The sequence below is a fragment of the Agelaius phoeniceus genome, chromosome 1 (assembly GCF_051311805.1).
Source record: "Agelaius phoeniceus isolate bAgePho1 chromosome 1, bAgePho1.hap1, whole genome shotgun sequence".
NCBI lineage: Eukaryota > Metazoa > Chordata > Aves > Passeriformes > Icteridae > Agelaius > Agelaius phoeniceus.
Window position 1 is genome coordinate 137172 of NC_135265.1, and position 475920 is coordinate 613091.

At 62.8% G+C, this 475920-nt stretch overlaps 25 protein-coding genes, 2 long non-coding RNA genes and 4 other non-coding genes across 77 annotated transcripts; 16 read left to right on the forward strand and 15 right to left on the reverse strand.

The window, feature by feature from the left end:
• The first annotated feature begins 9398 nt into the window (after positions 1-9398).
• GBX1 (gastrulation brain homeobox 1) lies at positions 9399-16466 on the forward strand. The gene is given in 3 exon segments (XM_054644534.2): positions 9399-9451; positions 9453-10195; positions 15682-16466. Coding segments are annotated over 3 exon segments (1320 nt in total). The 3' UTR covers positions 16206-16466.
• Positions 16467-24012: 7546 nt separating this feature from the next.
• On the reverse strand, positions 24013-135595 carry AGAP3 (ArfGAP with GTPase domain, ankyrin repeat and PH domain 3). 2 transcript variants are annotated; one of them, XM_054630629.2, is made up of 18 exons: positions 135193-135595; positions 96139-96197; positions 92463-92550; positions 92199-92284; positions 91893-92034; positions 90352-90486; positions 87021-87148; positions 79236-79391; positions 75375-75467; positions 68107-68211; positions 62435-62597; positions 44690-44863; positions 39969-40130; positions 28652-28806; positions 28121-28211; positions 27581-27803; positions 26296-26551; positions 24013-26053 (listed from the first exon to the last, which is right to left on the reverse strand). In XM_054630629.2, the coding sequence occupies exons 1-18, from the start codon at positions 135470-135472 to the stop codon at positions 25838-25840; spliced, it is 2712 nt and encodes a 903-aa protein (XP_054486604.2). In that variant the 5' UTR covers positions 135473-135595; the 3' UTR covers positions 24013-25837. The 2 variants fall into 2 exon arrangements, with proteins under 2 accessions (XP_054486604.2, XP_054486594.1); XM_054630619.2 differs by lacking the exons at positions 24013-26053; positions 26296-26551; positions 27581-27803; ... (5 more) ...; positions 68107-68211; positions 75375-75467 and adding an exon at positions 76715-76854 and having other exon boundaries at positions 135193-135588.
• A 7206-nt stretch (positions 135596-142801) lies between these two features.
• Positions 142802-144916, forward strand: TMUB1 (transmembrane and ubiquitin like domain containing 1). Its single transcript, XM_054628717.2, has 2 exons — positions 142802-143332; positions 143964-144916. The coding sequence occupies exons 1-2, from the start codon at positions 142959-142961 to the stop codon at positions 144316-144318; spliced, it is 729 nt and encodes a 242-aa protein (XP_054484692.1). The 5' UTR covers positions 142802-142958; the 3' UTR covers positions 144319-144916.
• Positions 144917-145129: 213 nt separating this feature from the next.
• FASTK (Fas activated serine/threonine kinase) lies at positions 145130-155757 on the forward strand. Its single transcript, XM_054628441.2, has 10 exons — positions 145130-145284; positions 145590-146193; positions 148473-148943; positions 149558-149706; positions 149907-150123; positions 150866-151025; positions 151960-152051; positions 152295-152916; positions 153293-153407; positions 155135-155757. The coding sequence occupies exons 2-10, from the start codon at positions 145635-145637 to the stop codon at positions 155219-155221; spliced, it is 2472 nt and encodes an 823-aa protein (XP_054484416.2). The 5' UTR covers positions 145130-145284; positions 145590-145634; the 3' UTR covers positions 155222-155757.
• On the reverse strand, positions 155743-172420 carry SLC4A2 (solute carrier family 4 member 2). Of its 5 annotated transcripts, XM_054628353.2 has the most exons (24): positions 172188-172419; positions 171491-171545; positions 166899-167042; positions 164048-164216; positions 163688-163923; positions 163427-163551; positions 163044-163267; positions 162009-162145; positions 161755-161935; positions 161530-161665; positions 161209-161392; positions 161017-161131; positions 160759-160943; positions 159995-160208; positions 159674-159895; positions 159413-159561; positions 158843-159037; positions 158521-158763; positions 158286-158375; positions 157857-158023; positions 157522-157775; positions 157093-157262; positions 156660-156833; positions 155743-156529 (listed from the first exon to the last, which is right to left on the reverse strand). In XM_054628353.2, the coding sequence occupies exons 3-24, from the start codon at positions 166956-166958 to the stop codon at positions 156449-156451; spliced, it is 3711 nt and encodes a 1236-aa protein (XP_054484328.2). In that variant the 5' UTR covers positions 166959-167042; positions 171491-171545; positions 172188-172419; the 3' UTR covers positions 155743-156448. The 5 variants fall into 5 exon arrangements, with proteins under 5 accessions (XP_054484328.2, XP_077032880.1, XP_077032932.1 ...); XM_077176765.1 differs by having other exon boundaries at positions 159674-160208; positions 172188-172420; XM_077176817.1 differs by lacking the exon at positions 172188-172419 and adding an exon at positions 172148-172187 and having other exon boundaries at positions 159674-160208.
• A 392-nt stretch (positions 172421-172812) lies between these two features.
• On the forward strand, positions 172813-176477 carry CDK5 (cyclin dependent kinase 5). Its single transcript, XM_054628661.2, has 12 exons — positions 172813-172969; positions 173083-173171; positions 173248-173315; positions 173420-173480; positions 173611-173667; positions 173736-173831; positions 174506-174580; positions 174681-174777; positions 174855-174924; positions 175479-175539; positions 175615-175695; positions 176243-176477. Exons 1-12 carry the CDS (start codon positions 172933-172935, stop codon positions 176327-176329), a joined length of 879 nt encoding a protein of 292 aa, XP_054484636.1. The 5' UTR covers positions 172813-172932; the 3' UTR covers positions 176330-176477.
• Positions 176478-176998: 521 nt separating this feature from the next.
• Positions 176999-184503, reverse strand: ASIC3 (acid sensing ion channel subunit 3). 2 transcript variants are annotated; one of them, XM_054628566.2, is made up of 11 exons: positions 183461-184502; positions 180961-181111; positions 180629-180756; positions 179663-179813; positions 179524-179580; positions 178966-179119; positions 178200-178291; positions 178050-178129; positions 177910-177981; positions 177762-177808; positions 176999-177320 (listed from the first exon to the last, which is right to left on the reverse strand). In XM_054628566.2, exons 1-11 carry the CDS (start codon positions 184013-184015, stop codon positions 177242-177244), a joined length of 1566 nt encoding a protein of 521 aa, XP_054484541.2. In that variant the 5' UTR covers positions 184016-184502; the 3' UTR covers positions 176999-177241. The 2 variants fall into 2 exon arrangements, with proteins under 2 accessions (XP_054484541.2, XP_077034380.1); XM_077178265.1 differs by lacking the exon at positions 177762-177808 and having other exon boundaries at positions 183461-184503.
• A 1087-nt stretch (positions 184504-185590) lies between these two features.
• On the reverse strand, positions 185591-192446 carry ABCB8 (ATP binding cassette subfamily B member 8). The gene is made up of 17 exons (XM_077178111.1): positions 192356-192446; positions 190363-190838; positions 189501-189777; positions 188741-188896; positions 188577-188671; positions 188397-188502; positions 188046-188207; positions 187879-187964; positions 187710-187807; positions 187487-187592; positions 187347-187380; positions 187052-187188; positions 186846-186940; positions 186578-186711; positions 186327-186474; positions 185810-186060; positions 185591-185716 (listed from the first exon to the last, which is right to left on the reverse strand). The coding sequence occupies exons 2-17, from the start codon at positions 190755-190757 to the stop codon at positions 185636-185638; spliced, it is 2361 nt and encodes a 786-aa protein (XP_077034226.1). The 5' UTR covers positions 190758-190838; positions 192356-192446; the 3' UTR covers positions 185591-185635.
• ATG9B (autophagy related 9B) lies at positions 188665-198856 on the forward strand. 4 transcript variants are annotated; one of them, XM_077177970.1, is made up of 16 exons: positions 188665-188794; positions 189862-189966; positions 192356-192488; positions 192639-192682; positions 192807-192871; positions 192950-193108; positions 193564-193705; positions 193966-194714; positions 195244-195397; positions 195913-196092; positions 196165-196410; positions 196477-196655; positions 197079-197181; positions 197620-197695; positions 197816-197925; positions 198599-198856. In XM_077177970.1, the coding sequence occupies exons 3-15, from the start codon at positions 192359-192361 to the stop codon at positions 197908-197910; spliced, it is 2322 nt and encodes a 773-aa protein (XP_077034085.1). In that variant the 5' UTR covers positions 188665-188794; positions 189862-189966; positions 192356-192358; the 3' UTR covers positions 197911-197925; positions 198599-198856. The 4 variants fall into 4 exon arrangements, with proteins under 4 accessions (XP_077034085.1, XP_077034114.1, XP_077034043.1 ...); XM_077177999.1 differs by lacking the exon at positions 189862-189966; XM_077177928.1 differs by lacking the exon at positions 188665-188794 and having other exon boundaries at positions 189774-189966.
• A 426-nt stretch (positions 198857-199282) lies between these two features.
• NOS3 (nitric oxide synthase 3) lies at positions 199283-212220 on the reverse strand. 2 transcript variants are annotated; one of them, XM_054628460.2, is made up of 26 exons: positions 211957-212218; positions 210794-210896; positions 210007-210155; positions 209323-209485; positions 208818-208909; positions 208605-208746; positions 208237-208376; positions 207606-207780; positions 206963-207064; positions 206645-206839; positions 206001-206074; positions 205764-205908; positions 205521-205625; positions 205139-205206; positions 204936-205052; positions 204048-204222; positions 203795-203924; positions 203215-203293; positions 202652-202839; positions 201968-202146; positions 201448-201658; positions 201149-201236; positions 200657-200778; positions 199997-200145; positions 199593-199787; positions 199283-199496 (listed from the first exon to the last, which is right to left on the reverse strand). In XM_054628460.2, exons 1-26 carry the CDS (start codon positions 212091-212093, stop codon positions 199374-199376), a joined length of 3546 nt encoding a protein of 1181 aa, XP_054484435.2. In that variant the 5' UTR covers positions 212094-212218; the 3' UTR covers positions 199283-199373. The 2 variants fall into 2 exon arrangements, with proteins under 2 accessions (XP_054484435.2, XP_077033360.1); XM_077177245.1 differs by having other exon boundaries at positions 199593-200145; positions 211957-212220.
• A 3356-nt stretch (positions 212221-215576) lies between these two features.
• On the forward strand, positions 215577-244083 carry KCNH2 (potassium voltage-gated channel subfamily H member 2). Of its 19 annotated transcripts, none has more exons than XR_013182175.1 (17): positions 215577-216440; positions 217656-217886; positions 221224-221388; positions 221778-222251; positions 222828-223042; positions 231452-231877; positions 232917-233295; positions 236561-236760; positions 238155-238407; positions 239163-239356; positions 239924-240023; positions 240104-240349; positions 240901-241078; positions 241419-241581; positions 242038-242977; positions 243008-243063; positions 243100-244083. XR_013182175.1 is itself a non-coding variant. In XM_077177398.1 (15 exons), the coding sequence occupies exons 1-15, from the start codon at positions 216365-216367 to the stop codon at positions 242197-242199; spliced, it is 3462 nt and encodes a 1153-aa protein (XP_077033513.1). In that variant the 5' UTR covers positions 215577-216364; the 3' UTR covers positions 242200-244083. The 19 variants fall into 19 exon arrangements, 1 of the variants encoding a protein (XP_077033513.1); XR_013182181.1 differs by having other exon boundaries at positions 243008-243033; positions 243090-244083; XR_013182172.1 differs by having other exon boundaries at positions 242038-242973.
• Positions 244084-244196: 113 nt separating this feature from the next.
• AOC1 (amine oxidase copper containing 1) lies at positions 244197-249757 on the reverse strand. Its single transcript, XM_077178192.1, has 5 exons — positions 249279-249757; positions 247006-248549; positions 246010-246298; positions 245246-245378; positions 244197-245099 (listed from the first exon to the last, which is right to left on the reverse strand). Exons 1-5 carry the CDS (start codon positions 249296-249298, stop codon positions 244821-244823), a joined length of 2265 nt encoding a protein of 754 aa, XP_077034307.1. The 5' UTR covers positions 249299-249757; the 3' UTR covers positions 244197-244820.
• A 5818-nt stretch (positions 249758-255575) lies between these two features.
• On the reverse strand, positions 255576-268551 carry LOC129126643 (uncharacterized). The gene is made up of 6 exons (XM_077190447.1): positions 268519-268551; positions 267068-267496; positions 266760-266895; positions 266002-266106; positions 264807-265823; positions 255576-255583 (listed from the first exon to the last, which is right to left on the reverse strand). Exons 1-6 carry the CDS (start codon positions 268549-268551, stop codon positions 255576-255578), a joined length of 1728 nt encoding a protein of 575 aa, XP_077046562.1.
• Positions 268552-268873: 322 nt separating this feature from the next.
• Positions 268874-276253, reverse strand: LOC129117637 (uncharacterized). The gene is given in 6 exon segments (XM_054628414.2): positions 268874-271354; positions 271356-272367; positions 272914-273027; positions 273338-273446; positions 274218-274382; positions 275577-276253. Coding segments are annotated over 5 exon segments (3264 nt in total). The 5' UTR covers positions 274242-274382; positions 275577-276253; the 3' UTR covers positions 268874-269349.
• Positions 276254-277121: 868 nt separating this feature from the next.
• Positions 277122-280650, forward strand: RARRES2 (retinoic acid receptor responder 2). The gene is made up of 5 exons (XM_054628751.2): positions 277122-277684; positions 278742-278843; positions 279490-279594; positions 279668-279781; positions 280514-280650. The coding sequence occupies exons 1-4, from the start codon at positions 277289-277291 to the stop codon at positions 279779-279781; spliced, it is 717 nt and encodes a 238-aa protein (XP_054484726.2). The 5' UTR covers positions 277122-277288; the 3' UTR covers positions 280514-280650.
• Positions 280651-280841: 191 nt separating this feature from the next.
• Positions 280842-283610, reverse strand: LRRC61 (leucine rich repeat containing 61). Of its 2 annotated transcripts, none has more exons than XM_077181554.1 (2): positions 283512-283610; positions 280842-282827 (listed from the first exon to the last, which is right to left on the reverse strand). In XM_077181554.1, the coding sequence occupies exons 1-2, from the start codon at positions 283557-283559 to the stop codon at positions 281898-281900; spliced, it is 978 nt and encodes a 325-aa protein (XP_077037669.1). In that variant the 5' UTR covers positions 283560-283610; the 3' UTR covers positions 280842-281897. The 2 variants fall into 2 exon arrangements, with proteins under 2 accessions (XP_077037669.1, XP_054484624.2); XM_054628649.2 differs by having other exon boundaries at positions 280842-282767; positions 283512-283572.
• Positions 283611-283714: 104 nt separating this feature from the next.
• On the reverse strand, positions 283715-287391 carry ZNF467 (zinc finger protein 467). 3 transcript variants are annotated; one of them, XR_013182811.1, is made up of 5 exons: positions 287319-287391; positions 286705-286764; positions 286514-286594; positions 284377-286206; positions 283716-284220 (listed from the first exon to the last, which is right to left on the reverse strand). XR_013182811.1 is itself a non-coding variant. In XM_077180391.1 (4 exons), exons 2-4 carry the CDS (start codon positions 286730-286732, stop codon positions 284540-284542), a joined length of 1776 nt encoding a protein of 591 aa, XP_077036506.1. In that variant the 5' UTR covers positions 286733-286764; positions 287292-287351; the 3' UTR covers positions 283715-284539. The 3 variants fall into 3 exon arrangements, 2 of the variants coding, with proteins under 2 accessions (XP_077036506.1, XP_077036440.1); XM_077180391.1 differs by having other exon boundaries at positions 283715-286206; positions 287292-287351; XM_077180325.1 differs by having other exon boundaries at positions 283716-286206.
• Positions 287392-288491: 1100 nt separating this feature from the next.
• Positions 288492-320875, forward strand: LOC129126620 (SCO-spondin-like). Its single transcript, XM_077190454.1, is given in 66 exon segments — positions 288492-288577; positions 289676-289870; positions 289941-290023; positions 290687-291033; positions 291545-291647; positions 291825-291983; positions 292063-292148; positions 292233-292349; positions 292916-293105; positions 293183-293423; positions 293751-293889; positions 294292-294412; positions 294701-294873; positions 295313-295534; positions 295636-295825; positions 296439-296685; positions 297342-297522; positions 297593-297687; positions 297773-298029; positions 298302-298436; positions 298981-299180; positions 299619-299746; positions 299820-299929; positions 300523-300672; positions 300979-301072; positions 301974-302374; positions 303050-303280; positions 303772-304410; positions 304615-304697; positions 305116-305329; positions 305632-305870; positions 305873-306251; positions 306329-306529; positions 306631-306781; positions 306850-307003; positions 307074-307128; positions 307221-307299; positions 307392-307582; positions 307977-308162; positions 308671-308850; positions 309116-309238; positions 309561-309615; positions 309925-310053; positions 310222-310313; positions 310403-311788; positions 311890-312053; positions 312685-312863; positions 312970-313064; positions 313721-314140; positions 314214-314405; positions 315152-315349; positions 315846-316013; positions 316336-316467; positions 316551-316827; positions 317146-317301; positions 317374-317423; positions 317527-317694; positions 317779-317892; positions 317994-318135; positions 318518-318897; positions 319147-319490; positions 319577-319672; positions 319748-319808; positions 319882-320012; positions 320259-320409; positions 320770-320875. Coding segments are annotated over 66 exon segments (12858 nt in total). The 3' UTR covers positions 320793-320875.
• A 456-nt stretch (positions 320876-321331) lies between these two features.
• Positions 321332-332510, forward strand: TBRG4 (transforming growth factor beta regulator 4). The gene is made up of 11 exons (XM_054628536.2): positions 321332-321468; positions 321830-322245; positions 324147-324461; positions 325211-325382; positions 326031-326188; positions 327485-327595; positions 327954-328098; positions 329131-329382; positions 329968-330079; positions 330966-331080; positions 332152-332510. The coding sequence occupies exons 2-11, from the start codon at positions 321898-321900 to the stop codon at positions 332275-332277; spliced, it is 1854 nt and encodes a 617-aa protein (XP_054484511.2). The 5' UTR covers positions 321332-321468; positions 321830-321897; the 3' UTR covers positions 332278-332510.
• On the forward strand, positions 328220-328352 carry LOC129131542 (small nucleolar RNA SNORA5). Its single transcript, XR_008535694.2, has one exon. It is a non-coding gene; the product is annotated as a small nucleolar RNA SNORA5 (small nucleolar RNA).
• On the forward strand, positions 329696-329826 carry LOC129131553 (small nucleolar RNA SNORA5). Its single transcript, XR_008535697.2, has one exon. It is a non-coding gene; the product is annotated as a small nucleolar RNA SNORA5 (small nucleolar RNA).
• A 1840-nt stretch (positions 332511-334350) lies between the features above and the next one.
• NACAD (NAC alpha domain containing) lies at positions 334351-342285 on the forward strand. Of its 4 annotated transcripts, none has more exons than XM_077178547.1 (9): positions 334351-334886; positions 336837-340271; positions 340562-340738; positions 340816-340904; positions 340983-341066; positions 341321-341467; positions 341539-341668; positions 341863-341987; positions 342145-342285. In XM_077178547.1, the coding sequence occupies exons 1-9, from the start codon at positions 334865-334867 to the stop codon at positions 342157-342159; spliced, it is 4224 nt and encodes a 1407-aa protein (XP_077034662.1). In that variant the 5' UTR covers positions 334351-334864; the 3' UTR covers positions 342160-342285. The 4 variants fall into 4 exon arrangements, with proteins under 4 accessions (XP_077034662.1, XP_077034564.1, XP_077034691.1 ...); XM_077178449.1 differs by lacking the exon at positions 334351-334886 and adding an exon at positions 334971-335087; XM_077178495.1 differs by lacking the exon at positions 334351-334886 and adding an exon at positions 336326-336365.
• Positions 342286-343080: 795 nt separating this feature from the next.
• On the reverse strand, positions 343081-354978 carry CCM2 (CCM2 scaffold protein). Of its 3 annotated transcripts, none has more exons than XR_013183073.1 (11): positions 354689-354978; positions 350002-350175; positions 349655-349738; positions 349168-349351; positions 348541-348677; positions 347654-347789; positions 346634-346691; positions 345843-345981; positions 344881-345019; positions 343565-344080; positions 343081-343512 (listed from the first exon to the last, which is right to left on the reverse strand). XR_013183073.1 is itself a non-coding variant. In XM_054628635.2 (11 exons), the coding sequence occupies exons 1-11, from the start codon at positions 352596-352598 to the stop codon at positions 343809-343811; spliced, it is 1881 nt and encodes a 626-aa protein (XP_054484610.2). In that variant the 5' UTR covers positions 352599-352961; the 3' UTR covers positions 343081-343808. The 3 variants fall into 3 exon arrangements, 2 of the variants coding, with proteins under 2 accessions (XP_054484610.2, XP_054484603.1); XM_054628635.2 differs by lacking the exon at positions 354689-354978 and adding exons at positions 352001-352039; positions 352080-352961 and having other exon boundaries at positions 343081-344080; XM_054628628.2 differs by having other exon boundaries at positions 343081-344080.
• A 195-nt stretch (positions 354979-355173) lies between these two features.
• Positions 355174-357119, forward strand: LOC129117861 (uncharacterized). 2 transcript variants are annotated; one of them, XR_008533923.2, is made up of 3 exons: positions 355174-355262; positions 355725-355939; positions 356847-357119. It is a non-coding gene; the product is annotated as an uncharacterized LOC129117861 (long non-coding RNA). The 2 variants fall into 2 exon arrangements; XR_013183174.1 differs by lacking the exon at positions 355174-355262 and adding an exon at positions 355294-355428.
• LOC129131568 (small nucleolar RNA SNORA9) lies at positions 355506-355634 on the forward strand. Its single transcript, XR_008535699.2, has one exon. It is a non-coding gene; the product is annotated as a small nucleolar RNA SNORA9 (small nucleolar RNA).
• On the forward strand, positions 356170-356298 carry LOC129131560 (small nucleolar RNA SNORA9). The gene has a single exon (XR_008535698.1). It is a non-coding gene; the product is annotated as a small nucleolar RNA SNORA9 (small nucleolar RNA).
• Positions 357120-358011: 892 nt separating the features above from the next.
• Positions 358012-370777, forward strand: PTPN23 (protein tyrosine phosphatase non-receptor type 23). The gene is made up of 25 exons (XM_054628331.2): positions 358012-358215; positions 358966-359040; positions 359570-359697; positions 360418-360494; positions 360599-360648; positions 361108-361239; positions 361578-361658; positions 362078-362209; positions 362373-362420; positions 362633-362689; positions 362811-362869; positions 363167-363246; positions 363911-364025; positions 364155-364220; positions 364324-364469; positions 365061-365369; positions 365818-365972; positions 366053-366204; positions 366435-366614; positions 366757-368767; positions 368859-369040; positions 369190-369294; positions 369720-369858; positions 369939-370052; positions 370128-370777. Exons 1-25 carry the CDS (start codon positions 358132-358134, stop codon positions 370674-370676), a joined length of 5226 nt encoding a protein of 1741 aa, XP_054484306.2. The 5' UTR covers positions 358012-358131; the 3' UTR covers positions 370677-370777.
• A 95-nt stretch (positions 370778-370872) lies between these two features.
• SCAP (SREBF chaperone) lies at positions 370873-431768 on the reverse strand. Of its 8 annotated transcripts, none has more exons than XM_077178676.1 (23): positions 431596-431768; positions 417643-417830; positions 408911-409037; positions 404480-404637; positions 391042-391262; positions 389278-389383; positions 388326-388498; positions 387251-387377; positions 386941-387053; positions 386142-386236; positions 385522-385620; positions 383427-383699; positions 381766-382166; positions 380618-380788; positions 379569-379764; positions 378655-378770; positions 378018-378567; positions 377199-377284; positions 376511-376593; positions 375636-375805; positions 374085-374165; positions 373290-373496; positions 370873-372117 (listed from the first exon to the last, which is right to left on the reverse strand). In XM_077178676.1, the coding sequence occupies exons 2-23, from the start codon at positions 417762-417764 to the stop codon at positions 371872-371874; spliced, it is 3921 nt and encodes a 1306-aa protein (XP_077034791.1). In that variant the 5' UTR covers positions 417765-417830; positions 431596-431768; the 3' UTR covers positions 370873-371871. The 8 variants fall into 8 exon arrangements, with proteins under 8 accessions (XP_077034791.1, XP_054484316.2, XP_077034831.1 ...); XM_054628341.2 differs by having other exon boundaries at positions 431569-431768; XM_077178716.1 differs by lacking the exon at positions 417643-417830 and having other exon boundaries at positions 431569-431768.
• A 2367-nt stretch (positions 431769-434135) lies between these two features.
• Positions 434136-449683, reverse strand: ELP6 (elongator acetyltransferase complex subunit 6). The gene is made up of 7 exons (XM_054628692.2): positions 449552-449683; positions 445776-445854; positions 444000-444070; positions 438045-438172; positions 437069-437261; positions 435466-435612; positions 434136-434959 (listed from the first exon to the last, which is right to left on the reverse strand). Exons 1-7 carry the CDS (start codon positions 449603-449605, stop codon positions 434834-434836), a joined length of 798 nt encoding a protein of 265 aa, XP_054484667.2. The 5' UTR covers positions 449606-449683; the 3' UTR covers positions 434136-434833.
• Positions 449684-452481: 2798 nt separating this feature from the next.
• Positions 452482-456907, reverse strand: LOC143694619 (uncharacterized). The gene is made up of 3 exons (XR_013183189.1): positions 454002-456907; positions 453350-453451; positions 452482-453206 (listed from the first exon to the last, which is right to left on the reverse strand). It is a non-coding gene; the product is annotated as an uncharacterized LOC143694619 (long non-coding RNA).
• Positions 456908-460709: 3802 nt separating this feature from the next.
• CSPG5 (chondroitin sulfate proteoglycan 5) lies at positions 460710-468303 on the reverse strand. Of its 3 annotated transcripts, XR_013182860.1 has the most exons (6): positions 468112-468303; positions 465492-466728; positions 463877-464065; positions 462766-462838; positions 462026-462307; positions 461092-461229 (listed from the first exon to the last, which is right to left on the reverse strand). XR_013182860.1 is itself a non-coding variant. In XM_077180464.1 (5 exons), exons 1-5 carry the CDS (start codon positions 468167-468169, stop codon positions 461068-461070), a joined length of 1719 nt encoding a protein of 572 aa, XP_077036579.1. In that variant the 5' UTR covers positions 468170-468303; the 3' UTR covers positions 460710-461067. The 3 variants fall into 3 exon arrangements, 2 of the variants coding, with proteins under 2 accessions (XP_077036579.1, XP_077036627.1); XM_077180464.1 differs by lacking the exon at positions 462026-462307 and having other exon boundaries at positions 460710-461229; XM_077180512.1 differs by lacking the exon at positions 461092-461229 and having other exon boundaries at positions 461589-462307.
• Between the last annotated feature and the right edge of the window lie 7617 nt (positions 468304-475920).

The window sequence follows — 475920 nt, forward strand, 5'->3', positions numbered from 1 at the left end:
CAGCTCCAGACAGCAGTTTCCATCCCAGCTGCAGCCACTGGGTCCTGCTTTGAGCCTCCCTGTGCAGCCAAAGCCCTGCCCATCCCTGGTGTCCCTTCTGACAGACAACCAGCACACTCTGCAGGCTGCCCAGCCTCAAGCACCTGCTTGACTCTCACTCAATTTTTCCTGTTCCTCAGTGAAGAGCATGAGAGGCCATCATGGAGGTTAACAGTGAGGTACTTACAGGCAAAGCAAGCAGAGAAAAGCTCTTTCCCAGCATGTCTGTACCCACCCTGAGTTGTAACCTGCTTCTTAGGTAGTTTTGAGTCAAAAAAGCATCTTTGTATTTTTTGGCTGTGGAGAGATTTTTTTTTTTTCTGCCACAGATTTGACCAATCACTTTTTGGAGCTGTGCCTATTTGATCATTCTGATGTCCTTATGGGAGGAGAGAAGAATTGCACAGTGCATTGATCACCTCCCTCTCTTTATCTTTCTGCTGTCACTGTTATGTTTCATTTGATGCCATGTAAGAATGTATGGGCAACAATTTTCTGTTTCTCTTCATCATACAACTTAAAACTACACAGATCTGTGCTATTTCTCCCCTTATTTGGGCTGGAATTGTGTTCAGCTGTGCTGTTCCTGTGTGGAAGCTGTCACCCAGCCCTGACTCCACACACAGGGGTTCCCTGGGCTTTCCTTGTTGCAGTGCATCCCCTGAGATGGAGGGAGGACAGCTGTGCACAGCGTTTGTGTGGGGGCTGTTCTGCTGGGCACTTGGGATCACACAAATGCTCAGGAGCCCTGGGTCTGTATTTGATGGGATTTGCCCGTATTTGATGGGATTTGCCCATTTCACAGCCCAGGAGGAGGCCTGGGCAGAGATGCCCTGCAGCCAGTGTGTGCTCCATGGCAGATGTTGCAGCTTCTGATGTTGTCAGACCTGTTACACCCATGATGCTGTCCCTGAATTACAGTGAAGCCCCATTCCTCATGTACATATTGCACCTTACACTGCAATGCAACCAACCAGGCTGTTCCTCAGCCTGGTGTTTGCAGCAACCCAGATCAGGTTCTCTTGAGCAAGTGCACCTCTTACTTTTACCATCCCAACAATTCACTTTTATCCATTCCAATAATTTTATCAGCAATTGTTTTTTATTTCTCCCTGATTGCTAATAGCACACAGCACTGGTATGTGCAGAGAATAGAGCTAGAGAGACACCTGTCCAAAGGCTGTGTAAGATAAGTCTCCTCAGCCACCCAGTTCTTTTGGATCTGTTCATACTGAGGACACTAACTGCAGCATACAGCTAATTTTTCTTATTGGAATGCCATGCAGAACTTAGTCAGATGACTTACAGATTTCTAAGCATGCCCCATCTGTCTCATTAGCTCTATCAAACTTGTACACTTATAAAAAAAGTTACGTAAAATAATTTGAAAGCACCTCTTTCAAATTACATTAAATTGGGTTCTAGTTTTTACTGACTTACCCAGGACATCCTTTGAATGCTTGTCTGTGATTGCTTGGGAGGTATGTTGAACTAACTGCTTTGTAGTTTCTCGGATATCCATGTGAACACATTTAAATACTGACAAGACATTGGTATTTTTCCCCCTAGTAATCTTAAGTTCCCCAGTGTGCCATGATTTGTTATAAAGAAAAAAATAAATGGTTCAGTGAACTCATTAGCCAATTAAATACTCTTGGATGTAAGCTCTTCTTCTGCACATTATAAAAATTGTTACTTACACAGTTTAGCATCTTCCTTAATTACTGATGGAATAGAAAGTATTTCATTACCACTGTAAAATATGAATACTGCACATAGTTGTTTCAAATGCAGAGCAGAAATATTTACTGAGTTACTGGATTTCATTATGCAGAATGTGAGCTGCACACAGACACCTGGGGCAGGTGCCCAGTGCCTGCAGGTCTCTGCTTCTCTGCTCAGGGGCACACAGCTCAAGGGTGGGGATTTCAGAGAGGCTGAGAGAGAGGAGGGTTCCAAGCAAGGCACCAGGAGAGGGAGATGGGCTGCAGGGAGATGGGCTGCAGGGAGATGGGGTGCGGGGAGATGGGCTGCAGGGGCTGCAGGGAGATGGGGTGCAGGGAGATGGGGTGCAGGAAGATGGGCTGCAGGGAGATGGGGTGCAAGGAGATGGGGTGCAGGGAGATGGGCTGCAGGGAGATGGGGTGCAAGGAGATGGGCTGCAGGGAGATGGAGTGCAGGGAGATGGGGTGCAAGGAGATGGGGTGCAGGGGCTGCAGGGAGATGGGGTGCAGGGAGATGGGGTGCAGGGGCTGCAGGGAGATGGGCTGCAGGGAGATGGGCTGCAGGGAGATGGGGTGCAGGGAGATGGGGTGCAGGGAGATGGGGTGCAGGGGCTGCTGCAGGGGCTGCTGCAGAGGGAGCTGTGCAGCTGAGGGGGTTGGACACACCAGGGCTGCTCCTCAGGCCCATGTGCAGCTGTGGGTGCCTGTGCTCCATCACAGGGGTCACAGGGCAGGAGGGGCTGAGAGCCACCCCCCAAAGAGCACCAGGGACCCCTTCATTGTCCCCTGACACCCACTGTGGACCCCACTGTGCCCTCTTGCTCAGCCTCCCTGAGGGCTCATTCAGCACTGTCAGGCCTTCCTAGGGGCACTTGGAGGTAAAACCAGATACAGGGGCTGAAGCTGGGCAAACACATATTAGAAATGACACAATTTTAATAGCAAGGGCAATTAATCTTCTAGTTAACTGAATCTTAGAACAGGTTATCATGGTGGATGTTGATTTCTTTTCTCAGGGGTTGTTTTTAAATCACACGGGGATCTGCCCTAGCCCAGACCAGGGTTCATCTGCATGGAGCTCAGCCCAGTCCCAAAGAGATCAGGCCGATTAATTACAGATCTCTGAACCTTCACTGGGCTGCCACAAGCTGCTGTCACCACTGGGACTGGGTTTGGCCCCAGAACAATAAGTTCCAGTTTCCCTTCCCAGCACTGCTAACTCCACTCACACCTCATTGACAGCTCTGACTTAACCTCAGTTTCCTTCATTTCGACCCCACTGGTCTGTACTGGTTCTATCAGATTCCTTGCTCTGAATGTGCTGGCTGCAGTGGTTTCTGAGAAAGACAGTCTGAAATAAATAGGGATGCTGCTTTTATTAAGTTATTTAAATATTTGATTTTACACGACTTCTCTCACAAGCTTTATCTTTGACATCTCAGCTGTTTGGCAGCACCGAGCATGTTTCACTTGAGTGGGATGGACATTGCTCAGAGTTCTGAAGGACCCCAGGGCTGGGTGTGACCCACAAAGGCAAACCCCATCCCTTCCCCAGCACAGGAGCACCTCGGGGGCTGCCCTGGCTGTGATCCCCCTGAGGAGACACTGCAAAGTGCCCTGAGTTGGGCAGGAGGAGCCTCAGTGCCCATCCCAAGCTGTGCCCCCCGGCAGCACAGCCCCCCTGAGCTGAGCCTGGCTGGGCTCCTGCTGGGGCCTTGCTTGTCCCGACAGCAGCTCTCCCACTGCCGAGGGCTTCTGCTCTTTCTTTGTGAGGAACCAGGCTCCAAATACTTCCTGCACCTCTGTTTCCATGCAGGGGTGCTGCAGCAGATGCTGATCTCCTGAGATGCCATGCTGCACAGGTGAACCCCAGGGGAGCAGACCCCTTTTGCACGCTGGTGCTCTCTGGCCGTCACCCCCCTCCATTCTCTGGCTCATTCCCCACCTCAGCAGAGTCACCTGCAGCTGCTTACCAGGGCTGGGTGCTTCAGGTCACTAAAAGAATCCCCAGCAAAGGTTTCAACAAAATCTGGTTTGGTATAAACTTTGCAGTAATAGCAGAAGACAGCAAGAATGGTCAGAAGACAACAAAAGCCACCTCAAGGAGAAAACCTGAGCAGTGACAAAATACCAATATCTTAACATGGAGAAATTACCTGAGCACCTCTCCTGTGAGGAAAGGCTGAGGGAGCTGGAACATTCAGCCTGGAGAAGGGAAGGCACCAGGGGATCTCATCAGTGTGGATAAATAAATACCTGAGGGGAGGGCATGAAGGCGATGGAGGCAGGCTGCTCTCAGAGGTGCCTTTGACTGGGCTCTGCTCCCAGCTGCAGAAACGATGTTCATGTGCCAGCCTGTGTTCTGCATGGTGTTGCATAACCCATTTTGTTCTGAATCCTGCATCCTGCACTCTGAGAACACCAGCTTTGCTTATAGGCTCTCACAGAGCCATGAGATGTATGTCTGTATGGCGACCTGCAGATGATGGATGTCTCCTGAATGAACAGCTCTGGAGTGCCATGCTCACATAACTGCTGGGGCAGAGCAGTGCACGTGGAGAGAGCTGCTTCAGGGCCAAACATGCAAGAGGTACCAGCCCTGTGCCTTAGAAGCCCCATAAATTATCTAAAGAATTGTTTAACATCGCTCTCCCTGAGCAGGATCCAAACACTGAGTAGGAGTAAGGGAGGGCCTGGCTCTCCTAAGCAGAACAATTCTCAAAGAAATATGTGAAAGGAATATGTGAACCTTGTCCAGGACTACAGAAACAAAAAATTCTGGTCCGAGATCTTGTCAGCAGCAAATCCACGCACCTGGGGATGCTCTTGGTATTGTTACTGAGGATCCTGGACTCTCATTGCTCCAGCCATGGCCCTGCAGGTGTAGCTCTGAGGTACCTTCCCCAGGCAGGAGCACACAGACAGGTTTCACTGCCAGAAGCTGAAGACAGAAGTACGAGGGGCAGCTCTGCAGTCAGGAGGAGCCTGAGGGACCATGTACAAGCCAGCTGGGACCTCCTGGGTGCCCCTGGCCCAGGAGCTGTTGCCCACCTCGGGCAGTGTGGGCTGCAGAGCCTGAGGGACCATGCCAAGGGCACCCCCAGTAGCAGGATCTGTGCCTGGAGGGAGCCCAGCCTCGGTCAAAGAGCACCATGGCCACAGACAGCCTGCTCTCTAGACTTCCCAAATTGGAGTAAATAATTTTATGTTACCCTTGCTTTTAATATGTTTAGCAGCTATTTTGCAGGAATGCCTAGAGGCTGTGACTAGATTTAGTCCTGTTGTGCTAGATTCCGTGCAGAGATAGTAAGTGGAGCAGGTAGAAGCATAAAGTTAAGACTGCATAGCAGTTTCCATTAGGAAGACCTGCTTTCATTTCCCAGTCTGTCATTACGCTTTAACTGTTGCAGTTGTGGTTGCTGTGCTGTGTAACTCAGAATTTTACCCATTACGGATACAGCAAAAATTAATTGGCCTGTTTTGGCCAACAGCTGGTGCATCAGGAACGCACTCCAGACTCTCCGCCTCAGAGGGGAGAGATGGCCTGGGTGGTTCTTTTCCTGCCAAATAGCAGGGGATCAAATTTTCCTTAATGATCAGCCTCTGAGGATCACTGTGCAGGTTCTGAGCAAGGACATTTTTAAAGGCTGAAGGCTTTCTCCTGGGATCCTCTGTGCTGATCAGACAGGTCATGCACCATCTTCACTACAGACACTGTCCCACATGCCAAGTGTTGAGCAGGACACTGCCCAGGCTTTCCTGCTGACTCCAGAAAAGCAGGCAAACAGACTTGTCCATGTTCACAGGTCTGCAGCAAGGAATGAGGAGGAGGAGGAAGAAGCTTGAGCAGTTCTAATGCAGAAAACAGAGAGGAGAGGTGGTAAGCAAAGGCAGACTGAGGATGGGGAGATGGGCCAGGCTGGCCTGTGATTGCTAAAGGTGCTGCTTGCACAGACTGGACTTGAATTCAGCACTCAGGGCCCAGCTTGGTGAGACTCAGGATCACCTGCTGAGACTGAAAAACACAAGCCATGGCACAGTGACCCCAAAACAGGAGAGAGCAGGTCTCCTCCTGAGACTTTTTAAACTCAGTGTCTGGTGATGTACCTATCAAGGTCCTGAGAGACCTCCATCAACAGCTGAGAGTGCAATGAGACATGGGGCTCTACAAACTGCACATACAATTAATATTTCTGCTGTACCTGGCGTGTTGGACAGTCTGCTTCAGGCACATGAAGGAAATGCACTGGTTCCTTGAGAGGGAGGGATGATGCCCTTTAAACTGAAATCAAGGGGCTTTCTGCAGAGGTGTGTGGAGAGGGAAAGATGCCCAGGAAGCCTCTGAGCAGCGGAGGTCTGAGCCTCAAGTGGAAGCCATGGAAACTGCATTTCACTAGGCAGCAAGAAGCTGTGGGAGATTCAACATAGGTCACACAGCTGAAATTGGGAAAGCCATGGAAGCCCAGTGGGTGGACGTGCAGCCTGGACCCTCATTCCAAGCTGGCTCACCCTGTGAGGATGGTGGGTGAGGGAGCTCTGTCCCATTTGATGTACACATGAGAGTATAGCAGTACATCTTTGCTTTATTATTCTTACAACCTTTTTTTTCTGTAGTCCTTCAACATATCCTTCTCTGAATCTTTGCTTCACAATTTCCACATGAGTTTCTACCTCTACTACAAAGTCTCATGAGACAAAGTAAACCAAAGCGGAGTAAATTGCTGGGACCCTGAGTACATCCCCCCTTCCTTGGGGCAGGTTTGACTCTCCAGGGTCAGGGCCAGCTCATAGGATGAAGCCATCTGTCATCAGGTCTGCTCTGCTCACCTTCCTCAGGTCCTTGGGAATGCACCCTGGTCACTGAAACCCCTGCCTTGCTACAGCCCTTCCTGCCTGGCTTCCCCCCCTCTGGAAGCAGCCTTTCCTTGCTGCTCCTAGCATGGAACAGGCTCAGTGTTTGAAGAGAGAAGCAGGAATGCGAGTGTATGACCAGGTAAGCAGAACCTTAATCTTGGAGACAGCAGTAGGGACTGGCAGGGCGCAGGGTCCTGCTGTGCAGAGGGCAGAACTGAGCCTGCACTGTGGTCCCCAGACAGGACCTGCTGCAGCGGGCACGGGCTGCCATCCTCCCTCCCCTGGGAGACACAGCCCAGCCCCAGCTCCCTCAGGTCTCCAGCAAGGTCACTGAAGACAGCAGCTTCCTGCTGCTCTCTAACACCTTGCTAACCTGTCTGCAGCTGTGAGGTGTGGGTTGGTTACACAGAAAAGATTCATCGAACAAGTGATCAAATTGTATTTGCTCAGGGGTCAGAAAGCTGCTTGCACAGCCTGATCTGGGCCCTTTGGAGTGCAGCCTCGAGATCCAGTAACACAGGGCTATGCTTTCACTTTCTCCATGGTCTGAGGTGCTCTCATGGCAGGGAAGGGACCCAAGCTATGTGCACTGAAGTTAACTCCAACCTGAAGGTTCCTTTACCACAGACATCTGGTGGATGAGGCAGGGGAGCTGGGGCAAGCACAGACAGCACCTGGATGCTGACCAGAAGATCTGGAGCCACGTCCCTCATTGTGTCACAGACCTGGAGCCATGTCCCTCATTGTGTCACAGACCTGGGCCATGTCCCTTTTTGTGTCACAGACCTGGAGCCATTTCCCTTATTGTGTCATAGACCTGGAGCCATGTCCCTTTTTGTGTCACAGACCTGGAGCCATTTCCCTTATTGTGTCATAGACCTGGAGCCATGTCCCTTTTTGTGTCACAGACCTGGAGCCATGTCCTTTATTGTGTCACAGACCTGGAGCCATTTCCCTTATTGTGTCACAGACCTGGAGCCACATCCCTTATGGTGTCACAGACCTGGAGACATGTCCCTTTTTGTGTCACAACTGGTCTCTGTGGTGGGATTCACCCAAATTCTTGTCACTGCCATATTCCTTCCCACCATGGAATCTGGGCCCTAATCCTGGGCCAGTTAATGACCCGCAAAGATGAGCATCTCTCACTCTCCCAGCAATCTAAGGGCAGGAGGTGTCTGCATCAGAGAGGTGACAGGGATCCTCTGTGCCAGGCCGCAGTTTTATTATTCAATATCTGAGCCTGGATGATTGTTTTACCATTGACTTCTCCACACCCATTTCCCTGACTTGGAGCAGGGCTTTTCTTGCTGTGGAAGGATGAATCTTTGGGACCACAGGGATGTGCCACAGAAAAAGGCACAAAAGACAAGAAAAAAAGAGGAGGCTGTGTGATGTCATATCTGGGCTCTGGGGATTCAGATTGTGCCTGTTTAGTGGAGGAAGGCTGAGTACCCCACTTTGAGCACAGTGGGCCCATTTTGCCTCACTTAAATGTTCCACACAGGGTCCAAGTGTCCAACTCCATGGCTGGGCTGTCATGTCCCACAGAAAACACACACTTCCAAGTGGTGTTCCAGACATCCTCAGGGACAAAGCAGAAGGTGATGGTAGAGAAATCCATGTGTTTACACAGATATCGATGCCACCAGGAGCCTGGGTAGCTAAGCAGCCAGGGGTGCTGCATCCCTGGTCAAAGGGGAAATGCAGGCAGGAACACACAGGGCACTTGGGAAGAGGAATACCCATAGGTGAGAGCTAGAGGTCTGGAGTGTCACTGTGCCACTGAAACTGCAGCTGGAGTGAGCATAGATATGACCTCAGCTTGCATTTCTTGGCTCCCAAGCACTTTAAAAATCCTGATCCTCTTGTGAAGCCGGGCTTCAGTTTGCCTCCTGCAGGTCTGGTGAGCAGCTCTCTATAGACGGGACAACCCGAATGCCAAGCTGGGGGCAGAAAGTCCTGTGTTTTAGCGTGGGGACTCCCCGCAAGGGGCAGGCGCTGTTCCTCCGGACACAGCGAGCACGGCGGAGCCGCGGCTCGGGAGCTTTCGGCTCGCACGGCTCCCGCCTGCTCTGCAGATGGAGCGATGCGCGCCGGGGCCGCCACCGGGGGACGAGTCCGACACGCGGAGTGCGGGGGCGAGCGGTGCCGGGGCCGCGGGGGAGCGGCGAGAGGGGGCATTGCAGACACCCCCCATCCCACCCTGACCCCAGTGCGGCTGCGGGCGGCCCCGCTCTCACCGAGACCCCGCTCCGAGCCGACAGCGCTCCAGGGCCGAGAAAGGCGCACATCCCGACCCTGCCCCGGGGTTGGTCTCCCCGCGCCCCGTTCGGGCGGTCTGCGGGCACGGCACGGCACGGCACGGCACGGCACGGCACGGGGCTGCCGGCGCCTGGCCAGGGCCGGTCCGTCGGGGCGCTGGAGCCCGCCCTTCGCTGCCGTCCCCGGACCACTCCCCGCGGGCTCGGCCATCCGGAGCTGCCTGGAGGGCCCGCTCGGGCCCGGTTGCGGGAGCCCCGGTGGTGCCGGCGGAGCGGAGCCGGTTCGCCCCGTCCGTGGGCCCGGAGAGGGCTGTGCGGAGAGCGCGGCCCCGTCCCGTCCCCACAAAAGCACCCTTGTCCTGGCCCCGTAATTGCTAATCATCAATCACCATTAATAACAGCTGATGAGGCGGGAGGGGGAGGTGCCTTCCCAGGGGCCGGCCGCGCCGGGGGAGCGGGGCGCCTTGCCCCGCCGGAGCGGGCGCTGAAGGAGGAACTCGACCGTGATGTGCAGAAGATGGATGAGAGCAGAGGGCGACACCCCCGCCCGCCTCCCCTCCCCTCCTCCCCTCCCCTCCCCTCGGCGGCCCGGCCCGGCCCCCCCGCGGCGGGGCGGGCGGGCGGCTCCGAGCGCGCCTCCACTCCGCCGCGCCGAGACAGCGAGCGGGCGGGCGGGCGGCAGCTCTCGCCGGGCGCCGGAGCCCACGGGAGCCGGAGGGCGCGGGCCGGGGCCGGGGCCGGGGCCGCGGCGGCGGCGGCGGCGGGGCCCGGCGGGGGCGGGATCGCGGCGAGTTGGCGGCGGCCCGAGCTCGCCGGAAAGTTGGTGCCGGCTGAGCCGGAGGCGCCCGCTCGCCATGCAGAGACCCGGCGGCCAGGGGACCGCCTTCTCCATCGACTCGCTCATCGGGACGCCGCCGCCGCGCTCCGGGCACCTGCTCTACACCGGGTACCCCATGTTCATGCCGTACCGGCCGCTGGTGCTCCCGCAAGCGCTGTCCCACGCCCCGCTGCAGTCGGGGCTTCCGCCGCTGGCCCCGCTCGCCTCCTTCGCTGGCCGCCTCACCAACACCTTCTGCGCCAGCCTGGGCCAGGCCGTGCCCTCCATGGTGGCGCTCACCACCGCCCTGCCCAGTTTCTCCGAGCCCCCCGACGGCTTCTACCCCCCGCAGGAGCTGCCCCCGCCGCGCGCCGCCCCCGACACCGGCTGCCGGCGCGGCGCCGACGGGCTGGAGGCGGAGGAGCTGCCCCCGGGCCGCGACAAGGGCCCGCCCGAGCCGCCGCTGCACTTCCCGGACCCCTTCCCTGGCCTGGCAGGTAAGAGCGGCGCGGGCCCGTCCTGCCCAGCGGGGAGCGGCCGCCCCGCATCACCCGCAGCCCGGGGAGAGCTGCCCGCTCCTCTCCGCCGTCCCGGCGGCACCGGAGCCGAGTGCTGGGACCGGGGCGCGGCGGGCAGGACGGCGGGGCAGCCAGCGGGACCTGCCCTCGGCTGCGCTCCCGGCCCGGCTCGGAGCACCGAGCTCCCGGTCCGCAGCGTTCCCGGGTTGGAGTCAAACTTCGCCTGCCTCGGCCGGGCCGCGGGGCGGGAGCGGCGGGAGAGCGGCCGAGCCAGCCGCACGGAGCTCTCCGAGGTCCTGGCACTCGGCCCGGGGCGAGCGAGGCGGAGGCGGCGGCCGTCCCGCGGCTCGTCCCGCAGCTCTCCCCGCCCGCACCGATCTTGGTCCCGGTCCCCGTCCCGGTCCCGTTCGCTCCGGCGGGGGCTGCGCTGTCCCCAGCGTGGCGGGGCGGCCCGGGCCGGTGCCTCCCGGCGTCGCCGTGCTGCGACCACCGGCTTTCCAAAGTTTCCCCCGAGCCCGCCCCGCAGGGCCCACGGCGGAGCAGCCCCGCTCTCCTCCGTCCCGGCCGCCGGCTCGGCACCGGCTCGGGCCGACGGGCGGGCGGGCGGCAGCGCCCCTCCCGGGACCCCCGGTGCGGACGGGAACGGCTCCCGTCGGGGTCCTCGCCTTTGTGCGCTGCGACCGCTCCCCGAGAGCGTCGGCACCAGCCTCGGAGACTTGTTGCTCCGTATTTCTCAGCCAGGTCTAGCACCCAGCTCTTCTCCCCGGGTCCTGCAGCACGGGCCGTGAGGGGTCCCTGCGGCAAGACACAGACGAGCCAGCTGCTGCTTCTCTGGGGCGGCCTCTCCTGAGCTGTCTCTCCTGGCCGCTCCCGGGATCCACCTTTGTCTCACAGGCTTCTTGGCATGGATGTGTGCTGAGAATCTCTGGTGCTTCTTGCAGTGCTTGGCTGTTTGTTCTCCATCCTCTCTTCAGTCTCTTCTGGGTAAGCCCAGGTGCCTTCCTTGCCGTGCCTTATTCATCCCTCAGAAGAGCATTTCACTCATCAGGTACCCCTTAGACTTCTCACCCCAGGTAGGACAATGGGGGCATTCTGCCTCCCCCTTCCTGTGTGGGTCATTGGGTGCTCCTCCGGTGCTCCCTGGCCTCTGTGCTGAGCCAAAAGCCCAATGCAATCTTACATTTTTGTGAAAGTCTTCTCAGGGCAGCACTGCCCTGGCCAAAACCAGGTCTATACGGCCTCACCTTTCCCATCTGTGAGCAGATGAACTGCATTGTGCTTGATCTCCCTCTGCAGCTCCTCCATAACTGAGCCCAATATGTTCTCTCCTCCCAAGGGACTCAGATGAACTGTCCCAGACTGTGGCCACTTCTGAATCCAAGAAATCTTACCTCTAAGGCTTTTCCTGTTGCAACTGGCCGGTATGATGGAAGGGAAGTTGTCTTGCTCCAGCTGTTCATCCCCTGCTGCCTCTGGGCTCTGCTCTGGAGCCATGAGGGGTGCTTGTCCTTCTGCACAGGCATGTGCCCATGTGGACCCAGTTCTGTGGGCTGCTTTGCCCAGGCCCAAGAGGAGTTGTCAGGCCAAATGTGCCTGCCTTCTCCTTCACCTACTGCTTCTCCTGGCTGTACCAGACAAAACTGGAGATGGACAGTGTTTAACAGCCATCTTAGAGGAAACTCAGGAGGGTTATTGGGAGCTTTGTCCAGTACTAAGGAATAGAAAAATTATTCATGTCAACAGGAGTCATCAAAAACTATCTATAATGCAGTTTGTTCTTGCATCCAGTCTGTGGCCCTGACCAAAAGCAGTTGTTCAGGGAAGACAAGAGAGCACAACCTGTTTAGTGGTCAATTCTAAAATGATACTTCCCTCACATCCAGCCATCTGCACATCAGGGACTTCCTGTGCCAAGTGTTCTTTCTGTATATTTAGTAAACTTCGACTAATTTGTTTTCTGTGGCCTTATCTAATCTCCCCTGGAGTCCACCAGAAAGGAGGGATAACCTTGACATCAGCCACATCAAGACGGCAAGATGTTCCACGGATTTTTTTACCTGTAGAAGAACCTTGTGAAAAATAAATGCTCCCTTTTGACAGTTTTGCTGACATTCAGTGACTTATACTCTGGAGTGACTGCTGCTGTCCCTAGGCTCTGTTGGTATCTCCATGATGCAGGTGTCTGTGGACACAGGATCACTTGCATCCTGGATCTGCCAAAGGAATTAATGCACTATTTTAGGACTTCTCTCTGCTTCCACTGGGTTTGAAATTTGCTTCCAGCAACTGCCACCCTCCTTGAGCAGGGAGAGGCAGGCAGGGAATCTGGTGGTGAGAAGCAGCAAAGCTTGAAGTCTGGTTTATTTCCACAGCTGCCACAAAGGTATGACCCCTGGTGTAAGGGTACTTAACATCCCTAGCTCTCCACACCTCTTGTGAGAGCAGCTTTGTTCCTGAGCTGTTCAGATCTCCTCTGAGATTCGGGCAGAAGTCTGAGACTCTTCCCTGGTTTGGTGAAGTGACAGCACATTCAGTCAGGGACAGGGTGAAGTTTCTGTTTCCCTTACCAACACAGGGCTCATCACAACACCCATTCCTGACCCTGCTCTTCCCGATGCTTCCCTGGCAGCTTTGTCACCTGTGACACTCAAGTCTCTTCACCATGCTTTCCACATCCATAATCATAGAGTTACAGAATGGTTTGGGTTGGCAAGGACCTTTAAAGGCCACTTAGTCCAAGCCCCCTGCCATGGGCCAGGACATCTTCAACTACACCAGGTTGCTCAGAGCCCTGTCTGAGCAGGCTTTGAGTGTTGCTGGGGATGTGCTATCCACCACTTATCTGGGCAACCCACTGTTCACCACACTCATTGTGAATAATTCTTTCTTGTACCTCATTTAATCGCCCCCTTGTTCTATCACAAGAGACTTTAAAGTCTCTTTTTGTCTTTCTTATAAGCCCTCCTTAAGAACTGAAAGGTTGCAGTAAGGTTTACCTGGAGCTTTCTCTTCTCCACACAGAACAACCCCAACTCTCTCAGCCTGGCCTCACAGCAGAGGTGCTCCAGCCCTCAGAACATTTTTGTGACCCCCTTTGGACTCTCTTCAATGTCTTTGACAAGATCAATGAACAGCTGTGACTCTGTGAAAAACAAACCAGCGGGTCAACCCTGTTCTTCATTTACTGCTTCTCGTTGATTTTTCAATCATGATGCTTTGCTTCATGACAGTTTCACTTCATGTTCAAAGGCCTTGAAAGTCTCAGTACACCCAACCCACATGGGTGGGATCCCCTGCCTTCATTCCTTCCTTGCTGGTCGCATAGTAGGTGACTAACAGACCAATATACCAATTTTCTTTGTGAACACATCCAATGTAGATTATGTTATCAAGTAATTCCAAGTTCCTTACTGCAAACCCAGCCATTTTATAAGACACAAATGTGAGAGTGCTCCATTTAAAATTTGGAGTCTGGTTCAGAAGAGAGTATTCAGAGATAGCACCCACTTTGCAAACCATCATGTTGCTCAGTCTTTTCCAGCCTCCTGGGGCACAGCCTGGGCTGACAGGAGCAAGCTGCCCTACGAGCACTGTTTGCTGGTGTGGCTGCTGGGATGCCATCCTCCATCCCTGGGGAATTGCAGTGCCAGGGCAGGACCTAAAGAGCCCTTGGGGAAGACACTGAATTCCTCATCAGAGCTCTCTTACCTTGCCAGGCCCCAAGCTCCACCAGAGAGAGCTGGTACACAGAAGTGACAGCTCTTCTTTTCTTCAGCAAAGTGCTTGCATGAGGTTGTGCAACAGCAGCCAAAGTGCTCTTGCCACCTGCTGCTGATCCTCAGCGCCACAGGCACGAAATCTCTGGGTCTTTACCCTCTGTGCACATGGGAAATCTCTTCCCCTACCCCTGACCCTATACTCTGCAGCAGGACAGAGATGAAGGTGCTCTTTCCCACTGTAGGAAACAGGAAGAGCAGGGAGAAGATTCCAGATCTCCAAAGCCTGGTCTCAGGAAGCCGCAGGCTTGCTGCAGGACTGACAAGGGCTGTGGGAGCTCCACAGTCACCAGGCTACCAGCAATGTCTTCTGGGCTCGAGGAGTCTCCTGTACTGTTTGTTTATTTAAACCCTGCACTGCCAGGCTTCTGAGGGCGTTCTGCCTTTGCCCCTGAGGTGAGGTAAGGTGGCAGCAGCCCAGGGGCCCTGGCTGCATGGGCCAGTACCTGGACATGTTTAGAAGTTTGGAGAGCTGCTGCTTCTCCTTGTGCATGTTGGATTGTATAGAGCAGCAGTGCTTCAGGACAGCTCCTTCCAGCCGTGATTACTGCTCTTGGCTCAGACTTGAAGAATTTTCTGGTCTCTTCTAGTCTCAGCATGACAGAAAAGCTTTTTCACCTGCTTGTGCATAGCTGTGGGTCCTCCCTTCATGACCCCTGTCTGTGGCTGAGAGCATCTTCTCACTTTGAGCCCTTCTGCTATGGAAGGGACTCTCTTCCAAACCTCTTTCCTCCGTCTCCCACCATGTCCTCCCTTGCTCCATGGCTGTTTCATCCTTCAGGCAGCAGTTTGGGACACAGGAAGCTTGCAAGGAAGAGATTCATACCTCAGTGCCCTATCAATGTCCTCAGAGGCATCTTAGCAGAGGTGTCTGCCATGATCCAAGCACTGCATTCTTCCTGCCTGCTGGCCTGGGAAGAGGTGAGGTGCTGTCTGTTGGGTGATGTTGGCAGGTTCTGTCCTGCCCCTCTGCCCACTGCTGGGCATAGCTGAGCCCTGAGCATTGGCTGCCTCAGCACCTTCCTTGTTCCCTGTCTGCTGTGGTGCCTCCTTGGATTAGGGAGGGAGAGCCAGAAGTGGGGCCCCCATATCCTGTAGAGCCCTACAGAGAGGTTTGCTGGGCTGGAGCTGGCTCTGGATGCTGTTTCCAGGACTTCAGCTCTTGGCTGGCTAACAGCATCGATGGCCTGGTGCCCTGGGAAGAGACGGGGAGGGCTGAGCTGAGAGACGAGGTATGGGCGTTCTATCCTGTGCAGAGATCCAGACAAGCCCTGAAGTGTTGTGATGTTCTCCGCTAGACCGAGATCGTGGTGCTGCTGCGGCTGGGCCGGGGATGGGGCCGGGGATGGGGATGGGGATGGGGATGGGGATGGGGCAGCTGCTGCGGGGGTCAGAGCCCGGCGTGGCTCTGTCGGCGCTGCCCCTTGCAGCCGGGCGGGCTGCGGGGACAAGGGACAGGGGGCCCGCCAGGGGAGCGGCTGGCGCTGCCCGCAGCGGGACCCGGTGCGGGGCCGGGGCCGGGGCTGGGGCTGCGGGACGCGGTGGTGACGGGCTCCGAGGAAGCGGGAGGAGCTGCAGCCTCCCGCCGGGGAGCGGGGAGAGCTTCCCCCGCGGCTGGGGGGCTCTGGGAGCGGAGGGGCCCGGGCGGGATGCGGGGTGCGGCGGGCACTGACGCTGTGTGCCCCGCAGATGGGAAGGCGTACAGCTCCGACGAGGAGAAGCTGGAGGTGAAGTCGGCGGCGACGCCGTGCAGCGAGCGGGAGGAGGAGAGCTCGGCGGGCGAGAGCGAGGAGGAGCCCTTCCTGGACGGGGCGGCCGCCGGCGCCGCGCTGGGAGCCAAGGGCAAGGGCAAGGGCGGCCCCGCCGCCGAGCAGCCCCCGCCGGGCTCCGGGGCCGGGAAGAGCCGCCGGCGCCGCACGGCCTTCACCAGCGAGCAGCTGCTGGAGCTGGAGAAGGAGTTCCACTGCAAGAAGTACCTGAGCCTGACGGAGCGCTCGCAGATCGCGCACGCCCTGAAGCTGAGCGAGGTGCAGGTGAAGATCTGGTTCCAGAACCGCCGCGCCAAGTGGAAACGCATCAAGGCTGGCAATGTCAGCAACCGCTCCGGAGAGCCCGTCCGCAACCCCAAGATCGTGGTGCCCATCCCGGTGCACGTCAATCGCTTCGCCGTGCGCAGCCAGCACCAGCAGATCGAACAGGGCGCCCGGCCCTGAGCCCGGCCGCGCTCCCGGACCCTGGGGCGGGCGGCGGCGGCGCTCCCCCTCCTGTGTACATGTCCCTTATTTATTCCGTGTAAACTCTGTACATACGGCAGCGTGTCCTTCTGTCCGTGCCACGGGGAGTGCGGCCGCCTGGCCCTCGGGCCCTGGCCGCCCGCTGGGCCGGGCTGAGCCGGGCCGGGCCGGGCCGGGCCGGGCCGGGCCCTCGCTGCCGCTGGCGCCCGCCCGTGTATAGCTGTGATTTCAATAAATTATTTTCTATGGAGCAAGACCACGTTCTTCCTCGCTGCAGGAACGGGTGTCCCGCGGCCCCGGCCCGGCGCGGGCAGAGGAGGAGAACGGGCACGGGAGAGGGATGGGAACAAGGACAGGGACAGGGACGGGACAGGGGCACGGGCAGGGGCACGGGGGGCGGCGGCGCCGAGAGGCGGCCGCGGAGGTCGGGGCGGCAGGGGGACGGGGAGAAGGGGAGGCTCCGGGCCTTACCCGCCCTCGGGCGGTGCCGGTACCGGGGCCCGCGGAGCCGGGGCCGTGCGGGCTCATTGCAGCCGCTGCTGTGCCGGTGCAGAGATACGGGAGGGAGAAGAGGATGGGGCGGGCCGGGAGGCGCCAGGGAGCATCCCCAGGCCGGCCCTCCCGCCGGCGGAGCCGGGGCCGGGGCCGGGGCTGGTTCGGGAGCGCCTCCGCAGCTCAGCCCGGGCTGGGGGAATGCGTGGATGTGTGTGCTCTGCTGCCGGCTCCCAGCACGGCTGCGGCCCCTGCCCCGGCCCAGCTCCCTGCGCTGATGCCCTGGGACAGGGGCAACAACAAAAGGGGCTCGCACATCCAGGCCAGCCATTCTCTGCTCCTGAGAGCTGTTGCAGGAGATGCTGCCTCCGCAGCCAGCCAGCTCCGATACTGAGCCCAGGCCCAGAAGCCCATGAGGACCCAGCTTTGCACAGGGCACAGCTGCACGCCCAGTCCAGAGCACAAGGGCCGCGGGGCTCCCTGGGTGTCTCTGCTCTGGTGTGACAAACACCGGTGAGTCCATGGGGCAGGGCAGCTCCCGTGCCTGTGCTGTGGTAGCAACACCCATTGCAGTGTCACCAGATGTTCCTGGAGAGGGGGAGGGCTCTCTCCAAGCTTTGGCTGGGGCACCAATTGCTCACAGGTTTGATAGGGAGCTTGGGTCACAAACAGTCCAGCCAGCTGCTGTTCCCTCCCCTGGGAGACACAGCTTGGGAGAGCAGGAACTCTCCCTGGCAGCCAGAGCTGACTGCACCTTCCCCTGCTGCCACAGCAAGGGCTGGGCCATCTCTGTGCTGCCTGGGGAGCAGTGCTCCCTCTGCATGTCCCTTCCCTCTGTGGCAGGTGCATTCTGTTCACCTGGAGCATGGGGTCCGTGCTCAGCCTGCAGAGCTGAGTCCTCCTGCAGTGCCCTGGAGCTCTGGGGCCCTGGGTGGCTGTCCCTTCCCCTTGGCTCTTGGCTCCAGTTGGCTCGTGTGGCCAAAAGACAGGCACAGCTCAGATCAGAGCAATCATTTGGACAAAGCTGTGCTTCCACGTGTCCTTGGTGGGTGGCTCTTTCCATAGAAATATTTGCTGCAGGCAGTAAGAGGGTTCTGTGGGATCCTTTCAGGATTTGGTTTCTCAGCACAGCTGGCTTCCACTACAAGACACCGGCCTCTGTCCCTGCACCACTGACCTGGAAACAAGGAAGTTTCCTCAGGAAATGCCTGGCCTGGTGCTGCTCACAGCACCCCCAGCATGGATTTGCCCTGTCCAGGTAGCAGCACCTGCTGGCATTCCCTCTGGATGAGGGGAGTAAATGTCCTTTGGCAGCAGCCCCCAGCACCCTGCTCTCAGAACTGCCAGCTCCCTCTCCATCAGGCTGGGCTGGAGCTGCCTGCAGCTGCACCCCTGCTCCATCCCGGCTGGGGCTGCTCTGAGACAGGGGCTGACCTCAGCTGTGCTCCATGCCTGCACAGGGGACACAGCTGTTTGCAGCCATGGCTCTGGCACAGGAACTGGTACTCACTCTGCGTGGGAGGGCAGGGGCAGGGTAAAGCCATTCTGCAGCTGCACACGGGGCTCTGCCACTACAAATGTGTCCACATGAGGGGTCTGTGCCACTGCAGCCGATCACAGCACAGCAGTGCATGCTAACCACAACACTCCAGAAAGTGTCCACAGCTCTAGGCTTGGGCCAGTGACATCTAAAGGAGTAAAATTTTATTTTAAGGTCCAAGAACTCCCTTATTCCCACCAGGCATTTCTAGCTGACACTGGCTTGATATGTCCTGCCCCAGTGGCAGTACTGGTTTATTGTGTCTTTAACCCATGTCCCCCACCATGGAGGCCACTGCCCACCCAAAATCCGTGTGCAGAGCACCCCACTCCACTGCATGCTCATCCATGGGCTGCTGCTGAGGTGGGTCCAACACCTACAGCTTTCAGCTGCATGGAAGGTTTTGTTGTTCCTGCTGTTGTTGTTGTTATATTAGACCAATCCTGGAGCCCATACACACTGCAGCCCTACAAACAGCCACGCTGAAATCCCCACAAATGCTGCAGAGGTGCAGCTCTGTGCAGAGCTGCTGGAGGTGACAGATTCATGCTGTTACCAGCGCTGCTGGAGAGAGCTGCAGAGCAGCAGAGTGTTGCTGGCACTGAGCAGAGCTCCCTGTGAACCCTGAGCACTGTGATGGCTCCGGTGCCTCCTGCACACGGAGAGCAAAGCACGGCACCGTGAGCACGGTGCAGGGCACTGCCCATCTTGTGCAGTGAAGGCACCGCTCACCCTGCACACTGAGCACTGCACAGCACTGCCCACCCTGCACACTGAGCACTGCACAGCACTGCCCACGCTGCACACTGAGCACTGCACAGCACTGCCCACCCTGCACACTGAGCACTGCACAGCACTGCTCACCCTGCACACTGAGCACTGCACAGCACTGCTCACCCTGCACACTGAGCACTGCACAGCACTGCCCACCCTGCACACTGAGCACTGCACAGCACTGCCCACCCTGCACACTGAGCACAGCGCACACACTGCCCACCCTGCACACTGAGCACTGCACAGCACTGCTCACCCTGCACACTGAGCACTGCACAGCACTGCCCACCCTGCACACTGAGCACTGCACAGCACTGCCCACCCTGCACACTGAGCACAGCGCACACACTGCCCACCCTGCACACTGAGCACTGCACAGCACTGCCCACCCTGCACACTGAGCACTGCACAGCACTGCTCACCCTGCACACTGAGCACAGCACAGCACTGCCCACCCTGCACACTGAGCACTGCACAGCACTGCCCACCCTGCACACTGAGCACAGCGCACACACTGCCCACCCTGCACACTGAGCACTGCACAGCACTGCCCACCCTGCACACTGAGCACAGCACAGCACTGCCCACCCTGCACACTGAGCACTGCACAGCACTGCCCACCCTGCACACTGAGCATTGCACAGCACTGCTCACCCTGCACACTGAGCACTGCACAGCACTGCCCACCCTGCACACTGAGCACTGCACAGCACTGCTCACCCTGCACACTGAGCACTGCACAGCACTGCCCACCCTGCACACTGAGCACAGCGCACACACTGCCCACCCTGCACACTGAGCACTGCACAGCACTGCTCACCCTGCACACTGAGCACTGCACAGCACTGCCCACGCTGCACACTGAGCACTGCACAGCACTGCTCACCCTGCACACTGAGCACTGCACAGCACTGCCCACCCTGCACACTGAGCACTGCACAGCACTGCCCACCCTGCACACTGAGCACTGCACAGCACTGCCCACCCTGCACACTGAGCACAGCGCACACACTGCTCACCCTGCACACTGAGCACTGCACAGCACTGCTCACCCTGCACACTGAGCACTGCACAGCACTGCCCACCCTGCACACTGAGCACAGTGCACACACTGCCCACCCTGCACACTGAGCACTGCACAGCACTGCCCACGCTGCCCGAAGCAGCTGTGGCCCCTCCTGAGATGGGAGAGCTGTGGGGGCCCCCATGAGCTGGAGCTCCGGGTGCTGGGTCAGACTGGGACTGGTGGGAGAAGGAGAAATGATGAGAAATGAGAAACTGGCCACGATGATAAACTGGGCAGTAAAGACAGACCCAGGGCAGCTGAGCCATGAGGCTGGCTGGGGCCTTGGGAGGTCTCTGCTCCAACACCTGCTCGAAGCTTGTCCCATTCCAGATGCTGGAGAATTTGCCCATCTCTTCCCTTATCTCCAAGTGGGGGCAGCCCCTCCTCTTTGGGCCCTGTACCAGTGCCAAACCACCTCCCTAGTTTGTTTTTTCACTTGCATCTATTTGTAATTTCCCATCCACCAGCTTCTGGCTGTTACCCTGTGTCCTGGAGTGGGAACTGCTGGGGAAGGAATCTCCACACAAGCACTGGTACCCATGTCTGTGCACGGGTACACACACGTGTGTGCACACAGAGTAAAAGGTAGATACAGGTGCAGACACACACAGAGATAAATACATAGAGTGTGCTTATACATGGACATGCATTTGTTTATATAAATATGCTTATACACACACACACACATATAAATATATATATATATATATATATATATATGCATTCATAAAACAAGGCTTTTGTTGCCCTAAGGAAGGCATTTTCAGCATTTACAAGGGAATTGTCCCTACCCAAACCTGTCCACTTGCTTACCTGTATGGTGGTTCTTAAAGAACTGGGAAAGGAGCAGGGATTGCATCCCATAGAGTGTTTATTCACTCAGCACAACAAAGCTGGTCCTCAGCATTCCCTGTCAGGGGGCTTGTATAAGATGTGATGGCCCACAACACAATATGGTGCTGGTACTATCATTAGCCAGTGGCTCCAGGACTAGCTCAAGGTGTGGGAGAGAAACAGTGGGCAAGAGAGAAACAATGTCCCAATGGCTGGCACCTGGGAAAGGTTGTGACCTCCCCAACTCCTCTGCAGCCTGTGCAGCTTGTCCAGGGCCCCATCAGCCAGGCTGGAACTCGCCTCGGGGCTTTGTGACTCCCTGTGCTGTGGAAGTCTGCACCCACCTGCAGGGCTGACTCCCATGGATGGGCACAGGTCAGGTGTGGTAGTGGAGTGTGGGCTGCTGCACCTGAGTGAGCACAGCCTGAGGAGGCTGGGACACTGTCACACCTGTGCCTTTTCCCCAGAGGCAAGGCTGGCGGGACACATGAAGGCAGGATCTCTGCCCTGGCCACCTCTGCATGTGCTCAGCACCAGCCCAGCAGCCTCAGGGTGGACAGTGCTGCCCCATGCCCACCTGTGCCCACCTACAGATCCCCAGGAAGCTGTGCCTGCTCAGCTGGGGCTGCAGGAAGTCCCGTGGGGCTCTGATTGTAAGTTGTGCCCTGTGGGGTTTTTCCTGGCTGTGCCCAGGCTCTCTGGGAAGTGCTGCAAACCCGTGGTACGGCTGGTTTCCAGCCAGGGGCTGCACACCCTGGATTTACTCCTGGCAGGGGGCTGCAGCCATGGCTCCTGTCCTGTGGCACCCACCTCCCTGCCCCGGCTCCAGCCTCAGCTCCACGGTGGGAGCGCTGCTGGGGCTGGAGTCCTCCCTGGGGCAGAGTCCTCATGGAGCTGCTGTGGCCACTGCTGGTGCTGGGCTGCCTAACTCAGAGACACCCCACTGCTGCTGCCCTGGCACAGTCCTCTGGTGTACAGCAGAGCAGAGGGCTGGCCCGTGCCCTCCCTGGCATCAGCCTGAACACTGACTCCTGCCCCAAAACACAGTCACAGTGCCCCTGAGCACAGACACAGCTTCTAAACGTCCCTAAACATGGACACACACCTCTTCCCCTGAACACAGACATGGAGCTCCTGCCTCATGCAGCCTGTCCTGGCCCAGGGCCACCTGAAGCCACATTGGTCACCTTGGCACCCAGATGTGCCCCAACACTGGAATAATACTGGGCTGGGTCTGGCCCCCTCTTGGCTCCTCGGGACAGTGTCAGAGCCTGCAGACACCTGGTGGCATTCCCTGCCCCAGGTGCCAGCAAAAGGGCATCACCAGAATGCCCAGCACCTGTTTGCAGTCTGAGCAGCAGCAGGGCACAGGGCCTGTCCCCACGGGGCTGTGTGCCCAGCACTGCCACTGCCAGCTGAACCAGGGCTCCGGGTGCCCTGAGCAGCCTGCGCCCCATGGGCACTGCATGGGCCATGGGGGCTGCTGGGGCTGTGTGCTTCCAGGCCTTGGACGTTGATGATGTCCGTGGGTCCCTTCCAGTTCAGGGTGCTGCATGATTTTGGTTCCAGAGCTGTCCCCGCATGGCTCCTGGTGGCATGGCCATGGGTCACAGCCCCAGCTCCAGCCCCAGTGCCACAGCAGAGTGTGGGGGCAGGCGAGGGGGCCCCTGGGGTTGGAGCTGGGTCCAGGCTGGCACCCGGGGGCCCCTGGGGTCAGAGCTGGGTCCGGGCTGGCACCTGGGGGCTCCTGGGGTCAGAGCTGGGTCTGGGCTGGCACCTAGGGGCCTGGGGCAGGGCTGGGATGGGAAGGGAGGCGCCAGGGCTGGGTAGGGCGGGATCCCGCGCGGGAGATGATGTATGGGCAGATGTATCAGATCGCACAAGATAAACAAGCAGTGAATTTCATCAGGGCCCATCATGGCTTTAATTTGGCTGCCTAATGAGTCAGATCCAGCCGCGCAGATAAAAGTTGTCAGAGCCGCAGCCCTAATGAATTTCTTGCCACTTGTAATCAAGGCAGCTTGTCTGAGGGGGATGATTAATGGGCCCCAGAGGAGCTGCCGTCCCTCGGCTTCCATTCCCGTTAATGCAGTCGCCAGGAAATTAACCAAACCCAGCACTGGGCTGGGGCCAGGGCCGGTGTGGGGGCACCCATGGGCACCACGAGGGGATGGCAATGAGGGGTGACATGGGCGCAGGGGCCAGACTGGAACTGGGACCAGGACCGGGACCAGGACCAGGATGAGGACCATGTCAGCATGGGCACACACAGCCAGAACACATCAAGGAGTGGAGGGGAGCCCCCAGCAAGGCAGCCCTGTGCCACGGGAGCGGCCCGGGAGGAGCGGCAGGGCTGTGGCAGGGACGTCCGAGGGTACCTGTGGCAGCTGGGCTGTCCTGGCACCTCCCTGCCTTGCAGCACTGCCGCACAGGCTTGGGGCCCAAGGGCTGTGCCCGTTCCCAGTGCAGCAGAGCCTGGACCCAGCACAGCACAGACACTCCAGGCACACCCGGAGCCCCTGAGTGCTGTTTGTGGCGTGGCCTGAGTGCAGCCAGCCCGGAACTGCCAGCACTGGGGCCCTGCTCTGCCCACAGCCATGAGAGGCAGGCGAAGGCAGGGCAGACACACGGCTCTCCTCACGGCTCGGGGTCAGCCTGTCTTTGGGACTCCATGATCCTGCAGCCTGCACTCCCGGCTCGCTGTGGCAGCCCATCACTCCCTGCCTCCCTCAGCCCAGGTCCTGTGCACAGGGACCAGCCGGCCCAGCCCCCTGCCCTGCATGTCCCCTCTCCAGCACAGCCCTCTGGGGTGCCCATCTCCCATCCCCCAGAGCTGGGCATTCCTCCGGGGCCATGTTCTGGCATTGTCCCTCAGTGCCCCAGGCTGGCACATCCCCCCTCCAACCTCAGCACTCTGCCGTGTCCCAGGGGCCTGCTCTGGCACAGGACTGATGTTATCAGAGCTTGAGCCCGAGGAGAAGAGGCTGAACGTTGGTCAGTGTGGGCTGGAGAGTCACCAGAGCCAGCTGCAAACCAGGGCTGCATGGAGGCCCCAAAGGCAGCACACTGAGACACTGGCCTGGCAGGAGGTGGGTTGCTTTATTGGCCTTTATCTCCTTGGCTGCAGATAACACACACAGGGCAACTTATGGAAAAGAAACCGTATATACAGAGTGTCCATATAAATATTTCCAATGTACATTTTATACACAAGTGACAGAGACATTCCATAGCAGTGTCCAAAGCCTTGAGGTTCCAGCATTCAGCTAGAGGCTTGACCCCAATGCAAAGAGAGATGCTCCTCTCCTCTCCTCTTGCTCAGCTGGAGACCAGCCCCACCTGGGCAGCAGCAGGAGCCAGCGGGAGGCTCTGATGGAGACACTGTGTATGGCTTGGAGCTTGGAGTTTTAACCTGGAAGGACAGTGACTCTACAGACAGACAGACAGAGCTGGGGATCCCGAGGTGACCATCCTCTTTCCCCTCTAGGTCAGCAGGGAGGCTGGGGAGGCCTTTGTCCAGGGGCAGTGCTGGGGAGGTGCTACCCTTGCATCAGCACACGGGGAGCAGTCTGGGTGCGTGCAGCCCTCCCGCACTGGCCAGAAGCAGAGGAGCTTGGGGGTGCAATGCAGAAACACGCACCTCCTGCTGCCCCCCACCTCAGCACTGCACTGGGGGTGTGGCAAGGCCAACACGGAGGGAGAGCAGGAGGGAAGTGACCACACTGACCTCCCTGAGGGAGCAGGCGCAGCCATCAGCCTCCCTGGTGCTGCTGTGCAGGGGAGGCCACACAGCTGAGCTGCCCCCAGCCCCTGCTTTATCTACAGATGTGTGGCGGGAGCAGGAGACACTGCCTCCCCATCCACGTACCGGTCATGAGAGCGGGGGGCACTGGAGCCACCCCAGTGACTGTGCAGGAGCCCTCACAAGCTGCCAGCACGGGCTCTGCACAGCAGCATGGCCAGAGGCGGCTGGAACCAGCGCAGAGGAGCAGGACCTGGCTCCCAGCTGGCTCCCAGCCTCCTCCTGGCTGGAGCAGGGCTCTGCTGGGGGCAGGCACCGTGGGGCTCTCAGAGCCACTCCTGCAGCCCTGCTCTGCAGCAGGGCTGGAGGGCAGCTGTGCATGGGAAGAAGCTGTGCCAGGGCTGGCACTGAGCTGCACAGGTACAGTGAGCAGAGGGCTGTGCACGGGCAGAGGCTGTGCCAGGGCTGAGCTGCATGGGTGCAGTGAGCAGAGGGCTGTGCTGGGCTAGCCCGTGCCAGGGCTGAGCTCCACAGGCACAGTGAGCAGAGGGCCGTGCTGGGCTAGCCCATGCCAGGGCTGAGCTGCACGGGTGCGGTGAGCAGAGGGCCGTGCCAGGCTAGCCCATGCCAGGGCCAGTGCTGAGCTCCACAGGCACAGTGAGCAGAGGGCCATGCTGGACTAGCCTGTGCCGGGGCTGAACTCCACAGGTGTGGTGAGCAGAGGGTCGTGCCGGGCTAGCCTGTGCCGGGGCTGGCACTGAGCTCCATGGACATGGTGAGCAGACGGCAGTGGCGGGCTAGCCCAGGTGGGGGCTGGTGTTGAGCTCCACGGGCGCGGTGATCAGAGGGCTGTGCCGGGCTAGTCTGTGCCAGGGCTGAGCTCCATGGGCGCGGTGAGCAGAGGGCAGTGCCGGGCTAGCCCGTGCCGGGGCCGGCGCTGAGCTCCACGGGCATGGTGAGCAGAGGGCAGTGCCGGGCTAGCCCGTGCCGGGGCCGGTGCTGAGCTCCACGGGCATGGTGAGCAGAGGGCAGTGCCGGGCTAGCCCGTGCCGGGGCCGGCGCTGAGCTCCACGGGCATGGTGAGCAGAGGGCAGTGCCGGGCTAGCCCGTGCCGGGGCCGGCGCTGAGCTCCACGGGCATGGTGAGCAGAGGGCAGTGCCGGGCTAGCCCGTGCCGGGGCCGGCGCTGAGCTCCACGGGCGCGGCGTTGTTGTTGGCGTTGGCGTTGCGGCGCGGCAGGCTGGGGGTCAGCGTGGCGGCGCTGTCGCTGGGGCAGCCGTGCTGCAGCAGGATGTCGATGCACTCCTGGCTGCCTGCGCGCCGGGCGTAGGCCAGAGGGGTCAGGCCCCGAGCGTCCCGGCTCTTCACATCCACTCCGTACTGCATGGGAGACAAGCAGCTGGTCAGTGCTACCTGGGAACTGTGTGCCCAGGGGCACGGCAGCAGCAAGGGGCAGAGAGTGGGAGGGTGGGCATGGACAGGGGACCAAGAGAGTGGGCAGGTCAGTGAAGTGGGCATGTGAGGGAAGCCATGGAAGCAGGACGGATAAAGGTAGCAGGGAGGTGGGGAAGCACCGGGATAGCACCAGAAGCACTGCGGTGGAGGTGTGGGTTCTGTCTTACCCAGATGAGCAGCTGTGTGAAGACCACATTGGCCATTGCGCAGGAGAGATGCAGCGCTGTGCGCCCGTCTCCATCTCCGTAGGTCTCGTTCACTTCCTCCTTGGTGCCATGGGCCAGGAGTGTCACCACGAGCCGCAGGTCATCCTCCACCACGGCCCGCAGCAGCTGCTGCCCCAGCGGGATGTCAGACTGGGGCAGTGGGGCCAGAAAGAGCTTCTGCTCATACTTAGCTCGGATCCAGCGCTCCTTCTCCTCTCTGCCAGACAGGACATTGTCACAGTCACAGTTGAGACAATTTGCCTGGGCCCCAGGCACAAAAGGACACAAGTATCAGCACTGCCACGTGAACATACTCTGTGAGCAGTGAACATCTGTCACACCCAGGTATGTTCTGCACAGCCCCTGCCGTGCCCCTGTGCCCACAGCTGCCACCGAGGCTCTGTCATCCCACTCTGGACACCTTCCCAAACCCTGCTCCACTCCGTGCCCCTCCTTCAGCTCCCTACGGACACGGTGTGCTTACAGCCATGCCTGCTGTGTGTCCTGCAGCCAGCCCCCGCAGCTGTCCGTGTGCAGCTCCGGCTGCAGCCCCTCACCCCCGGTGCTGTGGGCCCGCGTGGGGCAGCTCGGGGACCGTCCCTGCCCCAGGCCTGTGCGCGGGCCATGGCCAGCGGCAGGAAAAGGCCAGCGCTGCACACACCAGCCCAGTGCCACGGGAGGCACCTTATCGCTGCCGCCGTCCCGCCTGGTGCAGACAAAGGCTGTGTCCGCGTCCGTCCCGCCGGGGCGGCGGATCGATGCGCGCCGTGCCCCGCTATCTGCTGCCATTCTCTCCATCTGCGGCTGGCGGGCGGCCATCAATGGCGCGGCGCGCATGCGCGCTGCCGGCGGGCCTGACCCGCGCCCCGGCGCTGATAAGCGCAGAATGGGCTCTTGTCGGCCTGAGTGACAGGAGAGCGGCGGCGATCGGCACAGACAAGGGCTGAAAGGGACAGGCCCTGGGGACCCGCACCACGCCGCCAAGCCATCTCTCTTAACCCCTTCGGCTTCGCAGCCAGCCTCAGCTCTCGGAGCCACGGCACGGCTGCGGCTGCCGTGGAGCCCAAGTGCCCCGCCAGGGAGGCAGGAGAGGGTGGCCAGTGCCTCACGGGCAGGCAGGAGCCCCACACTGGGACATCCTGAGGAATCCTGCCTGCCCCAGTGGCTGCTCCCAACCCCTGCAGTGCCACCCAGTTCTCCTGTGTGGTTCCCAAGAAGCATCTCTGGGGTTCACCACCTCCCTTACCGACTGCTCTCAGGAGTGGGCTTGGGGTAGCCCTCCACCATTCCCTCCCAGACAGCGTTTGCGAGGGCGTTGCCGATGGCCGTCATGACCATAAGAAGCTCGCTCGGCCAGTCATCCAGGTCCAGGGAGCGCACACGGGACAGGTGGGTGCCCAGGTTGCGGTGGATCCCGGAGCACTCGATGCACATGAGAGCACCCAGGTTCAGGCTGGCCCAGTCTGGATCTGAGGGCAGCAGGATCAGCGGGGGAGAGTTAACAACCTGCCCAGCCTCACCAGCCCGTCTCCTGCGGCTCAGACTCGTATCTGCAGGCACCTGCCCAGCTCGGTGTCCCTGGAGAGGCCAGGCCCTCAGGCTGGCCCGGGAGGGGTCACAGGGTGGCAGTGGGGGTTGCACCCCACCCCGAGGAGCAGCTGCAGGACAGGGCAGGACAGACACACCAAGCAGGTCTCTCTGGGCTCAGAGAGGGGGTGCCTGGGTGGCTGGAGCTCCCTCCCCTCCCCTCCCGGGTGAGCCCCCCGCCCAGGGTGCCATCTCTTACTGGGTGCGTCGCAGTCCACGCAGAAGCTGTTCCCGCGCGCGGTGCGGACGGCCTGCATGGCCTGCGCGTCGCCCTGGCTGCCCAGCCGAGCCTGCAAAGAACCCCACAAGGCCCTTCACTGCAGGCCAGCCCCCCTACCCGCACCCTGCACCCCTCCTGCCATGCCACACCACGCTCCAGCAGGCTGGCCAGCATGGGGGCTCTGACAACAGGGGCTGGAGAGCCAGAGGAGCAGGGGACAGTGGGCCAAAGTGGGGAGACAAAGGGCAGAAATGTCCAGGGAGGGAATGAACCATGCAGGATCCAGCCGCATGGGATGCAGAGTACTCTGTGGGGCCAGAGCTAGACGGGGAAGAGGTGACAAGAAACCCAAAGGAACTGCACAGTCCCAGGGACAGGACTGAACTCCCACTGGAAGGAGAGGGATCCCACAGGATTCAGCTTGGACAGACAGGCAAGCGTGGGACATGGAGGAATGTGGCAAACCAGATGCTGGAGAAGATAGAACAGAAGCTGGCCAAGACCTCTTACCTTGTTTTTGCTGCTCTCACAGCCCTGCAGGCTGGCCAGGATCTGGCTCTCAATGGCCTGCACCCAGAGCTCCCGCTCCTCTGACGTTGAGGCTTCAAAGAGCCACGTCTGGCCCGTCAGTGACACGATAATGAACTCAAATGGCTCATCTGGTTCTGGAAGAGAAAGGTTTGCCTAATGTGGGACTGGGAAGGAGGGGGTCTGCCATGGGACAGATCCTGCCATCCGCACATGGCAGGGCTGAGGCAGCAGCAGAGCCCAGCAGGCTTCTCTCCTCCTGCAGAGAAGAATGAGAGCTCTGTGCCAGTCCTGCCTCCTCCCTCCCTCTGCCCCTCACAGCTTCACTGGCCTGTGGAGCTCTCCCTGCCCTGTGTCCCACCCTCAGAGAAAGCTGCCAGCCTCTGGAGCAGTGGAATCAGCTCCTCCATGGGGCCGGTGCCTGCAGACAGCCCCAGTGCCAGGGCTCCATGCCCACCCTGGACGGGCCCTGCACACAGAGTGAGTGAGGCCAGGAAGAGGAGCCTGTGCAGCAGGCTCAGAGGCAGCTCCTCACCAAGGCTTAGGAGGTGTTCTGCCCTGCTAACACCTGCCAGCCTGGCTTTGCCTCACACGGCCCCCCACGGGCACAGTTCATGGGGTGTCGTGTCAGCCTCACACCCAGCACCAGCATTTACCTTTTATTGCCAACTTCAGTAGTTAGTGCAGTAAATGACTTAACTAAGCGGGGCCTGAATGGAATGACTAATAAACGTTATGTCACAGCACACGCTTCAGCTCATAGCAAAATGATTTGTAATTACCTAATTAGCGTTATGCAAATAACACCCTCATCTCCATAATGTGCCTTCCCAGCTCTCTATTAAAAGCAGGGAGTCAACTGCTCAGCTCCAGAGACAGCGCGGAGGCCGAGGGGCCTCTGGCCCACATCGCGGCAGAGCTGCGCTGGCCTCAAGCCTGGCAGGGCCTGTGCACACCGGGCATGATGTGGGGAGGTGAGCAGGGCAGTCTGGAGGGGATTGAGGGGGGTCTCCCTGGCTTCTCTGCAGCACAGAAGGCTCTCACTGCAGAGGGGAGCAGCAGGAAGGCAGGCACTGAGGAGCTGCACAGCCCACAGTGAATGGCTGCAGAGGCCCCTGGCTGTGTCCCACCAAGGGCATGGCAACCCTCAGCTACTGTGGGGCCTCCTGGGCCCATCTGAGCCAGGCTGTGTCCACCAACCTCCCCAGAACACGGTGCAGCCCTGGGAAGCCTCCTTAGGAGAGCCAGGTCTGTTGGGCATGATGGGAGTGTACAGCCATTCCTCCAGGCTCGTGGTCAGCACCTGCACCAACAAGCACCAGGCCTGGAGACCACCAGTGCTTGTGAACTGGGGCAGGAGCACAAGGCTGGGTCTCCACACCATCCGAGCCTGGGGAGGATGGAATGACTCCAGCATGAGGGCTTGTCCTTCCCAGATAGGAAGGCAAGGCCCTTTTACTCATTTCACCCTAAATCAGCCTGGGACTCCTCCTCTGGGGAAAGATGTCTGCAACTGCGTGTGTCCTGCTGGAATGAGAGACTGAGCCCTCAGGAGGACGACAGACTGCAGGGAGGGGGTAGTTAGCCACGCTGCTGGACTCTCCCCTCTGTGATGCACAGGTGTAACTGGGACATCCCACTTGTCCAACACTTTCCTCCAGCTCTCAGCTGCAGGAGAGACCCCACAGACATCAAGTCCCAGCTCAAGAACAACATTCTTGGAAAATATACAGCTGCCAGCCTGTGAATACTAGGAGAGGAAATAACCAGGCAACAGCCAGGCTAACAGGCATTGCGTCTTTTGCTTGCTGGCACCAGCCCCTGTGAGTGCTGCCAGAGCCCAGCACGGGCAGGGAGCCCCCAGACTGCAGGGGAGCCAGGACCATCCCCCCACAGCCACAGGGCTGGTGGCTGCTGAGCACTACCAGCCAGGCAGGAATGAGCAGCAGCTCCCTGGGCAGAGGCTGCCCAGGTGCTGCAGGGAGCATCTGCAGACAGGGCTCCTGGGGGACCCTGACACATCATAACAGGCCCTGTTCTCAAACCTCGTCCTGCCTTGGTCTGAGCCACTGTGGCTGCTGCTGCTGCTGTGCTGCTGAGCCCAAGCCAGCTGCCTGGACTGGGTACACTTAGAGGAGTCCTCCCTGCTGCTGAGCCACTCCTGCACAGCAGGACGAGGACATCATGGTCAGCAGGACACAGGGAAGGTTCCTGCTGAGGGCTCACATGGCTCCATGCTCCTTGGTCCTGTTTCCTGTTTGCCCAGCACCTCCCCACCAAGCAGGCAGGCAGGCAGGAATCCCAGCCCCAGCCTTCCTGCACCTGTACACTTCCAGGGAAGCAAGCATCAGCCCTGCCTGCCCAGGGCTCTGGTGTGGGGGTCACTGCTGCTCCTTGAGGCACCACGCTGGGGCAGGGGGCTCCATGTGGTTCCCACCGCTCTGCTCAGGACATTCACAGCAGGGCAGGAGCTTCCCTCCTTTTGGGTGAGAGATTTCTGGGGCTCCAGCCTGACTCGGATGGACTTTCCTACGGCCACATTCCAGAGCCCTGGGGCTGCCCAGTCCCAGCCCTGGGAGCAGTCCCAGTCCAACCAAAGCCCTGGCGCCAGCTCTGCAAGACGCAGGACCTCCGTTCCCCTCCTGCTTTGTGCCTCCTGGATTCCAGCTTCACGCCAAACAAAGGCCCTGTTGCTCTCGGAGCCCGGGAAGAGCTAACAAAGGACCACAGCTTTTCTGCTGTGCTGTGGCCAATTCCCCACCTCACAGTGCAGGATGGCACCATGGGCTGATCTCTGTGGAGGCCTCAGCACAGCATGACTACGACAGAAGAGTGTGGCACTGCAGGGTCACACCCTGCAGGATTCACACAGGAGGACCAGCAGAGCTGGGAAGGGAATCAAGGACTTGCAGCAGCTTCGAACACTGTGCAGACCCACCTTCTCGGTGGAACTAGGACCAGTTCCCGAGCTCCTCAGGGCACCCATACAAGTTGAATCAGTTGTTTTAGGGAAAGCACTGGGTATTCTCAGCTTCTTCTGGGGAGAGGTACAGGTTTCCAATGTGGCAGGGCCATTTCTGGCTGGATGAGAGGGAGGCACCAAGCAAATGACATAAGCAGAAGGGTTTAGACTACCGCTGCTGAAGCAGAACTGGCAGAACTCCCTCTCCTGCCCCACACATGGGCACAAGCTCCTTCCTGGAGGCCAGAGAAGTCCCAGAGCTTGCCAGCTCCAGCCTGACAGGGCTCAGACCTCAGAGGAAGCCACTCCTTCAGGAGCAGGGAGCCCTTCCCAGCTGCCTCCGAGTGAGTGGCTGCCCAGGGGCAGATGGCAGAGCCCGGCCCCAGCCCTGTGATGGCAGAGCCCCCAGCCCCACAATGGCAGGGCCCCCAGCCCTGTGATGGCAGAGCCCCCAGCCCCACAATGGCAGAGCCCCCAGCCCCGCCATGGCAGAGCCCCCAGCCCTGTGATGGCAGAGCCCCCAGCCCCACCATGGCAGAGCCCCCAGCCCTGTGATGGCAGAGCCCCCAGCCCTGTGATGGCCGAGCCCCCAGCCCTGCCATGGCAGAGCCCCCAGCCCCGCCATGGCAGAGCCCCCAGCCCTGTGATGGCAGAGCCCCCAGCCCCGCCATGGCAGAGCCCCCAGCCCTGTGATGGCAGAGCCCCCAGCCCTGCCATGGCAAAGCCCCCAGCCCTGTGATGGCAGAGCCCCCAGCCCTGCCATGGCAGAGCCCCCAGTCCCCCCCGCCATGGCAGAGTCCCCAGCCCTGTGATGGCAGAGCCCCCAGCCCTGTGATGGCAGAGCCCCCAGCCCTGCCATGGCAGAGCCCCCAGCCCTGTGATGGCAGAGCCCCCAGCCCTGCCATGGCAGAGCCCCCAGTCCCCCCCGCCATGGCAGAGCCCCCAGCCCCGTGATGGCAGAGCCCCCAGCCCCACAATGGCAGGGCCCCCAGCCCCGCCATGGCAGAGCCCCCAGCCCCGCGGCTGCCCCGGTATGCTGGTGGGAGCCCATTACACCAGATCCATTAGAATTAGTGGGCAGTGGAAATGAATGCGCTGCCTCTCTCTCTCTCTTGATGATTTTTTGATGATGTTTTAAAGACTGAGCTCCGTGAAGAGTTGCTGAGCAGAGTGGTGTGAGCCGGCTCTGCTAATGGGTGTTAACCCCACGACCCCCCTTCCAACACTGCCCAGGAACCAGGGTTCTGAGCAGGAGCAGGATTAGGGAGGGCATGGCTGGGACAGCAGGCCCTGTGGCACCCAGAGCCCAGCGGCAGCCAAGACCATGGGCAGCCAGGGCCTGCAGGGACAGGAGCAGCCCAGGGCAGTCACCATCCCTCTGCCAACACCCCAGCCCTGGGGGGAAGCACCACGGGGCTGCCAAGAATGAGGAATGGAGACATCCTGTGTGAGACCAGAGGGACAGCAGGACAGTATAAAGCACCCACCAAGATGCAAGGGAGCCTGCACCTACTGCTGAAGGCAGCCCTGGGGAGAGGGTGCCCAGTGGAACAGCGTGTCCCACTGACACCTGTGGGATGCCAAAGAGGAAAAGGAAGGGGAGCAGCAGTAACACAGAGTGCTGCCTTCACAGCTCATACCAAGCCCCCTCTCTAAGCTCTGAGTGGGGGGAAGTACAGCTCTGAGCACAAGGGGTACCAGGGAGCTAAAAACGCCTCAGCTTCAATACAGGGCTGGGGCAGAGCTTGGCCCTGCTCAGCAAAGGGCTCTGGCTACACCCTGCACTGGTGCCCAGCCCAGAGAGCCTCCTGTAGGGACCCTGACGTGGTGCCACGGGAGCAGTACTTCCACCTCCACTCCCATGGACACCCTGCTTCCCCGTGGGGTGCACGCAGGCAGCGTGGGACAGGCTGGCCCCATGCCTCACCCCTACCCGAGATGCCCCTACACAGGTTGGGGCAGCACTCTCAGAGCACAGGTAGCAATAAGGGGGGCTGCTCCCCTGTCCCAGAAGCACCAGGATACGAAGCAGCTCTGTGAGGACAGAGGATGGAGCAAATGTCCCTCTGGTTCCCACCAAGTGCAGCAGGACTGTGCTCCCAGCACTTGGACATGGCACAGCAACTCCCTCTCTGTACAGGGCACTGGACAGAGCTCCCCCATGCCAGCCCAAAGGCCCAGGGCACCACTTTCTTCCTCGTGGGAAGGGGGAGTTCAGCACAGGGGATGGCAGGAGCATCTCCATCCCAGCACACTGGGCAGAGAGCCTTCCCTGCCAGACAGCTTCCCAGCTGGCTCCTTCCTGAGCAGGTGGGAGCAGGACAGTGCAGGACACCTTCCCTGCATCCCGGCAGGTCCAGCAGAGAGGAACAGGATTCCACTCAACATCAGCAACACAGGAAGCAGAGCTGGCACTGAGCCCCAGCCCCACTCCTGAAGCAGAAGTTTCCTCAGTCACCTCTGCTCTTCACCATCTCCCAGTCACATCCAGTGTCTCCCTCTCCCTGCATGCTGTCCTTCTCCCACTCCCATCCCTTCTCCTGCTTTGTGCTCGCATAGTGGAAGTGCCTCCAGAGATCCTGGAGAATGGGTAGTCACGCAGGGAGGGGGTGCTGGATGCCTCTAGCATGTGGGGCACACGGCAGGAACCAGGGCAGGTCCTGTGAGACACTGCAGGCAGGGAGACCCTGGCCCGCAGCTCTGCTCTCTGGCTGCCAAGCCTGTGAGAAGGGTCCTGGAGCAGGGCAGCCGGCAGCCCCTGGCCTCGGGTGCTTGTTTGCAAGCTGCGACTGTACCATATCATTATGAGGTGTTTGGGATATCAACAAATTAGCAGGCGTCTGGGAAGAGAAGGATGCAGCACCATTCGTAAATGTCAGCTCGCTACCTCCTCATTTTGCAGATCATTAAACCCAATATTCCCAACCTGTATTAGTGCGACAGGGACAGGCCCTCCGCGGGGATGGGCGCCAGGAGAGCGCAGCAGGAGCAGTGCTGTGCAGACCCCCCAGTGCTGCTGTCCCGGCGCCCCCAGGGCCCAGAGTGCCCCAGGCTGAGCTGGCAGGCACCCCCAGGGATGGCGTGGGGCTGGGGGTGGCAGCAGTGGGGACTCGAGCGTGGAGGAGCACACTGAGCTGTACCAGGGGGCATACGGTGGGGTCCCAAACATGTGTGGGGAAGGACAGTGTGTCAGGAGGAGCAGGTGCTCCCAGGGGACACCACAGGTGCACAGGGGTGTGCAGGGGGTCATGTAAGGGTCCAACAGCATCATTTCTGTGTACATGGCAGGGAGGATGCAATGTGGGATGCAGTGTGCGCACAGCAGGTGAGGCCTGGGGGGTGGCAGAAGGGCTGGGGGCTGTGTGCAGGTGTCAGGGAGGCAGGTCACAGGAGGGAGGGCACAGACAGCACGGGCTTCATGGTGTGAGCAGAGGCTTGTGGCAGGGTCAGGGGTGTGCACATGAGGGTCTCTCAGAGGGGTAACACAGAGCTGTGTAAGGTCCCCAGGAACCACAGACTGAAGGGGTGGGACCTGATGGAGACAGGGGACCAGCTGAACCACAGAATGCCCAGCACAGGCTGCCTCCCTCCCGCCAGGACTGAGCAGGGAGCTCCAAGGTCCGTAATGAGCTGGAGTGACTTGTTAGCACTGAATTAAGAGGCTTGGTGGAAGGAAGCGCGCGGGTGACACAAGCTGTGTGGGGCAGGCGGGAGCTGAGCGATAGCAGCTGGAATCCCCAGCAATCTCGTGAGCACGGCTCAGCCTCACACTCCTGCCTTGCCACGATCGGCCTCGACAGCCCCTGACAGTTGGCATTAATCACGCACATCGCCCCAACACAACTCTTTACTGGCCATCAATTTCCTGTGGGTTTTAAAACTAAAAAACAAAGACAAAACCACGTCGTTTGGCCGCCACTGAGAAGCACATTAAGGGGCTGTCAGCTTCTCGCCATGCACCCTGCATCACTCTTTAAGCACATGAGAAGTTCATTATCCCCGGAGCTCTGGCAGCCATGGGGAGACTGGAGCAGGGAGCGTCGCAAAGGTGCTGCCGCTCTCAGCTGTGTCTGCTGGCTCTTTGGCCCTCCTGGGAGCACCAACAGGGGCCGAGGGTCCAGGCCAAGGGGAGTGTGGCTGCAGGGGGCTGTGGGCTGCTCCACGGCACGACAGGGCCCTCCTGGCCACAGAGCTTTGCTGGGCTCTGATAAGAGCAGACTTTCCTGACGGTCCTTGCAAGATGACAGTGCACCTACACCAGGGGGATGAGCATCTTTGTCCCCTGACAGCCTGACACACGTTTGCCAGCCTGTGGGTGCTCCATGACAGCCTGAGCTGCACTCCCCAGCTTGGTGACATCTCCGGCAGCCCAATCCCACGCCTGCCATAGTTTGCGGATGCTCCCTGGCAGCCTGACACAGAGCTCTCTTTAACATGAGCCCATGTAAAAAAGCAACAGCTCGTTTGATTTATGATACTTCAGAACAACTAAGATTCAATTGCTCTGCACGTCCCTGGCTCTGATTACCTCCTAAATGAGATAAACTGATGGCAATTTATCCCCAGACCTCACCAACTTTCCCAGGATGCTAACCTGAGCTGCTCATGCCTGGCTCCCCAGCGTGGGGCGGGTGGGGGCAGGTGCAGGCAGCCTGAGCACAGTCCAAACCTGCTCCCTACATAGCCCCAGGGCTGCTCCTGCCCGCAGGGATGCTGTGACAGAGGCTGAGCCTGACACCCTGCCTGGCCCCAAGCAGCTCCTGGAGGGTGGGGAGTTTTGGGGGGTGTCCCTCCACAGTACTCTCCACACCAGTACAGCCACACTGATGTGAGCTAACAGAAAGCATGGCTCCTCACTGGGCTGTCCCCACGCTCCTGCCAGGACAGTGAACCCTCCACAGAGGGATGAGCACCACGAGGGGACAGCAGCTCAGCCACATGGGATGGCAGCTCTGCCACAGGGCCCGCTCCTGGCACAGCAATTTCACACTTTCACCATGCTGACTATGCAGAAGCAAAAAACTCAAATTACCCTGCTCTGAAAAAACTGCCATAACTGTTCAAAGCAGATAAAAAAGATTCAAGGGGGTATCAGTCATACTTATGGACACCAGTCCACGACACAAACCACTGGCCATGCCGATGATGTGGGGCAATGCTCAGCCCAGGGTTCACAGCTGGACCATTCAGACATTGGGACGGGACCTCAGGTGGAGGCTCAGCACCTCCTCGTGCTTGTTGCCAGTCTCTGCTTGGCATGCAGGACAGTGACCCATCATGGGTGGCACCTGAGCACCAGTCCCAGAGTCACTCGCTCCTCTGCCTTTGCTCTGGCCTGCTGGTCTTGCGGATGAGCTACCACAGTGTCCAGAGCTGCATCATTCTTGAACAGTCCCGCAGCTCAGAGCAGGAGAGAGACCAACCAAGTAACTCACAAAGGTACCAGGGCAGGAGCTGTGCAGCAGGCACGTGGCAGGCAGGGGATGGAAAGGCTGTGTGACCCAGCTCCATAATTCATACTGAGCACAAGGATACACATGGTCCTCTCTTGAGGATGTCCCCCTCATGCCAAAATGGGGCACACAGCTCATTGCTGCTGGCACTGGCTAGAACCAAGGTGGGAAGCTCCAAATGCAGCAACAGTGGCTGCTCCCGTGGACTCAGAGCATGGCTCTGCTGGCATGGACGCTGCCCACAGCAGCAGGTCCTGTTGATGCAGGGCAAGCTGGGAGCATGACAGAACTGACCCAGCCTCTGGAGCTCCAATTTTGCAATTGGATCAATTTTCCAATATACTGGATTCTTTTAAAAAAGAAATGTGAGTTCAGTTTGTCAATAGCTGACCAAAAGCCAGACACCCACCCTGCAGCAGCCCACAGCAGCACTGTGCCCTAGCACAGGTCTGGGAGCAGCAGGTTCTGCCAGCTCTGCCCCAGCTGCACTGAGCTGGCAGGTGCTGCACCTGCTCACCCTCTGGAGAAGGACACAGGGGCCTGGACAGCCTGGGCTCACACTGGACATGTGGAGGAAGGGCTGCCTGGGTGCCTGCAGGTCACGGGTGCCCCCTCAGCCCCAGAGCAGCTCCGCTGCCTGCTGCCAGCACTCTGGCACCAGCAGCACTGCAGACCACAGACTGGGGGTTCCTCCTGCTCCCAGTACTGGTGCCAGAGGTTCTGGCAGCATGAGGATGCACAGTGTGCAAGGTCTGTGCAGTGACAGATGAATTTTGGTAACTTACACTGGTAAATGAAGTTCTGTGTGGAAAAATGCCGAGGAATGCACACTGTAGGAAAAAGTTACATTGCTAAAACACCTGATAGGGCTTTAAATTAACTATATCAACCTGAGACAGGGCCTGGGTAACACTTCAGGTAAGACAGACCTCTGCCCAGCTCACCACCACAGCCAAGGACCAGTGCAGGAAACAACAAAAATGCTCTCATGCACTCGTGCTCACCCCATGTCTCCACCCCCATCACTCCACCTTCCAGGGATGCTGTCAAACCAGGAAGGACAGAAAGAGTGACCATGTGTCTGAAGATATATGCCTGTGAGATGATGGAAAACCTGGGATTGCTCAAGGACTCCCGTCCTGGGCACACAAGAAGGGTGACAGCCCTCCAGCCTGTGCATCTGGGAGCAGAGGGCTGGGAATTCTGCCAAGCACGCATGTGTTTGTTCAAAAGGAACTAATCAAATTTTAAGACTTCAAGCAGTGGTTAGTGCATGTTACTGCTTCATAAAAGTGTTCCCACATTCAATTCCCTTTTCCACTAGGAAATGGCATCCCGTTCTGTGTAAGGTCAGGTCCCAGCCTCTGCACCTCCCACACTATCAGCTGAGCGGCTGCAGGGCCAGAGCTCCTCTGCAAGCACTGACACATCAGTCCTGTGCTTCCTGGCCTTTGCTGTGCTCAGCTGAGAGCCCTCATGTCCACATCACAGACCCAATCATCACACCAAGGTCAGCTCTGGGCCTCCTTTACAACTCTCAGCATTTTATTTGCAGGGCAGGACACACTACTGCAGCACACGCTTTCTCAGTCTCATGTGTGGGGGTGCAAAACCATCCCCTCCTTCCCTGCCCCACTATTCATACAAGGAATGATCCTCTCCTTTTGCCAAGCACTGGGCTGAGAACTGCAAATCAATTTGGGCAGGGCAACAGTGGGTCTGAGGAGGCAACACACATGCAGAGCTAAGAACAAAGTGCAAATACAGGCAACACTTCTTGCTATCCATGGCACACCAGTCTGACAGACTCAAACGATGCTAAAGGCTCCTCAGTCAACCACCACAGAGGGGAAGCCTGACTGAGACTTGTGCGTTTCAGATGCAGACAACTACAACAGCGAAAAAACCCAACAGAGCTGCCCAACTCTGCACATCATCAAACAATGATTCCAAGAACTTGAGCTGCTCTGCTATGGGACACCTGGGCTGCTAGACTGCAGGCAGACAGGTGATTTGGAGCAAGGTGCCAGGACAGCTGCAGCACCTTCAGGTACAGACTAATATTTCCTGGATTGTTTTGCAACAGCTGTTAGCTTCAAACACTTGTACTGGAACTTCCTTCCCTGTGAATTATATCTTTGGTTCACTACAGAAGCTTACTGAGTGCTGTGGGACAGGATGACCAAGAATAAAGTCAAATCTCACTTTTCCAGCAGCTACCACAGATGCAGGCTTTGGAGAACATGGCTGCCAGGCTCATCTCTACCTGGACAAATCTGGGGTCTTTTCCCAGCAGAATGCTTCCCCATGCCTTGCAGCCTCCCTGTCAAGTGTTGGGTCACTCTTCAGTCTTGTCCCTCCACAGGCACCAGAATTTCTCAACACAAAACCCATCAGTTTTCTGAACATTGGGAAAGCAATGCACATGCCTTCAGCTGGTCCCCTGAAGCAGACCAGCTTTTCCAAAAGACTCTTGGCTTGAGGCAGGTGCCCAGCACAGGTCTTCTAAATTATGAAAGTCTGACCAATTTACAAGTCAATGGAATTAGGTGCTTGTGGTGGAAAGTGTCTGAGAGCACACCTTAACCATATGGTGTACTCTCAGGTCTGCTGCTACAGTTAGAAATTTTAATCACCAGTGACTGTCTGAGCACACATGTCAGGCATGATGGTGGTTGTGCAGGGCACGTGGGAAATGGAGGGAAAGGCAGATCAGAGAGGCTGGTAGCCCTTTCCTGCCTCAGCCCAAGCTGCTGGGACAGGGAGTGCTCTGAGCCCCAGGTCACCACTGAGCCCCTCATGAGAAGCACTCCAAGCCCCAGGCCCCGGAGAGCACCCAGGACCCTCTGAGCAGCAGAGCTGCCCCCAGGCAGACCCTTCCTACCTTCTGCTGCCGTGCTGGGGCCATCAAGCCGAGTTGTCCCTGTGCTCTTTTTCCTGCGATGCTTTTTCCTGTTGGCATGTGGTGACGGAGGCGGCTCCAGCTTTGGGCTGGCGGCGCTGGAAATGTTTGGGCTGGAGCTGAGGGAGTCAGCAGTACCGTTAGCTGGGGACAAAAATAAGGCAAGTCATGCACATGGGACAGTGACACTCCTCTTCCCAGAGACACCAAAGCACTCTGGAGCCAGCCCCGGTACTTGGCTGGCTCGACCCACACGACCCCATGGCTCCCACACCCACTGCAGCTGAGGGCTGGCAGCTCCCTGGGCAGCCAGACTGGACCAGTCTGCACTGGGACCCATGCAGAACAATCCCACAGGAGCAGCACTGGCACCTGTGCAGCGGACACGTGCAGCAGCAGCTCTGCAGCAGCCCGAGGTCCCAAAGGTGTGCTCCTGGGGAAGCAGTGCCCTCACAGGCACTGCCCTCACAGGGCTGGGAAGCGTTTTGGGAAGGGACAGCCCAGAAGGTGATGTGGCTCTCCAGGCAGACCCAGGCCCCAGAGCCTCTGCAGAAGCCCTGCCCTCCCAGCACTGCTCTGCCAGACGAGTGACTGGGGCTGCCACACTCAGGAACCTGAGCATGATGGGCTCAATAGGCTTCCGATACGGAGCTGAAGAAGCTGCATCCCCAGCAGCAACGCACCAAATTTATCCTCAATCATACTGTTCCTCACAATTAATAGCAGAATTAGAAACAATCAGGGAGCTGCCTAATTACTGTCAATTAGAGTGCGCTAATCAAGCTCCGATCACACACACACACGCTGCCGCTGCACTCACCATTAAATGTCAAATTTCATTAGAGACCAGCAACAAAATCAAAAGCCTGACATTCAATTTCAGCAGCACACACAGCGCAGGCTTCCAATCAGCATAAAAATGCAGACTCCGGGGAAGGCAACGAGGCGCAGGAGTCCTCGCTGCACTGTTAACCCTCTCCTAAATCCACTCCTGCCTCTCCAGTGTCCACCCACCCCAGGGCACAGATGGCAGCTCCACGCCCAGGACCCCTGCCCCGGGCAGCTTGCTGTCCCCTCTGCCACAGCCCAGTGTTCCCCAGCAAGTCTGACTTCCCATTTCCACCTTCTGTGGCACCTGGAGTTAAAAAGGAACCACAGCATTGCACAAGGGCAGCAGCTCCAGCAGTGGGATGGCAGGGACCTGCCAAGCCTTTCTCCCACCCCAGCCCATCCTCTGCTCCCTTGGTTCATCCTGGTTTGGTCAGAATGGTTTTTGGGGCTTGGTTGGTCTCGACAAACACCAAAAGTGGGGTGGAGAGAGACAAGAGGGTCAGAGGCAGGAGCTGCCCCAGGCAGGGATCGAGGTGCAGCTGGTGTCCCCCTCACACAGCTGAGAGAGGCTGCAGCCTTGGCGCTCTCCCAGCTCTGGTTTCTCCTCACTGACACACACCAGTAGGGTGTTTCTGCTGCTATTTATCCATGGGGAAATAGCTCACCCTTGACAATTAAGAGAGATAAATCTAATAAAATCAGACTCCAGTTTTCTAAATATAAATTACTGATCCTGCTACAGGACCGTGCTTAGAGCAGGTGTGAAGCACCTTCACCTCCCAGCCATATGTCACAGGAGACCTGAACTTTCTCGTGGTGCTACCATGCTACACGTGGTGCCTCCATCCTCCCTCTGCTGCCCACCTGCTCACCAGGATGCTCCCTGGGCCAAACCCCACACCTCTGGCACCCTGCCCCACTCCAGGCTCCGTGACAGGGGTTGCACATTTCTGCACTCCCCCTCCTGTGGCCTGCTGTGAGCCTGGCAGCTCCCGAGGGATCATCACCCACGTCCCTGCTCTTATTGCCCAGCAGCCAACACAGAGCTGGGGACTTGCAGGGCCCCCGTGGGATGGGGACAGGGTGGCAGTGGGCTGGGGGCAGCACATGGAACACACTCCCTCTGCTAGATCAGACATTGCTCACTCTCTCCTTCCCCAGGAGGACAACTGGACCCCTCTGACCCACCCAAGGACTGCCAGAGCCCCAGCTCACCAAGGGAACCTTCCACAGGCACACCTGGGACCTCCTGGGCCCTTCTCCAAAGCAGTCAGCCTTAGGGGGGGCCCTTGTGCAGAGCTCCTGCACAAGGGACAGGTATAGAATGTGCTGGAGCATGTTCATATGACTGTCTGGCCCCATCCCACTCCTCCACGTACTCTCCAGGGCACAACCAGAGCAGCCAGCCTGTCCCCAGGAGCTGGGATGGCAGCCTACAGCCTTGCTATGTGCCCAAAACCTGAGCTCTGAGCACAGGAAAACTCCTCACCTGCCCTGCCATGCAGAGAGCCTGGCCCTGGCAGAGCTGGGGTTCAGCTGTGGTGCAGGGCAGCCTCCCCCAGCTCAGCTCCTCCACGGAGGGAGGGCTGGTTGTGCTGCCCAGCTCAGCCATGTGGGAAGCACTGCCCCCAACAAATGCACCCTCCCTCAGGACACTGAGAGCCCACCTCTGTCACTGTGGCTGTGGGGACACAGAGCAGGGATGGGGAATGCCTGGGGCCCCCGTGCTGTGCTGTGGGGACACAGAGCAGGGATGCAGTCCTGGGAATGCCTGGGGCCCCCGTGCTGTGCTGTGGGCCCTCCAGAGCAGCTGGCCCTGTGCCCAGTCTGTGTAGCTCTGACAGGGTTTGGGGTCCAGCACAGGGCAGGGGCACCTGAGAGGGGATGAGCAGCCACCAGCAAGCAGGACAACAGTGAGCACTGGGATGACACCTCATCCCTCCAGGTCACTGGCAGGAGCAGCAGCACAAAATCACAGAATGGTTTGGGTGGGAAGGGGCCAAAGCTCACCCAGTCCCACCATGGCAGGGACACCTCCCACTGTCCCAGGCTGCTCCAAGCCCTGTCCAACCTGGCCGTGGGCACTGCCAGGGATCCAGGGGCAGCCAGGCTGCTCTGGGCACCCTGCTGCTTCACCACCCTCTCAATAAAACATCCCTTCCTTATATCTAGTCTAAACTCACCCACTTTTAGTTTAAAAACATTTTTCTTTTTCCTGCCACAACAGACCATGCAGATCAGCTCTCATTTGAGTCTTCAGTTACTGTGCACAGAAGAGGCAGATTGGTCCAGGTGCTGTGAGCACAGACAGCTCCTCCATGGGCAGGAACAGAAGGACAGGGGGATGGAGAGCAGAAGGACAGGGGACAGAGGGATGGAGAGAGGACAGGGGACAGAGGCATGGAGAGAAGGACAGGGGGCAGGACAGGGGACAGAGGGATTGGGGCAGAAGGACAGGGGACAGAGGGATGGAGAGCAGAAGGACAGGGGACAGAAGGACAGGGGCCTTGCTGTCCTGTGCCACCCAAGGAAGGGCAGGGCAGAGCAACACCCAGCACGGCCACACCAGCCCCCAGCTCTGCAGAGGGGCTGCTGGGAGGAAGGATGAGACCCGCCACGACAGCTCCTGCGGCAGGAGGGAGCTGGGGCAAGGAGCTGCTCTGCAGAGGGCTCATGGCACAGAACGGATCTGTGCCAAGGCAGTGCCCCGCGCGGCGCTGCATGAGCGCACCGGAGCTGCTGCTGCCGAGCACGCCGGGCACGGAGCTCCCGCGGGCCGGGCCTGGTGCCGCCCGGGGGACCCTGCCCGGCCCGGGGGGACCCTGCCCGGCCCGGGGGGACCCTGCCCCGCCCGGGACAAGCATCAGCCGTGCGCAGCCCGCGCTCCCTCCGGCCGCCCCTGTCCGAGGCCGGGGCTGCGGCACATCCCGCTCAGCGCTGCGCCCTTCCGCTCCCCTCGCCCGCGCTGCCCCATCAGCAGTAACAGTCTGATTAATTCGCTTCCAGCAGGGAGCTGATGGGGCCAATGATGGAGCCGCTGCATCAGGCGCGCTGAAATTGATAGTTTTTCACAGTTACAAATGAGGAGCCTCCTCAGCTGCAAATGGCGCCCGCACAGTCGGACTCCGGTAATGATCATAAAGAGGCTCCTTTAAACTGCGAAAGCCCCTGGGAGCGGGCGGGGGGGCGGCTGCCGCGCTAATGAGAACTACAAGGGGCGAGCAGGCATGGAAATGGCTCCTCCACTCTTGATGTGCATTTAACTGCTTTTTTAGTGCGGCGGCAGAGCCAGGAACGAAGGAGTGATGAATGCAGCACAAAAGCATTTATTTTCCAATTCGGCAAAGTGGCTACGTTGGGAAATGTATGAATTATTTTAATTCACTCAACTGTCCTGAAACATCACTGAGAGCGAGTGAGCGTGGGGGGAGGGGGTGGGCCGTGCTCAGTGTGTGCTCTAGAGACAGGAATCACTCCTATTCCTTCAACTGCCCCGAAATCTGGGACAGGGGGGTGCCAGCAAGGTGCAGTGATGGGGAAAGCAGTGCTACGTACCCCAGTGCCCCAGCAGGCAGAGCTCAGAGCAAGGTCAGAGCACAGCGCTCGGAGCCCTCCTGCTGCAGAGCAGGGTCCCTTGGCTGGAGCTTCTCCATGCCTTGCAGGACAGCGTCCTCCCTGGTGGGACACTGCCAGCGGACCCTCACTGAGGGGGACAGCTCCAGCGAGGCCCAGAGGCTGTGTCTGACACTCAGGAGCACACTCTGGGCTCACAGCCACAGGGCAGAGCTCAGCCCTGCCCCACGGCTGAAATGAGCTCCCCACCTGCTGTGGCTGAGGGGACAAGGCCAGAAGGGGTTGGGGCAGCTACTCACAGGGGTTGGGGCAGCTGCCGGGGATAGCCACGGCCTCGTTCCACTGGTCTGCACTGGAGACAGAGTAGGAGCGCTGGTGCATCCCGTCCGGCTTGGAGCTGAAACCCACGAGGTTGATGCCGCTGATGGAGCGCTCCGAGTGCAGGGAGGTGCTGCTGGTCGAGTGGGGAGCACCTGCAGGAGAGAGACACGAGCACGGACTGACTGAATGACTGACAGACTGACTGACTGACTGACAGACTGCTGCCAGGGAGCATGGACTGACTGACTGCTGCCTGGGACTGACTGCTGCCCAGGAGCACGGACTGATTGCTGGGAGCATGGACAGACAGACTGCTGCCTGGGAGCATGGACAGACTGCTGCCCGGGAGCATGGACAGACTGACTGACTGACTGACTGACAGACTGCTTCCCGGGAGCATGGACAGACAGACTGCTGCCCAGGAGCATGGACTGACAGACTGCTGCCCAGGAGCATGGACAGACTGACTGACTGACAGACCGCTGCCCAGGAGCATGGACAGACTGCTCCCTGGAGGCACTGGAGGAGAGAAGGAAAAGCTGTCCCGTACCTGAGGTCACACTCCTTGGGTGGCTCCACATGAGGACAGGCTCTCCCTGGCTCTCCTCTCCCAAGGGGTGCTTGTGCATGACCCCAGGGTGCTGATGGAAGAGCCCAGCACAGCCCACCTCCCAGAGGGAGCCCCGCTTAGTGGGGTGCAGTGCAGCACCCCAGGATGTACAGCTGGGATTGTGGCACACAGCCTCCCCACAGCTGGAGCTCACAGTCATTTTCACTACAGCCTCTGGCCCCTGGCAAACCCAAACCCAGCCCCACAACCAGCACACCCACTTTCATCTCTCAACTTCACTTTCTTGTGTGTCCCTGGCAGGAAATCCAGCCATGCTGGGGTCACTGGGAGACAGTGGGAAATCACATGGAGGGTGTCAAAGAAACAAGCAGGGGAGCAGATGTGTGTGAGGTGGGGATGGCAGGTGGAAGCTCCTTTTTCCACAAGCCCAAAACTGCTGTGGCTGAGCCCAGAAACCTGAACCCCCAAGAGAGGAGTGATTGTGGGACTAGAGACTCACAGAGGACAAGATCGCTCAGAGATGCAAAATGGGTCAAGTGTTTCTGGAATACAGGAATACCCAAAATGTCCAGAACAGCAAACAGAACGGTTCTGACAGGGAGCACACACCCTCCCTCCTGTTCAGTCTGCAGGCAATGTGCCACAGAGGACAGGGGCCCGAGGGATCCCTCTGCACCTGCCCAGCACCAGCCCCCTCCCAGCTCCCCTCAGGCCATTCTGCTCCAGCCACTGCAGAGCGAGTGCTCTGGGAGCTCAGGCCTGAGAGAAAGGGCCCTGTCCCTACTACAAAGCTCCTTCTCCTCCTTCCCTGCCCGGAGGCACAGACACTGAGCTGGGACTCTCACTGCAGCCCACCTGGCCATGGCCCAGGGCAGGGCCATGAACAGCTCCAGATGCTGCACACCCACAGCTCCAGCCCTGCAGCCATGATGAGGCTGGGCTGTGAGAAACCATTGGTCTGATGGGACTGCTACAAGTGAGAGCCTTCCAGGGAAGCAGAGGAACACCTGTGGAAGCAGGGCCTCAGTGGGAGCTGCCACAGCAGGACAGCTCACCTGCCTTCCTGTGGGAAACCACATTCACTTGGCTCTCATGGATCCCAGCATGGCTGAGGTGGAAGGGAGCCCTGGCATCATCCTGCACAGCCTGGGTCAAGCAGGGCCCCCCAGAGCTAGTGGCCCTGGACTGTTTCTGATGAGTGTGGAGCATCTCTAAGGAGGGAGATAGGCAAGCTATCCCTGTGCTGTGCCACCCTTTACAAAGAGCAGAGCCCCACAAAACCCCACGTGAAGCCCCAGAGCTCATACATAAATGTATGTTTCTGTCCTTGTTGTTTCCATGAAAACCCTAGTGTTGCTATTTAGATGTGCCCAAGCATAGCCAGGGCTGCTGAGTGTGTGACGGGGCAGCTCAAGAGTCCAAACACCCCCTCCAAAGGCAGGTGCTGAAAGGAGGGGTGACAGGGCCACCAGCCCTGCACCAGGCATGGCTGCCACCATCGTCACCACCACCATCACCACCACTCCTTCATCACCAGCATGGAAGGCATGTACATCCCACCCTCCTCTTCCCTGTCTCATCCTGCACCAAAATGCCCGTTCCCTGCAGGGCTGTGCAGGGATGCCCTGTGAGCCCCCTGCAGACCCCACCTGCCAGCAGTGCTGATGGAGGCTGGCTGGGACCCTCACCCCAGAGTGCCAGCCCTGGCACTGCCCCCTGCGCTCCCCCAGCCTGACCCCAAGCTGCCAGGACCCTCCTCGCAGAGCCCTCCACGCTGCCTGCCTCCAGCCCGGCTGCTGCATGTTCCCCCTCCCTCCCTCCCCTTGTTCAGCGCCACAGAAACACGTGTAAAACCATGACACTGACTTTGCCTCTAATTAGCCCTTAATTTACAAGACACACTCGGAAGGGTAATTAGCTGGCGCTCCGCTCCTGACTGCTGCATCCATCTCCTCTCTGCCTCCTCGTGGGAGGGAGCCTGCTGCTGCTGAGGCAGGGACAACGCTGCTCTCCTGGGATGGGATGGGATGGGATGGGATGGGATGGGATGGGATGGGATGGGATGGGATGGGATGGGATGGATGGGATGGGATGGGATGGGATGGGATGGGATGCATGGGATGGGATGGGATGGGATGGGATGGATGGGATGGGATGGGATGGGATGGGATGGATGGGATGGGATGGGATGGGATGGGATGGGATGGGATGGGATGGGATGGGATGGGATGGGATGGGATGGGATGGATGGGATGGGATGGGATGGGATGGGATGCTCAGAAGTCAGACAGTGTCTGCCAGCACCAAGCCCCAAGTGCCCCTAGCCCTGGTTATGGCTACAGCCACGGAGCAGAGGATGGTGAAGAAGGGAGAGCAGAACCAGAGGGCTGAGAGAAGCTCCTCCTGCAGAGGGGAAAGTCCTGCAGGGCCCTCGGCAGTGCAGATGTGACTCCTGCTCCCTCACCCAGCCAGGCCAGGAGCCCCAGCCCACCAGGACATGCCCTTCCATCACCCTTCTGAGGAGCAGCACAGGCTGCCACGAATGCCAGGGCTCCATTTTGAAAGAAGGAGCAGCTTCCATCGGCCTCTGCAGCCCCTCCAAGCTCCCTGCACCTCTCTCCAGCTGCCTGGAGCCACCCAGCTGTGGGGGAACTCCCTCTCAGCCCAGCCACGCTCACTCACAGACCTTGAACTGTGCAGCTCCTGCTTCTCCCAGGGAGCTGCTGGGTGCTCCCAGCGAGGCCAGAGCTCTCAGGAATCGCATCCCTTTGGAAGTGACACCCTGGCAGCTGCTGGATGTGTTCCCTGTCCAGGGGAAAGTGACAGGGGACATGCAAACACTACCTGCCTCTGGGCCAAGGCCTGCAGAACTGAACCCCAAACTGCTGACACTCCCAAGTCCCTCTCCCAGTCAGTTTCCTCGAGCCCCCCAAAAGAGACTCACATGGCTCCCTGGTGCCTTTCCAGTACAGCCCAGCTGACAACATGGCACTGGATGGAAAATGACCTAAAACCAGAAAGGCCTTTTCCCAGGCATGACATGTGGCAGCCCAGATGCTTTGGAGAAACATCTGGATCAGAGCAAACTGGGAATTCCTCATGAGGGTGTGGCTGCCCAGGGAACAGGATAAAGGGGAGTCAGCCAAAAGTGCACCACCAGTTGGGAAGGAGATAATATGCAGTCACTTGAGGATCTTTTTAGGATCTCTTCAATATTTTCAAGAGCAATTTGTCAAATAAAACACAGGGTCTGGTGATATTTCCAGGTGACATTATGCTGGATGCTGCTACCAGGCCCTTACAGTGTGGAGGAAACCAATTTTGGCACAGGGAAGGGGCTATGCTGAATATTAAAGAGGCACCAGCCAGAGAGCCCTTTTGGGCTCCCCCTGGGCTATGGCCAAGCGCAGGGCAGGCCCTTCCCCTGGAGTGCCAGGCCCTGCTCCCTCACAGGCACAGGGACACTGTGCTGCACCACAGGGCAGAGAACTGTCACTGTGTGGCTCAGGATGGTCATGGAGCTGCTCCAGGATGGGTGAGGCCACCCTGGCATGGAGCAAACCCTGTGTTGTCTGGTACTGCAGAGGCCAACAGCACAGTGCAGATTAATGCCATTAACTGCCTGCCAAACAGTGTCCCAAGGAGTCATCAGTCACTCTGTCCCTCAACCACTTGTTGCCAACACGTCATCATTTATTCCAAATAAAAACCAGGATTATTGTGAGTCACCTTAGTGCACTGGCTCCCCAGAGCCTGGCTGGAGCCTGCAGCTGAACAGGGCTCAAAGCCTCCCCAACAGCTACAGCAGCTCAGGACCCTGAGCAGGGCTGAACACAGCTCCAGCTAGTGGGACACCTCCACTGCCAGCAACCAACGGCTTCTTGAAGGGAGGTGAGAGCCAAGGCAGAGCTGCCTGCCTGTGAAACCCTGCTGGGGAGGATGTAAGTCACCCCCCATGCCAAGGAGCCAGCAGCTGGAAGATGGCCATCCTGGGAGCCCCTGTGGCTGCTGCTCCCAGAGCCACCTGTGCCCCAGGGCCAGCCCAGAGCCAGGAGTCTCTGTCAGGCTGGGTTTCCAAATGAAGCACTGTACTGCTGCCTGGACATTGCTGGGTCCTTCCTCCTGAACAGCTTCCACGAGCCCAAACACGTGGGCTGGCTCCCAGCAGCCAGGAGCCCCAGGATGCAGTCGTGTCATTTGAAAGACGTCACCTCTGGGCTCTCCTTGGGACCTGGCCCCCATGCTGAGCACCCACACAGCTCCCAGGCATGGGGGGCACATTCTGGGGTGACAGACGGACAGACAGACAGAAGGACAGGTGTTCCTCCCAGCTCTGCCAACACTGAACGTCTGTGTGGATTCACTGATCCAAAGTGGGGACTGAGGATTCCCAGCCCAGCTCCGTGGCAGGGCCATCAGGACCTGCCAGCTTGCACACAGCAGGAGCCATTGCTTTGCACTGGGCCTCACAGATGCTCTGACACAGGGAATCTCCCTCCTCTCTCAGTGCTGCCCTTGCACAGCATGGTTCTGGACATCTGCACATGCTAAGTGACTAAGTGACACCCCAGCTCGTACCAAAGCTGACTGGTGCTGGGTACAAAGCACCAGGACAGGAACCTCTGCACGGTGCCAGTGTCTGTGGGACAGTGAGAGCCTGGGCTGGCTGTGCCAGCAGGATGGGGAGGGCTGGCCAGGACATCCCGCACTCCCCAGGCAGAGCTCCAGGACACACAGGCTGAGCCAATGCTTCTCCAGCCAACACACCAATCCACCTCTGGCTTAGAGGGTGACCAACCCCCCGTGCAGCCTTACAGGGCCCAACAGACTGGGGAAGCCTGGCAATGGGCACCTCAGTGGCGCTGCCCCCAAACTCCTGTACTGAGAGCACTCTGCCAGCCCGGGCACAGCTTCTCCATCTGTGTCCAGCCTGAGCCCTGCCCCAAGCAAGCCCCACACAGAGCCCACGCCGCCAGCTGAGGCAGCCCAGCCCACCAAGGAGCAGCTCCACGGGCAGGGGAGGTGAGCTCTGCGAGGGAGAGGCAGCTCCTGAACAGCAATGGCACACCTGGAGCCAGGGAGCAGCCAGAGGAGCCCCCAGGCTTTGCTGCACAGCACAAAGTCACATTACAGGTCTGCCCCTCTGTCACTCCTGCCTCAACAGTGACGGATCCATCAGAAAATCTGAGCCTGACTTGAATGCTGCCCGTGCCAGAGAGATCACAGTGATGCTGGGTAAGTGGTTCCAGTGGTTAATTGCCTTCACTGCTGACATCTGGGCCTCATTTCTGGCCTGAGTTGTGTTCCTTCTGCCACTGTCACTGCATCCTGGTACATTTTATCTGATAAAGAGCTCTCTCACCAAATTTCTGTTCTATACAGGTATTTACAGGTGGTCTTGAAATTACCTCTTAACCTTTTCTCTGGTAAGTTAAATATATTGAGCTCATCGAACCTTCCTACAAGGTGATTCTGAGAGCAGTTCCTGGTTTTTACAGCCTTTCCTGTCCATCATTTTTAGTCTCATCCTGTGGACACATAAATCCATTAACCTGAGCTCTGTGGAAGCCCTCTCCACCCCAAAACTCACTGTTACCATCCATACCTTGACCACATCTTCTGCAATTCCTGAATTAAATAATTCAGCCTTGCTGATTCCAACATGTCCACATCTCCTACCTGGTGTTTAATTTGCTGCCTAATTACAGCTGGAATATGAAGAATTCATCATTCTGTGCTGAGATACATCATCTTGCCTCTTCCCAAACACCAATACAAGTGCTCACTGAACACTTTGCTTTTTTTCCTTATTAACCATTCTATTATTCCCACACAGTAATGAAAGAATGCTGGGGTTAGGATTCATTAGTTCCTAATACACTTGAAAAAAGCCCTTTCACTGTCTGTCCTGCTCTGCATCCCCTCGTGCAGCCATGGCAGTGCAGGCTCCTGTGCCAGCCAAGGTGGAAGGTGGGCTGGGAAATGAGCTCCTGGGGCTGGATCCATCACTTTGATCTGTATGTTAAGTGGAAACTCCATGGAACATGAATAGTTGAGGATCAGAGCCTTGGTGAGATCCGTGAGCAGTGACTGTTCTTGTGGCTCTCAGCCTGAACAACTGGCACAGGGTGACATTGCCACCTAAGGAGTGCCCCACCCAGCACTTTGGCATGGAATGGTGGTGAAGGAGACCAGGATAGAGAGTGCCAGGGAGGACATGGGAGCTGCCCTGTGCTCAGCGCCTGGAGCAGGAGCTGAGACACAGGAGATGAGTTTTTGCCAAGTAAAGCAGCTGTGAGAGTGATGAAAGAGAGGTTTTCCTCTGGGAGAAGGGACCAGAAGTGAAGTGACAGACTTGTGCAGATGTCCCCAAAATGGGGCAGGCAGTGTTAATGTCCCCATCAGCTGGGACACCCCTGTCCCCACAGAGAAAGAGATGGGGGGTGGTCCCCAGCAGTTGTGCTGTGCTGGTGCTCTCACATCAGCAGTGACTTTGTTCCTAAATCCCTCATCACCACCATTTGTCCAATGCTGTTTAACTTCCTCCCTAGATGTGGTGGGCATGGAGTGTGATGTGGGGCAGTGCAAGGCTGCCCTGAGAGCCCAGAGCAAATGGTGACACAGCCTTTGTGTGGCTGCAGGCAGTGCATCTGGAATGCAAGGAGCCAGGAGGGTCACTTTGAGGGCTGCTCACAATTCATCACTGCTGGTGCAGGCTGGGCCAGGAGCGTTGGCACAGGAGCCTCCTCCAGCTGGCTGTGCCAGGCCACACCAGTGCCACAGCCTCCTCTGCTGCAGCTTCCAGCTCCTGCTCAGCACCAAGCCATTCCTTTATCATGTTGCTGGTAATTTTATCACTTTTCAGACACACACAGAGACAGCTGCACAAACCACAGCAGCACCAGCAGCCAGCTCCTTCTCCCCACTCCTGCCCCTTCTCACTACTGGGACAGAGAACAAACAGTTCACATCTCCTCTCCACCAAGACTGACATATTTTTAAGCAGTTCAACCTTCCTTTTAACTTTCTGGTATCTGGTAAAATATTCGTTAAAAACTCCTAATTACGCTTCACTTTTTATTTCCCTGTTTAAATTTCTTCTCCCAAAAGATCTGGCACGTAATTGCTTCCAGCTTGGTGAAATTGGCTCAGACACATTTTTGCGTGCATGTGTCTGTGCATGTGTTTAACACTCTATTTGTGATGTGAATGTTACTCTGCCTGAACACCAGCACAATACAGCCAAGTCACCTTCACATAAGGCACTACTGAGTTTAGTTTGGTGACTGGCTGCAGCGAGGATAACAGCAGTGCTCTCCCTGGGAGCTGCTCTGCTGTTTGGAACCAGCTTTCAGAAAGTCCAGGGAAGCTTTAGTGCAACTTCATAAGGTCCCTCAGTGACTCTACTACATTAATATCATTTACTCTCCAACACGTTACAAAGAATAATCTCAGAGAAGCACGGTGCTGGGAATGAGCAGCAGAAGCAGATGAAGGGAGCAGGGTCTGTCCCAGTGTTCCAGATCACTCTCCTGCTCTGTGACTGTGAAGAGAGGTGTCCTTACAAACCTGGAATGACAAGCTGCAGGAAATCTGCAGGTAGCACTGTCTAACACACAGCCCAGAACAGATCCCCGAGATCCCTGTGGTGGTGGGGGAGAGGGGCAGGCAGCACTGACATGGATCCCCGTCTGTGTGTAGATGGAGCAGGAACCTGGCTCTGAGACAGAGCTGCAGGAGGGGAGGCAGCAGAGCCAGAACCTTCTGGGCTTGCAGAGGAGTGTGGAGCTGGAGCAGCCCTGCAGTGACCGATGAAGAACAGCCCCTGTTCTTCTCCACAAGTGCAACTGGAAAGGGCCATCTGGGGATGCTGGAGTTGCTGTATTTTCCTGCATAACTCCTGTTTCTGGAGCCATTCACTCACACAAGGCTTTATCCAGCCCTGCCTGCTTTGTCCACAGAGGCTGCTTGGGGTGCAGCAGCACAACCTCCTGGGGTGCATAAATTCCAGGGGATGGAGCAAGCCCTGTGTTTGGAGATGCCTGCCACTGCTCTGGGACAGCTCCCTGTCCAGCAGCACAGAGCAGAGCCCAGGCAAAGGCCCTGTGTGCTCATGGCAGAGGGACTCACTGCTGGAGCTGCTGCCTGCGCTCAGGGCTGAGCTGGGGCTCTGTGACAGCACAGAGCAGGACTCTGTGGCCTGTGACAAGTCACTCCCTGGCCCCTCTCCCTCCTGCAGCACAAGCCTGGGCTGTATGGATGAGAAAGCCTGGTTTGCTGGAGAAGGCTCCCAGTCCACCGTCCCTCCAGCCCAGCCCTCCTGGCAGCACCAGGCAAGTTATTTACACTGAGATTTTCACAGGTGGCCACTAATTACACCCTCGTAGCTTTTCCAGGTGCCCCATGCAAGGAACCTGAGCCAGATGTTCCAGAATTCAGGATGCTGAGAGCTACAGCTGCAGCCCCAGGCCTGGCTATCTGCCCCATGCCCACCTGGCTGCCCTGGACACCTTGGCCAGCCCTGGGCAGGGCTCTCATCACCATGGCACTCTGCTGCCTTGTGCTTCTCCCTCCCTGCTCCTCTCCTCCTTCCTTTCTCCAAGGCCTTTTCCCTGCTCAGCCCTGCACTGCATGGCTCCTTAGTGATCTGGTAAGGAATAAGTATATCAACTCCCAGTAATTATCTCTAATTAGGGTTAGTGATTACACTGTTGGGTCGGAGAAAATCAGTCTCTGCTTTCCCACTGGGGAGGGCAGGTAGAGCTGGGCTGTGGAGGGGGAAGCACCAGCAGCTCCCTCGTGCTCTGATCCCCTCCATGAACCTCCTGAGCCGCCTGTTCCAAGAGCAGGAGCCATTCTGACCCAGCAGGATCTGAATCTGGCCCTCCAGCCTTCTGTCCAGCACTAGAACCAGGCACCAAGGATTGTTGGTTCCTGTCCTGCTCGTGTCATCCCACCTGGCTGCAGCCACGCTCCTCCTTTTCCCACAGAGTCCTGACAACTTCCAGCTTCCACTCAATGCAAAACTTTAAACCAGCAGCTCAAGCCTCATATTTGGATTCATCCTCCACCTTCAGACATGCAGATAAACATTCGTAAGAGGTTACTGTATGACTGTAATGGTGAATGTATAATATTTATAATATACATATGAATTTGCAGTATTTTATACATGATTCATGATGCAAAATATTAATTACAGATAAATTTTCCTAAATCTCTCATCTCAGCTTCATCTTCAGACTACAAACAACCCTTTAACATATTATTGGGAAGGGCAGAAGTCCCACACTGAGGAACAGACAGACCCTATCCTCTTCCTTTCAGCTCAGCATCCCCATGTCTGAGTTACAGAATCCCAGTCTGGTTTGGGTCAGGAGTGACCTCAAAGATCATCCACCTGCAGCCCCTGCCCTTGGCTGTACACAGTGACTAACACTGGACTCTCACAGTCAGGGATGGAGGGAGGGGTGTCCCCACAGCTGGCACAGAACCAGCTGTGCATGGGCACTGCCCCCACCCCAAGCAGCCCCTCAGGCTGGGGGGCACTGGGGGCCCTGCTCTGGCTTTCCCTCTGCTGCCCAGCTCCCAGGGAGCACCACAAAGAGCACAGTGGACGGGATCCCACCTCTGAGCAGAACACAGAACACAGAACACAGAACACAGAACACAGGCAGGGGCCACCGAGCCACTCGTGTGCATGGAGCAGAGCAGCCGTGGGACTGTGGCCAATCCCAGGGACACCAGAGTCCATCCAGCCTTCCCTGCCAAGTGTGGAGCACAGGTGTAATTTGGGATGCTCCTGGACACACGCCAGGGCAGGGTGACCTGAGCTGCTGGTGGGAGGGAAAGCAAAAACAACTTTGTTTCAGAAGTCAGAGCTGTGCTTTCCCTCCTGAATGTCCATTTCCATTCTTTTGTAGGAGATTAATGACCCTGCTCTGACCCGAAGAATCTGTTGTGCAGCCACAACCAGGAGAAAGGCAGGAGATGATCCACCAGCCTCCTGTCTGCCATGACCTGCACCACCCTGCTCTCACTGCTCTTCTTCCCTCAATGTCATTGTCCCCCACGGCGAGCAGCGGTGTGCCAGGGAAACAGGTTTTCCCTTTTCTTTGTTAATTCTTCCCTCATTACATTTGAAATTCCACAATCAGTGTGCACTGTAATTGTCGAATTTGATGCTAATGATTAATGAATTAAACATGGATCCATCAATTAGTCCTCGGAGAATAATTCTGCATAAAGCAGCGGATAATGTAATTACAGTAACAAAGATAATGAGATGTTAACATCGACGGAGCCCGACGTGACATGATCACAGCAGGCTCAGCAACCCCGGCCTGGGGGAGCCAATCCCTCACTCTGCAGAGGAAGAGCATCGGGGGGCACGGGGCTGGCGGGGGGGCCGTGCCAGCGCGGCGCTCCCTGGCACTGCCTGCCCGCCAACGCGCACGGCCACCGCCCCAGGGGCTGCCATGCAGTGCCAGGCTCAGCAGGGACCCGGGCAGGATCCCGAGCTGCTGGGGACCCTCACCATGCCCTGCCATCCCCACCTTTGCAGGGGCTGAGGCCAGCATGGCTCCCTCCCGCCGCCGTGCCTGGCACAGAGGCCCAGGGACAGGCACGCTGCCACACTCTGCACTGCTGGCTCCCTTGGAACCAGGGGTGGCTGCCAGCACACAGAACTCGGCCCGGGGACAGCTGGACCCTCATCACCTCAGAGCAAACAGGAGCATCAGCCAAGCCCTGCATCCCAAGCAGCGCCTCCCACCAGCACACACTCTGGAGAAGCTCTCCCTGGAGGAGATGCAGGAGTGATGCTGCAGAAGCAGGAGGAGGAGGAGGACTCGCACTGGCACTGGCCCCAACACCCGTGTCAGACCATGCAGATTGTTCCTCAGGCTGAAGAGAACTGACCAGCAGCAGTCCCCACCCAAAACCCTCCAGAGCTTGAGCTCACGACTCCGTGCTGAGTCTGACTGGCCTGTCCTGCTGAGCCTGCCCAGTGCTGAGGACACAGCTGCCATCTGCCCTCTGGCACCACATCCCATGGGAGACTCACCCACCGTCCTCAGCAAGCTGGAGAATGCCCTGTGAGCCCCCCAGAGTGGAGCAGAACTTTCCCCTTTAGCCTGCTCCCTTCACCCTAGTGCTCTGGCTCCCCCACGTTTGCTTCCTTCAGTGCCATCTCTGTGTGCTGCTGGAAACACCTCGAACTGCTGCCTGCAACCACAGCCAGCTCAGCACTGCTGCAGCCTCTTCCTGCACTTCACTTCACTTCCCACTCCAGGCAGGCTTCCTGGGGCTCAGCTCTCACAGCCCCTGCCACCCCCGAGCTGCAGAGCACAGCTGCTGTGCCCCTGCATGGCTGTGCCCGTGCATGGCTGTGCCCGTGCATGGCTGTGCCCGTGCATGGCTGTGCCCGTGCATGGCTGTGCTCTGTGCATGGCTGTGCATGGCTGTGCTCTGTGCATGGCTGTGCCCGTGCATGGCTGTGCTCTGTGCATGGCTGTGCATGGCTGTGCTCTGTGCATGGCTGTGCCCGTGCATGGCTGTGCCTGTGCATGGCTGTGTTCTGTGCATGGCTGTGCCCGTGCATGGCTGTGCTCTGTGCATGGCTGTGCCCATGCATGGCTGTGCTCTGTGCACGGCTGTGCTCTGTGCATGGCTGTGCCTGTGCATGGCTGTGCTCTGTGCATGGCTGTGCTCTGTGCATGGCTGTGCATGGCTGTGCTCTGTGCATGGCTGTGCCTGTGCATGGCTGTGCCCGTGCATGGCTGTGCTCTGTGCATGGCTGTGCTCTGTGCATGGCTGTGCCTGTGCATGGCTGTGCCCGTGCATGGCTGTGCCTGTGCATGGCTGTGCTCTGTGCATGGCTGTGCTCTGTGCATGGCTGTGCCCGTGCATGGCTGTGCCTGTGCATGGCTGTGCCTGTGCATGGCTGTGCTCTGTGCATGGCTGTGCCTGTGCATGGCTGTGCTCTGTGCATGGCTGTGCCTGTGCATGGCTGTGCTCTGTGCATGGCTGTGCCCGTGCATGGCTGTGCTCTGTGCATGGCTGTGCCCGTGCATGGCTGTGCTCTGTGCATGGCTGTGCATGGCTGTGCTCTGTGCATGGCTGTGCATGGCTGTGCCTGTGCATGGCTGTGCATGGCTGTGCCTGTGCATGGCTGTGCCCGTGCATGGCTGTGCTCTGTGCATGGCTGTGCTCCGTGCATGGCTGTGCCCGTGCATGGCTGTGCTCTGTGCATGGCTGTGCTCTGTGCATGGCTGTGCTCTGTGCATGGCTGTGCATGGCTGTGCTCTGTGCATGGCTGTGCTCTGTGCATGGCTGTGCTCTGTGCATGGCTGTGCCTGTGCATGGCTGTGCTCTGTGCATGGCTGTGCCTGTGCATGGCTGTGCTCTGTGCATGGCTGTGCCTGTGCATGGCTGTGCCTGTGCATGGCTGTGCCCGTGCATGGCTGTGCTCTGTGCATGGCTGTGCTCCGTGCATGGCTGTGCCTGTGCATGGCTGTGCTCTGTGCATGGCTGTGCCTGTGCATGGCCGTGCTCTGTGCATGGCTGTGCTCTGTGCATGGCTGTGCCTGTGCATGGCTGTGCTCTGTGCATGGCTGTGCCCGTGCATGGCTGTGCTCTGTGCATGGCTGTGCATGGCTGTGCTCTGTGCATGGCTGTGCCCGTGCATGGCTGTGCTCTGTGCATGGCTGTGCATGGCTGTGCTCTGTGCATGGCTGTGCCCGTGCATGGCTGTGCTCTGTGCATGGCTGTGCTCTGTGCATAGCTGTGCTCGTGCATGGCTGTGCTCTGTGCATGGCTGTGCATGGCTGTGCTCTGTGCATGGCTGTGCCCGTGCATGGCTGTGCCCGTGCATGGCTGTGCCTGTGCATGGCTGTGCTCTGTGCAGGGCTGTGCTCTGTGCATGGCTGTGCCCATGCATGGCTGTGCTCTGTGCATGGCTGTGCCCATGCATGGCTGTGCTCTGTGCATGGCTGTGCTCTGTGCATGGCTGTGCATGGCTGTGCTCTGTGCATGGCTGTGCCCGTGCATGGCTGTGCCCGTGCATGGCTGTGCTCTGTGCATGGCTGTGCTCTGTGCAGGGCTGTGCTCTGTGCATGGCTGTGCATGGCTGTGCTCTGTGCATGGCTGTGCTCTGTGCATGGCTGTCCCCGTGCATGGCTGTGCTCTGTGCCACATACAAACTGTCACAGGTGTCACAGTCCACGGGTCCAGCACGTCCCTGCCCAGCTCCCCTTTGCCAGCACTGGAGCAGGTCCCTGCAAACCTCTCTGAAGCAATAACCCAGGGCTCAGTGGGGCTGAGCTGACACTGGCTCTCGTGCTGGCTGGCTCTGTCTCTTGTGCCACTATCTCTCCCCCCTTTCATCCCATTCCCATGAAAAGGGATGAAGTCCCTTTTCATCCCAGCTGCACTCTGGTATGAGCTGCCCTCATTCCTCGAGCCAGAAACATGTGATGCAGCACAGACAAGGCTGGGTGAAGCTGAGGAACCAGAGCAAGGATGCACCTGGGGGGCTGTGAGGGAGGGGGAAAGAGCAGAGACATTCCAGCGGGAAGAGGAGCAGCAGGGATTGGAAGGAGACTCCTGACCCAGCAGTGCCACACCTCTAGTGAGTGCCTGCCTGCAGGCCACAGCAGCTGTGAGCTCTGGCAGAGATCTGCTCATCCCCTTCCTGCCCTCTCCAGCCCAACCACTGCAGTGCCACTCCCTGCCATTGGCAAGGACACCTTCTATGGGACCAGGCTGCTCCAAGACCTGTCCAAACTGGCCCTGGACACTTCCAGCAATGGAGCAGCCATTGGCCGACCAGTGCCAGAACCTCACTGCCTTCACATGGAACAATTTCCCAATATCCAATCTAAACCTCCCCTCCTTCAGTACAACATCATTCCCCCTTGTCCCATCACTCCAGGCCCTTGTCCAATCTCCCTCTCCAGCTTCAGGCACTGGAAGGGCTCTAAGGTCTCCCCTGGTTAACACCTCCAGCTCTGTCAGCCCATCTCTGTAGGAGAGGGCTCCAGCCCTTGGAGCATCTCCATGGCCTCCCCTGGACAACGAGAACTCATCCAGCCCAAAATAAAACCAAGCTAACTACAGTAAAGTTGCCTTCTTGAATGGTTTAAATACTGGGGCACAGAGCCCCCACTGGTTTCACAAACACAAGTCCCTTCTCATTCTGGCTGTATTTAGCTGGAGGCTGTCTGTACCTGCTTTGGAGTTTTTCTGAATCCTCACCAGAGCACTGCACTCATGTATTTTATCCACATACAGGGCAAGGTGAGACTTCATTTTTTTCTTCTTTTCCCCTTTATGTGCTTGGTCCTTCCTCACCCCAGGTAAGGACAGAGCAGTGGACATCAGCCAGCCCAGTCACTCACCTTTGCAGAGTTCAGGTCACAGAGGAACCTCAGACACTGCTCTGAACTCTAACCACTGGCCACCTGGCTTTGCCCAGAGACTCCTGGGGCAAGACAGCAAATCCCTCCTGTCTCCAAAGTTTGTTTCCTCTGAAGATTAACTTGTGACTGATAAAGAATTCCAAACTTTGACGTGCTTCTTCTCCAGTTCCCAAATGTGTGTCAGATGAGAGATGCCCAGTGGATCCAGTAACAGTCTCATCCATAGTCCCAGAGGTGGAAAAACTGTGAGGTCACTGCTAATTTGAAGCCAGGCAGATTCTCCATCAACCCTAAATCCAGCCCTGGACATTGCACAGGGGTAAGAGCACATCACCTCAGAGAGTCTGTGTCCCATCAATGCCCTTGGTGACTGCATTCACTGCTACTGGGCTTGGAGGCATCAGAGAGAGATTAAAAAGTTCCTCAGAAATGCCTTTCCTGATTGTGTGCCAGACAAAAAGCATTTCTGACACTGCAGGCACAGCCTGAGCCAGGCAGGACACACCCCTGGGTGTGAAGCTGCTGTGCTGGTGCTGAGCCCTGCATGGACACACCTGCTCTGGGCAGCCCAGAGCACTGCTCTGCTCGAGGGCCAGGGCAGAGAGCCAGCAGGGACCCCAGAGCCTCAGACCCTGCATGGCAGTGACCACTGTACCACAGGGTGCACACACGCCCAGCAGCACCCCAAGCTGCACTAAAGCACAGCTCATGAACAGAAAACTGTGTCACCCTAAAGGCTCAGGCAGTGCTGAGCCCAACTGCTCTCCAGATAAACTACCCCAACATTCCCCCTGCCAGGAACCTGCATCTCCTGTCCCATGTCACTGCTCCAGCTGCAGCCCCACGCTCTGAGCCTGCCCCTGCCCCAGCCCCAGACTGCAGGGCCACTCTCACACCACACTGGCTCCTTGCACTGCCTTTCCAGCAGCAGGGATCAGGATCCAGGATCATCCCAGGGACATCCCAGCCTGCTTCTGAGAGGGATGGCAGCAGGGATCAGGATCCAGGGACATCCCAGGGACATCCCAGCCTGCTTCTGAGAGGGATGGCAGCAGGGATCAGGATCCAGGGACATCCCAGGGACATCCCATCCTGCTCCTGAGGGATGGCAGCAGGGATCAGCAATCCAGGATCATCCCAGGGACATCCCATCCTGCTCCTGAGAGGGATGGCCAGCAAGGATCAGGATCCAGGATCATCCCAGCCTGCTCCTGAGAGGGATGGCAGCAGGGATCAGCAATCCAGGTCCATCCTAGCCTGCTCCTGAGCCCAGCAGGACTGAGAGCACTGCTGGAAGTAGGATACAGTGCTAAGTGAGCAGCTGGTTTGACATCAGCAGAAGCTCCTCTGTGGTTTGAATCCTTCCCCCAGCTCTGATACCTCTGCCAAGTCAGAGCTCAGACAGGCACCTCTGACAGGCAGGCACAGGAGTGTCCCTGTCCAGAATCAGAACTGTCCCATGCTGGGCAATGCTGAGTGTGGGTGGAAGTGTCAGTGTACAGTGGAGAGGCAAGGCAAGAACAGGCAGAGCTGCACAGCCCTGGCCAGAACTGACAGTTTATCCACACATGACTTCTGACATGTCAAGAACAGCAGTTTGGGTTTGGGGGGGCTCACAATGGCCTCCTTGGCACCACGTGAGCAGTGATGTTACTGTGCCCCATTCCCTGTCCGTGTCCCTGGGTGGGTGTGATGCCAAGGACTCCAGCAGCTCCTGCCCCTCAGCCCAGCTGCATCCCACCTCCCCTCAGCCCCAGGACACTCTGAAGCACTGTGCTGACAGCACCTGACCATGGGGCAGAGCCAGGGCACAGAGCAGGAGGGAACCAGATGGGATGTGCCACTCAAGCTCACCCTGAGTACTGGATTTGGAGGGATTTCTGTGATCAGCAGCAGCACCAGCACTCCCTCAGCATCCCAAACAGAGCCTTCTCCATAACCTGTGCACCAGACTGTGCCAGCAGCTAGCTGGGAAGAAGGCAGGTGGGAGCTGCCCACCCTGGCAAGGACACCAGCCCCAGGGATGCAGTAAAGGCTCTGGGAAATGTGGGCAGGATGGTCCCAGGTTCAACAGTTCCCCCTGGCAGGTGAGAACCTCCCATGGCAGCAGCAGTGAAGAGCAGCATGGCAGGGACTCTGTGAGAGGAGGAGCGTGACAGGAACCCTGAGAGAGGCCAGAGGGGCAGCCAGCCTCCAGTCTCACCTCAGCACACTCTGGGGCAACTCTTCAGTGAGCACACAGAGTGATGATCCCAAACCAGATCTTCACCATTTCTCCAGGGAAAGGTAAGGAGGAAAGAGGGTCCCAAAACCAGAAAGAAACAGAACACAACTTGTCAGGAACCAAGAGTCTTGGGATTTCTTTTGGTTTAGGGAGCAGCAGCTTCCACCACGTGTAGCAGCTCACCAGCCTCAACACTGTCCTTAGGGTGAGGAAATTCCTCAGGGGTTCATGCTGCCAGTTACACCCTTTGATGTTCTTCTGTCCCGGACACCAACCAGCACAAAATCCTAACAGGATTACCTCTTACCTGTAAAATCCTGAGAGGATTCCCCAGGGGGCTCAGCTGGGCCCTGCACAGAAATGCTAACACCCACCAAAGGGACTCCCCGAGGGTGGTGAAAACAGGACACTCCAGAAGGGGCTCTGTTACCAGCCCAGCAAAGCCAAGGGCTGCTGGGGCACTGTGGAGGGACAGCTGCTGCCCTGTGCCCCCCACACCAGCTCCTACCTGTGCCAGCTGCCAGCTGGGAGCTGCTCCTGTCCTTGGCCAGCCCGTTGGCCTTGGGGCTGGCGCTGGGCGCGGCCGTGGCGCGGGGCAGCCGCTTGCCCGGCACCTTCACCGTGGTCCGCAGCAGGTCGATCTCCTTGCCGTGCACGTTCTGCATGTAGTCCTGCAGCAGAGGCACAAGGGAGGAGGATCAGCCCTGCCCCAGGCAGCCAGCACAGCTCCCCACCCTCAGAGTCAGCACTAAGCCCTGCTGGATGCCAGGACAAGCCCGCTCGGGAAAGCCGGGCTGGGGATCAGAGACCAGATGGAGCCAGAGGGCACACGGGTGGCCAGCACTTCCTCATCATCATCCCTTGTTCAATCTCAGCACTCAACTGCAGCAGCATATGATATGATAGATGATATAGTATAATATAATATAATATAATATAATATAATATAATATAATTACAGCATAAGCAATAGGATACCTAAAAATTCCCTCTCAGGTCACAGCTGGGGTATGAGAAACCCAAAACAACAGAATTCAGGTAACTCCCTTGCTCATTCACCTGCAGAGCTTCCTGCTATTCAAAACTTGGTGCTTCCACCATTTCTTCTGGCAGACAATTCATTATACAACCAAAAGCCCGTGTGCAGACTGTAACTATCACTCTGCCCTGTCTTCCAAGAGCATCTCAGCTTTCAGTCAGAATGAGGGTGCAGACTCCCAGTCTCTCCTGAGCATTGTGTCCCTTCCTGTGCCTCCCACCCTCCCCACCCCTGGGGCCCTGTGGTTCTTCCCCAGCTCTCTGATGAGGCCAGCTCCTCCTTGGGCTTGTGCCCTCAGAAGGGGAAGACCCAACCAATGCTACAGGAGGAACTGTTGGTCAGATCCTGAGAGAGCAGGGACCTACACTGGAGCTCAAGGCTCTGGGAGGAACAGGGAGCTGAGGACCACATCCCTGGGCTCCTCTGCCGCCATCAAGAGAGGAGCCAGAGCTGTCCAGGATGAGCTTGTGGCTGCTGTGGGGTGCTTGGGTTTACTCCAGTTCACAAGGAGGTCACCCAAAAGATTAACACAGAGATGGTCCCTGTCTGCTTCCACATCCAAGATAAACACAAGAACAAACTCAGTTTAAGAGCAACAATCCTCCCATCCTGGACCCAAAAGCAGGGGACAGGGGCGGCACAGGCCCTGCTCTGTGCTCTCAGGTACCTATTTGCAAGGGTCAAAGTCTCCCCACAGCACCTTCGCACCCTGGTGTGAACTCCTCCCTTCCCACTGCCCCCCTGCAGCCATCCTGCCCCAGAGCGCCCCAAACCTGGGGCAGCACAGCCCCACGCTCCTGCCCCCCATCCTGCCCCAGAGCACCCCAAACCCGGGGCAGCACAGCCCCACGCTCCTGCCCCCCATCCTGCCCCAGGGCACCCCAAACCTGGGGCAGCACAGCCCCACGCTCCTGACCCCTGCCCCAGAGCACCCCAAACCTGGGGCAGCACAGCCCCACGCTCCTGACCCCTGCCCCAGAGCACCCCAAACCCGGGGCAGCACAGCCCCACGCTCCTGCCCCCTGCCCCAGAGCACCCCAAACCTGGGGCAGCACAGCCCCACGCTCCTGACCCCCATCCTGCCCCAGAGCACCCCCAAACCCAGGGCAGCACAGCCCCATGCTCCTGCCCCCCATCCTGCCCCAGAGCACCCCAAACCTGGGGCAGCACAGCCCCATGCTCCTGCCCCCCATCCTGCCCCATAGCACCCCAAACCCGGGGCAGCACAGCCCCACGCTCCTGCCCCCTGCCCCAGAGCACCCCAAACCTGGGGCAGCACAGCCCCACGCTCCTGACCCCCATCCTGCCCCAGAGCACCCCCAAACCCAGGGCAGCACAGCCCCATGCTCCTGCCCCCCATCCTGCCCCAGAGCACCCCAAACCTGGGGCAGCACAGCCCCACGCTCCTGACCCCTGCCCCAGAGCACCCGAAACCTGGGGCAGCACAGCCCCACGCTCCTGACCCCTGCCCCAGAGCACCCCAAACCCGGGGCAGCACAGCCCCACGCTCCTGACCCCCATCCTGCCCCAGGGCACCCCAAACCCAGGGCAGCACAGCCCCACGCTCCTGCCCCCCATCCTGCCCCAGGGCACCCCCAAACCTGGGGCAGCACAGCCCCACGCTCCTGACCCCTGCCCCAGAGCACCCCCAAACCTGGGGCAGCACAGCCCCACGCTCCTGACCCCCATCCTGCCCCATAGCACCCCAAACCTGGGGCAGCACAGCCCCACGCTCCCGGGCAGCCTGGCCTCAAACGTGGGCTCTCCCCAGCCAGCACCCTGGGTGAGTGGCACAGCCCAGGCACACAGCATGCCGAGCTGCTCCCGGCTGGGTGCAGAGCTGGTGCCAGCCCTGGGCAGGACCCTCCGAGGGCTGGAGGATTTTCCCTCACTCAGCACAAGTGCCGCGGTCGCCGGCTGCCTGCCGGAGCGAGCGGTCACTGCCGCTCGCTTTTATTACCCACCATAAAACTGCAATTTCTTCCCAAGCCTCCTCGCTAATTACCCAGCCAGTTCTCTCATTTCATTTTATTACTGGAATTAACAACGAGTTCAAAGCGTGGAAAGCTATTAAGATGTGTGATTAAGCCACATTCAATTAGTTTCTACAAACAATTTAATTGATGTTGCAGATAGAATTAACAGAAGGTGATTGTGTGAATGGCTCCACTGGCTGCAAAATGGGAGCTGCTTCCCTGGCTCTGTGCAGCGCGGCCGGCGAGCCTGGGCTCAGCCACGCACCTTCCCAGCAGCAGAATTCTCTCCAAGGCTTTGGGGAAGTGATGGGAAACTGCACCAGGCTCTTCACACAACTCATTCTTCTCCTTTCACTGAACACACTTACAGAAAGGTAGAACATAGATGCAACAAGGAAAGCCCTGCTGAATCCAGGGATCAGGCCCCCAGCACTCCTGCCTCCATTTCCAGGCATCCTGCTTGTCCCTGGAACCACCAATGCTCCCGTACAGAGGCAGAGGTGGCACCTCAGGGCAGGAACCCACCACTGCCCCATGGTTCCCAAGCATGAATCCAGGCTGGTGGTCAAGGCAGATTTGCTTCCATCAGGAAAGCAACTCCAGGCCAGCTCACCACCACGTGTTTTGCCAACCTGTGACTGAAAACCCAGAGTTTACACCTGACTCCTGTTGAGGAAACTTTCAAGTTGGGCTGGAGGTACCATGATCCAGATCTGGAAATAGGCTGAGTGATGAACTCCCAAAAACAGATGAAGAGCTCCACCAGGAAGTTTTGGTTGGTAAAATCAGCACTGCCAGAGCCAGGCCCTGACCTCCATCCAGTGGGGCATGGACACACCTGGCCAGATGTGCACTGGCAGAGAAATAAAGTCGGGCTGCTGATCTCTGAGGTCCTGACACCCACCCCAAGAGGGACAGGGAGAGAAGGTAACAGAGATGGAAGAGAAGACACGCCAGGAACTGCCCTGACTCATGCCAAGGAACAGCCACTGGGAACACAAAAAGGGCATAAAAATGCTCTGGGGCATTGAACATCCCGATGGACAGGGAAATACCCTCTTCCTGCAAGGCTCTGTCTGCTCTCAGGACCCCTCTGCTGCATCCAGAATTCCACCATCCCCAGACACATGGCAGCACAGGCAAGGAAGAAGCTGGGATTTCCCATCAATGGCAAGAACTGGATGCTGCACATCCCCTTGGCTGACACTCCATGGTTTGCTCGGCCCACAGCTCCCCCAGCCCGTGCCAGCCAGCCTGGATCTGCTGCTGCTGCCACACTGAAGGGATTGAAGAGCACGTGCCCATCCTTGGGAGCACAGGTTTGCTCCATCCCTAACGTGCTCTGCTTGTGTCATCCTGTGAAAGGACATGGGAGCTTTGCCTCGGGCCACAGGGTACAAATCCATCCCAGCACCTCCTGATTCCCTCTGGAGGATGGGGAGGAGCAGATGCAATGGGACACCCTTCTCCTGCTCTGGACTACCTCCTCCTCCTGGATCTACCCCTTCCAAGCAGGCTGTACAGCAGGTGCCAGAGGGAAAGGGAGGCAGGGAGGTTTTGTGGATCACGCTGCCAGAACTGCAGTAGGCAGTGGGGCACCATGGTGGGTGCCAGGGTCCTTTCCCCAGCTCCTGGGCAGGCGATGCCACAGGGCAGCACACAAGGGCAGCATGGCAGCCTTGTGGCAGCCAGGCTGGGCAGCCCAGGCTCTGTGCCCACGTGTAATCCACCCTCGCTGTAGGTAAACACACCCAGCAATACAACTCCTATCTCAGGGGCAAGGTTCAGAGCTCCTCCTGGAACCAGGCAGGAGAGGCCAGCTGGCATCACCCTCAGCAACGGGCTGTGGATCACCAGTGGCACCAGCTGGAAGCAAACCAGATTTTTTCCCAGGGCAACACAGTAATGAAATGAAACACTGAAGTGCAGGATGGAAAGCAAGTGGCATCAATCTCGATCACCCCCTGAGGAAGGAATGGTGAAAAAAGGAGAGAAACCTGGTGTGTGGCAGCAGCAGCATCTGAGAGTAGCTAAACAATAGCCCAGAAATTGCTCTCCCTCCAGAGCTGATGGTAATAGCATGGCAGTTTCCATGGTGGAAATGTGATAAGCCCATACACAGGGGTGCACAGGTGAGCACACACACAGAGATGGCAGCAGCAGCCACTCCCTCCTGGCTTGGTGATCTGAAGACCAAAAGCTGCAGAGTACATCACAGTATGGGGGACTGAGGACTCTAAGAAAAAGCTCCAATGAATTAGAGAAAGGAAATGCAATGGTTGGGTCTCCAGTTCAAGGACAGGAGGGTCCAGGGGCTCTGGAGCTGGATAACTGAGCAAGGTAAACCCTGGAGTGATGGTGCAGGGTGAGCAATGAGGAGAAAGACTCTGAGGCTCAGGACACTCCAACACCCCACATCTGAGGAGATCAGGGACACACTGAGGGCCTGGAAACATTCACAAGAGCTGCAGCACCTTGTTCTTCTCTTTGCAGCCCCCTAAAGCACCGTGTGCCCCCCAGCCACTGTCCGTCTGTCTGTCCTGTGGCAGCACGTCCTTGGCAGAGGTGCTGGGCCTGTGTCACAGGTGTGTCTGTCCGTGGCTGCTGCTGCAGCAGCAAACTGTGCTCAAGAGGGAAGGGGAAGAAGCCATTAGCCCCACAGTGGGGAGGCGACAGAGATGGATGGGGCGGCAGCTGCGCGCCTGAGCCGAGCAGGATCAGCCGGCTCCGAGGGCAGCGCGGCTCTGCACAGACACCCCCTCTCCATTACCCAACACCCAGCAGCCAGGAAAATCACTGCACACCCAAATGGCACCAGCAGATACAGCTGCAAGGAGCTCTGCCTGCTCCTCACCCGGCTGCAGGGCAGGCCCTGCTTTAAAGGACTGAGCAGGCAAACAGGAGAGAACTGCAGCTCCCAGTGTAACCCTCTCAGAGCCTCCTTCCACCAGCCCGGCACTGAACAGCCTGCAGGGGACAGGCACCTCCAGACCCTGGTGAAAACCAGGTCTGCTGAAAATGCTGCCTGGGAGGTGGCCAACACTGAGCTCCTGCACAGGGCAGAGCCCAGAACTTCCATCTGCTACCCAACTCTTCCCCAGCCCCTCTCTGCATGGAGGACTCTGCTCTGTCCCACCCTGCTCCTCTACTCAGCCCAGTACTCACGTGCAGGCTGGGGTGGTAGGTGAGGACCCCATTGTCACACAGCGTCACGTACTTCTTCTTCCACTCCTTATTGAGGGACTTGCCACTGCGCTTGAGGAGAATGCCCTAAAAGAGAAGAGTCACGAGTCTCAGATGGTGTTTATCCAGGCACCTCATGCTCCGCTCCAGCACTGCCCCTTGCAGACTGGTCTTTGAGAAGAAACAACGAGCAGACTCAAGGAAACATCCTCCAGGCCGGCTTTCCCACACTCCCTGGGCTGCACTCTTTCCTTACCAGCCCCAGTCCCCACAGACAGCCCCTCCCTTTCAGGGATAAGGGTCTCCACACATCAGTGCCAATGTTCAGGTCCTCTGAGGGACCATCACATCCTCTGGAGTCCCCAACCAGCCACTTTTCCCTTGCTGAAGGGCAGTGCCCACACAGGGCACAAGCCAGCCTCACCACCATAGACACAGACTGCTCCCAGACCTTCTCCACCACCCAAAGTGCAGAGGGGTGGACAAGGCAGGGAAAACTGGGGACAGGCAGTCCCAGACTGAGAAACAACACTCCAAATACAGGTCTCCCAAGGGATGCACATTTTCTTGCCTCCTTGTGATTCTGAGAGCTGTCAAACAGAGTAGGGATGGACACATCCCAGGAGGGAGCACAGGTCCTGGGCAGCTGAGAGTCAGGGTCATCCCCTTTTCCCATCAGGATTTTACCTGAGACCCACCCTGCTGTTGCTGGCCCAACACTCCCAGGGCCAGGAAATGATTGCACTCAAACAGCCCAGACCTAACTCCATTGATCTGAACCAAAGCTCACAGCACAACCCTCATCATCCTCTCCCCACTCATTTTTGCATCCCTGAGAAATCCACCTCCAGCAGCAATTTATCATGTACCAGGTAAGGACAGAGGAGGAGAGGGAGAAGGAAGCTGGGGAAGACAGCAGGTGCAAGGGCTCTGGAGCAGGGAGAGCACATCAAGCACTCTGTCGGCAGGGAGGGAAGCACAGCATGGGGGACAAAAGTAGGAATGAGTAACAAAGTCTGGGAAAAAGCTGGCTCTACCAACTGTCAGGCCTGGCCCCTCTGGAAGTGCTGTCTGGACAGACACCCAGACTGCCTGCTCCTAACTTGGCAAAAATGTGGGCTCCAGGCCAGCCTCTCCTCAAAAACCTGGGCAGAAAGTCTCAGCCCTGCCAGCCCTGGCATATTTGGGAGCCCTGTCCCAGTGCCTGGAGACTGAGCTGCTGCTCCTGCAGGGTGCAAAGGCCCAGCACAAAGTGGTGGGGGGACAGCACTGCCAGACGGGAGCGTGAAATCAGCAATAAATGGTGCACAAGAGGCAGAGCCCCCGTGACCACTGCAGCTCGGTGCTCCCAGCAAACACTGGGAGAAGGAACTGCCCTCCACACATGCAGGGATGGAACAGCAAAGCAGAGTGGCTGGGCAAAGCTGTGTGGGGGCAGGATCAGAGCCCTTGTCAGGATCAGAGCCCTGGCCTTCAGGGGCTCAGAGGACATGAGCTGAAGGACTCAGTGGAGCCAGAAGGGGCTGATGAGAACAGGACATGGAATGTGGCAGCTGGCTGACACCTCCTGCTCTGCCAAGGGCTGCCAGGGGCAAGCAACAACCCTGGAATCACAGCCGGAGAGGAGAGGAGAGGAGAGGAGAGGAGAGGAGAGGAGAGGAGAGGAGAGGAGAGGAGAGGAGAGGAGAGGAGAGGAGAGGAGAGGAGAGGAGAGGAGAGGAGAGGAGAGGAGAGGAGAGGAGAAGAGCCAATGCCAGCTGGTGCAAACAGGACATTAGAGGAGCCTGGTTCTCCCTTGGGTAAAACACACTATCTGATGGCAGGAGTGACTGTGCTGACAAGTGTTTTTAGCTTTCTGTCAGGACTTTAACTGAGCAACAACCCTCCTCAACACCAGTTGTACAAAACCCATAGAGGCAGCCATGAATGCAATGAGAACTAGTCAAGTGCAAGCTCTCAAAACATATCCATGTCTGAGAGCCAGCGTGGTTATAAATGGTAAACCTGTGTCCAAGAGGACTTACAGAGGCTCAGCCAATCTGCATCTGATTCAGACTCATTCCTCAATGTCTTGCTCAAATGAACTCCAAGAAAACATAAAACCAGAAAACGTAAAGGTAGTGTTGGAACTGCATGGTGTAAATCAGTGCAGTGACTGGTCCTCAACCCCAGCTGCCTCCTATCACTGGGCAAACTGAGCTGCTGGGGACAGCAGGCACAGTCCTGCTCAGGGGCAGGTGGCAGGAGCCTGCCATGGGCTGCCCACAGTGCTGGGAGGTCACCTCACCTCCCTCCCTCCCTGGACAGGCTCAGCTGCACCACAGCACCCCAGCCCCTTCACAAAACCTGCCCTGATGGACACTGCTCCTCCCAGCTGAGATGGGATCCTGATGTGCCTGCACCTCCCAGATGAGACAGCAGCCATGCCATGCCATGCCATGCCATGCCATGCCATGCCATGCCATGCCATGCCATGCCATGCCAGAGGCAGGACAGCCGCCTGGGTCCTGTGTGCCATCCTCCCACACACACCCAGCAGTGCCTGTGCTCCCTCTGGTTCTGGGCCCACCCAAAATGGTCCACTCTAACACCACAGCTGGGCCACACATTTCCCACACAGTGTATGAAAATGATTGTTCCTCCTGCCACACAAAGCCAGTTTAACACCCACCAGCTCACCCAGGTAAATGGTAAATTCTCTGTAATTCAGAACATTTGTTTGGTATCTTTCAAATAAATCTGCTCCAGACCGGGCTGAAGTTACAGATCTAACTTGAAGTCACTGTGTGGAATTCTCTGGCTTCTGAGTGTGACAGCTCCTTCTGGACACAGTGATCTCTTCTGGACATGAAGATCCCTCCTGGGCATGAAGATCCCTCCTGGGCATGATGATCTCCCTTCTTGCCCTAAACCCAGCTCAGTTCCACAGTCTGACCCTGACCCTATAGCATCCTGCAGGGCAGCTCCTCTCCTCCCCTCGACGTGACTCCAACCCGATGCACCTGATGCTACAAAACACCCACTCCAGCACTGCCAGCCTGCCCCAAACACAGGCTGCCAGCAGAGAACAGCTCGGCTGCCCTTGGGTCAGCCTCACACCTGCAGCTTGGCCAACTGAAGCACAACCAAAGTGAGAGCTGGAAAGGAGGGCCCGGCACTACAGCCCCTTTGTGCAAGCAGAAGGAACAGAGCTCCAGAAGGGGGAACAGCCCGGGCTGAGTGCCCGTGCTGCTGCCCCTGAGCCTCCCAGAGCCCTGTGCCAGACACAGGTGCTCCCCAGCCTCCCTGTGCACCTCACAGGCAGCAACTCTCCCAGGGCCCTTCCCCTGTCACACACAGGAGGGGAGCCTGGTGCTGCTCCCCCCGGCGCTGCTCAGGCTGTGCCGTGCTGGGCTGAGCTGGGCTGGGCTGGTGCTCACTAAAAGCAGCAGCAGCAATATGCAGCGTAATGAAGCAGGGAGTGGTGATGGCCCCCAGAGGACTCGTTTACTCCACAAATCTCCCTTCCACTCACTTTTTGCTAAGAATTTTAACACCAAACTTAATTGTGAAGTCGCGTATTGATTGGAAAATGCAAATGGCAATTTAAATGTAATCTAAGCTCCCAGCATGATCCCAGCTCCCAAGGAGGAGGAGTCACCCGCCCTGGGCCCTGCTGGAGTGCACGGCCCGAGCAGAGCCAGGCCAGGGGCCAGGGGAGCCTGGGGCTGCCAGCACGCCCCACACAGCCTTCCCAGAAAGATCTGGGAGATGTGCAATTAGGAGCTCATTCCCGGTAACAAACAGCTGAGGAAGCTTCCTCTCCCGGCCTCATTAACCCACTTCTCAGAGACAAGTGTCCAGCTACGAGGCAACTCTTCCAGCCCTGCAGGGCCATCACCAAAAGGACACTGCAGCACACAGAGCTGAGTCCCTGGCACACAGCAGCCCTGGCAGAGGCACCAGCTGCCTGGAGGGTGCATAGGTGCTGTTCCAGGTGTGGGGGGCCCAACACCCACAGCCTCACCTGTCCCCTTGGCGAGCTCCATCTTTTCCAGACGTGCACAAGGGAGACAGATCAGGTCACCTAGAGGTGCTGTGCTGCAGAAGGCAGGGGCAAGTGACAACCAAGCACCCTGTGGTAGCAACACACATCCCTCCTCAGCCAAGGCTCCCCAGTGCTTCTCATTCTGCAGCACCCAGCCGTGCCTCCTGCTCCCTGGCTCCATGCAAACCCCAGACTCCACTGTGTGCTGTCAGTGCCTCCCAGTGCTTGTTCTGTGCTCACAGAGAGCAGGAAGGATCCTGGATCACAGTGATTGCAGCCATGGGTGCCACGGGTGAGCCTGCTGCCCCCAGCACCGGCTGCCCTCAGCCCTGGGCTGGCACTGTGAGCACAGCGCAGCCGCCTCTCCCCACTGCTCCTGAGTGACCTGCCAGCAGCCCCAGCACCAAACGTGCCAGCCCAGCGGTGCCCGTGCCCAGGGAAGCCAATGCTGGCCACCAAGCCAGGCAGCAGATCCTGCCCATGTGCCACTCACAGCCCCAAACCCAACAGCTCCTCTGCTCTTAGGGCTGGGCAGGACCAACGAGCAGTCTAACAAGAAAACCAGCTGAAGGCCCCACTGTCCCACTGCCTCTCACAGGCAGCAAGCATTGAGACCTCCACCATCTTCCAGAAGGGACAGCTCCATACCAGAGACCAGAGCAACCATGCCCTGTCCTGAATCTCTGATACAGAGCTACACCTCCTGAGAGTCTTTGCTCCTCTCCCTGTTGGTGGTAACAAGCCACCACTCCCTGTGGTGTAGGGCCACGGCAGGAATGTGCCAAGCTGCAGTGTTAACCTCACTATGGATCCCCAGCAAGCCCTTCCCCACAAGCCACGTGTTGGTATCTGCTGGAACAAGCTAGTGTCCACCTGGGAAACACCACCTCCCCCACGTGTGTTCCTGTAAAAACACTGCCAGGATCTCTGTGAAACCACCTCTAGCAACTCTGGCTAGAAAAGGTGCCAGTCCTGAGCCCAGCGTGGACCTGGATCTCCCATGGGAACTCTTTGCTCCAGGCTCTCCTTGTGAGCTGCTGCTGCTGCTGTGAACTGGTTCCTGCACTTAGCCCCGAACCAGGCAGAGGTTTGGCATCTCCTCTTCCTTGCAAAGCCCAGAAAGGATGTACAGAGGTTGTGTTTGCAGAGCTGGGCCTCTGTTGGTCCCAATTCTCCCCATTTCACACAGAACACCATGGAATGCCTTAATCCCACTAAGACAACACAGCCTCCGGTAGACCAGGCAAGGCCAGGCCCTGTCAGCAGCACAGAGACACAGGAGCAGGTAAAGAATCATCCTGTGCCCTGCCGAGTGGATCCTGGAAAAAGGAACCCAGGGCTCCAGGCACAAGAGGCTGTCAGGCCCCTCTCAGGACCAGCCCTGGGCAGGCAGCAGCAGGATCTGGGGAACCAAGCCAGGTCTCACTGAGGGCTCCAGCTGCTCTAGCTCACCACAGAACAGCCACCACCACCTCCCCTGCTGCCCAGGATGGGCTGACCCCAGACCAGAGCCTATGGGCACTGCCACTGCAAACCAACAACCCACCACAATCAACAACCCACCTCATGGCAGGGACCCCCACACCAACAATGAGCCACCACAAACAGCGACCCACTGCACACCAACTGTTGTATTGCACTAAGTACCAGTTCAATCTCACAAACAGAGACCCACTGCACACCCAGAGGCCCTGTGCTGCAGAGAGCAGGGCAAGGCCCAGCAAGTAGCTGGGCTGCCTCTTCCTGCTGGGGCAATGTGGGCACCTCAGTGCCAAACGTGGGCACGTCAGGAGCAGAGCCCCCATGTGTGAGGTCCCACAGCCTCCAGCCTGGCATTGCTTCTGCTGTCACTGCCCCCTGGCTCCAGAGCCAACCCTCCCAAGGCTGCCTTCCCAACACCAGCCTCCTTCCAGCACAGCCCCTTGCCTGGGGCACCAATAGCCCTGCACAAACCTGCCCCAGGATTACTCCACGGGCAGGGAAGGGCAGGAGCTTTGGCAGCTCCAGCACTGAGCAGGGTCTCTCTCTTCTGACCCACTACTCCCCTCCCCACCTAGCCTGGCTTCACTGAGTCCTTCCCCATGGAATGTCAGCCTGGAATCATACCAGGCAGCCAGAACCTGGTGGGGATGTAGACTCGACTCTGCTGCCTCATGTCCCAGCACTCCTGCAATGCAGGGACACAACTGGCCCTGTGCAACTCAGTGCTAGGGGGCCCATGGGGCATAGAGGGGCCAGCAAGGGATAAATGAATCCACAACGGGGCCACAACATGCAAGGCAGGAGCACAACCAGGCACTGCCAGATCAGTCTTTCCTGTAATGCAAGGGAATCCTGATGGAAACACCATCTAGGCAATCCACACCACTTGGCTCGATTGGACATCACCCATCACTGCTTGCCAGTGATGGACACAGTGAGGGGCAGGCAATACTCTGGGTTGGATCCCAGCAGTTCAAGCTTCCCTGAAAGCCAAGAGGCAGCAGCAGAATGCGCTGCTGCTGGAGGAAGCAATGCCTCCCTTAGACTCCCAGCGGCTCACGGTGTGGGCACTGTGCTCACAGCTCTTTGCAGTAGCCAGTGAAGAGGGGAATCCCCTCCCTGTCCTGCCAGGAGCAGGAGAACAAGTGGAAAGGAACAGGAGAGAAAAGCAGCAGAGAGGAGCAGAGAGAGGCTGCGGCAGAGGCTGCAGCGGGCGTGGGGCATGGATGCCATCTGCTGGAACCGCTCTGCAGCCGCCACCACAGCGCCGGGAGCGCCCTGCCACAGCCCCGGGAGAGCCCTGACACAGCCCCAGAGCCCACTGCACACCCACCCACCCATCCACAGCACAGCCCCGGGAGAGCCCTGACACAGCCCCGGGAGAGCCCTGACACAGCCCTGGGAGAGCCCTGACACAGCCCAGAGCCCAATGCACACCCACCCACCCATCCATCCACGGCACAGGGCCAGAGCCCACTGCACACCCACCCACGGCACAGAGCACCCAGAGCCCACTGCACAGCCACCCACCCATCCAGAGCACAGCCCCAGGAGAGCCCTGACACAGCCCTGGGAGAGCCCTGACACAGCCCCAGAGCCCACTGCACACCCCCCCACAGCACAGAGCCCCCAGAGCCCCTCAGCACCACTGGGGCGTGCAGCCCCTGGGGCAGGAGCACCAGCCAGCCCCCCAGACTCCCTGGAGCCTGCTCTGGCAGCAGGGTGAAGGAGAACACCGAACCTGCTTCATGGGGATGGCCCGCCCGCTGCCGATGCTGTCCGCTTTGCACTCCGGCACCTTCTTGTCGCGCTCCGGGTCCGCGCCCTTGCGGGACTGGAAGAGAAGAGACACAGGCGCGTTAGAGCCGGGCACGGAGAGCACACCACGGCCCCCTGTCCCACAGCTCCAGGCCAGAGCACTCTGCTCTCCCCCAGGCCAGCTCTCCCAGCACCCGGCCCCTCTAGGGACACTGGGGACGCTCCAGCCCAGCCCCCCGGCAAGCTGTCCTCTCCCCCCAGTGCAAGCAGAGCTGTCCTCCTCCTGGCAGAGCGGGGCTATGTGGGCCCCCCCTCCCGTGGGGCACACAGGACATGGCGACAGACAGAAATGGCATGGGATGCAGGTGGAGCATGGATGGAAGCAGGAGAGGGTCAGGCAGTGAAGGAACTCACACCTCTACTAATCCAACAGATTTATTCTGGTAACACACTTGCACCATACAAAGTAGCACAGGTCACCGGGCAGATACCAGCCCCTTACAAAAGAGCATGGACAATAAATATCTACCACACGTCTAGAGCGGCGAGAGCGGGACCCACCAGCGCCCGAGGGCCGCGGGGAGAGCAAACTCTGATAAATACAATATGAAATTTACAGTCTGTTGAGCAGAACTCATTCAAAGTGCTTAGGACAGAGGGAAATACCAAGTCATACATGGCATGGAGCACAACCAATACATTCAGAATCACAACAATGGCAGGAGGCAGCGGCAGCGTCTCTCTGGAGCGTCCTACACACCCCCTCAGTCCAGGAGGGCCCCGTGTGCTTTGGATCAGAAAGGGATACGAGCCCCGCGCGCCTGGTACACCGATTCACCAGATTTTGGGCCCAGAACCAAACAAAGAGATCGAAAGAGAAGAAAACTAAAGAGACACAGATGGCTGCTCGGCTGCGAGGAGAAGAGGAGAAGGAGCAGGAGTCCATGCAGGCTGCAGAGGTGCAGGAGGGAAGAAGGAGCGGAGCGCTAGCGGCAGGCGCTGCAGCGGCTCCCGCAGGCAGCAGCAAAGCGTCTTTTGGCCCATCCAGCTCCATGCGCGGCTGTCGCCCGGTCCCGGTGTGTCTGCAGGTCTTCCCATCCCAGGAGGGTCGTCCGCCCGGCATCCCCGAGAAAGGGCAGTGCCTAGACAGCATCCAGCAGGCCCAGAAATGTCCCAGCTTAAAGTGCAGGCGCAGGCCGTCTCAGCGCTTCCTAGACTTTACATTGGGGGGATTTAAAAGGCTCCTGCGTGTCTCCGAGGGGGGGACCCATGCTGGCTGGAGGGCGGGCGAGCCTCTAATCTTAGATCAATCCCAGTGCCCATCCCTTATCCGGCCCTGGAGAGGCAATGAAAAGTGAGAGAATTTGTACAGAGGTGCCGTGTGTAACCACCTGGATCTTCTAATTTGGAAGGAGTTGGAAAGGCCTTTTTGTTGATGAAAAGTTGGAAACAGTGGCACATATCTGCAAATATCGAAAGAATAAAGAGTTTGGCAAGTTATACTCAGAACACGGACACGAGTCTGTCAGTGATGGGTGCCAGCAGACAGCACGGACAGGCCACGGAGTGGGCGCCGGCGGCAGCAGCAGTCGGGGCTGGGACGGGGGCAGGAGTGGGTGGGCGCCTCGAGGCGCGGGTGGGCGCAGAGTCTGTCTCCACCTGGAGCTCTGGGGCACGCAGACCCCCTGGGGGGAGTGCGATCCACTGGGGAGCGGGAGGGGAGCGGGAGAGGAGCCAGAGCAGGAGAGAGGAGCAGGAAAGTAAAAGAAGAGAGGAGGAGGAGGAGGAGAAGAGTAGAAGAGAAGAGGAGGAGGAAGAGAGGGAGGAGAACGGGGAGGAGGGGGAGGAAAGGAGAAGGAGGACAGGAGAAGAGGAGCAAAGGAGTCAGGCGGAGCTCAGGACTGGGGCTGCAGCAGCTCCCAGAGCTGGGCTGAGCACTGCACCTCAGAAAGGCCTGTGCCCACCTGGGGACCCTGTAAGGACAAAGGCTGCTGGCTACACCTGCGCTGCCTGCCTGGGAAAAGCTAGCGGCAGAAAACAGCCTGCCCTCTCCTTCCCTTCCCGCCCCTCCTGGTCCTGCCCCACTGCGGGAGGTGTCGGGAGCTGCTGCTGCTGCCACGACCAGATGGGTGAAGACGTCAACGTGAGCCATGGATGTGCAGCAGCACACGAGCAAGCAGGTGAGGTGAGCCCAGCAGTGAGGTGAGCGCGGCGCCGAGCAGAGGTGAGCGCGCGGCGCAGAGCAAGCGTGAGCCGGGATGAGCGAGCGGGAGAGCCCCGCAGCCGCGCGGGATGACTCCACAGCGAACAAGCGTAAGCACCAAGCCACCCTCCTCCTCCTCCTCCCGCAGCGGGCCCACCCGGGAGCAAGCATGGCGCTCCGAGAGCGTGAAGGCGAGCCGGCGGTGAGTCCAGAGGCGTCGGGCAGCGTGGCTGGGCGGTGGCACAGCGCGAGCGCCCGCGGCACGGCAGCAAGCACACAGAGAGAGAGGGCAGTGGGGCCGGGCAGGCACCCGCCAGCGCTGCGTGCAGGGGAGCACGGCCTGGGCGCGGCACAGCTACCGGGCACTCCAGAGGGCACAGGGAGGGAACAACCATGCGTGGGAGCGGGGACCTGCTGCGAGGGGCCGTGTGTGCTGGCAGGAGGGGCTGGGGAGCACAGCCCACCCACCAACAGCACACGGGCAGGTGAGCATGGCCCTGGGGGGGCACAGAGAGCTGGCGGTGCGTGAGATGCAGCTGGGGGAATGCACAGAGTTTTGGAGAGGTCAGTGCAGAAGCCGCCAGGATGTCAGAAGCCAAGGGAGATGGGCACATTCCCAGCACCAGGAGTGGGGAATCTGGGATGCCAATGGTGCAGTGACAGGAATGGGGCACAGGACACTGAATTTGTGTGGTCTGGGCTCAGAGCAATAGTGGCTGGTCACAAGGGTGACACAGTGCAACAGGTACAAGGGCTTTGTTGTGGCTGGTCTCACAAACAGCAGACACAGTGTGCTGAGCAATGGTGGCTGGAAAGCACATTGAGATGGGGAGAGGATCGAGGCCGGAGCCTGCACATGTACACAAGGAACAGAGGCTACACCTGCACTAGACACGGGACAGGGACACGTGTGTGCTCACAGTGAGGGGACACTCATGGCTGTGCTCAGAGCAAGGTGAGTGTGAGGGCAGGACTGGGCACACTGCGTGGACGGTGTGTGCATGGTGTGAGAGCGTGCAGAGAGGCAGGCTGCGAGGCAACCAGCACAGCTGAGGGCTGCAAATGTACCCTGCTCCACCTGGGGCCCAGAGCTTCGCTGCCTCCCCTCTGTCCTCCCTCCCTCCACACCCACAGCAGCTCTCACGTGCGCTGCTCAAGTCACGCAGGATTCAGGAACAGGAGGGAGTGGGGCCCCATGCCAGGTGCTGAGCTCTGCACAGCACCACTGGCACAGCATCACTGGCACCAAACAGGAGGCCCACGGACCAGGGGCTCTGTGCCACGCTCGGGGAATGCAGCCCAAGGAGAAGATGAGCAGAGTCACTGGTGCTGTGCGCGCACAGCTGCGCTCCCTGCAGCAAGCAGGAGCTCACACACGCTACAGACCCAGACGAGTGCACCCCTGCACACTCCCATGTGTGTGAGCACTGTCCTGCTCCCAGATGCTCCCCATGCACGCACACCCTGCCTGAAGCAGCCTGCAGCACCACGGTCCCACGGGTCCCTCCCTCGCGCATGCCCTGCCAGCACAGCACGGGTGACCGTGCAGGAGAGCCCAAGGGCTCAGGCTGCCCTGGCCCGCTGCCTGCCCTCTCCTGTGCTGAAACCCCCCAGAGCTCCTGGGCTCCCTGTGCTGCTTACCGTGAAGATGTTGGAGCGCCGCTTGGACTGCTTGCGGATGGGGGTGGGCGTGTTGGAGGCAGCGATGGTCTCGATGCGCAGCTCCCGCTGGCTGATGCTCGGGGTGGAGGGCACGGACGAGGAGTAGTCACTGAAGGCTCCTCCACCGTTGGTGGCCTGAGGAGGAGATGGGTGGTCAGAGAGGTCAGACAGGCCACCTGGAGGCACCACTGCAGGAACACCACCTGCCCCACGTGGCCTTATGCCAGGGCAGGGCGTGCCACGCAGGACTGGGACTGGGGGACACCCAAACAATCATGGAATCGTTTCAGTTGGAAGGGACCTTAACAACCATTTAGTTCCCACCCCCTGCCATGGGCAGGGACAACTCCCACTAGACCAGATTGCTTCAAGCCCACTCAACCTGGCCTTGAACACTGCCAGGGATGGGGAGCTCACAACATCTCTGGGCAACCCAGAGGGACATCCAATGCCAGGCACTGCTCCTGCTCAACAGAGGGGCTTGGGAAGCATTTCATCTCTTTCTGCTCTTGTTTTTTCACCAGTAAAATGTTCAAGTTCTGAAAGCAAAGAGAAGGGCAGCAAATGGCCAGAGAAGCCCAGCTGAAGCCCTTCCAAACATAGCTGTGGAACAAGGCCTGAGGCAGCACGGCTCCATGTAGCTGTGCCCAGCAGAGGGGCACAGCTAGGGCACCTCCACCTGCTCCCAGAACACAGGATCAGGGTCACTCTCCTGGGGCAGTCATTCCCTTCCTCTCCACTGAGCCCCTCAGACAGGAGGCTGTGAGGCAGCCCAAAGCCTGCCAAGCTCCAAGTCCCACTCATCCATTCCCTGCCTTGTGAGTAAGGCCGTGATGCCAGTGGGGATGTGTCCCCCCAGGACTCCAGCCTTCACCTGGCACAGAGTGCCACACCCCAAGCTCAACCTCTGTGTGAAACCCATCTCTGCTGCTGGTCTGGACGTCTCTCTGAGCAGACCCCGAGGCTGGCACACCCCTCCCATGCCTGCACACCACCATAGCCATGGCTGCAGCGGCCTGTGCTGGGAACACAAGGGGCTTCACCATCCCCTCACTGGCCTCCGTGGCAAGAGGAAGATCCAGCCACGCATCCACGTCACCAACACATCTCTTCCAGACAAGGCTGCTCACTCCCACTCTGCCCAGTGTGGGCAGCCACTGGACAGGGGCTTAGGGACACCCCAGGAGCAGCAGTGGCATGGAAGCATTTCAGGTCTGCAGCCCAGGACATCTCACCATGACAGGCACAGGGCAGCCCCAGCTCCCTGGCAGCTCTGAGCTGCATTTCAGAAACACGTGGGGGAGCTGGCCCTGGAAGGGCAGGTGAGCTCCAGCAGCCCAGAAGGGGCAGCCTGCCCCCTCCCTCCCAGCTCCACAGCCACAGAGCGGTGGCACCACTGGCCCAGCGACTTCTCCCTCCTGCCCACACTCTGAGCACAAGTGCAGCCCCTGCAGGGGTGATCTGCTGAGGGGCTCTGTGAGAGACTGATCCCCAGTGGGATCCGAGCCTTATTGTGAGATGAGCACTTCAGAGAAGGGTGAAAGGGGCTGCACAGGCACAGCAGTGACCATGACCCACAGCCCAGCCTCAGAGAGAGGTGCAACCTTCACCAAACCCTCATCTTTAACAGGAGATATGAGAGAAGACACACAATGAGAACTTAGGAGAGGGAAAAGCCACCCAAGCAGCATTTCAGTTTCCTCCTCATGAAGGCAGAGCAAGGAAAATAATTCCATGCTGTGAGCAGGTGGGTGGCTCAGACCATCCCAGCCTGTCTGGAAACAGGAACATTTCTGGAGCCCTGAACCACAGAACAAGAGGGAATCTGGCCTGCTTGTGCTTTTCCACAAGTACAAGAGGCTGGGAACTTGCTCTGGGAGCTCCTGTGCAGGGTGAGGAACCCTGTGCTGGACAAGAAGGTTCTGCTGCCGAGTCCAGGGAAGGGGAGACCACCAGGGACACAGAGGGGCAAAGCACCACGTCACCTGCCAGTGACTCCTGAACCCTCAACAGAGAGAGCTGATGTCAATGCTGGCTCCAGCACCCACACAGCAGTGCTGTGGTGAAGGAAGAGCTGCAGACAGCCAGGGCCACCGAGTGCATACAGGCACAGTCTGTGTTTAACTGATTAATTGATTAACTGATTAACTGTTTAACTGATTCACCACATGTGAACTAGGGCAAAGAAAGTGAAACATTCCAAGGGCTAGGAAGAGTAGGAGGATGCAGCAGCACAGACAACTTGTCACGTGGAACAGTGAGCTGGGCATGGCTGTCCCTCCAAGACAGCTCCTGGCCATGCTTGGCATGTCTCAGTGGCCGTGGCTGCACGTTCATGATGCTGTGACTGTGGGGAGGAGACAGTTCCAAGGAAGCTGCAGAGTCTGAGCTCCTGCCAGAACAGCTGCAACAAACCCTGTGGCTGCAGGTGATGGGCACTGCAGCATCAAGGAAGAAATTTTGCTACACCTTGGTTTATATTTTACTTACTCCCTACAATCCTGTGTGTCATTTCTGTCTGGCCAGAATAACTTTCCTTAGCCTGTAAGTCTGCCTGGTGTTGGAGCCAAGGTTACTTTCCTTGAGTGATGGAGGACACTGGCCTTTGGGCCTCCCATGTCCCACAGACCAAACCTCAGGAAGGGTTCTGGGGCTGGAGGATGGCTCACACCAGGCTATGAAGGCAAGCTGCCACGAGTTTGGGGGCAGAAGAGAAAGTCCTCCAAAGATAGAGAGTGGCTCAGGCAGTCCTGAGCCAATCCTGAGCTCTGCTGGAGCAGGGAGCTCCCAAACTTCCATGGGATCTAGGGACACAAATCCCAGAGATGTGGGAGAACAAGATGGCAGGTCTGGGCTGGTCCCATGTGTCTGCTGTTGTCAGGAACTTTGCTGGTGGGCCTGAACAACCACCTGTGGTCACCACTGGAATCTGAGAACACAGTGGGAACTGGGAACTTGGTAAGCACCTGTGGGACAAACCCTTCCCATTAGTGTGTAAGAGCATCAGCAGCGCCACGGGTGCCTGGGAAGGGCAGAACTCAGTTGGAGCTCAGGGCAGGAGTTCCTGGTGTAACAGGGCCTGAGGCAGAGCAAGGAGCTTGGGAAGGGCTCTGAGTGCAACAGACAAACAACAAACACCAGCCTGGTGTCTGTGGGAAGAAAGGAGAAGCCAGAGGAGCACAAGGACAATGGAAAGGGCACCATGAGCTGAGCACGCAATGGACACGGCTTCCACAAGGAAATGCCAACGCAGCTCCTGAGCTCTGGCAGAACAACGTGCCACAGCAGGCCAGTGAGCACTGTTACAGCTCAGGTGAGCTGCCCTCGGGGCTTCATTTCACTTGCAAACTTTGACTTTCCACCTCTTTGCTCTGATCTCTCCCTGCAGTGTGGATGAGGGCCCTCCCAGTGCAGGAAGGCAGACTGAGGCCATGGGAGAAGAGCCACCATACTGGGCAGCCCAGAGCATGGCAGGGATGGCAGCAGCTCCCAAGGCCCAGGGGGGCACCCAATTCCCTCCAGCAGCCTGCTGGGTACCTGCATGGGGTGCCTGTGTTACCTCTGCCAGCTGCTGGGAACCAGCTTCCTGGCAGAAAGACAAACTGCCATCCCACAGCAAACACAACACTGACTCACCCACAGCCTGGGGAACTCCCAAAGGCACCCCAGAGGCCCTGAAGAAAGACTGAGAACGGGGCAGCAGAAGTAAGGAAATCAGGTAGAACAACTCTGCAGGTGCTGCAAGCACCCACTGGCCCCAGCAACTCCCATCCCATCCTGCAGGCAAGGGCAGGAGCTGCCAGGAGGGAGCGAGGTGGGACTCAGGGCCAGTGAGGAGTGGGATTCCCAAACCCATCCAGCCTGCTCACTCAGCAATAGGTGTGGGCAAGATAGAGAGAGAGAGAGGACAGCCCAAGGCAGCAGGCAAAGCTCTCCCTGGGGCTGCTGCCCTGGGGAATAGCAGGTGCCTGCTCCAGCAGGTGCAGACCCACAGCCCTCAAGCTGCTGGGAAGGCCAAAGGGGCACATCAGTGTCCCCAAGGGAGTGCAGGACTCCAGGGAGGGCTGGCCCTGGCTCCTGCTGTTCCAGACTGAGCTGAGCACAGTAGCCAGGGTCAGGGACCTGCTGAGCACACCTAGTGACTCATGAGAGCTCTGGAAAACCCTGACCAGGGCTGACCTGCTCCTACAGCTCCCTTTGCCTCCCCACGGATGGAGCAACATCCTCCAGGCACCGCTGCAGAATAAGAGAAAAACCCCAAACTGCCAAAGGCAGAAATGGAGCCAGGGCCTTTGGCTGGTTCCCAAGAGCATCAGCGCTGTGCAAGGAGACTGGGACACATCCACAGCACCAGAGTCCCAGGAGAAGGGAATCCTCCAGACACATGGCTAACAAGGAGTCCCTTGGACACGCTGGACCGGTCCAACTGACAGACCAGACAAGCAGTGGCCATGTCCACAAAAGTTACTTTGGCTCAGCCAGAAGTGTCAAGCTGCTCCCAGAAGAGTTGTGCCCAGCACAAGAGAAGGGGCAGGGCTGGTCCTAGCTCCCATCTACCATAAGAAGCCCTCTGTGGGGGACTCCTTGTTCCCATTCCAAGAAAAGTGCCTCCTCAGCTGGCAGCTCCAGAGGACAGCACTGTCCCTGCAGTATGGGCCAGACCAGGCACAGATCAGTACTGCCAATCCCTGTTCCAGGGGCTCCTCCTGCCCCCAAATGCCAATCCTGGTGTTCCAGGGCCTCCTCCTGACCCCCAGATGCCAGTCCCACTGCTCCAGGGACTCCTCCTGCCCCCCAGGCAGTCCTGGAAGGGAAGTGGATCCTTCTGGCCCAAGTGCATGTCTCACCTGTACACACTGATACCTGAGGCACAAGGCAAAGCTCCTAATTGTGTTTTTTGTCTGGCTTCTCTCCACCTCATCTCCATGTTAAGTCCTGTGCTCCTAAACTCTTCCTTGAGAGCCTTCTTCCTGTTTTCCCTGTGCCAGTTACTCCTCCTTGACTTGCAAAAGCAAATGAGAAACCCTGGTGAGAGCCCCAGGCCCTCAGGCATGACAGAGTTCAGCTCAGCTCCACAAACACCTTACACCGTCCCACTGTCCTTCCAGGCAGGGCGAGCCCGTCCCCCCTCCCAGAGCTGCCCCACATGCACTGCTGGGCCAGGAGCAGGGGACACCAGCACCCCCTGGCCATGGTGCCCTCCCACGAGGGCAGCCTGAGCTCACACCTGAGTGTGTGGGCTGCTCTGCCCCGTTCCTGCCAGAACCACCAGTTATGGGTGAATTTGATTCCCAAAGCCACTTGGATTTCCCTGAGGACAGCGAGGAGCAGCTCCAGAACCTCAGTTCTGAGCCCATGCAAGAACAGGCAAATGCTTCATGGCATTTCAGGATCACTCACCATTGCTCCACTATTTTAGAGGTGTCCTTAGTAAGGGGGAGAGAGGAGCAAACACCAGGGGCAAAGATTGCTGGCACCGGGAGGGTTTGTGGGGGACCTCACAAGACCCAGGAACACAAACTGACTTTGGTGACCCTTGTGGGGCCCAGGAGGCCGAGGGCAGGGGGGCAGGGGCACAGAGCAGGTCTGGGGAGGGGGCACAGCCACCAGGGCACAACCCCTGCCAGCTGCACGCTGCTCACTTCCCTTCACAGCTCTGCTTCCCACCACAGCCCCCACGTCCCTCCAGCCAAGCAGGAGCACAGCCAGGTACAGAGAGCAAAGGTCTGTCCCCGAGCAGGCAGCCAGAATTCACCTCTACACAGACACTGTCTGCAAGCCGTGCTGAGAGGGGCTCTGTGGGAAGGAAAGCACAGGAAAGCAGGGACACCTCTGAGCAAGCTCCTCATAAAGCTCATGACATGCACTTAGAAAATTCTTCCAGAATTTGCTTCCCACAGCCAGTCCTAAATCCACCCCATCAGTTCAGAGCTGCCTTTCCTGAAGGAGCTCTCCTGTGTGTTTCAGGTCAGGTTTGGCCAATCTCTGCACTCACTCCTCAGCTAAATCAGCCAAGTGCTCGCTTTCCTCCTGTGTCAGGGTCTCTTCCCTCCCAGTTGTTTTTGCTACTCCTTCAGGTTCCATGCACAGTCACTGGAGTGACTGGATTCCAGCTGGGGAACCTGGGGGTCTGGCAGCCCCATCCCTCACACAGGGAACGCTTTCCAGCTTCACAGCAAACACCCTGCCTGCCTGGCACAGCCAGTGCCCATGACACACATTTATGGGGACTCCTCATACTTTCGACATGGAAGAAAACACTAAACAAGTGTCCAGCTCCCCTGAGAAATGCTGACCTTGGCCATCAGCCTCTTGCTTCCCTTCCAGCACAGGTGGCCTCTTCCCAACCAGGCTCAAACTGTACACAATTTGCTAATAAAACCCTCAAATTACCAGAGACACCCAAATCTGGATTTCCTTGGGACTTTGCTCTCCACCTTGGATGTCTCCCACTGAACTTGTCCCCAGCTTTCTGGACACAGACACACTCTGACAGAACCTGGCTTTGCAGCCTTGCCCAGCAGCCCATCCACCTGCACACAGACTTTACCTGAACTTGCTGGTGTCGAGGTGACCTGCAGCACCAGGAAGCTGGCACAGGTCTCTGCAAACACCTGCACTCACCTACTTCAACCCAGCTTTAGAAGCCTCTGCAATCAGGTAGGCTGCAGATAGGGCTGGGCTCTGTGCAGGACAGGCTCCTGTGGCCAGGGCCAGGAGGCTCTAACACACCCAGAGCTTCAGAGGCAATCCCTCATGGCAAACCCATCAGCTACACGTGCTGTCCTCAGAGACAGCCAGGTTTCCTGCAGTCCAGTCACAGATACTGTGAATCCATATTCCAGTTGCTGCAGAGATGGAATCTGTTGTCTTGAGTGCCCTGGGGAGCAATGGAGCCCAGGACCTCTCCTTTTTCCTCACCAGTCTCCCAGCCAGCATTTCTGTGGGCACTGGAATGTAGCAAAGCTTCAATGCAGTGAGGTGGCTGCTTGAAGGATCTCCTGCCCCAGCCCCTCACCATGGAGCCTGTCCTCCTCAGCTCTGCTCCAGGATCACAGAACTTCACCATCCTCTCACAGCAAGACCTTGGTAAACCTCACCAACAGCACAGAGCCCTTCCTGTGGCAGAGGGGAGGGAAGCTCCTTCCCTGTTCTGCTCCTCAGCTCACCACTGAGCTCACCTCTCCACGGGTACATGCCCTCAGAGCCCCTCAGATGCAGGGGCACGTAGACCATCAGCTTCCTGAGCCCGGGGGAAGCAGGACCTGGGCAGGCAGGGCAGCCCCTCTCACAGAGCCCTGTGCTGCCCAGGGCTCCCCACACACGGCTCACAGCCCTGCTCTGTGCCTGCCAAAGCACGACACGGCCTGGGGACATGAGCCACACCCAAAGGGTGAGACATGGAACCTGACCTCAGGGCGAGCACCAAACTGTCACACAATCACAAAATCATGGAGCGCTCTGGGTTGGAAGGGACCTCCAGGTACATGTCATTGCACCCCCTGCCTTGGGCAGGGACACCCTGCACAGACCTGGCTGCTGCAAGCCCCTGGGACACTGCCACCTGGCCTGGGACACTCCCAGGCACCGGGCAGCCACGGCTGCTCGGGGCTATGGAGAAAGCACCAGGGTGACACCACTGCCCTTCCAAGAGGCAGCCCAGAGCAGCGGCACCACTCTGAGGCTGAACTGAACTGCTGGCTACTGAGCTCAGGCTGTGGAGAGCACAAGAGGTGCTTGGCTTCCCCCGTGGCCATTCCCCACCTGGTTGATGTGGACAGAAGGAATGGAGGCTGCAGACACAGATGAGTGGCTGGGTGAGTTGGGCAGGGACTTGCAGGGGCCGATGGAGAGCTGGTGCTTCTTCCGGAGAGCCACCACCTTCTGAGCCACTGCAAAAGGGACAAAGGCACAGGGTCAGCCTTCAGAAAGCATTTTCCTCCCACCACAGATTTCTGGAGGGCTTCAGGGAGAGCCAGGCCCTTGCCCTGACTGGTGTGCTGCCTGCACTGCTCAGGCTGAGTCCCCAGGGCCACCTGCCTTCTTGGGCATTACACAGAACAGCAACTCCCCATGGGCACCATGTGAGCCTGGGCCTGCTGCAGGAGAACCCCCGGGCATTCCATCACCCCTCAGTCACCCTGGGCATTCCATCACCTCCCTGCCAGTCCATCACCCTCAGTCACCCCACAGAGCAACTCCAGGAGCCAGGGACTGAACTGCCTGGGCAAATGGCACCTCCAGCAGTCTGGGCCTTGTTGGTCTGTAAAGGGACACCCTGAGGGTGTAGAACCCTTGGTGGGTCACTAGGGCCCTCTGCATGCTCTTCCTCTGTCAGAGTTGCAGTGCTGGGTTTCTCTGAAACACTGAGTGATGCTCAGGTGCTGGTGCTCACAGTGACACTGGGCACTGAGAGCTCAGGCTCTGCAGCCAGGGCACACCTCACTGCTTGTACAGCACAGCTCTGTAAGGTAACCAGAGAAACCAGAACAGACTGGTGTAAGGGATGGCAGAAATTATCCCAGAACATCTGGCTGATGCTCAGGAAGCAGAAGAGCCTGGGCCTGACATGCAGGAAGGTGAAGGTCACCCCAAGGTGCCTCATTTCAGGACTGGGGAGATGTTATCTCTCCAGTGTGGTCTCATGGTTAATTCCTCATTAGCAGTAGTGGTATGGGATAACTGATGGGCAGAGCCTCTGCCAGGCTTCCTGCCCACAACAGCAGTGGCTGAGGGCTTTTTCTGGATATTTCCTGGCTCCTGGGGGGCTGGAGCTCACAGTGTGCCCAGCCAGCACTGGGATGGGAGATGTCCCTGGGCAGGGGCTCCAGAGCCTCCCTGGGAGTTCATGCTGGAGCCTGGGCCTGCAGCCCCGTGTTGGAGGGGATGATGGAGAGCAGCAATGCCACCAGCACCCCAGCCAAGGTCCTGGGCCATGGAGCTGCTGGCTCCCCTCTCCTGCCCTCTGCAGTGCTCAGGGCACAGGAAAGGTGGGACCACACACTCGGGATCTGCAGCAGAGCTGAAGCTCAGGAAGTCACCCACAGCACAGCTGCTGCACCCTGCAGGACCAGGGCTGGGTCACTGCTCCTCCTCCTCCTCCTCCTGCACCCTGCAGGACCAGGGCTGGGTCACTGCTCCTCCTCCTCCTCCTCCTGCACCCTGCAGGACCAGGGCTGGGTCACTGCTCCTCCTCCTCCTCCTCCTGCACCCTGCAGGACCAGGGCTGGGGCACTGCTCCTCCTCCTCCTCCTCCTCCTGCACCCTGCAGGACCAGGGCTGGGGCACTGCTCCTCCTCCTCCTCCTCCTCCTGCACCCTGCAGGACCAGGGCTGGGGCACTGCTCCTCCTCCTCCTCCTCCTCCTGCACCCTGCAGGACCAGGGCTGGGTCACTGCTCCTCCTCCTCCTCCTCCTGCACCCTGCAGGACCAGGGCTGGGGCACTGCTCCTCCTCCTCCTCAGGAGCATCGCCAAAGGGTGACCATGGCCAGGGGCTCCCTGACCTTTTCTTGGTACAGAAACACCCTTAAAATGAAGCCCAAGAACTGAGGCCCCCCACACTGATGGCTCCCTGCAATCTGTCCTGGCATCTGCTGAATCTGAACCCCGGATTCCTGCAAACAGGAATTGTGAGGACAACCCTGAGAATAAAGTTCTTTAACCAGGCCTCTTTGGAGGCAAGAGGGCAGAAGGCACATTCCATCCCAGCCCCCACCCCAGAGGGGCTCTGCCATGAGGGGACCACGCCAAGCACCCTCAGGGAGTCCTGGAGCTGACCAGACACTGCAGGACACAGCCCGGCCCAGGGCACTGTCCCTGCTCCTGCCAGGGCCACCTCCCGGCAAGACCTGGCAACACCAAGATCCCATCCTCTCACCACAGAAGCCCCAGTGACATCTGAGGACTTGGGAAGGATGGAGGAGCACAGTTCCCACAGCGCCAGCAGCACCTCCAGGGAGAATCCTGCCAGGACATGAGAAACCAGCAAGGAGGAAGGGACCCCACTCTCCTGCCACGTGTCCTTCTCTCGGTGACCTGTGGCAGCCTGAGTGCCCAGACACAGCCACAAAATCCCCAGCACATCAGGCACACCCTGCAACGTGCTCAGACCAGACCCAGCTCAGCCCAGCTCCAGGCCACAGAGCAGACACCAAGGCGCGCTTTGAGGAACAGGGTCTGCTGCACCTGCTGAGCTGTGGTGGCACAACAGCCAGGGCCACCCAGCTCTTGGAGAATCCCTGGGCAGTGGGTGAAGATGGAGACACCAGTTTGTCTGTCCTGGAGCATCCCCACACTCTGCAGCACCACGTGCACATGTGTTTAGAGCTGTCTGTGAACACCACGGGGCAGGGTGGGCACTCCCTCAAGCTCTCGTGCCAGCACATGGACCTGCTCCCCAGAAAGGTCAGTGGCCACTGGTTGTGACCCAGGATGGTGGCAGGGAAGGGCTCTCTGCACAAACAGAGGTGCAGCACACACTCCACCCAGCACAGGCAAACAGGCAACCTCAGCTCTGAAAGCAGCTCTTGGTGCTCCTGCTGCGGGAACTGGACATCCTTGCCAGCCTGCCCGGGGCAGGTCTGCTGGGATCTGGGGTGCAGGAATCATATAAAGACAAATCTGATGGAAACTGGATTGCCATGTGAGGCAAGGTCCTCACAGAGTCTGTGACTGCCAGGACTCCACAAGATCCCAAACCAGCTGCACCAGGATCCACCAGATCCCAAACCAGCTGCAACATGACCCACCAGTGCTCACTAGGAAGAATTCTCACCCACTCCAGAAACACCTCATCCCATCAGCTCCAGGCCAGTCCCCCTTGTCCTGTCACTAGAGGGACACACAGTCCCCTTTAGGGGAGTTAAGGTAAGTTAATTTAAGCAGACTGCAAGCCCCAGGAGATGATGCAGGTTCCCTGAGCATGACTGTGCTGCAGCCCCCTCTCCAAGGCCGGGCAGGAATGCTCTCTCACACCGTTCCCATGAGGAACAGCTGCCCCACCCAGCTGTGCAGGCGCTGCTTCCTGCTCCCAGGGCAGCACAGAGCCCTCTGTGAGGCCCCACCGTGCCCAGAGCCCTGAGGGGCTGCAGTTACCATCCTGGAAGACCCTCTCCACGTTCAGGCCGTAGGTGGCACAGGTCTCGTAGTAGGTGCAGCGCTTCAGGTCATTGGAGAGCTTCCGCGCCCGGGAGTCGTCGATGACGCGCGGGTTGGTGGCACTGATGGCATCTGCAAACCAAAGGCACAGGGGGCTGGAAGGCAAAGGAGCCTGTCCCACCCATCCAGGGGTCCCACCACACCTCTGGCCTCCCTCCCTCTCGTCACGCAGAGGAACCACCTCCACAGCACTGTCCCACAAATGCCTGTGATCACAAAGAATTTACAGAGATTCATCCATAGAAAAATGGATGAATCTCTGTAAATTAACTTGACTCAACTCCCCAAAGCACCCAGCCACCAACACTTCAGCAAGACAGAGGCAGAACACCTCTGGGAGGTGTGGGGACCAAGGCCAGGCAGCCCCAGCTGCCAAATAAAATTGATTTGTCAGTCTCCAACATTTTAGGGCTTATGGCCAAGCTCTACATGTTAAAGAATCCAAGGGAGAAATCCTCCTGGTTTAACAAGAAAGTCAACTCTGCTGGGATGTCTCCACAGCCAAGGAATTCCTGGACAGCTCTAAAATACAGGCTCAGTTTGTATCCCAGACAGCCACCAAGTGCTTGCCTGTTTTGGAAAAACTTCTTTCCAAAGAGGAATCCAACTCCCTAAAGACAAGCCAGGGACAAGTGGGGGCTGTGAACAAACCTTCACAGGTGGGGTAGAACTGGGACCTGCCCTGTGAGGAAGCCCTCCTCCAGCCCTCCAGATGGTTGTGTGCCTGTACCAAGGCTAGGACCTCACCTGGTTCTGTGTGTGGGACAACAATGGCCACTACCCCACTATCTGTCCCACTCCTGCACCTCCACAGTGCATGCTGCCACCCCATTCCTGAGCCAAGATCACTCAGTCCTAAAATTCATTCCACGATCTCTAAATATCCAAACTTTAACAATTTTGTTCTGCTTTTAATATGGGGGTGTGGAGCAGACCCTCTGTGACTCCCTCCCACTGCTCCTGCCTGTTTTCCTGGCCTCAGAGCTTCTTCCTGGCCAGGAACAGTGCTCAGGAATTGTCCTGCCAGGACAGTTTTTCCCTACATCCATGTCCTGCTTCTGCTCTCTACTGGGATTGTAGAAGCTCTTCACCCCAAGCTGCCTGCTGCCTGTGCTGGCAGAGCTGGGGGAGGCAGCACCAGGGTATCATGCCATTTCCAGAGCAAAGTGGCTCCATGGGATGAAGCAGCTCTCAGTGGGGAAGCTGAGATGGTGTGAGGAGGAACTCCCTCCTCAAGGCCCTGGGCCAGGGCCCCAGCATTGTCCCTCAGCCCCAAGGAAGGCTCACAGACCAGGACAACCCCTGCACTCTCAGGCCAGCACCCCGGGCCAGCACCCTGTGCTCTGGGGCCAGCACCCCATGCCCACAGAGGCAGCAGGACACAGCAGCAGTGCTCCTGCCCGCGGCTTGGCTGGGCTGGGCTGGGGGAAGCTGCGCTGGGGGAAGCTGGGCTGGGGGAAGCCGGGCACCGTCCTCACCCTGTGTGCCCACCAGCACCATGGGCACCTCGGCGGTGTTCCGGTAGCTGCAGAGCCGCAGGTAGTAGTTGTAGACGGTCTGGAAGCTGATCTCATCCTCCAGGCTGAAGACAAACACCACTGCATCCACCCAGGCAGCAAACTGAAGAGACGGGGCAGGATTACAGCACAGACAGACAGACGGACATCCGGGCCAGATGCCCAGCAAGGGCAGCCACAGCCCGGGCTCAGTCAGCACCACCTCCCCCAGCCACCACCTCCAGCAGGATGGGCAGGAAGGGACCCCAGGGAGGACAGGTGTCCTACCTGGAGCTCAGGGGGGCCCCCTTCATCTCGAATCAGCAGCAAGTAGCTCTGACCATCCACCACGATCTCCTTCTTGAACCGGCCACCTTGGGGAGCAAAGCTGCTGGTCAGTAACGGGGGGCAAGCAGGGGACACCCCAAACGAGGGCTGGGGGGGTGCAGAGCCCCATGGCAGGGGAGGAGGTGCAGGGACTGGCGTCACCCTCGGCACCATGGAGAGGAGCGATCCCAGCCCATCCCAGGCACCCTGGGAAGCAGAGCTTACCCTCTGGAGACTCCTCCTGCACGTAGGTGCCGGTCAGGTAGCGGTGCACCAGGGCTGACTTGCCACTGGACAGGTTCCCCACGATGCCCTGGAACAGATGCATGTGTCACCTGTGTGCCCAGCACGTGGACACGAGGCCCTCCCCGAGGGGTGACAGCACCAGTGCTGGGGCACACTGTGATGAGAGGCAGAGGTGTCCCTGAGAGAGAGCACACAGGGATGGTGTCACCCAGCCCAGTGTTGGGTGGGAGGCCAGGGGATGGCCCCTGGGCTCAGCCAGGCAGAGAGCAGCTGAGACTGGGGCACAGCCACCCGGGCAGAGGGCTCTGAGCACTGCTGTCCTCACCTGAACAGGCACAGCCACCTGGGCAGAGGGCTCTGAGCACTCCTGTCCTCCCCTGAACGGGCACAGCCACCTGGAGAGAGGGCTCTGAGCACTCCTGTCCTCACCTGAACGGGCACAGCCACCTGGGCAGAGGGCTCTGAGCACTCCTGTCCTCACCTGAACGGGCACAACCACCTGGGCAGAGGGCTCTGAGCACTCCTGTCCTCACCTGAACGGGCACAGCCACCTGGAGAGAGGGCTCTGAGCACTCCTGTCCTCACCTGAACGGGCACAGCCACCTGGAGAGAGGGCTCTGAGCACTCCTGTCCTCACCTGAACGGGCACAGCCACCCAGGCAGAGGGCTCTGAGCACTCCTGTCCTCACCTGAACAGGCACAGTCACCTGGACAGAGGGCTCTGAGCACTGCTGTCCTCCCCTGAACGGGCACAGCCACCTGGGCAGAGGGCTCTGAGCACTCCTGTCCTCACCTGAACAGGCACAGTCACCTGGACAGAGGGCTCTGAGCACTGCTGTCCTCACCTGAACGGGCACAGCCACCTGGGCAGAGGGCTCTGAGCACTCCTGTCCTCACCTGAACAGGCACAGTCACCTGGACAGAGGGCTCTGAGCACTGCTGTCCTCACCTGAATGGGCACAGCCACCCGGGCAGAGGGCTCTGAGCACTCCTGTCCTCACCTGAACGGGCACAGCCCTGTCAGAGCCACATCAGCTCCTCAGGGAACATTAGCCATCCCAAGTCAATTCAGAAGGAGAAAAACCTCTTCCCCAGCCCACAGCAGCCCAGTTTTGGGGTGCTGAGCTCTGGACAGCAGCTGCCAGTGAAGGGGAGCAGAGAGAGCTCCACGTTGGGTGCAGGTCCAGCATGTGCTCGTGCCTGAGGCACCAGCACCACGGCAGCACTACGTGCACCTCCCAGGATGGGAGATGGTGCCACCCACACGGAAACACCCAGCACCAATGTTCAACCAACACAGCAGAAAGCTGTGAGCACCAAACGGAATTGGGTGGAAGCACATCTGACTGCAGCACCCTCAGACTGGCCATGAAAGGCAGGTGGGTGAGCCAGGATGGTCAGCCACAGCCCAGCTCGGCTCGTTGACAGTGTCCTCCTGACCGTTTAATGCTGCTTAATTGTGGGACCAGGTCTGTACTGGAGGATCTGGAGCACGAGTCTGATGAGAGTTGGCTGAGGGAGGGGCTCAGCCTGGAGAAAAGGAGGCTCAAGGGGAACCTTCTCATTCCATAACTCCCTGACAGGAGAGTGCAGCCAGGTGGGGATTGGGCTCTGACCCCAAGTAACTAACAACAGGACAAGAGGTAACATCCTCAAATTGCATCAGGGAAGGTTTAGGTTGGATATCAGGTATCCCTTTTCCACAAAAAGGGAAGGGGTCACCTTCAGCGGAAGGTGAACCAAGTCACTATCCCCAGAAGTGTTCAAAAAACGTGGAGTGGCACTTGAGGATATAGTTTAGTGGTGAACACGGTGGTGGTGCTGGTTGATAGTTGGACTTGATGACCTTAGAGTGCTTCTCCAGCCTTAATGGTTCAGCTGCACTCACATGGCCACACCAGTGCCAGAAGATGTGGGGTGAGGAGTGGCTACGAACACTAAAGCTGCCTCTGCCACCAGGGAAGTTTACAGCCAAACTTTTCCAGGCACGGGATGAGCCTGGCAGGTGAGTCACCACCAGGCAGGTTCTCCAGCTCCCGCTGCCCTGGGCCAGGCACGTGCTCCCTGTGAGAAGCAGAGGGGCACCAGCCCCATGGCCTGTGCGGCACAGACCGTGCTGGCAGAGCCCAGCACAGCACCCGTGTGCCAGCCCCTGGTGCCAGCAGAGCCAGCACGGGGCAGGAGCAGGGAGCACTGACCAATGGCTCCCATGGCACACCCTCACCACTGCCCCATGTGCCACCCCTCAGAGCAGCAACAGAGCCCAACACAGGTGACAACACAGAGAGCACGGGCTGGGCTGCAACCCTGCCTGTCCTGCAGCTGCATCTCCAGAGCCCTGCTGGGCAGGGGCTGTGCCCATCTCAGGGACAATGGAATGGAACAGCCCAGCCTCTGCCCGAGCCCTCCCTGCCACTGCACTCTGCCCACAATAACCACACAACCACAGAATCCCAGAGGGGCTTCTCTTGGAAGGGACCCTCAGAATCACCCAGCTCCACTCCCTGCCATGGACAGAGACACCTCCCACTACCCCAGGTTGCTCCAAGCCTCATCCAGCCTGGCCTTGGACACTGCCAGGGATCATGGGGCAGCTTCTCTGGGCAACCAGTGCCAGGGCCTCACCACTCTCAGGGGGAAGAACGCTTTCCATCTCATCTAATATTCCATCTAACCCTGCCCTCTGTCCATGGGAAGCCATTCCCCTTTGTCCTGTCACTCCAGGCTCTTGTCCCAAGTCCCTCTGCTTTCCTGGCAGGCTCAAGGTGGGTAGAGGGAAAATTCCTACCTGGAAAGGGCTGTCCAGCCCTGGCCCAGCTGCCCAGGGCAGGTGTGGAGTCCCCATCCCTGCAGGAATTTAAAAGCTGTGTGGATGCTGCACCTGGGGACACAGTCAGTGATGGCCTTGGCAGTGCTGGGGAAGCAGCTGGACTCAAAGATCTCCAGAGGCTTTTCCAACCCAAATGATTCTGTCACTCTAAACTAGGACTCCGAAAGGCCTCTGGGTTTTTAGAAGAGCTGCTTTGGCCAGATCAAATCCTGGAGCAACAGAGATCCCCAGAGGTCATGCAAAACCTGGGGAAAGGGCTGTGCCACTTGAGGAAGAACTAAGAGCTTTAGGATGTTTAGCTGGCAGCATGGCTCTGCAGCCTTGCAGAACCCCAACATCAGGCAGCAACACCCAAACAGCTGTGAGAATGTTTTTAAAATGCATTTCACAGGTAAACTAACAAATATTTGAAGTTTGGTTTGATTCTCACTTAACTGCAGGTAGAGACACTGAGGCAGGACAGTGCTGGAATGTTTTGCAAGAAGAATTTTGTTCTTTTGTTCCTTGGACTAACATTGAAAAAAGTTAATCTTGCAAAAGCTGAAGGGAGACAGAACAGAAGGGCACACGCCAGGAGCCTGTAAGGAGAGCTGAGGGTTGGCACAGAGAGCACAGGAAGGGCAGAGGGAGGAATCGATCACTGAAGCACCTGCAGCTTCAGCTGAGATACACCAGTCCTTCCCTGGCATGGCAGCAGCCTCATCTCCCCTCTCCCTTCTGAGGCTGAAGCCTCTGTGTGCTTCCACCTGGCCACACGAAAATGCAGGGTTTTCTTGAGGATTTGGGGATCCAGGGGTATCCCAGGCACAAGCCACAAGTACTCACCACCTTCAGCTCAGGCACCGAGCGACTCAGGGTCCATTCCTGGCTGTTCACAAATGAATCTGCAGACAGAGGGAAGAAATCATCAGGTTACCCTCAAGATCCCAGCAAGGATGCTGTTACAGCCTCCCTCCAGGCAGATAAATGGTTCTGCTCCAGAGACACCGAGCTGCAGGAGGACCCAGCCCGCAGCCGGGAGCAGCGGCCGAGCCAAGGGCGGCAAAGAGGCACCACTGCTGGAGCCCTCCCCTCAGCCCTGCAGGAGCACAAACCCCTCAGCATGCCCTGCCCCGAGGCACAGGGGACAAGGGAAGCACTGGGGAGCAGACGCCCTCTGGGGGAGCACAAGCCCCGGAGCTGAGGGCAGAGGCAGCGCCCCGAGCCCTTGGCACACGCAGCGCTGGAGCTCCAGCAGGGTACCAGCACCTCCTGACTGAACACAAACACAGCAGGTCTGCACACTGTGGAGCCGGCAGCATGCTGCAATAGGCTCACAGAGGCTGCAGGAACCCAGCACGGCTTGGGGAAACACGCCCACCCTGCCACAGAGCGTCTGGAGGAGGAGCAGGAGCCTGGAGGACACCCTGAGTTCCAGGGGCGGCCAGCAGCCCCCCTGACAAACCTCAGTTCCTCACTCGCCTTGGCCAGGTCAGACCTTCCATCCAACACCAGCTCCAGGGCAGGACCACAGGAGCAGCACCTCCTGCATGTCTATCACATACAAACAGAAAGGATTTTTGGAGGGCAGAAATCTGTGGGAGCTCTGCACCTTCAGGAGCCTCTAATAAACCTGCCAAATCTGTGGCCATAGACTACTGCAGGAATAGGAATGTCAGATGGCTCAGAAGGGAAGCAGCAAATCCACCAGACCCAAAAGCAGGCAGCAATCAAACACGGTGACCTGGGCACTGCCACTGCTCCAGTGTCACCCGAGGCCACAGGGAGGGTGGCTCCAGATGTGCCCCAGCAGCCCCAACCCCACGACTCCTAGCGCCTGCTCCAGCAGTACCCAAACCACCCTGCCAGGGAACAATTCCTCATTCCCAATATCCCATGCATCCCTGCCCTCTGGCAGTGGGAGCCATTCCCTGGGTCCTGTCCCTCCATCCCTTGTCCCCAGTCCCTCTCCAGCTCTCCTGGAGCCCCTCCAGGCCCTGCCAGGGGCTCTGAGCTCTCCCTGGAGCCTCCTCCTCTCCAGGGGAACATTCCCAGCTCTCCCAGCCTGGCTCCAGAGCAGAGGGGCTCCAGCCTTGGAGCATTTGTCTTGTGTTGGGGGCAGCACTGGGCCCCACAGCCCTGCCAGAGCCCCCCAGTGCCTGCCCTCACCCCAGCTCCTGTTCCAGCCCTCCTAACTCCTCAGGGGAGGCTGGACACACAACAGCACCAGCTCTTCCTCCATCTCCAGAATAAAGCTCCATCTCACCTCTGTCACCTTGCTGGGCAGCCCACAGCCATGGGGAGAGCCCACTCCTGCTCCCACTGCCAGAGGGCTGGCTAGGCTGCTCTGAGAGCACAAGGCAACAAACCATGACCTGGCCCTTGTCCCTGTTTTGGGTGCCACCAGCACCTACAACATTCACCCATCATGTTCAAGAAAGGTGTGCACATGGTGCTCCTGCCTGGAGTTTTACCTTCCATGGCTGACTTAGGAACATTCCTTTTCCAGGAGTTCCAGACAAATACTCCCCAAGCCTGCTGCAGGGACACCAGGTTATTTATAGCCTTCCTGAGGAATCATTTCTCTGCGGTGTCTTTCACCTGCCCTTTCCTTTTTTAGGCAGAGGTAATGTTTTTATTAGAACAATTCATCAGTCAGGAGGAAAATGATACATTTTTGAGCCCTTTCCAAAAGGTAACAGCACACCTGTATTTCCAACTGCATCACTGGGTCTAAAAATAGCTGTCACCTCCACTTGGGACTTCTGCCCTGCTCAGCCTCTTTGGCAGGTAATGTGACAGATAAAGCACCATCCAGGCCTGAAGGGAGCAGGCAGCACACACAGGTGCTGTTTCACTACACACAGCAGGCTTTTGGCAGGTTCTGACTGGAGCACAAGGCACACACACTCGGTGACTGGCCTTGGGAAGGAGGAGAGGCAGGGAGAGCCCTGGACAGGGCTGGCTGGGCTCTCTGGATCTGCTCAAGGATGACCAGGACAAACTGCCAGCTGCCTCCTGCACCAACCATCCCAACAGATCCTGGCTTGGTTGTTAACCCAGGTTCAAGAGCTTGCAACACTTTGATTTCTGATGTGCTGAGAAGGCCCCTGAGTAAAGCTTAACACAAATAAAAGCTGACAACACAAGGCTGAGAGCACCGTACTCAGCCCCACAACACGCCCCGCTCCTCACTCCCGTTAGCCCACCTTACCTGAGCACCAGGCACACCTGTCTGCCCATGCCAGCATGTGCCAGGCCTGAAGGGCAGCCCAGGCCACCCACTGCTCCTGGTGACACACCTGGCACGTGTGGCACTGACAGCCCAGGGTGCGCAGCCCTCGGGCACAAGGCCCCCATGGTGCCCTGGGTGAAGCTGTGACCGTGTGGAAACAAACACACACTGAGCCCCCAGCAGCCTGACGGGGCTGGGGCACCACCCAAAGCCTGCAGGTGCGCAGAGCACCCTCCCTGCAGCTCCTGGTCCCTGGTGCCAGCCCATTCTGCAGGGACTGCCTCCAGCAGGAGACACCTCCCAGGACTGATCTCCCTCTGAGCACGGGGGTCTGTACCATCCAGGAGTCACGATTTACTGCATAGCTTCACTGCTGGACTGGCTGCACCACCTGCAATTCCAGGTGAAAGTACACCTGGTCACTCTTCCTGCACCTTCTCCTTGTTATTAAATCACAGAGAGGGGACCAGGCTGTCCGTGCTGCAGTTCAACACCCTTCCCCAGGTCCACCTGACTTCCAAAACCAAAGCAGTGGGCTCAGGAAACCACTGTCAGACCAAGAGCTTCAGCACAGCCCAACAGCATCCTTGGCTCCACAACACAACCATACAAGAGGAGATCAGTCCAGACTGGCCTGGGGAAAGGAAATTCAGGACAATTCTGTTACTCCCCAGAAGCTTCTGTTGATGGAGGTTTCCTGGCACAGGCAGCTCTACTGCACAAAGTGGATATTTGGGAGGTGGGGTGGGCAGAGACCCTGCCATGCAGAAGAGAAGACAGGGACTTAAAGGAGGCACTCTGTATGTGATGTTCCTTGGTCAGCTGGTCGTCCTGAACACCTTCAGGACCCACAGAGCAGATCCCAGCTGTGGGACAGCAGTGGTGTGCACCGAGGAGGCAGGATCAGCACCCTCCATCACGGAGCTTGGACACCGTGGCTCCCTGTGCCCTGACAACAGCTTGGAGGGGTTCAGCCACACACCCACAGCTCCCAGCACCCACATGCCAGGGAGGCTGGCAGGAGAAAGGGGCTGGCCAGCCAAATTCAACTCCTCAGCCCAGCTGCTTGCTCCACAGATGATGCACAGCAGGTTCATCTACCTTGTGCTCCAGAAGCGCCAGTGCCAGACACATCTGCCTCCCCACACAGCAACTAATAATTAACCAACCCATTATCCAAGCCATGCTGGAGCTCCCTTGGACACTGCAACCCTGGACACTAAACCCAGCCTTGAAACCAGGGCAGAGGCTGTGCAAACATAGCAGAGGCCACACAAACCGAGGCCACCTGTGGCCACCACTGCGGCCACACAAACGGACCCACCTGACCACACAGAGATCAAAGGGAGGCACAGCCCGGGCACAGCCACCCTTCCTGGGCACAGCCACCCCTCCCAGGCCAGGCTGATAAAGCCTCTACCCCAGCAATGCTGGCAGGAGGGGGATTTCTGCAGGTCAAGGACCAGCACAGGCATAGCCAGCACTCCAGTCAGCACTGAGCCAGCACAGGAACCCACTGCAGGACATGACCTTGGTGAGGATTCTCTCAGCAGAGCTTTAAACACTCTGCAGCAACAAAAGGGGACGATGCTGTGTCTCTCTGGGAAAGGGCACACTTAGGAACTGCCACCCTTGCTTGGTCAGCATGCACGGGAGGCAGCAGCTGGTGTCACTGTGCTCTGAGGTCAGTGCAGAGTCTGGAAGATCCAGAAACCTCTCAGCACCTGCTGCTCTCCAGCCCCCATCCAAACACTGCCAAAGGCCCAGACCAAACTCTTACTGTGATGGTGGGACAGGGTCTGTTGGAAGGGAAAACACAGCAGAGAATGGCATGGAAAGAAGGTAACTCAACCTCTGTGGGGATCTACCTCAGCAGCAAAAACCTGTTCCAATGTGCCTCAGCTCCAGCTGTGCAGCCCCACGAGCCCTGGCAGGGTGAAGGCACAGGGTTCCCTCTCCCTAAGGCTGCCCGTGGCTGCAGTCAGACACCTCTGCACCCACTGCACACCCTGACCCCATCCTAAGAACTGAGCCCTCCAGAGTACTGTCCCAACAGCTCCCTCCCTGACACCTCCAGAAGCTTTTCCAAAGTGCAGACACCAGACTGGCCTCAGCATCCGAGGCATCTCTAACCCCACCATGACACCTCTGCCTCTCACCAACACTCCCAGCTCAACCAAGGCAAGTACCAACACGAGGTGATATTTATCATGACCTACCCAACTCACTATGCAAACTTCACCCAATCCATGAGAAAACAGCCCGTGTTCTCTCAGAAGCCTTCCCTCACATGCCCTGCACATCAGTACTCCACACACGAGAGTAAAGGGAGGTACCTTAAAGAACATCAAAAAGCAGGGCATCTCTCTGGGAGAGGGGACGTGGCTGTGATCACAGAATCACGGACATCCCGAGCTGGAAGAGACCCACAAGGATCATTAAGTCTCATCCCTGGCCCTGCACAGACACCCCAACAATCCCACCCTGTGCCTGAGAGCACTGTGCAAATGCTCCCTGAGCTCTGGCAGCCTTGGGGCCATGACCATTCCCTAGGGAGCCTGTTCAGTGCCCAGCTACCCTCTGGGGGAAGAACTCTTTCCTGATAGCCAACTAAACCTCCCTGACACAGCTCCATGCTGCTCCCTCAGATGAGGAGTACCTCCTGAGCCATCAGAGATGCTGTACCCATCACACAGTCCCCTCATGCACAGGGACAACTCCAACTCCAAAACAGTCCAGTCTTCCCAAGACCATACCTATTAGAGAGCCTCTCTGGAATGGCACCAGCCAACACCTGGATACCTAGAAATGCTCTGAACCACTGACCATGATCGCCTGGGTCAGTCCAAGCTGGCTGGACTCTGTGTTGACTTTGCTCCCTGGTCCCTAGGGCTGTTGCCCTCCATTGCTCATTATACAAGGATCAGTTCTTTGTGTCTCTTTTGGGTAGCAAGCCCTGGAATCCCCCATCACCTCTGTGTGTGCTCAATGCCAGCCGAACCCCTCCAGGGCTGGGAGCAGCACTTGGAGCGACCCCCTGGCTCTTGTGGGTCTATCTGGATGCAGATCGTGGTGCAGGGTGGGTATCACAGCGTGCCATAAACAAACCACTGCAGGTTCTGGAAACAGAGAGTGCTGGCTTGGCTCTCTGCCGGGACTCCTACATCCAGCTTTTCCAAGAGCTGATAACCGCAGCTGCAGCTGCACCCCCCAGGAGGGCAAGTTGGGGCTGCACCAGCAGCTTTCCCAGGGCAGGGTGGGCAGCGCCCACAACGAGCATCAAAGTTTGTGGGACGTCAAGCAGGTGTTTGGAGCACCGTGGGCCTGCAAGACTGGAACAGGAATGGGGCAGAGACCTCCTGAGCAGCCCCGTGGCAGAAGCACTAAGGCTGAGCCCCTCCAGCCTGGCTCAGAGACCCACAGTTCCCACCGGAGGAGACCGACGGACCAACGTTCTGAGCAGGGAGACAACGGGGAGATGGGGCACAAGAGAGGACAAGCAGCAGCTACTTTACTGTGCAGACTTCACCACTGCCTTTTTACACCTCACTGTCCCCAGGAGGACTCAGGGTTAGTGGGTACAGGGACTGTGCAGGCACCAGGCAGGTAATGAATGGTGTTCTCAGTGTGACTGAACGCGGTGTGAGCTCTGCAGCGCCAGGGGCTCCTGCCAGGAGCCACAGTGCTGATGGCAGCCTGGAGAGGTCAATCCCCGAGCTTCTGCCTCCAGCATGAGCCACAGTGGCAAACACTAATCCCTGTAACAAGCAGTGGTCCTGCATGAGCTGGCTGGTCACCGCTGCAGGGATCCCAAGCTGCCCACACCGCTCCGCACAGAAGCCTCCGCAGGGTCTCCCAAAGATGGATCCAAAGGGAGCTCCTACCTGTCTCATGGAGGAGCCAGGTGAGAGGCAAGGACGCCAACCAAGCGCTCAACCTGGGCTGCCTCTCTGGGAACGCGGCCGCCGGGCCGGCGGCCGCTGGCGCAGCTCCCACTGGAAGCGGCAAGCAGGAACAGGCCCCGCTGCAGGGGCAGGGCCCGGCCCTCCCTGCCCGCATACACCCACATTCCCCAGCCATGAGCGCAGCCTCCCCTCTCCTGGGAACCTCCCGCCACCCAGCCGGGGCGGCACACAGCCCGGGCTGCCCTGCCAGCACCGGAACCCCCGGAGCCAGCAGCCTGCCGGCCTCGGCCTCGTGGCACACGGGCAGCGCCGCATCCCTCGGAGCCTCCAGAGCCTTCCCCTGGAGCCTCCGGAACCCTCCCCTGGAGCACAGCGAGGGACAGAGGATGGGGTCCCCTGAGCTCCCTGGGCAGCTGCAGAGCTGCTCCTGTGCCGAGTTCTGCGGCCCAGCACTCCTGGGGAACGTCCAGGTGCGATGCTGCCCTGGACAGCCGCTGCCTCAGGAGCAGCCAGGTTCCTCGGGAGCAGGTGGGTTCCTCTGGACAGCCTGCCAGCCCTAAGACATCCCTCTGGCTCACAAGCCGAGCACAGAACTGCCTCCAAGCACCCAGATGCAGAGCAGAGCCATGAGCGCAGCGAGGCCCCGGAGCGGCGGCGGGGCTTGGCCCGGCCCCCAGCTCCGTGCGTTCCATGCCTTAAAAAGCTGTGGATGCTGCTGTGGATGCTGCTGTCGCCTCCCGGCCCCGCCGGGACACAGGGCTCGCCTGCAGCTCCTTCCACAGGGCCCGAAGGGGACAGGGCACAGAGGCACAGCCAGCACAGCCCCAGCTGAGGCCCCACAAAGCCCTGGCGCCAGGAACTCCCCACCAACATCAGAGAGTCGAACACCCGAGAGCTGCTCCAGCTGCCAGTGCCCGGTGAATGCCCAGCACCGCTGGGACCTGTCCCCTGTCCCATCACCGGTAATGCCACGCCTGCTCTCTGCAGGCTGCCCCGACCCGGGGAGGGTCCCTGTGCTCTTGAACACGTGGAATCTGCTCAGCCCCAGGGCAGGACTTTAGCAGGGGTGGCTGAGGCTGAGCATCCCCCAGACGAGGCCTGGCACCAGGGAGCCACTCACAAAGAGGGGGTGCAAGCACATCTCTGGGCTCCCAACCCCCTGTGCTGTTCCAAACCTCTGCTCTGGCAACCTCCCAAACAGTCCCACTTGCCTGGGAGTCCAACTGCACTCCTCTCCCCATTCCACCAATGTTGTGGACACCACTCGGGCAGGGAGGACATGTGACACATGTGCTTGACTCCCAGGTGTGTGGCCAGCAAGGGAACCAGATGTCAGAGCACATCCTCCCAGGCAGCCACAGCACGGCTGCTCCAGCACCATTGATGATGGCAGTGCCCAGGGCACTGCAGGCCCTGTGAACGCTCAGCTCACTGCAGCCCAGTGCAAACCCTGCAGAGCATCGGGACAGAGCCAGGTGCCAGCACACAGCCCAGAACCTCAGCTGGGACAGGCCACAGCCACCCATCCCTGCAGGCGCCGTCGGCACAGGGGCTCTCGCCAGCCCAGCACTGCTCCTGTGCTTACTTACCCAGAGCCCGCAGAGGACCCCCAGCCAGGAGGGCAGGCTCAACGCTGCCATGGGCATCCTTGGGGCACACGCTGCCAGTGCTGCCACGCTCTCGCCTTCGGAAGCGGCTCGTGAGGAGCTTCCAGAGTCCCCCCGTCTGCACGGGGTCGGTGTGCAGCCGGCCCCCAACCCTGGCCAGCTCCGGGTACAGCAGGTCCCGCTTGCTGGGGCAGGTGTGCAGGGAGCTGGCATCACCCTCGCTCTTGGTGCGGAGGCGCGTGGGGCGCAGGAGCCCCCCAGACTCCGAGCGCCGCAGCTCGTGGCCCCGGCGCAGGCGGAAACTGAAGCTTTTCCGCAGGGAGCTGAAGTTCTTCCTGGGGCCGGAGCCGCTCCAGCCGCTGCCCCCGAAGATGTTCCAGCGGCGACTGCCCCACAGGGAGCCCCCCCGGAGGAAGCCGGGGCTCTCGGCGGGGTGCGGCGGCCGGGCGCTGGGCAGGAAGGTCATGCTGCTGGGCCGCGGGCGCTGCGCCTCGTCGGGGCCGTCGCCCTCTGCCTCGGGGCTCTGCCTGCGGGGCGAGCGCAGCCGGAGCAGCTCCAGGAGGCGGCCGCGGGCGCGGGCGGGGGGCGGCGGCGGCAGCAGCGCCCCGGGCAGCCCGTTCCCCGCCGCGCAGAAGCTCTTGGGCCGCCGGCGCTGCTGCTGCGCGGCGCCGAGCGCGGCCTGGACGGCGGGGACGCCCTGCAAGTCCAGCGACTCGCAGACGCTGACGGCGCGGCGGGGGCTCGGCCGCGGGGCGCCCCGGCCCGGCCCGGCCCAGCGCCAGCCCTCGGCCATGGTCAGCGGCGGGGCTGCCCCATGGCCCCACCGCTCTCCGCCGCCGGCGCGGGGCTCCCACGACGCGCCCGCATGTCCGGGCCGTGCTCGGCGCCGCCAGCGCGGGGCTGGGCCGGCCCGCCCCGGAACGGGCCGGGGCCGCGATGGGGATGGGGCGGGGGCCGGGGCCGCCCCGCCCGCCGCGCCCTCCGCGGGCACCGACGGCACCGAGTCCGGGGCACGGGCAGCGGCGGCGGCGCCGTCCCGGGGCGGCGCGGGGCTGCGGCCCCGGGACAGAGAGAGCAGCGCCGGTCCCTGTTACTGCTCGGTGTCGCCCAGCGCCCGCGGCGGAGCCCGCACCAGGGAGCGGCGGCGCTGCCCGGCCGCCCGGACCCCGCCGTGGCGCTCACCGGGACCAGAACAGGCCCGGAGCCCGTCGGAGCGGCGCCGAGCGCCGGGAGCAGAACCTGCCCGGGCCCCGCCGGGGCGTTCACCGGGAGCAGAACCGGCCCGGCCCCTGCAGGTACCGATCACCGGGCAGGGTCGGCAGCGGGGCCTCGGTGCGGCGCGGGGCTGGCCGTGTCCGCCAGGGGGCGCTGCGGCCCCGCTCGCAGCTGCTGCCCGTGGCACCGGCAGCGACAGCGAGACCCGGCGGGACCGGCTCGGCAGCGGCACCGCCAAACACGCACATCCCTGCACCGGCATCCCGCCACCGCCAAACAAACACGCACATCCCTGCACCGGCATCCCGCCACCGCCAAACACGAACCATCTCTGCACCGGCATCCCGCCACCGCACAACACGCACATTCCTGCACCGGCATCCCGCCACCGCCAAACACGAACCATCCCTTTGGCGGCCCCTGCTCGACCCGCCCCTGCGGCATCCCCGCGCCCCCCGCTGCCCTCTCCGGCCGCAGTCCCGGAGCTGCCCCTCTCCTGCCCGGACCTCTGGGCCCGGCCCTGCACCAGACCCAGCTACCTTCTGCCTCCTCACCTTTCCCAAACCTGCCACGGGGCAGCGAACCCCCAGCAGCTGCGTGATGCCCAACAGCCGCCCTGTGCTCGGGGACACCTGAAAACCCAAACCCAGGGGCCCGGGCAGCCCGGAGCACCCACAGCCTGGAGCACACACCCCCAGGTGCACTGACCTCCAGAGCTCCCCCGAGCCCGAGGCAGAGGGCACCAGGTGAAGTATGACCACCACAGCCAGAGCTTCACTCCTGTCTCGTTCCAGGGCGGTCATTTCCTGTGACCAAACCCACCATCACTAAGCACTGACCCTCCTCCTCGGCCACGGGAGTCCTGTGGTACCTCCTCCACCTCCTCCCCAGCACCCCCCATTGCTGCCTGCAATCCCTGTCTCCAGCATCACCCCAGGGCGCTCCTCCTCCTCCTCCTTCTCTTCCTCCTCCTCCTTTTTCCTCCACACCTTTTCCCTCTCCCTGGCTTTCCTCCTTCACATTGCAAGTATGATCTGTGCTCCCTCTGGGGAGGAAAAAAAAAGATGCCTGACTCCCCCTAAAACAATTTTTACCTTACTGAAAGCCCTGTCTGGTGAGCCAGCCGAGGTCTTCTCCTGCTTCTCCAGGCCTCTCCAGGGAACACCTTAACATCAAGCACCTCCCTTTCCCCCTCCTTATACAGGAGTCTTGACTCCGCTGCCTTGACTCTTCCAAACTCCCACCGCCACCTTCTCAGACTGTGCCTTTTCTTTGAACCCTCATCCTCCTCCACAGCAGGCCTCATCCTTATTTCTCCAGTTTTCTGGATGCACCCAGGCCTTAGACACAGCCAAACTCCACCTAGAGCTCTTCCCCTCCCTACTGCACAGCCAGCGCCTCAGCCAAGCCCCTTCCTTCTCCCTTCTCCCTCCTCTCTCAAACCCACAGATGCCACCATCCACCTCCCCTCCCATCCCTGTCAGTACCACAGATCCCATCACGGCACGCAGGAGCAGAGGTCCCACTCCCCCCTCTCCTGGGGCTTCGGTCCTGCTCTTCCCTCAGGTGTCAGCCCCAGCCCTATGCTGGGTACCCGCTGGCCAAGGCACGGAGCTGTGGCTCAGAGCCGCCTGTCCCCGCGCCACGGCCGTGTCCCGTGGGCACACAGTGGGCACACCCCACCGCCCTCCCTCCCCAGACAACGGGCACCTGTGCCCGGGACGGAGCAGCAGGCGCCGCCAGCCCGGCGGAGCCGCAGCTCTGCCATCTGTGCCAAGGTCACAGGAACACAGAGCTGCCAGACGGGATCCGACCCGCGCGCACGGCATCTGCCAGCCCGTCTCAGCACCGCACTGCAGCCACCACCAGCAACTCTGCAGGAAGCAATTACCAGGGAATGGCTTCCAAAGTCCTCAACACAGACAGGGCCGGCTGTGGGGACAGGCTGTCAGAGCCGCCCTGCCAGGGGCACCTCAGGCACAGGTACCAGGCCAGGGCCCTCGCCAGCTCCTGTCCACCGTGCCTGGCACAGCTCTGTGCTCCCAGGGATGGAAAGCTCTTCCTGTGGGGAGACTGGACTGTCTACATCCATCTCTTTCCAAACCCTGGGTTTAACGCATACTGCAACGGCACCAGATGGCTCCCCTTCCACATGAGTCTCAGCTTTTTAAAATATTCTGGCAGGTTCTGGCTGTGAGGTGTCGCTGAATCACAAACTGTCTGCTGGAGATATGATGCACCTTGTGCTGCCTGCTGAGGCAGGACTGGACATGCTGGATCCCCCTGACAGGGTCTGTCTGACCCATCCCTACGACCTCCCCAAGACCCCTCCAGCACCATGACCTCTTCAAGCTCCCTCCACCTGTGACCTCCTTCCTGCTCCAGCTCTTCCTCCTCCTTTGATCACATCCAAATTCTGATTAAACCTACTGGAAAACATGAAGAGTTCCCCTTAGCTGACAACACCCCTTCTCTGTCCTACCAGGAGTCATATTTTTAAAGCTATTAGGGTTTTTAAAGCATTCCCAATTCTCTGCAGTTTGTCTGCACCTTTCTTAAACTCAGAGTCAGAACCTGGGCACAACACTTGACTGGAACCTCCAGCAGCCTAAGAAGAAATACAGCTACAACACCTGTCCTACTGCACCCCAGTAAGATACTGCTCTATACCACACCAACAGCCTAACACTGTTCTTACCTAATTAGGCCATTTCATGGCAAAGGTTTCCAAATTCTGTGTGCATTGATATTTATATATTGATGTGATCCCCTTGACGTTATTCCAAAAGACGTCTAAAATAGGCTAAAATGGAGCCTTAGATTCAAGTCCTAGGGTTGATGGCTGCAGGGCACCTGCACAGGCTGGGAATCTGTATGCCAGGGCAGGTTCAAACCCCCCCAGTCTCAGTGACACATGGGCTCCAGCTGCCTCAGCCCTCCACCAACAGAGAAACTGCTCTGAGAATGAGACCAGAAAACACCAGGCTTTGAGCACAGCCATCACTGAAACTCCCCACGTGCCTTTAATGTCTCTCCTCTGGCAGCTCACACCATAACCATACTGGGTTGGACTGGAGCTGTGTCCATGTCTAATGCAGAGGACAGGTGACAGCTCACCAGCTCACAAGCTGCTGGTGGGCAGCAGCTTGGCCAGAGTCCCCAGGGCTATGCAGGGCTGCAGAAGCATCTCCCAGAGCTGGGAAGGAACAGGGCTTTGGCAATCTGACCCAGAGCAGGTGCCTGGGGACAGAAGCAAGTTGGTCCCTTACCAGGCCTTCTCTGAGTCACATGCATGGTACAAATGTTATGGCCATGAACATCTGGCTGAAATTAACATAATCCATGACAGGCTTAACAACAGCTGCACGAGAAGAGTCCGAGAGCCAGGGAACATTCCAGTGCTGGCTGGCCCTGGTGTGACATTCAGGGTGGAGCCCTGAAAAGGGAAAGGAGTCTAAACCATGGTCAGATGTTCCACTGTGCTCCCCAGACCCCATGAGACTGGTGTCACTGCTCTCCCTGACCCACGGCACTGGTAGCCCTGGGTTCCCCCAGACACACACAGTATTGCTGCTCCAGAGACCTGCAGATAGGGCGATTTTGTTGCCAGGGAGATGCCCTGGCAGCTGGGAGGATGGGACACCGGCACTCTCCATCCCTCCTGGGTTCAAATGCTGTCACTCTGCAGAGGGCCTGACGCTGGGGGCCCCCACAGCCCCTCACATCCAGCATGGATGGGAGACCAGCATTGCCTCGGCAGCTGGGGGAGCAATGAGGGTCCTGGCAGGGAACCCAACAGCTCCCAGTGCCCGCACAGAGGGCAGGTACAGCGGCACACCAGGAGCACGTGAAGAGCCCAGCCAGCTCCAGGCCCTGCGTGCCACCAGGGCTGCCAGTGCCCAAGGGTGCCACCCTGCCTGCCAAGCTGGCAGTGGGACTGTGGGCAGCAGAGCAGGGTAGGCACCACTGCCAGGGACAGCCAGGACAGGGTGCAGGACAGGTGACAGCACCTGTGCCAGGCTGCGGGGCACACAGGGCCCTAGCACGGGCTGCCCAGCTGGAGCAGGAGGGCTCTGTGCAGTGCCAGGGACGGCAGCCGAGCCAAGCCTGCCCGCAGCTGCAGGAGCACCCCGAGCGCTGTGTCAGGACCACGCTGGAGCTGCCGGGCTCTGCAAACCAGCTGCAGCCAGCTCGGCCATGCAGCAGGAATACTGATGAGGCTCTCAGGGGGCGCAGCCCGCTGGCCCGGCCCTGGGGTGCAGCCCCCGCAGCCCCACGTCACAGCCCACGCTGCCAGCGTCAGCAGCACCGTCACACGGAGGCGGTGGCAGGGCCAGCCCCTGCCTGCTGCCCTCACGGGGCCACCATGGAGCCACAGACGTCCTTGGGGCCACCATGGAGCCACAGACGTCCTCGGCCCAAGCAGGAGGAGGGAGAGGGAGTCAGAGGCATCCCCTGACCCAGCACAGAGAGACATGTTCACACTGAGTCCTGCCACAGGCTCAGCATCCAGCACAGCACCACTGCACACCACACAGCACCACTGTGGCAACTTCTTCTGGTCACCCTGAGCACCCCAAGAACCCCTTCTGGTCACCTGAACCACCCTGGGCCCAAGAGACAATGTCCTCCTGCTCTCCACTGACAAACACCCACCCACCCCACAGCCCTTGCACATCCCCAGGGTCTCAGGACGGAGAAATGAGGCACTGCTCCAGGTCCAAGCTCTGCCACAGACCCTCAAACACCCACCCACAAACACCCACCCACCCCCACAGCCCTTGCACATCCCCAGGGTCTCAGGACGGAGAGATGAGGCGCTGCTCCAGGTCCAAGCTCTGCCACAGACCCTCACTGCCAGCTGGACCCTGCCCTGTCCCTGTGCCTGTGCCCAGCCTGCAGCAGAGCCCTGGGTTTGGTACTTGACAGGATGGCTGACTTTCCGAGGCCTCCGGCCCAGAGAGGTGCCTCAAGGCAGGTTGTCCCCCACAGTTTCCATGGAGAGGAGGAGCAGGCCCAGCCAGCAGAGAGTTAATGCCAGCTGGGAAGTCAGCGACAGTCACAGGAGAGCCCAACTCCAGCACCAGCTCCCTCCCTCCTCCCACACTGCACACCCCCAGCTCAGGTCCTGCCGCAAACCTCGAGCTGCTGATGAGGAAATTGCCACCTTCTCTCCCCAGCCCAGGATGCAGCACTGAGGCAAATGCCTCCCTCCCACACACGTGAGGTCAGGCCCAGGTCACCCAAACAGGGCACGACCATGCTCCTGTCCACCAAGGAGAGCACCAAACTGCTGCCAGCCTTTCATCCTGCCACGGAGCCTGGGGGGTGGGCATGCTGCAGATCCTGCACCCACAATGATGCAAGTCAGATGCAGGGATAACAGATGCAGGGATGATGCTTCCTAAGCTGGTCCAGACCCTGGGCCTCAGGGAAGCCCCGGAAGATAATGGGATGTTACCTACAGGGTGTAATACTAGATCAAGGCAGCAGCAATCACTTCAGCTCCTTAAGCTACCTCGGGGCAGTTCTGCGGGCAGAGCCGTCCATACCAGCACCCTCATTAAACCTGCAGGTGGTTTGGTACCTGCACTGCAGGGCACGAGCAGCCCCGCCAGGCTGGCAGCCATGCACCAGGCTGGCCCCAGGCACCAGGCTGTCTCCAGGCACACAGGTGCTCCCAGGGAACAGGGCTGTCTCCAGGTACACAGGTGTTCCCAGGGAACAGGGCTGTCTCCAGGCACACAGGTGCTCCCAGGGAACAGGGCTGTCTCCAGGCACCAGGATGTTCCCAATTCCCAAGCTCCCCCCTGGTGATGCAGGTATGAGCATCATCAGCATGATTAGGCCAGACATTGTGAAATCTCCTTGGGATTTAGAAATCCAAAGACAAAAGGCCAGGTGAAAATTTGGTTAGAGGACTAAGGAAGACCTCCTCAGGTCCTCAAGCCTTGCTTTAAAATCTCTCTCATAACCATCACTGAAACAGTAAAAATCTGCCCGTTTATTCCAAAAGCAGCAAATAAAAGAAGAAATGGCATGAAAAATAGCAATGGAGTGAAACTAAGAACTGAATGGTGCAGCAATGGGACCCAGAGGACATGAAAATCCACATGGAGGTCAGGAACAGAACATGGCAGGAGATGGAGGAGGCTGGAAATTCCCTCCTGCCTTGACAGAAAGGCAGAGACCCTAGAGCAGCCTGCACAGGATGGTCACAGAGCTGTCCTTCAGCTGGACTGTGGAGCTCCTTCCCTGCGGTGACATTGCTGTGCCCAGTGGAGACAGGACATTGCTGTGCCCACAGGCACACACAGGACATTGCTGTGCCCACAAGCAGAGCTCCCACCCAGCCCAGCACACACAGGACATTGCTGTGCCCAGGGGACACAGGACATTGCTGTGCCTGGCACACACAGGACATTGCTGTGCCCACAGGCACACACAGGACATTGCTGTGCCCACAAGCAGAGCTCCCACCCAGCCCAGCACACACAGGACATTGCTGTGCCCAGGGGACACAGGACATTGCTGTGCCCACAGGCAGAGCTCCCACCCAGCCCAGCACACACAGGACATTGCTGTGCCTGGCACATACAGGACATTGCTGTGCCTGGCACACACAGGACATTGCTGTGCCCAGGGGACACAGGACATTGCTGTGCCTGGCACATACATGATATTGCTGTGCCTGGCACACACAGGACATTGCTGTGCCCGGGGGACACAGGACACTGCTGTGCCCACAGGCAGAGCTCCCACCCAGCCCAGCAGCAGAGGGAGCCTGGGCTCCCAGCCAGGCCCGTGCTGACCTGACACACCAGCTGCCCTCACACCCTTTGGCTCTGCACACGTGGCATCAAAGACACCAACAACACAGGAATTTTGGGAAGAGCCAACCCTAGCAAAAGGTAGGACTGGAGGGTCAGCAAGCTCCACAGAAAGGGGAGCAGCCCAGAATCCCAAAGGGATGTTCCCAACAGGGCTTCCCAAAGCTCTCCAAGACCGCTCCTCCCTCCCTGGGAAACATGCAAAACAAAGCCACGGAAAGATCCCTTCCTTCTGCCCTGTGCCCAGAGGCACCTGCTGAGGAACAACAGAGCAGCCAAAGGAAGTATTTTCAAAACAAAAGCAAAAAAGCTGCTGAGGCTGACAACAACACAGGATGCTCATGTGGGCCTGAGCACCCCAACAAACACCGTGTCACTGCTGCTCCCACCTCGTCATGCTCTGAGGCAAGCACGGTGACTAACAGCATCTGCACACACACACACACAGATTGTTGTGCAGCAAACAACAAGAGCCAGTTGTGAGAACAGTGTTAGTAACACCCCTGATCCCACCTGGAGCAGGGGGACTGCACTGCCCCAGCCCCCAACAACCTTCTCCCTCAAGGTGGACAGGCCCCAGACCCATGTGGAACTTTGATGTTCACAATGGACTTAGAGAAGGAAATGTCAACCTCAGGATAGTAAAGAAGCAGATGTCACCTGGCACATAAAACTGACCTTCAGAACAAACACTTAGGCAAGACTATCTATTTCATTGAAGCCACTCATACCTCAGGTGCTGCCCCCAGATCCTGGAGGAAGCCAGAGGCAGCCCCAGCCTGAGGGATGCTGAGCCACAGACCCTGCTCCAGGCTGACCAAGGGTTGGATGTCTCCTGCTCCTGCTCTCACTTTGGCACGAGGGTCCCAGCTCTGACCCCTGGAGCAGCCCCTGCTGGAAGCAGCCTCCCCACGCCAACCATCTCCATCAGTGCTCCCCTTTACAGACCCCAGTGGCCCCAAGAGCCTACCTGTGTCTAACTCAGGCATTCTGGGTTCCTCCCTGAGGCCTCTGCACAGGGGCCAACCACCAACCACAGACAGCAGGAAACCCCAAGAACTGAAAGCCACAAGCCACAGCCGGAAGATGGGACGGAAGGTGCAGGTCCTGCACCTGCTCCTCTGCTCCCACCATCCCCCGAGGCTTCCCTGCTGCAGCCACAGACACCTCAGCCTGCAGGCTCATCCTCCCAGCTGGGAATGGCTGCCACAGTCACTCCAGGGCCCCAGGAGGGACCAGTCCCCATGTCACTGCCCAGCTCACAGCCTCAGCCTCAGCAACCTGCACCTCGTGGCTCCCACCAACACTGGGGCTCAGCAGGGCCCGAGGGATCCCAGCAGGGCCTGAGGGGTCCCAGCAAGGTCTGAAGGATCCCAGCAGGGCCCAAGGGGTCCCAGCAGGGTCTGAAGGATCCCAGCAGGGTCCAAGGGGTCCCAGCAGGGTCCGAGGGGTCCCAGCAGGGCCCGAGGGGTCCCAGCAGGGTCCGAGGGGTCCCAGCAGGGCCCGAGGGGTCCCAGCAGGGTCTGAGGGGTCCCAGCAGGGTCCGAGGGGTCCCAGCAGGGTCCGAGGGGTCCCAGCAGGGTCCGAGGGGTCCCAGCAGGGCCTGAGGGGTCCCAGCAGGGCCCGAGGGGTCCCAGCTGCCTGAGTCACAGTGGGGCCCCTTGCCTGACATGACTGCAGAGAGCAACAAGGGAGATCTCAAATCCCCCGGCACCAAAACCAACTTCCCATGTGGTTGGGGCAGAAGGGGATGGCTTTGAGTGCCTCACACCATCTGGGATTTGGCAGGGAGAACCATTCTTGATGATTTTTCCAGGATCCAATACAGACACTAAATGCTCACAGGAGAGGATGGATCCCCAGGAATCCTCCCCCCAAACCTGCCTCAGCCCAGTTTGTATTCACAACTACACACTGAGGGCCCCAGTTCTTAGGCCACTTCACACATCTCATGCTGACCATTGACTCTTCCAGTTTCTTCCTGAGGTCACTCTGGACTAACCCAAATACCATAAAGAAGCCTCAGGGTATTATTTAATCACCAACACCTTTCAGTAATCCCATTGCTTGGGAACTGTTCTCAATGTCATGGAAAGTAGATCCCATCAAACTACGTCACCCAGCACGCACTTCCCTCCTCTAATTCTCCACTAATTCGGATTATGTCAGGCACTCCACTGCTCTCTCAGGAATCAGTATCAGCCTAACTGTATCCTAAATACCTGAGTCATCCCCGGATCCTGCTGAAGGCTGGCAGAGCATTAGCCCACTCCAACCTCGCTCATCTTCTCACAGCCAGCTCGCAGGGAGCTCTGCAGCCAGCTCTGGGTGCCAGCTGCCCAAAGCTGGGACTCTGAGAACACCTGGCTCTAGCAGCTGCTGTTCAGAACTGAACAACCATTCCAGAGAAAGGATTCCACCTCCCCAAGCAGGGATGGAGATGCTCACACTGCACAGTTCTCCACACCCCGTGTTTCAGACAGTACAGACAAACATCACAGCTAAAAACACCACTGTTCCCAATAAACCTCCCAGTTCCCAATAGGCACTGACCAGCTGGATGCCAATGGCCACTTGTCCCACCTCTTTTGCTCACTTCCACTCTTGGTCTGTGCTCCATAACACCAACTCTTCCTCTGTTTAGGACCAATTCTGTGCCAGTCCTGCTGTTCGGATGCGCCACCGCTCCATGTGCCAGGCTGGCTGTTGGCACAGCCTCTCTCATTAATGGGGCTTTATGTGATTTGGGCACAAACATGACATTCTTTGGAATTGTTGCATTTGCTGTCCTCTCAAGTCCTGTGGCTTTTTACCGGTTTTTTGGCTTTAGTGACACCAACGTCCAAAACCAAATGGCAAGGGGTGAGTTTTACCCAAACACCCTGCACAGAACAGCCTCACTGCTCCACATTTACAGGGCATTATGGGGGCTGTGAGGGACAGGGAACATCCTTCCCCATCTGCAGGCAGTCTGGTACTGAGGGAAGGGCTGGGATGGCTCCCAAGAGATGACCTTGGTGGAGATGAAACACTGCAGGGAACCTCCCTGGGCATGCCCAGGGCTGGCACAGACCGGTAGCACTGGTGACACCACGCCGCCAGTGCCGGTAACTCCAGCACTCCCTGCGTGCTGCTGCTCACCTCAAAATCCACAGCACAACTGGGGCACTGTGTAGTGCCTGCAGCAAGTCCCGGGCAAGGCTGTGGGGCTCACACCTCCCCTGGGCTCTCTGGATGCAGCTGGTTCCATGCTGTGCTGGGGAGAAGGTGGGGATGAACAGCACTGAGACATCAAGGCTACAGGAAGGGCTCCAGGCAGCAAGTGCAGCCACTAGGGTAGGAGGGCTACCAGGGAGCATGGCATGCACCCCAGGACCCCAGTGTGCACCCCAGCACCACGGTGTGTTCCCCAGGACCCATCCCTCCCTGGAGAACTCTGCTTTGGGGGACGAGGCTGCAAAGCTCTGCTGTGCTGTGCTGCTGGAAGGTCGGCAAGCAGGAGACCTGCCCTGGCCACAGGCACACAGGGAACAGGCAGCTGGCAGGGCAGAGCCTGGCAGAAGGCACAGAGCCAGCGGTGCTCACACCAAGGCTCAGCTCAGGGGAGCTCTGCCTGCTGGCCGGGTCACACAGCTCTCACAGGCAGTGCAGCCCTGGAACGCCAGGGGAGGAAGGTGCAGAACAAGTATGGGGTGTGTGACAGGCATAGGGAGAACAATATAAAGCAAGGAAACCCCAGCAGCTCAAAGCATTACTCAAGGTGGCAGAAACAAAGGGAATGAGTGGCAAAAAGACCTTAAAATCCCGAGTGTCCAGCTGCCACAACAGCAGGTGACCAACGAGAAGTGGAATCATCAGAAACAAACAATTCTGATTTTACATCTGGAAAAATAAGCTGCAAGTTCTCACCACTCAGATGAAATCCTGGGGTTATTCTCAACAACTCTATGAAAACATTTCCCACAGAAGCTGTGGCTATCCCATTCCTGGAAGTGTTCAAGGCCGGGTTAGATGGGGCTTGGAGCAACCTGGTCTAGTGGAAGGGGGGTGGAACTAGATGGGCTTTAAGGTCCCTCCAAACCCAAACAATTCTATGATTCCATGATTCTGTGAACATCAGTTTGCTGCTCAGCAGCAATCAAAAAGGGGTAGCCAGCCATTAGTAGGTAAAGAATAGAGAACAAGAGAGGGAATACCCCAACACTCTCATCCTGACCCACAGTCCCCAGCAGGTACCAAGAGGGGCAGGAGATGACTGACAGGACAGGAACAACTGCTGTACAGGGAGCCTGGAAAGGAAGATGGCAGAGGGGAATGAAGTTTTCCATGCCGGGAAAGAAAGGAAGAGGCCACTAGGGAACAATTTGTTCACTGTTTCTTCCGAAGCAGGAACTTAGGGACATCACATCCAATTAAGCAGGTCCAAACCAGGAGATTTCCACATAAAGCATCACTGTGAAATGTCTCATCAGGGCTGCGGCGGCGCTCAGCGAACACGCGCTCAAAGGACGCTCGGCCAAATCCAAGGACAAAAGCTCCATGCGAGGCTACAGGGACACAAGAGGCAGCTTTGGGCTCGGGAATGGCTTCCTGGGAGCAGGAAAGGCACAGCCCACGCTCAGCAGGGCAGCAGCTCAGGCTGGGCAGGGGCAGAGGAGCCCCTGGAGCCCCTTGGCAGCAGCAGAGAGGGGCCCCTGCCCCCTGTCCCCATGCACACACTGAGCCCCAGCAGTGCCATGGCTGGGGCTGTCACACGGCTGGGGCTGTCACACCGTCCCCACGGCCAGGCCCAGGCTGCCAAACCCACATTCCCACTGACATTTTCCATGCTCACTCGCTGCATCGGGATGGTATTTATAGAAGTTTCAGCAAAAGCAATTCAGACACTTCCCAAAAGCAGGCAGCTTGGCCAAAGCTGTACATTTTTCCAGCTTTGAGTGAGGGATTGAAGAGCTGATCAACCTCCCAGCTCCAGGCTGGAGCCCAGCACTCTAGACTTTGATCTGCCAAGCCACACTGGGCTCTGCTTGGGGCCCAGCAAGTGCTTCCTGCATCTCCAATCCCAGCATTTCTCAGATGAAATCCTGGGGTTATTCTCAATAACTGTATGAAAACATATCCCAGAGAAGCTGTGGCTAACCCACCCACCCCTGGAAGTATTCAAGACCAGGCTGGATGAGGCTTGGAGCAGCCTGCTCTAGTGGAAGGTGTCCCTGCTCATGGTAGGGGGTAAGACAAGCTCTAAGATTCTGGGTTCCATGACCATGGTGACTGTGGGATTTCCTTCCAAGGCCATTACCTGAGACAGGAAAGCAGGAGAAATGCCAGGGCCACTCAGCCAGATAAGAGTTTGGGGACCTGGGAGAGGCAGGCTGCACAGCCCAGTTCCCCAGCCTCCCAAGAATGGATCTGCTCTGCAGAGCCCAGTTTCCCTGGGCAGCTCTGCAGGGAGAGGCCCTGCTCAGCCCCACCAGCCCCATGTCCCACCACCCTGTGCAGGAGGGTGCCAGATTTAAAGTGGGTCCCATCACAACTCTTGCTCCTCCTCCTCTCAAGCTGAACCCCAGCCATCTGCAGTTTACAGCTCCAGATCTGATCCAGCACCTTCGGCTCTCCCACAGCATGCAGAGAAATCAGCACTTCTAGTGCCCAAGTCACCCAACCTACTTATCACTCCTACCTCAGCCCGAGACCGCTGACGATGACGAGAGCCTGGGGGAGCAGGCTCAGGTGATGTCACCTCCACCCCTGACACCCCATTAGCCAACTCCCCCGCTCCTGGATCCCACCGTTTCCATAGAGGACAGCCCACTCAGCTGACACAGAACGACGATACCACTGCTGCTCCGTGCACCTGAGGAGGCTCTGCCAGGATCCCTGGGGCAAGGCAGGGCTCCTGGACACCTTCTGAAGGCAGGGACCCAGACTGCCGTGTAAGGGCAGCTGAGTGTCTGCCTCACAGGGAGACACCATCCTGGGAGCAAACGAGGGCCTGCAGCTCCCAAGGACCAGAGAGCTGCCACCTCAGCCTCATATCTTAATCACAAGATCGTTCTATTTCCATGGAAACGGCAGAATTAGAGACTTCAAAGGAACGACAATTACCAGCATTGGGAATTTAACTGTTAAACCTGTCACACTCCCATCCCCAGTTCCAGGAGGGGAGATGGCACTAACCCACACCACTGCCTGCACCTGGCCCTAGCACCACGGCCAGCCACGCTCAGCTGTTTGTCCCAGCCTCCTGCAGCAGCCATTGGGTTTCCAGAGAGCCTCCCACGGCAGCACATCAGGGGATGGAAGCTCACAGGGGCTCAGTCCAGTGCCGACTTGTCCGTCAGCAGCTGATCCCGGAGCACACACAGGGATCCTGCTGACCAAGGCTTGCCCAGTGCCTCAGCAGCAGGAAAGGCTTTATGTGCTGTGCGTCACTCAGGGAGTTAGGGATGGCTGCAGGCACTGCGGGGAGCCCAGTGCCTCCCAGGGCAGGCCCTGCCCCTGACACAGCAAAGCCCCACAGTGCTTCTGGTCAGCCGAGGACAGCGTGGGGCCGAGGTGCTAATTACCATCACTGGTACCACCCCTCTCCACCGGGCAGCCACGAGCCTCTCCTGAAAGCAAAGCTGGGAAGGACCTGGCAGCACACCACAGAACTCCCCAGACTCATACCTTGGGTTTGCAAACACCACAATGCAAACTGCAACCCTGGGAGCATCAGCAAAGCTGCTGAGGCAGATCAGGGGAGCTCCCTGTGCCCAGGAAGCCCTCAGCTAACATAGACACATCTCCCAGAAAAGAAGAGCTGCCCCTGTGTCTTCTGTCCAGACAGGGGTCCACTTAGAGAGATCACTGCCCAAAATCCCCTCCACATGCTCATGCCTTGGCCCCACTGCAGTCAGCAGGACCATTAGCTGATGGGCCCAGGCCTTCCCTGGCTGTTACGCCCAATCCAAGGACTGAAATTGCTCAGCCCAGCTCTGATCATGTACCACCACACAGACCAACACTCAGAGGGCAATGTGCTATGGAGAGGAGTTTACCATGGCACGTGCATTCCACTGCCCTGCCCGTGCCTGGAAGACAATGGACACCTGGCCATGAGCAACACTCCTGCCACGATTACAGACACACTCCCAAAGCCCTTCCTGCAGGTCTGCACACTGGTGTTCAACCTCAAGGAAAGCAACTTCCCACCCACAGAAAATCCCAACCCGGCTCCAAGAGCCCAGACCTGGGGCAGCTGGAAGGATGTCACCTTCTATATCGGAGTCTGTGGGACACAGCAAGTGCCTGCTCCATCAGGAGCTCATGTGGAGCCATCCCCACCCTCAGACTGGCAAGGCTCCAGGGCTGAAAGTACTTCCACAGCTGATCTCCCATGAAGGCAGGGTGTGCTCCAGGCGAGACTCTCCTCCAGCCTCTGGAGAGAACCTCCCAGAGCACAGCTGCACACAGTGCCTGTGCAGACAGGAACCAGCAGGGCTGAGCCACTGTGCCCTCTGAGCCTGTGACACCCGGAACCCTGCAGTCACCCACTGAGCCTGTGACACCCTGAACCCTGCAGTCACACACCCCTGAGCACCCTGAACCCCGCAGTCACCCACTGAGCCTGCGACACCCTGAACCCTGCAGTCACACACCCCTGAGCACCCTGAACCCCGCAGTCACCCACTGAGCCTGTGACACCCTGAACCCTGCAGTCACACACCCCTGAGCACCCTGAACCCTGCAGTCACCCACTGAGCCTGTGACACCCTGAACCCTGCAGTCACACACCCCTGAGCACCCTGAACCCTGCAGTCACACACCCCTGAGCCTGTAACACCCTGAACCCCGCAGTCACACACCCCTGAGCACCCTGAACCCCGCAGTCACCCACTGAGCCTGTGACACCCTGAACCCTGCAGTCACACACCCCTGAGCCTGTAACACCCTGAACCCCGCAGTCACACACCCCTGAGCACCCTGAACCCTGCAGTCACCCACTGGAGTTCCCCGTGTCACACAGGTGGCCCTGCCACTGCTCCATGTCACACATGGCACAGGGGAGCTGCTGTGGAGGGGACAGGCTGCAGGACACCTGGCAGAACCCCAGGGCTCGTCCCCTGCCCGTGCTGGGACCCCAGCTGCAGCCGGACTCGGGGCTGTCCCTCCCAGCCCGGTGACTCAGGTGCGGAGCCAGCGGCACAGCAGAGTCTGCGCTGAGTCACAGCGTGGCCGTGACTCACCCTGGCCACACTGGGACAGCACATGCAGCCACAGCAGCAGCTCCAGCTGCAGGACTGCTCACACGCTGCTGCTGCTGCTGCTCCCCAAGGGCAGCGGGCAGAGCACAGAGCAGGCAGTGCCATGGGCAGGGGTCTCCCAGTGCTGTCCCAAGGACACTGAGCAGGGGTGCCCTGCTGTCCCCAGACACCCTGGTGGCCCTGCTGCAGTGACCCTCATCGCTGTGCGCCAGGGGAGCCCTCAGCCTGACCACAGCTGCCACTGCCCTGCTGGCTCTGATGTCCAGCCCAGGGCTCACCCCGTGCCCCACACGCCCACCCACCTGCCAGCCTCAACATCCCCTGCCCTGGGCACAGGGAGCCCAAGGGCCCGGCTGTGCCCGAAGCACAGCTTGTCACGGAATCACACAATCACTGAGGTTGGAAAAATCCTCAGAGACCATCAAGACCAAGAGTTCCCCCAGCACTGCCAAGGCCACCACCACACTCCCAAGTGGTGCATGCACCTGGCCAGGGCACAGGGACACATCATTAGGTGCAGGGGGACTGAGGGGACCAGACCTGCCCTGTCCCTCTGACCACTGCACACTCCTCACCTGGAGAAAGCTGCTTAGCACCTACTTCCATAATAAAGTAACCCAAATCCTCAGTAACTGCTCTTGTTTTACTGTGCCACCTAAATCTGGCACTAAATCTGGCCTCTGGGACCAGCAGAAGTAGCTCAAGGAGAGGAAGGGACGCTGCACTAGGGCCAGTGCTGTGAGGGGCCCACCAGACACAGCCATGGGCATAGTGGGAGCCAGGGACAATGGGAGAGCAGCATCAGGACCCTGGAGACACCTGGAGAGGAAAGCAGGGCAACCTGGGTGTTCCCAGAGCAGCTGTGCCTGAACCATCCCTGGAAGCATCCAGGACCAGGTTGGACATGGCTTGGAGCAACCTGGTCTAGTGGAAAGTGTCCCTGACCATGGCAAGGGAGTAGAATGGAAGGGGATGTAAGGTCCCTTCCAACCTAAACCATTCCAGGATTCTAAGCCCCAGTTTGGGCCTTTCACTGTGGTTTGTGTTTTTACACTTCCATAATAAATGATCAGACAGTCCAAATCCCAACTCTTCATAAAAACACCAGGACAACAACTTGGCTGAAACTCCTGAACCCTCCTGGAGGCAACTGACATCCAAACTGCCCAAAAAAGGGTATAAAGTAGGAAGAAAGAGGAGGAAACAGATGTCAATAAGATCTCGGACGCAGGAAGCATCAGAAAGGGTGTAGGAAGCTGAAGGCTTCAGGAAAAGGAGTCTGTAACAATGCTGAGAGCAGCAGGAAGCGGCTGTGTGAGCACAGACCTGCACAGGAGGCACGGCTGCTCCCCAGAGCAGGGCAGGGACAGGGCTCTGCTGGGCCTCACACCACAGGCAAGAGCAAACACAGGCACATGGAGAATGGCAAAACCATCAGCAGAAACAATTTTAAAGATGGCATCAAAAAACATAACTTTAATTTAAAGGCACAAACAACCTGAATACAATGGTGCGAGGAAGAGCGGGGAAGAGTGAGCTCACACTCCTGTCCATGCGAGTTTTTAATAAATATTGAAATAACAGAGATATTCAGGAAAGGCTGGAAGAGAGCAAAGTGACTTCATATCCCCAGCAGTCCTTGCTGACACCAGAGCCTGTGGGAAGGGAAACCCTCCGACCTCCCTTGCTGTCCCAGGGACACCAGGCCCCAGGAAGGGAAACCCCCCAGCCCCCATTGACACCAGTCTCTGGGAAGGGGATGGAGTCAATGGAACTGGATGTTCTCAGACACCAATTCATGTTACAGCTGATTGCACTCCTCCAGGTGGTTCAGGTGTTGCTGTTCAGGGTTTGACTGGACAACCTTGGAGGTCCTTGCAGCCCAAGGTGATCCATGGTTCCATGACACAAACAACTCTGCCCATGTTTCCATGATCATGTAACCCATTCCCATACAACATTCCCTCTACAAACCATCACTTTGCAAAGCCATTTACAACAAACACAGCAGGACCAGGCTCAGAAGAGCCAGAGATCCAGGTCAACAGGTAAGAGGATTCCAGTGACACCTGGAGCCTTACCAGTGCTGTTGGGAAGCTTCAGACAACTGGGCAAACACTCTTACCATGCCAGCTCTAAGAGAGGTGAAACGGCAAATGCCAGGAATGCCAACACAGTCAGATCCCCCGGCCCCAAAGCACAGACCACGTCCTTTTGGGGCCATTTCCAATTCAGGAGAAATGACTGGGAGACCAGGAACCACCAGTGTGGATCCACATCAGCCCATGAGGAAGCAGGAGATGGACACGCCAGACAGCAGAGCTCTAATGCACCCAGGCCACATGTGACCTTTATGGTTCCTCCCAACCCAAACTCTGGGATTTCATAAAACAGAGCAGCCAGCAGAGAAAGGAACTGAGTTTACAGCTCATCCAACTGCAGCTGGGTCAAGTGGGAGCACACTGCCTGTAATCTGACGATTTTCATTTTAAGAACACTGGATAAGGAAGAGCCATAAAAATTCTTTGAAGACCAAACAAAATGAACTCATGAAGAGACTTTTAATGAGAGTTATGCAATTTACTTCTCAAAAAGAACATCAAGAGATATTTGATGATGAAGTAACAGTAAACTTCTCAGGGAACAATGTTCAGGTAACAAAGTTTTATTTAGTCTAATCTAAAGAAACAAGTGAGAAAATGGACTTTAAAACAGATGAATGTAAATTGGGAATTAAACGGGAACTATCATCAGCTGGAGGAGTTAATGACTGGAACAACTGACTGAAGAAGCAGTGGTTGGGCTCCCTTCAGTTGCTGCCCCAGGAGGGTGTGAAGACCTCCAGGAGTGGGGATCCAAGACCTTTCCAGCTGGACAAAGCACTCCGGATGGCAAAGCTGTTAAACGGAACAGGGGGATGGCAGTACCATCTATCAGTTCATGATACACGGCCAGTAAAGGAACAGACACTCCAGTACCAAAGTTTGTGTTTGAAATCAAACACCACAACCCTACAGAGCCACCTGACTAAGCCCAACACACATTTAGGCATTTTCTCCTCCAAGAGCAGAATCTCGGTCTCCTCCCTCACCTCTCACCACCAGAGCTCCCCAAACAGCTTGTGCAATCCCCTCCCCAAAAATCCCCTCCCAGACCTGCAAAGGGGCTGGGCGCCTCCTCCCATGCCCATTTCTCACTCATACCAGGCCTCGTGAGTCATTTTGTCCCCGATTTTCTCTTTGACTCCCCCCAACTTGTGGTCCAACAGAGCACCCTTCAGCTGCCCCTCTGAGGGAAGCTGACGGGAGGAGCAGGGCAGGAAAGACTGCCCACAAGTTCTTACAGTCTGTGGGAGGAAGGACAGCAGAGTGCAGAGACTCCACCAGGCAGGTATTGCCCAGAGGGGCTGTGGATCCCCACCTCTGGAAGTGCTCCAGGCCAGGCTGAAGGGACTCAGAGCAACCTGGACTAGTGGACAGTGTCCTTGGCCAGGGCAGGGCGTGGAACTGGATGAGCTTTAAGGTCCCTCTCAACCCAAACCATTCTGGAATTCTGTGATTACCAGACTCTATAGGCAAGATCTTATTGGAAGCAAATCCACAAGGGAAAACAAAAAAAAAACAAAAAAGGTGACAAAAAGCTGTTGGGCCCCTGCAGCAGCAGTGACGGCACACACAGAAACCATGCCAGTGCAGAAGAAAACAGCGTGGTAGGAGATCAACTTGGCTCACCCAAGCTCCATACCGGGCTTGGCATGGGAAGGCATGCACAGGGAAACTGGAAATGAGGTCAGATTAATAAGGATAAATATAAAGGAGTGGCAGCAGCACCCTAGTCTGAGCCCAGAGCAGCCACACAAGGAGTGAGAGGTGACCAGTGACAAACAGCAAAAACTAGAGGCAAATCCCAGGCACATCAGGGACTGACATAAGGACACAGGAAAGCTTGGCTGTTCCACAGGAGACAGAGAAGACACTGAGGAATGATGCTGACGACAGGGGAGGTTTAAACCTCTTTGTGTAGGGTAACAACTAAGAGCAAAGAGGAGGCCAGCACAGGCAAAGACCAAATAACCCATCAAAACCTCCAGTAAAAAATGCAATTTCAGATGTTTTACATGGGCAGATGGTGACAGACCAAGGGGTGATAGTTTTAAACTACAAGAGAAGATTTAGATTAATACTAGGATTAAATTCTTGCCTGTGGGGGTGGTGAGGCCCTGGCACAGGGTGCCCAGAGAAGCTGAGGCTGCTCCATCCCTGGCAGCGTCCAAGGCCAGGCTGGATGGGCTTGGAGCAGCCTGGGACAGTGGGAGGTGCCCCAGCCTGTACTGGTACAGCTGATTGGCCTGAACCAGGTGCAGGACCTTGCACCTGACCTTGCTGCACTTTATGAGGATCCCATGGGCCCATTTTCTGTCAGTGTCCCTCTGGATGCCATCCCTGTCCTCCAGCCTCTCCCCTGCACCCCTCGGCTTGGTGTCACCTGTGAACACACCGAGGGTGCACTCAGTGCCACTCTCTGTGTCATTAACAAAGACATTAGCCACTACTGGTCCCAGTATGGACCTGGGGCAGACAGTGCTCATTACTGGCTTCCATTTGGCCACTGACCATAATGGAAACCACCCTTTGGACGTGGCCATCTGTGCCATTCCCCACCCACCCAGCAGTCCATCCACCAAACCCACCTGCTTCTGAATTCTCCCCAGTCTCCTGGGAAGGTGTCTGATGTCACTGACATGCCTTCACTTCCCTGGAGGACAGACACCCCCACCTCGGGATCTCCCACTGCCCTTTTCTGTCTCACCAGGGGTCTGCACAAGATTGTTCCTGCCTCACCTACAGATTCTGGGCTCTTCTGGACCCTGAGGCTCCTCTCTCAGGAACCAAACTGGCCACAACACCTTGTTCTCATTGACCCCAGCAATCCTTTTATCCTCTTTGTTCTCCACCTGGTTCTCTACAGCTTCTTTCACCAGCCTCAGACAGACCATGCTCACTCTCCACCTCCAGTGATGCTGTTTTTTGGGTGTCTCACATGGCTCTGCCCATAGCACCTTCCCTTCTTCTTCCACGCTTCCTCCAGCCAGCCTTTAATTTAACGCCATTCCTCAGTTCTGTGTGATGATTCATAGTTCTGCTTTTCTATTCCTGGACTGTCTCCTGTCCAAAATGAAATCTCAGCTTCTTTTCCCCTCCAGCATTTCAAGTGTGCACCCACAAGCCCAAGGTCCACATGATTAAAGAGAGCTGCTGCTAATCCCAGCTTTGTCCCACTCCCCCCAAGCCCTTGCTGCACAGGGACTAGGGACATCACTCAGACCCTGTCTGGGACTTGAGGACACGACTCAGTCAGTCAGAGTTCATGGATTCTCCTTTCCTCTCCTCACTTCTTATCACACAAGCTCCAGTCCTTGAAACCTCCTTGTCCTCTGGCCACGCAGCCAAAGGCTCACAGTGTCCACTCTGCACTGACCGCTACTGCTTCTTTTCCCAAGGAGTGCCTACAATCCATAAAACCCTGCCTCATCCCTATTCAGCCACAGCACTGCTGCTGCTGGATTTATTTCCCTACCCTCCCTCTTCAGCTCGCTCTGAGTCCCCCTCCGGGCCCTCCTCTTCTGTCACGTCAGGCGCGAGCTGCGTGTCTCCCCCCTCCCAAACGCCTCATTCCATAACAACCATCCTGCCTCCACTGCCTGCCTCCCAAAGCCTGGCAGAAGCTCCCCTTCCCAGATGCTGAATTACAGCAAACACCTCCCTGCTTCCTCCAGCTTGTGCTTCATGCTGGAAAAGCTCTGTGTAAACCACCTGAAATGGCTTTATTCTCCTCCTTTAAAGAGCTCCTTGAAGCTCCCCCAAGCTCTGTGCCCACCAGGAACACCCAAATGACCCCAGGTGAGGTGGATGACCTGGGAGGTCCATGTCCTGACACAGCCCCCCTAATGCTCATCAGCTCCAAGCCCTCCACGGCAAAGCTGGCCCTGTCCTGTGCTCCCTACACAGGACTGGACCAGGTGAGGTTCCAAGGGTGACTGCAGTGAAAAGCCAGGACCAGGAGCAGCTTCTCCCACTGAACCACCCTCGAGCAGAAGGGCCACGGTGCCCTGCAGCACCCACCTCCCACCAGGAGCAGCACTGGCCTCGGCCAGCCCTTGCCATGAGCAGGAACATCTTCCCCTATCCCAGGTGCCCCAAGCCCCATCCAACCTGGCCTTGGGCACTGCCAGGGATAGGGCAGCCATAACTGTTTTAAGCAACCTGTGCCAGGGCCTCCCCACCCTCACAGCAAAAAATTTCTGCCCAATATCCCATCTAACCCTGCCTCTGCATGGAAAGCTGAATTCCCCCATTGCCTTGTCACTCAAGTCCCTTGTTCAAAGGAAGGCCAGACCCCTTTCCCTACCACGGGAGTCACTGCTGGGGTAAGTACCCTAAGCTGCCCAAAACCAGGAGCAGGAGCCAGGGAGCACTGAGCCCACTGCAGGAGCCAGGGCCAGCACCCACGCTGGCCACACAGCAACCCAGAGTCAGCAGCTCCCACCCTGGAGCTCCAGCCCCAGCAGGAGAGCAGCTGGGAGCGTGGCACAGGGCCCCGAGGCTGGAGAGGATTTCATCACATAGATCACATGGCCAGAACCAGATCTCACACATGACCCCGGGCAGGAATTCCCCAGTGACTCAGCCAGGGCTTACAGAGTGGAGATGCAGCCACACACCCTGGACAGATGCAAACTGCCCTCTCCCTCTTGCATGCCACGAGCAGGGGTGCTCTGCTCTGTCTGGAAATCTATTTCCTAGGATTTGTGGGAATTCAGCAGCAGTAGGGTTTGGTTGTAATTGGACAGCAGGTCCGAAAATCACTGAGGCAGGAGAGGTGAGCAGGTATGCAACAGATCTTAACCACACAAACCTCCTTCCAGTCTGGAAGCAGCTAAAATTATCTTAATTTTTACCTTTCCCACCCCAGGAGATTTCTTGCACTCACTACATCACTTCAGGAAATCCACCTGAACAGGCACCCACAGGATCTGTGCTCCCAGTGCTGCCCAGAGCTGCAGGAGGCAGCAGGAGTGAGAGCACGGGCGCCTCTTCCATGAAGGGCACGGCCAGCAGGAACACAACAGACATGGACACCCAACCCTGCAGCTGCTGCACGGAGAGATAACCACTTGCAGGAAGCCTTGGAGAACAATTTTGAAAAAGAATCCAATGCCAAAGCAGCAAGGTGGGATCACAAGGAGCAAGGCCTCCTCCTGAGAGGAAGGGATGCAGTAAGAGCATCATGGCACTGCCGAGATGCCCATCAAGCTGCAGAGCTCTGATCACAGGCTGGGGCAGCTCTGGCATCCCTCAATTCCCAGCAGCCAGGCTTCTGTGCCAGCCCTTCAGCCCACAGCTGCTCCTCCAGACCATGTGGCTGCTGCCCACTGCCCCCACATCCACAGCAGCCACGAGGGGATTTCAGCCCCAAGGCTGTGCCCCATTGCCACAGGCACCACAACAGCCAGTATTCCCCAGCATAGGACCCTCCCATGTTGGCCAGCCCAGCTGGAAACACAGTTTGGGACCAGATCAGACATCATTTAGCTCCAATTTGGCCACCCAAATCAAGCAAGCCCTATCACTAGCTCAGAACAACCAGCCTGGATGCAGCCATGCCTGACATTCCCATCTCAGTGGGACTCCAGAGGAGGTGAGAGCCCAGCAGTGCCCAGCACTGGAAGGGGTCTCTGCAGAAAGGGGTGATGCTCTGTCAGGAGCTTTGGGAAAGCTCCTGAAAGTGAATGGCAGCTGAATGATTCACAGTCAACTGTGCAAAGCTGGCCCCAGGCTCACTGCTCCCACCAGGTACTCCCAGCAGCTCCAGCCCGAGCAGAGGAGGAGCGCACGAGGGCTCACCCCAGAGCCACGGCAGAGGCAGCTCTGAGGACAGGGGCACTGCTGGCCCTTCTGACAGGGGCCAGGTCAGCAGGATATGGCTGCTTGGAGCAGCAGCCAGCACAGAGCACCCCTGAACTGGAAAAGGCTCTGTGCACGAGGCTGTGAAACTCCTGAGACATCAGGGGTTTATGCTGAGACAAGAGTCACACCAGGACTTCCCACAATGGCTGTGTTGGGAAGGCAGAGCCACCAGCAGTGGCATCACACCGACCCACAGCGAGCACAGGGAGACCAGCCAGCGCTGGCCAAAGACACAGAGCGTGTCCCTGGCACAGGCAGCAGGCTGCCAGCTCCTCCCCAGGTCCTGCTGGAGCTGCTGGCACGGTCACACTGGCACAGGGAGCTGTGCCACCACTGCCACACAGCGCAGAACAGCACAGGCCAGGCCTGCTGCCTCCCCTCCTCGTGCTCACAGCACCAGCAGCTGAGAGCTGACTGAACCAAACCAACACCGGCCTGGCTCCTGCCAGAGCAGCTCCTGATCACAGGGAGGGGTAGGAGGAGCTGCCAAGTGGGAAGAGCCGCACTGTCCCTGCCCGTAGCAACCACGCTCGTATTGGATCAAGGGAACTGAAACTGCAGCCACAGAGATTCCCAATTCTCTCCTGACCCCACCTCCAAATCCTGTTCTTCCCCTTCACATCCCAATTTTCCTCTTTAGCCACAGTACTGAGTTCTTGCCCCCAGAGCACCAGGAACCTTCACCTCCCCCAGCACAGCACCTGCAACTCCATCCTGCTCAGCTCCCAGCCATCAGGACAATCCTCCAGCCTTCCTGCTGCAGTTCCACCACCTCTCCCAACTCCTATCAATCAGGGCATCAAGGAATGGCCTTTTCTGATTCTTCCCCAAGACCAGATTCTCCCTCTGTAAGCTCAGAAAGGTGAGAGCTGCACCTGACAAAGATGCCTCCAGCTGACTCGGGCACACAAAACTTGGTAAAAACAGGGGATGTATTTGTTCAAGCGTGCTAAAGGCTCCTTCAGCTGTGCTTTGGCTCTTGCCCATCACTCCTGGAGGTCCAACATCTCCCATTGCATCAGAATCTGCTCCAGGACTCCTTCCAGGCAGATCCTTTGCTTGTGCTGCTCATGCCAGGCACTGGCACCACGAGATGCTGAGCAGGGCAATGACCTCAGCCAGGCCAGGACACAGGCAGTGGTGGAGGAGCCAGGGCTCTCCCTTGCCAGCAGGAAGGTAAGGCAGCCCAGGAAGCCTTTCCCAGTGCCCTTGGAGCTTCTTCTGGGAGCTGGCCCTGAGGCCACAGCACCCCTCACCCAAACACAGAGTGCAGGGTCAGAACAGGAGCTGCTCCGAGAGCTGGAGCCCCTCTGCTCCAGAGCCAGGCTGGGATGTTCACCTGGAGATGTTCACCTGGAGATGTTCACCTGGAGATGTTCACCTGGAGAAGAGAAGCTCCAGGGTGACCTTAGAGCTCCTTCCAGTGCCTAAAGAGGCTCCAGAAGAACTGCAGAGGGACTCAGGATAAGGGACTGGAGTGACAGGACAAGGGGGAATGGCTTCTCACAGACAAGAAGGCAGGGTTAGATGGGATATTGGGAAGGCATTTTTCCTTGTGAGGAAGGCCTGGCACAAGCTGCTCCCGGAAGCAGAGGCTGCCCCATCCCTGGAAGTGTTCAAGGCCAGACTGGATGGAGCTTGGGGCAACCTGATCTAGTGGAAGATGGCCCTGCCCATGGCAGGGGGTGGAACAAGATGATCTGTAACCCAAACCACTCTCTGGTTCTGTGATTTGCCCAACCTCCCATTTTGTGCTCTTTCAACCACCTTTGCATTTAACTTCCAGCAAATCTGGAGACCCCAGTGTCAGAGTGGTCACTACCTGCATGCAGGGGTAACGCAGCACAAGCCACAGAGCTGCCCAGAATGCCCAGCTCCGGCCCTGGAGCAGGGATGTGCCCATGGCTTTGGAGTTTGCAGCTCCCCCCACGGCACCCCAGCACCATGGCCTGTGGTTTCCCAGCCCTGGGGAACTCACAGGCATACACAAACAGGGCAGTTTTCTGCAGAGGTCATGGAATTAGCAGGGAAAAGCTGGCTAAGCAGAACGCTCTCCTTCCCAAAGGGTGTAATTTACTCGAGGCTGATTCAGCAGAGCCAAGACATGGTGAGCCCTGAGTGCAGCCTGGCAGTGTGGGGCTCCCCCAGCAAGGAGGGTCCTCATCTTCCTCCAGGAGATCCTGCAGCAAAGGCAGCTCCTGCCTCAGTCTGCTCTGTGAATCAGCACATCAGGAGCCAGTTTCAAAAGATGTTGGGAAAGGATGGAGCATGGGGCTGGAAGACTTGTGCTGGAACTGAACAGAATGATGAAGTTCAGCCAATTTAATTCATGAGAAACAGAGACAGCAAAGTGGCCTCAGTAACTGGTGCAAGTGGCTTTAAACAGGAAAATGCCCAGTATCAAAGCAGCCCTTTCTAAGAGGGAAATGCAGAAAATACCCAGGATGTTGGAGATGCCAGCTGGAAAAGTCACAGCACTTACTGACAGCAAGACGGGTTATGATGGAATAAACTCCTGAGGCAGAGGCCCAGGTCTGTTCCTCCAACAGGCCTCAGCCAGAGGCCTTGTTTTCTAAGGCTAAAATGCTGGGATGGACTATTTACACCAGGTGACCCAATGGTCCAGCCAACAGCCAGGCCCTGGAGTGAGGCAGAGCCAGCAGTGGGGCAGCCCCTGCCTGGCAGAGCAGATGTGGAACTCATGGACATCCAGGCTGCTCCCAGCCATCACACACATTCTGCAGGGCTTCTCTCATCCCTCTGCCAGAGCAGCAACAGCTGCAAACTGTAGAGGAGAGCTTGCCCAAACTAACCCTGCTTCTTAAACTGCAGAGAGGAACCCACACGGGTCTAGAGGCAGGTGGGAGAGGTGGGGAAGGACAATTAAGGTTAAAAACATGTGCTCCAGGTAAAGCTGACTACAGAGAGATTCCTGGTGCTGCTCCCTGGACACCAAATCCTCAGCATGGCTCAAACCTTCTCCAAGCTTTCCCAGAGAGCTGAGCTTTAGGTAGGCTGCAAGGCATGTGCACAGCCACAAACGTCAGAAGAAAATTCCCATCATCTGGCAAAAGCTCTGTTGAGGGAATCTCACCTACTTCTTATCTCCCTTCTACCTCTCCCTCCTGCCTTCACCACTTTACACACCCAGAAAACCTCTGTGTAACCATCTCTTTGGTCCCACATCATGATCTTTGGCTCTTCCACCTTGCTGGTGCTGCCTGTCCCAGCTGTCCATGGGTCTGTGCTGGCTCCTGCAGCCCCATGCTGCCGCAGCCTGTCCCGCATCCCCTCAGGTAACCCCTGCACCAGAGACATTGCTCGTGCTCCTCAAACCCACGCTCTGGTCACTGCTCCAAGTTCACTTCTAGGAAAGAAATTAGGCACTGTGCAATTACTGCTCTAATTACAAACTCTATTAACACGGTTCTGTCTGCAGCCTGTCCCAGAGTCACGACGTTGGAGGCCACATTTACTGCGAGCAGGGCTGCACCAGCCCCAGGTTGGTATGGTTTTGCTTTATGCAGATATGAAATCTTTTATAGAACTCAGCAGCTTGCAGCAGTCTCCACAGTTTGGCAAGGAAAGCAGCCTGGGATGAGGGAATCGCTTTTTGCAAGCCCCCTGAAAATCTGTCCAAATTTGGTGGTTAGAAACTACCAAAAGACTCCAGGTCCTGCCTGTGATGCAGCTGATGCTGGCGACCAGCCCAGCCTGCCATCTCCCCAGCCCCAGTCCCCTCAGCCCCCATCGCCTCCCAGCAAAGCTCCAGCTCCAGGAGGAGACCAAAACAGAGCAGATTTCCCTTTCTTCCCACAGTGGCACCACCAATGCCGACCCATGAGCAGGCGCAGCTGGCTCCCACCCCATCGTGGGCTGCAAACTTCTCAAGAAAGGCTCGTTCCCCAAGCCTGGGGGCTGGCAGGGCTCCGGCTGCAGCAGCCCCCCAACACCCACCCCAGCCCCTCCCGGCACAGCCACACTGTCCCAGACCCCCCTCCAGCCCCAGTTCTGCACAGCTCTGCCAACGGCCCCCCCTCCACTGCTGGCACCCTTGTGGTGACACCCCTGCAGGGACACTGGTGGCTCTGGCCCAGGCTGGGCAGCTTGGACCCCCTGACCAACTACAGCACAGTACTGCCTTCCACCTTTCCCCTTCAAAAATGAAGGAATTACCTACAGGAAAGGAATCTGGCAGGAGCACATGAGCAAGTCTTGCAAGACCCAGCGCTCAAGTTTTAGGAAATTGAATTTGGGGTTTCACTGGCAACTTCTGTTGTGGATTTTCAGACTGCGAACTCTGATCTTCAGATCAGGAACATCAACAAACAAACCCCTCTTTCAGATATTTCTGTATCTGTAAGCCCCAAACCTGCAGTTTAAGAGGAAATTCCCTCCCAGACCAAGGCACTCCATGGAATGATAACATCTCCAGCAAGGCTCTTCCAGCCGTTAATTAACCCCTGTTAATTCACTCACACACACCTGGTAACGGGTCACAGGTAACTGTGTAAACACAGCACACGTTTCACCAGGATCAGGATCCATCCCAGTGCCTGGCAGGTATTAAGGGAATGCAGCCTAGACAAGGAAATCTGTGGGATTCCTGCTACAAATCCACAGGAAAGGTTCAGAAGAGACAGGATGGGGTCGTGGCTTGAGCAGGCAAGGCCCCCGAGGACGCGCAGCCTCTGGCACCATCCATGCCACAGCCCTGGACACAGGCGAGCCCTGTGGCCACAGGCGAGCAGGGCACCCCTCAGCCCTCATTCTGGGGGACTCGGGTGTTTTGGGAAGCCCCAAGCAGCTCAGCAGCAGCAGCAGCAGGCAGGAAGCCGGTGTGTGCGTTCACACCTTCCCAGCAGCAGAGGAACCACGCAGCAGAGGAGTTGCTAAGAGACGCACGCCTCCCACCCGCGCCCAGCACCCGCTCCGGGGCTGGGGGTGCGGGACGGGACACGCACCCAGCGCCCAGGGGGCTCCTGCAGGGGGCAGGGGCACGGTGCCCGGCAGGGCTCTGCCCACAGAGGTGACCCTGGCAGCACCCCGGGCACAGCCCCCCGTGTCCCAGCTGGCGGCTCCTCTGTCCCACAGCACAGGAACCTCACTCACGGTAAGATCATGTCACCAGGGACCTCGGGGCTCCCACCACAGCTGTCATCAGAGGCACAAAGCAGGGAGAGCTGCAGGAGCCCCATGGGAAGGGGCACAGCACAGTCCTCCCCCATGTGCCCGCTGTGACTCCCCCAGCTGGACTGGTGGGACCCAACATTATCAGACTGAGCCACTGCCACGGCCTGTGCCAGCCTTGCACTGCCACCCATCTCCATCCAGCCTGAGTCCCTTTGCTCTTCTCCTCCAGTTCCATCAACCCAGCAGCTTTCTGTGGCTGAAGACCTCCACAGACGTGGAAAGGCCCCTCCAGCCTCAGCACAGGGTTTTTACATCCTTCCTGTCTTAACTCCACTGAGTGTCCTTTGTCCTTGCACCACAAGGCCAATAAAACAAATTCTGGGATTTACGTTCCCTCAACCCATGCAACCTTTCTTCTTACAGGTCTGACTGTTCTTACAGGCCATCCTCCTTTCCTCCTTTCCATAGAAACCCAAAAGGACCACAGTGGGATGCAGGCCTCTGGAGAAGCAGCCAGGCTGCTGCTCACATGCAGCATCACCATGGTGGCCAGCACCCTTATAGTGGGGCCACCACTCCCCAAAAGCCCCTCGTGTGCCCCTGCAGTGACATTCCTGGCATGAGGCAGCAGGAACGGAGCTGAGCACACTGCCACCAAGCTGGGACAACAAAACCCAGGGCAGGGAAATGGCAGCACCGGGCTGGACTGGGGCTCCTCACACAGCCCAAAGGCACCTTCCCTGCTGCGGGCCAGCTGCAGAAACTGGAGGGCAGAGGGACCCTTGGGCTGGGGCTGCAGCAGCCTGCCGGCCCACGGTGGGCCTGAGCACAGCTCCATCAGCCTTCCCCTCCCCTCGGCTCCACCGCAGCCACTCGCACATCCCGGCCTGCAGCTGCATCCCAGCCTCCCTTCATCTCAGCCCATCGGCTGCACCGCGGTCCCTCACCCACGGTGGTCCCCGAGCTCCATCCCTGTCCCTCAGCTCCATCCCTGTCCCCCAGCTCCATCGCAGCCCCTCGGCTCCATTGCATTTCCTCAGCTCCATCCCAGCCCCAATTCCATCGCAGCCCCTCGGCTCTATTGCATTTCCACTGCAGTTGCTCGGCTCCATCCCTGTCCCCCAGTTCCATCGCAGCCCTTCGGCTCCATCGCAGCCCCTCGGCTCCATTGCATTTCCTCAGCTCCTCTGCAGTTGCTCGGCTCCATCCCTCCCCTCGCTGCCGGCTCCCGGGCTGCAGTGTTCTGCATTTCTAATGTTAACGGGCTCCGGCGGATCCGTTCCCGTCGACGCCGGGTACGAGCCCCCCCCCGCCCGCTGCCGGACCAGCGCCCGCCCCCGCCCGCCGCTCCCGGCAGAGGCCGCGGGCGGAGTCCCCGGCCCTGCGCAGGCCCGGCCGCGACCACCATCGCTGCGGGGCCGGACGGGGCCGGGGCGGGGGCGGCTGACGAGCGGGCCCCCTCCGCTCCCTCCCTGCCTGCCGCCCGGCCCCCGCAGCTCCGCCGTGCCCGGCCGCGCTGCCGGCGGCGGGGGCGCAGCCCGTGAGCCCCGGCCCGCGCAGGCCGCGCCCGGCCCCCCGCGCCCCCGGCCCCGCCGCTGCAGGGCCCGGCGCGATCCCGGTGCCGCGGGCAGGGCCGGGCCGGGCTCCGCCGGGCCCCGCGGGCGGCAGCGGGCGCAGGTGCAGCGGCGGCGGGGACAAAGGCGGCGGCGCGGGCGGGCCGCTCGGTGCCCGTTCCGGTGACCGCTCGGTGCCCGGTGCTCACCCTCGATGGAGATGACGTGCTCGCGGATCTGGCTCTGCAGCGCCAGGTCCTCCACGCGCTCGATGAGGTCGTAGATCGCGTAGATATTGGGGTGCACGGACTCGAAGCGCCCGATTTCGGCGCGGATCGCGGCCGAGTTGGAGAGCCCGAACTGCGGCGGGGGCGGCCCGCCGGGCTGCGGCCCCGAGGGCCCGGGCACGGGCACCGGCACCGGCCCGCCCGGCGCCGCCAGGCTCTGCTGCTGCCCGGGGCTCTGCCCGGCGCCGCCCGGGAAGTTCATCGCGGCGGCGGCACGGCCGGTCAGCGGCGCGGCGCTCCGGGCAGCCGCTGCATGGCCGCAGCCGCGTCCGTCCGCGGGTCCCCGGGCTCCGCCGCCGCCCCCGCCCGCCTCCCGCCCGCTCCGCCCCGCCCCGCCCCGCCCGCGTCAGCGGGACCGGCCCCGCGGCGGGCGGGGAACGAGCCGGGCAGAGCGGGGAGCGGAACGGCCCCGGGAGGGGACCGGGGCACGGGCAGCCGGAGCGGAGTGGAGGACCGGGACCGGGAGCGGAGCGCTGTCGGTGCCGCTCCTGCCCGCTCCGCCACGGCCCCTGCCCACCCGGCACCACGGTGGTGGGCATTGCCCCCTGCCCGGCTACCAGTCCCGGCTGCCGCCCCTCAGCATCCCACCGCGGCCATCCCGGACACCGCTGGTGTGCTGCTGCCCGTGCCCATGCTTCCCCCGGGCCTGCAAACCCCCTGTGCCAGCCTGGAGCCCCCTGTGCCAGCCTGGAGCCCCCTGTGCCAGCCTGGAGACCCCCGGGCCAGCCTGGAGACCCCTGTGCCAGCCAGGGAACCCTCCTGTGCCAGCCCTGCCAGCAGCTGCCTTCCAGAGATAATTTTGTCATTAATCACCCCAAGTCACTGGTGCAGCTGTGGAACAGGACCGGTCCTGAGGAGTTCCTGTGTGGGGTCTCCTCCCTGTCACCCCCTGCCCACAGGCCCATGCTGTCCCCTGCTCTGCGCCCAGTGCAGGCTGCTCCAGGGCTGGCACGATGATGGAGCTGCCCGGGGCACCAGCTTGGTGCCAGCCCGGCCATCTCAGGGGATGCCTGCTGGGCAGGGACCAGTTACACCCCTCCCATTGTGCCCATCTGTAAATCAGCTGGCATGGGGTGACTGGGGCACAGCAAGGCTTGGATGGGCACAGGGCTGGCAGCCCCCGGCAGCACCGTGGGAGCCAGGGAACTCGCCTGGGCATCACTGGGGACTAGCTGAAATCTGCCAAATGGCTGAGAAATGTAACAAAACAGGATCGTGGGCCCTGGCAGATTAAATAAAAAAGTGGAAATTGGGAGGGGAGAAGGAACAGAAAGGTGAGCAGCTGAGAGAACCAGGATTGCAATGGATTTCTCCCTCAGTCCCGCTGGGACCAGAGTCATGGTGTGCAGCAGTGCCCCAGGGCCAGGGGGGCTCAGGGGGCAGCTGGGGGCCGGTTCCCACCCTCTGCCCCTCTCTGGGTGATGGTGGGAGGGGCTGGAGGAGGAGGAAGAGGACAGCAAGGAGGGAAAGGAGGAGGAGAGAGCCCTGGGAAGTTTCTAAATGCCTGCGGCTCTGGAATCCTCTGTGGCTCCTCGGCAGTGGGTGCTGGGTGTGTGGGTGGGAGAAGCACCTCCCTGCCCTCTTCTCCTCCTTCTTGTGCCCTTCCAGGATTCCTTGAGTGCGTCTCTACTGCCTCTGCCACGAGAAGGGGTTTATTAGAAAACAATTTTTATGAGGGTTTTTTGAAAGCATTTAGAAAATCTGTATCTGTCACAGCACCGGGCTCCCCTCACCCTGCATGCTCCCCTCACCTACACAGCCACCTGCGTGCTCCCCAAGGCTCCCAAAGGTCTTTGAAAGATCTGTCGGTCACAGCTCTGCTCCCTATGGAGCTTCCCTATGAGTCTGAGGGGATTGCATCCACGTGGGCTCTGCAAGGCCACCCCACACAACAGTGCCTGGCTGAGCAATGGTCTTTCTCAGCCTGTTTTTTGTCTGGGTCTCTTGGTCCTTGCTCAGGGCCTTTTTCTCCATCTTTTGCCATCAGCATCACCAGCATCATCATCACCATCCTCATCATCCCAGGATGGTTTGGGTAGGAAGGGGCCTTAAAGCCCATCCAGTTCCCCCCTGCTGTAGACAGGCACACCTTCCACCAGACCAGGTTGCCCCACACCCCCTCCAACCCAGCCTTGAATTCTCCCAGGGATGGGGCAGCCACAGCTTCTCTGGGCAGCCTGCACCAGGGCCTCACCACCCTGACAGGGAAGAATTTCTCCCCAGTACCCCACTAAACACTGCCCTCAGTCAGTTATCACACAAACATTTGTAAATTGTCTCCATTTCAGCACCTTTGAATGTCCAGACACCCCAGCTGCAGCCACCTCCACCACGGCACCCTCTCAGTGAGGGATTCCAGGATTTATCTCTGGTGAGGGAGGGGACATCATCCCTCATCCCTCCCTCACCCTCGCCCTCAGCTGGCTGAGGCAGCAGCCCATCCTTTCCCCTGACAGGTGGGCTCTGGCCTCCCCACACCCCCTGCCCCTTTGCCTCCTGCTCCTCCTCTCTTGTCTTGCTCTTTTTCCTTCTCCCCGGCAGGGATGAGCGATGCCCGCCCTGCCCTGCAGCCCTGAGCTGACAGCTGGGGTGTCCTTGTGCCACCAGTGTCCCCAGCACTGACCCCACGGGTGTTTACAGCCCTGAGCTGACAGCTGGGGTGTCCTTGTGCCACCAGTGTCCCCAGCACAGACCCCACGGGTGTTTACAGCCCTGAGCTGACAGCTGGGGTGTCCTTGTGCCACCAGTGTCCCCCAGCACTGACCCCAGGGTCCCACCACCCCCCACAGCCAGCAGGACACAGAGCAGAGGACACAGGGCACAGGGCACATACAGGGCACAGGGCAGAGGACACAGAACACAGGGCACTGGACACAGGGCAGAGGACACAGGGCAGAGGGCACAGGGCACAGGACACAGGGCAGAGGACACGGCACAGGACAGAGGACACAGGGCAGAGGGTACAGGGCACAGGGCACACACAGGGCACAGGACACAGGACACACACAGGGCACAGGGCAGAGGGCACGGCACATGGCACAGGACAGAGGGCACAGGGCACACACAGGACACAGGGCAGAGGGTACGGGGCACAGAGCACACACAGGGCACAGGACACAGGGCACACACAGGGCACACACAGGGCACAGGGCTGGAGCATCACGCAGCCCCAGCGGGCACAGAGGGCCCTGTCCCTGCCAGCCGTGTGGAGCAGGACCCCCAGGCAGCACCAGGACCAGCACTGGGGAACTGGAGCCTGGAGTGCTGCAGAGGGATCAGAGCAAACAGATGGAGCTGGGGCTGAGCAAAGGGGTGGGAAAACCCGGGAGAGAATTTCAACATGCTGAAAAGGCAGGAGCGGGTGGGGACAAGCCGAGGCTTTCAGGAGCAAGCATTCCCTCAGGGATGGCCACCACCTGCCTTCTGCATACACAGGCCACTCGAAGATGTAAACTGCTTTTCAGGATGGGTTTCACCCTCAGATCCCGAACTTTCTCTGCTCCATCTGCAGCCCTCCCATCTGATGCTGCATCTCGTGAGTGCCTCAAACCGGCGCTGCTGCCAAGAGGAGCTGCCTCCTCCTCCTCCTCCTCCCCCTCCTTTTCCTGCCGCTGCTCCCACCCCCAGAGCAGTCACCCTGGTGCCTGTGGTGCCCATGCAGTGGCGTGGGACAGGATGGGTGTGAAGGTCCCTTCCCACCCAAACCATCTCGTGACACCAGACAGTGCCAGGGCCCGTGGGGGGCAGCAGGAGGGTCCCCACAGCTGAATCCCAGTGTCCACTCAGGATGGGGGACTGGGAGCAGCACCCCCAGAACAGAGCTGAGGGGAGGCCAGGGCCCAGAGCTGAGCTTCAGTCAGTGTCAGAGCAAAAAGGGCAGAGAGGGGGTCCCGGGGGCTCCCCAGCCCTTTATGGCTTCTCAGGGCCCTGGGACACTGAGATGTTTGATCCCTTCTGCAATAAAAACTAGGGCTTTCTTTCTGTGGGGACACCAATGTTGGGAGAGCTGAGAGCACAGCTGGGGGACCCTGCTGGGGGACCCTGCTCCTCTTCCCCAGAGCGAGGGGAGCAGGAAACTCCATCCATCTCCAGGGCTGGGGCTGCCTGTCCCCCTGTGCCCCCACCAGAGCTGTGGCTCCTGCTCCCAAAGGCAGCACTGGTTTGGGGCCAGAGGTGTTTGATGTCACCCTCCATGGCAGGGACTGTTCTCTGGGCAGGGGTCAGCCAGCAGCTCTCCTGCAATGGCTGCAGCTCTCTGATCTCACTCTGGAGCACTGAGGCTGCCCCGCTAATCCCCCCAGATCCGCAGCACGCAGCTGCCAGGGGGCAGACTGAAATCCTCTGCTGTGCCCTGCCCCAAGGCTCTGGGGGAACGTCCCTCTGTGCCCTGCCCCAAGGCCCTGGGGGAACGTCCCTCTGTGCCCTGTCTGAGCCTGTAGGGGAACGTCCCTCTGTGCCCTGCCCCAAAGCCCTGGGGGAGCAGAGAGGGGCAGAGAGGGGCAATGTCCCAGCCAGAGTCATGTCCCTTGCTGGGCCAGGGACACAGCTCAGCTGCTGGCCTCGTGGGGTGGCCAGCATTATCCAAATTATTTGTCATCAATACACTTTCAATTAACCTTCCTCTATATTTCCTAGTATCAAAAACAATAACCAACTGTCATCATCACTCCACAACCACCCCCAAACAAGCATAGAATTAACCCCAGAAGTAACCCCCTCAAAAAATACCAAACAAAAATACAAACCATGATGATAAATCATTAACCAATCACCCACCAAATTTTACATTCTTGTAGCTTATAAAAAGCATGACGCTGAAGGTGTCAAGATGGCTGCCACACACACCCAAGGACAAAAGACTTAGTCCTAACCTTACTGTTAGCTTTTGCTAGGTATATGCAGGACCACGGCTGGCTGTGTCCCTTGTTGTGACCCACTGCGATGCCACCGGCCACCTCAGGCCACCCTGTGGATTTTGGGGACCGTTGGGACCTGTGCCACTCCAGGCACCCTGAAGGGCCCCGGCATCCTCTTGTGGGATGGGTGAATGGCTCCCATCAGCGCTGCCTCTGCACAAACAGGGCCACTACAGGGTGGACTGGATATCTGGGGTGATGTCCCAGTGTCCCCAGTGCCTCACCAGGGCAGGATCCCTCTGTGACCCTCTCTGGTCACAACCCTGAGCTGCTGGGCTGTCTGATGGTGTGGGCTCTGGGAAAAGAGGCTGGCAATGGAACAAGGGGCATTAAACCCTCCTGGGCTCTGTGGAGGCCCTGAACAGCAATCCCAGCAAGGCCTGTGGGACAGGAGGGCTCAGCCCAGTCATCGGGGAGAAACAGGGAGAAATGCTGAGGGAAGGTGAAATGGTGAGTGAAGAGGAACCAGGAGGAGGGGACCATGAACCCTGACAGAAACACAATGGGGCAGCCCTTCTCATGAAAATATTTCCCCCAATATCCAACCTAAACCTCCTCTGGCACAACCTGAGGCCGTTCCCTCTGCTCCTGTCCCTGTGCCCTGGAGCAGAGCCCGACCTCCCCCTGGCTGTCCCCTCCTGGCAGGAGCTGTGCAGAGCCACAAGGGCCCCCTGAGCCTCCTTTGCTCCAGGCTCAGCCCCCTCCCCGCTCCCTCAGCTGCTCCTGGGGCTCCATTCACTTCCCAGCTCCATCCCTGGACATGTTTCAGTCCTGCAGGGGCCGGGCACTGCCGGGTTCCCCTGTGCCCAGGAGGGCAGAGCCACGGTAACAGCCCAGCCCCAGCAGGGCAGAGCTGCAGGAAGGGGCTGGGACACCTTTGGGTGTCACTGTTGGGGTCCCCACCCTGCTGACCCTGGGACCCCCCAGAGCCTCCTGCGGAGCCCAGGCAGGGCAGGGCAGGGCAGGGCAGGGTACTCCCACCTCCAGGACTGGCCATAGACTGGAGCACCAGGCTTTCAGGAGAGCATTGAAAAGTGCAAGGGATTCAGAGCAGCCCTGGGCAGGGCAGCACCAACGCTCCCTGGTTCCTCAGCAGCAGAGTTAAGGAGCACAATCTGCTTTTTCCTGGGTGGCTGGATGGCACTGGGGAAGCACTTTCAGGGAAATATTAAACAGCTTCTTAATCGAGGCAGGGAGGATGGAAAAGTCTCACTCTCTGGGAGCTGAAGCCAGACAAATCCGCAGTGACAAGCAGACAGGGGATTTATCAGGGAGGGGATGAACCGCGGGATAAACCCTCAAATCTGAGCAGACACAGCCCCTCCAGCAGCGGATCCGGGCTCATTCCAACGTCGTCGGGAAGGGATAAATCCCGTTCTGTGCCTGCAGGGATCAGCCATGCTTTAAATCTGCTGTTGTGTCACATCCACTGCTCTGACAGCCCGGGATGTGCTGGGCTCCTCGGCAGCCCTGGCTCACACGGGCTCTGCCTCACCTGGAGCGGGGATCCCTCACCTGGAGCGGGGATCCCTCACCTGCAGCTCCCCCCAGAATCCCTGCACAGAAATCAGGAATTCCCTCCTGGGAGGGGCCCAGCCCCAGGTACCCTCAGCAGGAAGGGGCTGCCCTGGCTCGCTGATGCCTCCTGGTTTTGTCCTGATTTCATCCCGATTTTTTTTCCCAGGAAAAATAATATGGAGGAGAAAATCCTCCTGATCTCATCCCAGGAAATATCAGAGCCACAGCAGTGAGGGACCCGTGGAGGGGACACCCTGGGGACAGGGGACATTGTTGCCCAGAATTTCCCCTCCACCCACAATTGGCCATTATGGGAGAGTCAGTTTGTTCCCATCTCCCCCATCCCTGTTTCTGTATTTCCATGGTTGGATCTCTTCACCTAAAAGTAAGAATTTTTGACATAAAACTAAGAACTTTTCACTTAAAATTAAGAATCTTTCACTTAAAATGAACAATTTCTAGCCTAAAATTAAGACATTTTCACATAAAATTAACAATTTTTAACCTAAAATTAAGGATTTTTCACCTAATATAAAATATTTTAATCAGAGTCTGCAGGTGGCTTTGGGCACTCCTGGGGATTCACAGCTCCAGAATCACTGAGGGCAGAAAACTCTTGGAGATGCCCGAGCCCACCCACCCTCAGCATGGCCATGGCCACCACTGCCCATGTCCCCAAGTGACACAGCCACAGGAATTTAAACCTGGCAGTATCTAGAGTATCTGGGAGTGACTGGAGCCGTACTGAGGGTGACTGGTAGCAAATGGAACTACACTGGGGACAAATGGCATCATAGTGGGGTTAACTGGGTTAATTAGAATTACACTCAGAGCAACTGAAACCATACTGGCAGCAACTGGGATCGTATTTGGAGCAGCTGGGCCCATGCTGGGGAGAACTGACCCTACTGGCAGCGTCTGGGAACACACTGCCGGTTACTGCAATAGTACCGGGAGTGTCTAGGAGGGAATGGGATCACCCTGGGAGTAACTGGGATAGCACGGGGCGCGCCTCCGCTGGGCCAGAACTACAGCTCCCGGCGTGCTCCGCGCAGCGGCCACGCCACGCTATGGCTCCTACAGCCAGGACTACGTGTCCCATGGCCCCCCGCGCCCGGCCGGAAGCGGTGCGATGGCGGCCCGAGCCCGGCCCGGTGCGGCCGTGGCCCCGGCCTCGGTTTCCCGCGGCCCCGCGGGCTGAGGCCGCGCCCGCCCACTGCCCTCTCCCGCTGCGCTCCCGGTCCTGCCACCGCCATGGCGCTCATCGAGGGCGTCGGCGATGAGGTGACGGTGCTGTTCGCGCTGCTGCTGGCGGCCGCCGTGCTGGGGCTCGCCTGGGCCTCCACGCGCGCCCCCGAGCCCGCGACGCCGCCGGCTGAGGCGGCCCCGAGCACGGCCCCCGCCGAGCGCAAGGCCTCGACCCCCAACCCGGCCCCGGCCCCGACCCCTGCCCCGGCCGAGGGAGCGGCGGCCTCCGATGAGGCGGAGGGGCTGCGGCACCGGAGCCCTCCCGCAGCCACTGCCGAGGGCCCCGCTGAACCCACGCTGGTGCTGCGGCTCAAGTTCCTGAACGACACGGAGCGCCTGGCGCGGGTGCGCCCCGGGGACACCGTCGGTGCGCTCAAGAGGTGAGGGCGTGCGGGCAGCGGCGACTCGTCCTGGCCGGAGGTCCCGGGCCCCTCCCCGCAGCACCCGGCAGGGGACAGCGCTGTCCCGGGGCAAGCGGCCCGTGCCCGGGTAGCTGTGCCCGGGTGGCTGTGCCTGTCCCTGGCGGGGCCGTGGGACAGCCCAGGCTGACAGGGGACACCTGGGGTCGCTGATGGGCACAGGCACGCTCGGGTGTGTGGGCAGGGCCGGAGGGTCACGGTGGGTGCGTTGGCATGGGGTGAACAGAGGGGACTGTCCCGGCAGGTGACAGCTGGGACAGGCACAGGTGTGTGGGGTCAGGTGTGTGGGCAGGGCAGGAGGGTCACGGTGGGTGCGATGGCATGGGGTGAACAGAGGGGACTGTCCCGGCAGGTGACAGCTGGGACAGGCACAGGTATGTGGGGTCAGGTGTGCAGGGCAGGGCGGGGGTCAGGGTGGGCACACCCATAGGATGTGGATGAAGAAACTGAGCTGGCAGGTGACACTCGGAGCGGCTGATGGGGACACACAGGCTCAGCTGTGCGGGTGGGTGAGAGCTCGGGGTGGGCACAGGAGGTGGGTCAGAGGGGCCTGTCCTGTCAGCGGTGTGACCGCTGTCCCTGTCTCCTGCAGGACCTACTTCCCGGGGCAGGAGCAGCAGGTGCGCTTGATCTACCAGGGACAGCTGCTGCGTGACGACACCCAGAGCCTGGCGGGGCTGCACCTGGGCCACCTGAGCGTCCTGCACTGCCACCTGTCGCCGCCCAGCGCGGCCCCCACGGCCCCCGGCAGCCCCGGCCCCCGCAGCCCTGCGCCCGCGGCGCTGGGTGTGGGCAGCCTGGCGCTGCCGCTCTTCGTGCTGCTGCTGGCCCTGCTCTGGTACCTGCAGCTGCAGCACCGGCACGTCTTCACCGCCACCGCCACCACCTGCCTGGCCGGCCTCACTCTGCTCGTCACCTTCGTGGCCTTCGCCATGTACCGCAGATAGCGTGGCTGCACCCACACCAGGGATGCGCGGGACCTTCAGGGCCTGCCCAGCCCGCCTGGCACATGGAGGGCTCTGCATTAAGCCCACATCATATTGGGGCACGTGGGGCCTGCCCTGCACCTGAAGCGGGACTGGCCCCGGACTGTGTCCCCCACAGGCCCAGGTGCCCACCCACGCCCTGTATGCACACAGGGGCTGTGGCGGGAGAGGGGGCTCAGCTACCTCGGGGGGGTCCCGGTGCCCCCTGTCCCTGCATGGAGCATCCCCCCAGCCACTCCGCGTGCAGAAGCTCCTCGGGTGTGGTCCTGCCCGAGCCGGTGTCCGTGCCCGCGGAGCTTCTCCTCGTGGGAATATGGCCTGGCCCCTCCCGGGGGCTGCTCCCGGGTCCCGGTGCCTGGGGAGGGACATGAGCCCTGGCGTGCCGAGGGTCCTGGTGCCGGCGGGATGCGCTCCTGAGGTCCCTGTGCCGGGGGAGCTCAGTGCCCCCAAGCGGTCCCGGTGCTGGGGGTGGCTGCACTCCCCGCTGTGCCGGGGTTCCGATGCTGTGTTGGGGGTGCCACCCCTCGCCGCCGTTCCGATTAAAGCGGAAAGACTGTGAGCGGCCGTGGCGTCCCGGCTGTGCTGCGCCGCGGGTCGGGGGAGGTGGCGGAACCTGGTGTGACCGGGCACCGGGCTGGGGGCGGGGCTCCGGGAGGGGCGGGGCCCGGCTCCTCCCGCCACGCGCTCCGCAGGGCCGTAGCGCGCCTGCGCCGGAGGCACCGCCCTGCGCTCAGCGGCGCTCTCGCTCATTGGCGGAGGCACGGCGCTGAGTTGCGTGTAGCGCGCGCCAGCCCCGCCCCGGAAGTGCCGCGCGTGGGGCGGGGCCGCAGGAAGATGGCGGCGGGGCTGCGCTCCCGGGCCGGGTCCGTGTCCCGGCGGCGCTGAGCGGCGGCGGTGGCGGCGGGAGCGAGCGGCCGCCAGCGCCATGTACGGCTGGACCGGGTGGGGGGGCAGGGAGTCCCGCCGGGGGGACCGGGGCGGCCCCGGTGCCGGTGGAGGTCGGGGTATGCTCGGGAGAGGGGCGGGTGCCGTGAGGCGGGAGACACCGGGCGGGCGGGAGGTCCCGGCATCTCGGGGCCGGGCGGGACGCGGGCCCGGACAGGCCGGCGGGCCCGGTGCCGGGGAGTCGCGGGGGCGGGGATCCCGGTGGGTGGGGGGAGTGCCCGTGGCCGCCCGTACCCCCGGCCGTCCCGCAGGTCTCCCCGTCACGGCCCCGCCGCTCTGTCCCGCAGGGTCCTCCGGAGCCGCGGAGTCCCCCGCGCAGCGCCGCCCCCGCCATGCTGTGCCCGCTGCTGTGCCCATGGCTCCGCGCTCTGACCCGGGCGGGCCCGCGGGGCCCGGCTGCCCGTGAGCGCCGCGGTGCCGCGATGTTTCCCGCCTGCTGCTGCGCCGGCAAGGCCAGGCCGCGGCTGCTGCTGCCCCTGGACCCCTACGGCCATGGGCTGCTGCCCGCCGTGCACCCGGACGGCGGCCGGGGCCGGGCCCACGGCAAGAGGAAGAGCTGGAACTTCATCCACGAGAAGATGAGCTACGACACCTTCTTCACCATGAAGCGGCTGATCGAGCGCTCGCGCAGCGTGGGCGAGGTGCTGCGCTGGGTCACGCAGAACCCGGGCAAGGTGTCGGCCAGTCACTACCCCATAGCGCTGCACAAGCTGGGGCAGCTCCTGCAGCAGCAGCCGGGGCCGCCCGCGGGGGCCGGGGACGGCCGCGGGCCCGCGGGGCAGGTGCTGGAGCAGCCCGAGTTCCACGTGCTCTGCCAGGCCATCGTCAGCGGCTGCGCCAAGTTCGACAACTTCAGCATCGTCAACTGCCTGTACGCGGCGGCCGCGCTGGGTGAGCCTCCCCGGGGCCACGCAGGGTGGGGAGCACAGCACTGCCACGGCGCCAGCCCGGGCTCCTGGGCACTGCTGGGTCTGGGGCAGACGGGCTGTGACCCTTGGGGCTCTGGGCAGGGGGCTCAGCTCAGAAGGGATGCTCTGCTCCTCTGGGGCTGGGTGTCCCCAGCTGACCAGGAGGTTGGTGCTGGGCAGCTCTGCTTGGCAGGGTGTGTATCAGCCACTCCTGTGCCATGTCTAGCTCCAGCTTGAGTTCTGAAAACCAGGAAACACCCTGGAAAAAACCAGGAAACACCCAAGCACTGATGGGAGACACCATGGGTTTGGCTGCACTCTTGGAGGGCATAAGCCCCATGGCACCGGGTGTTGCTGTGTGCGAGAGAGGGTTTGAGGTATTTGGGTACCTGTGCAGCTTCCTTGGGGTGCTGCTGAGCTGGGGAGGCCACATCCCAAGGGGCTGTGGCCAGGGAAGGCTGCATCCCAGAGGCTCCTCCATCTGTGGACCAGGGTGACCATGCAAGTTCTCCTGCTGGCAGCAAGGGGATGGGGTCCACATCCAAAGAGGAGTGGACAGCAGGGCAGGAGGGAGAATCTTCGCCTCTGTCCCACTCAGGTGAGGCCCTACCTGCAGTGCAGCTTCCAGCTCTGACGCCCACCAGCAGACAGCCATGGAGTGAGCCCAGAGGAGGCCACGGAGATGCTCTGAGAGCTGGAGAGGGACTTTGGACAAGGGCCTGGAGAGGCAGGACAAGGGGGAATGGTTTCCCACGGCCAGAGGGCAGGGTTAGATGGGATATTGAGAAGGAATTCTTCCCTGGGAGGGTGGGGAGGCCCTGGCACAAGTTGCTCGGAGAAGCTGATGCTGCCCATCCCTAGAGGTGTCCTAGGCCAGGTTGGAGAGGGCTTGGAGCAGCCTGGTCTAGTGGAAGGTGTCCCTGGTCACGGCAGGAGGTTGTAATTGGATGATCTTTAAGGTGCCTTCCAAGCCAAACAATTCCAGGATTCCACGCTCTGGCGGGTTCCTGCCCTCCTTCCCTGGCTCCCCCATCCCGTTCTTGTTCCCGTTCCCCGCAGCCTGGCCGGCCAGGGCTCGGTGGTTGAGGCAGTAACTCGAGCCTCTGCCAGGCTGGGGGGGCCGGCCCTGCCCGCAGTCCCGGGCGGCGGCGCCGGGTGTTTGTTGACACTGAGCCGGGGCTGCCCTCGCCAGGCTCCCCGTGCTGGGCCCCCCACGGCTCTGCTGTGCCCCCCACCTTGTTCTGCCCCCTTGTCCCTCATTAACACAAACTCCAGCTCTCTTTGGAGGCCTTTTCACGGAACAAAGCGGTTGCTCAGACCAATTCTGCATGTTCCCCCAGCTGAGTTCTGATTAACAATAACCCGCAGTGACTGGCCCTGCGCTGCCCTGCGGCCTGAGCCCGTCCAAATCCTGGGGTGATGGGGAACTCCAGGCCCCTGCAGTGCTCTTTGCCTCTGCTGAGGAGATCCCTCCTGACAGCCAAGGCACTGAGCCTGTGCCCAGGCCTGGATAACACGTCTTGAGCTGCAGGGAAGTGTTTCCCTGGGAGCCAGGTCTTTAGCACAAAGTAAAGCTGAGCTGGGAAACAGGAGAAGGTCAAAAAAGCCAAAGGATTAGTCCCTGCTGGAACAAACAGGGTTTAGTTTGGTCACATGGGATGGCACAGTTGTTTTCCAACCACAACTCTTTTTTATGAACTTTTTGAGGTGAATTTTTTGAATGCCCAGAGCCCCTGGAAGTGCTCCGGGCCAGATTGGAGCAACCTGGTCTAGTGGAAGTGTCCCTGCCCAAGGCAGAGGTGTGGAACTGGATGGGATTTAAGGTTCCTTCCAACCCAAAACAGTCTGAGATTTTGAGATTCTATGAGTTCCTTGTCTTTGAGATGTCTGAGACTTAGGAAATGAGCCTCGCCATTGCGGGTGAGCTGCAGCGCTCCCATTGCAGTGGGATGGGTGGGAATGGGAACGACCCCACAGCTCCCTGCAGTGTTTCCCGTGGTGTGGATGCTCTGATGTTCTGCAGGTGCTTTGCCTTCCCCTCCCTTCCCCTTCTCAGTTTGGGCACTGACCCAGCACATCCATCCAGTCACGGCAATGGCCTCCTGCCCGAGCTTTGAGGCAGTTGTGCCGTGGGGCTGAGCCGTGCCAGGATGCGAGCCGTGCCGGGATCTGACCCGTGCCAGGATCTGACCCGTGCCCGGATCCGAGCCGTGCCGGGATCTGACCCGTGCCAGGATCTGACCCGTGCCTGTCCCCCCGCAGGGCTGCCCGGGGAGTCCCCACTGGTGCGGGTGCTGGAGGACGAGTCCCGCAGCCGCCTGGGCCGCTTCAACCAGAAGGACGTGTCGATGGTGTTCAGCAGCGTGATGCGGCTGCACCCCTCCAGCCCGCACCCGCTGGTCGAGTCGTGCCTCAGCAGCCTGGAGCGGCATCTGGAGAAGGAGCGGCACCCCCAGACCCTGTTCCTGCTGCTCTCCTACTACCGGCTGCGGGCGCAGGCGCTGCAGGGCCACGCGGCCTCCGACCAGCAGCTCATCAACAACCGCAAGATTCTGCGCCTGGTGCGGCACACGCTGGGCCAGGTGAGCGCCATGAGGGAGCACGAGCTGGCGCTGCTGGACGAGATGCTGGCCCTGTGTGCCCAGGAGGCCAACAACAAGGCCCTGGAGGCCATCTTCAGCTCCCAGCTCTTCTACGAGAACCGGCAGGAGCGCTTCATTCGCAGCATGGCAGGTGAGGGGTGCCCAGGAGGGGTCCAGCGTTGTCCCCTCATTGGGGGTCCAGGGCTCTGGTCAGCCAAAAGACATGGGAGCCTCTGGCCAGGTGGGGGACAGCCTTGCAGATGCTTTCCCTGGCCCTGGACATGTTTGGGTGATGCAGCCTCAGCTGGGACCCTGCTGAGCCCCACAAGTGGAGCAGAAGGAGCCCTGTATCATGGCCACCCTTGTCACTGACAGCACAGCCCTTTGACAGGCTGGGAAACCCCCATTCCTCTATGGCCTGGGAGGGACCAGGAGCCCCCTATTCCTTCAGGGGCTGTTTTCCCACAGTGCCTCCAGGCTGGGCACAGCAGAGTTTTGGTGGGGTTTTGCAGAAGGCCCCACTTGTGCACATTCCAGCTGTGCTCCATCTGTGCCTTCTGGCTGTGTATGACAGGAGTCTGTCTTAGCCTCTCACCTGACCCATACCTGAGGGTTTTAGGAGCTGCCTGGCTTTTGAGGTTTCTGGGACTGGCCCTCCTGTTTGGTCCTGTCGTCCCACCTGCCCGGGCTGTGGTGGCTGCAGAGGACCTGGGCTGGGGACAGAGCTGGCCCCTGTGACGGCCTCCCCACTGTGTTGGCTCGCAGAGTGGCTGCCCCGGAAGGCAGAGAACCTGACTCCCTACACCATGGCCCTCATTGCCAAGTACGTGGCACGGCACCGGCTGCGTGAGCCGCGCCTGCTCGACACCATCGCCAACTTCCTGCTGAAGCGTGGCGAGCAGCTCGACAGCAAGGTGAGCGCTTCCCTCCGTCCGTGGGCACGCCTGGGCACAGCAGCTATGGCCCTTCTCCATTGTGAAGGGGCATTCCAGGGAACCAGGGGCCATGCCCCAGTCCCGGCAGGTTCTGAGCATCCGTCCTTGCATGGCACTGGGCAGGTGGCCCCGACCTGTCCCTCGTCCCAGCCCAGCCCCACACACCTCTCTTGCCACAGGTGATCCAGAAGTTGGTGTTTCCCTTCAGCCGGATGAACTACCGCCCCTCCAACCACGGCGAGCTCTTCCCCAAGCTGGAGGCCATCCTGGAGCAGAAGGCTGGCAGCTCCCCACTGGCCACCGTCAACATCCTCATGTCCATGTTCCAGCTCAGCCACTTCCCGCAGACTGTCCTGCACCAGGTCTTCTCCCCAGGCTTCATCACCAATGTCATGAGTACGTGGGGCCGTTGCTGGGGTGCTCCCTGCTGGCAGAGCCCCAGCTGGGGTGGGGATGGTCCCTGGTGGCACGGCTGGGCAGGGGGTGCCTGTGGGGATGGGCTGCGTGCAGGTGCTCCTGTCTGGCAGGAGCTGGGTGGGGGCAGTCCCTGCAGCACAGCTGGGCAGGGGGTGCCCATGGTGCCTGTGGCATGGGCTCCATGCGTGCTGCCCTGCAGGCAACCCCTACGCTGCTGGGGCAGGGCTGGGCAGGGCTGGGCAGGGGGTGCCCCTGGTGCCCATGGTCTCCATGCGCACCCTGCCCCGCAGGCAGCCCCTACACTGCTGGGGCAGGGCTGGGCAGGGGGTGCCTGTTGTGCCCATGGTCTCCATGTGCACCCTGCCCCGCAGGCAGCCCCTATGCTGCTGGGGCAGGGCTGGGCAGGGCTGGGCAGGGGGTGCCCGTGGTGCCCGTGGTCTCCATGCGCACCCTGCCCCGCAGGCAGCCCCTACGCTGCTGGGGCAGGGCTGGGCAGGGGGTGCCTGTGGCACGGGCTCCATGCGCACCCTGCCCCGCAGGCAGACCCTATGCTGCTGGGGCAGGGCTGGGCAGGGCAGGGGGTGCCCGTGGTGCCTGTGGCACGGGCTCCATGCGCACCCTGCCCTGCAGGCAGCCCCTACGCTGCTGGGGCAGGGCTGGGCAGGGCAGGGGGTGCCCGTGGTGCCCGTGGCACAGGCTCCATGCACACCCTGCCCCGCAGGCAGCCCCTACGCGCTGATCGTGCGCCGGTACCTGTCGCTGCTGGACGCGGCCGTGGAGCTGGAGTTCCGCGAGTACAGCGGCCCCCGGCTGGACCCGCGCTACCGCGTGCTCATGTTCGAGCACGCCCTGACCGCCGACGAGGCCAACAGAAAGTACAGGTGAGGGGCCAGGGGGAGCACCCCCTGCAGTGGGGGACGGGGGTCTGTCACCTGCTCTGGCAGCATCCCACAGGGTGCTGAGATGGAGGCCCCTATGGCAGCTCCAAAGCCTGTGGGATAGCACTTTAGAATCACAGAATCATTTAGAATTGCAGAATTGTTTGTGTTGGGAAAGCCTCAGAGACCCCAGTGGAGAAGAGGTGGTATTCATACAGGGAGAACTGGTTTGGAAGGGCCTCCAAGTCCAGCCAGAGATACCAGCAGCGGGGGGCAGAGGCTGGATGCAGAGGCTCCCTTCTCAAGGCATTCTCAGTCAGTGCCCTCTCTCTGCCACGCCAGCCTCACCACACCCCAGGCATTTCAGGGCATACCACCTGCTGGAAGCAGGATGTACAGGAGGTCAGGAGACTGGCATACCAGGTGAAGGCTTTCAGATTGACAATGAGGAGAGCAAAAAATCAGATGATGGAAATGCATCCTGCACACCCCATTTCCCCAGCAGGACCTGGGCAGAGGAGGAGGAAGGGTGCTTGCATGAAGGGACTGCACATCTGGATGAAGATGTCATAACAATGCTGGGTCACCTAGCCCCTGAGCCCACCTGCCCCCCAGCACTGCTAAGGCCACCACTGACCATGTCCCCAAGTGGACATCCATATGGCTCAGAGATGGGGACTCCCCCCTGCCCTGGGCAGTGGTGCCAGGGCTGGGCAGCCCTTTTGGGGGCTTTTGGTGTCCCAATACTGTGAGGAGCTTTTCTGCAAAAGGAACTGGAGCCCATCGCCTCTTGACTCCCAACAGCAGACCCAAAACTCCAGGCCCATGCATCCCACTCCTGGGGCTTCCCATCTCTACATCGATGTAGTCAGCACCAACAGTGCTGGGGGGACATACCAGCCCCTGCCGTGCCCCCCTGATTGTCCCCTCCTTGCAGCTACAAGGGGCTGGTGGCTGAGGCTCTGCGGCAGCTGGTGGGGGAGGAATGCTACCGGCAGGACGAGGTGCTGCCTCCTGGGTACTGCACAGGTAACCCCCGGGCTGTGGGCTGCCAGTGGCATCGGGGGGCTGGGGCTGGGAGGTCCTGTGGTGCAGAAATGAGCTCTGGCTGCTTTGTCACTGCCTGCCCTGTGACGCCGCCTTTGGAACAAAGCTCCCGCTGCAGAAGGGGGGGTTCCCCTGTGTTTGTTTGCTGGCTCAGAGTCCCAGCTGGGGCACAGAGTTCCCGAGCCGTGTCCCATCAGTAGCTGATCCCTGTTCTCTCTCCCGCAGACTTCCTGCTGTGGATCAACCGCTCAGGCACGGTGCTGCCTCTCTCACGTGTTCCAGCAGCTTCCAGGGCGCCCCCAGCCACGTCCCCCGTCACCATGTCCCTGCGGTCCAGCGTCCTTGCCCTCACCTCAGATTTGCAGGACTTTGCCCCGTTTGCTGCAGAGGCACCCAGCAGCCCCCCAGGCCCCCGGGAGAGCGGCCGGGCCGGGCGGTTCCTGCCGGCGCTCTGCCCGGCCCCGGGGGGGCCCTGCTTCCAGCCCCCCTCGGACTATTACTGCGGGCTGAGCAAGGAGCCCTCCCTGGCCAGCCCGGGCAGCTCCACGCTCAGCAGCCCCTCCGAGTGCCTCTCGGCGCCGCCGCCCGGCACCCCCGACTGCTCGCCCCGCACCTCCGCCGCCTCCCTCTTCCAGTTCCCCATCGGCAAAATCCTGGAGGAGGAGGAGGAGGCCGCCGGCTGCCCTGGCCAGGAGCACGGCTGCTTCCAGGGGGAGCAGGCCCAGGAGCAGGCCGAGGAGCGGAGCCCCCCAGCCAGCGAGGACCCCGGCCCCCCGCCCTCGCCGTGCCAGCCCAGCCCCAAGCGGGGCCCCCAAGAAGGGCTGCAGGGAGCCGAGGAGATCCAGAGGTATGGGCAGGGCCACACCCTGGCTGTGTCCCTGGTCCCCTCCAGCAGGACAGCCGCCCTGGCACTGCCCTGGCTCTGCTCCCCTCCAGCAGGACAGCCACTCTGGCACTGCCCTGGCTCTGCTCCCTTCCAGCAGCACAGCCACCCTGGCTCCTGCTCGCTGAGGCACTCAGCCCTGGCCCCTTCCTGCCCAGTGCTGTCGGGCACCCACAGACCCAGTCCCTGGGTGCTGCACACAGCTGTCCCTGCCACCAGCAGGGTCTGGGCTCAGCTGGGTGCTGCTCTTCAGCTGCCACGGTGCTGGGGAGCAGGGTCCATGGGTGGGCTGGTACTGTGGCAGGGGGTGACGCTGCCCTCCCTGCTGTCCCCTGTGCAGGGTGGTGCTGTCGGTCAATGACAAGTGGCACTACTGCCAGAACTCCGACATCCTGGTGGGCTCCCGGGCCATGCGGGACCGGCACCTGCGGCTGCTGGGATACTGTCTGGTGCAGGTAAGGGGGGCTGCCCCCACCTCCTCGGGGCCAGGGGGCACGGTGGGTGATGGGCTCAGCGCTGGCATCCCCAGTGTAAACACTCCTGTCCCTGTGAGAGGAAGCAGGGATGACTCATCCTCATGTCCCCTCCCCCACCCCATGCAGGACTTTTTCCATGCAGCTGGTGGGTGACACCAGCCCTGATGGAAAGCAGAGACAAGGGACAGTCTGTCCTGTGAGCTAAGACCCGACCTGAGTAAGGGGAAGTGGAAGGGGAGGGTGTTCAGCCCAGGCTGGCAGACACAGCCACAGGGGCAGCATTGGGTGTGGGGCCTCAGGGTGGGATCAGGTGGGTGGGACACACGTGGGTCCACCTGTGATCCCATGTGCCAAGGGGGCAGGAGGGAGGTTGTTTCACCTTCTGTGCCAGAGCCCTGCCCACCCTGTTCCAGCCCCAGGTGCTCCCTGCCGAGTGCTGGGACTGGGAGAGCCCTCAGGTGTGCAGCTCCTTTGGCAAACCCAGGTGTTGGTTTAGGATGTGCAGCTCCCACGTGCTTCTCTGTGGGTGGTTTTAGCCTGAGGATGAATCTTTCTGAGGAGAACAGCGCTGGAAAGGAGCCCTCTGTCCTGTTCACTCTTGCACTGCAGAGAGGACCAGGATTGCAGCAGTGCCTCCACTGTGCCATCCCACAGCCATTCCCAAACAGTTTCACTCCCTGCTGCTGCCAGGCTGTGCCAGCCACAGCTCCCTCCTCATCCTAGAGCTCAGCAGTGTTTGTGCAGAGCTCCAGAGTCCTGTGACTCTGCTGAGGAATCACCTGGGAGCTGCCCAGCAGTGTAGCTGGGCCGGGAGCAGGGCCAGCTCTCCCTTGAGCTGGTGTTTGGGCTGGGCTGTGTCCCTCCTGCAGAAGGCACAGCAGGGACCCAGCTGAAGGCACCTTAAAGCCCATCCAGTGCCAGCCCCTGCCATGGGCAGGAACACCTTCAACTATCCCAGGCTGCTCCAAGCCCCAATGTCCAGCCTGGCCTTGGACACTTCCAGGGACAGCCACGGCTTCTCTGGGCACCCTGTGCCAGGGCCTCCCCACCCTCCCAGCCAGGAATTCCTTCCCAATATCCCATCCAGCCCTGCCCTTTGGCAGTGGGAAGCCATTCCCCAGTCCCTCCCAGCTCTTGACCTAAGTCCCTCTCCTGCTCTCTTGGAGCCCCTTTAGGCACTGGAAGGGGCTCTAAAGGGTCTCCCCAGAGCCTTCTTTTTCCAGGTGAAAACCCGTGGGTTGAGGGGCTCCACCTCCTCGGAATCTTTATTCCTCCCCTGTGCTGCCAGTGGCTGGAGCATGGGTCCCAATGACCCTTGGTGCTGCTCTGTGAGTGCTGCTGGTGCCTTCAGGGCTGTTGGACCTGCAGGGTTTGCAGCCCCTCAGTCCCCTGTCACCTTTCATGGAGGGTGCTGGCAGGGGCTCGAGGGTGGCGTGAGGCTCGAGGTTCCTCCCTCTCTGTGCCTGCAGCACCTGTCCAGGGCTGAGCTCAGGCTGGACGAGCCTGGAGCTGGGCATTGTCTGCATTTCCTGTGCCATTGTCCACACTTCTGTCCATGCCCTCCTTCTCTAGGGGGGGATCTGCACCCTGGTTCTTCCTCCCACCATCACAGAAGGCTGAGGGGGGCTGGGGGCTGGAGGTACTGGGGATGGATACAGGTGGGGCCATGCTGTCACCGCTCTGACATGGTCCCTGTCCCCTCACAGCTGCCCTACACGGAGCTGGAGAAGGTGAGTGGCATCGAGGAGGCCAAGCACTACCTGCGGCAGAAGCTGAGGGAGCTGCGCTTCTGAGGGACGGATCCGGGGGGTGTGGGGGGCCAGGTGGGTGCTGCCAGCCCCTTCCCCTGTGCAGGGGGATACGGAGCTGCCCCCCATCCCGGGGGGTCAGGGGGATATGGAGATGGTCCCCATCTTGGGGAGCCAGGCTGTGGGGCCAGGCCGTGGGCAGTGCTCCTGCTGTGGGGCTGGGGGAGTGTGAGATTATTTATTGCCATTATGGGGGGCCGGGGTGTGACTTGGGGGGTGCCGGGGGGTGGGGGGAGTTACTGGGGAAGGTCCCTCATGGCCCCCCTGCCCTGGCTCTGCCACCTCAGCCTGCTCTGTTGCTGCTGCTGGGCCTGGCCGGGGCACTGGGGGCTATTCCTGGGTCCCCAGCACGGCTGCCCGGCCCCTCCGGGGGCGCAGGGGGCCCGGGGGCTGTGGTGGAGGATCCTGTGCAGGGCCGGGAGCGGGTGTGCACGTGGGGCTGTTCCCAGGGCCTGGGCCTGGAGGAGGGGGGTGTTAGGGAAAGGGGAACTTTCCAATAAAACTGGTGAAAAGTGTGCAAACTCCGGTCTCTTTATTAGTTGAAGACGGTGGGGAGGCCCCCAGCCCGCTAGCACCCCAGGGAATGCTCGGAGCAGGGCTCCCCTGGCAGGGGGGTCCCCCAACACCTCTGCCCTGGGCCCCATGATCGGAATAAAGCTGTTTATTGCCTTTGAATTGCCTGATCCATAAACCCCGGGGGCTTCAGCCGACGCCTGAGGGTGGGGCGGGAGCTGAGGGGCTGCTGAGGGGCCGAGGGGCCCTGCCCCGGACAGCCCTGTCCCGGGGGGCCCTGCCCCGGACAGCCCTGTCCCGGGGGTTCTGACCCGTGGGGCCCTGCCCCGGACAGCCCTGCCCGGGGGTTCTGTCCCGGACAGCCCTGTCCCGGGGGTTCTGTCCCGGGGGGCCCTGCCCTGGACAGCCCTGCCCGGGGGTTCTGTCCCGGGGGGCCCTGCCCTGGACAGCCCTGCCCGGGGGTTCTGTCGCGGGGGGCCCTGTCCCGGACAGCCCTGTCCCGGGGGCCCTGTCGCGGGGGGCCCTGTCCCGGGGCACGGGCAGCAGGTGTCCGAGGGGCTGAGCCTGGGGCCGGCGTCTCTTTGGCAGTGCCCTCCGAGGGCCTGGGGGCCGCAGGGCCCCGTCCCCGCAGGCACGGCCGCGCAGCCGCTGCCCCGGCCCCGCGCGGGCTCCACCGCCAGCCGTGAGCCGCCGGCGCCCTCACACCGGCATCGGCATCTCGTTGTACTCGTCCACACCTTCCCGCTCGTCCAGGATGGGCTCGGCCTCGGCTGCGTCCAGCTGCGGGACACGGCGGCTGAGGGGCGGCCAGCGCCCCCCGGGAGCCCCCTGGCCCCCGAGAACCCCCCGGCCCCGGGAGCCACCGCCCCCGACCCACCGCTCCCGGGAGACAAGCGACGGCGCCACTTACACACTTCATTTCCCGGTCGGTGAAGATGCGGCTGAGCAGGCACATGCGGAGCGGCACCGTGAGGATGAGGATGAAGGGGAAGGCGAGGGAGGCCACAGTGGACATGACGGCCCAGAGCACGGCCAGGCAGGCCAGCTGCAGCCCGGTGAACAGGTGCATGCGCAGCGTGCGCACCTGGGCACAGAGCGCTGTCAGGGCTGGGGCTCTGTGTCCCCCAGCTGGGCCCTGTGTCCCCCTCCCACCGCGGGCACAGCCTAGACTGGGGCACCCACACCCCCAGACACAGCCCCCCACTCTGTCCCCCTCCTAAACTAGGCTCTGCCACAGCCTGTTCTGCAGACACCGCAGTGCTCCCACACGAGGGTACCCCAGCCTGGCTGCTGTCCCAGACAAGGGTCCTGCCCCAAGGATCCTCCCCAGGCCCCCTCCCCACCTTTTTGACATAGGTGACATCAGGGTGGTGCTTGGGGGGCATCAGCAGCAGCTGCAGGCGCTCGTAGAACTGGATGCCATTGAGGGAGGTGACGCCCATGTAGAGGAAGATGCCGAAGAGCACGGCCAGTGGGATCTGCCGCAGCAGGTCCCCGATGACGATGGACAGCCCTGGGCCAGAGCAGCGTCAGCCTGGGGAGGGGGCTCAGCACAGCCCTCCAGCCTCACCTCCCCCTTAACCCCCTCCCCTGGGGAGGGTCCTGCATCCCTGTGCCCACTGGGGACAGGATGGCCACACCAATTTGGCCGGGGCTCAGGGTGCCCCGGCTCCATTCCCCACGCTGCCCCCTCCCCACCACAGCCCCCCATGGCTCCCCAGCCCTCTCCCCACTGCACTGCAGTCCCCCCAGGACCTGAGGGCAGGACCTACCGACCAGCACGGCCACCAGCAGCCCGGTGACCCGCTGCTCCTTCACCTCCTGGATCTTGGGCTTGTCCCCAGGTGCCACCGCCTTGCTCATGACGGTGAGGGCGTTGGCGTGGGTGACGGAGCGCACGGTGGCTGCGGCGAGCCAGGGCAGCCCGAAGAGCGCGAAGAAGCCGCCCATGGCCACGATGAGCAGGAGGTCGAGGTGGAACCCGGAGCCCTTCTGCAGCATCCGCTCCTTCTTGCTGATGATCAGCCTGGAAGCAGGGCAGACAGTTGGCACAGCACGGGCTCCCCCTGCCCCACCAATGCCCCCTGCCCACCCCCAGTGCACTCACGTGGTGATCTGGGTCTCCATGAAGATGAGGATGAAGACGAGGATGGCGGGGAGGCCGCTGGCCACCATCATCCACACAGGGAAGGCACTCTGCACACCCAGGGGGTTGATCACCCAACCCCGCTTGTCTGGGGCTGTCACCGAGAACCCACTGGGCACACTCAGCTTCTGCAGGGGGAGGGGGACACAAAGGCTGAGAGGGCGCTGGCTGTGCCCCATAGAGTGAGGGGACCATAGAGGCACCAGGACCCCCAGAAGCCATAGTCAGAGGGAGAGAGGAGGTCAGAGGCTGGCACCAAGCAGGTGCAGCCCTGCTGGGAGCAGATGGAGCTGCTGACCCACAGCCAGGTCAGTGGGATGGGGCACCAGGATCCCTAGGAGGGTGCGGGGTTAGGTGTGCTGCCCAGGCAGTGGATGGGTGGCTGCTCACCTGTGTGTAGGTGTCCTGGATGCTGTAGTCTACCAGCACCATCACCAGGATGGCGATGGGCACCCCAAAGTCCCCGATGAGCCTCCGGATCTGGGGGAACACCAGTGCCAGCCTGGCCACAGCCCTCCTGGTTCACCCCAGCCCCCCAGGCTCGGCCCAGCCCCCCAGGCTCAGCCCAGCCCCACGGCCCCCAGGGTAAGCCCAGCCCCACGGCCCCACGGCCGTCCCCACGTACCCGTCCAGGGAAGAAGCGGCTGTTCTTGAACTTGCGCAGGAAGAAGGCGATGAAGAAGGTGCCGGCCATGAGCACGAGTGAGAGCAGTGCCGTGTTGGGCTGCCCCGTGACCTTGGTGGCACCGCGGGCAACCGGGCTGGTGGCCAGGGCTGTGGTGTTGGCCACGGCCACGGTGCCGTTGCCCCAGACCTCGGCCGAGCTGTTGGTGCTCAGGCAGCTGTGCAGAGGGTGCTCTTGGAAGATCTGGATCAGGAGGGTGGGTTGTTCAGCCCCATCCTGCCTGGCCCTGCCCCAGCCCGCCCAGCTCACCCCCGCAGCTCACCTTGGCCAGCTTGGAAAAGGTCTCATAGATGAAGATGAGGGAAATGAGAAAGGCAAAGATCTCCTGGGTGAAGCGGGAGACAAAACGCACCAGGAAGCTGCCCTCAAAGGCCACCATGACCAGCACAATGAGGATGAGCCAAAAGCCGATCCAGACACGCCCCACCAGGTACTCCAGCTCATTGGATGTGCAGAACTGCCCAGCCGTGCAGACAGACAGATGGACAGATGGGTGTCAGGAGGGCAACAGGGCTGGACAGAGCCTGGGCAGTGGGGCAGAGCCCAGGCAGGAGGGCTGTGGGGATGTCTGCCCCAGGCGGTGGGGCAGAGCCCAGGCAGGAGGGCTGTGGGGATGTCTGCCCCAGGCGGTGGGGCAGAGCCCAGGCAGGAGGGCTGTGGGGATGTCTGCCCCAGGCAGTGGGGCAGAGCCCAGGCAGGAGGGCTGTGGGGATGTCTGCCCCAGGCGGTGGGGCAGAGCCCAGGCAGGAGGGCTGTGGGGATGTCTGCCCCAGGCAGCAGGGCTGGGGTGGGGGTGTCTCCCCAGCCCCCAAGGCAGACCCCAGCAGCTCACCGTGAAGAAGGCTTCCTCAAAGACGAGCAGAGGCCCTGAGAAGCCGATGACCAGCAGGGGCTGAGCACCCAGCAGGCAGAAGAGGACGCCCTGCAGCGATGTGGAGATGATCAGCTCCGACACCCCGATCAGGTCCTGCGTCTTCTCCCCTGCGGCAGCACAGGCTCAGGCTCACCATCAGGATGGGCCCTCGGGCACGGCCCTGCCCCGCAGCACCAGCACTGCTGCACCCCCCTTGGCAGGCTCCACACCCGCACTCACCCAGCAGCCCCCCGAAGGTGATGGCGGGTGACAGCGCAGCGAAGTAGATGAAGATGACGGCAGCGATGCACTGGGGGTCCAGCGCGTCGCGGAAGTCGCTCAGGTAGTGGGGGTACCTCCGCCGCACGTCCCGGATCAGCCCCCCGAAGGGGCGGCCCGTGCGCCTCAGGGGGTCGTCGTCCTCCTCGGCCTCATCCTCCACCACCTTCAGCTTCAGCAGAGCTGGGGGTGAGCAGATGCACAGACAGACAGACAGACAGTGAGACCCCAACAGCTGGGACACCCCAAACCCTGCCCCGGCCCCAGCCCTGGCCCTGGCACCTTTCTCCTCAGGGGACTTGGGCTCCAGCAGCAGCCTCCGCTCCTGCTCCATCCTCTTCTTCAGCATCTCGCGCTGGAAGTGGGCGACGCTGCGCAGCAGCTCCTCGCCCTGCACCTCGGAGGGCGGCAGCACCACGCTGCAGTCCAGGAACTCGTTGATGGCATTCAGAAGGTCGTGACGGTCGTCGGCCAGGTAGGCAGCCTCGTGGAATTGCTGGGGGGCCATGGCAGGGTCAGTGCCCACACCACAGCCCTGTGGCTCCTGAGAGCCTGGTATTTCACAGCCCCGAGCCCACAGCATCAGGATGGCCCTGGTCCTGGCACGGCCCTGAGCCCCCAACCCTGGCACAGCCCTGGTCCCCATCCCTTGTGGATGGCCACAAGACCCCAACACAGCAAGGCTAACTGGCATCCTGGCATTGCCCCAAGCTCCCCAACCCCGACAGGACTCCAAGCTCTCATCCTGGCATTTCTCTGAGACCGCAGCATTGGCACAATCTGAGCCCTCCAGCCCATCCCATCTGAGTCCTGAGCTGCTGGCCCTATCACAGCCCCAAACCCACAGTCAAGTGTTGTCTCAAGACCATAGTCCCAGCACAACCCTGAAGCCCCAGCCCTGGCACAAAAACCCTGAGCTCCCTGCCCAGCACAGCCTCAAGCCCCTGCCCCAGCAGAGCCCTGAACCCCCATCCTGGCACAGCCCCAAACCCCTCAGGCGGGCACAGCCCAAGCCCCCCGCCCGCCAGGACCCCCGGGGCAGGGACCTTGTCGGACATGAGGGTGGAGATGGAGCGCCCAATCTCGTGATAGTCCATGTGGGTGCTGCTGGGGCCCAGCAGCACGAAGAGGAACCGCACAGGCACGGGCACCTCCAGCACCGCGTCCAGCTCCACGGCCTCCTGCAGCCGCACGAAGGCCATGGTGGGCTGGTCCAGGAACTCCACACAGCCTGGGGGGCACAGGGGTCACCAGGGTGCCTGGCATGCGGCACCCACACCCCTGGCCTGCCCACCTCTCCATACCCACGAGCACCACTGTGGCCTCAGCGTTGTCCGGGATCTTCTCCAGCAGCTTCAGCTCGTGCTTTGACTTGGAGCGAGTGATGCCGGCCGGGGGTGTGGGAGTGAGGACCTCCCTCTGTGGGGACAGAGTGGGGCACAGGGGTCAGGGCCCTTCCCCAGGGCACGGGCAGGGCTGGGGGCCGTGGCACCCACCTCCCGCTCCACGTCGATGCGCGTGTCGTGCTCGCCGGCGTGGCCAGCGATGAGGGGCTCGGTGACGGCCGGCTCGCTGCCCTCAGCCACGTGGTTGGTGCTGTGGTGGTGCACGAGCAGGGAGCCCAGGCTGCCCGCCGAGATGTTCCGCGGGAAGGAGAACTCCTTCTCGTCGCTCGGGTGGCTGCGGGACAGGGCCAGGGCTGTCCGTGGTGGCCCGGCGGCACAGCCATTGCCAGGATCCCAGGGACAGCATCAGCCCCACAGCTCAGGGAGCAGAGCCCGGGGGCAAGGGGCTGTGTCCGTGCCTCCAGTGCCCACCTGTGCTTGAGCAGCAGCGCCCGCAGCACGTTGGCACGGTCCTCAGCCCGGATCTGGTCCGTGATCACCATCTGCTCCACCACCTGGTGAGCCACCCCTGGCAGCGTCTTTTGGTCCAGGTCCAGGAGCACGGCCCCTGGACAACAGAGGGGGTGCTGGGGCCAGCAGGGACAGGACTCCACCTCACTCACCGTGGGCCCCACAGGGCGGTCCCCGCCTCCCTACCGTGGGCCAGGGTCTTGCGGAGCTCCAGAAGGCTGCGGAAGGAGAGGGAGGCCACGTGTGGCTTGCCCCAGCGGTCTGTCTCCTCCTCCACGTCCTCCTCAAACTTGATCCAGCGCGCCGTCTCCTTCCACTGCAGCTCCTGGTTCTTGTCCACCACCAGCTCGTTCAGCTCCACAAACACCTGCAGCACAGCCGGGTCAGTGCCAGGACCCCAGACCCCGTCCCTGCCCGTGCCCTGGCAGAGGACCCCGCACCTCGTGGGGCTGCCGGTCCTGCTTGCGCTGCCGCGTGCTGGGCTCCTTGTGGTCCTTGCTGACGTGCACCACCTGTGCCTTGGCGCTCTTCCGCACCAGGTGCCGGCGCACGCCCGGCACGTCCTCGAAGCGGTGACCTGGGGGGGTCAGCAATGGGGGGTGCCCGGTCTGTGGGGCCCTGCACCTCAGAGCCCAGCACGGGGGACACTGAGCCCTCAGATGTGGGGCCCTGCCCAGCTGTGGAGCTGTGGGATGTGTCCTGCCAGGGACAGCTCAGGGCAGAGCCATCATCCCACTGCTGGGGGCAAGTGCTGCAGCTTTGCGGGGGTCACTGGGTCACTGCCAGCAATGCCACCAATCAAGGTGGCTCCTGGCACCGGGGTCACCTGCTCGCTATGTGCCAAGGTCAACCCGTGGCCACTGGCACATGGGCCCTGCCCTGGCTGCACTCCCCTGGGAGCTCCACAGCAAAAGCATCACCCACCACCCTGAGAGTCCTGGGCTGTGAATCCCTGGGGCTTCTGAGTGCCCAGGGGAGCCACCATCACTGCTACTGCTGTCACTGGCTCCAGCTGCCCTGGACCGAGCTCTTGGCCATTTCACAGGGACTCAGCCCAGCCCTGGCACCAGGGATAGGTCCCCTGTGGTTGTGCCTAGCACTGGGAGCAGGGTCAGTGCCTGCACCGAGGTCAGCTTGGCTGTAGACACAAGGCAACCTGGCACTGCCAGCCCCAGCAATGCCAGCCCCGGTGTTCCAAACCCACCATCCCCAGCAATGCCAGCCCCAGCAATGCCAGCCCCGGTGTTCCAAACCCACCATCCCCAGCAATGCCAGCCCCACTGTCCCAAATCCACCATCCCCAGCAATGCCAGCCCCAGCAATGCCAGCCCCACTGTCCCAAACCCGCCATCCCCAGCGATGCCATCCCCAGCAATGCCGGCCCTACCATCCCCAGCCCTGCTCCACTGTCCCAGCCCACTCGCCCAACACAGAGTGGCCACCAGGGCAGCCCCAGGGGCACAGTGCCCACTCACTCTTCATGTAGTCCAGGTCAGCCGAGGCCAGTGTCTGTGCCTCTGACTCGTCTGTTGGCATTTTCTGGTAGCGGTCCTGCTCTGCAGCCGTCATGCTGCCGATGCAGCGCCGCTCGTGCAGGTTGTAGCTGCGGTGCCCCGGCTGCGACTTGGGCGCAGGGCGGCCCGGGGACCCAGCCTCGGCGGCTGCCCCCTCCCCCAGAGCCCCCTGCTCGGCATCAGGGCTGCAAGGCAGGAGCCCAGCTCAGTGCTGAGCCCCGCCCTGCACCCCAGTCCTGACACGGGGTACGGGAAGGGGCTGTCCAGCCCCCACCCTGCCGTGGGGCGGCCAGAGGATGCTGCCCTCTCCCCAAGAGCCCCAGCATGGCCCAACCCCAGCTCACCTGCTGGCCTGCGCTTCCTTCGGGGCCGTGCCCCCTCGGGGCTCAGGGGGGGAGCCGGCCAGTGCCGCGGGGGCCGCTGGCTCCTCTGCCTGCCGGTCGCTCGCCTCATCCTCCTGCAAGAAGAACTGGGGGGGGCAGCGGGTGAGCCGGCTGCTGGGGAGCCGCGTCTCCCTGGCCGTGGCAGCAGCGGCCCCGGCTCCTCCGGTGCCCAGCTGTGCCCAGGCACGCTGAGCGCTGCCCCCACCCCAGCCCGGCCCTCACCTGCACTGCCTCGGCCGGCCCGGGCTGCCGCAGCTCCTCCGCCGACCGCTCCGTCTCCGTGTCGCACGCGTCATCCTCATCCTCCTCAGCCTCCTCGATGGTGGGGGTCTCTCCGGGGACAGAGGCACGCCGGGCCTTCTTTTTGCCCTTTTTCGGGATCCCCTTCTTGCGGCGGGCGTCAGAGGGCAGGTGCGTGGAGAGCGGGTGGTGGATGTGGTGGGACGACTGGCGGTGGTCTGGGGGGACCGGGAGTTGGTGCTGTGTTCCCTGCCCATTTCCTGCCAGCTCCCCACGCCCTGCTCGCCCCCTGTCCGCTCCCTGCCCGTTCCCTGCTCCGTGCCCGCCCTTGGCCCCGCTCACACTCGAAGTCCTCCTCGCCGTAGCTGCGCCCGGCCTCCTCGGCGTTGCGGGGGTGGGCGTCGTTCAGGATCTCCTCGAAGCGCTCCACGCCCAGGGCCTTGTTCAGGTCCTTCTCCTCCTCCTCCTCTCCGAAGGCAGGTGAGCCGGCGCCCAGCGCCTCCTGCTCGGGCTGCGGGCCGGCAGCGGGGATGAGCGGGCACACGGCGGCAGCACCGGCACCGCCACCCACCGTGCCCCGACCCCAGCGCACCCCGGCCACGCAGCCCCGCGAGATGGCTGCTCCGAGGGGCTGTCTGAGCCCCGAAGGCACCCAGGGGCTGGGCACCCCTGCCCTGGGCTGGGCACCCCCTGCATCATTCCCACCCCACGCACCCCAGCACCCCCGGCCTCAGCGCTTGCGTCGGTGTCACCTCCACGCCACGGTGTCACCTCCGCCCCACGTGCCACAGCAGCCCAGCTCCGGGCCCTGGGCTGTGCCCCGGGTACCCCGTGCCACGCTTTCCTCCGAATGGGAACCAGCATGGCCAGTGCTGTGTCCCTGGACAGCCCCGGCCCCCGCAGTGCTGTGTCCCTGTACCACCCCAGCACCCCCAGCGCGGTGCCCCGGTGCTGTGCCCCCCCCCCAGCGCTGTCCCAGCCCCTGACTCGCAGATCCCCCGGCTCTGTGCCCCCCGCCCCGGGCTGCCGCTGCCCCCCAGCCGGGGGTGCCAGGGGTGGGCTCGGGGGGAGGGGCTGCGGGGGCAGGGGGCGGGGCTGGGGGCGGGAGGGGATGCGGGGCTGGGGGCGCAGAGGGATGCGGAGGGTGCGGGGGGGTTGTGGGGGTAACGCGGGACCGGGGGCTGCGGGGACACGGGGGATGCGGAGCTGGGGGGGATACGGAGGATGCGGGGCTGGCGGTTGCAGGGGCCTGGCTGGGGGAGTGCGGGAGGGGCTGCGGGGGCTGCGGGGGGCGCGTCCCCGGCCGGTCCTACCTGAGTCATGGCGGAGCCGCTCCCTCCGCAGCTCCCGCAGCGCTTTATCGGAGCGCCGGGACCGGCCGGGGATGGGGCCGGGGGTGGGGGGAGAGCGAGGGGGGGGCGCGGGGGAGGAAACCGGGGGGGCGGCGGCTCCGTCCCGGCCTTGCCAAATATTGACGGAGCCGCCTCGCGCCCGTCTCAAGGTGACGGCGAACGCAGAGGGCACCGGCGGCACCGCGGCACCGGCGGCGGCCCCGGAGCGACCGCCCCCCCCCCCCCCCGGAATGCACCGGGCCCCGCAGGATGCAGCGGACCCACTCGGGATGCGCCGATCCCCCGCCAACTCCGGCCCCTCGGGACGCACCAACACCCCGGGAACCACCGGCCCCTTCCGCCGAGCCCCGGCCCCCGAACCGCCGGCTCCCCGGGCCCAGCTCGGATTGCCCCGGAGGGCAGCTCCCATCCCCCGGGGCTGCACGGACCCCCGGTAAATGCCCTGACAGCCTTGCACCCCTCAGCCCCTGCGGGGGCTGCACAGCCGAGCCCCCCGCCACGGCCCCACCCAGGGACCCCGGAGTGGGGGGCAGGGGGGTACAGGGGCACCCCAGGCAGCAGGATCTGCCTGCAGGAGCAGCGGGGGAGGAGCTGCCAGCGCCCCGAGTGGGCACCCCAGAAGCACCTGCGGGTCCATGGCTGTGCCATGGCCACCCCACATGAACCCCAGCCCAGGTATCCGGTTTGGGCACAGGTGCCCCATTCCTGTCCCCACTGCACAGTGACCCCTGGGCTCCCAGGGGGGTTACCTGGAGGGTGACACAGGGGGTCACTGTGCAGTGGGGTGACCCAGGTGATGGCCCAGGCCAGCCCATCGCACCCCGGCACACAGGGGCTGCCACGTGATGGCAGCGGTGGCATCAGACCAGTCCTGCCACATCCCTCCCACCATCCCCGTGCCCCCTTTGATCCCCCAGACCCCTCAAGTCCCTTTGGCCATGGCCCCAAGGCCCCAAACCTGCCGGGCTCCATTCTGCACCCCAGCAGCACCCACCCCACCTTTGTCGGGCACCTGGCGTCACCGTGGCACAGGTGGGCACGGTGCCCTGGGTTAGCAGCGCTGAGAGAGCCCCCAGAGGCCCCCTAGGCCGCAGCTTACCCGGGAGCCCCGGAAAAACTCCATTAGGATGGGGCCGGTCCCATCCCCGGTCACGTGCGGGCGGCGGGGCTCGCCAGCAGCACCGGGCGGCCGCGGCGTGACACGGGGCTCAATCATTAACCCGGCCGGGAACCGCCGCCAGGGCAGCGCTGGCACCGCGGGCACCGCCACGGCCCTGCCACCGGCGGCGCTGGCACCGTGCGGCCCCAAGGGCGCCCGCCACCCTGGCACAGCCGGCCTGGCCTGCCCCGGGGGGCTGAGCAACCGGGCAGGTGCCACACGGCACTGCCAGCACCCCACAGCCCAGCCCCACACCTGAGCCAGGGCTAGGGCAGGTGGCACTGGGCACTGCCAGCAGCCACAGCCCGGCCCCACACCTGAGCCAGGGCTAGGGCAGGTGCCACACGGCACTGCCAGCACCCCACAGCCCTGCCCCACACCTGAGCCAGGGCTAGGGTAGGTGCCACACAGCACTGCCAGCACCCCACAGCCCTGCCCCACACCTGAGCCAGGGCTAGGGCAGGTGGCACTGGGCACTGCCAGCACCCCACAGCCCTGCCCCACACCTGAGCCAGGGCTAGGGTAGGTGCCACACAGCACTGCCAGCACCCACAGCCCCGCAGTCGGGCATCCCCCAGGTGCACCCCGGCAGCAGCAGGGGCTGTGCCATGACACCTGTCACCCCTCCAGGCCCTGTCAGGGGCTGCAGCCTCTCATCCCCCCGCCCCGCGGTGGCACTTACGCTCTGGAAGGCTGAGGAGACGATGTGGTGAAGCTCGGAAGACACCTGGGAATGGGTCATGGCGCTGGCACGGCCCCCGGCACGGCCGGCTTAGCCCTTTTCCTTCTCGCGGGGGCTCAGGGGACGCTCTCGGGGCAGCATAACCTGGGGGCGCACAGGGGATCAGGGGGTGCCCCGAGCCGTGCCGCGGGCGGGGGCCGGGGCTGCCCCTCCTCGGGCCGCGCTGGCTCCGGGCTGGTTTGTCTTGGCCACCGGCTGGAATGGGAGAGCTGCGGCCAAGACAAACGCCGGGAGGGGAGCGGAGTCGAGGCAGCGGGACCCCGGGCAGGCACCCAACCCTGCGGGGTGCGGGCAGGGTGCCAGACTCGGGGGGCACCGCAGCTCCCGACCCTCCCGAAAGCCCACAGCCCTCCCGCGTTTCCCCAGCCCGGCCCAGCTTCCACCCACGTTCGCCCCTTGGCAGCTTCCCGGCCCCGCGCTGACCCCTGTGGCACCGGCGTGCCGGGTTTATTGCCACGGGAGGTGGCCCACGTGACGGGGGGACCGAGGAGGGTGGTGACGGATGACTGCGTCTCACATGGGTGGCATCACCGTCCCCGTCACCGGCACCGCTGGGGTGCCAGCACGGTGGCCGTGGTGAGGCTCGAGGAGCTGTCTCAGTGAATGCCGAGGCTGCGGCTCCGAGCCTCACTGCAGCCCTGAATCCCACCTATTCCCAAAATTCGGTGCTACCCTGCTCCGGCTTCTCCCTAATCCCCGCTCCCGTCCGGGGCCGGAGCCAGCACATCCACATTCCAGCAGGCAGATTATCCGCCCTGCCACGCCGCTCTCCTGGGGCGCCCGCCAAGCCGCCGCCAGCACTCAGCCCCCCCAAACTCGGGATGGGACCCTCCCACGGGGGGGACCTGGGGCTGGGCCACCGCCTCGCTGGGTGCACAGGACGGTGTCGCCGCTGTGGGCACTAAGCAGCTTTTTGGGCTTAATCTCGTGGGCAGCTCGGGATTAGTTTGGGAACACACTGGGATTGTTCTCGGGAACGTCGTGCTTTCACCAAAACACCCAACAAGGGGGTCCTGGCCCCCAGGTGCCACAGCAGGAGCCCGGCGGGATGGTGACACTGGGGACATGCGGCTCCCGGGAGCCAGGGGCATGACCCCGCTGGAAAGGATGACGGAGAGCTGGGGGGGGCACGGGGGGACACTTCTGCTTTCCATTGCTGAGTCACGGACGAGTGGTGGCCGGGAACGGCTCAGGGCCAGCCCTGTGGAAAGGGGCCAGAACAAGCCCTGATTGGTGCCCCGTGGCCAACCCCACTCCCAGGACGCTCTGGCACCCTGGGATGGGGGGACGGGTCCAGAGCAGACACCCCGGGACAGTCCCACCGGCACCACGCGGCTGCAGCGCCGCCACCTCGCCCTCCCGCCGGGCAGGAGGGTCAGGACACGCACCCGAGGCCATGGCGGCGACAGCACCGTGCCGGTGTCGGTGCTGGCCCTGCCACCGGCCGCGCCCCGCGGCACAATGGCCCCTTGTGCGAGGCCGGGCCGCCCCGATAAGCGATAAGCGGGGCAGGAGCGCGCTCCGGGCGCGGGGAATGACCTGCCGCTGCCACGGGCGCCCAGCGCCCTGCCACGGCCACTCCCGCGCCGCCGGAGTCACATTCCTGGGACCGGCCCTGGCCTGCCTGAGCTGCTGAGGCGATTACAGGGCTCGGCCCTGGCCCCACACCGCCTCGGGGCTGCCCCAGAGCTCCCGGACCCAGCCTGTGCACCGCCAGCACTGGGCTGAGCGCGGTGGGAAGTGGGACAAGGGTGCTGGCATTCACAGCGGGATACACCTGCCCGCACCTGCACAATGATGTCCTGGACAGCCTGTCCACTCCGGGACAACCACATCTGTACTGGGACAATCACATCCTGGGCAGCCACAACAGGACATCCTGGACAATCACAGCCAGGACAACCACATCCACACTGAGGCACCCACGTCCTGGGAAGCCAGGTCACACATCCACACCAGGACGAGCGCGTCCATAGCACAGAGCCAAGACCCCATGAGAAGGGACAAGACTGGGAGCAGGGGACCCCCAGGGCAGCAAGTGTCCTCCTGCCCACTCTGCCACGCCATGCCCCCACCAGCAACAGCACCAGGACTCCTGCCAGAACATCTCCTGCCACCACCGTGTCACCTGGCAGATCCCTGGCATGGGCTCAGTGCACACACATGTGCCACCCATGCTTGTGCCCACACTGGCATCAAGGCTGATGGTGACCCCCGTAGCACTTTTCCCAGCCTTGGTGGTGACACCAGCTGCCCCCTTGGTGACAAGGAACAGCACAGCATGTCTGTTGTGGCCTCCCTGCTGGCAGCACCCTCCAGCACGGCATGTGCCAGGCAGGAGGAATGGCTGGGGTGAGGCCAGCACAGCTCAGGCTGTGCCCATCGCCTGGGCAGATGTGTCCGTGGAACAGGGAAGTCAGGAGGCCCCAGTTCCCTGCACCCCAAAATGGAGGAGGCCCAGTGGGTGCTCCAGCACTCTGCCCACCCCCAAAGAGGGGAGGACCCCAGCTCCCTGCAGCCCCTTGCTCCCTGCCCCATCTCACCTGGCTGCTCCAGGAAACCCCTGGGTGTCACTGGCACCCAGTGTGTCCCCAGATGCCACCCAGCAGGACCCTGCAGACCCTTGTCACCACGGGACAGAGCTGGGCCAGGCACCACTGGCTCCCACCCAGCAGAGCTTCCCATGCTGAAACTTCAGAAACCAACACCAAAAATGTTCACCTCCCCCCTGCCCACGACCTCAAACCACCGGATCTGGAGATGAGTCACAGCTCTGCACCCACATGGTTCCACCACCGCGGTCATTGCCACTGTCACCGATGTGCCAGGCACCCTCCACCACCCCTCTGCCACCTCAGAGCGGCCAGGAGCCCCCCACATTGCCAGACCTGCAAGCGCCTCCTGCCACTGTCCCCACTCCAGCCCCAGGAGGGGACAGGCACAGCTGCCCCCACAGTCCTGGGGGGACCCGCACCAGCACTGACAGCTTGGTCCCTGCAGGATGGGATCGTGGAGGGGTGGTCCGGCCATAGGGACAGCCACTCTGTCACCTGCGGCAGGGCTGGACGCCGCCCATCCGCCCTCGGCTGTCGGAGCCCACCGCGGAGGTGTCGCTCCCGCTGTGCCAGCCCCGGTCCCGCACCGGCCCGGCCCCACTCACCCCATCACCCGCGAGCCGCTCAGCCGAGGCTCCGGCAGCTCCCCCGGCCGGGGGCAGGACCGGGACCCCCGGCCCGGCAGGGGCGAGGCCGGTCCGGAGCAGGAGCGCGGGCAGCGGCGCCGTGCCCGGGGCTGCCGAGCGCTGCCCGCAGTTTTATACCGGCTCCGGAGGAAAACAACCCGCGGGAGCAGCGGCGGGAGCGCGAAGCCTTTGTTCCCTGGAGCAGCCCGGATCCAAACAGTGAAGCGCTGCCAAGTCCTCCGCCGTGGCTCCCGTGGCGACCCCGCTCCCGCCCCAGGCGTGTTTGGGGACACAGGGGACACGACCCCCTCGGCGAGCGCAGGGTCCCACCCCGGGGAGGGCTGTGCCCACCCCCTTGGCCTGGCGCCCCTGGAATGCCCCAGCGCGGCGCCCTCGGGCAGCCAGCCCGGCCCTGCGGCCGCCCCGTCCCGTCTAATGACAGGCTGCGACTGTGGGGGCTGAAACGGGGACAGCACGGGGACACGGCTCCCACGGTCCCCTCCCTGCCGCCGCCCGGGACAGCGCTCAGGCACGGTGGCACCCGGGTCACCCCCAGCCCTGCCCGGGGCACAGGAGGTGGCGGGAGGGTGCCCCAGCCCGTCCTTCGGACCCCTCCCGCGGCCCCATGTCCCGCCGCGTCGCCGCCCGCCCAGCACAGGTGACAAGGCAGGTACGGCGCTCCCCGAGGAGCGGCGGAAGGGCTGCCGGCGGGGAGGCGCAGCCGCCGGTGCCAGCGGATCGTTAGAACGATCAAATCCCGGTTTTTTGGCAAGCGCTTGAAGTGGTGCAGCGACCCCGAAGGGCTCGACAGCAGGTTCCCAGCTGGAGCCCTCTCCGTGCGGGGACGGGGCAGGCACGGAGCCCTTCCCGCAGCACCGGGAGCTGCCAACAAAATTCCACTGCGGAGCGATCCCAAATCCTGACAGCGTACCCAAGAGAAAAAGGGTCTCTGCAGCTGGCGAGAGGCAGCCACGGGCAAGGCAGCCCCCAAAACCTGCCCGCACCCCAAACCTGCTGCCCCGTCCCTGGGGAGCGCTCCGGGGCCGTGGGAGCCCACGCTCCGTGGGAGAGCCCCGCGCTGGAGCCGTGCCCGGCGTTGCTCAACCCCGGATGGTTTCGCAAGGGGCAGTGCCCCGGCACCCGGCGGCTCTCAGCGGGCACCGGGCGACTCTCCGGGCACCTCGGAGCCACCGTTCCGGGGAGCGGGACGGTGGGGGCGGCTGGATGACCCCAGAGCCCTTCCCGGCCCCGAGGAGCCCCCGGAGCGCTCCGCAGGCGGGGAGAGGGTGGGTGCAGGGTGCTCCGGGCGTGTGACAGGGACACGGAGCGGGTCCCAGCCCGCGTCACTCACCTGCCGAGGGCTGCCGGGCTCAGGCGCCGCGGGGCAAGCGCATGGAGCGGCCTCGCTGCAAGAGAGGGACGAACATGGGTCAGGGGGCTCCCGCTCCCGCCGGGATCCAGCGGCACCCGAGAGCGGGGCCGGGTGCCCCGGGACCGCCCCGCACGGAGCTCCGGGGCGGCGGGGAGGGACCGGGGTTCAGCGCCCCGGGCAGCACAGCTCCCGGCCGGGGGGATGGTGCCGGGGTGCCCGGGAGGGGTCCGGGGGTGCCCGGGCTTGGTGTCGCTCCACCTGCAGCCGAAGGAGCCGAGGCAGCCGGAGCATGTACCGGGAGAGCCGGGTCCCGGGACACGGCACAGCCGCCCTGAACCCCCGCAGTGCGGCAGGGGCCCCGGGAGGAACCGGGGGAAGCAGAGCCGCGGCCGCGCCGGGACCTAGGGCTGCCAGGGCGGGGCAGGACGGGACCGGGAGCGGGACCGGGGCTGCCGCGGGCGGGCGGGCGGGGCGGGAGAGGAGGGAGCGGAATTCAGGTGGCTCGGTGAGAGCAGCGTGCGGGGAGCGGGGACAGCACCGACTGGGACGGGCGGCACCGGGAGGGTAGGGGCACTGGGACGGGACCAGAACCGGGACCGGGACCGGACCAGCCGTGCTGCGCCCCGCCAGCCTCACCGCCTCCGTTCACGATCCCGCTGCCGGTGCCGCTGCTTACCGGACAGTCCAGCCGCGCCGGGCGGGTCTGCGCGTCCCCGCGGGGCGGAACGGCGGGAGCGCGCCGGGGCGGGGCGGCACCGGGCGGGTCCGCACCGCTTCCGGCACCGACCCAGCGGGAGCGGACACCGTCCCCGCAAGGGATCCCCGCAGGGCGCCCGCGCAGTGGCGCTGTCCCGGGGAGGGCGGGCGAGGGGACCGGGGGGTCCGGGGGGAACGCGGCGGGCGGAGCCGGGGATCGAACCCGGAACCACGGGGCAGGGGCGGGGCGGGCGGGCGGGGCCATCGCGGAGGTGTGGCGGGGCGGGGCCGCGCGGGGGCTGCCGGGAGGTGTGGCGGGGCCGGGCCGCGCGGGGGCTGCCGGGAGGTGTGGCGGGCGGGCGGGAGGTGTGGCGGGACCGCGCGGGGGCTGCCGGGAGGTGTGGCGGGACCGCGCGGGGGCTGCCGGGAGGTGTGGCGGGGCCGGGCCGCGCGGGGGCTGCCGGGAGGTGTGGCGGGACCGCGCGGGGGCTGCCGGGAGGTGTGGCGGGGCTGCCGGGAGGTGTGGCGGGGCCGGGCCGCGCGGGGGCTGCCGGGAGGTGTGGCGGGACCGCGCGGGGGCTGCCGGGAGGTGTGGCGGGGCTGCCGGGAGGTGTGGCGGGGCCGGGCCGCGCGGGGGCTGCCGGGACGTGTGGCGGGCGGGCGGGCGGGGGCCGGTGGCGGGGCCGGTACCGGGGCCGGGCCGGGCCGGGACCGATCGCGGCGCGATGCAGAAATACGAGAAGCTGGAGAAGATCGGCGAAGGTGCGGCAGCGCCGGGCTGTACGGAGGGACCCGGTGCATGCGGGGCCCGGCGGCGGTGTCGGTGTCGGTACAGGTACCGGGGGCTCTGCCATGACCCCGTTCCGTCCCCGCAGGCACCTACGGGACCGTGTTCAAGGCCAAGAACCGGGAGACGCACGAGATCGTGGCGCTGAAGCGGGTGCGGCTGGACGACGATGATGAGGTGAGGGGGGGCCGGGGCTGGGACCCTCCCGGTACCCCCCGGTGCCCCCGGCTCCCGCAACCCGCGTGTCCCGCAGGGGGTGCCCAGCTCGGCGCTGCGGGAGATCTGCCTGCTCAAGGAGCTCAAGCACAAGAACATTGTCAGGTACCGGGGGCACCGGGACTACCGGGGGCTGGGCTCGGGGGCTGCTCCTGCCGGTGCCCCGAGCCTGGCCGGGCGCTGGGGGCTCAGGGACCCCTGCCCCGCAGGCTCCACGACGTTCTGCACAGCGACAAGAAGCTGACCCTGGTCTTTGAGTTTTGTGACCAGGTGAGCACCGGAGGCACGGGGGTCTGGGTGGGGGGCACGGGGGACCCGGGGGGTTTGGGGGACCCTGGGGTCATAGGGCAACCTGGGGGTCTCTAAGGGTCACCGCTGCCGCCCCCCTTGTTTCCCCCAGGACCTGAAGAAATACTTTGACAGCTGTAACGGGGATCTGGACCCTGAGATCGTCAAGGTGGGTGTGGCGCTCCCGGGGGATGCCCGGGGGGTGCCCGGTGCTGACGAAGCCGCCTGTGCCCGCAGTCCTTCATGTACCAGCTGCTGAAGGGGCTCGCCTTCTGCCACAGCCGCAACGTGCTGCACCGCGACCTGAAACCGCAGAACCTGCTCATCAACCGGGTGGGCACGGCGGGGACACGGGCTGGGACACGGAGGGGACACGGGCTGGGACAGGGCTGGGACAGGGCTGGGACACGGGCTGGGTCACGGGGTGATGGGTTGGGCACTCACACCTGCGAGCAGGGCTGTCTGTTTGTCCATCCATCTGTCCTGGGCACTCACACCAGTGAGCGGGGCTGTGCTCAGGGGTGGCACTTGGGAAATGAGGCTGGCTGTCTGTCTGTCCATCTGTCCTGGGCAGTTACACCTGGGAGCAGGGCTGTGCTCAGGGGTCACGCTTAGGAATGGGGGGTGTCTGTCTGTCTGTCCTGGGCACTCACACCTGCGAGTGGGGCTGTCTGTCTGTCTGTCTGTCCTGGGCACTCACACCTGCGAGCAGGGCTGTGTTTAGGGGTTGCATTTGGAAATGGGGGCTATCTGTCCATCTGTCTTGGTTAGTCAAACCTGCTAGCAGGGCTGTCTGTCTGTCAGTCCTGTGCAGTCACACCTGGGAGTGGTGCTGTGCTCTGGGGTCGCACTTGGAAACGGGGGCTGTCTGTCGGTCTGTCCTGGTGTCTGTCCAGCCCCAGCTGCATCTCTGCCGTGTTCCCAGTGATGGGCAGGCAGCAGGGCCGCTGTCCCTGGGGTTGGGGGACGCAGTGGGACCCCCCAGGCTGACCCCTCTGTCCCCCCAGAACGGGGAGCTCAAGCTGGCGGATTTCGGGCTGGCTCGGGCCTTCGGCATCCCTGTGCGCTGCTACTCGGCCGAGGTGAGCAGGGCCCTGGGGCTCCTGGGGCTCGGGATGGGGCTCCTGGCCCTGCCGGCCGGGGCTGTCCCTGTCCCTGTGCCACTGTCCCTGTCCCTCCCAGGTGGTCACTCTGTGGTACCGGCCCCCGGACGTTCTCTTCGGGGCCAAGCTCTACTCCACCTCCATCGACATGTGGTCAGCTGGGTGCATCTTTGCGGGTACACTGGGGGCCAGGGGACTGGAGGGGGCCTGGGGGGCCACGGGGGCCTCTGGGAACCACCCCCTGTCCCCCCAGAGCTGGCCAACGCCGGGCGGCCCCTCTTCCCGGGCAACGACGTGGACGACCAGCTGAAGAGGATCTTCAGATATCCTTGGGAATGGGGAACCCAAAGGAACTGGGACTGCTGGGAATGGGGAAAGCCTTGAATGGAGACTTCCCCTGGGAATGGGGAATCCCCTGGGAATAGGGAGCTTTGTGCATGCTGATCCCTCCAGAATGGAGACCCCAGAATAGAGGATTGGGGAAATCCTCGAATGCAGAGCCCTTGGAAATGGGGACCTCCCCTGGGAATGGGGAGCCACGGAATGGACTGCTTGGGAATGGGGAGCCCAAAGGAATGGGGATTCCAGGGAACGGGGAAAGCCTTAAATGGAGACTTCCCCTGGGAATGGGGAATCCTCTGGGAATAGGGAGCCCTGTGCATGGTGATCCCTCTGGAATGGGGACCCCAGAATGAGGGACTGGGGAAATCCTGGAATGGGGAGCCCTGGGGAATGGGGAGCCCTGCAGAGTAGGGACCCCCTGGGGAACGGGGAGCTCTGGGAATGAGGATCCCTTGGAATGGGAGCCCCCCTCGGCTGGGCAGGGGGCAGGGGGCAGGTGCTGGGTGTCCCCATGGTGGCCCTTGACTGTCCCCACGCTGCTGGGGACCCCCACGGAGGAGCAGTGGCCGGCCATGGCCAAGCTGCCGGACTACAAGGTGAGGGCAGGGGATGTGGGGGGTCAGAGGGAATGAGGGGTCTGGGGGAGCTGGGGGTCACCCGTGTGTCCCCAGCCCTACCCCATGTACCCAGCTACCACCTCCCTGGTCAACGTGGTGCCCAAGCTGAACGCCACTGGCCGGGACCTGCTGCAGGTGAGACCCCTGCTCTGTGCCCCTGCCCCTGAGCCCCCCTGCCCCTGTGCCCCCCTGTCCCTGTGCCCCCTGTCCCTGAGCCCCCTGCCCCTGAGCCCCCTGCCCCTGTGCCCCCCTGCCCCTGTGCCCCCTGTCCCTGAGCCCCCCTGCCCCTGAGCCCCCGTGCCCCTGTGCCCCCCTGCCCCTGTGCCCCCTGTCCCTGAGCCCCCCTGTCTCTGTGCCCCCTGTCCCTGAGCCCCCCTGTCTCTGTGCCCCCTGTCTCTGTGCCCCCTGCCTGTGCCCCTGCCCCTGTGCCCCTGCCCCTGTGCCCCCTGTCTCTGTGCCCCCTGTCTCTGTGCCCCCTGCCTGTGCCCCTGCCCCTGTGCCCCTGCCCCTGTGCCCCCCACCCTGGTGTGTCTCCCAGCCTGCACACCCCCTGCCCCTGTCCCACCGCTGTGTCCCCCACCCGTGTCACCCCTGCCCTCCCCCTCGCAGCCCCCTGCCTGCCTGGGGGGCTGTGGGATGGGGAGGGTGTGTGCCCTGCCCCTCAGCCCCCCGTGCCCCCCAGAACCTGCTCAAGTGCAATCCGGTGCAGCGCATCTCAGCGGAGGAGGCCCTGCAGCACCCCTACTTCACCGACTTCTGCCCCCCCTAGGGCCCCCCGAGGCCCCAGACCCCCTGAGGGGGTGCCAGCCCGTGCCAGCCCCCTGACTGCAGCCCCCCCAGTATTTATTAGGTTCTGCCCTGGCTGCGGGGGGCTGGCACAACCCCCGGGCCCCCCATCCGGGGGGGATGAGAGGGCTGGGGCTCCCCCCGGGGACACAGGACTCACCGGGGCCAGGGGCCTTCCCAAGGACACGGGAGCCCCCAGAGCTGGGGCCACAGGGCTGGTGGAGGGGCAGGACCCTCCGGGACCAGGCGCAGGGACGCCAGGGGGGAATGCACCCCCATCTCCTCTCCCTACTCCCCCTGAGCCCCCCTCTGCTGGGGGGTCCTGGGGGGGGGTGCCCCCTGCCAGGGCCTGCTGTACGTGGGTGATGTGCGTTCCGTGTCCCATAAAGAGCTTCCCTCCCAGTGCTGCCTCCTCCTTCCTGGGGTGTCAGGGACCCCCCCAGACAGCCCCTGAGCCCAGCCCAGCCTGGGACCCCCCAATGCTGCCTCCTCTTTCCTGGGGTGTCGGGGACCCCCCTTGCCATGTGACAGACCCCCCCACAGCCCCTGAGCCCAGCCCAGCCCTGGGACCCCCAGTGCCACCTCTCTTGTGGAGCCCCAGACCCCTGAGCACCCCAGACCCCCGAGCACCCCAAGCAGCCTGGAGCCGGGCCTGGGGCACCTCTTTATTTGGGGGGGCCGTGGGGAGGGGTTGCATGTCCAGCGCGGGGGGGCACAGGCAGCGCATGCAGGGAGGTGGGAGCGGGGCCGGGGGGGCCCCTCACCCCCAGCCCCCCGACGCCCCCTCAGGGGGCGGGGGAGGCCTGGAGGCCGCCCCGCGGCCCGGGGGTGTCCCCCCAGCCCCCCGGCCGGCGGGGGGGCGGGCTGGGCTCTGCGGGGGGGCCCGGGGGGGGCCCTAGAGCCGGGTGACGAGGTAGCAGGTTCGGGGCGACGCCGAGACGGGGCGCGGGGCCGGGCAGGGGGGGCCAGGCGCCCTGCGGGGGGGTGGGGGTCAGCTCCCACTGCCAGCCCTGCCCCTGGGGGGCTCTGCCCCCTCCCCGTGTGCCCCACGGTGGCCCCGGAGCCCTCCCCTTTGGCAGGGGACAGCGCACAGCCAGCCTGGAGCCGGGCTGGCCCTCCCGTGTCCCCACAGGGACCCCCCCCTCCTGCCCCACGGGGACCCCAGCCCGAACCCCCCACCTGCAGCAGGGGTACCCCGGAACAAGGTGCCGTGGGGGATGATGAGGATGGGGGATGTCTGCAGGGAATGCAGGGGGGTCTGCAGAGAATGCGGGGGGTTCGCAGGGAATGCGGGAATGCCACCCCGGTCCTGGCCCTGGGGAGCCCCCCAGGGACCCCCATCTCCCCCCGGGGAGCGACAGCCCCGCACCCCCCGTGCCGGCCCCGGGGGGCTCCGGGTGCCCCCCCCCGTGTACCTGGGTGGGCGCGGGGCCGTGGGGCTGCCCGGGACCGCCGGGTGCTCCTGGACGGGCGCACGGAGGGACGAGAGAGCGGTGAGCAGGGGGGTGATGGGGTGCGACCCCCGGGCGGGGGGCGGGGGACGGGGGGGCGCGGGGGGGTTACCAGGGTGCTGCCGTCGCTCCGGGGGCTCCGCTTCTTCTCCTTGTACAGGCTGAGGAGTTTGTCCCGAAACACCTGGGGAGGGACAGGTCAGGGTCCCCAGCCCGGAGAGCCCCGGGCAGGGGGAGGCCGGGGGGGCTCACCTCGTACAGGTAATCAAAGATCTCCAGGATGGTGAGGAGGCTGGCGCCAATGAAGAGCCCCATCTGCCCCCCGATGTCACCTGTGCGGGAGGTGACGTCAGCGAGGGCAGAGCCCGTGTCCCCCGGCACCCCCGGGTCCCCGTCCCTCACCCAGCAGCCCCGCCACCTCGTACGCCTTCTTCTGCTCGATCATCTCGTAGTTGAGTGCCTCGAAGAAGATGTCCAGGACCAGCACATTGTCCCTGGGGGGACACGGGGGCACTGTCAGCTGCAGGGGGGTGCCAGGCTGTGCCGTGCCAGGCTGTGCCGTGCCACACTGGGGGCTGCACTGTGCCATGGGGTACCGTGGGGCAGCGCAGAGGGGGCACACGGGTGTGCCAGGCCATGCTGTGCCATACTGGGCTGTGCTGTGCCAGGCCATGCTGGGCCATGCTGAGCCATGCCATGCCGTGTGGGTTTCCCGTCTCTGGGACAGGTCTGCACAGGGAGGCCACGCTGTGCCACACTGTGCCATGCCATGCTGTCACGCCATGCCATGCCCTGTCACATGTCACTTTGGGCTGTCGGTTGGTGTGTGATGGGGATGCCGTGCGTGGCTGTGTCGTGCTGCTGTGTCACACTGTCATGCTGTCCCAGTTCGTGTCTGCTGGGGGATGCTGGGTGGGTGTGCCCTGTCACACTGTCACTGGGCTGTGTCAGTTCGTGGATGCTGGGGCCCTTGTGTCACACTGCTGGTTCATGCCACGGGGCCATGCCGTGCCGTGTCACACTGTCACACTGTGCCCTGTGTTGGCGCTGTCATGCCGGGCCGTGGGGCTGTGTCACGCTGTGCGCTGGCGAGGCGGTGGGTGACACCGCGGTGACAGCGCGGTGGCAGTGGCAGTGACAGCGCAGTGGAGGTGGCGGTGTCACTCACGCAATGTACTGCTCCGTCTTGTTGAACTTCTTGGCCAGGTACTTGGCCGAGGCCTTGCTGGGGATCTTGACCATGGAGAGCTCCTTGCCGTAGCGCACCATGGCGCAGGGCGTGCGGCACGCGCAGTACTCGCTGTCCTTCGTCACCAGGAAGTCTGGGGGGGCGCGGGTGGCACCGGGACCCCAGACCTCTGCCCGGGGGGGGGCAGGATGCTCCGGGGACAGAGCTGGGTGCTGTCCCCCCACCCGGGACAAGTGTGCCACCCGGAACAAATGTGCCACCCAGGACGAGTGTGCCACGGGCACTGTTGGTGGCACAGGGAGGGGGCATGGCCCTGCGTATCTGGGGACAGCAGTGACCCCCACCCTGGTGAAGGCACAGGGACACCAGAACCGCATTCTGAGTGGTGGGGGCACAGGGACACGAGAGCAGTTCTCACAGTGGTGGGGGCACAGGGAACCGGAGCTGCTGTCACAGCAATGAGGGCATGGGAGGGCTCGGGGGTGCCCGGGGAGGTTCGGGGGTGCCCGGGGCCGTTGCGGGGCTCGGGGTACGTACCCAGCGCGGGGTCGGCGCACTCCTTGTACTGCTCCGGGGTGCAGACGTTGGCATTGCCTGCGGGGGAGGCGGCGGCGGCGGGGCCGGGGTTGGTGCCCTGGTGCCGCAGCCCCGCGGCCCCCGGGCGCCCCCCGCTCACCCGGCATGTGCACCATGCGGCAGTTGCAGTTCTCGGCCAGGTAGCGCGTCTCGCAGTCCAGGCGGCACGCCGTCAGGCTGTAGTTGGTGAAGAAGTCGGACTCGATGGGGGTGGCCTTGCAGTCCCCCCACGGCGGGGGCAGGTACACCAGCTGCCGGGCACCCGCTAAGGAAAACACGGCGTCCTGGGGCCCCGGGCCAGCCCCGATGTCCCCGCTGTCGTGCCCGGCCACGGCCGCGCCTCCCGGCCCGCGGCGGTGCCGTCCCTCGGGCAGAGCTCACCCCGCACCCCAGCGCTGCGGGTCCTGCCCCCCCCGAGCCCCGTCCCTCCCGTCCCCTCCTGTCGGGGCACGGGGACGGCTGCTGCAGCAGTTGTCACCTGTACCGGGTGCCACAGCGAGGGCCGGCGGGTGGCACTGGCTGGAGCGGGACGTGCCGGGTGGGGGGCTCAGCGCGGACCCCCGCCCTGCCCTTGGTGCGGGGATGGTGCCTGGTGAGGGCCCAGCACCCCCCGCCCGTGGGTGCCAGGGCCGCTCCTGCTGCCGCCGCGCTCCTGCCGCCCATGTGCCGGCACACGTGGTGACGCCCACCCCAGGCACCTAAATTTAGGTGTCTGGCTGCGGGGGCCGGTGCCGCCACCCCCCGGCGGCTGTTCCGCGGAGCCGGGGGTCGCTGCCGGAGCCGCTGCCCGCGTGGGGCTGCCCCACAGCCTGTGCTGTGCAGTGGCATGGCACCCATGGCAGGGCTGGGCAGGGGTGTCCCCATGGGCATGGCTGGGTGCCCACGGCTTGGAATGTCCCCACAGGGCTGGCTGTGGCAGCACCAGGCCATCCCAAGCGCTGTGAGGGTCCATTCTGGTCCCTCTGGGTCCCATCCCGGGCCCTGTGAGGGTCCATCCCAGTCCCTTTGGGGCCCATCCCGGTCCCTCGGGGGTGTGTGCCCAGCCCCGGGCGCCGTGCCCGGATACCCGCTGCTGCTGGCAGGAGACGAAGGTCTGGAAGCCAGGGGCGACGCCGAAGCCCAGCTGGTCAATGAAGGGAGGCTCGTCCTGGCTGTGGATCTGCACCTTCACCCCCACCTCAAACGAGGTCTCATCTGCAGAGCAGGGGACGGGGGTCAGGGATCTCACCTGTGTCCCCCCCAGATGGACACGTACTCGCCTGTGTCCCCCCAAAAGGATGGGTACCCACTCAGCTGGGACCCAAGTGCTCTGACCCGTGTCCCCCCAGACGGGCAGGTCCCCCCTGTGTCCCCCCAGGTGCAGGGTCCCCCCTGTGTCCCCCAGGTGCAGGGGCTCACCTGTGTCCCCCCAGACGGGCAGGTACTCCTCCTGCTGCACGTTGAGCATGAGCTCCAGGCCGTTGCCGGAGCCGCCCTGCAGCGTGGTCAGCACCTCCCGGCCCGGCCCCCCCGGGTTGAACGTGTAGCACTTCCCCAGGCGGGTGAAGATCTGCAGGGACACACGTGGGACACGGGGACAGGGTGCTCACTGCCACTGCAGGGACCCGTTTGGACCTGCAGTGCCACCGTGGGGACCCTGTGGGGACGCAGGGACATACACGGGGACATGGCAGTGGGGATTCCAGTGCCCTGCATCACCCAGAGCAGGATCCCAGTACGCCCCAGGACAGAACCCAGTGCCCTGCAGGACCCAGGATGGGGTCCCAGTGCCCCAGGACAGGATCTCAGTGCTGCCAGGAGAAGGCGAGGGCGCTGATGGTGCCTGGCCTGTGCTGCTGCGGCTCTGCAGGGATATTGGGTTTCGTCACAGCTCCAGGGAACATGTGGGGACACTTGAGATGGGAAGGCACAAGCCAGAGTGGTGATGGGGACCAGGACTCCTTTGTCACAGCGGCAGAGGCCACCGTGTCCCCCCCAAAGCCGAGAGCCTGCCCTGGGCAGCCCCCCCGGGGTCCCGCAGCCCCAGCAGAGCCCTGGGGTGACCTTGAGTTCCCGGGGATGGGAACCCCTGGCCGGGACCCCGGGGTGCCCCTGAGCCCCAGCCGGGTCCCTGGGCCCCCAGCTCCTGCCCCGTGGTGCCGGGGGTGCCCCACCCGGGGTGATGTCCCACGGGGGGGAGCGGAGGGGGCGTTGCCGTGGCAACCAGCTGCTCCCAAAGTGGGGACCCGTTGCCATGGCAATGCGGTGCCCAAGGAGGAAAGGGGGGGGCGGGTGTCATGGCAACGGCTGCCCGGCATGGGGATGCTGGGGGGGGCATGGGTGGGGACAGCGATGGGGACGTGTCCCCAGCAGTGCCAGCCCCCCCGCACTGCACTCGGGGTCACACAGGGACCCCCAGCCCCGGGGACCCCCAGCCCTGCTCCCCGAGGATCCCCGGTCCCCACACCCCATCCTGCCCATCCAACAGGCCCTGGGGGCTGTGAGAGGGGACTCAGCTCACCCCATGGCCCTTGGGCCCCACCACATGTCCAGGAACCTCAGGGACACCGGGCCTGGGCTGGGGTGAGGTGCAGGGACACAGGGCCAGGGCTCAGCACCGTGGCCTGGGTCACAGGATCCCAAGCTGGGGATCCCAATCCCTAAGACTGGCTGAGCCTGGGGATTCTGGGGGGCAGAGCCAGGACCCTGCTGCCTAATCAGGCACTTGCCACCCACCCCAAGTCCCGCCCTGGGGACCCTCAGCCCTGCTGCCACATGTCCCAGCCCTCAAACCCAGGGGCCATCACCACTGCCTGCCGGGCTATGGGGACACTGGCAGAGCAGCTCTGGCCACGGCCACGGGGGGAACGGAGGGAGCACAGGGAGCATGGGGCCACAGACCTGTCAAAGGACAGCTCGTCCCGAAGCTGCGGGGTGAATTCGTTAGTGCTCCAAGAGCATTAAGGGGACAGTGATGGGACTGGGCAGAGCTGGCATGGCAGACGTGAGCTGCCCAGCGCCCACGCTGCTGCCTGGTGCTGCTGTGGCAGGAGGGGAGTGTCTGTGCTGCCCATGCCGCCATCACTGCCTGTGCCAATGTCCCTGCCTGTCCTGCCCGTGCCAATGTCCCTGCCTCTCCTGCCCTTGCCACCGCCCCTGTCCACCCTGCCTGTGCCACCATCCCTGCTGTGCCAGTGTCCCTGCCTGTCACACAAGTGCCACCATCCCTGCCCGTCCCTGCCTGTCCCTGCCTGTCACACAAGTGCCACCTCCCTGCCACAAGTGCCACTGTCCCTGCCCTGTTCTGGGGCCACAGTGGAGCTTCTGGGGGCAGGAATGGGGATGTTGGGGGTCGGGGTGGAGGGTGCTGGGAGCAGCAGCAGGGGGTCCCAACAGGGCTGGCACGGGGACCCCCACCCATGGAACAGCTGCCCATGGGAGCCTCTGTGCCAACAGTCGGGGCAGCGGCTGCTGCTGGCGGTGCCCAGTGGCACCTGAGGCTGGCACGGGCGGTGGGGGCTGCACCTGTGAGCACCTGTACAAGTGACACCCCGTGCAGGAGAGCACAGCTGGGAGCACCCTGAGCACCCCACAACCCTGAGCATCCTGTACCCGCAATCATCCTGTGCCCAGCACACCCCTGCGTGCCAGCAGAGAGTCCGGGCAGCCCAGAGTGCCCAGCACAGCCCCACTCCATCCTGGCACTGCCCGCAGCCGCCTGGCGCCCCTGCAGGACCCAGGGTGGGCACATCCCGCTGCGGGGGTGCTGTCCCCGGTGGGCCGGGCAGGGCTGAGAGTGCTGCGGGGCTGGGGTGACAGAGGGGCACCGCCTGCCGGTGCCTGCCCCCAGCAGGACTCCCGGGTCCCTCCGCAGCCCCGGGCCGCCCGGCGGGTCCCCTCCCCGGCCCCGGGCACTCACCACGGTGAAGTTGCGGGCAGTGCAGCCGGTGCCGCGGAAGGAGCACTGCAGCAGCATGTCGGCCAGGTCGTGGCCCGTGCGGTTGTAGAACTCGGCCATGCTGAAGGGCTTCGCCTTGAAGTTCTTGAAGTTGGCCTTGTCGCGCAGCGCGGCCAGGACGTGGGGCTCGGCCAGCTGCGGGTTGCTGATCTCGTAGCGCTCGTTGAGCAGCGCCAGCAGCTCGCCCACGTGGTACATGTCGTTGCGGGTGATTTTGGAGAAGCGGAACTCGTTGAGGTTGCAGATGGTGATGGCCGGGAAGGTGAGGTTGCGGGCAGCCACCTCGTCCAGCTTGGTGACGTGCGGGTAGGTGAGGAAGTAGGCGACGCGCTCGGCGCACACGAGCAGCAGCAGCCCCAGCGAGCCCAGGAAAAAGCCGCCCCAGAGCACGCGGCGCAGGGACACGGCCCCGTAGGCGAAGACGTGGCTGATGCCGTGCAGCGAGGAGCTGTGGGCGAACGCCCGCAGGCTCGAGAGCCCCTCGCCCTCCCCGCTGCCCTCCGAGCCCCTCCTCATCCTGTTGCGGCCGGGGCCCCGCGCTGCCCCGCAGCCTCAGCCCATCGCCGCACCGGGCTCAGGGCGCAGCCGGCGGGAGGGAACGGGGGAGGAGGAGGGTGGGCAGGGGAGAGGAAGGCAGGGATGGGGGGGCAGGAGCGGCCGCCGCGCTGCCCCCGGTCCGTCACGCTGCCGCTGCCGGTGCCGGTGCCGGTGCCGCCCGGCCGGCGCCGCGGAGCCGCGGGCAGCGCAGCGCAGCCCCCGTCCCGCTCCCAGCCCCAGCCTCAGCCCCGGCCGCGGTCTCGGCTCCGATCCCGGTCCCGGTTCGAGCCCTGGTCCCCGATCCGGTCCCGATTCCAGCCTCGGTCCCCCTCCTGATCTCGGTCCCGGATCCGGTCCCAGCCCCGATCCCAGCTCCAGTTCCAGCCCCAGCCCCGGTCCCGGTCCCGCTCCCGGCTCCGCTCCCGCCGCGGCGCAGCCGCCGCCGGTCCCCGCCGTCCCCCGCCGCCGCCGCCCCCGCCCCTCCCGCGGCTCCACCCGCCGCCCCCGCCGGCGGCCGCAGCCTTGGGGTGCGGGGGGGCCGGGACCCCCGGGGAAGGGGGGCGGCAGACAGCGCCCCTGCACCGGGCAGCCCGGGGAGCCCGGCCCGGGGGTCACACCGAGGTCCCCCCGCCCCGGGGTCACACAGGGGTCCCCCCACCCCAGGAGGGATGCAGTGGAGCCTTCAGCCCAGAAGGATGTGGCAGGGTTCCCCCGCTCCGGGGCTGGCACAGGGGTCTCCCAGCCAGAGGCTGACCCGCGGGACCCCCGCCCCGGGAGAGTCATGCAGGGCTAATCCTACCCCGGGGGTCACGCAGGGGCTCCCCCCGCCTGGGGGGCTGACACAAGGGTCCCCTCCCTTGGGGGCCAGCACAGGGGACAGTCCCTCCAGTGGCGTTACAAAGGGGTAACCCCATTCCAGGGGTCCCCCGTCCCGGGGTCAGGCAGAGGGACCCCACCCCAGGAAGATGACACATGCTCCCTCCGCTCCTGGAGGGGGACACAGGCGACCCCCTCGTTCCAGCGGAGGGTCACAGGGGGTCTCCCCACCCCAGAGGTCACCCAGGGGTGACACATGAGGCCCCCTGCCCCGGGGGTAATATCGGGGTCCCCCTGACAGAAATCACGCAGGGGCTCCTCCATCCTGGGGGGTGCAGGGGTCCCCCATCCCGGGGTCACGTAGGGGTTCACCCCTCCAGCCCCCGGGGGTCTTGCAGCGTTTCCTCACTCGGGAGTGACAGGGGTGCCACACTCCCCGGTGACACAGGGGACACCCCAGGGTCACACGGGGAACGCTCACAGCAGCAGGGCCACGCAGGGGTCCCGCACCTCGGCAGGGGGCTGGCACCGAGCAGGGGTGACACAGGGGGTGACACCGGGGGTGACACAGGGGACACCCCCGCCCCGTGGGGCAGCGCGGCAGGGAGGGGCGGGGCTAGCATCACATACCACGCCCCTATAGACGTCACTCACTAGGCCCCGCCCCTCCCAGAGTCGAGGGCGCCCCCCCGCGGCCCGGAGGACCCTTCGCGACCCCCGCGACAGAGCGCAGCCCGGTCCGCCTGGCAGCGCCGCTTTATTGGGGAGCAGCGCGGGGACCCCTCAGGACCCCTCCTTCGTCTGCCGTCGGATGAGCTCGGCGTAGAGACCTCCCCGCCGCAGCAGCTCCTCGTGAGTCCCCGCCTGCGGAGACAGCGGGGACAGCCGATGGTGTCACCTGTGGGGCGCACCCAGGCGTCACCTGCGGGGCCCGTGCCCGCCCTGCGCCCGCCTCACCTCGGCCACGCGGCCGCGGGCCAGCACGGCGATGAGGTGCGCGCCGCGGATGGTGCTGAGGCGGTGCGCGATGAGCAGCACGGTGCGGCCGGCGGCAGCGCGCTCCAGCGCCGCCTGCACCGCCCGCTCCGCCTGCGCGTCCAGCGCGCTCGTGGCCTCGTCCAGGATCAGCACGGCCGGGTCCTTGAGCAGCGCCCGGGCGATGGCGATGCGCTGCTTCTGCCCCCCGGACAGCGCCGTGCCGCGCTCGCCTGCAGGGCACCGCGGGGACACCGCGGGGACACCGTGGGGATGCTGCGCCGCACCGTGCCAGGGGATCCCCGCTGTGTCCGTGCCACAGAGCCCGGGGACGCCGCCCGGCCCCCAGCCAAGGACCCCCCACACCCGGAGCCCATCCCTCCTGCTCAGAGCCCAGCGCGGCCACGGCTCCCTGTGAACCTCAGCAGCGACCAGCACCGGGGTCCCCACTGGACCGGGACCACCTCAGCTGGGCTGGCCCCTCCCACCCCGGCCATACCCACGATGGTGTCGTAGCCCTCGGGGAAGCTGCGGATGAAGCCGTCAGCGTCGGCGAGCCGGGCAGCCTCGTACACCTCGGCATCAGAGGCTCCTGGCTTCCCGAAGCGGATGTTCTCCATGATGGTGGTGCCAAACAGCACCGGCTCCTGCAGCACACCCGGCCCTCAGCACTGAGCCCAGCCAGCCCCACCTCCCTCCCCTTGCCCAGGGACACCCGGGGGCCCTGGCCAGCAGAACTCCTGTCCCCACCTGGCTGATGAAGCCGATGACCTGCCCCCGCAGCCAGGAGGGGTCCAGGCCAGCGATGTCGTGCCCATCCAGGGTGATGGTTCCTGCCGTGGGCTCGTAGAACCGCTCCAGCAGCGCTGCCACCGTTGACTTCCCTGGGGAGGGGACCCCTGAGCCCCCCTGCTCCAGAGCCCTGGGGGGCTCCCAGTCCCTGGCACACACTGGGCACACTGGGCAGAGGACTGGGCTGCAGGAGGATGCGCCCAGGGAGAGGTGGGGGTGCTGGTACCTCCTCCTGAGGGGCCCACGATGGCCACGGTCTGGCAGGGGGGCAGGGTGAGGCTGAAGTCCTTCAGGACAGGGTAGCCAGGCCGGGTGGGGTAACTGCAGGGAGAGGAGCAGGAGCTGCAGGGCTGTGGGGACATGGTGCCAATCCCCCTGTCCATGGGGTGGCTCAGAGCCATGGGGGCCAGGCAGGGGCCTGCTGGGACTCACCTGAAGGAGACGTGGTTGAAGGAGATGCGTCCAAGCAGGGAGTGGGCAGGGATGGTGGCACCCCCCTGCAGTGGCACGAGGGGCTCCAGTCTCAGCAGCTCCAAGACACGGGCACCAGCACTCAGACCCCGCACCACCTGTGGGGGGACAGCAGGAGCACCTCATGGCCCCCAGACCCCACCTCACTGGCACTCAGACCCCATCTCACCCACAGGGAGGGTGGTGAAAGCAGCCCCAGAGCCCCAAACCTGAATCCCCAGCCTCAGGGAGTGCCAGGACCCCTCACCCCACCTACCTGGCCCATCAGGATGGAGATGCTGGCCAAGGACCTGGGATGCACAAGGGCAGAGGTTGAGCTCGGGGCTGTGCCCAGGCAGGCTGCAGGGTACAGGGGGTACCAGGGGTTCTGGGGGCACCGCTGGGCCCTGCCCTGACCTTTGCACTGTCTGTGAGGCCACCAGGAAGGACATGAGGTCACCGGGTGAGAGTTGGTCTCCAGCCATCAGGGAGCCACCCACGAAGATGGTTCCCAGGACGATGCCTGTGGGGTGGGGGCAGAGCTGGATTTGAAGGGGACATGCAGAAGGGGCATGGGGGAGTCCCTGCCCAAGGGAGTCCCACCCACCGCCCCCAGGTCGCACTGCGTGACCCCACTGACCGTTGAGCGCCAGGTTGGAGAGCCCCTGGAAGGCGGCGATGCCGAGTCCCAGCTGCTCGCTCAGATGGCCGGCACGGTCCACCTCGGCACGGAACAGCCTGGGGCAGGGGTGGGCCGGGGTCCCCTCTGCCCCACGCCCACCACCCCCAGGGCCCACCCTCGCCCTTACCCTGCCTGCTGCTCCTCCATGGCGAAGGCGCGCACCGTCCGCACGTTGCCCAGCGCCTCGTCAGCCACCACGGTGGCCTTGGCCACCTGCAGGGACAGCGGGGACATCAGAGACGCCCCACGCCCACGCTCAGGGCTGGCAGGGCAGGGGGTCTCAGTGAGGGTTACCTGCTCCTGAGCCTGGCGGGACAGGCCGCGCAGGAAGGCGCCGATGACGGCACCGGCGCCCACGAGCGCCGGCAGCGCCACGAGCAGCAGCCCCGTGAGCTTGGGCGAGAGCAGGTACAGAGACACGAAGCAGCCGGCGGTCTGGGTGCCGCTGCGCAGGCCCTGGGGGACACAGAGGCTGGGGGGACTGCCGGGCTGGCCCAGGAGATGGCCGGGCTCACCTGGGACATGGCCAGGCTGGCTCAGGAGATGGCCGGGCTCACCTGGGACATGGCCAGGCTGGCCCAGGAGATGGCCGGGCTCACCTGGGACATGGCCAGGCTGGCCCAGGAGATGAGAGGCCAGGCTCACCTGGGAGACGGCCAGCTTGAAGGAAGACTTGAACTCCTGGATGTCGGCCGTCAGCCGTGTCACCAGCTGCCCCGTGCGTGTGGCATCAAAGAAGGCCACCTCCTGCCTGCCTGCCGGGGGAGCGGTGGGTGGGGGTCCCCGGGCACCCCCTCTCCCGTGCCCCACCCCTGCCAGGGTTACCTGAGCAGGGCGCTGAAGAGAGCCTTGCGCATGTTGCCGGCCACCCGCTCGCCCACGCGGGCCAGCAGCGCGATGTACCCGAAGGTCAGCAGGCCCTGCGGGACAGGGGGGTCAGCAGGGCCGGGGGGCACCCCGGGACCCCCCTTTGGGGGGTCGGCACTCACCTGCAGGCAGTAGACGGCGAGGAGGCGCAGGGCCGGGCGCCGCACCTCCCGCAGGTAGGTGGCCACGTGGCCGCGGGCACACCGCGCCACCACGTCCACCAGCTGGCCCAGCAGCACTGGGATGCGCACGTTGAGCAGGGCTGCGCCCAGTGCCAGCTGCGGGGACACACAGGGACAGGGACAGGGCTGTCATGGCACCGGGACAGCAGCACGGGGTGCCACACCATGGCACTGGGACAGTGGGTGTCACACCATTGCACTGGGACAGTGGGTGTCACACCATGGCACTGGGACAGTGGGGGTCACACCATTGCACTGGGACAGTGGGGGTCACACCATGGCACTGGGACAGTGGGGGTCACACCATGGCACTGGGACAGTGGGGGTCATGCCATGTCACCAGACAGTGGCTATCTTGTGTCAGCACTGGGATGGTGGCTGTCACACTGTGCCACTGGGACAGCATGTGTCACACATCAGCAGATACCAGGATGGTGGGTGTCACACAATGGCACCAGGACAGTGGCTGCCACACCATGCCATGGGGACCGTGGCATGCTACACCCTGCACAGGAACCATGGCCAACACGCTGTGGCACCAGGACAGTGACAGGCAGCGGGATGGCGGGTGTCACACCATGTCAGTGGGACAGTGGCCATCACGCTGCAGCACTGGGGCAGTGTGTTACTCCACAGCTCAGGTGTGACACAGGGACAGTGGGGACAAGGGCGGCCATGGCCACCCACTCGCCCTGCTCACCACAACAGCAGCAGAGAGCGCCAGGAGCTGCGGGCGCAGGAAGGTCCAGAACAGCGGCCAGTCAAAGGGGGTCTCCGGGGGGGGCTCTGGCGGCTCGGGAGCAGCAGAGGGGACAGCAGGGACAGTGGTGGCCTCCTGGCAGCGCGCGGCCGTGCGCAGCAGCCCCAGCAGCACGCAGCCCGAGGCCGAGCCCACCAGGAGCAGCCGGCGCGGGGCCGGGGGCGCGGGGGGCGGCCGGGGGGGCGCGGCCAGCCCCAGGCGCCCCCCATACCTGAAACTGGGGAGACGGGTGAATGAAATGAACCTGGGGGAGCCCCCAGGGATCAGCCCAGGCACCTCAGAATCCCATCTCCCCCCTCAGGAGTTGTGTTCCTGCCTCCAAGGGAGCCAGGATCCCCCAGGACCGCCCGGAATCCCGGAGTCCAATCCCCCGCCAGGAGTTGGGGTGCCCCCACCCCAAGGGCCCGTGAGTTTGGGAAGCTCCCGGACGCCGCAGGGCTGCAGAGTGCGAGCTCCCCGCACCGCACCGCACCCAGCGGCGGGCTCCTCCTCCCAGGACAGCCCGGGGCTCCCCAGCACCTGCCCACGTGTTGCCCCCGCTCCGATTCCCGTCCCGCTGCTCCGGAAAGCCCCCGGACCCCGTAACCTCCCGGAGCCCCGGCCTCCCCGCGGTCCCCGCGCAGGGATCCCGGTGTCCGGGAGCCCCCGCGGGTTCCCGGCACCCCTGGCTCCCCCGCAGCCCGACTCGCACCCCCGGGACCCCCGCGACCCCCGACTCGGCGCTCCTGCCAGCAGGAGTTGGGGTTCCCAAGGGAGCCGAGGCTCCGGGATCCGCCCGGGATGCCCCGCGCTCCCCCGGTACCTGCGCCCCGGCACGGAGGGCGGCCGGAGCCGGGTCCAAGCGCCCGCTGCCCGCAGCAAGAGCACCGGCAGCGGCATGGCGGCTCCGGGCGGGGGCGGCTCCGGGGGCGGCACCGGGCGCCGCGGGGCGGGCCCGGGGCGGGCCCGGGCGGGCGGAGCCCAACACCGCGGCCCGGGCCCTGCGCCGGCCCCTACCCGCACCGGCCCCGCTCCGCCGCCTCGGGCCCTTCCCGGGCTCCGCGCCCTGACCCCGCCGATCCCCGGGCCCGGCACACCCGCTCCTCCCCGGGGCCGCCTCCGGACCGCCGGACCCGCACCGGAACCCGCGGCGGAGCTCGGAGCGCGCACCGGCACCCCCGACCCCGCCGCTGCCCGGGCTGCTGCCGGTGCGGCCATGGCCGGCGGCGGGGCCCGGGGCGAGCGCGGGGCCCCCTGAGCGCCCGGCACCGGCGGGACCGGGCCGGCACCGAGCGCCAGGTGAGCAGGGACGGGGCGGCGCGTACCGGGGCGGCGGAGCCCCGCTGTCCCCGGAGCGGGGTCACGCCGCTCTTCCCGGGGTCCCTCAGCCCGGCCGCTGCCCCGGGACCCGGTGTGTCCCCTGCGGCCCTGGCGGTCCCCACGTGTGGTCCCGGGGCACTCGCGGGGGTCACTGACGAGCCCCGTAGGCACAGCCATGTGTCACCACCGGGGCTCGTGTCACCGCGGGGGTGTCACCTGCCGTGTCCCCACGGGCAGGTGTCCGCGTCCCCGTGCGGAGTCGCGGGGGTCCCCGTGGCACAGGTGACGCTGCGGAAACGCACGTGTGTCCCGGCAGGGTCCCCGGGGCCGCTGCCGGCGGCCGCCGTGTCCCTCGGGTGCCACCGTCCCCTGGGCTGTGTCCCTGGCCCCGGGGGTGTCCCGGCCGCCCGGCCCGGGGATCTCCCGGCCCCCCCACCCTTTACCCTCCGGGGCTATTTTCGGGCTCCGCGGGTATTTTTGGCTTCCCGATGCGGAGCTGGTTGGGGACGGGCCGTGCCGATGTCACCCGCCGGGACACCCGATCCCGGGGGACGCGGCCGCTGTCCCCAAGGGGTGTTGCACAAGTGGGGTCGCGTCCCTCTTGCTGCATCAGCCCCGCGCCGTGAGTCAGCCCCGGACACGTGGGGCCGGACGGTGTCACCCGCGGCCACCGGCCTGGCCGGACAGCGGATGCGGCCACCGCGGGGGACGCTGGTGACGCGCGGCGCTGCGGGGCGGCGGTAAGGGGACCGTGGGGGGGGTGAACGGGGGGTCCCGTTCTGCTCCAGGCGTGGGGGTCCCACCCTTCCCCAGGGAGCGATGGTCCCATCCAAGGGTTTGGGGTCCCTTCCAAGAGTTTTGGGTCCCGTCCTCCCCTGTGGGGGGTTGTCCTCCTGCCCCAAGGTCCGGGCTCCTGCCCTGCCCCAGAGGGGTGGGGGTCCAGTCCTTCCCCGGGCCGGGCTCCGCAAGGCATTGAGAGGCCACCAGGGCTCGGGACTGGTGCTCAGCTGGTCCCGGCTCCGGGGCGGTGTGTCCGTGCTGGGTGGGGTCTGCGGGCTGTCTGTGGGTACACGGGTCCGTGGGGAGGGGGGCTCTGTGGGGTGAAGGGTGTGGGGGGCTGTGGACACAGGGGTCCGTGGGGAAGAGGCGCCCCCCCCCCACTCGGGCTGGGCAGCACAGCGTGGCCCGAGGGACGGCTGGGGAAGTATCGGGGTCCCTCGGGCCTCGCAGGGGGTCCCTCCCGGGGAGCCCTGCGGGGTCACGGCAGGCTCTGCCACTGCCCTGGCCGGTGGGACAGGACGGGCCGGTGGCACCTGCGGTGTCACCTGCCCGCGGTCAGGGCCAGCTCAGGCCACCCGAATTCGGGGCACGCGGGCGGCGCTGCGGCACCCCAGCGGCATTTCCGGTGCCCCACATCTGCCCCCGACCCCTCCGCCCCCCGCCTGCCCCATGGCGGCGGCCCCACGGCGGCGGCAGGCGCTCCCGTTCCCCGGCAGGTGATGGCGGAGCAGGGAGAGGAGGACCGGGACTACCGGGAGTACCGGCGGCTGGAGGATTGTGAGGAGGACTCGCCCCCCGGCGAGGAGGAGGAGGAGCAGCTGCTGCTGCACGTCACTGAAGGACCGACAGGTACTGGGGTGCCGTCTGGCGCGGGATCCGGGTCCCAAGGGCTGTTTGGGGACCCCAGGAGGTGTTTCTGGGTCCTGGGCGGGGCGAGGGGGTCCCGGGGGGGGGCCGGTACCACATTCCCACCTGACCCCCCCGTGTTTTTCCCCCCAGACTCGTGGCACCACATTAAGGACCTGGACAGTTTCTTCACCAAGATATCCTGGCACAGCCCCTGGTGGCACTGTTGGGGACATGGGGGAGCATGGGGTGATTCTGGGGATGGGAGGGGGGACATGGGGGGTCCATCACTCCTTCATAGCCTCCTTAACCCCCGCGCACATCTACCAGTTCCACCAGAGGAATGGCTTTGCCTGCGTGCTGCTCTCGGACGTGCTGGAGCTGGTGTAAGTGATGCCGCGTTGTCACCGTGCGGTGCCGGGCGGCCGTGACCCCGGGCTCCCGCTGACCCCCCGTGCCCCCAGGCAGTTCCTGTTCGTGGTCACCTTCAGCACGTTCCTGCTCTGCTGCGTGGACTATGATGTGCTCTTCGCCACGCGCCCGCTCAACCACAGCCACGTCCCCGAGCGCGCCAAGGTGACGCTGCCCGACGCCGTGCTGCCCGCCCCGCAGTGCGCCCGCAGGTGGGCAGGGGCACGGGGGACACCAGTGCTGGGGGGACACGGGGGCTCCCAGCGGCGTGGGTGACACGCGTGTCCCCAGAGGGTCAGCAGTGGTGGGTGGCTACGGCTCCTGCTGCCGCCTGCGCGGCCATGCAGAGGTGCCAGCGCCACCGGCGTGGCTTTGCGGGGCCAGGGTGCCACTGGTGTGGCTGCATCGCGTCCTGGTGCTGTGGGTGACGTGTCCCCAGCAGTCTCTGAGGCTGCAGATGGCAGCGAGGCGGTTGGTGGCACTGGTGACACCTGTGTTTCAGCAGGCTTCATGGCAGTGGGTGGCTGCTGCCTGTGAGGGGTTTGTTGGCCCTGCTGACACTTGTGTCCCCACGGGCTTTGTGTCAGCAGGTGCCTCCTGGTTCTGCTGGCACCGGTGTGTCTGTGGGGGGGTTCCAGTGGCACTGGTGACACCCGTGTCCCCGCAGGCTCCGTGGCAGCGGGTGGCTGCTGTTCCTGCTGGTGCTGGCGGGCGCAGTGTGGCTCTGCCGCCTGGTCACGGCGCTGCGGCGCCTCGTGGGCTACTGGGAGATCCGCAGCTTCTACATCCGAGCACTGGGCATCCCCGCGGTGAGGGGGCTGGGGCTGCCGGGGGAACAGGGCTCTGGGCTGGGCTAGAAGGTGCCACAGAGGGGCTGGGGGCTGGGTTGGGCTGTAAGGTGACACTGGGGGGGACTGGGCTCTGGGCTGGGCTGTCAGGTGCCACAGAGGGGCTGGGCTCTGGCTGGGCCATAAGGTGCCACTGGGCACAGGGCCATGCCGAGTGACACCGGTGCCGAGCGGCGCTGTGCCGCGGGTGCCCCGTGCCCATGCCCGTGCTGTTGCCGCAGGAGGAGCTGTGTAACCACAGCTGGCAGTCGGTGCAGGCCCGGCTGCTGGCCCTGCAGCGGCGCCAGCCCCTGTGCGTGCCGCGCCGGGAGCTGACGGAGCTCGACATCCACCACCGCATCCTGCGCTTCCGCAACTACACCGTGGCCATGGTCAACAAATCCCTGCTGCCCGTGCGCTTCCGCCTGCCGCTGCTGGGCCCCGTGGTGTTCCTGACGCGCGGCCTGCAGTTCAACCTGGAGCTGCTGCTGTTCCGCGGCCCGGCCGCGCTCTTCCAGAACACCTGGAGCCTGCGGCCGCAGGTGAAGCGGGCGGGCGCGCGGCGGGCGCTGGCGCGGGGGCTGGCGCGGGCGGCCGTGCTGCTGGGGGTGGCCAACCTGGCGCTGTGCCCCTGCGTGCTGGGCTGGCGCCTGCTGCTCGCCTTCTTCAGCTACGCCGAGGGGCTGAAGCGGGCCCCGGGCAGCCTGGGCGCGCGCCGCTGGTCGCTCTACGCGCGCCACTACCTGCGCCACTTCAACGAGCTGGGCCACGAGCTGCAGGCGCGCCTGGGCCGCGGCCACGCGCCCGCCACCAGGTACATGGACTCGTTCAGCAGCCCGCTGCTGGCCGTGCTGGCTCGCCACGTCGGCTTCTTCGCCGGCTCCGTGCTGGCCGTGCTCATCGTGCTCACCGTGTACGACGAGGACGTGCTGACGGTGCAGCACATCCTGACAGCCATCACGCTGCTGGGGCTCGTGGTCACCGTGGCCAGGTGGGTGCTGGGGTCACAGTGGCTGAGGGGGTGCCGGGGTCACGGTGGCCGGGTGGGTGCTGGGGTCATGGTGGCTGAGTGGGTGCTTGGGTCACCATGGCCGGGTGGGTGCTGGGGTCACCGTGCCCGGGTGTGTGCTGGGGTCACCATGGCCGGGTGGGTGCTGGGGTCACGGTGGCCAGGTGGGTGCTGGGGTCACTGTGGCCGGGTGGGTGCTGGGGTCACTGTGGCCGGGTGGGTGCTGGGGTCACAGTGGCCAGGTGGGTGCTGGGGTCATGGTGGCTGAGTGGGTGCTTGGGTCACCATGGCCGGGTGGGTGCTGGGGTCACGGTGGCCAGGTGGGTGCTGGGGTCATGGTGGCTGAGTGGGTGCTTGGGTCACCATGGCCGGGTGGGTGCTGGGGTCACGGTGGCCAGGTGGGTGCTGGGGTCACTGTGGCTGGGTGGGTGCTGGGGCCAGACTCTGCCGTGCCATGCGGGGCCGGGTGGGCAGCGGGGGGCTGAGGTGGGGCCCCGGCTGTGCCCTGCAGGTCCTTCATCCCGGACGAGCACGCGGTGTGGTGCCCGGAGCAGCTGCTGCAGCGGGTCCTGGCACACGTTCATTACCTGCCCGAGCACTGGCAGGGCCGTGCTGGCCGTGCTGAGACACGAGCAGAGATGGCACAGCTCTTCCAGTACAAGGCGGTGCGTGCAGCCCACCCTCCTCCCCAGGACCCCGCTCCCCTGGGACCATCCTCTCCCCCTGCTCCCCACCACCAGCACCCCACAGACTGGGAGCCCCCATCCTGGGACTCCCCAGCCCTGGCACTCCCCACATCAGGATCCCCAGCCCGGACCCCTCAACACTGAGACCCCCTGCTCCAAGACCCCGTTGCCCTGGGACTCCCTGTCCCAATCCCCTGCCCTGGGATCCCCCACCCCCAGGACCCCTCAGAGTGGGACCTTCCTGTGCCAGGATCCTGTACCCTGGATTCCCCACGCTGGGACCCTCTTGCATCAGGGCTCCCCGCTCTCGAGGCACCCCCACCCAGGAGCCTCCTGCTTTGGAATCCCCCAGGCTGAGATCCCTCCACCCCGGGCAGCCCAAGGACTGCCCTGCTCAGGACCTGATAGCCCCGCCCTGGACATCCCACCCCAGGGCTTCCAAATCTGGGCCCTCCGCCCCGGGACACCCCCAGATCCCGCTGCCCCCCCCGCAGGTTTTCATCCTGGAGGAGCTGCTGAGCCCCCTGGTGACACCCCTGATCCTCATCTTCGCCTTCCCCCCCCGCGCCCTCGACATCGTGGACTTCTTCCGCAACTTCACGGTGGAGGTGGCGGGCGTGGGCGACATCTGCTCCTTCGCGCAGCTGGACGTGCGCCACCACGGCAACCCCCAGGTGAGCGCGGGGCCGGGCGGGGCGCTCCTGTGTCCGTGCTGGGCTGGGCGTGCCACGTCCCTGTCCCCGCAGTGGCTGTCGGAGGGACACACGGAGGCGCCTCCGGAGCGCCAGGCGGAGCACGGCAAGACGGAGCTGTCGCTCATGCGCTTCGCCCTGAGCAACCCCAGCTGGCGGCCGCCGCCGCCCGCCCGCCGCTTCCTCGGCCACCTCCAGGCGCAGGTGACCCGCGACGCGGCCACCGCGCCCGCCCCGCGGCACCTGCTGCCCGAGGGGCCGCTGCCCGCGTCCCTGCTGTCCGAGGACTCGGCCCTGGCGGTGAGTGGGGGCGCCTCGGGGGGTGCCCGGGGGTGTTTGCGTGTCCCCTGACGGGTGTCCCCGCAGCCCGAGGCGCTGGTGAGCAGTGTCCTGGCGGCCAGCGGGCTGGTGGCCCGGGACCCGCGCTTCGGGCAGCCCTGCAGCACGGCCAGCGCCACCGCCAGCCTGCTGGCGTCCCTGCGGACCCCCCTGGGCACCTGCGCAGCCCCCGAGAGCCCTGCCGAGCACCAGGGCCCCGAGGACAGGTGGGACGGGGGGCGGCGGGAGGGGGGACAGGGCTGGGACGGGTGTCAGGGGTGTTACTGAGGGGGTGTCGTGGGGACGGGGGTCGCGAGGGGAGAGGAGGGGGTGTCATGGCAGCTCAGGGGTGTCACAGCGGGAAGGGGTGGCAGGGAGGGATGGGGTGGCACTCAGGGGTGTCACAGCACGGATGGTGGCAGGGAGGGATGCGGTGGCACTCGGGGGTGTCACAGCGGGAAGGGGTGGCAGGGAGGGATGCGGTGGCACTCGGGGGTGTCACAGCGGGAAGGGGTGGCAGGGAGGGATGCGGTGGCACTCGGGGGTGTCACAGCACGGAGGGTGGCAGGGAGGGACGCGGTGGCACTCGGGGGTGTCACAGCGAGGAGGGCGCTGTGGCGGGGCTGTCACCGCCCCTGCCGTGCCCCCAGGCCGGCGCTGAGCGAGTCGCGGCTGCGCAGCCTGAGCCGCTCGGCGCTGCTGGCTGAGGTGGCCTCTGCCGAGATGAGCCTGCACGCCATCTACCTGCACCAGGTGTGTCACCCGCCGTTCCCGGGGTCCCCCTGCCCACCGGGACACAGGCCCTTGGGGTTCCCTGGTGTCTCTCACCACAGTGTCACTGTCTGCGTGCTCTGCCTGGCCCCGGTCCTTGTGCCCCGTCCCTTGTCCCCAGTGCCATGCCAGGCTGCCCCCACCCTCCCTGGCCCGCTGGGTGACACCCACCCTGTGTTCTCGGCCTCACATGGCGCTGGTGGTCCCTGGTGTCACCCCTGGTGCCCCTTCTGCCACCCCTCTGGGGCTGGGGAGTGTCCGGGCTGAGGGACCCCTGTCCTGCTGCCCCACGGGGGGCTCCAGTGCCAGCACGGGGGGCTCTGCTGTGGTGGGGGGCTCCAGCAGCAATCGGGGGGCTCTGGGGGTGCTCCGAGCACTCATCCTGGCTCTCTGCTCTCCCCTGACCCCTGTCCCCCCCAGCTCCACCAGCAGCAGCAGCAGCAGCCGCAGGGCCCCCAGCCTGCGGGGGCACCCAAACCCCCCTTCGTGACCACAGGTGAGCCCAGGGGGCGTCCCGGGGGGCTGGGGGGACACTGCTGGCACCCCCCACCACGGGGCCGGGCCTGGAGCCGGGCAGGGGGGGCTCTGGAGGTCCTGACCCCCCTGTGCCCCCCAGGCTCGGCTGCCCGGGCCTCGCAGCTGCGGGAGATGCCGCTGGGCGGGTGGGCCGAGGAGGAAGAGGAGGAGGAGGAAGAGGAGACGATGACGTAGCCGGGCCCGGCGCCGGTGGGTGGAGACACGGGGAAGGGGAACCCTCGGGATGGGACATGGAAACGCCCGGGGTGGGAGATGGAACCCCTCGGGGCTGAGGGTACAGGGACTCATGGCCTGGGACACAGAGGGGCTGGGGCACAGGGACCCCCGGGGCTGGGGTGCAGCGGGGCCTGGCTGCCACGTGTGCCAGGGTGCCCAGTGATGGGGTCCCCAAGTGCCAGGGACCCCACTCTGGGATCTCTGCCCTGGGGTCTCTGCTGTGGGGTCCCTGCCCTGGGGTCCCTACCCTGGGGTCCCTGTCCTGGGGTGCCTGCTATGGGGTCCCTGCTATGGGGTCCCTGCTATGGGGTCCCTGTCCCGGGGTCCCTGCTATGGAATCTCTGCTATGGGGTCCCTGTCCCGGGGTCCCTGCCCTGGGGTCCCTGCCCTGGGGTCTCTGCTATGGGGTCCCTGTCCCGGGGTCCCTGCTATGGAATCTCTGCTATGGGGTCCCTGTCCTGGGGTGCCTGCTATGGGGTCCCTGCTATGGGGTCCTTGTCCCAGGGTCCCTGCCCTGGGGTCCCTGCCCTGGGGTCTCTGCTATGGGGTCCCTGTCCCGGGGTCCCTGCTATGGAATCTCTGCTATGGGGTCCCTGTCCCGGGGTGCCTGCCATGGGGTCCCTGCTGACACCCGTTCCCCCTGCAGGGTCCTGGTTGTGCCGAGAGCCCCCGGAGGTGCCGGGGGAGCTGCCAGGGGCACAGTGGGGGGCTCGCCGTGCCCACTATGCTGCCAGGGGGGCCCTGTCTGTCAGAGCCCCCTGCTCGGGGCGTCCCTGGTGCCCCCACTATGGTGCAGGGCCAGGGGTGCTGCCAGGGCCCCCCCAGGTGCTGTTTTTGGGGGGCACAGAGCTGGTGCCCCCCGTGGTGCCCTGTGCACCGGCTGAAATAAAGGTTTACAGAGGGGCTGTGCCTGGGGGTGTGCTGGGGGTGTGCTGGGGGTCCCGGGGGGCAATGCCATGGATGGGGCTGTGGCAGCTTGGGGTGACACTGGGGGTTCTCGGCAGGTGGCAGTGGTGGTGCTGGCAGGGCTGCCCTTATCTGCAGCCACACAGGTGGGAGCCACAGGACCATGGCCCTCCACCATTTCCCGCCCCTCAGAGCCAGAGGACAGTGGCCGTGTCCTTGTGCCCCCATTTCCCGCCCTCAGAGGCACAGGCCGTGTCCTTTTGCCCCCATTTCCCACCCTCAGAGGCACAGGCCGTGTCCTTTTGCCCCCATTTCCCGCCCCCAGTGTCTGGAGCGTGGCCAGGTGACCCGGGAGGTGTCACAAAGCCCGCCCTTCCCTGTGCCATGTCCCCAGTGCCACCGCAGGAGCCGAAGTGTCGGGCCGGGGGTATCAAAACTAAACCTTTACTGGGGGGTGGCGGGCGGGGGCACGGCCACAGGGCCGCGCTGTCCCCCGTGTGCCCCGTGTCCCCCGCTCAGGGCCCGGGCCCCGGCGGGCGCCGCTCCTGCAGGGAGAAGGACTGGCTGCGGATGCGCAGGGCCACCTCCTGCGTGCGGAACGTCAGCCCGAAGATGTCCTCGTGGTAGCGGTTCTTGTCCTGCGGGACAGGCGTCAGGCCCGGCCACCCCCGCCGTGTGTCCCCAAGGGTGTCCCCAAGGGTGTCCCCAAAGGTGTCCCGGCTCCCGGCCCTTACCCTCAGCTCGCTGATGACGTCCCCCGCCTGGCCCAGCGTCATGTGGCCCTCCTGGGCCAGGATGTGCTGCACGGTCTGCAGCACCTCGGTGGCCATGGTGACATCCCCGCACACGTACATGTGGCCGCCGTGCTGGCAGAGCACCTGGTGCACCTCGGCCGCCAGCTGTGCCCGCAGCACGTCCTGCACGTACGTCTGGGGACACGCAGGGACCGTGGCAGCCTGTCCCCAGGTGCCCATCCCCGCCCTGACCCCCTGTGTGCTGTCCCTGTCCTTGTCTGTGTCACCTGCAGCTTTGGCTCGGTGTCCCCCAGCAATCCCTGTGCCCTCCGTTTCCATCCCCACCCCGTCCTTGTCCCAGCCCGGTGCCCGCGGCCGCGGTGGCAGCGCTGTCCCTGTCGCACCTTGGGGCTGCCGGGCTCCCGGGAGAAGGCGGTGAGCACCTGGCTGAGGGCGCCCTGCTGCCGCGCCTCCTCCATCTCCTCGCGGTAGATGTGGTCCAGGGCGGAGGAGCGGCACCCGAACACCAGCACCATGGGGCCCAGGGGGCCACCTGCAGGGCGACAGTGGCCTCGTGTCGCCACAGCTCCGCTCAGCCCTGTCCTGCAGCCCCCCTGTCCCCACATCCCCGGTCTCCATCCCCTTCCCCCTGTCCCCATCCCCTTCGTCACTGTCACCACGTCTCCTGTCCTCCATCCCAGTGCCACCCTGTCCCTATGCCCATGTCCCCATGTCCCACACATCCCTCCCACCCCCAGGTCCCTCTCCCCCCATCCCCACCCCCATGTCACTGTTTCTCCATCCCCTTCTCCCGGGCACCCCCGTCCCCTGTCCCCAGCCCACCATGTCCCATGTCCCCCGTGTCTTCCGTGTCTCCCTGTGTCCCCCGTGTCCCTGTCCCCTGTGTGCCCCGTGTCCCCTGTCTTCCCTGTGTCCGCCGTGTCCTCCCATGTCCCCCGTGTCCCCCCTGTGCCCCATGTCCCCTGTGCCCCATGTCCCCTGTGTCCCCCCTGTGCCCCGTGTCCCCTGTGTTCCCCGTGTCCCCCATGTCCCCGTGTCCCCACCTCCGGCGCGCAGCAGCTGCAGCCGGTGCTGCCAGAAGCTGCGGAAGGGCGCCACGCCGGTGCCGGGGCCCACGAGGATGCAGGGGGTGTCGGGGGCGGGCGGCAGCCGGAACGAGGGGGCCCTGCGGCATTCGGGGGTCACCGGGGGGGCCTCGGGGCCAGCCCCGGCTGGGGGGGGGGTCGGGAAATGGGGCGGGGCGTGGGCTGGGGGTGGGGTGGGGGCGGCTGGGACCTGTAGGGGAGCAGCTGAGGGAGACAGACAGGGATGGCAGGGATGGGGACAGGGATGGCAGGGATGGGGACAGGGAGGGCAGGATGGGGACAGGGAGGGCAGGGACGGGACAGAGATGACAGGGATGGGGACAGGGATGGCAGGGATGGGGACAGGGAGGGCGGGATGGGGACACGGATGGCAGGGATGGGGACAGGGAGGGCAGGATGGGGACACGGATGGCAGGGATGGGGACAGACGGCAGGGCAGTGATCCCTTACCCCCGGATGAAGGCTGGCACAGTGTCCCCCGGCTGCAGCCGCGCCAGCCACGTGGAGCAGACGCCGTAGTGGAGTGGACCCTGCCCGTCTGTGGGGACCAGAGGGGGCCGGTGGGGCTGTGGCAGGGGCTGCCCCAAGGCAGCCCCTCACAGAGACCCCCGCAGGGGATGGGGACTCCTCTGTGCCCGGATGGGGATTTGAAGATGCTCTGGGCACACTGGAGGTGCCCTGGAGCCCCTGGAGGTGCCCTGGAACCCCTGGAGGAGCCCCCCGCCCGTGCCCAGCCCCGGCCCGCTCACTCTCGCTGTGGTAGGTGACCACGGCCACGGTGAGGTGGATCTCGCCCGGGTGGGCGGCGGGCGCGGAGCTGATGGAGTAGTAGCGGGGCTGGAGCAGCGGGAGCTGGGAGAGCAGCAGCGCGGCGGGCAGAGCCACGGACGGGAACTCGGCCAGCACCTCGGGCAGCGTCGGGCACCGGAACCACTTCCACTCCTCGTACAGCCGCGCGTCCTGCGGGCACCAGGCTGGCACAGCGGGCACCCCAGCGCCGGGCACCGGCCCGGGGAGCGGGGCAGCACCCCGGGATCCAGTGAGGCAGCGGATCAGCGTCCCGGGATCAGGGAGGGGATGAGCATCCCGGGATCAGCATCCCGGTATCAGGGACGGGATCAGCATCCCGGGATCAGCATCCCGGTATCCCGACTGCGAGGTAACTGCCATCCCAGCAGCCCAGCATCGCAGCCAGAGAGGGGGAGCCGGCACCCCCGTATCCCAGCCCCCCCAGCCCCTCTTCGGGCCGTGTCCCCCCACCCCCCTGACCTGCGCCAGGCGCTGGAGCCGCTCCCGCTCCGCGGGGTCCCGCGCCAGCGAGCCCAGGAGCTGCAGGAACTGGGGCGTCGGGGGCGCCGCCACGTCCAGGTAGAAGGTGAGAGCCTGGGCCAGGGTGCAGGGCGGCAGCCGGGGCTGCAGCACCCAGCGGGGCCCGGGGCTGGACCCGCCTGGGGACGGGGGGGTTGTGGCGCTCAGTTCTGTCCGGGATCCTTCCCAGGGCCCTTCCTCTTTTCCGTCTTCCCCCCGCCAAGTCCTAACCCCTTTGTCTTCCTCTTCCTCAGTCCCTTCCCATTCCTTTCCCCAGCCCCTTCTCTCGCTTCCCCTGCCCCAATTTATTCCCTTTCCCCTGTCTCTTCCCAAGCCTCAGCCCCTCCCCATCTTCCCGCGGTCCGGGGCGGCGGGACCCCCTCCTGTTCTGTCCCCTCCTGTCTCCCTCCCGTCCTCTCCTGTCCTGTCCCCTCCTGTACCCCTCCTGTCTCTCTCCTGTCCTGTCCCCTCCTGTCCCCTCCTGTCCCCCTCCTGTCCTGTCCCCTCCTGTCTCCCTCCTGACCCTCTTCGGTACCGGTGGAATCTCCACCACCCCCCTGTGATTGGGATTCCCCTAATCCCCCCGTGTCCCCCCGTGCTCCCCGTACCAGATGGGTTCCCCCAGTCCCCCCGTGCCCCCCGTACCGGTGGGGTCCCCGTCGCGGCTCTCCAGGCCCAGGGGCTGCTCGGGGGCCGGCGGGTCCTCCACGCGCTCCAGCACGGCCCGCACCAGCTCCTCGCGGTTGGCGGGGAACACGCCCAGGTGGTCCCCGGGCAGGTGGCGCAGCCCCCCCTGCTCCGCACAGCCCACCCGCACCAGCAGCGTCTGCCGGCTGCGGGCAGGGGTCAGGGGCACAGGGGGCACGGGGGTGCCAGGGGCACCGCGGGGTGAGGGAGGGGTCAGGGGGCACGGGGGTGCCAGGGGCACCGCAGGGTGAGAGAGGGGTCAGGGGCACGGGGGGCACGGGGGGTGCCAGGGCACCGCAGGGTGAGGGAGGGGTCAGGGGGCACGGGGGGCACGGGGGTGCCAGGGCACCGCAGGCTGAGGGAGGGGTCAGGGGCACGGGGGCAAAGCGGCCCCGGGGGTCCCGGCAGTGGGGGCGTCCTGGGGATGTGGGGACCCCGGGGTGCCGGGAGAGCGGAGGGGGACGGGAGATCCCCGGGGTGGGCGGGGGCGAGGTGGGGATCCCTGTGCGGGGGGACCTCACCTGGACTCCTCACTCTGCAGGTTCTCCACAGACAGCACCGAGCAGGGGAACACCTGGCGCTTGTGCAGCTGGGACAGTCCTGGGGGGCGCGGGGGGTCACGGGGGGCTGGGGACACGGGGCACGGAACGCGCGGGGACGCACGGAGGGTTGGGGGACACGGGGGCTGGGGAGGCTGGGGACACGGGGGGGACACGAGGGGACACAGGGGGGCATGTGGGGCTGGGGGACATAGTGGGACTGGAGGGACTGGATGGTGATGAGGGGACACGGAGGGGCTGGGGAGGGACAGGGGTTTGGGGGGACACGGAGGGGCTGGGGAGGGACAGGGGTTTGGGGGACACAGAGGGTCAGGGGGCTGGGAGTTATGGGGTCATGAGAAGGCTGAGGGGAACCCAAGGGTCTTGGGGAGGGCGTGAGGGGGCAGGAGGAGTCCCTGGGGGGCTGGGGGCTGACCCCACCGAGCTGTGGGGTGTGAGGGGATCCCACAGGGTGCTCGGGGGGTGCTATGGGGTGTCCCGGGGCAGGAATCGGTGCGAGGTGGGGGTCCCGCAGGGTCTGGGGGTCCCGGGCAGTCGGTACCGGCCAGAGTCTCGGTGGCCTGGGGCTGTGGCACCAGCCGGTGCCTCTGGCGCTTCCAGCCCTGCGGAGGGGCGAACAGCTCCTCGGCGCCGCCCGCCCCGTCCCCCACGCAGAACGTCTCGCAGGCAGCCTGGGGGCACGGGGGGGCGGTGGGTGCCAGGCGGGGGGCGGTGGGTGCCCCCCAGCCCTGGTACCTGGAGGAGCGGGGGTGCCCAGGTGCGGAGCGGCCCCCCAGCCCCCCCAGCCCCCGTACCTGGAACACCTGGCGGGCCCAGGTGCGGAACGACTCCTCCTGGGCGCACAGCTCGTCGCCCTCGCCCAGGGGCAGCACCCGCTCCCCGCCCAGCTCCTCCAGCCGCGTGTCCACGGCCCGCGCGAACGCACAGAAGTGGGGGTACGCCCGGGAGCCCAGCCCGAACACCGCGAACCTGGGGACAAGGCGGGTGAGGGTCCCCGGGGCAGTGGGGGCACGCCCGGGAGCCCAGCCTGGGCAGGGGTCCCCAAAGCCAGAGGGGCCCGGCCATTATCAGGCCATTACAGGAGGGGGTCACGGGCACCTCGGGGCAGCTGCTGCCCCCACCCACACCCGCAGGGCACTCAGGGCTGGAGCTTATAGTAGAGGTGGCCTTTGATTCCTAGCAAAATGCATGTATTGTACTTGAATATCTGTACAGAGGCTTTGCCCCGGGAGGTCCCGGTTGTCCTTGATGGGCTGCAGCTGTGACCAATGGAGATAACTGGGATAAAAGGGGGTGGGTTGACCAGTTAGGGAGAGTCTTGGAGGAGCCCTCAACTAAGAAAGAGCAACATGCAGAAGAAGGAGTCTGTGCTGTGAAGATCTGCAGCCATAAGAATGCACCGAGGAAGTATGGGACTTTAGAGATCTGATAACAACAGTATTATGGGACTCTAGCAATAGGACAACAGCAGGAGCTGATGGTGCCGGTGTGAGCCCCTGTACGAGGCAGCGTGCCCAGGCAAGGAGCCCATCCCTGCTCCGTGGCCATGGCCATCCCTGTGCCCATCCTGTGGCCTGGGTACTGCAGGACTCCTGGTATGCCCAGGCTGAGGAGCCCATCCCAGTGCCCATCCCTGTCCCTGTGGCCGTGCCCATCCCATGCCCATCCCGTGCCCTCGGTACCGCAGGGCTCCCAAGGTTCCTGCACTGTCTGTGTTGCTCAGCTGCCGCCGCTTCTTCTTCCAGGAGGACACGAGCTGGTCGGACTGGGAGACGCTGTTGAAGCGCAGCTTGTAGCTCCTGGGGGAGTGTTAGGAGGGTCAGGGGGCTTGGGGGGATCCTGCCCCGGCCCCAGCAGGGACCCCCGGGACCCCCGGGGTGCTCACATGGGTGGCTCTGCCTGGGAGGTGCCAGTGTAGGGCGATGTCATCTCCATCAGGGCCTTGGAGAAGCTCTGTGGGGGCAGGATGTCACCATCCCCACCCCATCTTCATCCCATCTCCATCCCCAGCCCCATCTCATCTCCAACCTCGATCCCATCCTGTCCCATCCCTATCACACCCCCATCCTCATCCTTATCCCCATCTCTATCACATCCCCATCCCATCTCCAGCCTCAATCCCATCCCCACCTCATCCCATCCCTATCCCCAGCCCTATTCCATCTCCAACCTCAATCCCATCCCCATCCCATCTCCATTCCCATCCTCATCCCATCTCCATGCCCAGCCCCATCCCATCTCCAGCCTCAATCCCATCCCATCCCTACCTCAGCACATTCTGGAGGGTCCCCATTCCCAAACGTGCTGGTGACCACCAACACCAGTGTCTCATGCTCCAGGGCCACCACGTCATACTCATCCATGCACAGCACCTTCATGGAGTTGCAGGGTCAGGATCCCCCCGCAGCGCTGCACCTCCCCTCACCCAAACCCCCACCCCGGGGCCTTTGGGGGGCGGTGGGCGAGGGGAGCGGCCCCAGCCCTGCCCCTCGGTCCCCTCTGTCCCAGACCTTGGGGTCGAAGGCGCGGCGGAAGAGCTGGCACAGGTTCCAGGCGTAGGTGCGTGACTTGCCGGTCTCGGTGCCGTACAGGATGGTGGCCTTGACCCGCCGCGCCATCACGTGCCCCATCAGCTTGGCCGAGATCTTCACGGCGCTGTGGGGTCCCCGGGGCACCCTGGGGTCAGCACGGGATCCCCGGGATCCCGGAACTCCCACGGGCTCCCCGGGATCCTGGGGTTCACCTACTTGGCCACCTCCTTGAAGGTCTTCCTCCGGGTGACGGTGGTGCCCTTGGACACGTAAACCTTCCAGGCATCGGGCTGGGGGCGGGAGGGGGCGGTTGTGGGGCGAGAGGGGGCGGTTGTGGGGCAGGGAGGCCAGGGGGGCACTGTGAGGGGAGGGGTTGGGGTCTGTGGGATTGGGGAGTGGGGGCGTTGGCTGTGGGGAAGAGGGGTTGGGGGTCTGTGGGGCCAGAATGTGGTACCAGAATGTGAACTGGGGCTCATGGGGGTCGTGAGGGCTCGTGGGGGGCTGGAAGGCTCAGGGAGGGGCTGAGGGGGACCCAGCTGGGGGCTGGCCTGTCCCAGGGGGTGCTGTGGGGTGTCCCGGGGGCAGCTGTGGGGTGGATGCCAGTGCAGGGTGATGCAGGGGGCTGGGGGTCCCGCAGGGGTCGGCGGTGCCCAGGGCTGTCCCAGAAGGTCCTGGGGGTCCAGGGGGCTCGGTGCCAGCTGACCGAGGGTCTCAGGGCCCGGGGGCTGCACCTCCAGCCCTGGGAGGGGGCACAGGGGCTGGGGGGCAGGGAGGATCTGTGGGTCCAACCCCACACCCCGCAGCAGGAGGGGGCTGTGGGGCAGGATCTGTGGGGCAGATCTGTGGGGCAGGGGTCCCACCTGGTAGCGGAAGGTGGGGCTCAGGTGGTAGTTGACCATCTCCTGGTGGAAGACAGGGGTGAGGCTGCCCGAGAGGGGGGGCACGATCCAGGCCCAGTCCGCGGGACACCCGCCCCGCGCCCGCCCCTCGGCCGCCAGGTGCTTCATGAAGGACTCGGTGGCCGCGTGGTGGTCCACGATGGTCACCTGGGCCACCTGCGGGGGACAGGGCGCGGTGGAGATGGGGGCTGCCTCTGGGGATGGGGGGCACAGGGGTGGGGGGATGCCGTGGCCCGGAGGGGGGGTCCCGGCAGTGTGGGGGTCCCACGGGGGTCCCACCTGGAAGCTGTGCAGCACAGCCACGTTCACCTCCACAGCTGCCCGGTCCTTCCAGAGGGACGAGCTGGTCCCTGTGTCCAGCCCCATGCGCTGGGCCACCTCCTGCGGGGTCAGCAGGGCAGGGTTGGCCGGGGCTCAGCCAGGGGGTCCCCGAGGGGTCCCGGATGGGGTCCTAGTGGGGTCCTGTTCAGGGTACCAGAGGGCTCTGGGGGGAATCCCGGGGGAGGTCCCAGGAGTGATCCAAGCATTGTCCTGGTGGGGGTCTCAGGGGGGCTCTGATGAGGGTCCCTGGATGGGCCTGAAGGGGGTCCCAGAGTGGCCCCAGCGGGGATCCCTGGGGTGTTCCAGGGGGGCTCAGTGGGGGTCCCAAGGGAAATATTGGGGACTACCAGGGGGCTCCCAGGAGGGGTCCTGGGGGGACTCCAATGGTGTGCCAGGGCTGTCCCTGTGGGGTCCCAGTGCAGCCCCAGGGGTCCCAGTGCAGCCCCGGGGGTCCCCAGTGCTGTCCCGCGGTCCCAGTGCAACCCCAGGGTCCCAATGCAGCCCCAGTGCAACCCCAGGGTCCCAATGCAGCCCCAGGGTCCCAATGCAGCCCCAGTGCAGCCGCGGGGTCCCAGCGCTGTCCCGCGCTCCCTGTGCTCACGGGCAGCACGTCGTAGCGGTGTCGGTCGCAGAGGTTGCGGGAGCCGATCTCGGTGCCCATGTACCAGCCATTGAAGGGCGCCGCGGGGAACTCGAGCCCCCCGATCTCCAGCAGCAGGTTGGCCACGGCCGGCAGGGCGTGCCAGCGCAGCCCCAGCTCCGAGAACCACTCCAGCCTGGGGGCACGGGGGCTGTGGCCGCTCCCGCACACCCACAGCGCCCCACAGCCCCCAGCATGGGCACCCGGCCTTCATCCCCCCGCATCCCCCCCGGGGAGGGTCGGCACACCCATGGCTCCCTCAGGGGGGATCAGCACCCCAGTACTCCAGGATCCTTGGGTCAAGAACCCGGTATCCCAGCCCGGGAAGGCGCCGCCGTTCCAGTGCCCGTCAGGGATGGGATCAGACCCTCGGCTGCTCCCTGTCCCCAGCGCGGTTCCCCACTCTCCGTCCCCCATTCCATCCCTTCTCCAGACCCCACAGCTGCTCCCTGTCCCCAGAACGATTCCCCACGCTCATCCCCGCTCCATCCCCTCTCCAAACCCTCCCCAGGGGTGACCCCTGGGACTGCAGCCCCGGTCACCGGGACAGTCCCTTGGCGCGGGAGGTTCCGGGGGTCGCAGCCGCACTCACGTGGGGTGGTGCAGCGGCACCTCGAGCACCAGCTCCGGGGGCAGCGGGAACAGCTCGGGGGACTCGTCGGGGCTCTGCAGCAGCAGCGGCAGCACGTCGAAGCGGCCCCCGCCGGGGGTCCAGCCGTGTTGGATGCACAGCTGGGGGGGACAGCGTCAGGGGGGGCCTCCAGGAGGTGTTTGGGGGCGCGGGGATTGGGGGCAGATGAAGGGATGGGGGGGTGGAGCAGTATGGGGGGGAGAAGGAAGAGAAACGGAGTGGGAATGGAGGGGGGCGTGGAGGGAGGGAACACGAGGTGGGGATGGAGAGGGAAGAGAGGAGGGGTGGGGAGGTGGTGGGGGGGCCCGGGGGCGCAGGGGTGCCCCCACCTCGGTGATGTCCACGTTGGCAGGGTCGCCCCGCACGGAGCCGTCGGGCTGCCGGTAGCCCGCGTAGCGGATCAGCTGCGGGTTCCAGATGCGGAAATCGCCGCGGCCCGGAGCCCGCGGGGGGAAGATGGTGATGGCGGACCTGGGGGGCCGGGGGGGCCGTCAGGACACCCTGCGGCCGCGGGGGCCGGGGGGCGCCAGGGGGATCCTCACCGGATGTTGCCGCGGTTGGTGGCGAACTGGATGTGGGAGCAGAGGAGGCTGAACATCTCCGCCAGCCCCGCGCAGTCCCGGGCATCGAACACCTGCGGGGCAACAGGGGGTGTGGGGACCCCTCCGGGCAGCCCCCGGGGCAATCTGCGGGCTCCCTTGGGCTCTTCCAATCTCCTTTGGGACGGGGTCCCCATGGGGCGGGGGTGCCGTGGGGTCTGTGTTGGGGCGGGAGCTCCCTGAGGAACCGGGGTCCCGTGGGACGGGGCTCCGTGAGTCAGGGTGCTCTGCTATAGGTGCGAGGCAGGGTCTCTGTGGGATGGGGGTCACAACAGGACACAGGACATGGGATGGGGGTCCCCGCGGTGTGGGGGTGACCATGGGGGCGTTGGCGCCTGTGGGTACCGGTGAGATGGGGTGGGGTGAGTTGGGCCGCCTCTGCTTTGGTGTCCCCAGGAGGCTGAGGTGTGCGGTGTCCCCCTGGCCGCGGTGGGTGAGGCTCCCGCACCTGCAGCTTGTTCCACTGGATGCGGCCGACGCAGCGCGCCGCGTTCCGCCAGGCCTGCTTGGCGCCGAACGTCAGCTCGGGCTCCCGCAGCCGGTACGAGCCCGAGGCCGCGATGTCCGCGGCCACCTCCCGCAGCCGCTGCGTGTGCGCCGGGGAGTTCTCCCTGCGGGGGCACCCTCAGCACCCACAGACCCCGGGAGCGCCCCCCAGCACCCCCAGGCACGGGCAACCTCGGGGGTAGGGGGGCCAAGCAGCCACAGGGGTGTGGGGTGCTCTGGGGTAAGGATGAGGATATGGGATGGCCCAGGGCAGGGATGGGGGATCTGGGGGTACTTTGGGGGAGAGGTGGGGCTGTGGGGCACCCCAGGGCACGTCAGGAGCTATGGAGATACTCTGGCGTGCAGCTGGGGATGTGGAGTGCTCTGGGCAGGGGCGGGGCTGGGGGTGCTCTGCGGCAGGGGTGGGTTTTGGGGTGTCCCAGGACAGGGACAGGGGTACGGAGGTGTTTTGGGCAGGGCTGGGGCTGTGGGGTGCCCCGGCGCAGGGCAGGTCCAGGCTGTGGGGTGCTCTGGGGTGGAGATGGGGCAGGGCTGGGGCTGGGCTGTGGGCGCCCCGGGGCCGCGGGGTGCCCGTGCCCGTTGTGGGGGTGCCCGTGCCCGCTCTGGGGGTCCCGTCCGCGCTCACCGCCGCAGGGACACGTAGTACTGGGTGATGAAGTCCCGGGCCAGCTCCAGCAGCTCCTCGGGCGGTCGCGTCCCCTCGGGCGTGGGGGCGGGCAGCGGCCGCGGCAGCACCAGCGAGCCCAGGCAGCGCAGCCCCGAGCAGGGCAGCTCCTGGGGACACCGGGTGACCCCGGGACAGCGTCCCCGTCCCTGTCTGCCCTCCCGCACCCTGCCCCGCCCACGTCCGGCACCCCACAAACCTGCACCCCCAGCCCTGCCCCCTGACTGCCCCCATCTGCCTCCTGTCCGCAACTCCAGCCTGCGCCGCCATCCCCGGCCGCTATCCCTGCCCTCCTCCCGCCCGTGCCCCCCTTCAGCCGCACACCCCACTCCGTGCCCCTGTGCCCGTGCCCCTGTGCCCATGTCCCCACTCCCGTGCCCCTGTGCCCGTGCCCCTGTGCCCATGTCCCCACACCCGTGCCCCCCAGCCATGGCCGTGCCCCCACTCCTCATGTTCCCATGCCCATGTCCTCACTCCCGTGCCCCCATTTCCGTGCCCCCCATGCCCATGTCCCCACTGTCGTGCTCCCACACCCGTGCCCCACTCCTCATGTCCCCATGCCCATGTCCCCATGCCCGTGCCCCTGTGCCCATGTCCCCACTCCCGTGTCCCTGTGCCCGTGTCCCCACTCCTCCTATTCCCATGCCCATGTCCCCACACCCGTGCCCCACTCCTCATGTCCCCATGCCCATGTCCCCATGCCCGTGCCCCCATTGCCGTGCCCCCCAGCCGCTCCCTCGCCCCGGACCTGCCCGGCCGTGGCACAGAGCGTGTCGTAGCTGATGCTCCCGGTCTCCCAGTTCTTCAGGCGGGCGAAGCGGGGCGGCTCGGCCGGGGAAGAGGGCACCGGGCTGGGGGTGACACGGGGCACCCCTGAGAGCTGCCCGGGCACGGGGGGCCCAGCCGGGGGTCTCGGGGGGCTTGGGGAGAAACGCGTGCCCCCCCTGCCCTTGCTCCCACGGCTCGGGGACCCCTCGGGTGCGGGGGTGGGACAGGAGGGCTCTGGGGCGGGGAGCAGGGGCTGGGCTGTGACCCCCGGGGACAGCGGGGCAGGCCCAGGGGCTCCCCAACATCTGCTGGTGCTGGGGGGTCCCGATGCAGCCCCTGGGGATGGGGAGCGGCAGGGAATGGAGGGCAGGGGATGGGGAGGCTCAGAGGATGGGGGGCTGAGCCGGGGGGATCAGGGGGTGCGGGAATCAGGGCACGGGAGAACAGGGAATGAGGGGCTGAGCTGGGGGGGTCAGGAGATGTGGGGATCAGGGCTCGGGGGAACAGGGGATGGGGGCTGAGCTGGGAAGTCAGGGAATGTGGGATCAGGATACGGGGGGCTGAGTCGGAGGGGTCAGGAGTTGAGGGGTCAGAGGATGGAGGGGACGCGGGGCGTTCCTGGCCCTCGTGTGAGTGTGAACAATGGCCATGAGTCAGAGCGGGCTCCGGGCCACCGCGGGGGGAGGACACGGCACGCCCCCCGTCCCATGCCCGTCCCTTCCGAGCCCCTCCGAGCTGAGGGGTCCCCGCGCCTCCGTCCCCACCGGACCCCACAGACCCCTCCCCATATGTCCCCCATGTGCCCCCAGATGCCGCTCGCCCCAGCGCGGCCCCGTGGGTCCCGTGGGTCCCCGGGCCGTGCCGTGGGACAGCAGACACTGTCACGACGCCACGGACAGCGGGTACAGCGCTCTGCTGCCGGCGGGCTCCGTGTTGTGCCCCGGTGCCCCACGCCAGCCACCCCATCGGGGACACCTCCGCGGCCGGGACACGTCTCCGGTGGACTCGGGCCATGCGCGAACGTGCCCCCGAGCGAGGAGGGGGTCCCCGACGAGGCTCGGAGCTGCGGCAGGTGAGTGCCGGTGCCCCGTGCCCCGTCCGTCCTTCCCAGCCCATTGCTCCCCGTCCCACCCGGGCACCTACCTGGGGGGCTCGGTGACAGCGGCGGGGGCGGCGGTGCCAGGGGGGTCCTCGGGCGCGGGGCCGCGCGGGCGCGAGCAGAGGCCGAGGCCGGGGCAGGCGCGGGGGGCTCCGGGCAGGACCCCCGGCAGGTTCCCCATCGCGGCCCCTCTGAGCCGGGAGCGGCCGCTTCCCGCTTCCTACTGCCCGGGGAAGTGGTGACGAGGCCGCGACGCCCCCGCCCCGCACACAATGGGCACCGCCACCTCCACCGTCACCGCCACCGCCACGCGGCGTGGGACACGCCGGGGACCCCGCCGGGGGGAGTGGAACCCAATCCGCCCCGCGGGCCCTGGCATGTGGCCTTTGGGAGGGAGCGGTGGCACCCGGAGAGGGGACACATGGGGCACTCATGGGGGAACATGGCCCTTGGGGGGACTTGGGAACACACATGGACCCGGTGGGACACGGCACTGGGGAGGGGATATATGGCAATGGGGAGGGGATATATGGATATATGGCCCTGGGGAGGGGATATATGGATATATGGCCCTGGGGAGGGGATATATGGATATATGGCCCTGGGGAGGGGATATATGGCCCTGGGGAGGGGATATATGGCACTGGGGGGGGATATATGGCACTGGGGAGGGGATATATGGCAATGGGGAGGGGATATATGGCACTGGGGAGGGGATATATGGCACTGGGGGGGACACAGCACTGAAGAGGACATGGCACCCACGGGGACATGGAACTGGGGGGACACACGTGGCGCCGGGGGAACACACACATGGCACTGGGGTGGACATGGCACCCTTGTGACACAGCGATGGCACCCAGAGGGAGGACACAACGCTCATGGGGGACACACAGCACTTGGGGGGCCGTGGTGGTGGCAGGGACCCCCACCCTGGGCACAGGACACTGTACCCCCCCCCCCACCTTTTCACCGGGCGATTGGGTGCCCCGGGGGGTTCCCGGGCCGCCCCCAGCCCCCCGGCCGTGGGGCGGATGTCCTGCGGGACCCCCCCACTTCCCGCTGCTTCCACCCAGTTCCGGCCATTGACGCGCTGGGCGCTGCCGGGGACCCCCGGGTCAGCGCCCCTGGGGGAACCAGGCGGGGGGGGGGGGTGCAGCCCGCGACCCTCCCGGGGGGACCCCAGGGGGGTCGGACCTGGGGCTCACCCCAGCTGCCGGCGGGGAGGGTCCTACGGTGATCCCGGAGTGGGGCGGGGGTCGCGGGGGTCGCGGGGTGGGAGCCCGGGACGGGGGTGCTGTTGGGGTGCGGGGTGCCCCGAATCCCGGCGGGTGAGACCCCCGCAGGTCGAGGAGGGGCGCAGCCCGCAGCTCACGCAGCGACGGGAAACCGCGCCCGGTGCCGGCCCGGCGGTTCCTTCCTGCGGGGGAGAGCGGGGCGGGGAAACCGGGAGGCGCGGGGCGGCCCCGGGGCACCGCACGGGGGCACAGCCGGGACCCCCGGGGGACACGGGGTGCGGTTCCATCGCCCCATCGGGGGGATCCCGGGCCGCCGCCCCCGCGGCCGTGGGGCGGGACAGGCCTGTCGGTCACGGCACAGCAGCCACCGGATCGCCCGCCCTGCCCGGGGGCGGGACTCGGTCACGGGCGGGCGGGGGTGATGAGGGTCAGGCCTTGACACCCCCCAGCTCCCCCCGCCCCATAGCCCCTCCAAACCCACAGCCTCCCCCGTGCCACGGCCTCGTCCAGCCCCACAGACCCCCGTACCCCACAGACCCCTCCGCACCCCACATCCCCCCGTGCCCTACAGACACCCTGTACCCCACAGCCCCAGAGAACCCCCCGTACCCACATCCCCCCGTACCCCACATCTCCCCATACCCCACAGCCCCCCCGCACCCCACAGCCCCCCCGCGCCCCACAGCCCCCCCGCGCCCCACAGCCCCCCCGTGCCCCACAGCCCCCCGTGCCCCACAGATCCCATCGCACCCCACAGCCCCCCCGTACTCTACAGCCCCATAGAACCCCCCGTACCCCACAGACCCTCGCGCACCCCACAACGCCCCCGTACCCCACAACCCCCCGCCTGGCTGGGCTGAGCCCTGCTGGGTCTGCTCTGTCCGGTCACATTTGGTCGGCTTGGTCGGTCTGGTCAGTCCAGTGCATCCATTTGTGTCCGGTCGGTCCCGGTCGGTCCGTTCGGGTCCGGTCGGTCCATTTGTGTCCGGTCGGTCCATTCGGGTCTGGTCGGTCCCAGTCAGTCCATTCGGGTCCACTCGCGCCCGTTCGGGTCCGTTCATGGCCACTGAAAGCCGCTCGCAGCCGGTCGGTCCAGCCGGTCGTGTCGGGACCGGCCGGGTCCGGTCGGGTCCGGTTGGCGGAGCCAGCCCGGCCGGACCAGCCGGTTCCGTCGGTCTATTCGGGGCCGTTCGGGTCCGGTTGGTCCGTTCCGTCCCGGCGGTCGCGGCCCCGGCCCGGAGCCAGTTTCAGCACCTGGGACAGAGACCGGGAGCATCCAGGGCAGCGCCGGGCTGGGACTGAGGCCGGGACCGGGCTGGGACGGCGCGGAACCGGCACCGGGACTTGGGCTGGACGGGGCTCTGACCGGGACTGACTCCAGGGCCGGAAGAGAACTGGGACCGGACTGGGCTGACGTGGGACTGGGATCGGCACTGGGACAAGAACCGTGACTGGGACTGGAATTGCTCTGGACTGGGACAGGACCGAGACCCTGGGACTGGGGCTGGTCTCTGATTGCGACTGGGACCAGGATAGGGCCAGAAACGGACTGGGAGTGAACTGGGATTGCATTGGACTGTGAAGGAACTGGACTGGTCTGGAAGTGGAAAGGGCTGGAATTGGGACTGGGACTTGGACTTGGACTGGACTGGAACTGAGATTTGGACTGGATGGAGACTGATACTGGGACCAGACTGGACTGGGTCTGGACTGGAAAGGGGACTGGGATTAGGATTTAACTGGGACTGGGACTGGGACCACAACTGAACAGGACAGGGACTAGATGAGGTCTGGGCTGAGATTGGGACTGGACAGGACTGGGAGTGGGACAGGAACTAGGACTACGACAGAGACTAGAATTAGGATTGGATAGAGATTAGGATTAGGCTGGGATCGGGCCTAGGGCAAGGGCTGGTCTGGGACTGGTACTGGGGCTGATGCTGGAACTAGCCTGGGAAATGGGTTAGGCTGGGCCGGGATGGCAGAACTGGGACGGGGAGGCTCCCCCAGGACCCAGCTGGGGCTGTGCCGGGAAGCTCTGCTGCTGCCCCACATGGCCCCGTGTCCCACTGTCCTGCTGTGCCAGTGTCCCCACATCCCGATGTCACAGCGTCACGATGTCCCACTGTGCTTTATTCTGGTGTCTTGGTGTCTAAATGTACCCATGTCCGTGTGTCCCAATGTCCTGGTGACCCAGTGTTCCCATGCCCCCGTGTCCTCATGTCCCCGTGTCGCGGTGTCCCCGTGTCCGGGTGTGTGGCCCCGTTGCAGAGCGGGGCTGTGACCGGAGTGTCCCCCGGGGGTCGCGGGGCGTTGCGGGGATCCGGGGAGGGGGCGTGGCCCGGTGCCGGTGGGCGTGCCCGGGGCGGGGCGTGGCCAAGGGGCGCGCTGGGCGCCCCCGGGCGGGGCGGGGCGGGGGTCCCGGGCCCCCCCGCGGCCATTGGCTGCGCCCGCGCTGGCCCCGCCCCGGCCCCGCTGTCAACACGCAGCGCCCGCCGCGCCCGCGGGGCCGGGCCGGGCCGGGCCGAGCGCAGGGACCAGCCCGAGCCGAGCCGAGCCGAGCCGAGCCGAGCTCAGCCCGCCCGAACCAGGCCGCGCCCGCCCGAGCGCAGCTGAACGGGGCCGAGCCGAGCCGAGCCGAGCCGAGCCGAGCCGAGCCGAGCCCGGCCGAACCCAGTGCAGCCGAGCACAGCCGAACCCGGCCGAACCGCGCCGAACCCAGCTGAGCCCACCCGAGCTCAGGCCGAACCGAGCCGGGCCGAGCCGACCCTGCCGAACCGAACCGAACCGAACCGAAGCGGGCCGAACCCCGCCGCACCGAACCGGCGGAGCCCAGCTCAGCCCAGCCGTTCCGAGCGGAGCCGAGCCGTTCCGAGCTGTTCCGAGCGGCGGCGAGCGCGCGGGGCGGGTCCCGGTCCCCCCCGGCCGCTCCGTGACTAAATAAGGCCGATGGCGCGGCGCGCACCGGGCGGGTAGCGCGGGGGGGCTCGGCCCCGCCGCCCCCCTCCGGCTCCCCGCCCCGGACCCCCCCGGCCCCGCAGCACCGCGCCGGGGCGGGCGGGGTCCGGCCGCGGGCCGGGAGGGCCCCCCCGGTGCCGGGGCCCCCCCGGAGCGGCGCCGTCCTTGGCTCAAGGGCAGCGGGACCCCCCGCGGCGCGGGGCCCCCCCGGCCCCGGCCCCCCCGCCCCGCCGGCGCTGCCCATGGGCCCGGCACGATGCCGGTGCGGCGGGGGCACGTCGCCCCCCAGAACACCTTCCTGGACACCATCATCCGCAAGTTCGAGGGGCAGAGTGAGTGGGGGGCGCCGGGGGGCACCCGGGCCGGGAGCTGGGGGGCGCGAGGGGGATCCGCGCGGGGGCAGGGATCGGGAGACACCGGGGAGCACCGGGCGGGGAGGGGAGCGAGGGGACAGTGGCCCCGGGTGGGTTTGTGGTGACAGGGACGAGCCCGGCAGGAGGGACCCTGCTCGCCCTGGCGTCCCGGAGTCCCCAGCTCGTGGTGGGCTTGGGGTGCCGGGGACAAACCTGGCTGGTGGGGGATTCCTGCGCGCCCTGACCTCCAGCAGCCCCCGGCTCTGGGCTGCCAGAACTGGGCCTTCCCCAGTCCCCGAGGTGTGGAGCCCCCAGCACCAGCTCAGGCTGCTGTGGGACTGGGGGTCCCCCTGGCCTGTGCCCCCCCACACTGCCCAGCAGCTGCTGCAGGGCGACCTGGCAGAGTGGGGGCTCCGGGAGACTGAAAATAGGGGGGCTCCCAGCGCCTCTTTGGGGTCAGGCCCTGGGCATCCCCCGGACTGGAGACAGGACAGGGATGTGGGCGGATGCTGGGGCTGTCACCTGCTGGGGACAGGCTGTGCTCGGGGGTCTGGCCTGGCTGAGCTGCTGCCCTCAGGGCGGGGTGCTGGGGTCCCAGGGTCCCCGGGGTAGTGGTGTCCCTAAGGGGTCTCTGCAGTTGTGGGAGTCCCTGTGGTGATGAGGGGGTCCCAGAGTCCCTGCTGTTGTGGGGTCCCTGTGAGGTGTCTGTAGCTGTTGTGGGGTCCCTGTGGGGTGTCTGTAGCTGTTGGGGGGTCCCTGCTGTTGGGGATCCCTGTGGGGTGTCTGTAGCTGTTGGGGGGTCCCTGTGGGGTGTCTGTAGCTGTTGGGGATCCCTGCTGTTGGGGAGTCCCTGTGGGGTGTCTGTAGCTGTTGGGGAGTCCCTGTGGGGTGTCTGTAGCTGTTGGGGGGTCCCTGTGAGGTGTCTGTAGCCATTGGGGCCCTGCTCTTGGGGGATCCCTGCTGTGCTGGGAACCCCTGGGTCCCAGCGGTTATGGGGTCCCTATGATGGAGGGATCCCAGCGGTTCTGGGGTCCCCATGGTGGTGATGGCACCAGCTTAGGGGGTCCCTGGGGAACCAGCAGGATGATTCATGGCGTGTGTCCCTGGGAAACCCAGAGCAGTGGAGCATGGGTGGGTAGGGGGGACCCCCCGAGCGGGGGCTCCGGCCTGACCCGCGCCCCCCTGTCCCTCCAGGCCGCAAGTTCATCATCGGGAACGCGCGAGTGGAGAACTGCGCCGTGATCTACTGCAACGAGGGCTTCTGCCGGCTCTGCGGGTACTCGCGGGCCGAGGTGATGCAGCAGCCCAGCACCTGCGACTTCCTGCACGGGCCCCGCACGCAGCGCCGCGCCGCCGCCCAGATCGCACAGGCGCTGCTGGGCGCCGAGGAGCGCAAGGTGGAGATCTGCTTCTACCGCAAGGATGGTACGGACCCGCCCTGGGGGACAGCGGGGACAGCGGGGACAGCGGGGACAGCGGGGACAGCGGGCTGCGCTGAGCACCGCGGCAAGGGGGACACTGACCCCCCCGGGGGCCTGGGCTGGGGACAGGGGCACAGGGACACGGCTGGGTGGCAGGAGATGCTGGCACAGGGACACGGCTGGGTGGCAGGAGATGCTGGCACAGGGACACGGCTGGGTGGCAGGGGCTGTGGGCACAGGGACACGGCTGGGTGGCAGGGGCTGTGGGCACAGAGACACGGCTGGGTGGCAGGAGATGCTGGCACAGGGACACGGCTGGGTGGCAGGGGCTGTGGGCCCAGGGACACGGCTGGGTGGCAGGAGCTGGTGGCACAGGGACACGGCTGGGTGGCAGGAGATGGTGGCACAGGGACACGGCTGGGTGGCAGGAGATGGTGGCACAGGGACACGGCTGGGTGGCAGGGGCTGTGGGCACAGGGACACGGCTGGGTGGCAGGAGATGCTGGCACAGGTGGGACCCCGGGCTCCCTGGCAGCCCCGGGGGCTCGCAGCGCTCTCCAGCCCCGCGGTGGCTCCCAGCAGGGTGCGAGCCTGGCGCTGGTGGCTCCAGACGGGCACCCGCCTCCTGCGAGCCCTCAGCCCCTCCTGGTACCACGGTGGCCGCCAGGTGGGCCCAGGGAGGCACCACGTGTCGTGGGTCCGGGGTTTTGGGTTGTGGGGTGCGGTGATCCCCACAAACGGGGGTGCGGGGGGCCGTGTCACCTGGAGCGGGCTGAGCTGGTGTCACAGTGCCACCGTCCCCGCGGGGTTGTGTGGAACGCCCTGGCAGGCGGCATCCCGAGGTCCCTGTGCCGGGAGGGGGGAGCTGTGCCCCGCAGAGCCCGGGCAGGGCTGGCTCCCGCCTTGGTGGTGCCGGTGCTTCCCCTCCGCGTGGCCCCGTGCCAGTGCCAGGTGTCCCGGCTGTCACCACAGCTGTCCCCGCTCTGGGCACACGGCCCCGCTTCCGGTGCTGGAGTAAACAAAGCCGGTGCCAGCTGCCGGCGTGGCCACAGCGCCCAGCAGAGCCCTGTGGGGTGGGCCGGGCCCAGAGGTCCCCTCCCGGCCCTGGGACCCCCACCCTGCTGCACGGCTGTGTCTGGCACGCCCCTGTGCCCCTTGGACTCTGCGGTGCCGGGGCTCTGGGGCACAGGGGGGACACGGGTGCCCCCCTGGAGCCGTGTTGTGCCCTCGTTAGGGTGACACTGATCAGCCTGCCAGGTGCCACAGGGCTGGGGGAAAGGGGGCTCCTGCCTGGGGCCTTCCCTGGGTCCCCAGAGACCTCGACACCCCCTGAGCAGCGTGGGGGTCTCACCCCTTACCAGCCCCCATCTGCTGCCAGGGAGAGGTGGGACAGGGGGGTCCCAGAGGTGATGAGGGGTCCCTGCCCCTGCCAGCCCTTGGGAGCTTCTGTGGGGCCCAAGGGTAAGTGTGGTGGGGGCTCTGGGGGTGCTCTGGGAGCCCCCACCGGGACAGGGGCAGTCCATGGGGTCCGTCTGTCCCTTGGGATGGGCAGGGACCCTTGGCTCTGGGGGTCCTGGTGCTGCAGGGGGTGCCGGCCCTGGGGGCTGCAGTGATGCCACCGCGGGGGTCTCCTCCCCGTGCTGCCAGCCACGGTGTGAGGGTGCTGGGGGCTCCTCTCACTGCCCTGGGCCCCCCAAGCTCCGTGGGCAGGGACTCCCGGTGCCCCCGGTGTCGCTGCCATGCCACGGTGCCCTCGGGATCGTGCCGTGGTGCTCACCGGCAGCCTGCAGCCCCCGCCCCGAGCCCCAGGGCTGTGCCGGTGCCCGGTGCCGTGTCCTGCTGCCTGGAGCCGCGGTGGAGCCCTGGAGCCGCCGCGGCTCCGCGCTGCTGCTGCTGCTGCTGCTGCAGCCATTTGTCTTTGCGACGTGTTGTTTACGGTGCCGGGGACGCGCGGAGGTCACGGCGCCCGTGGGGCACCTGTGTCCCCACAGGGACACCTCAGGGACCCCGGGCTGGCCGGGGACAGGGAGGGGGCACCGGCACCCCCGGCGGCCTTTGGGGACCCCCGTGCGTGGCCCCTGGGCCACGGGGGAGCACCGGGGCGGGGGCACCAAGGGCTGAATCGGGGCCTTGTCACTGTGACACCTCGGGGTGCGGGTCCCCCCCGTGTCAGAGGGGTGTCCCCAGCCTGGTGCAGGGCTGGGGGTGCAGGTGGCTCCTGGAGCGGGGTGTGGGTCCCAGGGCAGTGGGTGCAGTGGGGGGAGCAGGGATGGGGGAGCAGGGATGGGGGCCAGGGGCGTCCCCCCACTTTGGGGGTGCCGGTGCCCCGTGCAGTCACAGGGAGCGGTGTGGGTGCTGGGGGTGCAGTGTGGGGGTGAGGGGGGGTTTGGGGCGCAGCTCTGGGGGTCGATGGTGCACTGAGGGTGAGGGGGGCGAGGGGGACAGTTCCCGTTGCAGCGGGGTACCCCTCCCTGTGCCACTGCGGTCCCCCCGTGCCCGCTGTGCCCCGGGAGCAGCCCCCACCGGCAGCTGGACCGGAGCTCTCGGCCCCGCGGGGGCGGATGGAGCCGCAGCGGCCCCGGCTCGGTGGCACTGATCCCCTCACAGTGCTGGCTCTGCCGGGACCCCGCGGCTGCCCGGTGCCACCCCGTGCCACCCCGTGCTGGCCCGCGGCCCCGCGTGCGTCAGGGAATCCCCCCGCCGCGGGCACGGGAGCGGGGACAGTGCCAGCTGGCACCCGCCGTGCCAGGCTGCCGGGCCCGGTGCCAGCCGGGGGGACACCGTCAGCGGGACTCGGTGCTTGGCGTCACCCGCGTGTCCCCCGGCACCTCCCACCTGCGTCCCCTTAGGGTGAGGGGTGCCGGGGGCAGCAGGATGCCCCCCCCGTCCCCCAGAGGTTGCCCCGGGCTGCCCTGAGCACCCCCAATCCCCCCCCCCGCCCCCAGCTGCGGCACCGGATTAACGCCCCAGCTGTTAACGAGTTCCGAGCGGATTAACCCTGCCCGGCACCCCCAGAGCCCCCCCGGCGCCGCTGCCCACGCACAGACTCGCCACGGCATCTGGGGGGGGAGAAAGGGGCACCCCCCCTTCCGTGCCTCAGTTTCCCCCGCGGTGGGGCTGCACTGGGGCTGTCTGGTGGGGCCAGCGTTGGGGGGCAGGTGGGGGTGATCCCAGGGGGGCAGGAGGGGGGGTCAGCAGGAATGGGGGGCAGCAGGGGTCTCCCCAGGAGGGGGTGCCCAGCTGGGACAGGGGCAGCGTCTCCCGGGATGTTTGCGGCCAGGCCGGGGTGCCCTCCCGGGTGGGGGGGCCACCCCCCATGTCACTGTCCCCCCTCCCTGCAGGCAGCTCCTTCCCGTGCCTGGTGGACGTGGTGCCAGTGAAGAACGAGGATGGCACCGTCATCATGTTCATCCTCAACTTCGAGGCCGTGAGGGAGCCTGAGCCCGGGGAGGCCCCGACCCCCAGCACCAACCACTGGGTTACCCCGGCCCCCTGGGGCCCTGCAGGTACGGGGACAGGGACACGGGGTCACCCGATGTATGGGGACACAGGGACACGGGGTCACCCCAGGTATGGGGACAGGGACACCCCCGGGTATGGGGACAGGGACACCGGGTCACACCCTCCTCCTGGGTTCCTGCAGGGGCAATGGGGTCAGTGCCACCAGGCTGGCATCAGCCCGTGTCCTGCTGGCCCCACGTCCCAGGTGCTGCTTTGGGGCACGTGGGGACAGTGGCAGCACCGTGAGGAGAGGGTCAGACCCCGCCCCCGGCCCCAGCCCTGTCCCTCTCGAGGCGCAGCCGATCCCTGTGGCTGGGGCAGCCCCGGGTGGGGGTGTGGAGCTGCTCCTGCCCCCGTCCCCAGCCCGGCTGTGACCCAGCGCTGTCCCTCTCAGGGCGCAGCCGGTCCCTGCGGCTGAAGCTGCTGGCGCTCACGGGCAGCCGCCAGTCGCTGCCCCCCGAGCCCCCGGAGCCGCCGGACGTGGTGGTTGTGGACCCGGGGGTCATGGAGCCGCTGGCCACGGAGCCGGCCCCGGCCGCCAGCGATTCGGGCCCCGAGGACGCCTCCTCGTCGCTGGAGCCCGGAGCCGGGGACCGTCCCGAGGACGAGGCGGCGCTGATGGGGGACCCCGAGCCGCCGGTGACGCAGTCCTCGCCGCGGGCCGAGCGCCTGGCGCTGGCCTTCGCCAACCACAGCCTGGCCCGGAGCCGCTCTCGGGAGCGCCGGTCCCGGGAGAGCCTCCGCAGCCTCCGCCGGGCCTCGTCCGTCGATGACATCGAGGCCATGAAGGGGGACGGGGACAAGCGCTGCCACAGCCGCCACGCCAGCGCCAGCGCCGGCACCGGCCTGCACCGCGGCTCCAGCACCGGTACGGGACAGCCAGAGGGGTGGGGACACGGGGACACGGGGGACAGCCACCCGGGCGGGGGACACGGGGACAGCCACCGGGGCTGGGGACACGGGGACAGTCACAGCCACCGGGGCTGGGGACACGGGGCAGCCACAGCCAGGGACCCTGAGGACCCCCATCCCACCACCCCACAGCAGGGGCTGGGGACACCCCCCCAATCACCCCAGACGCTCCTGGCCCATCCTGCAGCCCCCTGAGCCACAGGGTGGAGTCACCCTGGGAATCACCTCCGAGTCACCTCGTTGGCCCCAGAGCTCGTTAAGGGTAATAAGATAAGGGACAATTATTGTAATGACATTAAAGGTAACTGAGAGCAGCTCTGCAGGCCCCTGGGGGGGCCGGTGGCACACGGGCTGGTGGCACACGGCTGGGGGTCTGTCCCCGCCCTGGGGCTCCACATTCCCTTCACGTGCCGTGGGACCCCTGCCGCAGGAGCCCAGGGGAGCTGTGGGAGCTGCCCCGCGGATCCAGGCTCTGTGCCGGGTGACGGTGCCCCTGCCGTGTGACAGCACGGTGCCGGTGTGTCCCCTGCAGGCGCGGTGGCCGCCGTGCGCAGCGCGCTGCTCAACTCCACGTCGGACTCGGACCTGGCGCGGTTCCGGGCCATCGGCCGCATCCCCCAGATCACCCTCAACTTCATGGACCTGCAGCCGGGGGGGCTCCTGGCCCCGCCGCCGGCCCCCCGGCCCATCATCGCCCCCACCAAACTGCGCGACCGCACCCACAACGTCACCGAGAAGGTCACTCAGGTGAGACCCGGACCGGGGGACAGGTGACACGGGTGACGCGGTGAGCCCTGGGGGCTGTGGAGGGCCCCGGGGTGGGTGGGAGCTGACCGGGTGATGCTGGAGGTGGTGCCAGAGGTGGCCAAGCGGTGACAAAGGTTACCGGGGAATGCCATGGTGGCCAGGTGCTGCTGGAGGTGGCCAGGTGAGGCCGGGTGCCCGGGAGGTGCCAGAGGTGGCACGTGGTGCGGACATGGCTGGGCTGTACCGAGGCGTCCGGGCGGTTTCAGTGTGGCCAGGCCGTGCCAGGATGGCCCAGCAGTGACAAAGTGTCCGAGCCATGACAAGATGTCCAGGCAGTGCTGGAGGTGGCCGAGTGCTGCCAAAGTGTCTGGGTGATGCCAGAAGTGACCGAGTGGTGCCAAAGTGACCAGGCGGTGCCAAGGTGGCTCGGTGATGCTGGGGGCGCTGGCCGGGCGTCGTGACCGTGGTGTTCTGGGGAGGTGGGTGCTGTGGCTGGGGGCAGCCAGGTCCGGGACAGGCCCTGGGGGGGTCCAAGTGAGATGCAGGGGACAGACACCCCCCGGTGCTGTTGTTTCCCCGGCCCCAGTGCCGTTGTTCCCCTGGCCCCGGTGCCGTTGTTCCCCTGGCCCCGGTGCCGTTGTTCCCCTAGCCCCGGTGCCGTTGTACCCCCGGCCCCGGTGCTGCCGTGCCCCTGGCCCCGGTGCCGTTGTTCCCTTGGCCCCGGTGCCGTTGTACCCCCGGCCCCGGTGCCGCTGTACCCCCGGCCCCGGTGCCGTGCCTGCCGGGTGCCAGGCACTGGCGGCCGCCGCTAATCCGCGGCCCGTTGTGTAACCGCCATCTGCCGCGGGAGCAGGAGGCGCCGCTTAATTACACCCTCATTTCCCTCCGCTAATGATCCGGGGGGGTCGGCGGCTCCGGGCATCCCCGGAGGGCCGTGCGGGGTGGGGACCCGCTGTCTGTCCCGCCCCGCGGTGTCCCCGAGCCTCCCGGGCTGTCCCCGGGGTCCCCGGCAGCTGGCGGGGGACGGAGCAGCCCCGGCGCATCTGCCCGGCCCCCTCGGCTCCCCCGGCCCCGCACCTGCCCGCACACGTGAGGGGCCCCGTGGGGACCCCGCTCCCACACGGAGCTCCAGGCCCTGCCGCCGGTGCTGGAGCAGCCGCAGGGCCCTCGATGGGCCGGAGGACCCTTTCTGTGGGCCGGAGCGACCCTCTGCGGGCTGGAGGGACCCTTCTGGGGGTGGCACCCCCCTCACTCTGCATCCCCCCCCCAGCTCCTCTTGGAACCTCTTGATTGCCCCGGCCGTGGTTAACTGTGCCGCCGGGGTGACGCTGCGCTCTCACTTCCCCGCCGGAGCCACGGGGCCATGAGGGGACACGGGGGAGCACGGCTGCGGTCACCGGGCCGGGCCGTGCCCCCGGCACGGCGGGGGAGTCTCGGGGTGCCCCGTCTGTGCGCTCGGGGAAGCCAGGGACACGGCCACAGGGGACACGGAGGCAGGGGACACGGCCACAGGGGCCGTGGGGCTGTCCCCAGCTCGGGCACGGCTCGGCCTCTCGGGTCGGTGGCTCCGGGGGACAGGGTGTCCCTGCAGCGGCACCGTGATTCACCCGCGGGGCCGGAGCCAAGCGCCCGTCAAGGTCACCGCGCTCTAGGTGACAGTGACCGGGGCCTGGTGTGGCCGTGACACCCCCAGGGCTCATGGGACCCCCGGGAACTCCTGCTCCCTTCTGGAGGGGATCCCCGGGTGGGGCAGGATAGGGCGGGGGGACCCCAGCCCCATGCAGGGGGTGTGGGGACCCGGCGGTGCCACCAGCCAGGACGTGTCACTGGGGATCGCTGGCTGTTGGGGCGGCTTGGGGACACCAGGGCCCCCAGTGCAGGACGAGTCCTGCCGACCCTGGACCCGCTGCCCCCCAGGTCCCTCTCGTCGAGGCTGGGGGTGCCCGGGGGGGCCGGGCGGGCGCAGCCGTGGGGCACTGCCAGGGCTGGGCAGTGGCCAGGGACACGGGGACATCGGGAGCCAGGGACACGGGGACACCGGGAGCCGTGAATCAGCCGGGGCTGCCAGGGCCAGCTCACCGCTACCGTCACCGTGCGTGTCCCCGTCACCGTCCGTGTCCCCACCACCACTGTCCCCGTCATCCTCCCCGTCCCCATCCCGCGGTGACAGCGCTGTGCCAGTCACACTTCGGGGATCCCTCCCGGACCCTGGGGGGCCGCGGTGCCGGTGGAGCAGGCGGGGAAGGCGCCGGTTCCGCGGGCCCCCGCGCCCCACCTCGGCCCGGAGTCCCCGCGGGGCCGTTCCCGGGCGCTCCCGGTCCCTCCTCCGGGGAGTGGCGAGGGCTGGAGCCGGGGGGGCCCGGCGGGGGCGAGCGCGGGGAGGGCTCGGGGGGTCCCGCCCCGCTCCATCTGCCGCGCGCAGGGCCGGGGGGGCGCGGGGACCCCCGGAGCGCGGCCATGGCCCCGGCGCGGCGCGACAGCGGGGACCGCGCCGAGCGCCCCGACGGGGAGCGGCGGGAGCGGGTCCGCCGGGCCGTGCGGGTCTCCAGCCTGGTGGCACAGGAGGTACGGGCCGGCCGGGGCCGCGGGAGGCGCGGGGGTCGCGGGGGTCCTCGCCGGGAGGAGAGCGGGACCCCCGGTCTGTAGCGGCGCACGTGGCTCGGGGTCCCGGGACGTCCCCCGGCGGCACGGGGGAAACGGAACGGAGGGGCGGGCACCGGGCGCTGTCGGGAACGGCTCTGGGGGTCGCCGGGGGGATCGGGGAGCTCTGGGGAGGGTCCGCCCCCCCCGGGGACCGGGGTCCCATTGTCCTTGCGCCGTGCGTGCCGGGGCTGTCCCCACGCGGGATGGAGGGCACGGAGCGCTGGGGACAGCGGTGGGCGCTGCGGGCGGCTCCGGGCGGCTCCGGGGGTCCCCCCGCGCTGGGAACGGGGCCCCGCCGTCGTCCCACGGCTCGCGGGCACGGGGTGTCCCCATGCCGGGATGGGGGACAGGGGGGCGGGCACCGGGGATCGCGGCCGGAGCGTTGGGATGGGTTTGGAGGTCCCGGGAATTTCGGGGGGGGTCTCCCCCCCTGGTGGGAACAGGGACCCGGGATTTCTGCTGCCACGCGTGGGTGCGGGGTGTCCCCACGCCGGGCTGGGGCATACGGAGCAGGCCTGGCACGGGGGTCGCAGCAGGCGGCTCTGAGGGGCTGCGGGGGGCTGGGGGTCCCGAGGGGGTCTGGGGTGTCCCCGCTGGGGAAGTGGCTCCTGTGGCTCATCCCGCCCTTAGGGGCCGTGGGGTACCGGGGGTGCCGGGGGTACCGGGCACTGGCTGTTGTGGAGGGTGGCTCTGGGGGTCCAGGGGGATCTGGGGTCCCCAGTGCCCCGGGGGTTGGGGGCATAACCCCCTCATGGGTCCGCAGTGCCCACCTGGTGCCACGGCCGGGCCCGGCGCCGTGTCCCGCTGTGCCGCGGTGCCTGTGGTGTGCCGGGGGTAACGGCTCGTGCCTGGCACGGCCTCTGCTGTGTCCCCGGCGGTCCCCAAAGTGTCCCCGGCGGTCCCCAGAGTGTCCCCGGCGGTCCCCAGAGTGTCCCGGCTCCTTGCAGCCGTTCCCTTGCCGTGGCCGTGGCTTTGGGGTGGGTGTGGGTCAGTGACAGCGTCACTGGGCAGGGGTCGGGGCTGGGGCGGGCGCACCGCCCCCAGGGACGTCACCCCGTCCCCCAGGGACGTCACCCCGTCCCCCAGGGACGTCACCCTGTCACGGGGCCTGTCCCCCACCGTGCCACGGGCGCCAGAGGCAGCGGGTGCCAGTGTCGCTGCCCGCCCGGGCGGCCCCGTGTGCCCCGTGCCCATGTCGGGGGGTCCCGAGGGGGCTGCGACGCCGCAGCTCAGCGCCGTGAGTACCCCATGGCACCGGGGACAGCAGCGCGGGGAGGGGACAGCGGGGGGGTCCCCAGCACGGGATGTCCGTGTCGGGGCGTCCCCACGCTGCTCTGGTGTCACCTGGCAATAGCTGGCAGTGCCCCGCTGTGCCCGGGGGTGGCCGGGTGACAGCTGCCGGGTGGGGACATGGGGGTCAGTGTCCCTCGGGCTGGGGGTGTCCCCGGGCCCCCAGCGCTTCAGGGGCAGTGACAGGGCGGGTGTCAGTGTTCAGGCTGGGGACGGCTGGGGGTCTCGGACCCTGGTGGGGCATGGGGTGGATGCCCGGGCCTGGTTAGGGCCCGTGTGGGGTACCCAGGGAGGTGTCGGCTGCCCAGGGAGGGGTGGGGTACATGCCAGGGCTGGTGTTGGGCGCCTGTGGGTGCTGGTACCTGCTGGGGCAGGATTTGGGGCTCTGTGGCTGTGGGGTCACTGCTGGAGCAGGATTTGGGGCTCTGTGGCTGTGGGGCACTCCCTAGAGCAGGATTTGGGGCTCTGTGGCTGTGGGGTCCCTGCTGGGCAGGGTTTGGGGCTCTGGGACTCTCAGGTCCCTGCCAGAGCAGGGGTGGGGTCCCTGCCGGGTGCTGGGGGTCCCTGCTGGGCTGGGGGGGAGCAGGGACGGGGCAGCGACAGAGGGGGGGGGGTCGGTGCCCCAGGGGGCATTGAGGGGCACGGCCGGGTGCAGGGGGGTCAGCCCGGGTGTCGGGGGGCGCAGGGGGGTCGGTCAGGGTCTCGGGGGGCTCTCGGGGTGCAGGGGTCCCAGCCAGGGTCTCGGGGGGCTCTCGGGGGGTGCAGCCTGCCCCTGTCCCTGTCCCTGCCCCTGTCCCTGTCCCGGCCGGTATTTGGGGTGCCCGTGGGCGCAGGTGTCTGGGTCGCGGCAGGTGCGGCACCGGGTGTCCCGGGGGGGCGGGGGGTGGCGGTGTCACCGCAGGTGTCGGGGACGCGTCACCGGGGCGGGACGTGTCGCCGCGTGTTGCCGAACGTGTCACCGGCACCGCCGCCATCTGTGTCACCGTGACTGACGGGTGTCGGGGCGGGGGGGTGGCACCGGGCCCGGGGCGCTCCGGATGTCGCCGCATATCGGCTCTGTCCCGACATACGCGCCAGGGCTGGGGGGTCCCACCCGTGCTTGGGGTGTCCCCAAGCCCTCCTCATGGCACCCCCGAGCCCTGCTAGGGTGGGGACTGTCCCCAGGGCTCGGGGACACGCTGGGCTGGGGGCTGTCCCCGTGGAGGGGGGACACGCTGGGCTGGGGACTGTCCCCGTGGAGGGGGGACACGCTGGGCTGGGGGCTGCCACCCCATTTGGGGGGCTGGAGACCCCACGGCTGGGGCCAGGGGGACTCTGCGTGTCCCCCGTGCATGCGGGGGGCTGGCACGGGGAGGGGGTGCCAGGACAGTCCCTCGGCCTCGCTGGGGCCCCCGGGAAGGGGCAGGGGCTGCGCTGGGTGTATTCTGGGGGCTGTGCCTGAGCGGGGGTCCAGGTTCGGGGTCCCGAGCTGAGGGCGAGCTCAGGTGGGCTGCGGGCCACCCCCAGCGGCTCGGGGGGGCAGGGGTCTGTCCCTGTAGACGGCGGGACCCCCCCGCCCCCGGGGCCTTCCGCGGCCCCCGCCCCCCACGCCGCAGGCCGGGCTCTGTCCCACTTTGCCGCGGCAGCTGCGATAAATTTAGCGGCGGGAGCGGCTGGTGGCTGGAAACGCCCCCCGCCCCTCCCCCGCTGTCCCCCCCTGCCCGCCCCTCCCCCCGAGCCGGCACAGCCCGGGGGGCTCGGGGCTGGGGTCCCCCCCAGGGGACACCCCCGGGCTCCCCGCTGGCACCGGGGGGGGCTCCGTGCACCGTACCTGTCACCCCCCATGTCCCGGTGCCTGTCACACCCCCCGTGTCCCCGTACCTGTCACCCCCCGTGTCCCGGTGCCTGTCACACCCTCCGTGTCCCCGTACCTGTCACCCCCCATGTCCCGGTGCCTGCCACCCCCCGTGTCCCGGTGCCTGTCACACCCCCCGTGTCCCCGTACCTGTCACCCCCGTGTCCCCGTACCTGTAACACCCCCGTGTCCCGGTACCTGTCACCCCCCGTGTCCCCAGGGCCCCGTGCCATCCCCGGGGGGCGCGCCTGGGGCTCGGGGGGTGTTGGGGTGCAGCCCCCCAGGAGGGGGTGGCAGCGGGGACCCCCGCACGCGGGGCAGGGGTGGCCTCGTCCCTCTGTCACTCGGTGCGTGGGGACACGGGTGGCAGCGGGAATCCCCCGCGTGGGGGTGGCGGCTGTGACGCAGGAGCTGCCGTGTGTCCCAGTGCTGTCATCGCGTGTCACCGCGTGTCCCGGCGCTGTCACCGCGTGTCGCGGCAGCACCGCCGTGTGTCCCAGTGCCATCGCTGTGTGTCCCTGGGGCGGGCTGGGCTGCCTGTGTCACTGTGTGTCACCGCGTGTCCCGGTGCCAGCACCGCGTGTCCCAGCACCCCGTGGCTGTTCCCCACGAGGCCACCGCGGCTGGTGGCCTCTGGGGACAGAGGTGACAGGGCCTGTGTCCCGGGGGGCTGTGGCAGTGGGGGACATGTTCTGGCTGGGATGGGACCCACATTCCAGTCTGTGGGCACCGCACGGGTGGGGGACATCCCTGGCGTGTCCTGGTGTGTCCCCTGCGTGTCCCTGGCACGGGTGTGGCCCCTGACGCCCCGCTCGTTGCCATGGGCAGCGCTGTCCCCGCACACCTGGGGCAGGTGGGGGTTCCTGGGTGCCCTGGGGGTGCCCGGGGGCTCTCGGGGGTTGTGACATGTCGCAGCCCGTGCCGTGTCGCCCCAGGGCACCCGCAGCGCTGTCCCCGCGCTGTCCCCGCAGCCGGGGGGCCCGGGGGGCGCTGGGGGGCCGGGGGGGCAGCCCTGGCCGTGGCCGTGGCGGCGGCAGCGGAGCAGCCTGGGAAAAATTTCCGCCCCAATAATTCCTGTCGGCTCGGGCGGAGCGCGGCTGGCGCACCGCGCCGGGGGTCCCCGCTCCCACCGGGGGTCCCCATCGCCGCCGGGGGTCCCCGCTCCCCCCGGGGGTCCCGGGGCACGCGATGGGCGCGGGGCCGGGCCGGGGGGGTCCCTGGCCGCCCCGGGCCGGCGGGGGCTGACCCCGCTGCCCCCATCCCGAGGATGCTGCCCGCGCTCCTGCAGCTGCTGCAGGAGTTCCCGGGCGCCTCCCCCGCGCCCCCCCGGGCCGGGCCGCCCCCCGGGCCCTGCCCCATGCCCGGGGTCCCGCTCTGCAGCGCCTGCCTGGGGCTCGGCCGCGATGGCAGCGGGCACGGAGGACAGCAGGAGCAGGTACCGGTGCCGGCCCTTCCTGCGCCCCCTGACCCGGCCGGTGGGGCGGGGGTGCCGCGGGGCTGGGGGCTCTGTGCCCACCCGAGACCTGGCGGGGGCTGTGGGGGCCGCGTCCGTGTCCTCGGCATGGTTCGGGAGGGTGCGGGGCTTACATAAAGCTCTGGCTCTGCGCGACGGGGGCACCCCGGCCCCCCCAGGGGTCCCCTCGGGCTGGGGCCCGATGGGGGAGCAGGGGGGATGGCGCCCATCCCCTCCTGGTGCTGCGGCAGCAGATGGAGCCCCACGATGGGCCCGGGGGGGCAAGGGGACACGGGGGGGCAGGGGCACTGTGACCCCCACAGGGCAGAAGGGAGGCTGTGACCCCTGGGGGGCACAGGGCGGGGGGCATGGGGCGCCCCTGTCGCCTCTCACCCTTGCCGTGGGGCTGTGCGGGGTGATGGACCCTATGGAGCACCCCCAGGGTGACAGGGACCCCACAAGGACCCTGGGGCTGTGCCCCAGGACGTGCAGGTGCTGTGCACAGGGGTCTGTGCCCTCCCGGTGGAAATGCCAGGGGGAGGCTGTGCCCCCCGATGGGGGTGGGGGCACAGAGCTGGGGCACAGGGCAGCACCGTGGGGTGGGAGCTGCCCTGGTGCTATTTGTGGGGCACGAGGGGGTTGTGGGGTAGCTCTGTGCTGTGCAGGGCCATGGTCCCCCCTGTCCCCCCCTGGCACCCCTGGTCACACGTGGTGGTGTCCCTGCACCGCTCATTGCCTGTGCTGGGCTCCCTCTGCCCCCCCAGAGTCACAGAACGTTGGTTTTGGGAAGGACCTTTAAGACCACCAGGTCCAGTGATGAGCACCCAGTGCAAAGGTGATCTGGGCAGGAGGGTCAGGGGGGTCTGGGCAGGAGGATCCTGACCCAGGTGCCCACCTGTCCCCAGGCTGGGGGTGTGAGCCCTGCAGCAGCACTGCCCCCCTGCAGCCCCCCACATGCCCTTGTTGGGGTCACACCTCACCCCAGAGTGTCACAGCACTGCTGAGGTGGTAAAGGCCCCCCAGAACCCCTGGGTCCAGCCCTGACCCACCCTGGCCAAGGCCCAGCCCTGACCCAGCCTGGCCAAGGCCACCATCCCCTGGCCCGGGCACTGGTCGGGGTTGGGGTGGCAGGGGCAGAGCACTGTGGGGTGTTGGGGTGCAGGCTGAGCCCCGTGTCCCCCCGTGCCAGGTGCTGTCCCTGGGTGCTGATGTGCTCCCCGAGTACAAGCTGCAGGCGCCGCGCATCCACCGCTGGACCATCCTGCACTACAGCCCCTTCAAGGCCGTGTGGGACTGGCTGATCCTGCTGCTGGTCATCTACACGGCCATCTTCACGCCCTACTCGGCCGCCTTCCTGCTCAGCGACTCGGAGGAGGCGCAGCGGCACCACTGCGGCTACTCCTGCAGCCCGCTCAACGTGGTGGACCTGATCGTGGACATCATGTTCATCATCGACATCCTCATCAACTTCCGCACCACCTACGTCAACTCCAACGAGGAGGTGGTCAGCCACCCCGCCAAGATCGCCATCCACTACTTCAAGGGCTGGTTCCTCATCGACATGGTGGCCGCCATCCCCTTCGACCTGCTCATCTTCGGCTCTGGCTCCGAGGAGGTGACAGGGGACACGGGGACACGGGGACACGGGCTGCCAGCCCCGCTGGCCGGGCAGTGCTGCTCTGGGGGTCTGGGCTGTGTCTGGGGGTCCCACCCATGCCCCCAGTGCTGGCGTGGATGTTGGGGTGGTGGGGGCTGTTCCTGGGTGCTGGGTCTGCCCGTAGGGAGTGCCTGGGGGTCCCCCACCAGGCAGGTCCCAGGCCCAGGACACCACAGTGCCCCTGGTGAACCCCCTGAACCCCCTGCCTAGACCCCCCAAACCCCCTGCCCAGATCCCCCTGAACCCCCTGCCCAGATCCCCCTGAACCCCCTGCCCAGACCCCCCTGAACCTCCTGCCCAGACCCCCTGAACCCCCTGCCCAGACCCCACTGAACCCCCTGCCCAGACCCCACTGAACCCCCTGCCCAGACCCCCCCAAACCCCCTGCCCAGATCCCCCCAAACCTCCTGCCCAGACCCCCCTGAACCTCCTGCCCAGATCCCCCTGAACCCCCTGCCCAGAGCCCCCTGAACCCCCTGCCCAGGCCCCCTTTGCTCTGGGTGGGACAGCAGGGACACTGGGGCTGGTATGGGGAGGGGGACAGGGGCTCATGGCCCCCTCTGCCCTACCAGGGGTCTGTGGGGGCTCTCTGGCTCTGGCGACCCCCCTTTCCTCCCTCCCCAGACACCTTCAGCCTGGGGGGCACCTGGGGCAGGGGGAGACCCCAGAATGGAGGTGCCTGGTGTGGGGCAGGGGCCCTCCACCCTTTTGGGGTCCTGAGGGTGTCTCTTCACTGTCGACGCCCCACTTTTTCCTGTCCCCTAGACAATGACACGGGTGGGGCTGCTGATGGGGGAGAGGGGGTGAAACCCCCCCAGCCCCTCTCTCCCTTCTGTGGGTGCCCCGCGTATCCCCAGCCCTGTAACCCTTTCCCTGCCGCTCCCAGACCACGATATTGATCGGGCTGCTGATGTGGGGAGAGAGGATGGACCGTCAGCCCTCTGCGTGTCCCCAGGGTATCCCCACCCCCTGTAACCCTTTCCCTGCCGCTCCCCAGACCACGACGCTGATCGGGCTGCTGAAGACGGCGCGGCTGCTGCGGCTGGTGCGGGTGGCGCGGAAGCTGGACCGGTACTCGGAGTACGGGGCGGCCGTGCTGTTCCTGCTGATGTGCACCTTCGCCCTGATCGCGCACTGGCTGGCCTGCATCTGGTACGCCATCGGCAACGTGGAGGGGCAGCGCACGGGCTGGCTGCACGCACTGGGACAGCAGATCGGCAAGCCCCTGAACGGCAGCTTCGGGCCCTCCATCAAGGACAAGTACGTCACGGCGCTCTACTTCACCTTCAGCAGCCTCACCAGCGTGGGCTTCGGCAACGTGTCCCCCAACACCAACTCCGAGAAGATCTTCTCCATCTGCGTCATGCTGATCGGATGTGAGTGCCCCGGGGTGTGAGTGGGGGCGCCTGCACGCCTGGGGGCGTGAGCACCTGTGTGTGAGTGTGAGTGTGTGTGAGAGAGAGCTGTGTGAGTGTGTGTGTGTGTGTGAGAGCTGTGTGAGTGTGTGCTGCACACCTGGGTGTGTGTGAGCGACTGTGTGTGTGTGTGTGTGTGAGAGAGAGAGCTGTGTGAGTGTGTGTGTGTGTGTGTGTGTGTGAGAGCTGTGTGAGTGTGTGTGTGAGAGAGAGAGAGCTGTGTGAGTGTGTGTGTGTGTGTGAGAGAGCTGTGTGAGTGTGTGTGTGTGTGTGAGAGCTGTGTGTGTGTGTGTGTGTGAGAGAGAGAGCTGTGTGAGTGTGTGTGTGTGTGAGTGTGTGTGTGTGTGAGAGAGAGAGCTGTGTGAGTGTGTGTGTGTGAGAGAGAGAGCTGTGTGAGTGTGTGCTGCACACCTGGGTGTGTGTGGGCACCTGTGTGTGTGTGTGTGTGTGAGAGAGAGAGCTGTGTGAGTGTGTGTGTGTGTGTGTGTGAGAGAGAGCTGTGTGAGTGTGTGCTGCACACCTGTGTGTGTGTGAGCACCTGTGTGTGAGTGTGTGTGTGTGTGTGAGAGAGAGAGCTGTGTGAGTGTGTGTGTGTGTGTGTGAGAGCTGTGTGAGTGTGTGCTGCACACCTGGGTGTGTGTGGGCACCTGTGTGTGAGTGTGTGTGTGAGAGAGAGAGCTGTGTGAGTGTGTGTGTGTGTGAGAGAGAGAGCTGTGTGAGTGTGTGCTGCACACCTGGGTGTGTGTGAGCACCTGTGTGTGTGTGTGAGAGAGAGAGAGAGCTGTGTGAGTGTGTGTGTGTGTGAGTGTGTGTGAGAGAGAGCTGTGTGAGTGTGTGTGTGTGTGAGTGTGTGTGTGTGTGTGTGTGAGAGAGAGAGAGCTGTGTGAGTGTGTGTGTGTGTGAGAGAGAGCTGTGTGAGTGTGTGCTGCACACCTGTGTGTGTGTGAGCACCTGTGTGTGAGTGTGTGTGAGAGAGAGCTGTGTGAGTGTGTGTGTGTGAGAGAGAGAGCTGTGTGAGAGTGTGTGTGTGAGAGAGAGCTGTGTGAGTGTGTGTGTGAGAGAGAGAGCTGTGTGAGTGTGTGCTGCACACCTGTGTGTGTGTGAGCACCTGTGTGTGAGTGTGTGTGAGAGAGAGCTGTGTGAGTGTGTGTGTGAGAGAGAGAGAGCTGTGTGTGTGCTGCACACCTTGTGTGTGTGTGTGTGTGAGAGAGAGCTGTGTGAGTGTATGCTGCACACCTGGGTGTATGTGAGCACCTGTGTGTGAGTGTGTGTGTGTGTGTGTGTGAGTGTGTGAGCTCTGTGAGTGTGTGCTGCACACCCGGGTGTGTGTGAGTGCCCTGGGCTGTGAGAGCTGTGTGAGTGTGTGCTGCACACCTGGGTGTGTGTGAGCACCTTTGCACTGTGAGTGTGTGCTGCACACCTGGGTGTGTGTGTCAGCACCTGTGTGTGCAGCCAGGTGTGTGTGAGAGCTCTGGGGGCCTTGGACCCGTCCCCCAACACCAGTTCCAGGAGATCTCCATCTGCATCGGGTGATGGGGTGTGAGGGCCATGGGGTGTGAGGGCCCCTGTGAGTGTGCAGAGCTGTGTGTGTATCCCCACACCTGTGTGTAACACCTGTATCTGTACCCACACACATGGGGGGTGTAGGAGCACCCCCAGGCTCAGTTTTGGGGCCAGCCCTGTTTGGCACCTTCACTGATGCTCTGGGGACCAGAGCCCCTCGTGGCCTCTCCTCAGGTGACGCGGCTGGGTGGGAGGTGGCTCTGCTGGGGGACAGGAGGCTGTGCAGAGATCCACGGGCTGGGGACACCTGTGGGTCACACCAGCCCCATGGAACCTCCAGGCTGGGCACAGGGGCTGGTGACAGCAGCTGGACACGAGCCCAGGGCAGGGATTGTCCCCTGTGCTGGCCCTGCTGAGGCACCCCCTGGAACCCTGGGGGCAGCTCTGGGCCCCTCCAGCAGGAGAGCCCTGGAGGGGCTGGAGTGAGTCCAGGGAATGGAGCTGGGCAGGGGCTGGAGAATCCCTGAGGGAGCTGGGCAGGGGCTGCAGAATCCCTGAGGGAGCTGGGAAGGGGCTGCAGAATCCCTGAGGGAGCTGGGCAGGGGCTGCAGAATCCCTGAGGGAGCTGGGAAAGGGCTGGAGAATCCCTGAGGGAGCTGGGCAGGGGCTGCAGAATCCCTGAGGGAGCTGGGCAGGGGCTGCAGAATCCCTGAGGGAGCCGGGCAGGGGCTGGAGAATCCCTGAGGGAGCTGGGAAGGGGCTGGAGAATCCCTGAGGGAGCTGGGCAGGGGCTGCAGAATCCCTGAGGGAGCTGGGCAGGGGCTGAGCCTGGAGCAAAGGAGGCTCAGGGGCCCTTGTGGCTCTGCACAGCTCCTGCCAGGAGGGCACAGCCGGGGGGGTCGGGCTCTGCTCCAGGGCACAGGGACAGGAGCAGAGGGAACGGCCTCAGGCTGGGCCAGGGCAGGCTCAGGGTGGAAATTGGGAACAATTCTTTCCTGGGAAAGTCTGTCCAGCCCTGGCACAGCTGCCCAGGTCATGGTGGCGTCCCCATCACTGGAGGGATTTAAATCTGTGTGGATGTGGCACTTGGGGACATGGTCAGGGGTGGCCTTGGCAGTGCTGGGGGACAGGTGGGCTCAGGCATCTGAGAATTCCCTGGATGACTCTTGGCACCAGTGTGACAATGATGCCCCTCCATGGCCATGGGGACCCTCACAATTATGGGGTCTGGCGACAGTGGGAACCCATGTGGTGATGGGGACTGCTGTGACAAGGGGCTCTCTGTGGTGGTGGGGACACTCCCGTGATGATGGGACCCCCGTGACAAGGGGCACTCTGTGGTGGTGGGGACACTCCCGTGATGATGGGAGCTCCAGTGCTGATGGGACCCCCGTGACAAAGGGCACTCTGTGATGATGGATCCCCCCTGTGACAGTGGGGACCCCCAGTGACAATGGGCACCCTCCACAGTGATGGGTACCCCACACTACAGCCCTGGCAGCAGTGAGGGTTTGGGGGGGGGCGGTTGGGGGTTTTGGGGGTGCAGAGCCCCCCGACACAGCCCCCCAGCACCAGTGCAGGGCAGCGTCCTCGGGAGCGCCTCGGCCACCACCGGGCGCTCGTGCCTGGGGACACGGGGACACGGGGACCCTGTCCCCCAGGCCGGGGGGTGGCAGTGGGGGTCTGGGGGGCTCGGGGTGCCATCCTGACGCTGCCCCCCCAGCGCTGATGTACGCCAGCATCTTCGGGAACGTGTCGGCCATCATCCAGCGGCTGTACTCGGGCACGGCGCGCTACCACACGCAGATGCTGCGCGTGCGCGAGTTCATCCGCTTCCACCAGATCCCCAACCCGCTGCGCCAGCGCCTCGAGGAGTACTTCCAGCACGCCTGGTCCTACACCAACGGCATCGACATGAACGCGGTGAGGCCCTGAGAAACCCCAGAAACGCCCCAGAAACACCCCAGAAACACCCCAGAAACACCCCAGAAACACCCCAAACCCCGTGGGAGCCCTAAACCGCCCCAGCCCTCAGCCCCTCTTCCAGCACGCCTGGTCCTACACCAATGGCGTCAACATGAACGCAGTGAGACCCCAAAAACACCCCAAAAAACCCCAGAAACATCCCAACCCGCCCCGTCCCTCAGCCCCTCTTCCAGCACACCTGGCCCTACACCGATGGCATCGACATGAATGTGGCGAGACCCTGAGAAACCCCAGAAACACCCCAAAAACACTCCAAACCCCCTGAGACCCCCAAACCCCCATGGCCCTCAGCTCCCCTCCTCAGGGAGTGCTTCCAGCACGCCTGGTCCTACACCAACGGCATCGACATGAATGCAGTGAGACCCCAAAAACACCCCAAAACACTCCAAACCCCCTGAGACCCCAAAACCCCCCTGGACCTCAGCCCCCCTCCTCAGGGAGCGCTTCCAACACACCTGGTCCTACACCAACGGCATTGACATGAACACGGTGAGACCCCACAAACACCCCAAAAAACCCCAGAAACATCCCAAACTCCCCGGTCCCTCAGCCCCTCTTCCAGCACACCTGGTCCTACACCAACAGCATCGACATGAACATGGGGAGACACCAAAAACACCCCAAAAACACCCCAAAACCCCACGGGAGCCCTAAACCTCCCCAGCCCTCAGCCCCTCTTCCAGCACACCTGGTCCTACACCAACGGCATCGACATGAACGTGGTGACACCCTGAGAAACCACAGAAACACCCCAAAAACACTCCAAACCCCCTGAGACCCCCAAACCCCCATGGCCCTCAGCTCCCCTCCTCAGGGAGTGCTTCCAGCACACATGGTCCTACACCAACAGCATTGACATGAATGCAGTGAGACCCCAAAAACACCCCAAAACACCCCAAAACACCCCAAAACCCCACGGGAGCCCCAAACCCCCCCCAGCCCTCAGCCCCTCTTCCAGCATGCCTGGTCCTTCACCAACAGCATTGACATGAACGTGGTGAGACCCCGAGAAACCCCAGAAACACCCTAAAACACCCCAAACCCCCCTGAGACCCCTACCCCCCTCCCCTCCTCAGGGAGCATTTCCACCTGGTCCTGCACCAACAGCACTGACATGAACACGGTGAGACCCCCAAAAATACCCCAAAACCCCCGTGGGACCCCCAAATTCCCCCCTGGCCGTCAGCCCCCCTCCTCAGGGAGCCTTTCCAGCACCGGCAGCATCAGTGTGACCACAGCGGGACCCTCCAGGACCCCTAAAACCTGCCCTGCCCCTGACCCCGGGGACCCCCCGGCCTCTGTGCCCCCCGTGAGCCCCCGGCTCTCCCCAGGTGCTGAAGGGGTTCCCCGAGTGCCTGCAGGCCGACATCTGCCTGCACCTGAACCGCAGCCTGCTGCAGAACTGTGCCCCGTTCCGCGGCGCCACCAAGGGCTGCCTGCGGGCGCTGGCCATGAAGTTCAAGACCACCCACGCGCCCCCCGGGGACACCTTGGTGCACGCCGGGGACGTGCTCACCGCGCTCTACTTCATCTCCCGCGGCTCCATCGAGATCCTGCGCGGCGACGTCGTGGTCGCCATCCTGGGTGAGCCCCCCGAAGGGACCCTGGGGTCCCGCAGTGCCCGGTGGGGCAGCAGCCGCTGCCTTTGGGGCTCCTGGGTGTCCCCAGGGTGACACCCCCATCTCCTAGAGGTGACACCCCATCTCCTGGAGACCCCCGGTGCTCCTCGGGTGACACCAGACCTGCCTGCCGAGGGACCCCCCATCCCGGGACACCCCGGTGCCGGGAAAAGCCCAGACTGACCCCCCCATCTTCTGGGGCCCCCCAAAGCCCAGACTGACCCCCCCATCTCCTGGGGACCCCCAAAGCCCAGACTGACCCCCCCATCTCCTGGGGACCCCCAAAGCCCAGACTGACCCCCCCATCTCCTGGGGACCCCCAAAGCCCAGACTGACCCCTGCCTATTGGGGACCCCCCAAAGCCCAGACTGACCCCCCTCTTGGGGACCCCCCAAAGCCCAGACTGACCCCTGCGTATTGGGGACCCCCCCCAAAGCCCAGACTGATCCCCCCTCTTGGGGAACCCCCAAAGCCCAGAATGCCCCCTCTGTCCCCCGGTGCCCCCCATTCCTGTGCACACCCTGAGTGTCCCCCCCAGTCGCACCCTGGCTCCCAGGCACCCCGAGTGCCTCCTGCCCCTCCCGGATCCCCCCCAGCTTTGGGGTCACCCCTTTGGGTTCCCCTCGGTCCCTCCCTGGGTGTCCCCAGCTCGGAAGGACCCTTGGGGAGCCGCGGGGTGGCGGGGGCAGTGCTGAGCCCCGGTCCCCCCGTGCCCCCCAGGTAAGAACGACACCTTCGGGGAGCCGCTGCACCTGCACGCCCGGCCCGGGAAGTCGCGGGCGGACGTGCGGGCTCTCACCTACTGCGACCTGCACAAGATCCTGCGCGAGGACCTGCTCGAGGTGCTCGACATGTACCCCGAGTTCTCCGACCGCTTCTGGGGCACCCTCGAGATCACCTTCAACCTGCGCGACGTGAGGGGGGGCCCGGGGGGGCTGGGGTTCCAAAAAACGGGGGGGTCTCCTCCCCTCAAGCCGGGAGGTCCGAGTGAGCCGGGGGGTCCTGGAAATGGGTGGTCCTGAACCAATAAGGGGGTTCAGAGCAAGCTGAGCGGGGTCCTGAGCGAACTGGGGGTCTTGAGGGAGTTGGGGGAGTTCGGAGCAGGTTGTTGGGGGGTTTCGAGAGGTCTTGGGGGATTCTGAGCGAGCCGGGAGAGCCCCGAGTGAGGCTGGGGGTCCTGAGCAGGCTGGGAGTCCTGAGCAGGTTGGGGGTCCTGAGCAGGCTGGGAGTCCTGAGCAGGTTGGGGGGTCCTGAGCAGGTTTGGGGGTCCTGAGCAGGTTGGGGGTCCTGAGCAGGTTGGGGGGTCCTGAGCAGGTGGCTGGGGGGTCCTGAGCAGGTTTGGGGATTCTGTGCAATTTTGGGTGGGGGTTCCTGAGCAAGGGAGGGGGCGCTGAGCGAACTGTGAGGGGCTGGGGGCTCGGGGGGTCCTGAGCTCGGGGAGGGGTCCGGCCGGCCCCGACGGTGCCCCCGTGCCCCCGCAGACCAACATGATCCCCGGCTCCCCGGGCAGCGACGAGCTGGACGGAGGCTTCTCCCGCCTGCGGCGCCGCAAGCTCTCCTTCCGCCGGCGCCCCGAGAAAGGTGCGGGGCGGGGGCCGGGACCCCCGGGGGTGGCCCCAGGGTCTCGTGGCCCGGCCCTGACCCCGCTCTGTCCCCTGCAGACGCCGCCAGTCCCGGGGAGTCCCGGGCGCTGCGGGGGGACGGCGGCGGGGGCCAAGCGCCCGGAGCCCCCCGAGGCCCGGCCGAGTGGGACCCCCCCAGCCCCTCCAGCTGCGGCTCCAGTGACGAGGAGGAGCCCCCCGCGCCCCCCCCGGGCGCCACCGCGCTGTCCCCGTTCCGCAGCGCCGCCCCGGTGCCGCCCGAGCCCGAGGAGCGGGAGGGCAGCGACATGTGCAACCCCCTCTCAGGTGCGTGCCGCCTCCCTCCCCTCCTGCCTCGGGGCTCAGAGGCCGCCCCAAACCCTGGCGCTGCCGTCCCCATCCCTGCCCCCGTCCCCTGTCCACTGCTCCCCTCGCCCCGCTCAGCTGCGGCTGGGGAGTCCCCATTCCTTCCCTCCGTGCTCAGGGTCCTGCAGACCCCCCCAAACTGCAGCACGCCCTGGCTGCCCAGCCTTGAGCCCCCTCTCACGCTGCCCCTGCACCCCTGAAGCCCTCCAGGTGAAAGTTGGGCTGGGGCGGGGGTTCCCCTCTCCTGCTCTCCTCACTCAGGGTTCCAGAGCTGCCCCCCAAACCTTGGATCCCCCTCCCATTCTCAGCCCTCCCCCCCAACGGCCCCTGCACCCCCTCAGGTGGGGATAGGGGTCTCTGATTGGGCAGGGAGTCCCAATCCTCCCCTCCCTGTTTAAGGCTGTGGAGCCCCCCAAAAGCCCCAGCTCTCCCTCCCCCAGGCTCCTGGATCCCCCAAACCTCCCCCCTCATTTCCCCACCCCCCAAACCCATTCGCCCCCCTCCTTTTCCAGGCGCCTTCTCGGGGGTCTCCAACATCTTCAGTTTTTGGGGTGACACCCGAGGCCGCCAGTACCAGGAGCTCCCCCGTTGTTCCCACGGGGCTCCCCCAAATCCCCCCCCGACCCTGACCCGCCGCCAGCGCTCCGACCTGGAATCCCGCTTGGATCTGCTCCAGAAACAGCTCAACAGGTAAATCTGGGGGGTCGGGTGGGACCCGAGGGGGGCCCTGGTCAGTGGGACCCCGTGGGAGCCTCCCCATTGCCAAAGGGGTCTGGAGAACCCTGAGCAGGAAAAGAAGGAAGGGGAGACCCCCAGGTCAGGCTGAGCCCCCCGAGTCACCTGAGAGAGGGGTGGGACAGGGGCAGTGCCGGGGGTCCTGGGGGGCCATGGGAGGGATGGGCTGGGGGTGCCGGGGGTCCTGGGGGGCCATGGGAGGGATGGGCTGGGGGTGCCGGGGGTCCTGGGGGCTATGGGAGGGATGGGCTGGGGGTCTCCCGTCTGATCCCGCGGCGGCCCCGCTGCCCCGCAGGCTGGAGTCCCGGCTGAGCTCGGACATCTCCTCCATCGTGCACCTGCTGCAGCGCCAGGTGCTGGTGCCCCCCGCCTACAGCGCCGTGACCTCCCCGCACCAGCCCCCGCCGGGGCCGCTGCCCCCCACCCTGCCCATCACCCCCATCCGCCCGCTCGCTCAGGTGAGGAGGGACCGGGGGGGCGCCGGGGCTGGGGGGTTCCACTGCCCGACTCTGGGGGTAGGGGTCACCCCAGAGACCCCGGACTGGGAGTGTGCCTGGTTTGGGGGGCATCACTTTGTCTTGCTGTGCACCGTGGGTTGGGGTCACCCCCGAGCCCCCCGGACTGGGAGTGTGCCTGGTTTGGGGGTACCGCTTCTCTTGCTGTGCACCGTGGGCTGGGGTCACCCCCGAGCCCCCCGGACTGGGAGTGTGCCTGGTTTGGGGGTACCGCTTCTCTTGCTGTGCACCGTGGGCTGGGGTCACCCCCGAGCCCCCGGACTGGGGGTACCGCCCTCCTGTGCCTGCCCCTGTGTCCCCCTGCCCCCGGGGGGTGTCGGTATCATGGGGGGCGCAGCCCGGGCCCCCCCCCCGTTGCCGGTGCCCCCCCCCACTGACCCCCCCCGCCCGGTTCCGCAGGTCCCGCGCCCCCCGCGCGCCCCGGACCCCCCGGACGTGGTGCTGCTGCTGGAGCCGCCCCCCCCGCGGCGCCGCTCCCTGCCCGGGGCGCTGCCCCCGCCCGCGGGGACCCCCCCGGGGACCCCCCCGCTGCAGAGACACTGCTCCGACCCCGGCAGCTAATGGGAGCGCCGGGGCGCGGCGGGACCCCCGGAGCCACGGGACCCCCGACCCCGGAAAGCGGGACCCCCGCAGCCCTCGGAGCCCAGGACGTGGGACCCCTGGGGCCCTCAGAGCGCGAGACACGCGACCCCCAGAGCCCAGCACGGGGGACCCCCGAGCCCGGAGTGTGGGAGCCCCGGAGCCCTCGGCCCTGGACGCCGCCGCCCGGGACCCCCGGAACCCTGCAAGTCCTGGAGCCCTGGGACCCCCAGCCCTGGAAGGTGGGACCCCCAGAGTCCTCGGAGCCCCCCACCCTGGCACCTGGGAGCCCTGGGAGCCCTGGGGGCTGGCACGTGGGACCCCCAGAGCTGCAGGACCCCTGTCCCCAGCATGTGGGACCCCCAGAGCCCAGGCCATGGGACATGCAGAGCCCTGGGGCCCCTGAGCCCGGAATGGGGGGACACAGAGCCCCCAGCCCAGGGTCCCCAGAGCCCTGGGACCCCTGAGGGTGGGGACACAGAGCCCCCAGCCCTGGGGTCCCCAGAGCCTTCCCGGGCCTGGCCCGCCGGGGCTCCGGCCCCACGGACACTGCCCTCGGTGCCGGCGGCCCGCGGGGGAGCTCGGGGCCGCCGGGACCCCCCGTTACCCCGCCTCACCCCAGGGCCCCTGCCCGGACTGTCAGACTGTGCTGCTCTTCCTCCTCCTCCTCCTCCTCCTCGTGCTGCTCCCCGAGCCCCGGGGCGGCGGGGGGGGGTGCACAGGTGTGTGTGTGCACAGGCGTGCACAGGTGTGTGTGTGTGTGTGTGTGTGTGTGTACAGGCATGCACAGGTGTGTGTGTGCACAGGTGTGCACAGGTGTGTGTGTGTGTGCACAGGCGTGCACAGGTGTGTGTGTGTGTGTGTGTGCACAGGTGTGCACAGGTGTGTCCCCGGGTCCTGTCCCCAGGACGTCACGTGTGTGTCGGGGGGGTCCCGCTGCGCTGGGACACGTGTGTTGCTCCCCCCCGTCTGTGTGTGTGTGTGTGTGTGTGTGTGTGTGTGTGTGTGTCCCCGCCGTGTCCCCGCCGTGTGTCCCCGCCGGGACCCCCCCGGTGGCTGCGGGGCCCGGTGGCTCCGTGTGTGCCCCCCGTGTCCCCAGGGACGGCCCGGCTGAGGGAGGGTCGGGACCCTCCGTGTGCCCCCACCCCCGTCCGGCCGGGCCGTGCGTCCCCGAGCCCCCCACCCCGCACAAACGGGGGACACACGGCAGTGTCACCTCTGCACAGCGAGGGGACACACGGCAGTGTCACCCCCGCACAGCCGGGGGACACACGGCAGTGTCACCCCCGCACAGCGAGGGGACACACGGCAGTGTCACCCCCGCACAGGGAGGGGACACACGGCAGTGTCACCCCTGCACAGAGAGGGGACACACGGCAGTGTCACCCCCGCACAGCGAGGGGACACACGGCAGTGTCAGCCCCGCACAAATGGGGGACACACGGCAGTGTCACCCCCTCACAGCCGGGGGACACACGGCAGTGTCACCCCCTCACAGCCGGGGGACACACGGCAGTGTCAGCCCCGCACAGGGAGGGGACACACGGCAGTGTCACCTCTGCACAGAGAGGGGACACACGGCAGTGTCACCCCCGCACAGCGAGGGGACACACGGCAGTGTCACCTCTGCACAGCGAGGGGACACACGGCAGTGTCACCCCTGCACAGCGAGGGGACACACGGCAGTGTCACCCCTGCACAGAGAGGGGACACACGGCAGTGTCACCCCCGCACAGAGAGGGGATGCAGGGCTCCGGGGGCTGCACTGCCCGGCCGTCCCGTAGCGTGTGCTGTGTTTGTCCCGTGTCACCCCTGCATGTCACCCCCGCGTAGGTGCCCCCAATAAACCAGACAGAGACCCCCGGCTGTGTGTGTCACCTCCTGGGAGCTGGGGGGAGGGACAATGGCCTCGGGTGGCACCGTGATTGGCTGTGGCACTGGGGACGGGTTGGGCCACAGCACTGGCAGAGACGCGGGGACAGGGGAGGTGACATCGCCTTTACTGAGCCCAGCACACGGCATCATGTGACATGTCCCACACCGTGGTGTCCCTGTGACACTGGGGTCCCGTGTGGTGGCAGAAGGGGTGGCATCACCTTTACTGAGCCCAACAGGTGGTACCGTGTGTCACAATGTGACCTGAGCCATGCCGTGGTGTCCTGGTGGCACCAGAGTCCTCGTGGTGCCAGTGCCAACAGAGGAGGTGACATTGCCTTTACTGGCACTGTGTGACATTGTGTGTGACACTGTGTGTGACACTGTGTGATGTCCCACAGCCAGTGTCCTGGTGGCACCAGTGACCCACATGGTGGTGGAAGGGTTGGCATGGCCTTTACTGAGCCTGACAGGTGGCACAGTGTGACACATCCGCCACCGCAGTGTCCCAGTGTCACTGGGGTGCCACACGGAGCCGGGGTCAGAGGAGGTGACACCGCCTGTGCTGGGCCTGGCCCGTGGCAGGGTGTGACACGGTGTGACGTGTCCCACGCCCCGGTGGCACCGTGTCCCCGTGGTGCCGGGGCCGGGGAGGTGACACCGGCTCTGCTGCGTCTGTCCCGCGGCGCACGGCCCGGCGCCAGCGGTGTCCCCTGTCCCTGTCCCCGTCACACCTGGCGGTAGGTGCCGTTGTAGGTGAAGGGCTCGGGGTGCACGCAGGGCCCGGGGCTGGCCGGGGTCCAGCGCTGGATCTGCAGGCGGGAGCAGGCGGGGGGGTCCAGGGGCCGCACGATCACCGGGGCCCGCGACGCCACCGACGGGTCCTCGCTGAAGAAGTTGAAGGGGCGCAGGAAGAAGCCGACGGCGTTGCCGGGGGTGGCCGTGTTGGGGATGTCCTCGGCGTGGGGCACGTGCAGGAAGCCCACGGTCACCCAGGCCACCAGGTCCTGGGGGGACACACCGCGGTGTCAGTGGCACCATGGACCCCCCTTCCCCCCGCGGGAGCTGGGGAGCCCCAGAGATGGCCCCGGTCTGGGGATGGAACCCCCCAGCGGCCACCAGCCGCGCGTGCCCAGCGTCCCCCGTGTGCCACCTGGTCCTCGATGGTCTCGTTGTCGCGGATGAAGCTCTCGAAGGTGACCGGGGGGTCCCAGGGGTTGTTCTGGGTGTAGATGCTGCTGCTGCTGGGCTCGCTCTCGTGGCGCCGTGTCACGGCCAGGTGGTACCTGCCACAGGTGAGGGGTGGGGTCAGCCCGGGGGCGGGGGGTTCCTGTCCCACCCTGCCCTGGTCCTGCACCTGTGCCACCCACAGGGGACACAGGGCTGGCAAGGGTGTGGGGGTCCCCAGCTTTGTGCGCTCCTCAGCTCCTGAGGGGCTCCCCAAGTCCAGGGGGATTCCCCAGGTTCCCTGAGGGACTCCCCAGCTCCCGAGGGATTTCCCAGCCCAGAAGGATCCCCAGATCTTGAGGGGGTCCCCATTTCCAGGGTTTCCTCATCTCCCAAGGTGTTTCACAGCTCCTGAAGACTCTTCAGCTTCCAGGGGTTCCCCAGCTCTGACAGCCCCCTCAGCCTCGGGGTGTCCCAAACTCCCAAGGGCTGCTCCAGCTCCGACAGCCCCCTCAGCCTCGGGGTGTCCCAAACTCCCCTCTGCTGCTCCCAAGGGGTTTCCCCAGCTCCAGGGGGAGCTCCCAGCTCTGGAGGTTCCCCGGCTCCCAAGGACCTACTCCAGCTCCAGGGCAGCATGGGGAGGTGCCAGCAGGGAGAGGCGTGACCAGGGCAAGGACGCCGTGCGCCCGCCGGTGACACGCTGGTGACACGGGAGCCCCATCCCTCCCTGCAGACGCCCCCGGTGCCCACCTGGCCCAGGTGATGCCGCGCTCCTCCTGCCAGCCGCGGGGCAGCACGGGCCCGGCGTGGGAGCTGAGCTGCAGGCGGAAGGTGCGGCGGTGGCCCCAGCGGTTCCGCCGGCGCGGGTTGGAGAAGAGCAGGTAGCGCGGCGCGGGCCGGTGCAGCGGCAGCGCGGCCTCGCGCTCCCGCCGCCGCGGCTCCCGGTGCAGCCAGGGCTGCACCACGCGCGCCCCCGCGCTCCAGGGGTTGGAGATGTTCTCGAAGCGGATGTCCATGGTCTCGAAGCTGTTCCCGGAGCCTGCGGGGACCGCGCGTCGGTGGAGGGGACACGGTGGCACAGCCCCACCCCAGGGTGAGGGTGGGACACCGCAGGGGTGGCACCATGAATGTGGACTGGGACCTCATGGAGATGCCAGCATGGAGGGCTGGGATGCCACCCCCAAGGAAGTCTGTGACCCTACAACCAAGCCATCATGGTGGGCTGGGGCCAGTTTGGTACACCAGCATGGAGAGGAGGGCCTTTGAGGAGATGCCACCGTGGAGAGCTGGGACACCTTGGAGATGCCACCACCACAGGGGGCTGGGGACACCTTGGAGATGCCACCACCACCACCACCACCACAGGGGACTGAGATGCCAGGAGATGCTACCGTGGATGTGGCCTGGAAAATATCACCCTGGGGGACTGGGATTGCACAGAGATGTCACCATGAGGGGCTGGGACCCCAGGCAGATGCCATCACCCATGGGGGGCTGGGACCCTGCAGAGATGCCATAGAGGGCTGGAGCCCCGGATGTCACCAGGGCTGTGAGATCCCACCACCACGGAGGGGTGTGACCCCGCAGAGATGCCACCACGGAGGGGATCACCATCTCAGGGTGCGGGTGACGCCCGGGTGACGCCACCCTTCCAGAAACAAGGCACCTGAGCCCCCGGAGCCCCCCGTGGGTCCAGCCTCTCTCCCAGCGCCCTCCCCACAGCCAGGGGGTGTCGGGAGCCTTCACCTGCGACATCCAGGTCCACCTTGTAGTGCACCAGGTGCGTGTGGATGTTGCCCAGGAGGTGGCTGTGCACGCGGCTGCCGTAGCGCCGGCCCTCGGGCGTGTAGAAGGTGGCGTGGATGTAGCCGGTGGCGTGGACCTTGGTCTCCAGGACGCCGTTGGGGTAGAGCAGGAAGTCCCAGATGTAGTCGTAGTTGTAGACGGTGGAGGTGGTCCTGAGCACCAGCGCCCGCCCCTCCAGCCCCGCGTAGAAGTGGAAGCCGCCCTGGAAGTCGCTGTCGAAGTGGCGGCGCAGGGGCACGCCCGTGGGCAGCTCGAACACGCAGAGGGCGCGGGGGAAGCGCACGGGGCCGTCGGCGTCCAGGAGGTGGTGGGCGTCCAGGAAGGCGGCGGTCTCGGGGCAGTCCACGCCGCGGGCCAGCTCGTAGCTGGAGGCGCCCATGGCCCAGCCCGCGTCCATGTACTTGGTCTGCATGGCGGCGGGCGAGTGGCCGCCGTAGAAGGCGATGGCCTCCTGCACGCTCAGCTCGTAGGCCACCCGCTCGCCGTCGAAGCGCACGTCGAAGAGCTGCAGGCCGGCCGAGGAGCGCAGGCGGAAGGCCAGGCTCCAGCCGCCGTACTCCAGCCGGTTCCCGCGCAGGCGGTAGCGCCGGCCCTGCGGCTCGCACACCTTGGCGCCGTGCACCTCGGTGGGCGTCCCGCTGGAGAAGCGCCCGCGGGGCTCGTAGCTGGAGAAGAGCTGGCGGGCGGGGGGCTCGGGCAGGCGGGCCAGGGGCAGCGCGCCCCGCGCGTGGCTCTCGGCCAGCTCCCGCACGCTGCCGAAGTAGCGCCCGTTGTACCAGAGCCGCAGCACGGCCCAGCGCCGCGGGTCGGGGTCCCGGTGGTCCAGCAGCACCTCCAGCCCCGCGGGGTGCAGGAAGAAGCCCTCCACGAAGCGCTGGATCACCAGCCACGTGCGGCGCTCGCCGGGGCCCAGCCCGCGCGGGGCGATGTCCGAGAAGGTCAGGCAGCGCTCCGAGCAGTTCTGGAAGCCGAAGCCGGTGGCTTCGCGCAGCAGCGGCTCCAGCGGGGCCAGGGCGGCCACCAGCGCCTCGTGCAGCAGCTCGTACTCCAGCCGGGTCATGGGGCGCGCCCAGAAGGGCACGGCGCGGCCGCCCTTGAAGGGCAGGGGCCGGTAGGAGCTGGGGCGCGGCAGCGGCCCCACGGCCAGCTCGGTGATGTTGGGCTCCGCCTGCGCCCCGAAGAAGATGACGGCCCGAGCCTCGCGGCGCGGGCGCGCCCCGCCGTGCTCCAGGAACCGCAGCGCCGAGCGCTTCTTGGGCGGCAGCAGCTCCACCAGGAACAGCGAGTTCTTGGCCAGGGGGCCCCCCCGGCTCGGGGACAGCCCCAGCTCCGGCCGCTCCATCAGGAAGGCCCGCACGGCCCGCAGCTCCGCCGGGGACAGGTCGGCGAAGATGGACGCGGGGTCCGCGGGCTCCGCCGAGGGGCTGGAGCTGGCCGCGGTGAGCAGCAGGGCCAGCGCCCAGGGGAGCCCCAGCTGCCACATCCTGGGGGACACGGGGACAGGGGGTCAGCCCCGGGAGGGGATGGGGCTCAGCGGGGCACCCCCCGCTCCAGCAGTGCCACGATCCCGGCCAAGCTGCGGTGACCACGGAAAACCGAGGGGGACCAAGGCAGGACCCCCGGCACAACTGAAACCACCACGGGGAGGAGCAGAGCGCCCAGAAAAACCAGGCGGACCCTGGGCTGACCCCCAGTGAAACCAGAGACACCATGGATGTCCCCGGGGGAAATGGGGACACCATGGGGTGACCCCCGAAAAACTGGGGACACCGTGGGGTGAACCCCGAAAAACTGGGGGCACCATGGGGTGACCTCAAAACCCTCCCCGCAGCCCGGAGCCCCTCAGCACCCCCAAACCCCTCTGGCAGTGCAGCTGCTGAACCCCCTGGGTGGGCCTGGGGACCCCCCAATGTCGGGGCCCCCGGGTGCCCCCCCCCACCGCAGGGAGCCCCCCACGCCCCCACTCACCCGCGCTGGCTCTGCCGCCCCATCCGAGCAGCGCTGCCGCTCTGTGCCCGGCCCTGGGGCTCTGACCCCCCCCTGCCCCCCCGGGGCACTGACCCCCCCCTCCCCTCCCCGCCCCCTCCCCGCCCCCCGAGCCGGCCCGGGGTCAAGGCCACCGGCAGGGCCGTGTCCCCGCTGTCCCCGCTGCCCCCCCGGGCTGCCCCCCCGGGCTGCCCCCCCGGGCTGCCCCCCGCACCCCCAGTCCGCACCTTCGCTGTCTCCGCTGCATCGCGCCCACGCGGGGGGGCGGGGGAGGGACCCCCGGTACCGATCCCGGTACCGATCCCGGTACTGCCCCGGTACCGCCCCCCGCCCCCCCGCGGGTTAATGATCACCGGGGCCGCCCGGTCGTTGTCCCCCCCCCCGCGCCGGGGGCGCTCCGAGCGATCAAATTCCGGGGATTTGGCGAGAGGAGAGCCCGGAGATCCCAGGGGAGCCGCGGCCGCCCGGAGCTGCGGGGGCGCGGGGCGGGCTGGGGGCGCTCCGGGCCCCCCCGAGCCCCTCGGGCTCCCAACAGCGCCCCCGACTCCCCCCCACCCCAAAAAATCCACACGGAAGCGGGCTCGGGGCCCTCCATCCCACGGCCGCATCCCGTCCCCATGGCAACGCGTCCCCGGCCCTCCCGTTGCCATGGAAACGGGGCGCCGACCCCCAGAATCCGCGTGGAAAGGGGTCTTTGACCCCCCCCCAAAACTCCACGGCTGCATCCCGTTCCCATGGCAACGCATCCTCGGCCCCTCCCTCCCGGACCCGGGATGAAGGGGTTAAAAACCCCAAAAGGGGAAAATTGGGTGAAAAAGGCACAAAAGAGGGCGTCGGTGGCTTGAACCAACCCAAAATTCCGGGGGAAGTGGTTTAAAAAGCAAAATAAAATGGGATAAGGGATTTTAAAAGCCAAAGGAAAAAAAAAAAAAGCGAAGTGGTTTTAAAAACAAATGAAACCCCAGGAAAAGCCTCTGAAAAGCCCCAGAAATGGGTTTCAGGGTTTTCAATATCCCCGGAGTGGGATGGGTGGTTTTAACAGCCAAAAAAACCCAGCATAAGAAATTTTATATGCAAAGAATGGGGTAAGCGATTTTAGAATGCCCTGGAAATGGGGCGAGTGGTTGAAAAAGCCCCAAAACTGGGGTGAGCGTGGCTTTAAATCACCAAAAAATCCCAAGATAAGTCATTTTTAAATAGGAAAAAAAAAAGGGAAGTGATTTTAAATGCCCGCGGAAAAGGGATAAGGGTTTAAAAGCCCCAAAGTTGTGGTGAGTGGTTTTAAAAGGGGAAAAAAAAAAAAAAAAAAAAGAAAGAAAGGAAAAAAAAAGACAAGTGGGTTTTGAAGCCGCAAAAAAAAAAAAAAAAAGTGGGATAAGAGGTTTTCAAAAACCACAAAAAATGGCCTGAGTGGTTTCAAAGGCCCCAAAACCCAGGATAAATGGATTTTAAAGCCCCAAAAAATAGGACAAGTGGTTTGAGAAGCCGTTTTTAAAAAGCCACTAGGATAAGTCATTTTTAAAGGCAAAAAAAGGGGAGAATAAAATGTTTTGAAGCCTCGAAATAATGGTATGATGTTATTATGATATTTTCTGAAAGTTTTTTTTTAATCTAAATTTTTTTTCTTGGGAAGCTGAGAAGCCTCAGAGAGGAATGAAAACAAGAATTATTTGATTGTTGGTCCTGTGTTTGCTGCTTTGGAACGTGCGTTGGAGATGGTTTATTACCAGATGTGTGTTTGATTCATTTTATGTGAATTGGGTTTTTTAATAGCCAATTACTGCCAGCTGTGTCAGACTCTCTGAGTCAGTTATGGGGTTTTATTATTCATTCTTGTTAAGTTTTTTGATGTATTTTTTAAAGTATAGTTTTAATATAGTATTTTTTAAATATAATATAAGTACATAGAATAATAAATCAATTTTTTGAAAACATGGAGTCAAATTCTTCTCTCTCACCTCGTCCTGGGAACCCTCACAAACATTGCAGTTTAAGTGCTTTTAAAAGCATGGAGGGAAAAAAAAAACAATACAGGGCATGTGTTTTTTAAAGCCAAAAGAACAAAAGCAACAAGTCATTAAAAAAAAAGGAAAAAAAAAGAGAAGATAAGAGGTAATTGGTTTATGAAACCCCAAAAATTGAGATAAGTGGTTTTAAAGCAAAAAAAAAATCCTAGGATATATTATTTATAAAACTAACCAAAAAAAGCATATTTGGCTTTGAAAGTCTCAAAAATGGGAAAAATTATTTTAAAAGTGAAGGGAAAAATATAAATTATTTTAAAAGCAAAAAAACCCCTTCAGGATGGGCAAGTTTAAAAGCCAAAAAATGTAAAAGCCTCCAAAATGGGGAAAGGCCCCTAAAACTGGGGAAAGGAGAGGAGAAAGGAAAGAAAAAGAGAAAGTAAATAATAAGTGCTTTTAAAGCCAAAAATAGAAAAAAAGGAACGTGTGGTTTAAAAGCCCTGCAAAATGGGGTAAGTGGTTTAACACAGACACACACCCCTAAAAAAAGAATAAATAATTTTAAAAGCCAAAAAGTGAATTCAAAGGCACAAAACTGGGAAGAGTGGCTCCAAAAGGCCCAGAACTGGGAAAAGTTCCCCTCAAGGCTGAATAAGTCACTCCTGAAGCCAAACCCGAGGGACAATTGCTGCTGAGAGCTCCCCAAAAATGGAATAACTCGTTTTAAAAGCAAAGCTTTTTAATAAAGGGTATGAGCAGTCACAAAAGATTCAAAAAAACCCCAGAATAAGTGGCTTTAAAGGAAAAACAAAACCAAACCCAAAACCAAACCAAACAAAAAACCACACACACAAAAAAAGCATAAGTGGTTCAAGGGGCTTTGAAAGCTTTGAATTGGGAGGAGAGTTTTAAAAAGCAAAAAAAACAAAACAATGTAAGTGATAGAAAAAGCAACAAAATCAGGGATTATTTGTTCTAAAAGGCCCCCAAAGCCAGGACGAGCAGTTCTGAAGCCTCAAAAATCGGGTTAAGGGGTATGGAGAGCCTCAAAAATGGGATTAAAGGGTTTTAAAGCCCCTCAGAAAAGGGGATAAGTTATTTCAAAAGCTAAAAAATTGATAAGTGGTTTTAAAGCTCCCAGCTTGGGATAGCTGAGTTTAAAACTCCTCAAAAACAGAATGAGTGGGTTTAAATGCAAAAAAAACCCCCAGGATAGGCCCTTAAGTGGCTTTTAAAATATCAGAGAAGAGGATGAGTGATTTTAAAAGCAAAACAGAACCAAACCAAACCCAACCCGACACCCCTCAAAATAATCCAAAAACCCACCGAGATAAATGATTTTTAAAGCCAAAAAAATTGGGATAAATGGTTTTAAAGCCCCCAAAATAATGGGATAAGTGATAATAGTCAACATCATCAAAAAACAAATAAACAAAACAAAACAAAGAACCCCAGAAAAAGTATTTCCAAAGGCCAAAAAAATGGGACAAGTGATTTTAAAAGAGAAAAAAAGAGATAAGTTTTTTGGTAAACAACAAAAAAATTGAGATGAGAACTTTTGATGCAATAAAAACCCCGGGATTAATAATTTATTTTAAAAATAAAATAAAATAAAATAAAATAAAATAAAATAAAATAAAATAAGTAAATTATAAAGTAAGATATATAAAATAAAAAATGAAAAATAAATTGTACTTGGACCACCGCCCACCATACCATAGATAAATATATAAAAAAGTTTCTTAATATATACATCCATTTATAAATATAGAAATACCATCTATAAATATATAAATATATAAATACAAATATATAGAAATATAAGTAAATATATAAATATATAAATGGATTTATATACACATATATACATCTATATAAATATATAAAAATACAAATATACAAATATACATAAATATATTTTAAAATTATTTTAAGTAATATGATATTTGTATATATTTGTATTTCTTAAAATAAATAATAAAAATATTTCTAAATAGAAAAATGTATTTTAATATAAATATATACATTTATACAAATATATAAACATACAAATATATAAAAATATATTAATAATATGTTAAGTTATATTATATATAAATATAGAAATATATAATATATAAATATTCATATATAAAATATACAGTCATAAATATATTTAAATATATTCATGTATTTATATATAAATATATATAAATATATAAATAAAGTTATGTTAATTTATACAGAATATAAATATAGACATAAAGAAATATATAAATGTATACAAATATATAAATATGAATATATAAATGTAATTTTATAAATATATATACATTTATATAAATATATAAATATACAAATATGCATACATATATAAATAAAATATATGTTAAGTAATAGTATATATAAACATGTCAATATACACATGAAAATATATAGGATCATAAATATAAATATATTTAAATATATAAATGTATTTTATGTAGATATATACATCTATATACAAATATAAATATACAAATATCTAATATATAAATATACAAATATCTAAATAAAATTATGTTATGTTATATGGAATATAAATATAGAAATATATAAGTACATAAATAAAATTAGTTGAAGTTATATGAAATATATATATATATATATATATATATATATATATATATATATATATATGTGAAGAAATTCGAGAGTGAAGGAACCTGAGCCCCTCCCCATGTCCATGGGCAGCTCTATTTGAGCTGCTCCCCAATCGCTGCTGATCCCTTTGCCAGCTTTAACACAGGCCCCTCCATTTCTGCAGAGTTTGTGCTGTGCTATGATCCACTGGCACTTCTTCAGATTTGTACTGGGGAGGGTTTGTGATTAACATCTTCCATCCGTGATTTCCTGTCTGTTTAATAAAGAATTCATTTACAGACAGACCTGATTCACCATCACTAGAGTGAGTTCTGAACCCCATCCGGGCTATGCCTACAATGCACAGCACATATTAAACATGGTTAAATATATGTATTAAAATCACCTTATATACACATATTAAACACAGTTAAATATACATATTAAAATATATGTTAAATAGTTCTATTAAACACAGTTAAATATACATATTAAAATACACGTTAAATACACATATTAAACACGGTTAAATATGTGCATTAAAATGCTCATTAAGTAAAGTACTAAATACAATTAAACCTATGTATTAAAATACCCATTAAATATATGTATTAAAATACCCATTAAATACATGTATTAAACATGGTGAAATATACGTATTTCAGTACCCATTAAATACTCAGATAAAACCCGCTGTGTGTCCTTTGGCCAAAGGGATCCCTGGGGTTTGTGTCAAATCGATCACGTTTGGCACGGGTTGGTGTGGGTGGGTTTGTGCTCAGGGATGTCCCTGCACACCCCACACAGAGCTGGGCATTGGATGGGGTGTGTGGGGTGTGTGGGGTGTGTGGGGTGTATGGGGTGTAGGGGGTGTGTGGGGTGTGTGGGGTGTATGGGGTGTGTGGGGTGTGTGGGGTGTGTGGGGTGTATGGGGTGTAGGGGGTGTGTGGGGTGTGTGGGGTGTATGGGGTGTGTGGGGTGTGTGGGGTGTGTGGGGTGTATGGGGTGTGTGGGGTGTATGGGGTGTGTGGGGTGTGTGGGGTGTATGGGGTGTGTGGGGTGTGTGGGGTGTATGGGGTGTGTGGGGTGTGTGGGGTGTATGGGGTGTGTGGGGTGTGTGGGGTGTGTGGGGTGTATGGGGTGTATGGGGTGTGTGGGGTGTGTGGGGTGTGTGGGGTGTGTGGGGTGTGTGGGGTGTGTGGGATGTATGGGGTGTGTGGGGTGTGTGGGGTGTGTGGGGTGTGTGGGGTGTGTGGGGTATATGGGGTGTGTGGGGTGTATGGGGTGTAGGGGGCGTTGTGGGGTGTATGGGGTGTGTGGGGTGTATGGGGTGTATGGGTGTATGGGGTGTATGGGGTGTGTGGGGTGTATGGGGTGTATGGGGTGTATGGGGTGTGTGGGGTGTATGGGGTGTATGGGGTGTATGGGGTGCGTGGGGTGTGTGGGGCGTGTGGGGTGTATGGGGTGTGTGGGGTGTATGGGGTGTATGGGGTGTATGGGGTGTATGGGGTGTATGGGGTGTGTGGGGTGTATGGGGTGCGTGGGGTGTGTGGGGCGTGTGGGGTGTATGGGGTGTGTGGGGTGTGTGGGGTGTATGGGGTGTGTGGGGTGTATGGGGTGTGTGGGGTGTATGGGGTGTATGGGGTGTATGGGGTGTATGGGGTGTGTGGGGTGTGTGGGGTGTATGGGGTGTATGGGGTATATGGGGTGTGTGGGGTGTGTGGGGTGTATGGGGTGTATGGGGTGTATGGGGTGTATGGGATGTAGGGGTGTATGGGGTGTATGGGGTGTATGGGGTGTATGGGGTGTATGGGGTGTATGGGGTGTGTGGGGTGTAGGGGGTGTATGGGCACCTCTGCCCCCCCCAGACAATGACCCCTGGCACACGGGGGGCTGGTGCTCCAGAGGGACAGGGAGTGAGGGGTGAGGGGGTCTGAGGGGCTCAGAAGGGTGAGGGGTTCAGGGATCTGTGAGGGGTTCAGGGAGCTGTGAGGGGTTCAGGGGTGTCAGGAATTGTGGGGTGTGGGGGACTCAGGGGTTTAAGGGTTCAGGAATGTGAGGGGCTCGGGGAGGTGAGGAATTTGGGGTGGTTTGAGGGTCTCAGGGGTGTGAGGGGTTCAGGGGGTCAGGGGTTCAGGGATGTGAGGAATTTGGGGAGGTGCTGAGCACCTCAGGGAGGTGTGAGGGGCTCAGGATTGTGAGGAATTTGGGGGTGAGGATTTCCCCTCACCTTTGGAGAGGTGTGAGGGGTTTTGGGGATGTGAGGGATTCAGGGGTGTGAGGAATTTGGGGACATCTGAGGGGCTCAGCAGTGTGAGGGGCTCAGGAGCTCTGAGGGTCTCAGCGGTGTGAGGGGCTCAGGGAGGTGTGAGGAATTTGGGGAGGTGTGAGCAATTTGGGGAGGTTTGAGGGGCTCAGGGAGGTCCGAGGGGCTCAGGGAGGTCCGAGGGGCTCAGGGCTGTGAGGAGGAGCTGTGGGGCTGTCAGGAGCCCAGGGAGCTGAAATCTTCCCCAGCTCTGTGCCCGTGGGATGTGGGTCCAACATGTAAATTTTTTCACATACAAAAGTTCTCATACAAAACACAAAACCTTTTCATATAGAACTATGAAAAACCTTTTCATATAAGATATGCACGTTTTTATTTCAGGCCTATGCTCTCCAGGGGTCAGAGATCACAGTTCGGATTTAATTTTGACACAAAAACTGTGGCTTTATTGCCATTGAGGTTATAAATAAAATTAATTCCTTTTCAAACTTAGTTGTTTCTTTCCCTCCCCATTTTTAATTTCAGTGGGAAATTGCCCCATCCCATCCCTTTACAATCGTGCTGGAGGGAGCTGCACCCACAGTTTGGAAACGTGAGGTGCAGAGCAGAGCTATAATTACCATTAGAAAATACAGGATTTTAATCTTACCCCGCTTCCCTCTGAGGACACGCAGCAGGAAACCCAGCTGCACCTCAGACGTGCTCAGGTGGGAGTACAAGTGTTTCCAAAAATGGTGTCAGGGCTCGAGAGCTGCTAAAAGGATTTTCTGCATTTCATCCATCCCCCCTCTGGGGTTTCCTTCTGTTAAAATCATTCCGTTCACTCATTAATACTTTTTTTTAAATTACCCAAATCATCATAAATTTAAATCCTTCTAGGCAGGCCTAGGAAGGTTAACACAGGTCTGCATGATCCCAAATATGCATCAATTCTCCCACCAGCTCCCAGTTTGGCTGGATTTTCTGATTCTTCATCGGTTGAAACAAAAGCATGAACCCACAAGATTACAGCTTTTCTCACGTTATTCTCTCTTTGCCAGTAAAAAGGCCAAATAAAATCAGCAAAAACCAAACTAACAACACGTAAAATGGTTTGTTTTACATAATTGTGTTAATATTTGGTCTCCTAACAAGTTGCTCTGGATGAAAACACAAACAAATCACCAAAATCAATAAACTGTAATACAAGTGATGATGGGGGCGGTTAAAAGTCCCCTCGGTTTCTGTTCCTGTAAAAGGAAAAGTGAAAGTTCGACCTGCTACAAACAGATCATTATAAAAGAAAAAAAAAATCAAACAAAAAAACCAAACGAACAACAACAACAAAAAACCCCCAAAAAACCACAAAGCAAACAAAAAACTAAAAAAAAAAACCAAAAAAAACCAAACAAACAAACAAAAAAAAAAAGAAAAAAAAAAAGGGAGCAATCCACAGGGTGTTGATTCAGTTCCGCTGCAAAACCGCAGAAGTCACTAAAAGCGCCTAAAAGCCGTGATCTCATCTGGCTCTGGCTTTTCTCATCCAAACCCATCAGCAGCTGCCCCACTGCAGCTCCTGGGTTCCATTTTCTGTGCCCGGGGAGCGTTGGCATTCCCAGGAAAAGAAAAAGAGAGCAACCAAACCAAAGGCTCCCGGGATTGGGGTGAGAGCCCTGGTGGAAATGTTCAATGTTTAATGATTAACGCTTCATGTTCAATGTTTAATGCTTCATGTTCAATGTTCAACGTTTCATGTTTAGTGTTTAATGTTTCATGTCTCATGTTCCATGTTTGTTCAATGTTCCATGTCCAATGTTCAATGTTCCATGTTCCAAGTTTCACCTTCCATATTCAATGTTCAGTGTTCCATGTTCCATGTTTAATGTTTCACATTTAATGTTCAATGTTCAGTGTTCCATGTTCCATGTTTCATGTTCAATGTTTCACATTTCATGTTCAATGTTTCACATTTCATGTTCAATGTTTCATGTTTAATATTCAATGTTTCGTGTCTCATGTTCCATGTTTCACGTTCAATGTTCCATGTTTCATGTTTCATGTTTAATATTCAATATTTCATGTCTCATGTTCAATGTTCCGTGTTGTGGTGTGATGTAATAGCCTGTCCAAGTCATCCTGGTTCTTTCCCCAGGTGTGCCATCACACCACAACAGTTCCATGTTCCATGTTCCATGTTCAATGTTCAGTGTTCCATGTTCCATTTTTCATGTTCCATGTTCAATGTTCGATGTTCTATGTCCAACATTTCACATTTCATGTTCACTGTTCAATGTTTCATGTTGAATATTCAATATTTCATGTCTCACGTTCCATGTTCCATGTTCAATATTCAATGTTCCATGTTTCATGTTCAATGTTCAATGTTCAATGTTCCATGTTCAATGTTTAATTCAACGTTCAACCCCGCAGCTCTGGGAATTTGGGTTTGGGCTGTAGCAAACCCCAGAGCTGTGACACCCCAGGGTGGGGATGGGGCTCCGGGGCTGCTCCCAGTGCTGAGGTCCGGGAGCCGGGAATGGCCCGAGGGAGCTGGGAATGACCTGATGGAGCAGCAGTGCCCCTTATCAGAGTCTCAGATAACGTTTGCTCCGGGCATTTTAACTCTTTGCTGTCCACCAGGTCCCCAAAACCCTGCTGCACTGGAGCTGACTGGATTGCAATTCATGGCCAGATTTTATTGCCCCCATGGCCTCGTTTTGTTACCAAAAATTGGTAAAATAAAACTCCTTCACACCAGCACAGCACTGAACAGCAGGAATTCCTCACCTGGCCGGATGCACTGGGGGATTTCTCCTCCCAGCCATGATGTGTGCTGAGCACAGAAGGAGCTCCTGTTTACATCCCCTGTCTCACACACAGATTCCCTGATTTTCCCGGAATAAACAGCCCCGAGGATCTGCTGATAACCAAGCATCTCACAAGACTCAGCAGAGTCAGCCCCAGCGCAATTAAATATTAATTTCAGCAGCACTTCTGAGCCTTCCCTCAGTGCCAGTGGGGCATGGGGAGTTTCTGGCCATGTCCCAACCCCAAAAGGTGCCAGTTCCCTCCTGCCTGGGCAGCTCTGCAAGGTCAGTTTGCCAATGATCCCCTGGGAATTCCCTGTTCTGCCAGCCCTGGAGGGGCCTCTGCCTTCCTTGGGATTATCTGCAAACAAATCACATTTTTCAGTGACTGATCTATTAATTCATGCTGTACTTGTGCTCATTATATTCCTTTGCAAACTGACCACTGTATTCTCTATTTCCCAATGTGTTTCCTGTGTTTCAGCTCTGTAATTCATTAACTGTGCAGTTACCTGCCCACACCAGGTCACCAATCACCTGCTGGGTTTTCTGAGGCTCCCAGCCACGGGGCTGCCTGTGCTGAGCACTGATATTTGGGGTTGTCCCAGGACATCCCAGGTGCTGCTGCAGGGTCCCTTTCCCAGCAGCTTCTCCAGCTGCTCTGTCAGCCCGGGGATTCCCAGGAATTGCTGGGGATTCTCCCACCTGCTGGGCCCCACACGGGCACTGCAGACACTTCTGCCCTTTGCAGGATTCCCCGGTCTGCAGGATTTTGGCCAACTCCTCCTTTGTGCTTCACAGGTGTTGCAGTGTGATCTCAGGGTTTACCCCAGAACCCGGGTCCCTGCCCTGATCATTCCCTCCCAGGTGTGTCAGTCACCTCTCCTTCCCCTCCCAGCACTGTCTGTCAGCCCTGGCATTCCAGAAGGGATTGGCAGATCCAAAGGATGCCCTCTACCCCTGGGGGGCACTGGGCCATCCAGGTGTCCTTTGTCCCTTTGTCCCTCCCCTCCTGTCCCTGCTTGGTGCCTCCCTGCCCCTTCCCTGCCCCTCTCCCTGGGGTTAAAGGAGCAGCAGCCACGGGCTCAGGGAGTTCTGTTGGAGCTGGTGCTGCATTCAGAGGCCAGAATAAAGCTCTGGATCCAAACCCTCCATCAGAACCGACTCCTTTCCTTCACCTTCACCTCAAAGCTTCTCTGCCACAGGGAAACCTGAGGAGCAGCCCCTGTTATGGGGGAAGCTCCATCCCAGCACCACCAGAGCTCCTGCAGGCCTGGACTTGTCCCCAGTGCCCAGCTGCAGCACTCAGGCAGCCAAAAGTGTCTGTGGGGTGAAACACCACACACCCAGCCAGCCCAAAGTGTCTCTGGGGTGAAACACCACACACCCAGGCAGCCAAAAGGGTCTGTGGGGTGAAACACCACACACCCAGCAGCCAAAAGTGTCTGTGGGGGGAAACACCACACAGGAACAAGCCCCTCAGGAGGGAGCGCCTGTGACCCTGCTGGCACAGCCAGGGTGTGCCAGGTTCAGCCAGGGCTGCAGGAGTGCCTGGGACTGTTCTATAAAAACATTATACTGTTTTTAATATATTCTATAAAAATAAAAATAAAATTAAAAAATAAAATAAAATAAAATAAAATAAACCTATGAATATAACTATACCTATGAATATAACTATAACTAAACTATAACTATAACTATAACTATAACTATAACTATAACTATAACTATAACTATAAAACTGGTTTAAATATATATTGGTTAAAACCGGTTATAAATATATAAATATATAACTATATATTAGTTATAAATAAATAACTGGTTAAAAAAATATGTATATTTTTACCCTTAAGTCTGCTCCCCACTCTGCTTTTTACTGCCAGCACTGCTGGGCAGTGTCTGACCCACACTCCATCCATAACCCACAGCTCTCCCTGCCTGTCCCTGGACAGAAGGTGGTGTTTGCCTCCCCTGTTTGGGCCCTCAGCAGCCGGGCCCCCTTTGATCAGCCAGGCCCCATGGCCACAGCATTCCCTGCAGCCCCCGGTGTTCCTTTGCCTCCTTTGATCCCTGAAACATGAACACCTCAATGCCTTTTGGTCCAGGTGTTTTTGCATTGCCCACCCCAGAGAGATCTCGGAGCACCCAATTTTCCCAACAGATCTCTCTGCAGGCAGGGGCTGGGCGTTGGGGCAGGACAGAAATTGGAGTGCCCCCCCTGTTATCTGGATTTGAACGGCAGAGGTTGGAGCAAAGGCCTCTTCCCTTCCTCCCACAGCAGCTCCCAGTTCTGCTCTGCAGGAGCTCAGCAGCCAAGAAGCTGCTCCCCATCAATCACAAATTTTCCTTTTCCTTCCCCATCAGTTGCAGCCAGGGGCTCAGCTGAGGATGAGTCCCTCGGTCCTCGCCAGGGGATTCCTCATCCCCACCTGGGAGCCTGATGGTCTGGAGAGCTGGTTTGGGATCCTGTCTGGGGGACATTTCCTTTTCCAATATCCCCTTTCCTCACTAATTCAGCCACCAGTTACTGCAGCACTCCCACCACCATTGCTTCCCAGCGAGGGCATCCTGCCCCAGCTTCCCCCAAAGCTTCCCTTGGCATCCTCGGGGAATTCTGTCCAGAATCCCCCCTTTCACTGCACGGGCCACTTCCCATTCCAACCCTGTGGTGTTCCAAACCCATTCCCAGCTGGGATCATTCCAAACTGTGCCATTCCAAGCCCATTCCCAGCTGGGATCAGTCCAAACTGTGCCATTCCAAGCCCATTCCCAGCTGGGATCAGTCCAAACTGTGCCATTCCAAACCCATTCCCAGCTGGGATCAGTCCAAACTGTGCCATTCCAAACCCATTCCAGCTGGGATCATTCCAAACTGTGCCATTCCAAACCCATTCTAGGGTAGGACCATTCCAAACTGTGCCATTCCAAACCCATTCCAGCTGGGATCATTCCAAACTGTGCCATTCCAAGCCCATTCCCAGCTGGGATCATTCCAAACTGTGCCATTCCAAACCCATTCCCAGCTGGGATCGTTCCAAACTGTGCCATTCCAAGCCCATTCCCAGCTGGGATCATTCCAAACTGTGCCATTCCAAGCCCATTCCAGCTGGGATCATTCCAAACTGTGCCATTCTAAACCCATTCCAGCTGGGATCATTCCAAACTGTGCCATTCCAAACCCATTCCAGCTGGGATCACTCCAAACTGTGCCATTCCAAACCCATTCCAGGGTAGGACCATTCCAAACTGTGCCATTCCAAACCCATTCCCAGCTGGGATCATTCCAAACTGTGCCATTCCAAACCCATTCCAGGGCAGGATCATTCCAAACTGTGCCATTCCAAACCCATTCCAGGGCAGGATCATTCCAAACTGTGCCATTCTAACCCATTCCAGGACAGGACCATTCCAAACTGTGCCATTCCAAACCCATTCCAGCTGGGATCATTCCAAGCCCATTCCAGAGCAGGGTCATTCCAAACTGTGCCATTCCAAGCCCATTCCCGGGTGGGAGCTCCCAGAAGAGCCCCAGACCCCGAGGGACCTTTGAGGCCCGCCCTGGGAAGCTTTTTCTGCACTTCCCCCTTCAAAGGAAAGGATGCCCTGCATCCTTTGGGGCCCCTGCTCCCATTTCCTGCCCTCTGGGGATCGCAGCTTCTCCCCAGAATTCCCTCCAGGCCCCCCTGATCCCTCAGATCCGCTGGAATTCAGGAGTAGGTCCCACCCAGCTGTTAGCAAACCCCCTTAGCACCAGGGGAGCAGAATTCCTGCTCCTAACGCGCCCTGGCGTCCCGGAGTTCCGTTTCCTCTGGTTTTTGGCAGCACAGCCGGTGTTTCCTCGGAACTGGGCTCCCTTGGGAGCGCTGCTGCGGGGCACAGGCACCGTGTGGCCCTGAGGATGTGGCAGAAGGGGAATTGTCCTCCCTGACCTGCTCCAGCCCTCGGGGGTGCCCCGGCAGCCGGAGCCCCGCAGGTCCCAGCAGGAGCCGGGTCCAGCCTCTCCCTCCCCGCGCAGCCCGGATCCAGGGATGGAATTCCCATTTTTTTTAGGAATTCAGGACATTCAGCCCCACAAACTCCCGTCCTTGGAGGCACCTCAGCGTCCCAACCCCCCCCGCGCTCCGGGCTCCGCTCTAATTTCAGGAATTTAATTGGGAAAACGGCTCCCGGCCTCGTGATCTTATCTGAAAGGAGAAAAAAAGGGAAATTGGGGAATTTTCCTGGTTATTTGAGCGCCGAGCACAAAGGAGCGGGCCCAGCACCTCCCCCTCGTGTCCCGTCCTGCCGACCCCGATTCCGGCGGCTCCTCCACGTGGGCTCCCGGCACGTTGAACTGGGACAGCCCAAAAAAGCCACAGCCGGGGGTGGCACGGAGGTGACAGGGTGACACCGCCAGGAACGCTGGCAGCAGCCTCAGGTGGCACCAGGGGGGCACCGGCTGGGATTTCGGGAGCGTTTGGGGAATTTTCCTCCTGGAAAGAGCTGCCCAGCCCTGAGCGGCGGAAAAGCGACGTGGACGCGGCTCCTGGGGACAGGTGACACCGGCGGTGTCCCATCTCCGCGGGGCCGCCCTGGCCCGGTTTCCCCTCCCAGCTCCGTGGGCAGATGGAGCGCGGGTGGGGGGGCCTGTCCCCATTCCCCTGGGAACGCCACCATCTGTCCCCTGCTCGGTGACATCCGCCCGGGGGGACACTCCCAGTGCTCCCAGTGCTCCCAGTGCTCCCAGTGCTCCCAGTGCTCCCAGTGCCAGCGGCCCCGGGCTCGCTGGGAAGGGAGGGGAGCTCCGTGCCCGGGGGGGCCGCACTGGGAGCAGCTGGGGGCTGCAGGTGCCCCCCAGGTGTGCGGATCCCCCCCAGCCCCACGGTGGGTCCTCCCCCCCCCCACACACACACAGCCTCATCTGCATTTTTTACTCATTTCTACATTTTTTACTCATTTCTATATTTTTTACTCATTTCCACATTAACTCCGGTTTTTGGCGTTTGTTTATTTGGGGAAGGGGGGACACTGAGGGGACACGTGGTGGCCTCTGCTGTCACCAGAGGCCTGTCATGGTTCAACTGCGACAAAGAGCCCAGAGGAGTCTCCTTCCTTCCTCCCTCCCTCCCTTCCTCTTCCTCCCTCCCTGCCCTTCCTCCTAATTAAAGGGAATAAATAGAATAGAAAGAAATAGAATTAAATGGAATAGGAAGAGCAGAATGGGGTAGGAGAACTGGACTAAGCAGAAGATAACAACTGGAATAACTTAAATAGAATAAAATAAAACAGAAATGATAATAAATGACATAGAAATGACATAGAAAAAAATAAAATAAATAGACTTAAAGAAACTGCTGGCCTTAAATACAAACACGGGGCAGGGCACTGGTGGGACTGGCAGGGACTGGGAATGCCTCTGAGGGACATTCCAGGATCCAAAGGTACTTCAGTATCTGAAGAGAACACGGAGAATCATCCCAGAGGGATTTTCCAAGGTCCGAGGATACCTCGAGGCCCCAGGGGACACGGAGAAGCATCCCCGGGGGATTTTCTCAGGTGCAAAGGGAACACGGAGAACCCTCCCAGAGGGATTTCCAGGGTCTGGGAGAACTGGGAAGCGCTGGAGGACATTTCAAGGTCCAAAGGGACACGGAGAAGTGTCCTGGAGAGACTTTCCGAGGTGTGAAAGGCACATGGAGAAACGTCCCTGAGGAATTTCCCAAGGTCCAAAGGGACACGGAGAAGTCCCCGGGTTCCAGAAGCCTCCGGGGGCGCCCCGGGGTGGGCGTGGCACCGGCGGGGTCCCACCCACCGGGGCACCGGGATGGCCCCGCTCCCGCGGCTACCGCTGGGCACCCGCCGGGAGCTCCCCGTCCCCGAGGGCTTCCCCAGCCCTGAGCAGGTCCCTGGCCTCGAGGGGGTCCCTGTCCCCCAGCATGGCCCCATCCCTGCGGGGGTGCCTCTCACTGAGCAGGTCCCCGTCCCCACAGGGCTCCCTATCCCTGTCCCTGTCCCTGAGCGAGTCCCCATCCCCACGGGGCTCCCTGTCCCCATCCCCATCCCCATCCCCATCCCCATCCCCATCCCCATCCCTATCCCTATCCCTATCCCTATCCCTATCCCTGTCCCTGTCCCTGAGCGAGTCCCCGTCCCCACGGGGGTCCCTGTCCCTATCCCTGTCCCTATCCCTATCCCTATCCCTATCCCTATCCCTATCCCTATCCCTGTCCCTGAGCGAGTCCCCGTCCCCATGGGGGTCCCTGTCCCCGCAGGGGTCCCTATCCATGTCCCTATCCCTGAGAGGGTCCCTGTCCCTGAGCAGGTTCCTGTCTCTGTCCCTGTGCCCGCGGGGGTCCCTATTGCTGTCTCTGAGTGGGTCCCTGTCCCTGAGGCTGTCCCTGTCCCCACGGGGGTCCCTGTGGCTGTCCCCGTCCCCCTGAGGGTCCCTGTCGCTGTCCCTGTCCCTGTCCCCGCGGGGGTCCCTGTCCCTGCGGGGGTCCCCGTCCCCGTGGGGCCCGAGGCTGCGGGGCCGGCATTGCCGGCGCGTCCTGCGGTGTGAGCTGAGGTTGGCCCGCGATGCGAAGGTGCGGCCGCAGCGGGCGCAGGGGAAGGGCCGCTGGCGCGAGTGGCCCCGGCGGTGCAGCCAGAGGTGCCCGCGGTGCGGGAACACGCGGCCGCACTCGGGGCACGGGTGGGCGCGGTGCTGCCGCAGGTGCAGCTCCAGGCTCTCCCGCCAGCTGTAGCTCTTCCCGCAGCGCCCGCACACGAAGGGCCGCTCCCCGGCCGGCCCCGCCGCGCCCGCGCAGCGCGGGGGCCGCTCCCGGTGCGAGTCACGGTGCCGCAGCAGGTCCCCGCGCAGGCAGAAGCTGCGGCCGCACTCGGAGCAGCCGTGCCGGGCCCGGTTCCCCCGGCGCAGCTTCTTGTGCGCCAGGAGGCTGCGGCGGTGCCGGAAGGATTTGCCGCAGGTGCCGCACAGGTACGGCCGGCCCGGGAGTGCCTCGGCCCCGCCGCTCCTGCCGGTGAGGAGCCCCGACGCCGCCGGCACCGGCCGGGGCAGGGCCCCGGCACGGCCCCTCCGCTCGGTGTCGCGGCAGCCCGAGCGGGGGACACCGGAGCCCGATTGCCAGCGTCCCCCGGCGTCATCCTTGGTGTCAGAGCCGCTCCAGGCACCTGCTGGGGACACGGCGTCACCGTGGGGGAGTCCCGGACCCACCGCCGGCCCCGCGGCCACCCCTGCGACACCAGCCCAGCCCAGGGGTGTCACACCGGGGCTCTGACCAGGGCCAGCCCCGGGTCCCACAGCGACCCCCCCAGCCCGAGGGTGTCCCCGCGGGGTGTCCCGGTCACTCACAGCTGTCGGTGCTGTCGGTGCTGTCGCTATCTCCGCTGTGCCCCCCAGCGCAGGGAGCCCCCCCGTGCGACTCCTCCTTCATGTGGGGGAACGTGGAGTTGGGGTCTGTGAGGGAGAGAGGACCCTCAGTGCCCCCGCCACGCTCTGGGAGGGTCACGGTCACCGGGAACGTCACCAGGCCGGGGGCTGAGCTGGGGGCGGGGGGCCGGAGCACCCCCAGCCCGTGCCACCCCCCGCCCCGTGGTACCCCCTGCCCGTGGCTCCCCCTGCCCCTTGGCACCCGGAACCCTGGGCACCCCCAGCCTGTGGCACCCCCAGCCCTGGGCACCCCCAGTCCCATGACACCCCGTGCCCGTGCCACCCCCAGTCCCATGGCATCCCCAGCCCTGGGCACCCCCTGTCCGTGTCACCTGCCCCCTGCCACCCCCTGCCCATGGCACCTCCTGCCCGTGTCACTCTCTGCCCGTGTCACCCCCTGCCCATAGCACCCCCTGCCCGTGGCACTCCCTGTCCATGGCACCCCCAGCCCGTGATATTCCCTGTCCGTGTCACTCCCAGCCCCATGGCACCCCCAGCCCGTGATATTCCCTGTCCGTGTCACTCCCAGCCCCATGGCACCCCCAGCCCGTGATATTCCCTGTCCGTGTCACTCCCAGCCCCATGGCACCCCCAGCCCGTGATATTCCCTGTCCGTGTCACTCCCAGCCCCATGGCACCCCCAGCCCGTGTCACCCCAGCCCCACTTCCCCGTCCCTCACCCAGGCTGGCCACCATCTCGTAGTTGTCGCACATGACCTGTCGGTGCAGCTCCCGCTGCCAGGGCGCCAGCTGCGCCCACTCCTCGGGGGAGAAGCGCACGGCCACCTCCTCGAATGTCACCTCGGGGGTCACCCCCTGGCAGGGACAGCGAGGGGCTCAGGGGGACGGCGGCGCCGCCCTCGCTGCGCTCCCCGTGGGGGTCCCCGGGCTCTGGGGGCCCGAGCCCCGCTAATCCCGACCGGGACAGCCCCGGCGGCCCCCCCAGCCCTCCGCAGCGACCCGCGGAGCCCCCCCGCCCCCGGCGCACCCCGGGCCCCGGGCACGGCCCGGGCTCACCCGCTGCATCGCCGGGCGGGGCCGATGGCGGCGGCGGAAGGGGCCGGGCTGGAGGGAGGCACCGGCAGGGGGGAGAGCGCCGGAACCGGGCCTTGGGGGCACTGGGGGGGCAGCGGGCGAGGGGAGGCTCTGCGGTGCGGTGGATGCCGGGATCCGGCTCCTTGCCCGTGGCCGGCGGGTGCCGGGATCCGGCTCCTTCCCGTGCCCGGCGGGTGCCGGGATCCGGCTCCTTCCCGTGCCCGGCGGGTACTGGGATCCGGCTCCTTCCCGTGCCCGGCGGGTGCCGGGATCCGGCTCCTTCCCGTGCCCGGCGGGTGCCGGGATCCGGCTCCTGTGCTGTGCCCGGCAGGTGCCGGGATCCGGCTCCTGTGCTGTGCCCAGTGGGTGCCGGGATCCGGCCCTGCTCGCCCACCCGGCAGCGTCACCCCCGCCCCAAACGGGGCCCCTCGGGACACGGCCCCGTCCGAATGGGCCCCCCCAAATCCCGAGGGACCGGCCCGGTGACCCCCGGGATCCAGGAGCCCCAGGGGGCTCCCGCATCAGGTGTCCCCAGCCCGGAGGGTCCCCAACCGCGTGTCCGCCCCAGGACAGGGACACCCGCGGGTCCTGCAGCCCCTGTGCCCAAACCCCCTAGAACCCACACCGGTGGCACCGCGTGTCCCCAGCCAGAGCACAGCCACACACCTGGGACAGGGGGCACAGGGGGTCTGTGTCCCAGTGGGTCCCCCCAGTGACCCCAGCCCCAGCATGAGACCCCCCCCCCCCAATCTCCCCAGGGAGCATTGGGGGCGTTGGTGCCACCCCCGTGGATGTGACAGTGACCCTGGGGTCGGCCACCCTATTGCTGAGCTCTCAACTGGAGTCCAGGTGAGGTTTGGTGGTCACAGAGCTCTGGCAGTGTCCAGGTGGTGACAGAACTATGGCAGTGTCCCTGGTGGTCCCTTGGCCATGGTCAGAGCCTTTCTGGGGGCTCAGGCCTGGACTGAGGCTGCAGAGAGACCCCTGTGCCCCCTGCCCAGTCCCAGACAGAGCACCTGGAGCCCCGCAGCCATCAGAAGCTTTTATTTTAAATAACCTCAAAAAATAGAATTGCAGAGAGCAGAGCTGGGGAAGGGGAGTGGGGCGGGACCCCCTGCCCAGCCGGGGCTCTGGGGGCGGCTGTCCCGGTGTCGGTCCCGTCACAGGATCCGGTTCCCTTTGGGATGAAGCAAGGGCAGCTCCCAGCGGTGTCTGTGGCCGAAGCTCTGCCCAGACCGTGGATCCCCGGCTCTGTCACACCGGGGGGACGGGGAGAGGCCACACAAACCCCAGCCAAGCCCCCCGAGCCCCCCACCACCACCACCACCACCACGATCCGGCCCCAGCGGCCCCCCCGTGTCACCCTTCCCCATCCGGATATCGAGTCCCAAAGCGCGCAGTTACCCAGAGCAAGCAGAAGCACAAGCTGCCCCCCATCCCCCCGGCACCGGAGGCGTCTCCGGGCCCTTCTGGAAGCAGAGCTGAGCCCTTCCAGTCCCTTTTCCTTTTCCTGGCTGTTTGCCCAGTGTGCTCCCAGCCCCCTGCATGGAGCTGCACTGGGGACCCCAGGGGTCAGCCCGCTGCAGGGCGGGCCCAGCCTCCCATCCCAGCATGTCCTTAGGGAATGCCATCCAGTCCGGAACAGGCTGGAAGGTTCTGGAAGCAGAGGGAGCCCTTGAGGGCCCCTCTTGTCCCAAGTCTGGCTCCAGTGGATGCAACTCCACTGTGCCCAGCTCTTCCTGGTCTGTGTGGCTGGAGCTGGCTCCTCCAGCCCTTTGGTGTCTTCCCAAGCCAGGAATGTGCCATGTCCCAGCCTGGCTCTGCTTTGCCCCACAGCCTCGGCTGGAGGTTCCTCCAAGTCCCAGTGCTGAATCTGGCTGGCAGTATCACCTTGGCACCGAGCCCTCAGCTCCGTCCCTTTGGCTCTGTCCCCTCAGTTCCATCCTTTTGGCTCTGTCCCCTCTGGCTCCATCTCGTTGACTCTGTCCCCTCGGCTCCGTCCCTCTGGATCTGTCCCCTCGGCTCCGTTTTTTGGCTCTGTCCCCTGGGCTCCATCTCCTCCAGGCTCGCCGTGGGTGACCCCATGAGCCGAGGGCCGGTCCTTGCTGGGGGTGTCTCACTGGGGGTTCCAGTGTGGGGAATCACAGGCGGCTGGGGCAGGGTGGGGGTCCTGGTGGGGGGGTCTCAGCGCAGGTCCCAGCGTGGGGGTCGCAGGCGGCCGGGGGGTCCCGGGGCTCACAGGCAGCCGGGGCACGGGGCCGGTTTCTCCTCGCCACACTCGCGCTCCGGCGCTCCCGGCACTCGCTTCTCGTCGAAGGCGCGGGCACAGCCGCCGGCCTTGGCCCAGAGCTGCCCGCGGGGAGGCTCGGGAGGGCGGGGGGCCAGGCAGGCGGCGCAGCAGCACGGCGGGGGCAGCCCCGGCGCCCGGGGGCTCGGGCCGCCCCCGGGGCACTTACAGGGGGGCACCGGGGCCGGGGCGGCGCCGGGGCCGGGCGGGGGCTCGTCCTGCATCAGCTGCAGGAGGATGTCGGCGGCGCCCGAGGGGCTGTCGGGGCGCGCCGGGGGCGCCCCGCGGGAGCAGGGCGGCAGCAGCAGCGCGGGGGGCTCGGGGCCCTTGGCCAGGGGGTCGCCGGCAGCGCAGGGGGGGGCCAGGCCGGCGCCGTGGGTGCGGCGGTGCCGCAGCAGGTGAGCCTTCTGGCTGAAGCCCTTGCCGCAGTCGGCGCAGCGGAACGGCCGCTCCCCGGTGTGCGTCCGCAGGTGCACGGCCAGGTTCACCTTCTGCCGGAAGCGCTTCCCGCACTCGGCACAGGCGTGGGGCCGCTCGGCGGCGCAGCCGTGGGGACACTCGGAGCACGCGTGGGGACACTCGGAGCACGCGTGGGGCTGCTCGGCGCAGCCGTGGGGCCGCTCGGCACAGGGGTGGGGCCGCTCGCAGGGGTGGGGATGCTCGGCGCAGGTGCGAGGATGCTCGGCGCAGCCGCGGGGGCACTCGGCGCAGGCGTGGGGCTGCTCGCACGCGTGGGGCCGCTTGCCGCAGGCGTGGGGCTGCTCGCAGGGGTGGGGACACTCAGCACAGGGGTGCGGCCGCTCGGCACAGGGCTGAGGCTGCGGCTGCCCACAGGTGTGGGGTCGCTCACAGGCGTGAGGATGCTCCGTACAGGCGTGAGGATGCTCCGTACAGGCGTGAGGATGCTCCGTACAGGCGTGGGGATGCTCGGCGCAGGTGCGGCGCTGCTCGGGGCAGGTGTGGAGCCGCTCGGCGCAGCCGTGGGGACGCTCGGCACAAGCGTGGGGACGCTCGGCACAAGCGTGGGGACACTTGGCGCAGGTGTGCAGCTGCTCGGCGCAGGTGTGGGGCCGCTCGCCGCCGCCATGGCCCGGCCGGAGCCCCCCGTGCTCCGCACAGGCCTCCCCGCAGAGCCCGCAGGGGAAGGGGCTCCCGGCGGGGTCCAGGGTGCCGGGGGCCGGGCCGGGGGTCCCGGTGTGCACGCGCTGGTGCACCCGCAGGGACAATTTGCTCTTGAAGCGCTTGGGGCACTCGAGGCAGGTGAAGGGCTGGCGGCCCAGGTGCGTCTTCTGGTGTGCCAGCAGGTTGGGCTTCTGGGCGAAGCGCTTCCCGCACTGGGCGCAGGCGAAGGGGCGCTCGCCCGTGTGCACCCGGTAGTGCGTCACCAGGTTGCCCTTCTGGTTGAAGCGGCGGCCGCAGACGCCGCAGGTGAAGGGCCGCTCACCTGTGTGGATGCGCTGGTGGGTGGCCAGGTTGGTTTTGAGGCTGAAGCGCTTGCCGCAGGTGTCGCAGCGGAAGGGGCCGCGCCCGCCGGCGCCGTGCCCGTGCCGCGGCGCCCGCTCGCACTGCGCCAGGCCCCGCCCGCACTCGGGGCACGGCCAGGGCCGGCCCTCGCCCGCCCGCGCCCCCGGGGGGGACCCGGGGGGCTGCTCGGCGCCCGGCTCCGCAGGGGGGGCGCCGGGGCACGGCTTGTGCCCCGCGTGGCTCTTCTGGTGGGCGACGAGGGCGAGCCAGAGCCCGAAGCTGTTGCCGCACTGATTGCAGATGAAGGGCTTTTCCGGGGAGAGCACGGCCTCGCCCGGCCCCGGCTGCGCCCCCAGGGGCCCCAGGAGGGGCGGGCCGGGGGCAAAGGGCGCGGCGGGCGCCTCGGGGGGCCGCAGCAGGGGCACCTTGGGGCAGAAGCCGTCGCCGCAGTGGGCGCAGGGGAAGGAGGGCTCGGCCGGGGGCGGGGGGGGGGAAGCCCTTCTCGGGGCACGGGAACAGCTCGGCGGCGCCCTCGGGGAGCTTGGGGGCGGGCGGGAGCGGGGCGAAGGGAGCGGGGTCCTGCGGGGCGGGCGCGGGGGGCAGCAGGGCGGGCGCGGCCCCGAAGGGCGCGGCGGGGGCCGGGCCGCGCGCGGGGCAGCGGCGCTGGCGGGGGATGTGCGTCTTCTGGTGGGCCTTGAGGGACACCTTGTCCTTGAAGCACTTGTGGCACTGGGCGCAGGGGAAGGGGCGCAGGTCGGTGTGGGTGCTCTGGTGCGTGACCAGGTTGGTTTTCTGGGTGAAGCGCTTGCCGCACTGGGCGCAGGCGAAGGGCCGCTCACCTGTGTGCACCCGGTAGTGCGTCACCAGGTTGGTTTTCTGGTTGAAGCTGCGGCCGCACAGGAAGCAGGAGAAGGGCCGCTCGCCCGTGTGGATGCGCCGGTGCGTGATCAGGTTGGGCTTCTGCCGGAAGCTCTTGCCGCACTCGGGGCACACGAAGGGCGCGTCCTCGGGGCAGCCCCGCGCCGGCGCCCGCGCCCGCGCCTTGCCCTCCTCGGGGTGGGCGCCGTGGATGCGCTGGTGCGCCAGCAGGTTGGCCTTCTGCGAGAAGCTCTTGCCGCACTGGGCGCAGGGGAAGGGCCGCTCGCCCGTGTGCACGCGCCGGTGCGTCAGCAGGTTGGGCCGCTGGCTGAAGCTCTTGCCGCAGTCCCCGCAGCGGAACGGCTTCTCCCCGGTGTGGATGCGCTCGTGCGTCACCAGGCTCTGCTTCTGCCGGAAGCCCTTCCCGCACTGGGCGCAGCGGAAGGGGCCGGGGACGCCCCCCTGGGCCCCCCAGCAGCCGGCACGGGGGGCAGGGGGGTCCCGGGGGGGCTCGGGGCCGCGCTGCCCGCCGGGGAACCAGCGGCCGGAGCTGCCGCCCGCGGCGGCCGGGAACAGCTCCAGGGAGCCGGCGCCGATCCCGGGCTTCTCCTCGGGCTCCACCTTGCTCACCCGCCCGGGCTCCACTGCACCGGAGAGATCCCGGGGTTAGCCCGGCTGCCAGAGAATTCCAGGCTGTCCCGAGTGGGGAGGACCCAGGCCCAGCCCCCCCTTCCTTGTGGGGCCCCCACTGCTGAACCATGGCGACATGGGACACCCCAAAGAGCTTCAACTCCCCAGGCCTCTCCTGGTGTGTGACACCCCAAAGGGCCCCCAAAACCCCCAGTTTGTGACACACAGGTCCAAAATTGTCTAAACTGGCTCAGAATGGCAAAAACTGGTCCAAAATGGCCAAAACTGGCTCTCAAAACTGGCCTACAATGACCACAAACTGGTCCAGTATTACCACAAATTGGCCATGAACGGCTGTGAACTGGCCCAGGATGGCGCCAAAATGGCTGAAAACTGGCCCAAAATGGCTGAAAAAGGTCTTTAAACTGGCTCAGAGCAGCCCCTAACCGGCCCCAAAATGTTCTAAACTGCCCCAGAACGCCCCTAAAGAATCCCAGCCCGCCTTTGCCCCCGAGCCCCCCAGTCCCACTGCTCCCCCAGTCCCACAGCCCCAGACTCACCAGCGCAGGGGCTGCCCAGGGCCTTGGACTCCTCCGGGCCCGTCCGCGCGGCTCCGAACGGCTCCTCCGGCGGCTTCATCCCGAACAAACCCCCCGGCTTAAAGAACCGGTACCCTGGGGGGACACGGGGCAGCGCCGTCGGGAGCCCGGCACGGCTGGGACCGGGCTGATCCCGGGAGAGCCGGGCTGATCCCGGGAGAGCCGGGCTCTGGCATGGGCCAAGGAGCTGCTCCTCGAGAAGCGGCTCCAGGTGAGCTGGGACGGAGCCATCCTGGGCTCTGGGCTTTCCCTGCAGCCTCTCCCAGCCCCGGGAATCCCCAGAACGCTTTCATCATCCCAGTTCAAAGTCCCCACAAAAATGCACAGAGTTCTGTGCGGAAAATCCCACCCCAGCCCCCACCCCAGGATGCTCTCCTCCCCTCACCTGTGCAGGGATCCGAGGGGATCTCGGCGCCCACGGCATCCAGCTGGGATCCGGCCCGCGGCGCCGGGCTCAGCCGGGAATACGGGAGCAGATCCAGGGCGTGGGCGGGCTGGGGAGGGGGCAGCGGCTCAGAGGCATTTTGGGGTCATTTGGGGATGTTTGGGGACCTTTCCCTGGGTTTGGCCACAGGCCAAGGACAGGGATCGTGCCCCTATTCCTGCATCCCAAATACGAGGTTTCTCGCTCCAGGATGGAGCCCCCATCCCTGCTCCCCAAATCAGACCCCTGCTCCCCCAAATTATATCCCCACCACCCCAAACCAGACCCCTGCTCTCCCAAATTACATCCCCACCACCCCAAACCAGACCCCTGCTCCCCCAAATCACACCCCCACCTCCCCAAACCAAATCCCCACTTCCCCAGCAGATCCCTCCTTCCCAAACGAGATCCTTGTTCCCCCACAACAGATGCCCAGCCCCGTTCCTCCAGACCAGATCCCTGACCCCTAAACCAGGTCCCTGTCCCCCCCATCCCCACTGCCCACCCCCCATACCAGCTCCTTTTCCAGCCAGGACCCGCACCGAGGGAGGAACCTGTCCCGAGGAGCCAGTCCTGCTTCTCCGGAGACACTGAACCCCCCGCGGCCCCCCGTGCCCTCCCGGGTCCCTCTCGTGTCCCCAAGCTCCCGCAGCCCGGTGGAGGCAGAGCCGGGAGGGGGGTGCGGTCCCCAATGCGCCGATTTCCCGGAAAAACTCCTGGGGGGCTCCAGGGGTCGAGGAAAAACACACGGGAAAAGCCCCGGGCCCCGGGGATCCCCCCAAAGGCCGCGGGGGGGGAGGAGCGGGGATCCCCCGGGAGTTCCCCCGAGTCCCCCGCGTACCTGGGGCGCTCCCCCCGCCGACATCGCTGCCCCTTCCCGGGCCCTGCGGCCCCTCCGGCTCCTCGGGGCTCCTTCCCCGCGGCTCCCCGGCCCTTCCCCGGCCTCTGCCCGGCCTCCTCCTGGCCTCCTTCCGCCACCGAGTCCCTCAAATGGCCGCGACGGGTCCTGCGAGAGCGGGAGAGCCGCGATGGGAGCGGGAGCGGGGATGGGGCGGGAGGGCGGCGGGGATGGGGCGGGAGGGCGGCGGAACCGGGCCGGAGGAGCGCGGCAGTCCCGGAGCGGCTCCGGCGGCCTCGGCCCCCCCGTCCTCCTCCTCCTCCTCCTCCTCCTCCCCCCGGAATTTGGGGTGCGGAAGGCGCCGAGCGGGGCCGGATCCGGCTGTGAACGGCGAGAGCCGGGAGCGCTGGGAGTTGTAGTTCGGGATGGGATGGGATGGGATGGGATGGGATGGGATGGGATGGGATAAGGGGATGGGATGGGATAATGGAACGGGATCGGATGGGATGGGAGCGAGCGGGAGCGGCAGCAGGGAATGGCCCCGGCACAGCATCGGCTTGTCCAGCCGGGAAGGGCCCCGGGAACCAGGAATAGCCCCGGGAGCCGGGAATACGGGAATAGCCCCGGGAGCCGGGAATACGGGAATAGCCCCAGGAGCCGGGAATAGCTCCGGTGCAGCAGCGCCTGGAGAACCGGCAACAGCCTCGGGAGCAGGGAATAGCCCTGGCACAGCCTCGTCCTGCCAGAAACAGCCCCGGGAGCCGGGAACAGCCCCGGGAGAGCCGGGAATAGCCCCGAGAGCCGGGAACAGCCCCGGCACAGCATCCTCCTGGCAGGAATAGCCCCGGGCGCTGGGAATAGCCCGGCACAGCCTCGCCTTGGCAGTCAGGAATAGCCCTGGGGCGCGGGAGGAGCCGTGGCGTGGAATCACCTCATCAGCCGGGAACAGCCCCGGGAGCCGGGAACAGCCCAAGGAGCCGGGAATGGCCCCGGGAGCGGCCCCGGGAGCCGGGAACAGCCCCGGGAGCGGCCTCGGGAGCCGGGAACAGCCCCAGGGCCACCGAGCCGCGCTCCCCCGGGCCCAGCGGCTCCTGCGGCAGCTCCCGGCGATCTCGGCTCTCCCCGGTGCCGGCCGCGCCTCGGGGGGTTCGCAGTGACCCCCGTGCGCCCCAGCACCGGCTCCCTCCCGCGGGACCCCCGGACCCCCGCTCCCACGCGTGTTCCCCCCCGAGACCCCGGCAGTTCCCGAGACCCCCGAGCCCCCCCAGACTCACCCCGAGCCCCCCCGACCCCCGGCCCGTGCCACCCCCCCCCTCCGGGCCACGTGACCGCGACCCCCGGGACCCTCCCCGGGAAACTCACGGGCGGCCGCTGCCCCGCCGCGCGGTGACGTCACGCGCGCGGTGACGTCAGCGCGCCGGTGACGTCGTGGTGTCAGCCATGGCCGCGTCCGGCCGCTCCCCGTTCCGGGTCGGGGGGCGGGGCCCGGCGGCAGCGCCCCCTAGCGGAGCCGCGGGACAGGGGATGGGGAGGGGCCGGAGAGACCCCGCCCCCCCAGTGGCCCCCCAGCGTCCCCCCGGTGTCCCCTCAGTGTCCCTTAGTGTTCCCCAGTACTGCCCCGGTGTCCCCAGCGTGCCCAGTGTCCCCCAGTATAGCCCCAGTGTCCCCAGTGTCCCTTAGTGTTCCTCAGTACAGCTCCAGTGTCCCTTAGTGTCCCCTAGTACAGCCCCAGTGTCCCCAGTGTCGCCACAGTGCTCTCCAGAGCTCCCCAGTGCCCTCCAGGACTCCCCAGTACAGCCCCAGTGTCCCCAGTGTCCCCCAGTACAGCCCCAGTGTCCCCAGTGTCCCCTCACTGTCCCCCAATACAGCCCCGGTGTCCCCAGTGTGCCCCAATGTCCCCAGTACACTCCTAGTGTCCCCAGTGTCCCCCATACAGTCCAAGTGCTCCCACAGTGCTCCCACAGCGCTCTCCAGAGCTCCCCAGACCTCCCAGTGTCCCCCAGTACAGCCCCAGTGCCTCCCAGTAACCCCACAGTGCCCCCAGTGCACCCCCGTGCCAGCTGCACCCCCTGGTTCTCCCTGGTGTCCCCCACACCTCCGGATGTCACCCCCCTGGCCTTCAGCACCTCACTCCCCCCCAGTCCTGCTACCGGGAGGGGATACCCGGACAAGGACAGCCGGGAGGAGCGGGAGGTTGTTCCCAGCGTCTGGAGCACATTCCCGGGGGACAGGACCCCATTCCCGGAGGACAGGATCCCGTTTCCAGGGCCAGGACCCCATTCCCGGGGGCAGGACCCCATTCCCTGGGGGCAGGATCTTGTTTCCGGGGCCAGGACCCCGTTCCCGGAGGGCAGAGCTCATTCGCGGCTGCTCCGGGGGCTGGAGCCATTCCCGGGGACCAGAGCCCATGGCCGGTACCAGGAGTCTGTTCCTGGCGGCAGGGTGTCCTTCCCGGTGGGACATGACAACATTGCCGGGGGGCAGGAGCCCATTCCCGGGGGCCAGGAACCCATTCCCGGGGCGGGAGCCATTCCCGGGGGCAGGAGCCCGTTCTCGGGGGTAAGGATGCCACTCCCGGTGGGACACGACAACACTGGCGGTGGGACAGGGACATGAAGCCATCCCTGCGGGACTGGAGGTTGTTCCCAGGAGCAGGAGCCCATTCCCGGAGGCTGGAGTTTGCTCCCAGGGGACTGCAGCCCATTCCCGGGAGGCAGGAGCCATTCCCGGGGGGCAGGAGCCGTTCCTGGGGCTGCAGGGTGTTCCCAGCGGACTGCAGCCCATTCCCGGAGTCAGGAGCCGTTCCCAGAGGACTGCAGCCCATTCCCGGGGGGCAGGAGCTGTTCCCGGGGGGCAGGAGCCGTTCCCAGAGGACTGCAGCCCATTCCCGGGGGGCAGGAGCCGTTCCCGGGAGGCAGGAGCCGTTCTGGGGCTGCAGGGCGCTGCCAGGGCAGGATGGCATTCCCAGGTCATGACGCCATTCCCGGGGTCTGTCCACCGATCCCATCCCATCCCACCCCATTATCCCATCCCATCCCACCCCATTATCCCATCCCATCCCACCCCATTATCACATGCCACCCCACCCCATTATCCCACCCCATTATCCCACCCCACTATCCCATCCCATCCCGGCCCCTCCTCCCGCGCCCCGCGGCGGGGGTGGGGGGGGGGGTGACCCGCGGGGCCGTCCCGGGGGCGGATTTGGGGGCAGATCCCAGGAAATCGGCTCATGCCGGCCCGACGCCAGCGGCCCGCGGATCCGTGAGGCAGCTGCGGGCGGGATGGGGCTGCCGGTGTGGCGCTGGCTGCCGCTGGCCCTGGCGGCGGCCCTGGCGGCGGCGGCGGTGGCCGCGGGGCAGTCCCCGCTGCAGCGGCGCGTGGTGCGCGATGTGCTCGAGTATTTCCACGGGCGCAGCAACGTGCACTTCCTCTTCAAGGAGCGGGAGCTGGACGGGCTCATCGAGCGGGTCAGCAGCGGCGTTCCGCACCGGGAGCCGCCACCCGGCAGCCGGGATGGCCACGGGAACGGGGAGGGGGCGCGGGGGTCCCGGGGGGAACGGGGAGGGGACGGAGTGGCCGGGAGAGAGCAGCGGTGGAGGGGTCATCGAGGGGGTGGGCAGGGATTGGGAATGGGATCGAGGATTATTGGGGGCTCAGGGTGGCCACGAGGACAGGGAGGGGGTCAGGGTGGGGGGTCCTGGAGGGGGCACGGGTGAACGGGGTCATCGGGCATGGGGGCAACAGGATTTGGGGTTCAGGGTCCGGGATGACCATGGGAATGGGGAGGGTGTTGGGGTGTCCCAGGGGGAACAGAGAGGGTAGGGGTGGGGATTGGGGTGTCCTGGAGGGACAGAGAGGGTTGGGGAGGGGATTGGGGTGTCCTGGAGGGAATGGCAGATGGATGGGATCATCAAGCAGGTGAGTTTGGGATTTGGGATTGGGGTTCAGGACTGGGATCCGGGATGGGCACAGGAATGGGGAGGGGGTCGGGTGTCCCACAGGGAATGGGCAAAGTGCCGGGGTGCCCTGGGGTGCCCAGGACCGGCCCTGCTGGCCAGACTGAGCTCGGTTATTCATTAACAGATCCAAGCTGATCCCGGTGCCCCCGGAGCCGGGGCCATCCCGGGGTGCCCCTGCACACTGTCCCATCTCTGGGAAGGGCCAGGACTCCAGGGACCCCCACTTTGGGGCACGTGCCAGCCTTGGGGCCACCCTGGGGTCATTCCTGGGATGGGTGTACCTGAGGGTTTCCAGCATTCAGGATCGTCCCAGGGTTCAGGGTCCCGCCTGGGATTTGGGGTTCCTGTGGGAGCTTTAGGGTCCTCTCAGGGGTTGGTGTTTGGGGGGTTCAGGGTCTCCCCCAGCATTTGGGGTCACTCCTGGGGTTCGGGGTCTCACTGGGGGCTGTATTCCCTGGGAGTCTGTGGGGTCTGGGAATCACTCCAGAGGTCCGGATGCCACTGGGGGGGGTCCAGGCCCTGCCATGCCACGCCCTACCACGCCCTGCCACCCCCGTTCCCCCAGGAGGACCCTTCGGGGACCTTTGTGCAGCTCCGCCTGGGCCTGGCACAGACCACGTGTCGGAAGCGAGCGCCACAGCGGCACTGCCGGGTGCTGGAGAGCCGGGTGAGGCACCTGGGGACTGTCCTGGGCTGTCCCTCCTCCCTGGGGCACGTGGGGTGTCCCTCCTCCCCTGAGGCACATGGGGTGTCCCTTTTCCCTTGGGGCACGTGGGCTGTCCCTCCTCCCTGGGGCACATGGGCTGTCCCTCCTCCCCAGGGCCACATCCCAGAGTGTTCCCATCTCCCTTGGGCACATCCTGGAGTGGTGTCCCCTCCTCCAGGACACTTTCCAAGCTGTCCCTCTCCTTTGGGCCACGTCCCCACTCCTTTGGGGCATATCCTGGGGTATTCCCTATCCCTTGTGGCACATCCCCCCATAGGGCCCCATGCCTGGGTGTCCCCCTCCCTTGGGGCCCATGCCTGGGTGTCCCCCATCCCTTGGGGCCCATCCCTGGGTGTCCCCCATCCCTTGGGACCCATCCCTGGGTGTCCCCCCACCCTTGTGGCCCATTCCTGGGTGTCCCCCATCCCTTGGGGCCATCCCAGGGGTCCCCCATCCCTTGGGGCCATCCCAGGGGTCCCCCAGCCCCTCAGCCTCCTGCAGACCCGCTGTCCCCCCCCCCTGCTGCTGTGGGTGGGACAGAGGGGACAGTGGTCGGTGCCAGAGGGTCCCCAGGGCTCCCAGGGGTGACATGCCACCATGTCCCCAGCGGAAGCCGATCTGCCTGGCCTGCTACAAGTTCGACACCGGCGACGTCCCCAAGGTGCTGGACAAGTACCACAACTGCGGCCCCAGCCACCACCTGGCGGCCAAGGTGAGGTGTCCCCAGTGCCCCCCGGTGTCCCCCGCCGTGTCCCCAGCCGGTGCCAGCCCCTGTGTGCCCGCAGGAGATCCGGCAGAGAGACGAGGCCGAGTGCCGGGCGGTGGAGGAGGCGGGCAGAGGGGGGGACACGCCGTACCTGCCCGGGATGTTCGCCTTCTCCCGGGGGCTGCCAGCCTAGGTGGGTACAGGGACAGGGGACAGGGGGCAAAGGGACCCCGTCACAGCCCCTCTCTGTCCCCTGGGCATAGGTGGGTATGGGGACAGGGGACAGGGGGCAAAGGGACCCTGTCACAGCCTCTCTGTCCCCTGGGCATAGGTGGGTACAGGGGGCAGGGGGCACAGGGACCCCGTCACAGCCCCTCTGTGTCACCTGGGCATAGGTGGGTACGGGGGGACAGGGGACGCAGGGACCCCGTCACAGCCCCTCTGTGTCCCCTGGGCATAGGTGGGTACGGGGGGACAGGGGACACAGGGACCCCATCACAGCCCCCTCTGTGTCCCCTGGGCCTAGGTGGGTATAGGGACAGGGGGCACTGGGACCCCATCACAGCCTCTCTGTGTCCCCTGGGCCTAGGTGGGTACAGGGACAGGGGGCACAGGGACCCCGTCACAGCCTCTCTGTGTCCCCTGGGCCTAGGTGGGTACAGGGCACCCTGGGACAGGGGGCACAGGGACCCCACCACAGCTTCTCCGTGTCCCCTGGGCATAGGTGGGTATGGGGGACAGGGGACACAGGGACCCCACCACAGCCCCCTCTGTGTCCCCTGGGCCTGGGTGGGTACGGGGGGACAGGGGGCACAGGGACCCCGTCACAGCCCCTCCGTGTCCCCTGGGCATAGGTGGATACGGGACACCCAGGGACAGGGGACACAGGGACCCCATCACAGCCCCCTCTGTGTCCCCTTTCCAGGCACCACGGCACCGGTGGACGCTGCCATGGCCTGCCCTGCTTGTCACCCCCCAGCCCCCTGTGACCAAGGAGGGTCCTGGACGTGTCCCCCCCTCCTGCCTGTCCCCTGTCCCCAATAAACCCAGTGCTGGCTCCGCTCTCACGGCTCTTATTCCCACCTGGCACCGCCCGTGTCACCCCCCGTTGTCCCCAGGGGTGAGATGGGGACACTGTGGGTGGGCAGTGGGCTCCATGTCACCACTACCTGTGTCACCTCTTGTCCCCAGGGCTGAAAGACACGGACACGATGGGTGAGAGACCCCTGAGGCAGCAGGACAGAAGGACACTGGAGGGTGGGACATGTTTAATGCACAGTGCCACCACGTCCCGTCCCCGAGATGTTCCCCAGCTGAGGCTGGGCTCCCCACGGCTGCTCTGCTGCTCCCTGGGGACCCTCTGCTGGGCTGGGGTGGCTCTGGGGGTGCCCCAGCTCCAGTGTGGGGGTCCCACAGCTCACAGGAGGAAGGAGACAGGCTTGTGGTGGCTCTGGGGGTCTCAGGGTGACAGTGTGGGCTCTGGGGGCTTTCCTGGATCCATTTCTGGGCTCCCACGGATAAGGAAATGAACTTGGGCAGGGCTGAGGGGCTCCTAGACCTGGTTTTGGGGTCTCACACTTTGGAAGATGAGGGAGCTAGACTTGTGATGGCTCTGGGGGTATCCCAGCCCTGGCTTTGGGGTCCCACAGCTCAGGCTGTTGTGGCTCTGGGGGTTCTCCTTGCCCCATTTTGGGGTCCTATGGCTCAGATGATGGTGGCTATGGGCTGTGGTGACTTTGGGCGTTCTCCTAGCCCCGTTTTTGTGGTCCAGTGGCTCAGATGATGGTGGCTCTGGGGGTTCTCATGGCCCCATTTTCAGGGTCCTGTGGCACAGATGATGGTGGCTCTGGGCTGTGGTGCTCTGGGGGTTCTCCATTCCCATCTTTGGGGGTTCTCCTGGCCCAATTTTTGGGGTCCTGTGGCTCATATGATGGTGGCTCTGGGCTGTGGTGGCTCTGGGGGCTCTCCATTCCCATCTTTGGGGGCTCTCCATTCCCATCTTTGGGTGTTCTCCATTCCCATCTTTGGGGGTTCTCCATTCCCATCTTTGGGGGCTCTCCATTCCCATCTTTGGAGGTTCTCCATTCCCATCTTTGGAGGTTCTCCATTCCCATCTTTGGGGGCTCTCCATTCCCATCTTTGGGTGTTGTCCGTTCCCATCTTTGGGCGTTCTCCATTCCCATCTTTGGGCGTTCTCCATTCCCCTCTTTGGAGGTTCTCCATTCCCATCTTTGGGGGTTCTCCATTGCCACCTTTGGGGTCCCACAGCTCAGCCAACGCCATCTCCAGCCCACGTGTCCCCGCGGCGCTCAGAACCCGAAGTCCCCATGCTGCCGGCGGCCGAGCGCGCGCTGTGCCTGCGCGATGGAGTCGTCGGCGCGGCGGCCGAGCTCGCGGCACTCGCGCAGGGCCTGGCCCAGCTGCCGCGTGGCCTCCTCCAGCACGGGGCTGCGCCGCGCCGGCCGCGCCTCCCAGAAGCCGGCGCGCACCCAGGGCTGCGGGGGCTCCGCGGGCGCGGCCGCGGGCGCGTCCTCCCCGTCCAGGGCCGCGTCCAGCTCGCGGCACAGGCGGAACAGCTCGCTGCCGCGGCCCGCCACGCGCTGCCCGTCGATGGCCTTGAGGCCGGGCAGCATGGCGGCCAGCGCGGCGCGGTAGGCCGGGGCGGCGCACAGCGGGTTGGCCAGGCCGCCGCGCGGGTCCCGCAGGCGCAGGCTCTCCAGGTGCCGCAGGCCCTGCAGGCAGCGCAGCTGGCGCAGGCTGCGCAGGCGGTTGCCGGCCAGGTTGAGCTGGCGCAGGCTGCGGCAGCCCCGCAGCGGCTCCACGCTGGCCACGCGGTTGGCGGCCAGGTTGAGCACGGCCAGGGCGCGCAGCGCGGCCAGCGGCGCCAGCCCCGCGATGGCGTTGCCCGACAGGTCCAGCCACTCCAGGTTGGAGCAGTCGGCCAGGCAGCCCAGGTGGGCGATGCCGCGGCCGCGCAGCCGCAGCAGCAGGATGGACTCCAGGGAGAACTCGCCCGTCGTGGCCTTGAGCAGCGCCGGCGTCACCCGCACCCCAGAGCCTTCGTCCTCCTCCTCCTCCTCCTCCTCCTCCTCCGATGCCTCCTCCTCCTCTGATGGCTCCGACACCTCCGGCTCCTCTGACGCCTCCTCCCCGCGCCCCTCCATCCCTGCGGGGAGGTCCTGGGGGAACAGCGGGGCTGGGGTGGCACCGGTGATCCCCCGGGATGGCCTTGGGGTGCCCTGGGGTGTGGGGACACATGTGGTGTGCGAGGGGGGCACAGGGACACACATGGGGCACGTCTGGGGGTGTCACCTTCTCCTCCCCGCACCCCTCCATCCCCATAGTGGGGTCCTGAGCAGGGAAAGGGGCTGAGGATGGCACTGGGGAATGGCTCTGGATGGACACGCTGCTGTGTCCTGGGGTGTGGGGACACTTGTGGGAATCTGTGCAGGAATTGGGGTGCAGAGACATATGTGGGAAACATCTGGGGGTGTCTTGTGGGTGTGGGGACACATGTAGGACCCAAAGGCCACTGGTGTGGTCAGGAGACACACGGGGGTCATATCTGAGGTGAACCTGGGGCACAGGGACAGCTCCAGAGCCCATGGGGAGCCCCCACACCCCAAGCGGCCCTCACCCCAACACCCCTCAGACCCACCGTGTTCCATCCCCCGGTGCCCCCAGGCCTCCCCATTCCCCCGTCGGTGCCCCCGTTACCCCCCCAGCGCTCCCGCACCCAGCCCCCGACCTCACCGACCCCCCCGTTCCCTCCCCCACTGCTCCCAGACCCTTTTGTGGTTCCCCCGTGACCCCCCCCGAGCCCCTCCATTCCACCCGCCCCTCTCCGCCCTCCCGGTGCCCCCCAGGTCCCCCCAGATTCCCCAAATTCCCGCTCCCCCCCCGTCCTCCCCCCCCGCTCTCACCGCACGGCGGCTCCCAGCGGCCCCCGAGGCCCCGCCCCCCGTTGCCATGGGGACTAAACCCCGCCCCCGTTGCCATAGGGGCGAGGTCCCGCCCACCGCGAGGCCACACCGCCTGTATCCCCCCTTGATTGACCACACCCCCTTCCTCCAGGCCCCGCCCCCCGCTGCCCCCGGCCCGTGCGCAGGGCCCGCGATCCCGCAGAATTCCATAAAAACGCTTTATTGGCACTGCGGGACACCCCCGCTGCCCCCTGCCCGCAATGGGGACACCCCTCCCGCAGAACTCCATACAAACGGCTTTACTGGTACTGCGGGACATCCCCGCTGCCCCCTGCCCGCAATGGGGACACCCCTCCCGACCCCGCCCTGGGGTCCCCCCGGGTCCCTCTCACCGGGGGCTTTCCAGCGCCACCGGCCACCACACTCCAGGGCTGCTCCTGCGCCGCTGCTGGTGGCGGAACGGGCCGGGATCCTGTGGGATCCTATGGGATGCTGTGAGATCCCCCTGCCGGGGCCCCTGGCACATCCCGGTGCTCAGGATGTGGCACCGGCGCATTCGGGCACCTTCAGGGCTGAGGGGTCACCACCGGCACTGCTGTGGGCACCGGCACAGCCCGGCACAGCCCGGCGCAGGGTGCCAAGGATGCAGCAGTGGCAGCCACTGGAGAACCCGGCACACCCCAGTGCTCAGGATGTGCCACTGGAGAACCTGGCACACCCCAGTGCTCAGGATGTGCCACTGGAGAACCCGGCACACCCCAGTGCTCAGGATGTGCCACTGGGGAACCTGGCACACCCCAGTGCTCAGGATGTGCCACTGGGGAACCTGGCACACCCCAGTGTTCAGGATGTGCCACTGGGGAACCTGGCACACCCCAGTGCTCAGGATGTGCCACTGGCAGCCATTGGGTCCCCTGGCACATCCACAGCAGCCATCAGGGACCATGGCACCTCCCAGCACCTCCTGACACGGCCGTGCCAGGGATTCACCATTGGCAACCACCAGAGCCCCTGGCACCTCCAGGCGTTCAGGGGCAGAGGGTGGGGGGCTCTGGCCAGCCCAGCTGGGACCCAGTGACACCGGTGCCAGTGGCAGCGGTGGCTGTGGCCATCCCTGCCCCAGCGGTGCCCGTGCCCGTCCCTGTGCCCGTGCCGGTGCCGTGGGTGCGCTCGTGGCGCTCCAGGTGCGTTTTGCGGGTGAAGCCGCGGCCGCAGCGGGCGCAGTGGTGGGGCCGCAGCCCCGTGTGCACGGCCTGGTGCCGGCCCAGGTTGGTCTTGGAGCTGAAGCGGCGGCCGCAGCGGGCGCAGGCGTGGGGCCGCGTGCCCGAGTGCACCAGCAGGTGCCGCGCCAGGTGCGCCTTGCGCCCGAAGCCGCGCCCGCACTGGGGGCACGTGAAGGGGCGCTGGGCAGGGGGCACCTGCGGGGGGTCCTGGGCACAGCCCTGGCCGCTTTTGGCACCGGGCACCTGCAGCTGGGGCTGGTGGTCCTGGGCACCGGGCACCTGTGGCCGGAGCTGGTGGTCCTGGGCACCGGGCACCTGTGGCTGGGGCTGCAGGAGGGGCGGGGTGTCCTGGGCGCAGCCGTGGCTGCCGTTGGCACCGGGCACCTGTGACAAGAGCTGAGGGTCCTGCACGAAGGGGGGCTCGGCCGTGGGCACCTGTGGGGGGTGCTGGGGGTCCTGGGCTGCGGGCTCCTGTGGGGGCTGCAGGGGGTGCTGGGGGTCCTGGGCACAGCCGAGGGCTTGGCTCTCCAGGTGCTGCCACAGCTGCGACGACAAGTTCTGCTTCCAGGGGATGCCCGTCCCACACTGGGGGCAAATGAGCAGATTCTCCTCGGCAGGGCCGTCCCTGTCCCCGTCCCGGTGCTCATCCAGGTGTCCATTCCCAGCTCCCAGCACCGCTCCCGTGTGCAGCCCCAGGTGCAGCGCCGGGCTCTGCTTCCAGGTGAGGCTCATCTCGCACCCCGGGCAGGGCAGCGGCTTCTCCTCGGCAGGGCCGTGCCCATCTCCGTGCCCGTCGGGGTGCCCGTGCCCCGGGGCAGGGTCCCCGTGCAGGCGCAGGTGGCGCAGGAGGTGCTGGCGGTGGGCGAAGCGGCGGGCGCAGCGCGGGCAGGGGTGCGGCCGCTCTCCGGTGTGCGTGCGCAGGTGCCGGTCCAGGTGCGTTTTCTTGCGGAAGCGGCGGGCGCAGCGCGGGCAGGGGTAGGGCCGCTCGCCCGTGTGCGTGCGCAGGTGCGAGCGCAGGTGGATGCGCTGGCGGAAGCGGCGGCCGCAGTGCGGGCACGGGAAGGGCCGCTCGCCCGTGTGCACCCGCAGGTGCCGCGTCAGGTGCGCCTTCTTGCCGAAAGCCTTCCCGCACTGCGGGCAGCAGAAGGGCCGCGGGCCGGGCTGCGAGCGGCGCCCGCACCCACCGGGGCTCAATCCCACGCCCGTGCCGGTGCCCACCCCGAAGCCGATCCCGATGCCGTCCAGGCGCGGCCCCGGCCCCCAGGCCGGCAGCACCCCGTACCCCAGCTCCTCCGGGCACGGCTCCTCCGCCTTGCAGGCACCGGCGATCCCCGGGGACCCGGCGGGCTCGGCAGCGAAGGCGCCGGGAAGGGGCGGCGGCGTCAGCGGGGCCCCGGTTCCGGCTGCGGCCGCCCAGGCCTCGGCCTCATCCTCCTCCTCCTCCACCTTCACCTTCCGCACCAGCCACTGCCCTGCAGGGACACGGGAGGGGACGTGCCAACGCCAGGGTGTCCCGGTACAGCCACCGGGACACGGGAGCTGTCACCCAAGGACGTGGAGCTGCCACTGGCACCGGGCACGGTGACCATCAAGGCCAACGGCACCGGGGACGTGGTGACAGTCACTTCAAGGACCTGGCACAGTCCCTGGCCCTGGGGACATGGTGACCATCCCCCAAGGACCCAGCACTGCCACCAGGCCCAGGACAGGGTGACAGTGACCCTGTGGCCCCAGCGCTCCCGGGACAGGCCTGGCACTGCCGCTGTGACCGTCCCTCACCTGAGTCGTGCAGCTCTGGCTCCCCTGGATCATCCCTGTCATCCTCGGGGGTCACCTCCACCTTGGGGACCACCAGCCATTCTGGGGGGACAAAGAGGCACAGACAGGTCCCTCCCCGGCTCAGGGGGGCCCCGAGTACCCCGGGACCCCGCGGGCCCCCCCGAGACCCCCCAGAATCCCCCAGTGCCCACCTGAGCCGGTGCATCCCGGTGCTTCCATCTCCTCCCGCTCCGTCCTGGCCACGGCGGGACCTGCGGGGTGGGGCACGGGGTGAGCCCCCCCAGACCCGAGCTCGGGACCCCCTGCCCACCGGGGGGTTCGGGATCCCCGCGACCCCCGGGCGCGGTGGGGGCGGACCCTCTCCTGCCTGCTGGGTCCGGGGGGGTCTGCAAGGGTTCGGGGGCAATCCGGGGGGGTTCAGGGGGGTCAGGCAGGGCTCGCAGGGATCCGGGGGAGTCTCGTGGGATTCCCTGGGGCTCTGGGGTGTTCCGCGGGGTTCCCGTGGAGTGGCGTCCCCGTCCTGGTCCCCCAGGAGCTCACGGCCACCCCACCGCCAATCTCCGTCCGCCCTGGGCCCCCCGGTACCCCCTCCCAAGCCCTTTCCGCACCCCCAGCCCCCTCAGTCCCCCTTGGTCGCCCCCCAAGCCGTTTTTGTTCCCCGCTGTCCCCTCCGTGCCCCCTTCCCGTCCCCGCCCTCCCATCCTGCCCCTCCCCGCCGCTCCGCCCGCCCTTCCTGCCCCTCCCGAGCCCGGTCCCGGTGGCGATCCCGGTGGCGAACCCGCTCCGGTCCCGGTCCCGCCCGTACCCGCGGCCTCGGGGCTGCCCCGGCCCCGCCGCCGCCGCCGCCGCCGCCGCCGCGCCCCGCCCCCCGCGGTGGCCGCCGGTCCCCCCGCCCCGCCGGGACCGCCCCCCCCGTGTCCGCACCCCCGGGCTCCCCCCCAGTGTGTCCCCGTGTGTCCCCGTGTCCTCCCCCCTGCGCTGTACCGCGTGTCCCCCGGGGAGGGGACACGGACAGGGACACCCCTGGGTCGGGGACAGCATGGGGGGGCATGGGGACACGGACAGGGACACAGCGGGGACATGGACAGGGACACGGGACAGGGACACGAGGGGGACACGGGGGGGACACGGACAGGGACACGAGGGGGATACGGGAACATACATAGGGGGGACACGGACAGGGACACGGGGGGGACACGGACAGGGACACGGCTGGGTCGGGGACAGCATGGGGGGAGCATGGGGACATGGGCAGGGACACAGCGGGGACATGGGACAGGGACACGGGGGGGACACGGGAAGGGACAGGAGGACACCGGGGGACTTCGGGACACTCAGGGAGGCATGGGGAGAACAATGGGCAAGGACACGGGATAGAAAAGGGGACATGGAGGGCACGGGGGGGGACACACGGAGGGCATGGGGGGGACACGGGGGGGACACAGAGGACACTGTGGGGGGGGACATTGGAGAACACAGGACCGGGCTGTGGGGGGACATGCGGCTGGGAGGACACAGGGGACATGAGGGGACACCGGACAGGGACGTGGGGGCACGGAGGGGTACAGGGGACACAGACAGGACACAAGGGGACACGCGACAGGGACGGGGGGACACGGGGGGCTGATCGTGACCAGGACCCGCTGCCCTGCCACATCCGTGTCCCTGTGCCCCGTGCCGGATCCCGGATGTCCCGCGCCATTGCCTTCTCCCAGGAAACAGGGAGATGTCACCCTGGTGTCACCATGCCCCCCCAGCCGCCAGCTGTGCCCAATCGGCTTCACCACAGCTGGTGGCACTTCTGGGGACTTCCCATAAATCCCGGAGCTGCCGGGCAGTGCCAGAGCTGGGGCCGGTGAGTGGCGCTGGGGTGGGTGACATTAGGGTGACCCCGCGGGACCCCTGGCCGTGAGGACACCCGGGAATTGTGACAATGGGGGCACCTGGATCCCACTTTTCCAGGGACACCGGATCGGACATGGCCGCGGTGGCAGGGCCGGGGGTCACCAGGGGAGTGGCGGCCATCGCCGCACTGTGGGTGACAGCCGTGGGGGCAGCCACGGGGTGAGGAACGGGAACGGGGATGGGAATGGGAATGGGAGTGGGAATGGGAATGGGGAATGGGGAATGGGAATGGGGAATGGGAATGGGAATGGGGAATGGGGAATGGGAATGGGAATGGGGAATGGGAATGGGAATGGGGAATGGGGAATGGGAATGGGAATGGGAATGGGGAATGGGGAATGGGAATGGGAGTGGGAATGGGAATGGGGAATGGGGAATGGGAATGGGAATGGGGATGGGGAATGGGGAATGGGAATGGGAATGAGGATGGGGATGGGGAATGGGGAATGGGAATGGGAATGGGAATGGGGAATGGGGAATGGGAATGGGAATGGGAATGGGAATGGGGAATGGGAATGGGAATGGGACGGGGAATGGGAATGGGACAGGGAATGGGAATGGGGATGGGGAATGGGGAATGGGGAATGGGGGATGGGGATGGGAATGGAATGGGAATGGGAATGGGAATGGGGGGATGTGAATGGGAACTGGGACTGGGAATAGGAATAGGAATGGGGAATGGGGAATGGAGAATGGGAATGGGGAACGGGAACTGGGAATGAGGACTGGGAACTGGGAATTGGGAACTGAGAATGGGTTTGGGAGCTGGGAAAGAGAACTGGGAATTGGGGCTGCAAAATAGAGATCAGGGCCTGGTACTGGAAATGGGGACTAGGAGGTGGGAATGGATGGCAGGATCCGGGATGGGAGCTGGGATGGGAGCTGGGATGGGAACAGGGTGGGAGCTGGGATGGGAGCTGGGAAAGAGAACTGGGATGGAGCTGGGTGGGAGCTGGGGTGGGTGCCAGAAGCCAGGGTGGATCCCTGCTGGGTGCCTGCATGGAGGCTGGGAGCTGGGATGTGTGCCCGGAGTGGGGATGGATGGGGGGTGCCAGATGGGAGCTGGGCTGGAGCTGGGATTGTGCTGGGTGCTGGTGGATCCCAGGTGGATCCCGGGAGGATCCTGGATGGATCCCGTGTGGATCCCAGCGGATCCTGGATGGATCCCGGGTGGATCCCAGCGGATCCTGGGTGGATCCCGGGTGGATCCCGGGCGGATCCCGGGCGGATCCCGGCGGATCCCGTGGCTGCCCGCAGGCGCTGGTGCGAGCGGACGGTGCTGGTGACGGAGCAGGAGGAGGTGACGCCGCGGCGCGAGGCCGCGGTGCCGTGCCCCAGTTTGTACCAGTACAGCCTGGCCGGGTGGCGCCTGGACCGGGACCGCACGCGCCAGGACCGCGGGAACTCCCCCGGGGACACCGGCACCGAGCCCGCCCTCTGCTACATCTACCGGTGAGCCGGGGGGGGGTGTGGCACCGGGTGGCACCGGGGGACGCTGGGTGACACCGGGGTGTCCCCACAGCCCTCCGGAGATGCAGCCGGTGGCCCGGAACCGCACAGAGCGCAGCTGCTGTCCCGGCTGGAGCGGCGCCCGCTGCACCGAGGGTCAGTGAGGGGGGACACGGGGACACCCGGGGACATGCCTGCAGTGCCATTCCCAGCGGGAGCTGGGATGGGCGTCACTCCCACCGTGTCATTCCCAGCGGGGGCTAGGAGCGGGGCTGGATGCCAGGACGGGAGCTGGGTGCTGGGATGGGAACTGGGAACCAGGATGGAAGTTGGAATGGGAACTGGGAGCTGGGACTGATGCTGGGATGTGATTTGGGAGCTGGAACTGATGCTGGGATGTGATTTGGGAGCTGGGATGGGAACTGGGAGCCAGGATGGGATTTGGGAGCTTGGATTGGAGCTGTGTGCTGGGATGGGAACTGGGAGCTGGGATTTGGGAACTGGAGCTGGGGTGGGAACTGAGAGCTGGGACTGGTTCTAGGATGGGAACTGGGAGCCAGGATGGGAGCTGGGAGCTGGGATGGGACTTGGAATGGGAACTGGGAGCCGGGACTGGTGCTGGGATGGGAACTGGGAGCTGGGACCGGTGCTGGGATGGGAACTGGGAGCCAGAATGGGAGTTGGGATGAGCGTCACTCCCACCACATCATTGCCGCCGTGGCACCCTCACTGTGCCATTCCCTCTGGGGGCTGGGACAGGTGCTGGGGTCTGTGCCATCCCCTGTGCCCCTCGGTGTCACCGCTGTCCCTGTCCTGCAGGCCCCGGCTCCCTGGGCCGCTGTTTCAGCGCGTGGCAGTGCCAGGACAGCGCCAGCCACAACGGCAGCGCCATGAGCCGCGCCGAGTGCTGCCGGCAGCCCTGGGGACACAGCTGGCACCGCGGGGACAACGGGGGGCCCTGCCTGCCCTGCACCCGCCTGCCCCTGGGCGGGGACGGGGGCTCCCCGCGCCACCGCGGGCCCCCGGCCGCCTGCCAGGCCTGGGCCGGGTCGCGCCTCCGCACCTTCGACGGGCGCCACTTCGCGGTCACCGGGAACTGCCGGTACAGCCTGGCCACCGCCACCGACGGCACCTGGGATGTCACCATCGGCCTGGGACACCCCCGGGTACCGGGGGGCGCGGGGAGGGGCGCTCAGAGTCACCGCCAGCCTGGAATGGGGCTGGGATGGATGGTGGGGACAGGGATGGGGACGGTGCCTGGCGTGTCACCAACACACACACAGACACTGGGAGAGGGGGACAGGATGGGTCACCAGGGCCACTGCTCCCATTCCCGGAGGGGGAATGGGGCTGGGAGCTGAGATGGGTGATGGGGTCGGGCTGGGGTGGGACTGGGGTGGGAACTGGCAGCTGGGATGGGAGCTGGAATGGGTTTTGGGGCTGGGATGGGTTTTGGGGCTGGGATGGGGTTTTGGGGCTGGGATGGGTTTTGGGGCTGGGATGGGTTTTGGGGCTGGGATGAGGTTTTGGGGCTGGGATGAGGTTTTGGGGCTGGGATGGGTTTTGTCCCTGGGATGAGTTTGGGACCTGGGATGGGGTTTGGGATGGCACACCCATGGGTCCATCCCTGGTGACTGTGACACACCTGAGTGTCCCAGTGCCACCCCCCTGCCACAGGAGCTGCACATGACCTTCGGGACAGACACGGTGGTGGCCCAGGGACGGAACGTGTCGGTGAACGGGGCAGCAGTGCCAGAGGGACGCCCCTACCTGCACAAAGGTGAGGTCCCCAAGGTCCCCAAGGCCACCAGGCCGGGGCAGGGTGGGGATGAGCCCCCAGCACCACCAGGAAGCACCAGGACATGGAGATCAACCAGCAGCCACTGGGATCCCTGTCCCCATCCTGTCCCCATCCTGTCCCCATCCTGTCCCCATCCCGCCCCATCCCCTCGTGCAGGACTCGGTGTCACCTGGCCGGGTGACTGGGTGGCCGTGGCCAGCAGCCTGGGTGTGCGGGTGGCCTGGGACGGGCACCTGGCAGTGACAGTGACAGTGGAGCCCGAGCTGCGCGGTGGCACCTGGGGGCTCTGTGGCACCTACACCGACGACCCTGCAGGTGAGCCCCACGCACCCAGTACCACCCCCACCCTGCCTGGGTGACACCCCGAGCCCCCACCCTGCCTGTCCCCCCCCAGATGACTTCATGCTCCCTGACGGGGACATCGCCGCCATCGCCGCCGCCTTTGGCAGCGCCTGGAAGGTGCCGGTGGCCGGCACAGAGGTACCCGAGGGGGGGCCAGGGTGACACCCCGTGCCCTCTGGGGGTCCCCGGAGTCGCCCCCGCGCTGAGGGACCCCCGGCTCAGCCCCCGTGCAGGGACGTGCCCGAGGGTGGCACCAGGTGCGGCCCAGGGGAGGTGGCGGCGGCGGTGGCCACGTGCGGGCGGCTGCTGGCCCAGCCCTTCCGGCAGTGCCACGGCGAGGTCAGCAGCACCAGGGGGGCCTGGGGGGCCCGGGGGGGTCTGGGATGTCCTGGGGGATCCATGAGGTCCCAGGGCTGTCCCGGGAGGTACCGGGGGGCTCCTGGGAGTTCCGGGGGTCCCAGAGTTGTTCTGGGATGTCCTGGGGGCTCCCAGGGACCTCTGGGGGGGGGGTTGGGAGGGTCCCAGGGGATTCCAGAGAGTCCTGGGGAGTCTGGGAACTTCCCGTGGGGTTTTGCAAGATCCCAGGGGGTCAACGGGGTCAGGAGTCTTGGGGTGTCTTGGGGATTCCAGGAGGTCCTGGGAGGCCTGGGAAATTCCAGGGGGGTTCATCCTCAGGGAGGTCCTGCGGTCTTCTGGGCTATTCTGGGCTGTTCTGGGGTCACCTGGGCTGTCCTGGGGTCTTCTGGGCTCTTCTGGGATGTTCTGGGCTGTTTTGGGGTCTCCTGGGATGTTCTGGGCTGTTCTGGGATGTTCTGGGGGTCTCCTGGGCTCTTCTGGGATGTTCTGGGATGTTCTGGGGTCTTCTAGGGGGTCCTAGAGGATTCTCACTGCTGCTCCGCCCCCAGGTGGACCCCAGCGGGTTCTATGCAGCGTGTGTGGCACTGCTGTGCGGGGACGGGGACCCACTGTCACCTCCCGGCGCCCTGCCCTCCCCCGGTGCCCCGCCGCCCGCCGCCTGTGACACGTTCGCCGCCTACGCCCGGGAGTGCTCCCGCCGCCAGCTCGATGTCCCCTGGCGCCGTCCCGGCTTCTGCGGTAGGAACCGGGGCTGTCCCCTGGCCGCCCCCTCCCCGCGGTGCCGCCGGTGCCAGCGCGGTGTCGCCTGTCCTTAGAGCGCCGCTGCGAGGCCGGGCAGCGCTTCTCGGACTGCGTGTCGCTGTGCCCGGTCACCTGTGTCACCACGGGCAGCGCCGAGCCGGGCCCCTGCCAGCGCCACTGCCACGGCGGCTGCGAGTGCGGCCCGGGGCTGGCCCGGGATGGGCCGCGCTGCGTCCCCCCGGCCGCCTGCCCCTGCCACCACCGGCGACAGCGCTACGAGCCCGGCCAGAGCATCCGCCAGCGCTGCAACCGCTGGTGGGTGGCGCCGCCGCGACAGCGATGGGTCCGGGCTGGCGGGCACCCACTGAGGGGCAGCCCCAGGGTCCCCTCTGGCGTGTCCCCCCCATCCTGGTGACCTCCAGGTGTCCCCTCACCCCGGGGTTCCTGTAGAGTGTCCCAGGTTCCCCGTGATGTCCCCTACTGTTCCCCGCCTCGTGTCCCCCATCCTGGGGCCGCTCCAGGTGTCCCCCCCAGCCTGGAGTGCCCCGCGGTGTCCCCGCGTTACCCCGGGGTCCCCCGCAGGGCCCTCCCTTCCCTCAGCTCCCCCCCGCCCCCGCTGAGCGGTGTCCCCGGTGTCCCCAGCACGTGCGAGGGTGGCCGCTGGCGCTGCGAGCAGCAGCGGTGCCCGGCCGAGTGCGCCGTGCTGGGGGGGCGTCACTTTGTCACCTTCGACCGCCGCCGCTTCTCCCTGCCGGCCACCTGCGCCCACACCCTGGTGGAGGTGAGGGGACACGGGGGACATCGGGGGTGGCCGAGCGGTGACGGGGCGGAGCTCTGGTAGTGGCCATGGTGTTGTGCTGGTGACGGGGAGGTGGCCGCGGTGGCCGTGGGGGTGGCTGGGAGGGTGATGGGGTGGTGGCCGCGGTGGCCGTGGGGTGGCAGGGAGGGTGATGGGGTGGTGGCCGCGGTGGCCGCGGGGTGGCAGGGAGGGTGATGGGGTGGTGGCCGCGGTGGCCGCGGGGTGGCAGGGAGGGTGACGGGGAGGTGGCCGCGGTGGCCGTGGGGTGGCAGGGAGGGTGATGGGATAGTGGCCGCGGTGGCCGCGGGGTGGCAGGGAGGGTGATGGGGAGGTGGCCGCGGTGGCAGGGCTCTGCCGGGGGTGTCACCGTGTCTCTGTCCCCAGGACTTCGTGGCGGGGCGGCTGCTGATCACAGCCGAGCACGAGCCGTGTGACAGCCACCTGGGCTGTCCCCGCAGCCTCACTGTCACCACCAGCCTCACCACGGCGCGGCTCCACGGCACAGGTGACACACCTGGACAGGACAGGGACCCGGACCGGGACTGGCATTGTCCCCACGCCCTGGCGGTGTTGTGGCAGCCGCCCCAGTGCCTGTCCTCAATGTCCCTGTGGCAGTGGTCTCATCCCCGTGCCCATCCTCCTGTCCCCACGGCAGTGGGTGACATCCCAGTGCCCATTCCCAAGTCTCCGTGGCAGCGGGAGCCACTCCGGTCCCTGTCCCTGTCCCTGATGCTGCCCATCCCCGGGTCCCACCCCGGTGGCCGCCCCATGGTGCCACTGCTGTCGCCCTCAGGGGAGGTGACAGTGGCCGGGCGGGAGGTGACGCTGCCCTTCTCCGGTGCCGGGCTGAGCATCCGCCGCGCGTCCTCGGCCTTCCTGCACCTGCAGCTGCCCGAGGCGCACCTGCTCTGGGGCCTGGGGACCCCCGACACCTTCATCACCCTCCAGCCCGCCATGGCCGGCGCGGTGAGTGGCGCTGCCGGGAGCCGGGCGGTGCTCCAGTGGCATGGAGCCGGGCTGGGATGGGGCTGTGCTGGGATCTGGGATGGAGCCGCTGGGATGGGGCTGTGCTGGGATCTGGGATGGAGCCGCTGGGATGAGGCTGTGCTGGGATCTGGGATGGAGCCGCTGGGATGAGGCTGTGCTGGGATGGGGCTGTGCTGGGATCTGGGATGGAGCCGCTGGGATGAGGCTGTGCTGGGATGGGGCTGTGCTGGGATCTGGGATGGAGCCGCTGGGATGGGGCTGTGCTGGGATCTGGGATGGAGCCGCTGGGATGGGGCTGTGCCCTGCTCTGGGATGGATCCGCTGGGGTGAGGCTGTGCCCTGCTCTGGGATGAGGCTCTGCCGAGCTGTGCCCTGCTCTGGGATGAGGCTCTGCCGAGCTCTGCCGTGCTCCGGGCAGGTGCGGGGGCTCTGCGGGACCTTCAACGGGGACCAGCGCGACGAGTTCACCACGCCGGAGGGGGACGTGGAGCCGGGAGTCGCCGCCTTCGCCAACGCCTTCCGGGCGGCCGGAGCGTGCCCGGCGCTGGGCCCCGGCATTCCCGATCCCTGCGACGGCTTCCCCGGGAGCCGGGAGCGCGCCGAGGCCGCCTGCGCCGTGCTCATGGGGCCGGCCTTCCAGGTGAGCCCGGGCACGGGGGCGGGCGGGGACAGGTGACGCGGAGTGACAGCGTCCCCTCCGGCACAGCCGTGATGGCTGTGACAATGTCCCCTCCGGCACAGCCGTGTCACCGCGCCGTGGACCCGGAGCCGTTCCTGGAGCTGTGCCGCTGGGATGTGTGCTCCTGCCGGGAACGGGAACGGGAACGGGAACGGGAGTGGGAGCGGTGCCTGTGCCCCGCGCTGGGCGCCTACGGCCGGGAATGTGCCCGGGAGGGAACCGAGCTGGAGTGGAGGAACCAGAGCCTCTGCGGTGGGATGGGATAATGGGATTATGGGATAATGGGATAATGGGATAATGGGATAATGGGGTAGTGGGATGGGATGGGATGGGATGGGATGGGATGGGATGGGATGGGATGGGATGGGATGGGGCTGTAGATGGGATTGGGCTGCAGATGGGATGGGATGGGTTTGGTATTGGGATGGGGAATGGGATCAGTGGGATGGGATGGGTTCGGATTGGGATGGGGAATGGGAATGGGATCAATGGGATGGGGTGGGTTTGGATTGGGATGGGATGGGTTTGGACTGGGATGGGGAATGGCAATGGGATTGATGGGATGGGATGGGTTTGGATTGGGATGGGGAATGGGAATGGGATCGATGGGATGGGATGGGTTTGGATTGGGATGGGGTGGGTGTGGATTGGGATGGGATGGGTTTGGATTGGGATGGGGAATGGCAATGGGATCGATGGGATGGGATGGGTTTGGATTGGGATGGGGTGGGTGTGGATTGGGATGGGGTGGGTTTGGATTGGGATGGGATGGGTTTGGATTGGGATGGGGAATGGCAATGGGATCGATGGGATGAGGACGGCATGAGGTGACGTCTTCCCCCCTGGTGACCCCCCTGTCCCCCAGACGAGCCGTGTCCCGGGGGGCAGCAGTACCGGGACTGTGGGGGTCCCTGCGGCCGCTCCTGCTCAGAGCCCCCCGGAGGCAGTGCCTGTCCCCCTCCGGACACCCTGTGCGTGCCCGGCTGCCGCTGTCCCCCGGGGCTGTTGCTGGCCCAGGGCGGGCAGTGTGTGCCCCCTGCCGCCTGCCCGTGTCCCCGCGGCGCCCGCCTGTACCCGCCCGGAGCCCGCATCCACCGCGGCTGCCAGGCCTGGTGGGTCCCGCGGGAATTTGGGGGTCGCGGGGAGGTTCGGGGGGCCGAAGGGTCACCCACAGCACGGGGGTCCCCGGGCAGAATGTGGCGGTGACGGCGACACGTGATGAAAACCCCTCCAGCCCGGTGTGCACCCCGCGGGAAGGAGGGGCTTTTGTCCCGTGTCCCACCGTGGGGACAGCGACGGGGCCGCGGCACAATGGGGGAGCGGGGGGACCCCGGTTAGGGGGTCTCAGTGGGATGTGGGGTCCTGGGGGATGGGGGTGCAGGGCGCCGGTGGGATTTGGGTGCTGGGAGATGAGAATTGGGGTGCAGGGACCCCCGTTGTTGTGTGGGGTTCAGTGGGATTTGGAGGGATGAGGGGTGGGGATGGGGACATTGGGACCACGGCATGGGGGTCACGGCATGGGGGTCTCAGCAGAATGTGGGGGCTGGGGCTTGGGGAATCCCGATGAGGGGGCTCGGAGGGCTGGAGGGAGCTGGAGGTGGGGCTGGGGACCCCAGTGGGGGGGTTCGGTGGGAGTTGGGGGCTCAGAGGGTTGGAGGGTGCTGGAGGTGGGGCTGGGGACCCCACGGGGGGGTCGGTGGGATTTGGGTTCTGGCGTTTGGGGCGGGCCGAGGGGTCTCAGGCGGACGGGGTCTCTCCCGCCCCGCAGTGTGTGCGCGGGGGGCTCGTGGCGCTGCGCCCCCGCCCCGTGTCCGCCCGCCCCGCGCTGTCCCCCGGGGCTGCTGCACTCGCCCGGCTCCTGCCTGCGCCGCTGCGACCCCGCCGAGCCCTCCGGCACCTGCGGCGGCCCCGCCGACGGCTGCGTGTGTCCCCCCGGCACCCTGTTCCTGGTGGGTGACACCCGGGGGGCGGGGGCGGTGGGACTCCCCCCGAGCCCCCCTCACCGCCGTCTGGTGGCAGGGCGGGAGCTGCGTGTCACCGGACCGGTGTCCCTGTCACCACGGCGGGCAGCTGTACCCGCCCAACGCCACCATCGCCCGCGACTGCAACACCTGGTGGGACCCCCGCGCACCCCCAGAGCCCCGAGACACCCTGGGCCCCCCGCCAGCCGCCGCGGTGGCACCGAGCCTGTCCCCGCAGCGTGTGCCGGGGACAGCGGTGGCACTGCGGGCGCCAGGAGTGCGCGGGGACCTGCGTGGCCACGGGGGACCCGCACTATGTCACCTTCGATGGCCGCGCCTTCACCTTCGCGGGGGACTGCGAGTACCTGCTGGCGCGAGAGGCCACCGGGCTCTTCGCTGTCACCGCCGAGAATGTCCCCTGCGGGGCCAGCGGCGTCACCTGCACCAAGTCCGTGGTGGTGGCCATGGGGAACACCGTGGTGCACATGCTGCGGGGTGAGGGGACACGGGGGACGTGGGGGGACCGCGGTGACATCCTGGCTCGGTCGCGGTGGGGTGGGGGCTGCAGGGGGTGGGGACCTGAGGGGACACGGGGGATGCACGGGAGGTCATGGGGCGCCATGGGGGGACACGGAGGGAGACGGGGAAGTGGCGGGGTGACCACAGTGACAGCCCAGCCCTGTGGCGGCGGGGTGGGGTTTGGGGGCAGAGCATGAGGGGACACGTGGGGGGACACGTGGGGGTGACCCTCGGTGCCGGCCCGGCAGGACGAGAGGTGACAGTGAACGGGGTGGCCGTGAGACCCCCCAAGGTGTTCGGGGGCTCGGGGCTGGCGCTGCAGCGCGCGGGGCTCTTCCTGCTGCTCCTCACGCGCCTGGGGCTGGCCGTGCTCTGGGACGGAGGTGAGACCCGGGGGGACACGGGGGACAGGGGGGGACACGGGGGGACACGGGGGACAGGGGGGACACGGGGGACACGGGGGACACGGGGGGACACGGGGGGACACGGGGCACGGGGGGACACGGGGCACGGGGGGACACGGGGGGACACGGGGGACACGGGGGACACGGGGGTGACCGTGCTGTGGGAGGGAGGTGAGACACGGCGGGATACAGGGGGACACGGGGGGACACGGGGGGACACGGCGGGATACGGGGGGACACAGGGGGACACAGGGGTGGCCGTGCTGTGGGACGGAGGTCAGACCCGGGGGGACACGAGTGGGGGTCCCCAGTGCTGGGGGGCCGTGGGGGATCCCTGGCGCCGCTGTTGCCAGGGCGGTGTCACCATGGCGAGGTCCCCGGTGCCACCACGGGGGGGTCACCACGCGGGGTCCCCGGTGCCGCACGGGGTTCGCAGCGCTGGTGGCGCCACGGGGGGGTCCCGGGGGGGTCCCGGGGGGTCCCGGGTGCCGTGGGTGCCCCGTGGCAGCCGCGGTGCCCGCAGGGACCCGCGTGTACGTGCGCGTGTCCCCGCGGCTGCGCGGCCGCCTGGCCGGGCTCTGCGGCAACTTCGACGGCGACGCCGAGAACGATTTTGGGAGCCGGGACGGGGCCCTCGAGGCCACCCCCGAGATCTTCGGGGACTCCTGGCGCCTCAGCCCGCTCTGCCCCGAGGCCGACGGCCACCGGCCGCACCCCTGCGAGGTACGGGGACATGGGGGGACATGGGGGGACATGGGGGGACGGCGGTGACACGGAGAGAGGTGGGGGATTGACAGGCGCACATGGGGACTGGATGGGGACACCAGGGGACACGGGGGGACACAGGGAGCACTGGCAGGGAGACACTGGGGATAGACAGGGTGACACAGAAGCTGGCAGGGGGACACAAGGGTTGGCAGAGGGACATTGGGGGTTGCAAAAGGACATGGGGCTGTGATGGTCGAGGTCAGTGAGGGAGTCAAACCCCGGACGAGAGGAGGAGGAGGAGGAGCCTTGATCTGGGCTGAAATCCCCTGGAATTCCCATCCCCGTCACTCCGGGTGTGCCGAGCCCTGCCTGAACCGGGGCAAAGGGGGGACACGGAGCCGGCGGGGGCCCGGCTGGGGACACACGGGGCTCTGACGGGGGCGTCCCCTCCAGGAGAGCCCCCAGCGCTCGGCCTGGGCGCGGGCTCGCTGCGGGGTCTTGCGGCACCAGCTCTTCGCCCCCTGCCACGAGCTGGTGCCGCCCCAGCGCTTCTACGAGTGGTGCCTGTTCGACGCCTGCGGGTGAGTTTGGGGGGCTCGGGGCTCCCCAGGCCCCAGGGGGGTCCCGGGCCCTGTCCCACGGCGCCTGCCCCAGGTGTGACAGCGGCGGGGACTGCGAGTGCCTGTGCACGGCCCTGGCCGCCTACGCCGAGGAGTGCGGCCGGCGGGGGAGAGCCCTGCGCTGGCGGAGCCAGGGGCTGTGCCGTGAGTGCGGGGGGCCCGGGGCGACCGGGAGCGACCGGCGGTACCGGGGGGTGCCGGGGGACTGGGGGGACCCGGGGGTACGGGGGGCACAGGGGGCTGTGGGGCACGGGGGTACCGGGGGTACCAGGGGACTGGGGGGTACCTGGGGTCCAGGGGCGGGCTGGGGTCCCTGCACCCCCATTCTCATCTCCCAGAACCCCAATCCCACACGGGCTGGGGGACACGGAGGGTCCCGGGGGTCCAGGGGGAGACACGGGGGGTCCCATCCTGCCCCTGCACGGGTGGGGCCGGGGCTGTGCCGTGAGTCTGGGGGCGCTCAGGAGAGCACAGGAGGGCCCGGGGACACAGGGGACAGCCCGGGGACAGCCCGGGGACAGCCCGGGGACACGGGGAGGTGCGGGCTGAGCCCCCGGTGGGATGTGTCCGGGTTGGGGGCCAGGCAATGGGTCTGGGGGTGCAGGAGCCCCCTTAGGGGCTATAGGGCAGGGGGAGCTGTGGGACTGAGGGGGGGACAAGGGCCCCGCGTGGCGTTCAGGGGGTCCCAGGCTGTGGGGTGTGGGGTCCCAGCCCCCTAACGCCCCCAATCTCCGCAGCCCTGCAGTGCGAGGGGGGGCAGGAGTACAGCCCCTGCGGCCCCCCCTGCCCCCCGACCTGCCGCGACCTCGGCCGGGACCCCCCCGAGCTCTGCGGGGCCCTGGGGTGCCTCGAGGGCTGTTTCTGCCCCCCCGGGCGGGTCCTGCACGGTGAGGGGGGGGCACAGCGCGGGGGGGGCTGGGACGGGACGGGAGGGGCTGGGAGGGGGCTCTGGGGGACGGGAGGGTTTTGGGGGGCTGGAGAGGGGCTGGGGGGCGCTGGGAGGGGCTGGGAGGGGCTGGGCTCTGGGGGACGGGAGGGGTTTGGGGGGCTGGGACGGGACGGGAGGGGCTGGGAGGGGCTGGGGGGGGCTCTGGGGGACGGGAGGGGTTTGGGGGGGCTGGGGCAGGGGGTCCGAGAGGGGCTGGGGGGGCCTGGGGGGTCGCGGTGCCACCCCTGTGCCTCCCCCCCCGCAGAGGGGCTGTGCGTGGAGCCCCCCGCCTGCCCCTGCTTCTGGGATGGCTTCGCCTTCCCGGCCGGGGCCAGCGTGACCCAGGGCTGCAGCAACTGGTGAGGCACGGGGGGACACTGGGGGACACTGGGGGACACTGGGGGACACTGAGAGCCCGGGAACGGCGCGCTGGGGGCACCGGGACAGCGGGGTGTGGGACACTGGGACAGCGGGACACCAGGACACCCGGGTGCGGGGACATCGGGACACCGGGGTGTGGGACACCGAGGTGTGGGGACACAGGGACACCGGGACACCAGGACATGGGGACTGAGAGACACCGGGGAAATGGAATTTTGGGATCCTGGGTTCCCAGGACGTTGGGACAGCAGGACACGGAGACACTGGGATTTGGGACAGCGTGACACTGGGACACTGGGACACCGGAGTGTGGGGACACGAGGACACCAGGACATGGGGACACAGGCACACCAGGAAAATGGGATTTTGGGATCCTGGGTTCCCAGGACATTGGGACAGCAGGACACAGAGACACTGGGATTTGGGACACCAGGACACCAGGACACTGGCACACCAGGACACCAGGATGTGGTGACACCAGGACACTGGGACACCAGGACATGGGGACACAATGACACCAGGGAAATGGGATATCGGGGTACGGGCATCCCAGGATATTTGGACACCAGGACACAGAGACTGGGATTTGGGACACCGGGACCGCAGGACACCGGGACAGCCGGACACTGGCACTGGGACAGGGGGACACTGGGACAGCCGGACACTGGCACTGGGACAGGGGGACACCGGGACAGCTGGACACTGGCACTGGGACAGGGGGACACTGGGACAGCTGGACACTGGCACTGGGACAGGGGGACACCGGGACAGCCGGACACTGGCACTGGGACAGGGGGACACCGGAACGCCGGGGCACTGGGGGGGGACACCGGGACACAGATCCCCGGCCCCCAGTGAGCTCCGTCTGCCTCCCCCCAGCACGTGCCTGGCGGGGCGCTGGCAGTGCCCCCCGAGCCCGGCCCCGTGCCCCGCCGCGCCCGGCTGTGCCCCGTGGGAGTTCCGCTGCCGGGCCGGGGGGCTCTGCGTGCCCGGGGCCTGGCTCTGCGACAACGAGGACGACTGCGGGGACGGCTCGGACGAGCTGTGCGACGCCCCCTGCGCCCCGCAGCAGCCCCGCTGCCCCGGCGGGCGCTGCCTGCCCTGGGGGGCGCGGTGCGACGGCGTCACCCACTGCCCCGACGGCTGGGACGAGGCGGGCTGCGCCCCCCGCGCCTGCGCGCCCCCCGAGTTCGCCTGTGCCGGGGGGCGCTGCCTGCCCCCGGCCCGGGTCTGCGACGGGCGGCTCGATTGTCCCCCCGGGGACCACTCGGACGAGGCGGGTGAGTGAGCAGGGGGGTCGGGGGGTCCTGGGAGTGCAGAGGGGGCTGCAGGGAGCTTGGGGGGTCCTGGGGAAATAGAGAGCCCTGCAGGCTTTGAGGTCTGTGCCCCGCAGTGGGGTCACTGAGCGCCCCAGCCCGGGGGTCTGTGCCCCACATTGAGGATCTCTGAGACCCCCCCAACCCTGGGGGTCTGTGCCCCACACTGAGGGTCCCTGAACCCCCCAACCCGGGGGTCTGTGCCCCACATTGAGGGTCCCTGAGCCCCCCAGCCCTGTGGGTCTGTGCCCCACATTGAGGGTCCCTGAGCCCCCCAACCCGGGGGTCTGTGCCCCACATTGAGGGTCCCTGAGCCCCCCAACCCTGGGGGTCTGTGCCCCACAGTGGAATCCCTGAGACCCCCCCCCAGCCCTGGGGCTCTGTGCCCCACATTGAGGGTCCCTGAGCGCCCCAACCCTGGGGGTCTGTGCCCCACACCGAGGGTCCCTGAGCCCCCCAACCCGGGGGTCTGTGCCCCACATTGAGGGTCCCTGAGCCCCCAGCCCTGGGGGTCTGTGCCCCCTCCGCGGCATCTGGAGGTCCCGGGGGTGGCGCTGCTCGGGAGCCCCCCCGGAGCCGAGAGCCGCCCGTGCCCCGGCTGGGGGTGTCGGTGCCCACCCGGGGGTCCCGTCCCCGCAGGCTGCGCCCCCCGGTGCGGCCCGGGGCAGTTCAGGTGCGGGGGGGGCCGCTGTGTCCCCTACCCCCACCGCTGCGACGGCCGCGACGACTGCGGGGACGGCACCGACGAGAGCGGCTGCGCCTGCCCCGAGGGGCACCTGCCGTGCCCCGGGGGGGGCTGCCAGCCCCCCGCCGCCATCTGCGACGGCCGCCGCCACTGCGCCGACGGCGCCGACGAGGCCAACTGCCCCGGTGAGGGGGACACCAGCTCGGGACCCCCGCCTGGGACCCCCGGCCCCTCTGCCCTGGGACCACCCCACCCACGACCCCCATTTGGGACCCTCAACCCGCTCTGGCACCCCGCCTGGGACCCCCAGGCCCTTCTGCCCTGGCACCGGCCCATCCGGGACCCCCACCTGGGGACCAACCCGGGACCCCTCTGCCCTGGGACCACCCCCCCTGGGGACCCCCACCCGGGACCCTCCACTCTGGGAGCCCCTCCTGGGACCCCCCCGGCCCCTCTGCCCTGGGACCCCCCCCCGGGACCGCCCCATCTGCCCCGCGAGGGTCCCGACCCAGGGACTGCCCCCCCCGGACCCCCTACCCGGCATCGCCGCCTTTGGGGACCCCTCCCCGTGACCTCCTCCCCCGGGAGCCCCTCTGGGACCCCCGCCCACCCTGGGACCCCCCTTTGGTCACCGCTCCCCACGGCGGTGGTGTCACCGCTGTCCCCGTGTCCCCAGCGCGGGCCACCTGCGCCCCCGGCACCGTCCCCTGCCCCGACGGCTCCTGCGTGGCGGAGGCCGCCGTGTGCGACGGCGCTCGCGACTGTCGCGACGGCTGGGACGAGAGCCCGGCGGGGTGCGCGGTGGCGCTGCCCCCCGCGCCGCTGTCACCTGTCACCGCTGTCACCGCCTCTGTCACCGCTGTCACCGCCGACACCGTCATCGCGGTCACCAGCGCCATCGGCACCGTCGCTGTCAGCGACACTGACGCTATCGCCGACACCGCCCCCGACACCGCTACTGTCACCGCCGCTGTCACCGCCGCTGTCACCGATGCTGTCACCAACACTGTCATTGTCACCGCCGCTGTCCCCGGCCCCGCCACCGCCTCGGCAGCGCCCTGCCCGCCCCGGTCCCTGCGCTGCGACAGCGGCGGCTGCGTCCCGCGCGGGTGGCGCTGCGATGGCGACAGCGACTGTCCCGATGGCAGCGACGAGGGAGGCTGCGACCCCCCGTGCGCCCCCGGCCACCTGCCCTGCGACCCCCCCTGCGAGCCCGGGCGCGGCCCCTGCGCCCCCGCCTGCGTCCCCCCTCGCCGCCTCTGCGACGGCGTCCCCGACTGTCGCGACAGCACCGACGAGAGCCCCCGGCTGTGCGGTGAGACCCCGGGGACATCTGCGGGGGGAGGTCTGGGAGTGTCCCCCGTGTCACCTCCTGGGGACCCCGGGGCTGAGGGGCGCGATCGCCGGGGTCCCCTGGGGAGGGAACGGGAAACTCGGAGGGAAGAGATGCCACCAGAGAGGGACCCCCTGTGTCCCCTCAGTCCCCTGGGGACCCCTGAGAGCCCTCGTGCCCCCCCAGAGCCCCCCGGCCCCGGGAGCAGCCCGCGGGGTCCCTGCGCGGAGTTCGACTGCGGGGACGGGGAATGTGTCACCTTCCAGCAGGTAACGGGGACCGCGGGCACCGCCACCGCCCGGGCCACCGCGGGGCCCTCCCGGGGCTGCCATGGAGCCCCCGATCGATCCCTCCTGCTGTCACCCGCGTGCCCCAGCGTGTCCCCGACCCCTTTCCGGGGACACCCAGGTGTCCCCTGCCCCCTCGCGGTGTCACCCCCGTGTTCCCTCCATCGTTCCCGCCATGTCCCCCAATCCCTCCCAGCGCCACCCCCGCTGTCCCCTGGCCCGTCCCGACCGCCCCTCCCGGTGTCCCTGACTCCCCTCACCCCCTCCCGGGGTCACCCGGTGTCCCGGAGTCCCATGAGCCCCTTCCAGCGCCACTTGAGTGTCCCGCAGCTCCCTCCCGGTGTCCCCCCTGTGTCCCCCCGTGTCCCCAGTGTCCCCTCCCGCCGCGGTGTCCCCGCAGGTGTGTGACGGGCTGCGGGACTGCGCCTCGGCTGGAGACGAGCGGGGCTGCGGCCTCTGGGGGCCCTGGGGTCCCTGGGGGTCCTGCAGCCGCCCCTGCGGGCCCGGGGAGCAGCGCCGCGCCCGGGGCTGTCACCAGCGCCACCCGGGGCTGCTGCGGGGCTGCCGGGGACCCCGCGAGCAGGAGAGACCCTGCTTCCACCGGGCCTGCCCGGGTGAGCGGGGACCCGGGGCAGCCCGGAGGCTTTGGGGGGACCCCAGGGCAGCCCGGAGGCTTTGGGGGACCGGGGGGTGTCTGTGTTCCGGGGCAGGGGCAGCCCTGACACTGCCACGGGTGCCCAGGGAAGTGAGGGGGGGCCTGGGGGGACCCCGGGGCAGATGGGGGTCTCATGGGGCACCTGAGGGATTTGGGGGTCCCCACGGTTCGGGCTGGCCGGGGGTGGGGGGTTCGGGGACCCCACAGTCCCAGAGGGGTCCGGGGGGGTCTGAGGCCCCCTTAACTCGCCCCCCCCCGCAGTGGACGGCGCGTGGGGCCCGTGGGGACCCTGGTCCGAGTGCCCGGGGGGCTGCGGGGGGGTCCGGCTGCGCACCAGGGGGTGCCAGCCCCCCCAGAACGGCGGCCGCGCCTGCGAGGAGCTGCGCGGGGGGAGCCCCGGAGCGCTGGAGATGGGTGGGTGCGGGGGGGGGGGCGCAGGGCTGTGGGGCCCCAGGGCAGGGGGAAGCCTTGGGGCGGGGGGCTCGGAGGAGGGCTCTGGGGCCAATGGGGTGGGGGTCCCGGGGTGTTCCGTGGGACAGATGAGCCCCGCAGAGTGGGGGGCGCTGGGTGGGCGCGGGGTCTCCCCAGGGTGAGGGGCTCCGTGGGACGGGTGGGCCCTGCTGGGACAGGGGGGGCACGGCCGGGTCCCGCCGGGGTGGGGGCTCCCCAGAGCGGGGGGCGTTCTGGGGCTCAGGGGGGCCGGTGGGGCCGCTGCTGTCCGTGCCTGACGCTGCCCCCAGCCCCCTGTGCCCCGGGGGGCTGCCCCAACGCCTCGGAGTGCGCGGAGGGGCTGCGCCCCCTGCCCTGCGCCCCCTGCCCCGCCTCCTGCGCCGACCTGGCGGCCGCCGTGCCCTGCCCGCGACCCCCGCCCTGCCGCCCAGGTGAGGGGGACACGGGGGGCTCTGGGGGGGCTCCGCGATGTGAGAGGCACCCCTGACCCCCCCCCCGATACCCGCAGGGTGCTGGTGCCCGGCGGGGCAGGTGCTGGAGGCGCCCGAGGGTGGCGCGGGGCCCGCGGGGTGCGTGCGGCCGCGGCAGTGCCCGTGCCGGGCCGGGGGGCGCCGCTACCCCCCGGGCGCCCCGGTGCCGCTCGGGTGCCGCCTGTGCACCTGCCTCGAGGGGCAGCTGCGACACTGCCGCCCGCACCCCGGCTGCTCAGGTGGGTCCCGGCGCGGCGGCCGTGGAGTCCCCGGTGCCCGCTGTCCCCGCGGTGCCTCCCAGGGCTGCCCGGCCGTGCCGGTGACCCGCTGTCCCCCACAGTGGACTGCGGCTGGTCCTCGTGGTCGCCGTGGGGGCCGTGCGCGGGCGGCTGCGGTGCCCCCGGTGTGCAGTGGTCCTTCCGCAGCCCCTCGAGCCCGGCGCGCCGCGGGGCCGGCCGCCACTGCCGCGGCATCTACCGCAAGGCGCGACGGTCAGCGGGGCCGGGGGGTGGCGGGGGGCCCGGGGGGTCGCGCGGGTGTGTGACGGTGCCACCCGCAGGTGCCACACGGCGCCGTGCCCGCGCTGCCGGGAGCGCGGCCGCTGGCGCGTCCCCGGCGAGCGCTGGCGGGGGGAGCCGTGCCAGGTGTGCCAGTGCCAGGCGGCCGGGACCGTGCGCTGCGTCCCCTACTGTCCCCTCCGCGGCTGTCCCCAGGTGAGGAGGGGCCGCGGGGCGCGGGCCCAGCCGCGGGCGGCGGTGGCGGTGACGCTGTCGCTGTCCCCAGGGCCAGGCGCTGCGGGAAGGTGACGGCGGCTCCTGCTGCACCTGCGGCCCCGCGGGTGAGTGCGGGGTCCCGGGGGTCCCGGGGGTCCCGGGGAAGGTGACCCCCATCCCCCCGTGCCCCTCACCGCCGCGCCTGTCCCCGCCGCAGGTGACAACGCCACGGCCACCCCGCCCGGGATGACGACAGCGCTGTCCCCAAACGGTGCCGAGGCCCCCGGCAGCCCCGGGTACGAGGGGCACGGTGGAGGGCCGGGATTTGGGGGTCCCCAAAGCGGGGGGGGTTCCCCCTGGCCCCACTCCCTCACCGTGCCCCCTCCAGCCCCACGGCCGGGCCCGAGGGGCCCAGAGGCGCCGAGACCCCCCCGGAGCCCCCCAGCGCGGCCGGGGGCACCCCCAGAGCCGCGACCCCGCCCGAGGACACCCCGAGCCCCCCCGAGGGCTCCGCCACCCCCCCCGAGCCGGAGCTGTCCCCATTGGCTCCCACGGGGGTCCCCGCCGCGACCCCCCCAGGTGAGCGGAGCCCGCGAGGAGGGGCGGAAGGGCCCCCCCAGAACGGCCCCCCGGGATTGGGGAGTCCCGGTGGAACGGGGGGGACGGGCCCCGAAACAGCCCCCAGGGCCGGGGGGTTCAAGGGGGGGGAGCAGTGCCGGGTCAGGGGGGGAGCTGCGGGTCCAGCATCGGCAACAGCGAGGCTGGGGGGCTGCGGGGGGGCCCCGAAACACGGGGGGGCTGCAGGGGGGGGCCTAGAACACGGGGGGGCTGCAGGGGGGACCCCAAACACGGAGGGGCTGCAGGGGGGGCCCTCCAAACATGGGGGGGCTGCAGGGGGGGCCCCAAACACGGGGGGGCTGCAGGGGGGGCCCCCCAAACACGGGGGTCACCCTGCCCCCCCCGTGTCCCCCAGGCTGTGCCCCCCCGCCCTGGGGGGTGTGGGGGTCCTGCAGCCGCTCCTGCGGGGTGGGGGTCGCTCTGCGGCGCCGGAGGGAGACCCCCCCCGGGGGGGGCTGCACCCACCCCCCCGACACCGGCACCGGCACCGGCACCGACACCGACACCGACACCCGCGCCTGCTTCCTGCGAGCCTGCCCAGGTACCCCCAAACCTGAGAACCTGCCCCGGTACCCCCAAACCCGCCCCCCGCACGGGCTGCGACCCCCGGCGGGGCGGGGACCCCCGGTAAGAGCGGGACCCTCAGGAGGGCTGGGACCCCCTTTTGGGTGGGACTCCCTTATGGGCTGGGACCCCCTTTTGGGTGAGACCCCCTTATGGGCTGGGACCCCCGGTAAAGGGTGGGACCCCCCTGTGGGCAGGGATCCCCTTACGGGGTGGGACCCCCGGGGTCTGGGCTCTGCGGGGCTGGGACCGCTCCCCCTTTCCGGGTTGGGCCCCCCCGAGTCTGGGACCCCCATCCCCGGCCGAGGGGGATCCCCAGGGGCGGGGGCTCGGGGTCTGCAGTCCCCAAGTGCGGGGGGCTCGCTGCCCACCGGGGGTCCGGAGGGGCCCCAAGGGGGGGGTCCGGAGGGGCCCCAAGGGGGGCGCTGTGGGTCAGGGGTGGCTGTGGGGGTGCTGACCCCCCTGACCGCCCCGTGCCCCCCCAGTCTCGGGCGGGTGGGCGCCCTGGGCTTTCTGGAGCTCCTGCGAGGCCCCGTGCGGGGGGGGGCAGCAGATTCGCCGCCGCAGCTGCAGCGACCCCCCCCCAAAAAACGGGGGGCGTCCGTGCGAGGGGGGGGCGCTGCAGAGCCGGCCCTGCAACCTGCGGCCCTGCGGGGACCCCCCAGGTACGGGGGCACGGGGGGACACGGGGGGCTGGGGACACCCCTCCAACCCCAACCTTGTTCCCCCCGCCCGAAACGCCACCACCGCCCCTCCCCAAATCCCCCCCTGGACCCCCCGAACCCCCCGTGCTCACCCCCAAGCCCCCTAAAACCCCCTAAGTCCCCCCAACCCCTCCATCCCTGACTGCTCCAATGGCCTCCCCCCTCCCTGCCCCCCAAACCTCCCCGAGTCTCCCTTTCCTCGCTGAGCCCCCCGTGTCTCCCCCAGCCTGCCCCCCCCAGACGCTGCTGGTGCCCCCGGGGGGGTGCGAGGATCTGGGGGTCCCCCCCTGCCCCCCCACCTGCGCGGACCTGAGTGGGAACAGCTCGTGCCCGGGGGGCTGCCAGGAAGGTCGGGGGGGTCTGGGGGACACGGGGGGGGCGTGGGAGGGTCCCGGGAGGGTCTCGGAGGGGCGGCTTGGGTAGGGCTGGGGGGGGCACAGGGGGATTTGGGGGATTTGGGGGATTTGGGGGATTTGGGGGGACCTGGGAGCTTGGAAGGGCATGGAGGAGGCTTGGGAGGACTTGGGGAGAACTCGGGGGACTGGGAGGAAACTTGGGGAGGGCTTGGGAACTTGGGGGGAGCACGGAGCCGTCCGGGGGCTGGGGGGGATTTAGGGGGCGCTGGGAGGGGTACAGGGGCTGGAGCCCCCCTGAACCGCCCGCACCCCCAGGCTGCCGGTGCCGGCCCGGGCTGGTGCTGCAGGGGAGCGGCTGCATCGAGCCCAGGTACCCCAAAACCCATCTGTACCCCAAACCCCATAACCCAGACACCTCTGCACCCCAAACCCCACCCGCATCTGCACCCTGCTACACCCCAAACCCATTTCTATCCCAAACTCCACCCGTACCTGACACCTGCTGCACCCCAAACCCATCTGTACCCCAAACTCCACCCGTACCTGACACCTGCTACACCCCAAACCCATCTGTACCCCAAACCCCGGTGCTGGGCATCCCCAGAAAATGGGGCCCCTGAACATGGTGGGGCTCCCAGAGGCTCCCCAGGATTTGGAGTGATCTTCCTTTTCCCTGCAGCGCCTGCGGGGTCCCTGCGGGGGTGATGGGGGACGCCGGGAATCGGGGCCCCCCTGAATCCTGCGGGTGGTCGCGCTGGACCCCCTGGACCGGCTGTGACTGTGGCACCGGGACCCGGCAGCGCTTCAGGTGAGGGGGGGTCTGACCCATAACGGGGGGGTCTGACCCATAGCGGGGGGTCTGACCCATAGCGGGGGGATCTGACCCGTAACAGGGGGATCTGACCCGTAACGGGGATCCTGCCCCATATCGGGGGGTCCTGCCCCATATCGGGGGGTCCTGCCCCACTCCCCACAGGTCTCCCACCAATCCCGCGGCCGCGCCGGGCGGTGCCCCCTGCACCGGGACCCCCCGAGAGGTGCGGGGCTGTGCCGAGCTCTGCGGACCCGGTACGTGCCGGGATCCCCCCGACCCCCGGAGCTGCGACCCCCCAGTGCCCCCGCGGCCCCTCCAGCCCCTCGTGTCCGTCTGTCCGCAGAGCCCGGGAGCGCGGGAACGCCCGGGGCCACCGGGGCATCCTGGCTCTGGGAATCCCCACGGCCGCGGGGGGGCACGGAGACCCCAGAGACCCCGGAGATCCCGGAGACCCCAGAGACCCCAGAGACCCCAGAGACTCCAGAGACCCCAGGGTCCCCAGGGTCGCCGTGGGCGCTGGAGCCGGCGTGGGGCACGGAACTGCCTTGGGGCACGGAGCCGCTCTGGGTGCCGGAGCCCCCCGAGCTCGCGGAGGCCACAGAACCCCCGGAGGCCCCGGAACCCCCGGAGTCCCCGGAACCCCCGGAGGCCCCGGAGTCCCCGGAGGCCGCGCTGGGCTCGTGGTCGCAGTGGAGCACAGAGTCCCCGGGCGTGCCGGTGTCACAGTGGAGCACAGAGCCGCCGGGGGTGGCAGTGTCCCCATGGAGCGCAGAGTCCCCGCCGATGCCGGTGCCGGTGCCGGTGTCGCCCTGGAGCGCGGAGCCCGCCCGGGGCCGGTGGTCGCCGTGGGGGCCCTGGGGCGGCTGCAGCGCCCCGTGCGGGGGGGGCGAGCGCTGGCGCCGCCGGGGCTGCGGGACCCCCCCGTGCCCGGGGCCGGCACTGCAGAGCCAGAGCTGCCACAGCCACGTGTGCCGCGGTGAGTGCCGCCGGACAGACCGACACGGACAGACCGACACGGACACACAGACACGGACACACAGACACGGACACACGGACACGGACACACAGACACGGACACACCGACACAGGAACCCGACACGGGAACCCGACACGGACACACCGACACGGGAACCCGACACGGACACACCGACACGGACAGACCGACACGGACACACCGACACGGGAACCCGACACGGGAACCCGACACGGACACACAGACACGGACACACAGACACGGACACACAGACACGGACAGACCGACACAGGGACCCCTACAGGGACCCTCATCCAAAGACCCCAGTACAGAGACCCCGAGACCGGGACCCCGACCCAGAGATGTCACCCCGAGCCCCCGAGCACAGCCCTGCCCCACAGCCCTGCCCCACAGTGCCCCAGAGCTCTGCCCCCACTGACCCCCAGTGCCCCACAGACCCCACAGTGCCCCTCAGTCTTGCCCCACAGTGCCCCACAGATCCCCCAGTGCCCCACAGCGCTGCCCCTCATCCCCACCCCACTCCCCCTGGGGCCCTGAGTCGGGGGGTGTTGGAGGGCACAGGCCGGGTGCCCCGGGGTGCTCAGGGATGTTTTTGGGGTGCCCCGGAGTGCTCAGGGGTGTTTTTGGGGGTGCCCCGGGGTGCTCAGGGGTGTTTTTGGGGTGCAGAGGCCGGCTGCCCCGGGGGGCTCAGGGGTGTTTTTGGGGTGCCCCGGGGTGCTCAGGGATGTTTTTGGGGTGCCCCGGAGTGCTCAGGGGTGTTTTTGGGGGTGCCCCGGGGTGCTCAGGGGTGTTTTTGGGGGTGCCCCGGGGTGCTCAGGGGTGTTTTTGGGGTGCAGAGGCCGGCTGCCCCCCGGGCCGGACGTTCCGTGAGTGCGGGGGGGGCTCGGGGTGTCCCCGGAGCTGCGCCCACCTCGGGGGGGCCGTGGGGTGCGCGGGGGGGTGCCAGGAGGGCTGTCACTGCCCCCCCGGGACCTTCCTGCACCGCCACACCTGCCTGCAGGTGAGACCCCCGGGGTGCTGCCCCCCAAATCCTGCGGTGGGAATGATGGGGGGGGGCGAATTTGGGGTTTGGGGCGGGGTCCTCCAAGCCACGGGAGCCCCTCAGAGCGGTCGGGGATCCCGGACGGGGGAGGATCCCCTTTGTGGGGGTGTCCTGGGGGTGTTCCCTGGGCCACGGGGGCTGCGTGGGCTCCCCCCGGCAGGGTGGTCCCGGGGTCGGGGGGATCACGGGGAAGGGGAGGGGCCCCTGGGACAGTGGGGGGGTCCCCAAGGTGCTTCTGTGGGGTGGTGGGTGCCCCATGGGTGCCTCCCAGGAGGGTGGGTGCCCGGCGGAACAGTGCGGGGTTCATGGGGGCCCTGGGTCTGTGGGGTCTGTGGATTGGGGTGGTTTGGGGTCCCTGTGTCTGTGGTTTGGGGTCCCTGGGTCTGGTTTGGGGTCCCTGTGTCTGTGGTTTGGGGTCCCTGGGTCTGGTTTGGGGTCCCTGTGTCTGTGGTTTGGGGTCCCTGGGTCTGGTTTGGGGTCCCTGTGTCTGTGGTTTGGGGTCCCTGGGTCTGGTTTGGGGTCCCTGGGTCTGGTTTGGGGTCTCTGGGTCTGGTTTGGTGTCCCCGGGCGCCCCCCACGCCCTGCTCAGCCCCAGCAGTGCCCCTGCTCGGTGCCGGCCGCGCTGCTGCGGGGGGGCACGCCCGGGACCACCCCCGGGACCCCCCCCGGGACCCCCCCCGGCCCGGAGCCCTCCGGGAGCCCGCCTGGGGACCCCGCGATGGCGGAGCTGCCTCCGGGCCGGACCCTGCGCCTGGGCTGCGCCCGCTGGTGAGGAGGGGACGGCCCCGGGGCCTCCCCCACCCCCCAGGTCCTTCCCCTCGCCCCCTCCCCTCCCAGCGCCCCCTGCCCCCCTGAGCGCCCCTGTGCCCCCCAGCTCGTGCCTGTGGGGCCGCCTGCGCTGCGCCCCCGCCGGGGGCTCCGCCTGCAACGGGACCGCGACACCGACCTGCCCGAGCCCCCCGTGTGCCGGTGGGTACCGGCCCCAAAACCCCCTGCCCTACACCGACCTGCCCGAGCCCCCCGTGTGCCGGTGGGTACCGGCCCTATAGCCCCTGCCCTGTACCGGGGGTACGGCCCACCGGGGGTACGGCCCCATAGCCACTGCCCTACACCGACCTGCCCGAGCCCCCCGTGCGCCGGTGGGTACCGGCCCTATAGCCCCTGCCCTACACCGGGGGTACGGCCCTATAGCCCCTGCCCTACACCGGGGGTACCGGCCCTATAGCCCCTGCCCTGTACCGGGGGTATGGCCCTATAGCCCCTGCCCTACACCGGGGGTACCGGCCCTATAGCCCCTGCCCTACACCGGGGGTACGGCCCTATAGCCCCTGCCCTACACCGACCTGCCCGAGCCCCCCGTGTGCCGGTGGGTACCGGCCCTATAGCCCCTGCCCTACACCGACCTGCCCGAGCCCCCCGTGCGCCGGTGGGTACCGGCACCAAAACCCCCTGCCCTACACCGACCTGCCCGAGCCCCCCGTGTGCCGGTGGGTACCGGCCCTATAGCCCCTGCCCTGTACCGGGGGTACCGGCCCTATAGCCCCTGCCCTACACCGGGGGTCCCAGCCCCACTGAAGGGGGACCCAGCGGGTCCTGGGGTGTCACCGGCTGTTTGTGCCCCACAGCGGATCTCAGCCCCACAGCAGATCTCGGCCCCACAGCAGAGCCCGGCCCCACAGCGGATCTCAGCCCCACAGCGGATCTCAGCCCCACAGCGGATCTCGGCCCCACAGCGGATCTCAGCCCCACAGTGGATCTCAGCCCAATATCGGATCTCAGCCCCACAGTGGATCTCAGCCCAATATCGGATCTCGGCCCCACAGCCGATCTCAGCCCCACAGCAGATCTCGGCCCCACAGCGGATCTCAGCCCCACAGCAGATCTCGGCCCCACAGCCGATCTCAGCCCCACAGCAGATCTCAGCCCCACAGCAGATCTCGGCCCCACAGCAGATCTCGGCCCCATATCGGATCTCAGCCCCACACCCGATCTCAGCCCAATATCGGATCTCGGCCCCACAGCCGATCTCAGCCCCACAGCCCCAGGTGCGGGTCCCCCCCTGTGCCGCCCAGCCCGGGCTCTGCCCCACCCCGCCCCACTGACGGGCCCTTCCCGCAGGGGCCGAGGAGGAGCCCGGGGGGTCCCGGGCGGTCCCGTGGGGGCCGTGGGGGCCGTGGGGGCCCTGCAGCCAGAGCTGCACCCGCCCCGAGAGCCCCGCGAGCCGCAGCCGCCACCGGGACTGCGCGGGAGAAAACTGTGGGGCAGGGGAGAGCGCCGAGAGCCGGCCCTGCAACCTGCAACACTGCCAAGGTACGGGGGATTCGGGATTATGGGGTTTGGGGTCACCCTGCAACCTGCAACACTGCCAAGGTACGGGGGATTCGGGATTATGGGGTTTGGGGTCACCCTGCAACCTGCAACACTGCCAAGGTACAGGGGATTTGGGATTATGGGGTCACCCTGCAACCTGCAACACTGCCAAGGTACGGGGGGTTCGGGGTTTGGGGTCTCCCTGCAACCTGCAACACTGCCAAGGTACGGGGGATTTGGGATTATGGGGTTATGGGGTCACCCTGCAACCTGCAACACTGCCAAGGTACAGGGGATTCGGGGTTTGGGGTCACCCTGCAACCTGCCCCACTGCCACGATATGGGGTTATGGGGTCTGGGGTCCCTGCAGCCTGCCCCCCCCGTGTGGGTACAGAGGTTGGGGCTCTGTGGGGGTCCCGCTCATTGTGGGGGGATCCAGTGGGTCCCTGCCCTTCTGTGGGATGTTCTGGTTCCGTTTTGGGGTCGCTCTGACGCTGTGGTTCCCGCAGCTCCCCCCTGTGTGACGCCTCCCTGTGAGGAGGTTTGGGGGGCTGTGGGGGGTTCTGGGGTATTTTTGGGGTCTCGCTGATGCTGTGTCCCCCTGTGAGGAGGTTTGGGGGGCTGTGGGATGTTCTGGGGTATTTTTGGGGTCTCGCTGACGCTGTATCCCCCTGTGAGGAGGTTTGGGGGGCTGTGGGAGGTTCTGGGGTATTTTTGGGGTCGCTCTGACGCTGTGGCTCCCGCAGCTCCCCCCTGTGTGACGCCGCCCTGCCCGTGCCGCTGGAGCCCCTGGGGGCCCTGGGGGTCCTGCTCGCGGCCCTGCGGGGGGGGGCAGCAGCGGCGGCTCCGCGCCTTCGCCCCCCCCGGGCCCGGGGAGCCCTGGTGCCCCCAAATCCTGGGGGGCCACGAGCAGCGCCGGCCGTGCGGGGTGACGGCGTGCCGGGGTGCGGGATCGGGGCTGGGGATCGGGGGATATTGGGGTGTGGGGGGCATGAGGGGGCTATGGGGGGAAACTGGGGGGGCTATGGGGGGACACTGGGGGGATATTGGGGCGACCCTGGGTGGATGTTGGGGGGTTTATAGGGGCTGCGGGGGCATTGGGGAGTGTGGGGGCCACCAGGGGGCTATGGGGGGGGACACCTGGGGGATATTGGGGTGGCTGGGGGTGTATTGGGGGGTTCAGAGGGGCTGCGGTGGGATCAGGGGCTTGTGGAGACTGGGGGGGCGTGGGAACCCCAGGGGGCTTTGGAGAGGGGGGGCTCAGGGGGGGCTGTGGGAAAGGGGGGTTCGGAGGGCTCGGAGGGCTCGGGGGGCTCGTGGGTCTCGGGGGTCGCGGGGTCTGTCCGGGTGTTTCAGGGGGGCAGGGATCGGGGGTCTCGGGGGGTCTCAGGGCGAACCCGGGCGGTGCCGGGGGTCACCCCCTGTCCCCCCCCCCCGCAGTGAACGGCGCCTGGTCCCCGTGGGGTCCCTGGTCGCGCTGTGACGTCACGTGCGGGGGGGGCCGCTCCGTGCGCAGCCGCTCCTGCTCCAGACCCCCCCCCAAAAACGGGGGCAGCCCCTGCCCCGGGGGGGCGCACGAGCTGCGGGTCTGCAACCCCCGGGCCTGCGGTACGGGACTGCGGGGGGCACCGGGAGGGGCTGGGGGTGCCCTGGGGGGCTCGGGGGGCACCGGGAGGGGCTGGGGGTGCCCTGGGGGGCTCGGGGGGCACCGGGAGGGGCTGGGGGGCACCGGGAGGGGCTGGGGGTGCCCTGGGGGGCTCGGGGGGCACCGGGAGGGGCTGGGGGGCACCGGGAGGGGCTGGGGGTGCCCTGGGGGGCTCGGGGGGCTCCGGGAGGGGCTGGGGGTGCCCTGGGGGGCTCGGGGGGTGCCCTGGGGGGCTCGGGGGGTGCCCTGGCGGTGTCGGGGCGCTGACGGTGCCCCCCTCCCCAGGCCCGCGGTGCCCCCCCGGGCAGACCGAGTCCCCCTGTGCCACGCGGTGCCCGCGGAGCTGCCGGGACCTGCAGGAGGGGGTGTCCTGCGAGGGGGGGGCTCCCTGCGAGCCCGGCTGCCGCTGCCCTCCCGGTGAGACCCCGGCCCCCCCGGCACCCCCTGTGTGACCCCCCCCCGGCCCCGGCCCCCCCTGAGCCGGTCCCTGTGCCCCCCAGGGACCCTGGAGCAGGACGGGGGCTGTGTCCCCCCCGCGCTGTGCGGGTGCCTGGACTCGGGGGGGCACCTCTGGGTGCCGGGGGGGAGCGGCCCCGCCCGGGGCTGCCGCAACTGCACCTGCGCGGGGGGGCGGCTGCGCTGCGAACCGGGGGCGTGCCCGCCCCCCTCCGCCACCCCCGGGACCCCCCCCGGGACCCCCCCCTGCGCCTGGAGCCGCTGGAGCCAGTGGGGACCCTGCAGTGTCACCTGCGGGGGGGGGCGGCAGGAGCGGTACAGGTGAGGGGGGGACACCGGGGGGACACGGGGGGGGGACACGAGACACCAGGGGGGGACACACGGGCTGGGATGCGACACGGGGGTTGTGGGGGGGACACGGCACCTTGGGGACAATGTCCCACCGTGGGGGGGGGACACGGAACTGTGGGGACGCAGAACTTGGGAGGGAATGCGGTGTCTGCTGAGGGGGGGGTCATGGCCCTGGGGGGGCCACGTCGCCTTGGGGACACACGTGGCGCTGAGGGGACACAAACCCCACGGGGGTGATGGGACACTGGGGGGGCTGTGGGAACACCCGATGCCCGTGTGGCCCCCCAGGACCCCCATCCCCGCCGAGGGCGGGGCCAGACCCTGCGGAGCCCCCCAGGAGCAGGCTCGGGGCTGCGAGGAGGAGCCGTGCCCCCCCCTGTGCCCCGGGGCGGGGGCCGAGCGGGCCCTGGGCGAGCGCTGGAGCCCCGGCCCGTGCCGGCACTGGTGAGTTGGGGGCGCCGGGGGGGCCGGGGCGCTCTGAGCGCCCCCCACCCTCCGCCTGTGCCCCCCCCGCAGCACCTGCACCCCCGAGGGACCCGAGTGCTGGGACACGCCGTGTGCCGCCGGTACGGGGGCCGGAGGGGGACTGGGGAGGGCAGGGGGGGCTCACGGGGCATTGGGGGGTCCCGAGGGTCCCGGTGACCCCGGTGCCCCCCCGTGCTCCCCCAGAGCCGTGTGACTGGAGCCCCTGGGGGCCCTGGGAGCCCTGCAGCGGAGACCCCTGTGAGGGGGGGTCCCGCCTGCGCCACCGGCACCCCCTGCACCCCGAGCCCCCCGGGCGGGCGTGTGCGGGGGTCCGCACCCAGAGCGAGAGCTGCAGCTCCAGCGCCTGCCCCGGTAACGCCGGTAACGCCCCGGGCACCCCCTCCCTGCGCTCCCGGTAACCCCCCCGGGCTGCTCAGGGCTCCCGCGTCCCCCCAGAGCCCCGCTGCGGCGAGAGGGGCCGGAGCCGCAGCCCCTGCGCCGGGCGCTGCCCCCGGAGCTGCGCGGACACCTGGGCGCCGGTGCAGTGTCTGCAGGGACCGTGCGAGACAGGTACGGCCCGGCCACCGCCACAGGCTGTCCCCACCGTGTCCCCGAGCACCCACCGTGTCCCCACTGTGTCCCCGAGCACCCACGGTGTCCCCCCGCCCCAGGGTGCCGGTGCCCCCCCGGGCAGCTGCTGCAGGACGGGCTCTGCGTCCCCCTGAGCCGCTGCCGCTGCGGGACCCCCGGCGGGGACAGCGGGAGCCGCGAGGTGGCCCCGGGGACCGTGACCCGCATCGGGTGCCACAACTGGTGCGTGACACCGAGGGGGGGACGCGGTGGGGAGGGCACCAGCACTCGGGGACAGACACGGGGTGGGGGGACACGGGGGGACGGCACGGGGCCGGGGAGGGGGGACAGACACGGGGGTGACAGCGGGACGGGCACGGGAACGGCGGGACGGGCACGGTGACAATGGGATGGGCACGGTGACAGTGGAACTGGCACGGGGGACAGGGTGGGACGGGCACGGTGACAGTGAGACGGGCACGGAGGACAGGGTGGGACGGGCACGGTGACGGTGGGACGGGCACAGGGGACAGGGCACAGTGCTGGCAGGACAGGCACCGTGGCGGTGCCACACGGCAGAGCCCCACATGCGGTGACGGTGACACGCGTGTCACCCCCCGTGCAGCACCTGCGAGAACGGGACCCTGACCTGCCCAGCGCTGCCGTGTCCCTCTCCGGAGCCCGCCACGCCCGCCATCCCCGTGTCCCCCGCGTCCTCCGTGTCCCCCCTGTCCCCGGGGTCCTCCGTGTCCCCCCTGTCCCCGGGGTCCTCCGTGTCCCCGCTGTCCCCCTTGCCCCCTCTCTCCGCCCCGCTCCCCCTCTCTCCCGAGCCCCCCCTGTCCCCCGCCGTGTCCCCCTGGTCCCCCTGGTCCCGCTGCTCCCGCAGCTGCGGCGGCGGCACCCGGAGGCGGCAGCGGCAGTGCCGGGAGCGCCCCGGGCCGGGGCCGCCGTGCGGGGAGAGCCCCGGGGAGGAGACGGCGGCGTGTAATGCCCAGGCGTGCCCCGGTGAGAGCGGGGACACCGGGGACACGGAGGGACCGGGGCGGAGCGGGGAAAGGGAGGGATGGAGGGAACGGAGGAGGGAACGGGGAACGGGGAAAGAACGGAGAGGGGAACGGAGCGGTGGGAGAGGGAAGGGGGAGGGAGGGCCGGGGCTATGGAAGGAGGGCGGGCCGGGGGTAAGGGCGGTGCCAGTGACATTCCCGGTGCGGTTCCCGGTGCCGTTCCCATTCCCGTTCCCGGTGCCGTTCGCAGTGCCGTTCCCGGTGGCCCCAAGCTGCCCCCCGGGTGAGGTGTGGCTGGACCCCGGCCCCGCCTGCGAGCGCAGCTGCCAGGACCTGGCGGGGCCCCCCGGGACCTGCGGAGGGACCCCCGCGACCCCGGACAGCTCCGGCACCCCCGCGACCCTCGGGACCGCCGTGACCCCGGACAGCTCCGGCACCCCCGGGGTCCCCACGACCCCCGGCACCCCCGCGACCCTCGGGACCGCCTCGCCCCCCCCGCGCTGCACCTGCGGCCCCGGGCGGTACCGGAACGGCTCCGGGCAGTGCGTGAGCGCGGGGAGCTGCGGCTGCCGGTACCGCGGGGCGCTGCGAGCGGTGAGCGGGGCGGGGGGCGCGGGGCGGGGCTCCCTGAGCCGCGTCTGGGGGTCCCTGAGCAATGCTGGGGTCCCTGCCCCCTGCAGGCCGGCAGCGAGTGGCAGGAGCCGTGCGGGACCTGTCGCTGCTCCGAGGGACGCGTCACCTGCGCCACCTCCTGCCCCGCGCTCACCTGCCCCGAGGTGCGGGGCTCCGGGGGGCTCCGGGGGGCGCGGGGGGTCCCGGCGGGCCGGGGCTGAGCCTGGGGGTCCCCGCAGGGCACGGAGCCGGTGCGGGAGCCCGGGAGCTGCTGCCCCGTGTGCCGGGACGAGTGGCCAGGTGAGACCCCGCACCCCGGGGAGGGGCGGCCCCGGCAGCCCCCCCGCTCACACCGTGTTCCCCCCCGGTGCAGAGGAGCCCCCCGGGCCGTGCCGGCTCCTCACGGCGCTCCGGACCATCGCCAAGGGCGCGTGTGTCCTGCGGGGCGTCCGTGTCACCTACTGCGCGGGGGCGTGCCGCTCCCGCACCGCCGTCAGCGCCCAGGTACGGGGGGCGCGGGGGGACCCCAGCCCCGCCTGCTGCCCCCGGAGCCGCCTCTGCGCGGCCCGGGGCTCTCCGGGAGTGTCTGGGGCTGTGCGGGGTGACCGGGGGTGTCCCTGGGTGCCCGGGGCTGCCCGGGGCTGTGTACGGTGATCTCCGGTGCCCCCCGGTGCTCTCCGGGCTCCCCGGGTCTCTCCGGTGCTCCCGGGTGTCCCCGGGCTGTCCCCCGCCGTGACGCGGTGTCCGCAGGAGCCGTACGTGCGGTCTCTGTGCGAGTGCTGCAGTTACCGGCTGGACCCGGCCCGGCCCGTGCGGGCCCTGCTGCTGCCGTGCCCCCGGGGCCGCCCCCGGCCCGCGCTGCTGCCCCGCATCGCCCAGTGCCGCTGCGAGCCCTGCCGGGGTGCGGGAACGGGAACGGGGGAACGGGGGGAACGGGGGCTGGGGGAAGCCGGAGGGATCCTGCCGGGACTCGGGGGGAGCGGAGGGAGCAGGGGGATCCCGCCGGGGCTCGGGTGGAGCGGGAGATCCTGCCAGGGTGCGGGGACTGGGGGGATCCCGCCGGGGGTCAGGGGGCTCTGGGGGAGCGGGGGGTCCTGCCGGAGCTCCGAGGTCCAGGGGGAGCGGGGGGATCCTGCGGGGTTCCGGGGGGGACACGCGGCCCCCGCACCGCTCGGAGCGCTGCGGGTGGAGGAGGGGCTGTCCCGGGGGTCCCGGGGGGCTGCGGGGGGCTCGGGGACAGCCGGAGCCTCCTGTCCCGCAGGCGGGGACTTCAGCCGGCGCTGAGGAGACCCCCGGACACCGCCCCTCCTCCCCCGTGTCGGCATCGAGGAGATCATTATGGATACCAATAAACGATCGATAATCGATGGAGCTCCATAATCGATAATTAGTCGTTAACAGATAACCTCACCCGGGCACTGGGGCAACTGGGGAACTGCGGGGGGGGGGGAGGGCACTGGGATGAACTGGGGGTCTCGGGGAGCGGCACTGGGATGAACTGGGGGACTCGGGGAGCGGCACTGGGATGAACTGGGGTGAACTGGGGATCTCCGGGGGGGCACTGGGGGGCTCTGGGGGGCACTGGGATGAACTGGGGGACACTGGGGGTCTCGCTGCTGGCGGAGGCTGCAGTTTCCCCCGCTACCACACGAGGGCGCCCACAGAGAGGAGGGCGGGTGGGAGGGTCCGGGCCCGTCCTGTACGCGGGGACAGCGCGGGGACACTGCGGGATGGACACTGCGGGATGGACACTCTGGGGACACTCTGGGGGACTCTCTGAGGGACACTCTAATGGACGCCCCTTGGCGCCGATGGCGGCCGCGCTCTCGCCCCGTCACGGACAAGGCGCCGCCGCCGCGTGATGACGCAGCCGAGCAGCCAATAGCGAGCGGACGCGGCGCTGTGACGTCATAACTGCGCGCCTCGGTGGCGGCCCGTGCGCGGGGCCCGGGCGGGAGAGGTCAGAGAGGGCCTGGAGCGGGACCGGGAGCGGGGATGGGATCAGGGACGGGATCGGGATCGGGAGCGGAACTGGGACCGAGATCGGGATCGTTGATGGGATCCGGCATGGGACTGGGTCCGGCGTTGGGATCGGGACTGTGGGAACACTGACGGGGCTGGGAGAAGCGGGCCCGGGGAAGCACTGGAGGGAACCGGAACCCGGGCGGGGAGGTCGGGAGCGGGGCCGGGCTGTAGAGCATGGGCCGGGGTGAGACCGGCACCTGAGGGGCCCGGCCCGAGGGGGGAGCTGGGGCACGGTTCACTAACGCGGGACCGGGCAGTGTCCCGGTGCGGCCGCCCTAACGCTCGGTCCCGCGCAGAGTCCCGGGATGCGGCGCTGAGCCCTGCCCGGTGCCGCCGAGCCCTGCCCGGGCACCGAGCCGTGCCCATGGCCGCGCACCTGGTTCGCCGCTGCTGCCGGCGGCTGCTGCTGCTGCCGGCGCCGCCGGGACCCGGCGCGGGGCCCGCCCTGCGCACCGGCCCGGCCCGGGCCGCCGAGGAGCCGCGGGCACGGGCACGGCCCGAGGGCGAGGAGCAGCAGCTGCGGGAGCTGATCCGGGAGGCCGGCAGCGCGCAGGAGCTGCTGCAGCTGGGCCGCGGCTCCGCCCTGAGCAGCAACCTGGCGGCGCTGGCCATCGCCCGGCTGGCACGGCTGAGCACGGAACAGCACCTGGACACCGAGAGCCTGCGCGGGGACCCCCGCTTCCAGCAGCTCCTGGGGACACTCGATGCACAGGTGGGACAGGGACAGGGTGAGGGACACACCTGGGAGGGTCTGCTGGGGACAGGGACGGGAGGGACTGCTGGGAACACACCTGGGACTGTTGGGGTCACACCTGGAAGGGGCTGCTGGGGACAGGGCTGCAGCGGCCACTGTGCTCTGCTCTGTACCTGAGCACTCAGGGCACACCTGGGGCACAGGCTGGCAGTGCCCAGGTCCCTCCAGTGGGTTCAGGGCACACTTGGGAGGTGGCACAGGTAGAGGAGCGGTGTCCCAAATCCTCACTCGTTATCCCTGTCCCACACCTGCCCCACACCTGTCCCTGTGGCTGATCTCTTAGGTGTGGAACACACCTGTTGTCCCTGTGTCACATGTATCCCTGCGTCCCTGTGCAGATCTCCCAGGTGTGGACCACACCTGTGGTCCCTGTGTCACTCATGTCCCCATACCTCTGCAGATCTCCTAGGTGTGGAACAGGGCTGGTATCCCCATGTCTCACATCTGTCCCCGTGTCCCCTGCCGATCTCTCAGGTGTGGAACACGCCTGTTGTCCCTGTGTCACTCATGTCCCCATGCCTCTGCAGATCTCCTAGGTGTGGAACAGGGCTGTTGTCCCTGTCTCACACCTGTCCCTGTCCCCTGCAGATCTCCCAGGTGTGGAACAGGGCTGGTATCCCCATGTCTCACACCTGTCCCCGTGTCCCCCGCAGATCTCTCAGGTGTGGAACACGCCTGTTGTCCCCATGTCATACTGTCCCTGTGTCACACCTGTCCCCCGCAGATCTCCCAGGTGTGGAACTCGGCTGGTGTCCCCATGTCACACCTGTCCCTGTCCCCCACAGATCTCCCAGGTGTGGAACACACCTGTTGTCCCTGTGTCACACTTGTCCCCATGTCCCCATCCCCTGCAGATCACCCAGGTGTGGAACACGCCCGTTGTCCCTGTCTCACCCCTGTCCCTGTCTCACCCCTGTCCCTGTCCCTGCCCTGCAGATCTCCCAGGTGTGAAACTTGGCTGGTGTCCCCATGTCACCCCTGTCCCTGTGTCCCCGTGTCCCCGCAGATCTCCCAGGTGTGGAACTCGGCTGTTGTCCCTGTCTCACCCGTGTCCCTGTCTCACCCTGTCCCTGTCTCATCCTGTCCTTGTCCCCGCAGATCTCCCAGGTGTGGAACACAGCTGTTGTCCCTGTCTCACCCGTGTCCCTGTCTCACCCGTGTCCCTGTCTCACCCGTGTCCCTGTCTCACCCCTGTCCCTGTCTCACCCCATCCCTGTCTCACCCCATCCCTGTCTCTGCAGGTCTCCCAGGTGTGGAACTCGGCTGTTGTCCCTGTCTCACCCCTGTCCCTGTCTCACCCCTGTCCCTGTCTCACCCCTGTCCCTGTCTCACCCTGTCCCCGCAGATCTCCCAGGTGTGGAACTCGGCTGTTGTCCCTGTCTCACCCGTGTCCCTGTCTCACCCCTGTCCCTGTCTCACCCCTGTCCCTGTCTCACCCTGTCCCCGCAGATCTCCCAGGTGTGGAACTCGGCTGTTGTCCCTGTCTCACCCGTGTCCCTGTCTCACCCTGTCCCTGTCTCATCCTGTCCTTGTCCCCGCAGATCTCCCAGGTGTGGAACACAGCTGTTGTCCCTGTCTCACCCATGTCCCTGTCTCACCCGTGTCCCTGTCTCACCCCTGTCCCTGTCTCACCCCATCCCTGTCTCACCCCATCCCTGTCTCACCCCATCCCTGTCTCTGCAGGTCTCCCAGGTGTGGAACTCGGCTGTTGTCCCTGTCTCACCCATGTCCCTGTCTCACCCCTGTCCCTGTCTCACCCCTGTCCCTGTCTCACCCTGTCCCCGCAGATCTCCCAGGTGTGGAACTCCGCTGTTGTCCCCCTGTCTCACCCGTGTCCCTGTCTCACCCTGTCCCCGCAGATCTCCCAGGTGTGGAACTCGTCGCTGCTGCAGCTGCTGCGCGTGCTGCCGGCGCTGGGGCTGGCGCGGGGCGGGCGCCAGGTGCGCTCGGTGGAGCAGGAGGTGCTGTGGCGGCTGCGGCGCCTGCCCCTGCGCCAGCTGGTGCAGCTGGCAGAGCAGCTGGCGGGGCAGGGCCACCAGGGGCTGCTGCTGCCCGAGGTGCTGCGCAAGCTGGAGCTGCGCTGGACCGAGCTCGAGGGCACCCGCACCGTGGTGACGCTCATGGCCAAGGTGGGACACCTGTCCCCCGCCCTGATGGAGCGCCTGGAGGACAAGGTGGGACCCTGCACCTGGGCACGGCACGGGGGTGGCACTGGGAGCCTCAGCCTGGGCTGGGGGGGGTCACCTGGGGTCAGCAGTGCCACCTGGGGTCACCTGCACCACCTGTCCTCTGTCTCCTTTCTCCCACCTGTGACCTGTCCCACCTGTCCCTTAGGCCCTGGAGCTGACAGAGCAGTTTGTCCCTGTCTCACATGTCCTGTCCCTCCTGTCCCACCTGTCCCTTAGGCCCTGGAGCTGGCAGAGCAGTTTGACCCTGTCTTACCTGTCCCACCTGTCCCTTAGGCCCTGGAGCTGGCAGAGCAGTTTGTCCCTGTCTCACATGTCCTGTCCCTCCTGTCCCACCTGTCCCTTAGGCCCTGGAGCTGACAGAGCAGTTTGTCCCTGTCTCACATGTCCTGTCCCTCCTGTCCCACCTGTCCCTTAGGCCCTGGAGCTGACAGAGCAGTTTGTCCCTGTCTCACCTGTCCTGTCTCACCTGTCCCACCTGTCCCTTAGGCCCTGGAGCTGGCAGAGCAGTTTGTCCCTGTCTCACTTGTCCTGTCCCACCTGTCCCTCAGGCCCTGGAGCTGACAGAGCAGTTTGACCCTGTCTCACCTGTCCTGTCCCACCTGTCCCTCAGGCCCTGGAGCTGGCAGAGCAGTTTGACCCTGTCTCACCTGTCCTGTCCCACCTGTCCCTCAGGCCCTGGAGCTGGCAGAGCAGTTTGTCCCTGTCTCACCTGTCCTGTCCCACCTGTCCCTCAGGCCCTGGAGCTGGCAGAGCAGTTTGACCCTGACGAGCTGCGCCGTGTGGCGCTGGCACTGGCGCTGCAGCAGCGCCGCTGCGTGCCCCTGCTGCGGGCCCTGAGCTACCACCTGCTGCAGAAACCTGCTGAGCTGCCCCTGCCCGTGCTCACCGACCTGCTCTTTGCCTTCAGTGAGTGCCAGGGACACCTGCGGGGGGCTGGGGACAATCTGTGGTCCCATGTCACTGTCCCGGGGCTGGGAGTTGCCTGGGCTGGGTGCCAGGGCCGTCTGCAGGGGCTGGGGACAAATCCTGGTCCTGTGTCACTGTCCTGGGGCTGGGAGTTGCCTGGACTGGCACTGGGTGGGGGAATCCAGATGAGCTTTGGGGTCCCAAACGTGTCCTGTGCCAGCCAGGTGGGGTGAGGGAATCTAGATGAGCTTTGGGATCCCAAACATGTCCTGTGCCAGCCAGGTGGGGTGAGGGAGTCCAGGTGAGCCCAAGCAGCTGTTGCCAGTGGGTTTTCCCAGTGCTGGGTGGGAACAGGGGCCTGGGCACTGTTGGTCAGCCCAGGGTCTTCGAGGGGGCCATTCTAGGTGTCCTGTCACTCCAGGTGTCCCAAACCCCTGGGAGCTCATAGCATGAGGCCATTCCATCACCCTGTGTGTCCCAAGTCCCTCCCCAGCTCACCTGCAGCCCCTTTGGGCACTGGGAGGGCTCTGAGGTGTCCCTGGAGCCTCTCCTCTCCAGGTGGCCGTCCCCAGCTGTCACCTGTGGCGCGGGGGGCACGGGACAGAGGTGCTCAGAGCCCCCTGTGCTGAGCTGTCCCCCTTGGCACAGGTAAGCTGAGCTTCCAGCAGCCACAGGTGCTGCACCGCCTGGCCCTGGAGCTGCAGCCTCACCTGGGCAGCCTGAGCCCGGCTCAGGTGCTGCGCTGTGCCCGCTCCTTCAGCAGCCTGCGCTGGCTCAGCCGGCCCCTGGCCGAGGCCATGGCTCAGGTGAGCCCTGGGGGACAGGGGGGACTCACCTGGGCCTGGGGGACAGGGGTGCCTCACCTGGGCCTGGGGGACAGGGGGAACCTCACCTGGGCCTGGGGGACAGGGGGGACTCACCTGGGGGACAGGGGGGACTCACCTGGGCCTGAGGGACAGGGGGAACCTCACCTGGGCCTGGGGGACAGGGGGAACCTCACCTGGGCCTGGGAGACAAGGGGGACCTCACCTGGGCCTGGGAGACAAGGGGGACTCACCTGGGGGACAGGGGGGACTCACCTGGGCCTGGGGGACAGGGGGGACCTCACCTGGGGGACAGGGGGGACTCACCTGGGCTTGGGGGACAAGGGGGACCTCACCTGGGGGACAGGGGGGACTTCACCTGGGCCTGGGGGGACAAGGGGGACCTCACCTGGGGGACAGGGGGGACTCACCTGGGCCTGGGGGACAAGGGGGACCTCACCTGGGGGACAGGGGGGACTCACCTGGGCCTGGGGGGACAAGGGGGACCTCACCTGGGGGACAGGGGGGACTTCACCTGGGCCTGGGGGGACAAGGGGGACCTCACCTGGGGGACAAGGGGGACTTCACCTGGGCCTGGGGGACACAGGGGACCTCACCTGGGCCTGGGGGACAGGGGGGACCTCACATGGGGGACAGGGGGGAGCTCACCTGGCCCTGGGGGAGGCAGGGGAGCTCACCTGGCCCTGGGGGAGGCAGGGGACACTCACCTGTGCAGGGGGTGTTGTCACCTTTCCCAGCAGGTCCCTCTCACCAGTCTGTGCCATTGTCACCTGGAGCAGGTGGCAGCGAGGGCCCCTCCCTGTCCAAGCTGTGTCACCATTCCCAGTGGGAATCAGGGATCATTTCCCGCTGGATTTGGCTCCATCCAGAGCCTCCAGCTGTGACAGCTGGTGCTGTTCCTGTCCCAGTTCTGTCCCAGCTGTGTCCCAGTTCACCTCTCTGCACGTCCCCATGCAGACTAAGACATTCCAGCCTGCCCTTGTAGCTGGATAAGATCCCAGGATAAGATCCCCCACCCCTGGTGTCCCACCCAGCAGGGTCCCTGCTGATGTTTCCAAGCTTTTCCTTGCTGCTCCTCTCCCAGTTTCCTGCCACTTCTGCCCAGTTCCTGCCTGGTCCATCCCCTGCCCTGTCCCACCCACACTGGGGTGTTCCAGAGCTTCCCCCGGTGCCTGCAGAGAGCCCCAGCATTCCCTCACTGGTGTTCCCACCTGACGTGTCCCAGCTGTCCCTCCTGTCCCCGCTCTGGACAGCCCCACATTCCCGTTTTTCCTGCAGTACTGCCTGGATAACTCTCAGGACCTGTCCATCACCCAGCTCTGCGGGATCCTCGTCTCCTTCGCCCGCCTCAACTTCCAGCCCAGCTCCAGCGAGGAGTTCTTCTCCATGGTAATGTCCCTGGGGTTCCCTGGGGTCTGGGAGGGGAGGGACCTCAGAGACCCCCCAGCTACAGATCCCTCCCCCAAAGCCTTCCAAATTCCCCATTTTCCCATGTCCTGGCACTCCAGGTGCCCCCAATCCCTCCCAGCTCCCTCTTTGGGCACTGGGAGAGGCCCTGGAACCCCCTCCAGGTGACCCCTCCCACGCTGTCACCTGTCCCAGAGCACAGGTACATTCCCATGGGAAAGGGGCTGTTGGATGGCTGAATCCATGGGGTGACAGGGTCACCTGAGCGGGCCCTGCAGCCCCAGCGAAGGAGGTGGTGACAGCTGTGTGGCTGAGCTGGGCTCTGTGTGTCCCCCTGCAGATCCACGAGCGGCTGCAGGGGCAGGAGCAGCAGCTGGACGTGCACCTGCTGACAGATGTGGTGTGGTCCCTGTGTGTCCTGCAGCAGCCCCGGGCCCCCCACCTGAGCCAGGTGCTGTCCCCTGAGTTCCAGGCCCGGCTGCAAGGTGAGCACAGTGGGGCTGGTGATACCCTGAGCTGGGAGCCAGGGGGTGGACAGGAGCTGGGGGGCACCTGGGGGGGTCACCTGTCCCCCAGGGTCACCTGTCCCCCTGGTGCTGCTGGCACCGCAGCCCAGTCAAATTCGGTCCCTGTCCCCCCATGGCGGGGACCGGCCACCGGCTGCCACAGTGACCTCCGTGCCCATGAGCCCCGTGTCCCTCCCGTGGGACCTGGGGGGTCAATGCCACTGGAGACATGGAGTCTGGGAATGCCTGGGGCTGGGGGGGCTTCTCAGGGGCTGCAGCTCACCTGGGGCACAGCTGTGTCACAGTGTCACAGCCCGTGGCTGCAGCTCACCTGGGGCACAGCTGTGTCACAGTGTCACAGCCCATGGCTGCAGCTCACCTGGGGCACAGCTGTGTCACAGTGTCACAGCCCATGGCTGCAGCTCACCTGGGGCACAGCTGTGTCACAGTGTCACAGCCCATGGCTGCAGCTCACCTGGGGGACAGCTGTGTCACAGTGTCACAGCCCATGGCTGCAGCTCACCTGGGGGACAGCTGTGGCACAGTGTCACAGCCCATGGCTGCAGGTCACCTGGGGCACAGCTGTGTCACAGTGTCACAGCCCATGGCTGCAGGTCACCTGGGGGACAGCTGTGGCACAGTGTCACAGCCCATGGCTGCAGGTCACCTGGGGGACAGCTGTGGCACAGTGTCACAGCCCATGGCTGCAGGTCACCTGGGGGACAGCTGTGTCACAGTGTCACAGCCCATGGCTGCAGGTCACCTGGGGGACAGCTGTGTCACAGTGTCACAGCCCGTGGCTGCAGGTCACCTGGGGCACAGCTGTGTCACAGTGTCACAGCCCATGGCTGCAGCTCACCTGGGGCACAGCTGTGTCACAGTGTCACAGCCCGTGGCTGCAGGTCACCTGGGGCACAGCTGTGTCACAGTGTCACAGCCCGTGGCTGCAGGTCGCCTGGGGTATAGCCTGTCTCTGGGTGCCACCTGAGCGTGTCCCCACGTGTCCCACAGGTGACAGCTCCCCCCGGGCACAGAGCTCAAGGCTGAAGCTGCTGCACATCAACGCCACGGCCAGGCTGGAGGTGCTGGGCTATGAGGGGCCCTTCCTGTCCCCCGAGCTGCTGGGGGGGCACGGGGACAGGGACAAGGACAAGGAGAAGGCCACCCCCCTGCAGCGGTGGCTGCGGGAGGCACTGCCGGGGGCACTGGGGGGCCCCGACCTCGTCCGGTACAACGTGAGCACCGTGTATGGCTGGGACATTGGTGAGTGCCACCTGCCAGTGCCACCCCTGGGGCTGGCACCTACCCTGGGGACCTGCCAGTGCTACCCCTGGTCTGGGCACCCACCCTAGTCAGCTTCCAGTGCCACCCCCGGGGCTGGCACCCACCCTGGGCACCTTCCAGTGCCACCCCCAGGCCTGCCACCTGCCTGGGCACCTTCCAGTGCCACCCCTCATCTGTGCCACCCACCCTGGGCACCCCCAGCCCTGTCCCCCGTTAGCCTCCTGTGTCACCCCTCGGCCCTGTCACTTTCCCCTGTCACCCTCCAGCCTTGTCACCTTTCCCTGTCACCCTCTGCAGCCCAGTCAAATTCGGTCCCTGTCCCTCAGTGTCGGGGACCGGCCACCGGCTGCCACAGCAATTCCCGTGCTCCGCGTGTCCCCTGTCCCCTGCTGGGACCCGGGGAGCGGAACCCCACGGACACCGCCCCTCTGGGGTGGGCTCAGCAGAGCCCCACGGGTGGCTCTGAGTCCCCTCTGTCCCCTGCTGGGACCCGGGGAGGTGGATCCCCATGGACACTGCCCCTCTGGGGTGGCTCTGAGTCCCCTGTCCCCTCTGTCCCTGCAGATGCCGAGGCGGTGCTGGACAGTGACAACAAACCTCTGCCCGTGAGGGACTACACTGCCCCCCACCTGTCCCACTCTGAGGGGACAAAGCCACTGCCACCAGGGGCCAGGAGGTGCGTGGGGACAGGGGGGGACAGGAGGGGGACAGGAGGTGGGTGGGGACAGCAGGGGCTCCCCTGGTGGGGGAAGGGGGGACAGTGGAGGGGACAGGAGGGGAAGGGGGGGACAAGAGGAGAGGAAGAGGAGGGGAACAGGGAGGGATGAGGAGGGGGAATGGAAAGGGTCAGTGGGGGAGAAGAGGTGGAATGAGGGGGACAGGGAGGGGACATGGGACAGGAAGGGGACATGGGACAGGAAGGGGACAGGAGGTGGTGGGAGAGGCACAGCTCAGGCACCCCCGGGCCGTCTCTGCTCTGGGTGCCCACACTCACGGCTGTCCCTGTCCCCGGGGTACCTGTGCTCATGGCTGTCCCTGTCCCCGGGGTACCTGTGCTCATGGCTGTCCCTGTCCCCATGCTCACGGCTGTCCCTGTCCCATGCTCATGGCTGTCCCCATCCCCTGTCCCTGTGCTCACAGCTGTCCCTGTCCCTGTGCTCACGGCTGTCCCTGTCCCCTGTCCCTGTCCCATGCTCATGGCTGTCCCTGTCCCCATGCTCACAGCTGTCCCTGTCCCTGTCCCCGTGCTCACAGCTGTCCCTGTCCCCATGCTCACGGCTGTCCCTGTCCCTGTCCCCGTGCTCACAGCTGTCCCTGTCCCTGTCCCATGCTCACGGCTGTCCCTGTCCCCATGCTCACAGCTGTCCCTGTCCCTGTGCTCACGGCTGTCCCTGTCCCTGTCCCCATGCTCACGGCTGTCCCTGTCCCCGTGCTCACAGCTGTCCCTGTCCCAGTCCCATGCTCACGGCTGTCCCTGTCCCCATGCTCACGGCTGTCCCTGTCCCCATGCTCACAGCTGTCCCTGTCCCCGTGCTCATGGCTGTCCCTGTCCCTGTGCCCAGGGTGGCCGTGCTGCGCTGGGAGCTGCCGCAGTTCAGCTCACGGGGCCGGGAGCTGCTGGGCCGGGGCTCCATGGCCCGAAGGCACCTCCGAGCTGCCGGCTTCCTGCTGGCCGAGGTGAGCATGGCACACCCACAACAACAGCCAGCAACACCCTGTAACACCCAGTAACACCCTGCAACACCCAGCAACAACAGCCAGCAACACACACCCAGCAACAATACCCAGCAACAGCCAGCAACACCCAGCAGCAACACCCAACAGCAACACCCAGCAACAACACCCAGCAACACCCAGTAACACCCAGCAACAACACCCAGCAACGCCCAGCAACATCCAACAACACCCAGCAGCACCCAGCAACACCATCCAGCAACATCCAACACCACCCAACACACCCAGGACCACCCCCTGGTCCCTGACAGCCCCTATGTGTGTCCAGCACTGCCAGGGCCACCACGGGGCCTGGCCCCGGGTGACACATCCACCTGGCGCTTGGACCCTCCCAGCCCTTCCAAAGAGAAAGAGTCCCAAAATGTTCCCAAATCGTCCCAGAGTATTCCCAAAATGTTCCCAAATAGTCCCAGAATATTCCCAAAATGTTCCCCAGATATTCCCCAAATGCCACCTGAGCCTCCCTCTCGGGAGCAGAGCCAGGACTCAGGTGTGGCCTCACCTGTGCCCGGCCCAGGGGACGGTCCCTGTGCCCTGTGCCCTGTGCCCGTGGCCACCCTGGTGACACCAGCCGGGTGCCATTGTGCCCCTGGCACAGCTGGGCACAGCTGGCACTGTTGGGATGGAGGCTCTGACACCCCCTGGGGGGCTGCCAGCTGCCCCCAGCCCGGGGCTCAGCAGGGATGAGCCACCGTGATCCCCCCGGCCACCTGCCAGGGGCTGGGGGGGACAGGGGTGACAGGGAGGTGACACAGACGAGCTGATCCTGTGGGGTCATCCAGGATTAACCCCTGGGGGTAATTATAGCCCGGGGGGAGTGTGACAGCCACGTGTCACCCCCAGGGTCACTGCCAGCCCCTGCTCTCATTGTCGCTGTCACACCTGGGGGGTGGTGGCACGTCCCAGGGTGGGCACTGGGACCCTCCCAGGTGGGTGGCATGGCACAGCCAGGGCAGGACAGGAGGGGACGCAGCTGGGACCCCGCGGCTGCTGTCACACTCCTGTCCCCTGCAGGTGCCACACTACGAGTTCCTGGAGCTGAAGCTGGAGCGGCAGCGCGTGGCCTACCTGAAGGACAAGGTGGCCAAGGCCCTGGCCAGTGACACGGCAGGGGACACGGCAGGGGACACGGCCACCTAGCCCCCCTCACCTCATCAGCTGGCCCTGTCCCTGTGCCAATGTGAGCAGGTCACCGTGCCGAGGTGGCCCCGTGCCTGAGCCCAGGTGGCCACGTCACCACAGCGAGGTGGCCATGTCACCAGGTCACCGTGCCCGGGTGGGACCCCACAGTGAGGTCCCCCTGTCCCTGTGTCACTGTGTGACTGCTGCTCCGTGTCACCAACGGCTCAAATAAACACAGAACTGTACAGGGATGGTGGCTGGGCATGGTGGCATTGGGGGTGGGTGACACTGGGGACAGGAACATTGGGACAGGTGTCATTTGGGACATGACATTGGGGATGGGTATCATTGGGGACTTCGGGACAGTGGGGATGGGTGGCATTGGCAACACATGACATTGGGGATGGGTGCCATCAGTGCCAGGTGTCATTGGGACCAGGTGACATTGGGGCTAGTTGGCATCATGGCCAGGTGACATTGGGACTGGGTGACATGGGGGTTAGTTGGCATCATGGCCAGGTGACATTGGGACTGGGTGGCATCGGGGCTCGGTGACACGGGAGCCAAGTGACATCTGTGGTGGTTGGCATTGGGGTTGAGTGACATGGGGGCAGGGTGATATTGGGGTCGGGTGACACTGGGGCCAGGTGACATTGGGGCTGGGTGATGGCAGGGACAGGTGACATTGGGGCTGGGTGACATTGGGAATGGTGACATCAGGGTGGGGTGACACTGGGGCCAGGTGACATTGGAGCTGGGTGATGGCAGGGACAGTGACATTGGCACTGGGTGACATTGGGAATGGGTGACACTGGGAATGGGTGACAGCAGGGTGGGGTGACACTGGGGACAGGTGACATTGGAGCCGGGTGATGGCAGGGACAGTGACATTGGCACTGGGTGACACTGGGAATGGGTGACAGCAGGGTGGGGTGACACTGGACGGGTGGCAGTGGGGGCGGTGCCATCGGTGTTGGTGGCACGTGGCTGTGCCCACCCCCCCTGTGCCCGGGGCCGCCGGTCTGAGCCGGGATCGGCATCAGGAGCCACCAGCGGCCTTGATTCCCGATTATCCCGGGATTGTCCCCGGGCCACGGGGACAGGGACCCGGGGGTGGCTCGGGCGGGGCTGGGGGTGGCACCGGGGGCACCGGGACCCCGCGGGCCGGGGGTGTCCCTGCCTGGGGGGGGGTCACATCCCGGCCGTGTCCCCCGTGGGGTCACGGGTCCCCGCACGGGGCAGGGGGACAAAGTGGGGGTGAAACACGGGGGGGGACGGATTAGCGGCCACCGGGACCCCTCCGGCCCCAGGGAGGGGGACACGGGCGGCTGGGGGGGACACACAGTGACAGGGGCACATACAGTGACACGGGGGACACACACGGTGACAGAGGGGGGCACACACAGTGACACGGGGGACACACACGGTGACACGGGGGGCACACACGGTGACAGAGGGGGGCACACACAGTGACACGGGGGGCACACACGGTGACAGAGGGGGGCACACACGGTGACAGAGGGGGGCACACACGGTGACAGAGGGGGGCACACACAGTGACACGGGGGACACACACGGTGACAGAGGGGGGCACACACGGTGACAGAGGGGGGCACACACAGTGACACGGGGGGCACACACGGTGACAGAGGGGGGCACACACGGTGACAGAGGGGGGCACACACGGTGACAGAGGGGGGCACATACAGTGACACGGGGGACACACACGGTGACAGAGGGGGCACACACGGTGACAGGGGCACACACGGTGACAGAGGGGGGCACACACAGTGACACGGGGGGCACACACGGTGACAGAGGGGGGCACATACAGTGACACGGGGGGCACACACAGTGACACGGGGGACACACACGGTGACAGAGGGGGGCACACACGGTGACACGGGGGACACACACGGTGACAGAGGGGGGGCACACACAGTGACACGGGGGGCACATACAGTGACACGGGGGACACACACGGTGACAGAGGGGGCACACCCGGCGGGCGGGAGCTGCTGAGTCACCGCCCGGGGCTGTGCCTGGCACCGGCGGCGCGGGCACGGCCGGCCCGGGGGACAATGCCCGCCCTGATCCCGCACCCCGGTGCTCGGGGACAGCGGGGGGGACGCGCGGCTCCCTCCCTGTCCCCCCCGGTGCCACCAGGCCCGCGCAGACGCTTTGGGGGGCCCCGCCCTGTGTCCCCCCCCCCCGGGACACCGCGGGATGCTCATCCCCCCTTTCTTAGGAGACAAAGTGGGGGAAACTGAGGCCGGGCCCCGCCCTCGCCCCCCCCCGGAGCTGATGCAAGCGCTGGGTGGGCCCGCGCCCCCCTCCCCCGGCCCGCAGCGCCCTCCGGCACGGAGCCTCTATCGCGACAGAGCCGGGGCCGGGCGGGACGCGGTTCCCGCTGACATCAGCCGGGCCGGGGCCCCCGCCCCCGCCGCAGCCCCGCTGATGCTCCCGCGCCGCCGCCGCAGCCGCGTCCGCCCGGCCCAGCCGAGCGGGGGGAGCGGGGGGGGCCGGGCCGGGGGGGGCCGCGGGCAGCGCCGAGCCCGGAGAGTCCCCGGGAGCCGGGGGGGGCGGACCGGAGCCCCAGAACGGGATGCCGGAGGGAGCGGAGGCAGGTGAGGCCCGGGGCGGCGGGGGCGCGGACGGAGCGGGAGGATGAGGAGGGAGAGGAAGAATGGGAGCGGAGGGATGGGGGTGCGGGATGGAGCCGGAGAATGGGGATGGAGCGGGGCGATGAAGGACGGAGCCGGAAGGATGAAGGACGGAGCGGAAAGGACGGAGCAGGAGGATGAGGATGGAACAGGAGGATGGAGCCGGTGGGATGAAGGACGGGGCAGGGAGGAGGGAGCCGGAGCCGTCAGGGTGGAGATGGAGAGATAAAAGGAAGAGCGGGAGCCATGGAGGGATGAGGATGGAGCAGGGGATGAAGGACGGAGCAGGGAGGGGTGCAGGATGGGAGGATGAGGATGGAGCAGAGGGAAGGTGGATCGAGGTGGGGGATGAAGGACAGAGGTGCAATGATGGAGCCGGAGGATGAGGATGGAGCCGGGGGATGAAGGACAGAGCCCGAGGATGAGGATGGAGCGGGGAATGAGGGGCAGAGCGGGAATGACGGAGCCCGAGGATGAGGATGGAGCGGGAGGATGAGGATGGAGCGGGAGGATGAGGATGGAGCGGGAGGACGCGGCCCGGCCGCGGCTCCCGGCAGCCGCCACCGCCCGGGCTCTGGCCTGACAGTACCGGGGGGCTCCGGCCCGGCCCCCCCGCCAGGGCGCGGGGACTTTGGGGACCTCGCTTCGGGGTCACCACCCTGAAGCCCCGGAACCCGGCGGGTTGTGCCCCCCCGGACTGGGAGGTGCTGGTGGGACTGGGGGGGGCTGAGCCTCACCCCCCTCCCCAGCACCATTCCCCCCCCCCAGGGTGGGAAACTGAGGCACAGCCCAAGGTCACCCCACACCGCTGTCCCCGGGGGCCACTGTCACCTGCGGGGGGGCTGGGGACGGCCGGGAGCACCGCCAGGGTCACCCGCACCTCCTGCGGGGCTGGCGACAGCGGGGACAGGGACAGGGACACACCCCAGGGTCACCCTGTGCCTCCGTGCCCCCCAGAGCTGAGGCTGGGGGTCCCCGAGAAAGGGGCGAGGGTCCGTTTTGTGCGGGGGGGTCAGGGTGTGCAGAGGGGACCCCAAAAGGGCCCCCGAGGGTGGGGGGGCGGCCGCGGCCAGGCAGGGACGGGCTGGATTAACGGGGTCCCGCAGCCCCCCCCTTACCGGGTAGAATCACCCCAGAACGGCCCCAGGGTGTGACGGGGACAGAACCCCCCCCCAAGGAGCCTTTCGGGGGTCCCCAGCACGTGGCGGGGGGGTTGTGCCGGACCGAACCATTCCAGACTATGGGGGGGGGATCAGCGGCACCTGCCCCGCAAATCCCCCGCGAGGCCCCGCCCCCTCCCGGCTCCCCCCGCGCCGCCCCGCCCCCCCCCACCCCTTTATAACGCCCGGGGGGGCGCGGGGTCGGTGCTGCAGGAGGGGCCGGGGGCGACCGCGGCTCCGAGCGCGCCCGCCCGCCCCATGGAGCCGTGCCCGGGGGCCTCAGGTGATGCGGGGGGGACCCAGGGGGCTTTTTGGGGTAGGGGTGGGCACGGCGGGGCTGAGCACCCCCAAACTGAGCGCAGGTGTGGGCACGGGGCGCCCTGGGGAGGGGGGGATGCGCCCTCCGCCCCCCTCCCCATGGAGGGGTCTGGGCTGGGGTCCCGCCCTGGTGCAACCGCGTGGCCCCCACAGAGAGGGGTTTGGGGACGGGCGGCTGCTGCTGCTCCCCCTCAGTGCCCCCAAACCTCCGGGGACCCTCCCCAGGTGCTCCGGATGGGGCTCACCTGTTCTCCCAGCCCTGCCTGGGTCGGCTGACATCAGCCCCCACCCAGGGCACTCAGGAGAGTCCCCCTTCCCACCGTCCCAGGGTGACCCTGGGGGGCTCTGGGGGGGCTGTGGCACTCAGGGCTGTCCCCTCTCTCTATGGTGGCCCTGCGGTGACACTGGCACTCAGGGCTGTCCCCTCTCTCCGCAGCCCCCCCGCCGATGCCGGCCAAGGAGGAGGCTCGCCCCCCGCCCGAGGGGGCCAGCTGTGAGCCCGGCCCCGCCGCCGCCGCCCCCCCCGGCTCTCCGTGCCGCCCCCCGCCCGCGGACCCGCTGGACACGCGCATCGTGATGGGCGAGGAGACGCGCTGCGCCCCGCCCGAGCCGCGGGGGGGGCCCCCCGTGCCTTGTCCCTTCCCCGCGCCCCCCAAGGAGCCCCCCCCGGGCCGCCCCCCCGCGCTGGACCCCGAGCTCTTCTTCACGGCGCCCTCGACGCCGGTGCGGGCCGGGGGGGCGCGGCCGGTGCCCCCCGAGGAGCCGACGGACGGGGACAGCGAGGGGCTCTGCTCGCCCCCCACGTCCCCCTCGGGCTCCTACATGACGGCCGAGGGCGGCAGCTGGGGCTCCTCGGGCACCGCCAGCACCTCCCCGTCCTGCTCCCCCAACCTGGCGGCCGAGGCCGAAGGCCTGGGTGAGGCTGAGGGCGAGGCCGAAGGGCTGGGGGGGGCCCTGGGGCTGCCCCCCGGCCTGGGAGACCCCCCGGCCTTCCCCCCACTGTCCCCCGAGGAGGAGGATGACGATGAGGATGATGACGACGAGGACGGTCCCTTCGCGCCGCCGGGCTGTGCGGACGACGAGGACGAGGATGATGATGATGATGAGGACGGGCAGACGCCGGAGGAGGAGGAGGAGGATGAGGGCTCGGGGCTGATCCCGGCGGCGCTGCTCCCGTTCCGCGGCAGCCTCCTCTTCCAGGCCGAGGCCGTGGAGATCTCACCCCGGGCCGCCCCCGAGGAGGAGGAGGAGGATGAAGGCAGCACCTCGGCGTCCTTCCTGCGCTCGCTGTCCGAGAGCTCCATCCCCGAGGGGGGGGACGAGGCCTTCGCCTTCCGCGACGACACCGACGCCTCCTCGGACTCGGCCGCCTACGACGGGGACGAGGACGAGCGGCTCTACGGCAGCGAGCGGCACGCGGGGGACACCGCGACACCCCCGGGGACACCCCCGGGCTCCCCCGCGCCCCCCGGCGTGGAGCTGCACCTCCGGGCCGGGTCCCCGTGTCACCCCCCCGCTCCCGGATCCCCGGGGACACCCCCGGCACCCCCCGGAGGGGACGCGCAGCTGGACGGCGACGCCTTTGTCCCCATCACCGGGGCGTGGCCCCCGGCCGAGCCCCCCGAGGAGGCGGTGGCAGCCGCTGAAGGTTCTGGAGCCGCGCAGGGACCGTGCCCCGAGCTGGCAGGGACCGGCCCTGTCCCCCAGGCCCCGGGGCTCTGTGCCAGGGACACCCAGAGCCACCAGCTGGGGGGCACCAATGGGGAGCCCCAGGACGGCCCTGGCGGTGACAGTGATGGTGACAACGACCTTGAGCTCAGCACGGGGACAGTGGGGAGCGCTGACGGCCACAGTGAGCTGGGATCTGCAGCCACCACCCTGGGGACACCAGTGACACCGACCGCCCTGGATCAGATGGACACTGCAGACAATGACGTGGTGGCACCAGTGGCACCCAGCCTGATGGACTCGGTGGACGCCGACCTGGTGGCACCAGTGACACCAACCCCACTGGACGAGATGGATGCTGCAGCCCCCAGCCCGGTGACACCCAGCCCACCTGACACTGACATGGTGACACCAGGGACACCAACCCCGCTGGACACTGCAGACAGCGATGTGGTGACAGCCAGCCTGATGGACAGCACAGCCACCAGCCTGGTGGCACCCAGCCCGTTGGATGCTGCAGCCCCTGATGTCGTGGCATTGGTGACACAAAGGCCACCAGATGAGCCTGACACTGTGGCCACCAGCCTGGTGACACCAGTGACACCCAGCTCACCAGATGAGCCTGACACTGTGGCCACCAGCCTGGTGACACCAGTGACACCCAGCCCACCAGATGAGCCGGACAGTGTGGCCACCAGCCTGGTGACAACAGTGACAACAAGCCCACCAGATGAGCCAGACAGTGTGGCCACCAGCCTGGTGACAACAAGCCCACCAGATGAGCTGGACACTGTGGCCACCAGCCTGGGGACAACGGTGACACCAAGCCCCCCAGATGAGCCAGAGGACACCATGGCCACGGACCTGGTGACACCAACCCCACCGGTGACAGCCAGCCCCCCAGATGAGCCTGACACTGTGGCCACCAGCCTGGTGACACCAGTGACACCAAGCCCACCACGTGAGCTGGATATCACGGCCACTGACCTGGTGACAGAGGTGACACCCAGCCTGCTGGACAAGATGGAAGTTGTGGACACTGTCCTGGTGACACCAGTGACACCCACCCTGATGTCCACTGCAGCCACCGACCTGGTGACATCAGTAACACCACCCTCCCTGGATGAGAGTAGCACTGCGGCCACCGACCTGGTGACATCGGTGACACCTGCCCTGATGGACACCACGGACGCTGCCCCAGTGACCCCGAGCGTGATGGACACCACGGACACCAGACCAATGACATCGGTGACACCGAGCCCCCAGGATGAGACGGCCACCGTGACCCCCGGCTCCATGGCCCCTGTGACCACTGAGACGGGCAACGTGACCGCCACTGCAGTGACCCCCGACTTGAAGGACCCCGTGACCCCTGCTGTGGTGACCCCCAGCCCCCTGGCCGCTGTCCCTGCCCCGTGTCCCCCTGCCCGGGCCGTGTCCCCCGTGGCGCTGGCAGCCGGGGTGGCCCCGTCCCACGAGTCCCCCGCGTGTCCCCTGGCACAGGCGCCGCTGTCACGGCCCCCCGGGGATGTCCCTGAGGAGCGGGGGGACGCGGCCACCGCCTCGGCCGAGGGTTTGTCCCCGGCGCTGCCGGACACGTCCCGCACCGGCTCCGGCTTTGTCACCGTCCCCGAGGGGGGAGAGGCCGCGCCAAGCCCCGCCGGGCCCCGCGGGGAGCCCGAGGAGGAGGAAGAGGATGAGGAGGAAGAGAAAGAAGAGGATGAGGAAGATGAGGATGCGGCCCCCGCGCCCCCCTCGCCGCAGTTCACGGCCTCGGAGCTGGAGGTGTTCGTGGGGACCCCCCCGGCCCCCCCCGAGCTGCTGCCACCACCCGGTGCCTTTTCGGGGCGCGGGGCTGGCCCGGGGGTCACCGCCCCGCTCCGGGGGGCCCCGGGGCTGCCGCCCCCCGCCCCAGAGGAGCCCCCCGCCCCCCGGCCGGGCCCTGAGCCCCCCGGCCACGCTGCAGGGGACACCGATGCCAAAGTCCCCCCGAGTCCCCCCGGGGCCCCCCCCGAGCAGCAGGAGGAAGAGGAGGCCGTGGGGGGGGTCGCCCCCAGCCCCCTGCCCGCTGCGGGGCCCCCTCCTGAGCCCCCCCGCCCTGCACCCCCCAAACTCAGCCAAGTGCCTCCTCCCAGCCCCCCCAGGCCCGCCCCCGGCCAGGAGCCCCCCCCGGGGCTGCCCCTCTCCAGGAAGCACCTCGAAGGTAAGAGACCCCCCAAAACCCCCCCATGGCCGTGGGACTGGGGTGGGCACTGCCCGGGGTGAAGGGCACTTTGGGGGGTCCCTGGGTGCAGCCCCACAAGGGGTTTGGGGGGCACCACCAGCTCAGCCCCCCCCCTTCTCCCTGCCATGGGGTGTTGGGACCGGGGTGGGCACCCGGGGGTCTGGGGGTGCCTTTGGGGGGTCCCTGGGTGGGCAGTGGGGGTGAGCAGGCGGGGCTGAACCCCCAGAGGGGTTCTGGGGACCCCCCAGCTCAGCCCCTGTGCCCCCCAGCCCCCCAGGCCCCCCCGCAGAAGGAGCCGGAGCCCCGGGGCCGGGCGGGGGTCCCGGGGGCGGGGGCGGCCCGGGCGCCCCCCCGGGGGTCTCTGCAGTCGGAGTCGAGCTCGTCCAGCGAGGCTGAGCCCCCCCAGCCCCCCCCGGCCCCCCAGCGCTGCCAGCCCAACCACCGAGGTGAGGGGGGGTCCCATGGGGTGTCCCCGCCTTTGGGGGGCCCGGGAGCCCCTCTCACCCCAACCCCCCCTGTGCAGGGTCTGGGAACGAGTCCGAGAGCAACGACGAGTCCATCCCGGAGCTGGAGGAGCCCGAGGGCTCGGAGCTGCCCCCCGCCCAGCCCCAGGTGCGCTTTGGGGGGTCGGGGGGGTGCTGGGGACCCCCGGCTGTGGGGGTATCCCTGACCCCCCCTCCCGTGTCGCAGGTGCCCCTCGGCCACGGCCTCGGGCCCGGGGAGGAGCCGCTCAGCAAAGCCAAGCAGAGCCGCAGCGAGAAGAAGGCCCGCAAGGTTGGGGGGCCCGGGGCTGCCCCTCGGGGCTGGGGTCCCATCCCGGGCATGGGGAGGGGGCTCAGGCCTGGGAGGGGCAGGTCCCCGCTCTGGGGTGGGACTCGGGGGGTCCCCACCGTGGGCTGGGAGTGTCCCATGCTGGCCACGCTGAGGGACAGCATCCCCCGTGCCTGGCTGTGTTACCCGGGGATTTGGGGTGCTGTGGGGGCTGTGCCTCCCCCGGCGCTGTGGGGGCTCACTCGGTGCCCCCCCAGGCCATGTCCAAGCTGGGGCTGCGGCAGATCCACGGCGTCACCCGCATCACCATCCGCAAGTCCAAGAACATCCTGTTCGTCATCTCCAAACCCGACGTGTTCAAGAGCCCCGCCTCCGACATCTACATCGTCTTTGGGGAGGCCAAGGTGGGCTCGGGGGGCTCTGGGGGGGCAGCTCCTGGCTCGGGGGGGCTCTGGTGACCCCGTGTGTCCCCCAGATCGAGGACCTGTCCCAGCAAGTGCACAAGGCAGCGGCTGAGAAGTTCAAGGTGCCCCTGGAGCACTCGGCGCTGGTGACCGACGCTGCTCCTGCCCTGGCCATCAAGGAGGAGAGCGAGGAGGAGGAGGAGGAGGTGAGCTGGGGGGCTCTGAGACCCCCGGGGGTGGGGGGTGCCAGCGCTGTGACCCTGGGGTGGATGGGGCAGGCTCAGCTGGGCATGGCCGAGGTGATGGTGTGGCCTGGGGCTGTGCAGGGGGGGCCGTGGCATTCAGGGCTGGGTGTGTGCTCCGGGGGGGCTCTCACGGCGCTGTGCCCCCTCCCCAGGTGGATGAGACGGGGCTGGAGGTGCGGGACATCGAGCTGGTGATGGCCCAGGCCAACGTGTCCCGGCCCAAGGCTGTGAGAGCCCTGAGGCACAACAACAACGACATCGTCAACGCCATCATGGTGAGCGGGGGCTGAGACCCCCTCCCCTTTTCCCAGGGGGAATTGGGGCCATGAACCCCCCCTTTACCCAGGGGGAATTGGGACTGGGGCTGTGACCCCTCTCCCCAGCAGGAATTTGGGGTGACCCCAGCATTCCTGCCTCTGCTCTCTCCCACAGGAACTGACCATGTAGCAGCCGGGGGTGTCCTGGCCCCCTGTAGAGATGCACAGAGCCCCCCCAGACCCTTCCTCCTGCCCCCCATCCTCCTCCTGGTCCCTGGACTGCTCAATAAAGGCCTCCTGCACCCCTTGGATCGCACCTCGCCTCCCAGGCCTGATTTGGGGGGCCCCTTTGCCAGCAGTGGGATCGGGGCAGTGCCTGGGGGTGTAACTGGGATGGGGAGGTGGAAGGGACAGGTTCTGCACCCCAGGGTGGTGCCAGCATCCCTGGGGATCAGGGATAGCCCCCTCCCCTCCAGATTTGGGGTGTGGCAGGGACCTGGGATGGGAATGAAGCCCCTGAGCTCCAAGGGCTGGGAAGGGAGGGAGGGAACTCTTGGTCCCCAAATCCCAGGTGTCACAGGGACCCTCTCCTGCTCTCCATTTTCTTGGTGTTGGAAGGGGAAAGGTGCAGGAGGGGACACTTTGTGTGCTCCAGGTGAGTCCCTGGAGGTGCCTGAGCTCCTGGGACACCTGAATTCCAGAGGGAGGAGGGGTTGGGATAGCCCTGGGAAGCATGAGGGGGTCACCAGTGGGGTAAGGGGGGGGACACCCCAGTGTGGGCAGGGTGACGGGGGCAGAGCTGGGTGCAGAGGGATTTGGGGGCATTTGGGGCCGAGGCCTCTGGAATGTTCCAGATTCCCAAAGTGCTGAGTCAACGTGTGGCCCCAGAGGGGGAGGGAGGAGACAGAGCCCCTGGGTGTGGCTGTGGGGTAATGGCACCTCCCAGGCCCATCTGGGGATCCCCCCACAACCAGGGGATGCAGATAAGGGGGGGTCCCACCAAGCTCCTCTCCCCAGCAGCACCCCGGGGTGGGTGAGGAGGGGGGCAGTGACTGGGGGCAATCCCAGTCTGGGGCAGCTGGAATGTTCAGGAATGTTCCAGTACCATGGATGAGAGGGTGAAAAAATTCACATTGTGGTAAAACTTCATTGGGGGGGGCAGTTCTGGGGGAGCCGCTGTGCAAACTGTAAACTGGGTGGGGGGGAGCAGATCCAGCCCCTTGGGAACAGATCCCAGCACTCAGCACATCCCTCAGGAGCACAGGGGCATGCTCAGGAGCTGATCTGTCCCTCTGGGAGGAGACCTGCCCCCAAGTCCAGCTCTGTCCCCCCACTTCCCAGCTGGAGCCCCTGGAGCTATTCAGGGGGCTGGGCCAGTGCAGACACCCAGTGGAGCCCCCAGATCCCACACGAGGGGTCTGGGATCCCTCCAAGGGCTGCTCCATGCCCCAGGATCTCCATCAGGGCACAGGTTGGTGTTCTTGGGCCTCTCCAAGGGCAGCTCCAGAGTCCCCCTGGGGCAGATCCGTGTTCCATGTCCCCTCTGAGGGCAGCTCCAGAGTCCCCCTGGGGCAGATCCGTGTTCCATGTCCCACTCCAAGGGCAGCTCCAGAGTCCCCCTGGGGCAGATCCGTGTTCCATGTCCCCTCTGAGGGCAGCTCTGTGTCCTGGATCCCCCCGAGGGCAGCTCCCTGTCCTGGGGTCCCTCCAGGGGCAGCTCCCCATCCCAGGATCACCCTGGAACCGGGTCCCCATCCCGTGTCCCCACGGGGGGCAGCCCCTGTCCCCCCGGGGGTGACTCTGCCCCGCGCTCCTGGTGGCCGCAGCTCCCGGGCTCCCTCAGTTCGAGTCCCGGTCCAGGCTGCAGCCCAGGGCCTCGATGTCGCTGCTGATGTGGGAGATCATCCTGTCCCACTCGTCCTCCTCGGAGGGCACGGACTGCTCGTCGGAGCTGCCGGCGGCGGTGCCGTTGGCGGCGGAGGCGGGGCCCAGCGAGCGGCGGTAGCGGCCGAAGCTGTCGGTGATGATGCCGCGGCCGTCCTTGACGCCGATGGTCTCCAGGAAGTTCTCGAAGTGCTGGCTGTCCTTCTCGGGGATGAAGGGACGCAGGCCTGGGGCCGGGCACAGCAGGGACACGGTGAGTGCCGGGGTTCCTCACCCGGCTCGTTCCCGAGCCCGGGAGCCTCCCTGGGAGGGACAGGGACCCCCAGGGTGCCCCACTCATTCACACCCGAGACTGCAGCCACTGCTCAGCGAGGGCAAAATCGGCTCTCGTGGGGTTTTCTGAGCTCCAAACCATCTAATTCCTCACCCGGCATCCTGCCGGGCTTTGGGGAATTTGGGGGTTGTTTAAATATCCCTGCTCTGGAGGAGGTCTCCTGGCCTGGAGATTTCCAAGTCTGAATTAAATTCCCTGGCTCTAGGTTTGGGAGAGAGTCTCAACTCTGGAGGAGGTTCCCAGGTCTGGATTAGGGTGCCTGGATTTGGAGGAGGTTCCCAGGTCTGGATTAGGGTGCCTGGACCTGGAGGAGGTTCCCAGGTGCTTCACAGGCAGGTGTGAGCAGGGAACAGCTCAGAGGAGAGCCTGAAGCTGTGGGATGAGCTGGGCTGGATGGCCCAGCTGCCCTCAGGAATGAGGAATGCACGGGTGAGCTCTCCACAGCTCCCTGGGGTGCCTGGGGAGGTGCTGCTGGGATTGCTGGGGGGTTTGTGCAGGGCCAGGAGTTGGGCTCAGATCCTTGGGGCGCCTCCCAAGCCAGGACAGTCCATGATTCTGGAAGCCCCCAGCTCCTGAGGGCACCATGACCCCCAGGAGATGGACTGGGATGTTTCTCCTCTGGTGGTGGCACCCCAAGGCCCCCCTGCACCCCTCAGCTCTGCTCTCCTGGCCCTGGAGCCGTGCCCCACTCACCCAGGAGCAGGAATTTCCTGCTGTCCCCGTAGAGCTGCTTGAGGTTGATGCAGAACTCGTGGATGGAGGCGCCGTTGCGGTACTCGTGCAGCAGCATGGCAAACTGCTGGATCTCCTGAGAGGACAGCTTGGTGCGCAGCTGTGGGACAGCACACACCTCTGGCACTGCCCCGGGGCTGCCAGGGACAGGGCAGGGCCAGCACACACCTCTGGCACTGCCCCGGGGCTGGCAGGGACAGGGCAGGGCCAGCACACACCTCTGGCACTGCCCCAGGGCTGCCAGGGACAGGGCAGGGCCAGCACACACCTCTGGCACTGCCCCGGGCTGCCAGGGACAGGGCAGGGACAGGAAAGGGACTCCTGGAGCCTCAGGGAATGGGGGGACTTGGATGCTGGGAAAGGGAAAAGGGTGGGGGGGAAAATGCTCCTGTGGGACAGGCAGAGTCCAGAGGAGGCCCTGGAGCTGCTGAGGGATGGAGCCAGGCTGGGAGAGCTGGGAATGTTCACCTGGAGAAGAGAAGGCTCCAGGCAGAGCCCCTTCTTGCAGGGCCTGAAGGGCTCCAGCAGAGCTGGAGAGGGACTGGGGACAAGGCAGGGAGGGACAGGACCCAGGGAATGGCTCCCACTGGAAAAGTGGCAATTTAGATAGGATACTGGGATGAAATTCTTGGCTGGGAGGGTAGTGAGGGACTGGAATGCATTTCCAAGAGCAGCTGTGGAAGTGCTCAGGCCAGGTTGGATGGAGCACAGAGCAGCCCGGGCTAGTGGAAGGTGTCCCTGCCATGGCAGGGATGGGATGGGATGATCCTCACAGCCCCTTTCCCCCACACCATTCCATGGTTCCATGACATGAGCCCAGGATCAGGCCCTCCAAGCCCAGCTGCTCCTCCAGCCCTGTCCCTGCCCCCAGGCCTGTTCCCAGCCCCAGTTCCTGCCCCCAAATCCCAGAGCCCAAATCCCACCGTCATCATGTAGTCCTGGAGCAGCTCGGTGGCCGTGGTGCTGAGCTCGCTCTCGCTGGCCGTGGTGACGTGTGGGGACGGGCGGGCTGAGAAGGAGGACGGGGACGTGTCCCCTGCTTCCAGCGTGTCTGCAAAGGAACTGACACAGCCAGCACAGGGTCAGCTCTCCAGGCAGCCCTGGGGGGCTGGGAGGTGCTGCTGCCATGGCTGGGGGGCTGGTGCAGGGCCAGGATCCCTGGGGTGCCTCCCACGCCAGGACAGCCCATGGTTCTGGGCGCCCCCAGCCCTGAGGGCACCCCACGACTCCCAGGGAACTGAACACTGCTTTGGTGACAGTGACAACAAAGCTCTCTGTGGGGAATTATCCCTCTGGCTGCTTCCTTGCTGGGAGCAACACAGGGAAAAATCCCCATGCTCCTTCCTTGGGCTTAAATGTGCAATTTTCAATGAGGTTCCTAACTCCTCCATGTCAAACATTCCTAGAGTACCCCTCTATGTTAACCAATGGTTTGTGTGTTAGGATTTCATCCCACAAACACTGTTGATGTTTCCAGGAGGGAGAAGCTTCCCAAATAACAAGTTTTGGGGAAAACCCTGCTCCCAGCTCCAGCTGCTGACCCTGCACTGTGCTGACACAGGGATGTGACTCCTGGAATGCTGAGGGCAGAACAATCCAGGCCCAGGATCCGTGCCAAGCCCCCCAGGCCTGGCTAGGCTCAGCTGAGCTCCCTGGGGTGCTGAGGGCAGCAGATCCGGGTTAATCCCAGCTCCAGGGGCCAGGGATCACTCACAAAGTGCTGGCATCCGCCTCGAAGGGCTCCTTCACGTCCACTTTGGTGGAAGAGTCATCTGCAGGGGGAAAATGTGGGAGATGGAGTGTGAGAGGCATGAACTCGGTGTTTTCCCAAGCCAGGAGAGACACAAAGTGATTCTGACGTGGCTGGAAGGGAGGAGGCCAGGAATGAAGGACCAGGTAAGAGCCCAACCAGGTTGTGCCAGGGGAGGTTCAGGTTGGATCTCAGAAAAATTCCTTCATGGAAAGGGTGGTCAGGCACTGGAACAGGATGCCCAGAGAGGGGTGGAGTCCCCACCCTGTGCATGTGGCACCTGGGGACATGGTCAGTGGTGGCCTTGGCAGTGCTGGGGGCTGGCCAGGCTTGAGGCTTTCCCAACCTCAACCACCCCTGGCTGTGGCTCTGTGTGGCCCTGGGGGGTTCCTGAGGCTTTCCCAACCCCAGTCACTCCCTGCTGTGACTCTGCATGGCCCCAGGGAGGTGCCGGGTGGGCTCAGGGGGTTCCTGAGGCTTTCCCAACCCCAGTCACTCCTGGCTGTGGCTCTGTGTGACCCTGGGGGGTTCCTGAGGCTTTCCCAACCCCAGTCACTCCCTGCTGTGCCTCTGTGTGGCCCCAGGGAGGTGCCAGGTGGGCTCAGGGGTTCCCGAGGCTCTCCCATCCCCAGTCACCCCCAGCTGTGACTCTGCATGGCCCCAGGGAGGTGCTGGGGGCAGGAGCAGCCCTGCAGCAGGACACACGCACCGCTGTGCAGGGACAGGTGCCAGGTGGGCTCAGGGGGTTCCTGAGGCTCTCCCAAGCCCACCCACCCCTGGCTGTGACTCTGCATGGCCCCAGGGAGGTGCTGGGGGCAGGAGCAGCCCTGCAGCAGGACACACGCACCGCTGTACAGGGACAGGTGCCAGGTGGGCTCAGGGGGTTCCTGAGGCTCTCCCAAGCCCACCCACCCCTGGCTGTGGCTCTGTGTGGCCCCAGGGAGGTGCTGGGGCAGGAGCAGCCCTGCAGCAGGACACACGCACCGCTGTGCAGGGACAGGTGCCGCGTGGGCGTCGAGGCGCCGTCGAAGATGGCGCGGTCCAGGAAGTCGATGGTGGACTCGGTGTAAACGATCTGGAAGACTTGGCTGAGCAGGGAGCACAGCTCCTCAGCACCCACCTGGGGACGAGCAGGGAGCCGTGGCAGAGCCCACGCAGGGATATTCCCTCTCCCTCTGGCTCTGTGGGACGGGTGCTGGTCCCCCACGAGCACAGGGAGGGCACAGAGCCCAGGTCCATCACCCTCCCAGCATCCCCACCCTCTCCCACCCAGCAGCAGGAGCTGGGATGCTCCAGCATCGACCCTGGAGCCCCCCATGTTCTGTGCTGAGGCTCCCCCATGCAGCTCCCTGGGATTCTGGCTCATCCCAGAGGAATGTCAGAGCTGGGAATGTGGGCAGTGAAGCTCCATCCTCAGTGGAGATCAGAGAGGCTGAGACTGGAATCCCTGGATCCAGACACTGGCTGAAACAAATTCCCAGCTCAGCACAGGGAAAACACCCCGATCAGCAAAACCCCATTGTGGGATTGTCCTCATGGATTCTGTGCTGCTGCAGAAGGTTCTGGACAACAGGGACCAAGGGAAACACTTCCTGGAGACCCTCCTGTGCCCCAGGGTTGGCACAGGGATCAGGAGTCCTTCTCCAAGTGCTCCAGCAAGGCCCAACCACACCTGGCATCCCTAAATCTGTGTCCCACGAGGTGTGAGAGCAGGGAAGGACCCAGACACACCACAGGACTTGGCCACTGTGGATTTTGTGGCTCCACCATCACCACGACCCGAGAGCCAGAACCTCCCAGCAATCCCAATGACTCTGAGCCCAGGCTGGGGCACTGCCAGGGTTCCATGGAGCAGTGAGAGCCATCCATACCTTGTTCTCTGTGGCCAGGACCACCAGGCAGCAGGACTCCAGCGGCCCCCCTGCGCTCTCTGACAGCGAGCCCGACGTCAGCGCCTTGGAGCCCTCGGCACACAGGCTCTGGCTGGGCGAGATCCCGGGATCCTGAGCTGAGGGGAGAGGACAGGTGAGGCCAGGCCAGGGCAGGGAGGGGGTGGGAAGGGGTCCTGCAGGTGAGCAAGAGCCCTGAAGCAGGAGAATGGGATGAAAAGCCTCCAGTTTAGAGCTGGGTTTGACAGCTGTCTGGCTGTTTTCACAGCTCAGAATTCCATCACCAGATTTCCAGCCCCCGAGGCATTTATTCCTTTATTCCACAGCCTCTCTATGAGGTTTGTACTCAGATAAATCCCTGGCTCAGCCCTCCCCTGTTGCAGTTCATTTAGGGGGTTCCCCACACTCCCCAAACCATGTTCCCACACCACGCAGGTGTGACATGCACAGGACAGGGACTGAGGTGTCATCATGGAACCCTCATGGAATGCTCCGGGTTGGAGAGACCTTGAAGATCCCCCAGCCCCACCCCCTGCCACGGGCAGGGACATCTCCCACTGTCCCAGGTGGCTCCCAGAGGACAATCCCAGCTCCCTGGGCACAGCTCACCTGTCTTGAGCACAACCAGGTGTGCAGAGTCATCCCGGATGTAGGAGACGGAGGCGATGTCGTGGATGGGCACCCTGAGGATCAGGTCCTCCCCGTCCCTCCACACCAGCTTGATGTTGTAGGCAGAGAGGCTGATGACGGCGTCGTGCTCCGGGGTCAGCTGCCCTGGGAGCTGGTGGGCTCTCTGCAACACCAGCAACACCATGGATTTACTCATGGAATGGCTGGGGCTGGAAGGAGCTGAAGGATTATCCAGCTCCCTGCCATGGGCAGGGACACCTTCCACTGCCCCAGGCTGCTCCCCATCCAGCATGGCCTGGAACACCTCCAGGGATGGGGCCACAGCTTCCCTGGGAAATCCATCCCAGGGGTGTTTGCCCTTTGGGAGCAGCAGGATGGAGAGCAGCAGCTGGCCCAGGGCTGAGGAGGCCCTGTGAGCCTGGATCTGAACCTGCTGGAGGCAGTCCCAGAGCAGCTGAGCGCTCACCTTGGCATTGTCGATCAAGTGCAGGATCTCCGTGCGGCTGGAGGGGTTCAGGTACCCCGGGATGGAAGTGAGCTGCCCTAAATACTGGGAGAGAAGAGCCAAACCATTACCACAGCGTGGACACCATCCTGGACGTGGCAAAACGAGCCATGGAGACGCTCTAAGGACAACTGGAGATGGGTGAGAGGTGGGAGTGCTCAAAAAGAAGCCCCACAGAAACCTCAGAGCCCCTTGCAGTGCCTGGGGGGCTGCAGCAGAGCTGGAGAGGAGCTCTGCACAAGGGGACTGGGTTCCCAGTGGCAGCTGGGCTATCAGGAAGGGTTCCCAGGAGCAGGCCCCCTGGCTACCTTGACCTCCTTCTCGATGTAGTCGTGGAGCAGCAGGTCGGGCTCCACGCGGTCGGGCGGGGCCACCAGCACGGTGTGCAGCGGGCGCCGCTCCGTCACCTTCTCCTGGGCCTTCTTGTCCCGGCCCTTCTCCCCCTTCAGGAACACGCGCTTGAACGGGGACACGATGCCAGGCTGGGGACAGCAACAGCACCAGGGTCAGCGTGGGGCTGGCACTGGCACTGGGGGTCCCACAGCCCCTCCTGCCCGGCAACCCTCGATCCCATCCTGCTGCTTCTGCCCCATGGACAACACCCGCTTTGGAGCTACACATCCATGGATTTCCAGAGAAATACCTTTTCCTGTTGTGTCCTGGGACACAAGTGCTGAATGTTCCCACTACCAAAACATGGTGGTTTTTCCCCAAAGTCACAGTGTTCAACCTTCTCAAGGTAAGAGAAATCCAACTCCTACATACAGGAGGAGTTGGATTTTATATTGGATTTTATATATTCCAGGTGAATAGCAGATTCAAAGGGATTCTCCATGGTTTTGTACTTCCCTGAGAATCTGATGGTGCAACTCCCACAGCCCCTCCTGCCTAGTGACCCTCAATCCCATCCTGCTGCTTTTGCCCCAGGGACAACGTGTGCTTTGGAACTATCCATCCATGGATTTCCAGAGAAAACCCTTTTCCTGGGACACAAGGCAACTGCTGAATGTTCCCACTACCAAAATATGGTGGTTTTCCCCCAAAGTCACCATGATCAACCTTCCAGGTAAGAGAAAACCAATTCTTACATACAACAATATATTCCAGGTGAATAGCAGATTCAAAGGGATTCTCCATGGTTTTGTACTTCCCTGAGGATCTGATGGTGCAACTCAACAAGGAATGCCAAAAAACAGGCAGGAATGTTCCAAGGAGACTCCAAACAATGAGAAAATGACACAGAAAGTGGATTTCCCTGGGAAAAATGGGCAATTCTAAACCCTGCAGTGCTAGATTTGGAAAGCCTCTGGAGCCAACACGCAGCTGTCCTTTGGCATGGGAATGCCACGTGGATCTCACCAAGCTCCACACCAGATAAATGACTGGGAACATCCCCAAACTGCTCCAATTCCAGCTCTCCCAGGGGCAGGGGGTGTTTGGAGCAGACAGATCCATGGCTGGATTTAGGAACTCCTTGGACATGTGACTCTAGTGTCCTATTCCCTGGTGGCCTCTGCTTCCCACCCCTCAGGACAACCACATCCTTGCATTCCTGATCCTCAGGGGCAAGGAAAGGAATGTGGGATCTGAAGGGGCAGAGAACATGCTTCCAGTTGTGGATTAATTAATTATAACCCAAGGAAAAGCTCCTGGGACAATGGGAATTACCAGCTCACAAGGAAACACAAGGACATTGTGGACAGCCTGGCCTGGAAAAGCGTCCCCTGGATCAGGGAGACAGAAATGAAGGGATCTTACAGGACAGAGAGGAGAGGAAACAGCTCCATAGCCCTGCCTCAGGAGCAGCAGTGTGGATTTTTGGGAAGCATCCCTACACAGAGCATCCAGGATATTCCATCATCCTGCCAAGGGGCTGGGCTCTGGAGACAAGGCAATCCTGGACACAACAGGTCAGTGTACCAAGAACTGACATTTGAGGACTCTCCAGCTTTGGGATGTCCCATCTGAAATCCTGCCTGCCAGTGCCTAAGGATTCAATTCCACAGGAATCCTTCAGGAATCCTTCAGGACTCCAAAGCAGAGCAAGGCAGGAATGTGCCACCGGGGCCAAGGTCGCACCCAGACACTTCCCCTTTCACCAGGCAGGGTCCCAGCCCGCCCCAACCCAGAGAAAGCCCCTTTTCCCTCCAGGATGTGGCTGCAGCCCTCGGGTTGGGCTGATTCCGTGCCCCCCTGGCTGTCCTGGGCAGGAGCAGGGCCCCCAGGCCCCGGCTGGAGCAGCTCGGGCTGTGACGTAGCCTGGAGCAGCTCCTGCTTCTGGGGCACCCCAAAAAGGCCAGCACCCACCTCGTCCTCCATGGAACCCCCCGGGGAGCAGGAGCCGTGCTGGGGGGCTGCAGGGGCTCTGGGGGAGCTCTGGGGGAGCAGGCAATGAAGGAAGGCTCCCCTCCTTTTGGGGTGCTGCAATGGAGGCGCTCGGGGCCAGGAAGTGCCACGGCTTCCTGTGTGCCACGTGACACACTGAGCTGGGGAGGGACCCACGGCAGGGCACGAGCCCAATCCCTGCTCCCACCCTGCCTCCTGCACCCCCAAATCCCTGGGACACCCCCAGTCCTGCATGCTCTGCCACAGCCACACCCAGGAGGGAACACCCCCGTGCCGAGGGAGGCTGAGCCTTGGTTTCTCTCCCAAGCTCGGAGTTGTTCTGTTCTAACACCCAGCTGGATCCCAGGTGCTGCTCCCAGAGGCTTTCCCAACCCCAAAGATCCCACAGCCCTCTGGGTCCATGGGCTGTGCAGCTTCTTCCTGCCCAGAGCAGCTGTGGCTGCCCCTGGATCCCTGGCAGTGCCCAAGGCCAGCTGGACAGGGCTGGGGGCACCTGGGACAGTGGAAGTTCCTCCACCCCAATTCCCACCCTCCCAGCACATCCACACTCCCCCTGCATCCCATGGACACTCCAAAATCCACTTTATCCCAAAGAGCAGAGGGGCTCCAGCCCTGCAGCAGCTCTGGGCCTCCTCTGGATCTCTGCAGCAGCTCCAGGTCCTTGTGCTGGTGGATTTGGGGCAGCTCTGCAGGTGGGGTCTCACCTGAGGGGCAGAATCCCCCATTTCCTGCTGCCCACGCTGGGATCAGCCCAGGCACAGGGCTGGAAATTCGGGATAACAAAGGAATTTCAAGAAGAATGTCCCCCAGAGATGCAACCCCAAGCTCAGCCAGTCCATGTTTCAGGAGGGAAAGGCAGAAGGAGCTGCTGAGAGAGGCAAAAGGCACCAGCCTCAGTCCTCCAGGGCACCCCCGAGCTGGAAGAGCTGGGAATTCCACACTAAAAGCTAAATGCACAGGGAATTCCCTCAGGGAAACCCTGGGGGATTGTGGAGGCAGAGCAGCAGGGCAATCACTCCCAGGAAATTCACCTCCACCCCCACTTGTTCCTGGGAATGGGCAGGCTGGGAGCATCCAGCCTCACCTGGGGCTCCAGGTGTGACACCAACCCGTGGCTGGGCAGAATTCCAGAGGGATCCATCCTGCCTCCCGGGACTTGTGGGAAATGGGATTTCATCCCAGACAGCTCCCCCTGCCCACTGGGATAACCACAGTGAGACCCAGGGAATTCCAGGGCTCCAGCTTAAACCAGTTCAGGTTTTATCCAAAGCTGGACTTGGCCCCAAAGCCAGGCTGGGATTTTCCTCCTTAGCCCAAGCACAGTTGCTCTGAGCTCCCTTTGGATGAGCACTGAGGGAACTCAAGGCCTTCCCCTCAGCTCAGAGTGCTGCTGGGATGATCCAGAGAGTGGGAAAAGCAGGAAGGAGAGCTCTCCCTGCAGCTGGAACACCCGGGGAAGACAAGGATGGATCTGCCCATCTCTGCAGCCAACTTGTCCAAGTTCAATGGTGATCCACAGGCAGCAGCTCCAGGGGTCAATCACCACCAGAACCATGGGAAACTCACTCCAAGGGAGCTCCCCAAGGCCGTGGGTCAGCTGAGGAGAGGCCACAGCCACGGCACTGCCAGGTGCCACCTCAGCCCTGCTCCAGAGGGACTGGGACAGGACAGGAGTGGGACCAGCCCTGGGAAAGGGCCTGAGGAGGCTTTAGGGATCAGAGGGAATGCAGGTGGGATTATCCAGGTGGGATTATAACGGGGTTAGGGGGGCCAGCCCAACGTGTCCCTGGGGAAGGGAGGAGGGAAGGATCCAGACTCTCCCCAGTGCCAGGAACCACAGTGGGGTGCCCCAGGGAGTAGGTGAGGCACACCTGAGCTCTGCCTAAAGCCCCTGGCGCCCTGGGAGCTGACTCCTTCCCAAAAGCAGGACCATCCTGTCTCTGATGGCATCACGGGGCTTGCATTCCCAAGCCTGACTGTCTGGGAAGCCTGAGGGCCAATTCCCAAAAAATCCCACTCAACTTCACTCATTCTGGAAATGTTTTGCTCAGCTCCAGCAGGATCCTGCTGCCACCTCTGGGCTCCCTGCGAGGCCAGGGGCTCCCAAAATCCCCAATTTCCCCCCAAACGCTGGGATCAGCTCCATCCTCCTGCTCCAACTGTGCAGAGCAGCTCTGGCTGAGCCTCTCCCAGGGATACAGAAATGGGCTGGAAGGAGGGAAATCAGGGCAACACAGGCATGGCTGGTGCTGCTGAGCCCAGAGACATGAGAAAGGCATCAATTAACAGATGCATGAATTAAATTAACTCGTATCAGCAACAATTTAAATAAGTTAGGAAACTCATCAATTAATCGCTCCATAACTAATAACCCCATCAATTAATAACCTTCTCCAAGCCCTCAGTGACAGCGGGGGTTCCGGGCTGGGGGCGCTGGGGAAGGGGATGCAGGCAGACTGTCCCGGGGAGCGGCAGCCGGTGCCTCCCGGGACGGGGCTCTGGAACAGCCCCGGGAGGGGACCGGGCACGGCCGGGGGGCACCGGGCACCGCTGGGGGGCTCTGAGCCGGCGGAGGGGGCGGCCCCGCCCAGGCTGAGCCTCCCCCGGGGGCACAGCGCGACCCCGCTGCCCCTCTGCCCCCGATCTCACCTTCTTGCCCTTCTTGCCCTCCTCCTCCATGGCTCCGGCGGCGGCCCGGGCCCCCCCCGGGGCATCCCGGCCCGGGTGAGCGGCTGGGCCTCAACGCGCGGCAGCGGCGGCGCCGGCCATGGCCCGCCCTGTTCCCGCTCCAGCCCCGCCTCCCGGTGGCGTTCCCGATCCCGGTCCCTGTCCCAAACCCGGTCCCGGTCCCGGCGCCGCCTCAGCGCCCGCGGCTCGGCCCCGCCACCATCTTGGGCGGCGCCTTCCGTGACGTCATCGTCCCGCCGCCGGGGGGAGACAAGAGCAGTGCGCCTGCGCCAAACGGTCAGCGCAGCGAGCCACGCCCACCTCAAAGCCACGCCCTCACACGGTGCACTGCTGACCACGCCCATCACAGTGAAACCGCGCCCATATCCCCGCCTCCATTGTGATGTCACAATGAGACCACACACGGGACCTCAGGCCACGCCCCCTTTTTGGCCCGGCCCACCCGTGCGCTAAACGCGCTGATCCCGCCTCTCCCGCATGTCCGTGACGTCATCAGCAAGCGCCCCCTCTCTAAGCATGGCCGCCGCTGGAGCAGGTGAGAGCGGATGGCGGCCCGTACGCATCCACCGCCATCCGCGGCCTCCCGCTGCCGGGGCCGCCTCCGCGAGCCGCTGCACCTCCGATGACTCTCGGGGCCGCGCGGGGTGCGGCGCTTCCCGCCCATCGGGCCCCGCCGCGCTCGTGAGGGGCCGCGGGGTGCGGTGCGTTCCGGGCAGGGCCGCCGGGGCTGTCCTGGGCTGTCCTCGGGGATCGAGGCTCCCTCGGGAGCGGATTCCCCCCGCAGGCTCCAGCATGGGGGGGCCTGGCGTGGCCCCTGCCATTCCTGTAGCGCTGCCAGAGCATCCCGGGGCCGTTTGAGGCCGCTCCCGGCGCATCCCGGGCGCGGTCATAGAATCCCCGGACATGCCCGGGCTGGGTGGGACATGGGAGGACTGCGGGAGCCCGAAACCCCCGGGCGCGGTGGGGCCCGTGACATTCCTGCCCTTCCCCATTCCAGGTTCCTGCTCCAAGGACCCAGAGCGCTTCAGGAAGGCACTGGGAAGAAGGAAATGGATTCAAGGGACCTAGCACCGTAATTAGCTTAGTTTTGGTTAATTAAGGCTACTAAGGCCTCAGCCCCTCGTCTCCCACGGCTGAAATTCCATGGGAATGCTGTGACCGAGACACGGAGCTCCATCCTGGCAGGAGTTACTTGCTGACACCACTGCCCAGGTGAGGGCCAGCCCCAGCTCTGCCCGTGCTCCTTGTCTGCCCAGGGGGGTCTGCAGGGCCGGAATGCCACGGGAATGTCGGGCAGTTCGGCTCCCGGGACCCTGCCAGGCCCTGGGCTGTCCCCGTGTCACCCCTGGCTCCAGCAGGGCACTCCTGGAGTGCCACTGAGCTGCTAGTGCCACCTGCAGGGCCCGGGCTCTGCCGTGCCCGGATGTCCCGGGCCCTTCCCGCCGCAGGCTCCAGCATGGGGGGGCCTGGCGTGGCTCCCACCATTCCTGCAGCGCTGCCAGAGCATCCTGGGGCCGTTTGAGGCCGCTCTCGGCACCTCCCGGGGGCGGTTATGGAAACCCCGGACACCCCGGGGGTGGTTATGGACACCTGGACATCCTGGGGGCGGTTATGGACATCCCAGGGCGGTCATGGACATCCCAGGGTGGTTATGGTCACCTGGACATCCCAGGGTGGTTATGGACATCCTGGACATCCCAGGGTGGTTATGGACATCCTGGACACCCCGGGGGTGGTTATGGACACCTGGGCATCCCGGGGGTGGTTATGGACACCTGGGCATCCCAGGGTGGTTATGGTCACCTGGACACCCTGAGGGTGGTTATGGACATCCCAGGGTGGTTATGGACATCCCGGGGGTGGTTATGGACATCCTGGGCATCCCAGGGTGGTTATGGTCACCTGGACACCCCGGGGGTGGTTATGGACATGCCCATCCCAGGGTGGTTATGGACATCCCGGAGGTGGTTATGGACACCTGGACATCCCAGGGTGGTTATGGACATCCTGGACATCCCAGGGTGGGTCTGGACACCGCAGGCCCAGTGGGCTTTGGGGAGAACAGGGGATCCAAGGGCAGCAAGGCGGGTGACTGACACTCCTGCCTTTCCCATTGCAGGCTCCCTCCGTGGTGATGCAGAGGCATCATGAAGCCTCCAGGAAAGGAGGAAGCGGGTGCCAGGCTGTTGTCACTGTAATTAACCATTCTGTTAATGAGCCAGCAGGAGGTGTGTGCTGGGTGTCACCTGCCAGCCCACCCTTCCCAGGCCGTGCTGTTATCCCACAGGGATCTATCCAGAGGCTGGAGCAGCAGGGCAGATTCCCTGTGGAAGAACCAGGAGGATTCAGCGACACCAGAGTCAGGGAATTAAACATGAACCCGTAGTTTTAATGTGTTTGGATTCCAAAGCTTTTTTATTTTCTGGTTTTGCCTAAAAGGGATAAAAATAGGGATTCAGTGGGAGGGGAAGGGGATGCTCCAGGTGCTGGAGCTGAGATTCCCCAGGGGAGCAGGAGCCCACTCCGTGTCCCCATGGTCACCTTGGCTCACCATGGCTTGCTGTCCCCATGTCCCAGGCTCAGGTAGCCCCATTTCCCTGAACCCCAGTGTCCCAATGTCCTTGGGTCCTGGTGTCCCCAGTCCCTGGGGCCCGCAGTCGGGACAGGGACACACTGGCTGTGAGGCAGGGCGCAGCTCCCAGCTGGAAGCAGTGGTTCAGGTGTGCTCCTGCTGGGATCCTGGAAGCTGCTGGGGTACCAGAACCCATCGAAGAGCTCTGCTAATGGCTCAAACAACTAGATTAATGCATCAGATAATTAACAGAGCAGATGGTTAACGTTAACGGGTTAAATGCATTACTGGAATATTGTAGGATAAGCTCCTGTTACCCTGGTTGATCCGTGTTGTTGGAACAGCCCTGGGGCAGAACGAGGTGTCCCTGGGACCGCCGAGGCGTCCTGGACTCCCAAATACCCAACCGTACCCTGGGGGGGCCGCGGGAGGTGGGGAGAAGGGTAATTAGCGGGGTCATTAATTAACGGCACCCCAATAGAGGAGCCTTGAAAGGGAGGGGCTAGGCATGGCCTGTTGCCATGGTAACTGCCCCGCCTCCGGGGCGGGGCTTTTCCGCGACAAGGTCCGTGTCCTCCAATCAGCGGGCGAGGCGTCCCCATGGCAACAGCGCTTGTCCCGCCCCGGGTGGGCGTGGCCGCACGATCACCCCTTCTTAGGGGTGGGGCGTGGGAACGGGCGCGAGGGGCGGGGCGTGGCGTCGCCATGGGAACGGGCCCGGAAGTGTCGCGCGGACTCGGTGTCCCGCGAGCCCCCGCGCGCGGTTCCGGCGGGCCGGGCCGTGCCGGGATCGCGCCGGGAGCGGGGCCGGGCCGTGCCGGGAGCGGGCGGGATGGAGGCCGTGCCCCGCATGCCCATGATCTGGCTCGACCTCAAGGAGGCCGGGGAGTTCGCCTTCAACGCCGCCGTCAAGAAGGTGGGGCCAGGGAGGGCCGGCGGGGCCTGGGCGGGGCGGGGCCGGGAGGGAACCGGGAAGGTCCCGCTGCCTTCGGAAGGCCAGGGCAGGGGGAACGGCGGGCGGGATGCCAGGGGGGTCCCTGGAGCCGCCGGGCCCGGAGCTGGGGGTTTGGATCGGGGCGGGCAGCGAGGGACGGGACCCCCCTGCCCGGAGCCGCCGTGTCCGTGCCACCCCCGCGGGGGCCGGGTAATTAATTAGTCACTTAATGAACGGCTGGAAACAAGCTCCACCCCTGTCCGCCGCTTCCTGTGCCACAGAATTTATGGATGGGGAGGGCTGGGGGGATCCCCAGCCTTGTGTCGCTCCTCTCGCGGTTTTGCGGGGGACACGGGCGGTCCCTGGGAGTGTCCCCAACACACTTTGGAGCCGGGGGGACCTTCCCTCCGCCCTTTAGTCCCTTTTCCAACCTCAGCCATTCCCCGATCCCCTTCCCTGATCTCATCCTCTGAGCCGTCCGTGGGCGTCAAACTCCCCGCAGCCCGGCCCGGTGTCCCCGCCGCCCGTCTCGGTGTCCCCGCAGCCCGGCCCGGTGTCCCCGCAGCCCGGCCCGGTGTCCCCGCCGCCCGTCTCGGTGTCCCCGCAGCCCGGCCCGGTGTCCCCGCCGCCCGTCTCGGTGTCCCCGCAGCCCGGCTCGGTGTCCCCGCCGCCCGGCGGCCTCTCCGGGGCTGGGAGGGGCTCCGGGGCCGCTCAACCTCTCCCGTCTCCCAGTTCGTGCTGAAGAACTATGGGGAGAACCCGGAGAACTACAATGAGGAGCTGCGGAAGCTGGAGCTGCTCCGGCAGGTGAGGGGGGACCCTGGGGGGACCCTGGGGGCTCTGGGGTGGCCGTGCCGACCCCCCGGGCTGGGGCTGCTCCTCTGCCCGTCCCGTGGCCCACGGAGCAGCCCGTGGGTGATCCCAGCGATCCAGGGCCATGAGCTGCTGGCTGGGGGCAGCAGGGACAGCTCCTGGTGCTGGCCCCAGGGTCTCCAAAGCTGGGGGGCCCAGACAGCCCCAGCCCAGCGCTGGGATTTCTCGAGGCAGGAGGGCAGGGAACCTTCCCAGGTGCTGCTGCTGTTTCCTCCTCCCCTGTGTGCCCCAGGACACCCAACTCCCGTGGATCTCCCAGCCCTGGGAGCTGTGCCGGGGGTGCAAAGCCTCATTTCCCCATCCCCCTCCCCCGGGCTCGTTTTTGGGAGCACTCAGCTGCTCCCGAGGCTTTCCAGGAGCCCTGTCCCATCCCATGCTGCTGGCTCAGCCTCCCCTGCAAGACAGCTCCCGTTCCTGCCTGGAACGTGTCCCCAGACTCTGTCCCTCCCCTCCCTGCTCGCAGAGCGCCGTCAGCGTCCCCCGGGACTTCGAGGGCTGCAGCACCCTGCGCAAGTACCTGGGGCAGCTGCACTTCCTGCAGAGCCGCATCCCCATGGGGCAGGGCCAGGAGGCGGCCGTGCCTGTCACATGGTGAGGGATGGCATTGGATGGGAGGGATGGGATGGGATGAGGGTGTCTGGGATGGGGATCCAGGATGGGATGGGGGATCTGGGATGGGTATTTGGGATGGAATGGGTTAGGATGGGATATCCGGGATGGGGGATCTGGGATGGGATAGGATGGGATGGGGGATCTGGGATGTGGTGGGGGGCCAGGATGGGGGATCTGAGATGGGATGGGGGATCCGGGATGGGGGGCTGGGATGTGGAGCTGGGCTGTGATGGGGGATCCGGGATGGGGTATCTGGGATGGGAGGACTGGGGTGTGGGATCCAGGATGGGATGGGATAGGATGGGGTATCGGGAACTGGGATGGGGGGCTGAGCTGTGCAGGATATGGCCATGCCCATTTCCTGGGAAAAGGCTGCTCCAGGAACCGCAAACCCCTTGGGGAATGTGGTCCTGCCCAGGGTGGCACTGGGGGATCCCAGGAACCCCTTGGGGATGACAGTGTCCTGCCTGGGGTGGCACAGGGCTGGCCCAGTGATGTCCTGGGGAATGTGCTCCTGCCTGGGGTGGCACAGGGGATCACAGGGGACCTTTGAGGAACAGGGTCCTGCCCTGGAGAGCCCCAGGGGAATGGGGTCCTGCAGAGGGGAGTCCCAGGGACCCTTGGGGAATGGGGTTCCCAGTAATTCCTGCTCCTGGGAGAATCCCTGGTTGCTGCCTGTCCTGTGCCCCTTCCCCCCAGGACTGAGATCTTCTCGGGCAAGGCAGTGACACACGAGGACATCAAGTACGAGCAGGCCTGTGTCCTCTACAACCTGGGTGAGCTCCCTGACTCCAGCAGCCCTGGGGCTCCTGGCCCAAGCCCCCGTTCCCAGGGGTGTTGGGGTGTCCCTGCCCCGCTGAGCCCCCGCCTGTCCCCACAGGAGCTCTGCATTCCATGCTGGGAGCCATGGACAAGCGCGTGTCCGAGGAGGTAACGACCCCTCTGTCCCTCTGGGGCACCTGGGCAGTGCCAGCTGGGTGGGACAGGGCAGGGACTGTCCCTGTGCTGGGCTCTGGGAGGAACCTGGAACCTCTGGGGTTTGGGGTGTCTGGGTTCATGACATTGAGGGGCTGCTGGAGCAGAGCTGGGGAAGGGGAGGGGACAGCCAGGGCTCAGGCCCTGCTCCCAGGGAACAGGACAAGAGGGAATGGCCTCAAGGGGGGGCTCAGCTGGGATATTGGGAATGTTCCTCCTGGAAAGGCTCTCCATCCCTGGCACAGCTGCCCAGGGCAGGGCTGGAGTCCCCATTGGTGAAGGATTTAAAAGCCCTTCACCATGTGGATGTGGCACTTGGGGACATGGTCAGGGGTGGCCTTGGCAGTGCTGGGGGCTGGCTGGACTCCGTGATCTGGGAAGTCTTCTCCAAACCCAACAATTCCATCCCCTCAGGGTATGAAGGTTTCCTGCACCCACTTCCAGTGTGCTGCTGGTGCCTTCACCTACCTGCGGGATCACTTCCCACACTCCTACAGCGTGGACATGAGCCACCAGATCCTGAGCCTCAACATCAACCTCATGCTGGTAGGGGCTGGGGGCACTGCTGGCACTGGGACCCCCCCAGTGTGTCTGTGGGGTTGGTGTTGCCCATGCATCCAAGGGCACAGGACCCCAGTGTCCCCCAGGGCCTCTCTGTGGGCTCTGGGCTCTCTCCCGGGGTGGGGGGAAGGAGGTTTTGGGGGGCACTGGGGGATCAGGGAAGGCTCAGTGCCATTCCTGGGCTCTCCAAGCACCCTCAGGGCTGCTATTCCCTGTGCCACATCCACCCCTTGGGCAAGGAGCTGGATTCAGTGGGTCCTGCCAGGGGCCTGGGCTGTCCCAGGGGCTGGGGACACTCAACATTCCTCTCTTGTCCCTGGCAGGGCCAGGCACAGGAGTGTCTCCTGGAGAAGTCCATGCTGGACAACAGGAAGAGCTTCCTCGTGGCCAGGATCAGTGCCCAGGTGAGCGCCAGGAGCTGCTGCCAGCAGGGCCCTGCTCCCCCTGCTCTGGGGTCAGAAGCTGCAGAGGGACTTGGGGCAAGGGCCTGCAGTGACAGGGCACAGGGAATGGGAGATGGGGGGGGTATTGGGAGGAAATTCTTGGCTGTGAGCTGGGTGAGGGACTGGACTGGATTTTCCAGAGCAGCTGTGGCTGCCCCTGGATCCCTGGAAGTGTCAAAGTGTCCAGTGCCCCTGGACAGGGCTTGGAGCAGCCTGGGCTGGTGACAGTCCCTGTGTGTGGTCCCAAACACATCCCTGAGTTCCCCCAACCATTCCTGTGGGTGATCCAAGTCCTTGGGCTGCTGCTGGTGATTCCCCTGCCCTGCCCTGGTTCCCCTGGGATCTGGAATTCTGGAATTCTTCCCTGTCCCTCTCCACAGGTGGTGGATTACTACAAGGAGGCCTGCCGGGCCCTGGAGAACTCAGAGACAGCCTCGCTGCTGGGCAAGATCCAGAAGGACTGGAAGAAGCTGGTCCAAATGAAAATCTATTATTTTGCTGCTGTGGCCCACGTGAGTGAGGGGGAGCTGGGGCTGGGGGGCTCTGCCTGTGCTCCCACCCCACCTTGGGGTGCTCCTGCCAGCTCTGGAGCAGCCTGGCTGCTCCCTGGGGCTTTCCTCCCCCTCTCACAGCTCTCCCTGGAGTTACAGAGCTCTGATCCCAGTTTTCTTCCAGCTGCACATGGGGAAACAGGCCGAGGAGCAGCAGAAGTTTGGGGAGAGGGTAAGTGGGGCTGTGCCATCCCATTTCATCCTCTCCAGCCTCTGGATTGGGGTCCTGGGAAGGGGCTCATGTGCTGGAAGAGGTTGGATATCCACAGCTGTGTCCTGTGTCCTGCCAGGGCCTGGGTGCTCTGGGAGGGCTATGGGGAGCTGTGGCCCTGTGCAGAGCCAGGACAGTGCCCCCATGCCAACCCAGCTCCCTCTCTCCCACAGGTCATCTACTTCCAGAGCGCTCTGGACAAGCTCAATGAAGCCATCAAGCTGGCCAAGGTGTGTTCCTGCCCTCTGGGCTGCAGGAGGAGCAGGGCTGGGGTCGGTTCCAGGGGCTCTCCAGGCCTCTCTGATCCCATCTGGAATGCTCGGACAGGAATTCCCACTCTCACTCCCACAGGGCCAGCCTGAGACCGTGCAGGAAGCTCTGAGGTTCACCATGGATGTCATTGGTGGGAAGTGAGTCTGTGGGGCCCCCAGGGTGTCTCCATCCTTTTCCAGGACTTGGGAATGTTGGTGGGCAGGGAGCCTGGGGAGCGTTCCAGGTGTCCTGACGTGCAGAGCCCAGCACTGCCCCAGGGCCTGTGGGTGGGTGGAGGGATGGATGGAGGGATGGATGGAGGGATGGATGGATGGAGGGATGGATTGCTGGAGCAGTCCCAGGAGAGCCAGGGGGGCTGAGCCTGTTGGGAGCAAGTTTAGGGAGCCAGGAGTGCCACCTGCTCCTTCTCTCCCAGCATCACTTCCCATTTCCAGGTACAATTCAGCCAAAAAGGACAACGACTTCATCTACCACGAGGCTGTGCCTGCGCTGGACACTCTGCAGTCTGTTAAAGGTCAGGGGGCCCTGGGGACAGGGAGCTGCAGGGATTGAGGGGAGCAGCCCCGGGCACAGGGAGCTGCAGGGATTGAGGGGAGCAGCCCCGGGCACAGGGAGCTGCAGGGATTGAGGGGAGCAGCCCTTCAGGGGACAGGGAGCTGCAGGGATTGAGGGGAGCAGCCCCGGGCACAGGGAGCTGCAGGGACTGAGGGGAGCAGCTCTGGGCACAGGGAGCTGCAGGGATTGAGTGGAGCAGCCCCGGGCACAGGGAGCTGCAGGGATTGAGGGGGGCAGCCCTTCAGGGGACAGGGAGCTGCAGGGATTGAGGGGTGCAGCCCTGGGCACGGGGAGCTGCAGGGATTGAGGGGAGCAGCCCTTCAGGGGACAGGGAGCTGCAGGGATTGAGGGGAGCAGCCCTGGGCACAGGGAGCTGCAGGGATTGAGGGGAGCAGCCCTGGGCACAGGGAGCTGCAGGGATTGAGTGGAGCAGCCCCGGGCACAGGGAGCTGCAGGGATTGAGTGGAGCAGCCCCGGGCACAGGGAGCTGCAGGGATTGAGGGGGGCAGCCCTGGGCACAGGGAGCTGCAGGGATTGAGGGGAGCAGCCCTGGGCACAGGGAGCTGCAGGGATTGAGGGGAGCAGCCCTTCAGGAGCTGTCCCAGCCCGGGTGTGTTTCTCAGGTGCCCCCTTGGTGAAGGCTCTGCCCGTCAACCCCACGGACCCCGCGGTCACCGGCCCCGACATCTTTGCCAAGCTGGTGCCCATGGCTGCCCACGAGGCCTCATCCCTGTACAGGTGTGTCCTGCTCAGCCCTGCACAGGTGTGTCCGGGCTCCAGCCACAGCAGGGCGGGGTGCAGCTGGGGCTGGGGGCCTGCTGGCTGTTTCCCTGTGCTCATGGACTGTTCTGTTGTGTGCTGTCCCAGCGAGGAGAAGGCCAAGCTGCTGCGGGACGTGATGGCCAAGATCGAAGCCAAGAACGAAGTGCTGGAGTACGTGAGGGGCCCGGCCCTTCTGCCCCGCGGGGTCCCGCTGCTCCCGAGCCTCTGGAGCGGGGACACTGCCACCCCTCAGGGGCCCCTCTGTGTCCCACAGCCAGTTCATGGACTCCATGCAGCTGGACCCTGAGACCGTGGACAACCTGGACATGTACAACCACATCCCACCCGTGCTGATGGAGAAATGCGCCGCGCTCAGCGTGCGCCCCGACACCGTGCGCAACCTCGTCCAGTCCATGCAGGGTGAGGGGCTGGGGCTGGCACTGCTCCCTGCCTGGGGCTGGCACTGCTCCTGCCTGGGGCTGGGGGCTGGCACTGCTCCTGCCTGGGGCTGGGGGCTGGCACTGCTCCTGCCTGGGGCTGGGGGTCCCTGGGGGCTGGCACTGCTCCCTGCCTGGGGCTGGGGGGCCTGGGGCCTGGCACTGCTCCCTGCCTGGGGCTGGGGGGCCTGGGGCCTGGCACTGCTCCCTGCCTGGGGCTGGGGGGCCTGGGGGCTGGCACTGCTCCTGCCTGGGGCTGGCACTGCTCCCTGCCTGGGGCTGGGGGGCCTGGGGCTAGCATCACTCCCTGCCCAAGGTGTTGGGAATGTTCCCACCGATGGCTGGTTCTGTACTGCCATCAATTCCTGAATCCCAAAGCATTTTCCCTGTGGGATGGGAGGGGGGATGACCCCAAGGGCAGGGGTGCCCATCACCCCAATGCCTGGGCTGCCGTGTCCCTCCTCTGGCTGCCCACAACCGGGTTTATCCCTGGAGCTGCTGTGTCCGTGCCTGGCTGCAGCCTGGGGCAGGCAGGAGGTGGCCCCACACCCACCAGCCCCCCGTGCCCCCCCAGTGCTCTCCGGGGTTTTCACCGACGTGGAGGCGTCGCTGAAGGAGATCCGGGACCTGCTGGAGGAGGACGAGGCGCAGGAGCGGAAGCTGCAGGAGCTGCTGGGGAGGGTCCCGCCGGCCCCCGCATCCCCCCCGGGGCTGGCCGAGGTCAGCAAGGAGTGCTCCAAGTACCTGGAGCTGCACGAGAAGGCGAGTTTCACCAACACCGAGCTGCACCGCGCCATGAACCTGCACCTGGGCAACCTGCGCCTGCTCGGCGGGCCCCTGGAGCAGGTGCGGGCTGCACTGCCCAGCCCCACGCTCTCCGAAGGTGAGTCCTGCCCTGCCCTGGGGGCTGGGAGTGTCCCCCCAGGCTGGGGGAGGCAGGGCTGTACCCTTTGTGTCCCCCCAGGGGAGGCAGGGCTGTCCCTCTCCGTGCCCCCCTGGATGTCCCTGTGCTGGCACTGTCCGTGTTAGCACAATGGGGGCTTGCCCGCAGGGAGCGTGCAGAGTGGGCCATGTGTGGGGACAGAGGGGACAGAGGCTGTCCCAGCCACAGCCTGGCTCCGCAGATCCCACCCTGTGGGCCCTGTTTGGGGACAGAGGGTCAGAAGCTGTCCCAGCCAAGGCCTGGCTCCGCAGATCCCACCCTGTGGGCCCTGTTTGGGGACAGAGGGTCAGAAGCTGTCCCAGCCAAGGCCTGGCTCCGCAGATCCCACCCCACGGGTTCCCTGCGGTTCCTGGGAGCGGCCCCAGCCCTGACCCCGCCCCACCCCCAGATGACAAACAGGTGCTGCAGAACCTGAAGCGGATCCTGGCCAAGGTGCAGGAGATGCGGGACCAGCGGATGTCCCTGGAGCAGCAGCTGAGGGAGATGATCCAGAAGGACGACATCACCACCTCGCTGGTCACCACCGACCGCTCCGAGATGAAGGTGGGCCTGGGGACGCCCCCGTGTCCCCCTCGGGGACCTTGCTGTCCCACAGCCCCGCGGACCCTCCCGTGTCCCTGCAGAAGCTCTTTGAGGAGCAGCTGAAGAAGTACGACCAGCTCAAGGTGTACCTGGAGCAGAACCTGGCTGCCCAGGAGAACGTGCTCAAGGCCCTGACCGACGCCAACGTCAAATACGCGGCCGTGCGCAAGGCCCTGGCCGAGGTGGAGCACAAGTGAGTGAGGGGGGGTCTCAGTGCTCAGGAACAGCCCCCACCCCCTGGGACAGGTGTGGGGCCACCACCAGCTTCTCCTGTCCCGCCCCACTGCTGGGGCTGCGGTGGCTTTGTCCTGTCCTGATGCCCATCCCAGTGGGAACCAGAGGGTCCCACGGGTGCCTGGAGCTGGGTGCCCACCTTCACCCTGGCACTGCATCCTGCTGAGCCCCTCTGTGCCCCTGTCCCAGGTGGAACACAACCGTGCAGACCCTGGTGGCCTCCTACGAGGCCTATGAGGACCTTATGAAGAAGTCCCAGGAGGGGAAGGACTTCTACACGGACCTGGAGGGGAAGGTGGCCAAGCTGCTGGAGCGGGCACGGGCTGCGTGCCAGGCCAGCGAGGCACACAGGCAGCAGCTGCTGGAGAGGTGGGTGGGCACAGAGACCCCCGGGGGGAGAAGGGCCCTGGGAGCTGTGGGTGGTGGTCTGGGGGCAGGGGGAGGGCGGCAGGTGCCTGTGGGCCAGTGGGGGGCAGCACCCAGCCCCATACTGAGCCCCCCGCCCTCCCAGGGAGCTGAAGAAGCAGCCGCCCCCCCGGCCCACGGCCCCCAAGCCCCCCCTGCAGAAGAAGCCGCTGGACGAGGCCGGGGGCCCCGAGGCCGCCGAGCTGGGCTCCCTGGTGCTGTCGGAGCTGCCGGAGGAGCTGCGGAGCCTCCCCCCGGAGCTGCTGCCCGGGCCCCTGGCCCAGCTGCCGCCCCCAGCGCTGGCCGCCCTGGCCGGGGGGCTGCGGCCCGCCGAGCCCTACCTGCTGCCGGGAGGGGTGGCCAGCGCCCCGCTGCCGCCCCTGGCCGCCACGCCGCCCTTCCCGGGGCACTACCGCCTGCCCGGGCCTCCCGCCGTGCCCGGGCCCTTCCCCGCCCCCGGGGGGGTCCCGGGGCAGCTCCTGCAGCCCTCGGCCCCGGCCGGGCCCGCCCCCGGCCCCGCCGCCCCTCAGCTCTTCCCGGCCGCGCCGCTGATCCGCGCCCCGGCTCAGCCGCCCTTCGGGGGGGGGCCCCACGTGCCGCCCCCGCGCTCGTCCCCCCAGCACGGGACCCTGCCCGCCTACGGCCTGGGCCGGCCCGGCCCGGCCCCCGCCCCGCTCCGCCCGCCCGTGCCCGGGGCAGCGCCCGCGGGTGCCCAGCCGGGGCTGGGGGGCCACGAGCCCCCGGGCGCCCGCCCGGCCACCACCACTGTGGACAGCGTCCAGGCGCCCATCTCCAGCTGCTCCGTGCCCCCCCGCGGCCCCTTCCTGCCCCCTCAGCGCCCGGGGGGGGCCCCGGCCCCCTTCCCCTACACGGCGGGAGGGGTGCAGCCCTTCGGGGCGCCGGCCCCGGCCCCCTTCCCCCCGGCACAGCCCCCGCCCGCCTTCGCCCAGGGCCCCCAGCAGTTCCCGCCGGGTCCCTTCCTGCCCCCGGGCCGAGCCCAGGCCCCTCTGCCCTTCCAGCAGCCCCCCCGCGTGCCCCTGGCGCCCCCGGCCCAGTTCCCCCAGCAGCAGCAGCAGCAGCAGCGCTTCGCCGCTCCGGGGGCGCAGCTGCCCCCGCCTGCCCCAGCGCAGCCCCCGCTGCCCCCGCAGCTCTACCAGCTCCCCGGGCAGGAGCAGCTGCCCCCCGCGGGCCTGGCCCCGCACCCGGGGGCCGTGCCCTTCCCCAGGACCCCCGCCCCGAGCGGCCCCCCGGCCCTGGGGGGGCTCCAGCCGGTGCCGCCCGCCTCCCCCGCCCTGCCCTTCTGCCCCAGCCCGGCCCCCGCCGGCGCCCAGCTGCCCCCCGGCACCATGGCCCTGGGCCCGCCCGCGCCCCCCCCGCCCAGCCAGGCCCCTTCTCCCGGGCCGCTGCCGGGCTCCGTGGTGGTCCCGGGCCCGCTGGTCCCGTCCCCGGCGCCGTCCCCGTCCCCAGCCCTGCCCATGCAGCCCCCGGCGCCGCGGCCGCCTCCGGCGCTGCCCCCGCCGGGCCCCGCGGAGCAGCCGTTCCCGCGGCAGAGCCCCTGCCCCGCCGACCTGCTGTCGTCCAGCCCCGAGAGCCAGCCCGGCGGCTCGGCCGCGCCCGGGGGGCTGCTGCAGCCCACCAAGGCGGGGGCGCAGGAGGGGCAGCGGCCCCGGGCCGTGCAGCTCATCGAGGCCGACCCGTACGCGGAGCCCGAGCGCGTCCGGCGGCTGCTGGCGGAGCTGGAGCGGTTCCGCGGCCTGGCCGAGCGGCTGGAGCGGCCCGCGCCCGGCGGCGGCTCCGAGCTGGACGCGCTCTGGAAGGAGCTGCAGGAGGCGCAGGAGCGCGACGCCCGGCAGCGCTCCATCGCCATCGCCCGCTGCTACTCCATGAAGAACCGGCACCAGGACATCATGCCCTACGACCGCAACCGCGTCGTGCTGCGCTCGGGCAAGGACGACTACATCAACGCCAGCCGCGTGGAGGACCTGTCCCCGTACTGCCCCGCCCTCATCGCCACCCAGGCCCCGCTGCTCGGCACCGCCGCCGACTTCTGGCTCATGATCTACGAGCAGAAGGTGTCCGTGGTCGTCATGCTCGTGTCCGAGCAGGAGCTGGACAAGGTGCGTTCTGTCCCGGGGATGGCACAGCCTGCCCGGTGCCCTGCGGGGCCCGAGGCTCCCTGGGCCGTGCTGACGGCCCCTCCCCCGGCAGAAGGTGCTCCGGTACTTCCCGTCGGAGCGGGGCCAGCCCGTGGCCCACGGCCCTCTGAGCGTGGTGCTCACCAGCCTGCGGGTGACCCCCACACACGTGGAGCGGATGCTGACGCTGCAGTACCGGGACCAGAGCCTCAAACGCACCGTGGCCCACCTCCAGTTCACCTCCTGGCCTGAGCTGTACGTGGGGGGACAAAGGGAGGCTCGGAAGGCCCTGGGAGCCCTGATCTTCTTGGGGGCGGCTCCGGGGTTGGTGAGGGTGTTTGGGCAGCCCCGTCGGGGGGGCTGAGTGCAGAGCCCCCCCAGCGAGTGTGTGTTCCCCACGCCAGGGGCCTGCCCGACAGCAAGGGGAGCCTCCTGCGCTTCATCCAGGAGGTGCACGGCCATTACCTGCACCAGCGGCCGCTGCACACCCCGGTGGTGGTGCACTGCAGGTGAGCCGGACCGGGCCAGGGAGAGAGAGAGGGGCTCCCCCTCCTGTCCCGGGCCTGTCATGGCTCGGGGTGTCTGTCACGGCTCCAGGTGTCTGTCACGGCTCGGGGGGGGTGTCTGTCACGGCTCCGGGTGTCTGTCACGGCTCAGGGGTGTCTGTCACGGCTCAGGGGGGTCTGTCACGGCTCGGGGTGTCTGTCACGGCTCAGGGTGTCTGTCACGGCTCGGGGGGGGTGTCTGTCAGGGCTCAGGGGTGCCTGTCATGGCTCGGGGGTGTCTGTCAGGGCTCCGGGGTGTCTGTCAGGGCTCAGGGTGTTTGTCACGGCTCAGGGGTGTCTGTCAGGGCTCCGGGGTGTCTGTCACGGCTCGGGGGGGGTGTCTGTCAGGGCTTAGGGGTGCCTGTCATGGCTCGGGGGTGTCTCCGCAGCTCCGGCGTGGGCCGCACCGGCGCCTTCTGCCTGCTGTACGCCGCCGTGCAGGAGGTGGAGGCCGGGAACGGCATCCCGGACCTGGCGCAGCTGGTGCGGCGGATGCGGCAGCAGCGCAAGCACATGCTGCAGGAGAAGGTACTGCGGGGGGCTGCGGCCCCGGGGGCGTGGGGCCGCACCCCCGGGCCTCACCGTGTCCCTTCTCCTCTCCCCTGCAGCTGCACCTCAAGTTCTGCTTCGAGGCCGTGCTGCTGCACGCCGAGCAGGTGCTGCTGCGCCACGGCGTGGGCGGCCCCAGCCTGGCCAAGCCCCCCAGCAGCACCTCCCCCAAGGTGGGTGCGGGGCCGTGCCGGGCGGCTCTGGGGAGCTCTGCCGCTGCCGGGGCTCACGGGGCCGCTCTCCCCCAGCTGTACTTCCAGCAGGACCCGCAGGACCTGGTGCTGGGGGGGGACGTGCCCATCAGCTCCATCCAGGCCACCATCGCCAAGCTCAGCATCAAACCGGGGGGGCCCAGCGCCGAGCCCGGGGAGGGCTGGGGGGCGGATGCCGGCCCCGCTCCGGAGCCCGTGGAGCCCGAGGTGCCGCTGGCCATCCCTGACGGCCTCGTGGATGGCGTTGGTGCCCCCGAGCCCGAGCCCCCCGCCCCGAGGCCGCCCCTCCCCGAGGCATCGGGTGACGCTGAGAGCAGCAACCACGTCGGGGGGGAGAGCCCCGAGGGGCCGGGGGGGCCGCCAGAGACCGCCGCTGCCCCCCCGGCCTCCTCCTCCTCCTCCCTGGAGCTCTTGGCCTCGCTGACGCCCGAGGCCTTCAGCCTGGACGCGTCCCTCAAGGGCAAGCAGCGCATGAACAAGCAGAACTTCCTGCAGGCACAGCCGGGCGAGGGGCTCCGGGCGCCCCGGCCCAGCGACGACCCCCTCAGCATGCTCGACCCCCTCTGGACCCTCAACAAGGCGTGAGGGGGGCGGGGGCCCCCGGCCCCCAGCCCCACTTTGTTTGACTCCAGGTAGAACTGACTTTTTCAGCTCTTTGCTACTAAAATAAAGCGAGTTTATCTGCAGGGCCGGGCCCTGGTGCTGCCGGAGCGGGGCGGGGGGTGGGTCAGGGCTGGGCCAGGCTCGGGTTAGCGGGGGGTGGGTCAGGGCTGGGCCAGGCTCGGGTTAGTTCCGTTTAATGGATGTTCTGCACACGTTATAAAACACGGTCGGTACAAAAAGCGTCCCCTGTACAGCACAAAGGTACAGCTGGGCGAAGGCCACCCGCGGGGGCTGGGCCGGGGTCCCGGGGGTCCCCCCCGCCCCAGGCCGGCGCCGCCTCTACAATCACCGGGGGTCGAGAACAGGCGTCATGGGCGCTTCGGGGCAGGGCGGGACGGGCCGGGAGCCCCGGGGCTGCAGCGGGGCCCGGCCCGTGCTCGGGGGAGCCCCGGGGGCTGCCCCGGCCCTGGCTCTGCACGTTGGTCCCGCTGTGCCCCGCTCGGGTCCCTCCCGGCGCCTGCAGGGCGGGGGCGAGAGCTGCGCCCGCTCCCAACCTGAGAAAAGCCTCCTCTGGCCCCGCAGCGGGAGGAGGAGGAGGAGGAGGAAGGGGAGGAAGGTGCTATTGCTGCAGACAGGGCGCAGGAGGGAGCCGGGCAGGGCAGCTGTGCCAGGGCACGGCAAGGGCAGCGCTGCCGGGGCTGGGCCCCCGCGCCCCCCGCCCCAATAAATAACTATTTACAGCGTATAAATAAATAGAGTGGGGGCAGCTGCGGCCCCGGGCGGGAGCGGGCGGGCCCTGCCGCGCCCTAAGGCACGTGGGGGCCGAGCCCAGTCCCGGTCCCGGCCCTCTCCCGGCTGCCACCCGGGGCCGGGGCTGGCCGAGGGCTGCTCCGTGTCCCGGGCCGGGACAGCCACCGCTGGGTGTCCGGCCTGGGAGCCGCCACGCTGTCCCCGCTCTGCCCTGTCCCGCCCCGTGTCCCTCCGCACCATCGCGCTGCCGGGGGGTCCCCGAGGCCGCTTGGAAGATTCCGGACCGGGGGGAGCAGAGGGGAGGGCGGCGGCCCCACCCCGCTCGGTGACCGGAGCCGCTCCGGTGGCGCGGATGGACGCACGGAGCCCGCGGCCCCGTCCCCTCTCCGGCACAGCCCCCAGCCCCGCCTCAGTCCCCTCCTCCTGCTCAGTCCAACTTCTCCAGCACCGAGGGCACGTAGACCAGGCTGAGCTCGCTGCCGAAGTTGCAGACGATGGCGGCGTTCTCCAGCACCAGGATCTGCCGCGCCGGCTGCGACTCGTTGCTCTTGCCCAGGTAGACGGTCTGGAGCAGGTCGCCGTAGCCGATGTCCCAGAAGGACACGCAGCCCTGGCCCCCCGTCACCAGCAGGTTGTCGGAGATGACGCCCAGGCTGGCGCCGCAGCCCAGCTCCTGCGGGACGGAGGTGAGAGCTGAGCTCCGGGGACGGAGAGCTGAGCTCCGGGGTTGGAGCAGGACAGAGGTGAGAGCTGAGCTCCGGGTTTGGAGCGGGACAGAGGTGAGAGCTGAGCTCCGAGGGCTGGAGCAGGACGGAGGTGAGAGCTGAGCTCTGAGGGCTGGAGCGGGATGGAGGTGAGAGCTGAGCTCCGAGGGCTGGAGTGGGACAGAGGTGAGAGCTGAGCTCCGGGTTTGGAGCGGGACGGAGGTGAGAGCTGAGCTCCGGGGCTGGAGGTGAGAGCTGAGCTCCGGGTTTGGAGCGGGATGGAGGTGAGAGCTGAGCTCTGGGGGCAGAGAGCTGAGCTCCGGGGCTGGAGCGGGATGGAGGTGAGAGCTGAGCTCTGAGGGCTGGAGCGGGATGGAGGTGAGAGCTGAGCTCCGAGGGCTGGAGCAGGACGGAGGTGAGAGCTGAGCTCCGAGGGCTGGAGCGGGATGGAGGTGAGAGCTGAGCTCTGAGGGCTGGAGCGGGATGGAGGTGAGAGCTGAGCTCTGAGGGCTGGAGTGGGACGGAGGTGAGAGCTGAGCTCCGGGGCTGGAGGTGAGAGCTGAGCTCCGGGGGCAGAGAGCTGAGCTCCGGGGCTGGAGCGGGATAGAGCCACACCCGGCCTGGCCAGAGCCCTTGCGTGGGACAGGGAGGCTGTTCCAAGCGTGCCCAGCTGGAACAGAGGCTCTGCAGCCTCCAAGCACAGCAGAGGTGTCTGCAGGGTCTGGAGGTGGCCTGGAAAAGCCAGGAGGACCCCTGAGGGTGTGAGGTGGAGCTGGGCAGGGGCTCAGCCTGGAGCAAAGGAGGCTCAGGGGGCCCTTGTGGCTCTGCACAGCTCCTGCCAGGAGGGCACAGCCGAGGGGGTCGGGCTCTGCTCCAGGGAACAGGGACAGGAGCAGAGGGAACGGCCTCAGGCTGGGCCAGGGCAGCTCAGGGTGGACATCAGCAGGAATTGCCCCATGGAAAGGGTGATGAGGCTTTGGAAGGAGCTGCCCAGGGTAGCAGAGCAGTCCCCTTTTCTGGATGTGGCACCTGGGGACACAATCAGTGCTGGCCTTGGCAGCGCAGGGGGGTGGTTGGACTCCGTGCTCTCCGAGGGTTTTCCCACCCAAGCAATTCCCAGTTAACCCTCCCCAGGTCCCACCTGCTGGATGGAGTAGAGCTTGACGCCCGAGCTGCGGTCCCAGATGCTGATGACGTCGTCCAGGCCGCTGCTGATGACGCAGGAGGTGGTGCAGGTCAGCGAGGTGACGTCCCCGCGGTGCGCGAACATGTGGCTGACACGGCTGCCCGTCAGCACGTCCCACAGGCAGATGGCCCCGTCCTGGCCACCGCTGGCCAGCACCATGGTCTGCAGGACAGCAGGGCCACCTCAGTGCCGGGGCACACACGGTGCCACCAGTGCTCCCAATGCTCCCGCGGCAGGAGGGGAGTGAGCGGGGCTGCACCCTGCGCTGCCAGCCCAGCGCTTCCATCCCTGTTCCTGTGCCTGAGCAGGCTGAGGGAACAGAGCCCAGGAACCCCAGGAGCCCCAGTGCAGAGGCACCTGAGGTCACCTCTGTGGGGTGGGAGAGCACCTGGGGGCACACGCTGCTGTAGGGAGTACACTGGGGACCCCCACTCCTCCTGGGGACTGGGGACAGAGCCCCCCTGGGGCCTCAGGCCCCATTTCAGGCCTGCTCAGCTTCACCTGGCAGTGCAGGGACAGAGATTCCCTGCTCCAGGACAGAGAAGCAAGAGATCTCCAGGGAAAGACTGCTGAGCTCACAGTGAACTGGGGGAAAACTGGCTTGGCCACAGAGAGATGGAGGGAGCCAGTGGGTGCCTCCAGCTGAGCCACTGGCTCAGGGATGGGAGCAGGGATGGGCTGAGGTGTGATCTCAGGTATCAGCTCAGGTGTGAGGGCAGGGGAGGGCTCAGGCCCAGCAGCTGCCCGTACCTGGTCGATGTACACGGCTGTGATGGCTCCCGAGTGGCCCTGCAGGGTGAACAGGCAGCACGAGTCCTCCAGCCGGAACACCTGGGGCAGGAGAGGCCCGAGTGAGGCTCTGGGGCCAGCTGGGCTCAGGGTGGGGCCACCTGAGCTCCCCATGGCACAACAGGTCCCACCTGGTCCCACTGTGGCACAGCCAGAGCCCACCTGCGCTGCCATGGGGTGCAGGGCAGGTCATGGCTGGTGGGCAGTGACTGCACAGCTGAAGGGGAAGGGGAGAGGGGACACCCCAGAACCCGGGTCTGCCACTCAGGGAATGTCACAGCAATCTCATGGAATGCTCCAGGCTGGAGACACAGGAGCTGGGAAGACCCTGGGGTGCTGGTGGATGTGACCAGCTGTGCCCAGGTGGGCAAGAGGCCAACGGCTCCTGGATTTTGTGTCAAAATAGTGGCTGAAAGATCAGGGCAGGGATTGTCCCCCTGTGCTGGCCCTGCTGAGGGGCCTCAAATCCTGGGGGCTGCTTTGGGTCCCCACCCAACAGGAAGACCTGGAGGGGCTGGAGCATGTCCAGGGAAGGGAATGGAGCTGGGAAGGGGCTGAAGCCCCAGGAGGGGCTGAGGGAGCTGGGCAGGGGCTCAGCCTGGATAAAAGGGGGCTCAGGGGGCCCTTGTGGCTCTGCACAGCTCCTGCCAGGAGGGCACAGCGGGGGGGTCGGGCTCTGCTCCAAGAAAACAGGGATGGGAGCAGAGGGAGGTTTAGGTTGGATATTGGGAAAACTCCTTTGTGGGAAAGGGTGGTCAGGCATTGGAAGGGGCTGCCAGGGCAGTGGTGGATTCCCCATCCCTGAAGGGATTTTAAAGCTGTGTGGATGTGGCACTTGATGACACGGTTTTGTGGTGGCCTTGGCAGTTCTGGGGACTTGACAGTCTTGAAGAGCTTTCCCAACCTCAGTGATTCCATAATTCTTTGAAGTCACCCATTCCCCCGGCAGGAGGGTCCCACACTCAGCTCAGGGTGACAATCTGGGCTCTGTCCTTGGACTGCTCAGTGAACAGACCCCATGGAGCTCCCAGCTCCCCCTCCTGGCCCCAGCGTCCCTGTGTCCCACTCACCCTCAGGGTGTGCTCCCAGCTGCCTGTCCCCTGTCCCGCTCACCCTCAGGGTGTGCTCCCAGCTGTCCCTCCCTGTCCCCGTGTCCCGCTCACCCTCAGGGTGTGGTCCTGGCTCCCCCTCCCTGTCCCCTGTCCCGCTCACCCTCAGGGTGTGCTCCCAGCTGTCCCTCCCTGTCCCCGTGTCCCGCTCACCCTCAGGGTGTGCTCCCAGCTGTCCCTCCCTGTCCCCGTGTCCCACTCACCCTCAGGGTGTGTTCCCAGCTCCCCCTCCCTGTCCCCATGTCCCGCTCACCCTCAGGGTGTGCTCCCAGCTCCCTTTCCCTGTCCCCGTGTCCCGCTCACCCTCAGGGTGTGGTCCCAGCTCCCCCTCCCTGTCCCCGTGTCCCGCTCACCCTCAGGGTGTGCTCCCAGCTGTCCCTCCCTGTCCCCGTGTCCCGCTCACCCTCAGGGTGTGGTCCTGGCTGCCGGTGACGAGGCGGCCGGCGGCGGCGCGCAGGGCGGTGATGGGTTTGTGGTGCGCGCACGCCACGCTGTGTGTGAGGCGGCAGCGCAGCCCCGCGGCCCCGCGGCTCAGCTCCGGTGAGGGCGGCAGGCTGCTCCTGCCCGGGCCACCTGCGGGCAACACGGGGCCTCAGCCGGGCACGGGCACCTCGGCCTGGCACAGAGGGAGGGGGGTCGGGGTGCTGGGCTTTGGGGAATTGGGGCTGGGACTGCAGTGAACCCTCTGTGCTAAGAACAGCTGAGTGAGGGCCTCAGCAGGGTCACACAATTCCAGACTGGTTTGGGATGGAAGAGCCCTTAAAGCCCATCCAGTCCCACACCCCTGCCAGGGCAGGGACACCTTCCACTGTCCCACTTTGCTCCTGGGATAGCCCCATCCAGCCTGGCCTTGGATACTTCCAGGGATGGAGCAGCCACAGCTTCTCCAGGAAATTCATTCCAGTGCCTCGCCACTCTCCAGGGGAGAATTTCCCCCCAGTATCCCATCTGAATCATCCCCTCTATTCTGCTCCAGAAGCAAAGGAACCCCCTGCTCTAACCAGCCACCCCATGGGCCCCTCTGGGCTGTGCTGTGGTTGTGTCGAGGGCTCAGGCTGTTCCTGGGATTGGGAACAGAGAGAGAAAGGAGACAGAAGTGAAGGAGCAAAGGGCAGCATGGGGATGGTGTCCAGCACAGGGAGCTCCCTCAGCTCAGCACAGCTCTGGGTGCTTTTGGAGCAGTTACCACCAAAGCTGAAGGGGCTGTGAGAAGACTCAGCTGCAGGGAGGGGAAGGCAGGAGCCCAGGGCATTGCAGTCACATTCCAACACTGCTCACCTCGGAACTGCAGGTGGTTCAAGGATGTGTGTGTCTCCAGAGAGAAGAAATCCAAGGAGCCATTCAGCCGGGCAGCCACGATCCTGAGGGACAGATGTGGGGGCTGAGAGAGGCCCTTCCCTGAGCCCAAACCTGGACACCCCTGGGCCAAGCACAGCCCACCCACCCCCGCAAGGAGGCTGCACAGAGCTGGGCTGGGACACTGGACACAGCTCTGAATGGACTGGACAATGGCAGTGCCTCTGAACAGCAGTGACCCAAAGGTGTCCCAGCCCTGAACATTCAGCTACTGACAACACTGAGGGCTGAAGAAGTGGCTGCTGGAGCATTCCTGGAGCCAGGAAAGCTGGTGAAGGTGGATTCTCAGAGGATTGGGCTGGATGTGAGGTTGGATAGCAAGAAAAGGTGGTTGGGCACTAAATAGGCTCCCCTGGGAATGGTGAAAGCTCCAAACCTGCCAGAGCTCAGGAGTGCTTGGACAAAGCTCTCAGGCACAGGGTGGGGTTGTTGGGGTGTCTTGGGCAGGGCCAGGGGTTGGACTCCATGATCCCTGAGGGCCCCTTCCAGCTCAGGATATTATTCCATGACACTGATTCCAGGGAAGAGACATCCCAGCCCAGCCTCTGCTGCTGGGAGCTGCCGTGGAGGTTGGGGCTGGGGATCTCCCAGCACCTGCACAAGGAGTCACCTGTTGTTGAGGAAGATGAGGGCGGTGATGCCGGATTGTCCTTCATCGTTGCTGCTGCGGAGGGTCCCCTCGATGGCATCCCACACCTGGGGGAGGAGGGGTCACTGTGGTGACACTGGTCACAGCAGCACTGGACACAGGGGATCTGGGATCCTGAACAGCTCTGTGTGCTCTGCCCCGGCCCCTGAGCTGGGTGAGCAGTCACAGCTCCCCGTGCTGTGCTGCCAGGCTGTGTCACCTCCTGCCTCCATTACTGTGTCCCTGCTTCTTATCTCCACCCTCCTGTTACTGCATCCCTGCTCCTCTTTATTGCATCCCTGCTCCTCATCTCCACCTCCCATTGCTGCATCCCTGCTCCTCATTACTGCATCCCTGCTCCTCATCTCCATCCTTCCTGTTACTGTGTCCCCACTCATCTCCACCTGCCTGTTACTGTGTCCCTGCTCCCCATCTCCACCTCTCTGCTCCTGTGTCCCTATTCCTCACTCCACGTCCCTGTTACTGTGTCCCTGCTCCTCATTTCCACCCTCCCATTACTGTGCCCCACTCATCTACGCCTCTATTACTGTGTACCCCTTCATCTCCATCTCCCTGTTACTGTGTCCCTGCTCCTCATCTCCATCTCCCTGTTACTGTGTCCCTGTTCCTCATCTCCACCCTCCTGTTACTGTGTCCCTGCTCCTCATCTCCACCTCTCTGCTCCTGTGTGCCTGTTCCTCACTCCACGTCCCTGTTACTGTGTCCCTGTTCCTCATCTCCACCTTCCCCTCGGTGTCCCTGCTCATCTCCACCTCCCATTACTGTGTCCCCGTTCCTCACCTCCAGCTTCCCATTGCTCCTGCCAGCCACGATGAGGTTCCCCTGCAGTTCCAGGCTCCAGATGGAGCTCTCCAGGTCCCCTCCCCAGGACGGAGGGGGTGAGGATTTGTCACACCCGGCGCAGGTCTCGTCCCCGCCGCAGCCGCCCTCGTCCCCTGTGCAGGCCGGGGCACGGCCGCCGCTCCCGCAGAGCCCGGCGGGGCCGAGCGGGGCCGGGAGCCCCGGGAAGGTCCCGTTCCTGCAGCCGGAGCCGCCGTGCTCCTCGTACACCTTCCCCACCAGGCTGCTGAAGTCGTAGCCCGAGTCCTTGCGGCGAGCGCCCACTGCCCGCAGCCGCGGCTCCGGCTCGGCCTTGGCGTGCTCCAGGAAGTTGGTGTCGATCAGGGAGGTGAGGTCGGGCTGGTCACAGAACAGGGGGGGCTGGGGGGGCCCCAGCAGCCGTTTCAGCTGGTGGCTGCTCTCAAAGGAGTCCTCCAGGCCGTTCTTGCCGTCCGGGCTGGGATCCCAGCCCTCCTGGTAGTCGAAGATGCCGCTGCTGTCCCTGCGCAGCCTGCGAGGAGGGACAAGGCTGAGCCCCTCACTGCGGGCTGCCTCCTGGGAGCACCGTGGGGACACGGGGACATGGCCAGGGCCGCACCTGGGCTTGGGGATGACGGTGAGGCAGTCGCCCGTCTGCGCGTCCCACACGCGGATCTGCCCCACCAGGCAGCAGCTCACCAGCAGCATCCCGTCACTGGCCAGGCACTCGATGTCCTGCGAGGGGAAGGACAAGCACAGCTCAGTGGGGCACCACCGAGGCCTCTGGGTCCTGAGCACAGCCTGGTGTGCCTGCAGAACTGCAGATGATGGACTTCGTGTCAAAACTGGCTGGTTTAGGAACTGAGGGACAGTGAGGATATGGATGTCCCTGGAAGGGTCCAATACCAGGTAGGATGGGGCCTGTGGAAGGTGTCCCTGCCATGGCAGGGGTGGCACTGGAGGAGTTTCAAGGTCGCTTTCAACCCAAACCATTCTGGGATTCCAGGATCTCTGCCCAGAAACTTCAGTGTGCACTGCACTGCTGCAAACCCAACAGACTCCATCTGTCTTGCCTTCCCTTAAAAAATCCATCCCAGTTTGAAGGCAGGATCAGGAGCAGAGATAGAGCTTTGCTGGGAGACACAGCCCAGCACTGCAAACTCGTCTGTCTGAATGCCCAAGAGCTTTGTTTCATCTCAGAAGAGGAAGAATCCCAGACTCATCCTGGTTGGAAAATCCCTCCCGGAGCACTGAGTCACACCTGTGACTGACCCTCCCCTTGTCACCCAGCCCAGAGCACCCAGTGCTACATCCAGAGCCCCAAGTGCGACATCCAGAGCACTGAGTGCCCCATCCAGCTGTCCCCTGGAACTCAGCAACGTGGAGCTGTCCCAGCAAAGCAGGGAACAGAAGCCAGAGGTGGTGATGGTGGGAACTGCTGCCAGCCAGCCCCAGGAGGAGACGAGAGCGTGCTGCAGGAATTTCATGCCCCAATAACCTTTCCTGAGGTGTTGATTGCTGAGCTGGACGTACCATGAGGTGTCCCCTGAGGACCAGGGGCACGATCTCTGTCTCAGGGGGTGAGTAGCCGTAGTCATCACAGGGCAGGTCCCCGCGGCGGCGCCGGCCCGGCCCGTTCTGCCCGTAGTTCTTGGGGCACAGCACCCGGTAGAGGCAGAACAGCAGCAGCACCAGCAGGATGCCCGATGCCAGGCCCAGAGCAGCCACCCTGGGGGACACACAGAGACAAGAAGGTAAGGAAATAAACTCCAATTTCTAGGCCACACATAGATTTGGGAAGTCTTGTGCTGGGATTACTCATGTGCTGGTCTGAGTTTCTCAGCTGAGAAAGCTTTTCAGCAAATTACAGAGATTTGTTGGAAATTAAGGGGGGTTTAATGGGAAAATGACAATTTCCACAAGATCTTGAGGCTTTTCACTAAGGAAAGTAATGAGCAACTAAGATCTAAGAAAACACCAGCTGGGGATGGGATAACAGAGTGTGTTCAGCACGTGCAGATTCAGGCAGGCCTTGTGAGCTGTCATCTCCACAGAGAGGGAAGCTCCTTGCACCAGAGTTTGATCTGACCCCCAATAAATCATTATCAAATTATATCCAGGTGGTGGCTGCCCCTGGATCCATGGAAGTGTCCAAGGCCAGGCTGGACAGGGCTTGGAGCACCCTGGGATGTTGGAAGGTGTCCCTGCCCTGGCACAGAGTGGGACTGGATTAGTTTTAAGGTCCCTTCCAACCCAGACCATTCTGGGCTTCGATGAAATCACATTTAAACCCCCAAATTGGCCTTCTGTCCTGGTCACCCGTACTGCAGCAGGAGCCCTGAGGGCCTCCATGCACAGCCTGCCCTCAGTGATGGAAAAGTGCCAGGATGCATCAATTTCCCTTTGCACTGGAGCATCCCCAACACCCCGAGCTGCTGCTTTGCACTGGAGCATCCCCAGCTTTGGCACGGCAGCTTCAGGAGCTTTCTCCTCTCCCAGCAGGGAGGAACCAGCCCTGAAGGACCAGCCTGAAGCAGCCCTGCTGCCCCTGGGGCCGAGGCAGGCTGTGACAGACACTGTACTTGTAGAGGGTGACGTCCTGGTGGCCGCGGGGCTGCGAGCCGCGCTCCGGCCGCGGGGCCGTGTCCAGGAAGGGCTGGGAGCGCCGGGCCTCCTGCGGGTGCCGCATCTCCAGCGCCTCCTGGGGGTGCAGGTACAGCGTCACGGGGATGGCCGGCAGGATGCTGATGTACCTGAGGGGACGGGGACAAGGCTCAGGAGGGGCACGAGGGGACGGGCAGCCACGGCAGGAGTCAGGGTGCTTTCAGTGTGTGACTGCAGGTGCTCGGAACTACAGATCTCCTCGGAAATATTCTCCTCTAAAGCTATTCCCCGGGTTTTAACCCTTCAAAGAGCCAACAGAAATGAAGTCCTGAGGAGATCAAGTGGATCCCACGAATTTAAGCCTGGTTTCCTGTGTGCTGCAGGCTGGGAGGTCTCACCAAGAAGCTCCTTCAGCTCAGCTGTCTCTTCCTCACATGTACAATTTCCATCCCTTACAGATGGTTGTATCAGACAATTGTGGAATTACTGAGGTTGCAAAAGCCCTCTGACACCATCAGGTCTGACTGCTCCCCCAGCACTGCCAAGGCCACCACTAACCCATGTCCCCAAGCCCCACATTCACAGGGTTTTTAAATCCCTCCAGGGATGGGAACTCCACTACTGCCCTGGGCAGCTGTGCCAGGGCCACAGAACCCTTTTGGGGAAGGACTTTTCCCAATATCCACCCTGACCCTCCCCTGGAAACCCCTGAGGCCGTTCCCTGTCCTCCTGTTCCCTGGGAGCAGAGCCCAACCTCCCTGGCTGTCCCCTCCTGTCAGGGACTTGTGCAGAGCCCCAAGGGCCCCCCTGAGCCTCCTTTTCTTGTTTTACATATTTTAAAACTTCAATTCCAGGATGAAGGAAGACAGAAGACACCATGCACATAAACCACCCAGGAGCAGAGTGGAACCACCCTGATTCCCAGAGGAACAGCCCTGGAGGGTTTGTGAGCTCTGCCCACCCCAGGGGCCCTGCTCAGCAGCCCCTCCCACACACACCTGGAATGAGCCCCATGGAAGCAGGTCATGTGAGCTGGGAGCACCAAGGACAGAAGCAAGGCAAACCCTTGGGGTCAGCTCCCAGATCCCCGTGCCAGTGGCACTCCATGCCAGCCCACTTCACTTGCCTCTTGGCCAGGGTGATGTTGTAGTAGCTGAAGAGGGCAGGCCAGTGCCTGAAGGAAAGCTTCCTCCAGATCTCCTCGTCCTCTGCTCCCCAGGTAACCTGTGCTTCTGTCCCCAGCTCCAGCTGCCCGTTGCCCCTGCCCTCGGGGCCCCAGGGCTGCTGCTCCGGCTCCAGCCGCGCCTTCTGCTCCGTCCGGTTCTCCGACAGCTGCGCGGGCTCCGAGGGGAACACGGACAGGTCCAGCTTGGGGTCCCCGGCGGGCAGGACCCCACCGGGAACGGGCATGGCAGGCAGGCCTGTGTCCCCCAGGGGACTCTGCTCGGTGACCTGGGATGTGAGGTAGGTGCGGAGCCCGGCGGGATCCGTGTACAGCAGGATTCCAATCCAGATCACTGTGCCGGCCTGAGCAGGGAGAGACAGCACCCTCAGTGGCACTGCCCTGTCCCCTGCCTGAGCAGGGAGAGACACAGCGCCCTCAGTGGCACTGCATTGTCCCCTGACAGCAGGGAGAGACACAGCGCCCTCAGTGTCACTGCATTGTCCCCTGCCTGAGCAGGGAGAGACACAGCGCCCTCAGTGGCACTGCATTGTCCCCTGCCTGAGCAGGGAGAGACACCACAGCGCCCTCAGTGCCATTGCCCTGTCCCCTGCCTGAGCAGGGAGAGACACAGCGCCCTCAGTGCCACTGCCTGTCCCCTGCCTGAGCAGGGAGAGACAGCGCCCTCAGTGGCACTGCCTGTCCCCTGCCTGAGCAGGGAGAGACACCACAGCGCCCTCAGTGCCACTGCCCTGTCCCCTGCCTGAGCAGGGAGAGACACCACAGCGCCCTCAGTGGCACTGCCCTGTCCCCTCCCTGAGCAGAGACTCAGCTCCCTCAGTGCCACCTCCCTGTCCCCTGCCCGAGCTGACCCACGGCACCCCAACCCACAGGTAGCCCTCATTTCCTGCAGCCTCACCCCCAGCACTGTTTCTTGGGGACAGGGAAGTGGCACAGGGGGGACATTTGGAGCACTGCCCCGCACACCCAGAACCTGGGCACCACTTTTTCATGACCCACATGATGCTCAGAGCCCACCTTCTCTCCCCAGACACACAGCAGGAAGAGGCTCCGTGCTGGCAGCTGGGACCAGCCAGTCTGGCACCTCCAGGCAGGGCTGGAAAGGCTCAGTTTGGGTTTTTGGCTCCACACTCCTGCAGGACCCACTGCTCTGGGACCATGTGGGGATTGGACTCCTGGATCCCATGGCAAGCAGGACATGGAGCTGTCAGGCCTGGTGGGAGTGGGTGGCTGGCAGGGTGGGCAGGGCTGCCAGCTTGGCAGAGCTGGGTGCCCAGTGGGGTGGGCAGGGCTGCAGCCTGGCTGTTGTGGGTCCATCTTGGTGGTCTGGCTGCCACCCTGGCTCTCTGGGTGCCATCCCAGCTATCTGGGTGTCATCCTGGCGGTCTGGGTGCCCAGTGGGGCAGACAGGGGTGCCAGCCCAGTGGTCTGGGTGCCCCTCTGGCGATTTGGGTGCCCCCTGGCTATTTGGTTGCCACCCTGGCTCTCTGGGTGCCAGCCCAGCTCTCTGTGTGCCCCCTTGGCAGTCTGGGTGCCATCCCAACCATCTGTGTGCCCCCTGGCAGTGTGTGTTCCCCCCAGGCAGTGTGTGTGTCCCCACGTACCATGATGAGGCGCTGAGCCAGGCGGGTGCGGGCGAAGAAGTAGATGACGCGCAGGCGCTTGGGCAGGCGCAGGTTGCGCAGCGAGGACGGCTGCAGGGTGATGGTGTGTGGGGTGATGGGGTGTGGGGTGATGGGGTGGGGGCTGTGTGGGGTGATGCTGTGTGGGGCCATGGTGTGTGGGGTGTGTGGCACCGCTGGGCGCAGCGGCCGCGCACGGCACGGGGGCCTCGCCGGGCACGACTCGGGGGGCAAACGCTTGTTCAGGTCAGCCAGCTGCAACAGACACAGAAAGGACAGGGGTGAGGGGCTGCTCCAGGGCAAAGGGGACCCTGGAGAGCTGGGAGAGACCCCTGGGCAGGGATTGTCCCCCAGGGTCAGGGGATGACTCCTTGGTGTCTCCTCCCAGCCCATTTACCCCAACCAGCACATTTCCAGACCCAGGGAATCACAGAATGGTTGGGTTGGAAGGGACCCTAAAGCCCATCCAGTGCCACCCCTGCCATGGCAGGGACACCCCCACTGTCCCAGGGTGCTCCAAGCCCTGTCCAGCCTGGCCCTGGGCACTGCCAGGGATCCAGGGGCAGCCACAGCTGCTCTGGGCACCTGTGCCAGGGCCTGTCCACCCTCCCTCACAAAGTTCTTCCTAATGTCCAATGTAAACCTTCTCTGTCAGTTTGAAGACATTCCCACTTAACCTGTCCAGCATCTCTCCCAGTCTTTCTTGTGGCTCTTTTCAGGTCCTGGAAGGCCACAAGTAGGTCTCTAAGCTTTCCTTCCCCAGGCTGTGTAATCCCGATTCTCTCAGCCTTTCCTCACAGCAGGGCTGCTCCATCCCTCTAATCCACTCAATGCCCCCTCTGGATTTGCTCCCACAGCTCCATGTCCTTCCTAAGAGTGTCTTTTCCCTCAAGTGCTCTGTTCCCAATCCCTGTGTGAGTAACCAAGCAAGTACAGAACCAGGACTGTAACAGCTCAGGATGAAACAGCCTCAAGCTGATGTGGGGAAGTTTAACCTAAACTTAGGAATAGTTTCTTCCTGGAATGGGCTGCCCAGCCCTGGCCCAGCTGCCCAGAACAGGGGTGGAGTCCCCATCCCTGGGGGGATTTAACAGCCAGGAGGATGTGGCACTTGGGGACAGGGACAGTGGTGGTGCTGGGGAGTGCTGAAAGGCCTTTCTGAGCTCAGTGAGTTTATGATTCTGTCCTTTCCCCCTTTCAGGGGTGGGATGCTGGGGCTGTGCCCCCCTCCTGCCCCAGGCTGTGCCTCCCCATTCCTACCCCAGGCTGCGCCCCCCTCCTCTCCCAGGCTGTGCCCCCTCCTCTCCCAGGCTGTGCCTCCCCATTCCTGCCGCAGGCCGTGCCCCGCTCCTCTCCCAGGCTGTGCCCTCCTCCTGTCCCAGGCTGTGCCCCCTCCTGTCCCAGGCCGTGCTCCCCTCCTGCCCCCGGCTGTGCCCCCCTCCTGCCCCAGGCTGTGCCCCCTCCTCCTCTCCCAGGCTGTGCCTCCCCATTCCTCTCCCAGGCCGTGCCCCCCTCCTCTCCCAGGCCGTGCCCCCTCCTGCTCCAGGCCGTGCCCCCCTCCTCTCCCAGGCCGTGCCCCCCTCCTCTCCCAGGCTGTGCCCCCCCCTCCTGTCCCAGGCTGTGCCCCCCTCCTCTCCCAGGCTGTGCCCCCTCCTGTCCCAGGCCGTGCCCCCCCCTCCTGCCCCAGGCTGTGCCCCCTCCTGTCCCAGGCCGTGCCCCCCCCTCCTGCCCCAGGCTGTGCCCCCCTCCTCTCCCAGGCCGTGCCCCCCTCCTGCCCCAGGCTGTGCCCCCCTCCTCTCCCAGGCCGTGCCCCCCTCCTGCCCCAGGCTGTGCCCCCCTCCTCTCCCAGGCTGTGCCCCCCTCCTCTCCCAGGCTGTGCCCTCCTCCTCCTGCCCCAGGCTGTGCCCCCCTCCTGCCCCAGGCTGTGCCCCCCTCCAGCCCCAGGCTGTGCCCCCCTCCTGCCCCAGGCTGTGCCCCCCTCCTGCCCCAGGCTGTGCCCCCCTCCTCTCCCAGGCTGTGCCCCCCTCCTGCCCCAGGCTGTGCCCCCCTCCTGCCCCAGGCCGTGCCCCTTGCCCACCTCCATGCGCCGGATGTCGATGGACAGCACGGTGGTGAAGAAGAACATCTGCAGGAAGAAGTCTGACACCAGCCCCACCACGGCAAAGAGGCAGAACTCCTGTGGGTGAGACAGGCATGAGCTCCCCCTGCACTCAGGAGGGGGGAAGCCAGCAGTGCCTCACTGACAACCCTGGGATCCACCTCTTGTGCTGGCTCAGAGCTCAGGGCTGGGGGCGTCCGTGTGAGAACCCAAGGCATTTATTCTAATTCACGTTCTTTGCTCTTTTTGGCCACAATCCGTCTCTGCTCACAGGAACAAGGGACAGGATGAGAGGAAAGGGCCTCAGGTTGTGCCAGGGGAGATGTAATTAGAAATTAGAGAAAATGTCTTCCTCAAAAGGGGCTGTTAGGCATTGGAACTGCCCAGGGCAGGGTGCGGTCCCCGTGCCTGGAGGGATTTTACAGCAGTGTGGCTGTGGCACTGGGGGACATGGGTGAGTGGTGGCCTTGGCAGTGCTGGGAACAGTTGGATTTGATGGTGTCCAAGGCTTTTCCAGCCCAGCCAACTCCCTGACTGTGTGAGCCTGCTGCCAGTGGCTCCCTGCAGTGGTCAGGCTCTGTCCTGGCAGCCCCTCTCACCTGGATGGCCGGGACCAGGGTGAAGTACCCGATGAGGATGATCCCCAGCTCCGTGGCCATGTTCTTCATGATGGACCAGCTCTCATTGCTCAGGCCTGGGGAAGGGCAGAGACAGGTCAGGGGAGCCTCTTCACTGTGCCAGACATGAACACAGCCAAAGGAGCAGCACTTCCCCTCTTTAAAGCCAGGAATTTACAGGGAACAGGCCTTTCAAAAGGCCCTTCCAGGCTAAAACTCCTGAGTGCAAAGGCCCACTGGAGTTCTGAATCCTGTTTCCCATCTAGGATCCAAACCACTTGTATTTTTAAAACTAAAATCAGCATCGCACTAGAATCTCTTCTCTCTGATGTTTAGAAACAGCTTTGAAGACTGCAAATCCCATTTATCCACGGTTTGAGCACACTCAAATCCTTCCATAGGCACAGAGCATTCATAGAATGGAAAAGATAATTTTATCACACATTTTTGTAGGACCTAGGGAATTTTGTAGGACCTGTGTTCTGTACTTCTGATATCCGTGACCTGAGGACAGGATTGCTGTGTTGATTCATGAGCAGGAGGGCTCAGTATCCACACCAGGAGATCTAGCTCTCCCCTACCAATATTTTTTGTATTTATTTACCCTGTTTCAGTCAACAATCCCAAAAAGCAGTGCCCACAACAGCAGCATTATGTTTCTGGAATTCACTACAAAAGGCTGTACAAGTCACCTTGTTTCCTTCCCAGACCTGAGTGAGACCATTCCCAGCCCCTGGCTCTCCCACTTTTCCCTCTCCCAGTCCCCAGGGCAGGACCCCACCTTGGGCAATGCGCAGTTTCACCTCCAGGTCCACGGGCGTGGACACGACGGACTTGGTGAGCACCAGCACGTTCTCCAGGCCAATCACCACCACCAGGTATGGGAATATCTCTCTGGGGAAACAGAGGCACAGCTGAGGAGGGGCTCAGCAGCAAGGGCCAGACAAGCCAGGGCACGTTCTGTCCAGCTCTATTAGTAACTATTCCAATACGACGGTGACTGTGCCCAGCAGCATGTCCAGCCCCACAGGAGCTGGTTCCAGCACGCTGAATTGATTCCCCAGGTGTGCCCTGGCAGGGCCGGCACGTACCCGCCGTTGAGCGTGGGTGTGAGGCCAAACAGGGTGCAGAGCCCCACGGACATGAGCAGGGAGCTGAGCACCGTCACCACTGCTGCCAGAGCCAGGCCCCACTTGGACTTCACCATGTCGATCTTGCCTGCAAAACAGCCCAGCCAGGTCAGCAGGGACAGCACACAGCAAGGACACACAGACGGGGACAGATGGACACACAAATGGGGACAGCACGCTTGTCCTGGCTGGCCCCAGCAGGTCACAGGACACCCCAGCCCAGAGGGAAGGTACTGCAGTGTCTGAAATGCAGGTACTGCAGTGCTCATGTCTGAAATGAAGGTACTGCAGTGTCTGAAATGTAGAAATTTTAAAACTTGACACATTTTTGGTTTTTTTGGATCAGAATGAAGAAGCCAAAAGGTGAATTTTTAACAGAAGTAATATTTTGAGAAAAACTTGCTTCAGAGAAGGCAGAATCCATGTTTTCTGTCATTTATATGCCAGCAATCTAGATGTGCCCAGCTAGCTTGGGGAACTGGGAACGTGGCTGTTTTCTGGGCAGAGATCCAGAAAAAGTCTGAAATGCAGCTCCCACAGGACAAGGGGGGACAGGGGACAATGCTGCTTCACAGCTCACACCAGTTCCAGCACTGCACTGAGGTGGGCAGAACCAAACTGAAATGTGGCCAGAGAGGCCTAAACCCACCAGCTCAGAACACGTGTCTGATAATGGATGAAACAAACTGGGAAAAAAGGCATTGCTGTGGCATCTAAGGGTGCCCAAGACAGAAAATATCTGGAAAGGTATCAAAGAATCATGGAATAGTTTGGGTTGGAAGGGACTTTAAAGAAGTCTATCCAGGCCTTGGACACTTCCAGGGATGGGGAAACACCTCCAGCTGGGAGGTGGATCACAAGGAATAACAGCACCCTGGCTGAGAGGGGCAAACGAGCAAGAATCAGGCAAAGAGTTTTAACCCTCTCCACGACAGCTCAGGGCAGAACTCCACCACCACCTCTCCTGCTGAAACAGGTGATGTTATACAGGTATCACCTGCCCCCTGAGCCCACACCCAGGTGCCCCCAAACCTACGTGTGGAGAAGTAGATGTAGGCGAAGAGGATGATGTAGGTGGTGACGAGCGGGATGAGCTCAGCGATGCCGATCTCCTCCTTGAAGTGCACGTGCACCACGCTCTCCTCCCGCAGGCTGCAGTTGGGGCTGGGGTGCAGCAGCTTCAGCCGCGAGCGCAGGCTGCTCAGGAACCTGGGGACAGCAGTGCTGTGCTGTGATCTCAGGGTTTACCCCAGAACCCGGGTCCCTCCCCTGATCATTCCCTCCCAGGTGTGTCAGTCTCCTCTCCTTCCCCTCCCAGCACTGTCTGTCAGCCCTGCAATTCCAGAGTGATTGGCAGATCCAAAGGATGCCCTCTACCCCTGGGGGGCACTGGGCCATCCAGGTGTCCTTTGTCCCTTTGTCCCTCCCCTCCTGTCCCTGCTTGGTGGCTCCCTGCCCCTTCCCTGCCCCTCTCCCTGGGGTTAAAGGAGCAGCACCCACGGGCTCAGGGAGTTCTGTTGGAGCTGGTGCTGCATGCAGAGGCCTGTGGGCCAGAATAAAGCTCTGGATCCAAAGCCTCCATCAGAACCGACTCCCTTCCTTCACCTTCACCTCAAAGCTTCTCTGCCAGAGGGAAACCTGACATCCTCACATCCACTCAATCCATGCCAGTTTGGCCAACACTGCCACAGTGTTTCCAGCAGTGCTTACTGGAAAGCCAAGCAGCCTGTGCACAAGGAACTGGGTCAAACCAGAGCCACAGGGCCATGGATGCCACAGGAACTCTCCTGGCAGCTCTGCATGCTACAGGCCCTGCTTGCGAAGGGCAACTGAGAACTGAGGGTATTTTATTTCCGTAAAACACAGCAAGTTTTCTCCCAGAAAAGCACCTTCAGAGATGTGAGACACTCTAAGCCAGAAGGAAGTGGAGGGCAGAGGAACCATCAGGGAGGGGAAGCAGCAGAACTGGGTGGCAGAGCAGGCCTCACCTGGAGTCGTAGCGCTGCAGCCCCAGGGTGACGGTGTAGGACACCACGCGGCGCCGGTTGGACAGGCTGACCCCGCTGTACCTGCCAGGCAGCCCGAAGAGCAGGTCTGCAGGGACAGGGGGACACGGGGACACAGCTCACACACGGCACAGGGGGCACAGCTGTCCCCTGCCAGCAGCCCCAGCGGGAATGGCTGCTCTCATCCTCTGGGGTATCCCAGGCTCCGGGGAGAGCCCATGGATGGGACACACCTGGAGCAGGCTCCAACCACAGCGAGCTCACACTGAGACATAAACTTTAAGGAATTCAGAGATTTTAGAGGAGCTAAGATTTTAGTCGGGGATAAGCTTTATTGGAGGTAATTAAAATAAATGGGTAGGCCTTGATGAGTTAAGAGTTAGTAGTTAACTAATAACTGATTGATTGTCAGCACACTGTTTGGTTAGCTGGGTTTATAATGAAGAACAGAGAAATTGATAAATAGCTTTTGGGAACATTACACAATTGTGGCCTCCTCTGTTCTGAAACCAATTGAAGATGGGGAATGGGAGCTCTACCAAGGGTTCACTTGTCATATTTGCATTGAAAAGGTAGAAAGGTCAGAACGAGGAAGACTTCATTTACTTCTCATTTTGGGACTCCTCCCCATTTCAAGGAACAAACTGTGCATGCTTAATAGCTTTTGAACTAATTACCATGCTTAATAGCTTTTTAACTAATTACCATACAAAGCAGGGAATAGGATGTACCAAAGTCATGAATATGCATTTGTATTTTGGGTATTCAATACTTGTATGATAAAAGAGCTCTGTGATCACCTGTATATGCAGTGTGTATTTGGGAGTTATCACAATAAACAAACACTTTCTAACTTTAAACTGTTAGAGAGTTTTTGGATATTGGTACTACATCAATATCCATATTGGGAATGGCATGTACCAAAGTTATGAATATTTACTTGTATTTTGAGTATTCAATACTTGTATAGATAAAAGGGCTCTGTGATCACCTGTAAATTGCAGTGTGTATTTGGGAGTTATCACAATAAACAAACACTTTCTAACTTTAAACTGTTAGAGAGTCTTTGTCCATCACAGTTGGATATCGGTACTAGATCAATATCCATATTTTTTTTAATAAATCAACACTCTGGGTGCTTAAAAACAGCCTTTAAAGCAAACTTCCTTTAGGGTAACAAACCCCTTTTCAGACATGTAACACACTACATCACACACTGCCACATCTCTGAGGTTCCTTTAAAACCAAAGGATCCAACCTGTGTTTAAAGCAGCATTTCCTCTGGCATTATGGATATAATCATTAACAACCCCACACATGGTCACAGAGTTTCTTTATAACTAAGAGATAAAAATAGTTTTATGATATCCATTCTCAGCTGGGGCTGTGTGCAAGTAATTGGAACACACAATGGAGCAGGATGAATGTTGATTTATCTGTGACAATGAGGCAGCCTTGGAGTGTGACAGAGGGAAAAGCCAGGCTGGAGCATGTGTAGAGTGAGAGGAACAAAACCCTGCTATTTTTACCTGCAGAAAGAAGCCTGACTGAGTGATTTGTTCACTTCTCACAAATACAGATCAGGGCCCCACATATGAAATGAGAGACAACAAAGATCGGGCAGCTTTGGCTGCTGTGAATGAAAAAATACTGCCCAAATTGGCACCATCAGCAATTCCAGTGCTGGAATTAGTGAGGATGGAATAACAATGAAGCTGTAGGCAACTCTCAGCTTCCCTGGCTCACCTTTGAGAGTGGCTGACGTCTGCAAGGTCTTTGGCTCATGCTGGTGGATGGTTTTGATGATATCTGGGTCGGCATTGAAGCGCTCGCGGTCGTTCTGCCAGAAGTTCCCTGGGGACAGCAGCAGGCAGCCGTGCTCTGGGAGCAGATTCCTCAGCTTCCTGAGGCCGGGCAGCAGGTCTGTCACCTGCAGGCAAACCTCCTCCAGGCTCCTGACCCCGGAGCTGCAAGGCAAACACAGAGCTGAGGGACCCCACACAGGCAAAGGCCGAGCGCTTGGAGAGGAGCGTCCCAGGGACCTGCACCAGGTGTGGCTGCTCTGCCTCCTCACAGCTGAGAGCAGGAGCTGGGGCTCCCTGCAACTGTGAACAGGCTCCAGAACTCCATCAGCCTTCCTGGGGCTGCCTGGCCCCACAGCTCTCACTCCTCACCCAGCTCTGGTACCACACTTTCGCTTTTACCTTTAAGACACTTCCACCTGACAGAGAAACTCTCTCTGGAATTCTTCCTGACCCCAAACCCTTCTCTGCACCTCTCTCCACACATGCAGTGGGTGTTTTACAGGAGTCCTGGTCAGCCTTCCTGAAGGGCATCCTTTGAGGTGCTCTAAAATGCACCCAGGGTTCAATGTCTGCACCTGGGGGTGTTTCCCCAGTTCCTCTGCACTGTGGGGAAAGGGGCATTTCCTGAGAGGTTCAGAGCTGCACACAGGTGGAACTGGTGTGAACTGGAAACTGGTGTGTTTGGCATCATCCTTAGCAACCACTAATTCAAGCAAGACCCAGGCTGGGTGTGAACTGGTGGGAAGTGTTCTGGGTTGTCAGATATGTGTGTGTATTCTATTGGAATCTGTTAAAGGTGGGGCAGTTATCCTCTGCCCATTGGGCAGTTTTCTTTATCTCTCCCACAGCCAAGCCTCCCTCCAGGAGATCTCTTCTATTAATGGACCATTAATTATTAATTACCTTCTGTCCATGGCCAGTGAGTGTCCCTGCAGGGCTGATCCAGTTCCATCATCCCATGGGGAGATGCTCCGCCCAGGGGAGGAGCCAAGCATTCCTCCCTGGATCCAATGTGAGCCTGGCCCAGCCCAGCAGCCTTTGCCCAGGGCATTGCCAGAGGAGCAGCTTCTGCTGCCCTGCATGGCCAGAGGGAGCCCAGGCCCATCTGCAGCAGCCCTGGAGCTGCAGAGGAAAACTCCCCCCTTGTGCAGGATCCCTGCTCCAGCAGAGCCACAGCTGGCACTGCAGGAGGGCTGAGCCCCCATGGGATGGGGCTGTGCCACCCCCTGACACACAGGGAACAGGGCCTGCTCTCACTCTGGCAGTGGTTTTTTGGGGGTTTTTTTGGGGTTGTTTTTTTTGGTGGGTTTTTTTGTTGTTGTTTGTTTGTTTGTGGGTATTTTTGTTTTGTTTTGTTTTTGTTGTTTTTTCTTGGGTTACATTTTTATTTTTAGTCTTCTAGCAAAGAACTGTTATTCCTATTCCCATATCTTTGCCTGAGAGCCTTTTAATTTCAAAATTCTAACAATTCAGAGGGAGGGGTTTGACATTTCCATTCTAGGGGAGGCTCCTGCCTGCCTTAGCAGACTCCTGGCTTCTCAAGGCCAGACAGAAGGGCCAGTGCCAGAGCAGCTGTGGGGCCAGCCCAGTGTAAGAGGCCGTGTCCCTGTCACCCCAGCAGGAGCTGCTCTGCTGCCTGGCACTGCTCAGTGATCAGACAGGAGCAGTGTCTCACAGGAGTCATTGTTACTGCTGGCCCCACGGGGTTAGCACTGCTCTGGCACCTCCCAGCTGCCCAAAACCACCTCCCTGCCCTCCCACTGGGACAGGAGCTGCACTTCTGACTGACAGACACCCCACAGCACTCCCCCAGTCAGAAACCTTCTGTACATTTCCCTGTTAAAGGATAGCCTTTGACATTTTTAACTGACACTGGAGCTCAGACCTCTTCAATTACTCCCAAGGATGCTAAAAAGCTAAACTTAAGTTTTAAAAACAGAGAAGTTCATTTAACTGGCTTTAATAGGAAAAGTATTCTCTGTTACACCACCAAAGTGTGTTTATGGTTACCTGGGGAAAAGGGAAAGACTTCATACACATTTGTGATGGCAGGTCATGAAGAAAACGTTGTAGGATATGACATTCTTAAAGGAAAGCTTTGCTATTACCAACCAGGGATCTTTGGCCCTTTGGACCCAAAAAAACCCAGAGTAACCTTTCTGAGAAGGGCAAGAAAATCAGACTCTTAAAAAGGGCTCCAGATTTACCTGTTTCTAACATTAAACAGCACCCTGTGCCTCCTGCAGCCAAACAAGGGAAAAATGAAGTAATTAAAGATTTAGAAAAAGGGCCATTATGTCTGGGATGTATTCACAATTCCCCTGTTTGACAGGTGATGAAGGAAGACAGGAGCTGGCATTCAGCAGTTGATTATCAAAGGCCTGATGCTGACACAGAGGCACTCCCTGCAGCAGGCCCAAATCCTGCAAAGCTCACTGCTCCTCTGCAGGCACTGCAGCACACAAAGGGGAGGCAGCCTGGCATGGAAAAGATGATTTTGATGGTTCCAGTTCAGGAAGAAGATAAACCCAGATCTGCTTGACTGGGGAAGGAACAATCCAGCTTCAACTGCCTACCTCAGGGATTTCTGCACTCACCCAGCATAGCACACAATGCTTCAGCTGAACTCCAACAAATCAGGCAGGAGAACAGATTTACCCATAAATTGGCAGGAGGTGAGGAGGAAAGTGCAGTAAGAACAACAGTACAGGATATCCAGAACAGATGAAATGGGGAGGGGACAGAAGTGCCCTCAGCTAAGAGCCCAGGCCCCTCTAAAGAGATGGAATTCCTGGGAACCTGGGGGTAGCAGCCAAGCTGTAATTCCACATGAAACAAAATTAGATGCTGTATCTAGCCCCACTACTGAAAAGGAGCCTCAAAAGGTACTTTGGGATACTGCAGAAATCATATTCCTGGATTTTCTATAATAGCAAGACCCTTGTCCACATTAATGAGGAAAATCCAAATCTGGGAATGGCTTGACAGCCACAAACAGGCTTTGCAAACACTGACAGAGGAGTTAAAAACATCAGTCACTGGGGCCAGCTCATCCCAGTGATCCTGTAACAGCTGAATGGGATTTTGCTAACAGGGGACTCACTGTGGTATGTTCCAGCAAGGGCCACAAGGACCCAGACAACCACTAGGGTTCAGTTCCACAGCATTTAAAGGTACTGAAAAGAGAAATATTGCCTGGGAAAAGGGATTATTGTCCCTGACCTGAGGTCCTGAACAAGTAAAAATAAATTCAACAGCATCAATGTGTGAAGAGCCAAGGACCTTGCAGTCTGTGGGCCACTGGTAAGAAGGGCAGTGTGATGATGATGATGATGATGATGGTGATGATGACGATTCCCTTCCAGAGGGAATTGCACAGTGACACTGCACAAAGGGGGGTGTCTCAGGGGTGTCACAGATCAAAGGGATGGCACTGCAGGGCCTAAACCCCTAGAGAACCACACAGCTGGGACACCAGACAGTTCAGCCTGACAACAGCCACAGATCTGATCCTCTCCTGGCTGCTCCTGCACTCACTTCACACCCTGAGGCTCAGCCAAACACACGGGTGGGCAGGGGAGGTGCAGAGCAGCTGCTCTGAGCACTCACACAGCAGTGGGAGCAGTGGGAGAAGGAACCAGAAGTGCACACGTGCAGAGTTAAAGGCTGTATACTGCTGGCAGCAAAGGAGGAAACAAAGACAATCTATTTATTTAGTCACAATCTATTCATTTGTTTATCTATTTATTTGTTATTAAGTGGATTCTTACACACCCTGGGCTGGTGCCACAGTGGTTGTGGCAGTGGGAGGCCCTGGACTGGCAATGAAGGGAAAATGTGGCTGTTGTATTATTAATTAAAGGGAAGGGACTAAGATCAGGCTAATAATGATTTATTGCTTAGATAACACCAATCTCAAAGGCCATGAGATTTATCAGACACAAGCAGTTGGTTACAGTCTAGGATGGTCACAAGTTCTTGCTTGTAGGACAGTGTGTCACTTTCTAATCCAAAGGACAGCTCCACAGAGCATGTTTGGCTTTTCTAACCTGCCACTTTCACCTCTTTCTACTGCAATGTGGATACTTTTGCCCAATAAGGTCTGATTACATGTACACATGTCTCTATTTTAATATCTAAACTCTTTATTCTATTACAATCACATTACTACATTACTATACTATAAAACACTTCATTATCTTATCTAATATGTCAATATCTTATCTAACATGTTAATATCTAATGAGTTTCTTACTTACTAAAGGCCTATTCTTACTTATAACTATAGAAACATAGTTATAATTATAGAACCATACTTATAACTATAGAAACATAACTTATATAAAGTTATAGATATATATAACTTACAGAAACATAAGTTTATGATTTCTCTGTTCAGTGTCTGTGTACCTTGCTTTCACATCAATTTAGGCTTCTCCTAAGGCTGTGAATCAAACTCTGGTGTGTTTGTGAGGGTTTCTGTCTCTCTGATTCCCACAGCAAAGGAGGCTTGGCAGAAGGAAGGTGGGAAGTGGTTGTTGTTACAGGCTCAGTCCCACGGACAAATCCACGCAGGATGGGTCAGAGCTCAGCCAGTGACCAAACTTTACAGACAACAAGGTGACCAGCTGCCAAAAATCAGCAAACCTGATCCACAGGAGGCTCCACGGCACTGGTATGGACTGGGTGAGTGGTTACACTCAAATGAGGGCACACTGCACAAAAAACTCCCATTTTTGGGAGCGCAAAGCAGGGGCTGGCACTGACCAGGAAGATGTGTCAAGGCATTCTCACAGTGCCCCCAGGGCCAGCTGAGACCTGAACAGAATCACCCAGACCCAGCACAGCCTTCACAGGGCAGAAGTAACAAAAGACTCTGTGCCCCTGGACCAAGAGATTCTGGGCCAGTGGTTTGCTAAAGCAGTGCCTTAGGCCACATCAATCTGGCTGGGATAAAAGGTTACCCTCTGTGTTATATCAGATAACATATTTATTACAGTAAGTATTTATTATATTTATCACAATATATAAAAATTTATTATATATATTATATATATAAAATATATAAAATAAATATAATAAATTTATATATTTAATATAATATATATTAAATATATAAACTTATTATATTTATCGCAATATTATTATTATTATTATAACAAATATAATAAATTACAAGAGAAATAATTTATTTATAATAACTGATATCAGACAGAATAAGTACAATAAATAAATAAATTTTTAAAAAAATAGATTTTTTTTCCCTATGTGTGTTTGTATATATATCTCCACCTACATCAATACAAGTAAAATTATTTGTTTGGGTTGTCCTCAGCTACCATGAACACTGTGGATTTAATGCTATACCTTGTTACTGTAACTTTTTTTATCAGTAATCATTATATATCTATATCTATATAAATGTGAAAAATGCATATGATATGATTGGCTCTTTGCAAATATTAAAATTAATATTGTATGTGTTCTGTTGGAAAGTTGTGCTGTAGTAATCTCTTTTAAGTAGTGCTGTATTAACCTCTTTTAAGTAGTGTGGCAAATATAGTTTTTAGGCTATAGCATAATATTAAAATAGGAACTATGTGATGTAAGATACTTTTTGTAACTAGCTCAAGGAATGGAAAAGGATCAAGGAATTTTTTGTATAGAGATAACAGGACAGACACCAAGATCCCAACAGAAATATTGCCACCTTATTGGGAAAGCCCAGAGTTTGAGGGACCAAGAAAATTGATTTACAAGATGAGGGGGGAAGGTGAAATTAATGAGAAACACCCAGGTTTGAGAGGAACCTTTGAATCATGTATGAGAGATATGAATATGCAAGAAGCTATTGCTTTTAAGGGTTAATCCTTTGTTAGCAAGGTGTGCTTTGTGGCAGAGTGCCAGGCATCCAGACATCTGTAATTCTTTGCTTTTTATTGTCTCTTAGTGCCCTAATTTTCGTTACTAATTTTATTACTATTTTTATTATTATTTTATTACTACTTTTATTACTATTTTTAATCACTATTTTATTACTACTAAACTTCTAAAATTTTGACACAAGTGAATGGCGTTTTTCACAATCTATATCTATCTATATCTATACATACATATATATAAATATAATAAATATAATAAATAACTGTTATGGACCAACAGGTTTCACGAGCTCTCCTGAGCCCCGTGTGTCTCTGAACAGCTCCAGATGACAGAATTGATGATTTCAGGACAGCTGACAGGGGGAAAGCCAGCCATGCTGAGCTGAGCCCAGCCTGGGATGGTGCCTGTGGCTCCGAGGGCAGCTGAGGCCTGGTGCTCTGGTGGCTCTGGGTTCTGACCCAGTGTTCTGTGGGTTCTGACCCAGTGTCTGTGGGTTCTGACCCAGTGTCTGTGGGTTCTGACCCAGTGTTCTGTGGGTTCTGACCCAGTGTCTGTGGGTTCTGACCCAGTGTTCTGTGGGTTCTGACCCAGTGTCTGTGGGTTCTGACCCAGTGTTCTGTGGGTTCTGACCCAGTGTCTGTGGGTTCTGACCCAGTGTCTGTGAGTTCTGACCCAATGTCTGTGGGTTCTGACCCAGTGTTCTGTGGGTTCTGACCCAGTGTTCTGTGGGTTCTGAACCAGTGTCTGTGGGTTCTGACCCAGTGTTCTGTGGGTTCTGACCCAGTGTCTGTGGGTTCTGACCCAGTGTTCTGTGGGTTCTGACCCAGTGTTTTGTGGGTTCTGACTCGATGTTCTCTGGGTTCTAACCCAATGTTCTGTAGATTCTGACCCAGTGTTCTGTAGGTTCTGACCCGGTGTTCTGTGAGTTCTGACCCGGTGTTCTGTAGGTTCTGACCCGGTGTTCTGCAGGTTCTGACCCGATGTTCTGTGGGTTCTGACCCAATGTTCTGTAGGTTCTGACCCGGTGTTCTGCAGGTTCTAATCCAGTGTTCTGTGGGTTCTGACCCAGTGTTCTGTGGGTTCTGACCCGGTGTTCTGTGGGTTCTGACCCCGTGTTCGGGTGGCTCTGGGTTCTAACAGCACCAGGAGCCCCCGATGGAGGCTCCGCTCCACACCCCAGCTCCAGTCCGTGTTTTGCTCCCAACCAGCGGGCCCGCCCGGCCGCCCCAGAGCGCCCTCGTGTGGTGGCGGCCGGAACTGCGCCGAACCGCGGCTCCGGTAACGCCGGGGCTCACCGGGCCGGAGCTCCCGGCAAACCCGGGACGGGCACGGACACCCCTGAAAACCCGCTCTGCATCCCACCGGAGCCGGTAGCCACTCGGGCAGCAAGGGAAGGGCCGGTGGGAGTCATTGACACTCTGCAAGGAATGAATAAAGGCAGCTCTGGCCATAAGGATGCACTGCACAGGCAGGGACTGATCCAAGGGAGACTCCGCAGGGAATGAATAAAGGCAGCTCTGGCCATAAGGATGCACTGCACAGGCAGGGACTGAGCCATGGGAGACTCCGCAGGGAATGAATAAAGGCAGCTCTGGATATAAGGATGCACTGCACAGGCAGGGACTGAGCCATGGGAGACTCCGCAGGGAATGAATAAAGGCAGCTCTGGGCACAGGGAGCACTGCACAGGCAGGGACTGATCCAAGGGAGACTCTGCAGGGAATGAATAAAGGCAGCTCTGGCCATAAGGATGCACTGCACAGGCAGGGACTGAGCCATGGGAGACTCTGCAGGGAATGAATAAAGGCAGCTCTGGCCATAAGGATGCACTGCACAGGCAGGGACTGGCCCAGCTGCTGTGGCTGAAGATGCAGCACTGAGGAGCTCTGCAGTGACAATCACTGTAGGGTTATGTTCAGAACTGTTGGGAAGGATGAAAATTTGACAAGGAAGTCTCACAGATATGTGTGCTTAGCAGAAAGATTTTGGATGTAGAATCTGAAGAGGGAATAGAGATGGAAGCAAGTTTTGATATAGAAGAAAAGAATTGCTGAGCCAGTCTTACTGGCTAACCAAGGAGGCAAAGGGTGTGTTAGTTAGAAGGGGTTTTTATGGCTTAGAGCAAAGGATAAACCCATCTCAAACAAGAAGATGTTTTTACCAAGCAGAAAGATAGCACAGGCAAACAAGGCAGCAAATGTGGCAAGGAGAAAAAAGGTCTCCAAGTTTTCCAAGGAAACTGAAAAACAACTTCTAGCTCAAACTGTAAGGTACTAACTTTTAGTGATTGGAGAAGAGTAACATGAATATGGTAATTATAGTAGTTATGATAGGCTGTAGATGAAAGTTAAGGTATAGATTGGTTCTACTGCATTGAGATGGTAAGCAAAGTATATAATGTATTTATAAACTAAACTAAGGGTGTCCAGGCCTGCCTGCAGCTGGAGCTGACAGCTGTGGGCACAGCTCTGTCACCCAGGACCCTGGACTGCTGTAACACCTTGGGTACAATAAACTGCATTTTGGATACAATAAACTGCATTTTGTATACAATAAACTGCATTTTGGAGAGCCCCTGGAGTCCCACATCTCTCATTCAGGCTCTTACAGAACCATGTCCTTAATTGCACAGCACCCTGATCTGTCAGCCACCCCAGCACCTCCTACAGAGACTGCAAAGGGAAGGAAAGGGAGCAGGGCTGGTTTTCCTGGGGCCACTCCAATGCAGCACACACAGAACCAATGGTACCTGACCCTTGTAAGAGAAATTCCCACCTGAAGCTCCTGCAAGCTGTGACACTGATAACAACAGTGCACTTGTTCTCAGTTTCTCATTTCATGTCATTCCTTGCAGAGGGAGCATCACTCCAGCTGGAGGAAGGCCGCTGGAAAAGAAATTTGGTGTGGAATTCCCATCATTTCAACAAAATATCTGGATGATGGGAATTCCACACCAAATTTCTTTCCCAGTGGCCTTCCTCCAGCTGGAGTGATGCTCCCTCTGGAAGGAATGACAGCCCAGATCTGCACAGTGGTAAGTAAAATCTTGGTCAGTATTGCTAAGGTGCTGGAGCATTTGAGGTTTCAATAGTTTGGATTAATATTTGCTATGGTCTGTCCCAGTAGTTTTGCAGTGAATATGAGTCATTGCTTCAGAATGCTCATCTCTTCACTCTGTTTGTCACAGGGGCTGGAAAAGACTTCCCCCTGAATGTAACTTGAATTTTCATATGATTCTGGAATCAGTTTTGTGCACCTCTTCCCATCTCCTCGGGGGAAGGTATAGAATTCCCCATTGCAGCAGGTGGGAACAATTTGAGTTTCATTCCTGCTGTGCTGCCCTGGGGCTATAACCAGATTGTTCTGTAGTACACACACATTTGGTCAGGCTATTGCAGGGTACTGGTCAGGTCAGAACTGTCTAACACTTGATGTGGTGAGCAAGGACACGTGAAATGCTGAACTTCACTGAGAACACTGGACTAAGAACCATGAATGGAAGTGAAGGGAGTCACTGACCCATCACTGAACTCCTCCAATCACTGCAACCAAAAAATTAACTCCAGGAACTTTTCTTGGATCCTCATTTGCATCCCACCTTTCCTATGATTTGAACGTGTGGGGAACATCCTGATCTACACAGACTGGTAACAATACAAGTGAAATTACTTGTTTGGGTTGTCCTCAGCTACCATGAACACTCTGGACTTAATCCTATACCTCGTCACTGTAGCTTTTTTTTTAATCAGTAATCATTATGTATCTATATCTACATCTATCTATCTATCTATTATCTATCTATATCTATCTATCATCTATCTATTATTTATCTATATATCTATAGATAGATGGATATATTTTATCTAGCTATCTATCCATCTATATAATCTATTATCTATCTATTATCTATCATTTATCTATATATCAATATATCTATATATAGATAGATATATTTTATCTATCTATCTATCTATCTATCTATCTATGCATCCATCCCCTGAGCAGGGACACTGCTTTGCTCTGTGGTTACTCCAGGGGCTGAGTGAAGGAGCCTGAACCCCTCCCCATGTCCATGGGCAGCTCCATCTGCCCCTCACTCACTGCTGATTCCTTTGCCAGCTTTAACACAGGCACCTCCATTTCTGCAGTGTTTATGCTGTAAATAAATAAATTATGCCATAATTTACTGGCACTTCTTCAGTTTTGTACTGGGGAGTGTTTGTGATTAACATCTTCCATCTGTTATTTCCTGTCTGTTTAATAAATAATTCACTTTATAAAGACACCTCATTTGCCATCACCAGAACATGTGGGCCAGAGGGAGTCCTTAAATTTAAACTGCTGCCAAAGTCTGAGGCTAAGGCCTGCCTGGCTCTGGCCCTGCACATCTCAGGAAGGTGCTTCCAGATGGCAAATGAACTGAAGCCTTTGTAAGATCCCTCTCCAGAAGAGATTTCTTGTATAATAACTACAAAGAACGAGCACAGACATTCAAAAATTATTATTTGCCTTTGTGAACACTCCCTGCACAGTGTGCACCCTGTGGCTGCATGGCAGGACACCTGGACAAGGCACAGCTGTCAAAAGACAGCCATGGAAAATACACTTCCAAAATACAGTGTTTATAGGGACAAAAGCTTTGGGGGTGAACATTTAAAGGAACTGATGCAGTGATGGCTCTGGAAAGGGCTCCAGGAGGAGCAGATGACCCTGGTTTGGATTTTATCAGCTCTGGAATGTGGCAGAGATAAGAGCTCATGCTGCAGATAAGGCCAGGGCCGTTGTTCCTGTCTGCAGCCAGGCTGCCATCCCTGTCCCTGGGGGAGGCTGAGGGTTCACAGTGACACCAAACCCACAGCTGGGGCAAAGCACACATTTCAGGGCACTCCTGACCTTCACATCGATGAGTGCAGCCAGTGGAAACACACCCATGCTACACTTAACACTTACACCTGCCCAGGGACACTTAACAACCTTCAGCTCCTCCTGGAATATAAAATAATATAAAAGATACATAGCAGAATAGAAAAGAATAGAAAATAGAATACAAAACAAGCCAGTTTGCATGTAAAAAAATTATTTCTGCTCAGCTTTGTTACGGGCAACAAACAAGAACTTCATAATGACTTTTGAGGTAATTGCAGAATTTATCTCAAAATTAGATGTTTCCTGAAATATCTGAATGCATCCCCAAAATGGTAACCTTGCCCCAAGGTTTAGGTCTAAATGCTGAAGTAATTTTCTCCTGGTGGTATGAAGAATAATAACAAAAGTAATGATTTTGTTCCTGGGTTGCATCAGTGCTCATCAAGGGCAATGCCAAGGGGAGATAATGAAAACACAATGAGAAGACAAGGGAGATAATGAGAGCACAGCACAGGCCTGGGAGCAGTTGTTTCTGCCTGCAATTGGCAACAATGATTATCCCACAGGATAAGGGGGGAGAGGCACTGAGCACACGGCCACAAGGTCAGTGCCAAGGCTGGGGGAGCTGCCAGGGAGAGGAAAACTGAGGAAATCTGAGGAGCAAAAATGGCATTTCTAAAACGTGACCTCCGAGAGCAGCGGCAGGGGTGAAGGATGGCTCCCCAAAAGGACAAATCATCAGCTAGAGGAGCAGGGTGGACACTCAAAAATGAGCAATTTAATACCCCTTCTGTTACCAGCACAAAGATCAAGACCCCACTTGGGGGTAAAAAAGATTTTCTGCTTTGAGGTGGGAGCTTGTCAGCTGGAAAGGACAGAGGGACATGGGGACACCAATAAATCACCTCTTAATGTGCAGAACTGATGTGAGTGGGCACAAAAAACAGACTTGTGATCTGAGAGAGGCTTCAGGAAAAGCCTTTCCATGGAAAACACCCCCCAAGTGAGACTGCCCTGACAATCTGTGTGTGGTTCTGCTCTCCCACCTTCAGGAATGTGCCACTAACAGCAGCAGGACCAGGATGGCACCTGGAGTGCTGAGCCTGTCACCAGTGAGCCCAGAGATTTCTGTTTGGCTTTTAACAAACAGGGGGCAGGGCTGGGCAGGGGGAGCTGAGGAAAGCTGTTGTATAGAGGCTGCAACAGGATAAAACCAAGCAGGTACAAACTGGTCCTAAAAACAGCCAAAGAAAGCCAGGAGAAGGTTCCTGAGCAGGAAATAGCAGCAGTGGCCCAGAACCCCCTGTGACACGGAGCTGGTGTGGAGGTGAGGACATCCTGAGACACCTGTGCCACCCCACAGGCCCCTTCTGGGCTCTGACCAGAAAACTCCTGAGGACTTTCAGTGCCTGGCCTGGAGCACAGGGAATGCCCCAGCACAAATGTGAACTGCCCCATGTGCAGGATGGATCCCCCTTTAGGACACCCCCAGCTCCTGCCCAGCCCTGGGGCAGCCCTCTGCAGCCAGGTGTTGGTGTGATCTCAGGGTTTACCCCAGAAACCCGGGCTCCTCCCCTGAGGATTCCCTCCCAGGTGTGTCAGTCTCCTCTCCTTCCCCTCCCAGCACTGTCTGTCAGTCCTGCAATTCCAGAAGGGATTGGCAGATCCAAAGGATGCCCTCTACCCCTGGGGGGCATGGGGCCATCCAGCTGTCCTTTGTCCCTTTGTCCCTCCCTTCCTGTCCCTGCTTGGTGCCTCCCTGCCCCTTCCCTGCCCCTCTCCCTGGGGTTAAAGGAGCAGCAGCCACGGGCTCAGGGAGTTCTGTTGGAGCTGGTGCTGCATTCAGAGGCCTGAGGGCCAGAATAAAGCTCTGGATCCAAACCCTCCATCAGAACCGACTCCTTTCCTTCACCTTCACCTCAAAGCTTCTCCACAGAGGGAAACCTGAGGAGCAGCCCCTGTTATGGGGGGAAGCTCCATCCCAGCAGCACCAGAGCTCCTGCAGGCCTGGACTTGTCTGCAGGGCCCAGCTGCAGCACCCAGGCAGGCAGAAGTGTCTGTGGGGTGAAACACCACACACCCAGGCAGCCAAAAGTGTCTGTGGGGTGAAACACCACACACCCAGGCAGCCCAAAGTGTCTGTGGGTGAAACACCACACACCCAGCAGCCAAAAGTGTCTGTGGGGTGAAACACCACACACCCAGCAGCCAAAAGTGTCTGTGGGGTGAAACACCACACACCCAGCTGGCCAAGGGTGTCTGTGGGGTGAAACACCACACACCCAGGCAGCCCAAAGTGTCTGTGGGGTGAAACACCACACACCCAGCAGCCAAAAGTGTCTGTGGGGTGAAACACCACACACCCAGCAGCCAAAAGTGTCTGTGGGGTGAAACACCACACACCCAGGCAGCCAAAAGTGTCTGTGGGGTGAAAACACCACACACCCAGGCAGCCCAAAGTGTCTGTGGGGTGAAACACCACACACCCAGGCAGCCAAAAGTGTCTGTGGGGGGAAACACCACAGTGCTGCTGTTTGGTTCAGCAGCCACACAAGCCAGTGCATGTCCCATCTGCAGTATTAGTGACACCAAGAGCCAGGTGTGCCACAGCAGTCCCCACAGGGGCTCACCTGTCCCTCAGGGCGTGGTTCCTGATCTCCTCCACCAGCGGGAAGACGCGGGCCAGCGGCGAGCGGAACGCGTCCACGGCCAGCAGGTTCTTCTGCCACGGGGACACGGTGGCCTTGACAAAGATCTGCTGGATGTAGGCCACGGGGGCCCCCACGTACTGCAGGGACACAGGGCAGGGTCAGGGGGCTGCTGGCCACGGGGCTGGGGTGATCACACACACACACAGACACAGACACACAGCTGCCCCAGGGTTCTCCTGGGAAGTTTCCCCAGAGAAAGAATTAAAGCAATTATTATCTCTCTTTCTGTAAATGCTGTTTATAGGTATGATCCTCCAGAGTGTGCTGTTCATAGTTTGCTGATAGTGTGAGAGAAGATTCCTAAAAATCAATCTGTGGTGGTGTTCACAGGGGTCCCAGGACGAGGGGGGAGACGAGAATCTTGACTCCATGTTTCAGAAGGCTGATTTATTATTTTATGATATATATTATATTAGAAGAAAATAATATATTGAACTATACTAATATTAATATTAGTATAGTTTAATATTGATATATTAAACTATACTAAAGAATAGAAGAAAGGACTTCATCAGAAGGCTTGCAAAGAAAGAAGTGGAATGATAACAAAAGCTCCTGACTCTCAGAGAGTCCGAGCCAGCTGACTGGGATTGGCCATTAAGTAGAAACAACCAACATGGACCAATCAAAGATGCACCAGTTGCATTGCTCAGCAGCAGATAATTATTGTCTTTCTTTTCCTCTGAGGCTTCTCAGAGTCTCAGGAGAAAAGTCCTGGCAAAGGGATTTTTCAGAAAATATCATGGCTATACCAGTCAAGTCTTAAGTCCACCGTTGCTTCTACAAAAACTGTTGATTTCTAATAAAAAAGGGCCTTTTCATACCTTCTAATGACAGAATCTCTGTATCAGCTTTGTCTGTTATTGTAAGTGTGGACAACCCTGATGAGGGGAGAGAATGATGTATCTGACTCTATGTTCTCAGAAGGCTCATTTATTACTTTATTATACTATATTATATTAAAGAATATAATATAGTATAATAAAGTATAATAAAGTACAACATATAAATATAGTATAACTATATAATAAAATATAGTATGGTATAACTATGCTATACTACACTAAAGAATACAGAAAAGATACTTACTGAATGCTAAAAAGATAATAATTGAAAACTTGTGACTTTTTCCAGAGTCCCAACACAGCTTGGCCCCAGCTGTCCAATGAGTCAAAACAACTCCCACTGGAGTCCAATCAAGCAATCACCTTGGGTGAACAATCTCCAAACACATTCCACACGAGCACAACACAGGAGAAGCAAATGAGATAAAAATTGTTTTCCTTTTCTCTGAGGCTTCTTGCTGCTTTTCAGCTTCCCAGGAGAAAAATCCTGGGCAGAGAAATCACGTTCAGGGGGTATGAATGCCACAGTCTGTCCCCAACACCCCTTCAGTGACAGGGGCCTGTACAAACCCCCAGTGGGATGGGGCTGCTGGGGAACACCTCCTGAGCTGCTTGATTTTCCAGCATCAGCCTCATCACATGGTTATGGCAATGGGAAGATGCCAGCAGCTCACATCCCAGGCAGCAGACACAGAACTTCATGTCACAACTCACTTTAGAAGTTTTTTAACCAATCCCACAAAGCAAAAGGACATTGACAGTGGTTCCATCCAAGCACTCTAAGCACAGGTACCTTTGGTTAAACAATGCTTGCTTATTTCCAATACAATACCTGCTTGTGAGCCTTCAAATACAACACACAGAGCTCCATTATTAAGCTTAGAACTTCCTCATATCTCACTAGATAAACTTTCCTAAAATCCTCAGCTTTTAAACATTCCCACAACTGGGGAGCTCCCAGAGAACCAGAGCAGGAACGATGTCACTGCCATATTTTCTGGAAAAATCCCTTTGCCATGTGGAAACCCAAAGCACCAAAAATATTTCTGTCTCTGCTCTGGGGTGCCTTCACCCCCAGAGGAGCTCTGACTTTGACCCTCATTCATAGAGAAAGTTTCCTAAACTTCAAGATAGACTAGAATCCACAAAAGTGTAAAATAAATTATATAGAGTAGTGTAAGTATATCACTTAGTGAGAAATTTAAGTTTTAAGATTTTTTGTATATTGTAAATTAAAAAAAAAACACAGAATGTTATCCTAAGTTTCTTCTTCATACTTCTTCCTTCTTCTTCATAAGTAGCATTTTGTAATTACATTAAAAAGTCTGCATTGCAAGCTCTTTAAAATCAATTAAATTTAAAAAAAAATCTGTCAGCTCTTAATGAAATAGTTTAGTCTTAAAAAACCTTGTAACAAAAAATTGTTAACCATTTTGTGCCTTCTAATAAAAAACTGCCAAACTCACAGTAATAAAACTGTTTTACTAATAAAAAAAATAATAAACACTTAAGTCCAAACATAAACTATTGTCTCAAGTGCCTTTAATCCAAACCCAAAAAAACCCAATAACTAAAACCCCCACAAGTGCCATATTTTATGGAAAAATCCCTTAGCCAGGATTCTTCTCCTGGGAAGCTGAGAAGCCTCAGAGAAAAGGGAAAACAATATTATCTCATTTGCTTCTCCTGTGTTTTGCTGCTTTGGAATGTGGTTGGAGATTGTTCATCCAACATGTGAATTGTTTTTATTAATGGCAAATCACGGTCAGGCTGTGTTGGGACTGTGGAGAGAGTCACAAGTTTTCATTAGTATCTCATTAAACCTTCTGTAAATATCCTTTCTCTATTCTTTAGTATAGTTTTAGTATCGCATTCTTTTATATAATATAGTAACATAAAATAATAAATCAGCCTTCTAAGAACATGGAGTCAGAGTCATCATTTCCTTCCTGCCATGGGGGACCCTGAAAATCCCACAGAAGGGCTTTGCCAGACTCTGCTCTCCCTTCCCAAATCAGAGGGGGAACACGAGAGGACTCAGCAGGCAAGAACAAAAGGAGTCTGGTTCTCTGTTTGTGTTGTGGGGACCTCAGAGCCCATCCAGTGCCACCCCTGCCACGGCAGGGACACCTCCCACTGTCCCAGGTGCTCCCAGCCCTGTCCAGCCTGGCCTTGGGCACTGCCAGGGATCCAGGGGCAGCCCCAGCTGCTCTGGGCCATCAAGTGATGGGCAACCCAGCAGAGCCCTGGCCCCTCTCTGTGTCCCCAGCAGGGCCATGACCCCTCCCCATAACCCAGCAGGGCTGTGTCCCCTCCTCGTGTCCCCTCCCAGTGGCTCCAGCAGGTCCATGTCCCTCCCCATGGCCCCATGGCCCCAGCAGGGCTGTGTCCCTCCCCATGTCCCCAGCAGGGCCGTGTGCCCTCCCCATGGCCCCAGTGGCCCCAGCAGCACTCACCCAGTCGGGGCGCTCCCCGGGCTCCCCATGCTGCATGCCCTGCTCCCCGGGAGCCATGTCCCCTCCCCATGTCCCCAGCAGGTCCATGTCCCCTCCCCAGTGTCCCCAGCAGGTCCATGTCCCCTCCCAGTGTCCCCATGATGTCCCCAGCAGCACTCACCCAGTCGGGGCGCTCCCCGGGCTCCCCGTGCTGCATTCCCTGCTCCCCGGGGGCTGTGTCCCCAGTGTCCCCAGTGTCCCCATGGTGTCCCCAGCAGCACTCACCCAGTCAGGGCGCTCTGCAGGCTCTCTGTGCTGCATTCCCTGCTCCCCGGGAGCCGTGTCCCCTCCCCAGTGTCCCCAGCAGGGCCGTGTGCCCTCCCCAGTGTCCCCATGTCCCCAGCAGCACTCACCCAGTCGGGGCGCTCCCCAGGCTCCCCGTGCTGCATTCCCTGCTCCCCGGGGGCCGTGTCCCCTCCCCAGTGTCCCCAGCGTCCCCAGCAGGGCCATGTCCCCTCCCCAGTGTCCCCATGGTGTCCCCAGCAGCACTCACCCAGTCAGGGCGCTCCCTGGGCTCCCCGTGCTGCATTCCCTGATCCCTGGGAGCCGTGTCCCCTCCCCAGTGTCCCCATGTCCCCAGCAGCACTCACCCAGTCAGGGCGCTCTCCAGGCTCCCCGTGCTGCATTCCCTGCTACCCAGGAGCCATGTCCCCTCCCCAGTGTCCCCAGTGTCCCAGCAGGGCCGTGTCCCCAGCAGCACTCACCCAGTCAGGGCGCTCCCCGGGCTCCCCGTGCTGCATTCCCTGCTCCCCGGGGGCTGTGTCCCCAGTGTTCCCAGTGGCCCCAGTGTCCCCATGTCCCCAGCAGCACTCACCCAGTCAGGGCGCTCCCCGGGCTCCCCGTGCTGCATTCCCTGCTCCCTGGGGGCTGTGTCCCCAGTGTCCCCATGATGTCCCCAGCAGCACTCACCCAGTCAGGGCGCTCCCCAGGCTCCCCGTGCTGCATTCCCTGCTCCCCGGGGGCTGTGTCCCCAGTGTCCCCAGTGTCCCCATGTCCCCAGCAGCACTCACCCAGTCGGGGCGCTCTCCAGGCTCCCCGTGCTGCATTCCCTGCTCCCCGGGGGGAGCGTAGTCCTTCAGCGGCGTGCTGAACTCCACGGGGCCCGTCCCTGGCAGAGGCAGCTTCAGCAGGGGCGAGCTGGGGGGACACAACCAGGCAAATCCCTCACTTGGGAGGTTCATGCACTTTTACAGGCAGAATAAATTCGGTGTTTCCTGAAACATCTGAATGCGTCCCCAAAATGGTAACCTTGCCCAGAGGTTTAGGTCTAAATGCTGAAGGAATTTTCTCCTGGTGGTATGAAGAATAATAATAAAATTAGGAATTTATATTACTTTATTAATAATAATGATGATGATGATGATGATGATGATAATAATAATAATAATAATAATAATAAGTAGTAGTAGTAGTAGTAGTGGTAGTAGTAGTAGTAGTAGTATTTAAATAATAATAATGATAATGATAATAATAAAAGTAATAAAAGTAGTAGTAGTAGTAATAATAATAATAATAATAATAATAATAATAATAATAATAATAATAGAAGAGTCCAAGCTGTGCAGGACAGGAGACCCAGCAAGGGGGATTTGGCTTTCACTGCTATCCCAGAGTCCTCCTCCCTCGGACAGGGATGGAAAAGTCCTGGGAGAGAAGAAGGGAAGACCTGGCAGGGCCTCTCCTGGATTCCCCCATCCAAGTTGGCTGTGGCAAAACCTCTCAGTATGGCCATGGCTCAATAACTGCATATCCCACCCAAAGCCCAGACACTCCCTTGTTCCAGTGGCTGCTTCCCTGCCCCAAAGCCTTTATAATCCTCTGCTTTTCCTCTATTAAATTCAAACTGTTTCCAAAACTTGTCATTAGCTTCATTGGTCCTCAAAGCACTTTTAAGAGCAGCAGTGAGACACCAAAACTCTGAACTCTTGATCTTCTTGCTGCTTTGCCACCACAACCTCTGGTGATCATAGCTCCTGTCCCACAACAGAACTTTCAACTTTGAACTATTCAGAAATTGAGAAAATTAGGTTACAGAGAGTTTAGAATCAGATTTTTAACTCCAAGTGTTCTCAAAAGTGGTTAAAAGCAAATCAAAATTGAACTGGTGGGAAAAGCAAGGCTGCTGACACACAGAGATCCACAGAGAATCTGGAACTGTCTGAACACCAAACTGAACCGAACTGAACTGGAGATCAGAACTTCAGTCTTTTTGTGGCCCTACAATTCCTGATATATTTTCCTGTTTGTAGATGAATTTTGTGGCAATACTGACACAATAAAGAGAAAGGCCTTGGAATTGTTTTCCTGCCCACTTCATTAGGGATTAGCTTGGATCATCAAAGGCCATGGAGGAACAAGCAGCATCTAAACACAAAGCTTCAGAGAGAACAACAAACAGCTGGAAAAGAACAATGAAATCAGAAGCCAAGCTTGTCAGATTTGCTCTTTATTGCTCTGACAGAAATACATCTAATTATTAGCATTTCCTTGGGCAAGGGCAGGGAAGAGAAAAAGGAACAGTAAGATCAAGCATAAGTGATAAACAAAGCAGAGCACCTTCAACAGATGCTTAAGGAGGAATTGTTTTTTCCCTAAATTATTTCAGTGTTGGCAGCTGTGTCCAGAAATCCAAGGAAAGCACTTGAGATTCACAGAAGGTGCTTCTGCAGGGAGGTATTCCCTGTGAGTCACCCGTGAGTTGGGAGGAGTCACAACAAGTGTTTTTTGTAGAATTTGAATAATTTACAACCAGAGACTGCTCAGATTCAGTCTGACTGTGGAATCAGCTCAGGTTCAGTCTGACTGTGGAATCAGCTCAGGTTCAGTCTGACTGTGGAGTCAGCTCAGATTCAGTCTGACTGTGGAATCAGCTCAGATTCAGTCCCATTGTGGAATCAGCTCAGGTTCAGTCTGACTGTGGAATCAGCTCAGGTTCAGTCTGACTGTGGAATCAGCTCAGATTCAGTTTGATTGTGGAGTCAGCTCAGGTTCAGTTTGATTGTGGAGTCAGCTCAGGTTCAGTCTGACTGTGGAGTCAGCTCAGGTTCAGTCTGACTGTGGAATCAGCTCAGGTTCAGTCTGACTGTGGAGTCAGCTCAGGTTCAGTCTGACTGTGGAATCAGCTCAGGTTCAGTCCCATTGTGGAATCAGCTCAGGTTCAGTCTGACTGTGGGGTGTTTCCCCTCCCTGGGTGTCTGTGCTGGCAGTGCTGGCTGTGCTGCTGCTGTCCCAGGGCCTTCCCAAGGGATCTGTCACCCCTGGGATCCCCAGGGCAGCAGAGTCCCCTCCCAGGGCAGGAGGGCTCAGCTCTCCTCCAGGCCCAGTGGCAGCTGCTGACTCCAGGTGGGATGAGCAGCTCTGCTGAGGGACCAGAGCAGGAGGGATCCTGGATTCTCTCTGAGCTCTCAGTCCTGGGCCATGGCTCAGCCTGGAGGGAAAAGGGGCTCCTTGTGTGAACCTGGCCCTGCTGGTTTGGGACCCACCAGGTGCTGGGAACACGGAATGCTGGAGTGCTTTGGGATGGAAGGGACCTGCAGGATCATCCAGTGCCACCCCTGCCATGGCAGGGACACCTCCCACTGTGCCAGGGTGCCCCAAGCCCTGTCCAGCCTGGCCTGGGACACATCCAGGGGTGCAGGGGCAGCCCCGGCTGTGACAGCTCTGGGTCACTGACACTGCACAGGGGCCCCACCTCAGCTCCAGGGAAGGCATTTCCAGCACTTGGGTTTGACTCTCCTCACATTTTTCTGTGTTAGGGATTTTTTTTTGAGCAGCAGGGAAAGAGGTGAACAGAATAGAAAGCACAGACAGAGGAGGGAAGAACAGAGGACCTGAAATGGCCACAAAGCAAAGCACAGCAGCTCCAGCCCAGCAGCAGGAGCAGCCTCTGTCCATGCAGGGGCAGAGCCCTGGAACAGCTGCCCAGGGGGGCTGGAGTCTCCTCTCTGGAGACATCCCAGAGCCACCTGGACACAGCTCAGGGGACCCTGCCCTGGCAGGGGGCTGGCCTGGGTGGCATCCAGACCCTCCCAAGCCCACCCATCCTGGGATCTAACAAAGATGACAGGAAAGCTCTCATCTGATTTAGGAAAGGCTCTTTTGAGATGCTCATGTCCCTGTGCACCCTGACACCCCTGTGGAACCCAGAATAAAGGAAACACAGATGCTGTAACCAGCTGGAACTGCTGAACTGCAGCAGGAGCTGCATTCCAGCCAGCAGCATGAGGAGGAGCAGGCAGAGGTGCTCATCCAGGCACTGACAGATTCTGAAGACAGCTCAGGCGGCCAAGGTGGAGCAGGGCCAGGAGAGCTCCAGGCAAATCCCTCCCTGCACACTCCCCCTTGCCAGCCCCAGGGGCAGGAGCTGCCAGGGCTCAGGTAACAGGAAAGGAGCTGATCCATGGAATGAAACCAGCTCCCAGCAGGACAAGCTTTGGGCCTGTCTGCAGCCAAGACAGAGCAGCCTGGAATCCCACTGCTGAGCAGGGAGGAATCTGCTACCAGGGTCCTGCCACAGGGCTGGCAAGGCCAATATCTGGCAGCAAGAGTGCCTTTTTAGCCTTGGCAAGTGCACCACCAACCTGCTTCTGAGTGAGTGGTGGTGGCTGTGCCCTGCTTCCCTCTGACAGGGCTCCAAATTCTGCCCTGGAAAGGAGATTCCCCTCTCCTGTGCAGCACAAGCTGCTCCCAGAGTCATGCTGGAAGCCCACAGGAGACTCTGTTCTCTGGGGATCTGAAGAGTCTGACTCTAATTCAGGTCCTCTGGCTCCCACACAAAAAGTACAGACCTGTGCAAGAGTGATACAATCTTACAGAAATAAGGGAAGGTTTATTTTACATAAATAAACATGTACACACACACACACACACACACACCTGCCCAGGGGCTCTGGTTCCAGCCTGTTCTGCCATTCCTCAGGAGCAGAACCTGTGCTTTGTTCATTAACAAAGCCCTGTTTAATTGCCCTGCTTCAGACCCACCTGGCTCATCTGCAATCCTCACCTGAACTAAAAGCTGTTCCTCAGGGTGACACTGGCATTTCATATTTACCCCAATGACCACATCCCCAGGTGTCACCTGTTCCCCTCTGCTGTCAAACGAGGCTGGTGAAACCCCCATTCCAGGGAAAATGCAGATCCCAACACAGAGCCATTCAAGTGGGATGAGGAAAATTAGTATCACCTACAAAGGGATTTACAGTAGAACAAGAAAACTCTCCCTCTGACGTGGGGACTAACTTGGATTTTCAGACTTTAGGACTGGAGAGTAAGAATGAGTCACAGGATTTTTTGCTTTGGGTATTAATTTATTCTCAAATCCAGAGGTGCTGTGTCTTGTCTGTCAGTGACATTAAACACAGGGTCTGTACAAACCCTTCCAAGGGGAAAGGCTCCCAAAACAACCAGACCAGACTCTGTGGTGACCTTATTGCCTGCATGGGCACTGCCCTCCCTGCCTGAGGCCAGAGCCCCTGGTGGATAAATTGTGGACCTTGAGCTTTATTTCAACTTTTGAAAACTGCCTGCACACAAGAACGGTGGGGTTTGACTGATGTGAGGGGGAGGGAAGCCACAGTAACTGAGATGATTTTGTCTGCAGCAGAATTCCACAAGCTGTCCTTGGTGCCAGGCACAGCAGGCAGGGCTGGTGCACCTCCCTGCCTCTGACAGCTCAGGATACCAGACTCACCCTCGTTTGCAGGGATGCCTTTATCCATTAACCCTGTTTCAGGAACATGGAAGGGGTCACAGGTGGCCTTGGCAGTGCTGGGGAATCCTTGACCTGGAGGCCTTTTCCACCCTTACCAGTTCCATGGCTCTGTGAGCTCCCTGCCCTGTGCAGGTCTCAGTGCAGCTGCACACAGAGCAGAGGCTCCTGCCCAGCCCTGCTGCACAGAAATGCTGCCTGAGTGAGCTGCTGCCTCAGTGCTGGGCCCTGATCCTCCCCCAGGGCTCAGGCTGTTCCTGGGCGGTGTCTGCAGAGTGCTGGGTGCATCAGGGAAACCCAGCCGGGAGAGAGAAGAGGAGAGGAGAGCTCCCATAGAGCACCCACAGCTCAGCTCCAGCAGGGGACCCGTGCCAAACAGCACAGTGCATCCTCCTCAGCACCCAGGCAGCACCATGCACCAGCGACCAGGCAGCACAATGCACCCAGGCAGCACCATGCACCAGCCCCCATGCAGCACCATGCACCAGCTCCCAGGCAGCACGAAACACCAAACACAGCACAAAGCACCCATGCAGCACACTGCACTGGCACCCATGCAGCACCGTGCACCAGCTCCCAGGCAGCACGAAACACCAAACACAGCACAAAGCACCCATGCAGCACACTGCACTGGCTCCCATGCAGCACCGTGCACCAGCTCCCAGGCAGAACAATGCAGCAGTCCCCATGCAGCACAGTGAACCACCTCCAGGCAGCACAATGCACCCATGCAGCACAATGCACCAGCTCCTATGCAGAACAATGCACCTAGGCAGCACCATGCACTGGCACCCATGCAGCACCATGCACCCATGCAGCACTATGCACCAGCTCCCAGGCAGCACGAAACACCAAACACAGCACAAAGCACCCATGCAGCACACTGCACTGGCTCCCATGCAGCACCATGCACCAGCTCCCAGGCAGAACAATGCACCCAGGCAGCACAATGCACCGATGCAGCACAAGTCACCCAGGCAGCACAATGCACCGGCCCCCATGCAGCACGAGACACCAAACGCAGCACAAAGCACCCATGCAGCACAGTGCACCCACGCAGCAATCCCTTCACTCTCACCCCCTGGCACGCCAGGTGCAGGACCCACTGTGGAACAGTTCTCACCTAATTAGCAAAGCCACTCCTCACAATTAACCCCTCGTTATCAGCGGGTAATGCACAGCAGCCCAGAGCAGGAGCTGGAACACCCAGAAACGGCTCCTAACAGGGCCCCAGGCCTCCAGCCTCAGCCAGGCTGGGATTCTCTTTCTGCAGAGGTTCTCCTGCTCCCCAGGGCTGTCACCAGGCCTTTGCCACCTGGCTCTGCCAGGGACAGGCTCTGCTTTGCTCAGGAATTCCTGGAACTCACTGAAGCAAACAGACTCCTCACACCTGATGGTGTCCTGGGTGGATTTCTGCAGCCTGGAGGGAACCAGTCACTGCAGAACCCTCAAAGGCTGGCACTCAGGATGCAGACACTCCCACAAACCCCCAGTTACCAAAACCCTCCTGCTCTGCAGCCTCAGCTGCCTGCTCTGAGCAGTGACAGGGCAGCTCCAAGCCCTGACCCAGGGGGCTGAGCTGGTGACCCCAGTCAGATCTCCTCCTCTCCAGGAAATCCTGAATTTCAGAGGGGAATAAGCACATTTTGATCCCTCCCCAAACACGGGTGAACGTTCTGGGTGAACATTCACACTGCAGCAGTTTCCTGCATTTTCTGCCTGGGAGAGCTGGGATGAGGAGCCTGAGCCATCCTGGAAGCCATTCCCAAGCAGGAGTGAGGTGACACAGTGACACACGGGGGACCCTGGCTTGGCTTTGCTGGGTGCAGCTTCCAGGTGAAGAAATGCCACTGGAAAGCTGCACCTGGCAAAGCTGGAGCCAAAACACAGAGATTGCTACCTTGCAAGTAGCGAGATACATCCAGATATCTCTGTCTTTGATATCTTTCATATCAAAGACAGAGAAATGTAGGAACCACTTGGGTGGGCCTTGTAGGAGCTTCATGTGCTACAGGACAAGCCTGAGAATAAAAGTGTCCCTGAAAGGTACAAGGGGTCCTGTGGAGCAGTGAAAAGCCAGGAAGCAACGCCCCCACTGCTGCTCACAACCACAAAGGGTTCCAGCCAGGAGCAGCCACCCCAGAGGTTTTCCACGTGTGAAAATCCTCCCTTTGATGATGTTTTAACTGAGATGTGCAGGCAGCCCCCGCCACCCCCACAGCTCAAAGGAAAACCTGTGTCTGTGCCAACACAGGTGGAGCTTTCCTACAGACAGGGGAGCAAAGCATCACAAGGGGTTTATTTTGCCCAAAAGAGACAAGAGAATTGAAGCCTGCAGGACACAGTCTGTACATGCACATGTGTGCATGGTCTGGGGACAAAGGTTTGCTCAGCCCCACAGGGCCCTGCTGGAGGTGATTCTGAGCCCGTGTGACATTCCTGGGAGGAAAATTATATCCACCTGCAGACCAGGGATCCACATTAAGGTCCATAAGGACAGTGGGGAATCCACTTCCACATGGGCATGCCAAGGGTGAAAGAGAAGAGTGCAGGCTCCAGGGAGAACAGGACAGGCAGGTGTGCAAGGAAAGATCAGCTTTCCTTCTCCCCATTTTTAATTCATGGCTTTGGAGGCCACTACCAGGTGCTTGAGGGTTACCTTAATCTCATTTATTGCTTCACTTCACTCATCCAATTAGTTCTTACTTATTAAGCCAGATGCAGACACTTCATCCCCATTGTTTCTTCTGTCCCACAAAAGGAGATGACAAAACCTACAAAGTCTAAATTTAAAAAGAGCTTCTGGGTGGGCCCAGAAGGGAGAATGCTGCCAAGAATCCCTGTGCCCAGCCCCGTGTCACTGTCACATTTTCTGGAAAAATCCCCTTGCCCAGGATTCTTCTCCTGGGAAGCTGAGAAACCTCAGAGAAAAAGGAGAACAACATTATCTCATTTGCTTCTCCTGTGTTTTGCTGCTTTGGAATGTGGTTTGGACATTGTTTACCAACAGGTGGGTGTTTGATTGGTTTCATGTGAATTGTTTTAACTTAATGACCAAACACAGCCAGCTGTGTCGGGACTGGAGAGAGTCACAAGTTTTGCATTAGTATCTTGTTAAGCCTTCTGTAAGTATCCTTTCTGTGTTCTTTAGGTGGTATAGTATTATATACTATAATATAAACTATATTATATACTATAATAGTTTTAGTATAGTATAACATAGTATAATAATATAGTATAATGTAGTATAGTACGATATAGTATGATAGGATATGATATATCCTTATATATCATAATATAATATAATATAATATAATATAATATAATATAATATAATATAATATAATATAATATAATATAATATAATATAATATAATATAATATAATATAATATAATATAATATAATATAATATAATGTAATATAATATAATATAATGTAATATAATATAATATAACAAAATATATATTATAACATATCATAACATAATATATCATAACATATAATATAATATATTGATAAAATATATATTATATACTATAATAGTTATAGTATCGTTTTAGTAGAGTATAATATATTATAATAATATAGTATAGTATAATATAGTATAATAATAAATATAGTATAATAATACAGTATGCTAATGTAGTATAATGTAGTATAGTACAATATGGTATGATATAGTATGGTGTGATATGATAGGATATGATATGATATATCCTTATATATCCTAATATATTTAATACAATATAATATAATGTTATACCATAATATATCATAACAAAATATATAATGTTATACCATAATATATCATAACATGTATTATAACATAATATAGTAATATAATATAATGATATATTTATATCAAATAGAATGTAATATCATATCATATATAATATATAATATGATATAATATAATTTATAATAAAATAATAAATTAGCCTTCTAAGAACATGGAGTCAGATTCTTAATTTCCCCGTGCCGCAGGGGGCAGGAGAATCCCTGATGCCCGTGTGCCCGAGGGGGCAGCACTCACCAGCAGGCCAGGATGCAGAGGGCAGTGAAGAGGATGATGGGGATGGGGTAGGAGGCACAGAGCAGCCCGTGGCTGTAGAACGCCCGCGAAATCCTCTCGCGCAGCCTCTCAGTCAGGGTCATCCTCACCTCCAGGCCATCCCGGGGCACAGCAGCGTGGGCAGCCCTGCAGGGAGGCACTGCCTCCACCTGGGAGGGCACGGGGACAGAAACAAGGGAAATAAATGTTAGCAGCTTGGTTTAGAAAGATTGCCAACGTTAGGGAAGGAATTCTTCCCTGGGAGGGTGGGGAGAGGCTGGGATGGAATTCCCAGAGCAGCTGGGGCTGCCCCTGGATCCCTGGCAGTGCCCAAGGCCAGGCTGGACATTGGGGCTTGGAGCACCCTGGGATCATGGAAGGTGTCCCTGCCATGGCAGGGGTGGCACTGGGTGGGTTCTGAGGTCCTTTGCAGCACAAACCACTCTGGGATTTATTTATTGATGCTGTGAAATGACTGAGCAGATCTCAACCTCGCTGTCAGGGCTGACCATCCCTGTTCCAGGGGAAACTCAAGAGCAACATGGCTATGCTGCTCCTGTAGCACAAAATACATCACAAGTGGCTCTCTGACCAGCCTGGGCTGCCCAAGGCACTCTGGGGAGGAGCACAGCACTGGCAACAATTCCTGGTACCTTCAAGGAGGAAAACTTTCTATTTACTCTCTTCACCTGCTGTCCAACAGCAGCCTTCTGTAAGAAAACACTGAGCATTCCAAAGCCAGTATTTCTTTATCACTTGGGGGGGTTGCATATTAAAATCTGCCATCTTTATTTGCTTTATGCTGTGACAGAGCTCCTAAGAGTGAACAGCAGGAATTGTTCCTGCTCCAAGTCATTTCTGCAAACAGAGATTGTCTAAGCCAAAATAAACCTGTGGATTGCAGGACAAATGTTAAAGGAGAATTTCCTGCCTCTTGCATGACTGCAAACCCAAGACAAAGTTTGCCTGGAAGCACGCGGGCAGCAGGATGTGCCCACCTTGCAGCCCCACAGGTGACATTTCTGGCTTGCTTCAGGTACAAGAGACAGACACAGCACAGAATCCCAGGATCAGTGAGCTTGGAAAAGCCCCCCAGGGTCCCTGAGTCCACCCTGTGCCCCATGGCCACCTTGTCCCCAGCCCAGAGCGCTGAGTGCCACCTCCAGGGACACCTCCAGGGATGGGGGCTCAGCACTGCCCGGGCAGCCCCTACCAACCCTGAACCTCTCTTGAGTGAAGGAATTTCCCAATTTCCACCCTGGCCTGCCCTGGCCCAGCCTGAGGCTGTTCCCTCTGCTCCTGTCCCTGTTCCCTGGAGCAGAGCCCATCTCCCCCTGGCTCCTGTGTCCTGCACTCACAAAATCGAGGCTGACCAGCAGAAGGAAGAAATGTAGAACTTCCCTTTGCAGGAAAAATCAACTCAAACTCGCTCCTTTTCCCCAGACAAAAGCTTTTATCTCACTCAACAATAGTTACATGTTCCAAATTCTTTACATTTCTGCCTGAAAGGCTTTACAGCCTTCCCAGGGGCCTCCCTGGACACTGAGGGCAGGGAAACACAGCAGAACCCACTGTGAGCTCAGAGGATAAGCTAACAAAGGTAGGAAACTTTCCTTTTTCTAACACACAGTCACCTGGGGTTTTAGGCACAGTCAACTCCTCAGTTTCCCACAAAATGTTCTGGAAGCAGGCCTCAGCATTAGTGTAATAAAAACACACAGCTGATCCAGTGAAGCCTGGAGGGGGGAAATAGAAGGAAAAATCCCAAATAAATCCCTGTTCCATAGTGCTTTTCTTGCACTTGAATACATTCAGTCCAGTCATTTGCTCCATCATGTTGCCTAGACCTGAACCTCCAATGGGGATTTTAACCCAGAATTTTCCATTTACAGCCCCAAGCTTGGCAAAGCAGGAACAGACCCAACGTGGTCCTTCTGCCCCCTTTTCCAGCAGGACCCACACATCCAGGGGCTGACCTGGCTGTCCATACCTGCTCTGCAGAGGAAGGAAGGAAAGGAAGGAAAGGAAGAAAAGGAAGGAAAGGAAGGAAAGGAAGGAAAGGAAGGAAAGGAAGGAAAGGAAGGAAAGGAAGGAAAGGAAGGAAAGGAAGGAAAGGAAGGACTAAAAATGAGGATTTATAAAGGTGACTGGGTTGGTCTGTGCTGTTGGAACAGCTCAATGTGATGCTCACACCCCTGAGGGCCAGGTGGGAGCAGCAGCAGGAAGGGAGGGGTGCCCAGCAGTAATTCCCCCTCCTGGTGCTGCAGGCACTGCCCTGTACCCATGAACCCATCAATCCCACACAGGCTCCTGGGGGATCAGAGCATCTCCTGCCTTCAGAGCTGCCCCAGAACACGTGGGAGCAGCAGGACTGACAGCAGAGCTCCTCAGATTCCTGCTGGAAGTGACACATCTGCCCTGGGCTCCAGCTCAGATCATGACCTGTCACCATCATATTTTCTAGAAAAATCCCTTGCCCAGGAGTCTTCTCCTGGGACTCTGCGAAGCCTCAGAGAAAAAGGAAAACAATATTATCTCATTTGCTTCTCCTGTGTTTTGCTGCTTTGGAATGTGGTTTGGACATTGTTTACCAACAGGCGGTTCTTTGATTGGTTTCATGTGAATTGTTTTGACTCATTGGCCAATCATGGTCAGGCTGTGTCAGGACTCTGGAAGGAGTCAGAGTTTTCACTATCTTTTTAGCATTCTGTCTGTATCCTTTCTGTATTCTTTAGTATAGTGTTTTTTAATATAATATAAATCATCAAACAATAAGTTAGCCTTCTGAGAACATGGAGCCAGATTCACCATTCCTCCCTTCGACAGGGTCACAGAAAATACCCCAGTGAGGCAGGAAGGAGGCTGCAGGCAGGACAGTGCCTCCTTGGCATGCTGTGACACAGGGAGGGGTTACAGGTGGCTCCCTCACCTCTGGGCTCCTCCCAGCTCACACAGAGCAAAGGAGCTGTAGGAGAATGGGGGGGGTAGGATGGTCAGGATGGACAGAGACCAGAGATCTCTGAAAACAGGTCATGGAACTTGGGGTTTATTGCAAAGGGCCTGGGTGCAGGGGCCTTTGGGAATTTGGGGTTTATTGCAAAGGGCCTGGCTGCAGGGGCCTGCTGGGAGCTGCCAGCCACAGATCAGAGCAGGCACGAGAGAAGAGAGGGGGAGAGAGGGTGAGAGGGTGAGAGAGGATGAGATGATAAGAGCATAAGAGAGTAAGAGAGCGAAGTTCCTGTTACAATACAATAAATTTTCGTGTTGAATATTCTGATTCTCACTAACCAATCTAGTACAAGATACAAATCCTACAGCATTTACATACAGCCTATAAGAATCATTACATTACCATCCTGTGTTACATCTTAAACCCTAAAATCTCCTCTTTGGGTCCCTTCTGCCAAGCTGGTGGGGTCTGCTCTGACCCTTGGAGCTGTCTGCAGGCAGAGGGTGTTGTTTGATCACCTTCAGTCCAGCCACACCATTGTTTTCCAGTTGTTCAGTAACTGAGGGATCTCAGAGCTTGCTTTCATTTCAATCTTGCTTATAGTTTCTATATTCTCTAAATCATTTGCCAGACAATCACATTGATAAGGCTTTCCTGTTCCATCTTCCCCAACAAGGAGCCATCACAAACCCACAGGCTGATCCACAGGCTGCAAACAGCTCCCAGCCCTCCCCAGCAGTGCCCAAAGCCAGCAGCACAGACAGCCCAGCACAAGGGAAATCTCAGCTCCCTGCAGATGCAGAAAATGGACGATGGATTGCTCAAACCCCAGAAAAGCAGCTGGATTTCCTTGCCCTCTGTTTGGCCCCAGAGGTGGCTCAGGGCTCTGATGCTGTGAGTGATCACCCAGAGCTCTCACTGCCATGGGAGCTCCCAAACCCCACTGTCCACAGAGGGAGGAGGGCAGGGAGGGAGGCACAGAGCTCAGAACCCAGCTCTCCTCTCCTCAGCAGGGGCCAGGGAACATTCCTCGGGACTTCAGAGGTGGGAAAACAAGAGCCTGGCTCCAGACAAGCTCCTTCAGAGAAAAGCTGCACAATGGGCTCTAACACCAAGGTCCTGCTCTCCCCTGGCATTCCCATGGGAAGAATGAGGGGCTTTGTGCTGCCAGAGGACACGGAGGTCACGAGGAACAGAGCACTTCCTATGGGAAAATCCCAGCCATGCACCACCCTGGGCAGGCTGCAGGCTGTAAGGGGTTAATCCCAGCAGTGCTGTGTAGGAACAAGGCCTGGCTGTAAGGGGTTAATCCCAGCCTTGTGTAGGAACAAGGCCTGGCTGTAAGGGGTTAATCCCAGCAGTGCTGTCAGGAACAAGGTCTGGCTGTAAAGGGTTAATCCCAGCCCTATATAGGAACAAGACCTGGCTGTAAGGGGTTAACCCCAGCCCTGAGTAGGAACAAGGCCTGGCTGTAAGGGGTTAACCCCAGCAGTGCTGTCAGGAACAAGGCCTGGCTGTAAAGGGTTAACCCCAGCCCTGTGTAGGAACAAGGCCTGGCTGTAAGGGGTTAATCCCAGCCCTGCCTCAGGAACAAGGCCTGGCTGTAAGGGGTTAACCCCAGCAGTGCTGTCAGGAACAAGGCCTGGCTGTAAGGGGTTAATCCCAGCAGTGCTGTCAGGAACAAGGTCTGGCTGTAAAGGGTTAATCCCAGCCCTATATAGGAACAAGACCTGGCTGTAAGGGGTTAACCCCAGCCCTGAGTAGGAACAAGGCCTGGCTGTAAGGGGTTAACCCCAGCAGTGCTGTCAGGAACAAGGCCTGGCTGTAAAGGGTTAACCCCAGCCCTGTGTAGGAACAAGGCCTGGCTGTAAGGGGTTAATCCCAGCCCTGCCTCAGGAACAAGGCCTGGCTGTAAGGGGTTAACCCCAGCAGTGCTGTCAGGAACAAGGCCTGGCTGTAAGGGGTTAATCCCAGCAGTGCTGTCAGGAACAAGGTCTGGCTGTAAAGGGTTAATCCCAGCCCTATATAGGAACAAGGCCTGGCTGTAAGGGGTTAGCTCCAGCCCTGTGTAGGAACAAGGCCTGGCTGTAAGGGGTTTAACCCCAGCCCTGTGTAGGAACAAGGCCTGGCTGTGAAGGGTTAACCCCAGCCCTGTGTAGGAACAAGGCTCCGGAACAGCTCTGAGTCCTCAATGGATTCCCGTTCACACAAGGGGCACTTTCCATATTCAGAAGGCAGAAAATGACATTGCTGAGTGCACTCCCCCAGTGCAGCTCTGGGGCTGAAAGGCTGACACAAGTTTTTGAGCCAAATTTCAACCCCCAAAATGTGCAAACTTTCTTCATTTTACCTGTCCTGCATGACTTTGCCAGTTTTACCCCACTTGCTCTTGCCTCTTTTCCTCCCTCTACAACATTCATTCATAGTTTGAGTTTAAAATTTCAGAGGTTGTCTGGAACAGACCCCGTTTTATAAGTGGCATTTCACTCATTATTAACATCTCTTGAAAAGCTGGAGTAGCAACAACAAGGAAGATTTAAAGAGAACACTTCAGTAATCTCTACATGTCAGATAAAGTTATCTGCTCCCAAAACAGGGGCTGACATTCAAGAATCACTTTCCAAAAGGGTTTTCAGGACATTTTTAAACGTTTCTGCCACAAGAGAAGAACCTCAGTTCGCTCCTGCTTAGGAAGTAATTCACTGAATGTGGTTTCTATCCTTTCTTCCTTCCCAAAATACTCCCAGCAGCACCAGACAACAACTTGCTGTGGATGATGAGACAGGACAGGACATCCCACATCAGAGCCACGAAGCACAGAAGTTTGGGATTTGTGACAAAAAGAGAAAATGCCCAAATTTAGAAAAAACACAATTTCAAAGTTCACTCCTCTTGTTGCATGCAGCCAAGGGAAGCTCCCTTGCACAGATCATCCAAACACAAGGAAACAGAGAAGAACAGAGATTCCAAATACAAGGACACATTTCCCAAGCCCTTCTTCTCCATTACAGTTCTTGCCCCACCTGCACAGTTGGGAATGATCCCCTCCACAGGCACAGAATCCCAGAATGGTCTGGGCAGGAAGGAACCTGAAGGATCACCCAGTCCCAGCAAACAGGATGTGATGCACAGAGGGAAACACCATCCTGGGATCCCCATCCTCAGTGCCCTGTTTCAGTGTGAAACAGGAAACCGTGTGTTGGAATGGGGAATGGAATGGAATCAGGGTGTAAATCCATCCTCACGCTGCACTGAGCACTCCTGCTCCTCCTCCTCACCCCACAAGGGACACAGGGCAGCTCAGGGGTGCCCACAGGCAGAGAGCAGCCCCAGAAGGGTGCCCACAGACAGACAGCAGCCTCAGAAGGGTGCCCACAGACAGACAGCAGCCTCAGAAGGGTGCCCACAGACAGACAGCAGCCTCAGAAGGGTGCCCACAGACAGACAGCAGCCCCAGAAGGGTGCCCACAGACAGACAGCAGCCCCAGAAGGGTGCCCACAGGCAGACAGACAGCAGCCTCAGAAGGGTGCCCACAGGCAGACAGACAGCAGCCTCAGAAGGGTGCCCACAGGCAGACAGACAGCAGCCTCAGAAGGGTGCCCACAGGCAGACAGACAGCAGCCTCAGAAGGGTGCCCACAGACAGACAGCAGCCTCAGAAGGCTTTTCCAGCTGCAGCAATTTGCTCAGGAAGGGGACCCCAGGGATAACCCTGTGTGCACCAAACCAACTCCAGAGCTGCAGCTCAAAATAAACCCCAGCTAAGCCGGGGAAATCCTGTCCCCAGGACACTGTCCCTGTCTCAGGGGTTACAGCCAGCAGAGAGCCACCAGGACTGCTGAGCAAAGCCAGGGTCCCTTGGCTCTGGGAGCCCCTGGCACACGAGCTCCAGGCTGGCTGCAGGGTCCCCAGGCTGGCTGCAGTGTCCCCAGGCTGCTCTTGGGGCACCCCAGGCTGGCTGCAGGGTCCCCAGGCTGCTCTTGGGGCACCCCTGGCCACCTGCAGTGTCCCCAGGGTGGCTGCAGGGTCCCCAGGCTGCTCTTGGGGCACTCCTGTCTGGCTGCAGTGTCCCCAGGGTGGCTGCAGTGTCCCCAGGCTGCTCTTGGAGCTCTCCTGGCCACGCTCAGGAGGCACAGGGAGCCTGCCCTGGCAAACGCTGACACAAAGCATCCACGTGATCCCTTTGGAACAATCTCCTCCTCTTTGTTTATCCATGCAGCCGCTCCACAAGTGCCTGGGGAATGGCTTTCTCCTGAAAACAGCAGAGCCTGATGCAACAGCCCCGAGCAGTTACAGCTGAGGGCACCCCAGGAACCCCAGCTGGGCAGTGCCACCTTCCCCTCTGCTGGCCCTGCAGCCAGCCCAGGGCCAGGCACACACACCAGGGACTCCATCCATCCTCCACTCCTTGTGTACACAGCCCATCCAGCACAGACCTGCAATGCTCTTCCCTTTCTACTACAGGTAGTAATTCTACTCATGCTCTTTCCTAATCCTCTCCATCAGAGCAGGGTCAACATCTCAGCCCAAGCCTCTTGTCTGAAGTACAAAAATTGGCAAAATGCTCTTGGATCATCTGCCTGGACTTGTGCAAAGTCTTGGGGTCCAACAGCACAAGGAGCTGGAGCTGCTGCAGGGCTGGAGCCAGGCTGGAGAGCTGGGAATGTTCCCCTGGAGAGGAGAAGGCTCCAGGGAGAGCTCAGAGCCCCTGGCAGGGCCTGGAGGGGCTCCAGGAGAGCTGGAGAGGGACTGGGGACAAGGCATGGAGGGACAGGACACAGGGAATGGCTCCCAGTGCCAGAGGGCAGGGATGGATGGGAGATTGGGAATTGGGAATTGTTCCTGTGAGGGCGGAGAGGCCCTGGAAGAGAAGAAGCTGTGGCTGCTCAATCCCTGGATTATCCAAGGCCAGGCTGGACAGGGTTTGGAGCTGGGATAGTGGAAGTTGTCCCTGCTATGGCAGGGAATGGAACAAGATGGGCTTTAAGGCCCTGTCCAACCCAACCCAGGATCCTCTGGCTCTGTGTCATTCATGGAATGGTCACTTGGTCTGTCTGTGCCATCCTGAGGCTCCCAGCACTGCTCATATCATGGACAAGCACCAAAGAGCCCAGGCCACCCCCAGTCCCCAGCAAAGCCTGTGAAGGACACAAACTGCAGCTGAGCCCTTGGGCACAGCCCTGAGAGCTCCCTGGGCAGCCCTGAAGGACACAGCACTGCTCATCCTGCCAGCAGGGACAGCCCTGTCCCACTGCCCCAGCACGGGCAGGGACACAGCCCAGAGCACCTCAGAGCAGGGACAGTCACAGGAACACAGGGACAGCCCTGTCCCACTGCCCCAGCACGGGCAGGGACAGTCACAGGGACATAGGGACAGCCCTGTCCCACTGCCCCAGCACGGGCAGGGACAGTCACAGGGACATAGGGACAGCCCTGTCCCACTGCCCCAGCATGGGCAGGGACACAGCCCAGAGCAGTGACAGTCACAGGGACACAGGGACAGCCCCGTCCCACTGCCCCAGCACGGGCAGGGACAGTCACAGGGACACAGGGACAGCCCTGTCCCACTGCCCCAGCACAGGCAGGACACAGCCCAGAGCACCTCAGAGCAGGGACAGTCACAGGGACAGCAGGGACACAGGGACAGCAGGGATTCTGGGGGCTCTGCACACAGCCCTCAGTCAGAGCACAGCAAGCTTTGCTCAAGTTATTCCCAACACATCAACAAATGTGTCCAGTTTGCTCTTCAGCAGTCCCAGAAATGTCCACAGGTGTCACACAGGGTTTGGTTTGGTTTTCCCTGGGCCCCTCCCTGCTGTTTAACCCCTTCTGCTCCCAGGGGGCACAGCCAGCCCCAGAGGGGCATGTGGAGCCATGGGATTGCTGAGGCTGGAGGAGCCCTTGGAGTCCCACTGCTCCCACAGTGCTGCCAAGGCCACCACCAGCAATGTCCACACTCAGACTTTCACCTGTCCCTTCCCACACACACAGGAGGTCACCAGGTTCCTTTAGTTAGGGATTACACCTCATCAATTATCCTCATGCCTGCAGCTGGCTATTTTTGCTTGAACCCCAACCTCACCGCTGTCCTTCCTCACCACCAGCCCCATTTCAGGCCATGTTTAATTGCTCAAACCCATTTCTCACTCCTGAGTCACACGTGCAGCCCTTGCCTATTTTATGTCATTTACAACTTGAATGTGCACAGTCTGTTCTGGCACTTCAGTGGTGAGGGAGCCCCCAGAGCCCCCTCAGAACACCCAGGCCCATTAACAAGGCTTTAACTGCTGCTCTGAGTACATTCATTTATCCATCACAGACTGGCACCTTCTTAGGCTCAGAGTTTATTTCAATTGCACCTACTCAAGACTGTTCTTTGGATAAAACTCAAATCTTAGAGGATTCACGGCCACAGCTGCTTTTCTGCAGGCAGAAACAGCCCTGGTATCTTATCCTGGAAAGAGCAAGCTCACCTTGGCAAGGAGTACCTGTGGCAAAGCAGCACCAGCCATTCTGCACTCCTGCTCCCTGCCAGGTTCTTTTCAGCCATGTCCCACCTGCTGCAGGATTTTGGGATCAGCACTCCTGCCCATTCCCCTTGTCCCACTCCCACCCACACCAACGGCTCGCTCTCCTCCAGGCTTCAGAAACATCACTGACTTTCCATGCCTCGAAGATGCCTCCTGAAGCTTTCAAGTCTTTTTTAGTCCATGCTTTGAGCACACAGAAATCCCTCCCTGAAACGACAGCTTGCAAAGCTGCTCTTTGTTTTTGTAGCCTGCCACCAGCACTAGTTGCTCACCAAGAGTCAAAAGGTGCTGAACACTCCAGTTTTGGGGGTGCCACACATCAAGGTTTCCTCTTTGTTCTTTCCTTTACCACCTTTTGCCATGAGGACATTCCCAGAATAATGTGTGCCCTGATGCCCTCTGACAGTCAGGTTTGATTTCTATCTTAATCCTCCCTTTGTGGCCTTGCTGCTGTTCAAAAGAGGAATGGAAACACCTCAGGGTTCGAATCACCCTGACTGCAGGAGTGCTGGAGATAAATCAGCACTTCAAGGATTCATGCCCAGCTCCAGCTCTGCTTTTGTGAGGCAAAGTTTGCCTGGGAAGCACCTGGGGCCATTCACCATCCCAAGGAGGCCAGTGGAGATTCAGTAGAGATTCACTCTCTTCCTCAGTTATCTTCCACCTCAGAAAACCAGGATCTGAGCTGAGCACAGCTCCTTCCCTGCTCCTTTCTCCAGGGCTGGGGCTCCTCTCCCTGCACAGGAGACATTTCCTGCCCCAAAACTCTCCTTCAGAACAGAAATCAGCATCGGTGGTCAATGATCAGTACTAGGATATAAAACCCACACCAGCCTGTTTAATGCAGGCAAACACCTTCTGTCTGCATGCTTTGGTGTTTAGTTCTGAAACAGACAAACTCAAAACTCAAATCCATGCCTGAATACCTGAACTGCACCTTCTCTGCACCTCTTTTTAAGGGATGTGCCACCACAGATGCTTCACCCGCAGCTTGGCAGGGCAGGGACAGTTAAAGAGGACAGCAACACCTGCAGGGGTGCCCAGATGGGCAAACATTGACTGTGGAAGGACCTGGAGCTCCTTTGCCAGCCCTGCTCCAGCCCCAGGAGCAGACAGCAGCTTCCCAAAACCCTTCCCAGGTAAAACCACATCCACGTAAACCCTCTAAACAGAACCCTGCATTTTCCAAACCCACACTCCATACGGGGTCTGTTTGCCTTCTCCTAGAAGAAAACCCCTCCAAAACCCCTCAGAAACACCTGCTGAGCACCTTCACCCACCCTGCAGCAAAGCCCAGCCAGCACTGCCAGGGGTTTCCTGACTGACTGGAATTAGAGCTGGGTCAAACACAGTTTATCCCTTCAGCACCATCATTTCCAAAAACACCTTTTGGAAACATAAACCAGGAGTGTTCCCGTTCCAGAGGGAGGGCTGGGGTGCAGCACCAGTTGGGTTCCTGTTCAGTGAAGGGTTTCCACAACTTGTGGATTTGGCAGGGAACCAGAAGTGTGCCCTTGGCTCTCTGGGGAACACATTTCCACACAGACCCAGCCAGAGCTCCAGCCCTGTTTCCAGCCTGACTCTGGAGTTCTGGAAGCTCTGGTGTCAGGCATGGCATCACCAGGGATCCCCTCACAGGCAGGATGACAAAAGGGAGAGAAACCCCACAGTTCTGATCATTAATCCATGCAATAAAAAGCAAAAATGTAGACGTAGCCCTGAGCTTGCATTGCCCTGCATGGTTCCCTCAGAAATAACCCCCAAAGCTCTGCTCAGGACAGCTCCCATGGCTCAGGAGTCTGCACTCCCACATCTTGGGGGTTGCAAAGAGGGACACAGCAGCTGTAAGGTGATGCACCTGCCTGGGATTGGCTTTCCACAGGTTCTGGGTCACAGCAGGGCAGGGCTGAGCACACCAAGTGCCAGGGCTGCCAGCCCCGAGCAGCGACACTGGGCACCCCCAGCAGCACACACAACCAAACATTTTCCTTTCTAATCACCAGCAGCTAGGAAGCCAGGCCCAGGAAATCACTGCACTCTTTCTTCCAGATGGAGAAACCATCCCAAAACTCCTCTGTGAGGCAGCAAGCCCCGAAGTCTGACTCAAACATTGTCCTTTGTAAACAAACCAACTATTATTCCTTCACCACAATGCTCCATACAAGATTAATTCAGATTTAAGAACTGCAATCCTGCTCCCCTCTCCACTGCCCACTATGCTCTCACTCCAGCTGAATTCACTCTTTTCCTGAAAGGAGAACTTTACTTTTTCCCAGTTATGCCAAAAGGCCAAGGCTGTTCTGAGTCTTTGGAGCTGGGTCTTCACCTGAGGACATGAATTAAGATTCCCTCCAAGACAGGCACCCTCAGTTCCCTGTTGCTCCCTGCCCTGGTATCTTGGATGTGAGCAGTAACACTCCCAGACCTGGCAATAGCAGCTGCACCACCACAGAACTGCTCAGTTCCTTCAGCCTTTCTTCCTCACCCTCTAATGCTCTGCACCAGGGGGAGAAGGGGATTCAGAGGAATTATAATCACAGATATCAGAGCCAAGGCAAGCTGCTTCCACCTCTCCCTCCAGTCCCAGGAGCCCCGTGTGCCAGCAATCCCTCCGTGCTGCCCGGCACAGGGACTGTGCCCCCTGTCCCCCAGAGCCCCTGGAGTCTCCTGGGGAAGGGGAGGAAGAGGAAGGTGCCTGCAGCTGCCTGGCCTGGAAAGGATTCCCAGGAGCTGCTGCTCCTCACCGACTACATTCCACTGCAGGCAGGTAATGCTATTTTTGTTCCTCGAGCTGTACCTGTTCTACTTTTTAAATTCTCATCAGAGAGGGAAAAAAAAAGGAGTTTTTGGTGCATAATGATCCAAGCTCTGACGCCAGACAGGCCCAGCAACCCCCTGACTGAAAACAGTGTTGAGTAACTCAGGGAGAGCCTGACTAATTCATTCATCACAGGATTCTGACACTTAAAATACTATTTTAATGCTCCTGAGACAAAGCCTGATTGTTCAGGGCTCTTTTGGAATGTTATATTTAAATCCTGATTGGAAAAATAAGCCATGCCAAGTTGTACCTGGAAACACAGAGCTGTGCCACAGGCTCAGGGAACATCCCGGGGTGTTTTCCTCTCTTCCCAATCCCAGCTAATCTCCTTTCTGCATTACACAACAGCTCGTGTAATCCCAAATTTACCACCCTAGTCCTCCCCTCACAGCTCTGCTTTCACAGAGAGGGAGCTCACGCCTCATCGCTGCCCCTTGAATGAAAAGAAACTTGGTTTGCCTTTCAACAACCCGGAAAAACACGTGGATGCTGCATTCAGGAAATTCTGGCACTGAGGCCAAAATCGTTCTGGAGTCCTTTCCTCGGGATTCTCCCCAGCACAGCCCCACAACTGCCTCAGCATTCCAAAAGCCCCTCAGTAGTTAGATCACACATAATGTAAAGATGTTCATTCTGACTCACACGAGGAAGTCGACTCCTAAATTTTGAGCAAACCCCAAAGTTCAGAGGTTTGTGGTTCAGTTCAGTTCATGATTCAGGGGGCGAGATAACTGAGTGAGCACAGAGCCAGGTCCCCAGAGACCCAGGGCAGCAGAGCCCTCTGGTTCCAGAGGGCTCAGTCACCTGTACAAACCCATGGAGTATTTAATTCCCAGTCCCACCATTCCCTTTACATATTCTATCCCTGTAATCCTTTCCCTCAAGCCCAGAGCAGCAAACACATCTGGTTCTGGAGGGCTCAGTGACCCTGTACAAACCCATGGAGTATTTAATTCCCAGTCCCACCATTCCCTTTACATGTTCCATCACTGTAATCCTTTCCCTAAAGCCCAGAGCAGCAAACCCAAACCCGTGTGGTTCCGGAGCGCTCAGTGACCTGTACAAACCCACGGAGTGTTTCACTCCAGTCCCACTGCTCCCTTTACATGTTCCATCCCTGTAATCCTTCCCCTAAAACCCTCTCCTGGTCCTGCAGCAGAGGCGATCAAGCCCTTCTCTCCTCTCTCCCTGTTCGCTCGGCAGGTTTGATGCCCCAACCCTTCCTCCATCTCTGCCCATTCGCGAATATTGCCCAGATTCCCGGGCAGGTGACGGTGATCACCCCGCGGGATGGGCAGGGCAGGGTCGGGCAGCACCGAGCGCAGTCCCCGAGAGCCCCGGCACAGAATTCTCATGGCACCGACAAGCCCCGGAATAAAACACCCCGCGTTCCCCCCGTTCCCTTCCCGAATATCCCTCTCCGCGTTCCCATCCCGCGCTCCTGCCCCGGTAAAAGCGGGGATGCGGGCCGGAGGGGAGGCCGGGGGTGCGGGGGAAGGAGCGCGGCCCCGGGCCCCCGCCAGGGGAGCCCGAGGCAGGGCACGGGTGGTGAGGGGTTATCCCCACGGCCGATCGCGCAGCCCCAGCCCACCCCGGGCCCTTCTCACCTCACCGGGAAGCGGCTCCTTCCTCACCTCCGCCCTTTGACCTCCCAGCAGCCGCGGCTCTCGTGCTTCGTGGGTGGGGGGTTTTTCCGGATTTTTTTTTTTTAGCGCAGGATGTTGTGGGCTCTATTAGCTGCAAACCCGCGTTAATCCCGAGCCTTTCCGCCCGTTCCCGGCCCGGCTTCTCCCACCCCCTCCCGCCCTCCCCCCGCTGCCGCCGCCGCCGGGCCCCGACCGCGCGCGCGCAGCGCCGCACGCCGGCCACACCCCCCGCCGTCGGCGTGGCCACGCCCACGTTTATCCGACCACGCCCTCAAGGGAGCCGTGAGCCCCCAATATGGGCTTTATTTGCATGGCCACGCCCACACAGCGCGAGACACGTCTTTATTTACATAGCCACGCCCCGAGGCCCATCCCCTCTTTTCAGTGGCCACGCCCCCTGTCCCTCCGGCCGCGCCCCCGGAAGCGGCGCGAGCACGTGGAGCGGGGACCGGGCGGCTGCGGCAGCAACGGGACCGGTACTGGGACCGGGCCCGGGCCCTGCAGCGGCCGGCGCCGTGCGAGCACAACCGGGCACCGACCGCGCTGGGCTACGGGGCAGAGCGGAGCCGGCCCGTGCACCGGGCGTGGCGGGAACGTGCGGGTCAGGCGCTGCGGGTCCCGAGTATCCCCAGAGGGACAGGAGGAGCTCATGGCCGGGATTGGGCACGAGGAGCCCCGGAGCATCCCGGGACAGAGCGCCTCGGGAGGGAGCGCCTTGCAGCGGGAGCCCTTGCTCGGTGCAGGGGACAGAGGGGACTCTGGGTCCCGGGAACAGAAGCGGGCCAGGCACTGGGCACACGCTACGGGAAGGGGCAAGCGGTGCCCAAAGGCCAAGGGATCTTTCCTTCGCCCCCAGCCATGCCCCTGCTCTCCTGCCAGCATCGTGCTGGCATGCTGCAAAACACATGCCCTGCTCCTTCATCTCCAGGGGCTGAGCACCCCCAGAACAGCCCTTCCAGGGCCCTTCTTGCTGCTGCACACTCTGACCCTTACCAGTCCCTGCTGCCTGCAGATTTCCCAATACAACACATCCCCTTCTCCCAGGGACCTGCACCCCTGACCACCAGCCCCAGCCTTGGTGGGACCTCCCCTGCTCGCAGCTCCCTCCGAGGCCAAGGGAACAGGAGAGCTGAGCCCTCAGGCCAAGTCCCAGAGCAAGTTCTGAGCCCAAGGGAAGGGAGAGCTGAGCCCTCAGGCCAAGTCCCACCCAAGAGCTGAGCCCAAAGAGAGCTGAGCCCTCAGGCCAAGTCCCACCCAAGTTCCAGCGCTGCCCAAGCTCTGGCTGGCACACACACAGCCCTGAGTGCATGGCAGGCCCCTGAGCACGCAGCTGGTGGCTGACCCCAGGCAAGGCCAGCCTGTCCTGCCACCAATGGCACCATTCCTGCCATCCACTCTCGGGCTGCCCTCCCGCAGCGTCAGCTCCAGAGCGAGGCCTTGGTTGGAGCACGGCCATGCCGGTGGCCTTGGGCAGCACAGCTGTCCCCTCGTGTCCTGGTGGCCAAGGCCACTGCTGGACACTGGGCAGGGCTGTGACTCAGTAACCCCCACAGGCCTCATGGCCCTGTCCAAGCTCACACCACTGCACTGTGCAGGCAGAGAGGCTCTTTCCAAAGGGCTTGGATCCCAGGGAACATGCCCTGCATGGGGTCATGGGGGGTCAGGCCCAGGCTCCTCGGCACATTTCTGGGATACGGGCACTGGTTATGGCAGAAAGAACCAGGCAGAAGGCAGCAGTGATGTCACACAGCAGTGATGTCACACAGTGACCCAGCCAGTTTCAAGAGGGAGGCAGAGCCTGGGAGCCAGAATTTGGGATTTCTCTAAGGATAATCCCACAGACATTACTCCCATTATTCACCATTCCGTGCCCATCACAGATGCACTTTAGGCTGCTGCAGTGCCAGCAGCTACTGGTCCTCTCCTCCTGCCTCTGCATATTGTAACAGTGCAGTGACCCTGGGCACTGCCAGCACACTGGGACAGCAGCAGTGGCACTGGGCACTGCCACTTCCACAGCCGAGCACAGAGAGACCCAGGGGACACCAGGGACCAGTGATCCTCTAGCACACACATGGCCTGACTCCCCTCCCTCCTTGTGGCTTTGCCACAATCCCTGGAGCCTGCCTGGCTTCCCTGGGTGCCACTGATCAGCAGCCACAGCCCTGAGCTTGCCAGGGCTCCCAGAACTCTAAGGCAAAGGGCACAAATCAGCATGGGATGGGCCACTGAGTCTACGTGGAAAATGAGGAATGTGTCCCACTGCCAGAGCTGCTATCGCAGCTCTGGAGCTGCAAGGACCTGGCAGATTGGACTCTCACAAGTGTGTGGGGCGTTTTTATCTCCCAGGATAAATGGGATATCCCAGCAGGAGCAGCTACCAGGAGACCTCCAGGCCTGAGCTCTGTGGCCAGGAGAAGGCTCTGTCCTCACCCAGGCTTGGGAGATGCCCATTCCTGTTCCCTGCCAAGGAGCAGGTGGGGAGCAGTTCCCACCCAGAGATCCACGGTTACTTAATCACTGTACCCTTATCTCACTGAAATTACAGATTATTAATAGAAAAACCTGCTCCAGCACAGGCAGGTCGTGTAACTCGAGTCAGGGTTTGGGATAAGGAAGCAGTGGCTGACACAGGCTCACAGAGGGGTTTATCCAAGCACAAAGCCCAGGCTGAGCTTGGGAAGCCACAGGGTTTGATAAAGCATGGTAGTGCCAGCTCTCAGCACAGCCAGGGGAGGGCTGCACACGGAGCTGTGGATTTACCAAGTGCAGGGAAGCTGGCAGATGGCCAAACCTCTGCCAGCCAGAGCTGGGAGCGAGGGGAGGATTGCACCAGGCCCCGGGACCATCCCTGCTCCACCCGCTGTGTGTCATCCCCTCCCGTGCCAGCTCCAGCTCCCTCCGTGCAGTGCCTGGCACCGGAAAAGGTGAGGCCAGGCACACCCAGCCCGCAGGGCACCCCCTGCCTGTATTTACATGCTCCAAGGGCCATTCTGGGCCATTCTTGCAAGTTCTTGCTCCCTTTCTTGGCCTGAGTGTGTTGGGAACGGGGTGGGAGGACAAAGGGATGCAGCAGGCCCCAGGCAGGCTGATCCCACGTTGGCACCACTTGCAGGTGTGTCTGAGCCTCCCTCGTGGGTCAGCTCACTGTGCTGCTCCTGAGAGGTGCTGGTGGTGCTTTTGCAGAGGCAGGGACTGACACTGCAGGCTCTGCACTGTCCCAGTGTCACAGGACTGCAGCTGACAGCCCCCGTGCAAAGAAGGTGACGTTCCTGTCCTGGATCTTGTACTGGTAGGTCTGGACCTGGTCCTGCTCTGCCTGCCGCAAGGACAATCTCTTGATGATCTTGATCTGCAAAGAGAAGGGAACAGGAACATTGTCCCTTTGCTGCCCAGAGCAGCCTTGCCCCCATGCCTCTGGCTGGCCTGCAGGGAAGGGGGGTCACTGACAATCCATCAGCAGCTGCCTGTCCCTGTGCCTTTGGTGGCAGCCCCTGATGAGGGATCACACAAGTGGCAGCCCCCTCCCAGCCCTGCAGAGATCACCACAGGCCAGGCTCAGATCTACCACTGGGGGAAACTTCCCAGGAAAGTTTTCCCTCACCCCGGGCTGGGAGAAGCCTGCACTGCAGCTGCTGTACAAACCCTGGAAAGCTTCTGGAGGGGGGAGTCCCAGGTGGCAGGATGTCCCTGAATATCCCTGCAGAAGCAGTGACAGCCGGGTGCTCCAGCAGATCCTGGTGTCCATGGGATTACCCTTAACCACACTGCAGCCTGGGCTGTCTCCCACCACCCCGGGGCCTGCAGTGCTGTAGGTGACAGGGACACGTGCCAGCTGTTCACGCTGCTGTGCCTCACCTGCCCGTGAACATCCTTGCAGAAGCCGGTGGCCAGCCCCTCTGCCCACAGGATGAGGTCGCTGTGATGGCACAGGGAGTTCACAACCAGTTCATTCTCCTCATCCTCTGAATCCTCGTTGCTGTGAACCAGCACCACCACGTTCCCCTGCAACGGGAACAGCAGGCAGGGATGAGCCCCTGGCTGGGCCCAATCCTTTAGGGGAAGGATGGGGAGGGTGGCAGCAGGAGCTTTCACAAACATCCCATCTAAGCTCCAGCTTGCTCTGAATTCCACTGGGAAAAGAACCAGCAGCTGCTAATGGAGAGGGTGGACATGGCCCAGCCAGAATCCCCCCATCCCCTGGCTGACCCCCAGTGTGGGCAGCAGTGGAGGGGGGGTTCTGCCCCTATGCCCCACCCAGGGGAGACCCCCCTGCAGAGCTGCCTCCAGCTCTGGGCCCAACCCAGAGGTGTCCCTGCCCACAGCACACATGATCTTTATGGTCCCTTCCAACACAGGCCATTCTGTGACATACAAACACTGAGGAGCTCACTGTATGCTGTGTACACACACACATATGTAACATGCAATCTAAAAATACCTCCAGCCTTTGAGAGGAGACAGTGGCTGAACCAGTCTGTCAGGCTGGGCAGATGGCACTGACTGAATTCAGAGCAGGTAAATAAAGAGGTGGCCAAAGGGCTGCAGCAATGCTCACACCCTCACAGCTCTGACAGGGAGCAAACACCTCCCCAGCACACCGACTCTATTAACAGCCACCCCAAGAGACTCTGCCTCAGCCCATGCAAGTCACCAGTGACTTAAAATAACATGAATTCTCAATCAATTAAAATGTACTTTAAGGCTTCAAAACACCTCAGACAGAAATAGCAAAGTGTTAGCGTGGTTGATATCTTTTTTAGCTCTTTGGAGGTAAATAGTCTCTGCCAGCAGATCATGCCTGTCAGCACATACAGCCCAACACCCCGTACTGTGTGAAGTGCAGGGTGACAGCACCCAGCACCATTGGCTCATTCCTCACTCCTGCAGGGAAGTGCCCAGGGAGGGGACGCTGCCTGTGATGGCAGAGCTTGGATGTCACTGTGAGCACTCCTGGCTGTGGTGCTCCCAGGAGTCCCCACATCGCTGGGAGATCTCTGTAGATCATCACCCCACCTCGGGGAGCAGCCACACTGGAGGGTGGTGGGAGTAGGGGCTGGTGTGCCCCCAAAGGGACCCCTCATTTCTGTCCCCTGTGAGACTCACCAGCCCCTCACATGACCCATTTCCACCCCTGCCCTCCCACACAGGGGTGTGAGTCAGGATCTTTGGAGAGCCAGGAGCTCCAAAACCCAACATTTTACATCTCAAATCCCTGTTCATACATCAGAGACACACAGAACCCTTCTCTGGGCAGCATCTCCCAGGAATCCAGCTGAACAGGAGCCTGCACAGGGACCCACACAATTCCCAAGAGTGGCCCCAGAGCAATGATGCAATGATCTGAACTCCCTGGACAGCCACAGGCTTTCAGAAACCTCAGCATGGTCAGATGGAAGGAGCAGACGGACCAGGCTTTGCTCTGGAGGCTGAGCACAGGCAGAGCCCGGGGCAGCAGTACCTTCAGCTGGCAGCACACACACACACGGCAGTAGTGGATGAAGTCCAGCACGGCCACCGGCGCAGCCCCCAGGCTCAGCAGGACACTCAGGTCATCCACCAGCAGCACGGGGCCCTTCCAGGAATGGCCGGCGGTGGCGCTCAGGGACACCCGCACGAAGTCAAACAGGGCTCGCAGGTCACAGCTGCTCCCGCTGCAAGACACGAGGGACGTGTCAGGGCTTGGCGCCGCCCGTCCCCCTCCTCAGCCACTGACCCACGGTGGGGATCACCAGCCTGTCCCCTCCTGCTGTGACAGCCACCTCCTCACTCGCTGCCCTTCAGCCCCTGTCCTTCACACCTGCGTGTGGTGGAACCCTCCTGCCCTGCTCTGGGGGCCGTGGAATGGTTTGGGTGGGAAGGAAACTCAGAGCCCATCCAGTGCCACCTCTCTGCCATGGCACAGACACCTTCCACTCTCCAGGCTGCTCCAAGCCCAGTCCAGCATGGCCTGGGACACTGACAGGGAAGTGTTTGGCCTCTGCTGAGCTTCCCAGGGAACAGGGAGAAAATGGCACAGGAATAAACCCAAAAGCCAGCATGGATAAAGCAGCACTGCTCTCTTGGATAAGAATAAAACTCAAAGTAATGAGAGAAGGGAATAAAACCACTTGGCTGGGGTTTCATTCCACACAAACCTGTGGAGTGCTGAAATAAATGTTTTTCTAGACCTGTGACATGCTTGGCAATGAGGTTGGGAGTGCAAGTTCCCCTAAAATCTGGAAAGGGACACAGGATTCCTCCGAAGCAGCAGCGAGGGAGAGGCCAGAACACTTGGAGGGATGTGCACAATGCTGGTGTTTCCCTTCCCTTGGTGTCCAGCTGAGTCCTTGGGCCTTGGAGGAGAGCACAGAGGGCAGCAGGAGGCAGTCCTGGACCTTGGGTAGTGCCCTTGGTGGCAGCAGATGTGAGGGGGAACACTCCATGCTCAGGCTCACCTCAGGAACTGCAGAGGACTGGGCTGTCCTGGCTGCTCCTCCTCCCCAAACAGGAGGTCAAGGCAGGACTTGAGACCCTCCAGGAAGACAAGCTGTCCCTGCTCCTTGGCAGCTGCCAGACTGACTCCCTGGAGAGAGGAAAACATTGGCTTTCAGAGTGAACACTTATGGAAAATGGTGCACACAGAACCACATGGGTCGACAGCCAAATTTTCATTCTTGTTGGAATCAAATCTTATCTAAATGTGCTGATAAAGTCAGTGCTTCAGGGATGAAATGGGCATTTCTGTTACAGTCACTGGTGACATATTCACTCTTCTGTACTTTGCCCGGAGATAACAAAAGCACATTTGTGATTGTGATTTGGAGGCTCAAACCCCCTGGAATTCCTTCTGGGAAGCCAGCTTGGTGTGCAGAGACAGGGAGAGAATGGGCCAGGCTTCTCCAAGGGCCTGCTGTGAGCAATGCCTTCACCTCCCTCCCTGGGAGGTGAAAGCTTTTGTTTGTCACTATCTCCAGATCTGTGGCAATGAGGGCTCCGGGCACAGCCCACGCAGCTGAGCCTGGCACGGCCTGGATCCGGAGAGGCCGTGGGCTTGGCATCCCCACATTGCACAACACCTGGAGAGAGCAGCCAGGGCTCCCACAGCCAGGAATCCCACGGGAAGCAGCCCTGACTCCACCAGGAGGAGGAGGAGGAGGAGGACCATGACAAACACCTGGGGCTGCAGCTCAGACTCAAGCTCAGCTGGCTCACAGCCCTGCCTGGTGGTGAGGCCAATGGAGAGCCACGTGCTGGGAACAGCCAGCTCCAACGGAGACATCCACAGCTGCAGCACACATGGACAAGGCTCAGCTGGAGATCACACAAGTCTACACAGGTTTGGGTTAGAGGGATGTTTGAAGGTCATCCAGTTCATCCCTCTGCAGGGACATCTTCCACTGGATTAGGTTGCTCCAAGGCCTGTAAGGGGCTGGAGGAGCTGGGGGGCTCAGCCTGGACAAGAGGAGGCTCTGAGGGGACCTTCTCACTCTCCACAGTTTATTCTCAAAAAGGGTGGCCAGGCACTGGAAGGGGCTGCCCAGGGCAGTGGAGGAGTCACCATCCCTGGGGGCATTTAAAGCCTTGTGGATGTGGCACTTGGGTTAGAGGTGGCCTTGGCAGTGCTGGGGGACAGGGGGACACAAAGATCCCTGAGGGCTTTCCAACCTCAGTGATTCCATGACCATGTGCAGTACAATTATTTCCTGGAGGATTGGACGAGGTGACCTTTTCAGGTGTGTTCCAACCCAAACCATTCCATGATTATCTTCCCAGGCTCAATTTTGCAGCACTATCACTTTGTAACATGGATATTAAGAATAATCTGAGGCCCGACTGAACTCCATCTGCTGGCATTTGCTCCCTGCTTTAAATGGAAGCTGCTTGGACTCCCAACCCCAGGAATCCTGCTGCCTGAGAACTCTTCCTCTATTTTCCTTCTACTCAGCTGGGAAGGAACATATGCCTGAATGCTCACTCCCTCTTCAGAGTCCCCCTATCAAGCAATAGATTTTTTTTGGGCACTACCCCTCAGTAACAGCTCCAGAAATAGCAGCATTATTGGGCAATTCTGAGCACACACGATGGAAAACTTCCTAGCCAAGGACAGAAGCACCTTTATGTGGCAGGTGAGGAGCAGGGAACAGCCAGCAAATAAATACCTGCCATGCCATAAGGAAAGGCTGGGCTGCACAGCAGCCTCACATTCCCTCACATGCCCCATTCCCTCAGGGATTTCTGCAGTCCATAGGACTGGGAACCTGCTGAAAGGCTGTGACTAAATTCACTATTGATATCAATAATTCAGCAACTGATTTTACCTTTGCTTCAGCCATTTCTTCCTGCACACACAAAGTCTCTGTACCTCAGATCTGCAAGAAAAGCATCCCCCCTTCAGAAGGAAACTCAGTGCTGTGACACCAGGGCCTGCCTGGGTGACAGAGAAGGGCCACAGCAGCCAGGGACAGGGTGCCTGTGTGTCAGACCAAGAATTCAGCCCCCTCAGTGCCATGCCATGGAGCCAGCAAGTCCAGCTGCATTTTCCAGCAGGGGAACAGGTTCCAGGGAACTCACCCACTGCAGCCACCTTCCACAGCAAACCTCTGCCTGTCCCCTGCTGCCAGCCCACCCAGTGTGATCTCCGAAAGCAGCACAGGAAGCATCAGGCAGCTTGGAAAAGTGGGCTAAGTGCTCTAAATGGCCAGTGGCACCTTCCTGAGTGCACAGCCAGGACTGATATCCCCAGAGCAGAGCCACAGCAGTGCCCAGCACCCAGACAGCCTGAAAGCTTTCACTGTGAGCCAGCATCCTGCTCCATTACCCTGAAGCACAGGACATTATCCTGGCATGCTGCCAGCCATCGACCCAGCCCAGGAATGCTCCTGCAGCAGCAGGACCCGGCCCAGGATGCTCCTGACCAGCAGGACCCAGCCCAGGATGCTCCTGCAGCAGCAGCACCCAGCCCAGGATGCTCCTGCAGCAGCAGCACCCAGCCCAGGATGCTCCTGCAGCAGCAGCACCCAGCCCAGGATGCTCCTGCAGCAGCAGCAGCACCCAGCCCAGGATGCTCCTGACCAGCAGCACCCAGCCCAGGATGCTCCTGCAGCAGCAGCACCCAGCCCAGGATGCTCCTGACCAGCAGGACCCAGCCCAGGATGCTCCTGACCAGCAGGACCCGGCCCAGGATGCTCCTGCAGCAGCAGGACCCAGCCCAGGATGCTCCTGCAGCAGCAGCAGCACCCAGCCCAGGATGCTCCTGACCAGCAGCACCCAGCCCAGGATGCTCCTGCAGCAGCAGCACCCAGCCCAGGATGCTCCTGACCAGCAGCACCCGGCCCAGGATGCTCCTGACCAGCAGCAGGACCCAGCCCAGGATGCTCCTGACCAGCAGCACCCGGCCCAGGATGCTCCTGACCAGCAGCACCCAGCCCAGGATGCTCCTGACCAGCAGCACCCGGCCCAGGATGCTCCTGCAGCAGCAGCACCCAGCCCAGGATGCTCCTGCAGCAGCAGCACCCGGCCCAGGATGCTCCTGCAGCTGCAGCTCAGCTCTCCTGTCCCTCTGGGCAGCTGTGGAGCGTGCTGCCCCCCGGCTGCCAGCAGTGACAGCCCCTCAGAGCAGAGCTGCTGCTCTCCACTGGCCATCCCATACGGGAAAGGGAAATGTCTGAGGGACAGAAGGAATGGAGGGTGCAAAGCAGGGGGGATGAGCTCATCGGCAAACACAGCTGTGGGACAAAGTGGGGCCATCAGTGATCAGGCCACACCACGCCCTCCAAGCTGTGAGCTCCACGCAGGGGACAGGAGATGGGCATCATCAAATGGGGACAAATCTGGTTTTCCTGTAAAACAAAACAAACTTTGTACAAGTGAGGGTGGGAACACCAACCTGGCAGGGTGCCCTGCTGCTGTTTGTCCTGATATAGCCCTGCATGTTCTCTGCAAGGTCAGGACCAATAACACTGACAGTGCCTTAAAATGAAGTGTGGGTCCTCAGGGAAAGAGGACACAGGCACAAAAAAAGCCAGGGAAGCTTTTTCCTGCAAGTAAAGATACATCCCTGCGCTTAGCTAACACAGAAGGAAGTGGTTTGGGACTTGTAACACCTGGCACTCTGGGAAAGCAGCAAGTCCCTGGAAATATCACTTCAGCTGTGTATAAATATTCACTTTATCACCTCACACAAGTGCTACAAGTGTCACTGTACAATCCACCCTGACTCCAGGAGCCTCCTCCTGGGGCTGGGACTACCCTGCTCCCAACAGAAACTGGGCCATTGCTCAGTTCTGAAGCTCTTCCAAGTGCAGGCTTTCCTAAGGCCATAATCACAGTCACAGAATCACTGAGGCTGGAGAAGTCCCCTGAATCCATCCAGTCCAGCCATTCCCCCAAGCACAGCCAGGGCCACCACCAAGCCATGTTCCCAGGTGCCACAAACAGAGGGTTTTTAAATCCCTTCACCAATGGGGACTCCAGCACTGCCCTGGGCAGCTGGGCCGGGGTTGGATCACCCTTCAAGGGAAGGAATTTTCCCAATATCCAACCTGAACCTTCCCTGGCAACCCTTGAGGTCCCTGCTCCCTGGGAGCAGATTCTGAGCCCCCCTGGCTGTCCCCTCCTGCCAGGAGCTGTGCAGAGCCACAAGGGCCCCCCTGAGCCCCCTTTTCTTCAGGCTGAGCCCCTCCCTCAGCTCTCTCAGCCCCTCCTGGGGCTCCAGACCCTTCCCCATCCCCATTCCCTTCTCTGAACACGCCCTGTTCTGTACCTGGGGATCACAAATCTGCCCCCAGGACTGGAGGTGCCTCAGCAGTGCCAGCACAGGGCCTGTGGCCACACCATTACTGCTCTCCAGTAAAGATCTACAGCAGCCAGTTCTTAACCAAATTTAAGAGTGAAACTACCCTGCCAAGAACCACCTTTCCTGAGCCTGGTGTGTTCATCTGTGCAAAGAAGGATTAAAGCAAAGAGAAAATGTGATGGAAACTTGGATATAAATAACCGATGTTGCGACCTCCAGCTCCTCAGAGCCTGGGAGGAATTCACAGCAAGGACCACAGGGGCACCTATGAAGCTGCAAGGCAGGAGTGACTCAGAGCTGAAAGCAGCTCAGCGCTTCTCTGAGCTGTGCTTATCACCTCCTTTGTGGCAGCCACCTTTTGTTCGAGTATCAGACAGCAAATCGCCCCCATTTGCATCGCACGTGTGCTCCAGCTAATCCTCCTGTTCTCGCTCCTCAGCCTCCCAGGCAGGGAGATGCCAGCAGCTGCCATGAGTGTACACCGGGAAATCTCGGCATTAGGAAACACCCTGAACTTGAGGAGCAGGCAGGGAGCCCGAATTTAACCGCTGGATTTCCTCCCCACAGCGGCTGCTGCGCCCCATTTCCTGCCCCACTCAGCAAGTTCCCCCCAGGATTTCCTCCCCTCTGCACCACAAAGGCCAGGACAGCTCTGTGCTCCTGGGGGGTTTGTTCAGCCAGGGGAATCACACCTGGAGTTACAGCTCCGTGGGGGAACAGCCTGTTTGCTGTGTGCCCCGGGCGCTGATCTCCTTTCAAAAGGTAAAATCTGAGCAGGAAATAAAATCCAGCTGTTTAGCAGCACCGTGTTTCCAGTGGAGAATACAGAACCTGGCTCCTCAGCATCTGGGAGTCTTTGTGAGCAGCAGTGCTGCTGGGATTCACAGCAGAACCAGAGGGAGGAGCAGTGCAAGCCCGCATCCCCTCAGCCCTGGAAGGTCACCTGCACTGCCCACCTGGGGCATTTCACCTTGGAGTGGTGTAAAAGAGCTGAGTGAAGCAGTTTGGAGCTCAGACAATATGCTGACACGCAGAATTACCCTGCCTGCTTTGTCTCTGTTTCCTCATTGCAGAGTACACATAATCCTTGTCCAACTCAGCATGGGAAGGAAATCCCCAGGAACTTACCTGTGGCTCCTCACAGAGCTCAAAGGGATGGCTCAGCCCAGAGGCCAAGGAGGCACACAGGTGTCCTTGTGACCCTCCATCCCAACAGGAACCAGAGGACAGGGCACAAAGTCACCCCAGGAGCCCCTGTAGGAGTGCAGGGTCCTGGGAACACTGACACCACAGCATTTTCCTCTCCAGGGGATTAAGGAGCCTCCATCCAGCAGTCTGTGCCTGTCTGGGGAGCACTGATCCCCAGCAAACCATTCCAAGCACAAAGCAGGCAGCTGTTCCAGCTCGTGGCAGGGCAGAGCCCGTGGGGCACCTCACAGCTGGGCTTCTGCCCCAAAGTGCCCTTTATCCCCATCCCAGGAGCACCAATCCTGACTGTCCCCATCAAGGCCTGGAAACATTTGCTCACACACAGTTCCTGCTGCCCATTCCCATTCCTTCCCACCCAACAGGAACCTCCTGGACCCACAACAATGAACCCATGCCAAGGACTCACCAGCTTCTGTGCCACGATGCTGTAGTGGCTGAAGGACTGGAGCAGGGCCACAAAGCAAACCTTGCAGCCAGCTGGGGAGGGACAAAAGCACGTGTTAGCAGTTCCACTCTGCAGCTGACATTATCAAAGCTCATAAATCACAGCAGCCAGGCCACACATCTGTCTGGAAGGACCTTGAAGTGATGCAGGTCTAGACAAACCCTCCTTTGCTTTCAGTTTCCACCCTTCTAGAGGACATCTGCATTAGTGAAAATGTGAGTTTAAAAAGAGGGGAAAAGAAGGAAAAAGATGACTTTGAAGAGTGTAAGGCCACTTTTCTGCCTCATGCCAGGCCAGCCTGAGACCTCCTGACCCTGTTTGATGGTGTGACAGTAAGGAGGCCAAGTGCCAGCTGTGACACTGAACTACTGAAACCACAGACATGCCAAAAATTCCCACTTTGGCTCTCACAGGGCAAGCGACCTTGACTGGAAAAACACAGAACTGGGAATTGTGTCAGACACCTAAATAAAAAGTGATTTTAGAACACAGTTTGGCTATGAACATAAGCATGTTTGTTGGACATGGATTTCAAATAGAACAAGTCAATGGCCCCAGATGAACCTTCAGATCTCCCAAAGGTTTTGGGCACCAAGAGGACAACATGGGGGTGCTGCAAACAGGGAATAACAGCACCCAGGTCCTGGGCTGGAGGGGAGCAGGTGACAGCCAGCACACCAATGCCCAGGGCACTGCTGTGGGGCACCATCAATGCCCAGGGCACTGCTGTGGGGCAGCAGCACCAATGCCCAGGGCACTGCTGAGGGGCAGCAGCACCAATGCCCAGGGCACTGCTGAGGGGCACCATCAATGCCCAGGGCACTGCTGAGGGGCAGCAGCACCAATGCCCAGGGCGCTGCTGTGGGGCAGCAGCACCAATGCCCAGGGCGCTGCTGTGGGGCAGCACCACCAATGCCCAGGGCACTGCTGTGGGGCAGCACCACCAATGCCCAGGGCACTGCTGTGGGGCAGCACCAATGGCCAGGGCACTGCTGTGGGGCACCACCACCAATGCCCAGGGCACTGCTGTGGGGCAGCACCATCAATGCCCAGGGCACTGTGTGGGGCAGCAGCACCAATGCCCAGGGCGCTGCTGTGGGGCAGCAGCACCAATGCCCAGGGCACTGCTGTGGGGCAGCAGCACCAATGCCCAGGGCACTGCTGTGGGGCAGCAGCACCAATGCCCAGGGCACTGCTGTGGGGCAGCAGCACCAATGCCCAGGGCACTGCTGTGGGGCAGGACACCAGCAGAGCCTGAGGCAGTGCCTGGCAGGTCTCTGAACCATTTACAGCTGGAGGAGTCCCTGAGTCCAATGCCTGCTCTGCAGGGGCCAGGAGGTTACTCACAGGGGAAACTGCTCCCACAAAAGTAATTAGACAGCTTGCCAGGCTCTGTTTGTTTCTTGACTCACTCTGAGCTTATCTGTTGTTAATTGGTCCTGATATGTGTAATTATATCATAAAAATGGAAGCAGTGAGAGAATTGCAGTGAACACTTCCCTGTCAGAGCCTGTTTGATTTACAACCATTGCCACAATCCATGATGAAACAAGGTGCAGAATTATGGGATGTACCCAAGGATACAGAGGAGTCCCAAGAACAAGTCAGGACTAGGACCCATAAATCCTAACCCCAAACTTTGGGTTTATCTGAGGATAACTCACACTCTGCAGAACTGCTCCCTCATTGAGGGAACCTCTGAGGTGTTCCTGCCTCAGAGTGCTGCTGCTGACCCACCTTTGAGGTAGAAGGAGAGGAAGTGGTGCACCAGGAAGCTGCCATCTGTCCGGGTGTCTCGCAGCAGGGTGAATTTACCCTGGAAAAGAAGCAGCAAAATAGCAGAGTAAGGTGAGGGCACCAAGTGCTCTTGGTAGACAAGATGTTGGCTCAAGCTGCAGGAATTCTGCAGGTGCTACTCAGAGGAAGAAGTGGACAAGCAGAGCTCCAGCTGCCTGTTTACAGAGGGAAGCCAGCACTTCCTCTGGACACAGCCCACGGGGAGGCATCTGAACCACAGCCTCACCAAGGCTGGAAAAGCCCTCTGAGCCCACCAAGTCCAACCATGAACCCAGCTCAACCATTAGCACTGCCAAGCTCACCATGAACCATGTCCCCACATGTCCCAGCTAAAAACCCTTCACCACTGGACCATGTCCCCACATGTCCCAGCTAAAAACCCTTGTGCTCAGCTGTGAGCCCAGCTGAACCCCCAGGTCTGTGCCCAGCAGGTGCCACCTCCTCCCCTAGGGTGCAGCACGGTGCTCCCAGTGCCACCACACAGAGCCTCTGGTGCTGGGCACCACCAGGGGCTTCTGGGCTGTTTCCATCTCACAGCCTTGTGCCCCCCTTTCCTCCAATTCACGGGCATCTTTCTTCTCCCGGTGGCAGGGGAACAACAGCCACTCACTCACTGCACTCCCAGCCCATCCTCCCCTGCCACAGCCAGCACTGCCAGTGTGCTCCAAACGCCAGCACCCCTGGAGCTGCTGCTCCTCCTGTGTCAAACGCCCTCCCTGTCCTCCCTTCCAGCTTTACTTCCAACATGCCACCTTCAGAGTAGAAAACCTTATCATCAAAGTTCTGTAGTGCAGCAGAGCTCTCAGCACAAGGTATAAACCCTGTTTTGATCAGGCAGGAAATTAATTCTGTTCATTAGTGCACACTCATTATCAGCCCCAGCCTCATCAAGGTGTTTGTTTCCATTAAAATCTTAGGCAGGATGTTTCTTTAATCAATACAAATCATAGATGAGCTGCTTGGAAACACAAAGAACTTATCAAAGTGGGAGGTTTTTCTACTCCCAGGAACAGAAGAAGCCTTTCAGAGCAACGAGCCATCTCCACACAGGCAATTCCCAAACCATCCATCAGAATAAACTCCCCGGTACGAGTGAATGGAACAGCAAACATTGAACGTGACTGCAGGGAATGCAGAGCAGGGAAGTGAGAGCTGGAGTGAGAGAGAGCTCTTTCCCCAAAAAGGGTTATGCCTCAATGGCATAACACACTGCAGTGACAGGGACACCGCCCCAAGATGTGCCCTCCATGGAGGAGAGCTGTGTCAAAGAGCACAAACCCAGGCATTCAGGGTTTATCTTGTGCAGCTCCATCCCCTCCTGCTCCCCACCAGAGCCCCGGGAAGAGCGGGCTGGGCACGCCCCACGTGCCCTCCCTGCCAGCACCAGCTGGGTCCCACAGGCTGTGCTGGCGTTTGTCACTCTGAGCACCCAGCACCATCCCAAAGGCAAAGCCTTCCTGTGGCATCCTCCCCACGAGCCCCAGCCCGGTGTGTCCACGCTCTGCCCTCACACACTCAACACCTGCAGCCTCAGGGAGAGGCTGCAGCTGCTCGCCAGGAACTGCCAGAATGCCCCGGCGGGTGCCACAAGCCCAGGTGACACAGCAGGCACGGCCACAGCAGCTCCCTGCACGCAGCAGCCTGCGGGGACAGCTCCTGTCAGCCCGGGAAGCGGCAGGGCCCGGCTGTGGAGCTGCGGAAATGGGGATGGCAGCGCCGGGAAGGGCCGGCCAGCAGAGGGCTGACACTGCCACACAGGGGGACACCCGGCCGGGTACCCCAGCACACCGCAGGGACTGGCTCTGCGCAGGGATCACCGAGGGGGACCTGCACACACACTACTCATCATTTACCACCAGAGTGAAGCACCTTTAGTGCCGTGAGTACTGCAGGAGGCCATTCCCCACTCCAGCACTGGGAACACGCTCACTGGGCAGGCAGCCACGCTGGTGTGACACCCAGAGAGAGCAGAACCCACAGCCTGTGGTGGGATGGGAACGCCCAGCTCAACCCAAGGGAATTCCTCACACAGACAAAGCCTTGCTCAGCTCCTGCTCTGGCTGCCAAGCCAAACCCAGGATCTTCAGGCCAAAGCTCAGGGTTTTGCTCTGTGGAACTTCCTGCTCACATCAAGGTGAGTTCCTTTCCTCAGAACCAAGCTCGTGGATGCCCTCATTCCCACTCATCCCACAGCTCCACCACCAAAGTGTCCTGTCCACACCACAGAGCACAAACTCCACCAAGCACTTCTCCCTTAGCGTTTCACGTGAATTAAAAACCCAACAGCAACCCAGAGGCACCTCAGGGCTTTGGGACTTTGCACACTCAGACCACCCTTTACTAACACCTCCCCAGGTCTGCTCTGAGCCTCAAGGGCACCATCCCAAATTCCCCTCAGTACTGATTCCCCATCAGAGCAGCACTGCCCCACTCCAGCCAGCCTGACAAGGAATGACCTCAGAAGTACCCTCCAGATCAAGGAGAAACCTCTCCTATTCCCATCACAAGCTGGTAGTACAGCAAGGGGGGAAACTGGAGACAAAAGGGGAAACTCACACTTATAAAATAAATTATCACCTCAAACTTGTTTTTATCATCTAAGCTCATAACTGTCAGGAAAAACATGGAGTAACATGGAGCATATGGATAATTTATTAATAATTACTGATGACACCAAGCTGGTGGTGTGGTCACACGCCAGAGAGAAGGGATGGGACACCCAGAGGGACCTGGAGATGTTGACAGAGCGGGTCCATGGGAACCTCATGAGGTTCAACAAGGCCAAGTGCAAGGTGTTGCACCTGGGCCAGGACAACACCCAGAATCAGCAAAGGCTGGGGGACGGATGGACAGAAAACAGACCTGGAGTGGCTCCAGGAGAGCTGGAGCCCCTCTGCTCTGGAGCCAGGCTGGGAGAGCTGGGAATGCTCCCCTGGAGAGGAGAGGGCTCCAGGGAGAGCTCAGAGCCCCTGGCAGGGCCTGGAGGGGCTCCAGGAGAGCTGCAGAGGGACTGGGGACAAGGGATGGAGGGACAGGACACAGGGAATGGCTCCCAGTGCCAGAGGGCAGGGATGGATGGGAGATTGGGAATTGGGAATTGTTCCCTGTAAGGGTGGAGAGGCCCTAGAATAGAATCCCCAGAGCAGCTCTGGCTGCCCCTGGATCCCTGAAGTGTCCCAGGCCAGGCTGGACGGGGCTTGGGATGCAGGAAAATGTCCCTACACAGGACGGGAGGTGGGACTGGATGAGCTTTGAGGCTCCTTCCAGCCCAAACCACTCTGGGATTCCACGACTGACATTTTACCTGCACAGCTCTCACAGACAGCCAGGCTGTTTAGTTCCTGCGTGACTTCATTTACACAAAACCTCCCTGGAAAAGCTACATTAATTAAATAATTAATGACAAGTATCTCTAGAGCAGCTCCCCGGTCCGGAGCAGTGCCCGCCAGCGGGTTTAACGCCCAGTTCTGTGTTTATTCCCCGCATGGGAGCACGGACACACCGCGGGAGCAGAGCTCGGCCCTTGCTCAGTGGGAGCCGGAGCCGTGAGGAGCGGCGGAGAGCCGGGAACGGGAGATGGAAGGGCCGAAGGCGGCTCAGCTCTGGCACCGGCCGCAGCCGCCGCCTCCGTCTGCGGAGGCCGTGCCCCTCCCAGCGTGCCCCGCCGCTCCCGGCGGCCCCGGCCCGTCCCTCCCGCCCTCTCAGCGCCCTCTCACCGCGTCCGGGCGCTCCGGGGAGGTCCCGAGCAGCTCGTTCAGCTCCGCGAACATGGCGGGCGCCGCTGAGGGGCCGCGCGCGGCGGGAAACGCCGCGGGCCGCGCATGCGCGGGGCGGGTGGCGCCCCCTACTGGCGGGGCGCGGCCGGAGCCGCCATTGCCGCCCCCCGCGGACCCGCGTGCGCGGCAATTAACGGGGCTGGATCGGCAATTAATTAACGGGAATGGATCGGCAATTAATTAACGGGAATGGATCGGCAATTAACGCGGCTGGATCGGCAATTAGCGGGGCTGGGCCCGCGTCCCAACCTCAATTAAAGCGGCTGGATCCTCACCCATGTGGTTAATTAAAGTTCTGAATGGGACATCCCATCATTAATTCGTGGACCTGGATCCTCATCCCATCGTAATTAACGGGGCTAGATGCTCATCCCCCATCATTAATTCACAGGGCTGGATCTCTATCCCATCCTTAGTTCATGGAGCTGGATCCTCATCCCGTTGTTCCCAGAGGCACAGCCTGGGTCTGGCTCCCCATCCCATAATAATTAATGGGGCTGGATCCCCATCCCACTGTTAGTTTGTGTGACTGGATCCTCATCCCGTTGTTCCCAGAGGCACAGCCTGGGGCTGGCTCTCCATCCCACCATAATTAACGAGGATGGATCCCCATCCCACTGTTAGTTCTTGGGGCTGGATCCCCATCCCATTGTTAGTTTGTGGGGCTGGATCCCCATGATCCCCACCCCATTGTTCCCAGGGGCACACCCTGGGGCTGGCTCTCCATCCCATAATAATTAATGGGGCTGGGTCCCCATCCTGCTGCTCACAGAGGCACACCCTGGGGCTGGATCCCCGTTCCCATAATAATTAATGGGGCTGGGTCCCCATCCCGCTGCTCACAGAGGCACACCCTGGGGCTGGCTCTCCATCCCATAATAATTCGTGGGGCTGGGTCCCCATCCCGCTGCTCACAGAGGCACACCCTGGGCTGGCTCCCCGTTCCCAGCAGCAGAGCTGCCCCCAGCTGCCCCCAGCTGCCCTGGTCACCCCGAGCCCTGGTCACAGGGTGCCACCTGCCCCTTTCCAAACCCCTGTGTGGCACATTTAATCCATCTGGGAAGCATCAGGGACGCTTTGGGACACGGGGGATTTGTGAGGGGTCTGTTACTCTCTCACTGACTCCTGTTTCAGTATCAGCACATTTGGGAAGTGCTGAACATGGTAAAAATGATCTGCAGTAACAGCAAATTTACAGCCCATAACCACCAAAATCCACATTCTCTGGTGTCATTTTTGCCTCCGAGCCCAAATTTGAGTTTTCTGGCACTTAATTCAGCTTTCCATTTGCTCCAGCAAAGCTTTTGTAACCTTTCATCATGAATTTCATCATGGAAGCAGGGATTGCCCTGCTGAGAGGAGCTGGAGAGAGGATTCTGGATCCAGGGGGACTGCAGAGAGGATTCTGGATCCAGGGGTGTGCCAGGGGGGTTGGAGAGCAGGTTTTGGATCCAGGGGTGTGCCAGGGGGGTTGGAGAGCAGGTTTTGGATCCAGGGGAACTGGAGAGAGGATTCTGGAGCCCGGGATGTGCCAGGGGGGCTGCAGAGAGGATTCTGGAGCCAGGGATGTGCCAGGGGGGTTGGAGAGCGCGTTTTGAATTCAGGGGAACTGGAGAGAGGATTCTGGAGCCCGGGATGTGCTGGAGGCCGGGATGCTGCGCTGTGAGCATTAGGGGGCATCCCACGATGGGAGAAGAGCACGGAACGAGGGACGGAGGCACTGCCTGGGTTCATTCAGCCCCTCGGAGCATCGCTGCTGAGGGACTCCGTGGGGCTGGCAGCGGGGTTCCACGGGAGAAGGGGACACGCCGGGCTGTGGCCACCCGGGGAAGCCCCAGAGCCGCAGATTCCCGGGAAGAGAGCAGTGGGAACACGGGAGGTGCTCCCTCACCTTCGCACAGAATGATTCCTGGAGGGAGGATGGGCACTGTGAGGTTTGGCTGAGGCACTGCGGCCGTTCTCCTGCCCTTATTCCCGATGTTCGTGTGTGTGTGTTCCATTTAAAATTCCCCATCCTGCCCTCCTGCCCAGCTCGGGGTCCCTGGTGTGCCCCGGCCCCCTCTGGAGGAGCTGCCTCTCTGCTTCCCTTCGGTGCCTTCTGTCCTGCAGAACCCGGGGCTGGGAGCTTCTTTAGGAGCCCAAATCGCTTTGCTTTTGTTCCTGCAGCCTTTCAGGGGCTGGAGCCTTTCAGGAGCCTCTCCCTGCCGGGGCCGGAATTCCTCCGGGAGAGCCTGGCCCGGGGCTGGATCCCCATGCCGGTGTTAGTTCGTGGGGCTGGAGCCGGGATCACCGGGCTGTGGGAGCCCGTTCCGCCGGCCAGGGGCTCACCGGGCCCGGGCAGTGCCTGGCGGTGTCCCGGGAGCTGTCCCCGGAGCTGTCCCTACCTGGCCGCATTGGAATGCGAGCGGAGCCGCCGCTCGGGCTCCCTTTGTGTGCGCTGTCACGTCTCCCTCCCCGTGGCACTTCCCTCCGGCTCTTCGCGAGCCGCAGAGCCCGAAATGCCTCGTAAATGAAACGCAAAATCCTCCCTTCTTCTCCCCGCAGCGGGAAGGGGAGCAGAGCCGCATGCAAAGTGCAGCTGCATCCCTCCAAACACCTCTCGTCCTCCCTCATCTATTCCTTCCCACACCCCAGGACTTGTTACCGTGCGAAGGCAGGGAGGATTTTGCTGTTAAAACCGGTGCCCCTTCCCTCCCATCTGCTCCGTGCCTATTTCCAGTATTTACCATGGAGCTGCTTCCCAGAGGAGCCATATGGGATCCATAGGTAACCACGCTGCTTCCAATGAAGCCCCTATGGCAGAGCAGTGGGTGAAAAGCAAATCATGCCCAAAAGTAGGGAAAAAAAACCCCAAAACACAGCAGAACAGATAAAACCAATCAATCTTGCAGTGTTTGAGGTGATTCCCAAGAGCCTGGCAGGGAAGGGGAGCTGAACCCATCAGGTTTCATGATGTGAATGTGTGGAAAATGATTTTTAGGGAGAAAACACTTTGATTGACCTCCCGTGACTGTTGCTTTTTGCTGAGCTATCCAGGATGGATTTTAGTGCCCAAATCCCACTCCCCCCCAGCAAAAGGAGGGTTTTCTTCTCCCGGGACACCTCGGCTGTTGCTGACACAATGCCGAGTGCTCCGGAGCCATAAAGGATCCCCAGAGCTGTGGGGCCAGCGAGGGTTAACGGGAGCAGATGTTGGCCGAGTCAATGGGCAGGGAAGAAAAGAACGGGACACGTTCCGGGATAAATCCCACCTCCTCAATGCCCGCCCCGACGCGGCAAAGAGCAGCTGGAAGGAATAATGGATGAGCTGAAGCAGGCGCTGGATTTCTCTGCAGAAATGCAGGAGCCAGAGTTTGAAAAGAGCTGCGCCGGTGGGACAGGCGGGGTGTGCCCGGTGCCTCCGGCCCTCCTGCCTTCCCACAGCCCTTTTCTCTAGGAAAACTCAGGGAAAACCAGCCTCCTTTGGACCTTCCCCTCTCCTTTAGCTGGGCAGGCTTGGGAAAAGCGCTGCCAGTGAAACCAAATCCTCCAGGTATTCACAAACACTCTGCTCTGTCATCCCGAGGCTGCGCATCATGGAATAATCCGGGTTGGGCTGCAGCAGCAAGGATCGGACAAGGAAAATAAATGTGGATTTAGATCCTGAGGGCATGGTAAAATGGCCAGGACACCTGAGCTGCCTTTAAAAGATTCCAACAAAGCCACGGAGCAGCATCAGTTCCTGTCTCCCTCCTTTACCTTCTCTTTCTAGTGTTTGCCTGAGGCCAAATCTTCAGCATGGAGTTATTCCCACCTCGGGGTACTCCTCCTGCTGGAAGATTTCGTGGGAGAATGATACACCTGGAAAATACAAGAAAAATAGAGGAAATGGATGTTTATTTTTTTCCCATTTTAAATCTCACTTTTTGCTTGCTTGTATCCATATAAACAAATGTATCTCTGGTGAAAGGAGCAACTGTGAAAAACGTTGGCAAAAATGATGAGGACTGAGCTGATAAACCTGCTCTGCACGCTCTGGCAGCGGGAGGGGAGGGCTGGGCTGACATTTCTGATGGCAGAAAAGCAGGATCACTGAGCATGAGGCCGGAGGGAGCCCGAGAGGTCACTGGGATGAAGCAACACCTGCCACCAGCAAAATCCGCTCAGCCCCAACCTTCCCTGGCAGATGTTTGTCCAGGCTGCTCCAGAAACCCTGGGCAGCCACAGCTCCACAGCCTGCCTGGCATTCCTTCCCAGCCCCCTTCATTCCCGCTCCTCATCCCCTCCTGCTCTGGGTTTGTCTGTGCTGCTCTTGCTGATTGCTCCTGGCTGTGGAGAACGATTCACTGCCTTTGCAGAGCAGGGAGGAAAACAGAAACACAAACCACTTTGGATGCATTTTGCAGCTCACCTTTAAAATTCACTGCACCATTCAAAGCAGAGTGCCACTGGCTCTCCATGAGGGATCTCCAGGCCTTTTCAGGAGACTGGAGAACCCCTGGGAAATGTGCTGGATGCAGCAGGGACCTGGCAGCAAAGCTGTGCCAGCACGGAGCCCCTCAGCTGTCTGGGCAGGGCACCACCGAGGTCCTGAGGATGGCAGTGAGCAGGGTGGGCCTGAGGATGGCTGAGAGCCAGGGGGGATCAAAGCCAGCACTGTCCCCTCTCCCAGACCCAGCTGTTGGGCTCCCCAAAGCCACTGCCCTCTGCCAGCTCCTCTGTGCCTCCCCATCCCTCACTCCCTTGCTCCTTTGGCTGCTCCTTCTCCTCATTTTGCCCCATCCTGCTTTTTCCCCTCTCCCCACACTTTGCAGCACTTCCCAGCTCCTTTTTCCCTGCTCTCTCCTCTTCCCACTAATTCCATGCACACCACTCAGCAGCCTGAATGAGATCCCCTTCAGAGATCCCCTTCTCCCCCACACCTGGATCACCACGCACACCTGGAGTTTGGAAGCTACAAAAAGAATCTCTGCCTTTTCTCCCAAATCCTTCCTGAAATCTCCTCTTTTCCCACAGAGCCCCACCAGGTTGCCTGGTCCTGTCTGCCCTGGCAGGCAGTGTTGTCTCACTGCTCCTCAGCCCACCACATTGTCCCATCTGCCGTCTCTTGCCTCCATGTGAAATTCTCAGCTCTGACACCAGAGCTGCATTTTCACGCTGCATTTTTGTAGCTCCCAGCAAAAGGTGATGGAGACTCCTGGGTGCTCCTGCAGGATGGCTCCAGATTCCTTTAATAGATGCAAATTGCACACACAGATTGAACCACTGAGTTCTGGAGTGGGGTGGGTGGGAAGGGACCTTAAAGTTCATCCCATTCCAGGGACACCTTCCACTGTCCCAGGCTGCTCCAAAGCCCATCCAGCCTGGCCTTGGGCACTGCCAGGGATCCAGGGGCAGCCCCAGCTTCTTTGAGCAGCTGTGCCAGGGCTGGACAGCCCTTTCCTGAAGGGATTTTCCCAATATTCAGCCTGAACCATTGGCACAACTTGAGGCTGTTCTCCCTTGTCCTGTCCCTGTTCCCTGGGAGCAGAGCCCGACTCCCCCAGCTGTCCCCTCCTGTCAGGGAATTGAGAAGTCCTTCAGACACTGTTCCCATGTCTCCCTGGCTCTCCAGCTCTCCCCACTGCCCACCCCTCTTTCCTGGCTCTCTCTTCTCCTGGACTTTCCCCCGTGGCTTCCATCTTTCCTTACATGACCTGCCCCAAACTGGACCAGCTCTTGTAAACCCTCAGTCATCCCCTGTGCTACCAAACAGCTCACAGGTGGCTTTAACTGGGTTCTACCAAACAGCTCCCAGGTGGCTTTAAGTGGTTTTCTAAGCACCCCAGGATGAGGTTCTGAGAGTCAGAAGCAGTCTGGGGGTGCTGTTAATATTCCCATTTTGTAAGAACCAGGATGAGGTTCTGAGAGCTGGGAGCACTCTGGGTGTGCTGTTCAATATTCCCATTTTTTAAGAACCAGGATGAGGTTCTGAGGGCTGGGAGCAGTCTGGGTGTGCTGTTCAATATTCCCATTTTTATAAGAACCAAGATGAGGTTCTGAGAGTTGGAAGCAGTCTGGGAGTGCTGTTCAATATTCCCATTTTATAAGAACCAGGATGAGGTTCTGAGGGCTGGGAGCAGTCTGGGTGTGCTGTTCAATATTCCCATTTTTGCAGTCGCTGCTCTCTCGGTGGCAGCACAGCACCTCATTATCGTGGTGGGCATCTGCTGGCACTTGGCACCTCTAAAGGCTGGGGGTTTTAAGAAGTTTTTAAACCAGCCAGCGATCCTGTTGAGTTCCCAGCCTCCTCTGCCAGCCGCCTTCCTCCTTTCCTGGGTCCAGACCAACGCTCCCCTGCTCATTCTCCTCCTGCTGATGGAGCCTTTTCTTCTTCTCCTTAATGATTCCTCCCTATTTCCATCTCAATTTGGCCTTTCTGATGTCTCCCCACATGCTTATGCTCCCCTTGTAACTGCCCTTAGTAATTTGACCTAGTTCCCACTTCCCATAAGCGTTTTTTCTCGAGCCTGAGGTCAGTGAGGAGCTTGTGCTGCAGCCAGGCTGGTTCCTGCTCCGTTTCCTATTGGGATGGCTCCTGTGTGTGCTGCTTGCAGCGTTCCTTTGAAGTCCCTCCAGTTTCCTTTACTCCTTTCACTTCTGATCCTGCCTCCCCCCAGATCCTGCTTCCCACTTCTCCAAACATCTCAGTGCCCCTTGTCTTTATTTCTCCCTTTTCTCCATGAGGGGTGGGAGCTTGGCTGCTCCACGCTCAGCCTTGGCCCCTTTTCCTGCTGTCCTTGTGTCCCAAGGCAGTCTTGGTTTGCTGGCCATGGTTGCTGGCCGTGCTCTGCTCTGTCCCCTGCCAGTGGCACCAGGCAGTGCAGTGGTGACAGTGGTGACACAGAGCAGCTGCCATGCCCGTGGCCAGCCCAGCCCTCGCTGGCCTCAGCGGGCGCATGCCCAGCTCCTCGTTCCCACACTGGGCATTCTACAGGTCACAGAGTTAAGAGGATTTTGCTTTTCTCCTCTCTTTAAATCTAGCGTGGAGTGGGTTTAGTGCTGGAATCGCTCCCTGTTAACAGCCAGGCTGTGGGTGATGAGTAATTGGTATTTCCCAGCACTAAACACTGGGATCCCCCCGGTGCTTCCTGGCTGCACAAACTCCAGTGACAGCCCCTCCCAGCCAGGAGGGAGCCCAGCTCTGGTGGGAACACTGGGATGTCACCAGAGCTGCTCCAGGAGCCTCCCACAGTGACCCTTTGGCTCACTGGGAGGTGTCCCAGGGCTCCCCACACAACACTCCTGTGCTGGGGTCAGCAGAGCTGCTCCCAGGGATGCTCCACAAGGGTTTGGGAATGGTTCCTCAAGGCTGACCCTGCTTCCCTGGGAGCTGGAGGCGGGACAGGAGGGGTGGGATAGGAGGGGTGGGACAGGAGGGGTGGGACAGGAGGGGTGGGACCCACCCGTGGGACCCACCCCACCACTTGTGGCTGTGTGTGACCAGAGCCAGGCTGTGCCGGGGTGGAAGATGGGGCACAGAAGCACCAGGCAAGGGAAGGGACACAGCCTGCCTCATCTTCCAAAAATTCACCAAGGGAAAGGGTGTGGGGCCAGCCCTCAGGCAAGGAAATGTCCTCAGAGGTGTCCAGAAGGGGACAAGGGACAGGCATGGCAGTGGCAGCTCCTGGCAGCCCAGGGAGGGGCAGCCAACCTGCAATCCCAGCAGAGCACTGTCCTGTGCCAAAGGTGTCGGGCACAGTTTGGGGTGTGGGGGCTGACAGGGACCACTGAGCTGCTGCCACCTCCTTCTCCAGCCCCTCATGCCCCTGGGCAGCAAAGAGCAGCTGGGAGGAAAAATGGATGAGCTGAACCAGCTGAACCATGGTGAATGCAGACACTCAGCTGGTGAATCAAGGTTTGCTGGGGGAGTTGGGACTTTTGGCCATTGAGTCAGGACTCAGCCAGTGATGGGCACTCTCAGCTGGTGGATGTGGACCCAGACCATGAATGTGGACTCTTGGTCAGTGAATGGGGACCCTGGGCTGGGGAACTGGGCCTTTTTTGGTGAATGGGGACCCTGGGCTGGGGAACTGGACCTCATTTGATGAATAGGGACCTTGGGCTGGTGAACTGGGCCCTGTTTGGTCAGTCAGGACCCTGGGCTGGGGAACTGGGCCCCATTTGGTGAATGGGGACCCTGGGCTGGTGAACTGGGCCCCATTTGTGCATCAGGACTCACCCAGTGAATCCCAGCTCCGGATATTTTGTCTCAGGCAGCCGGAGCCTGTCAAGGGAAGAAAGGCTCCTTGTCTCGGGGTCGTGGCTCTGGTCCTGTTCTGTGTCTGGGAGAGAAAAGAGGATGGTGGAGAGAGGAGGGCAGCCCCAGTGCCCATGCCAGCTCCCTTCCCGCAGCCCGTGCCAGCCCTGGCTGCCCACAATGGGCCCATCTCCCCTCCCAGCCAACCAGCCAAGCATTGAAATTTAATAGCTCTGGCCTCTCTTCATCCCATGATTAGGCCTGTGACTAAAGCCCATGTGTTGCTCTGCTGGCTGGAGGCAAATTCCGTGTCCCAGCGGGCACTGATGGAGCCCTCGGACAGCCCCGGGCTACCCAAGCCTCGCTGCTCCCTCCCCTGGGACAGGCAGAGGGGATGAGAGCTGGGCTGGGCTGGGCTGGGCTGGGCTGGGCTGGGCTGGGCTGGGCTGGCAGCCCCGGGGCACACGGAGACACAACGAGGGACACTGACCCCAGAGACACAACGAGGGACACTGACCCCAGAGACACAACGAGGGACACTGACCCAGAGGCAGGAACGGAGGCTGTGCCCTGCCGGGGCAAGCAGGAGCATGCCAGGAAGGTGAGTAGGGTCTGAGGGAGCAGCGTGGGGGAGTGATGGGCTCAGAGCAATGCCCCAGGGCTGGGGGACACGGGACAAACCCCCCAGTGCTCCCAACCCTGGCATGAGCAGGAACATCCTTAAACCTGCTGGAATCCTTGTGACCCACTTTGGTCCTGAATCCCAGTAAGGCCCTGCAGCCCATGGGGGCGAGCAGCTGGAGCTGAGCATGGCTCCTGAATCCAGGGCTCCTCTGTGGATCATCCCCATGGCTCTGAGACAGCTGAGGAGCCACGGCCTGGCTTTGCAGAGGGGACTGTCCCACCATTGCCCACCGGCCACACTGGGCTCCCTGGGAGGGACAAACACGGGTGGGGAGGGAATGTGGGCACCACTCCAAGGTGGCACCTCTGTGTGGCACGTCCAGGATGGATGGGCTGTGCCAGGCTGAGGTTCTGTGCCATGTCACCCTCAGCTCCGCGGTGACACTGTGCACGACATGCTGTGCCAGCCTCACGTCCACACTGTGACACTTGGTGACACCATGGGCAGGGTCTCCCCGGGCGGTGTCCAGCTGGACAGACCCACAGGCACCGTGAGGGAGGATCCCAGTGAGGAGCAGAGGGGTTCCAGGTCCCACCAGCCCGGGCTGGACTCCCTCCTTGGCTGCCCCAGCCCACTCCGTGTGTCCCTGCATTCCCTCCTCGCTGACTGCCTCCAAGGGCAGCTGGGGATGGGGGCTGGCCTGGCCCATCCTGCAGTGCCCCTTCTGCCCTGCCTCACCCGCGGCACTGCATCGCTCTGGGATCCCCAATCCCCTCCAACATCCCTGTCCCTACACAGCCGTTTCTTCTCCTCATACACAAACACAGATCCTCTCCTGCCACAGTGATGCCCATCCCACTCCGGCTCCCTTTCCCTCCCTCCCATCCCACGGGAAGCTTATGCCCAGCTCTGCCCGTGCCAGGACATCCCACCTGCCCTCGGGGTTTGCTCAGACATCAGCATCTCCTCTCTGCCCCACCAGCACATCCCTCTCCTCATCCCACCCTTTCCATTCCAGTGTCCACATTCCCAGTGCTTTATCCATGCCTTTACCTGTCCTAGAGCTCCTGTCCTCATCCCACCCTTTCCATTCCAGTGTCCACATTCCCAGTGCTTTACCCATGCCTTTACCTGTCCTAGATCTCCTGCCCACATCTCACCCTTTCCATTGCAAGTTCCCAGTGCTTTATCCATGCCTTTACCTGTCCTAGAGCTCCTGTCCTCATCCCGCCCTTTCCATTGCAGTGTCCACGTTCCCAGTGCTTTATCCAGTGCTTTACCTGTCCTAGAGCTCCTGTCCTGTGCTGGAAGGGGCCGGCAGAGACCAGCCCTGCCGGTTTGTTGCAGCAGTTTGTGGCAGGGTGATGGAAACGCTGCAGCCTGGGGAGATCTGAGGATCCCACACCGATGAGCCGCCCGCCGTGCCCGCCGGGATCGGCTGCCGGGGCCCGCCACCGCTCCTCGGCTCTTAATCTCCCCAGCAAGCCGAGAATTAATTATTCAGCGGCTCCCAGGACGCCTCGGAACATCCGCGCCCGCGGGGCTTTGGCTGCCCCGGCCCCGAGGTGCCGCACCCTTCACGCCGGGGGTGATGGATGGATTCGTGTCCTCTGTCCAGGGAACCCCGAGCGCTGGCACGGGGCTGAATCCGAGCCCAGGAGAGATCGGCTCCTGCTGGAAGCAAGAGGGAGCCACGAGGGGAGGGTGGTGGGAGCGCTGGGGTCCCTGGGGACAGATCCCTGTGCCATGCTCCATGCCAGGGGATGGCCACAGCGACCTGACCTTGCCCAAGCCACTGGGACGGTGGCACGGGTTCTCCTGCAGGCAGATGGAAACTGGGAGTTGGGAGGGATAACCCTGGGGTGTTTCACCCCAAATCCCAGCCTGGGCAGCTCCACTGAAGGAGCCTGTCGGAGCAGGAGTGGCTGGGAGCCATCACGCCATGGGCAGCCACCTTGTTTGGGGGGACCTTATGGGGACAGGGATGGAGCAAACCCTGGAGCAGCCCAGGCACCTCCACCAGACATCCCCGGGTGCCCCAGCTGCTCCCAGGCGTGTCCAGGGTGGCAGGATGAGCTGCACCCCTGGCCTGGCACAGGCAGGAAGGTGCCTGGAGAGGGTGACAAGGGGGAACCAGGCACCCAGCACCCCCGGGTGATGCTCAGAGGGGACCCTGTGGAAGCAGGGGCTGAATCCCTGTCGGGACACATGAATGGCTACGTTGGGAGATCGCAGGCACCGGCAAGAGGCTTAACTTTAAAAAAAAAAAAGGTTTATTTATTTCAAGATCTTACTTTTTTTTTTTTTCTCCTTTTTTGTTGTTTTTACCTGTATTTCAAAAAAAGTGGGGCAAAAGTACAAAAAAAGTCAGTTGCGGAACGGCAAAGGTTTAGAAATCACAGCGCGGAACGAACCCAAGCGAGAAACACGGAGCACGAACCAAACACCCCCACGACACGGCCGAATTATCACTGGAATTTTTTTTTGTTTTCCTCGGTACAAAACACACCAAAGCATGCCACGGAGCGGGAGGGACGCGGGACGGGAGGAGAGGCTGCGGGAGGGGGGAGCCTGAGCCCGGCTCCGGCCCCGCCGCCGCCCCGGCCCCGCCGCTCACGTCAGGTTGTTCTGGAGGCAGTTCAGCTCCCCCACGTCCTGCTCCCCTTTGCCGCCCTCGTGCTTGGGCGACGTCGAGTTGTGGATGTTGAACGGCTCCTCGTCCTTCAGGCAGGATTTCAGCGAGTCCTGCAGCTTGTGGGGAGCGCTGGGATCGTCCTGCAGGAGAGAGGGGGGTCAGGGCAGGGCCGGGATGGGGCGAGACCCAGCGAGGGCACCCATGTCCCACTGACCCCTTGCAGAGAGCCACTGGGGGACAAATGTCCCCTCCCAGCTCAGGGGGCGGCACGGGGGGCCCGCGGCGCTCGCAGCACGGGGACAGGGCCCGACCCCCCCGCGGTGACGCCGTCCCCCAGCAGAGCCTCCCCACCTCGGCTCCCGAAGCGCCAGGAGCTGCGCCAGCCTGGAGCCCGTGCCAGCCGCCGGCGCATCATCCCCCGGCCATCCGCCCACCGTTCCCGCCCGTTCCCGTTCCCGTTCCCTTCGCCTCGTCCCCGCGACGAGCAGCCACTCCCGGCGCTTGGCAGGAGCCCAGAGGGGCTGGCTTTATTGCGGTTCCTCAGCGTACAGCCCGTGCCCCCGCGCCGCTGGCAAAGCCGGGCACGCCTCTTCCCGACGTCCCCCTGCTGCAGCATCCTCCGCTCCGGGGCCTGGCCCGCACCCCGGCAGGAGCGGCCCCGCCGGCACCGGCACCGGCACCGGGCCCCGGCTGTGGGCGGCGGCTGTGCCCGCACGGTCCCGCTGTGGGCAGGGCAGGGGGAGCCTGCCGGGCCGGGCCGTGGTGGTTCCGGTGCTGCCGGTGCCACGCAGAGAGCGGCAGACGGACGGGGACACCCAAGGGCCGGCGTCACACAGGGACAGGATCCCCATCTCCTGGGCAGTGACATCCGGCCAGTCCGGAGCTGGTGCCATTGGCTGCAGGATCCCCAAAAACCCCTTTCCGGGGGGTGCTGACCCTGCTGACCCCTCCTCATCCTCGCAGTGCTGCTGCGTCCCAGGCACCGCGTGCCGAGCCCTCCAGCTCCGGAGGGGACGGGGGATGTGCCGGGGAGCGGCACCGAGCCCATCCCGAGGTGCATCCTCTCGGCAGCGGGGAGGGAGCCGGCCCCGGAGCCTCCTGCCAGGGCGGCTAGGGCTGCTAAAGGCGGTCGGAAGACGGGGAACACCGGCCGTGGGTGGGGGAAGGCTAAAGGGACCTACGCTCCTCCTCCGGCTCCGCAAAGCCCTTCGCTTCTCTCTGTTCCGAGTCGAAAGACAGCAGGTTGGAGCGGGATCCCGGGGACGCCGGGGGTGCACCCCAACCGTGGCACCAGGGTCATCCTCCAGCACCCGCGGCCATCCACTGCTCCTGCCCGGCGATGCCACAGCCAGGGAGCATCGCCTGCCCCGCTGTCCCCTCCCTGAGCACCGGCACAGCCACCCCCGCCACCCCCACACGGAGCCAAAGCCATCGGGAGCTCGGGACGGTGGCTCCCGGGGAGCCACACAGGCAGGAGGGGACGGGGAAGGGACAGGGGGGTGACACTGCCCCCCTGCCTGGCCTCAGACCAGTTTAGCTCAGTGGGGACCGAGGGAACAGAGCTGTGACCATGGCAGGATGGGGACAGGAGGGCAGCGCTGGGATCGTGGAGGGGTCAGAGGTCACCAGACAGAGGGACAGGGATGGGACAGGAGGAGGGACACAGAGCTCCTTACGTTTGGGTGGGAGCCCTCGGCGATGGTGGACAGGGAGAAGTTGTCGTTGTGCAGCTCGGACGGGGTGCGGTATCTGCGGGGCCAGGAGAGCAGGGTGAGAGCAGGACCCCCCCGCAGCCCCGCCCGCCTTTCGGGGTGACCCTGCTGTTGGGGGGGTTAATTGTTCCCAGCACTGCAGGTCTGGGGGGGTAAATGTCCCCAGGGATGGACGTCTGGGCTAAATACCCCAGATCTAAGGGCTTTGGAGGGATAAATCTTCCCTGCTCTGGGGGTTTGGGGATTTGTACCCCCAGATCTAAGGGCTTTGGAGGGATAAATCTTCCCTGCTCTGGGGGTTTGGGGATTTGTACCCCCAGATCGAAGGGCTTTGGAGGGATAAATCTTCCCTGCTCTGGGGGTTTGGGGTTTTGTAACCCCATCTCTGAGGATTTGGGGAGCTAAATGCCTCCAAGTCTGGAGGGCGTGGGGACTCAGTACACCCAGAGATGGAGGTCTACGGGCTTAAATGTCCTGGACTCTGGAGGTTTGGGGACTAAATGTCCCCAGGGATTGAGCTGGGGCTAAAGGAGCCCAGTGTGTCATTTTGGGGGGCTCGGTGCCCCCAGATCTGGGGGTTTGGGGGTAGCTGGGCTCTGGGCAGGAGAGCGGGAAGGGCAGCCCGGGGCAGGGCTGGAGAGGCAGACCCGGGAACTGGCACGGAGCCTCCCTGCTAATTACACTTGGCATTTCCAAACACTAATTAACAGCTCATTAGGGACCGGGCTGGGAAGGCTCCCTCCCCCCTGCTCCAGGAGCTGGCCAGCAGTGGCCGGGGCGGGGGGGTGACCCCAAACCCTTCCCCGTCACCCCCCAGCCCTGTCCCCAGCCGGACCGTCCCCGATGGCCGCCCAGCCGCTGTCCCAGCTCCCAGCGAAGCAGATTAACTGGTGCCAGTCAGGAGCGGCTTTAAGGGATTAAGCGCGGAGCAGGAGCCGCGGCCACGGCCCCCGCCCCCGGCAGCTCTCCCACCCACCGTGCCCGCGTCCCCCGCGTCCCCCGCGGCACCGGCGGTCCCGGTGACGCCAGCAGGGCAGGGGTGTTGGGGCGGCCCGGGGGCGTCCCCGTCACTCACTTGGTCTTGCGCAGTTTGCTGTTCTCCGTCTTGAGCAGGTAGAGCTTCTTGGCGAAGAACACGGTGAGCATGAAGAGCAGCAGCACCACGAGCGCGGCCGAGCCCACGGCCACGCACATCACCTGGAAGTCGGTGACGATGGACTCGCAGCGCGTGCCCTTGTGCCACGTGTAGTCCTGCGTGTTGCACCTGCCGGGGGACGCGCTCAGAGGCATCCCCCGCCCCAAAACGCATCCCCCGCCCCAAAACGCGCCCAGAGCATCCTCGGGGGATGCGGTGTTTGCACCTGCGGGGGTTGCGGGGGTCTGAGGGGGATGGGATGAGCGGGTGACACACGAGGGGGGTGACACCGAGCGAGATGGGGACACTGGGACATGCTGGGAGCGGGGTCGGGGTCTCCCAGACGGCGCTGGCGCCCCGCACCAGCGGCTCCCAGCCCCAGCGGCGGCGGGAGCGGGGAGGGGTCCCCCGCGTCCCCCCGGGCTCGGTGCCAGCCGCGGGGCACGCCCGGTGCGTGCGGCACAGCCGGCGTCGCCTCCCGGCGCAATCTGCCGGGCCCGATTAGCGCGGCCGCCCCGCAGGCTCGGCCCTGACCTAATTCCTGGGCAGCCGCCGCCCGGGGGCAGGGAAACCCCCCTGCATCCCGGGAATGGGGCTGCGGGGCACCCAGAGCCCGGGAATGGCCTGCGAGGGGGTGGAAAAGGTTCGGAATGGAATGAAAAAGGATGGAAGGACTGGGAACGGGGTGTCAGGGGCATGGAGAGCCCAGGGATGGAGCACAGAGAAGGGAGAGCCCAGGGATGGAGCACAGAGAAGGGAGAGCCCAGGGATGGAGCACAGAGAAGGGAGAGCCAAGGGATGGAGTACAGAGAAGGGAGAGCCCAGGGATAAGGAGCATGGAGGATGGAGAGCCTGGGAATGGAGCACAGAGAAGGGAGAGCCTGGGAATGGAGCACAGAGAAGGGAGAGCTCAGGGATGAGGAGCACGGAGGATGGAGAGCCTGGGAATGGAGTGCGTGGAGAGGGAGACTGCAAGGATGGGGTGCATCTGAGAATGCCAGGAAACTGAGAATGCCAGGCCAGGAGGATGGAGAGCCCAGGGATGGGGCAGAGGGAATGGAGAGCCCAGGAATGAGGTACTGGGGGTGGGACAGACCAGGAATGGGGTGAAAGGGGTGGAGAGGCCAGGATTGGGTTGCAGGAGATAGAAGCACTGGCAATAGTGTGCATGGGTGGTGGAGAGCCCAGGGATGGAATGCATGGAGTAGGGAGAGACTGGGAGTGGGGGTACACAAGGGCTGGAAGGACTGGGAATGGGATACATGGGAATGGAGAGCCTGGCCATGGGGTGCAGGGATGGTGAGCCCAGGGATGGGATGCAGGAATGCTGAGCCCAGGGATGGGGTGCAGGGATGGTGAGTCCAGGATGGAATCTAGGGATGGTGAGCCCAGGGATAGTGAGCCCAGGGATGGGGTGCAGGGGATGGGAACACTGGGCATGGGGTGCAGGGGATGGTGAGCCCAGGGATAGTGAGCCCAGGGATGGCGAGCCCCAGGATGGTGAGCCCAGGGATGGCGAGCCCCACAGCCCAGCCCACCAGGGCCCGTTCCTTACCGGCAGAAGGCCCCGTGGCTCTCCACCAGGTAGCACTGGCCGCCGTTGTGGCAGTAGCTGGGGACGAGGTCGCAGAGGGAGCGGCAGGAGCTGTTGTGCCGCACGTACCCGCTCCGGCACTCGGAGCCGTTCTCGGGCGGGCCCCGCTCCCCCGGCCGCGGCCAGGCCGTGGGGCCGGCCCCGGGCAGCCCGGGCGGCGGCGGCGGGGCCGCGGCGCGGTGCCCGGTGGGCCGGGGGTCCTGCGGGGCGGGCGCGGCCGAGGCGGGCGGCCGGTAGCCGTTCTCGTCCTCCAGCCCGCCGTCTTCCTCCTCCTCCTCTTCCTCCTCGTCCTCCAGCTCGTCCTCGTCGTCCCCGTCGGCGTAGAAGGAGGTGGTGGGGTAGAAATCGGCGTCGTCGAAGGGCGTGAAGTCGTCGTAGAGCTCGTGCAGGGCCCAGGGCGTGGCCGCCCCCTCGGGCTCCCGCCGCCGCGCCGAGCCCGCCGCGCCCCGGCCGCCCCCGGGGAAGCCCCCCAGTCCCTCGCCCCCCTCGAACAGGTCGTAGTAATCGACGTCGATGATCTCGGAGCCCGTGCGGTCGGCCGGGGGCTTGGGCGGGCCCGTGGCGGCGGTGACGGGCTCCTGCAGCCACGTCAGGTCGGTCCAGCCGCGGGCCCCCTGCGCCGGGGCCGGGCTGGAGGCGGCGGCCCAGAGCTCCGGGGCACCCCCCGAGTCCCCCCCGGCGGCGGCCACGGGGCCGGGCTCGCCCAGCACGGGGGTGCGCGGCGCGGCCGAGCCCCCGGCCGCCAGCAGCAGGTCGGATTCGGCGGAGTCGGTGGCGAGCTGGGGCCCGGGGGGGCTCGGCGCCGCGGCCGGGAGCCCCCCGAAGCCACCCGGGGCGGGCGGGGAGCCCGGCGTGGGTCGGTCACCGCTGCCCGGCTCCTCGGGGCTGCCCAGCGCCACCGGCACCGTGCCCCCGTCCCCGGGCCAGGTGACGGCTCGGGGGGGCACGGCGCTGGCCTCGCCCTCCCCGGCGCACCCCGGGCACCCCTCGGGCACGGCCGAGGGCTCCGTGGTGGCCGTGCCCATCCCGGGGGGCTCTAGCTGGGGTCCTGCCGCCGCCCCCCCGGCGCTCGTGCTGTTGCTGGGTCCCCCCGGGGGGTCTCCGCTCGCCAGGTCCCATTTCGGGGGGCTGCTCTCCAACGAGCCCTCCCAGGCTCTCCCCTCGCCAGCGCTGGAGTTTTGGGGGGGCCACGCGGATGCTGGGGAGGGCAAGGAGAGAAAGAGGTGTCAGAGGTGCCCCCGCACCCCTGTGAGGACGTGGCAGCCTGGGGGGAGGTCCAACAGGTCCCCCACCTGCTCCACCTTGCACCCACCTGGATGCATGACAAGGACCTGGGGGGCTGCACCCCGAATCCTTGAGTCTCTCTCGGGGGACTGATGGGGTGAACCCCACAGAAGCCCCCAGCTCTGTGGGTGCCCTCACACCCAACTCTGTGACGCCCCCCTTCAGCACAGCCCCCCAACACGAGCTGCCCCCGTTCCTGCCCCCTCAGCTGCCCTTCAAGGGGATCCAGCGCCCTGCAAAGGGATCCAGTCCTCCCCCAAATGGATCCAGCCCCACTGCAAGGGCAGCCAGCCCTCCCCAGAAGGAATCAGCCCCCCAAAAGGGGATCCAGCCCCCCCGCCCAGGTAGATCCAGCCCTCCTGTGGTTCTCGTGAGTGCACTCCACACACACAGCGGGCTGCAGCTCCCTGCGATGGGATCCAGCCCGGTTCCCGCCCCATCTCTGCGAGGGGATCCAGCCCCTCCGGCTGCTGCGGCTGCAGCCGCTACACACAACGGGATCGGCCCCTGCGGCGGGATCAGCCCCTCTGCAATGGAATCCGGCCCCTTCCGAGGGCATCAGCCCTCTCTGCCGCCTGCCTGTCCATCCGGACACACAGCAGCATCCAGCCCTCCCCACGCCGGGATCCAGCCCCCTGCAAGCGGATCCAGCCCTCCTCCGGTTCCTGCGAGTGCACCCCATACACAGCCCCGATCCCGCCCCTGCAAGGGGATCCGGCTCCCTGCAGGGGGATCCGGCCCCTTTCCAAGGGTATCCGACTGCCCTGCAATGGAATCCAGCCCCCTGCAAGGGGACCCACCCCCCTCCGGCTCCTGCAAGTGCGCCCCAAAATCCCGAGAGGATCCAGCCCCTGCAAGGGAATCCGCTCCCTCCTGCACGGGGCTCCAGCCCTTCCCCGGCTCCTGCAGATGCTCCCCCTGCACGCACGGGGATCCAGCCCTGCCGCAAGGGATCCGGCCCCGGCAGGGGGATCCAGCCCTTCCTGCAAGGGGACCCAGCCCCACGCACGGAATCCGGCCCCGGCCGGGGGATCCCGCCCGCCCTGCAGGGAGATCCAGCCCTTCCCTGCTCCTGCAGATGCCCCCCCTCCCCATGAAGGGATCCAGCCCCCGCCCGGGGGGATCCACCTTCCCCCGGCAGCAGCAGCAGCGGGATCCGGCCCCGGCCGGGGGATCCCCCCACCCACCCAGCCCGCAGCCCCCGCCCGGACCGCAGCCCCCCCACCCGGGGGATCCCCCCCGCCCCGGGATCCGCCCCCCCGCGCCCGTGCCGTGTGTCCCCGGTCCCGGTACGCACCGAGGGCGCCGCCGATCGCCAGCAGCAGGGCCAGGGCGCGGGGGGCGCGGGGGGCCATGGCGGCATGGAGGGACCCCGGCTCCGCCACGGGGCCGGCACCGGCAGCGGCTCCGCCCGCCCCGCTCCGAGCGAGCCGCGCCGAGCCGAGCGGAGCCGCGCCGAGCCGGGGGGCCGGGCCGGGCGGCGGGGGCGGGACCGCGGACGCGGCGGCGGCTCCGGGCACGGGCACGGCACCCCCCCGGCACCCCGCGGGCAGCGCCGGGGGGCGCACCCCGGGACCCCCAGCATCGGGGGGGGACACAGCCCGGTACCCCCCAGCATCGGGGGGGACACACCCCGGCACCCCCAGTATCGGGGGGGACACACACCCCGGCACCCCCAGCATCGGGGGACACACAGCCCAGTACCCCCAGTATCGGGGGACACACAGCCCGGCACCCCCAAGAGCGGCATCCCCGGAGGGGGACACCGGGGGACACATCCCGACAGCCCCCACCACCGAGGGACACACACCCTGGGCATCCTCTGCACATCCCGGCACTCCCAGCACCGGGGGAACCCCCCGGCAGCCCCCAGCCATCCTCGGGGAGGGACACCGGGGAGCACATCCCGGCAGCAGCATCCCTGGGGCAGGGGACACAGAGGGCACACCCCGGCACCGCTGTCCCTGGGGGGACACCAGGGACACATCCCGGCACTCCCGCACCGGCACTCCTGGGCCAGGACACCGGGGACACGTCCCGGCCCCCCCAGCACAGGGGGAGCCTATCCCGGACCCCCCAGCGCCGTCATCGCTCTGTGACCCCCAAACTGCTCCTGCATGGGGCAGGGACCCCCCCGCACCGGCACCGGCACCGGGATCCCCTCCCGGCACCCCACCGGCCCCGGGTGGGGCTGTGCCCCCCCAGCAGAGCCCCCGTGCCGGGTTGGACCCTCCTGTCCCCCGGCCCTGGCATTGGTGGCCAGTGCCAGACCGGTCCAGATGCCACCAGCTGCCACCACGGCCGCTGTCACCGCTGGCCCGTCCAGCGGGGCACCGTGGGCTGGCTCCCTCCATGAGCAGGGGGGCAGGGGGCTGCTCCAGCCCCTGGCCCAGCGCCAGAGGCAGCGTCCGGATGAGGCCGGGGAGGAGCCGGGACAGGAGCAGGGCCCGGAGCCCCCGGCAGAGCCCCCCGGTGCCACCGGCGCAGGGCGGGGACAGCGCCCGGGGACAGCGCCCGGGGACAGCGCCCGGGGACAGCCCGGGGACAGCGCCCGGGGACAGCCCGGGCCGCTCTGGGGACAGAGCCCGGGCCCCGCGGCTGCTCCTGGGCTGTCCCTGCGCCGCGGGCTCCATGGAGACCTGCCAAGGTCACCGAGCGTCCTTGGACACCTCCACCTGCAGCACCGCAGGAATGTGTCCGTCATGGCTGCTCCACAGCCCGCATCCCAGCCCGGGAATCCCACACCCTGCACCAGGCATCCTGCCCTGGGCATCCCACACCCTGTGCTGGGCATCCCATATCACAAATCCTGCATCTCAAATCCTGAATCCTGCATCCCAGATCCCAAATCTTCCATCCCACCTCGGGTGTCCCCCATTAGACGTCCTTTACCCCACACCCCACACCAGTGCAGGATGCCAGGGCAGTGCTGGGGGCTCCCAGGGACCCCATTCCAGTGTGCCCCAGTCCCACATGGGACCCCCTGCTGTCCCCCTGCCCCTCTGGGCCATGTGTGTGGGGCTGGGCTGGGAATGGGGTCCCCTCTCCCCCAGCAGCAGCTCCTGGCTGGGCTCCTGCTGGGAACAAGCCCCGCTCTGTCCCCCGCTCTCAAAGGGGATTGAAGGGGCTGCACCTGCTTTGCATTCCCCAGGCTTCCGCCTCTGGATGCGTTTCCAAGGGGACCGGCCCCGGGGCCGCCTGGACGGACAGAGGGACACGGCCCTGACGGCTGGGAAAGGCTGGGAAGGGGCTGGGAAGGGGCTGGGAAGGGGCTGGGAAGGGGCTGGGAAGGGGCTGGGAAGGGGCTGGGATGGGGCTGGGATGGGGCTGGGATGGGGCTGGGATGGACGATGGGATGGAGGCTGGGATGGGGCTGGGATGGGGCTGGGATGGGGCTGGGATGGGGCTGGGATGGGGCTGGGATGGTGCTGGGATGGGGCTGGGATGGGGATGGGATGGGGCTGGGATGGGGCTGGGATGGGGATGGGATGGGGCTGGGATGGTGCTGGGATGGGGCTGGGATGGGGCTGGGATGGGGCTGGGCAGGGCAGCAGCCCTGGAAGTTTCCAGCCCATGGAAGCTTCCAGCACCCACAGTAACCCCTAGGGGCAGGAAGCTCGTGGGGCTGGCAGGGACCCCGGGACCCCTGTTCCAGGCCTGGAGCCACCCAGGGTCACATCTTGGCACCTCCATGGCTCTGCCAGCCCTCAGGACTGGCCTGGAGGTGTCCTGGAGAACAGCTCCTCCCCTCCAAGGGCTGTGTGCCATGGGAGCCCTGGGGCACCTCGTCCAGGGGTGTTCCCCATGCTGGGGAATCCCCTCCCACCCTCGGGGTGCCCTCAGGGTCCCCACACCCCGGGGGCTCCAGCCAGTGCCACCCCAGGGTCAGAGCCCCGTGAGGAGAAACCTGGGGCTCTGGGGACAAGAGGGTGTTGGCAGCCCCAGCCTGCCCAGGGGACAGGGCTGGGACATTCCCTGCAGCCCCACAGCCCCACAGCTCCACACCCATCCCTGCTCCCGTGGCTCCGGGTCAGGGACCCCCAGCTGGGGTGGGCAGTGAGCACCAAGAGTCTGACCCCACATGGGGCAGGGCTCAGGGGGGCACTGGGTGCCGTGTTCCTGCTCAGGGGACACTGGGTGTTCTGTTCCTGCTCAGGGGGCACTGGGTGCTCAGGGGGGCACTGGGTGTTCTGTTCATGCTCAGGGGGCACTGGGTGCTGTGCAGGGCAGGAACATCCAGCTGGGACAATTCCAGAGCCTCCCTGTTCCCAGAGCCCCGAGGCAAAGCGGGGCTGAGCGTTTCCAGCCCTGTGCCCAGAGCCAGGAGCAGCCCAGCCCAGCCCAGCCCAGCCCAGCCCAGCCCGGGGGCAGAGCCAGATCCCCCCTCATTCCTACAAACCTGCCTTGGGCTGGGCTTCCTCGGCAGCAGAGGCTGGGGTGAGCGATGGCAGGACGGACGGACAGGACGGACAGACAGACAGATGGACAGTGATGGCTCTTTGGTCCCAAAGGAGAAATCCAGCACCGACTCCCTCACTTGGGGAGAACCAGCTGCTGCTGCCAAGTCTGGGAATTCCTGGGGGAATTACTCAGAATATTAAAGATGATTTTAAAGACAGAATGGCAGCCACCATTTGGGGCCCTTCCAGAGCAGATCCCTGAGCTCTGTCCGTCCGTGCAGGGATCTGGGCAGGGATCTCACCCCAAACCCCCTCCCTGCCCACTTCAGCACTGGCAGTGGATCCTGCCCTACCTGGGGGATCCTGGGCAGCCTCAGCTCCATCCCTCAGCTCATCCCAGCCCGTCCCAGCTCACCCAGGCTGGCAGGTCCCTGTCCCAGGGGCTGTGGGGCAGCCCCACACCAACACCTCCCTCCTCCCTCGGGGCACCACTGGCTGCAGGTGCCAGCCTGGAGTGTGATCCCGGATCCCGTGGGGATGGACAGACAGACCAAGGCCCGGGGGAGGCCCAGGCTGGGCTGGGATCCTCACTGTCCCTGATCCCTGCCTCCGCTGAGCACCAGGAATTGCCCCATTCCTGCATCCAGTGCTGATCCCAGGGGCATCCAGACCCATGGGATAACAGGGGAGGGATGATATTTGCCCCCAGCTTCTGTTCCTCCCATCTCCTCTCCCTGGGCTGCCTTTCCCTCCCCTCAGCCAGGTGCTAGAGAGGCTCAAATCACCTTTTACCCGTATTTCTTTCATTAACAATATTGGAGAAGTGCAAAGAAAATGAAGGACTGGAACAAAGAGCCAGGACTGAGGTTGGTGTTTCCTGCCCCGGCTCGGGCACCTCGGACACGCGAACCCTTCCCTGTCTCACAACATCCTGGGCGTTGATCCTGAGCCCAGGGCTGAGCCCAGCTCAGCCAGGCGGGGTTTAGGGACGGCTTTGTCCTTGACTGGGGCTGGCACCGCCCGGGCTGGCTCCCAGGTGACGATTCCCGATGCGACACCGATCCCTGGAGGAGCCGCTGCCGACCTTGAGCCTCCCCCGCGCCCAGCCCACGGCTCCCAAGCCTTTCCTGCAGGGACAGACTCCCCCTGCCCCATCGGGCACGGCCAAGCTGCTCCCACGCCCGGCTGATCCCAAATCACCCCAATTCACAGTGCCCGGAGCAGGAGCCGTGTTTGGGATGGCAGGAGCAGCGTGGGGAAGGAGGCTGGAGGCACAGAAATCCACAGATCCACAACCTCTGCGTGTCCTGTGGTGCTGGAGCCGGGATCTTCCCAAAAAACCCTTCCTGAGCTGCCCATGGGCCGGGGCATTGGGGCTGCAGGGGCAGGGCCCAGGCAGGGGCAGGGTCCCGGTGTCTGAGCAGCCCCTGGCTCCTGCTCTCCCTGCCATTCCCGAGCCACATTCCCCTGGGGCTGCAGAGGGAAAGGTGGGAGAGGTTTGAAAATCCCCTGTCACAGCTCTGAGCTGCAAGGAGCAGGGAGAACCCTGAGTAAAGTGAGGCTGAAATTTGGGGAGAGGAGCTGGCAGGGAGCTGCATCCCAGGGATGGAGCCCTGCATCCCAAGGATGGAGCCCTGCATCCCAGGATGGAGCTGTACATCCCAGGGATGGAGCTGTACATCCCAGGATGGAGCTGTACATCCCAGGGATGGAGCTGTACATCCCAGGGATGGAGCTGTACATCCCAGGATGGAGCTGTACATCCCAAGGATGGAGCTGTACATCCCAGGGATGGAGCTGTACATCCCAGGATGGAGCTGTACATCCCAGGATGGAGCTGTACATCCCAGGGATGGAGCTGTACATCCCAGGATGGAGCCCTGCATCCCAGGATGGAGCTGTACATCCCAAGGATGGAGCTGTACATCCCAGGATGGAGCCCTGCATCCCAGGATGGAGCTGTACATCCCAAGGATGGAGCTGTACATTCCAGGATGGAGCTGTACATCCCAAGGATGGAGCTGTACATCCCAAGGATGGAACTGTACATCCCAGGATGGAGCCCTGCATCCCAGGATGGAGCTGTACATCCCAAGGATGGAGCTGTACATCCCAGGATGGAGCTGTACATCCCAGGGATGGAGCTGTACATCCCAAGGATGGAGCTGTACATCCCAGGATGGAGCTGTACATCCCAAGGATGGAGCTGTACATCCCAAGGATGGAGCTGTACATCCCAGGATGGAGCTGTACATCCCAGGGATGGAGCTGTACATCCCAGGATGGAGCCCTGCATCCCAGGATGGAGCTGTACATCCCAAGGATGGAGCTGTACATCCCAAGGATGGAGCTGTACATCCCAGGATGGAGCTGTACATCCTAGGAATGGAGCTGTACATCCCAGGATGGAGCCCTGCATCCAAGGCCACATCCCAGCCGTGCCAGCTGCTGTGTCTGTGCAGGTGCACAGGTGACAAATGAAGCTGTCCCTGAGCAGGGGAAGTCACCCTGAGTGCCAGCACTGCTCCCACACCTTTCTCCTCCTCCCGCCTGGAGGAGCCGCTTTAGTTCTGGTGATTTTGCCAAGAGGGCACCAAAGGCCCTTCAGAGCAGCTTTCACCTCCAAGGCTTTGCTCGCATTAACGCGGCTCCCTCACAGTCAGGAGGAGCCGTGGAGACTCAGTCTCCTCCCGGGACGGAGGGCAGGGCTAAGCCGGAGGGGTGAATACGAGCTCGTCCCTCCCACGGCTGTTTCAGCTCTGCAGGAGGGAGCCCAACACCGGAGCAGCAGAGAGAGCCAGGGCTGCAGGGCACCGAGGGCACCCGGAGCATCCTCCGAGGGCAGCGCCCAGGGGGAGCACAGCATCCTGGTGCTGGCACTGGGAAGGAGCAGGGGAATTCAGGGCATGGATCCTGGGGGGTCTGGAGGCTCCCCAGCAGCAGCTGGGGCAGAGCCCAGCCAGGAGATGCCCCTCGGGTCCCTCTGGGCTGATGCTGTGCCTGGAGGTGGCTCCAGCTCTCTGTGGGCACGGAGCTGGCTGGGCATCCTTGGTCCTGGCACATGGGGACCACCAGCTCCATCCCAGGACTGGAATTCTGGGAGCAAGCCTGGTAGGCTGCTGGCTCTGATGGACACCAGGTTGTTTTTATCACACTGCAACTTAAAACGACAGAAAATGAGAGATTTGGGGAAAAAAAATTCCCAATAATCAGCCCTCAGTTTGTTCAGGTGACACCCAAGGGCTGCTGGAAGGGTCCCTGTGGTCCCAGCAGCATCCTGGGGTTCCTGTGGAAGGGAAATTCCCAGCACAAGCAGCTGGGTGGGAGCTGGTGCAGGCAAAGGGGGACAGTGCTCCTGGAGAGTGGGCAGGGATGGCCCTGGCACTGCCCTGGCACTACCCTGGCACTGCCCTGGCACAGGCCAGCCCTGGGCAGGTCACCCAGAGCCACCATCAGCCCCGTCTGGGGCAGGTCTGTTCCTGCTGGGGTCTGGGGATTATCCAGGGCGGGCACCGGAGTCAGCCCTGGACTGGTTCCTGTCAAAGCTGAGGAGGGAGGGAAGGAGCTCCCAGCCCTCCACACCCTGCCTGTGGAGGTTTCCTGTGACAAAGGCACAGGGATGAAACAGCAGCGAGGGCACAACGCGCACTCAGCCACCTCAAAGTCTCCACGAGCCCCAAGGTGCATTTTGGGCTTTAAATCGGCCTGAAAAGGACAAAAATGCAGATTTCAGGCAGCTGGGGTGGAGTTGGTACCCGAGGCAGGACAGGGGAGGTTTAGGGTGGTTTTGGGATGGACAAGGGCTGTGCCTACTCCTGCGTGGTGCAGAGAACAGGCCCGGATCACCTCTCCCCTCCCCACGGGATCCGATTACCGGGTGAAGATGCAAACCCCTCCCGGCTGCACCAGGCACGGGGAATGTTCTGGAGCGGGCACAAGAGCTCACCCTGAGCAGGTAATTCCCTTTGTCCTAAGGACATCTGGGATTGAAGTGACCCCAAGAGAGGTTTTGGAGCAGACACTCAGCCAGCTCAGAGCCCTGTCCAAGCCCCCTTTCCAGCTGCTGTACCTGCACCAGGAAACCAAGAACAGCCATAACTTCACTCCCAAATCCCACTCCCTGCTCCAGCAGCAGGAGCAGCCCCAGCCCCCACCCCACGCCCAGCCCAGCTGTGGGGACCCAAAACCCCAGGATGGTTTGGGTTGGGTTGGAGGGACCCCAGAGCCCACCCAGTGCCACCCCTGCCATGGCAGGGACACCTCCACTGTCCCAGGGTGATCCAAACCCTGTCCAGCCTGGCCTTGGGCACTGCCAGGGATCCAGGGGCAGCCCCAGCTGCTCTGGGAATTCCATCCCAGCCAGGAATTCCCAATTCCCAATCTCCCATCCATCCCTGCCCTCTGGCACTGGGAGCCATTCCCTGGGTCCTGTCCCTCCATCCCTTGTCCCCAGTCCCTCTCCAGCTCTCCTGGAGCCCCTCCAGGCCCTGCCAGGGGCTCTGAGCTCTCCCTGGAGCCTTCTCCTCTCCAGGGGAGCATTCCCAGCTCTCCCAGCCTGGCTCCAGGTCCCTGTGCTGGTGGATTTGGGGCAGCTCTGCAGTGGGGTCTCACCTGAGGGGCAGAATTCCCATTTCCTGCTGCCCACACTGGGATCAGCCCAGGCCCATGGGGGTCTCTGGCCAATCCCTCAGCCACCAGCATTCCCA

Coding starts and splice junctions, on each gene's coding strand:
- FASTK (XM_054628441.2), top strand. CDS start 145,635: ATGCTGTGCCCGCTGCTGTGCCCATGGCTCCGCGCTCTGACCCGGGCG. Junction 149,707..149,906: donor GCGAGCAGCTCGACAGCAAG/GTGAGCGCTTCC, acceptor CTCTTGCCACAG/GTGATCCAGAAGTTGGTGTT. Junction 151,026..151,959: donor GAGGCCAACAGAAAGTACAG/GTGAGGGGCCAG, acceptor CCCTCCTTGCAG/CTACAAGGGGCTGGTGGCTG.
- ZNF467 (XM_077180391.1), bottom strand. CDS start 286,732: ATGGAAGCACCGGGATGCACCGGCTCAG. Junction 286,595..286,704: donor ACCGGGATGCACCGGCTCAG/GTGGGCACTGGG, acceptor TTGTCCCCCCAG/AATGGCTGGTGGTCCCCAAG. Junction 286,207..286,513: donor GCCAGAGCTGCACGACTCAG/GTGAGGGACGGT, acceptor GTGTCCCTGCAG/GGCAGTGGCTGGTGCGGAAG.
- CSPG5 (XM_077180464.1), bottom strand. CDS start 468,169: ATGGCCCCCCGCGCCCCCCGCGCCCTGGCCCTGCTGCTGGCGATCGGC. Junction 466,729..468,111: donor GGCGATCGGCGGCGCCCTCG/GTGCGTACCGGG, acceptor TGCCCTCCCCAG/CATCCGCGTGGCCCCCCCAA. Junction 461,230..462,765: donor CCGAGGGCTCCCACCCAAAC/GTAAGGAGCTCT, acceptor TCTCTCCTGCAG/GACGATCCCAGCGCTCCCCA.
- NOS3 (XM_077177245.1), bottom strand. CDS start 212,093: ATGGGGAACCTGCCGGGGGTCCTGCCCGGAGCCCCCCGCGCCTGCCCC. Junction 208,377..208,604: donor CCAACGTGGACATCACCGAG/GTGGGGGCACCC, acceptor TGTCCCCCCCAG/CTGTGCATCCAACACGGCTG. Junction 204,223..204,935: donor GGAACCTTGGGAGCCCTGCG/GTACCGAGGGCA, acceptor CCTTGTCCCCAG/GTTCGCGGTGTTCGGGCTGG.
- AOC1 (XM_077178192.1), bottom strand. CDS start 249,298: ATGCAGCGGAGACAGCGAAG. Junction 246,299..247,005: donor GGTGGACCTGGATGTCGCAG/GTGAAGGCTCCC, acceptor CGGTCCCCGCAG/GCTCCGGGAACAGCTTCGAG. Junction 245,379..246,009: donor CGCGGCATCACCTGGGCCAG/GTGGGCACCGGG, acceptor CACCTGTGGCAG/GTACCACCTGGCCGTGACAC.
- ASIC3 (XM_077178265.1), bottom strand. CDS start 184,015: ATGAGGAGGGGCTCGGAGGGCAGCGGGGAGGGCGAGGGGCTCTCGAGC. Junction 179,581..179,662: donor CCGCATGGTGCACATGCCGG/GTGAGCGGGGGG, acceptor CCTCCCCCGCAG/GCAATGCCAACGTCTGCACC. Junction 179,120..179,523: donor GTGCGCCGACCCCGCGCTGG/GTACGTACCCCG, acceptor GCGCCCCCCCAG/ACTTCCTGGTGACGAAGGAC.
- RARRES2 (XM_054628751.2), top strand. CDS start 277,289: ATGCCACCCCACCCCATTATCCCACCCCATTATCCCACCCCACTATCC. Junction 278,844..279,489: donor GCCGGGTGCTGGAGAGCCGG/GTGAGGCACCTG, acceptor CCATGTCCCCAG/CGGAAGCCGATCTGCCTGGC. Junction 279,595..279,667: donor GCCACCACCTGGCGGCCAAG/GTGAGGTGTCCC, acceptor GTGTGCCCGCAG/GAGATCCGGCAGAGAGACGA.
- ATG9B (XM_077177928.1), top strand. CDS start 189,799: ATGAACCTGGGGGAGCCCCCAGGGATCAGCCCAGGCACCTCAGAATCC. Junction 192,489..192,638: donor CGTCACTGAAGGACCGACAG/GTACTGGGGTGC, acceptor TTTTCCCCCCAG/ACTCGTGGCACCACATTAAG. Junction 197,182..197,619: donor ACGCCATCTACCTGCACCAG/GTGTGTCACCCG, acceptor TGTCCCCCCCAG/CTCCACCAGCAGCAGCAGCA.
- TMUB1 (XM_054628717.2), top strand. CDS start 142,959: ATGGCGCTCATCGAGGGCGTCGGCGATGAGGTGACGGTGCTGTTCGCG. Junction 143,333..143,963: donor ACCGTCGGTGCGCTCAAGAG/GTGAGGGCGTGC, acceptor TGTCTCCTGCAG/GACCTACTTCCCGGGGCAGG.
- LOC129126643 (XM_077190447.1), bottom strand. CDS start 268,551: ATGGGGGGCAGCTTGTGCTTCTGCTTGCTCTGG. Junction 267,497..268,518: donor TGTGCTTCTGCTTGCTCTGG/GTAACTGCGCGC, acceptor GTGGGCGAGCAG/GGCCGGATCCCGGCACCCAC. Junction 266,107..266,759: donor CGAGATGGTGGCCAGCCTGG/GTGAGGGACGGG, acceptor TCTCCCTCACAG/ACCCCAACTCCACGTTCCCC.
- ELP6 (XM_054628692.2), bottom strand. CDS start 449,605: ATGTTCGCGGAGCTGAACGAGCTGCTCGGGACCTCCCCGGAGCGCCCG. Junction 438,173..443,999: donor GCATCGTGGCACAGAAGCTG/GTGAGTCCTTGG, acceptor TCCTCTCTCCAG/GGAGTCAGTCTGGCAGCTGC. Junction 435,613..437,068: donor GTGTGTGCTGCCAGCTGAAG/GTACTGCTGCCC, acceptor TTCCCGTTGCAG/GGGAACGTGGTGGTGCTGGT.
- SCAP (XM_077178676.1), bottom strand. CDS start 417,764: ATGACCCTGACTGAGAGGCTGCGCGAGAGGATTTCGCGGGCGTTCTAC. Junction 391,263..404,479: donor AACCACGCCCTGAGGGACAG/GTGAGCCCCTGT, acceptor TTTGCCTTGCAG/CTCCGGGGTCAGGAGCCTGG. Junction 377,285..378,017: donor GGAGCAATGGGAAGCTGGAG/GTGAGGAACGGG, acceptor CTCCTCCCCCAG/GTGTGGGATGCCATCGAGGG.
- PTPN23 (XM_054628331.2), top strand. CDS start 358,132: ATGGAGGCCGTGCCCCGCATGCCCATGATCTGGCTCGACCTCAAGGAG. Junction 362,690..362,810: donor AAGCCATCAAGCTGGCCAAG/GTGTGTTCCTGC, acceptor TCACTCCCACAG/GGCCAGCCTGAGACCGTGCA. Junction 368,768..368,858: donor CCGAGCAGGAGCTGGACAAG/GTGCGTTCTGTC, acceptor CTCCCCCGGCAG/AAGGTGCTCCGGTACTTCCC.
- AGAP3 (XM_054630629.2), bottom strand. CDS start 135,472: ATGAACTTCCCGGGCGGCGCCGGGCAGAGCCCCGGGCAGCAGCAGAGC. Junction 90,487..91,892: donor GGTGCTGGTGGGCACACAGG/GTGAGGACGGTG, acceptor TTTGGTTTGCAG/ATGCCATCAGTGCCACCAAC. Junction 40,131..44,689: donor CGGCAGCTGCCCCAACCCCT/GTGAGTAGCTGC, acceptor TTTTGTCCCCAG/CTAACGGTACTGCTGACTCC.
- TBRG4 (XM_054628536.2), top strand. CDS start 321,898: ATGGCCGCGCACCTGGTTCGCCGCTGCTGCCGGCGGCTGCTGCTGCTG. Junction 324,462..325,210: donor TGGAGCGCCTGGAGGACAAG/GTGGGACCCTGC, acceptor CCTGTCCCTCAG/GCCCTGGAGCTGGCAGAGCA. Junction 329,383..329,967: donor CGTGTATGGCTGGGACATTG/GTGAGTGCCACC, acceptor CTGTCCCTGCAG/ATGCCGAGGCGGTGCTGGAC.
- KCNH2 (XM_077177398.1), top strand. CDS start 216,365: ATGCCGGTGCGGCGGGGGCACGTCGCCCCCCAGAACACCTTCCTGGAC. Junction 240,350..240,900: donor CATGTGCAACCCCCTCTCAG/GTGCGTGCCGCC, acceptor CTCCTTTTCCAG/GCGCCTTCTCGGGGGTCTCC. Junction 241,582..242,037: donor CCATCCGCCCGCTCGCTCAG/GTGAGGAGGGAC, acceptor CCGGTTCCGCAG/GTCCCGCGCCCCCCGCGCGC.
- LRRC61 (XM_077181554.1), bottom strand. CDS start 283,559: ATGGCAACGGGGGGCGGGGCCTCGGGGGCCGCTGGGAGCCGCCGTGCG. Junction 282,828..283,511: donor CCGCTGGGAGCCGCCGTGCG/GTGAGAGCGGGG, acceptor CCCACACCCCAG/GGCACCCCAAGGCCATCCCG.
- SLC4A2 (XM_077176765.1), bottom strand. CDS start 166,958: ATGACCCATTCCCAGGTGTCTTCCGAGCTTCACCACATCGTCTCCTCA. Junction 159,038..159,412: donor TTGAGGAAGCCTTCTTCACG/GTGAGCTGCTGG, acceptor ACGGCTGGGCAG/TTCTGCACATCCAATGAGCT. Junction 158,376..158,520: donor GCCGCTTCTTCCCTGGACGG/GTACGTGGGGAC, acceptor GTGTTCCCCCAG/ATCCGGAGGCTCATCGGGGA.
- NACAD (XM_077178449.1), top strand. CDS start 335,060: ATGAGGATGGAACAGGAGGATGGAGCCG. Junction 335,088..336,836: donor GGAACAGGAGGATGGAGCCG/GTGGGATGAAGG, acceptor CTCTCTCCGCAG/CCCCCCCGCCGATGCCGGCC. Junction 340,739..340,815: donor CTGCCAGCCCAACCACCGAG/GTGAGGGGGGGT, acceptor CCCCCTGTGCAG/GGTCTGGGAACGAGTCCGAG.
- CCM2 (XM_054628635.2), bottom strand. CDS start 352,598: ATGCAGGGGGAGTGTGGATGTGCTGGGAGGGTGGGAATTGGGGTGGAG. Junction 349,352..349,654: donor ACTTGATCGACAATGCCAAG/GTGAGCGCTCAG, acceptor CTGGTGTTGCAG/AGAGCCCACCAGCTCCCAGG. Junction 348,678..349,167: donor CCTGGTTGTGCTCAAGACAG/GTGAGCTGTGCC, acceptor CTCTCCCCTCAG/CTCAGGATCCCGGGATCTCG.
- CDK5 (XM_054628661.2), top strand. CDS start 172,933: ATGCAGAAATACGAGAAGCTGGAGAAGATCGGCGAAG. Junction 172,970..173,082: donor GCTGGAGAAGATCGGCGAAG/GTGCGGCAGCGC, acceptor CCGTCCCCGCAG/GCACCTACGGGACCGTGTTC. Junction 174,925..175,478: donor CAGCTGAAGAGGATCTTCAG/ATATCCTTGGGA, acceptor GACTGTCCCCAC/GCTGCTGGGGACCCCCACGG.
- ABCB8 (XM_077178111.1), bottom strand. CDS start 190,757: ATGGCCGCACCGGCAGCAGCCCGGGCAGCGGCGGGGTCGGGGGTGCCG. Junction 188,897..189,500: donor CGCTCTCTGCTGCTGTTGTG/GTGAGCAGGGCG, acceptor GTGTCCCCGCAG/CTGGCACTGGGCGCAGCCCT. Junction 186,061..186,326: donor GGGCTACGACACCATCGTGG/GTATGGCCGGGG, acceptor GGTGCCCTGCAG/GCGAGCGCGGCACGGCGCTG.